The sequence below is a fragment of the Globicephala melas genome, chromosome 5, assembly GCF_963455315.2.
Source record: "Globicephala melas chromosome 5, mGloMel1.2, whole genome shotgun sequence".
NCBI classification, from domain to species: domain Eukaryota; kingdom Metazoa; phylum Chordata; class Mammalia; order Artiodactyla; family Delphinidae; genus Globicephala; species Globicephala melas.
In genome coordinates, this window is record NC_083318.1 from 117,984,122 (window position 1) to 118,471,708 (window position 487,587).

A 487,587-nucleotide genomic window follows, 5' to 3' on the forward strand; every position below is an offset into this window, starting at 1 on the left:
TTTCCACATCTGAGTGAAAAAATCTGCAAGTTGGCTGCATGACGGCACCCATTTGGGATCCTTAAGCCCCTGTGGGAATCACATATTTACACCGCTGACAGGTAACAAGTACCCAGAGGAGAATTTGAGAGTTGAAGCTGCTTGATGCCAGCACAATGAAGAAAAATTTTGTATGCAGGCAACTACAGACAATTAGCAGATTAAAGAAAGGAAGGGGAAGGGAAATAAGGCCCTTTCTCTTTGAAAGGACTGAACCTCATTTAGCAGAAGGAAGCCTTATTCTAGCAACCGGGGCCCAGGATGTTTTTCAAAAATTATGCTTCAGAGAAAGAGAGCAGACTCCATACCTATATTTAAGCCAATAAGTGTTTCCAGAGCTGATAGATATGAAGCAAAGGTTGGCTTGAAAAGTGCACAAAGAGAGAGAGTGGAGACATTCTAGTCTCAGGGAGGTTAACTCAGCTGTCATTTGTTTCCCTTCTGGGTCACAGAATCAAGGCCAAAGAGACCATGGAGGTAAATTTGGGTTTGGAGACAGCATCCCATATAGCCTGCTATCTTTGAACTGGGGATACATTGCTTCTCCAGCTAAGCAAGATCCCCTGAGACTCATCTTTGTTCAAGGGAAGCTCTACCTGCCCACATGGCCAGGATCCCTGAAGGACCTGTATTGGGAAAGCATGGGTTTCCTTGGGTCTAAGATCTGTCCCTAGACATAGGACGTGACCAGTCCCAGATTCACCCAGCCACCCTCGGAGGCTCTGGGGGCTGGGGAAAATCAGAGAGTAGATTCAAGGCAAAGATTTGGCTCTTGCATTTTGGGAAAAGGGAGAAGTGACCCCTAAATAAGAGTAAATATCCACTGAAAAATGGGGAAGTTTTATTACAGGGGGATTGTAAGTAGGTAGACTATTTTTTTAAATACCTTCCAACGTAGAGTTATTTACTGGTCAACTCGTCTTTCTCTATCATTCCCCCATCCTCCTAAGGCTATGGTATTAGGGACCCCAAAAGCCCTCCTTCCTGGCCCAAGGGTAAGCAGGGAGTTTCTGGGAGAATAGAAAAGACAAATAAAAATTAACTTCTTTCAGCATTAAAGGGATTGTAGCAAAATAAGGGCCTTGAGGAAGGAGAGGCAGGGGATGAGATGTGTGTGTGTGTTCTTCTGTCTTCAGTCTTTACTCTTGCTTGGGGAAAATGTGATAGATAAACCTATGGGAACACAGAAGGTAGAGAGCTTGGTTCTTTATCACATGTAGGATTCTAGAAGGAGAGTGCCTTGCATCTTTGCAGCAGTATTGGTGGGGGGGTCAATCTGGCAGAGGGAAGGCTGAATTTTAGCTGTCTTGGGTAAGATGAGACCCAGAAGTTTGCACATGCCCTTTGGATACGGAGGGAGATGTGAACAAAAGCTGAGTTATAACCAGAGGTTCTGCCATTCAATCTACAAGAGCAACGGGTTGAGATGGAACATCAAAACCAGTGTCAAGTTGAAGGGGCTCAGGAAGGGAGCCGAGTAAGGCCACATCAGCCAGGGGGTACCTGCAGCCCAGACGTGAAGAGAGACAACCATGAGCTACAGCAGCTGAAGATGAGCAGCAGAATGACCAGGGATGGGACCAGTTCCAGCTTAATGGTCACCACCCAGAGAGCAGCCCAGACCAACGACTTCACAGCTGAGACCAGTGAGGGACCAAAGGTCACTGAACACATTTAAGGACCCATCTCCCTTCCCCCATCATGAACATGCAGAAGGACAATACGTAGTTAGGAGATCTACCATCATGATCACCTAGGCTTCTGAAGTGTTTTCCACACTACAACTGGTAATACATGGCCCTTGCAAGGTAAGAGCACATACTTTCTGACTTTTCCTCACAAGAACACAAATGGCCACAGCTTTTAGGGGTGATATGCCAAAGCAATTAAAAGTGGAAAATGTTTTTTTTTAGTTTGGTTTTTTTTTTTTCCTACTTGACCTGTTGATAGCTGTTGGACACTTTACTCCTTTAATCAATTTTTCTTTTCAACATGATCAGCACAGGAGACCCACATCTAAGTGCTTAAGAAGCTCCAGTGTAGATTGACATGCTGATCCCTCTGAATCCTGGGGAAATCAATATAGGAAAGACCTTGAGGTGCCAGGTATCTTTTCTTAAGGCTATGATCGGAAAGAGGTTTTCCACAAACTACCTCCCCATTCTCACTCTTTTCACTTTCAACTTCTTCTCACCACTGATTATAAAAATGCTGGGTCTGTCTCTAAATAGAGCCTCCATTGCTATGGTACGAGTAACTTACCACTTATGCCCAATCACCATGCAGCACAAAAACAATTATACGCATCTTTAAATATATGCTTGATTAACTTTCCTATATATTTTAATTAACTAATTTATTTTTGGCTGTGTTGGGTCTTCGTTGCTGCACGCAGGCTTTCTCTAGTTGGGGCCAGCAGGGGCTACTCTTCATTGCGGTGCATGGGTTTCTCATTGTGGTGGCTTCTCTTGTTGAGGAGCACGGGCTCTAGGCACACGGGCTTCAGTAATTGTGGCTCACGGGCTCAGTAGTTGTGGCTTGCGGGTTCTAGAAAACAGGCTCAGTAGTTGTGGCTCATGGGCTTAGTTGCTCTGCAGCATGTGGGATCTTCCCGGACCAGGGCTCGAACCCGTGTTCCCTGCATTGCCAGGCGGATTCTTAATCACTGCACCACCAGGGAAGTCCTAACTTTGCTATATATTTTAACACTGAACTCTCTTTGGATGAGCACCATCTTCATGTTTGTAGATCATGACACATGGACATTTGATGACAGCAAAAAAAAAAAAAAAATTAGAAAGAACATTTGTATGCAAAAGAGAAAGCATCATTGAGTCAGTAAGAACTTCTGTGCATGAGCAATTGCCAGGGCCCAATCAAAGAAACAAACAAAAAGCAAACAAACAAACAAAAAAATACAGGGTATTTTCAAAGAGGTCAAATCAAGACTATCAAATAAATGAATTTCAAAAAAATTGTTCAGCTTGCAGAATTCATTTATTATTAATTATATACAGATGAAAAAATTTAAATAGTTCAGGGCAATCAATTTCAGCACCTAATCACAATTATAGGAAGATTATGCAGATTCTATTTTCTTTCTTTCATGTGAAAGTTTAATACATTAGGTGACTTTATAGCGTTCCATGCTGAACTACCAACAATTACCAGAAACATTTGCCCATTTTTCTTTTCATTCTTGGTGAAATGAAATGTGAATCCACTTGCCCTTCAAGGGCACTAGTGACTTAAAATACCACAGGTAGAAATTCAGTGACAGGTCATGTGCTAAGAGTTGATGAATAAACCCAAAATGCTGTGATTGAGTGGTGAGTTACTAGTATACGATAATATCTCTAGCATGAAGAGATTTTGATTAAACTGTGTACTTTAGAAAGGCTGAGTGCGTGACGGGCACTTCTATCTCATATTACCTTTTCAAAAAATAATAAATATAGACAAGTTCACCATAGCTTTCTCTTGAATGTCCCAAATCATGAAGTTACTGATCTTACTTTATTTATATAAATAACAAATTATTGCAACCTGCTATAAACTTCTACATTTACTACTCTAGAAATTATAGTACCATAGCAAAAGGAAAATAACACCCTATTTGGGAAGGGGGAACATTTGAAAATAATAAGAAAAGTATAATCTTTTAAAATAGTATATGCTGTGCTGATACGTTTAATCTACCATATAAATGGGTGATTTGCTGATTCTGTGCTGAATGTTTTTTAAGGAAAGTTCAAATGGCAGGTATGACACCAAGCAGAGGAGGCACATACTAAGGTATGAGAGCAGGTCACCACCAAGAATGCAGCTTTAGTCCTGTAATAAAGCAAATTATAAAGGGTAGGACAGAGTCCCCGTTTAGGACCCGTCGTGGGTTCTCCGGTACCTATTCAAAACCCATTTTCAATTCCCTTCTCCACTGTCTGTTACTTACTCTAAGGGTTGGACAACCGATTAATCAATTTTTTTTCTAGCTCCAACAGTCATGTAACCCAATTCTGGTCAGTGAAATGTAAGGGGAGGTAATGGAAGCTCCCTCCTAGCTAAGAGAGTGGGAGTGAACTCTTATCCCCTGCCACTTGCCCCTAAACCTGTGGGTTAGAAAAGAGGCTGCTGGAAGCCACAGTAGTCCTCTGACAGCCATGTGGGTAGGACCATGACAGTCACAGAGACCCCCCAGCCCCAAAGTCCTGACTTTGTGAGCCACTGAGAGAACGTGGGCAACAACCGACATCCAGATTTCTTGTAACGTGAGAAGACCTCTGAATGCCACCTGGCATTCAGAGCCCACTGCGTTTTAAATAGATACCCAATTATTTGAGATACCTGTGAATAAGAGGAAAAAGACAAATTGGATGGTCACCAGAGGTGACAGCACGGCCAAGTCAAAGTTTTTGGCTTTGTTGACTCAGCTGTGTTTTGTTTCCCAGGAAAGAGTATCAGTGCGTGCATCTGAATTGGGGAACCCCAACTTTCTGATCAGTTGAGCAAACTGGGTAGTGGATTTCATTGTATCTTGTCATACTAACAGGAGATCTTCCGGCTTAAGAGTAAGTGGTACTGGGCTTCCCTGGTGGCGCAGTGGTTGAGAGTCCGCATGCCGATGCAGGGGACACGGGTTCGTGCCCCTGTCTGGGAAGATTCCCACATGCCGCGGAGCGGCTGGGCCCGTGAGCCATGGCCGCTGAGCCTGCGCGTCCGGAGCCTGTGCTCCGCAACGGGAGAGGCCACAACAGTGAGAGGCCCGCGTACCACAAAAAAAAAAAAAAAAAAAGAGTAAGTGGTACTAATGAATCTGCGTCCCCTTTCTCCCAGGGCTTCATGTGGCATAAGGGTGGAACAGTAGCTAGAGGACTCTGGCCTGACAGCGATCGCGCATTTAGAGGTTACAAGGACAGAGTTACCGCCTGTAGCCATCCACAAGCAAAAAGGAAACAAATCTCCCCAAATCCCATTCAACTGTATCATGGGAGCGGCAGAAGGTTGACAATGTCCTTTACTGAAATACGAGTGGGTTTCAGCAGTTGTGAAAGGACACGGCCCTAGCAGTGAAAAGCCCGTAAACAAGGGAATATCTTGAGAAAAGCAATTTAACCTTGAAAAGAATATGGAATGTTTATACAATCAAATGACCTTTTTCTTTGCAAAACATCTCATTATCGAGTTCCTTTAAATGTTAAATCCCCTTGGCAATGAAGGAAGAACTACAAAATGCTTAATCTAAACTGATGAGAAATAATGCCGATCAAAGTTTAATTAGAAATGATGACAAGGAAACTCACAAATTCCAATATGAGAAAAGGAGGCGATATTTACTGAGTTATTCTCTGAGGAAATATGGATCGGCTGTCTACCACCTGGCGCCACTCTTTCCAAATATGGTACCTGCCCTGCTACAGGATATGGTCCCATATGGGAGAGAAACTTTTAACACGTAAGAGATCTTAATATGTAATTATACATTATATTCCTATACATATACATGGATTTCTACACATATGTTTCTCTGAAGAAAAGGAGCAGGAATTTTACTAAGAGAGGAAAATTTTTTTTGATTCTAATTTAGAGATCAAATAAGGTTTCCCGGAGAGACTGGCACTGAGTTTAGACCTGAAAAATTCCTAGGTGTTAGTCTAGGTAGGAATATTCAACTGTGCAGGAATACTTTAGACTGCAGAAATACATGATTGAACCAGAAAAAATTTAAACTTGACATTAAGAGGCAGTTGGAGAGCCTAAACTCACATCCGTGTGAATCTCATCTGCCCTGGTTTTTGTCAGTACAAGTTCACAGCTCTGTCTGTCCCACCATTCTTTTGCCATCTGTACCCTCCTCCAGCCCGCTGAACCCCAAGAACTCATCTTCTTCAAGCTAAAGACAGTAAGTGAATGATAAATGGGCCTCTCCGCTGATAATTTTGAGTGGTTGAGAAGTGGCCCTGCTCTTTTGCCCTAAAATTCCTCCAGAGCTTGTCCTTTCTGACACATTGCTCACACAGAAAAAAATTAAGAAAATGTAAGAGAAAATTAACTTCCTTGAATCTGAAGCACAAAGATTGCTCTTTTACTTCTTATGAGGAAATTATCATTTTTAACCTTGATACAGCTTTGGACCTCAAATTAGATAGAAAGCCTCCAATCAATATGCTAGCATTGTTAATTCAGCTCTGGAGAAAATAGAATGTGCAGGAGTGCTCTTATGCACGCTCTCTCTCTCTCTCTTTCACACACACACATGCACATACACACACACACGCACGCACACGCACACACACACACAGGTTGCAACAGACATTGAGAAAACATCCTTAGTTTCAGCCCTAATTCTCCTCAAATAAACAAATCCCATTTTGGACACCTCCATAAAGAGAATTTCTACAACCTTTTTTTCCATTTTACAAATACTCTAGAATTTTTAATAAAACCTAAAGATTTTTAGCTTACTTCCTTCTAATCAAATGACCAGATTTGTCAGTTCTATAGATATTTGAGGACAAAATATTGCAGTTTAATTTGAAAGGGTAAAGTTGTCATTTCCCCCTAAAACTTTAGCTATCATACTTACTTTATGTTTATGCCACACCATAACAGTATGAGAGTCTTTATGATAAATAGAACACAAACGTAAATAAAACCAAGCAAAAAACCCTTTGCTCTGAAGGAGTTATCAGCAAACACCTCGGATCTCCCCAAGGTATCAATTCAATTTGCTGAGAGGTTAAGGTGATAAAGCACCAAGGCTCTTAATTTATTCTGTTCCATTAATTTTCTTCCATTATGTCAGAGAAAACAGAACAAGAACTGAGTGTGAGAAATAATAGATCCAGGAAAGAGAATGTCAGGGCATGCGTCTAGATTGTAGAAATTCTCTTAAAGAAAAATTGGCTTCCTAGGAAAGTTTGACATTCCAGGACAATGCAATGTCCTATACCAGAGTTTCTGCCCTGATATTAACGTACGTTTGAAGCGGTATCATGGACGGGGCGGGGGCGGGGGGTGGAAATCAAGGTTACATGCCCACAGCAATGTACCTGCTCTGTAAATCTGCCATGCTGCCAGACCCTACTATCCTCAGTAGAAATATGGACCAGGTTTAGGATGTATCAGAATGGAGCAGCAAAGATCTAAGCCTGGATTTTCCCATCTCTAAGGTGGGCTCATTGGAGGGAATTAGAAACACATTTTAAAGAGAACATTGTAATCTTCCTTTTTATAGGATTGTGTACTACCTAAGTCCAGGATACTTCCTCTTTTGTGATATTCCTAGTTTCGGATGTAACTATAGATTGTTACTAAAGATAGTATAGAATTAAACTTTAGAATATGTTGAATTTTTTACTAATCCTTGACTTCACATAAAACCAACCGACATGAGCGTGTTCCTTAGAGATGCTCAAAAAACTAAGAAGCTCCAAGCTAGTGACATAAAATCTTACGAATACGAGGCACTAAGTGAGCTATTTTGCTGGTTATCAGAATAAAAGATGAGGAAAGAGTTATAAAGTAGATGCCTTGAATATACTGAAAATATTACCATAGTCTTGTGTGGTGGAGGTTCTTTTTCATCAGATTTTTACTTGCTTTGTGCTTTACTGTTCAGTTGAACGTTTAAATTGTAGCTTGTTTGTGGGTAAAAGTAAACAAAGCAGTACTGCCCATGACTGGATGAGAAAGTTAGTCTAATTCTGAGGCGCAGTATTTTGAAGTTCATTTTTGCAATGGACCAAGCCACGTACTTGAATTTAGCTCTTCTCAGTAACATTTTGCTTCAAAGTAAAATGAATATTCTGGTTTTCATAAATCCAGATTTTGACCCCAGTATAATTAACACCCAAGTGAGTATGGTTATCTTGGGTCTAGAAGAAGGAGGCTCCAACCCTGGAAGTTCACCTGGCTGACTTAGCATCATGGGCACATAGCTCACCGGCTGGTGGATGTACAGCTGGGTCACATCTCATCCAGGGGATAGGTTTTAAGGTCAACCGGTGAGTCCGTAATATCTTTAATACCCTTTTAACCACTCACAGAGCATAGCAGTCATTGCATGGGGTTGAAGGTGACTTGGGAGATTCAGTTACTGGCCCCAATTTTTCACCTCTATCCTCCCTCATCCACACTGTTGCCACAGTCTCAGTGTGGCGAGAGTGTATTTCTCTGCCCCTTGACTTTTGTGATTTGCTTTGGCAAGTTTGGCAGTTCCAACTCGAGGTCTTAAGAGTTCTCATGAGTTTCCACTTGCTCTCTCACACCTCTGCCATCACTATGGGAAGCACATGCTGGCCCAGCTAGCTCATGGTTCCAGGACAAAATAAGAAATACGTTGAACAGAGCTGACCAGCAAACCCATGAGAGAAGAATAAAAACCTATTGTTTGCCACTGAGATTTTGTGGTTCTTTGCTAGAGGAGATTATTGTGGCAACAGCTAATTAAAACACTGATCTTATAAATAGGTATAAAATAGTGTATACAGTATTGTACACTATATATGAAGAGCATATGATGAAAATATAATTTAAGTGTTTTAACTCACTCTTATCAGGACTAGATGATCACAAGAAAAGAGGCACTTGGGTAGGGTAGGCACAATACCCACCAGTGACAAGCTTTTCAGGGGATATAGAGATCTGAGACCTGAAGAAAATGATTGGCTACAACGTATTGGGGGAACTGAACACCATTTAATTAAATATCTACAAAATAAAACGTGATGCCAACTAGTCAATTGCACTTCAGCTCAGGTTTTTTATAATTACGTGTCAGTTGTATTTAATAGGGGATGTGGATACATTTTTATAAGTTTGATTTAAGGTGGAGTAGAGCCTCAAAAGTCACCATCTACCCCTGTGCTCAGAGAAGGTCTTAAAGCAGCCCTGAGAGGTACGTGGAAACCGATTAATTGAGGGAAGAGAAGCTCTCCCATACCCTGCTCACTCATGGGCAAGCAGTGAGCTTTTCTGCTCCCTCCACCCCACCCCACCCTTTTCTTTCTCCAAATACATTTTATGGAATTCACCAATAAGGAGATTCCACTATAAGTGTCAATCTTCACGTAGATCACCATAGAGAAGGAAATCTCTCCCAACAGACATCTTTGTTAGTGGAAAGGGCACTGGAAAACATGAGAAGATCTATGGTTGAGTCCTGCTTCTACTATTTAGTGGGAACACCCCTCTCCTAGGACCACCCCAGATGGGCTGGAGGGAAGGCAGAGCCTTCATCTTATAAGCCTCCCTCTCACAAACCAGTCTTTACAGGCTCACGTTGGAAACTCTTTCTCCTTGCTTCCTACATAGACTGTGTGTGTACTTATCATAATATTTACACAACTGTATTAAAATTACATTTTTGCTCTATCGTTTCCTCCAGAAGACTCTTGCTTTCTTGAAGAAGGATTATGTCTTATTCTTGGTATTCTCAGCTTCTAACACAGTGGTTGGTACATAATATCCACTAATAAGTGTTATGGACAAAAAAATGCACCTTGATGCTTCATATCTTGGACACAAACTTATCCAGCTGGGTGGCGAGAGTCAGAGTGGAGACACTGCTATCCCTCCGACAGTCCCACATAGCAATCAGGTTTTAGCAAGAATGAATATTCGATTATTCTCTGGAACACTCTGAAGCCAGCTGACACATGATGTGATTTGCCATTTGCTTACTGTGGCCGTTTCCAAAATGAGATTATTTACTGACTGTTCTAGTATGACTGTATGGAACTCTACCCAAGACTCCCACTGTAATGGAGATATAATTTTGGAAATCAAAATAAAAGTTATGATGTTATCTTAGGAAAAAAATGAGTCATTTTTGACTGCTTTAATCATAGACTCTCCTTGGCAAAGACAGAAAAAAATCTTTAAAGGTTTCACTTTCCTAAGCAAAGAATAGGAGCTATATAACACAGTAATAGAAATAACAAGTTTGAATTAAGGGAGTTCCTTTTTTTTTCATCTGTTGTATAAAAATGGATTCTGACAGCTCTGATCATCTAGAGGCAACCTTCAGCCATTTAAGCATTATATGGTGATTTACGTCACAATAAAAAATCATCTACAGGTGCCCCCAAGACATGGGGTAAATGTCAGCTATAGGATAAAGTTCCTCAAAATAACTGAGAAATTACAGGCTACTTGGTCCTAAGTATGGTCATCAGTATACTGCATAACATCTGACTTAAAACTGCTGCAGATATTTATAATAATGGAATATATAATTTAACATGATGAAGCCTAAAAAGGCTCATTAACTCTCAATTTGATTCAGTAACTCCACTTCTTTTCATTTGCAGACTCAAGATTCCAAAGCTCTGTAACATTAGCTTAATTATATGAGCTGTGAACCGTCCCTAAATCTAGACTCATGTTTAGTTTAGTGCAAAATAAGTATTCATGTTGGGATTCTTATTTCTAAAATGCTCTTCTGAACAAATTCATTCATCTCTTTTATTTTTGTTCTTGGGATATCTAGACTACGGCACAAATTAGAAATTGTAGCATCATAGAATTTGAGGGGTTGAGGACATTTGAGGTAACAGAGATTAGAAAAATGTGTTAAATGACTCGTGACTATCATAAGCTAAATAGTTCTTGTGAAGGTACCTGAACAATAATTACCTTTATAAATGTCAAAAAGAAACGAAGGGCAAATAATGCAACAAAATGAAGGTTAGACCTAAAAGGTGAAAATGGATAGAATAAGCAACAATTAAAGACTTGAATTTAATAACTTAAATAAAGTAGATCCAGACCTGAATAGATCACTCGAAGGAAGATGAGAATATTGGAATATAGAAGGAAATTTACTTCAAAATGTGTCCATGCTCGCTCTAGCCCTGTTATGAATCCCAGGCGAGACATCCTCCTTAAAATTAAGCACTAACCTTTTTTTTTTTTTTTTTTTTCTTTGCGGTACGCCGGCCTCTCACTGTTGTGGCCTCTCCCGTTGCGGAGCACAGGCTCCGGACGCGCAGGCTCAGCAGCCATGGCTCACGGGCCCAGCCGCTCCGCGGCATGTGGGATCTTCGCGGACCGGGGCACGAAGCCGTGTCCCCTGCATCGGCAAGCGGACTCCCAACCACTGCACCACCAGGGAAGCCCAAGAACTAACCTTTTTATTGTGATTCTTGGACCTTTTCCTGCTGCTCAACATGTGTTTTGTTTCTTCTTCCTAAATGAATTACTCTGAATCTTTACAAAATTATAACCAGCTAAAAATTACCTAAGAAACATTCATTGAGAAATTAATTTTATTCTATGTTTTCTCATGGGGAGATACATTTTTAGATTATTTGTAAAGCTTTACCATTATTCTTTTTATTCTTCTTTGCAAGGATGTTTTATACAATTGTATGACACTTGGGATAAGATTCGTTAGGATACCAACCAGCATTTTTCCTGTAATGCAGATTTCTAATTCCTCCAGTCGTTTCCTTCCATACCTATTCTTGTAGCAGTTGATTTTCCTTAGCCAAATAAGCCATGACAGGTTTCAGACTTTTTCTTTCTTTTTCTTATCTTACGGTGTGTTCTGACTAGCGGGTGTAGAACAGCCGTTTTTCAAATTTTAGAAACCATCAGGGTAATCTGGAGGGTTAATGAAAACAGAGATTGCTGGACCAGCTCCATAGGTCTGGGGTGAGCCTGACAACATGCATTTGTAACAAGGTACCAGGTGATGCTGACGCTGCTGATCTGGAACCCAGTTTCCAGGATCATAGCTGTAGAATATTAGGAAACAAGGGAAATAAGTAATCAAGGATTGTTGCAAAGTTCTCACAATTGTTGCAAATTATAACAGATGAAAGTAGCTTGGGAGTTAAAAAACAACAACTGGTATTTGACTATGTCTGAAATGTCAAGTAAACGAATCAGAAATAAGAAAGATAGAGTTGGAATAATTTTCAAAGGCTGAAGATGCAAAAACTTTAAGAGGTCTTAGAATTTCTGAAGCTGCCATCAAAGCTACCCCCAATCAGGGTGTCTGCCACCTTGACACCCCCAAATATAGGCTACCTACTTCTTTCTACTCTTTTTTTTTTTCCCGAGGGCTTTCTCTAGTTGTGGCAAGTGGGGGCCACACTTCATCGCGGTGCACAGGCCTCTCACTATCGTGGCCTCTCTTGCTGCGGAGCACAAGCTCCAGATGCGCAGGCTCAGTAGTTGTGGCTCACGGGCCCAGCCGCTCCGTGGCATGTGGGATCCTCCCAGACCAGGGCTCGAACCCGTGTCCCCTGCATTAGCAGGCAGACTCTCAACCACTGTGCCACCAGGGAAGCCCTCTACTCACTTTTTAGACTTATTTTGATCTGCTTTGAGCTGACATTTCTAGCGTGCCATTCTAGAAGGTCAAGTTCTTTTACTGGATTTGTTTCTTTTTTTAATTTCCCAGGTATAGCTCAAAACATATTCAAATTCTATTCCTGGGATTAATGTTGTTTTCCCTAATGTGCCTCAGCTTTACTGGAATAATTTGTGGTCAAATCCCTTGTGAGTCTTTCCGCCCTCACATCCTTCTTTCCCTATTCGAAGCTTCTGGAATAATAGATAAATCAAAGTGTGGATTCTGGATAATTTTGTCCTCCCCACTCTCCAGGCCAAATGACCAGATATTTAATTACTATCATTAGCAAACAGAAGATAGAATGTCATCTGTCCAGAAATAAAAGCAAAACCATAGTTTTTCTGGAATTACATATAGGTGCCTCAATTGTCCCTGTATAAGTCCTGGGTTATTTATTTAAGGAAATGATACATCTAAAAAGAGATCTAAGAATACAACCAATGAGTTGCAGCATTGTTTACAATATTAAAGATTAAAAACAAGCAACATGTCCACCAAGATGGCTTCCAGCTGAAGGCTCCACAGTCCCCTAAATCTTTTTTTTTTTTTTTTTTTTTTTTCTGTTTTTGGTACGCGGGCCTCTCACTGCTGTGGCCTCTCCCGTTGCGGAGCACAGGCTCCGGACGCGCAGGCTCAGCGGCCATGGCTCACGGGCCCAGCCGATCCGCGGCATGCGGGATCCTCCTGGACCGGGGCACGAACCCGTGTCCCCTGCATCGGCAGGCGGACTCTCAACCACTGCGCCACCAGGGAAGCCCCTCTAAATCTTAATAGAAAAATTTAAAGGGTAAGGAGAGAAGGCTTGTGGTCTAAAGCAGGGGATGGCCAAAGGTGGTCCACTGCCTGTTTGGTCCACTGCTGTGTACAAGATGTGTATAGCTGCAAGTTTTTCAATTTTTAAATGGTTGGGGAAAAAAACAATATGTAAGTAATATTTCATGACTTGTGACAATTTTATGAAATTCAAATTTCAGTGTCCATAAACCAAGCATTATTGGAACATAGCCCCACTTGTTCATTTACATATTCTCTAGAGCCTCTTTTTCACCACAATGACAGATTTGAGAAGTTCCAAAAAAGAGCCAGGATGACCCACCAAGCCTAAAATATTTCCTTATCTGGTCCTTTACAGAAGTTTCAAAGGTGTGGAAACAGCTTGTTAAACAAAGTAACACCAACTGTTTGTTGTTGAACTTCCCTCCAGCTCAATACAGTTTCCCAGCTCCAGCAGGGGGCTATTTTTTGCAGTGGTTCCCAAACTGACTTGACTGAGGAACACTCCTTTTTATGGAATGTCTCCTACTGTACATATTTTTAAAACACCATTTTGGGAAATGGTGTTCTGGTGCACAGGCCCTCAAAGTGGGGATGCAAATTTAAGAAAAAAGAATAAAGAGCTAATGGTGACATTTCAGATATCTGTGAATGCATTGCACTCATCGCCCAGGGAAAAAGAGAATTTGAGTTCTAAATGTCTCTCAAATTATATCCATGGGAAATACAGATGACTCTTCCTTGGGAATATAACAATGAGGGAAAAATCAACTTTGAGGAAAGCACTTTTTCTGTTGACAAAAACATCGCACCATCTTTATATTATAAAAAAGAAACGGTAATTCTAAATATGCGGAAATGTCACGGGAAAAAATGGCTATGTTGGCATAATGTTTGGTAAATGTTAGCTAAAAACACTAAGCATGAGCTATGTATAATTGTAATTCTTAAAGCCTCGGGAAGTCAGTAAATGTTACATAATAAACACCATCATCATTTCACCAGGGATTTAAAAACAGGATCAGCCTGCTCTTTCTGAAATAACAAATTCTCCTTTTGTGAAATAATAGTGACCTCCAGTGGCTGTCTTGTTATAGTGCTTTACATTTTCTCAAACTCTCCTGGAAAAAAAAAAAAATTACAGATATGATATGCACTCCTTTCCAGATTTTATTTATTTATTTATTTTTGCGATATGCGGGCCTCTCACTGTTGTGGCCTCTCCCGTCGCGGAGCACAGGCTCCGGACGCGCAGGCTCAGCGGCCATGGCTCACGGGCCCAGCCGCTCCGCGGCATGTGGGATCTTCGCGGACCGGGGCACGAACCCGTGTCCCCTGCATCGGCAGGCGGACTCTCAACCACTGCGCACCAGGGAAGCCCCTTTCCAGATTTTAAATGTTAATCTTTTTATTTAACAAGTTTGTGTTCAGTGTTTGGTATGTTGTCCGCACTGTTCTGAGCATCCGCAGAGAAAAGCACTGGGCTGAGTCAGAAGACAGAGCCGTAGGGCAAATAAAAGCTGTTTGACTCTGGACAAGACAGCTTTTGACTTACCTAAGTCTTGGTTTTCTCACAATGCTGTTTTGAGTAACAATGAAAGCATATGTAGAAGCACTCTTTATACTGTAGTGCACGTTACAGAGAGGAGATGGCAATATGTCATGTATGGCTCCTTCCTTAGGATTTTGTAAACATGTCAAGAAAGTCAAGATGCTTGGAGTCGATACAGGAATGGGCACCTGCTCAATTCAGACCCAAGAATAGGAGAAATAGATTGCCTTCTGAAAGCTAAAATATGAAGTCAACTCCAAATAGACCAGGAGAAAGAAATATGAGGTCCTCTGAGACTATGGTGATCTCACTGAGGTGGACACCATTGGTTGTCCCTTCCCCATTCTCCTTTATTGAGAGAGACTTAGTTTCATTCTAGGGTTCACCTTCCATGTTCTATGAATCACTAGAGGCTAAGTCAATCATACTTCTATGCTCCTTTCCAGTGACTGGATTTGTTCGTGGTTATACGTCCCGACCAGGTCGATGGGATCTGAATTCTTCCTGGGGGCAGCTGCATGCATGGCCATGGTAAGTTATTCTTGTTATTTAAAAGGTGTTTACAGAAGTAACCTCCCTCTGGCACCCATTTTTGAGGGGGTGTTGTCACGTTTGCATAGGACCTGAAGCTTCTGTGGCTATCTATGAATGTGAGAGGAGACATTGATGATGCCCTGAATGTGGCAGAGCAGAGACATAGAAAGCATCTGAGTCCTTGATAATGTTGCTCTGTGGGCTATGCCAGCCTTAGAACCATCTACCTCTGGACTTTTTGTAACGTGAGAGACAAAGTCCACTGTTTTTCAGCCATTTTTAGTTGAGAATTCTAAACTAAACTTGCAGCTGAAGGCATCCTTACACATTCTACTAGGTGTTGCCACTCTCAAGTCCTCTAGGCTTGGAAATATCTGGACCTTGATGGGTTCTTTTATTTTAATCATGTACTGCACATGCTCAGAGAGTTATAATTAAATATAATGTATACCATAATTTTCACATTTTCACATTAGTGGAAATGTGAAAGGGTTCAGACAAAAGAGGAATCTTTACAAAGGAGAAAGTATTGGTAAAATATCTGTTTGATGATGTGACTGACAAGGGATTAATTTCCAGAATATACAAACAGCTCATACTACTTAATATCAGCTTCATATCAGAACAAACAACTCAATCAAATAATGGGTAGAAGATCTACAAAGACATTTCTCCAAAGAAAACACACAGATGGCTAACAGGCACATGAAAAGATGTTCAGCATCACTAATCATTAGAGAAATGCAAATCAAAACTGCAATGAGATATCACCTCACACCAGTCAGAACGGCCATCATCAAAAAGTCTACAAATAATAAATGCTGGCAAGGGTGTGGAGAAATGGGAACCCCCCTACACTTTTGGTGGGAATGTAAATTGGTACAGCCACTATGGAGAACAGTATGGAGGTTCCTTTAAAAACTAAAAACAGAGTGGGATCAGAAATCCCACCCCTAGGCATATATCCAGAAAAGACAAAAACTCTAATTTGAAAAGATACATGCACCCCAATGTTCATAGCAGCACTATTTATAATAGCCAAGACATGGAAGCAACCTAAGTGTCCATCAACAGATGAATGGTAAAGAAGATGTGGTAAATATATATATATATATATACACACACACACACACACACACACACACATAGAATATTACTTAGCCACAAAAAAGACTGTAATAATGCCATCTGCAGCAACATGGATGGATCTACAGATTATCATACTAAGCAAAGACAGAGACACATATCATTTGATATCACTTATATGTGGAATCTAAATTATACAAATGAACTTATTTACAAAGCAGAAATAGACTCACAGATATAGAAAACAAACTAATGGTCACTGAAGGGGAAAGCGGGAGGAAAAATTAGGAGTTTGGGATTAACAGATATACACTACTATATATAAAGCAGATAAAAAACAAAGATCTACTCTATAGCACAGGGAACCATATTCAATATCTTGTTGAATAGGAAAGAATCTGAAAAAGAATATAGATATATATAGATATAACTGAATCACTTTGCTGTACACCTGAAACTAGCACAACATTGTAAATCAACTATACTTCAGTTATATATATATATACCTGAAGATGACATCGCCCAGCATTTGTTTTTGTGAAAAGGCACACAGTTCCTATGTCCTGTCGCTATGTGCCAGGCATAAAGTTAGCTACCTCTATCCACCTTTAGGCTCATTGAGAGGATTAAATGGGCAACTGAATCTGAAAGTTAGGTTCTCAGTGAGTAATGGTTTCCATCTTTTCCCCATCTCTACCATTTTACATCCTTTTACCCATCAAACCTTATGGAGAGTTCACCTTCTCACACAAACTCTCCCCAAATTAAACTTATCTGTTAATTTAGGTCTCCCGTGCACTCAAGACAGTGGTCTGAGTTTAGGTGCAACTGCTAAGTTTTCTGCTGCATCTGGGCATATTCTTCTCTGTAATACACACCAGGATTGCAAGGAAGTTAAGCAAGGCGAGGATGTTGGCCTCCACTTGTTTGTGAGTATGTGCGTTCTATCGTTCTCTGACTCTTCTCAACCCTTTGCCAGTCCCCCAGTATTTAGCTTTCTGACCTAAACATAGTTGTTACCCAACAATTGATGAGAACTGCCTGCCTTAGCAGCCCTACTGACATGAGTGCCCTCGCTCTTTAATATGCAAGCTGTGAGGTTCCTTTTTAGCTTTTTAAAAGCCACTTCCTCTCCCGGAGTGGGGAGGATTGGGTGACTTCTGGCTTCATCTCTTCTGTCTGGCACTTATCTCAAGTCTGTCTGTAACTTCCTAATGTTCTCAGGATGTGTTCTGATAAAACCCTCCCCATAACCCCAGTTAATACTAAAACTTTACAAAAGGTTATTCAAATACCTGAGGTTTTTTTTAATACTTGTACAGAGGAGTAAACAGGACCACAAATGTATTAAAATGTAACCCAAAGTAGCCATGATTGACTGATACCATGTATACTGTGTCTTTCTTTTCCTGATTTAATAAAAAATACATTTACATCTAAAGAAAAGAAAGTTGGAATTTGGCCAAAGAACTGAGAGCACTGTCACAGGGACACAGAGTCCTGCTTTATGTCAGCAATGAAAGCAGAGCTTCCCCCGTCACATACTTGCTGGACATTCTTGAAATGACTAAGTTAATAGCAAAGACTTAATAAGTACCTTTTATATGCCTGGGACCTTTCTAAGAGCTTTTACTTTGAATAATTTAATCATGATTTTTGCATTCAACAATGACAGCAAACTGAGGAGGTGGGTATAATGATGATGTCTGTCTTCCTCATAAGGAAACAGGCGCGGAGAGATGGAGAAACCTGGAGGTGACCAATAAAGTGGCAGATCTGGGATTCAACCTCGGGCCACCTCCCACCAGAGCCTGCTCTCTTTTCCGTGCATTACACCATGTGAATGCTCGGTGCCCCCACTCCCCCCATTAGCTATTGATCTGTTCACTAGGCATGCATGAGCGCCTACTGTGTGCAAGGAGCAGAAGGGTTGAAGACACCTTAGACATCATCTCTGCTCTAAGCAACACCACCACAATCCAGTTGGGAAACAAATAGAAAAATAGGTAAAGGAGACCCTACATCCCTCTGGTCTGTTTTTAACCGACTATGTCATCCCCCCATACGTATGTGAGTCTGATAGGGTTGCCATAACAGAGACTGGCTGGCTTTAAAGAACAGAAGTTTATTTTCTCACAGTTCTGGGAGCTAGAAGATCAAGATGAAGGTGTCAGCAAGATTGGTTTCTTCTGAGGACTCTCTCTTTGGCTTTATCCTTTATGGCTATCCTTGCCTGTGTCTTCACGTGGTCTTCTCTCTATTCCTATCTATGTCTAAATGTCCTCCTCTTATAAGGACACCAGTCGAACTGGGTTAGGGCTCATTCTAAAGACCTCATTTTAACTTAATTACCTCTTTAAAGACCCCTTCTCCAAATACAGTCACATTCTTAGGTGCTAGGGGTTAGGACTCCAATATATGAATTGGGGGGGGGGGCGGGAAGGGCACAACTCGGTCCATTACATGTGTTAACTCAGCCTCCCTACCAGCTTCTCCAAAAAGTACTTTGACATCTTTAATGACTGTAAACCTCCAGCACTTGGAAGAATTAACTTTTTCAGCTCGAGGCAGGTAAAGAAGAACATAATTATGTAAACTGCAAGAAAAGTGTATAATTAAGATGTTGTGAATGATTCCTGGGGACAAGCCTTTGGTTATTCAAAAACACTGCCTAGAATTGTTTTCACAGGCTAATTTAACCTTCTCATCACATTACATATATGTGCACCATGAAGTGAAGTTTATCCTAATAACAAAAAAATAGGTTGAACTTCCCTTTTATATCTCCCAGAAGTGGTAACTGTATCTCAAACATCTTCTGGGGCAGGACAAAATTAAGAGTTTGCCCTAAGAAGGAGGATAAAGTAAATAGAAGGGTTGGGAAGTTCTTGTTATTACATAATTCATAGTTAGACCCATTATCCACTGTAGTGAAATTAAGGGCAGTGCTTCCTGTGGGTGAATTTCACCTTTTTTAACAGAAATAAATAATAAAATTGTAATAAACAATAAAAAACATATATTATATAAAATATACTAAAATATATAATATAAATTATAATATAATTAATAAAATATATAATCTATAGATAATATATAAAATATATAATAAAATAAAAAGAAATAATAAAAAAGAAGTGGATGACACTTTGTAATTTGCAGTGTGTCATACTAAAGTGATAGTGTCACGTCACAGGCTGAAATAATATTCAGATATTCCATGTCTATTTCTCAAGAGGGTACCCAGCACTAATACTTAGCTATGTCCATCTCAAAACTCAATACCTTTAAAAAGAAATTCTTATGTTTTCTTTTCATATGACTGAAGAAAATTCCACAGTGTGGGTATTTAATCCACTCTCCAGGCAATATAACCAAATGCTTAAGTGAATTTCATCCTATCATTGTCTTACCCACTGAAGAATCCCTGTGGCATAATTCTCTAATAAAACGTCACAGCTCAGACCTTCGTGTATTTCTAATGATTCATAGCAACATTTCCCAAATTGCTTGAGAGGGATTAACAGATTGCTTAAAAGCCATTGTTAGAGAAAATGACAAATTTTATCACTGTGACTAAATTAAATACTTTCTTTGGACATAAATGAAAGGTTTGTAAAGAATACACGGTAGACTTACATCGTGAATTTTTTCCAAGAAATCAGTATTTCCCAATAATGTCCACCTGTTAAATCCATTAGAACAGCTTTTCATTTCTAAATGAAATTTAAAGCTGTTATACTAAAGACATTTTCCATGAAAATTTTTATTTTATCATGGGAACACATTTCCTTCCTGGAGGAATTTCAAATTATTTGTAAATACAAGTGTTATAAAGATTAAGAACATCGTTTCCTTGCCCATAAAATCCAGACAACTTGGCAAACAAGGAGTCACAAAAGAATTTTTTAAAAAATCTCCCATAATGCCAGAATTGTTCTATTTTAAGGTAAAATGTTAGAATAGATAAAATTTAAGTTTCCTCCTAATACTAATAATCTTGCAGTTTTCAGAGTCTTTCAAAGAGTAAAGTGTAATAATTAGGTAAACTTCTTTTAAAGAAAAACATCTCTTCAGCTCCCAGTGTTGACAAATTACTTTTATAACAATTTACTTAAATAAATTCAAACATAAAACTAGGTTTATTCTTACAATTCTTATACAACTATTTAAAACGAAACTTATTAACAAGTCCAATAATACAAAAAATTAATTTAAAATAACTTAAAATTTAAATTAAAAAATTAATTTAAAATAATAATGATTCATTCATTAATTCCAGAATTGTTTATTGAGTGTGTACTGCATTCCAGGAACTAATCCAGGAGCTAGACTTCCAGCAGTAAAGAGTGTAGATGAAAAGCCTTGTAAATCAGAATTTACATTCTTGTAGGGGAAAGTGAGAGCAAGAAAGACAACAAACAAAGTGAGGAGGTGAAGGGGAGAGTCACGTGGATAGGCTGTTCTCAAAGCTTTGCCTTTTACCCTAAATGAGATGGAGCGCCGCTAGGGGCTTTTGAGCAAAGGAGTGACGCCACCTGCTGTGTTTTACAGGATCACTCTGGCAGCGGTGGAGGTAGGCCACGCGGAAGAAAGGATCATATTTCCAAGTGGATGATTTTCCTAGAGCAGCACTCCTGGATTCTCTCTTCCACCTTTCTCTGATTGATGAGATTGGAAGAATCATGAAGGTTCAATCAACACTTTCCTCCCCTCCCTCTGGAATCTATCTGCCCTACAGAGAGGGTACCCTCTGAGCCTCTCTCAGTTGTTCAAAAGCTTACGGAAGCAGGTTCTACCCTGCGGGGAAGTTCTGTTGTTTTTAGGGGTAAGTCTGCTTCATTCAGGGAGGAAATTGTAGCTGGCCTGAGATTTAGTTACTTTGGCCAAGACGGCTGGGTTTTCACCAAAATCCATTTTCACTATCTTGTGAACGTAGGGCTACTTTTCCCTAATTTTCCAACCTTCCTTAGTGTCAGGTGAGGCCATGTTACTGAGTTCCAGGAAGTGGAATGTGAGTTGAACTTCTGTCCGGTACAGGCACATACAAACCTCCTTTGTAACCTTTCATACTCACTCTTCCCAGTCTATTGGCCAGACTTAAAGACTTCAGCAGAATACTCTAAAGCCCTTGGGGGTGATAGAGCCATATTATGAAAGGTCATTGAATGATCTTATTGAAGCCTGCCTGCCAAGCAGGAACATCCTTACTGGACTTTGAATGAGCAAGAAATAAACTTTTGTTGTATTAAGCCACTGAGATTTTCGAGTTGGCTTGTTAGCAAAACAGCATTACTTATAACGAATACAAGTCAAATCCTCCAAAGAGCTTTTATCAGTAATAAAACAAATATATTGCCACCATCTGTCTGAATCCTTGTCTATATCTCAATTTGTTCTAATCTTGGAAGGGGAAAGAAGGTGTTATTTATCAATTCCTTAAACCTCCAACAGACTGTATAGTTCTCTTGGTATCAATGATACGGCTGCCTTGCATGGGATATAGGACTTACAAGATGAGTGCCAGCAGGGCCATTTGGTGGGTTTCATGTCTAAGAGTTTTCCAAATTTTGGCCAACATTCAATGGCAACTTTGAGTAGGGAGCAGTGTACGGTCTCATCGCAAATGCTGACTTTTTTTTACCCTTGCATTACACCCTCAACAAGGTTTTCTGTGCACTGTATTGCAGATAATTCCAGAAATTGTTGCCTATCATTCCAGGGTGCAGCCCAGTTTCATAAATGAGAAGATGGCCTAACCCACACTTTTAGGATAGTTGATTCATATTACATGGTCACGCCCACACGCTGACCCCTTTTCCTAAAGAATGAAATTAAAATTCTGTGCAAGATATTGTGAACATTTCTTACATTAAGCAATTATTTTTCTGTTATAATATAATATTGGGGGTTGGGATAAAAAATGTTGAAGAGGTTTCATATAAGGAGTGTTTCACCTACAGACATTTTTCCTCCAAAAGAAAATAGGGTCATTTGGATCCCTAATGTGACATGAATTTAAAAATTACTTTGACTTAGTCAACAGGACAAACCTGTTTCTGATTCATTAAACGTGCATCCGTAAGTAATACAAAGTAGTCAGTCCCACTGTTGGTTAGATATCTCCTTTTCCTGAATCCTAGGAAGATTTAACCAGCAAACTTAAGTTCTCCCTTCTGATGTATCGGCAAAAGGGACCAATGAGATGATTATGTTTCAATGAGCAGTATGTAGAAGGCAATGGGACACTGAAAATCTCTGAACCCCGGACACCCACTGAGGCAGCTGTGGTTGATGTTACATTCATCTTGACACGGTGATACCCTGAGACACAACCTGACTCCTCAAAAGCTCCACAGGATATGAAAGTGGGGAACCTGAACCATGGTAGAACCTGAGCATTGGATCTCCCATAAGATACAGTCATCCAAGTAGACCCTGACCCAGGAGGGACATCTATCTTGGGTGAATAGATGGTTGGGCAATTGATACAATTTCTGTCTGTTCCTTTTTGTCTAAACACTAGAAAATGAGACTTTCTTTTTTTTTTTTTTTGATCACTCTAATAATATTTTATAAACTATTTAAATTCTACACAGTTTTATTTGCCATTAAAAAACTTACATAGCACACCTAATTCAGGCAAAGTTCAGGAAATTATTTAGCTAGTTATAAATATTGCCTAGTGTGAGAATTGAGGTATAATTGTTATTATTTATTAATTTTTAAAAATTCTCACCTTTTTTCCATATTATTCAAATTATCTATGTTTCTCAACCCAGCTAAACATTAGAAGCACTTGGGTTGCTTTTTTTCTTTTCCTTTGGCTGCGTTGGGTCTTCTTTGTTGTGCATGGGCTTTCTGTAGTTGTGGCAAGCAGGGGCTACTCTTTGTTGTGGTGCGCAGACTCCCCATTGTGGTGTCTTCTCTTGTTGCAGAACATGGACTCTAGGTGCCCGGGCTCAATAGTTGTGGCGAGCGGGCTTTAGAGCCAGGTTCAGTAGTTGTGGCACGCGGGCTTAGTTGTTCCACGGCATGTGGGATCTTCCTGGACCAGGGCTCGAACCCATGTCCCCTGCATTGGCAGGCGGATTCTTAATCGCTGCGCCACCAGGGAAGTCCTGGGTTGCTTTTAAAATTACCATTGACCCACCCCAAGTCAACTGAATCCAAATCTCAGATATTGCACACACAAAAAAACACAACAAAAGACTTCCTAGGTGATTCTAATAGGAAGCCAGGGTTAAGAATGTTGATTTATTCCAAAGTTTGATATGGGACCTAAATGAACTGATTTGACTGTCCTCTCTTGCATAACTATCGTCACCAATAAATCTGTGGATGTGAGTCAAGAATTAAGAATTAAGGGTAAAGTGACTTGAAATCTGAAGACTACACCCAGATTTTGCACTCTCACTAAATATGATCAAATATCTATATCTGAGTTTGAAATTTAAGAAATCTCCAAAATGCCTTCTATAGCTAGTTAGAAAGCTAGATACATATACAAATACACACACATATATATGTATATATGATTATGTATTTCAGTTTTCCCTCTTGTAGTGAGATCCTTGCCAACTATTTGCTTTAATAACACAGAAATAGTTTTACTATAGATCATTACACATTTAAGGTCCTTGTTTGGTGTCTGATAACCAGTTGTGATAGCAGAAGTAATAGTAGTTATAGCACTAAGAGTTAATATTTTTTAACATATTTATTGGAGTATAATTGCTTTATAATGGTGTGTTAGTTTCTGCTTTATAACAAAGTGAATCAGTTATACATATACATATGTCCCCATATCTTTTCCCTTTTGCATCTCCCTCCCTCCCACCCTCCCTATAAGAGTTAATATTTACTTAGTGTTACTATAAGGAAATTACTGTCCTATGTACTTGACATAAGTGAATTTTAGTCTATTTTGTATGCACCCTTATTAGCTTCATTTGATATGCTCCATAGAAATGTGTCTGTTGCATTATGCTTTAATGCTTTCCTTTAAATTTTATAAGGGTAGAAATGCCCATTTGAACATGATTTTGCTTTTCGCAAAAGTATAGTCAGAGACATTATCGCGCTATAATAAGAATCACAATGAAAGCGAATATACTGAAATCAGTAATAAGGAAAACATATATCTCTAAAGACAAATTGTCTTCATTCTTTTATCAAACAAACAAAATTTACTTAACCCAATATGTTTCCTATTATGAAATTTTTACTAAATTCAGCACAGAAGAACAGTAATATATTCTTATATTAATATATTCTTGTGATGGTGACTTTTTTTTTTTTTTTTTGGCCACACTGTGGGGCATGTGGAACTTCTGTGACCAGGGATCGAAACTGTACCCCCTGCAGTGGAAGCGCAGAGTCTTAACCACTGGACCACAAGGGAAGTCCCACATTTTTCTTTCTACTCCTCTTAATTTAGTTTACTTTTTTACTTCTAATTGGCCTACTTTCTATTATATTTGATTTTGTAAATCGATACCAATTGTTTTTCTAGAATGGGGCAATACAAATGTGAAATAAATGTCTTTAAAGGACTAGGACTGCATTTCAATCTAGACCTTAGAGAAAATTCCATACCTAAAGTTCAGGTCAGAGGATATGTTGCTCTGTCTTATGGATAAAAATATTCTATTATCAAATTTAAATGCTTAGCTGAAGTAGCATTTCTTGTTACTAGGGTTGCACTGATTAATTAGCTTATCTGTTCCTCCTTCCTTCTTTCTTTCCTTCCATATATTTTATTGAGAATCTACTATATGCCAGCTTTTTCTACACTTTAGGAATATAGATAGGGTCTCTGCTTTCATGACACTTATTTCTAGTATTTAGGAAAGAAATACATAGCCCTGTAGAAAATATTGTCCAAGGTAAATAAATTATCTTTTCCTACATTTCCTCTGATGAAAATATATATATATATACAATTATCTAATCCTTATCTTTTGTCACTGAAGGAAGGAATCATTTCTGTCCTGTTTTCTGGTGTCTAAGCATATTCATGCTCCTAAAAGCATCAGTGAACATCACCTAGAAAATTGAGCTTATCAGCCACAAAGTCCTATAGGGAGACAATCTTCCGCATAGAATTCATGCTCATTCTGAACAAGGGACGGGGCTCCTCCAAAGCAAAGGATCACTGAGAACCAGACTCCAAAGCAACTGTATAGCATATGACAATTGCCAATTGTAGAATATTTCAATAAACTCAATCTTTATCACTGTGGCACAGCTGGTGGCAAGGGGATTGGATCCTCTGTGAGGATCAGAATTATGTGTTTGGAATAGTGGCTTTTGAGCAAATGCGTGTCACATTACAGATCACAAAATCTTACCTAGTCAAACAGTGTTTATAGTTCTTTACAAAAGGATAAAGCCCACATATATGCAATATGGTGAGGATTCATGGTTTCCCTTCTACACATTTTATTTTCCCCCCAAGTGTTGAGAAAGATAATAGTTGAAGGGGGATTTTTTTCCGGGAAGGGTGGTCAGGGGAAATATCTCTGAGAAAATGGTGTTTAAAAGTAAAGGAAGAGAGAAAAAAAAAAAAAAGTAAAGGAAGAGGACTTCCCTGGTGGTGCAGTGGTTTAGAATCCGCCTGCCACTGCAGGGGACACAGGTTCGAGCCCTGGTCCAGGAAGATCCCACATGCTGCGGAGCAACTAAGCCCGTGTGCCACAACTACTGAAGTCCACACGCCTAGAGCCCGTGAGCCACAACTACTGAGCCCACGCACCTAGAGCCCATGAGCCACAACTACTGAGCCCACGTGCCACAACTACTGAAGCCCGCACGTCTAGAGCCCGTGCTCTGCAACAAGACAAGCCACCACAATGAGAAGCCCATGCACTGCAGTGAAGAGTAGACCCTGCTCACCGCAACGAAGACCCAGCGCAACCAAAAATGAATGTAAATAAATAAATTTATGTTTAAAAAAATCATTAAAAAACAGAAGTACAGGAAGAATAGTTTACATCTGCTAATCCCACAAGTTCTCTCCCCCACCCCCCCTTCCCCTTGGCAACCACAAGTCTGTTCTCTATGTCTGTGATTCTGTTTCTCTTTTATAGATATATAGGATGTACACACAACAAGGTCCTACTGTATATCACAGGGAACTATATTCAATATCCTGTGATAAACCATAATGGAAAAGAATATTAAAAAAAAGAATGTCTCTATGTGTATAACTGGGTCACTTTGCTGTGCAGCAGAGATTGGCACTACATTGTAAACCAACTATATTTCAATTAAAAACAAAAAGTAAAGGAAGAAGTAGTGGCTCTGTGAACAGTGAGGAAAAGAGCATTCTAGACATGTGCAAAAGCACTGGGACTTTTTTTTGCCCCATTTGAGGATCTAAAAGAAAGCTAGGGTAATTCCCTGGTGGTCCAGTGGTTAGGACTGCGCACTTTCACGGCCAAGAGCCTGGGTTGGATCCCTGGTTGGGGAACTAAGTTTCCGCAAGCCACGTGGTACGGCCAAAAAGAAAAGAAAACTAGTGCGGCTGAGGTGATGAGAGGAGGGTACCAGCCTGAGGAAAGGGCAGGGATAGCTCACGTAAGTCATGGAATCATTCAATGGGGGGGGGGGTGACCCAATCAGATTTACATTTAAAATTCACTTGAAATGCTGTGTTGACTCCCATGAAGGAGGGAAGCCTTAGTTCAGTTCGGAGACTACTATAGTCATCTTGCTGGGAGGGTCGTAGCCCGGACCAAGGTGGTTACAGGGGAGATGGAGAGGAGAGAGTAGGTTTATGATTTTTTTTGAAGATTGAATTAATGGAACTGGCTGATGGATTAGATATACGGGTGGGTGAAGGGCAGTGGTGAGGAAAAGGGAGGAATCAAGAACAACTTCCGGCTTGAGTACCTGAGTGGGTGATGGTGTCATTTACTATATGATGAACATAAGAAGGGGAAGAACTAAGAGCTCAGAGTTTGACATAGTAATTATGTGATGTCCATAAATCATCAAGAGGGACATGGAAATTAGGCAACGAGATAAATGAGTTTGAGGCTTCAAAAAATAGGTTCTGGAATCATCAGTTACGAGTAGGTATCAAAGACAAGATAACTAAAACTGGAAACATCACCTAAATAGAGAACGAAATGAAAAAAAAAAAAGGGTCACAGCAACCCTTGGGATCTTTAGGAACCTTTAGGCACAGAGCCCTAGGGAACCCAACAGCTACACATCACACTGAGGGACCAAAAGAGGAGTTCTGAGGAAATCAAGAAACGGGAGAGTTTCTCAAGCAGAAGGCCGTGGTTGACCTTGTCGAGTGCTGCTGGGAGGTTACATAAACTGAGGACAGAAATGTTTCCATTGGATTTGGCAAAGCAGTGGTCCCTGGAGACCAGAGATGCTTCCTTTTTTCTAAATCAAATTTGAGGTGAGATGGTAAGCTAAGAGTAAGAAAATAAAGAGTGTGTAGAAGGTGTGACAAGAAGAAAGATATGAAAATATTCAAAGGGGAGTGGAAAAGTGAACGTACTGAAGAAACATAGTAGCACTGTCTGGAGATGCCAAGGTGAGGTTTACATCGCCAATTTAAAGCAAAACTGATCAGGTCAGTAGTGAGATCTTTGATGATTATGATGACAATTATAATAGTAATGGTAATAATGATAATAATAATAATGGATATGAATGGGAATTCTCCTTGACTCTTGTCACCCCAATGCTCTCACCCCAGGATGAACCGGCTGGCCATGCTTGGTGTCACTTTCCTCCATATTTCATTCTTATTATGTTCAAAGAGGGAAGCATTTCTAGAAAGTGGAAGCCTGTTCTATCAAGTATACTGAGTGAGTTGTTTCCCCAACTAGAAATTCCAAGTAAATTCTACAGATCCATTTGGAGACCCTAATAGAATCAAGCCTAACAGCAACAATAACAACAAAAGAAGCATATAATTGTAAGTGACAGGAGCAAGAGAATTATTAAATCCACAGAACGTTCCAGTTGGAGAGGTTTGTTGAAATCATCAATTCTAACACCCTCATTTTACAGAAGAGGAAGTAGACTCCGAAGGGACTGATCTGAGCTTCCACACTAGTCATTTGCAGCACTGTGGCAAGAACTCAGACCAGACAGCTCATGTGAAAACTAGCACAGCACCTGGTATATGGGGAAAAAAATAAATAAACGTTATTTCCTATCTCTTGTTCCTTCTCAGTGACCTTACCATATGGTGAATGAGTCAATAGAAAAATAGTAACGCCGTCATCTTGCAACAGGTCTGTGTGACTATAGCTCAATGGACATTTAGGTATTAGTATCAAAAATAAAGTAAGTCTGTGTTCTCTATCTGCAGGTTGGTTGAATCTACAGATTCAAAACTCGCAGGTACGGAGGACCGACTGTATTCACCGTACTACACCACTTTATATAAGGGACTTGAGCATCCACGTATTTGGTATCTTCCAGGGGCTCCTGGAACCAATTCCCCGTGGATATGGAGGGACGACTGTATGCCGAAATGAGTGATGAGTCATCCCGCAGTCTTGACCTAGATAGCAAATTAGGCACAGAGCTGGGATTAAAACCCTGACACCTGTGCCTTTCAGTCGTAAGGCTGTCTCCCTTAATTGTGGTGCTTGTTGTGTACCAGCTCTGTGGGAATGGGCTTCATGGTAAAAGGGAAATTATTCATAAAAACATCCTTCTAAACAGCCAGCTCTAAGAGAGCAGGAAGAGGGCCTGGATTCTCTCCCATCTGGTAATTTTGACAAAGTACAGTTTACAGCTGCTCGTGACCATAGCTGCTATCGTCAGTCAGCATGCAATTCTCGGATGTCTTCATCTGTAGATACGTCTTCCCCCATCCCAGCCTTCTGGTGAAAGAGGACAAGATGGTCTTAAAAAGGACAGAAAAAGAAAAGATGCCAGTTTTTAAAAAAAATGTACCCAATGAAAAGTAATAGTTTAGAACAAAAACCGAACAACCATGTACAAAAAAATGAGAAAAAGAAAAAAAGAGATGTATAGTGGTGAAAAAGTTTTCTGTTGGTTTTGGCTCAAGTCCCAAGTGAGTTTTTCTAGGCTGACTTTCCATAACTAGTTGGTCAAAAAAATCCATGACATAAAGTTGTTTGGAAGGGGATGTGGTTAATAAGAAAGGCAAAGAAGCCCAAATTAACTGTCAAAATCATATCAAAGACTGAAATAAGTAGAACTCACTTGATAATTCAAAGGAGCAAAAAAGAAAAAAAAAGGTTATTTTTTAGCAAAGTGTCCTGTTTTGAAATTCGGAGAGTTAGTAAAGGAATAAAGATCAAAGAAATGAATATCATTAGTTTCATGCACATTCTCCAAAAAAAGAAAAAAAACACTTAGCCATAAGCTTCCATTTCCATCTGCTGTACTTGCAGCAGAAGTTACAGGGACTTTTGGACTATGAAAGTTCTTCTGCTTTGCCTGGAGAGCTAGTACGTGGTCTCACAGAAGCAATACAGCCCAACGGTATAGCAGGGTAAATTGTCTATGAAAGCACAAATGAGGTAAAAATGATTCACGGGAGCTGAAGTGAACAAAGGAATTAACCAGAGGCACACAAAGTGAAGTTACAAATCAGAGTCAATTAACAAACAAGATGGTGAATATCGGGCTTCCCTGGTGGCGCAGTGGTTGAGAGTCCGCATGCCGATGCAGGGGACACGGGTTCGTGCCCCGGTCCGGGAAGACCCCACATGCCGCGGAGCGGCTGGGCCCGTGAGCCATGGCCGCTGAGCCTGCGCGTCCGGAGCCTGTGCTCCGCAACGGGAGAGGCCACAACAGTGAGAGGCCCGCGTACTGCAAAAAAAAAAAAAAAAAAAAAAAAAAAAAAAAGATGGTGAATATCTAAGACAAAGAGAATACCAAGGCAATAGGATAGCTCTTAAGACGGTAGCTTGGAGACTTCCCTGGCGGTCCAGTGATTAAGACTTCACCTTCCAATGCAGGGGGTGCAGGTTCAATTCCTGGTCAGGGAGCTAAGATCCCACATGCCTCGCTGCCAAAAAAAACAAAACAGAAGCGATATTGTAACAAATTCTTTAAAATGACTTTTAAAATGGTCCACAAAAAAAAAAAAAAATCTTTAAAAAAAAGACCGTAGCCTGGTCTTCCAGTACTGGTCAGACTTGCAGTACAAAATCCTCACCCTCCACCCCTTCTGCCCTTGCTAGTTGCATGACTTCAGGCACTTGTGTAATGGGACTAAGCTCATTCTGAGAATTCAGTAAGTCAGTCTATGTAAAGTGCTTAGAACACAGAGTACCTGCATATATATTAAGTGCTCAAATCTTCGTTACAGTTTATTATTTAACACACTGATGGATGCTCTTGTGCGCCAGACGTGGCAGCAGATGCTTGGAATATGGCAGGCGCTAGAAGTCCTGGAGGAGAAGTTCTGCAAGCCTAGGCCTCTGTAGGTTACCTGCAAACCTGGCTCAATCATCCCTGTATTTTGTTATTTCTAGGTAGCATTACTTGCACTCACTGAATTCTTCTCATGTGTGTGTTTTTAAAACTACCGCCCACTAACTTCACAATTCCTTTGGACAATTCTGTCCATCTCTAAAACTAGACTCAAAACTCCTTGAGAGGAGGACTCGTGTCTGTTCCTCAGCATCCAGCACAGGGCTTAACACAAAGAATACAACCATACATACAAAAATGAATAGACAGTCTTCCTTTAAAATTGTTTTGGACGTTACATTTTCTAGACTTATTCCCTCCTACTTCTCTTGTGCTGACCTCCCTTGGGGTCTCACTCTTCTCTCTGCCCTTTAGGATCTTCCAACAGTCCTGGAAGGAGATGTAATCACTCCAGTTTTAAAGAGAAAATTGTGGCTCAGCACTGTGAAAACTGCCCATGTGGCAGGACTGAGATCCTAGTCTGGTTCATCCGCCACCATAGCCCCACACCTCCACCCCGCACACTGCACCTCCACTCCAAGCAAACATGGAAGATGGGGAAGATGAAAATGTCGTTGGGACGGCCCATAGGAAACCAAATACCGCAGGATAATACTGCACAGGAAATGGATTTTTTTTTTCTGGCCGTGCCTCGTGGTTTGCAGGACCTTAGTTTCCCAACTAGGGATTGAACCTGGGCCACAACAGTGAAAGCACCGAGTCCTAACCACTGGACTGCCAGGGAACTCCCAGGAAATGGATTTTTAAAATAATAACACCAGCCCTCACATGTAAAGTGAATCACCTGTTGTATTTTGAGAATTCTTCCCCCTCTACAAACATATGGAAAATATTTTTAAAGCGTTTTCCCTCTTTTCAGTCATGGGGATAGTTATTCAGGAGCTTATTGTGAAGAAAGAACTCACCCTGAAGAATGAACGGGCATCAATTTTTAAAAATTGCAATCAATCAAATCAAATGAAAAATACAATATGAATCAAATCTTGTATATTGAAACTTTTCCCCATTAAACTTTTATTAAGGGGCTTCCCTGGTGGCGCAGTGGTTGAGAGTCCGCCTGCCGAGGCAGGGGACACGGGTTCGTGCCCCGGTCCGGGAAGATCCCACATGCCGCGGAGCGGCTGGGCCCGTGAGCCATGGCTGTTGGGCCTGCGCGTCCGGAGCCTGTGCTCCACAACGGGAGAGGCCACAGCAATGAGAGGCCCGCGTACTGCAAAAAAAAAAAAAACCACTTTTATTAAGCCATTAAACGTGTATACGTAGGAGGAATTGTATTTTCAAATGATTTAATCCATCTTTTAAAGTCTACGGTAGAATGCCCTTTGAACATGCGGCACACATGAATGGCAATATGCCAATGCACAGCAGCGTCGAGACTGAGAGCTTCGTAAAGTCTTATTTGCTGGCATTTGGAGAAATGGGACCCTGCTATTCTTTGCTGGAGCTGCTCTTTATTTCTGACTCCAACACACATAGGGAGCATACATTTAAGTCAATTCTGCCTCTACCATTTATGAAAACAAGAATACCTCTACACACCAAAGAGACCTGGGGAGACCTACTCGTTCTATCTGGCCTGGGCTGCTTGGCTGGTAGAGAGAGTTCCCCCTCAGGTGGGGACTCCCCATGAAGCTGTGTTCTGGTGATATTTCTTTTTTTTCTAAAGAAAGTTTAAATGCTTTTAAATCATTTTTCAATTTGTCCTCTATTGAACATGTATGGATAAGGGATTAAATTTATTCAAAATAGGCCCCTACTATAATTCTTCAACTAACTAATTGAGAATACCTGTGGATATATATGAATTTATTACCATCGTGACCATGGTAGTGTGTGCTTAGTGTTCATGGGCGATAGTGATCAGAATGTTTCCAATGATGTGGCCAGGTCACACTGCCATCTGGCTGCTTTCCTTTCTGCTTACTTGCCGTGTTGCTCTTTGCTGAAGTTTCTGAGGAATGTACCTAGGAGTTGGCCCAGACCTTGTTTTTGTAGAGATCTTTCATCGGGGCTACTTTATTCTGGTGATATTTCAAAAACAAATACTTGAAGGTGCTCACTTTACTCTGGGGCATGGTGTATTAAGTGAGGGCAACCTTTGGAAAAGCAATCTGGCCAAAATATGTGCTAATAACTTGAAAACCGTTCGTGTGCTTTGATCCAATAATCTTCCTTCTGGAATTCTATGCTGAGGCAAATTACATGAATTTGCCCTCTGGATATCTCTAGGCACCTTGAACCTGACATATTCAAAACTCGGGATTCTTATCCCAACCAACTCCTCCTGCAATCTCCCTCATCTCAGAAAACGACCCCTCCATTCTGCCAGTTGCTTAGGCTCCAAATGGTAGAGTTCTTCTGGTATTCTCTCTTTCTTTCAGACCCCATTTCAAATGCACCAGAGAATACTGTCTGCTCCATCTTCAAAATACATCAAGGCTCCAATCATTGCTCACCGTGTTCATCGCCACCTTCTTGGCATAAGTCACCATCCTCTGTTTCTGAATTATGGCTATAGCTCCTATTTGTTCTTCTTGCTTCCATACTGGCTCCAATACAGTCAGAATAAACTTTTAAACATGCATAGTCTGCATGTCAGACTATGTCACTTCCTGGCTTCAAACTCTCCAAAGGTTTTTCCTGTCACTCAGAATAAAATCCAAAGAGTCGATAGGCCTCTCATCTCTCTGATCTCACCTCCTTCACTCTTTCTTTCTCACACTTCTCCATTCTCAGTAGGCTCTCTGCCATTCTCCAAGCACATCAAATACAATCTCCCTTCGGGGCCATTGTGTGTACGGTGCTCTCTTCCTAATACAACCCGTCCCCCAATACATACATGGATCCCTCACGTCCTTCAGGATTCTGTTCACAATTCACCTCATCCGAGCAGTTGATCCCACTCTGCTGCCTTTTTCTTCATAGAACTGTTATTGGCTGGCATAATCTACAACTGAAAATTGGTCTGTTTCTCCCGCTCCAAAATGTAGATTCTATGAAATTTATCTGTTTCAGTCCCTACTGGATACCCAGCTCAGTGGTTCAAGTAGCACTACTGGAACGAAGGAGTATTGTGCTGGAGGAGAATCACCGACACAAGGCTGGAAACAAATTAAGACCCACGCCCCAAATGGACTTTTTAGTTTATCACGAATTGGACTTCAGCTCCTCTGAAATAGTGGCTAGCGGAAATCAAGATCTTAGAGATTACCATTATTCTTTTCTGAACCATTTAAGAGCAAGATGCAGACAGAATGCTTCATCCTACTAAATAATTCAGCGTACATATTCCCCACATAAGGACATTCTTCTACATAGCTACAATATAAACATTTGAATCAGGTAATCAGCGTTTATAGGACACTACCATCCAACCCACAGACCTCATTCAATTTTGCCAACTGTTTGTGTTTCCTATCTGGTCCAGGAGTCAATCCAGACTTGTTCGTTGCATTTAGTCGTCATGTCTCTTAAGTCTCCTTCAATTTGGATCAATTGGTTTTTCTATCCTTCTCTGTCTCTTGTGAGCTGAAAAGTTTTAAAGAATATGCGCCTGTCATTTTTTAAGATGCTTCTCACCCTGGGTCCATCCAATGTTTCTCCACATTGAGACTCAGGCTGTGCATTCTGAGCAGGACACAACAGAAAAGAGGCTGTGCTCTACTCAGTACATCACATCAGGAGGCACATGTGTGACTCGTTCCCTTCCTGATGATGCCCATCTTGATCACCTGGTCAATGTGGTGTCTTCCAGGTTCTTTCCAATAAATTCCCTCTCGATCAATAAGTATTTTTCAGAAGATGCTTTAAGACTAAGCTGACATCCTGCTTCACATCAAACAGCCACCCACCAGCCTTGGCATCCACTGAGGAGTCCTGCAAGAATCAACCAACATTGCCAAATGGTGACTTACTATTTCCATCAATCTTATTAGTTGGCATTATTCCATAAGGAAGAGCTCTCCCTTTTCTTTCCATTTATTTATTTATTCCATCATTATTTATCTATTCATTTATATTGGCATGGATTCATGGATTCCTGTCTTATCCAATAGGTTGTAATCAGTTACTATCACAATTTATTTGGATACTCAAATTGTCCCAGATTTGGCCAGTGGGAGCTCCTTCCTGCTGGCTCATGTGTCCTTTTAGCATGTTTCCATCATGCTTTGAGCACTTCCTATAAAAGTTTCCAAGCTTACTTTGTACTTTCCCAGCCCAAGTACTAGAATCAGCCCTGGTTCCACTTCATGGAGGATGGTACTTAGAAACCAAGATCTTCTGGCCACTTGATGTGTCCGTTGCTCTGGCCTCTGAATGAAAATAGCTATGGTGTATATGTGTATATATATATATAATGATTTCACACTCATTTTGAATCCAATCCAACACCTCAGGGTTCTTTATGAAGCTGAACAGGATCCTGTAGGGCCCTCCTGGGTACAAATCCTTTCCGTGTCCCCCCGTTTTTTGTTTAGTAAATAGGCTTCATTCAGCCTCCTCGACCTTCCCTGGGTTCCAAAGGGCAGATTCAAATAGTTGCTTATCAGGGAAGGAGAAAGAAACAAAGGAGGCGCAGTCAAGAAACAGCAGTGCAGCAACGGGGCAGGGTCCTGGTTCCTCCTCAAGGAATGTATATAACAATATCTTTGAGTTCCTCTGCAGGAACTAAGGCCCCTACCCAGGTGGAGGATGGCAACTTCAGGCTGAGCACAATATCGCTGGAACTCCGCCCACCAGCTCTGTTACCTCACCACCAACCGATCAGAAAAAAAGTCTGCACACAGGGGAAGATAATGAAGACCCTGACCCCTTCCCCAAATGATTCTCCCTTTAAAACTTTTCATGGTCAAGCAGAATCTTTGGAATTGGTTTTTGGACACGAGTCTGCCTTCTCCCCAGGTTGCTGGCCTCCTGAATAAAGCAACCTTTCCTTTCCAGCCAACACCTGTCTCTCGGGTATTGGCTTTTTAGTGGCCAGCAGCAGAACCTGTGTTCGATAACATTTATAGCTTTCTTTCCTTCCATATTCGTAAATTCCTTCTCCCACACTAAGAAACCTGGCTCCCATTATATTTAATATTTTACTTATTTGCCCAATGTCCCTGTAATTAATCAATCTCTCAGCCAGGATGCTACCTCCTTGATCCTGCCATCTTCTCAGCCTCTAACTTTTCCTCTAAGGGAAGAAAACCACAGGGGTAGTTGTGCATTCTTAATGACACAGATTCACTAAGTTTTGTGGCTGGAGAAAAACTGCTAAGAGACAGAGAGATATGGGGAACCACTTTGGTTTGTGAGACATCTGTACAAAACCTCGCTGGGGGGTTTTAGGCAAAGGACTCAGATCTCTGGTGGTTCAGGAACCAGCAGCCAGGCATTCTTCACTTTTGCCTTTTTGGCATTAGGCACTATAAAAAGCACTGTCCCAATTGCCTAGAAGCCTATTTTCTAAAATGAATAAGTTAGGGAAATACAGAAACCCAGCACATCCAATACCATAGAGACAAATGCTTCTAAGTAGTTCTTTTTCTGCCTGCTTCTAATTTGGGTATAGCTGGGATTCTTTTCTCTCCCCTAACAGCCACCAGCTGTTCCTACTGCTTCTGGAAAAACAGCAGTTGTACTGGTGGACAGCCATTAACAGATTTCTGTAAACATGCTAACTAAGGTCCTGGGGAAAAGGTGGACTTTTGTTTTCATCAAGAATGGGTCCTGAGTTCTCTGAAAGATTGCCAGTTGGGAAGTACAAGGTGGGTGATTAAGAACCATCACACAAATTGCTTTCGAGACGTGCTATCTCAAGCCAAAGAAACTGCTGGTGTGAAAAGATAACCACTCAAACATTTAACTGGTAAGGAAGTGTGCTGTGTCAAAGTTTTAAGAACACGACTCTAGAGGGGCTGTACTCTCCACTGACTAGTTGTAAGCTCTATGCACAACTGGAGAATATCCTATAAACAATAATAACCCAAAAAACCTGCCTTGCCTATTGAGGCTCTATTGCTGCTCTAAGTCCTCTGTTACCAGTCATGACAACCAGAATAAACACAGTGAAGAAATAGCTCACCCAATTTCTTTTCTTACAGAGTTAGAAAACACTCATTCTAGAGGAAAACAAATGCCACATGTTTGCTGCCAGAGGGTAAGAAAGAAGCCCATTTCTATACTCATTCTAATACAGTGCAGCATCAGCATGACCTGGGAACTTGTCAGAAAAGCATATTCTGGAACCCACCTCACATGTACGGAATGAGAAACTCTGCAGCAGGGCCCATCAGTCTGAGTTTTAACACACACACACACACACACACACACACGTGACAGTGACGGTGATGTACATTTAAATTTGATAGTCACTGCCCTAGATATTCCAGGCATTGTGTTCGGAGGACTCAGCTACCAACTAATCTTACCAGTTGGCCCTAGGATGGGTAATTAGGGAAAGTTGTTTATGAGAGATACACACATTTCTCTGCATTTGAGACGCAGGAAGTTGTTCCTCTCTTCATAGGTCAAGGGGTCGCTTCCCCTTTTGCCTCCACCTGGACCAAGTCGCAGATTAGGTTGAATTTGAGACCCGGCAGGGGTCGCTGCTGCCCATAGAGAGACCGAGCGAGCGTGGCAAGAGAAGCCTAGAATCTTTGACATCACATTAAGCTCCTCCTTGCACGCACACATTAGACACACACACAAACATATACAGACAGACACACACACACACGGACCGCGTACTCTTCTCTCCCGGCTTGCTCTCGCTACCCCCGAGCCGGCCCCTCCCGTGGCAAGTGTGTGCCGGGCGCAGCCTGAGGGACCCGGCGCACAGCAGGGGCGGCCGCCGCGCCTCCAGCCGGACCCGCACGCCCCAGCGCTCGGCGACGGCAGCCGGGACTCCTCGCCGACACCCCGGGCTCGGAGCAGCCGCGCCCGGCCCCGCCGGGGCTGCAGGGCGCCGGGCCGCCACCCCGCACGCTCCCGGGCCCCCTGCCACCCCTATGAGAGAAGGAGAAGCCGGGCGAAGGAGCAGGACGCTCGGCAGCCGGACTCCGCCGCAAGCCCGGAGCGCCCCCTCCGCCCGCGGCCCGCCGGCGCCCGCGAAGCGAGATGCAACCGCCGTGCTTCGGCTGAAAAGGGAAGGGGCCGGCGCCACCCGCTCGCTCGGAAGCCGGTCCCCGCGGCGGCTGCGCGTCCCGGCCGCGGCCCCTCGGGCCCGGGAGTGAGCAAGAGCAGGAGGAGGAGAAGAAGGACAAGCGGCCGGCCCGGCGTTGGCCGGGGCTGGGGAGGAGGGACGGCGCGGGGGGAGCGCGCCGGGGGCGGGGAGGGGGCCCCGGCGGATAAAGATGGCAATGTCTCTCATCCAAGCGTGCCGCAGCCTGGCTCTCTCAACATGGCTGCTTTCCTTTTGTTTCGTGCATCTGCTCTGCCTGGACTTCACCGTGGCCGAGAAGGAAGAATGGTACACCGCCTTCGTGAACATCACCTACGCCGAGCCCGCGCCGGACCCCGGGGCCGGGGCGGCGGGCGGCGGCGGCGGCGGCACCACCGCCGAGCTGCACACCGAGAAGACCGAGTGCGGGCGCTACGGGGAGCACTCGCCCAAGCAGGACGCCCGCGGGGAGGTGGTCATGGCCAGCTCGGCCCACGACCGCCTGGCCTGCGACCCCAACACCAAGTTCGCCTCCCCGGCGCACGGCAAGAACTGGATAGCCCTCATCCCCAAGGGCAACTGCACGTACAGGGATAAGATCCGGAACGCGTTCCTGCAGAACGCCTCCGCCGTGGTCATCTTCAACGTGGGCTCCAACAACAACGAGACCATCACCATGTCCCACGCAGGTAAGCGGCCCCGGCGGGCGCGGGGCGGGGGAGGGGAGCCAGAGGAGGATGGAGGCGCCGAGAAGGATCCAGCGCCTGCCTCCTAGCGCCTTCCTGCGAAGTCCGTGCTTTGCGAAAGACGCGTCTCTGTTCCTCGGACCTACTAAGTTTTGCTCTGCGTCACTTCGTGGGGTTTACAAAGAAGAGAGGACTAACAGCATTGGGGGCACCAGAGAATGCATTCCAATTAGCATCGCGCCACTCGGACGAAGGTTGGCCGAGGGGGGCTAACTTTTCCGAGGAGGATCTGGTAGGTGGGGTGTGGGGGGTAGGGTTCGGATGTTGTTCTCGGCCAGTGAGCGGCCCCGCACCTGTTTGGAACCGGGAGATCTGATAACTCAGCTCTTCACTTGGGTGTGTGCATCAGGTATACTCCTGAGGCCGGCGTTTGTGTATCAGGAGGCGGGTAGGGTTACTGGTGCTGGCGCTCGTCACTGCCGACTTGCTCAAGTCGGGTTTCAGCTCTTCGTGGGAGATTGAGTACCGCTCCTCCGACCCCGCCCCGCGCCGCCCGCTGGGTTGACGCGAGTCATAAATAATACCGAAAATCCTGTGCTCTGCCAAGCTGTCATCCGGAGGAGCTGACAGGCGGGCACGATGATAAAGAGTAACAATCCTCAAAAAGCCACCAAGAGCATGGTGGCCGTAAAGATATGCCTGCTTTTACAGTGTTGCATTATCCTTTGCCCGCTTGGGAGGTTAAATATGATGAAGGTTTTCTTTATGGCGAGAAGATTTCAGGGTAGAAAGAATAAGCTTTTCGTAGTGATTGCAGGGTGCCGGGATGAGAAGTCCATGACTGTCCTAAAACTCGCTCTTTCCCTGTATGCCTGACATAACAGTGCTTCCGTGGTAGGAACAACAAAGTCCTCCCCAGGCTTGTCAGCAAAACCAGCTCGTTTTAGCAGCCTTGCCTCCTTGAGTCCAGGGTTACTTGTTGTTTCTGTGCGTCCGGAGAACCTTGCCCTCCTTCCCCAGAGGGGTTGCTGGGTTTGAGGCTGTGGCATCCGGAAGGAGAAGGAGGGAGTGGAAGTGACAGATGCATTTTCTGACTGGAGTCACCGAATCAAAACATTACCAAAATCTGGCTTTTAAAGAAAAACAGTTAATGCTACTGAAATGGAGTACCAGGCTTTGGCCTGGGGGGTGGTGCATTCTCTGGGGACAAGTTTTCATTCCCAGAGCTCATGTCACCTATTAGGGAAATGTACAGTGGGTTCGCCTTTGGTAGTCAACACCAGCTGTTTCAGACAAGGAACTTGTTAACCCTAATGCAAACAGGTGGAGTGGGGAAAGGTCAGTGCTTCTAACACAGGGGCCAAAGATAATGCAGTGTACTAATTCATGAAAAGGAGGAAGGGACAGTTAACTTCTTGGAAAAGTTAGGATAGAGCACTGAGGAACATTTGGTATACTTTCTTGAGCTCAACAGTTTTGTAAGTGAAAAGACTGTACTCTGACCTTGAGTCATAAGAGCACTATTGAAACTTTATGACAGTCAAGGATTTGGAGGACTATGGAAAGAGCGTTTTAAGTCATGTAAGGTATCTTTAAAAGCATATTTAATATATAAACCTCCGTGGGGGGAGTGTGAAGGAGGGTTTTTGTTATTGTTGTTCTTTAAACTCGCAGAAGATTGTTAGCTGACTTTGCAGGATCCTTTAAATGTTTCTTTTTGCATATGCGTGAAATCAAACTCTGCAGCTTGGAGCACAAAGTTAAGAGGCATCATTTATTCCTGTCTAAAAAGAACTGCCAACACATTGGGTCAGTTAATGGTTCGCCTGTTTTTAAAGGAAGCCATAAGCTGATTTGCCACACAAATGATGCTTGATTAAGATGTAGTGAGAATAAATAAAGGGCTTGGTGATAATTTGAAAGTTAGGCTAAAAAAATGTCAAGGAAATTCTCTACTAACTGTTCTGTTTGCAAAAATGTGTTAACGTATCTGCTAATAGCCGTGAGGCTTCCATATTATCTTTTGGTGTATTGCCACTTTAGGAGACTGGATTCACTTTAGTCATAGATTGCATTGATTTCTGCTAAAGTCTCATTATAAGGAGATCCATGACAGGGTGGCTTGGCGAACTTTTAACTCTTTCTACCTGAATGTGAACCAGTGCCCGCGCTGGTCTGGCTGTCAGTATGTTACACTTAGCTCTAGAATGTGAAGGCTTTACTTTTTCTAGTTGAATTTAGAATTGTGACTCAAATTTATCTTAGGAAATGGTGTACATTTTAGATGCTAATCAAATATTCTTATTCTGTGAACATGGGATGCAATATAACAGAGGATCCTTACACTTGTGAACTTTTTACTTCAGTCTCCAAAAAGTGAACATCAGCCTTTGCATTTTTAAAAAATCTCACCTCTCCTCTAGATCCTTTATTTTCAGCACTGATAGCTTTCGGGTGAGGAGAAAGTCTGAATTTAGTGTTATGCACCCCACTGTGTAATATCTATGCATTTCAGGTGATGTGACCCCAACACACCCACTATCTTGAAATTCAGTTAAATAGAAATCATTTCCCCTTCCCCTTTCCATAGAGCCTTTCTTTCTGATTTTTCCTTTCCCGCTTATGATTTTGGGTTTCTGACACTTCTGCAATTATGGTTTCTCATTCACAAAGACACAGATTATCCTGGGATAGACTAGTAGCTTTAGTTTGTAACCATTTCTTTTAAATCTCTCTAAAAATATGAGCCCATTGAGAGAGAGTTCACATAGCATACAGTTCACTCATTTAAAGTACACAGTTTAATGGCTTTTCCTCTGCCAACAGAGTTGAGGACCCTCACCACTGATTCCAGTAAGAAGCCCTGTGGCCCTTAATAGTTACTCTTCATTACTCTCCAATATACCAGCCCTAGTTAACCACTAATCTCCTTTCTGTCTCTGTTTGCCTATTCTGGACATTTCATATGGATGGAATCAAGTAATATGTGTTCTTCTGTGACTGGCCTCTTTCACCAGCGTAATGTTTTCAAGGTCTGTCAGTGCTGTAGCATGTCTCAGTACTACATTCCTTTTTGTTACCCAATAATATTTCCTTCTATGTTTATACCACATTTTCAAAATTCATCAATTAATGGACACTTAGGTTCTTTCCACTTTTTGGTTATTATGCATAATGCTTCTGTGAACATTCATGTACAAGTCTGTGTGTGGACATTTCTTTTGGGAACACAGCCAGGTGTGAAATTTCTGAAAAGTCTGGGTCATACGGCAACTGTATGGCTTAACCTTTTGAGGAACTGCACGATTGATTTCCAAAGAAACACACCATTTCACAGTTCCACCAGCAGTGTAGGAGGAACATTGAGTAGGTGGAACATTTCTCTACATCCTCATCAACACTTGTTGTTCTCTATCTTTGATTTTGGCCTTCCCAGTGGTTGTGAGGTGGTGTCTTCATTGCCGTTTTTGTTTGCGTTTCCGAGGACTAACAGTTACTTTTTAACATAATATTAATTCTTCCTCTGCTTTTCCTTTTTCTCCTTTTTCCCTTGCTCGCCGTTGTTTTTTCAGCTCAAACACGTTTTGTCTTAAAGAAGAAAGGAGATTAATAGAGAAAAGAGATCTGTCTCTTCCAATTATGAAGGAAAAATAAAGCCCATGGACCAGAGACTTTATATGTCCCCTCTAAAAGGATGTGAGGAACTGCATCTTTCGTGCTTTAGAGAACTTCTTCCCAGGTTGGCTTTGTGAAAGAGCAACCGGAGGGCTTGAGTAAAAAGCTATGTAGAAATCCAGCCTCCACCTGAGAGCCCCAGAAGTACACTTCCAGGTACAGGTAAAAGCAGCCAGACCCGGGCTTCTCTGGTGGCGCAGTGGTTGAGAGTCCGCCTGCCGATGCAGGGGACATGGGTTCGTGCACCGGTCCGGGAGGATCCCACATGCCGCGGAGCGGCTGGGCCCGTGAGCCATGGCCGCTGAGCCTGCGCGTCCGGAGCCTGTGCTCCGCAACGGGAGAGGCCACAACAGTGAGAGGCCCGCGTACCACAAAAAAAAAAAGCAGCCAGATCTAAACCATCTCCTTGGAGCTGGTCAGATGCCTGTGAACCGTGAGGGAAGTGATAGCAGCCATTTCTAGAGGCAGTTTTGGGAAGTGGTAAGTTAGCCGTTTAGCCTCTCGCCAGCCCGTTGAGTTTGTGTCCTGCTTCTGCTACTTCCTCACTGTGGATCTTTGAGCAGGTTAGCCTCTCAGGACCTCAGTTTCCTCATTTGTGAGATGTTTGGTATGAGAATTAAATGAGTTCACACACGTACAGTGCTTGCATCCGTAGCTGGCACCTAGCCGTCAATACATGCTAATTCTCATAGGCATTGTACACAGTGACACACAGGAGCTCCTGCATGGATCACCAGACCCCGGGGGTCACCGAGGCTCTGGCAGCCTTAGGAAAGAGCTCTGTATTGACCCTCTCCTGCTTTAGACACCAGAGCCATCGTGCCAGTTTCTCTTTGTGGTTTCTGTGATTCGAGACAGGGTGTCCCAGCTCCCTCTGATGGCTGGTGAATATTTGAGGATTCTCCTGTGGCATTTGTGCGTTCTCTTGGGTTAAACTGAAATCTCATCAGAGCAATAGGAGATGTATCTATATATGGATTACATATATTTATATGATAAACATGGTAGATCAGTAAGTGTTTGGAGGTGGTTAAGTGTCTGAGTTGTGATGTTGAAGAAATGATGCATATTTTTTTTTCCTTTTTTGAAGAGTGTGGTGTGCTATCTTCTCATCTTTCACTAGTACATAGTTAAAGGGAAAGGAGGAAACTAAACATCTAGGAAGAACTTTTGAGAGACTGGATTCCTAATAGTAACTTAGAGATGGAGCGAGGGAGGAGATGGTTGCAGTAACTATTCAGAAAATAAGCTCAGCCTTTGGCGAGGAGGAACCCAAGATGGAGTATATCTCATGTATTCTAGGACCTTCTCCAAGGTTTGAGGAGAACACGTAGATGTACTGAGGCTCTTTCCTGTGTAAGTGGGTGCTAAGATTTTAATTCGTGAGTTCACGCTACATTGACTTTAAGGGATGAAGTCCACCTTTGCCTTAACCTCTGTAAAGGAACTAGCTACTAGAATTTTTTTTTTCAGGACTCATATTTTCTAGAGTATTTTTGTGCAGTTTTGTTTTACATTTTCCTTTAAGTAATATGTTCACCTCTCTTCAGCAGAAGGTAGCCCTCTGCCTGTGTGGTGCCTACTCTGCGTCAGGCGTGTTGTAAGCACTTTGTGTATTAGGTCATTTAATTCTCACGATAACACTGAGCGGTAGGTACTGTGGTTGGCGCTGTCCAGGAAACTGAGGCTTAGACAGGGGAAGTGACTTGGTCATGCCGGTAGTAAGTGATGGAGCCAGGCTTGCAAACCTGAGCAGTGTCTCCTGAGTCTCTGCTTGTAGCTGCTGCCCCGTATACTTTCTCAACTTGAGAGGATACTATACAGACTAGCTGTGACAGTAATGACTTCATAATGGAGACAGGAAGTGATCTAAAGCTGATGCCCATTTCCGAATACTTTAGCACATCTATTACCCAAATGCACTTTGGTTGAAGGGCCTTTTTCTTCCTTCATAACTGGAAGAGGTAGCTCGCTTTTCTCTCTTAATCTCCTTTCTTCTTTAAGACAAACCATGTTTAAGCTGAAAAAACAAGCCTTGCAGCCTGCATTTTTGCGACAGGAGAGATGGGACCTTGTGTTTGGGGCTGCTCTCCTCCAGACTGACCTCTGATTAACCATTTGGCTTCGGTCCATCACTTTCTATTCTGGACCTCAGTTTCTTACTTATAAAATGAAAGGTGTGAATTAGTTGAGCTCTAAGAGCTGCCTGAACTCCACAGTTTATTCCTTATATATTCAAAACCCAGGATATTTTTACTGAAATACAAATTTCTGGCTTCTGATGAGAAAATCTGATGACAGGGGCCCATGTCCCTGCAGAGCAGTGGCTGGCGGTTTAGGTGAACAGTGTGCCCATTACCTGGCCCAAAGCCCCATCACTACTTATGGCCTGGCTCTTGGCCAGCTCTGCTCCTATGTGCCCCTGGCCTCAACCCTGAGGCTTATGTATTTGGAACCTCAGCTTTATGGAGTCAAACTAGGGTTAGTGAGGAGAAGTTATAGAAAGCAGACTTGCTTTAGTAAAGGGAGAAAAACTCATAAAGTTAGAACTGTTGAGAGATGGAAGAGGTTTTCTTGGGAGGTGAAGCTTTCTCTTGCATTCAGGTGGAAACTGATCACAGGATTTATGCCCAGAGTTCTGATGGGTGATGACAGAAGGGTCTCCCCAAGCCTGAGAGCTTGTGATTCTCTATCGTTTAGATATTTAAGAAACATTTCTTAGCAACAGCCTTGGTTTCCATTCCGTTTCCCTCTTAAGATACATATAGAAAACTTATCTATGCTTGGTCTTAATCTCCCAGGCCAAAGCAATATCACCCGCCTCACTTAGTATTTGTTTATTTATTTGGTGCTAAACTGTACCTCCTCACCTGGCTCTCTACCGGCAGGCAGATATCTAATAGCCAAGAACTCCAGGCTCTTGTCATTAAAAGCCATAATTCAACATCAGTGTTAAATAACATTATGGACAATGTAAGTCAGTATGGTCTGGGGACTTCCCTGGTGGCACAGTGGTTAAGAATCCGCCTGACAATGCAGGGGACACGGGTTCAAGCCCTGGCCCGGGAGGATCCCACATGCTGCAGAGCAACGAAGCCCATGAGCCACAACTACTGAGCCTGCATGCCTAGAGCCCGTGCGCCGCAACAATAGAAGCCACCGCAATGAGAAGCCCGCGCACCGCAACAGAGTAGCCCCCGCTCGCTGCAACTAGAGAAAGCCTGCACGCAGCAATGAAGATCTAACGCAGCCAAAAACAAAAACAAAAAAAACCAAGATACTGTATGGTTTGTTTACTCATTTCAGCTCATAGAAATATGTATCTGGGGATTTGGAAGGAATCCTACCTTTATCTTCTAATCTTTAGTAAGAATCTCATCCTCATCTCTCCTGATGCCTCTGTTCTTAAAAATCCCTTGGCTTCTCAAAAAGGAAGGAATTTTATGACCATGAAATCAGGAAAGATTCTAAAAGAACCCAGGACTCTATAACTTATTCTTTTAGTTTTTGAGAAAGGACTGATTATGTTTCTGATGCGATATTAATTTGTTGAGAAACCAGTCTCAACTTTTTAAAAGGAAGACCTTGACCTTTATTGTTGCATTTTTGGACATGAAACTTGGTATATAAAGAACTTAATACTTTGATAGCCCCTGAAAGTCTTCAGTTTATCCCCAGATGAGATACTTCATTTTGTATATACTCAAAGGAGGACCTTCACTTATTACTGAGTGACTGAAGTGATGCTGAAATTCTGTGTATTTGATCACGTGAATTGAGAGGTGCTAAATTTGAGTTAACCTGAATAGGATTTGACTTTCATTTTATCTCAGATCTGGAGGATTTTGTGGTGATATAAAATCCAGAGAAATAAGGCTGCCTTGTGCTGTGTTATTGTTCTTCTACGAAGCTGCAATTACGGTGGTTCTATTAAATTGAAACCTTGTCTATAGGTATACTATCATCTTTTATTTTAAACTTTGAGGGGTTCATCACTTGGCAGTTTAACTTGTGGTGGGATAAGTGTGCTTTATAGATTGAAGTAAAAATATTAATGACTAGTATTAGATCTAGTTCTTTTATTTTTCTAGATGAGAGGAAAATTTTCTTTTACTGCTTCAAAAGCATTGGTTATAAATTGGTTTCTACAAGTATCATGTTTTTTAAAAAATCTCATCTATTCCATGAAATAGCAGTATTTAGAAAATCTGTTTCGGTAGAAATAAGCATCATTTGTCATAAAATTAAAGCTCGTGTATCAGATTGTCAGGCTTTTCCATATTCAGTGTATGGACATATATTTCATGCTATAGATTTGAAAAAAGAAAGTATTTTTGCACTAAATGTATGGCTTATTCATGTTCTTTCCAGGCAAAGATATATAAAGAGCTCATATATTAGGTAAGATCCAGGAAACGTTTTCTTTCTTATTAACCAGTGCAGCCTCTTATCTCTCCATCATAAATGGTTTTTTACACACACAGTCCATGTAAGCACTATTGAAAAGGCAAACACATGAGGTTTTTCAGAGGTATTGTCAGTGAACCTATACAAATGCCTTTTTTTACCCATAAGTATTTATTTTCCCTGGTCCCGATTTTCTACAGAAGACGTTCACCTGGCCATTCTGTAACCATGAACTGACTACACCTGCATGTAGTTCCAAATGACCCAAAGAATAGCGGAAGAGAAAAGATGTTTTCCCCTTTACTTATCAAGGTGTTTTCTCCTTTATTTACCAAGGGGCCTGGAATGTTCTTTCTCCCAGATACGAAGGACTGTGCCTCTCTAAGGTCACTTCTCCGTGACCGCATCACTAAGGCACTCCTAGTTACTCTATTTGGATAGCAGCATACCTCCCCCTTCCCATCCCCAGCACACCCTGCCCCTCTCCCTGCTTCATTTTACTTACGCTTAGCATGTGTCCTCCGACCAGAATGTAAGGGCTACAAGAAGCAAGGCTTTCAGACAGTTTTTGTTCATGGTAAAGTTCCCAAAGACTAGAATGGTCCTTGGTGGAAATGGAAAGCGCTCAGTAAATCTTAAGATCTGTTAAATAAGACTGGAAAGATGGACTACGTTAACATGTTAGTCTCTAATTTCATGAAAAAAATATTTCATGACACTAACATTTTTTTCTTAGCTTTTGACTTATATAAATGAGGTCAGGGAGATTCTAATTTGAGTCTCCTGTTAAAATAATTGAGTCATTGTGTAGAATATGACATGAAGTGGGAGCCTTGTTCATGCCCTTCAACTCAGGAGAAAAAAGACATACCAGTAACAAGCAGAAGTTACAGGGTATCCAAAAATTTTGTAACCAAATACAATTCTGTGCATATGTTTATTGTCCCGTAACTTTAATACATATGTGTATATGTGAGCATATATTTTAAAATGAAAGACATATGCCTTATAGAAAATTTTGAAAGTATGGGACATTTAAAACGGGAGGAAGACAACCTCAATAACTCAACCACTCACCCACTAAACTCTAGTGTTTTTCTCATTCTGTGGTTACATATTTACTTTTACCAAACTGGGAATATATTGCATAGGTTTTCGTAGCTTTTTAAAATTTAATGGCGCGTGTTGAAACTTCCTCAACGTTTCTGTGATGTTTCTACTTTCCCCCTACATATAAACAGCGCTGCTGTAAATGTCTGTATGGGCCTAAAAATCGGTGCATCTCCGTGATTACTTTCTTAGATCAAGATCCTGAATATGGCACTAGTAAGTCAAAAGCTATTCATGTGTAGCTATAGAGCAGGGTCGTTTTGTTTTGTTTTGTCTTGTTTTTCAAGCCCATTTAGTGATGTCTTCAGTTATACGCTCACTCCCTAGTATGGCTGTCCTTTGAAGGAGAAAGAGTATCTGTCAGCTGACAGTGCCGTTGCAGGGTCCTGGCACAGCTTTGGCACAGAAGGTGGAGAATCAAAAGAGGAAAAAAGCCTCAATGATAGAATCATCAGGATTGCAGTTGGTGAAACCCCCACTGTTCCCCTCGATTCTTCTGTGTCTTGGGGATGTTCAGTGCAAATTGAACAGGGAATTAGGAAACTTGGGTTTCAGTTGCGGTTCTGCCTCAAATTGGCTTTACCGTTGGCAAGTCACTTCCCCTCTCTGGTCTCTTTCATTTGGTTTTCTTTCATTTCAACATGACAAGCAGGAGGCTCCTGGAGGGGAACTTGGTTTAGATCAGTGCTTCTCCATCCTGGTCGCACGTGAGCATCATCTGGGGAGTTTAAAAATTACAGACTCCCAGGTCCCACCTGCAGAGATTCTGATTTGTCTGGTGGTGGGAGGGCACCCTCCAGATGATTCTGAGGTGCTGCCGGGATTGACGGCCACCACGCTGGGTGAATCCAGAGTCTTCCTCTGGTTCTTCTATCCCGTGGTTCTTCAGTTATTTAAGAAAGAGTACTTTTTCCTTTGACGATATCAAAATCCTCCATGAAAAGAAAGACGTTTAAAATGTGTTCATTGTAACGATGAAAACTGATAGTAGGTGCAGTTAAGTATTACCTCAGGACATGAATTACTGACTCACTAATAATCGCCCAATTTTGGAGACCAGCACGAAGACAAACAAATGGCAAACACAGCCAGTGGAGGAAAGTACACATCTGTAAACCCGGCAAAGAGCACAATAATGAGTCAGAAACGCCTGGACATTTTAATTACATTGAATTTGCTGGCTGAAATTTTCACTGAGAGGCTAAATGCTCGTTATTTTGATCGTAGGCCTCTCGCAGAAGAGGTAGCAGTACCATGGTATTTTTCCCAAGTAGGGAGGACCCCATTTTGCTCATCAAGGTTGGCATTACCCAGTTTGGGGGGCAGTAAAGGGTGGTGGTGAAAAAGGTGATTGTGGTACCCAATTGTCCTTTGGGTCGATTGTCAGGGAAACAGAAAGCAACGTGGGGCTCAAGATAGAAGTTTGACGTCACTGAGTTGGTAAGAGTGAGATTCCACCATTCCAGAACGTGAGCACAGTGGTATAGGAGCTGCAAAAACTGGGCTCGTGCTGGGCAGAGAGGGCCCGGGAGCTCGGGAACCATGTGATTCACCTAAGCCTCCACCTGTGAAATGAGCCTCACGGGTCCCTATCACAGCTGTCATGAGCTCTTACACTACACGACGCAGCAAAGGGGCAGCTCTGAGCATCGAATATATGTTCACTCTCATTATTGTCAGAAGAAACATATTCAGAATCGGACTACATCTTACCAGCTTTATTAGCACCCACTGAGTCCCAGCCATCATCATCTCTGCCTGGACTGCTGCTATCACCTCCAGCCGCTGTCCAGCTCCCATTCCTGCCCCTGCAATCTGTTCCCCGTATAGCAGATAGAACACACTTAAAAAAAAAAAAAAAGAAAACCAAAGGACATCACTCCTCTGCTTACATCTTCCAGGGACGTCTCATCATACTTTGGACCAAGTCAGAGTTCTTGCTGTAGCCCCCAGGGTGTGACCTGATTTGGCCCCTGTATTCTGTCCACCTCTTTTCCAACCATACTTCCTCTCACCCTCCTACAGACCCTCTTTTCTCCTTGCTGGTCCTCAAATACACCAAACTTGCTGCTATCTCAGGCCCTTTGGAACCCTCTTCCCCCTCAACTTTTTGGATAGAATTATTATTCACACAGCAGATATCTCTTTATGCATCTGAAATATGTGAGGATGACTCCCAAACGAGACTATCTGGGAGACATTTATCTATTTCTCCCTTATTTAACCAACTCATTTTGAAAATTCAGCTTGCTTCTATGCCTCCTGTACCCTGAGGAAAATATCTTCCAACAAAAGGTAATTATAAAATCATGAGGTTTTATTACTTTTGTGAACAGGGAGAGTTACCAGGCACCACCCTCAATTTTTGCAGATTCTCCTCAGATACTCACCTGGCTCACCCCTCCATAGCGTTGCCGACTCTGCTCCGTCGCCCCTTCGTCAGAGTTTTCCGTGGCCGCATTAAAAACTTCATCTGCTACTTATCCTCTCTTCCCTCACCCTCCCTTATTTTTCTTCATACTATCACTACTTGAAATTGTTATATTACATCTTTCATTAATTGTTTACTGTCTGTCACCCCTGTGAAAATGTAAGCTCCACAAGGACAGGGTTCTTGTCTTGTCAACAGCTGTATTCTGAGAGCCTGGCACTCGGTAAATATCTATTGAAAGTATGAATGGATTAGTGAATGATAGAATATGAACCCATCCGCAGTTGTCAGGCGCATCACTCACTGGAGGGATGGAGTAATGACTTTATATTCCATACTTTTTATTTGCCTTATGTTGAAGGCAAGATTTAATTTGAGGGATGACAAACTTCATTTCTTCTCCTATGCACAGCAGAGCGATTCTTGCTGGGCCTGTGCTGAGGGATTCATCTACTTTCTAACCCACACTTGACCCTTGAGAGTCATTATATCCTGAGATCTTTTCCTGTTCTCCTACCAGTGTTTCTGAGACCTAGTTGCCTACTCCCCAAGACCTACAAGCAAGTGCTTCTCTGTTCTGAGGAGTTTTGCTTTGGAGGTTCTGCAAGGGGACTTTTTACAGATTATAGAATAGAAATGTCCTTTGGAGTTAGCTGTTATCAAACACAGAAAGAAATATGAAAGAAGTAGCTGGACATACATAGTGCTGCCTGATGTTTTTAGGGAGATGGGCATCTGGTAGACCTGATACTCCAAGGGGACCCAAGTGTTACTCTAGAAGGAAATCTTAGAGGTTGATCGTAAACCTTACCTGTATAGTTTAAAATGAATCTGTCTCTGTAAATAGCACATGACCAGTGAGATATGCCAAATTGTGACCTTTCGGGCAATGAGAGAACTGTAACAGAAAGGTCAAGTTTTCTGTGAAGTCAGAATAAGAGGCATTGGTTACAATAGTTGTTTGTTAATAGCAGTTGATGTTTGCTCTGGAACGAATTTAATCTCTTATATACTTGCATGCCTTTACTTTTTAGCCCTGATAAACTACATGCATAGAGAGTTTGAAGCAATTAGGTGATATTATCCTTATCAGTTTGAGCTTATTTCTATGGAAAGTACATCTACTGTATCATTACTTTGTTCTTTCTTCCTTTCCTAAATGCATTTATTATATGAAATGGATTCCACTTCACTGAGATTAATTTCTTACCTAGCTGTCCTTCCTGCTAGACTGTGAGCTTCCTGAGGGAAGACGCTGTCCACACCCAGCCGGTTACACTGGGCACTAGCACCAGTGTCTTGAATGACTCTCCATCTGTGGTCATGTTAGCTAATTGTTCTGCTTAATCATGACCATCTGGATGCCATTCACTTGGTGGGAGGTACCTGGAGTTTAGACCAAATGTTTCAAGGGACAGATCAGCATCTCTAAGGCTCACCTTGCAAACACTAGACCTGTGCAGGAGAGGTCAGTGTTCCTCTCACACAGGGCCATGTTCAGAAAAGTCATGAAGCGATGCTTTATTACAATCCAAAGTCTGCAGATTAAAAAGTCATTAGTCTCTTCTATCTTCTTGACCTCTGGGACTATATTGAAAAGCCATTCACCTAATTAAAACCCGATCCTTTAAAATTAGAAAGTCTTACTCTCTTTGGTAAAACTAAATGAGTCATAATTTGGCTTACTGCTGTCTGAAACTAATCAATGTTCTTCTCTATTGAGGTACTATATTAAGTAAATCTTAGTGTCTTACTCATAAAAAGACTTTTGTGTTTCATTAACTTAGAGTGTGAAAAATACATTACATCGTAGGTAAGAAGAGAACAAGCCATTTTCTTTAGTGAAGCTAATGAGAACTCATTTTGAACCGGAGCATAACCATGAGCTTGCTTGCTATTTTTGTATTTAGTCTTTGAAAAGGTGGCACATAATTACTACAGCACAGTTTGTGCATTCCAGAATAAGTGATATTTTTGGCATTAAAATGAAATTTATGAGTAGGTTAAGATACTGGAACAGCACATGCTGTCACTGGCGTGTTAAAATAATTGCAGTTCATTGACTCATGCAAGTATATTCTTCTGTGTTTCCTGTTTGCAGTTTATCACTTTCACCACCAGAACAATTTAAGTAAGAAAACAGAAAAACAGCTCAAACTTTGGCCCTTGATTGATTTTTGGTAACTGAGATGGGACATATTCTTTAAAGGAGCAATAATCCCAAAATAGGCCATTACCTTGCGTGGCCTCTTTGGTAACCACCATGTTGCTAAAAAAGATGTGTTTGTCACTTAGGTTGACTGACTGGGGCGGGGGTGGGGGTGGTCACTGTCACCGAGCATTCATCCCACTGTCCTATGCTTCTGGGTGACTCTCAGCCCAGATTCCTCCCATCTTTTTCAGAGGAGTGGGCATTTCTGGTGAAGCAGACACACTGACCTTCTGGAGCCAGCAGCCAGTTTCAGTAAGATTATCTCAACACCAAGTAGCAAGCCATCTATAAGCGCATAGTGTTGGCCATTATTTAACACGCTGGCGGCTGAGAAAAACCCAAGGTATGAGAAAAACCCGAGATCATCTAAAACCTAAGTTGTCAAGGTCACGGGGCAGAAGGATTCAAATGCAGTGAATATGACCTGACCCTTTCCACCTGCCAGTGCCTTGGTGTCTAGCAGCTCAGTGATGGGCAACGTCAGACCATGCCTTGGTGTTCATGAGCTTAGGGCCAGACAGCAGTCCTGACACTAGTTCCCCAGGGACCGGGGCCTGTGGAGCTTTGACAAAAGAGCTTCAAGTGAGATGGCTGGACGCTAGCTGGGGAGCCTTCAGCGGCCACTGTGTGAGGGTCACGTGGCTGTTCTAAGTAGCCACTGAACTCGGTGTCTCCCACGCCCTGTCTTCTCCTTCCATAGGAGACCACTGAGGAAAATTCTCTTTTTGAATAAGCCAGGACATCCTTTCTGCAAGTCACCTCTTCTGGTTCCAGGCCCATATGTTAAAATTTATCACCTTGTTCATTAGAGCAACTCAGCAAATCTTTGCTGGATTGAATAAATGTTAGAACGAGGAGAATCAGCACTCGTGCTGAACACACAAGGCTCTAAGCACTGAGTTAGGTGTCTTTCGTATTTCACTCCTTTTATACATCCTCTGAGTTGGGAACCTGCCCAGAGTCACAGATGGACAAAAGCAAAGCCGATATTTTAATCCAGATCTATATCACTTTCAACTATATTAGGAGGCGTGTAGGATTTCTTTGACTCTCTACTAATTTTTACGTTTCAATATATTTTTTTATGAGGGGGGAACAAAAAGAAACTCCTTTAAAGATAATCTGTCTGAAAACATTGTTTCCCATAAATATTAGGTAACTTATTGTTTACCATTGTTATTAAATTGTATATTTGCAGCAGTACAATTCTTTCATTGCTTGAGAAATATTTCTTAGGGACGTATAAGGTACAGACTGCTGTAGATTTAATTCACAAGTCAAACCTTGTGTTCTGTGGATATGGTAATGTCTTTGGTTATATTGAGTCCTTTTCTGAATATTTTGGCTTAAAGATCGTTAATAGTTCTCAGACTGACTAATTCCCATTAGTTAAAAACGCTGATGTTCTTAGAGAATTGAGTCAGGTTCCTATCTGCTAATTCTATTGAAGTAAATGGGTCTATGCAAATTTATACCCCTAAATGTGACTTTGAGTTCTATAAATAAATCACTTCCTTTACATGTATCCTACTGTGATTTTTCCTAAATTTGTAATTACTATGAATATTTGCAAACCAATATAAATCCCATTTACCTGAAAGATATTTTAAGGTCAAAATAAAAGGATAACCCTGTTACTGTCACTATGGGAATTTTAAAAACGTGCGTGTATACATGTACATATAGTATATAGTTTAGAATTTTAATTGGGCTTGGATGTTGCCTGATTCACAGAATCCCAGAGCAGTTTTGACTGCTCATTAAATTGCTACCCCCTTGATTTTAAATAAGATTTTCTTTAATTGCGTTTGTGATTCTTCGTGCTTGGTAATTCGTCTATTTTTAGTGTGCCCTTTAGTTGCTTATTTTAACATAAATCCTAGTATTTTCACTGGTACGATTCTTAGTAGTCAGTATTCCTTAAAATATTTTTCCTAACGTACATACACTGTTTTACCATCTGCGCAAATCTCCCCAGGTAAACTGGCCCAGAAGACCCTTGCAATGTGAACTTATGTCTGCCTGTAGACCAATGGATTTATAATTTTTTCCCTCTGGATTATCAAAATTACCCAGATATTATTTTTTTTAATTAACCACAAAACAAAAACAGACTTTTTCTGAAAGATTTTAGAGATCATCAAGTTTAATTATTTTATTTTATGGATTAAAACGTATGAGTTAGTTATTTTATCAGTGAAAAACACAAAGCCCCAAGAGTTTATGGCCTTACTGGAGACCCACACAGCAGGTGATATGTATGGTTGGGAGGAAAGTTATCTGTGAAAGATTGAAGGACCACTCCCTCTGGATCAGAGTTCTCAATCGTGGCACTATGGGCATTTTCTGCCCAATAATTCTTTGTTGTCCTGTTGCTATAAATTTATTGAGAATCTTATGAGAATGCATGTAAAGCATATAGTATAGAACCTGGCACATGGTAAATGCCAAAGACATCATTATTAAATATGACTATTAAATATTGGTAATGCACCAGTACGTAATTCAAGAACCCCTGTGTAGCTGACAGTGGAGACACATGGTATTTATTGAAATAGAAAACAATATTAAACTAGAAAAAAATTTTTAAGAAAACAATGAAAAAGCATGCTGGTACCAACAAAGATACGTATGTAAGAATTAACCCAGTTGGAGGAACTATGAAGAAGTCTGTCTACCCCAGTAGTTGTAAGCAAATGTACTTTTCAGGTCTGAAGCCGGCGCCAGCCAACAGCACTGCAGAGATGGGAGCTATATTTGGAGAGAGTGTTTCACACTGTTCCTCCCTGAATGATAGGCTAAAGAGGGAACTGCAGCAACATCCCCGTGAGAGGAGAGCTTCCAAGATTATCAGAGAGGAGGGAGAGCTGGAGCAAGTTTACACAGTGCGAACCACGCTGATTGTAATAGACAGCAGCATTGATGCGCTAGGATTTATCAAAAGACAACCAGAGGGTCTGAAAGAACAAAACTGGAGCTCTCTACCTTTGCCCTTGGCCCTGTGTAATGACATTTTAATGATTCGACAAAAGAAAAAATAGATCTATCTAGCTCCCGTTTGAATGGATGAATTAATAGCTAGCTAAAATGGTTTGATTTTTTTTTTCTAGTTTTCTTGGAAATTCTACTTATATGAGAAGGAGGGTAGTATACCATACAGGTAAGATCTCCATTTCACGGAGTCCATATGGCGTGGGTGTGTAGTCAGGAAATGATGGACCTCAGGACCACTTGCATGTACCATCGTCACCCAAGCATCATTAAGTGCAAAAGGAAACCAGTGTTTGTCAAGAACTCTCTGTGGGTCAGGGATTGTACTAGCCTGTCACGTCATTATTTAGATTGGCCGCATGGGTTAGTGGTTAGAGCCAGACTAAAACCAGACCACCCAGACTCACATCCCAGCTCTGCCTCATAATAGCTTTGCTACGTGGGACAAGTTAACCAACCTCCCTGTTTCAGTTTTCTTGTATGTAAAAATGGGAATAATAGGACCTATTTCATGGGGCTCTTGAGAGAATTAATGGGATAATATATGTAAAGTACTTATACATATAAGAAGTGCTATAAAAGGCATTTTATAATTAGCATTTTATAATTTTATGATGCTAATAAGAAAGCAAAGTAATACATGGTGCTAGGATTCACACCTATTTTAATCAAAAGCCTGTGCTTTTCTTTTCTGTAACATAGTGAGTGCTTCTACATGCTAATACTTAATGTGATCTGTACAGCATAATGATATTAAATTGAAGTCACCCTTGATTTCTAGGAACACTAAATGCTAAGATATGTAAAGTACCTATTTTTCATTACTTATATTCATCCCCAGTTTAGACATTGGCTATAGAGTCTCTTAACCTTTGATATATCTAGGTGAAAGGATAGACATTAAAAGATTATACTCTTGGATTATACTTAATATATTTCTCTGTATTTGAAATACAGAGAAATAGTGCTTCCCTCAACTTGATTTCATTTATTCTTGTAATAGTACTTCATAGATGGAAAAGAGTCTATTATCTCAACCTACAGATGAGGCTCAAAGTTTGAGTCCTAGCCAAGGTAGGACTGAAATTCACATCTTCTCTTAATTCAAGAGTGTTTTTCACTGTGTTTACATATTTACTTAGCAGTTGTTAATTGAGCACCTACTATGCACAGGTGTACTAAATCCTGGCTATACAAAGAGCAAGGTACCTTTTTTTTTTTTTCCTAAAACAGGTTACCATCTAGCAGACAAGAAGGGTATAGTCCATGTGTGATATTATTAGTGTGAACAAAGTGCTATAGGAACACCCAGGAATGATTAAGTGGACCTGGAGATTTGAAGAAGGCTTTTTAGAGGAGGTGACATTTTAAAGTAATCAGAGTTGTGAGAAAAGTAGAAGATGGGAACACTGTAAGCAGAGGAAAACGTTTATTTGATTGTTGAGAGAAGGTGAGTGGGGCTGAGTGACAAGCAGATGGATTGTATGGTGAGACGAGACAAAAAAATATTATAGTTTGAGATGGGAAGGATACTAGGTAGTTGGACATTTTCCTGTAGGTGATAGGAAACCACGAAAGGTTTTTAAGCAAATATTGTCAGAGCTCTCTTTGAGAAAATCATCATCCTAACTCTGATGAGGAATGTATATAGGAGACATTGGCTTTAGAGAATGTAATTATGAAGCTGATAGCAATAGTCTAGAGATTTCAGAAACAATTTTGAGAAATTGATGTCTGACTGAGGGTGGACTCAGAAATGACAGTTTTGGATGGGTGAATGATGAACGACATTATGAAAAAGAATACAAGAAAAAGAAGAGGTTTGGAAGGAAAGCGTGGATTCAGTGTTGGGCATGTTGTGTTTGAGATCATCGAGGCTGGACACATAGATATTAGCGCCACTAATATAGCCCTGAGGGTTGAAACTGTGAGGGTGGATGGAACCAACCCCGGAGGAGGTGTAATGTGAGGCTACAGACAGAGGGTGAGGGTGGGAGGGCAGCATTTGGGGGCTAGTAGTGGAAAGGAGCTTTTTGGTTAGAAGAAAGCCAAAATAAAACTATGGAAACCTAGGAATGAGAGAATTTCTGTCAAGAGGTACATGATGCCACTTGTTGCCAAGAGGTCAAGAGGCTGAGGCTATGGGATTTGATGTGTGATGATGCACTTGGACCTGATGATGTCAAAAATCCCATCCAGTTAACATGCTGGGCCTTAATTTGGGAGTTTGCTCTAGATTCACTCAAGGGCAAATAATAACTTTAGGTAAATTGGCCAATCTGAAGAAATCCTTTAATTTACAAAACCATTACCAGAAGCCTTTTCCTGCGTATGGGTGTGAATTTGGTACTGCCATTTCTAATCCTGGAACTTCAGTCTCTGGAAACAAATTTGTTAATGGTTGGATTGTCTAGAATATATAGAATTCAGAAGACTTTAACTTCTAAACAGTAGGCGTACAGGGTTGGGATTATAAAAATGAGGGCAGTGCATAGTCATCATATTAGTATTTGGATTCCAAATCATGATGGGGATAAATAATGTCTGGAGTAAAGAAGTGTAGGGGTGTGTGTGTGTGTGTGTGTGTGTGTGTGTGTGAAAGAAAGAGAGAGAGAAAATAGATCACTATGATAGTGCTGGCAGTGCCTAGGTTTGTATTTTGGTCTTACTGGGATGATTTCAACTTAGATATCCTTTGCAGACTCACAGACTCATGCTTTAGAATCTTCATCATTTGAATGATCGTTGCATGCCATTGCAAATACTGGCACTTCAGCAACAATTACTTTTTTTTTTTTTTTTTTGCGCGTGAAGAGGTTGACAATTTGGGCTCCTCTTGTGTGTGCAACCAATTTGGAATTGGGACATTGAATAGAATCATCAAATTGTTGTTGTTATTGTGTGGGCTATCATCTGTTGAAGGCTTCAGAGAGGGGGAGGCAATGTTTTTGCCCAAGCTTGAACATTACCATTCTTAACGGATAAAGAGATCTAAAGGCAAAATCTAGTCACTGGAACCTTGCAATCTTTTAATTAACTCTTTCCCCCCCTCTTGAAGAATGGAAACATTTCATAGCTCTTCTGCTGCCCGAGTGGCTACTCAGCTCTGGCTGCCAGTAGCTTTGTTGGAGATGATTCAAAACAGACAGAAGACAAAGGTTTCTGCCCTGAGAGCTTGGCCGGGTGATGGTGTCGGTGTGAGCAGTCGGAAAGATGGCTTTTGGGGTTATGCTTGCAGCCCGTGTAATAAGGATGAGCAGATCCTTATTTGGATGTTTATTGGTGACCTCTGACCTGAATCGCAGGAGTCTCTGTTCTCTTTGTGCTCCCGGCCGCAGCTGCCAGCATTCTCCACTGGGTTCAGAAGTGAAGCCAATTAGGTGATGTGCACAGACCAAGAAACCTTGACCTTCACTCCCTCCCATGCCCCTCAGCCTCATCACCTCTTGCTTCCCTTTACAATCCCTGATCAGAACAAACACACTGTCTCCATCAGGTATTTCCCTATTGCAGTGTAACCTTGTTAAATTATTACAGGTTTATTCAGAACCGAAGTAAAACATGACTTTTTCTGCCTGCAATCTTACTGCCTTATCCTTTAATAAAAATTAAACGAATGTCCACAGACCTTTGGAATTTTCTATAAAGGGAATCATTCTAGCACCTAAGGGAAAAGAACTTGATATCTAAAACGTCCACATCAGTGTTTCTGAGCTTTTCTATAAATAGATCAATTTAATTATATTTCCACTTGCCTCATTAACCTTTTATATTCTTTTTCTAGTTCCAGTTTAAAAATAAATTTAGGAGGTTGTATAGCACTCTTAAAAGTGAAACAGAAGGGGAAACTATTACACTTCACTGCACGTAGTTTGGGTAGCTATTATTTTGCAAAACGTGTGTTTTATTACGTAGCCGTGTGTGTGTGAAAGGGCACAGTGGATTTAAAAGCCACAGTCTTAGATAATATCCCAGTGGTTCACCATGGTTTTTCCTCTACGTTATAAAAATGCCTGCCACGTCCAGCCTTATGAACCTGTGTAATGTCCCCTGTACCCGACAGTCCCAGAGCAGGCTGATACCCACTGCCGCCAGGAGGTTTGGTAACAGAAACTCGCACAGAAGGGCTTCTAGGTAAAGGAGAGTCTTCCCAACTCGGAGGCTCGTCTTTCCTGAACTGAGACAGGAATCTCTCTAACACTGTCTCTCAACTGTGCAGAGGTGTTTACGGTTTTCATCAGGGGCAGAGGGCTGTGTGTTCATGCTGGAGAAGGGTCTCCAGCAATTTTCTCTCTTGTGAATGAGCAAATGGGATCCAGAATCTCTAGAGCAACAGGAGTACCATCGCTGGAGCCTGGAGTCCAGGAGAAAGGCTCTGTGCTTTCATCTCCAAACCATAAAGGATGATGGGATGAAGATTATGTCAATGGTGTCTTCATGCTGAAAGTGTCTGAGAAAATGGAAGTGAATGAGCCTATGACAGAGAATCGGGGGACAAGAAGGAAGAGCTTGTGGACGGGAAATCAGGACCCCTGGTTTTTCTCCAGGCTCTGTTTTCAGTAATACCTTGTAAGGAGGCACTTCTGTAACACCAGAACCACATTCTAATTACCCACAGTTTTTATTTCTACCTTTATTATTCTATTTGCGTAAGACCACTGCTTAGTGAACAGTGTACAGTTCATCACATGGTCTGAGATAAATTTCTCCACTGTGGCTTGGTAGATTCGGAAGTTAAAAGGCCCTTCCTCATGAATTATCCACAGGTTTATCTGTTGTCGCATCCCCTGGGTTGATGTCCAGCTGAGCCCGAGACGCAGGCCCGCTGTAGAGCAGTTTCTGGATCATGTCTGTAAACACTACCACTTAGGTAGGAATTTCCCAGCGACGGGGTCAGTGTTGACATCACTTCTCCCTGACTAGGAAAACAGCAAGCCTCCAACAGCTCCCTGCTTCTGTTTGGGAAGGTAGATGGTGGCTACGTGGCTGAGTATCTTGCTGAAAGCTGGAATGTTCATGGCATTTAGGAGCAGAAAGGATCAGGGAGCAGGTATCTGATGTATGAGTTACTGCTTTTCCTTCTGGTTTCTTACATTCTGTGTCTTTTGGCCATTCTAGGTTTTTTGAGAAGGGTCCACTAAGCAGTGAAATCCTAACCATTAGTTTTTTTTCCTCGTTAAGCGTTATTGTTATAGTTAACCGTATGGGTAGAGAAATGGCTTGAAGAAAAGACTGCAGTGTGGTTTTGTTTAGACGCCTTCTGTGGATATACTTGAAAGCCTATCGTGAATAAATCAATGTTCCTTGCATGCATACTGGTGCGGTACCCTCAATCAGATGACTCCCAGGTTACCAGCTGAGACTGAAAAAAATGTCAAAAACGGATCGGGGGCTTCCCTGGTGGCGCAGTGGTTAAGAATCCACCTGCCGATGCAGGGGACACGGGTTCGAGCCCTGGTCTGGGAAGACCCCACATGCCGCAGAGCCCGTGCACCACAACTACTGAGTCTGCGCTCTAGAGGCCGCGAGCCACAGCTACTGAGCCTGCTCTCTAGAGCCCACGGGCCACAACTACTAAAGCCTGCGCCAAGAGCCCCGTGCTCCGCAAGAAGAGAAGCCACCGCAATGAGAAGCCCACGCAACGCAACTAGAGAAAGCCCACGTGCAGCAACGAAGACCCAATGCAGTGAAAAATAAAAACAAAAATGGACCAGGTGTAGTAAAATCATGTGCCTGTGTTGACCGTGTGTTGTATTGGATCAGTTTGCAACAGGCAGGTCGTTACTTAATAGTAGATATACACTATTTGTGACTGTCACTTTGGGTGTTGTAGAAGAAAAAAATATTACTCCTTTTCATTAGCGAAGAGATTCCAGAATCCATTCCAGAACTTCATCTCCAATTTGAGATGAAAATCCCTCACCTTGTTCTTCCAAAAGAGAAGAAGGTGTTCGTAAATATAAAGACTAGAACATAATTAGCACACTATGGAGTAATGCAAACTGTATTTGCGTAGAGAAGTAAAATCTGGATAGCAACTGGGGACTCCTAGGAAATAGTAATCTCCCCAAGGAAGATTAAATCCTTCTCTGGGATATTTTGAGCTTTCCAGGGAGCTTATATTTTCATGGTTGGCATGAGATCTTTGCCGATGTCTCTGTTTTCCACCAGGGTGATCCAAACCTAATCCTGTCCGACTTTCTCTCTCCCTCCCCCCACTCCCCCCAAGACAAAGACCCTACTAAACATATCCCTCACCCCCACTACACACACCATCACACTCTTGTTTTAGTGCACAGGATTTTCCTGAAAATCTGAGGGATCACATCACATACTGTATAGTTCAATATTGCCTTTTAGCTATTTTGTTCTTGAAAGATTTTTTTAACTTCGGCGATGTACACATGAGTGACACACCCTGCTCTTTGCCATCCCGTCAGTCATTCCCTGGTATCACCCTATGTTCACACCTGCATCTTTGATCCCTGATTTTTCCATCTGCTCCCCTGAAATAGATATTGCCTCAGAAGTCAAAATAATCCTTACTAGCCCTCCCACTTTCTCACGTGGTTTCTCCACAGAGTTTTCAGGAGCCCCGTCCCCTTATTTTTGGTGTAAGACACACGGTCGCAGTACAGTTCCCACGGTGGCTGGGCGAGAACTTGACCACCACTCACCGGGAGTTTCTCTGTCTTCAGTTTTCCCCTGGCTCCTCTCCACCCCTCCCCTCCTTTCTTCTAAAGCGGCTGCTCTCCAACAGTGCATTTCTCTCCTAGTTTGTTGCAAGGCGGTTTCATCTCTTCCCTGGAGCTTTGGAAGCAGTGGCTGATCTGCTCTTGAGTTCTTTCACCTCCTGCCCCAAGCAAAGACATTTCCCATCTTTAGAGGAATTCCGGTGCCAGCTCTTTGGAAAGTAGTATTTTTTCACCCTTTTATACCATCAGTAGTAAGTGTGATCATCATACAAAGTTATTTTAAAACTATAAATAATAAATCTTAGGATTCATTTTCAGTATAACTGTATAAAGAGGAGGAAACCTAATAGGATGGGGATAGGAGGAAGGGGAGGAATCCCCAAAAGGCGACATTTCAGGAAAAGAAACTCCTATGAGAGTTAGGCCATTGCAGAATAGATGTTTTTAAGGTCATGCTAAAAGAACTCCATCCTTGTGATTGTTAGAGAAAAAACAACAAATAATTTGACATGCTTCTAGGGCCAGTCTGTGTTGGCTGAGGGGAATGGGTCATAAGTCCAATAAAGCTTTTGGAGGTTTCTAACCTTGACTTTCAAGTCAACCCAGTCCTTTTGAAATGAGAAGGAAAACACAGATCAAACTGCCCTCCGTTAATATAAAAGTGCAACACTCCTGAATCCCTTTTCAACTTAGGGCATCGACACCCATGTTTTTCATACCCTTATTATCTGTGCCTTCAAGAGCTCTGAGGATGCAGCCTTTCATAAAAGAACTCTGCTTATTCCTCTGGAATGTTTTTTTCTAAGCCGCTGAATTTCTGCTAGGTTCAGTGTTGGTACTTCCTTAACCTTAAAGAAGGTATCATAATGTTTTCAAGCAGTAGTCCGCACTTACATCCCTTCCTGGAACGGGCTCCATGTCGTGTTCTGGCTGAGGCGTTGCAGCCTGGCGCAGGCACTTAACCAGGTCCTGACAGCCAGCTCCCTGACGGTGATCGGGAGATACCACCCATCGTGAGGGACGCGATTTCAGAGATGTTAAAAGGTGAAAACAGTGCATCGATGAAACGTGGGATTTGCTACTGTAATATACATTATGGCAGTCTGTACATCTGACCGTGTGTATTCTAGAAAATCCTTTACAGCCTGTATACTTTTAACCTGGAAAATAAACCTCTTAGGCATTTACCCTTACAAAGTTATCGTGAATGGACAATTCTTAATAAAGATGTTCGTTGTTTTTTTTTTGTTTTTTTTTTTTTTGCGGTACGCGGGCCTCTCACTGCTGTGGCCTCTCCCGTTGCGGAGCACAGGCTCTGGACGCGCAGGCTCAGCGGCCATGGCTCACGGGCCCAGCCGCTCCGCGGCATGTGGGATCTTCCCGGACCGGGGCACGAATCCGTGTGTCCTGCATCGGCAGGCGGAGTCTCAACCACTGAGCCACCAGGGAAGCCCTATTGTTTTTATCTTTGTCTAAAAATTTATTTATTTTATTTATGGCTGCGTTGGGGCTCCGTTGCTGCACACAGACTTTCTCTAGTTGCGACGAGCGGGGGCTACTCTTCGTTGCGGTGCACGGGCTTCTCATCGCAGTGGCTTCTCTTGTTGTGGAGCACAGGCTCTAGGCACTCGGGCTCAGTAGTTGTGGCTCGTGGGCTCTAGAGCACAGGCTCAGTAGTTGTGGTGCATGGGCTTAGCTGCTCCGTGACATGTGGGATCTTCCCGAACCAGGGCTCGAACCTGTGTCCCCTGCATTGGCAGGCGGATTCTTGACCACTGCACCACCAGGGAAGCCCTTCATTGTTTTTAAAAGTGAACATTTTGAAATGGCCCAGATGTCCATAGATGGGGAGTTGGTTAAGCAAAGTCAGCTCCATTCTTTCTGCCTGTAGCCATTATGCCAAAGCACACATTCCAGAATGTGATGAACTTCAGCGAGAATAATGTGTGCAGACAGGAAGATGTGTGGTGTTTGAAGAGTCAAGGTCAAGCTGTAAGACACGTGTATAGTAAATTACTGGCAATGTTTATTTTTGTTTTGGGTTTTTTGTTACATTGATTATGAGAGCAAAAGAACAATGCTATTTTCCTTTTAGTGTGTCCAAGCCATCAGTAGAAATGATTTCAGGCTTATTAACATCACATTTGGGGGGTCCCCACAGATTGTGCAGTATATGTTGTGCTGAATTAAAGGACGGATTAAAGAGCACCCAGACGCACAGGAAGAGGCCAAATAGAGCAGTTCCTGGAATAGAATGTTACATGTTTATGGGCTTAAGAAATTTTGAGAACCTAATACATCCAAAGCACTGACTGATAGGTGGTGTGAGTTTAAGATTGTTTCACATTTTAATACAATACTTAGAGTTGAGGAAAGTAAGGGAGATGCATTAGTAAGATGCTGTGGCAGTTCCGAGGAAGGAAACATTCATTCAAGTTTGGGGCTCTGTGGGGACTTTCTGCAGGAGGTTAGACAGAGACTGGCAAAGTGTTGAGAATGCTGAGCTGTATGAACAGTAGAGAAATCCACTTAGACGAGCCACAAGATTTTTAAAGTGTTATTCTTTTGAAAAGTAAACTTAAAGTGTAACATGCATATCCCAAATCATAAATGTACTGCTTGATGGATTTTCTAAAAGTGATCACGTGACGATTAAGGGGAAAAAAACAACCCACTCACTGACCCCACCAGCCCCCTTCCGGCCTCCTTCCAGTCACTGAACTCCTCCAGGGTAACGACTGTCCCAACTTCAAATTCCATAGATTAGTTTTGCCTGTTTTGACTTGATAGAAACAGAATCATACAGAATGGACTCCTCTGTGGCTAGAATCTTTCAATCAACATTGTGAGTTTTATCCATGTTGTTGCTGATAGTTACAATTCCAAACTACACTTTGGTGTAGACTTAACCTTCCAAAGGCGTAAAAGTATGTTAATTATACTTGTAGTCTCAATATCTGCTATCATATTGACTCAGAATTGGGGCTAAATAAAGGTCTGTGAAATACATGGATGGTCGGCTGAAAGAAGTTCATTTTCTTAGCTGCAAAGCAAACAAATGCACTGAGCAAACAGTTTATCAGTACCTCGGGTGCTCCTGGCACTGAACCAGGCTCTGGCAATGCTAGGATGCGCACACAGGTCCCTTGTTCTATGGCACTCACGCTCTATCTGGGGAGAAGTAAGATTCCCAAACAACACAGTTCTGCAGATTGTGGTCTGCTATGGTAAATAATGCTTTAATATTCAGGCTGCTTGTCTCTGGGAAAACCACATGAAAGAGAGTCTAATTGCATCACGTTTTCTAGTGGCTGAGGACCTAGCTGCATTTAAAAGAAGTCCAGAAGATTTCTCGACCTGGGAAAGAGCATTAGAGAGTATTAACTCCCACATAAAGACCTTCTCACTCTGGTTATTGGCCATTGTTAATCAAAGGAATTTGGAAGTCATTTAGGGAAAAAAGAAATACAACACTGATTCTTGGAGTTTCTTGGAATTTCAGCCAAGCATTCAAAGTACTTTCTCCACTTGGCTATTCACAACTTCAAGATCTCTTGTCTGTGTAAAAGAATACGCAGCCTTATAATCACCATGTTACCTTGTCCAGAATGAAAATAAAAAGATTATTTGATGACAGTAAATTTAAATACCATCTTTTCTAAAGGGAACAAATATGGCAAAGAAGGCTGTAAAGTATCATTAAATACGGTATCTTTATTTTTTAATGATTACATGTCTTTTTGTAGCTTTGAAAAATGAAAGTTGTATAAACCTCATGTTCATCCTTTTGAGGTAATCTTACTATGTAGCAGAAAGGACTCTTCCGAAAATAAACATAATTCATTGTTTTAGTAGCTAAAAATTATCTTTAGTGTTTTAAAAAAAGAAGTATAAATGCACACTACTCCTTGTGTTACCAAAAAAGCCCAAACAAACCCAGAAACAGAAGCACATTGAGCAAGAAGTAAACGTGGCTATTAACCCTCCCCTTCACCCTCCGCATCACAGGGGGATCTGCTGTTAACTGTTACATGCATATCTGCACAGAACTTCCATTTTAATTACAAAATATATCATGCATGCCTAAGGGTGCATGTAACATATATGTAAAGTTAAAGAATAATGATAACTGCAAATAAAACATATTCCCAGCAGTCAGTATAATTAACTAGATTATTCATAAATAGCACTTTAGGAGTCCCTGGGCGCCCCTCCAATATTGCATGGTGGATTCAGGACTGTGGCCCAGAGGCAGCCTCTTTCTGAAGTTCTTAAATTATCCCCTTGCTTTGTTGTTTATGCAACCCTAAAAGTATACACACACACATTTTTTAATTTTGCTTGTTTTGCACACTATATAAAAAAGTATCTGTATCTATCACCTTACTGTAGAGAAACTTTATGTACAAATTTTATACAACTTTATAAAACAGGTTAGTTTTACATACATAGAATCATTTTGTATCTGGTTTTTCCCTTAGAATTAGGCTTTTGGGATTCATCCATTTTTTTTTTCTCATTTTACGGAGTAAAGCATGTAGGATATTCCATCGTATGAGTATGCCATGATTTATTTATCCATTTTTATCCATTCCTTTGTTGACAGTTAGGGCTCTTCTCCTTTCGTTTTAGTTCAGTTTGCTCCATATGATAGAAGGGTATGGACGAGGAGTGTGTTTTGTGCCTTCCTGGGCAAAGTGGCTGCTCCCTCCCCCCATGCCTATACTAAGGGGGGCCCTCTTTGGCCCCCTTCCCTGCCCCTGGTCTTTCCCGGGAGAACTCAGTGGAGGCTCCTGAGCATGAGTTTCCTACTGACTGCAAACCCCTCTATGTTTGGGGCTCCCAGTTGTTCCATTATCTACATAATAAAAAACATGTTGTCTGGCTCCCACATGGCTTCCAGCAATTTCTTTCTTTCTTTTTTTTTTTTTTTTTTGTGGTACACGGGCCTCTCACTGCTGTGGCCTCTCCCGTTGCGGAGCACAGGCTCCGGACACGCAGGCTCAGCGGCCATGGCTCACGGGCCCAGCCGCTCCGCGGCATGTGGGATCTTCCCGGACCGGGGCACGAACCCGTGTCCCTTGCATCGGCAGGCGGACTCTCAACCACTGCGCCACCAGGGAAGCCCCAGCAATTTCTTAAAATGGTAGCTGATGTCATCTTACCCCTGCTGTGTGGCCGCCCTGCCACGTGAGCCAATTTGTGCTTCCCCTCCCTCCTTGGAATTCATCATCCTTGGGTTCCCTGTGTCCTCAGCTGTCTGATAGGGTCAAGAAAAGTTACAACTCTAGTTTTTTCTGGTGGTTGTTTTTTTTCTTCATCATCGAGCGAGAATGGCACTCTTTCCAGTATTCTAAGTCATCTGCAGACGCTGAAGCCCATTGTCTAGTATTTAACTCTGTACTCTTTTTTACTGCACATGTTATCTGTATAATAAAAAACATGTATAATGTCTATTTGGATTTTCACAGAGGTTTGCTAATACTTGGCTTATGTTTCTTCTTGCATCTCAGACGTTTTGGCGTCATTTGACATCTTCCTAAAGTATATCATTTTAAAGTTTTCTTAATGAGAGTCAGTGGGCAATGTCTTTATTAAAATTAATATATGAATTTATTAAAATGTCTTTATTTCCTTCCTGACAGAAAACTTTGTCAGCTCTTCTCAGGCTTGGCAAACTGAGGCCACTGGGGCCAAGTCTGACACAGGGTCTGTTTTCGTACAGTCCCGTGCTAGGCGTAGTTTTTACATTTTTAAAGTGGGAATAAAGAACAGAACAACAACAAAAAAGAATATGTGACAGACAGGCTTGCAAAACCTAATGAATTTACGATTTGGCACTTTACAGAAAGTTTGCCAACCTCTGGCCATAGTCTCTATTGACAGTTACTTTCTCCTGGCATTTCAAGGATAATATTCTATTGTCTTTTAGCTTCCATTGTTTCTGTTGAGAAATCAGCACATAGATCTGAGTCACTGCTTTGTAGGATTATATCTTTTCCCTCTGGATACTCTCAGCATCTTCCCTGTGTATCAGGTGTCCTTCAGGTTCACTGTGAGGTGTGTGGGCATGGAGCTTATCATCTAGGAAATCCTTATTTATTTACTTAGAATAGTGCCTCTCTACTCATCTTTCTTTGTGCTTCTGACCTTCCAAGTAAGCGAATGTTGAGTATTTTTATTTTATCTTGCATGTCTCTGAACCTCTGTTTACATTTTCTCTTCTCTGCATTCTGTGTGATATTTCAGCTCTGCTTCCTCTCTCACTGTCTCTTTTAGCTGTGTCTGTAATCTGCTGAGCCTGGGCATGGATTTCCAGTTACAGTTTTCGTTTCTGCAAGTTCTCTGTTTTCGTTCAAATCTGTTTAGTCAATTTGGATAGTCTCTTGACCTTTCGTCATCTTTTCAGTCTCTTCTTTTACTCCCTTAAAAATAATAAACCCATTAATTTTATACGCTGTTAATACCTGCAGGCTTTGCATGTCTGCTTCTGTACTTTGTTTTTTTCTAAGTCCTGGAGGCTTCTGTTTTCATGTGTTAGCGAATTTGATTGTGAGTTTATATTCCTTAAAGCTTTTTCCATGAAAGGTGGGTTTCTTTGTATTGTTTTGTTTGAGGCATGTGTTTATAGAGTTCTCCTTCTAAAAGACTGTGGGTTTTCTTCTACTGAAAGCTCGGTGCTAAGGCCACTTTAAAACAGTTTGGAGAGTAAGGTGTTATGGGTCACCCAGGAGGGCGAATTCAGGTCCTACCAGTGTAGATGTGTGTTTGGGGTGAGAAATAACCCAAGGGAGATTTTCTTTTTCTTTATCACATTCAGCTCCAAGGCTTAAACAGAAACTCTCCTACCAGGCAGGTTTTTTTTTTTTTCTTTTTCTCTCTTTCTGGTTCATCCTCTTCAGGGCTGCCCTTCAGGGGTTCCAGCTTTACACAGGAGTCTTCCTTGTCATCCTCCCACTCTGCTAGCCCCCAGCCCTTGTCTTCTTTCCCCCACAGGTGTGGTTTATAAACCCTGATTCAGGGCCGCCAGGGGTGGGAGATGCACTCGGGGCAACAGCCCTTCAGTGCTAGTTCATCTCTGTGCAGTCGTGCCTTCTTACTGTGTCTGGCCTGACTTTTTTTCCAACTCATTTCTTTTACGAGAGATGTTTTTAATATTTTAACCAATATATTCAGGGGTTTGTACTAGAATTACTTTCTTTACACATGTAGGACAGGAATGGATAAACCAGCCCTTTTCCATTTACCTATGCATAATATGTATGCTTACACTCTTCCCCAAAACAAAAAAAGTTATTTTGGCCTTAAAAAATACACTATGGGGCTACCCTGGTGGCGCAGTGGTTGAGAGTCCACCTGCCGATGCAGGGGACACGGGTTCGTGCCCCGGTCCGGGAAGATCCCACATGCCGCGGGGCGGCTGGGCCCGTGAGCCATGGCCGCTGAGCCTGCGCGTCCGGAGCCTGTGCTCCGCAACGGGAGAGGCCACAACAGTGAGAGGCCCGCGTACCGCGAAAAAAACCCCCAAAAACAGAAACAAAAAACAAAAACAAAAATACACTATGGCACAATGGTAAGAAGATGGAATTTGGAATTCGAAGACTCTGCATTGCTACTTATTCACTTTATCCCCTCCAGGGCCCAGTTTTGGGATCTGTAAAATGGAAATCTCTGCTTGACCTGCCTCGTGACGTGTTACAAGAAAAAGAGTAAGATAATGTATCTTTGAATGTGATAAATCTAGTATCCGTAAATGTATGGCATTGTTTTTAATGATGTTAAGAATAAACATTTTAGGTACCTGATATCAAGCGCTTTAAAGAAAAAAGCAATGAATAAAAATTTCTTTAGGATGTCACACTTGTTTCCCTTTTTCTTGATGCCAGCCAAAATAAAATATTGGATCTGGGAGCTTTTATGATCACAATAGCCTTGACTTAAGTCAGTATACCTACCGAGATTGCAGTCAGGTATGTTGGCCTTGAATACTATGTTATGTGTGTGTGTTGGCACCATCAGTGGAACTCTTGGTGGTGGTTCCTTTCAGGCATATTTTGCTTATAGTTCCTTTGTATGTTGGTAGCTTCTTCCCTATGAATCAGTTCTATAAAGGACGTCTGAGAAATTGAATGTATTTGCTGCAGTATAAGTACATCACAGAAATCTTGGGGTTGGAAGGTACCTGTGGGTCATCTAGTTTATCTAATTCATACACCTGCCCTAGTTCAACATTTGAACTCCCTCCTGCTGTATCTGCCCAGCAGCTGTCTAATTTAGGTTTAATTTTCTCCAGTGAAAGGAAACTACCATGTTGTCTTTGGAGACATCAGAGTCTGCTTAACTTCTGATTGTTTCTTTGACCGACCCAATTGCACCTTCCTTTAACATTCACCCATTATTTCTTTCCAGTCCTGCCCTTGTAACCTCATAAATACGGCTGGCTAAGCCACCCCCCATAGTCAAACAGTTGACGACAAGTACTGTGTTGCCGTTTGATCTTTTTCTAATCTGAGGGAAAATCTCAAGTTCCCACAGTTCCTTATAAAACAAATGTTCGTGTGTTCTCATTTCTTGTTTAGTTTAAAATGTGTGATACATGGGCTTAGCTCTTGGAAGACATTAGCTCATTTACTCCTCACGTTTGTCCAATTGGGGTAGGTATTAGGATGCTCCCCCATTTTACAGGTGAGAAACACTGAGCCTGCAGAGGCCAAGAAAGTTGCTTGACACTGCATTTCTAGTAAGAAGTGGAGTTGGGCTTCTAACCCTGGTCTCACTGGCTCCGGAAGCCAGACCTCCATTTCCCTCACTGTTTCACCACTCTTCCTTCTTGCTGTTTCTCCTGAACGTTAGTGCCCAGGAAAACACACTATGCCAGGTGTGGGCTCACCTAAGTTGGATAGAGTAGGACTGTCCTCTCCTGTCATCTGAAAAGGTTGCCTGAAAACAGGCAGGCCTCCCATGAGGTTATAGCTCTTTTTGGGCAAATGTAGTTTTATTTAAAAATTTTATATTAAATAACCAGTGTTTAGAAAAAATGGAGATGTCACATAGAAATCCACATTTCCAACTTCTCTGGAAAAATTGGGAACTCTGGTAACCCTGGGCCCTCGTTCCTAAAAAGCAACCATTGCCAGGAGCAGAGCAGTGGCTCTGGTTAAGGACAGGGTATGTGTTCCCAGTTCATTGTCTCTTCCTAACTGGCGTCCTTCACCTACACACCTGTAGCCATCTGAGTGTATGAACCCAGCATCTATGTATTATGTTTTTATTATGTAACTGAAGGACACATTGGCTCTTTGAGCTGCAGTATTACTATGTCTTGTACATGGGGTCTAAAACTGCTTTCTAAGTGTGCCACTAGGATTTGCTTCCCTATCCTATTCTTATGTGATTAGTTTTATATGTCAATAAATGTGGAAATAATTTTTTTCCTGTAAACCATGAAATTTTATTTGGTTAGATCAGCCCCCTTTTCTGCTAGCTAAAATGTGACGCCTTTTCTTTCCCAAACAGTAGCTGAGATTTCATCGACCCTAGACCTGCCTTACAAGAAATGTTGAAAGGAGCTCTTTTATCAGAAACAAAAAGGCAAAGGTACACAAAACTTCAAGTAAGGTGATAGATAGAATCAGAAAATTACAGTGCTGTATCAGAATAGGTTTTTAAACACTTTGTTATAGAATAAAGGTTAAAGGGGAAAAAAGCAGTAAAAATAACTATAGCTACTTCAATTGGTAACAAACTCACAGCATGAAAAAGGATAATTTGAAACAACAAAAACATGAAAGGGGAGGAGGTAAAGGATGGAACCTGTGTAGATAAGTGAAGATAAGATGCCATCAGCAGAAAAAGGGCTATTTTATTTGAGCCGTTTTCTACAAATCTCATGGTAACCACAAAACATAAATCTAGGGCAGAGACACAAAACATAAAAAAGAGGAAACTGAGAGAAACATAATAGAAAACCACCAAACTAAAATGGCAGGCAGAAGCACAAGGAAAAAGGAACAATGGAGATGTAGAGAAACCAGAAAACAAAAGTTAAAATGGCAGAACTAAATCCTCATTTATCAATAATCACCCTAAATGTAAATGGACCGTATTCACCAATCAAAAAACAGAGTGGCTGGATGGATTAAACCACAAGACCCAGCTATATGCTGTCCCCAGGAGATTCACCTCAGCTCTAAAGACAAACCTAGGCTCAAAGTGAAGGGATGGAAGAAGATACTCCAAGCCACTGGCAGCCCTCCCCCCCCCAGAAAACCTGGTGTAACTATACTCATATGAGACAAAATAGACTTCAAGGCAAAAAAGGTAAGAAGAGACAAATATGGACATCGTGTAATGATAAAGGTGACAATTCATCAAGAAGACATAAGTTATCAATATATATGTACCTAACGTAGGAGTGCCAAAATACATAAAGCAATTATTAACAAACCTAAAGGGAGAAATTGACAGCAACACAATAATAGTAGGGGACTTAACACCCACTTACATTAATGGATAGAACATCCAGACAGAAAGTCAACATGGAAACAGCAGCCTTAAGTGAAACATTAGACCAGATGAACCTGATAGATTTATAAAGAGCATTCCATCCAAGTTCAGAATACCATTCTTAAGTACGCATGGAACATTCTCAAGGACAGACCATATGTTGGGACATGAAACAAGTCTCAGTAAATTTAAGAAGATTGAAATCATATCAAGCATCTTTTCTGATCACAATGGTATGAAACTAGAAACCAACTACAAGAAGAAAGCTAAAATAAATATGTGGAAACTGAACAACATGCTACTGAACAACTATTGGGTCAACAAAGAAGTCAGAGGAGAAACCAAAAAATACCTGAAGACAAATGAAAATGAAAATATGACATACCCAAATCTATGGGATGCAGCAAAAGGGGTACTAAGAGGGATGTTTAGAGCGATACAAGCTTACCTCAAGAAATAAGAAAAATTTCAAATAAACACTGTAATGGAACTAGAAAAAGAAGAACAAATGAAAACCCAAATCAGTAGAGGGAAGGAAACACAGTTGACCCTTGGACAACATGGGTTTGAACTGCACAGGTCCACTCATATGCAAATTTTTTCAGTAAATACATTGGAAAAAATTTAGAGACTAAGGACAATTTGAAAAAACTCACAGATGAACCATGTAGCCTAGAAATATTAAAAAATTAAACACTTAGGAATATCATGAGTACATAAAATATATATAGATACTAGTCTATATCACTTACTACCATAAAATATGCACAGATGTATAAAAAGTTAAAATTTATCAAAACTTGAGACTTCCCTGGTGGCACAGTGGTTAAGAATCTGCCTGCCAATGCAGGTGACATGGGTTCTAGCCCTGGTCTGGGAAGATCCCACGTGCTGTGGAACATCTAAGCCCGTGAGCCACAACTACTGAAGCCCGCGCGCCTAGAGCCTCTGCTCCGCAATAAGAGAAGCTACCGCAATGAGAAGCCCGCACACGGGAGGAAGAGTAGCCCCTACTCGCCGCAACTAGAGAAAGCCCGTGTGCAGCAACGAAGACCCAACGCAGCCATAAATACATACATAAATAAATAAATAAATTTGTAAAAAAAAAAAGAAAAGAAAAACTTAAATACGTACAATTACAGACATACATGGCACCATTCAGTGAAGAGAAATGTAAACAAAGATAAAGATGCAGTATTAAACCATAACTACGTAAAATTAAGTGTAGTACATATTATACTACTGTAATAATTTCATAGCCACCTCCTTTTGCTATTGAGATGAGCTCAAGTGTTGTGTGTATCTGCTTAAAATGCCGTGTGACACTAATCATCTCCAGTAAATTGTGTATCACGGTAAAAATTTCTCTCCCCTGGTTCTTGTGTATTTTTCATCATGTTTAATGCAATACCATAAACTTTAATAATACCATGGGACCCATATGTAGTGCCAGTAGTGATGCTGGGAGTGCTGCCAAGAAGCAGAGAGAAGTCATGACATTACAAGAAAAAGTTGAATTGCTTGATGCGTGCAGATTGAGGTCTGCAGCTGTGGTTGCCTGCCATCTCAAGAGAAATGAATCCAGCGTAAGGACTACCGCTTACAAAAAAAGGAGAAGAAAGAAAAGGAAATTTGTGAAGCCATCGCTGAAGCTATGCCCAGAGGAGTGAAAACCTTGCACTTTTTGTGAAATACCTTTTTATTTCCTATTGAAAATGCAGCTTTTATGTGGGTGTAGGATTGCTATAAGAAAGGCATACCTATAGACTCTAACCTGATTCAAGAAGAAGCAAAGTCATTAAATGAGAACTTAAAGCAAAAGGAAGGTGGAGGATCTAAAACTGGAGAATTTAACTGTTTCTTTGCTGTACAAAAGCTTTTTAGTTTCATGTAGTCCCATTTGTGTATTTTTGCTTTCGTTTCCCTTGTCTGAGGAGACATAGCCAGAAAGATATTGCTAAGGCCAATGTCAAAGAGTATACTGCCTGTGTTTCCTTCTAGGAGTTTTATGATTTCAGGTCTTAATTCAAGTCTCTAATCCATTTTGAGTTGATTTTTGTATATGGTGTGAGACAGTGGTCTAGTTTCATTTTTTGGTATGTCACTGTCTGGTTTTCCTAGCACCATTTATTGAAGAGATTATCCTATCTTTATTGTATGTGTTTTGCTCCTTTGTCATAAATAGTCCATATGTGTGTGGGTTTATTTCTGGGCTTTCAGTACTCTTCCATTGATCTATAAATCTGTTTTTCTGCCACTACCATACTGTTGTGATTACTATAGCTTACTATACTACCTTAAAAATGTTTTGATGCCTTTTTTTCTTCTGATTCACTTATCCATCTTATTAGCTATTAGTCTTTTAAGATTAGGTACAGCTGCAAATAGCAGAAAATCCAAAATAACAGGGCTTAATCCAGGTAGAAGCTTCCCTCTCATGGCAATGAAGTGTGGATTTGCATTCTCCAGGGTGATTTCAGCAGCTCCATGATCTTTAGGGACCCAGGCTTTTCTTAATATTGTAGCTTCACCATCTTTTAATACATATTCTAGGGCTGCTCAGACTGTGTTCTGGGACCACTCAGAAGTCTTGACTTAGGCCCGTATCAAGCTTCAAAGAAGGCTGAAACATGCTGGCTCTATTCACAGTGGCCATGTGCCCAGCTAAAACAAAGAAGATGCAGTTGAATTTCCTATTGAATTGCTTTCCTTTCCTTCACTTTTTTTTTTAATGCAGCGCCTCCTAAGGTTTTTATCAGTAATTCTAAGGCAAGAAAGAACATTCTTTTAGTTTGTAAGACTACCATTCTAATAAGAACTAGTCATACCGTTCAGATTCTTTCCAGTCAAGTTTCTCCTTCAGGTTGGCATTGAGCCTCCCTAAATTGTAATCATTCTGATAACGTGATACTTTTGTCCGTTCCTCCCTTTTCCTCTCACGGAATGAGAAGCAGAAATGAAGCTTGTTCAGATGAGTTGCAGGGCACAGCGTGTATGCCAGGGCACAGATGGCAGGAACAGCTAATACGCGGTGAATGCCTCCTGTGTGTCAGCCGCTTTACAGACATTAACATATTGATCCTTAACAATCCCCTGAAAAGTGGTTTTTGATGTCGCAGTTTATGTATGAGCATATGGAGGCTCCGAAAGTTTAACTAATTTGCCCACAGTTACCCAGCTAGTAAGTGGCAAAGCTGATTTTCAAACCTGCTCTGATGGGCCTCCGAGCCCATCCTCCTTCTCTTAAACCCCACGGTTCCCCACAGGGAAGTGCGCTGCCCACTACTGCTGAGATTCACTGGGGGAAGCTTTGGATACCAGCCTGAAGAATTCAGAATTATTCCTGTAAGCATCTACGTTTTCTTGTTGATTAAAAAAACAAAAAGGTCTGTGAAGCAGCTGTCATAAAAGATGTAACTGCCATTATTACAGAAACATTCTTGTAGTCCAACTAGTAAGTGTGGGATGAGGAACTTTTTCTCTAGGGAAGATCCCTGACCCACAATAAGAAATTAAGGGATATATGGAAGAAAAAATAGTGCACGGTGCTTTTTTTTTTTAAAAGAAATATATAAAAGCTTGGATGATTTTTAAATCATTTATTAGCTACTGTACAACTAAAATTTCAAAGCAGATGTGATTTTGTGGTGTTGATAGTTAAAAGGGATGGGGGAAAAGAAAGGGAGATGGAAAGAAGAAATTGATTTTTTAGGGTAGAAAGAGATTATTAGCCTCTTAGAATAAGATGAAGGAAAGAGTAGAAAAATAGGGAGAGGGAAAGGTAGAGGTAAAAAAAAAGAGGCAGTAGAAAAAATATGCAATAAAGAGAAAAGGGAGTAAAGTTTTCCAAAGCACAAACTCCTTAGTCGTGCCCTGTTCAGTTGGGCTGTTGACTTAGTGCAGTTGTGACAAGGGAGTGGCAGTTTTATTTCAAATACACAGTGGTAGTATATTTCTACACTTTAGGATAGAGAACGGTGTCAGCTGGGACCACCCACTATAGGTATCTCTCTTTAATACCTGCAGGAGTTATTCTGTGTTTCAGTGGGACATCAAAAGGAGCGCATTGCCATTAACTAAGTACTAGTATACACTGTATACATCTGACTTAGTAGTTCGTTTAAGTATACACTTTTACTTGCTAAACTGAGAAGTATACCTTGCTAAGCTGGTAAGCATATTTGTGTAGAGTTCGTCTACAGTACTCATTAGTTTGATGCTAATATACTGCTTTTGCGTGTGTACACACACACACACACACACACACACACACACACACACACACACACACACACACACACCCTACTAACTGAAAGCAAGCTGACCTTAACAATGATAGTAATATTGAATAAAATAGGAATTAAGGTAAAAGCATTGATAGGGATAAAGAGAAATACTGTTTATTACTAACAGGAACAATTAACTAAGAAGACATTACAATCATGAATTTGTGCTGTACCTACACTATAGATTCTAAATAAAGAAAACCTAGTGGCCTCCCTATAAAACCTTCAGAAGTCTACACTTATAGGAGATTTCAACATATCTTCATGAAAAATAAGTAGATCAAGCAAAATTAACTGGAAGGGTATCGAAAATGTGACATATTTACTAAGTTTATAGAGAGCACAGACCTACTGGAGAAAACATATTTGGAAGAGTGAGACGGAGCTGGGGAGAAGTGACGAGACCCAGGTTGGCTGGAGTTTGGGGAAGAAAAAGAGTTTTGTGGCAAATAGTTGTAATGAGTAATGGGCCTTTGAAGAGAAGGAGGTGGTATTAGTTTCCTAGGACTGTCATAACAAACTATCATACTGGGCGGCTTAAAACAACAGAAATGTATTCTCTCTGAGTTATGGAGGCCAGAAGACTGAAAGCAAGGTGTCAGCAGGGCCATGTTCCCTTGGAAAGCTCTAGGGGAGACGCCTTCCTTGCCCTTCCAGCTTCTGGTAGTTCCAGGTACTCTTTGACCTGGTCCTAGTCTTTGCCTCTGTTTTCACATGGCCTTCTCCCCTATATGTATGAGTCCCAATGATCTCTCTGCCTTTCTCTTATAAGGATACTTGCATCTCAAGATGATCTTTAATTACATCTGCAAAGACCTTTTTCCAAATAAAGTCACATTCTCAAGTTCCAGGGGATATGACTTGGACCTATCTTCTTCGTAGGAGCCACTATTCAACCCACTAGAAGGTCAAAGTAGGATTTTTTAACGTTCTGGGGGTTTTATAGTATGGTTGCCTCCCTGATACCTATCAGAGAGAATTCAGTAAAGATTCAGATTACTTCAAAATTTTTAAAAAAATGTGGTGTTATGGCTATCTTTGTTATTTTGCCGATTTTATGCTGGTTGCATTTTATAATGTCAACGTTTCCTACCATATAATGGGTTTCATGTCAGTATGAACTGTGATTGATTCATCTTTTATGCAAACTACTTACAAAAACCTGGCCCCTAGCGCTTCTCAGGTCTTGGTTGAATGAATGCACGAACGAACGAGTGCATGAATGAATGAAAATCTGGAGAGTCATAAGGGAAAAGGTTTCTCCCTCACCCTAACTTTAGCAGGCGTGCTGTAGAATATCGTAAGAGGAAGGGAGGGTTTAAAAGGTCCTGAGAGATTCTCACCTAAACTGCTTCATCTGTAGACTGGATTATATGACTTCCAAGGCCCCTTCTAGCTCTGAGTCCCCTGGTTCTGGTTCATGTCCCTGGATGTATTGACCATGGCTAGCTGGTATTGGTCTGTTGTTTCCCTAAGGTTTACATTTTTAGTTTTGTTGCCAATGTTCATCTTGCCAAGAGGAGTCAAAAGAGCAAATGCTGCTAGAAGCCAACCTTCCCTTCAGGAACCCTGGGTCATACTCCCAGGTGCCCAGTGCATATCCTGTTTCTCCACATAGCACAAGCTCAATTCCACATATCCCCTTTTATACTTCAGTTTTTCTCTGTTCTTTGCAAATATGTTACTTATGTACCGCTACCCAAATAACTTCTGTAAGTACTTTTTTGTGTAAATTAAATTTACATAACTAAAATAAAATGTAAACAGACTTGAAGAATTTACCAAGTAGCATTTTAACAAAAAATAATGGATCATTTCTTACTGTAAATATTTCCATTGTTAATTTAAATTTCTTGGTGACCATCAGGGTATCCCTCCATGTTAGCCATTTTAGGACGGTCTTTCATACTGGCCTGGACAAAGCCTAGTTGGAGATAGATATAAAAGGCATATTTGGATCAGGGAGTGTATCAGTCAGCTCAGGCTGCTATAACCAGAGCATTATAACCATAATAACATATACCAGGTAGCTTAAACAACAGAAATTTATTTCTCACAGTTCTGGAGGCTAGAAAATCCAAGATGAAGGTGCTGGCAAGGAGGGATTCACTCTAAGCCCCCTTCTCTTGGCTTACAGACAGCTGCCTCCTTGCTCTGTCCTCACATGGTGGAGAAAGAGCTCTGGCACCTCTGCCTCTTCTGATAAGGACACTGGTCCTATCAGATTAGGGCCCCACCCTTAGGACCTCATTTAACCTGTATCACCTCCTCATAGGCTCTAGATAGAAGATCCAAATACAGTTGGGGGTTAGAGCTTCACATATGAATTTTAGGGGGACACAGTGCAGTCTGTAGCAAGGAGGAAATTAAAAAGAGTATGAAGTATGATGGGCAAAGGATTTGCATGATGAGGGAAAGGAGGACAGTGCAGAAGGGGAGGCCTGAGATGGAGGGTGGGGTATGAATGGGAGCACTGAATTGGAGGTAGTCAAGGAATTGTGGAAAGAGGCAGATGCTGGGATTGTGAATGAAAAGTGACATAGAGTGTACAGATTTTTCTTTGATGGTTTTTTTTATGCCTGGCAACTTATAGATGCCCTGTGAATCTGGAATGTTGGCTCTCTTTTGTTTCTTATAATTCTTTTCACAGAGCAATTCCGTTTTGTACTTTACTCTACCCCCTTTATACAGATGATGTATAGAGCATAACCCATCTTTTCCCTTAGGTTTTAGCTCTTTTCTTTCAAGCTGCTTAAAGAGACTGTCCTCCTGGGTGCTCTAGATTGCATCCGATTTTTTGAGTCTATAACACAAGCTATCTGTCTTCTCCCACCTCCTGGTAACTGGCTGTCCTTTCTGTTTGTCCTGCTTGTGAATGGCCCCTGGGAGGTTCCCCTCACTCCTTTATCTTTCAAACTCCGTTAGCATCAAAACTCACTTAGGAATTCCCTGGCGGTCCAGTGGTTAGGACTCTGCACTCTCACTGCTGAGGGGCCCGGGTTCAATCCCTGGTCAGGAACTAAGGTCCCGCAAGCCACGCAGTGTGGCCAGAAGACAAAAACAAACAAACAAACAAACACTCACTTGACTCTTCTATGCTAAATGTATCTTCCCTCTTTCTCTTTCATTCTCTTCTACTGAAATTAAACCAAGCCAATGTTAGAGTTTCTTTAATGATTTTTTCTTCTTACTAACTTATCCTCTCTACTGTCTTAAACTCTTAATTACAAAATCACTCTGCTTGAAAATCTCCCGTGATTTCCCATTACACCTCTCAGTCTGGTCATGTGAGTTCTAATACTTGCCTCACAATAGGTATCCATTCCAGTTATTGATACTTTTCCTGTTTAACCAACTGTCCCAGCACTTGGGTGGCATAAAATAAGCATTTTTATGCTCACAGATTCTATGGGTCACAAATTCAGACAGAGCACAGAGGCAATGACTTATCTCTGATCCCCAGTGTCTGGGCTGTCAGCTGAAGAGACTTAGAAGTTGGGGTGACTTGATGGCTGGGGGAGACTGGCAGCATCTTTACTCATGTGTCTGGTGGTTGATGCTGGCTCACTGTGGAGACCTTACCTGGGGTGTCAAACGGAGCACCTGTAATACATACGGCTTCTGCATGTAGTCTGTCCACGGACTAGTTTGGAATTCCATGTAGCATGGTGGCAGGCAGGCCTCAAGAGCGGATATCACGAGAGCAAGGCGTCTTCATGATCTAGACTTGAAAGTTGCAGAGCTTCTATAATACTTTGTTGGTGGAGAGAGTCACAAAGGCCTGCCCAGCTAGGTTCAAGGAAAAGGGCCGTAGACGACCCCCCTCTCCATGGGAAGAGTGTCAGGGTCACATTGTGAGGAGAATCCATGGGATGGGAGATATTGCAATGGTGTATTTGTGAAATATGGTCTGCCACATTGTCCAGCCGCGTTCTGCCAAAATTCATCTTTATTTCAGTCAGTCTTTTCACCTCTGTGTTCTTTGGGCTTATTCCTGAGTCTACTCTTGTTCATTCTATGTCTATACTAGAATTGTCCACGACCGTCTTCTCTATTGATCAGAAGCCTAAACATCCTTTAGTACCAACTCAACCTTCAGGCTACCACGAATCGACTTGGTGGGAAAAGTGAAAGTGCTTCTCTGTTATTTTTAAGGTCCATTTTGTTTCTGTAGTTGGCCAATTTAAGAGAATTATAGTTAAAATAGACACCAGGATTATTTTCAAAATGCCATATCCCTGGTCTTTAGCTTTATGTTTTCTGCAAGTTCCCTCTTTTAAAGGATGAAACTCTTTATTTGGTTTTGTTTCCTGGAGAAAAGTTGCATCTGGATATTCTTTGTCTCTCAGATGCATCGTTTGAACAGATATTTCAGCATATACAGCATTACTCCAAACTCTGAGGAATGATAATATTCTTTCCAACTCTTTAGGAGAAAGTGATAGTACTTCCGGTCATAGGAGCAATTATCTGCTAAGCTGAAATCGTTAAAATGGTCAACACTAAGGAATGCTGAGCTGTCTGTCATTGTTTGTCACGTGTTTCTGATTCAGGCCTAGGAATGAATTGAGTGCGTTCTATTTGACTATGCCTTCTGCATAAATTTAAACATAATTCAAATTGGGGGTAGTCTGACCCATACCACACTATGTTACTTACTAAGAGATAGAAATTAGGTATTGTGTGCAGAGGTGGGGATGGGGGACTTATAAAATCTGTTAACTTGATTTCTCACTACACTTCCAAAGAGCATATCTTTAATCTTTGCTCAGTCTTCATTTATGCGTATCGTAAAGCTTTGGTCAATTGCCTTTGTAGCTTTCATACATGCCTAGAAAGATATCAGTCATGTGAGGGATTTGTACTATGCCATTTTGTGCATATACACGTGAATTGTGTGTACACATTCTGTCACACAGGCGGAAGGGACTCCACAACTCTCCAAACAGAATTTGTGTCCATTCTCAGGGTCCCTATGCCTTTGGGCAAAGTAGAAGGGGCGAATGGAAATGTAAAACAGAGCCCTCTTCCCGAGACATAGCTTTCCTGTGGATCAGGGTCCTCACTGGGCCCTTTATACACTCACATGTCTTTTATGATGCTGTGTCTCAGTTTGGTTCAGCACCTCTTGTAACTTCAGCTTTGTAACTTCCAGACAAGGCAGGACCAAAATTCCTCACTAAAAGCAGCACTCCCAACCTGTAAATCAAACCTGTTGATAGTTCTAAGCCAGAGTAGAAAAGGAAGAGGAGGTAGGCAAGAAAAAATATTTAGGATCAAGACTGTGACCTTGAGCACAAGGCATTTTCAGCAAGTCATTTGATTGTTTTTTTTGTTGTTCTGTTTTTTGTTTTTTGTGGTATGCGGTCCTCTCACTGTTGTGGCCTCTCCCGCTGCGGAGCACAGGCTCCAGACGCGCAGGCTCAGCGGCCATGGCTCACGGGCCCAGCCTCTCCGCGGCACGTGGGATCCTCCCAGACCGGGGCACGAACCCGTGTCCCCTGCATCGGCAGGCGGACTCTCAACCACTGCGCCACCAGGGAAGCCCTGATTGGTTTTTCTGAGTATGGTTATTGGTGATCTTTTTCCTACTTATGGTAAAAAGTCAATACCTAAGGATCTCATTTCCTAGTTATACAAATTCAAAAGAATTGGTTATTTCTTTCTGCTTTTTTTGAGTTGTTGAGAAATCACCTTATGGCATAAGGGGGAATCGTGTAGTACCTTTATTGGATTCACCATCCTTCATGAACCATTCTGACAGTTCATTAGGAGTATGCCTTTTACTGAGTGTCTTAAAAGTCAGAAAACATAGGGGAAGCTTATTTTTAGAGCACATGATGAGTGTCAAGAGAGGGTCTAAAAGATTGTACAAGAAAAATGGTGTATTGCTGTATTTTTTTGACTCACTGTTGTACCCATTGCTTTAATGTAGAGATCCTTCACCTGTTTTTGAAGAAAACCATACTGAATGTGATATTTGCAAATGTACCTAACATACTACTTAAAACTAAATTTATCCTCTTTCTTGACTTTGCAGACACCCCACTTGATTAGGCTCATTTTTTTCCCTCCTGCACTGAGTTAGAAAGGCAGAGGCAAGGAAGGTAGGAAGTCAGGGTCAGGAGCACAAGAAAAGCTGCCCCCAAATCATCTCAGGACATGAACACCGGAACAATCAGAAAACGCTAGAAAAACCAGTAATGGTGCCTATGACTGTTGAACAGTAATTGAACTGAATCACTCCATTACCCAGGGCACTGGTTTCAAGGTTATGTTGTTTCCAGAAAACATGGCCCATAATGTATACAGCAGTGCCACAGTGATTTCGGAAGCACTGTTTAATCCCTCAATTATTAGGCACACTGATTTTAGGCTTAAAAAAAAAAAACCTTCAGGGAATATAGTCAATAATATGTGTAACGCTCTAGATTATTTTAGTCCCTTTTTTCCGAAGAGTTCAGAACAGAAGAGGGACTTGGAGGTAAAATTATTGTGCTTCAGTGGTCCCTCCGGCCCACGTGTTAAGACTGAGCACTTAACTGACGCGGCCAAGTTGAAGTGTGCTTTTGAGAAGCAAACAGCCTTCAGTTTCTTTGGTACAAACACATAATCATACATTGACGGTGAAACAGTAGGGAATGCAGAGTGACCGTAAAGTTCGGAGAACCCTGGGGCGTGAGTGGAACAGTTGACGGTTTTGAAAATTAAGCAGAATTCTCCAAAATCTGAAAGAAAACAAAGGTTTTCAATTCCACTGATATACAGTGGGACCATTTGCGAATACTAGTGAAGAAATCAGTTTAAGTGGTTCTTTAAAACTCACATGAAAATTGCCTGTCTCTAAAGGAATGAAAATTGCCCGTCTCTAAAGGAATAATCAGTTTTAGAAAACACTATCAATCTATTCTCTCTAAATATAAGGACATACATACGCTCTCTCTCTCTATCTCCCTCCCTCCCTCCCTCTCTCTCTCTCTCTCTCATACACACACACACACACACACACACACAGAAGAAGAATTCAGTTCTTACTTTGTTCTAAAAAGTCCTGAACCCCACAGACCTCTATTTTGTCTTTGCTTATTTTTCTACATGGTGCTTTTAGGTGTTATTCGGGTGGTTCTTTCCCAATAAATTTTGGAAGATAAAAATTCAACTCCTGTAGTAGGAAAATCTCATAAATCTAAAGTTGCTAAGTATGGAACACACAAAAGCCCTCCCGTGCTAAGATTTGGTTGACAATGCTGTTTTTTCATCTCTGTGCAGTTGGAGCAAAAGGTCTTCAGGTGCTTCCATTGGGGGCAGCGTGCGTTTCCGTTGTCTCATTTATTTCCTGCTCTCTATCGATAGCCGTAAGAAGCCCTCTTCTGCGATGTCTTTGCTTAGAGTGAGTTGCTTGGCAGATGAAGTTAAGAAGGGAGCTCAGAGAAGACACAGGAAGAAAGCAGAGAAAATTTACCCAGCTCAAAATAACAGCTCAGCTAACATCTACATGACATGTATTTTAATGACTGATAGAGCTGTTCATAAAATAAAGTGGAATTCCCCAAATGCTGGCATGTCCTTAGCCCGGCCTGCTTTTCTAGACTTCGAGCGTTAAAGCTGTTCTGGCAGTAATGGTTGCTTGCACTTGACAGTGTGTGTGCCCTCGGGGCTGACAGCCATGAAGGCTGTAGACAAAGCAGCAGGTGATCTGGACGGCTGTTGACTTAGGGCTGTGCTGGGAGTGCTGTGACTCGGGACGGCCACGTACCCAACGGTAGGATTTTAGAAATCCTGCTGCTGCTTGACGGTGACAAGCTCAAGTTCAGTGTGGTTGTGGCTAGCCCCATGGAGGTCACTAGATCCACAGTCAGATGAGCAGATCCTATTTGGTCATCAGACTTCTCACCCATAGCCTGGGAACTGTTCCACCCCTGGCAGCACCCCTGCCTTCTGAGAGATTCCTGGGGACTTCCTGTCCCAGCCTCCCTGTACCTTTTCCTTCCCCTGATGGGCATGTGCAGCCCTGTATCCCTGTCTCTGCCATCCCTGTCAGCCTGTCTGGAGGACTAATTCTAAAGCGCTTCACAGAGCTAAGCTTAGATTGTACCAGCTGATATGTCGTTGCCTTGCCCTTTCTCTCACAAATATCATTTATTTAGCGGAAGAAAAGGGGGAAAAAGATACAATTTCAGATAAGTAGTTGATATTTCACGGAATAGAACTTTTCCTGGGAGATGTTTGTGAAAAGAGGACATATTTGAGATGAGTAAGGAATATCAAATGATGCTAATTAAGAAATTAAAAGACGTGTTTTAAGCAGTCATAGTGACCCATTTTGACAATGAGAAAGGGAAATGTAAATCGATAATCGCAGCTAGTCCTGGATGGGGTGAAGATAGCAGAGTAGCCCACATCCAGACAGGTGATTTCAAATTTGATGATGAACTAGATGTTTTGTTTCATGTAATCTAGGGGAGAATTTAGCAGTAGAGGAAGAGGGGAGAGGACAGATTTCAGAGATTACTGAAAGAAGAGGCAGTGGGATTTCATGACAGATTTTGGAGAGATTTAATGTGCCGCTGTAGGTTAATCTTCCTGTTACAGCCCACTCATCTGGCTTCACTGGGAAGAGGTGTTTTCCAAGGGAGAAGTCCTCTTTCATTTTTTCTTTTTGTTTAAAAAGTTACCCAAATATATCTTTTAAAACTAGAAATATTTTTTTCCAGTTTCCTGTATAATATATGCTGGCTCTCTGAGAGGAGCAACTATGACTGTCTTATAATTTTAAACAATGTGTACTGAGGCCTGACTATGCTTTATGGGTCTTATTTCATATAATCATCGCATCAGTTTTATGAACTCAGTACTACGTGTATGGCCATTTCCTTAAAAGGGAACCGAACCTCAGGGAGGTTAGCAGTTTCCCCAGAGTCTCACAGGCTTTCTGGTTCCAGAGCCTACAGTTCTGATTACTACCATACAGCAGCAGGATGCTAGCTAAATGCTAGGCATTAAATCTGTATATAACAGTCCTGGTTATATAGGCATTATGAGCCCCATTTACAGATGAGGAGACTGAGGCTCAGAGGACATGCAGGTAATACATGGTAGAATTTAAGGTCATGTCTGTTTCACCCCCCCCCAAATCATTCTCTTTCCACTACTGTATGTGTTGTTCAGCAGATATTCACCTAATAACAACAATGACAACTACTTATACTTTTGTAGAACTTACTATATGACAGGCACTGTTCTAAGCACTTTTTATATTTTACCTTTTTTTAAAAAACAGTGATCCTGCATGACAAGTACTCGTATTGACCATTCCTTTTTTTCAGATGAGGCGATTGAAGCTCGGAGAGGTTAAGTAACTTGCCCAAGCTCACACGACTGTTAAGTGGTGGAACTGAAATTTGGGCTGAGGGGGTCTCACTCTAGCAGTTGATCACTATATAAGCTCCTCAAAGCGTGAAAATAAGAAAGGAAAAAGATCAAAGCAGCCGTTTGACTTTCTTAGGAGTTTTACTGGCCTAATGTTTTTCCAAAATTAAGCCTTGTTAAAGGCAAGGCTTAATTTTAAGATCATTGAAAACAGGATAGGGTGTGTTGAATGCAAGTAGCTGGGGACTGGGGAGAGCAGAAAACCAACATTTTTAGCCGAGTCGACCTCTCCAGTCTTCACACTAAGATGCATCACAGCAGCTAAATACCCTTTATCATGTTTTACAGTGAAGTAGGCACATCTAGTAACAAACTGTCTCTATTAGAACCTGACAGAACTGATAGAGATGATGAAACAAGATAACTCTTCCTTAAATAGCACTGTCTAACCCTATGCCATCACTGTGAATTGTGCAGAGATATTGTGCATTTGAACTGGAAGAGAGTTTTTAGAACCGATCTTTAATCTTAAACTCCTTTTAAAACTGTTTATAGACACAATCCCCTCTGCTTTTGAAAGCAAGCCTAGTAATAGTTAAACATGGGACACAGTGGAATCATTTCCCTTGCAAAGCAGCAAAGTTTATAAAATGGAGGCCCTCCCCTCCAAATACACCTTTTCAAAATCCCACAAGGCCTTCTGAGATTTTAACTTCTGAGATTTCAGAGGGGAGAAAATAGATGCCTGTTCCCTTCATTAATTGAAGCCCATGTTGGCTGAGGACAACCCTGTCAGGCTTCACCATTTACCCGCTGGCCCCAGGGAATCATCAAGTACAGGTATCCTTCACTAGCATTGGGTTTCATTTTGGAACAGGATAAATTCTCAGAAAATCGATTTATGCCATTTGTGTGGCCTTCTCAGTTTCAGAGCATGATTACACTTTATAAAAAATTGAGAGCAGACTGTTGTGCTTCCCTTGGGACACTTAGGTTTCAAGAAAAAAAAGATTCATTTTTCCCTGACTGAAATCTCAGAGACTGACGCAGGCAACAGCTGCTGGGTTTTTGTTTGTTTTGTTTTAAAGCTGCTGCAAGAAAAATCAAAGCCTCCATCATTTAGATTAGAGAAACAACTTAACCTCAGTGGTCAGAGAAGCGAGCAGGACAAAGCCCCAAGCAGAGCCCAGCCCTGGCCAGGTCTCTAGCCACAGAGGATGGCTGGCTGGTCTGTCTGCAACAGGACTCAAGGCCAGGGTAAGCAGAACGTCTGCAAGCACGGATCCTGACACGTGGTGAGAACACCAGCCTGGCTGGTCACGCTTCACCAGGGAGGGGAAACTTCAGGAAAAGAAGATGGGAATCTTCCCCAAGTTGTTAATTAAACAACAGTGGCAGAATATAATCTTCAGGGCCTCTGTTCTTGCTTCTGCAGCCAGTAGGCTCTCCCCTCTCTTGGTTTGATTTTTAAAAGAAGTTTTTGACATTTATTTTTTTAATTGCATGTAGTAAGTAAAATTCACTTTTTTTTTTTTTTTACAATCCTATGAGTTTTGACAAGAGTCATGTACCACCACCAAAATCAAGATACAGAAGCGTTCCATCACCTCCCAGAATACTCTCGTGCTGCCACTTCGTAGTCAAATCCTTCCCCCACCTCCATCACCTGACAACCACAGTGGCGTTCTCCTTCCCTATAGTTTTGCCTTTTCCAGGACATAGACTGGCTGAATGGGTACAAAAACAAGACCCGTATATATGCTGTCTACAAGAGATCCACTTCAGACCTAGGGACACATACAGACTGAAAGTGAGGGGATGGAAAAAGATATTCCATGCAAATGGAAACCAAAAGAAGGCTGGAGTAGCAATTCTCATATCAGACAAAATAGACTTTAAAATAAAGACTATGACAAGACACAAAGAAGGACACTACATAATGACCAAGGGATCAATCCAAGAAGAAGATATAACAATTGTAAATATTTATGCACCCAACATAGGAGCACCTCAATACATAAGGCAGATGCTAACAGCCATAAAAGGGGAAATCGACAGTAACACAATCATAGTAGGGGACTTTAACACCCCCACTTTCACCCATGGACAGATCATCCAAAATGAAAATACATAAGGAAACGCAAGGTTTCAATGATACATTAAACAAGATGGACTTAATTGATATTTATAGGACATTCCATCCAAAAACAACAGAGTACTCTTTCTTCTCAAGTGCTCATGGAATGTTCTCCAGGATAGATCATATCTTGGGTCACAAATCAAGCCTTGGTAAATTTAAGAAAATTGAAATTGTATCAAGTATCTTTTCCGACCACAGGATGCTGTATGAATGGGATCACACAATCTGTGGCCTTTTGCACCTGGCTTCTGCTACCGAACATAAAGCATTTGAGATTCATTTCTGTCGTTGCGTGTATCAGTAGTTGGCTCCTGGGTAGCAGTTTTGTCTGTGGATGTGCCACAGTGTGTGTGTTCATTCACCACTGAGGACATCTGGGTTGGGGTGATTGTAAATAAGGCTGCTATAAGCGTTCGTGTACAGGTTGTTGTGTGGACCTATGTTTTCATTTCTCTTGAGCCCCTCTTGTTTTGAATGGGCATAACTCATTGATTCCCATCCCCTTTTTTGCCTCCTCTGTCCTAATATAGCAGAAGGAAGTGTAACAGGTGCAGCTAAAGAGCACACAGCCCTCGGCCAGGCAACTTTACCAGGGCCCCAGGCTTCTACCCACACACTATACTCCTTAGACCTACATTTTGGGATTTGGGAGGCAAAAATAGCAATTCCGCTGACCTCAGGTGACTGGCGTGTTGATAGAATTAGCTCTCCTCCTCCACATGGGATCTTTTTGACCGAGGGAAGGAAGTGACGCTCACTACCATGTATTAAATATCTAAACATAAGCAAAATTGTCAAGAATTTTGTGTAGCGTTTATCATATGAAATCTTTTGGGGAATGATGTTAGTGCTTTATGGGCAATGTGTCTTTCTTTTTCATCAGAGACTTGGAAGTAAAGATCTCAAGAGGGCCAGACAGACAATGCCAGTTTGACAAAAGAAAAGTTTCAAAGTTGATGTGTAAACAAGTCAGGAACAGAGAGTCAGGGTCCACCCATGTAAAGGTGCTCATAAATTTTGCAAGAGGAAGAATACGTGAAGAATGGAAGGCCAGTTTGAAACCTTGACAGAAAAACACATACTGTGAAGATAAGGAGGCAAACCCTGAGTGATGGATTAAGTCAAATCAGATTAGCTTGTGTTTAAGAATCTGTGGCCTCATCTTGTGCTCTAGGTCAAAGAGGAGACAGCAAGCATTCTATCTTAAGAGAAAATGCAAAGGAAAACTGAATATCACTGGTACAATTTATTTTTATTTTTTTTAAAAAAGCATTTTTCAAAAAAAAAAAAGCATTTTTCATATAGAAATGGGAAGTAGGCCTAACTAAAGACTGGTAGAGAGAGAAATGAATTTGGAGCAAATGGCAAACAGCAAAAGGCATTCGAGCAAAGTTTGCAAAGTCTAGAAAGGACTGGAAATAATTTAACCTATGCATGTCAGCTTATGTTGTGCAATTTTAGAAAACTTCAAAGAAATCTTTAAAAAGTAGTTCCTATTTGCAATTTTATAAAAGATATGTAATCTTTTAATGGATTAAGAATGTATATTCTTATACATTTTTATGAAAACAGCTGAGTAGATAGTATCACCAGTTTTCAAACATATCTAGAAGAACGTATTTTGAAAGAAAATGTTCTTATGCTAGAGATTTTCCCACCAAACTTTACATAAGGAAAAAAAAAGAAAGGAATGACAGCAGATTGTTTAAGTACTAGGAATGAAAATATTTTGAAAAGCAGAATGGAAAATTCTTTAAAGTCCTATTTTAATTAGATGCAACTCAAATTGTATAGAAAAGCAGTAAGTCAAAAGTCATATGAATATAAAAATGGTTCTGAGACAAAATAAAACTAAAGAGATTTTCTGAGTGATCTGTAATATAAAGGAGTTCAGGGGAAAATGTAGTAAAAATTTGAACCTTTTATTAGATTGAGATTAAAGGGTATAATTCCAATTAGTAAATAGCAATGGATAGCAGCCATACCCTCAGATTTTTAGCTACTTATTGCTTCATTTTGAGAGTTACTTCAAGATGGGCTTCCTTTACTTGGTTGACATTGGTCTGGACCAGGGGTCAGCAGACTGTCCCAGCCTGAGAGCCAAATCCGTCCCACCACCCTTTTTTGTAAAGTTTTATTGGGACACAGTCACAGCACATTTGTGTAGGCATTGCTGAGAGCTGCTTTCTCCCTATAGTGCAGAGTTGAGCAGTCTACTGAGTACGCAACAGATTATGTGGCCCATGAAGCCTAAAATATTTACCTTCTGACTCTCCAGAAAAAGTCTGCCCATCCTTACCGTAGAGTCAACCCTGGAACCAGGGCTACCCTTAATTGGGCAACTTTGGTCTAGATTCCATTTTTAGGACCAAGATCTTGACTTCTCATTCAGAGAGATTGAATTGCAATAACAAAACTCATGGGAGACGATGTTTCAGCCGGAAGAGTTCCAGTTTGTTAATTTACAGTCAGAAATTCAGCTGCCAGGGGAAATGGAATACTTAATTTGCTGGTTGGTGAATAGTCTCTGTTCACTAAACAGATGGTATTTGGCAGGTCGTCTGCTGTGTGTAAGATCAGTGCAAGGGGTTAACTAACTGGATAACCCTATGAGCTAAAGTCTTAGTCTCCATCATCTGCCGGTCAGCATCCCTTGCCCTTCCCTGTATCCCAGGGAGTATTCCGTGTTCCCCTGCCATCTGGTTTGTGGGAAGGTATGGCAATGGGAAGCACTGATAGAAGCAGAGGCAGGAGAAGCCTGGATATTTCTCTCTCTCATTCTGCCTTGGGTGGCATCCCCAGAGTGTTTAGCCCGTTTCATGGCTCTGCTCCACTGGGCAACCTTACCTTTGGTTCTAGAACTCACAGGCCAGCCCCAGCCTCTGGGCTTTAGTAACACACTCTTTCTTTTGATTCCCCCAGTCCCAGGAGTGGTAGAATTTCCTGTGGAGGCTAATCTCTAGGTTGTCTCAAACTCCCCTGTTTGCTTTTCATCTTTGCCTGGCGAACCAGTTTCCTTTGTTTGAAATACTTAGAGTGGTTTCTGTTTTTCAAACATGACCCCGACTGATAGAGGCATCTAGCCCCATCATCAAAAAATCTAGAAACAATAAATGCTGGAGAGGGTGTGGAGAAAAGCGAGCACTCTTGCACTGTTGGTGGGAATGTAAATTGATACAGCCACTATGGAGAACAGTATGGAGGTTCCTTAAAAAACTAAAAATAGAACTACCCTACAACCCAGCAATCCCACTACTGGGCATATACCCTGAGAAAAACAAAATTCAAAGAGAGTCATGTATCACAATGTTCACTGCAGCTCTATTTACAATAGCCAGGACATGGAAGCAACCTAAGCGTCCATCATCGGATGAATGGATAAAGAAGATGTGGCACATATATACAATGGAATATTACTCAGCCATAAAAAGAAACGAAATTGAGATATTTGTAGTGAGGTGGATGGACCTAGAATCTGTCATACAGAGTGAAGTAAGTCAGAAAAAGAAAAACAAATACCGTATGCTAACACATTTATATGGAATCTAAGAAAAAAGAAAAGGTCATGAAGAACCTAGGGGTAAGACAGGAATAAAGACACAGACCTACTAGAGCATGGACTTGAGGATACGGGGAGGGGGAAGGGTAAGCTGGGACGAAGTGAGAGAGTGGCATGGACATATATACACTACCAAACGTAAAATAGATAGCTAGTGGGAAGCAGCCGCATAGCACAGGGAGATCAGCTCGATGCTTTGTGACCACCTAGAGGGGTGGGATAGGGAGGGTGGGAGGGAGAAGCAAGAGGGAAGAGATGTGGGAACATATGTATATGTATAACTGATTCACTTTGTTATAAAGCAGAAACTAACACACCATTGTAAAGCAATTATACTTCACATCCTGACTGTCAGGATTCCCGTTTTTCTGGTTGCTGGACACACCTGCCCTCTCTTGTCAACAGTCTGCGGTCGTGCCACACAGCCAGCTAGGCCCGACTTGCGTGCCAGCCATTGTGACTGGGATTTGCATGGTGCCAAAACCCAGTTCTCTGCTGGAAGGGTGTTGCTTAACATCAGCCACTTCCTAACAGATTGTATTCACTGGGGATTATTTTTAAAATAATGTATTCTCCAAGTTCAAGATCAGGAATCACAATGCATTATACCGTGGTCCCTATGTATTGGGTATGTCTTCCTTCACTGCCTTCAAACTACCAGATTCTTCTACTTGCTGCAGAAGTGCAGGATGGAGAGGGTCCCAGGAACAGTCGTTCGCTTCCAGATCCTCACTCTGGCCAGGCTGAGCTGAACACTCTGTCAGGCCTCACCCAGCCTCTAGTTCTTTCCCAGAACCCCTCCCTCACCCTCTCTTAGCCTGGACAGCCCTATTCATCCATCGTGTCTTTGCCAAAACTACTATTCTACCTGCAACTCCGGTCTTCCACGGAGCTCGAGTCGTAGAGATGTGCACCAGGCCTGGCTGGTCAGACAAACAACAAGAATTACGTGGAATTTAAATTTAAAATCTAGACTTTGCTGCCATTTTCCCCCAGGCTTTTTCACTGAGCACCACGCGTCCGTTGGCCCCTTGAATCCATGTAGCGGGGCTTCCCTGGTGGTCCAGTGGCTAAGGCTCTGCGCTCCCAGTGCAGGGGGCCCGGTTCAATCCCTGGTCGGGGAACTAGATCCCACACGCAGCAACTAAAGTTCCCACATACCAGGACTGAGACCCAGCACAGCCAAATAAATATTTTTTAAAAAAGAATCCATGTAGCAATGCAGGTGTTACATTTAAGAAACAGAAGTATTGTGAGAAATGATAATAATGATGAATAACATAGTCCTTCCTCCTTCCTGAGTCTTTTTATTCATGTTACCTCGTTTTATTCTGCATCCCCCATGATCTGGGAGTGGTGGGGTGGGGAGTGGGGATTATTGCTATGTTATAAAAATTAAGAAACTGAGGCACAAGGGTCTCAGAGGGCAGGTAAGGGTTGGTCTTCTGACATTTTGCCTTGGGAATGAGGACTGCCTAAGATGTTCGTTTTGGATCAGAGCAGAGGTAAGGAGGAGAGCACAGGTGGTGCTGCCCCATCAGGTCTCAAGAGTGCCCCCTTGTGTTCGTTGTCTCTGGGACAGTCACTGCCGCCTTCCGTGGCTCTTCCCAGGAAGCTGAAAGAGACAAGCTGCAGCCTTGGAGGGGCCCTTTCCCTCCCTATTCAAGGCTGTTTCCACTTCAGGTGCTGCTTCTTCCTCTTCTATTGGGTCCCACGTCCGTAGCTCTGCCACAGCCCCTGTGAATCACATCACCGCTGAGCAGGCAGCGTGACCAATACAATGTCCTGATGCCCGAGGCATCACAGATAATGGAACCATTGTGGGCTGTCCTCTGGGATGCTGGCTTACCTATCAGGCAACGTGGAAGACACTGACAAATACGAAGCATCAGGGAGAAATTTCCAGTGTAGAAGGTGGAATGATTCGAAACTATGTAAATTCATTGTTTTCAAGTATTGAAGCTCTCTTTGCTTTGGGGCTGTGACTCTTAGAGATGATTCAGCAAGAAGGAGGCAAACTGGTTATGATGCTGTCTTGCTCATGGGTCATGGTGATGCACTGAGTAAAAATCAGATTGAGAATTGATGTTAGCTTGGGGCAGGGATGGTAAATGAACACTTCTCATATCTGTCTGTTTTATAATTTATGGTTTTCAAATGTTTATACAAAAACTATTTTGAATGCAATTGTATTTGTGATTGCCTTTTTAATACACTGCTTGGTGGGATACAGATGTTATATCACTTGACGTTACACAGAATGTTCAATGAAAGCAACTTAATAAAGATAAATCTTAATTACGTATGTGACTCTTTCCTTTCTGTCCCACTGAAAACACACATGCCCGAACTACGAAACACTAGAGAGGCAGACTTTGGCATCTCCATCGTTCTGTACTATCTCTGTTAACGAATGGCAACGTGAAATGACTCTGAAGAGACCCTCAGCCACAAGCGAGGTTTGTGATACGCAGTTTCTGTTTTCCAGAAGTGGTCAGTGGGTAGCAAAAAATTTCATCCTTTCATAATATAAAGCACATTTATCTGTCCCTTTCAACATCTAAAGCACTCTACCCGTGGCAACAGTTCCTGTGACACTGTTGCATGGTTGTGGATGTTAAGGGTCCTCAGTGCTAAGGCCCTAGACTCTTTCTGCTCCCAGTGTGTTCATGCCGCAGAAGCAGCCGTGTCATGCAGTCTCAGGCCCCAGACCTATTGAATCAGAATCTGCATTTTAACCAGACCCCTAGGCAGTTCAGAGGCACAGTGAAATTTGAATAGCACTGCCTTAGAAGTTGCTTGAAATATGGTAGAATCTCCCATTTGTATTGATACCTGATTTTCTTCTCCCATAAAAAATAACAACTAAGTGTTACCCAGAGAGTGTCAACCCTGACACTATAGCTTTCGGTCTTTGGGACTGTACAGATGCAGTGCTGTCAAGATTTCAGTAGTGGCGAATGGCCTTTATTCTGAAAGAACAAGGCTCCCATCCTGATGTCTTTCCATTAAAATGTCTGTACTTCCTAAAAGTGTGTAGGTGACTCTGTTACCCATAAAACTATTCCTGTGCCTCCTATCACTTGTCTTTTCAAGAGGCATAGAGTGCTGTATTTTCATAGAGAATGTTATCACACTCAGAATCCGCATGTTTAGATTTGAACCATATTTTAAATTAATTCAACTCTAGGCCAAATATTGCCTGCTTTTTCCAGCAAGAAATTTCCTTCTCTCCCCTCTTACTTCCTCTCTCACTGCCTTCCTTTATTTTTTTCCTTCCTTTTTCTTTTCCATTTTTTCTTGTCAATAATGCAAAAGTATTCAAAGTCTTCAACTCTTCAGAATTTAACTGGAAATGCTACACTGTTTTCTTTTTTTAAATTGAAATATAGGCGACATACAGTATAATGTTAGTTTCAGGTGTACTACATCGTGAGTTGACATTTGCATACGTTATGAAATGATCACTGCGTTAAGTTTAGTAACCACCTATCCCCATGAAAAGTTATTACAGTATTATTGACCATATCCCACTACCCAGTTTTCTTATTCCATTTTTTAAAAGACAAAATTCACCAGTAATAACCTGGGAAATACTTTTTTGTTTGTTAGATCTCAGTGCTAAAAGTTGTTACATAAAAAAATCAAGCGATAGAAGCCAATTTAGCTCATTTAGAAGAATGTCTCTTAACTCTATCCCAGTGGCAGAAAAGTGTCTTATATATGAATTTTGCCATAGAGATCCTTAATTTTTACCTGTATCCCTAGATGATTGTAAAATTCTTTTATTTGGCTTTTTCTCTGGGCTTTTTGAGATGTTTTCCATCTTAGTATAAAAAGCCTTTATGAGAAATTATTCTCTCTGCACTTGAAAACATGAATCAAAAGTGAAAGTTTCAAAAGACCACCTTTTAGTAATTTATAGTCAGGTCATTTGGTAAATAACCAAATAATTATGTGGTGATATCGATTGATCATGAAAACCAATCTAGATCATTAAGATCAAAGAATGTTTTTCCTCAACAGCAGGGAAATAACATGCCCTGAATTTAATCAACATGTACCCCGTCTCTGGTTTTGACCATGTCTAGACAGGCACTAAATGCTTAGTCTAGATGCTTCTGGTTCTTGCATGTTAGTCAGATTATTTTTACCATATAAACATAGCCAGCCACAGTCTTTTGATGAATCCAGTAAATAACCTGTCAGCTCATTGCAAGAGCTGCAATAAAGCTGATCTATTTGGATTCTACTGGAGCTGCAGTAAAGCTGATCTATTTGTGGTACTTCTGATAGGACTGACCTGTTTTCTCTCTGAAAAAAAATTTGGCTTAGAATGCTAATAGCTTAAGGATGACTTCAAACTTCTACAAAAAAAGATTGACAACTTCAATCACTCTATTACACATTCTTTTACAAATAATAAGCAATTAGTATTCTAACAACGTATTATTTTATGTTATTAAAGCAATGACGTGAGAAAACTGAATTAGGAAAGATGATCTATTTGCAAGTAATTAATCTGAAGTTATTTAAAAACATGTTGTATATAGTGGGTATTCAGTGTTAATAATTCAACTTTACACTAATTTACAGTAGTCAACCAAGTATTCTACATTATTTATGTTTTGTGGTTTTGTATGTCTTTAGTGTTTTGGGGAAAGATCTGCTTTGCAAAAATTTGTAGAAGTATTCAGATAGAATTCATATTACAGAGACCATTTAGTTTCACAACCTGTCCTAGCACAATGCTAACTAAGGTGCTCTAATCCTTTGCTTTAGAAAGCTTTAGAACATATATGCTTGATTTAAAATAAAAAATTTTAATGTGAGTTCTTGACATGGATAACCGCTTTAGTATCAAGATGTTATTTGTATTTGTGTCTAAAACATTTTGGAAGTGTAAACTAAAAAGTTCCATAAAGGTGGCATCGGTATCTATTTTTAGATTAGGCTTCAGTGTCTGAATTGCTCTTGGCTCACTTGTTCACAGTTTGAGGTTCCCTTTTGACACCTTCTCCATGGAAAGGAAACATTGATATTGCTGCAAAGAATCAGCCGACCTTGCAGATGACGGAGATATCCGCTTCCGAAATGTAAAGTGTAATTTGTGGAGTCCTCAGATTACTGAGGAATGGATTAATATTTTTACACACACACTAAACAAATGATAGCCTTTAACAGTTGCACCTTGCTCTAATATTTCTGTATCCAGAGGAGAAGGGTCATAAGGAGAAATAATTTAACAATAGGAGGAGGAAGTTCATGCTGATTCATTCCTTTCCAAATTGAACATGCTTGGATCGGATGAATCAAATAACATTGAGAAGGCTTAGAAGTTAATCACAATGAAAAGATTAGGAAGATGAAACTACCCATGCAGAGAGAATGCCTGCAAGGTAGAGCAGCTTCAGGAAATCAAGCCTTTTCTGAAGTTACTGTAGAAAGATATTGGATTGCAGCCAATTTCGACATCCAGATAGAGATGGATATGCTAGCTGTACACCATCTCTATTTGGGAGATCCTGTGTATTGAATAAGTTGCATGACTTTGTGTATGTAGATGGAGGGCATACGTGTTGAAGGACCTGGAGTTTGATAGACAATTGGAGTGAACGTTGGCCTCATACCCCAGTTGTCTTAAGGATATCAAGGCCAGTTTTTCCAGTGTTTGACCTCTTGAGAAATATTATTAAATATTATTAAATTATTATTATCTAGTTTATCTTTAGAGTGAATTATAATGAATTTCTTCTTAGAGCGTATACACGCTAATCCACGCCCTTTAAAGTTCGCCTTTCATTAGGGGGCATCTCTTAATGGTTACCTAACAACCACTGTATAGAAAACTTGAAGTATGTTACCAACAGCAAGGGTTTTTTTCCTATACTTAATTCTAGGAACTGTTTCTGTTTCAGTATTTTTAAATAGTATTCTCCTGTTTTGAGAGGGGTCAGAAACATTCAGACATAGATAGTTTCAAGGAATTCCGTTATGTTGTATATTTCTCTCTGGCACTTTCCTTTCTTGCCTCTGCCTCTCACACACTGATCCCAAGCCTGTGGCTGCCACAGTAACCCAAGTGCAAGTGTTCATAGCTGAAACTAGAGAAGCAGGTTGATCAGGAAACATTGAGCCCTGTGATGTCCAGAGAACTTATTTAAGAACTGTCAGGCTATTAAACCTGTAGCTTATAAAGCCACATCGCAGTGTCAAATCCTCTGCCTTGTCTTTACTTCAACCAATAATCCTTGAGTGAGACTGTCTACTCCCCACTCCCACCTCCACATTATTACTTTTTGGTTTTGTCTTTTATTTTGTGTCACTGGTTTTTTTTAATGTGATTATAATGGAAATGTAACTAATCAGTTTTTTAATGGAGGAAAGCCACATTCAAGATATTCTAGATATGACCCTTGACCTCACGGTATTCACAACCTGTCGGTCAAAACAGAAACGTGCATAGCCAGTGATGGTTAAGATTTTCCGAGTGCCTACTCTGTAGTAGGCAGACCTAGTGTGCATTTCTTTATTTGGTCCATAAAGATTTAAATCGCACCTCTGCCACTTAGTAGCTAAGTGGTTTTCTTGGATGTAAAATGAGGGAATTGATAGTTCTTAACTCATAAGGGTGCTGCCAGCAGTAAATTAAACTATCCTAAGTGCTTAGAATAGCATCTGACGCACAGCAAACGTTCGATGCGTGTTTTATGATTATTACGTAGAGCTTAAAAAGTAAAAAGGAAGAATAAAAAGAAATGATGAAGTTGTTTGGTTTAATCAAGGGAGTCTATTTTTTAACTTTGATTAAAATCTGCTTGTGGAGCCACCAATCAGTTGCTTTGGACTTTTTGTCATGTCTTCATTTATAAATAGTTCTTACAGTTCAATGAGCAAGAAAGGCTAAAGCCAAAACCTTCAACTAAAATAAAGAGTATGACTATTGGTTATTCAATTTTTGTCGTTACAAACACCCCAACCATCACAAACAGTTGCATGTGCACACACACAGGGACGCATGCACATTCTAAACTGTCATAGTCTGTAAAATCTGCGAAGGAAAGAATATTATATTTATTTTTGTGTCTCTGGAGTCTAGCATAATAGCTTGTCTATAGCATGTTCTAAATAATCAGTTTGTTTTTACTGATAGCCCTAGTTTTGTCAGTTCCTTCTTAAAGAACTAAAAACAATGTCAGCTCCAAACCATCACTTTTCACCTGTGACTGGTGGAAGTGTAAGGTGGCACAATCTTTCAGAAAAGCAATTTGCATATTTTTATTAAGAACTTTAAAAATAATTCATATTATTTATCTTACAAATTTAACTTTTGAGACTCTATCATAAGGAAATAACTTTGCTTTATGTACACAGATACTTGCCTGCATTTACTTATTAAAAAATAAAAACTCTGACACACCTACATAACTGTAAGGACAGAAAGGAAGATGATTAAGTAAACCTTGTATGCATGAGTAGAATTTAAAATCCATGTCCTTTTAGGAGGCAGTTTCTTCAGTTTTAAAATTTGGTTTCTATCAATTGAGGTAGGATCTATTTGATTCAGATCCTTTTGTGAGTAGCTGGAATATACTATAAATAAACTAATTTGCTAATGACTCATTTAATGCAATGTCTATATGTTTAAATTTATGAATGAGTGAGTCATTAAAATTCTTTACAAATTTTTTTTTAAACAACAAATATAACATTATCTGTAAAAAAACAAATACAAAATTGCTTACACAGTAGAATCTCAACTATCTAAAGAATGCATAGGCTCAAGGTCAGCGGGCTGGATGCCATGTCGTTCAAAGGTGCTGCTTCTAAGCGTAATATTACGAGCGATTTTGCACCCTAAGTGTTTTATACGCATGTATACCATGTGTGTGTCTGTGTGTCTGTGTCTGTGTCTGTGTATTTCTTTTATAATATGAAGAAACTTAAAACAATAACAATTTTACATAAAAACTCAAAAGGAAAACTCATTATTCCAATGCCTTTAAAAAAGAGATTTTTACTATAGTTTTTCTTACTTCCCTTTCATATCTCACTTTACCTTGGGCATAATATATTTCATGTTCCTTTTTCACTTTTAAAAAGCTTATTTTTCTACTCTAGTATATAAATCCGTCTCCCAAATCTTCAAATTTTAAGAAATCAAAAGATAGCTACAGGTGATTTGAGAAAAGTATTTTGTGTGCTTATAACAGTTTTCAGCTCATAATTATCTGATGAATTCTCTTTTCTTAAATGCTTCAGTAAATTAAAAGCTCCATATACTTTGGGGAGGCATCGCCTTTACTTTTGAAATTTGGTTTATTTATATCAGTTGAAGTACAGCCTGCTTAATTCAGATCCTTTCAGGAGTAGGTGGAATATTCTATAATAAGCAGATTTGCCAATGACTCATTTAAAGTATGATAAAATACTTTGTGTTATATTTTTATGAATCTTTTATTTCTTAAATTTTCACGTGTGGTGGCCTCTCTGCTCTCCAGGCAAAGTAAGCCTACATTTGCCAGAGTTCTTTGAAGCAATGATAAGAATTTATTGACATTTTTCTTCGCTATACTGTAACTAATTTTCTCTAAGATAAGTCAGATTTCTTTTACAGTGAGTTCAATGGCATCTTCTCACTATTGTGTATTGTGTTTATGTCTCCCATCTTTTAGAACACACGTACTGCATTTTGTTTATTGTGGACCGTACTGGGCTTAAAATAGTGCATGCCCCTGGTATGATTATTGTAAAGAATCATTTCTTTTGCTACCATATAAAACTAGGAAATATTTAGTGTTAGTGAGTTCCTTTTGCCAAGCATCCTTTAAGAGTGTATTTTACTTGTACCCAAGGTGTGAGCAGATAGCTCACTAGCCCAAAATTTATTTTCTGAAATGGCATGAAAGAGTAATGAAACCTCCACGCAGTCATAAAAGATGGCAATTTAGTCCAGCATTATCTCTATAGGACCTTATGTGATCTTACAGCTACCCATGCTGTAGCAGCATAAGAGAGTCGATATGAAGCATCATTATTTTCCTTTGGATTTCTTATATCTTGATATAATTTACATTAGTAGATAACACAAATGTAAGGCCAACAACCCCACACCCCTGGTACTTATATTTTACTCTTGATATCTATGTTTATTTTTAGATTTATCTATCACGTATTTGACAGTTATTCGTAGTAAGCATATTATGGACAATTATCTATAGTAACCCATAGAATCTCCTAAGCTAAAATAAACTTTATATAATAGAGTTTTATGGCCAGTTTTCTCAGTCATGAAGATGAATGTGTTTTCAATAAGATGTAGAATTATTGGAATTGAAATATAAGCTATTTAGAAATAATATATGATACAGTGAAAGCTTCAATAAAATTTTATAAGTCTAGATTACTTCTTTTGTCAGCTTACCGTCAAATAACTCAATTGAAGATAGAACTACTTCTTCACTTAGCAAAGCATATATTCAGAGTTTTGTAATATTAAGGAAGTTTTGTTGTGAATTTTAAATTTCATCAAATACTTTTCTTCTTTGAAAACTAAAAGAATCAGCTGAGAATATTAGAAACCAAAAATATGAACACTAAAGATGTTAAAGTTATGTATTTTATTCTAAGGTGTGACTTTATAGATAAAAGATGAAGTTTTATTAACTTGTGAACTTTCCCAAAATAGCCAGATTCTTTAAATCTCAGATTTCCAGGTAAATTACCTCAGCTTTTCATCTTACTTTGCTTATACAGGTAAAGCTAAAATTTCAACCTAAAATCTTAATAAAGAGTTGATGATATTCAACAGAAACTTTTACAACATTAGGAAAAAGTTACTGCAAAATGTATGGAAACTGCAACTAGAATGAATTCTACACAGAAATACAGGAAATTGGGCACTGGGATAAAACCTTTAATCTTCTGATGAAAGCACACATTTTGTTAAATTAAAAAAATATGACTCTGTAGTTGAAAACAAATCAGCAAGAGAACAAAAATAAACAAATGGGACCTAATGAAACTTAAAAGCTTTTGCACAGCAAAGGAAATCATAAACAAGATGAAAAGACAACCCTCAGAATGGGAGAAAATATTTGCAAACGAATCAACAGACAAAAGATTAATCTCCAAAATATAGAAACAGCTCATGCACCTCAATATTAAAAAAACAACCCAATCAAAAAATAGACAGAAAACCTGAATAGACATTTCTCCAAAGAAGACATACAGATGGCCAAGAAGCACATGAAAAGCTGCTCAACATCACTAATTATTAGAGAAATGCAAATCAAAACTACAGTGAGGTATCACCTCACACCAGTTAGAATGGGCATCATCAGAAAATCTACAAACAACAAATGCTGGAGAGGGTGTGGAGAAAAGGGAACCCTGTTGCACTGTTGGTGGGAATGTAAATTGTTACAGCCACTATGGAGAACAGTATGGAGGTTCCTTAAAAAACTGAAAATAGAATTACCATATGACCCAGAAATCCCACTACTGGGCATATACCCAGAGAAAACCATAATTCAAAGACTCATGTACCCCAGTGTTCGTTGCAGCATGATTTACAATAGCCAGGTCATGGAAGCAACCTAAATGTCCATTGACAGACAAATGGATAAAGAAGGTGTGGTACATATATACAATGGATTATTACTCAGCCATAAAAAGGAACGAAATTGAGTCATTTGTTGAGACGTGGATGGATCTAGAGACTGTCCTACAGAGTGAAGTAAGTCAGAAAGAGAAAAACAAATATCGTATATTAACGCATATATGAGGAATCTAGAAAAATGGTACAGATGAACCTGTTTGCAAGGCAGAAATAGAGACACAGATGTAGAGAACAAACGTATGGACACCAAGGGGGAAAGGTGGGGGGGTTGGTGGTGGGATGAATTGGGAGATTGGGATTGACACATATACACTAATATGTATAAAATAGGTGACTAATAAGAACCTGCTGTATAAAAAATAAATAAAATTCAAAAAACAATTTTTAAAAATGTGACTAGGGTTGAAAAATCAGCAAGAGAACTCTCCATTTGCTGATTGATCAGTCAGCTTTTTTAACCTAGTATATTTAGACTTTGTGGAAATGATACAAAACCCAAATCATTGAAGTCTGTATCCAAAAAAGATCAGAGGGTCATAGAATACAAGTGAGGAGACTAAGGAATAAGTTATTTAGCTAAATGTACGGCCCCCTGGCTGGTTTGCTGGTGGCCAAGAAAGCCTCGGTAAGAAAGGGAGCTGCCGAGAAGGAACGGGGCCTGCAGAGCAGACTTTGTAGCCAGAGGAAGATGCTGGGTTTAAAGTGGGGAGAGCAGAACAAACCACTCGATCCAGGATGGGGGCAAATGTTGTCTCCTGTTGCTCTCAAAGCTTTGTAAGGATTGTGTACTGACCGAAATATGTTTGCAACCTATCTTGTGGGAAAAGGCAGACTAAAAATCAGAAGGTATATAATAGTCTCAATTTTAAAAAACCACCAAAATATTCACGGTATTATCCCTGGATGGTGAGATTAAGAGTTTTCCTCCCTCTCCTCTTCCCTCTACTTCTCCCCTTTCTCCTTTTCTTCCTCCTTTATATATTTCTCAAACGATGAATATGTAGTAATTTTATAATAAGAAACCTGTTATCAAAGGTTTCCCGTAGGACCACATCTTCTATATATAGAAAAATAGATGTTCAGTCATCTTGATAAGAATGCATCTATTTGACGTATCAAGATCAGAACACAAATTGTGTGTACACAGTTTATTGATGCGATGTACCTTTGATTTTGTGCACAGGTTTGTTTCATCTGGTAGTTCATGGAATCACTGCCATAGGGCCTTCCTGTTGTTGCTTAGAGTTAATTATTTCAGTTGTATCAAAGGAAAAGTGATGTTGGGTTTAATTAGGAGAAATCACTTGGAGTTATCATGTCCTACACAGTGAAGTTGAGTCTGCACACCGACCACTTTCGGAGGAAAAGGATTTTGGTCCTGTTGGTGGGCAGGATGCCCAGAGAGGGGTGTTGGACTCTTGCCAGGTCCAAGAGGAGGGCAGATACCAGAATAGTTGGGCTCTGTCGAAGGGGCTGCTGATGCATGTAGTAGGGGTGAGCGGTTATCAGGACACAGGCAAGTCCCCTGGGAGGCAGTGGGGTGTGTCAGCAGGAAAGGGTGCATGGGAAGGGTGGGGTGGAGGCCTGCAGTAGCTCAGTGACTGTTCAGCAGGCTTGTATGGGCACTTACTGTGTTTTAAAGAACCAGAGATGTATTCATCAGCAGACTGTTTCTCTGGGTTCTTTTCCAATGTCAAAGCTCATCCAGAGAAAGCAAATAAAAGCATTGTGCTCTTAATTACCTTAGTGTGAATTATTTGCTTTATGGTTTTAAAAAAAGAAATTGAATACTGACCAGTGTCTTTCAATTTCTCTGCACGTGACTGAACTGCTTACTCCCAGAATAATGAGAGCAAATTTGCAAAATGAATCACAACTTCATTCTAAAACCAAATAGAATGATTTTTCAGTGATCTGTTTTCAGTCATCTGTTCCCTTGTTACTCTTTTTTTTTTTTTTTTTTTTTTTTTTTTTTTTGCGGTACGCGGGCTTCTAACTGTTGTGGCCTCTCCCGTTGCGGAGCACAGGCTCCGGACGCGCAGGCTCAGTGACCATGGCTCACGGGCCCAGCTGCTCCGCGGCATGTGGGATCCTCCCGGACCAGGGCACGAACCCGTGTCCCCTGCATTGGCAGGCAGACTCTCAACCACTGCGCCACCAGGGAAGCCCCTCCCTTGTTACTCTTGATTAGCAACTATAATTAGTTGCTTCTATCACCATCGTCATGTCTGGGTGGCTAGAAATACCCAACTGGAGAATCTGAATGGTTGAGATACCTAATCCCGTATTATTTTCAAATTAAATAACCCACTTTGGCTCTGCGAGCCTCCAATCGGACAATGTATTCCCTTCATCCCTGCTTAATTTTGACACCTACATCAGTGGTTGTGATATGTTTGTTTCTTTCCTGTATGGAATTAAACTACAAATTTCACGTTGGCAAACAAAAAATTTTTTGGTGATGTTCTGATAAAGAGTATAACAGCAACACCATCAAATGTATTGAAACTTAAGGAATATTGTTCAATTACATTTTCTCTAGAGCCAATAAGGATTTTGGAAAGTCTTGCATTGATATGAGCAAACACATGTTGGCTAAAGAAATTTTACTGTCTTTTTGTAAGAATAATGTTTTTCAAAAAAGTAATTTTGAAAAGAATATTTCAGAATACTGGGCTATTTATAAAAGCTAAGGTAGTTTAGTCACGTAAGGAAACATAATATTTTTCAACATCTTTGTATTTGGGGAAACCAAACTAAAATGATAGCTTTTTAATGAAATTTTTTTCTTTTTATAAGTAAGAGGCAAAAGATTTATACAATCTGAAGATAAACCAGGTATATTCTTTTTATAAGTGTATTGCTAATTAATTGCAGACAAATAGAATCAATTCACGTAAGTAAAATGGGAAAGAAGGAATCTACCCCTAACCTTAATCAGAGATAACCACTATGAGCCTTTTTGGTTATATCCTTCTAGACTTTATCTAAACTACTTTAAAGTTATATGTAATACAAAATCATACATATAATTTTAATTATGTAAAACATGATTGAGATATAACATATAATTTTTTAAAAGTACAAATTAACATTTATTGAATGCCTATCATATTCCAGGCACTGGAATATGTAAGTTCTAAGTACTTACTGTTTCAAAACAAAGTCAGAAGCTAAATTTGGATACAGTGGACCCTAATGGTGTACTAATTTACGCTTCACAAAATCTCTATGAGATGGGTACTGTTTTTATTTCCATTTTATAGATAAGGGAACTGAGACACAGAGAGATTAAGTAATAACTTACCAAGAGCCCACAGCTAGTATTTGGATAGTCGAGGTTTAGCTCAGTCCTTCCTTTTGAAGCAATTTACACTGTTGTGAATCAGGCATAATTTTTTTTTAAATCCAGTTATACCTTTTATATAGGTAGATTTTCTTCTTTTGTCAAATTCTGGGCCCTGTGTTCTGTGATCTTCAAAGGAATGCAAAGATATATGAGGAGTACGGAAGGGAAGGAAGGCCAAGAAGTCTTAATGGGCCCTGGTTTTCTACCCGCTTCCTGAGACCTGGGATCTCTGGTATGAGGGGGTGAGAGCTGAGAAGAAGAGCCTTGTCTTCCTCCTTCATATCTTTGGCTGCTAAGGGAGGAGTTGAGGATTAGGTGCAGGGGAAGAGAGGAATGCAAAGGTTGTTCCTCCCTCTGTTGCATGTTTTTAAAATGTGCTGCAAAGGCCTCAGGCTGAGGAGAAAGGAGCTGAGGGGCAGCCTAAGACTCTTTCAAGTACAAAAAGACCTTGGGAGATTGTCAGTGCTGACTATTCAGCCATGTTTCTCTCACCAGCCCACAGCCTTCTATTTTAAGGGCCTGGGCAGGTGTTTAGGTGTTATTTTGAAGTTTATGTTAACAACAACTGTAAAAATAGCTGCTTTCACAGATATGTGTTTACATCTTGTTTCTAGAAAATGTAGTGTGTGGAAAATCACAATTTCTTAATATTTGTTTTATAGAAAGATTCCCCTCTTTATTAAGGGCTACGTAATAGGATATTTTAAAATAGCAATATACTACATTACCTTTAAAATATGATTCAAGAAAAAAAAGTTACGCAAAATTTGGGATCGACAATTCCATTGTGTAAAGAGAGGAACACCTTAATTATAATGAACTGTTCTGGCAAATTAGTGCCTAGAGCGGTTCCTGACTCAGGCATTTAGTAAATGCTGACGTAAGATGCACCATGTTTTCTTTAAAATGTGCCTCTGTGCATGGGGTGTATGAGTAAAGCATTTTTTGAAGTATGAATTTTTGAATCATATTTTTGAAAGTGCTTCCTGTATCTCTGGATTTTTTAATCACTTTTGGAAAATCCTCAGACATTATACCTTCAAATATTGCCTCTTTTCTATTTAGTTTCTCTTTTTGAAGCTCTCATTAGATACACATTAGACCATCTTATTGTTTGTCCTCCACATCTCCTAACTTCTTTTGCGTATTTTCTATCTCCAGGTCTCTGTGCTGCATTCTGAGTAATTTCTTCTGATCCATTATTCTGTTTACTTATCCTGTCTTCAGCTGCATTTAAATGGTTATTTAATCCTCAGGGCACATTGTACCCAATTTTAATATTTGAATTTCTTTTATGAGGAGTTTGAACTATTTGTAAGTATTAATAGCTTATGACTCTCATTATTTCTTAGAGTTCTTTTGAAAAACAGGGAAATCTTACTAATTTTTCATAGAATAAAACTCACTCTCTCTTGGAGCTATCAAATGGATACATTGAATCCTTTTATCACTTTACTCTTCTACAGTTTATTAAAATGACAAAAATATAAGCAATGAAAGGATACATTGGACTCAGATGGTAAGTGGTGATGAGTATTTTTTCTCGTATATTCAAGATGAAACCATCAGCAAAGTATTTTTATTTCAATACTTAATTTTCTTTCCAGACAGTTCCATTTTTCAATCCCCTAATCATTTTTTATCTCCTATTGCTTGCTTATTTGGGGGATTCAATTTTTTAAAAAATTTTTTAAGCATTCTATAGTTATTTTTAATTCAAATATATGAAGTACTTGTTGTCTAACTCTGTTATTTGTTATTTCTGCTGACTCTTACTCATGGTGGAATTCAGATTTGGTTGATGTTAACTGTGAAAAACTAGAAGGTCTAAGTCGAGGTTACTTTTCTCCAGAGACTCTTTGTGTTTGTCATCAGGACTTGCTGACTTAGGGCCACTTTAGCCCTTGCCCAGCATCTCAGGCTTAATCAAGGGCTCTCTGGCTCTCCTCTGCCACCCTGGTCCTGCCTCACATCCTAGTCTCCCACTGTAGCCCTGACAATAGCATTTGCTGTCAGGAAAATACCACTTTTTCAAGCCCTGGTGTATCTTTTATTTTCACCTGAGAAGTTTCTCTTACATCCTATGAGTTCAGAGATGCAATACAGCTTTTTCGTGCTGATTGTTTAGTATTTGAGAAGGCCCTTCAGAACATCTAAACTACCACTCTCTTGCAAGTGGAATCATATAGCATCATGTCGCCTTTGACATATAATGTCCCTTGAAAGTAATTTGAGATAAAACCAAGAAACCAATGCCCTGAACCAGAGCTGATTGTGTTGCCAGAGGACCAGATGGAGAGAGGCTGCCACCCTGCCTATAAACTGGCAAATGCAGGGCACCATTAAGTTGAACATTCCTTGGGGATTGCTGTATATCTAAAGAGATTACTTTCTAACCAGTCCATGGAGTGGGTGGCCAAGAGAAGCAGAGCGTATCATGCTCTCATTCTGTGATCTGCACATTGTCACTATAGAGGCGTGATCTCAGTGTGCCCAGCACCCACCAATGGCATTGGGCACCTGGCAATAAATAGTGTTGTATTACCCCAGCCGGTCAAGTGAAATTAGAGAACTTCCAGGGCTGATTCTTTCATCCTGATGAGACTAACCAAAAAACTAACCAATCTTCATCGCACCTTGCCTGCATGAAGCTAGATTTAGTCATTTTTCCCAAGGCCCTCCATCTTTATTAAAACCTACCACTACTCCTTCCAAAGCATTTTTTATTACCAACTGCTCAACTAAAAGCTGTGGTCACAGTTGTTTCACTTTCATTGTGCTCTTCAATAATAATAACCTCGACGTTTCTTTCTCACGTGTATTTTAAAGTAATAGTGTCGTATAAAATGTCGCAGGTTCTCTAACCTCGACTTTATTCTTCGTTATCACAGTTTCTCTGGTACTGTGTATGATTTGTAGTTTCAATTTGATGTGTGCATTCACCTCATCCTTTTATTATATTAGTGCCTAATACAGTTCACAGCTAGGCCTCACTCATCTTTCTCAGTAGCAGCTAATTCTTCTTTATTAGATTTCAAGGCTTGCAGACACACTATTATATCTGTGAGCAATTTATCCAAAGAGAGAAGGTGGCTACTTATGTCTTTACTAGCAGTACATTAACTTTGTAGGGGGGAGTTAGGGAGGAAAAAAGGAATGTCCTGACATTCGATTGTACTCTATTAAATGGCCAATATCTAGTGTGTTCAGACCCTTTTGAGGTCGTGGAGCATTTTGAGAACTGAAGTGTGAGCTGGTATAAATCACACTCCAGGCTAAGTGTCTTTGGTTATGCATTCCAAGTTGCCAGTTACAATCCATCCATACTCATTTTTTTTTTCTTTTTTTTTTTGCGGTACGTGGGCCTCTCACTGTTGTGGCCTCTCCCGTTGCGGAGCACAGGCTCCGGACGCGCAGGCTCAGCGGCCATGGCTCACGGGCCCAGCCGCTCTGCGGCATGTGGGATCTTCCCGGACCGGGGCACGAACCCATGTCCCCTGCATCGGCAGGCGGACTCTCAACCACCATACTCATTTTAATATAGGTGAATTAAAGGGAAATTAAAGTGCTCATACCATTTGGCCCAGTCATCCCACTCCTTTGAATTCATCTTGAGGAAATTGTCCCACAGAATTTTTTAAAAGCACAAAACTGTGCAAAACAATGGGTATCATAGCATTTTCTTTGACAGAAACGAACAGACAGTATTTACATGCCTGATATTTTAGCAAATTAGGGGGGCATCAACTTGATGAACTAGTATGCAGACATAAGTCATGATGTAGAAACTTGGGGGACACGGTTACGTGGCAAATGAACAAAATAGACGATGGAATTGAATATACACAATGATTATAACTTGACAAATCTGTAGACGTAACAGACAGAAATTAGACAGGAAAGTATAAAAGTGAAAAGAATTATGTTAGCTTTGGGAAATAAGGTAATTTTATTCACTTGAGATATTTCCCTTAAATGTCATTATGTGGTTTTTACGGCACATGTGCGATTTTTTTTAAAAGGAGTGAAGGAAAAAAGTGTAGATAAATATAGGACATCTCAGTTGTCTCACAGACCAGGTGCTTGCAGAGTTTTCCCACTGCCTGGGGAGAGAGGGCTTTCGATGTGCTCTTACAGGGACCACATTTTCAACACAGCTCCCTTTGGAGGGAGAGAGCATTTTGAAGAGGCAGCTTTAGCAGAGGAAAGGAGGCTGGGTCATCTATCTCATTTTCTTTTTCATTTTATCACTGTTGACAGATTTAATCTCTTCTCATGCCTACCACTCATAGCCAAATGCCGAAGACCCTTCTTCCCTTTCCAGAGCTCTGCTCCAGCCAGGGAAGCCTTTCTCATATGCACGCTGACACACTTGTATGACTTCCATGAAATCTTCCTTCACTTCCTCATCACTTTTCTTTTCCATTATATCCACCAATTTAAATATCATCTCTTGTCCTGTTTTGAAACCTGCCTAAACATTCATTTTCCTAAGGAAGCTACTCAGTATGGACTCATCCCACACCCAGCCCTGCCTTATACTCCACCAACTCACATTACCCCCTTGTCTTCAGATTCTCAGCTTTACGTATTGTTTTGCTAATATCCATTTCATGAATTTTGGTGCATGTCCTTAAGTTGGCCTAATGCTCATTTACTCTGCTTCTTCATTCTAGTTTTATTGGCAAAGGCAGGTACCCTGCTTATTTTCCTTGCCTATTTGCACAGCCCTCAGAAGAGTGATCTCCACTGAGTGTGTATCAGGATATGTTCTCAATTGACCCAGAAGCTTTGGTGATTTCTAGGTGGGCAGATGCCAAGTGTTTATTTTCAGTGGAAAACTGATCATGAGAATAGTCACTTTTTTGAGGACTTACTATAGAACATGCACTAGACGAAACACTTTGCATTTATGATTTAGTTTATTCCTAACTGCAATCTTATTAGGTGGTGGTGGTATTATCCAAGTTTTACAGTTAAGGAAACTGAGGCATAAGAATGGCTAGCAAGTAAGTAAATGACTGAAAGGGTATCACAGGCTCCCAAATCAGATGGCAAAAATTGCCACAGCTAGAGTTGAATGCGATTGTGGGAAGGTTTGATTTCATGTCAATATTTCAAAACTTGGGAGATTTCATATAAACATCTGAATTTTGGCTTTTCTTTGGAAAAGAGAGGAGTCTGGCAATGATTTGCTGGAGTTGAATAGAATCTGTTCCTTTAGAGGGGAAATAGGCTCCCTCCCAGCATGCCACAGGTGGGCTCACGTCACTTAGAATTTTATCATACTTCTTAATATTTAAAGGTTTTCCTGTTAATGTGAAATCTTGCTTTATTTAGGGGTTTCTGATTGTTTAATATTTGTAACTTTGAGTATTACGGGGAAAAGTTAATGTGAAGTCCCAAGTGGTTGAAGAATTTGAAGTTCGTCAGTTCCTGTGAAATGGATTCGGTGAACATAACCACTAAAGTATAAGGTTGTCATAGAGTAATGAATAGAAATGGAAGCTATTTGACTAAGAAAGATTTTAGTGTTGCATGAAATCTCCAATAAAATTCTGTTGGTCTCCTTTTTATGCCAGAGTTTGATATTCCCTTGCTTCGTTTAAAAAATCAGCACTACCAAAATAATGACTTTTAAACACCACTATGATGGTATCACATCTCTGCTTAACAGCCTTTGCTGGTTCCTCACCACCTTCCAGGAAAGGTCAAAGCTTTGCTTGGCTCACCAGGGCTCTTGTGATCTGGCCTGTGCATTCTCCTCAAGCCTCGTCAATCCCATTAAAATGCTTTAAACTAGGCGTACTGGAAATGGAATCAAAGTAAATATTACATAAGTGATATAGTCTAGAAAAGTTTAAATTTAGGTAGACGGGCTGGGTAAGACTTCACTAAGGAAGTGACTTTGAGTAATATGAAGAAGCCATCCAGGTGAGTATCTTGAGAATAGCATTCCAGGCAGAAGAACGAAGTGCAAAGGCCCTGAGGCAGCAGCATGTCTGAGTTGTCTGAGGCACAGAGGGGAGCCCAGTGTGGTTGGTGAAGCAGTGACAGGTGAGGTCAGAGAGATAACAAGGAGCCAGGACAAGATGAGCCTTTAGACTAATGACATCAAGGTGACATGGAAGCCCTGGGATGGTTTTGAGTAAAGGAATGACATGATCTGACTTAAATGTTTTAACAAAAGCATCCTGGCTCTGGTGCTGTTATAAATTGAAAAGAACAAGGAGAGAAGCAGGGAGATCATTTAAGAGGCTTTTGCAATAATACACAGAAGATATAATGCCAGCTCGGGCCAGAATGGTGGAAATGGAGGTGATGCGAAAAGATAGGATTCTGGATATCGTTTGAAGGAAGAATCAACACATTTTGTTAACAGACCAGATGTGGAGCATGGGGGAAAGAGTAGTATCAAAGATGAGATTAAGGTTTTTGGTTTGACCAGAAAAATGAATATTAACTGAGCTAGGGAGGATTTAAGAAGCACATGTTTTTGGGGGTGGTAAGCAAGGAGTTGCATTTGAGACAAGTTTGCCATGCCTGTTCGAAATCCAGGGGAGATGACAAGCAAGCAATTGGATAGATGAGTCTAGAACTCAGGCTGAAGGTCGAAATTTGCGAGTCATCAGCATATAGGTGTTATTTAAAGCTGTGGTTCTTGCTAAGAACACCAAGGACTGAGCCCAGGGGTGCTCCAGCCAGTCTTAGAGGTCAGGGAGATGAGAGGGTGATTGAGAAGCAGCAAATTAAGCACTCTTGGTGTTCTAGAGCTTAGGGGGGAAGGGGTTCAAAGAAGAAAGGGTGGTCAACTGCTCATGAGAACTCGAAGATGAGAAGTAAGAATTGACCATTGGATTTAGCAAGCGGAGATCACAGGAAACCTTGAGAAGAGCAGGCAAGGCCCCTGCCCTCTTGTAACTTACATAATAGGAGAAATACAGACAATAGAAAGTTTGACAGAGAAATACATAATATACATGGGCAGGTAATGATAAATGCTATTGGAAAGAAAAGGAAGGTAGGGTCACAAGATAATGACTGGGATGCTCCTTTAGATAGGGCTCTCAGGGAATACCTCTCCAAGAGATGATATTTGAGCCCAGATCTGAAGGGAGCGAGGGCACGGAGGCTGGCATGCAGTGGGGAGGCGCCTGTATAGCTTCACAGATTTTACACCCAGCATCCTTCTGCTTGGCCAGATGTTTGGACTAATTGGTTGTTTCCCAAAAGTATGCCAGTTGTTTAATATTTTTCATATAACTTCTGGCTGGGCCGTGTGAATATATGAGGAAAATAGTGTTCTAGATGGGAAGAACAGCAAGGTCAAAGCCCTAAGCCAGTGGCTAGGGCAGGGAGAGGCATGACATGGAGCTCTGACACTTTCAGAAAAGCTCTCCCGAATATACACTCTATTATCTAACAATGTCTATTTACCTTAAAAGGTTGCCATTCACTGAGTGTGTGTGTGAATGTATAGTGCATGTGTATGTATATATGTGTGTGTACATTTGTATGTAATTATTACACACATAAGTTTGCTCATTGCCAGTGAGAAGAATTCTCTCTCTGCAGAGACATCAGATCTACCACCATCGAGTATTACACTCATCAGTTTTAGAGTCACATATTTCTAGAGAGAAAGGAAAATTTTAAGGGCTGAGTTTTGTCTTGAATATTTTCTCACTGAGAGGGATTCTTATACAAGTCAAATATGAGTGATCTTTCATAACTCCCTTTCTGTGCAGTCTAGGTCTAAAAACTCATAATTTCTTCTGGGGTTTCTTACAGTCTAGAATATGTCGATTGGAAAATGCTTTTCTCTGGGTTCTCTTAAATCTACCTATATAATAAAAAAGAGGGGAAAATTGAATTGTAATTATAAAAATATTTACCCATAATAAACATTCCAGATGCCACAACTAGTTTCATTTCTTTGTGCTCCCTTCTGTTTCAAACTTACAAAATAAGTATATATAATTGCACTATATTATGCGTGTATGTATGTATCTTTTGACTTTTAATATTTTTGTAAATACTTCTCCATATTTCTTTATATATACATATATATGTGTATATATATCTTTTTAATGGCAGCATAATATTTATAAATTTAAAAGTAATTTTGGTAACTTTCTCACACTCTATACAAAAATAAACTCAAAATGGCTTAAAGACTTAAATGTAAGACCTGAAACCATAGAAGAAAACATAGGTGGTACATTCTTTGACATCCGTCTTGGCAATATTTTTTTGCATCTGTCTCCTTGGGCAAGGTAAACAAAAACAAAAATGAGCAAATGGGACTATATCAAACTAAAAAGCTTTTGCACAGCAAAGGAAACTATCAGTAAAATGAAAAGGCTGTCTACTGAATGGGAGAAGATATTTGCAAACAATATATCTGATAAGGGGTTAACAACATCAAAAAAACAACTGGATTAAAAACGGGCAGAAGTCCTGAATAGTCATTTTTCCAAAGCAGACCTACAGATGACCAACAGACACATGAAAAGATGCTCAACATCACTAATCATCAGGGCAATGCAAATCAAAACCACAGTGAAATATCACCTCACGCCTGTCGGAATAGCTGTTAACAAAGAGACAACAAAAGACAACTGATGGCGAGGTTGTGAAGACAAGGGAACCCTCATGCACTGTTGGTGGAAATGTAAATTGGTGCAGCCACAATGGAAAACACTATGGAAGTTCCTCAAAAAATTAAAACTAGAACTACTGTAGGCTCCAGCAGTTCTACTTCTGGGTATTTATCTGAAGAAAAGGAAAACACTAATTCAGAAAGATAATCATCCTTATCTTCACTGCATCATTATTTATGATAGCCAAGATATGGAAAGAACCTAAATGACCATCAAAAGATGAAAGGATAAAGAAGATGTAGTGTGTGTGTGTGTGTGTGTGTGTGTATGTATATATGTGTGTGTATATACATATATGTGTGTATATATATGTATGTGTATATATAAATATATGTATATGTATGTGTGTGTATACACACACACAATGGAATATTACTCAGCCATAAAAAATAATGAACTCTTGCCATTTGCGACGACATGGATGGACCCAGAAGGTATTATGCTATGTGAAATAAGTTAGACAGAGAAAGACAAATACCATATGATTTAACTTATATGTGTAATCTAAAAAACAAACGAACAAACAAAACAAAACAGAAACAGAGTCATAGATACAGAGAATAAATAAGTAGTTACTAGAGGGGAGGAGGAGGGGGTATAAGAGAAATAGATGAGGGAGGTTCAGAGGTACAAACTTCCAGTTACAAAATAGTCACAGGTATGAAATGTACATTGTGGGGAATACAGTCAATAATAACATAGTATCTTTGTATGGTGACAGATGGTAACTAGACCTATCATGGTGATCATTTTTTAATGTATAGAAATATCAAATCACTGTGTTGTGCACCAGGAACTAACATAGTGTTGTAGGTCAATTATACTTCAAAGCAGACAAACTCATAGAAGAAGAGATCAAATTTGTGGTTACCAGAGGTGGAAGGTGGGGAGAGGGGGGATTGGATGAAGGTGGTCAAAAGGGTCAAACTTCCAGTTAGTTATAAGTTAAATAAGTACTAGCATTATAATGTACAACATGGTAAATATAAGCAACGTTGCTGTTATGTTGTACGTGAAAGTTGTTAAGAGTAAATCCTAAGAGTTCTCATCATGGGGAAAAATTTTTTCGTTTTACTTTTATTTTGTATCTAGATGAGAGGATGGATGTTTTCTAAATTTATTGTGGTCGTCATTTCATGATGTATGTAAGTCAAATCATTATGCTGCACACCTGAAACTTATGCAGTGCTATATGTTAATTATATCTCAATAAAACTGGAAGGGAAAGAAAGTTTAAGTAATTTCTATACAACTTCAGTAGATGTATGCATACATATATGTATATTTTGCATATATATTTCTACTTTTAATGATTTTGTAAATCTCTTCATTTTTAAAAATCTGATTTATCCTCTTAGTGACAGCATAATATTCAGTTATATCAATTATACTGTAATATACATGGCTTTCCCCTATTTACAAGCTTTGAAGTTGTTTACAGTTAGTTTTCAGTGTGTCATACACATTTTAAAAAATTTATCCGTAGATAAATAACAACTGGGGCGTCACTGAACATATTTACTGTCTTCTCATTGGCAAATATCTCTCCAGATAAGTGCTATTTATAATGTCATCAGCAATGAATGAGTTTACTTATTTTCTACGCGCCATCCCTGAAGACCCCTTAAAAAAGTTTTGCTGAAATATTCGCTGGTATAATTCCATTCATTTGTATTTCTTTAGTCATTAGCAATGGTTTTGTGGGATGTTGTTTTTTTTTTTTTACTTTATTTCCTCTTTCATTAAATTTTTGAATCTCTTACCCACTTATCCATTGGGGTTTTGATGGTGGTCTTATTTTAAAATTTTTTTAATGTCTTAATTTAAAAAAACATTTCCTAATATTTTTAAATTTTACTTGAAATTAACCCTTTACTTGTTAAAACCTTCGTAAAATTTTTTCTCTTCCAGTAACCTTTTTATCCCTTAATTCTGTTGTCCTGACAGCTCTTATTTTTACCATTTTCCTCTCAAATGTGCCACTTCTTTTTTTCTCTCTAGATCTATTTCTTAAGATTTTTTTAAACTAATGTCCTTATCCTTGATTTTGTTGGCTATACTTTTCAATTGTTATCTCTAGTACTTAATGATAGACTATACTTCCTTTTTCACTATTAGCAAAATATAAACCCTTGAAATACCTAGCTTCTCCTATTCTCCCCTTTGCTTCATACTTCTAAGGTTTTTGTCATCCCTTAGTTGAGGCACAACTGTTATTGACAATATCTCATAATACCTGTCTCTCAAAATAGGTGCCGACCATGAACAGTTGGGCTGGTGCTGCCTGTGGCTGAATATCAGGGCTGACTGCTTCTTTTATTTTGGAAGTCTGTTACTTCTACCCGGGTTCTTAGCTTTTATCAGAAGAGAGCGTGAGAGATGAGAGAAGAATTATGTTGATTTTCGTCATCTTGTTATAGCTAGGTAGCTTCCACAAAGCTGTATGTATCAAAGATACTTTCTTCTTCATCTTCACAAAATTACAACAGCCAGTTCTTTGTCACTCACACACAGTTCTGACCCATCTGGATGGCTGCATGCCAAGATGGGTCTTCTTGTGGGCTCTGTTCCCCAGTGGTCCATGAATATGAAATATTGTATCTGTAACATTCCATCAGAGCATAGCTGATTGGAGACCTTGCATTTCATTGTATCTCCAGCAGCTTCTTTTAGCTTCCTGGGTAGCAATTGCTGTGAATTACCCTGCCACTCCGTCCCCACACTTTCTCAGCCAAGTGATGGTGTATTACAGTAAGTAGATTTCACTGATTCCGTTTAAGACTTGGTTTTCCATGGAGTATAAGATACAGCTTTATATGACATGGATTAATGAGCCCATGAAAGTGAACGTAGGGTGCGGAGTAGATCTTGTTCTTTAAAGACCCTACAGAAAGTGGGTCACAACTCCTTGGTTTGGGTTTTTTCCTGGTCCTCTCTGTGATACCTTGTGTGTCTCAGGCATCATCCTCTTATTGTTCTATTTGCTTCTCTTCTGGTTAATTGCTGGTAGGGGGCTTCCTGGGTAATTCTGCGTTACAGAAGTGACAGCTTTGACCACCTTTGAGTGACAAGAGAAAAAATGACATCCTGTGGAAATATAGGATACATTCAATTCATCGATGAAAAATCAATATACAATTTTAACAGAAGGAGAGATGGAAAGAGTCAGGGTACCTTTACCAAACAAAGATTGATGAGGCCCTTTTCAGGGACAGTCTGTCTGTAGCCTTACTTGTCTCTGACTGTGATCCCTGGAAGATATTCTTGTGCATATGTTGCAAGAACAAAGTCAATTGTATAAAGAAGTTTCTGGTGTCTATTTTTAACTGAATTTGACATGATTTTTTTGTTTTGGGGGCATTTGGGCATTTAAAAAAATCTTTATTTGGCTCCCATTTTCTCTTTTTTTTCCCCCAAGGTAAAATGATTTATAACCAATATCCATTGATATTTTACTTGGATTTATTTATTTATGATGAAAAGTTTATCCCATGAGTCTCCATCTTTGTGTGCGTCTATCTTTGATCAGTTCTGGGAATGTGCTCAGAGTTACCAGCCCAGATCAGGGCCAGCCTCTGCCTTTCTCTGCTGCAAATAAAAACCCTGTTGACAGTGGAGAGCTGTGGGAGTGCAGGAAGAGGTCAAAATTCCTTCAGCAGGAAATGTTGAAGGCATTTGACATGTTCAGAATACTGTCACAGCATTTTAACATAGCTAAAAACTAGCGACTTTAGAAAGCCAACCCCCCATTTATGTTTTTTGAATTTTTTTCAGATGTAGGCAAGCTGTGAAATATTAAAGCACACGCGCGCGTGCACACACACACAAACACACACACACTGTGCCCCCATGAGCCTGAGAAACTCTGAACTGGACTTTAAAACTGAGTTTGTTTTTTTGTGCTCTTTTAGTTGCGGGGTAAGGAGAGGCCATTTTTTTAAATTGGTGACTAGGGCAAAAGTTAGGGTTTAAAAGGCAAAGAGAATGATAGGATCCTACAATGTACTGAAAACCAGGTGAAACAAACAAGATGTCTCCTTTTTTCCTTACATCTGTTTGTAAGGAATAACAAACATACCTCCTCTTACCTAGGCCCAGGAATTATGAGGCCACATGACTGTACTCTCTGGCAGTAATTCCCTTACCAATGAAATAAATGTGGAGAAAACTGAGCATGATGAATTGCCTTTTGATTTGAATTAATCTTCAGCTGGCAAAATACAAAATAAAAGTGGTCATGGGAACAGAGCAACACAGATGTTCAGAAGCTGAGGAAGCAGTCAGCGGTTTGAAAAGAATTCTTCATACGCCATGCTTCCAAAGATATGGAACCAATGACTCATCAAGTGGGAACTTCAATTTTGGCCCTGGTGGGTGTCAGTAAAGTACAGTTTTACGAAAGCAAAGTCTACTCTGCAGCTTCCTCCCAGACTTGTGGTTGTGTATTTCCTAGAATGCTTCAATAACAAGTTTATATAACTTGTCCCAAACTTTGGCAACCAAAGAATAGACTCTAGACCAGCCATAAATGTGAGTAACAGAAAAGAATGCCTTCTATTTAAAGAGGAGTGTTAGTATCTGTTTAGGTAGGAGACAACACTTGAAACCTTTGTAGACATATAGCTCCCCCCAGCCCCCATCCAAAGTTATAAGGAAGAGAGAAAAAACTTTATCAGCTATCAATCAGAACAAGCTGGTATTTGATAACCTTTTGCCTGTTGTACTGAATCCCATCTTAGGATCATAATTAATGCCAGCATTTTTGTAATTTTAAAATGTTCCAATTCCTATCCATCTCCTAAATATCTCCTAACCTTTCTCTTTGGCTTTCCTATTAAATCATTGTTCCTTTACATTTGTAATCTATTTCAACTCAAGCTTCCATGTGGAGACCTTGACCAAGAAATATGGTGTATCTGAATTTCAATTTCTTATAGAATATATTCTAAAGATATTTATACTTGAGGACTAGGAGAATCCTTTATTGGGATTATTTATCTAAAAGTGATTATAGGGCTTCCCTGGTGGCGCAGTGGTTGAGAATCCGCTTGCCGATGCAGGGGACACGGGTTCGTGCCCCGGTCTGGGAAGATCCCACATGCCGCGGAGTGGCTGGGCCCGTGAGCCATGGCCGCTGAGCCTGCGCATCCGGAGCCTGTGCTCCGCAAGGGGAGAGACCACAACAGTGAGAGGCCCGCGTACCGCAAAAAAAAAATAAAATAAAATAAAAGTGATTAAAATAATGGGTCTGTACACTTCATAGGTTACTACATCAGCATAATTGCTTGAAATTAGGCAAATCATTGACTTAGAAATGTTTAGAACCCAGAATCCAAAGCAGAGTGGTTTGAACAGAGTCAGGCCCTAGTAAGGGTTCACTGAACTTAATTTAGGGTTTGTTGTGTTGAAGAAAATGATTTTGAAGTGCCCATCCAGTTTGTCTGGCATGCACACATTGGTGAGTGAAAGGGCTGATGTGACCTTCCATTTGACAAGATGTTTCTGTGAAGTCTCCTTTTTTGATTTAACAGTGTTGAATTCTAGTCCAGTACATCAGTGTTAGGAGTTTAAGTAAAGCTTAATGAGGCAGAAAATGGCTTGCATTCCTGGAACCAACACTTTTTAGCCAAATGCCTTTGTACAAGTTTCTTAACCTCTCAAAGCTACTGGTTTTCTTATCTGTAAAATGGGAATTCTATTGGGATGAATTTCATAATCATTAATAAAGCATTTTGCTAACATTATATGTTATGTGCACTCCTTCCCCCTTCCGAAAGCCATCCTCTATGATATGTGTGCTCTATCGTCTTAATTATGCATGCATCCTTTGGAAATATGTAGGGTTACTTTGCATATGTGTGTTTAATTTACATAAAGAAGAAAAGGAAATCTTGATCGATATCCACAGAATATATTGACTTCAAAACTACTACATGTCGCACAAGGATGTTATGAGGCTTAAATGAGATAATGTAAAGAACCTAAGTGCTTCTCAAATTTTGGTTGTTTTGGAGTCTCTCTGATCCTTCCAGGTAACCTTAACACTGTTGCATGTGTATTGAGGATGGGGAGATTATTTTACGGGTCTGAAATCAAGGTTGTGGTCCATGAATCTTGAGTAGTATTTTCACTTCTGCACATACTTTCACTTGGAGGATGACCTCTTTTGACTCTCTTTCATAATACAGAAAGGAATGATTACCAAGCAAGCCACTGTGTTCCTTGGAGTCAGAAACCGGCTGGTGACTGAGCCACCCAACCAATGTTCAGCCATTCCTATCAATGTAGCTTCCCTTCCCCTTATTCCAACCTTCAATTTTCTACCCTCCTAAAATAATCTAATTCTGCATGAACACCCATAGCTAGTCTGGTTAACAGCACAAGAGAATAGACGTCCAAACCTGGACTCAGATGCCAAGAATGTATTGATAAGAAAGTGTTTATATACGTTTAGTCTCCCTGTGCAGAACTTCTGTACACAGGATGTTAAACCTCATGTATCATGTGAATTTGACAGAGAATGCCTAGAATCGGCCCTCCTCTTTCTAATATTACTGAGCATTTTGGAACAAATATTTTTGCTTAGCTATTTGTAGGAGTGATGAATACTTAATGAATTCTTGCATAAAAAAGTGACCCATTGTCATATTAATAGTAAACTTCTAGAAACGCTTCTCTGCTGTCATTTAGGTGTGGACTGACATCTTGCCTTTATCAGAGAGACTCAGAAGTGAGTTCTCTGTGTGGCTTGCCCCTCTCCTTCACAAACACACCAGGTTTTGTGTGTCTTAAAACCTGCGCTCTCTTCTTTGCTAGTTACCTACCCAGATCTTGGGAAGATTTCTAGTTTTCTTTTCCAAATGGGTCTGTGTTATTAATTTGCAGGGTCACTACCCACAAAGGAATTATTTATATATTTGAATGTTTTTTTACATACTGATACTCAGATTGTATTTTCCAATAAAAAGTCAAAGCATTTCCCCCAAATGACTTGATCACTGAAACGCAATTTTGGTCTGAGAAAAGATTGTCATAGAAGTCTACCAAAGTCTTCCCGGAAATGTTTACCCCTCCTTTCAGTTTACCCGGAAGAGTTTGCTGAAGACAAGGTTCAAAGACTTCAAAAACTTTCCTGAGAGTGCTTTATGTGTGTGCCTCTGATGTGCCTTTGATGTGGATGTAAAGAAAGAAGGACAGACACCGCCATCCCTACCAGCCCGGAGCACACACAGAGGAAGGGAAGGAGTGAAGGATGGAGGGAAAGAGTGAATATATGAATATCAGAAAAGGAAGTTGAACATCTGCGCAGGAGATGAGAATCACTACCTTCAATAGAAATTACCAGTTGCCTCTGATTTTTATTTTTCGGTTTACATCTTCTGGTATTGGGTTTTCTGTTTTGTAGTTACTGGTAGCAATTGCTGGTATCTTTTGCTGTCCTAGAGCTTTTAGGATTTGTTTGCTTTAGGACGTAGTGAAAAATCAAGAATGCAGTCATGGGGCCAAATTGCATTTTTTCAGACTCATCTCATTCTTGCATAGAAAGAGCCTCAAGGGAAGAAAACCAACTCAGGAAACTAGCTGAACTTTGAGAAAGTACCCAGTTTTTGAAATGCCTCAGAATTTTGGAATAGTTTGTTCTTTCATAATAATGTCAGGGGCATTTGATGTCGAAGTAGAGAGACCTGGAGGTGTTGAATTGCCCTTTGTTTAATCTGGTTAATTTAAAATTTTGTTTGTCTTGAACAATCTAATTCTTTAGATAAAATGAAGCTCAACAGTTTATGGCAGTGAGACTGACAGTCTCCAAATGCACAATGTTTCCTTCAAGATGCTGTTAAGTAAATTGAATTTCTCTGATTCACTGGAGGTTGTTGGGTTTTACTGATTTTTTTCTCACTTTATTATAGGAAGGTGAACTGCAAATGTCAGCTGCCAGAACATGTCCAATAAATACCTGCTTAATTTTTACTGATGATTTAATATTCTTGAATCATTGACTTTTCATAGAGAAAGTAGATATCTTTCTAGTATGAGCCCCGTTGAGACCTACAATTATATACATAATTCTTTAGTTATCAAGATATACCTTCATGAAACATTCTTTGAAAATAAGTTAGATCTTATATTATCTGTGGGGCCTGTCATTTCCTAAGAATGAAGTGCACTCATCAGAGACTTACTTCTTGAGATATAGTTCATGGTAGCTCTGCAGATGGTCCAAGGCTTTAATGTCATATATTACTTATAGTATTCATCTATATAATATACTATAATTCATCTATATAATATAATCTATACATTTGAAAGCTTTATTCAGTTCTTTTCTATTTTCTTACATAATTGATTTAAAGCAAATATCATCTTATTGGCATCTCCTCAGAAGTAGTGATGTACTTTCCATTAATTCTGTGGTGGTTTTCTTTTTCTTCATTTTTCTTCCCAGTGGCAAGCAAAAGTAATCCATGGAACTTTTTTTTATGCTAAAACAGCCCACAAAGGAAATATGTTTGAAAAATTCTCCTGGTCAGAGGTTTCGAATTGTATTTTACAGAATATTGGCATCTGAGGACTTTGGGCCAGGTGCAGCTCTGTATTTATGTGAGAAGTATAATTTTTTTGTATCGTGGGTTTGAGTGAGGGTATTATTTCTGCGTGCAGTTCCTCTGTCGTCCTTTGTTTGCACTTACTCTCCCTTTCTCCCCTGCTGAGCGAATCACCCACTAACTTTAACCATTGAAACTGATCTTAGGTTATCTCTTGCTTCATACCAATGTCTATAATGTTGTGTTCCCTGTTTGGATTTCACCTGCTTTTCACTAAAGAGATTCTTGAGGGATATCTTCCTCCAATACGTGTTCGCAAACCACAAGCAGAAGTGCAGGGAGTTTTTCCAAGCACCTCTACTTTGTTTTCTGAAACTGTTATTCCCACATTTTTTTCCCACCCACTGCACAGATGCATCTTGGGCTTTTGCATCCTTCCTAAGGGTAGACAGTGTGTTGGGTGGGCTTGGGTACCAATTATAGGGGCTCAACTTCCTGAACTCTGAATCTGTCATCCACATAAGACCTTCAAGCCACCCCCCAGAGCCTCCTCCCTTCTCCCCAAGGGCTTGGCTATTGCCCACGTCTTGCTACTGGTCATCTTCTCCCTCCTCTGGTTTTGGGGGCCTCACTTGAGGCCCTCAGCCCGCAGTAGGAAAAGGTGGCCCCCATTCCTGTTCATTCTTTCTGCTTCTGTGGCCATTGTCAGTGCTTCTCCAGATTCCTCTTGCCAATCTCGTACTGTTTTAAGTCATTTCTATGCTCTTACTGCCATCAAATGTGAAAGAGATTCTTTGGACAGCTGTTATTAGGTCCCCAAATGTCAATCCATTCGGGCTCCTGTAACAAAATACCACAGAGTGGGTAATTTATAAACAACAGACATTTAGTTCTCTCAGCTCTGGAGGCTGGAAGTCCTAGATCAGGGTGCCAGCGTGATAGGATGAGGGCCCTCTTCTGGGTCGCAGACTTCTTGTATCCTCAGTTGGTAGCAGGGGCTGGGGAGCTCTGTGGGGTCTCTTTTATAAGAGCACAAATCCCCTTCATGAGGCTCCACCCGGCCCAGAGGCCCCACCTCCTAACACCATCACGCTGGGCGTTAGTATTCCAGTGTGTGGATTTTGGAACACAAACATTCAGACTTTAGCACCAAAAGAAGCTGCCGGCTCTGTCAATTTTTCAGCCTTCTTTCTTGATTTCTTGGACTAAGTCCTCTGGACAAGGTGGAAGATATTTAACTGATGCCACCAAATGTCATGTTCTAAGGAATATCCCAGTGTATAGCACACACCCCAACTGTCTCCAGTGTGTTTCCCAGAGATGGAGAGAAGTCTTCATCCTCCCTCTTTGGGAATTTTATTCTGGGACCTGAAAATCAGACAAACATTCTCTTCACCTGAAGCATCAGGGGGACTAACGCGATATCCCAGATTTCTCAGGGTAGGGGTCCAAGATAGAGTGTCCCTTCTCTGCATGTGTTACAAATAGAATTTAAATTCTATAAACTATAAGTACTTTAACTTAGCAAATAAACAGTTATTTATATTTCAGCTTGTTAGTGTATATGCTTGTTTGCGTGTTGGCTGTTTTGAAAGGTAAATCCCTCTAGCATAGATATATCTAGGTGGGAACTTAAATTTTTTTAAGACTATGGTTAATTCTCTATGTGTCCAGGGGGCCCACTAGCATTTGCATTGTTAATCTTCCATTGATGAGTCCTTTCTTAGACGTTACCCAAATGGCATTGAATTCCGCTGATACCAGCTTTCCCAGGAAAAATGAAATCAACTTTTACAGCTGGAAGTAATTTAGTCCTTGGCCTTGAGCTCCTTAACTTTCTATCTTGGGAAAAATGCTTTTCTGATCTAACAGTCTATTGCAAAAATGGTTCAGGCTTCTGTTTACATGATGAAGAAAGAAAATAAATTATATTATTTTATTGGGAAACTGGGACTAAACGCCTTGAAAGTAATTTGGAAATTCCAAACCTTGAACTATTTCATTTCCTTCAGAGGAAAATGCAGATCTGTTATTCTCATCAGACTGTTTATGTTTTCTGTCTTCTTCCAAATTCTCTTAATGAAATTGATGTCTCTTGTTATTAGCTTATCCACACCTTAAAGTTTTCCCTGTAAACACTCTTCTTGGTCTCTTAGTCTTTATAAGTGATGAAGCATTGACTTAACTTAGGGTAGTTTAATTTATGCTGGCTGTTTGAGTGATCTGCACTACATTTAGGGCACTAGCTTTTATGCTTTCTAAAAAGCTAAGGGATGATTTAGTAGGAAGATGATGAGTAGAAGTGATCTTACTTACAAAAAAGAAAAACACCCAAAAAACAAAAAACCTTGAGTGGAATATCACTTTAAAAAAAAAAATACCCGGGGCTTCCCTCATGGCGCAGCAGTTAAGAATCTGCCTGCCAATGCAGGGGACATGGGTTTGAGCCCTGGTTCAGGAAGATCCCACGTGCCACAGAGCAACTAAGCCCGTGTACCACAACTACTGAGCCTGCACACCACAACTACTGAAGCCCGCGCACCTAGAGCCTGTGCTCTGCAACAAGAGAAACCACCTCAATGAGAAGCCCACGCACTGCAACGAAGAGTAGCCCCCGCTCGCCACAACTAGAGAAAGCTCGCACGCAGCAACAAAGACCCAAATCAGCCAAAAATAAAAAAAAAAATTTAAAAATAGAGTACTGTTTCCATGGGAGTAAATAAGGACAACCGGCCAGTATATAATTTCTTCTTCAACCCCTGCTATATAGCATTTCTTCTTATGTCATATAAAAGAATTGTATGCAGGAAATAAATGAGGTGCTGATTCATCTGTGCTAAATACTGGGTTGAGGCCAAAAGCATGGGAGCGTGAAAGGCTGGGAGTGAGGCTGGTGGAGCTTCATCTTTGTTCATTCATTCAATAGATCTTTTCAAGCACCTATTATATGCCAGAAACTTATAAAGTACAGCAATGATACTTTTACAGCTTTGTTTATGTTACTTTCTTTGTCCTAAATGCCCTCCCAGCTTTTCACCCACCTCTCAATTCTCATTTTTTTTAAACCTTTTATCTTTTAAGACATCATTACACACAACCCAGTGATGAAGCTCTTCCTTTAACTGCCCTATTGTGTTGTGTTATTTAGCTTTGCTTGTTCCCCCAGGCCTGGCCCACGGCTTAGTACAATGTTTTGCGTGTAAGAGACACAGAAGAAGCCTTGTTAAATGAAGTGACACTGTTAAAATATCTTGAAAATTATTTTCTTAGTACATACCAAAATACATTGCTTTCGTTGTTTTAATATTTTATATCTAATTTACATTTAATTTTAAATTAAATTTATATATAAATTTGTGTCTGTTTATATTTAATATTTATTTCTATTTAATATTTATTTATTTATCATATCTATTATCTTTTCTTTTTGACTCAAGGGTTCAGTTGCATAGCACCGAATGCCATCCATACTTCATTATGAGTATCGCATGTACTTGGACTCAGACTCTGATGAATCAGTGCGGGGATGTAGCCTTGAGGAGAGTCGTTAATGAGGGTCACTGCCTTGTTATGCCATGTTCTGATAACTAGTATCATCTCCTGAAGCAACAGTGCCATTTTATGGGATTTAGATTTCTCTTACCACTTGGGGCTTAGGAATACATGCACTTTTCCGCCTTGATATTAAATGCATAATTAACTTCTGTGTGTCCTCATCTCCGTTCATCTACTAAGCATTCCAGGGCATTCTTCTTAGAGTAAACTGTATTGAGGACTCGGGTGTTTCTGACCTTGAAGGCTGTGAAGGTGAACAGTTAGCAGCAGAAAGGACCTCTGCTTTGGAGCAGGACCTCTCCTCTGGCTCACACTAAGAGGACTTGTAAGATGGGCCAGGGCCAGGTCCTCCATTCCCCGGAGCCGGAGCAGACATCTAATTTGAAGTAAACATTTTCAGTTATGTTCCTTTTTTCTTTTAAACTTTCAGCTCCATTGAGGTATAATTGACATATAAAATAGTAAGCTACTTAAAGTGTACATCTTGGTGATTTGATATACATTGTGAAAGGATTCTTCCCCTCTAGCTAATGAACATCCATCACCTTACTAACTTATTCACCCATTTATTCATTCATCTGTTTCTTGGTGAGAACATTTAAGTTCTACTCTCAGCAGATTTCAGTTTTGTCCCTTTATTGTTCACTCAGCTTTAGAAGGAAAAGTGCCTGACAACCTCAGAGTTATTAAAACATATTGGAGCTATGGCTTTTTGAGTTAAATTGTGGAGAGGTGTTGAAAGTAAAAGATAACTTTCATTACCTTAAAGTTGCTTTGATCAGATGAAGAGCAACTAACCCTGCCTTTGGAGCCATAGGGTTCTAAGGGACTTTTCATAACTGTGGTTTCCTAGACTTGCCAAAAGGACTGTGCTTTCTTTTGTTTTGTTTATAATTTTTTTTAAGTTTTTAATTGTAAAAAAACACGTAACAAATTTTACCAACTGAACAATTTTTAAGTGTACGATTGAGTAACGTTAAGTATAGCTACATTGTTGTACAACTGATCTCTAGAACTTTTTCGTCTTGCAAAACTGTAATTCTGTACCCATTAAATCATAACTCTTATTTTCCCCTCCCCGCTGCCCCCGCTCCTACAAACCACCGTTCTGCTTTCTGTTCCTATGAATTTAATTACTTTAGATACCTCATACAAGTGGAATCATGCAGTATTTGTCTTTTTGTGACTGCCTTATTCAACTTAGCATAATGTCATCAAGGTTCATCCACGTTGTAGCATGTGACAGGATTTCCTTTTTCTTCAAGACTGAATAGTATTCCATTGTATGTATGAGTGTGAGTGTGTGTGTGTGTGTGTGTGTGTGTGTGTGTATACCACATTGTATGTATTCATTCATCCATCAATGGACACTTGGGTTTCTTCCACCGCTTGGCTATTGTGAATAATACTGCTATTGTCATGGGTGTGCAAATATCTCATCAAGATCCTGCTTTCAATTCTTTGGAGTATATACCCAGAATTGGGATTGTTGGATCATATGATAGTTCTATTTTTAATTTTTGAGAATCTGCCATACTGTTTTCCAAAGTGGCTGCACCATTTTCCATTCCCATCGTTGGTGCACAAGAATTCCAATTTCTCCACATCCTCGCCAACACTTGTTATTTTCTGTTTTGTTTTGTTGATAGTTGCCATCCTAGTGGATGTGAGGTGAAAATGTGGTTTTGATTTGCATTTCTCTAGTGATGAGTAAAGTTGAGCATCTTTTCATATGTTTGTTGGACGTTTCTATATCATCCTTGGAGGAATGTCTATTCAAGTTCTTTGTCCGTTTTTCAGTTGAGTCACGTGGTTTTTTGTTATTGTAGTTCTTTATATATTCTGGCTATTAACTCATCTGATATTTGATTTGCAAATATTTTCTACCATTCTGTAGTTTGCCTTTTCACTCCATTGATTGATAGGACTAGCTTTAACATTTGATGCCATTATTTGTGAAGGAATTATCTTTCACTGATCTGCTGATGTATGACCAGTAATTTTTCCTGCCCAAATAAGTACTAACTGTGAAGTCCAGTTCTATGTTGTGTTAAGGTTATCCAACTTCCATAAAACCAGTAACAACAGTAAGAGCAATGTTTTGCAACTTTTCTGTACACTAAAATTTTAATTTAAAAAACCTATTAAGAATGAAATATTGCCATTTGAAGCAACGTGGATGAACCTAGAGATTATCATACTAAGTGAAGTCAGACAAATATTGTATGATAGCACTTATGTGTGGAATCTGAAAAAAAATGATACAAATGAATCTATATATTGTACAAAACAGAAACAGACACAGAAAACAAACTTATGGTTACCAAAGGGGAAAGGGGAGGGGCAAGGATAAATTAGGAGTATGGGAGTAACATATACAAACTACTATACATGAAAAAGAAGAACTTAGCATCTTCCTTGTTGTAACTACTAATGTGAAAAGAGTTAAAGGATACTCTGATTTACAGCTTTTCATAAATTGAACAAGAGCTGAAGAAGGCGGTGCAGAGAGGCTGTTTTGCCATATGTCTTGTATGCCTGACCCTGAGTCTGTGAAGGAGGATGTCTGGTGTGTATTGTATAGCCTCTCCAATGGTATTTGAGAGAATATAAGCTATAACAGTAGAGACGATCTGGAAGATACTTGGAATTGCAAGGGGATAGAGCTTGTTTCTATAAATCATCAAGGAAATGACATACTAGGTAACCAGGATAGAATCGAGGGAAAATGTTTGCCTTTTTTTTTCAAGGAACTATGTGCATTCTGTGGTTTCTGAAGAACCTTTTATCTAAGGGGGTATCAGTGTGTTCACAAGTTATATATAGTCAGCTTCTCCATTAAAATGCAGCTAGCTCTTGGGTGACTGCAAGAATAGCTATGAAAATATCTAGCCCACCCATTCTTAGACTCAAATGCTTCCTAATTACTTGTGGAAAAAGCAAGTAATCGTTAATGATTATGGCATATTTTAATATCAATAAATGATATTGGTTTTGGTAAATCTTAATGTTATTTTTGATTGCTGATTTCTGAATCTTTCCTAAATTAATGTCATTGTATCAAAGAAAGTCCAATAAATAATTGGTTACCTTTTAGGGTATGAGCTCTACTGGCAAGGATTTTTTATTTGAAATGATACTTTCACTGTTAAAAAACATGAAATAAAGTGAAGTGTCAAGATTACCTTTGGGAATTTTATAGTGTTTTCAATTTAAGAAGCATTCATTTTCACCATAATCCCAGCACCAACCCTAAGGTCCAGAGGCTCAAATACTCAACAGTTCTTGCTTGAAAATAAGTTGCAAAATCATAATCGATATTTAATTTTGAAGAAGGATATTAAAGAGCATGGTACTGCATTATTGCTCTCTTTTATTACTTTGTTCTTTAGTGCTTTCTCCTGACAGTAAAATTCACACTCCATTTATCTAAAGAGCCATAAAACTGGAATTTCCTAAGAGCGCTGTCTGTAATGATAATGGCAAAATTCCAGAAACTTCCAGTGGGGAACAGGCTTTTATTCTTTTTTAAACTGTCAGGCTATTGGCAAAAGCAAGCACTCTAGTTAAATGACTAAGCAAATGGTTTCTGAGACATGCCCCAGTCCTTCAGAAGGATCCATAAAAAACATCTGGCTGAGTGGCCGAGCACCATTTGTAGCCATGCATATCACAGATTAATCATCAAGGATTCTAACTAATTCCAGCCACTACCTCTTAATGAATGCCAAATGTGAACCCATCAGGCTTTTTTTCACATGACATCAGTGACATTTGAATGGAGCAATTGTCTAGTGCTCTACGCAGTAATATGATTAATTCCACAGAGGGGCTTTGAGGTTCCAGCTGGTCCCAACACTGTGTACTCAGTATGCAAAGTGAGATTTCAACAGGGTGTCTATCAGTAGCAAAGTATTCTCAGCCTTGTCACCATCATCTGTTCTATTCTAGCTTTGTGTTCCTGTCAGATTGACTGCACTAGATGTACATCTTGATCAAGCAGGAGTGGACCAAACAATATTCTAAGCTCATTAATTATCTAATGATCTTTAAGAATGTTAGTGCAGGGAAGATTAAAAAAATTGTGTCTAGTCTAGTGTCCATAAATGAGACACTGGTTAAAGCAATGGGAATATATCCATACAGTCCAAACAACGGGGGCAGGGCAGAGTACTCTGCTCCATTCAGTCATTCAGAGACCAAGGCTGATAGAGACCTCACCTTCCTAATTACATGGCTTCCAAGGTTGCTCTAGGTGTCGACATTCAGCCAGCAGTTGGGAAAAGAAAGGGAGGATGAATGTGGGAGTTTGTTGTGGACCAGGCAAGGAAGTGACTCGTATTCTCCTGACCAGGACTTAATCACATGGCCGTATCCAGTCACAAGGGATGCTGGGAATTGTAGTCTGTGTGCAAAGATGAAGAAGAAGCAGGTTTAGACACTAGCTACCCAGCCTCTGATGTAAAAGTGATGGGAGCTACGTAGGAGAAGAGTAGAACTGAGGCATTTCCATATATAACAGTATGTGTGCATGTGTGTGTGTGTAATTTGAACAATGTGAATATATGACCTATTCAAAAAATAAAAGACATTTTTCAGAAAAAGTAAAGTCATTGTCTGTAGGACACTTAGGGCCCTTATCCTCAATTGTACATCATGTATTCCAGAGGATTTTGTCATTTATCATGACTTATGAGCATGCTCTAATTCCTTTCGAACCAAACTGTTTCAGAATCGGGGAAACCTCTCCATGACCTGGGTCCCTCAATTTGGGAATTTTGTTTTCCTCTCGTCTCAGTTGGGTCGCCCACTAAGGAGGAATGATTGCATGATTAGCTGATAAGAGAGAAGTTAACCTTGTCTGTGTTTAACTAGGGGAAAGCATCCAACCCTGACCCTAGAAAGTCACTGTAAGGACTCCCCACATCTGGCCTAGGGAGCGGCAGCCATAGTGCATCATAGCTTTATCGGCCACCTTTGAGACCCAGAGCCATTACGTCTCACGCCCCTGCTCAGATGTCTTCAGGGCTTCATACTCCTTATTATTGCGAGACCCAAACTTCTTAGCCTAACAGATAAGATTCCGATCTGATGTTTGCCTGTGTTTCCAACTTTCCATCTTGCCAAGTCCTTAGAGTTTTCCCTATGACTGAAACCAGAGTTCCTCACACTGATATTCCACAGCAGATTTTTCTGGGAGGCATTATGGGGTGTGGGGTAGACAAAAAGTAGTACATGAGCAAATACATTTGTGAAGGATTACATACTACATCCCCTCTTGGGAGTATGTATGTACTGAAAACTTTGAGAAGCTCTGCAGCTTAGACACTTGTTTAATTTTGTTCATCCTAGGATTTACAAAACGCAACTGAATGCAGAAAATATATCACATACCCCACCTAAATGTCTCTGGGCACTGATACACAGAACATCAAGTTGGAAGCTACTGCTCTCGACCCGTGTGGTCCAGTGTGTCACCACTAATCACATGGAACTGTTGTGCACTTGACATGTGTCTCGTATATTTCTTTGCTGCTCTAGGATTCCTTGTTGATTCTTCCCTAAACGTTCTATGCAGAATAAATCATTCGTTCCAGCATACTCTCACTTTGTGTCTTTTCTCCATGTATCATAAATATTTGCCTATGTTTCTTATTCATCAACTATCTGGTTTTTTCCTTGATGATTGGTCTGTTCATTCTAGGGATTGCAGGGTCTAGTACGGTGCCTGACACATAATGTTACAATTGGGTTTACTTTGTCCACTCTTTCTTCTCTATATATTTTAAAGATAAAAAAGTATTTCAGGGACTCCCCTGGTGGCACAGTGGTTGGGAGTCCGCCTGACAATGCAGAGGGCACGGGTTCAAGCCCTGGTCCAGGAAGATCCAACATGCCACAGAACAACTAAGCCTGTGTGCCACAACTGCTGAGCCTGTGTGCCACAACTACTGAGGCCCATGCGCCTGGAGCCCGTGCTCTGCAATGAGAGAAGCCACCACAATGAGAGGCCCACACACCACAACGAAGAGCGGCCCCCGCTCGCCACAACTAGAGAAAGCCCGCACACAGCAATGAAGACCCAACGCAGCCAAAAATAAATGTAAATAAATTAATTAATTTTTTAAAAAGTATTTCAGGTTTTTTTATTTTGCTCTTAAAAATTTTAATGCATATATGACTTATAAAGCTAATAAGCATCCTGTTCTCAGAAGAAACTTGGAACATTTTAACTCCAGTCATTTCCATCCCCTATCCTTGTTTCTTTAGGTCTGTTTTTTCTTATATTATCAAATAAATTGTCATAATTATTATTATACCTGTTTTAAACAGTTGATGTTTGTTTATATATAAACCCATTTTTACCAATTTCTTTATTCATCATTCCTTCTCTTATCTTTTTTTTTCTTCTGGGTTCAGTTTTCTTCTTCCTAAACAATATGTTTTCGTACTTTTTTTTTTTTTTTTTTTTTGCGGTACGCGGACCTCTCACTGTTGTGGCCTCTCCCGTTGCGGAGCACAGGCTCCGGACGCGCAGGGTCAGCGGCCATGGCTCACAGGCCTAGCTACTCCGCGGCATGTGGGATCTTCCCGGACCGGGGCACGAACCCGTGTCCCCTGCATCGGCAGGTGGACTCTCAACTACTGCGCCACCAGGAAAGCCCTGTTTTCGTACTATTTTTAACAGGATGTTTTAGTGGTAAACTCTAAACCTTTGCCTAAAAATGCCCTGAATTCAACATAATTCTTAAATGATAGTTTATCTAGTTATGAGATTATAGATCATTTTCTTCCAGTTTACTAACATTTTCTTCAAACTGGGTCTAAGTAATTATTTAACCCAATTATTGAGGGTTTTTTTTTTCAATTGAATGACTATTTATCATTTCAAGTACAATTTGGTTATTTGTCTTAATCTGCCTGGGTTTTTTTCATGATCTTTGTTCTTTTCTCATGTGTTTGCTGCCTTCTTTTATGACTTTAATATGTTGAGTGTGTTTATTTTACAAGCTCTCTTGATATTTCTTTTATGAGAATTTCTTGAGGAAGTCTAATCCTGCTATGTGTTCTGTCACCTAACTCTTGCCCCAGATGTACTGTTTTCTCATTTGGTTTATAATTTATAATTGTGAACTCATCTTTGATGGTGTGCCCTGGGATAAGGGTGTACCCACCCCCACCCCCCAATGAGATATTTTGTGCTTACTTCTGCACCCAGTTGCGTTTCTGGGTTTTACTGGAACATACATGTTAGTTTAAATTTGAACCCTAAGCCTAAGTGGGGAGAGACCCACAGATATGAATTTTTCTCCAAAATTATCATGATTTATTAATGTTATTTTAAATCTGTATGTGCTTCTAAATTAATTTAAATTCCATAAGTTAAGCATTTGGCAGTTTTATCTATATCTCTAGAAGTTTCTATACAAGTTGGCCGGAAAACATTGTTTTCTATATTCTTTTTTTATTGAGATATAGTTGATTTACAATATTATATTAGTTTCAGGTGTACAACATAGTGATTCATAGTTTTTGTAGATTATATTCCATTTATAGTTATTATAAAATATTGGCTGTGTTCCCAGTACTGTGCAGTATATCCTTGTAGCTTATTTATTTTATACATAGTAGTTTGTATGTTAATCCTCTACCTCTATCTTGCCCATCGTACCTTCCCTCTCCCCACTGGTAACCACTAGTGTGTTCTCAATAAGCATAGATTTGACTTTTAAGAGGACATTCTTTTCCCTATTTATCCTTCTTGTCTTCTCCTATGATTAAGGGAGAATTTTTTTCCAGATTCAGTGTTTTACTGTAGGAATACCATTCTCTAGTCCTATTGCTAGAGACGAATCTCAACTCCAACTCATGTCTTGAGCATCTCTGCCAAGCCTCTTTTTTTGTTACGTAAAAGCCAAACTTTTCAGTTGCCTAGGACCAACCCATTGGCAGTTCAGGTACCACCACCTCCACCCTGTCTGCTTTTGGGTTCTGGAAATTTTCCTTATGGTCTTACAATACTAGCTATGTGTTTCAAAGAGTAGCTGTTATGTTTTAGCAAGCGTTTCTTAGGATTTCATAAGAGATACGTTTACCAGCTAACTATTCTGCCACATTGGCATAAACAGGTCTGATGCGTGTTAAGTCTGATGTATGGACAAAGTATGAGAACTTTCTGGCAGAAAGAACAAGCAAACGAGTAAGCCAGGCAGGAAGGCGCAGAGGTGGTTTGTTATTGTTTGGTTTGTCTAGGGAGATGCTGTCCAACTTGTTAGCCACTAGCTCTGTACGACTGTGGAGCACTTGAAATGTGGATGGTGAACAGAGACAAGCTGAAAGTGTAAAATACAAACTAGATTTTGAGGACTCAGTATAAAAAAGAATAAATCAATAAAATGTTTACATTGATAATCTATTGAAATAATATTTTGGATATATTGGGTAAAACATATTAAATTAAATGTCACATTTTTTAATGCATTTACATTTTATTTGACTCCCCTGTTTCTCTTGGCCAGCTCTAGAGTATATTTTAGGTACACAATAAATATGGATTGAACAAAAGAAAATACTTAGTACACTCACATTATCTCTCCTTATTCCCAAACTTGCTGCATGATGGGTCCCACAATATCTACAAACACTTCCCTTACTGCATTTACTGTGGATCAGATTCCTACATCCCAGGAAAGTACAAGGTGAGAGGATAGAATTTAGTTCTCTCCAGGTGGCAAATTTAGATGGAAAGTAGTTGAGGGAAATGAGTTTAGATAAATGCTTTTGACAATCACTTAAGTAGAACAACATACCAGTCTTTGGTGATGGTCTTCCACATTTTTGTCATGCTTTGTTTTGGTGATGTAGAAGTTTGGGCATAATATATCATGTAAAGCACTTAAGGAATCTCAAGAATGCAATAAAAACTTTCTCAACTTGATATTGTTTTCTTCTCTGACATTTTAGTTAATCTGCTTCCCTGAATCAGCTCTCATTCATCAGTTGTGTGTACAGAATGGAAAAGAGGGCGCTGGGATGTAGAAAACACCATACGTCCAAAGTATTTATTCCATACCAGGATTTTAAAACTTGCTTGGTCGTGGAGTAGTATTTTGCCTTTAGGATGAAAGATGAACCGTAACTGTCAACGTCAGACGACCGAACAAAAAGTTTACAAAGGCACCACCTCGCTCCCATTCCCATCTACACAGCCATGTGACATTCTTAAGGGTGCTTTGCCTTTGTCACTCTATACATTGCATAATAGCCCCTCCAACAAAATCCACATGTTCTTTTTTCTAAGGGGAGGGGTAGAGAAATCATGAAAGAGGATCATAATTGAAAAGATCCAAGGTCTAGAGAGCTATTGTTCCACCAGCCTGTAGGATAAACCCCGCTGCCAGGAGATCATGAGCCTTGGTTCCAAATTGTGTACCAGCTGGCTGTCCCCAGAAGAGACCTTTCTTTCTTGTCACCCTTGTTCTCTTAAATTGGCACCAATGCCTTAGGACATTTGCTGGGCCTCCAGCTGTTGTCAGTCACTGCAGCTGCTGTCCCAGCGTTCTGCTCAGATCAGGAATGCAGCATGAGTTCCAGTGCAAACTCTCCTCTGTTCACTGGTTGCAAGAGCAGTTAGCAAGCTGTGTGGCTCAGCTAAGTCTCATGTTTTCCCTTTTGAATCCAACTGCCAGAAAAGTCTATTTCGTTCACAGTTTTTCCCGTGCATGGGGTATGGGTGTGGGGCACCAGAGACAGATGGCCTTTGGCATGGGGTGTTACTGATGGCCTGATTCCCACGTGTTGGGCCTTTACCTGTAACAATAGGACATATCTGTTCCCCCAAGGGCCTATGTTGGGGAGACAGGCATATGGACCAATTGATTAAAGCATTTGGAAATGGGAAGCACAGTTATCTTTGAAGTGGAATTATCTGTAACTTTTATCAGATGTCTCCCTGGCTTCACCCATATGTTTAGTGTTCCAGTTTGCAGGCAAGGAATTGCCCAGTTACCTCCGTTATTAGCCAGAGGAAAGAATAGTCCCAGAAGTCAAGTAGAGAGCCAGGTTTTGTGACTGTGCCTCTCTTCTTCCACTACCTCTTGACCCTTTAGATTGCCGATGCTACTCAGTAATGTTTGTGGGCAGGTTGCTATGCTTTGCTGGAGTATGCAGCCAAAAAAAAAAAAAAAGGATGAGAAGATGTCTTATCTGTTCAATGCAGCTTAACCACAGTGTTTATTTTCATGGCCAGCATGAAGGGTCCAGTCTAGCCAGGATCTACTCCTCAAACCTGCATGGATCTTATTTGATAATTTAATCAAAGGAAACAGCTTAGATCATAAAGAGCTTCTGGGGGAAAAGAAAAAAAAAACACATCATGAAATGACTCTAATTAGCCAGCTGAGCTGGTAGGAACTATATGGTTGGCCATGGTTTATAGAGTTTGCCCTGTTCTCCTGTTGCCCACAAACTCTTGGTCCCCTGGGCAGTAGAAAGAGGTATTACAAACAAGACAAACAAAGGAAGGGTATTTTCTAGAGCCAGGGCACTTGGGAAGTTGCCTCTGGGAAAATTCGAAGGACTCCACGATCAGGCCCCCGCCTCCATGGGCACAAGGCTTGGATCACAGAGATGAGGCTGGATTCCAGCCCATTTGCTCCTTAACCTAAAGCCCTTGCCCAACACACGCTGCCTTTTACAGTGGCTTTACCTTAGAACGTGGAATTGCATCACATGTGCATATAAGTTACCCACATGAAACTCTTTCTTAAAGGAAAGTGGAGGAGTGGGGAGATGAGAAAAATCTCTCTCAATATTCTCACTGAATAGAGTCAGCCAAGGTCCCAGAGGCCACGGAGCAGTCAACACAGTTAGACAAACCTACAAAATGTCTGTAGGAAAGAGTTTGAGGACTTTTCTTGCCATTGACCAATAAAACAAAATAAAATGAAAACAAAGCGACATGCCAAAAAAAATCTCCAGTGGCCAAGGAACTGGGAAGAGACTGCTTTGTGGATGAAGCAGCTGACTGCTGGGGCATCTAGAGAAGCAGTGACTCTCAAAAAGTTAAAGGAGGTGATAAGATCACCAAGCAGGTAGTGCAGTGTATACAAGCCAATGTTTATATCGTAATTTATGGGTGATTCGAGGAGTCTGCCAGGCTAATTTTGACTTACAAGCTGAATTTAGAGTCTAACCATAAACTACTAAACTAGTCAGTTTATGCATTTAAAGCTCTCTTCTCTATTACCTTGGGAGGGTTCATCAAAGGACCAAGGAAATAATCTTGCTGCTGGGACCTTCTGTACTTTAAATACCTGCTGTTCAGAAACCCATTGGAATTGGTTAGTATTAAAGACACATGAAAGAGGTATTGCTCTTACCAGACTTGGAAATATGGAAAGGTTTTCATATGCATTTCCAGATGGCATGTACTTCTATCTCAGTTGAGTTCCTAAACATATGCTGGGGAGTTTGCCGGGGGTGGGGGGTGGGGGTGGATTGGGAGAGGTGATGGTAATGATGATGAAAATTGAGCACACGTTTCTAATCCCGAGCACAGCTCACTTGAGAAATCTCTTTAAAACACTGTGTCTCATTCTGAGAGTTATTTACAGTAAAATTCCCACTAAAATGAAAACGATCTGATTGTTGATTTTCTTCATCTAATAAGAACTAAATATAGTCTTTCAAAGACTCCTACCAAGCCTGACAGTGATACTTCAAAAAATCCCTTTTCATGCCTAGAGACAAGAATTGTAAATCAATTACACAGAACTAAAGAGGCACCAGCCACAAATACCTAAAATTATTTTCTTGATGATTATAAGGTATTTTACATTTGACATGAATCTTTTCAATCTAGACCGTTGATTTTATTTACATTCTGAGATCCAAGAGTTTGAGTCTTTTGGTAAACAAGATTAACATGTTGATGTGGTCTGTACAGAACCAGAAATTACATTTCAGGAAATCCTGAACTCATTTTATTTATTGCAGTGCATTTCTTCTAACATTCTTTGGGTAAAATTCCTTTTTTTAGATATACATTTCTTTGCTGTCAGGTTGCTTTCAAAGGATTTTTTTGGTAACTCTACAGATAAATAGGAAAAAAAACCCAGCAGTGTCATAGAACCGGGACAACCCCCAGGAAAAAGTCCTGTGCCACAATTCAGTGAAGTTACTGCCCTTCCCACTTTTATTTCTTTCAGTCCAAAAATACGCAGGCAGTAGTTTTGGTGGCGATTTTATTTTCCCTTTTTAAAAAAATGTATATGTGAATACAACTGCAGAATGCTGGGAAAGTGACTTGTTTCATTTTCACTGCCAATCCTTTTTGTGGTTACACTGGCAGGCAGTCGACAGCTGCGAACCCTTCCTGGCCGCTCTTCTCTCTGTGCTGCCTGTCTCTGGAAGTCATGTGCTGAAACCAGCCGGAGAAGGTGACAGGGAGGGTGTGCAAGGCAGAGGGCTTACTTGAGTGGCAAATACTTAGAGGAAGGCACATAAGGCCAGGGATGTTGCTATGCCTGTTAAGGTATAGAAACTGTACAGGGGCCAGAGCGAGGCACAGGGCTCCAGCCTGGGTGCCTGTGAGAGCACCACGGTGAGACGTTTGGACTTTATTCAGCAGGCGGTGAAGAGACCCCAAAGTCTCACAAGCAGGGAGGAGATGGTACAGTATATTAAGACATTGGATAATGTGGTCAAGGTGGTGAAGTGGAGAGGGGTTCTGGTGGACCAGAAGTGTAACCTGATGGGAGAGCATTATGAGGGTCCCTGCTGAGGATGAAGAGGTCCTTTCTGAACCCCACCGGTGACAGCGGATATGAAAAGGAAAGGAGGGACTCAAGATGCAGAATATTAGGACTTGGCAACTTAGAGGGACTAGACTTAACTTTAAAGGAGAAAAGCCTGCGGTCAAGTTCATGCACTTTCACCTTCATGCTGTGTGACCTTGGAGGAGTGCTTCTCCTCTGCCCCCCATCTTGTGTTGGTAGTTAGGAAAGTATAATATCTGCATCAAACAAAATGGTATATTTTATGTGTTTGCAAACCCTAAGCAGTATACAGTGTTTTATTCTTGGAGGTTTATTATTCAGGGTTATTTATTACTTTTTAATTGAAGTATCATTGACTTATTGTACATTGTGTTAGTTTCAGGTGTACAGCAGAGTTATTCCGTTATACATATATACAAATTCTTTTTCAGATTCTTTTCCATAGTAGCTTATTACAAGGTTTTGAATATAGTTCCCTGTGCTATTCAGTAGGACCTTGTTGTTTATCTATTTTATATATAGTAGTGTATATATGTTAATCCCAAACTCCTAGTTTATCCCTCTCCCCCGTTCCCCTTTGGTAACCATAAGTTTGTTTTCTATGTCTGTGAGTCTATTTGTTTTGTAAATAAACTCATTCATACTATTTTTTAGATTCCAGCTGTAAGTGATATCATATAATATTTGTGTTTCTCTGTCTGACTTACTTCACTTAGTGTGATAATCTCTAGGTCCATCCATGTTGCTGCAGATGACATTATTTCATTCTTTTTTATGGCTGAGTAATATTCCATTGCATGTATGTGCCACATCTTCTTTATCCACTCCTCTGTCGATGGACATTTAGGTTGCTTCCACGTCTTGGCTATTGTATATTTATTATTATATTGGATTTATTATTGGAGGTTTACAGGGGAGTAAAACAAAGAGTCTAAAACCGGCACACATGTTTGTAGCAGCTTTATTCATAATAAAGCTTGGAAACAACCATGACGTCCTTCAGTCAGTGAATGGACAAATCAGCTGTGGTAATCCAGACAGTGCAGTATGATTCAGCACTAACAGGAAATGAACTACCAAGCCAGGAAAAGGCATGGGGGAATCTTAAATGCATATTACTAAGTGAAGGAAGTCAATCCGAAAGGGCTACAGACTGTATGATTCCAACTATATGACATTCTGGAAAAGACAAAACTATGGCGACAGTAAAAAGATCAGAGGTTGCCAAGGGTTTGGGGGAGGGAGGGATGAATAGGTGAGCACAAAGGATTTTTAGTATCTGTATGATACTGTCATGGTCGCTGCATGTCATTATACGTATGTCAAAACCCATAGAATGTGTAACACAAAGAGTGAATCCTGATGTAAACCGTGGACTTTGAGTGATAATGATGTTTCAGCGTAAGTTCATCGATCGATCGTAACAAACGTACCACTATGATGAGGGATGCTGGTGGTGGAGGAGGTTGGATGGGGTGGACAGAAGGATGTGGGAACACTCTGTACATACTGCTGTGATTTGCTGTGAACTTAAAACTGCTCTGAAAAAAAAATTTTTTTTTTTTTTGCGGTACGCGGGCCTCTCACTGTTGTGGCCTCTCCTGTTGCGGAGCACAGGCTCCGGACGCACAGGCTCAGCGGCCATGGCTCACGGGCCCAGCCGCTCCGCATCATGTGGGATCTTCCCGGACCGGGGCACGACCCCGTGTCCCCTGCATCGGCAGGCGGACTGTCAACCACTGCGCCACCTGGGAAGCCCTGAAAGATAAATTCTTTAGTTGAAAAAAAGAAAAGGCCTAAGATAAAAAAGGTCTAAGATGACCCCAAGATCTTAAGCCTGTAACAAAAATAATAGCAATAAAAATGCTCCTCACAGGAGTAAGAACGTTAGGAAAAGAAGCTGATTTCTGAGAAAGATGATAAATTCTCAGGACGTCTGAAGTCCAGGGGACTTGAAAAACAATCATGTGGAGACATCCAGCAAGTAATTGGAAAGCAGGACCGGGTCATATTACACTTGACATTCTTATGACACTTTACAAAGTGTGTCTGCATGTGTTGACTCTTTTCCTTTGTATCCCACACATGGGATAAGGAGATCAATTAGATGATTTCTGAAGATTTCTTTCCCCCGTGAGATTTTGTGAGCTTCAGGAAGAAACTGGAAGTGGGGTAGAGATGCGAGAGTCACCTCAAGGCGATGTTGAGGCCTTGAAGGTGGAGGAGCTTGTCAAAGGGAACAGATCTGGGCTCCAAGTAGAATCTGGAGCAGGGTACTGGGTACAGGAAGAGATTCAGGGGAGCTGTCAGAGCTGGGGAGGAGAACCCACACAGCCTAGGGGCACCACGAAGAGAGTTTCATGCGGAAATAGATGGTCAGCCAGCCGCAGAGATATTAACGAAGCAGGATGAAAACTGAGAAGTCTCCAGAAGGTTTGGAAATTAGGTGTGTTTTTACCTTTGAGAAACCTGTTGTTTTCAGTGGTGGGGACAGGCAACATTGTCAAGAGCTGGGCAAACAGCAGGTACCAGGGATATTGTCAGGGAAGCAGAAGGTAATGGGCTGAAGGGATGAGAGCACTGTCAGAGGTGGTTTTGTAATGGCAAGACCCTGAAAGAAGGTGGAGAGGTCACGTCAACAGTGCTGGAGGTAAGAAGAGTAGAAGTTAAGAATTCAGGTGTTTCTCTCTAGGCTGAGGACTGGGGAGAGGTTGCATTGGAAAAAGGAAAAGTTGCTTAGAGACTAGAGTGAAGAAAGAGCAGGTGCTTGTTGATATGGAAATTCTGATGTAAAAAGAAGGATGGCAAAGAAAGCTTAGAAGAAGAGCCACTCTTAGGAATGAAATTGGCATTAACTCAAGAGAACTTTGAATACCAGCTCTGTGACCTTAGGCAAGTTGCTCAACCTCTCAGGGCCTCAGTTTCCTCATTTGTAAATGAGATACCTGCATTTAAAAACTTATCTCAGCCATGAAAGAGAATGAAATAATGCCATTTGTAGCAACAGGGATGGACCTAGAGATTATCATACTAAGTGATGTAATTCAGACAGAGAAAGACAAATATTATATGATATCACTTACATGTGGAATCTAAAAAACAGTACAAATGCACTTATTTACAAAACGGAAGCAGACTCATAGACATAGAAAACAAACTTATGGTTACCAAAGGGGAACGCCGAGTGGGGAAGGGATAAATTGGGAGTATGGGATTAACGGATGCACACTACCAGATATAAAATAAACAACAAAGACCTACTGTATGGCACAGGGAACTGTATCCAATACCTTGTAATAATTACAAGGTATTGAATATATATATATATATATATACACATATATATAACCGAATCACTTTGCTGTACACCTGAAACTAACACAGTACTGCAAATCAACTATATGTCAATTTTAAAAAACCTCAAAAAATTTAAATGCTAGAAAAACACTTATCAAAGTTTTCAACATACTACAAATATCGAAAGAATAGTACTATATGTTCCCATCACACAGCTTCAAAAATTATCAAAATGGTACCGATATTGAATCATCTGTCCACAGTGTACTTTTGTGGGGTGGAATATTTTATAGCCCATCCCAGCCATCATGTCATTATTCCAGTATGGAGCTCTGGCTGCTAAGTGCATTTTAAGACTCATGCAACCACCGTGCCGTTATCGTTAACTTAAGAAAATTAAAAAACATTCCTTAGTAGCTTCTGACACTGTACTCTGGAAAATTTCTACTCTAATTTCCCTAATTGTCTCAAAGATGTCTTTTTACAGGTGATTTGTTTTCAGTCAAAGTTCAGAGAAGGGCCAGTGGTTGCACTTGGGTTCCTAGGACTCTTACGGAAATCACACGAGGTGAAGAGTATGAATGTACCTAGTTCAGTTTGGGCACGTGACAGGCACCCCATTAATATCACCTCCCTTCCCACTGGGAGTTTGAGATTAGCAGATACAAACTGTTACATATAGAATGGATAAAAAACAAGGTCCTACTGTATAGCACAGGCAACTATGTTCAATATCCTGTGATAAACCATAATGGAAAAGAATATAAAATATATATATGTATGCATAAGTATACATATGCATAACTGAGTCACTTTGCTGGACAGCAGAAATTAATACAACATTGTAAATCAACTATACTTCAATAAAATTTTTTTAAATATCATCTCCCTTCCCATCCTTACCTCTCCAGCTTCTGGGCAGTATATTGGCAATTGAAGATGGGGATCAAGGGCACAAGACCCCCCTGTGGTGGTGGAGATGGTAAGATATCAGGGGCTGGACCAGCCAGCAAAAGTTTAGAGGCAGAAGATGGTGGACAAAACGCCTCATATTTGAAGATCCTGTTGATGCCAAGAAAATAGCTAATAACTATTCAGTGTTTACTCTCTGGCTGGTGCCGTTCTAGTACTTCATATTTATTAACTCATTTATTCCTCACAACAGTCCTTTGAGTTAGGTGATGTTATTCTCCCTGTTACAATGAGGAAACGGAGGCACAGAGAAGTTAAGTAACTTGCCTAATGTTACACAGCTCATGAACATGTTGGAGCTAAGACTCAAATCCCAAAAGTCCATCATCAGAGACCAAGCGCTTAAGCATTCCTCCAAATCAAATTAAAATTTTAAATCTAAGGACCTTGCATAGCCTAGAGTCAAGGGAGGTCAAGGGAGTTCAAATGACATCAAGTGTCAAAGCAGGGAGTTTGATCAAGTCCCCCAAGAAAGCAGGAGGTGCAGAAGCAGGTTTTACAAGAGTCATAAAGTGGACTTGCAAGGACTAGTAGAAGGAAAGCGGGAGCAACAGGGCAGTCTGAGGGGGACCAGCCGAGCGTGTCCCTGGAAGGAGGGGGAGCCAGGCTCGGCAGGGAGGGGCTGGGCTAAGAGAGCAAGAAGGCGATGAGCAAGGGGCATTCACAAGGGATGTCTTTAGGAGGAAGAAGGGCAGAGATGAAGCGAGTGTTGTAGATTCCTCTTCTTTCTACCATATCATTCTTGCTTCTAGAAACCATTTTCACCAGGTTTGTGTTTGAAGCATCATTTTCTCCTTCTGAAATGATATCTTTTTCTTAAATGTTTTTTGTTGTTGTTGTTTAGCTCACCAGAGCATTTACATCATCAGAAGCTCTCACTTCTTTTTTATTTTTTTTTTAATTTATTTTTTTTGGCTGCGTTGGGTCTTCGTTGCTGCGCGCGGGCTTTCTCTAGTTGCAGTGAGCGGGGGCTACTCTTCGTTGCGGTGCGTGGGCTTCCCATTGCGGTGGCGTCTCTTGTGGAGCACGGGCTCTAGGCACGCGAGCTTCAGTAGTTGTGGCACATGGGCTCTAAAGCGCAGGCTCGGTAGTTGTGATGCACGGGCTTAGTTGCTCCGTGGCATGTGGGATCTTCCGGACCAGGGCTCGAATCCCCTGCATTGGCAGGCAGATTCTTAACCACTGCACCACCGGGGAAGCCCAGAAGCTCTCACTTCTTAACATCCTTAAATTTACTGGGAAAATATAAGCTTTTCTCCCAACTGGAAGGCCCATCCGGTTCTCTCTTGTACTGGTTGTTTCTTTCTGTATGTGTGTGATTGACAGCTCTGTGGATTGCCAGCAGCTGCTACGGCTCAGAGGTAGCTTAGACTCTTCAGGATTCACAGCGAATGAAAAAGAACCCAGAAACTCTGGTGACATTGTGATATTTTTCATACCTTCTTAGAACTGTTTTAAATGTGACTGTAGCATACTCCTAATGGCAAGAACTACTTTATCTCTTAAAAGACAATTATTTTTCCTGAAGCTTCCATCCTGCGGCTTCACGGGGAGTAGTGCCTCAATCAGACATCGCCATGAGTTGTTTGCGGACAAACACACCAGAAATTGACATGTCCCCACACAATTTCCTTTAAATATAACATCGGTGTGTCTGTCACAAGTAGCTTTGAGTTGTTTTTTATTTTTAGTGAAGAAGTGAGAGCATCTTTTACATATAAAAAGAAACAACACACATATATGAATCCATATTTTCCATTTTTCATGTGAATATTTGCATTTTGCCGAGGTGACACACACACGCACACAAACTCAAAATACCGTAATATTGCAAAGCAAAAGGAGAGAGGGAAGGAAAGCCCATTTGTTTATCTGTGAATAACCAACAATTACATTTCAGGTCAGGGAAAGTGAATTCCTGTGGCTTCTGCCAGGTTCCTGCAGCAACCCAGCCAGGTCAGCGTCAGCAGTGGCACCCCGTCGTGGCCCCCCAGGACAGGTGGCCCTCTGAGCTTGTTTGTAGGCAGCTTCCCGGCACATCTCCCGGAGAAGCAGCTGCCTTGGGAGTTTTCCTAGCTCTTTGTAGGGCCACATGTTATGATGTGAATTGTGGCTTTTTGAAAGAAAAGATCCTTTATTTTGCAATAACTTTAATATGATTGGCAGTGATTAGGGAAAAAGTAACTTCTAAAAAGAGTAGCTGTAACCTCTTTCAACAAGAGTCAGGTTAACCGGAGTGCAGGTACAACCTTAGAATGAGAAGTCCTGGAGCTCGATTTAATATCAAGCACGTTCTTTGTTCTTCAGAACCACCAGGTACCTCATTTGATAAGCTTCCAAAATTCCTTTCACTCTAAGGAGATTTTTGTGCATGTGAATCTGACTTTGGATTTTATGTTCTAATACAGAATTTATAATCATTGAGTGAACGAAATTCATTTATGTTCTAATTTGTCATTGTGGATCTGCTTTTGTGATGATTTAAAAATTTGGCTTGAATACAGTGGAGAGAAATAGAGAAGAAAGGAGAAGATAAAGAACGTTCGTTGAGGGGGCTTCCCTGGTGGCGCAGTGGTTGAGAGTCCGCCTGCCGATGCAGGGGACACGGGTTCGTGCCCCGGTCCGGGAAGATCCCACATGCCGCGGAGCGGCTGGGCCCGTGAGCCATGGCCGCTGAGCCTGCGCGTCCGGAGCCTGTGCTCCGCAACGGGAGAGGCCACAGCAGTGAGAGGCCCGCGTACCGCAAAAAAAAAAAGAACGTTCGTTCAATGTCCCAGCACTGTGCCAGGTAAATGGTTTCATTTAATCCTCACGAAGTGTGGACTTTGTGTTGTTACCCACGTTCATGTCACACGGTGATAAAATAGAGCTAAAATGGGAATCAAATCTACTTGACTTCGAAGCTTACTTTTGTGTCATTCAGGCATGCTGTCTGGACAAGGAGGTGTCTAGGATAATATATGACAGCTTTTGTTTTTCTCAGAATGAGTCAGCAAGTAAATCTGAAGTTCTAACGTCTGTGTTTCTGAGAGGAGGGTAGACCTCCCCTGAGAAGCAGAAACTGGAGTGGAGTTCGACCCCTCAATTCAAATTACCAGGGAAGAGGGTTTCTAATGAGCCTTTACCAATAACAACCCATCCTCCAATTGGCTGTGATGGCCCATTATGACACACTTTTACAGAAAATCTCACGGAGTTTTCTCTTTTTCTTTTGAATTAGTTTGAATGCTGTAGAAATGGCACGAAGTCCATGGCTTTCAAACTTATGGTGGGAGCAAAGCTCAGGTAGAATTGCTTGCTTTCTGGTAACTACTTATATTTCAGTTCATGACAAAGTTTTTAAAGTTGAAGGCTTTTCATTGTTGGGGAGAAAAGAGTGACACCGGAATTTTGTTTACTGTTCTAATCCTGGCGATTAGGAATGACAGGAGGGCCTATAAATAAAGGTCTAAGAATACCCTGAGATATGTTATCATTATGCATATTATTTAAGTAGCTTCAGTGCTGTTCTTAGACCCAAGCAACATGGCCAACAGCTTAGAAAACCTTGTCTGGGTCTTCTTCAAGCCAAACCCTCCCCACAATGCAAGAGAGTGAAACACAGAGCTTTCCTTCCCCTCAGTGTCACACTAGAGTTCCCAGACCCCAGAAGACCTCCGTCTTCCAGGGCCCCTGCAGCCCTTTGCCCTAAGTCCATCTTCTGGAAGGCAGACGGTGCTGTCTCTGTGCCGTCCCCTGGGCCCAAAGGCCATCTCTGTGTGGCAAGTGTGGCTGGAACTTGGACATATGGGCTGGGCTGTCCACATCTGCTCAGAAAGCCCCCCAAGATCAGGGACAGCAGGGGCTGGAACAGAGGGAAGCCCTGTGCCACCACGTCCCATTGTGGAGCTGTGAGCAGCTCAGGGATTCTAAATTTGATCATGGCTTCCAGGTCTTATGAAGGTGGGAGGATAGTATGTATTTGGGTTAGCAGTTCATTACCTTAATGTACACCTAGTACATATGCACACATGTGGTATGAGGTCCCTATGTGTACTCCTGCCTGGGAACCTGCACAGTCGGTGGCCTGAGAACTATAACCTCTTTCACTGAAGCACTTCAGAGATTTTTGTAAATAAGACTCAATGTGAAATAAAGTCTTTAGCACAGATCGACCTTTAGAGCCAACCTGAGTAAATGAAAACTCTACGACTAAAAACCCAACGCTTTCTAGCCACAAAGTCAAGACTGTGAACCCAGTTGATGAAAAATCCAGTTCTCTTTTAAAAATGCAAGTATCCTTACAGTATCTTGTAAGGCACTTACTGCTTTTGAGATCATATGTGGAGAAATTTCCACCAACTTTACATTTTCATAATAGAGGCAGATTTTACCACAACCAGTGTTTTCATGCCAGTGTTCAAGCCACTTTCCTGGACCTTAGCACAATTGCTCATTGTCACGCTCTTAGATCACTAAGAAACTGTCCGTTGAGCGCAACCATTTGTTTACAGGAAATTCCAAATGACAAACTTCTTGGAAAGCAAACACGTCCGGTAACATTATTACTCAAAGGTACCTAGAAATCGCCCTTCCTTGATTCAATTTGATGCAATGTAACAAACATCTATTGGACAGTTAAGTGTAGAGCACCAGGCAGAGGTCTAGAAAGACACTCGGGTGAGCAGAGACTTCCACCTTCAGGGTGCTCTCAGTCTGGAGGGGCAAATGCCAACATAACAATTCACAATCAAAGCCAAATGTGAGAATGAAGAAAAGAAGATTTAAAGTGTAAGGAGAGAGGAAGAGGGACTAAATGTCAAAATTAATATTTCCTTCCTCTTTGTCTGAAAAAAAAAATTCATGGATGAGGTGCAATTTGAACTAGATAAGCATTGAAAAATAATAGGTTTACAACTGGTAGAAAATAATAACAATAGCTAACATTTATTGAACCCTTACTAGTGGCTAGGCACTGTTCCTATGGGGATTATATCATTTAGTCCTCCATTCACAGCAGTCCTATGGGTAAGTATTATGCACTTCCTCCCCCAACTTGGAGATGAAAATAATAAACAATGTGCAAATACTCTAACCATTTTGTCCACATGAGATACAGGAAGTTAAGTAACTCACCCAGAGTCACACAGCCAGGAGGGTGGAGCTGGAATATGAAGGCAAGCAGTCTGACTCTAGAACTTGTGCTATAAACCACACACTGTAGAGAGAAAGGTATTTCACACATAGTAGAAGGAAGGGTGTAGCGGACATGGAACAGCATGAACGGTTGGAGTGAAATCACTGGGTGAAGTACAAACATATGTTTAGTTTTGGCAGGGATTGTCAAATATTTTTCCAAGTGATTGGATCAATTTGTATCACACGGACCATGTAAGAGAGTTCCAGTTGCTCCACACCCTTGACAGTATTTGGCATTACTGGGGGTTTTTTTCTTTTATGAATTTCAGCCATTTTGCTGGCTATGGAGTGGTATCCTATTGTGATTTTCACTTCTCTGATTAATTATGATAATTCTCTCAAAATGGGTCTATAGAGAGCGTAAAACCCAATTAAAACCCAAAGCAGGCCGTGCATGTGTATATATGTGTCTGTAAATTGACACACTGATGTTAAATTTATATGAAAACGCAGAGGGATTAGAGATACCCAAGGCAATGCTGAAGAAGATGAGTGCAGTAGGAGAACTTATAGTAGCAGATATCAGACTTGTAATAAAGTCACAGTAAATAAGACAGTGTGGTATTGGTGCAGGGATAGACAAGTCAGACAGTGGCATAGCAAAGGAGGTCCAGAATCAGACCAAAATATATAGGATCACTTAATTTAAACAGTCTCCTTTGCACTGTAGAGAAGAAATGAAGGTCTTTTAAATAAATGGTCCTAGATCAATTAGAACTATGTGAAAGAAAAGGCTCTTTGAACCCTACTTCATGCTACTGAAAAAATTAAGATAGATAGCAGATCTAAGTGTGATAGCTAAAACAATTTAAGAGTGATAGCTAGGGCTTCCCTGGTGGCGCAGTGGTTGAGAGTCCACCTGCCGATGCAGGGGACACGGGTTCGTGCCCCGGTCCGGGAAGATCCCACATGCCGCGGAGCGTCTGGGCCCGTGAGCCATGGCCACTGAGCCTGCGCGTCTGGAGCCTGTGCTCCGCAACGGGAGAGGCCACAACAGTGAGAGGCCCATGTACCGCAAAAAAAAAAAAAAAAAAAAAAAAAGAGTGATAGCTAAAGCAATTTCCTCCTTTTAGAAAAAAGCATAAGTGAATATTTTCATAACAGTGGGATAAACAAAGATTCCCTAAATAGGAAATAAAAAGCACTAACCATAAAAAGATGGATAAACTGGACTTAATTATATTAAGAATGTGTATTCATTGAAAGGCACCATTAAGAGAGTGAAAAGATAACCACACAGTAGAAGACATTGCATTACATATATGCAAAAAAAAACATTTAGAATAAAAAAAATCCTACCAATCAGTAAGGAAAAGACAGCCAACCCGATTAAAAATTAGCAAATGACTTAGACAGCATACGAAGGAGGATAACAAATTATCAAAAAAAATTGAAATGATGCTAATAAAGTTTTCAAATATATATGCAATTCACTTCTTTTAATTCTGTACTAATCTGAGGATCTGAATCGCCAAAGCAGATAGCTACAGAGAGAGTATATATATCTTTTAATAGGAGTGCCTGCCCAGGGTGTAGAGTGCACCTGGAATCCAGCCACGATTGCTAAGCGCTTGCTGGAATTTGTGTTGTGAATTGGAGCTGCACGTCTCCCTATTGTTATTCACAGGCTTTCTTGCTCAAGGTTTTTTACTTCACTTAAAGCCTTCACTCACTTCCCTTGGTCAATTGAAAATATACTTGTGCTCACAAAAACTTGAAGAGTCCCTCTTGCGGGGACGCCTACTGTTTGGAGGTAGGAACGGAGCTGGTGATTATATATCTCACTGGGATCAGCCAGATGTGTGCGTACACATGGCGCATCTGCGTGCGTGTGTGCGCACACACGCACACACCACAAAAATCCTGAAGGCTCTGCAACTGAAATACCCAGAATCAGAACGTCAAACATTCTAAATACCAAAATGTAGTCATTTTGGTCCACATATACAAAGACCTCTATTAATAAAAGAAGAGCTGTAATTGACCCAGTACACAGGTTAAATGACATAAGCCCAGGAGTGGTTTTTTTTTTGAATTTTTTTTTATTTTTTTAGACAGCAGGTTCTTATTAGTTATCTGTTTTATACTTATTAGTGTATACATGTCAATCCCAATCTCCCAATTCATACCACCACCACCCCACCACCCTGCTTTCCCCCCTTGGTGTCCATACGTTTGTTCTCTACGCCAGGACTTTAACAGTGGAAATTTTTTACCCCCCAGTCTTCCCATATTAATCATTGAGCACCTACTATCAACACAAAGCAAGGCTTTGTGTTAAGAAATGGGGATATGTAGGTAATAGAATGCCTTTTTCTCATTAATAATTCAAGGAATTTCCAGTCTTTAACTGGCTTTCCTGGAGGCAAAGTGATACAATAGAAAGAAGATGGGGTTTGGAATTAGCCAAGGCCGAGTTTGTACCAAACCTACTACTACCTGTGAAGCCAGTCCTCTGGCAGCTAATGGAAATGGTGTCCTCACATTCCTACCGGAGTTTTAGCTCACTCTTTCTAAGCCCCAGATGGAAATAGGGGTTTGTAAACAGAAAGTCCACTTCTATTCATCCTGTTACTCACACCAAGGAGTGGAAACCAGATCAACTTTTGAATCTGCTTTTGGTCAGATAAAACCTTTAGATCTTTATTTTGGTGCAATACTGGGGAATTCTAATTCAACATCCAGTTTCATTTTTAAAAAGAAGCAAATTTAAATACACGAAGAACACATGAGACTGCCTTTCAAGTACCCAAGAAGATTGGGAGCGCTCAGGGTGCCCCAAATCAACTGCAACATAAGAAAAATATGATTATAGATCTAGCAAGAATTTTAAAGGCTCTGTGTGCAGTCCACTCACCGTATGTTAGAGAGGAAGAAGGTGCATTTCAGAGACATCTATTCAATAGACCAAAGTCACATGTTTAATAAGGGCAGAACCAAGACGTGAACCTAAGTCCCCCAAATCTCTGCTAGCGGTCTTTCACTTTCCAGGAGTATTTTCAGAGAGCCCTTACAGAAGACCGTCACTGCCACTACCCCATTCCCACGTGTAGGTCAGCTTAATGTTCAGTACATATGTCTCTGTTATGTTGAAACAAGGATGAGCCCAGGTTGCCTTCCAGCTCTTCTGTATTTTGGGTGTGTAGGTATAAATCAATGGGCTATTCAGGGGATAGACTATAGAAGCAGAGGTGGGGATTGATTAGTGCCTCAGTTCTTTTCTAACCTTTGGAAATGAATATGTATTTTATTTTAAAAATCAAAAGGCAGTATAATGAGTAAGCAGCAAATGTTGGAAACTTCGGAATGCCTATTAGGAGCTAGCCTCATACACAGAACTCTTTGTTTCCCACTGAGAATTAACTTTCTCAGACATCTGTAGTCTTCTTGCAAATGTCTATATGTTAGACCAGGTGTATTCTCAGTACAGTATAAACTCAAGTATATATGCATTCTGCTTTAAAGGAAGAAATAACTAAATCTGGTTGGTTCTTCCATGTTTTATACTCTCAAGAGTTATTCTGAAACCTACATATATAGGTTAAGAACTGCAAAAAAAAAAAAGATTTATTAGTCTCTAAAGTACTTCTTGATATTTAGGAATAACATGCTATTTTAAAAAGACTGTTGGGTGTGAATGAACATCACAGCTGGGAATCCAGAGCTTGTGCTTTATCAATGTACCTCCCTGTCCCTGGGAAGCTGATAAGGATTTTAGTAGAGACACAGCCTCAAATTTCCAAATGTCAACTAAAACGAACAAGCATCTTTTGTCTTATCAACCATGTCCAGTTCAATCATGTTTTACTGAGAAGATTAAATATGAAGGAACTTGACACTTGTCTCTGGTTTTAGCTGTGTTCCCTTCTACAGCTCCTGGTTGCCAGACTACACTTTACCAAGGGTCCTCTTAGTCAGTTCTTTCTGCTGCCACACAGAAGGCAGGGTTTAATTAGTTTATAGGAAACTATAGAACTAGTGCTAAATGGGTCATTCAGAGACAAAAGAGAAACGTACAAAGAATGGAGAAATGTACATATGTCTCATTTCATTCTAGTTCTTAAAATCAGAAATTCAAATTACAGCAAATTACAGCAATAAAGTGCTATTTTTTAAAATTCCATTCACTTAAAATATGTAAGCTATAACTAAAGTAAAATGTGTCCCTCTATCATAGTACATGATGTACTCAAGTTACCAATGGGTTGTGTTCCAACACTTAACATGTAAGGTGGGTTGGTTAACACCCATTTTGGTGTAGCCACTTTTCTCATAGGCTTCACCTGCAATTCAGGATAAATTTTCCAATAAAAGTATTTTGCACAGTGCTTAGAGCCTATACATTTTTTTAAAATAAATTTATTTATTTTATTTTGTCTTTGGCTGCGTTGGGTCTTCATTGCTGCACGCAGGCTTTCTCTAGTTGCAGCGAGCAGGGGCTACTCTTCGTTGCGGTGCGTGGGCTTCTCATTGTGGTGGCTTCTCTTTGCTGCGAAGCACAGGCTCTAGATGTGCAGTCTTCAGTAGTTGTGGCTCGCGGGCTTAGTTGCTCTGTGGCATGTGGGATCTTCCCAGACCAGGTCTCGAAGCTGTGTCCCCTGCATTGGCAGGTGGATTCTTAACCACTGTGCCACCAGGGAAGTCCCTTCATACCATTTTAAAGAAGCCTACTGATCCTAGGATTCTAGTTCCTGAAAAAACACTTCCTCTCTTACCGGGCATGGTTGCAGCGTTGGTCATACCTGGTTCCCCTCCTGTCTCTGGGTGCTTCTTCCCTGACTCTTTACAGGCTCCTTCTCTTATGCTCAGCACTAAATGTGGAATTCTCAATGCTTGATCTTAGACTTCTTCCATGTGTCCCCAGCTCAAAGAATGGCTGGATCCCCCAGCTGTACAGGTGTGTAGATCAGAAATCTCGGGGTCATTCTTGGCACCAACCCCTCCCTCTGTGCTCATGTCCCTACAAGCCCTGTAGGTTATACCTCCTCACCTATCCATTTCTCTCCAGTGCTCTTTGAACATTCTGTGCCATTTGTTGCCACAGGGCCTTCGCTTGTGCTGTTGGTTGGAACAAAACCCCCTCACTTGAGCTTTTATTTTTTTTTAAAGAAGGAAGTCATCTGCTGTAGTCGCTGATTTATGGATTCATTCAGGCCTGGAGGGAAGAAGAGTAGAGAGTAGAATTTTGAAGCTCTTCTCTAAAATACGAGGTAGAGAGCAATTGCTTGTGACAACCAGGATTAACTGTGATATTACAAAGGCAAACACTTTTGAAGTCCATGTGTCTTAAAGACAACTTCTTAAAAAAATAATCCAGCAAGGACAATTAAGTAGTTTCAAAATACAAAAACAGGGTGATTACAAGACATAGAATTGATGACACAAGAGCCACTAATTAGAATCCTGTCTCCGTACTCACCTGGGTCTGTAACCTCTTACCTGATGAGTATTCTCACAAACAACTGTCTTTTAGAAAATTTTCAGACATGATTCTACTAGCCATATATACATAAAATAATGTAGAAAATTAAAGACTAGACTTTAAAGTTCAAGGAGGGGGGGCTTCCCTGGTGGCACAGTGTTTAAGAATCTGCCTGCCAATGCAGGGGACACGGGTTACTGGTCTGGGAAGATCCCACATACTGCGGAGCAACTAAGCCCGTGCACCACAACTACTGAGCCTGCACTCGCTCTAGAGCCTGTGAGCCACAACTACTGAAGCCCGTGTGCCTAGAGCCCATGCTCCACAACAAGAGAAGCCACAACTAGAGAAAGCCCGTGCACAGCAACAAAGACCCAACACAGCCAAAAATAAAAAAATAAATTTATAAAAATAAAAAAGCTCAAGGAGGTTATAATTTCCCACCTCCTCGTTTTTCTTCTCCTGCCCCAACGTGTGCTGAGAAATTTCCTACTCATTATTCAGAGTTCAACTGTAATGTCAGTCCTCCAGAAAGCCTGTCCTGACTCCTACCCCTATATCAGGCTCCTTTGTAGAACATTCCCAGAGAATCTCATTCTTTTTCTTCTTGAAAGTAACCTCAGTTTGTAATTGAACATTTATGGCTAGAGATTTTTAAAAATTAATATCTGTCTCTTCCACTAAACTTTAACCCCACGAAAGTAGGGAACGTGTATTTTTTTGTGTTCCCATCGCTATAGCCTCAGAGCTTAGCATGGCACATTGTAAATGCTCATAGATGTTCATTGCATGCTGTGCAAGGAATGGCCTGAAAACAGTACAGAACCACTGTAGGTATAACGAGTTTGAGAAACTGAATTCAGAATCCTAATTGGTTTCTGGTACACAGCCCCATTCTTTCCACTCCCTTTAAGAACCTCCCTACCTGCCCTGACCTTGGTGGGCCTCCCCTATCTGCAAGCTATTCAGAGATTTAAGCAGCTACTGGTATTCTGATGGCCTAAATCAAGGGCTCACTCAAAGCTGGGCTGGGGAAGAAGAAAGGTGAGAACGAGGAAAGACCTGGAAGGGAAACAGAATGGAAATAGAGTGCTGGCCAAAAGTGGGGCGAACATCCTCAGTTGTGGAGGGTGTATGATCGCACAGAGAATCTTATAGGGCTGCTCCCCTTCTTCCCAAAGGCTCTAGTGGTTGAACTGCCCTTCTACTTCCATCCCCTGTGATCCTCACCAGGACTCCGCAGAATAGAAGAAAATGCAATCTTTGCAGTACCTCTGTTTTGCAAAGCCTGTGGTCAGCAGATGCACCCATGACCTTCTTCCCCTTCCCTGGGATTTCAGGGGTTGTGGTGAGACCAGGCAGGGAGTGCGTGCGCACTGGGGATTGCGTGGATGTAGGGGATTGGAATGTGGCAAATGTTACTGAAGTAGAGAAAAGCAATGGCGAAGGTGAGGGAATAAGGGAGGACAAGCCTTTCTCTCACTCACTACGCCATCAGTTTCCTCAGCAGACTTCAGCAAAGTTTGTCCCGGTGGTTTGTAAAGGCTGTATTGATAGTTCAGTCCAGTATCAATATATGTGTGTGGCGGGGTGAGGACCACTGCCTAGCTCCCTCTGCAGAGTCTCCTGAGAGAGTTATACCACGCGGTACGTGTCCTTTTCTATGGGGTGAATTACTCTTGAAGCTAGCACCCATTGCAGTACCGTTTTGTATGGTGTGTTTACTCCCTAAAAATATTCCCATGGCCCTTTCTCTTCTCAAAATTCAGTCCTTTCCTAACTGTTTATTTTTACCTCTCATACTTGGCCCAATAAGTAATAAGTAATTTTGTGTCTGCTCAAGAGATAGAGCCCTACCAGGGCAGAAAGAGAATCTGAGTCTCCTAAATTAATGGCAGTCACTTTAGAGTCCGGGGGGTGGGGAGGTGGGCAGGTTAGTTCATTCTTACTGCAAAGAGCTATTAAGCACCTACTGTGTGTCAGGCGGTGTTGCAGACATTAGGCGTACAGTGGTGAATAGTACAGGGAACGTTTTTTCCCTTTTGGAATTGAGAGAGCACTCCTTGAAGAGCTTAAACGTCACAACCGGAAGAGACCTTGGAAATGATGAAAGCTGACCTCCTCATTGAGAAAATGTGGCCGGGTAGGGAAGGACCGCTCCCAGGAACCCAGGTCTCTTTGCCCTGCCTTCCCTCTGCAGTTCTTTACTCTGGACCACATCTGGCTTCGTTCTAAGCTGCCAGCCCTGTTCGAATCTTAGTTATGTCACTTGGTGCATGCATGCTCCTCCTTAAAAGGTCAGTGGGATTAAGCTAAGCAGTATTATTTTCACTGCAAACCCAGGGAGGAGAGGCATTCTCTGAGCTGAGAAACCTACTGAGTAACTCACGGGGGAAGCATTTCCCTAAGACAGAAATAGTGGGTGTTTATGTAAGCACATCATCTTGACCCAAGCTCTTAAACATTCAGTGTGGCGTAGTTGAAGATAGTGAGGAGAGGAAGGAGGTGGGGAGGGAGCTGGATTAAGGGCTGACATCATAGATCCGTTCTTAGAATGAGAGGCTGTTGACAGAACTATGATAGGAGTCAGACAACCTGTCCTTAATCAAACACAATAAAGGCTGTGTTGTGCATGCGACTTTCACAATACAAAGTTCAAGAAACCGGTGAAAAGCATTACTAATTCTCAGAATTGTAACTCTTCAATTACTGCTGCTTTGACTGTATAATAATCTGTAATAAAATTATTTGCTCTTTCTAAGCAGACCTGAGGTAATCCCCAAACTGAAGTAGGAACTTACACCATGAAATGATTTCAGGTGATGCATGGATCAGTAGTGCAGATATACATATACACACACATGTATCAACCACATCAGATCCATTATTTCACAAATGTTATTCATTCGTATGAAAGCAAAAGTTCAAGTGAGTGAATTTAAATAAAAATGAGGTGAGTTTTTATTGTATGTAAACTGCTTAAAATTCTTTCTGACAATAAGCACGTTTAAATCATTGAACAAACTTTAAATAGATTTCAGTTATTGATACTGTCTTTAGAATTTTGGACCATGCCTTTAAAACATCCTGATTATTCAAGAAAGTCTTTTCTAATTAAAAAAAAGAGTACTCTCATTCCTGTAACTCTCCTTCATTAAATAAGTATTTACTCTTTTGCTTACATTTAATACAAAAATCTATTGAGTTATTTTGGATATTGTTTTAAACCAAAATTAGGAAAATAAGTTCTGTAAAGAACAGAAAACAAATTGAAAGATTATAAAAAGGAAACTAAAAAAAAAAAAAAGCCATCATTAAATTTGGTTTGGGGCTTCCCTGGTGGCGCAGTGGTTGAGAGTCCGCCTGCCCATGCAGGGGACACGGGTTCGTGCCCCGGTCCGGGAAGATCCCACATGCCGCGGAGCGGCTGGGCCCGTGAGCCACGGCCACTGAGCCTGCGCGTCCAGAGTCTGTGCTCCGCAACGGAAGAGGCCACAACAGTGAGAGTCCCGCGTACCGCAAAAAAAAAAAAAAAAAATTTGGTTTTATCTTTAATCCTCCTAGGAGACTATATAAACTACTCCTTCCATCTTCTTTTACAATTAAGAATAGAAAACAGAAATCTCTATTGAATAATCATTGAAACTGAAAAAACAGGAGAGAAAGGAGTAGAGAAGACAAACGAAGAGGAAGTATTAACAAGAATGAGCAAGAATTGGGGAAATAGGAGAAAGACAGAAGATGGTGAAAGAGAGAAGTATAAATAGAATAATATCTTTAGAGAAGAGGCAGAGGAAGATACTCCGAGAGTTAGGCTTTGGTGGAATAACACAGAGTTCAATTCACTTTGAAGGATTTCTGATTAAACTTTTAAAGCTATGTTACATTTGTACAACCAGAGACATAGTGGGACTAACATGTCTTGATGTTCCGTAAACCTGATCAAATGGAAATTTTCTAACCTATATCTTAAGTCTGTGCATCTCAAACATTTTCCCAACATAATTATTCAATTATAAGTAAAGTCAGACTCATTTATTTAATTCCTTTTCTGTGTGGCAATTTTCAAAAGGCCACGGATAAATTAGTCCTGAATGAGTCATTCTGGTAGTTATTACGCCATAAGACTTGCAAAACTCAACTGAGAAGCTTCCATCTTGTTATACTTATTTATATTCAGTGCCATTTGTAATTGTAGCAAGTTGAAATAAGTTTTGAATAAGGATGACTATCTCGAGGGTTTAACATTTGTGAAGCCTCCCAAACAAAATCCATGTTGAAATATAACATTTTAGGCAACATCTCATTTGAGTTGTGAGGCAGCAGATTTTTAACAAATCCCATTACCTTTGTCTTGACCTACATGTGTGCCAAGAACAAAGTCAAAAATTTTAAGTCAACGTTGGCAGTTGTATTTATCCTGAAGTTGATATACTTTGAACATCCTTTGATTTGTGCATGAAAATTTAATTGCATTTACTTTTAATATTCTGCAAGTTATTAGTCTAATACCTGCCTGGCAATTTGATATTGCTCAAAATTGGATATATTTGTTGATAAACCAATATATCTTGCGTACTTAACAGTTTGTAATAACGATTCAAGGGGTAAACCTCTCTTGCATCCAGAGGTCTAAAGATTTTCCAGGATTAAAAACTATAACCAGGATTCTTCCTTATATATACTGACCCGAGGAATCAAGAATGTATTTTTGAAATTTGTGCTTAAATAGCTTATCCTTCTAGTTTTTGAACTACTTAAGTGAATAAAATTTAGACTACCTAAGTGAATCTATTCACTTAACTCCTTAAGTGAATAAATTCAGGACTATCTGCTAGGAGAGATTTGGAGACAGAATTTCTCTATACTGGTTTCCTTGAAGAGGCTTACCTGCCTTCCAAAACCAATTTTCAAGTCCATTTCAACTCCTGATCTGATAAAGCTCTTTCTTCAGCTTTGCTAGGAATGAATATAATGGAAATGATTTCTTTCCAGAGTTCAGGATGAGTTCAATAATCTGAAATTGTTGCCTGCAATCCTGAGTTATATTTTCTCTTGAAACCACATGCCTGAGTGTTTGTAACAAACAACATCGCCATTCCCCTAACCTCACTGTCATTAAAGCAGTTATTCCACGTCCAGACCATAAGGATATCCATTCCTAGGTGTTGCTACATCATGTATACCCTTGATAATAAGAATTAAAACCTTAAACTGAAAAAAAAAAAAAGCTATCAGCACTTCAGTTAGACTTTCCAATATTACCGTTTCACTATGGTATATGTTTGGTATATGGTATATGTTTCAACCTTAAGAGTATTTTTGGGTCTTTCTCTTTCAAGTGTGGGATCAGCCCATCAACAGAGTCTATTCCTTATTTGGTATGAATGATACCCAGGCCCTGTGAGTTTCAGTCAATACCACCTCTCACACTTTGATAACAACAGGAATTGTCAGAGTCTTTTCTGTTTGTGAGGTGGAATGACCTCTTCGCTGCCCTTTTTTGGAGTGTCAGGGTTTCTGAAAGGTGGATTTCCAGAGTAGTGAATTCTGAGAGTAGAACGTGTTCTGCCTTCCCTACCTTGAGAATGCCCGCAAAACTCAGGGCGGGGTGGGGGGTAGATTCCGGGTCTGCAGCCTCAGCAGCTGCAGTCAGCTTTGAGAGGCTTTGCCATCTAGAGTAGATCTGCCCTCACTGATTGGGAACTCCTAGGTTACGGGCTGCTGTTTGTCTTTCACAAATATGAAACTGCACTATTTTTGGAAGCGAACTTGGCAGCGGCATGTTTTTGCTGTGTGTCACAGATCTTGGAACCCACGGGTTGCAAGGAACTTAGAGATTCTTTAGACGAATCCTGCAGAAGCTGATAGTTCAAGGTCACAGTGCAGGCGGAGGAGGAGGTGGCGTCCAGAAACCGGGACCCTGGGCTACTGCACGCATTCTTTCAGTGTTACCTAGCACCGCACTATCGTGTTTCAGAGGTGCTCCTCTGCGGGCCCGGCATTGCAGCGAGCAGGCCAGCTCAGCTCGCCCCTGGCTGGAGGATGTGAGCACTGGCTTAAAGACCTGAGTGCCGTCCCCAACCCCGAGAGTCCATGATGGTCCCTGTCTTAGTCAGCTGAGGCCACCATATCAAAATACTACAGGCTAAGTGGCTTAAACAACTGAATTTTATTTTTTTTACGGTTCTGGGGGCTGGGAGTCCAAGATCAAGATGCCAGGAGGGTTGGTTTCTGGTGAGAACTCTCTCCCTGGCTGGTAGATGGCCGCCTTTTTGCAATGTCCTCACAAGGTGGAGAGAGAGAGAGAAAGCTCTGACGTCTCTTCCTATAAGGACAGCAGTCCTATAGGATCAGGGCCCCACCCTTATGACCCTGGGTAACCTGAATTACCTCCTTAAAAGCTCTGTTTCCAGATACAGTCACCTTGGGGGTGGGGGCCTTAACATCTGAATTGGGCCTTTTAAATAGAGTCCGCAGGGAACTGGATTGGACTGTATGTTGGATAAATTTATTTTGCCCTGTTATCTACCTGGATTTCAAATAGAGGCTCTTTAGGGAGCATTGATTATCTGGGCTTCCTAAAGTCAAGTCAGAGTACAAATTTATCTGGAGTCTCGACAGCACTGGGCCACTGAACCATACTTTGACGGTAATATTTGAATTCAAAGGGCATATGGTGAAAAGTATGTCTCTCTCGCTCCTCTGCCCTCATCTGTTAATAGTGAATTCTTTACTTTTATACAGGTGGTCTGTGCATTGACAAGCAATCTGTACGTGGTTTTTCTTTTTACACAAATGGTAGCATACTGTACTCACGGTTCTAGACTTTCCTTTTTTCACTTAACAATAAATTATGACAATTATTCAACAGCAGTGCATGTGGATCTAATATATTTATATACTTTGCATTTTATAAAATCTGTGAAATACTTCATTGTGGATATACCACAGTTTTCTAACCAATCTCCTCCTATTGATGACCTCTTAGGTTATATTTCTAGATTTTTAATTATCTCTCTCAAATATATAAACTGGGCTGCAGTGAATATCTTTACAAATATTCACATATGTACATACACGTACATCTGTAGGATAGGTTTCTAAAAGTGGAACTGCTGTGTCAAAAGGTATGTACAGTTTATGATTTGCTGGAGATGACCATATTTCTCCCCATCATGGTTTGTAGAAGAGGGTTTTAAGTGGGTCTGAAATGTGACAGAGTTTGATGGAAGCAGAGAAACTACACAGATTTGCTTTGCACTATCTGTTTGCATTGGCTCACAAATCTCATATCCTGGAATGTTCTCCCAGGTCCTTTCTGCCTCGTGATCCCCAGCTCAAACTCTTCTCTTCCATGAAGTTCTCCTTGATGACAGTTTTCTCACTTTTATTCTTGATTCGTTCCACACGATGAACCTTCTGTACATGGAATCAGGAAATCTAATTCCCTATAGATATGACTCTCTAACGCTTTGCTAAATACAGTTTTCCTCTTTAAATATTTCTTGTGTGTATGTTATTTCCCTAACTAGATTCCATAATGAAAAACCAACATTTACTTTGCTTCTATAATAGTAGTATATAATTTTTATAACAGTTAATAGGATAAAAAAGAACTTTTGCATTCGTATTTTATTGTTTCATCAATGTTTTGAAGTAGCCATAGCAATAATAATGATAAAACGTTCTCATATTTACATAAACTGTTAATAATGTATAAGTATAATATATAATTAATATATAATAATTCTTATTGTTATTATTATTTCATCACGGAGGTGAAGAATTTGAGACACAGTGAGATTAAGCGCCCAAGTCACACAGCTATGAAATGGCAAAGGCAGAATTTAAACCAGTGTTAACGAGTCCGAATCATGTTTCCTTCCCACTGGCTCGCGCTTTCTTTTACATTTAGTAGTGCTGAGCCCTCAGTAAAGAGCTGTAGATTGAACATAAACTTGCCTCCAGACGATCCAGGTGAAAACCAGGTGGGTGACAGCCTTGAGTGGAAATGTACCCTGCGCTCTACTGCAGGGAACCTAGCAAATGGATCGTTTTGCCCTTCAGGGCTGCCAGTCTTCAGGGAATACCTTTTCTCGTTTTTGCAGAGCCTGGATTTCCTCGCTGTCAGGCCTTGCTTTGGTCTTGATGCCTTTTAAATGTGGTTTTTGTAGTGTGGCCAGCACCACAATGACGTCACTCACGGTTCAGTATTAGCCTCTGGCTTGGCTTCGGGAGGGCTGGTTACAGAGGTTAAGTGTGTGAGCATGAGCTCCACAACCAATACCGGTATTCATGATAAGTAAACCTGCAGACGAGTCTTCTTCTTGCCTCCCGCTTGCGCCCTTGGTCTGATCCGTGCGCAGATCAGCTGGGTTCTAGAGTGGCCTCTCCCGTCAGATCCTCCGGGCCTTTGTCTTGGTAACTCCTCTTGGGGGGGTTGGTGGGGGGGGGGGCGGCAGGGAGGGATGTTAATCTGGCTGCAGCTTTCAACACTTTGCCCTCTTTAAAATCTTTCCGGAGTTGGCTGGGCTGCTTGGAAGCAGGCGAGACCTTGGATTTCCACTCCAAACGTGGTTAATCTGCTGGCTCTCGTATTGAGGCTTTCCACGAGCCATTCTCTTGGAGGAACTAGAGGCATGCGTGTCTCCCTGTGGCTTGCGGAGGTCTAGAGGGAGCTGAGGTGGAGTGGGTAATTATTTAGGAAGCTCTTTTATTCTCAGATGCTGGCGGCAGCTATATTTAGACCCTAGGAGGCAAATTACCACTGTTATGCCAACACCACCCACGCAGGCAACATTTTTTCATGCCAGGCCTGTCATTCCTCCCGGCCAGTGTTTTATGATGAGTGATTGTCACTGCCTTCCTTACAGTTCTCTCCCCAGGTTCTTGTTCATGGCTGCATGCCTGCCAGTGTGCTGGGATTTGGGTTTGGGGAAGAGGGGTGGTAGGAGCTATTAGGGAGAGAGAGGAGAGAAAGGAGACAGGGAATAATTATCCTTCTCAACTCAGAAATAATGGCTTTAACATTTATTGAAATCAGTGCCTGGTTGAAGTCAGTCTATTCAAGCAGGATAAAGACCTTAGGGAAATCATAAACAATCTTATTTCTCCAGGCCACATAAACACCTAGGAAAACCAGGGGCACTCACTATGATCAAGGAAGTTCTGGCTCCCACTGCATGGCCCTGGGAGGCCTACTCCAAAACTATGTCCCACTGCCACCTTCACTATGGTAGGCAGCATGGTGCCCCCTCCCCCCAAAGAGGTCCACATCCTAGTCTCCAGGACCTGTGACTGTGTTGTCTTATATGGCACAAGGGACTATGCAGATGTAATTAAGTTAAGGATCTCGAGATAGGGAAATTATCCTGGCTTATCCAGTGTAATTATAAGGATCTTATAAAAGGGAGGCATGAGGATCAGAGAAAGAGGAAGAGATGTGATAAGGAAAACAAAGGTTGGGGTGATGTGACCACAAGCCAGGGAATTCAAGCAGCCTCTAGGAGCTAGAAAAGCCAAGGAAACTGGTTCTCCCCTCGAGCCTCCAGAAGGAGCCCAGCCTTGCGGACACCTTGACGTTAGCCCAGTGACACCCATTTCAGACTTCTGATGTCTAAAACTGTAAGTTAATGAATTAGTCTTGTTTTAAGCCACCAAGTTTGTGGTAATGTGTCACAGCAGCAATAGGAAACGAATACACCCACCAAGACGGATTTTGACACCTGTAGGGAAGATGCGTCTCTCCCGAGGGTGTCACTTCTCCATCCTCTCTTCCTCTCATGGATCCTGGGGAGGACTGTGGATCCCACTGTTCCTGGTCACCTGCTTCTCTGTTCCAAAGGTCATCCCTCCAGTCCTGTGTGGGAGGACACAGCGCATGGAATCCCAGCTCTTTTCCCCAACAAGAAGCAGAGCCCTCTCCGTGTAGCACTGACACCAACTTCCAGAGTTGCCCCTGGGGAAGTGGTGGGGGAGGATTGCTAGTTAATATGCCCAGCTCACCCTTTGAAATAGGTGTTTCTGAGTGCCTCCACCCCACCAGGGAGGACCAGGGTCAGACAGCCTTGTCATGCCCAGGAAAGCTTCCCTCACCCAGTTAAAGGTGGAGCATACCATGGTCTTCCCTGGGCTGCTCTGGAACAGACCGTGAACCCCTCTCCTGCTACAGCGCAGGTGCAAGGCCCAGGCCAGCTGACCATGCTGCAGCCTCCTTTTCCTCCCTCAAGCCTGCCCCAGAGATACAGCTCTACTGCTCAGCCTTCTGCTTTATCTTCCTCTTCTCTTCCCAATCCCTTGTTAACTCTTTATCTCCTGATCCCTAGCAAGTTTGTCTGACAATTCCTGTGCATGCAGATGGAAATTCTGAGGATGAGAAAAAGGTACATTAAAATGCACCCAAGTATACTAAAATTTTAAATAAAGAGAACTCAAGCTGGAATCATTACCACACATTCTTTTTTTTTTAAAGTAGAATGGATCAATTTAATTAATTAATTTATTTTTAATCAAAGTATAGTTGAGTTACAATATTATATTCATTTCAGGTGCACAATATAGTGATTCACTGTTTTTATAGATTATACTTCACTTAAAGTTATTACAAATCAGTGGCTATATTTCTCTGTGCTGTACAATATCCTTATTGCTTATTTATTTTATGCACATTCGTTTGTGGCAAGGAATCTAAGAACTTGAAGAATTTTTCATATTATCAATAAAATCCCTTCCTCCTGGGAAGAAGCCAAGTTTACTATATTGTATATATTTTCAGAAGACATTTTGATTCTGATTTTTTTAAATATATACAATTTTTATGTTAATTGTACTCCAATAAAACTGGAAAAAGTAACAACACCAGCCCCCTAAAAAGCAGTATCACCTTCTATATTTTGTTTGTGAAATTCATCTTTTGTTGAAAAAGGCTGTAGTTCATACATTTTTGTTACTCTTTGTATTTCATGATATGGATATTCCACAAATGATTTATCCATCCTTTTGTCGTTAAGCATTTCAGTTGCTTCCAGTTTTTAACCTTTAAAAATTTTTCTCCAATGAACATCTTTGTCATGTCTTTTTAAATTTTTTATTGAACCATACTTGATTTTACAATATTAGTTGTAGGTGTACAGCGCAGTGATTCCATGTTTTTATAGATTATGCTCCATTTAAAGTTATTACAAAATAATGACTATATTTCCCTGTGCTGTACAATATATCTTTATTGCTTATTTATTTTGTACATGGTAGTTTGTGTCTCTTAATCCCATACACATATTTTACCCCTTCTCCCTTCTCTTTCTCCACAGAAGACATTTTGCATTATTTTAAGAATTTTAGTTCTAAGAATTTTAGTTCTTGAATTGACTCCATTAAGATTTGGACTCTCTGAAGATGATTAACATGATTCCAGTCTTTCCACATTTGGTGTAATTATTCTATCATTACACTGGGGAAAAAAATCAAACACACTTTTCTTTGCTCTCTAAATTTATCCTTTAGTTAATATTATTCCCTTATGACTTATCGTTCTTAAATTTCACTTAGAATATATTTATTTGTTTCAGATTTTGAAAGATGCTTTATCGGTTGCCAGCAACTCACATATGTAACTGTCTTTTGCCTTAGTTAGACTCTTATTTAACGCTGAAGTCTTGACTTTCAGAGTGGTGTTTTCTAGTGAGGAAACGAAGTTTTATGGTTGTACTGTTAGAGTGGCTCGGAGGCTTCAGAAACTAATATTTGCAAAAGATTTTCCAGAGGAAAGTTGTTAGTGGAGTGACGAAAGCTATCATTTTGTTTCACTTCAGAGATGTCTACAAAAGAGAAAGCAAGTAGCAATTTCTAGAATAAGCAAAGGGAAACATTTCGCTCCAGATAATGAACACTCTGCCTTGTCTGTGGAGGCATCACATGGAGAGCCTGGGATGGGTGTCTGAAGAAGCCTTTGGCTCCTTGATGTTTACAGTGCAGTCTTGGGGCATGTGTCAGCCAGTGAATATAAATGCCAGAATTGCCATGCATTAGCAGGGTTGTCTAGAAGAACCTAGCTATAATTTGGAAAATTCAAATAAAAAACAGATCCAAAAGAAAGGAAAAACCATTCTTTTTCATTTTGTTCATTTGTTCTTGATTTTTTTTTCTTTTGTTACTGGCCACCGTCTCTTTGTACAAGTAAGTCAGTGAATTTGCTCCCGTGTCTAAGGATTTTGGCAAAGCTCTCTCTGAACAAGAAGTGAAAGGCTCTTAATTTCTCTGGTTGGTAACCTATGACTGGCTGGGTCTTTCCAGAATCAGCCTGTCAGCACTCACCTATAACTTGCTTCTGCTACTGCCTCCAAAGCCAGATGATAAATAATTAATAAGTCCTCAAGATTTGTGTTCCATGTGGTTTAGGAAAAAAAACAACAAGGAGATAGAAAGATTGTGATTTGATGCTTCAGTTTACACAGTTAGTTGTTAATATTACAGGGTAAATGTCCAAGAGTTAGAATTTTTTTTTTAAGATGTTGGGGGTGGGAGTTTATTAATTTATTTTTATTTTTAATTATTTATTTCTTTTTGCTGTGTCGGGTCTTCGTTTCTGCGCGAGGGCTTTCTCTAGTTGTGGCAAGTGGGGGCCACTCTTCATCGCGGTGCGCGGGCCTCTCACCATCGCGGCCTCTCCTGCCGCGGAGCACAGGCTCCAGACGCGCAGGCTCAGCAGTTGTGGCTCACGGGCCCAGCCGCTCCGCGGCATGTGGGATCCTCCCAGACCAGGGCTCGAACCCGTGTCCCCTGCACTAGCAGGCAGATTCTCAACCACTGCGCCACCAGGGAAGCCCCAAGAGTTAGAATTATTGATATGAATATTTAAATGATTTTGCTTCTTCCAGGAAGCTTAGCTTATACAAAGTGGCAACATCCATCTGTAAGATCATAATTTATCTGTTACCAGTCAGTTACTTTCATCTTTCTGAATGTTTTTAAAGCCTACTTAGAAGCTGCCACCAGCTTCCTTTTTGTCTTGGGTAAGCTTCCTAGGCCTCAGTTTTCTCTTTTGCAAAATACGGAGTTTGGACTTGGCAGGTGGTCTCTGGGTGGCTCCCCGAAGTAGAGCTCTGTGGTTCCACAAGAGTTCTCCATAGCTCTGCCCACATCAGGAATCTCCTCCGTGGACTTTCTGTGGATGAGATTAGGTAATCAGGAACCAGATGCCACCACCAACCACCACGATAATAAAGCCTGTCTTGAAATTCCAACTGGATCCACATTACCTTAGCTTAAAAGCCTCTTGATGCTATTTTCCAAAAGTGATGTGATACGTACTTGGTAACCCTGGAAACCTCACTGACACCAGCACCTGTGCGCTCCAGACCTTAGGGCCACGTTGGAAGCAACCAGGGTCTGGGCAGTAATAGGGTTAAACCTCTATGGCTTGTGATAGCCTTTGCTGGAGGGGCAACCAAAATGCTTAAAATAAGGGCTGTCTTTTCCATTGTACGTATTCATGAGAACTACCAATCAGCGTTTTCAGTGTGTGGGGTGCTGGGTTGTTTGTGATGGTCGTGGTACTGTTTTGCTGTTATTTAATATATGTCTGCAAAATACAAATCAGAGACAGTTTTACAGTTGACTTTAAAAGTGAAAAGTCAAGTAAAAATTTTCCATTATTAGATTGCTGTGTAAGATAAGCCCCTATTAATTGCTGTATATTGAGCTTCAAAGAATTCAGGTCATATTGGAACAGGAGGACAGAGGGTTCCATGAGGGAATTGTTCCCATATAAAAGACAAGTGGAACTAATGTGTTTGAGGATTATAGGAAATGTTATTTGTAAGCACGCGCAGAAATAGTAGCATTGGGGGTGGAGGGAACAATGGAAATATGGAAAAACAGGCAAATGGAAGAATGATGCAATTATTAACTTCAGGAAAAATGAAGAAAAGGTGTGTAATTGTAATATACTACCTGGCTCTACAGTGAACAGTATTTGCATTGAATATTATTGATTCATCCAATGAGGGCTTAGGTGGTGATGTAGGGATGGTAGAGTGAATATGAGTTAAGTCATCTACAATGACAGGATGTCAATAGAAAATGTTCAAAATTAATAATCCAAGAAATGTTAGTAACTTTGGAACTATGGAAGGAAATATCAAGAAGAGTTGGTCCATCTGAGAACCACCAGTTTAAATGTATGAGTTTTGCAATGACACAAAGCGTTTTACTAATAGGAACATAAATTATATTTGAGAACGAATGTTTTCCGTCTCCTTTGAGAAAGAACAAAATCATTTCTTTTTTCAAATTTTTATTGGAGTCTAGTTGATTTACAACGTTGTGTTAGTTTCAGGTGTACAGCAAAGTGAATCAGTTATACATATACATATATCCACTCTTAGATTCCTTTCCCATATAGGTCATTACAGAGTACTGAGTAAAATTCCCTGTGCTATGCAGTAGGTTCTTATTAGTATCTATTTTATATGTAGCAGTGTGTATGTGTCAATCCCAGTCTCCCAGTTTATCCCTTCCCCACTTATCCCCTGATAACCACAATGAGGTATCACCTCACACCAGTCAGAATGGCCAACATCAAAAAATCTACAAACAATAAATGCTGAGAGGGTGTGGAGAAAAGGGAACCCTCCTACACTGTTGGTGGGGATGTAAATTGGTACAGCCACTATGGCGAACAGTATGGAGGTTCCTTAAAAAACTAAAAATAGAGCTACAATATGACCCAGCAATCCCACTCTTACACATATATTCAGAGAAAACCATAATTCGAAAAGATACATGAACCCCAATGTTCATTGCAGCACTGTTTACAATAGCCAGGGCATGGAAGCAACCTAAATGTCCAGCAACAGAAGAATGGATAAAGATGTGGGATATATATACGATGGAATATTACTCAGCCATAAAAAGAACAAAATAACGCCATTTGCAGCAACATGGATGGACCTAGAGATTGTCATACTGAGCGAAGTAAGTCAGAAAGACAGATGATATCGCTCATATGTGGAATCTAAAAAAGGGAACAAATGAACTTATTTACAAAATCATTTCTAACCTTTAAAAAGTCACCTAACCTGGTTAGTCCATATTTCCTTCATCTGTAAAATGAAGGAGAAGATGATGTCAGGGTGGATGATAAGGCCTCTTCTAGGACCTTATTGCCTGATTATTTTATCCCATTCAAGTCTAGAAAGCTGACATCGGCAGAGCACTTAATTCAATGTTCAGGCAGAGCAAGCTTTGTAGGCTTTTAAAGAGGATAACATTGTTCCTTAAATCACTTTCCGTAATTAACTTTAATATCAGTAATCTATTCATGTAAGAAAACAGCTACTTTCCATGAGGAAGTTTTATATGCCTTTTCTTTTTATTTTGCTCTTAAGTTTGGCTTCAGTATTACTACCGAACTTGTGACATTCCTTTTGAAATGTCAACCCCTTAAGAAAAGAGAGTGTTATTTCTTTGTCTTAATCTTTTTATATAGCCATGATTTTACCCACTAGGCTAGCAAATATAAGTTGTGGGTAAGGTGACTGAGCAGCGCTATGCAATAGAAAAATAATGTGAGCTACTTATGTAATTTAAATTTCTAGTAGCCGCATTTAAAAAAAAAGAAAGGAAAGCGAAACAGGAGAAATTAAATTTAATATATTTAATGTAACCCAATTAGCACAAATGTTATCATTTCAGTATCTTATCAGTGTTAAAGTATCTCAGTATTGTCAAATATTAATAATTTCTAATGATATTTTTCGTGCTGGTCTTCAAATTCCAGTGCGTACTCTACACTTCAGCACATCTCAATTTGGACGCTACATTTTCATCAGACATACTTGATCTGTATTTAGATTTTATAAAACTTACACTTGAAAAAAGTAGATTCTCCTACACAAGTTGTCTCAGACATACTTAGAAGTTTTCCAGTAATTGAGCTGAGTACTGGTTTTAAATTAAAATTTAAATTAACTAACATTAAAAATTCAATACCTCAGCCATACTCGCTACATTTCAAGTACTCAAGGACAGCATGTGGCTAGTGGCTACCATGTTGGACAGCAGGCGTTATAGAATGACTGATGTGTTCAGTGATTTCAGTGGATGCTCAATATCCAAAGAATATCCTTCTCCCTTAAGAGTAGAGATGGGAGAGAAGGATGGTTGACTGTCCCTTCAGATAGGTGGTTTGAGTGGTAGTTTTCAGTAGCTAAATGTGACTGCAGCTATATGAGGACAAGTGGGCATGAGAAAGTATGAAAGAGCTACTGCTAAATGATTTTTTTTTTTTAGTTAAAAAATAGGTGGGGAAGAGGGGAAGAGTTCATGTTTTTGCTTTTTTTTTCTGTGTGTAAACCTCTTGAAGAGTGATATTTATGAAGCAGTATATGTCACTAAAGTAAGCCAGTAGAGCAAGTATGTAGGATATCAAAGAACTATAAAGAAAGGAAAGAAGAAGAGTAGTACTTTTGGCACAGTTTGGGTTTACCCAGAAGCAGACCTAAGGCAAGGATTCAAGTACAAGCCATTTATCTGAGAGGTGATTCCAGGAAACACCAGTTGGGGAATGGAGAAATGTGGCAGGGAAGGAAAGAAGCCAATAAAGTGTGTGTTATTAAGCAGGTTACCACCATGAGCCACTGAAATTCAATCCCACTGGGGAGCTCTGGGAAATGGCCGGGAAATGTACCACAAAGTCCTACCAGCACAGGGAGGAGGGAGCTGAGGTATTTACGCACCAGCTTCCTCAGTCACTAGTTCAAGACTGCTCTCCAGTGGTGGTAATTCCTCCTTACCCCCACACAGTCCTGAGTCTAGTGGTCAAGGAAAGCCGTTTACTGAAAGAAATCCAGGTGCTAGCAACTGAAATTCAGGACAGTGTATACTAAAATGGTATGTGCTAGGGGGTATGGGTGGGTAATGGACACCATCTGCTGCAGACACTCTTTGACTTACAGTGTAGAATGTATTGAACAAAGGACAAGAGAGGTATATTTCAGATCTGTGAAGCTTTTTCAAAATGCATACTCAGTTTTCCAACCTTCTCTCCTTCCTAGACCTGAGATCCTGATAAAATGGACCCACTTCTCCCTGTCCTGAGATCTACTGATAGAGGCATAAAGACCAAGGAGCCGTATAAACTTGATTCACTTACCCGTTAGTCTAAAAGCATTTCATAGCAATGTCCATCACAACCAGTTGCTAGAATTTATGGGTCCAGCCAAAGGATATGCAGTGTTTTCCATTTTGGAGTTTGGGCTCTGAGAAGCCATTTACTATCCACCAAGGTATATCATCAAGTTCTGTCATTTTTGATATGTTTTCTCAATATATTAACAGTTGGTCTTTTAACTGACCTTAATTATTTGTTGAATTCGTAATCCATGTCATCTTACCACAGGGAAAACTATGTGGGGACTCCCAGCTTCTAGAAACCAAAACAAATAATTTCTCTTAAGAAAGGGATTTTCCAATCTGAACTTTTAATAAAGGGAATTTTCACTTCTAGTTTTCAAAGACTACTGAAAACAACTTTGGAGAATACTAAAAAGAAACTAGAGATGAATCAAGGAAAGTAATGAGGCATTTAATAATTATGCAATGAATTGAGAATTCTGGGCCATTTCTACCAAACAAATAAGAAAAGTTATGAAAAGATATGATTCATGTATATTTCTCTATTCTCTGCAATGGTACATAAAATAAATATCTAAAAGTTCACTAGCTCCAAGATAATATGATTGTTTTTAAATTGTAATTATAAGTTCTGGCCACGCAATGTTAAAAATAGTCCAGTGGGGAATAATTGATGTGATTTTTCCCAGTAGTTCAAAGCAGAACAAAACACAAATCCATGTTTGTGTTGATTATGTGACTGTTTCAAACTAAAAATTATCCAATTTTTATTTTTCACTACCTTAAGAGAGCAACATGAGATGGACCATTAATTGCTGGCCCAGTTATGTTCACTTTTCCTTTGAAGATTAATTTTTTTTTTAAGATTTATTTATTTATGACTGTGTTGGGTCTTCGTTTCTGTGCGAGGGCTTTCTCTCGTTGCGGCGAGCGGGGGCCACTCTTCATCGCGGTGCGCGGGCCTCTCACTATCGCGGTCTCTCTTGTTGTGGAGCACAGGCTCCAGACGCGCAGGCTCAGTAGTTGTGGCTCACGGGCCCAATTGCTCCGCGGCATGTGGGATTTTCCCAGACCAGGGCTCGAACCCGTGTCCCCTGCATTGGCAGGCAGATTCTCAGCCACTGCGCCACCAGGGAAGCCCTGAAAATTAATTTTTGATTTAAATGCTACAGAGTTTCCTTTCGTTGACCAACGTGAGGTCATGTTGTAGAAACGGGAATTTGCTCAGCATGAGCCTTGTGGCCCCACGCTGTTTCAAGCTGTCCCTGTAGTATTCAGGTGCTCTAGGTTGTCCAGAAGCTCATCCTTTGTTTCTGGGTCCCAGTGAAAGCCAAGGTTGGTGTGCTCCTTCCCACCCCTACCTACCTCCTCTGGTCTAAATGCAAGTTTTACACTGTCTGGAATGTTTTAAATAATTATTTGATGGATGAAATACATGATATAATAACTATTAATATTTATTGACTACTTACTCTGCTCTGGGTTCTTTATATGTATTATCTCATTTAATCCTCACTCAACCCTTTGGATTAGGTACACTTACTATTAGAGTTTTGGAGATAATGAACCTGAAGCTTAAAGATTTAGTAAATCTTCCAGGGTCACCAAGCTAGAAGTTATTGTAAATGAATCTGCTATTTAATTTCATTTATTAGATTACTAGGAAGAGAAAATGCTGGGGAGTTTTAATCTCTTGTAATCTCCTATCCTGCAATTCCATTATTCTGCTCCTTAATGAGACTTACATGTATATTGGTTTTTGTAAAAACTAAAATTAGAACTTAAAACATTTTATATGTAAGCAGAAGGTTCTCTAAGCATGATTATTTGCTCCAATAAAAACTGAATTACTGTAAAAGTCAATTTAGTATTCTGTGATTTCTCTTATGTCAGCCTGGACTCTGTATCATTTTTAACCATTCAGAATTCTCACAAAAACTAGAAGTAAGTTATTTATGATTCTGATTTACTGAATATGTTCTAAGAAAATGCTTACAGGTCAGGCTATAAATAAAATACGTTATTTTATATTCATCACTCCCCCTACAGTTATCACAAATTCATAGAAAATTCTGCACACTTGTAAATTAGGAAAAAATATAAATTTTTTTAAAAGCCTGAGTCGTTGATCATCTCAAGTGTAGCTGAGGAACCAACATCAGTGAGTTAATTAAGTTACTAGAGCTTTTCCAAGGAAAATAAAATTAGCTATTGTGAGCATCTCCTTTAAAATTTTTTTTTTTTTTTTGCGGTACGCAGGCCTCTCACTGTTGTGGCCTCTCCCGTTGCGGACCACAGGCTCCGGACGTGCAGGCTCAGCGGCCATGGCTCACGGGCCCAGCCGCTCCGCAGCATGTGGGATCTTCCCGGACCGGGGCACGAACCCGTGTCCCCTGCATCGGCAGGGCTACCCATGGGGAGAGGGAAAGGGGAGGGGCAATACAGGGGTAGGGGGAAAAAGGTTATTATAAGATTGTATGGAATCGTGTGTGAAACTTTCAAAAATTGTAAGCACTGTAGAATTAAAGACTCATTCAGGGGCTTCCCTGGTGGTGCAGTGGTTAGGAATCCGCCTGCCAGTTCAGGGGACGTGGGTTCGAGCCCTGGTCCAGGAACATGCCACGGAGCAACAGGTCCCATGCGCCACAACTACTGAGCCTGCGCTCTAGAGCCCGTGAGCCACAACTACTGAGCCTGCGTGCCACAACTACTGAAGCCCGCATGCCTAGAGCCCGTGTTCCACAGCAAGAGAAGCCACCACAATGAGAAGCCCACGCACTGCAACGAAGAGTAGCCCCTGCTCGCCACAACTAGAGAAAGCCTGTGCACAGCAACGAAGACCCAACGCAGCCAAAAATAAATAAAATTTAAAAATTCATTAAAAATAAATAATAATAAAAAAGAATCTTTCATTCAAAAAAGAAAAAGTACTTAGTCCATATGGCTGACATATATTAAGTAATAAATTATGATTTTGGCTTCATTTAAAAAAATAAAGTGCACTTTAGTAACACCCGGAGTTTGACATATTTCAAGTTGCAAGCAAAGCATTGAGGGAGCACAGATGACCAGTTTCTACCCAACAACTCAGATGAATCTTTAATATTTTGAACTTAGAGGTCTTCTGGCGAAAAAATGTCAGTTGGTTTGCACTAAAGGTTATCACTTTGGTTCCTGAATGATCAATTTCTACACTCCTGAAATCATCTTACTGTGAATTTGTTTTTATCCCCTGAAAACTATTTTTATTGTCCAGACTAAGACTGTGTCCCAGACAACATCGTTCCCATTCCCAACAAGTATAGTAGTACATGGGTTTCAGGATACATCTGGCAGTGGTAAGACAATAATAATACCAATAAAACTTAACATCTGTATTGTGGTTTTTGTATGGCGGGCTTTGTGCTAAGTTCTTCACTGTGAATTACCTCATTTAATAATAAGACAAGATATTTCCCTCTGATGGGTGTTTTTTCTCAGTGACTCCTGCAGTAAGATAGCTAATAGAGAATATGGGTGGGAAGGGGTGTACAGGAGGTTTGAAGAGAGATATAAAGATATGAGGTCATCACTTGGACAAAGGGAAAGCGGGTCCAGAACAGAGTAGAACAGGTGTTCTACATTATGCTGAGTGAAAAAAAGCCAAAGGCCAATCTCAAAGGATTGCATACTGCATGATTCCATTTATATAACATTCTAGAAATGACAGAATTATAGAGATGGAGAACAGATAAGTGGACATCAGGGGCTAGGGAAGGGGAAGGAGAGGGGAAGGGGAAGGAGAGGGGAAGGGGTTCATTCGAGGAAAGGGATCGTAAATTCAAAGTGAAAACAGCTGACTTGTGAGATTTTTCTCTTAACCGTGTTCCCATGATGCAGTGGAGACATAGGAAAAGAAAATTTTGTAGGCCACGTTCTATGGAGAGATGGAAGAGCAAGGGAGCTAGCTGTATTTTTAGAGGAGTTCTTATAATTATGGACCATATGATCTAGGCTAGGTGAGGACAGAAGTGAAGCCAGGAGGGGGATGATGGGTAGTAAGAAAGTGACATCTTTGAGATCAGAGGTGGTGCAATTTCTAGGAGTGCCAAGGGCCAGAGGAAGACAGTGGGAATGTGTGTCTAAGAAGGACTGGAGGAAAAGGAGGGTCAATGGAGAAGAGGGGAAAAAATAGTCAACAGGCCGGAGTTTTGGGTGGCTTATCCTTGTGAATACTAAAATTCCAGTCCATGAACAGATATTTGTACACTCATGTTCATAGCAGCATTATTCAGAGTAGCCAAAACGTAGAAGCAACCCAAGTGTCCATTGATGGGTGAATAGATCAGTAAAATATAGTTAAGTACGTACAATGGAATAATATTCATTAATGTAGCAGAAGGAAAATCTAACACGTGCTGCGACATGAATGAACCTTGAGGACTTCATGTTAAATGAAAGTAGCCAGTCACAAAAAGACAAATGCTCTATGATTCTAGTTATATGAGGTATCTGTAGTAGTCAGATTCATAGAGACAGAAAGTAGAATCATGGATGCCAGGGCCTCAGAGGAGGGGAGAATATTGTATAATGGGTACACAGCTTCCGTTCTGCAAGATGAAAAGAATCCTGGAGATGGATGGGTTGCACGACAATGTGAATGTACTTAATGCCGCTGAACCGTATACTTAACAATGGTTAAGATGGTAAATTTTATGTTATGTGTATTTTGCCACCATTTTAAAAACCCTGTACATGAAAAAAATAAAATAAATCTCCAGTCCAAGGAGGATGACTATTAGAAGCTAGGGGAGCTAAAGAGGGTGATAAAAGAGATGAACAGGAGGTTGGCAGATGAGGCCAAGAGAGGGGAGAGAGAGTTATCCATCCAGGTGGAGAGAATCTCAAAAGATAAGTGGTTTTTGAAGGCGAATAGGATGAGGTTAGGAGTAAAGGTTGGGAAGTAGCAAGATGGAGTATGGACACCCATCCATCTTCTGGCCCTGACGTATGTGGGTTTAATAAAAATGTAAAAAAAAAGACTTGCCCCTTGATCACAGTTCAGAGAAAGTACTGTCCTCATAGGGCAGCCAGCTCAATCAAAGCAAAAAGGTGGAGGATCAAGGGAGTGAAAGCATCATTCCCAGAAGAGATGGAAGCTACTAGAGAATTTGATTTAAATTTCCGAGACTTAAATTTCCGAGAGTCATAGAGGAGGGGTTTGAGGAGCAGGACATGGGTAGGAAGTTGGGTTGGACTAGATGATGGACAGAGCAGTGTAGCTATAAGGATCTGGGAGGTAACTCATGACTTAGGAGGCCTAAACTTCCGCAGCGCCTCAGGTTGGGGATGGGGCCAGGTGACAGTAGGTTAAGCAATCCGTGATCTTGAAGGGCCTGCCTGAATGGGAGGAGTCGCTGGCTCTTCTGTGGTGCTTGGGGCCATCTGAGCTTATTCATATTTCTTCTTAATCTTCTGGAAGAACAAAACTAGGGCCCCTGCCTTGGTTATTCCCCAGAAAACATGACCAGGCAGAGTAGCTGATTCCACGAGGGACACATGAGCTCACAAGACAACTGAGGAGTATCACCATTATTAAAGAAGGTACAGAATGAGTAGATACCAGCTGAGAAAGAGTGATTGAAAAGATGGACCACAAATATTAAGGGAAGATTCTATGCAGCAGGAGCTAAATGTTGTTTAAAAAAAAAAAGAGAAGAACCAATGGGAAACATTCAGTATGAAAAATACAATAGTTTAAATATTAAAGAACACAATAAATGAGGTAAAATGCAGAATGGATACAGCTAAAGACAGATTCATGAGCTGGAAGATCAGCTTGAGAAACTCTTCCATGTGTCCGCCAGAATGGACAAAAGACACAATGAAATATCACTCTATATCTATTATGATGGCTAAAATTAAAAACAGTGAGCATTCCAAATGCTGACAAGGATGCTGAGGAACTGGATCACTCATATATTGCTGATGGGAATGGAAAATAATACAGCCGCTCTGGAAAACAGTTTGGTAATTTCTTTTTAAAACCAAGTATGCAGTTATCATACAACCTAACAATTGTATTCCTTCTTGGCATTCATCCCAAAAAAAGGAAAACTTGTATTCCTACAAAAACTTGTACACTAATGTTCATAGAAGTTTTTTAATAGCCCAAAACTGGAAATAACCCTTATGTCCATCAATGGGTGAACAGTTAAACTCTGATGTACCATATTCCATACCATAGAATACTACTCAACAATGAGAGGGAATGAATTACTCATACATGCAACCTTACAACCTAGATGGATGTTAAGGACATTATCCTGAGTGAAAAAAGCCAATCTCAAAAGGTATGATTCCATTTATATAACATTCTAGAAAAGGCAAAATTAAAGAGATGGAGACATCAGGGGTTAGAGAAGGGGAAAGAGAGGGAGAGGGAATTCCTTTATGGTGATGGAATATTTCAATATTTTAATTGTGGGTAGTAGTTATATGACTCTATATGTGTGATAAAATAGAGTTTTTTTTTTAAAGAGACAATAAAAGGAGGTTTTTTTATTCAAAGGTATAACTGGGTAAGGAGATTTGTTTACAACCATTCTTGTGAAATACTTTAAAAAAAATACAACCAACTTCTTTGCAAATAGCGGAAACAGACCTCAACTATGATGACCTAATTTTTTGGTGGATAATGTACATGGTTAGGCAGAAATAGGCAAGCTCACACTGGTAGATCAACTATCTCAGTGAAAACTCCGTTTGTGGCCCCTGCTTCTTGATCGATTTCTGTTCCCACTTAGTCTTCTACCATCTTGTCGACTTCCTGACCGACTCCCCTGTGGACTCTGTCTACCTAGCCGGCCACACCAGCCACTTGACCAGCAGCTCCTCTGTCTGGAATTAGAAGATGTGTTTCCATCATAATATTCTTCAGTTTCAGGCAACTTGGCTGGCACTGAGAGTGTTCAGTCTGAATCATGCCACTCTTCCTGTAACCTTTCTGACTCAGTGTGGGAACATCCAAGCAAATGCCCATGTTTCCTTTTAGGAGGCACATTCTGGTAGTTTGGGACACAGCACTACTACTCAGCTTTCTGTTAAGTTCTTTCCAAGTACAGCTAACATCCTGTATTTCTTCTGGGCTTTCCAGAGTCATGGTCACAAACCCCTTATCAGAGGTGATTAAAGAACGTGGTTCAAAACTTGGTGCGCCAGAGATGTGGGCTAATGCTGCAGGCAGTGCATCCACTGCCCCTTTTTCTTCTATCAGTCTCTGGGCTGATGGTCGGAAAAAATCAACAGCCGCGTAAGAAATGGAAGCCAGAGACCTGGTGGCATCCATGCTTTTAGATTTAACTAAATCCATTGTAGAAGGAACGTCTACACATTTAAAAGTAATTCCTGCTTTTTGTTCCACATATCTTAATTGACATATTAATTGACATATGTTCCACATACCTTTCTCTTGGTTGATAAAAATATATGCAAACCCCTGTCTGGCGAGCTCTACCTGTGCGTCCAGAGCGATGAATATAGGACTCAACATCCTGTGGAGGTGAACTCTGAATCACCAGGTCAACCTCAGGAATGTCCAAACCACGGGCAGCCACATGGGTTGCCACCAAAACTTTAAAACTACCCTCTCTGAAGCCTTTCAGTGTAATTTCTCTTTGTGACTGTGTGATGCTGCCATGTAAACACTGGGCATTCTCTTTTGTGTGTGGATTCATGGCCATTTCAGTTACATTCTTTTTGGTCTCACAGAAGATAATAGCCCTCTCTTTAGACCTGCTGTAGACTTGAAGGACATCTCCAATAACTGCTGGCCTGAGATTAATGGCACTGGGTGGTCAGATGTTCCACAGTAGTTGCAGCCTTTTGAGTCATTTTCCTGACAAGGTCAACCTGTTCGTATCTGGATTTCATGTATTTTTTTGCAACTTTGTATACCCACTGTGGGCAAGTTGCAGTAAAAAGTAAAGTCTGAGGATTGTCTTCAGAATCAGTTTTGTAGGATCTGTGGATAATATCTTCAACTTGTTCAGCAAAACCTAAATCTGACATTTGATCCACTTCATCCAGCACAACGTGGTGCAGTTTAGAAAGATCTCATCAGCCGCTCTGCAGGTGATCTTTGATACGACCAGGGGTCCCAACCAAGATGTCAATACCATTTTGAATATGATTAATTTGGCTTTGATATGATGTTCCACCATAAAAACACGCCACACTGAGTTTCCTACTTATATATTTGAAGTCTTTGGCTACTTGGTTTGCCAGTTCCCTTGTAGGAGCCAAAACAAGTACCTTTGGTGAGCGGCTTTTTTAAATTGTCTCTTGATGTCTTTGGAGTCTTTCAATCAAGGGGATGGCAAAAGAGAATGTCTTTCCTGTTCCTGTCAGCGCTTGAGCAATTAAATCTTTTCCTTCATATACAGAACCAAAAGTCTTAACTTGAATAGGAAGGAGATATGTTAGCCCTCGACCTTTCAGAAGCTTTATAGTCTCTTCAGAAATAAGGAAACTGGAGAATGCTCCTTCTTTCTGTTCACGTGTTAGGGTCTCTTCTAGTTGATTATCACTTGATTTATGAGTAGAGCTATCTAAGGATGACACTTGCTTTGATTTTTTTTCATATTCATCAATATCTCCATTTGATAGGTCTTTTCTTCTTGACTTACGAGATTTAGAAAATTCATCTGAAAGTCTATTACATCCTTCCTCGGTGTCACCATTTAGCTTCTCTTTCATTTTAGCTCGTTTGGGTTTGGGAGCATCCTGGTCATCTGCAACACCATTTTCTGTTGTTTCTGATTTCCCATCTGAGTCATAATGGTGCCTTGACTTCCTTCTGTCACTCCAGCATTGTGTAATATGTTTTCAGCTTATCTTGTTTAAATCTTCATAACAGCCTTATAAGGGAAGTACAGGTCCATAATCCCGTATCCGAATTCCAACATCCACAGAGTTCTTTTGCCTCTCCTTCCTCTGGCTCTCGGTCTCCTCCAAAGGTGCCTCCAGCTCCAAAATGTCCCCCCAGAGGAGTTTCCCAGGCATCATTCGCCGCCACCGCTGCCGCCGCCTCCCTCTGGGCACGGCGGCCACAACCACCTACGGGCAGCCACCTGTCACAGAGTTTTATACGAAGACATTTTAGGTGTAGTTTTGCCAAAACTAATGATGTCTAAGTCCTATAATCTAGTTGATTGTATTGTGCCAATCAGTTTCTTGTTTTGATAATGCACTATAATATGTAAGATGCCACCATTGGAGGGGGCTGGGAGATGGGTGCGTGGGACCTCTGTGTATTATTTTTGCCACTTATTAGTTTATAATTATTTCAAAATAAAATTTTTTTAAATGAGAGGGGGAAAGTATTAAAAAAATATGGTGACCAGAAAGATAAGTACCACCAACAGGATAATAGGAATCACAGGAGAGAAAAAATATAGGAGGAAATATTTCAATAAAGTATGAAGATAAATGTTTTAGAATCAAAGAAAGAATGAAATAGCTTGAATTGAAAGTGTTCATGTACTACCAAACTAATGGGTGAATACTCATAAATAGACCTAGTGACATTTAAGAATATCAAAGATGATTCTCAAATGTAACTCCAAAAGGTTACAAAGAGGAAGAGCAGATCACTTCCAAACAACAAGAATCATGATGGCATCAGACCTCTCTACAGCAACAATAGTGTGAGTGGATACAACCGTCATGAACACACATGCAGTTAACTACGCAAACTCAAAGTACAGCAGCAACTGACAGAATTTCAGAGAGAAAACATATAGAGCAACAGTTGTATGAGACATTTTGACACTCCCCTTTGAGACAATCAAGCAGGCGAAAATAAACAGATACAGAAGATCTAAATATAATTAATAAGCTTAATCAATGAGATATGTATACATAGCAAATAATGTTTTCAAATACACTGTTTCTGAATACAAATGGAACATTTACCCCCCAAAAATATATTAGATGATTAAGGATCAATATCAAGAGACTGTGTTCCTTTGACCATAATGCAACAATAGCAAAATAATAATGATTGCAAATGGATAACTTTAAAAATCACATATGTTTGGAAACTAAGTACGTAATACTGAATAACACTTTGGCTGAAATAAAATCTGCTTCTTCAGAAATTTTTGATGTCTTACAAAGAAACTTTATTGTATAGTTTTCTTCATATAAGGCTAGTATTTATTAGGTTTATCCTTAGATATTTTATGACTTCTGCTGCTATATGTATAGATCACTTTTTCCATTACATATTCTCGTTAGGTATTACTGGTGTATAGGAACCTCCTAATTTTTGTATGTTGATCTTGAATCTTATATTTTACTGAACATTCTCCTAATTTTAATAGCTGAGTTATCTTGGCTTTTTCAGATGGTCATGTGATCCGTCAAATAATGACAGTTTGTACTCTTCCTTTCCAAGATTTACCACTTTAATTCCTGTTTCTTTGCACCAAATATTACTTCTACTTTAAATATGGACTCATCCTTGTCTTGTTCATGATTTGAAAACTTCTAATGTTGCTTCCATTTAATGTACTATTTCTGGAAGATACTTTATATCATATTAAGTAAGTTTCCATATATTTCTCTTAATAAGGATCAGAATGGGTACCATTCCCAACATATGGCTTAGGTTTCTAAGAAGCTGGCTGCTCTACATCTCTCCATGTTAAGTCAGAGAAAAGGAGAGAGGATCTGGGATGCACATACTCAGCCCTTTTATGGATAAGACCTTGGAGTAGCAAACGTCATCTCCACTCAACATCTCAATGGCCAAATATTCATCGCATAGCCATATCGAGCTGCAAGGGAGGCTACTGATGATTAATGCTTTTCACTCAACAGCCCGTGCCCATCTGAGACACTAATATCATAGAAGTGCAAGAGAGCAGATATTGGAGGACAGCTAGCTACACCAGATAATCATATGTTGTATTCCTTTAATTTGTTAATGTACTGAAACGCATTAACACATTTTTTTAAATTCCCCCCAAAAATGGAATTTTAATGTTTCATTCTCTGGAACAAACCTGGAATCTTTGGTAGATACTAAATATCAAATTTTATTTGTTTTACTGATGTAATGAAGGAAAGACACAGTGTTCTAAATGTTTATCTAAATCTTTTTTCAGATGTATAATGTTCCTTGTTTACAGTAATGCCCTTATTTTCAATGTACATATCTGATTCTCTTGTCAAAAATGTATTTGAGGGCTTCCCTGGTGGCGCAGTGGTTGAGAGTCCTCCTGCCGATGCAGGGGACACGGGTTCGTGCCCCGGTCCGGGAAGATCCCACATGCCGCGAAGCGGCTGGGCCTGTGAGCCATGGCCGCTGAGCCTGCGCGTCCAGAGCCTGTGCTCCGCAACGGGAGAGACCACAACAGTGAGAGGCCCGCATACCGCAAAAAAAAAAAAAAATGTATTTGACCTCTTTACTGTTGTTACTCTTCCTGTTTTCACACTAGGTGCTCAAACCACTTCTCAAATGAATATTTTACCATTTTGAAATTTATTTACTTTTGAGGCTCCCTCCCCTGTTGGTCCAGGAATAATTCCTGGAAAGCTGTGGAATGGAGAGAATTGTGGGATGTGCTTATGCATAAAATATAGCACACACAGTGATATATTAAGGTTTGGGGTGAGACATTCACCGGCAGTCTGATAGTTGCTACCCTCGTTTCTCCCTGCATGCAAACTTTCATTTACACAGAAAAACTGTATTTGAAAATATTCTAGGCCTATGGTCTTATTTCCAAAGTTCATTGAACATTAGCTCTGTACTCCATAGGGCTTCTGTCATAAAGTCTGGTCTACTTTTCCATCTGATGCTGGGCTAGACAGACACCTCAAAATCCTTTTACTCTTCCCTCTTAAACTCTTGAACCTATCATGGATTGAAAACTAGTGGCCCAAAGACTAACTCCAGGTGCTTTCCAGTTAAAAAAACCAAACAAACCAACCTTTAGATGGATGTGTGTTATTTTCTTCTCAAATCATCTCATTTCCTATTGTCTTTTCACCGGGCTTATATTTAGATTCCTGGCCTGGCACCTGTAGGATTTGAATTTATGATTCTCTGCCAGGAATAGCCCAAGGCAGCCATCTCTCTGCATTCTAAGCCCTGGACTCTTTTTTTTTTTTTTTTTTAACATCTTTATTGGAGTATTTACAATGTTGTGTTAGTTTCTGCTTTATAACAAAGTGAATCAGTTATACATATACATATATCCTCATATCTCCTCCCTCTTGCCTCTCCCTCCCTCCCACCCTCCCTATCCCATTTAACACACAACTCATCTCCTCTTTGGGGAAGATTTCTCTGCCCGCCTCTCCTCCTCTGTGGTTGGTTTGCCATGTGGCTCTCCAGAGTCAAGATAACCCAAACACAAGGCACTCTCCTCCTAAATACACCTCCTCACTTGGTTGTCTCAGTTAAGACGCATCCAGAGAGGTAGACCAAATAACCTCTAATTAGACTCGTAAGCATTACCAAACAATAAGTGTAAAAAACCTATAAATAAGTTTTAAACTTTTTTGGACATGTTTTTAGACTTACAGAAAAGTTGTAAAACAAAACCTTCTTGTACATCCTTTACTGAGCTTCCCCTAATCATTAACACATTTTCTAATGTTAAATCACCCTCACCTTCCTAGGATAAATCCCCTGGGTCATGAAGAGTTTTTACTATATGGTTGGAATCTATTTGTGAGTGCTTTATTTTTGCATCTGTGTTTGTTAAAAATAATTTTTAAATTAATGCAGAAAGTGATAATACTTTACAGTTCTATGGTACTTTGCAGGCTTTGTAAGTCATTTCACATACATTATCTCACTTGAGAATAGATAATAATCAGGAGCTGACTCTTTTTAAAAAAAAGTAGATATTAAGTGTATAAATAAAAAATATCTACAAATGGAAACTGCAGGTTTCGCTTAGTGTTGACTGAATTCTAAAGGGCCATCCGTGGAACTAAAGTAAGGATTAGGGGAGAGAGGATGCAGAGAATTGAAAAAGGGTTTTTGCTCACATGAACCTAGGAGGGATCTTATCACCCTCCAAGATGCACAGGAAGGCATGGGGCCGCCAGCTCTGTAAAATATCTAGCCCTTTGCTGGTTTTCTAAACATTCTATTAACACAGTGTTTAAGCAACCTGGTTTTGAATTCATAAGTAAAGGATTTCCTGGTTATTCAACATTCTTTGGCTTTTTGAACTTTTGTTTTGATTCCTTACTTATCTGCATGTAGCAAATTAGATGATGGCATCTGAGCCCTCTCCCGGGAAAAGGAAGCACTAAAACTACTGGCTACAGGGTCCTGTGTGTCCTGGTCACACGTTCTGTCGCAGGGCTGAAGAGTTTTTCCGGGATACACGATAATTACACAGCAGCGATCACTCAGAAGTAGGAAGTGCCTTTGGGAGGAAACTAGATGGTAGGCGGACTTCATTTTGCAAAAAGAGACACTCTGTATTATGACGACTAGGAGTCAGAGTATACACAGAATTGCCCAAAGAGCAGGACCTCTTTGTAGATTTTACCCGTACAAAATATGCTTTTTGTTAACTTCTCTTCCCCGAGCCTCAGAGCCTCCTGTGTGTCATGGATTAGACGCTTAAGGCAGCACTGAACTCTGAGGACATCTCTCAGCTAGGCTTTCAGCGCACTCTCCCCCATCACCCCCACTTCTCCCCTCGCTCCCTCCTCACATACACCCTCAGAGCAACTACACTACAACCTACCTGGGGAGAATCTTCTGGCTTCTCTGGGACGCTAGCTGCATCTTCAAAATGAAGCAAAGATCCGGGAATTGTCTGAAAACTCACATTGGTGCACATGTCTTATTTGAACAGATTAGATCCTATAGCAGCTTTTGGTCCTGGATTTTGTGCATTGATCAGACTGCTCAGATAATTCATCAAGTCCACTTTGTACCATTTTTGGACACCCTAAATACCTAAATTCTTAATGACTATTTCTATTGGGATAAGTGGATACCCTCAGTATCTCTTTTTATCACGCACAGTAGTAGCCTAAAGTGCATGGAGAAATATCCCAGAATCCCATCTATTTTTTACCATCATCAGCCCTAGAAATTCATTATGAATATTGAAGATGAATACGGTTGAGGTCTAGATGAAAAGAACCGCCCCATTTCCATTTTCACTGTCTTTTCAAGTGGATGTCATATATCATGAAAGTACAACAGTGGGATGAACAACACAGGTAGTGTAACTAAGCACTTAAGTTTAAAATAAATGCATTAAAGTAGCTAATTATACTTTATAGGAAGAGAAAATGTTTTCTCATGTCCTGATAAATGGGTGATGGGTAATTTAAAATTTTGTGGATATCCAAAATTTGTTTGCCTATTTTTTTCCTTTGAACTTTAGAATTTTATTTATTTTTTTATACAGCACGTTCTTATTAGTTATCCATTTTATACACATCAGAGTATACATGTCAATCTCAATCTCCCAATTCATCCCACCGCCCCACCCCCCACCATTTTCCCCCCTTGGTGTCCATACGTTTGTTCCCTACATCTGTGTCTCTATTTCTGCCCTGCAAACCAGTTCATCTGTACCATTTTTCTAGGTTCCACATATATGTGTTAATATACGATATTTGTTTTACTCTTTCTAACTTCGCTCTGTATGACAGTCTCTAGATCCATCCACGTCTCTACAAATGACCCAATTTCATTGCTTTTTATGGCTGAGTAATATTCCATTGTCTGTAGGTACCACATCTTCTTTATCCATTCATCTGTCAATGGACATTTAGGTTGCTTCCATGACCTGGCTATTGTAAATAGTACTGCTGTGAACATTGGGGTGCATGTGTCTTTTTTTTTTTTTTTTTTTGTGGTACGCAGGCCTCTCACTGTTGTGGCCTCTCCCATTGCGGAGCACAGGTTCCAGATGCGCAGGCTCAGCGGCCATGGCTCACGGGCCTAGCCGCTTCGCGGCATGTGGGATCTTCCCAGACCGGGGCACGAACCCGTGTCCCCTGCATCGGCAGGCAAACTCTCAACCACTGCGCCACCAGGGAAGCCCTGTCTTTTTGAATTATGGTTTTCTCTGGGTATATGCCCTGTAGTGGGATTGCTGGGTCATATGGTAATTCTATTTTTAGTTTTTTAAGGAACCTCCATACTGTTCTCCACAGTGTCTGTATCAAGTTACATTCCCACCAACAGGGCAAGAGGGTTCCCTTTTCTCCACACCCTCTCCAGCATTTGTTATTTGTAGATTTTCTGATGATGGCCATTCTAACTGGTGTGAGGCGATACCTCATTGTAGTTTTGATTTGCATTTCTGGTTGCCTGTTTTAAACATGCTGAGCTGAAGTTTGAAAAAGCTGTCCAGTTCCAGAGCCCAATTCTTCACTGTTACTCTCTATGGTCTCTTAATATAATTAAGGAGATAATAGGAGCATTGTTTTGCCAGGAGGGGTGGAAATTGGTGAAGAAAGGGTTAGGCTACCAAATAGTAAATATGTTAACAGCTCCACAACCCAAAGAGCCTGGTATTGGTCAGCGAAAGATAGACTCATCTTACAATAAAAAAAAAATAAATCCAAAAGTAGACAACAATGTATGTGTGAGAATTTAGAGGAAAAATAAATTGCATCCTGTCTCCTTTCTGCCCAGCACATTATAGGAGCTCAATAAATATGTTGTTATTGAATCACATTCAGATTGTTCAAGATTTAAATGGAAAAACAAAACCACATTTAAGGTTTCGATAAGTAATTTTAGATGAGTATTTCTATCATCTTTGGTGGAGAAGAGCTTCCTAAGCAGAGTATCAAAACGATGCCATAGAGGAATACATTGATAAGTTGACTACTAAAAAGTATAAAACTTGTCCAAGTCTGAGCCTACAGAGTCTTATATGAATAGACACGCATAAAAAATATAAATAAAAAAATAAAATGAAAACTTAGGATTCTGTCACTGATTAAATATCTACAAAGTGCCTACAGCACTGAGATGAGCTTCATCAGACCAGATTAGTCCAGTATGCAAAGAGGATCGTATTTCTGTAGAGACAAAACCTTCCAGCAGCTTTAATTCCTCACGAAACCTCAGACCACATGCAACCATTAGCTGAAGTAAACATGATGAGAGAACAAGCATCAGAATTGTCGGTAAATTCTGCAAAGTTGAAATCTAAGCCATCAGTTTCAGTAATTCCCAGAAATAACAGCGAAATCTAAACACTGTGTAGTTTTGTGATTTTACGGTTGAGCCAGTGCAAAGGTTTTAGGAATTTAAAAAATCATATAATTGTTGCCTCATACACAGACACCATTGTATCTAGTTAGCTTTTAAAAGTATTCATTCAGCCTAAGTGAAATACCATCAAAGAATTTAGGATGGAAAAACTGCATAGAATCAAGGTCAAGTGAAAGCCCTAAATAACTTCTAAGAGACTTGCGACACCCTGAACAGATATAATCTGGTCGTTCCGTCTCGCTGACTGACCTCAGCACGTGAATAAGGCCAGCTTTAAGCAGCTGAAGTGGTGTTTACTTTTGTCCAGAATCTATACCCTAATTGTAAATTTGTACTTTAATTTGTAGTAACCCCAAGTAATAGGATATTTCCATGTCAAAGTGGGGCCCATAAAGAACGTTGCAGGCATGGGTTTGAATTGGGGTGATCCCTGAGAACTATCCTAGTGAAACTGATGTTCTAATCTGTGCGTCAGCCACAGCGGCATGTCGAGTAGGCTCATTTGGAGCTAATATCAAATCCTTACTAAAGACCCCTTACAGAGGCCCCTGAACTCCCCACCAAGAGACTGTGCCTCAGAGTGTCATGAAGAACAGGGACAACGACCCAGATAACTCAGACTGAAGAAAGGTACCACTTCTGCTTCAAAGTGTCCAGTAAGACACTTTGCGGTGAGAGTATTAGAGAGCGGAGGTAAAACCGTCCTGGAACGATCCATACAGCCTCTGTCCTCTCTTTGCTTGGCGTGAGAATACACAAACTGTTTATATTGAGTTGGGTAAAATAAGCAGAAGATAATTCTGAGACCATTATTTTATGTTGGCAGGTCATATTAGAGCTTGTTAAGAAGACTCCTTTGGCAGAAACAGACTCACAGATATAGGAAACAAACTTGTGGTTACCAAAGGGGAGACAGAAGGCGGCAGAGGCAAATTAGGGGTATGAGATTAACAGATACAAACTACTTACTATGTACACAATAGATAAGCAACAAGGACGTATAGTATAGCACAGGGAATTATAGTCATTATCTTGTAATAACTCATAATAGAGAATAATCTATGAAAATGCGGAATCACGATCCTGTATGCCTGAAACTAATATAATGTTGTAAATCAACTATGTTTTAATACACTTTGGGGTTGTTTTCGGTACTCACTGTAGGAGAAAACTGCCTTGGGAGTGATTAGTAGAAATCTGTAATTGAGTACCCCTAGTGTCCATGGGAAAGAGAGAACTCAGAGACAGATGACATAAAACTGGGCATTTTATCCTTTGCCATGGGGTACAAAGTGCTTTTTCCCCTCCTCGGGGGGATCTGTGAAATGCAACATAGAACTGTAACCTAGGCCGGTTGGGAAGGGTCTACCCTTTACTAGACCAGGGTCAACACCACCATAGGGGGCTAGAAAGTAGCACCATCATGACCTCGCTGGTACCAAAGTCACGAGTTTGTTTTAGGTTCTTTTCTCACACAAGATAGCAGCACCCCAAGGTAACTGAAGAAAGAGAAAATTCAACTCCATTTCGGGCTGTTAGATCTGAGAATTAGACTTGGCTGTTCGATCTGGCATAGAATCATTGAAAGAAGTGTCGTTATTTGGTGCCCGTTCCTTTGTCCAGACATTTCACTGTGATTTTCTCTTTCTCTCATCCGCTTACCCTGTTGTCCCTCTCACAACAGGTGTAGAAGACATCGTGGCAATAATGATTCCTGAGCCCAAAGGGAAGGAGATAGTAAGCCTGCTGGAGAGAAACATCACCGTGACGATGTACATCACCATCGGAACCCGGAACTTGCAGAAATACGTGAGCCGCACCTCGGTTGTGTTTGTCTCCATCTCCTTCATCGTCTTGATGATCATTTCCCTCGCCTGGCTGGTCTTCTATTATATCCAGAGGTTTCGATATGCAAATGCCAGGGACAGGAACCAGGTGAGTAGCAGAAAGTTAAAAAAAGAAAAAACTTAAAAATTATTACCAGAATAAGACATATTATTGTGTAAACTTTGGAAATCACAGAAAACACCAAGACCAAAACCAAAATTACCTATGATGCCCCCACTCAGGATAAACACTGTTAACATTTACTGTATAGTTTTTCAGATCTTTTCCAGGTACACATATTTTGATGTTTTGCTAACATCGTTCTGTAACATGGAAGTGCTTTGTCCCACGTTCCTGTTGCTCATTTGGGGGACAATTATTTACTTATTTAAGAACAAAATAAAGGGAGAAAGAGGAAGGGAGCTGAGATTATGCTAATTGTATCAACATAATGTGGAAAGAGCCAGGATGTCCTCCTTGTGAACAGAAGGAGACAAAAAATAAAAGGTATTTTAAAAAACAACTAATTTTGGAACAGACAGTGCCTACACATAGTATAAAATGAAAAAGGTACAAAATGGTATACGGTGAAAAGTAATTGCTTTCCCATGTTTGTCCCTCAATTAAGCAGTTCTTCTCCTTGGAATATCTTTCCTTCCAGGGATATTTTATATGCTTACAAACGTGTGTGTGTGTGTATATGTGTGTTTTTAAACAAATGATAGCACACTTAACTCTGTACCTGTACTTCTCACTTCATCTTGGAGATTAATTCTTATCAACACTCAATCCAAGCTGCCTTCTCATTTCTAATAACTGTACAGGCAGACCTTGGAGATATGGCAGGTTTCATTCCAGACCACTGCAATAAAGCAAACATCTCAATAAAGCGAGTCAACAGGAATCTTTTGGTTTCCCAGTGCACATAAAAGTTACGTTTACCCTATACTATAGTCTATTCAGTGTGCAATAACATTATGTCTTAAAAAAACAATGTACGTACCTTAATTTTAAAATATTGCTAAAAAATGTTAACCATCATCTGAACCTTCAACTCATCGTAATCTTGTTGCAGTAGTAACATCAGAGATCACTGATCACAGATCACCATGACAAATATAGTAATAATGAAAAAGTTTGAAGTATTGTGAGAATTACCAAAATGTGACACAAGACACAAAGAGCAAATGCTACCAGAAAAAATGGTGCCGATAGATTTGCTCAATGCAGGGTTGCCACAAACCTTCAATTTGTAAAATACACAGTATCTGTGAAGGGCAATAAAACGAGGTATGCTATATAATGCTTTATTTTCTGCATATGCCGCATTTATTTAACCAGCTCCTATTAATGGACATGTTTTCTCTCACCAGAAAACAAAACAAAACACACACACACACACAAACATGTACACATGACACAACACATTTGTGAGTATATCTGTATGGTAAATTCTGGAAGTTTTATAGCTAGGGCAATAGTATGTGTACTTTAAACTATAATAGATACTGCCAAATTGTCTGCCAGAAAGGTTGAACCAGTTTATACATTAACCAACAATATAGTAATACTGTTTATACTAATATAAATGACATTCGTGCAGTAGAATATTAATTTAATACTGCTTATACTAACATATACAACAATATACTAATGACAACCACTACTTACGCATATCCTCACCAAATGAATATTACAGCTTTTTTGTTGTATGCAATTTAATAAGTTAAAAATGGTATCACATTTTTCTTATCACAAATAACATAAAATAGAAAAAGGTGATTTTTTTTTTTCTATGAAGTATCTGCTTACATTATTAGACCACTTTTCAATTGAGCTGTTGGTCACATCGTACTGATGTGTATAAGTTCTTTACTGGTCAGAGCAGTTAACCCTTTTTTGGGGAATCCTACAGATTCCATTTTTTTTCTCCCAAGTTGTTATTGTCTTTGATTTATCTTTGGAGCTTTTTACCATGCAGAAATTTGGGGGTATTACATAACTGAATTTATCAATTTTTATAGCTCCTGAGTTTTATATAATAAGATCTTCTATAGCCCAAGACTATAGAAAAACAGTATCTCATGGTTTCATCCACTGCTTTTTTAATTTCACTTTTATGATTAAACTTTAATCTACAGAGAACTTATTTCGGTGTAAGGAATCAAGTACAGAGCCAACATTAGTTTTGTTTCAGATTGCCTACCAGTTTTTGTAACTGGTATTTATTGAATAATTAATCTTTTCCTTCTCGTATGCAGAACCCTCCCCATCTAGCATATATTAAAGCCCCATATGTATTCGGTTCTATTTCTGTGCTCTATAAAATGTAGCTTTAATCTGTCTATTCACATTCCAATATCATACTGTTTTGAATGTTTTAGCACCATAATGTCTCATATCTGTTCATGCTAATCTTCTTTCATTGCTCTTTCACTTTTTTCGTGTTTATCTTTACATGATTTTAGAATCACTTTTAGCTAGGTTTTTAATTTATAGAATAATTTAGAAGGAGTTTATAACCTACTGATGTTGAATCTTCCTATCAAAGTGTAGTATATGTTTTCCCTTTATTCAATTATTCTTTTTATTCCCTAATAGCATTCAAACTATCCTCATTTAATCTTGCACATTCTTCTTATGTTTATTCCTAGGTCATTGTGTTGCAATTATAAATGAAATCCCCTTTTTCATATGGGAAGTCTTTTGATTTTTTATGTTTATTCTGTTATATGTTTTTATATTTTATTGTTTTTATGTTATATGTTTTTTTGTTTTATTGGTTTTGTTTTTATTGTTTTTTTATTTTTTGTTTTATTGGTTTTGTTTTATTGTTTTTTGTTTTATATTTTTTGTTTATTTATTTGTTTGTTTTTTATTTTATTTATTTATTTTATATTTTTATTATATATTTATTTATTTTATTTATATTTTATTTATTATTTATATATTTGTTATATATTTATATATAAATATATATATTTATTTGTTATATATTTATTTATTTGTTATTTATATTTTTTGTTTTATTGTTTTTGTTTTTATTGTTTTATTGTGTTTATTTTATTGTTTTATTTTATTGTTTTATTGTTTATGTTTTATTTATATGTTTTATTGTTTTTATGTTATATGTTTTTATGTTTATTCTGTTATAACATTATTATAATTTAGTAATTTATGTATTTTATAATTTATTATCATTTTAAATTATTATTATTACCTTAATAATAGTGATATTATATAGTATATATTAAATGCAGGCATGTTGTAAGAGCTCTCTATATATTTACATACTTAACCTACTTCATAGGCTTATAGCAGATAATTCTGTTTTCTTCATTTCACAGAGAAGGAAACAGAGGTTAAATAAGTTGCCCAAGGTCACACAGCCTGTTACTAATAGAGACAGCAGCTGAACCAACAGCAAGGCTTCAGAGTGTATGCTCTTAACCACTACACTGTGGTACTTGTGATTGTTTGTATCAGTTTATCAGGATTATACTAATAATATGCAATCAACGATCATTTACTTCTTTCAAATTTTAAAACTCCTTTTTTTCTCTATTATCTAACTTCACTGACTTGTGCCTCCAGAATCAACTAAAGTAATAGTAGTAATAGTGAACACATTACTCTTCATTCAGTATTTAATGGGAACATTCTGAGTTTAATGGATCGTTTTTATCATTTCTCAATTTTATTATTTCCCCATGCAGTCTTCTAGGTTAAGACATATATTTAACATGTTGTATAAATGTCAACACAGTCCTGTTTTATTCAGAGTTTTAATCAAGAATGTACTTTTAATTTTAACAAATGCCTTTGCAAGAGCTGTAGTCTGGGTTTTCTCTTTTGATCTATTAATAGGAGTGGTTTAAGTTAATGGATTTCCTAATATTGAACCATCCTGAATTTCCAGTACATGCTAATCCTCTAATGTGTGCTAGACTGTTTTGATCATATCTTATGTGGTACATTATTTATTTTTTACCTTGATATTCACATGTGAACTTTGTCCATAGTTTACATTTTTATCATGTTTAGGTAAGGGCTATACTGGTTTTATAAGAAGAATTTGCAAATTTTCCTCCATTTCCTATAGTCCAGAGTTGCAGTGTCCAACATGGTAGTCACTAGCCATGCGTGACTATTTAAATTTAAATTAATTGTAATAAAATAAAATGTAAAATTCTGCTCCTCAGTCATACTAGCTACATTTCTAGTGGCTACTAGAATAGATACAGCATAGATAGGACACTTTCATCATCATAGAAAGCCCCATCGGACAGCCCAGTTCTAGAGCATTTTAAACAGCCCTGGAATTCGCTGATCCTTGAAGTATTATAGAACTTTTTGTAAGCCAATAAATTCTAAGTTGTTTTAGGAGGACAGCTCTTGGACTTTTTATTTATTTTATGGAAATTTGTCTGTTTAAATTTTCTATAGCTTCTGGAACAATTTTTTTAAACATTTTTATTGCTTTTTTCTGACTCTCAAAATGATGCATGTTTATTCTAATAAATTTTGGCAATCATAGAAAAATACTAAAAGAGAAGACAAAATCACTCATCACCTTACTGAATTGTTAACAATTGAGTACATTACCTTTCAGACTTTTAACCCCATATATATATATATATGTATATATATTCAGTAAAATGTCATCGTATATGTGTCTATGTATGCATGAGATACAGACACACATGTAAAACATGTAAGTTTGTGTTCTCTTTTTTTATTAAATGGTGAGCATTTCCCCCATCATTAAATGATCTTTGAAACATGATTTTTGGTGGCTACCTAGTAGTCGGTTTCCACCACTTACCACAAGTGGACAAGATACTTTGTGCTGTAGTTTTCTAAACTAAATGGGAATATACCTTCTTTTTATAGTTATAGTGAGGATTAAATGGCTTAATGTATCTTCTATTTTAAAGTCCCTGAACATGATCAATCACTTGCAAAGCTCTCAATGAAGGGTGTCATTATTACTATCATATAGATTCCATAACAATTCCATACAATTCCAACTGTGCCACTTTTACTGAATATTCTGGAATTTAAGCGAACAGTTATTACCAGTTAGACACAAGGCAGTGAAACTAGATATAGAACAAATATGTTCAGCTCCACTGGTTCCTAAGGGTTACGTTTGAAGAAACCATACAGATATAAATCAGTTATTGCAAAGACACTTTCCAGCTGATCCAACAATGATCAATAGAAATGGTACCCCTATCTTTTTGCGTCTATAGATAACCCAAGCAATCATTGGGAAATTGAGGTAAGGATGAAATTTTAGGCTTGACTTGGTTGAGTAACTATTTCAATTGCTAGTTCACTTTGTGCCGGTAGACAGAGATTGCATTTCTGTCCTGGCCTATGCATACTCTGTGATGTATGTGAAAAGCAAATTAGAGGTGGATGGGGTTTAAGTGTTTACTCTGCTCCCTTCCTTGATTACAGGATGTTACCTTCAGGTTACGCAGTGAATTTGGATCATGCTGAAAGTTAGCACTGTTTCTTGATCAAAATAGACACCATACTTTAGCCCTTTTATGAGTGGAATAAGACTATATAATTTCCCTTAGAAAAATATTTTTCTTTTGATGGGCAGTGCTTCGTTCCATTCAGCGGAAAGTTACAGCTGCATAAGCTATAGCTGTACTAACCATGAGGTGAACTGAAATCATTTATTTTTATTGAAGCACTATTGACCCTTCAGAAAGAGTAACTCTCAGGTTAGATGGAGGCTCACAGTCTGAAATGGAATATCAAAGGCATTAATGTTACACTGGTGAAGTATCTAACCTTTCAGGTGTGTGATAGAGAGACTGAACTTGAATTAGCCAGAAGCGTACCTCAGTCTCTGCTTGGCTTGGTGGAGATCACACTTAGAGGAAAGTCACCGTCATCCTACACAATCATTAGCCTTTTCAGATCATTTCAATGCAGTTTCTCACAGAGTAAGATTTGCTAGATGTTCTTTCTATTAGTAACCTCACAGCGAGGTAGATGATGACATGGAGAATATGGGCCACAATTTAAAGTGGAGAAGGAGATTTGGCCGGAGTGCCATGTTTCCTAAAGCAACGATACCAAGATAGTGCCAGTGCAAGGCAATAGTTAAACACACAGCTTTGGAGTTGGGTCTGGATCCACATCTTTACTCTGGCAGTTTCTAGTGGTATGATCTTATGTGGGTCTTCACCTTTCTGTGCCTAGATTTCCTCACATATAAAGTGGGAATGGGGACTTCCCTGCTGGTGCAGTGGTTAAGACTGTGTGCTCCCAGTGCAGGGGATACGGGTTTGATCCCTGGTCGGGGAACAGAGGTCCCGCATGCTGCATCCAGGAAGGGTCTGTAAGTGGAGATGCTTCTGTCTACTAAAGAGCGAGAACCAAAGTGGTCCCTGATGGATGCTGCGCTGTCCTCAGGGGATAGAGAGCAAGTATTCAGTGAGGTCATTAGCCGTTGATTTACTGTGTTTCGATAATTCAGGTCTCAAAGGATCTTTGCCTCCCAGTTCTGTTCTGAGCGGATGACAATGATGAGCTGGTAAAGCTGGAAATGATGTGACTTTACATACCTAAGGTTACTAATAAAAGAAACTAAGGTCCAGAATATTTAAGTGACTTGGCCAAAGTCACACAGTCAGTGAGTGCCAGAAAGAGGACTAAAAGCTGGATTTTCTTACTCCCAAGCCATTGCCTTCTCCTCTACAACACCTCCTCCCCCCTCCAAAATAATCCTGATGGTTTTACCTCATGCCCTGTGTGCACAAACAGCTTTAAGTCCTTACGCTGTGGAGTCACCATGGCCGCCAAAGGAGTCTAATTCTTTTATCCATATTTCTAAGTGGATGGAGGGGTGATTTGCATCATAGAAATTGATTGGACTTGCTGTGCAATGGTTTCTGTCCCATCAAGCAGGCCCAGGAGAATCGTTATTATGTATTAGAGCAAGTGCGGGAAGTGGCTGAGTCACCGGTGGCCACATGAGCATCCAGATGACTGGGACCAACTCTGTTTATGTCTAGAATGGCCTCTCTTCACCTAGAACATAAGGACACTTAGTTATTTTTCCACTTGGTCGTGTTGATGATGACAGTAATCATGATTAGAAAATATAGTTGTCAGGAAAAAAAAGAGGCAAAGATGATACAGAATTATTCAACCAAATGAGATAAGAAGAACATAAACTCGATTTTTTTTTTTTTTTTTTTTTTTTACTGTACGCGGGCCTCTCACTGTTGTGGCCTCTCCCGTTGCAGAGCACAGGCTCCGGACGCGCAGGCTCAGCGGCCATGGCTCACGGGCCCAGCCGCTCCGCGGCATGTGGGATCTTCCCAGCCCGGGGCACGAATCCGTGTCCTCTGCATTGGCAGGCGGACTCTCAACCACTGCGCCACCAGGGAAGCCCCATAAACTCGATTTTGATGCTGTGTTTTGGCATCCTTAGTCCTAGGTTTTTCTCACCTTGACTGCATTTCTGTTTATAACACAGAGGGGAACTAGAGGGAAATGTCTTATTTTTCTCAGTTTCTTAAGTATTTAGGAGATAACTAAATTATACATCTTGGGTTGGAGTCTGTCATTGTTTACTATCCTTGTTGGTGTTTATGTCAGACTTTATTCTTCTAATAAATGGCTGTGTGTTTATTTTCCATAAAGCTGTTTACCTTCATTGTTGTCAAGGAACCAGTAACCTTGGTAAATATTTTCTTATACCTGTTTCAATCAAATTGATGAGTAAATCTAATTACCAAGATGGCTCAACTCCTGACAATTTTCAGTGAAAATTTGGATTTGGATCTGGTTGGGTTAGAGAACATCTATAGGAGCATCCTGGAGAAGGGATAGGAATCCCTGCCTGAAACAACAGGTCTGTACAAACCTGAGGAGGTCCCTATGTGCCCAAGGTGGTCCCTCCATCTACCTGAGGTGGTCCCTAAGTCTTCCATTAGCATCACATCACTCTGCATTTCTAGGAAAGAGTCTGTTTTGTGATGATCTTCTGCTCCAGTCCCTAGATTCTCTGCTCAACTACATACAAGACTTGGTTTGAGCAAGGTCTGTAGCTTTCCCTCTCATTTATAGTCGGTGCAGTTAAAATCCCAAAGACAGAAGAGACCAACTACAAGAGCAACAACTTCCTTATTTGGGCCATTTTATTAAGAATGTTTATGGGCTTCTGTCATTAGTTTGCATTTTGGAAATCCAATAATACTAGTGTGAAAATAGTTGAAAGTGGGACAATCATCTTTATTCAAAAGTCAGTATTTCTGATTTTCATGTCACTCAAGAAGAAATAGAGACATGCCTATATTGACAAAATTTGGCTACATGCAAATGGTCATAGCATTTTTTTAAACTTTACAGTGCTTTTCCCTGATCCCATAGTTATCATCTATATCTCAGAAGCTGGTTTTTCCGTATTTTCCAGGTATCTAGATCATCTCTTTTTCCCCTGACAGGGAAGATTTTCATATCCTTCATTAATCCCTACCAAAACACAATCCTTTTCCTCCTCAAAAGAGGTATAGGTGGGCTTCCCTGGTGGCGCAGTGGTTGAGAGTCCGCCTGCCGATGCAGGGGACACGGCTTCGTGCCCCGGTCCGGGAGGATGCCACATGCCGCAGAGCGGCTGGGCCCCGTGAGCCACGGCCGCTGAGCCTGCGCGTCTGGAGCCTGTGCTCCGCACCAGGAGAGGCTGCGACAGTGAGAGGCCCGCGTACCGCAAAAAAAAAAAAAAAAGAGGTATAGGTAAGCTTTGCTTACCTTATCACATGTATTACTTATAGTTTTCCATAAATTTTCCCATTAACTGGCTGAATTTCTCAGGTTGTATTTCATGCTTTTAAAAAATCTCTGGATTTAAGATTTTATTCACTTATCAACCCTTTATGGAGTTTCCATTAGATAGTAAGCTGCAGAGAGCAGGAAAGTGTATGTATTTTTTCACTACCATTGTTTCAAAACCCAGAGCTAGGCCTGGAACAAAATAAGTGATCCGAGATACGTGTGGAATGATCACGGGTCACTGATTGAAGGCAGCTTTATTCTAGGTGCTGGGGACACAAGGGGAAGCAAAAATAAACCCAATTGTGCACTCAGGGAGCTCACTTGAGCGAAGTAGAACGGGAGTTGATCATCAAAGTAAACATCAACTTGCAAATGTTGTGACAGTGCCATGAAGCGAAGGTACAAGGAGCTGTGAGGATCTGGCCTCCAGGGGTCCTCTCTCCTGGAAGAAGAGGGAGGAGCTTCCTGAGGAAGTAGCTTGAGTTAAGACCAAAGGATGGTTAGGCACCAGCTAGAGGAAGAGGAAAGGAAAGAGAGTTGCATCCTGTTTAGTTTCATCTCAGTTCTTTTCTTTTCCTCTCACTGTATGTTCCCCCTTGGTATTTATCATTATAGCCTCTTCCTGTTTTCCCACCACCTTAGTTTGCTCAGTACTCATGGATTTCTTTATAGGTTTCAAGTGTATGTTGGTCTCCTTTTAGGAAACAACCAAGGCTTACTTTTCTGTTAAAAATGCCAGTAATTATTTTAGAAACTAAGGACAGAATATCAAAGAGCAAAATGAATTAACAAGGGAAGCATGTCCTCTTCTACCTATTTACTCTAATTGGGGTGTGCTTAGGGACATGCCGTATCACAGGTACTTAATAGATTTTGATTGGTTGGTCAGCTGATTGGTTAGTTGCTTGGCTGGTTGACTGAATGGCTGGTTGGCTGGCTGGCTGGCTAGATGTTGGTTGGTTAGCTAGCTGATTAGTAGGTTGGCTGGCTGGCTAGCTGCTGGCTGACTGGGTAGGTGTTTGGTGATTGGCCGACTGCCTGGTCGGTAGACTGGGTAATTGGTGAAAAAAATGAGAGGGGTAATTTAGCTTTGGTTTTAAATTCAGACTTAATTTTTACTCAGATTCTGACTGACCTGTCACTAACTCTATGATATTAGACAATTTACTTAAGCTCTTTAAGTCTCCATTCTATAAAATAGTATTTTTCTCATAGAGCTGTTGTAAGGATAATAGTGATATAGCTTACAAAGCTTTAGCACGGTACTTAGGCTAAATGAACTCTTCATTAGTATATACTCACTACTTAAAAGAAAGAAGCTAGAGTTTTATTTCCAAAAGAAACAAAATTAGTGAAAGCAGATGATGATTCTTTTTAAATGTTTGCCCTATTTATCTTAGTCCTTCAAATATGTTTCACTGCTGCAAATACACTTCTGTTACAGACTAGAAATACACATACCTGAGAAGATTACAGTATGTGGAAAACTCATAAGCGCACAAGCAAACCATTTTTTTCCTTGACAGATTAAAACGTAATTCTCTCCCCACCCTCTTCCTCTCCCATTCTTCCTCATGACCCTATTATTGTATTATTGTAGGGTGCATTAGGATACTAACTTCCTCTATTAAAAAAAGAAGTGCATCATATATTATTTCGTAACGTGGGTGACGATGGTTACCCAGGTGTTTGCTCTATAACTATTTGCTAAACTGAATATGTATGGTTTATGTATTTTCCTATGTGCACACTCACACTTAAACACACACAAAAGAGGTGAAATTGGCATGTAACAAGGTGATGGGATAGGATAGTACAGACCAAATATAAACCTAAGTTGGGTCTAGATAAGCAAAGGAAATTGCTTAAAAATTCCAAATTGAAAGGAATGCACAAACAATATACCCTGTGAACAAGAGATAGAGATTATTCCAACTACTCCAAATTGGCTATCTCCATGTCACAAATTGAGTGGCTAGAGTGACAAATTAGGGAACTGTTTGTTTGTTTTGCTAATCTGCATGGATGTGACCTGCGCTGGAGTCACCGTGGGGCAGGATCCTTCCATGTCGTATTCCACTTGCTTAACCTCAGGCATGAAGAGCTTCTCTCGATGACAGAGCTCTTTAGTAGACTGCGATGAGTCAAGTCCCTTTGCACAGGTATCACTGCCCCGTCTCTTCCAGCCATCTTCATTAACATGCCTTCTACTTGTGCATGATTTCAGACACAGCTGCCCTGGTTTACTGAATGCTATCAGACACAAAGTTAAGAATTACAAGTCTTTATTACTAACAAGCAGCTTTTGGTTTTTCAGCGCCGACTGGGAGATGCAGCAAAGAAAGCAATCAGCAAGCTCCAGGTCAGGACCATCAAGAAGGGTGACAAGGTAACAGCCTCTTTTCTTTTTCGGCAAGGAGCTATTCAGAGAAGTGTCCGAGTTTCCTAGCAGCCAGTGTGGAAAAGAAGATGAGAAAGGGAAATACATACTAATAGTTCTCCTGTGAACATCTGTTATTATACCCATCATTAGTTAACATAATTTAAAGCAGTTTATAAAATGCATACTATAGGACAACAAAGTAGTTGGAGGAAGAATTGAAAAGTAGGTATAGGAAAAGTAGACGCAACCAGGATGAAGTCAGTATACACACGCATTACCTGAAACATATAGCAGAAATGGGTCCCAAAATTTAAGTTGGGGCTCTCCAGCAAGCCAATGCAAAGAGGGAAACAATATTCAAACAAATCTAATTACCTTATTCCAGTGTCCCACAAGATAAAAACAAAATGGCCGTTGCTGGTATTACAGCTTGAGAAAGTTTTTCCATGAATCCTTGCAAGGAAGATTGTTATGTGCTGAGTGATGTCCTCCACTTGAGTCTGCAGCAAATGCAAGAAGCATATTTAGTCCCTCTGAAATTGAGTTTCTAGAACCCCAACGTCAAGGCAACAGTCTCTCTAGCTGTGGAATGATGACATAAAGCCAAAAGCAGAAGCATATCTTAAGGAAGGACCGCAAAGTAGGCCAGTCTAGGCCCACAAGCCTCTCAAGGCCTCTGTTCTCCCCAGGAGAATTTTTCCCCCAGGAGAAATTTTAGAGCAGTGAATTGCAGTACATGGGTTTGGGGCTCCTTGGGGCATCGTAAGAGATTCACAACTCTACTTGTATACGGTATTGTCTCCAGTATGAATAATTGATTAGTCTCGCTAATTACGTGCTGCAGTTTTTCAACTATATAAAAATAACGTTGAGCTTAATAGGATAAAATTCATTTAAAAGTATCACTAAATTTAAAGTATATTTTTTCATTACTTTTTTATCCTCAAACAGGATAATAAAAGAACAAGGACTATTTCATAAGTAATGTATTATGGGGTGTTGAAAGAGATTTATGTACTTGAAAAGAAAGCTGGAACCACTCTTTACGAGTTGTATACATTAGATTCCCGAGGAATGGATAGATTAAATATCATTTTGACAATTCTCCACGAATAGTATTTCTCATCCTCGAGACTGTGCTATGTCCCCTCCGATTATAATAAGTAGCATTGTTAGTAATGGTACATTAAAAAACTGTTCCCTCACAAAAGCTTTTGCAGTGGAACCCGGAAACAGAAAGTGGAGGTTGGAAGGAATAGAAACTAAACCAGTGTACAATAAATTATGGATTAAGAAAACTGGCGTGAGACAGTTGAAAGCCTTGCTCCAGGCAAGCTCTCCTTTGGCTTGTTATTTGTGTGTTTACCGGAGTTGAAGGTAGGAAAGCAGGCTCATCTGTGCTGTCTCTGTTGCAGGAAACCGAGCCTGATTTTGACAACTGTGCAGTTTGTATTGAAGGGTACAAGCCCAACGATGTGGTCCGGATCTTGCCCTGCCGGTGAGTGGCTAGGCTGCCTGCTTTTGACTGGGGCGTGTGTGGAGAGTGTCTGCTAGCCTCACTGGCTCCGACCTGCTCGGCCTAGCCCTGCAAGGTCAGTCTGCCCCAACGGTGCCGTATTCGAATAAGAAACCACCGACAAGCTCTTTCTTTTTGTATAACCTTTCTCCTTGAAAACATTTTCTCTTGTGACATCAGAAATATTTTTCCGATCCTCTTCTCACCAAAGGGAGGAGACTACTGCTATGACCTAGGATCTCATGTACACAGTTTGAGGATGTAGCTCCAAGTTCAAGTTTTTTTTAACAACAGATCTATGATATTCAGAATCATACTCGCTTTTACAAGTGCTATTTTAATTAAAATAATAAACTCTTAAAAATGTTTTCTGAATGATCATGAAGGGATCAACAAACCAGAATACAGTCAGGAGGGACTAGGAAGCCAAAGGCAGATTTCATTCCCCCTTATTTTTTATTGACAAGAAGAGAATGTGACCGTCACCCCCAAACTTCTAGAATCTAGGGGCGGATGCCAGCATGTGTAATTGGAAAAACTGCCAACTGGTGATTCTCTTAGAACCCTAATCCCTCTCTCTCAAGTGAAATTCACCGTTAAGGTGTCTAGATTCTTTTTATACATTAAAATATATTTACATTTATTAATGTAAATATTAAAATTACATTTTATAACATTAAAATAAATATTACATTTATTAACATTAAATAAATTTAAATATTTCAATAAAATAAAATGTTAAAGGTGCCTAAAGCTTTTTTAGTGTTTTTGCGTCTGTGCAGGTGTCCTAAAAATAAAAATTAAATACTGCCTTAAACAAAGAGCCTTCACTTAGAAGTACTGGCTTTAAAAATTCTAACAGTATTTAAGGAAATAAAGTAGAACACAGTCACCACCAAGATATAAAACAATCCATTCGGTCATAAAACAATGTGATGTTAAGAACTATTTATTAGAAACACAAAAGAAATAGGATATGCCTTAGAGGACTTAGTTTAATAATCTCAAAGTGACAAAAAGGAACAAGATACTCAAATAGATGCAGACACTCCAAGGGGAGTGGATTGTGCTTGAAATGCTCTCAGGCAAATTGATCAGTAGGAAAACCAGCCTGAGGAAAGCGCACTCTGGTGGCCCCAGCTGAAGCCTTCAGGTGGGATTCCCTTTCCTTAGTTTATAGATGGTTGACTGTCTCTAAGAACAAATCATAAATTGGGCAGCATCCTTCATGTGAGGGTACTATAGATAAATTCTCTCTCTAGACATTATACTTGGTATTTGCTTGGTGACTTCTAGAAATGCTGGCCAAGAATGGCAGTATGTGAACTACAGACAGCCTCTCCCGCTAGCATCTTTCCTCTCTGCAGCATTTTATTAAGAGTTTTATGAAGCCTCATACCTATGCACAAGGAAAGTCTTGATTCTCCTTTTCTTTGGAGCTGGCTTAGAGCCCTGTGAGTCTCCTACTAATAAAAAATATCCAAAGCTAAAATAAAAGGTAAATAGCATCTTTTCCTTGAGAATCCAAAGAACTTTACAAAAGTAATTACCAAAAAAAGCTAAAAATAGAACTACCATATGATTCAGCAGTCCCACTACTGGGCATATACCCTGAGAAAACCAGAATTCAAAAGGACACATGTACCCCAATGTTCATTGCAGCTCTATTTAGAATAGCCAGGACATGGAAACAGCCTAAGTGTCCAACGATAGGTGAATGGATAAAGAAGATGTGGCACAGATATACAATGGAATATTACTCAGCCCTAAAAAGGAACGAAATTGGGTTATTTGTAGAGATGTGGATGGACCTAGAGTCTGTCATACAGAGTGAAGTAAGCCAGAAAGAGAAAAACAAATATTGTACAATAACACATATATGTGGAATCTAGAAAAATGGTACAGATGAACCTATTTGTAGGGCGGGAATAGAGACGTAGATGTAGAGAACAGATATGTGGACACAGTGTGGGGAAGGGGAGGGTGGAACGAATTGGGAGATTAGGTTTGACATAAATACACTACCATGTGTAAAATAGTTAGTTAAGGGAACCTGCTGTATAGCACAGGGAGTGCAGCTCGGTGCTCTGTGACGACCTAGATGGGTGGGATGGGGGGTGGTGGGAGGGAGGTCCAAGAGGGAGGGGATATATGTATACATAGAGCTGATTCACTTCGTTGTACAGCAGAAACTAACACAACATTGTAAAGCAATTTTACTCCAGTAAAAGAAAAAAAAAACTATATATAGGCTTAGTTTAGCTCCATCATTCATACTGTATAAAATAGCTTGTTCAGTTAGAGCTCTTTCATGAGTATATTTCATGTTACTGCACATAATTGCTGGAGGTTGCATAATATCTAAGTCACAGATGTACCACAATGTAATTTACTAGGCCCCTGTTGCGGACCATTTAGCTGATTTCAGTTTTTAATTATGACAAATTACATTGCTTTAGCAGTATTTAAATTGTCATGATATATTATTCCAGATCTGCTTTTATAGTATATGTTTTAGAAATTTTAACAAAGACAAAAGTAGCACGTTAGTACTCGTCACCAAAAAAAAAAAAACTTTAGGAAGTTTAATCTTATTTATGCTAACACTTGCCCTAGGCCACATTAGTTTGGCCTCAGGCTCCTCCTTTTTACATCATCATTTGCTTCTCAGCTCATTTCTTGATTCTTTTTGCTTCAAGTTCCTCACTGTACATCTGCTTTTATTTCCTTCCTGTGGGCCCTGCTTTAAATAACAAATACATCGAGCATTACCAAAGTCAGGTTGTAGTTGCTGTTTGATCTTAAACTAGACACACAGGCCTACTCTTTGAAGATTCTCCAGTTTTTCCATGTGGCTTTTAAAATCAAGATATTTATGCCTGTTGCTGGTTTCTGCCAGACAGTTGGCACTAATGGATGTTATCAAACAAATGCACTGGCATTTGCTTTTTTGCTAGATAATTTCCTCTGGGGTATTATTAAGCCTTTGCTCCTATGAACTTTATAGTCTCTCTTACCAATTATTTCCAGGCTGACTCATCCACAGGATTCTTTGCATCTCCTTGGAGTAAAAACTGTTTCAAACAATGTTCCAGCGTATCGTCTTTCTTCTCTCACACTCTTTTTGGTGGCCTCCTAACTCCTGACATGCTGGGTGCCTCTCTTCTCTATGGTTGCCATTTAGGGTGTCTTTGCAAATCACCCAGTCTCGTACCATGACTTTTTCAAAATCATTCTTCCCTTTTGAAGACACTTGCACAAATTAGGATGAATTAATAAGTGATTCTTCCTCTTTATTTGTAGTCATGGTGATGCATAAAGTTAAACTGTGCACATATTCATGTGCCATTTCTCCCCCATTGTTCTGTCTTTGTCAGGGTCCTTCTCTAGCCCTTGGAGGCAAGCTTCCCCATTGGGTGAGCCTGGACACCCATGTTTCATGTGAGAGAGGGACCACAACAGCACACAAAACATCTCAGGTCTAACTGGTGGTTTGGATTTGATCCTAATACACCACTAAGATATTTTCCAAGGAGCTGTGGTTTTGCCGTAGCATACCTATGCCAAAATGTACAACGACTGCATTCTAGGGCTGTTTTGTGTGACTAGGATCTGTACTTGCGATTATGATTTTTAGCCAGAAAAGATACCTTATTGAAGTTCTGTTGTCTTCTCTTGTCCAGAGAAGAAGCTGGGCTCTCTCATTCTCATTCGGCTTTTACCCTGTGGTGTCCCCACTGTCCTTCAACGGTTATTCATCTCAAACTATTTACCCAATTGCAAACGCCATATCTCAGAAAGAGCGTGATCCCCTTGGGCAGAGCAAACGTCCTTGTTTGTCATTTTTTAAAAACAAAGCAGTGTATGCATCCTTCCTCTACATGTTTGTCAATTTTTAAAAACAAAGCAATGTATACGTCCTTTCTCTACGTGCCTATACAATTCTTTCCTATCTCTAATTTATTACTAAAGCGTTATCACTAATTTGGGAAGATATTAGTTTCTACTACTGTCTTTTCCTTTGTTTGCAAACTCTCCCCACAATTTAGGAAAAAGTATGAAAGCTCCTTGGCAACAAGCAGGCCCTTGCCATAACCTTTTTAGTAACTAAATGCTTTATTCAAAACAACAAATATTTCTTTTGTAGCAACTGTATACCAGGAATAGTGTGAAGTACCAGAAATGAAAAGATAAATGGCATGTTCCCTGCTGTAAAGGAAATCAGGCTAGTGAGGGAGAGATAGGAATTCAAATAAGTCATCACAATAGAGTGACATATATGCAGCAGTAATAGCAAAATGAATTAAAATTTTGGAGGAACTAATACCAGGCACAGGGAAGTTAAGAAACGCTCCACAGGGCTTCCCTGGTGGCGCAGTGGTTGAGAGTCCGCCTGCCGATGCAGGAGACACGGGTTCGTGCCCCGGGCCGGGAAGATCCCACATGCCGCGGAGCGGCTGGGCCCGTGAGCCACGGCCGCTGAGCCTGCACGTCCGGAGCCTGTGCTCCGCAACGGGAGAGGCCACAACAGTGAGAGGCCCTCGTAAAGAATCGGGGTCTTTTCATGGGCCAGTCAGAATTGTCCTCTGGGGTAAAACTGGAATGTGTCTTAACTCGCCTTAGCTCATTCCATAGTAACCCATCGATGAGCTATTCAAATTGCATTATCCCCAACCCCCTAGAGAGACAGAAAAGCCGTTTCTGACAGACGACAGAGTTCGGCTGGGTACTAATGGCCCCATGGAGGCAGCATGTCCTGCTGGCTTGTTATTGTCACAGTTGGATTACAGATAAAATCCTCTAGTGCTCAAGTCATTGTCTTTGGTAGCCGTGCCTCCAACTTTTCACCAGTTCCTATACAATATTCTCCTGATTACAAATTAGCTCCTGTAGTTACGTTTTGTAAATAGTGCTTCTTGGGGGGAAACCGTAGGAGGCAAGTGCTGTGGCCACTGGCTGCCCTTTTAATCAGGACTTGGTGCGTATTTCGGAGCCGGGAGTCCAGGTCAGTGAGCAGCTCTGCAGGTCCGTGGCTTGTTGAGCTCCGCCCTCTTCACAGCAGGATTCAGTTTTGTCCTGAGCAAGCTTACTTGGTAGAGCATTCTGGAAGGTGGGGGGGGGGGGGCGTGGTAAATATATATAGCATAAAGTTGATCGTTTTAACTGTTTTTACATTTATATTTCAGTGGCATAAAGTATATTCAAATTATTGTGCCACCATGAGGACATTCATCTCCAGACTGAAACTCTGTAGCCATTAAACAATAACTCTCCATTCCCCCAGCCTGGAGTTGTGCGTGTGTGCGTGTGTGTGTGCGTGTGTGTGTTTTAATTTAGGCTTGATTTTTTATTAACAGAAGAAAATGTCAGTGAAGGAACTTAGTTTTGATTCAAGAATCTAATTTAAGTTAGCTAGCTAAAAATTGATTTTTACGTATTCAATTCGAAACCTGATAGTGAATGATAATTCTGTATATATCTGGTATTATTATTATTGCTATTATTACAATACTAATATGATGTTACTCTTACCATTATTATTAGAACTGTTACTATCCTATTACTATTCCTAACATCATTACCACCATCCATTCTTTCCTGGCTTTCTGAAGTAGCCTTCTCACTGATCTCCCTGTTTCTACTCCTGCCCCTTAGTCATTCATTCTGATAAGTCTATTTTTAATTATCCAGCTAGATTGGCTGGACTCCGGGTACTTTTTTATGTTTTTTTATTTTTTATTTTTGGCGATATGTGGGCCTCTCACTGCTGTGGCCTCTCCCGCTGCGGAGCACAGGCTCCGGACGCGCAGGCTCAGCGGCCATGGCTCACCGGCCCAGCCGCTCCGCGGCATGTGGGATCTTCCCGGACCAGGGCACGAACCCGTGTCCCCTGCATTGGCAGGCGGACTCTCAACCACTGCGCCACCAGGGAAGCCCTCCGGGTACTTTTTTAGCGAGCACAAATTTAAACTCATTAAGTGTATCAGAAGTATGACTAAAAAAACTGTTTCTTTATGAAGATTAATTGAAATATACTTCAGTCCTTCTGTTTCTCTAAAATGTGTTTCTGTAACAAGGTAGATTCCCAGAAAATTAAGAACGTGCACTATTTCATATTCGCTCCTTACAAGAGAATTGAGCTGCCTGGTGCAATTGCCACTGGTTTTATCAGGAATTACTGTAAGAAGCAATCTTAGGAAACTAGCCATTGTGGCTCTCGTTAGGATTTTCTACTCTGATTTCATCGCGAGGACTCACCAGAGCAGTTCACACATGGAATACCTGCGTTTCTCCTGAGCAAAGGAATGTTTTTATATTGTGTATATGAAACTGTGCTATTTTGCAGATTTTTGTTTTTCTATGTTTGTTGATAGATAGCCAACAGCCAAATCTGGAGCCCATCCCATAGCCAAAAGGGATTTTTTTAGCTTCATCCCTGACTCTGTTTTATGTCTCTCTTCTTATTTTCCTTTCTTCTTTTGCTTTTATGGCATCTTTTTGGATATCTGCATCTCTTAAGGTCACCGTAAGTCCTTTCTAGAATAAACATTTTCCATGTGTTTAAAACTTTCACAGTATCATTTTTAATTGGTGTATAATATCCCCTAAGTCATAATTTATTTGACTCTTTTTGGACATTTATGTGGTTCCCCCCTTCCATACCCACATACTTTTTTTTGCTATTATAAATAGGGCTGTGATAAATTAGCTCTGTGTGTGTAGACCTTAGTTACATTTTGGATCATTTCTTTGTTTCTAAGGCTACAAATTCAAATTGCCTAGTTACTTTCCAGAAAGTAGTACCGAAGGAGTTTTCCAGTCAGTCAGATCTAAGAAGAATATTCCAAGCAAAGATAACTAGTGGTAACCTGAAATTGTCAGAATATAACGCACGTGTCAAGATAATGGTAGAGAGGTAGGATCAGATCATTTAGGACCTGAATGCCCAGCTGAGGAGCTGAGGTTATAGCCAAGTCCTGGGAGACCAGCTGACGGGTTCAGCTTGTGCTCTATACACAGCACACTGGCACGTGTGGAACGTGGCTTAAAGGCTTATAAGTGATGTGAATGGAGTCAAGGGGACCAGTTAGGAGACTGTGGCAAAGTCAAGACAAGAAATGCTGGCAGCCTGACTTGGAGTGCTGGCATTGGGCACATAGGGAGAAGGATCTAGTCAGGAGATATTCTGAAGGTAAACCTAGCATGAATCACCCATTTGGATTACTTGAAAATAGCTGCCCCGTCAGATGGTGACTGATAGATACATCTATATTTGTTTGCAATTAAAACATTCTCATATCTCTCCATTCGGATTCTAAACAATAGAAAAAATCCAGTGGTTAGCACACTGTTATTCAAAAACTGTAACAGAAGAAACAGATTTCAAACGCTGAAACAGATTTTCTTTCTCACTCAAAAAAAAGAAAAAAGAAAAAAACTTGAAGACCAGCTTTGGCTTATCTTTTTAAAACTGTCTTCTGAGTTATTCATCCCAAAACAATCCCATAACTGGGTCATTTAGTCAGAGTTCCATTTTAGATAGAAAATTGTTGGATCCTATGTGTAAATGCTATGCTGCCTTTCCTCTTTCTCATCTCTCTGTTTTAGAAATGAGGCTAAATTTCAATTGTATCTGTGTAAGAGATCTCTGTAGTAATTCAGGACATAGAATATATCATACTGTTTCTTTTTTCTTTCTTCTTTGAAACTTGAGTCTACATTTTTACAAAGATCAGAACATGACTAACCGCACTGGTGTTGAAAGAGATGAAATGGAGATTTAACACAATAATATGCCAGACTGAAAAGAGAAAACAGAATAAATAGTTACTGTTAAAGTACAGAACAAATTAATAGAGAAGGACAAAGAAAGCTTGTATGTGCAAATCGGGGCAATACATACCCTAATTTGCAAAGGAATTTCAAATGACATTCCAGTTAGAGAGATACTAAAAGGGATAGGCCTGGAGATTTGGAAAAGGAATTTTTTGAAGGCTGTTGAAAAGTCAAAGCCTAGATTTGGTCTTCTAATTCAATGAATTCAGTGGAGGTCTGTTACATACCACGTATCTACAGTTGACAAGAGGCTTATACATCGTCTTTGTTCATCTACCCAAATAACCAGCTACTTTCCTTTCTCATTTGATGTGACTGATGTATGTATACTTTTAACATGGACCTACTTACTGACCCCTCAGATCCATTAACAATGGATCCATTAACAATCCATTAACAATCCGTTAACTCCTGTCGGTAAGGACAGGTGACATTTTCCTCTACAAGAGAAGCAGCTCTGAGAGAGATCTAGTAAAAAGGCACATGGCAAACAGAAGAGGGATCCATTTGTAAAGCTTTCTGAACAAACACGAACCCTAAGCCTTCCAGAGTCACTTGCCTGCCAAGGACCAGCCTCCTTAAGATCAAATTAGTAAGATTTACGGAGCTAATATAGGTGAGAGCACCGTGCCTACAAGACAAGTGCGTTACCACCAGTGGCTTGCATCAGATGGGCCTCTCTCTCTCTGCTTATTCACTGTGTCCCAGAGAGTTTCCTTGTTCCCATTGGATGCTTCCAACCAAACCCACCGGGGCAGTTCATAGCCTCCCCTGCTTCTCCTGAAACTTTGATGTGGGATCCAGGTCTTGGGTCCTTCAATGACAACTGAAGGCAACATCACAGTTGGACTCTGATATTCATCTGTGAACTTAGGGGCTCTCATTCACTCTCCCTACCGGACACAACATGATCATAATAAAGAACATAACATAAAGAAGAATTATAACCTGATGTAGAAATGAATATCATTTTCATATTTGAAAACTTCAAAAATCACGAGTTTTATGGAAAGCCCAATAAAAGACACTAGCCCCTGAAGGTTTCTAACCCCAGGACCCATCTAATTTTAAGATGAGTCAAATGAACTGAATGTCTGTGTGAACAGAAGATTCCAACCTCTTTACGGGTAAAAACAATTTACAGAACAGTCTAATGTGATCAGGATTCCGACTCTGAGCCTTATAACTTGCGAAGTGGAAAACAAAGGGATGCTTTCTAGCCAGGCAGAAATGGTCTGTCCTAACTTTACCCTGTTGTGCCTGTTACATATGCTTGATTAGGAACAGATTTTTCTCCAAGTAACTTTTTTTAAAAAAATGGTGAACACTGGCTGATTTTCATAAGATTTGACTTACTCTTTCATGCCCATGTTACGCAAATTAGATTATCGGTCATTCTTTTCTCTGCCGTTTTATATTTTTTAAAACTATGAATGTTTCATGGCTAATTGTAAGAAATTTTGAAAATGGTGAAAAGTATAAAGAAGTAAGGAATAATAATCTCACCACCCAGAAATAATCATTATTAATATTAGTATATTTAATTTTTATGATGTATGTATATATATAAGCATCCCATGTATGTTGTTAAACATTGTAGAGTCAGGCCACTAATATAATTTTTATTCTACTTTCTCATCTAATATTAAAAAGTAAGCATTTTCCAGTAACTTTAGAAATTATCTTAAAATATTTTAGTGGTTGCATAATGGTCCGTTATTGGAGTTTCTTTAACTGTCCCCCTTATCGTACAGCATTTAAATTGCATCCAGTTTTCATCATTATAAAATCATGGTCTCAATTGTTTGGTTTTTTTTTCTGTGTTTATCGCTTAGGATATGTTCCTAAAAGTGAACTTCCTGGGTCAAAAGTGCTTTCCAAAGGATCTCGATAAGTTTTGTCTAACTGCTTTCCTGAAAGGTGGTAATGATTTACACCCCATACTAGCAGGATGTGCCTGCATTAGTGTTTCTTTGGAACCAAGAAGTAGTGCCATTTTTAACCATCTTTCTCATCTAGTAGCCAAATACAAAGGTAGCACTTAGCTTTAATTCCCATGTCTTTGATTTCTCTGAGATATTATTCTTGACTAACCTAAGCTCTTCACATATCGCATCTGACCGTCAATGAAAAATTTTCACCAAGTGGGAGTTGTGAGTTCAGTTTTATTTGGGGCTTAATGAGGACTATAGCCTGGGAGACAGCCTCAGATACCTCTAGGGAACTGTTCCGAAGAAGTGGAAGGGGGAGGTTAGAATATATGTGATTTTGGTGAAGGGGGATACGTGTCATCAAGCACACATTTTGGAAGAAGGTTGCTGCTGGTCACGAGAAGGTGGCTGCTAGCCACGAGGAGCAGATGTCTCCATTAATGATTTTAGTGCTTTTCTATATATGAGAAGATGCAGGGAATTGGGCTCATAAAATCTTCTCCTGAAAATATCTAACTCTCTAAAGGCCTGTTCTGCCAGTTTTTCCCAGAGCACAGAGTGCCTCATTCCTGGTCTCCACCCCAAACTCCTTTCAGGGTTTGTTGAAAGTCAGCAAGTAGCTAGTGACTTCATTCTTTCAGAACCAGATGGCAAGCAACAATTTTTAGTTGGCATATCTACTGTAAATGTAAATCGTCATCGATAGTAAGATGCTTCCTGATTTCAGAGATGTTAAAATGGGGGAGGAAAATGATACGGCATAGAACTGATATAATGTGGTATTAACTATTTTTAACATTTTGTTTTCATGTTTTGGTAAATAGTGTTTTTTGTCATTTAAATATTTTTGGTTTTTATGATGCTTTTGGATTAATAGAAAAAAGTTACTAAATTTATGAATTTTTATCTTTATTTTTATCTCCTCTTCTTTCATCTTTCTTTACCCCCCCAAAATAATAATAATAATAAAACAACTGAGCAATTAACTGCATTTTTCAAATTTCTCTTAAATTTATGTTGGTATAGGCATCCCACTCAATAGTCATTATTCACGAAAACTGTTATTTTAAAAACTCATTTTTTCAGGAACATAATTTTACATACTCTGCCAGATTAAAAGTTATATAGTATGGGGCTTCCCTGGTGGTGCAGTGGTTGAGAGTCAGCCTGCCGATGCATGGGACGCGGGTTCGTGCCCCGGTCCGGGAAGATCCCACATGCCGCGGAGCGGCTGCGCCCGTGAGCCATGGCCGCTGAGCCTGCGCGTCCGGAGCCTGTGCTCCGCAGCGGGAGAGGCCACGGCAGTGAGAGGCCTGCGTATCGAAAAAAAAAAAAAAAAGTTATATAGTGTGGTGGGAGTTTAAAGTGGCACAACTGCTTTGGAAATTTCAGTTTCTACTGAAGTTAAACATATACTATCCTCTAACCTAGCAGTTTCACTCTTGGATATACACCCAAGAGAAATGAATGCATACATTCACAGAAAGACTTGTACAAGAATGGTCATCATAGCACATTTATTCGTAATAGCCAAAAAATAACCCCAAGGTCTAACAACAGAAAAATCTGTAAATCAGTTGGGGAACAGTCATACACTGGAAATCTACTCAGCAATAAAAAGACCAGCGATCGATGTACATGAAAGCACAGATGAATCTGAAAAAATTATGTTGAACCAAAGAAGCCAGGCAAAAAGAATAGATACTTTATGATTCCATTTATGTGAAATTCAATCACAGGCAAAGCTAATCTTTGGTGACAGAAGTCCTAATGACGGATTCGTGGCAGGGAGTGGATATCGTCTGGACAGGAGCAGGAGAGAGCTCTCTGGGGTGATGGAAACAATGTATACCTTCATCTGGGTAGTGTGTACATAAATGTATACCTACTTAGAAATCATCCAGCTATCTTAAGATACAGTATATGCGTTTAAAGTAATGAAAGAAAATTTTACAGTACCAAAGAAACTACATTGTGGACTTAAAGAAAAAAGTTCACTTTGTACATTAGTCAAAATTATATAAAATTTAAGTTCAGAGTTTGTTGATGGTTCATTCTAATCATTTTTCTTTGATTACTTTGGAGTTTTGTGTATGAACTGCCAAAAATTAGCTATCACTCCATCTAGGGGATTAAAGGAAGGAAACATGAAAGGAGATGTGGCAGCATTGATAAATGTCTGATGTGTTATTTTCTGTTATATTTTCAACAGAGCAAATGCCGCCTTCAGAAAGATGTCTTGAACTCTAATAACCTTGTTAAATGTGGCATTCTGACTTCAGATGTCCTGATCCCCATTTATATTCATCAACTAGACACTTGGGACACATGCCAACCAGCTCTGCTACCCCGGCCAAACAATATAATTAGACCAGGGTCAAGTTTTAAGCACAGAGCTTCCCTCTGCCAGAACCCAAAGGAATGAGACACTCTGTAAGAAGACAATTCTGCAGTTCCCTCAGAACTTGCATTCCGAAAGGATCCATTTCTTCCAGTTGCTAAAAAAGAAACTGAGTTCCATAGCAAGAGGATCTGATGCAGCTTCTTAGTTCTTTAAGTTTTGTTGGTTTTTCTTTAATGCTACTTAAACCCAATACTATGGACAAATGGCTGAAATAACTGGCCATTTATCATAATACTTTGAAAAGCATTCTACTGTTTACAAAGCTCTTTTACATATACTGTCTAATTTGCATCTCACGGTAGCTTATAATAGAGTTAGGGCAGGGACCATTAACACCTCTTTATTTAACTAAAAGAAAACCTTAACTCATAGGGTCATAGGGTCCAAAGCACAGAGAGGTCTCTGACTTCTAGACCAGTACTCTTTCCAAGGTCCTGGTACCACTGCTAGGCTATTGACACCTTAGCCCCACCCTTCCCCTGCCCCGTGAGGGTGCTCTGCCGTACACTCAACTCTCTGGGGCTCTAGTTTTGGCTAAAAGTCTGCCTCAGAAACGCCTATCTCACTCTAAGCCAACATCTAAGAACCCCAGGGAATCCAGATCAACTCTAGCCCAGCTTTAAGGGATTTGCTTTCTCCACAGTGATTCCAATCTTGTCATCCTGGGCCTGAAAGCAGACCAGCCTTTTTCACAGAAGGGCGGTGTTTGTGCTACTGAAGTGAGCCATCATTTACTTTATTGCATTATTTTATTTTCCCCTTCGTCAGGTAAAACTGCTAGCGAAGCAGATTAGCTTGCCAAAACAAAGCAATTGTATTTATAACAACAGCCATGATATGGTTACAACTGGTTCTGTGTGACAGCTCTTTTTTTCCCTTTCCTTTTCCTCTTTCTCCTTTTTAAAAAAATGATGTTTACATAACCTAAATAGGGAGCATCGGGGGTAAATGCAGCTTCTCAAAATTGGTCCAAACATTTCAGACCAAACCCAGTAGCAGAGTCAGCCCTACAGAGGGGCACTGGGCTGGTTGGGCAGAGTTTCTGGTAGGGAGAGGCTGGTGTCTGCTTAACTGACCTCCCAACGCTGCATGACCACTGCACGGCCATCCCTGCAAGGGCTTTCTGTATAGGAGACATAGGAAGATGAGACACCATGGAAGGAAGTAACTTGATGGTGAGAAGTTCATGATCACAAAGAATGAGGGAAAGTCTGGCTCAGGTCCATGTGTTTTTCAACGTTCTCATTGAATTGACCTGATTTTAGAAGCAAGGGTGGAGTGAAATCCTACTTAAGAAAATCAATGAGAGCACTTTAGATTTCCTTCCTCTGGGTAGGAATGAAGTACATTTCTCCTAAGCAATATTCGTGACACTGTCTGGGCTCCATTGACATTCTGTAAGTGTCATCACCAATGCCATTTTGGTCATTCTAACCGAGTAATGCCTGTGCCCAGATCCATAAATCGATATTCTCGAAATGAGATTTGCGTGGAAGGAATGGCCCAGTGTGATGTCTACCAGACAGTCTGGGCAGAGCATGGGCTCACCAACCCCATAATGTCCTCATTAGGCCCCCAGAAGAAAGCAGAATTCTTTCATAATTTAGAGTCCATAAAAGTTAAGGAAAGTGCTTCCAGAGTAACCTCTACCATAGAAAACTCACTTGCAAGGAACAGGAGCTAAATTACTGTTAATTACATAATGACACTTTAGCTTCTTATTTGCCAGGTAATTTTTTTTGTCATTTTTTTCCCTTAACAACCTAAATTTATTCTCACTTTGAAAACGTAAATCTAAAGTGAAATCTTTTTCTTTAACTGGATCAAAAGAGTTATGCATTTCAAAATTGATTCCACTCTGCCATATTGCCTAACCAGATCAATTTACATTCCCACCAAAAGTATATGAGACTGTTTACACCATTGCCAACATGAGCAATTATCGAATTTAAAAATAAATGCCAATTATGAACAAGAGTGATGTTCTGTAATTTCCATTTTTCTGATTTTAGTTAGTAAATATTTTTACAAGTGTTTTGACACATTTATCCGAAGTCTTGAAATGAGTTTGGGCAAAAAAATTAGCAAGAAATATTTTTTACCAACAGTATAATTGTCTATTATTGAAAATGTATTAGAACAGACAAAATAATTTTTAAGTTGTCTGGACTTAAGATCAACAATCAATGGTTATCAATTCATTAGAATGACATTAGCTAAGCAGTAACAAACCTTTGTTCCTTTCTTTCTTTTTTTCTTTTCTTTCTTTTTCTTTTTACCTTTGTACCCCCTTCACCCATTTCTCCCACTCCTCATCCCACACCTCTGGCAACCACCAATCTGTTCTCTGTATCTATGAGCTCATGTATGTTTGTTTCTTCGTTTTTAGATTTCACATATAAGAGAGATCATACGGTATTTGTCTTTCCCTGTCTGACTTATCCACTTAACGTAATGTCCTCAAGATCCATTCATGTTGTCACAAATGGCAAGATTTCATCCTTTTTTATGGCTGAATAATATTTCATTGTGTATATATACCACAATTTCTTTATCCATACTGTTCTAATTACTATAGCTTTGTAATATCATTTGAAATCAGGGCATGTGATGCCTCCAGCCTTGTTCTTCTTTCTCAAGGTTTCTTTGGCTATTTGGGAGGGGAGGGTTGGTGGTTTCATACAAATTTTAGGATTATTTGTTCCATTTCTTTGAAAAATGCCATTGGAGTTTTGATAGGAATTGCATTGAATCTGTAAATTGCTCTGGGTAGTATGGACATTTGAACAATACTGATTCTTCCAATCCATGAGCATGGACTATCTCTCCATGTATTTGTGCCTTCTTCAGTTTCTTTCAGTAATGTTTTATAGTTTTCAATATGCAGTCTTTCACCTCCTTGGTTAAATTTATTCCTAGATATTTTATTCTTTTTAATGCAGTTGTAAATGGGATTGTTTTCTTAATTTCTCTAATAGTTTGTTATTCATGTATAGAAATGCAACAGATTTTTCAGTATTGATTTTGTAAACTGCAACTTTACTGAATTCATGTATTCTAACAGTTTTTTGAAGGAGTCTTTAGGGTTTTCTATATATAATATGTCATCTGCAAATAGTGACAGTTTTACTTCTTCCTTTCCAATTTGGAGGCCTTTTATTTCTTTTTCTTGTCTAAGTGCTCTGGTTAGTACTTCCAATACTATGTTGAATAAAAGTGGCTAAAGTGGACGTCCTTTCAGCTTTTCAGCATTGAATATGATATTAGCTATGAGTTCGTCATATCTGGCCTTCATTATGTTGAGATACTTTACCCCCATACCTGCTTTGTTGAGAGTTTTTATCATAAATGTTGAATTTTGTCAAATGCTTTTTCTGCATCTATTGACATGATTATTTGACTTTTATCCTTCATTGTGTTAATATGGTGTAATTGTGGATGTTGAGACATACTTGCATCCCTGGAATAAATCCCACTTGATCATGATGTGTGATCTCTATAATGTATTGTTGAATTCACTTTGCTAACATTTTGTTGAGGATTTTTGCACCTATGTTTTTCAGGGATACTGGCCGGTATTTTCTTTTCTTGTGAGGTCCTTGTCTAGTTTGGGTATCAGGGTAATGCCGGACTTATAAAATGAGTTTGGAAGAGTTCCCTCCGCTTTTATCTTTTGGAAGAATTTGAGAAGAATTGGTATTAATTCTTCTTTGAATGTTTGGTAGAATGCACCAGTGAACGTATCTGGTCCTGAACTTTTACTTGTTGAAGGTTTTTGATTACTGATTCAATCTCCTTACTAGTAATTGGTCTGTTCAGATTTTCCATTTCATCATGACTTAGTCTTGGTAGATTGTATGTTTCTAGAAATTTATCCATTTCTTCTAGGTTGTCCAACTTGTTGGCATATAATTGTTTGTAATAGTCTCTTATGGTCATTTGTACTTTTGTGGTTATCAATGATAACATCTCCTCTTGCATTTCTGATTTCATTTATTTGGGTCCTCTCTCTTTTTTTTCTTTGTGAGTCTAGCTAAGGACTTGTAAATTTAGTTTATCTTTTCAAAGAACCAGCTCTTAGTTTCATTCATCTTCTCTGTTGTCTTTTTAGCATCTATTTCATTTATTTCTGCTCTAATCTTGTTATTTCTCTCCTTCTACTAACTTTGGGCTCCATTTGTTCTCTTTGTGTCCTTTGTCCTTTACCTGTGATAAAAACCCTCTGTTGGATTATCACAGACTATTACTTCAGAGGGTTGTCAGTTGAAGGACATTGTCATAAAACATAGAAGGGAAAACTAAGCCACAGGTAACTTAGATTACTTGCCAAAGATCACAGAACTAAGGAGGGGTCTTCAGACCCTGAAAGCAGAGCACATACTCAGCTGCTGCAACATATGTGAGAAAACAAAATAGGAAGAAAAAGAAAAGAAACAGACTCTCCTTGGCAGTTTGGAGAAAAGAGGTGGGATGTTCAGGGAAGAGAAGGGACATCTGAGCTGTGACTTGAATTATGAGCAAGATTTGCCACACCAAAAAAAAATTTTTTTAACTGAGAAGGACACTCCAGAGTTATGGTGAGAATGTGAAGTAAACATGGGGGTGGAGCAGAAGATGTGACAAGGACCAGATTGGGTGAGCCTTCTTTGTGTGCTGTGACTTTGTGTTGTAGGCAGTGGGAAGCAGCTGAAGCATTTCACATGTGGGGAGTGATATCATATTTGTATTTTAGAAAGCTAAGACAGGGGGCTTCCCTGGTGGCGCCGTGGTTGAGAGTCCGCCTGCCGACGCAGGGGACGCAGGTTCGTGCCCCGGTCGGGGAAGATCCCACATGCCGCGGAGCGGCTGGGCCCGTGAGCCATGGCTGCTGAGCCCATGTGCTGAGCCTGCCTGTGCTCCGCAACGGGAGAGGCCACAACAGTGAGAGGCCCGCGTACCTCAAAAAAAAGAAAAAAAAATAAAAAGCTAAAGCAGGAAAGAGAAACCAGACCAGGTTGGGAAGAGCCTTGAAGAAAAGTGGGTATTTCTTTCTGTGAGACTTCATGATAGAGATTTGAAAATTTGTGCAAAGGTAATGGAGCTGCCAACTAACATTTACCAGATTTATTGGGCAGTGGAGAGTGGGGGAGGACAAAGCATTTCGAGGCCAGTGTTACCGTCTTCCCAAATAAAGCAAGCAGACTGATGGCTAAGGGTAGGCCTGATGAGGCCAGTATTTGACAGCTTTTCCTTCTGTAGCCAAATGAATACACTTAAGGCAGGTGACTTTTCCTCTGGTTTTGCTCAATTCCCAACCTCTGTAACTAAGGTACCGCCCCCTCGAAGCTGGAGCACAAAAATACATGGGGGTGCTTCCCTGGTGGCGCAGTGATTGAGAGTCCGCCTGCCAATGCAGGGGACACGGGTTCGAGCCCTGGTCCAGGAAGATCCCACATGCCGCGGAGCAACTAAGCCCATGCGCCACAACTACTGAGCCTGCGCTCTAGAGCCCGTGAGCCACAACGAAGACCCAATGCAGCCATAAATAAATAAATAAATAAATAAACAAACAAAGTTACCACGACTCCCCCTGTCTTGCTCACGACAGTTCAGTGTGGGAAGGAAGGGCGTGGAGTGTAGATTTGGGTACAAGCACTGACAGTAGGACTGGGTTTGAGTCCCAGCTCTGCAGCTTACTAGCTCTTTGGATAATTTAATTTACTTTAACCAGCTTCAGCTTCCTCCTCCATAAAATGGGAATAATAATTTCTACCTCATAGGGCTGTCGTGAATGAATAATGTATGTAACGTGCTTGGTACATAGCAGGCATTTGATACCCAGTAGTTATTGTTTGTTTATTAATTAAACACTGACTCTTAGATCATTGACAACTTTGCAAATAAGATTCAGAAGCTCTGAAGAAACATTTTGACTCCCCATAGAAGCACTGGATAGATCTTATCTAAACATGTTGCCTAGGAGAATGGGATTCTTTGGTCCCTGAGTGACTCATGTTCTCTGAGCACTATTTCATCGAGGGGAATGAAACAACTTGCACTGGTGCCAAAAGGAAAGCCCCAGGATCCTAATCTCCGTGGGAGGGTAGCAGGGTCTAAGAAAGCCTGCAAAAGTAAGTGAGATAGAAAGGCCAGAACAGTCCCCTTCTGCCTCCCAGTGGGGAAAACCTGTCATTTAATTGAGGGGGGAGTCACACATATAGGTGAAAGGACAGTAGAAAGCAAGAATGATTTGCTTATATGTGGAATCTAAAAAATAGGTACCAATGAACTTATTTACAAAACAGAAGTAGAGTCACAGATGTAGAAAACAAACTTATGTTTACCGGGGGGAAGGAGGAAAGGGATAAATTGGGAGAGTGGGATTGATATATACACACTACTGTGTATAAAATAGATAACTAATAAGGACCTACTGTATAGCACAGGGAACTCTACTCAATACTCTGTGATGACCTATGTGGGAAAAAGAGTCTAAAAAAAGAATGGATATATGTATATGTATAAATGATTCACTTTGCTGTACACCTGAAACTAACACAATGTTGTAAATCAACTATACTTCAATAAAAAAAAATTTAATTTAAAAATAAATAAATAAGAATCAAAAGATGTGGAAACAAGTTTAACAGGGGTTTGTCATTCCTGCCCCTCAAATGGGAAATTATTATATTATTCATAATCATCTCAGCATTATGATGCAGTTGTTGGCATCATCTTTTGTCAGGGGTTTGAAGAACTCTTTGTAAAAAGTATGCTTCCCGGGCTTCCCTGGTGGCACAGTGGTTGAGAGTCCGCCTGCCGATGCAGGGGACAGGGGTTCATGCCCCGGTCTGGGAAGATCCCACATGCCGCGGAGCGGCTGGGCCCGTGAGCCATGGCCACTGAGCCTGTGCGTCTGGAGCCTGTGCTCTGCAATGGGAGAGGCCACAGCAGTGAGAAGCCCGCGCACCGCATAAAAAAAAAAAAAAAAAGGTATGCTTCCCTTTGGTGAATAAGAAAGGAGAAGAGTTTTGGTCAACCCTCGGTTGTATTTCCAGCTTGTCAGGATCGTTAGGAGATAGACTGTCACATCCCATTGTTCCTCTGTATGTAGTTTCTCATGCAGCCTTTGTTAAAACATGGGAAGGGACCGTGCCCTGCTGCGAATCATACAAATAGAATGAGTGAGATAGACATTGCCCTAGAGATGTTTGTTGAACTGTTGGTGCATTTCACTAAGCTCCAGATTCTTTCCCTCTTCCTTTATTTATTTAGTCTAGTGACTTTTATTTTTCTTTCCATATGGGAGGGAAAAAATTGTTTGCAATCCCAATTATAAGGAAGTAGTCTTCCTATTTGGTCAACACAAGAAATATGGTATTAGGAATAATTGAATGTTATTTAATAGCCAACATGATCACCCTGTGTATCATTTTAGCACTGTGTTTGTTGTCCTTAGTTCTCCCTTTGATTTTTGTTTTTAATTTACAGTTACTTGCTTTCAGCATTAGAAAGTTTAGAGTAGAAATCAGAATGATAACCTAATATCTACAAACAAGATATAATAGTGGTATTAATAAGATGAATGATAGCTTACAATTAAGGATGATCAGGACTTATAGTTTCAGCTTCATGGACAGTATTTATTCCCTCTCTCTCATACACACACACACACACAGACTCAATCACTGGCAAACTCCATACCTATAAGACAAAATTTCACAGATGAGGGATGAAGTCTTGGAGAGTTAATCCTTGCCTAAGATCCCACAGCCAGAAAACGATGGATCCAGAAGGGTGGCTCTTCAATGGCCTTTTCTGTTGTAGTTCCCAGGGAACCACTGAAGCACTGTGATTCTGCCTTGAAGGAAAGGACCTTGTCTTATTCATCTTGGTGCCCAGCTCCTCGTGAAGAACAGAATGGAACAAGGGGGTGACGTAACTAGCACTTTTCTGGGGGAAGATAAATCTGGCAAGGATGAGTGGGATGAAAAGAACAGGGAAAGATTGGTGGCATGGAGGGCAGTTTAGACGTTAGTACAACAATACAGAAAAAGAGTTAATGAGATCACGAATGAGGGAGCAGCGTGGCAAAAAGAAAATAGGCAATGAAGTTAGAAGAGATTTAGGAAGAATGAGTTCGTGGGACTTGATAGCCATGTGCAGGCAGTGAGGAGTGCCAGGCCTTTTGAGAAATATCCATTCATGTAGCAAATATTTCTGGAGCGTCCTCTGTGTGCCAAGATCTAGTCTAGTTGCTGGGGATCTAACAATGAATTAAGTAAATGAAGATTTTGCTCTCATAGAGCTTATATTCTCGTTGGAGGGTGTACCAGTCAGAGTTCTCCAGACAGCCATTGTATCCCACCATATATTCTTAAGGAATTAGCTTATGTGATGATAGGGGCTGGCAAGCCTGAAATCTGTAGGGCAGGTCTACAGGCTGGAAACGCTGAGCAGGGGCTGATGCTGCCATCTTGAGGCGGAGTTTTTTCTTCCTCAGGGAAACCAGTTTTGCTGTTAAGGCTCTTCAACTGATTGGGTCAGGCCCACCCAGATGATTTAGAATAATCTCTTTTATTTAAAGTCAACAGACTGTAGATATGAATCACATCTGCAGACTACCCTAAATTGGTGTTTGATTGAAGAACTGGTACTATAGTCTAGCCCAGTTGCCACATGAAACTAACCATCACAGAGGAGATGTAAGAATGACCAGTGCAGACAAAGAAGTCACTCAGGGGATAAGAGTAGGTACCAGCTTCTGTGTGTGGGAGACTCAGGACAGCCTCCTCCGCAGGAATAGATGTATCTTCATCTTACACATGAGGCAGAGGAGACGTGGGAATGCTAAGTGACTTATTTAGGCTAAAACAGCTAATGATTGGCCCTGCTGTCTTTCTGACTTCCAGTACATGTGCGGGAAACACAACAGAGCCTGCCTCCCAGGAATGGTCAAAGGGACCTGAATGTCTGACTGACTTTTCCCCAGAAGGAACACCAGTGAGTGAGAAAATGTAGATTAGGCACCTGTTTTCTGAACGTAGAGCCTGAACACAGGGAGGTCGATTATTGCTTGGGGGTAGGGGTGCAGGGGGACACTTGACCCCGCATCAGCCCCTCCCTCCTGCTGCTGCACTGGGACTGACCTTCTTCCTGTGCCCAGGTCAGGGCTTTTGTACAAGCCAGTCATTCTGCCTAGAAGACTCTTCTTCCTCTCCTCCCCTTCTGTGGACAATGTCTGTGTAGCCCTCCGGGGTCTGAGCTTCGGCACCTCGTCAGGGAAACTTTCTCTATGTACCCAAACTAGGATGCATCTCCCAGTCACAAGCCCCCTACCAACTCCATGTTCTGCTAATGTGTCCTTAGCGCTGTTGTCGTGAAGCAGTTTATTTCTGTTTTATTAGTGTCTGCCTCTCCGATTATACTCCCAAAGAGAAGGAGCCAGATCCCTATCGTGCTGATTCCCAGTGAGGAGCACAGTTCTCGGCAGGCATTCCTTGTCGCGTGGATGCAAGGCTAAGGGAACGAATGGATGTGATATATTTACTTGTAAGCGGTCAATCTGTAAGGCATTGGAAATAATGACCTGGAAACACACGACACATCCAGGTTGCTCCTCTGCGTCTCCTAATCCCCAATGCGATCGTGTCCTGTACACAGCTAATGCTATCCTTGGGACATGGGTTCTTCTCCATGTCAGTTTCAGAAGTGACACTTCTTGAGCCCTTCTCTGATTTGAGGGGTCCTTTGTACGCATCGGAGCCTCAAGCCTTCTAATGCAAAGACAGCTGGTAGAACTGTTAGCACAATAAAAATGAGAGTCAGGGAAGAGCGTGCAAGCGTTCCGGGAATAGTGCAGCATGGATGGCGTGTCCTAAGGATGCCCTCATACTTGACAGATGGTTCTCTCTCTTCTTGCCCCAGGCAGGAAATTCTGACTGCTTCTGCCCGTGGTCTGGAGTCGTGTGCGTGAGAAGACAAGCTTCTGATTCGAGCAGCCCCTGAGATCTCTGAGTGGGCTCTTGTGAGCCACGTTGAGAGGAAGTTTAGTCAGGACTCCCCACCCCCGCACCTACTAAATGCCCCCCTTATCCTGTCACTCAGAGGAAGGCTCCGGAGGGCTGGCGCGTGAGGCTGGCGATGGAGTCGAGCGCATCAGCTGTACAAACAGTAAAGCTTACGGTACCTGTCCCTCCGGCTTCTGATGTGAGAGCCACCAGCCACAGCAACTTAAAACATCACTTGTGCTGTGAAATGCTTGCCGGAGCTCTTCTGCCCTTTTGTGTGAGACCCCGAACATCTACAGAAATGAGGCTTTATTTTGCAGTTTGCTTCTGACTGTAGGAAAAGAAATTTTGGATTGATTTACAAGTGGCAACTCTCAGGTTATTCTGCAAGGTCTGTGCAAATTTCCCCACTTGCCTTCTTTCCATTCAAGATTCTTCCTGTCTAAAAAGAGAGAAATTTCTCTGTTTCTACATTCTCTGCATTTTCTCAAACTTGGAAGACTCAGCTGCAAATCATAGAGGACCCTCCTGGGAGCCAGACAGATGTTGACTGTATCACCGCAGGGTGTAACAGGAAGCATTACTGGCCCAGGTGTTCGGAGATGGAGGTCCGAGTCTTGTCTCTGCCACCGAGCAGTGCGTGACCTTGAACAAGTCTCTGGGCTGGAGTGGACTAGGTGCTCTCCGCAGTTACCGCCGCGCTAAGATGTATGGTTCTCATTGCAGGCATCTTTTCCACAAGTCCTGTGTTGACCCCTGGCTCCTAGACCATCGCACCTGTCCCATGTGCAAGATGAACATTCTTAAAGCCCTAGGGATCCCGGTAAGCACAGCACAGCCTACAGCATCGTCATGTCTGTCTTTCTGCCTTTCCCACAAAGCAGGGAGAAAACAGCATCCCTGGATTTTCTGTGTCCCCTCAATCCCATAGCAGTGGCGTCACCTGATGAGGCCCTAAGAGCGCTCCCATGTCTGGATATATTTCTCCTCTCACTTTTTCTCAATCTGAGAACATCGTGACCCTCTCAGCATGTCCATTGTATTTGTCTGTGAGTTGAGATGCTGCCTGAGCAGCTCATAGGCTCCTCTTCCGGGCTGCAGTGGGTGAGAGCAGGTGGGACACCCACAGAGGCCTCTTGGGCCAGTTGTACACTGATGACACTCTTGTGTCACTTACCTGCGCTGTCATCAAGCAGACCCGCACGCCACACTTTCTGATGTTGCCCCACCATCTCCTAGCTTCCAGAGGAAACAAGCTCTTCCCAACGATGGGAGGGGAGGCCAGCCACTGGGAATCTGGCTCAGGGCCCTCTGCTGAGCTCAGATCTCCATGGCGAGCTTGAGTGACGAGGAAGCCAAAGCCAGAACCACTGAATTCTAGCGCTACCCTCAAGCTGGCGCCCTCAGTTATACGTTTTATCGAACTTAGTCATTCCCCCTGTGCAAAGAGAATCCCCCCAGCTGGCTGGCTTGATGCTCCAGGGAAAGACTTTCCAGGGACCATATCGAGTGAAGGCCATGAGCTGCTGAGACACCGTCTGCTGTGGTGAGGGCAGGAAGCAAGCCAGGCCACCAGACCCGAGGGCTGCGCAGAGATGTGAGAACAACCTGGCCCCGTCTAAAAGAAGCTAGACAAACAGCATACAGAGACCGGCCTCCCCCTTCCCCCTCCGCTTCGCTGTCTCCTCCTCTTGTCATTCCTCACTACTAATGGCAGAGAATAAACAGAATTTTAAAAGTCCCAAGATGTCACTGAAGAAGAAAGGATCATATCAGATATCAAAGGCTTCCTTTAATGCCAGAGGGCTAATTATCCCGGGAAGACCAGAGTGACTCTGTTTGAGGGCACGCACCTGAAGCGTCACAAGGTCGTGGATTGGCTGAATTTTCTACCCTGCCTCCCCTGCCTCCCTGCCGGCTGTATGCTGATTTTTTTTTTTTTTAACAGTCGATACACCAAACACAAATCAATTTGTGTGACTGTAGCTTTGAGCTAGAGTTTGAAAGGCAATGCATTACATTTTCAGGCCAGAGTTGTGAAGGCATAATACATTCAAGGTGAAAATCACTGACAGTGAACATGAAACATGAGTAAAAACCCAACATCTCTATCAGATACTAGGGACTTAGAAAATTAAACTCGCTGTTGGCATGTTCCACATTTCTGGCTCTAACTGGTTCCTATTACAGTGGTACCTTCTGCCATTATATTTTGCCAAGAGAAATAAAAGACTGAACCTGACAGGAGCAGGTCCTTTACTGTCAGAGTGTTTTCAATCCCCTTATCTACATTCAAGTGCTTCATCCTCCTTTCTCTCCAGTCAGGTCTAGGGGGTGTCTTTGCAGGATGACAGATCACATCGAGTGCTCCTATAAGGTACCATATAACACGGGCCTTTTTTATCCCAGCACACACCGTCTCCTATCACTATTATCCTGGTATAAATAAGATGATTGTAAACGCATAGAAAATCCCGTGCAGCTGGTATATTCACTAGTCCCTAACTATTTCGCATCTGGTTTATTTGAGTTCTCCCTGCTAACCTGAATTTGAAAACCTATATGCTGTTCACTTACAGATGGTATTTGACATCTCTTACTAAACGTTGTGACTGTAATTTCTCTTAGAGGTATATAAATTGGGTTTCTATTCAAAATATTATTCTATCTGATGAACCATTTCGAGTGGATATAAACTGTGAGGTTCTGTAAGGTGGGTCTGTTAAATATTGTATCTAAGCCAAATTATTCATTCGTTCTCTCATTAACAAGTCTCACTGAGCTAATTCGCTTTCTCTTTTCCTCTACTCACCTCTGTTAGAGACATAACACTATTCCTGCTAGCCCACAAAGTAAAAGCGAACACCCTGCATCAAAACTAATAAAATAATGTTATAAAAAGAGAAAAGAGAGAAAACAAGAACACGATCAACAAGCAAAGTCAACATTGTGAAAACTGTGTCAGTTGTTCTTGCATCTGTGGTCACATCCAGATGCTTATGGCTGAAAGAACAACCAGCACAGGATCCTCACTTGGAGCTCTTTTCCTCCCTGATACCCGCACACAATTTGAATCTGCATCTTTACATAGTATAGTGGAGGGAAAGAAGTTATTTTTTCTTCTACCGTCCTCGGGTCTCCAGCTGGGCCCTGTAAATTAGACTTGTGAAAGACAGATTAACGAGAGAAAATCAAACAGAAGTTTATGAACACATGCATCGTGTGTGCACATAAGAGCACTTGGCGATGAGTGACTCAGAAGGGTGGTTAGAACTTCGGCCTCTATAGCATCTTCAAAAAAGAGCAATAAATTTTTAGAGAAGTGACAAGACAGAGGGAAAGGACTTTGAGTTTCTAGGACAGCAAATTGTGGGGAGGTAAATATATGGGGGAAACCAATGGCAGATAAGGGCATGTCAGTTAGGTTTGTTGCGTCAACTCCCAGTCGCTGGTGATAAGAATGTTCTTCTCTTTCTGGTACAGAGAGGGGGACCCCCTTACAAATTTATGTCTTGCTTTTAGGCAAATAGGGGGAAGGCAGAGAGCATTTCTTTACCCAATTCTCAATTGTTTCAGCTAAAAACAATTTTTATGCCAACATAGCAAATTTGGGCAGTGGCATACTCTGCTACCCTTCAAAGGTGTACTTTACCTTTGCCCAGAAATTGAATTTTTTAAAGTATTTTCTCAAATCTTCCCTTCACTGATCTCGGATCTGGGCAGATACTAACATTCCCAAGTTTTCAGAGCAGTAAACTGAGACTTAGATAAAATTTCCAAATCAGCATTTACTGAGCACTTAATAATTGTCAGGCACTATGTGAGGGCTTGGAACTCAAGGTCAATATAGTGTAGTTGCTTCACTTTAAGTGTCTCACTTGTATGTGGAACCTACGTGGAAAAGAAACAGAGAAGAGATCTGTGGTTGCCAGGGGCAGGAGGTGGGGAGGGTGAAATGGGTGAGGGGGTCAGAGGGTACAAACTTCCAGTTATGAAATAAGTAAGTCCCGGGGGCGTAATGCACCGCACAGTGACTCTAATACAATACACAACACTGTATTGTATATTTGAAAGTTGCTAAGAGAGTAGATCTTAAAAGTTCTCATCACAAGAATAAAAATTTTGTAATCATGTGAGGTGATAGATGTTAACTAAACTTATTGTAGTGATGGTTTTGCAACATACACACGTATCAAATCATCATGTTGTACAACTTAAGCTAATACAATATGCCATGCCAATTATAGCTCAGTAAAACCGGAATTAAAAAAAAAAGCTTGTGGACTAGTAGAGTGAGACTAACACAGTAACAAATGACTGTAACAGTGGGAGAAGTGTGAAAAGAGTTACAGTATCAAAGATGACTACTGGGAGGGAGCGCTGCTTAGAAAAGAGACATTTGGCCTGGGAATTGAGGGATGATTAGGAGTTCACCAGGGTTAGTTTGAGACCTTGGGATGGGAGAGGGGAAGGGGATGATGATTTGGGCAACTGTCATCCCGAGTGGAAGAGCAGCATATGCTAAGGTGCTGAAATGGGGAATATATGGTTTATTCTGTGTGTTTCCAAAGGCTGAAGGTAGGGCCAGAAAAGAAGGCTTGGGTCAGACTGTACGGTGCCTGTTTTGCTATACTAAGGAGCTTGTAATTTATTCTTTAGGAGGAAAAAAAGAAAAAGAATCATACCTGTGCTTTTTTAAAAAAAAAGAAAGAGTGCTCTGGTGAAAAAGTGGAGAATGAAGTATACCGGGGAAGAAACTAGAGGGAGATTGGGAATTGGGAATGGGGTAAGAAACGTTCAGAACATACCCGCTCATGTCCAATAATCTCAGTCAGTAAACTTGGAGGATCAGTCATTCAATGAGTTGACTTCTGACAACTCGAATTTCAAGGAATTGGCCCACTTCCAATAGAGATGAGGCCGGCAGAACACAAAGAGAATGTGGGGGAAAGGGAATGAGCTGAACCTGAGGTTTTTGTGGGATGATGGAGATTTCCAGCTGACTGTTGGAAACACAGGCGCGGGGCTTGGGAGACCTGGTTTGAGAGTGGAAATCCAGGACAAGAGTCCAGCAGTTCGGATTTCTTGCCTTGTGCTCCCCATGAGCCCGTGAGTGGTAGATTTTCTCTTTCAGTGAACTTTGCACACAATCTAGTCATTGTGGTGTTAATTCAAACAGTGTCAACCTAGGATTCTCCTCACCCAAGCCTGCCCACCCTGATCTGCATCCTTGGACGGGGTGCAAAACCGTGTCATTGTCGTCGCTCAAGGCAATGTCACTCTCCAGCGTGGAGCAAAACGTGTGATTAACAGCCATTCTTAGTGCTTCTCAAGACCGTATCTCTCCTCCACCACCTTTAAAAAATCATTTTTATGAGTTTGGTCAGAGGCAGAACAACTGAAAATCATGTTTTACAAGCTGTTTGTGGAAGAGATATCAATATATTCAACACCACTTCAGCCAGCAGAACTGAGACCAAAGAGTCAAACTGCCCCGCTGCCCGCTAAGAGAAGCTGGCCGACCCAGGCTGCCTCGCGAGGCACAAGAGACCCCGGTCTCTACGTTTTTCAAGTGGAGCTGTGAGGAATATTGGGAGGGAGAGTCCTGTAGTGAGTGGGTAATTAAAGTAGATGGTCTCACCCTAGTTTTATGATTCTAAGGTTTTAACTTAGAAGATTTGACAAATGTACGATCAATTGAATGTTATGTAAATAGGGCTTTGCTCTGCAGGTGGTTTTTGAGCTTATGTTTAACAGCACCTCACCCTGTGCTCTTGTGTTTGTGTGTGCGTTTGTTTAGGTATATGTGTGTATCTCTGATGCACGAGTCAGATTCTGTCTCCCCTCTCATGCCATCAGTCTATTTGTAAACAACACATGGGTCTTTGGGGCTAATTATCAGGCTGTCAGCTACTTCCTATACAAGAAGTAAACACTGTAGATAAGGAAGAGCTGTCATTATAAATAAGTATCATATTATTCTCCCTATGTAATTATATTAATGTATGGCTACTGCTACCCCTGGAATTAAAACCTTGTCTGTAGATCTAAACGGAACCTTTGGAAAGAAAATTTTGGAAGATGTTTTCATGTTAATTACAGGAACTATATGTGGAATGTCTTTAAATAAAGTGGTTCAGGAAGAAAACAGTAAAGAACTTGGTTTTCCCTCAGGACAAAATATTTAGGCTGTAGACATCTCATCTCTAACTTGATGATATACACTAAGATAGGTCCTTTTCTGCTCCTGTCAGCCCAATGCCGACTGCATGGACGACTTGCCCACTGACTTCGAGGGATCTCTGGGAGGTCCGTCAACCAACCAGATCACCGGCGCAAGCGACACAACCGTAAATGAAAGCTCAGTCACTTTGGACCCTGCTGTCCGGACCGTGGGAGCCTTGCAGGTGGTCCAGGATACAGATCCCACCCCGCAGGAGGGAGAAATCATCTTCACCACCAACAGTAAGTTCTGCGCCGCATGCCAGTGCCGTATTCCAAAAGGCTGTTGCCTCGCGGGAATTGGAAAAAGGCCCTTTTCCTCAAGAAGAAAGAAAAATTAAATGAATAGAACGTTGCTAGGCTAAACAATCATATCTGATGGGCCTTGAGAAGCCCAGCTTACTCCAGAGCCAGCAGGGCACACAACAGTGCTAGCTGTGTGTGTCACCCACCTACACACGCCGGTGCCACAGCACTGCACACCCCCCATGGTACCCAGAAACCAGGCCAGGTGGTGGTGCTGGCCTCTGAAAGTGGAAGGCAGGTGAGAAGAGCCACTGCCCACTGGATAGGGCACAACCCACTCACTCATGTGCGTGTGTGTGTGTGTGTGTGTGTGTGTACACAGGCTTGAGCCCTCCCGAGTGTGCAGGTGGCATTCTGAGCTGGTCTGGACAGCATGCAGGAGGGTTCTCCCCCAAACCCGTTGCTGCAGGACTCAGATGCAAGTGGAACCCCTTTAGATGGGCATCCTTGCAGTACAACCTAAACCCCTACGCATAGTGAGGTATTAAAATATCTTTAGGGTTTCTTCCGCATCTCTTGCATAGACTCAAGCTAAATGCCGTTCTGGTTGAGGGTAGTTATAAAAATATTAAAATAGCTATGTTAGCATACGGTTGAAGCTCAAACCTAAAGTATTTACTCTACCGTCTAATACAGCAGAGATAAAAGGAGTTCTAAAAAAATCAGCATGCAAATTAACTTAGGTTTAAGGTTAAACAGGTGGATGAATATTTCAGGTTTTAAAGGAGGTGTGTTTTTTCCCTTGATGGAAGTAACCTATTCACTATAGAATATTTGGAAATGGAGCAGAGCAGATGAAAGCATGTTGGGATATTCCCTTTTAAGTTGGTCTCTTTTTTACATATTCGTGATGTTTATGCAGTTCAGAAAATCATTCACACTGATATTTAAAGACGCATTTTTCTGATGAAGAAACATAACAGTCCTCGTCATTGAAAGACTCAGAAATGAAGAAGAGAATAAAAAAAGAATGCAAAAGTCACGCAGTACCCCACTACCCAGAAATAATCACTCTTAACATTTTGGTGTATTTGCTGATAATCTTTTTTTTTTTAATTTAACATTTTTATTGGTGTATAATTGCTTTACAATGGTGTGATACTTTCTGCTTTATAACAAAGTGAATCAGCTATATGTATACATATGTCCCCATATCCCCTCCCTCTTGCGTCTGCCTCCCACCCTCCCTATCCCACCCCTCTAGGTGGTCACAAAGCACGGAGCTGATCTCCCTGTGCTATGCGGCTGCTTCTCACTAGCTATCTATTTTACATTTGGTAGTGTATATATGTCAGTGTTACTCTCTCACTCCGTCCCAGCTTATCCTTCCCCCTCCCCATGTCCTCAAGTCCATTCCCTACATCTGCATCTTTATTCCTGTCCTGCCCCTGGGTTCTTCAGAACCTTTTTTTTCTTTTTTTTTTTTTTTTTAGATTCCATATATATGTGTTAGCATACGGTATTTGTTTTTCTCTTTCTGACTTACTTCACTCTGTATGACAGACTCTAGGTCCATCCACCTCACTACAAATAACTCAATTTCGTTTCTTTTTATGGCTGAGTAATATTCCATTGTATATATGTGCCACATCTTCTTTATCCATTCATCTGTTGATGGACACTCAGGTTGTTTCCATCTCCAGGCTATTGTAAATAGAGCTGTAATGAACATTTTGGTACATGACTCTTTTTGAATTATGGTTTTCTCAGGGTATATGCCCAGTAGTGGGATTGCTGGGTATGTGGTACTTCTATTTGTAGTTTTTTAAGGAACCTCCATATTGTTCTCCATAGTGGCTGTATCAATTTATATTCCCGCAACAGTGCAAGAGGGTTCCCTTTTCTCCACACCCTCTCCAGCATTTATTGTTTGTAGATTTTTTGATGATGGCCGTTCTGACTGGTGTGAGGTGATACTTCATTGTAGTTTTGATTTGCATTTCTCTAATGATTAGTGATGTTGAGCATCCTTTCATGTGTTTGTTGGCAATCTGTATGTCTTCTTTGGAGAAATGTCTGCTTAGGTCTTCTGCCCATTTTTGGATTGGGTGGGTTGTTTTTTGATATTGAGCTGCATGAGCTGCTTGTAAATTTTGGAGATTAATCCTTTGTCTGCTTCATTTGCAAATATTTTTTCCCATTCTGAGGGTTGTCTTTTCGTCTTGTTTATGTTTTCCTTTGCTGTGCAAAAGCTTTTAAGTTTCATTAGGTCCCATTTGTTTATTTTTGTTTTTATTTCCATTTCTCTAGGAGGTGGGTCAAAAAGGATCTTGCTGTGATTTATGTCATAGAGTGTTCTGCCTATGTTTTCCTCTAAGAGTTTTATAGTGTCTGGCCTTACATGTAGGTCTTTAATCAATTTTGAGGGTTTTTTTGTGTATGGTGTTAGGGAGTGCTCTAATTTCCTTCTTTTACATGTAGCTGTCCAGTTTTCCCAGCACCACTTATTGAAGAGGCTGTCTTTTCTCCATTGTATATTCTTGCCTCCTTTGCTGATAATCTTTTGATATAGTTGAGACAGTAACCATGGGGATGAACATTCAGTATTGTAACCATAGAACTTTCACAGGACCTCGACAGAGGGTAATTTCCAGAGGAACTTGGTGATAAATATCCACCCATGTAGGGTTTATTAGTTTTTGGTAGGTATGAGTTTTAACTTGACTTTTAGAGGCATAAGGACCTCAGTATTGAAACATTGGCCATAAACATTAAAAAGTCCTTAAAGAGAGATTTTGATCCATTTGTTTTGAAGGTCTAGAGTGGTACTGTCTAGTATTAATATAATGCAAGCCACAAACGTAATTTCAAATTCTCAATAGCCACAGTAACATAAAAATAATAAGTTGGTAAAGTTCATTTTAATGATTTTTTTTTTTTTTTGTGGTACGCAGGCCTCTCACTGTTGTGGCCTCTCCCGTTGCAGAGCACAGGCTCTGGACGCGCAGGCTCAGCGGCCATGGCTCACAGGCCTAGCCGCTCCGTGGCATGTGGGATCTTCCTGGACCGGAGCACGAACCCGTGTCCCCTGAATCGGCAGGCGGACTCTCAACCACTCCGCCACCAGGGAAGCCCAATATTTTTATTTAACCCAATATATCCAAAATATTTTATTCTTTTTTTATAGTAACTCTTCAAAACCTGGTGTGTATTTTATTCTTAGATCACATCTCAGTTTAGACTAGCCCCATTTCAAGTACTCAGAAGCACGTGTGGCCAGTGGCTACCATATTGGAGAACACAGATTTAGAATCCTAGTAATTTAGAATCCTAGTAATCCTAGAACACAGATTTAGAATCCTAGTAATCCTAGTAATTTAAATCCTAGTAATTTAGAATCCTAGTAATTTAGATTTAGAATCCTAGTAATTTAGAATCCTAGTATAAGAACCTTAAAAAAAAAAAAAAAAAAGAAAAAACCTTAAAGGTCATTTAATCGTTACCATGATAAACTTTTGATTTTCACCATATGAAAATTGTGACCAGTTACCATCAGGCATATCACCATTAGTGGTCTAAGTGAAGTATATTGGAAGGCCTCATAAAATTTTGCTAGCAGTTCAAAAACATTTAAGGCATGAGCCTTTTTTGAGCCCATAAAAAGAACCAAATAAAAATGGATCCTACTTTATTTCTTGCAATGAAATGATTGTTTGATTTTCTGTTAGATTCCTTATTTTGAAAAGTGGCTGTGTACTTCATCCATCTTAGTAAAGCCCAGATGACAAATGAAAAGGCACAGTTTATGGGTTAAAACACAACCAAAAATGAAATAGGAAATTAAAGTCTGTATCCATATAATTCATAATCCCAGACAGTTTTGGCTAAAATAGACTCAGAGTGTTTAGGTTCATAGCAGGCACTTAGCAGATGTTTACGGAATGACTTGAGATAAAAGTGTTTGATCTAAGCTTCAACAGGGAGCTTCTGTTCACAACAGAAGGAAAAATGCCAGGTAATTTCAAAGGAAGATCTTGGTAAAGATGAAGGGACGAGGTGTGAGACCACATCTATAGTTTGAAGACTGAAACTATATATGAGTATGGCTAAAGACGTCAGTCTCTTAGTACAGAAACTGAATTTTTCTCACAAAATACTCTTCCTAGACCATTTATTTCATTTTTAATGAAGTATAGTTGATTTACAATGTCTCAGGTGTACGGCAAAGTGATTCAGTTTTTTATATATGTATAAACATATATATACACATATATATATTCTTCAGATTCTTTTCCATTATAGGTTATTACAAGGTATTGAATATAGTTCCCTGTGCTTTATAGTAGGTCCTCGCTGTTTGTCTGTTTTATATATAGTAGTGTGTATATGTTAATCCCAAATTCCCAGTTTATCCCTCCCCCTCTTCCCCTCTGTAACCATAAGTTTGTTTTCTATGTCTGTGAGTCTGTTTCTGTTTTGTAAATAAGTTCATTTGTGTCGTTTTTTCTAGATTCCACATAAAAGTGATAGCATATGATATTTTATTTCTGATTAGTTTTATTTATTGGGATTTCACAGACTATTCCAAGCACAGTCATTCTGATTAGATGTTAATGGTTTATACCACTAACTAAATGGCTGTAGATTACTTAAGGGGAAAATTCTTTCCTCTGTACAGGTTTGTACACTGCCTAGTGCCCTAACTCAAATAAATAATTAATAAATGAACAAACACGGCTGCACGAATAAATGAGCGAAAAGATTCAAGTTCTTATCAGTGTTATTGTAACCATTTCTCTAATGCTATAGAAAAAAATGCAGATGCTGAAAGAAGTATAGTTGGGATACGATATTGCTACAAATCACAAATAACCCACTGGAGGTTGGACCTGACGTTTTTCTACCTCATCCTTTCCTACCTCACATCTCTGCAGATCCAGGAAATTACTAGAAAATGAAGAAGCAACAGTAGGTAACAAATACATAACACCAACTCTGTACCAGGCACCCTTTTATGTTGTTTACATGTATTAGCTCACGACAACCCTATGAGGTAAATGTTATTTTTAACTTCATTTTCCTGATGCAGAAACAGCAGCACTGAGAGATTAAAAGTAACTGACCTGAGGTCATAAGCTACTGACAGGTGGAGCTGGAATTCGAAGGAGCAGCTAGCTGGCTCTACGACGCCATGCATAGCTATGCTCAGAAGATGCAAAAGGGGAGAAAACGCACACAGTTCTCATTTCATTTTTTTCCTCTTTTCCTCCATTTTTCTAAATCTCTGAAAGGCCAAAAATGTGCTTAGTTTCAGTTTGCATTCTCGTCCCTACCTCCGTTCTTCCTTTCCTGGCAAACAGTCTTGCTGTATAGTCGATCAAATGCACGTAAAAGTCATTTCAGCACTCAAGGGGAAACAGCATAGAACAGATTGATGGAAAAATCTGGCATTAAGCGATCATCTTCAGCTCCCAAGAAAAGAAAAACGTTTACAAGGAAAGGAAATGCAAACTGGTAGGCAGTCTGACATTTGGGAGAAAGACGTTCTTGTATGCATATCTTTAACGTTTCTGACATTTCAGCTTTTATAACCTCACACGGCAGCCCCAAATCACAGTGTTTCTCCTCCACGTTGGTGCAAGGGGTCGTTTGTATGCATGCCCTGATGTCACTCACCCAGCTTCAACTGCCCACCCAGTTGCACCAAAACCATACTCTGCCTGCTGACTCCCCAAGCCCAGGCTGCAGCTGGTTGGATTGGCTTCAGCAAGGAAAGAAGTTCCTTAGGACCAAAGGAAAACACAGCTGAACAAACAGCCCGGTGTGTTTGGAAACTCCAGACAGGAGCTAGAGAAAGACACAAAAGGAGAAGACTCTATCACTCCTTCCCTAAAACATCCCGCACCACTCCGCACCTTCTCAAGAGGGTCTGAAACCTTCCCTTTGTCTTCCAAGGAAAGTCACTGACCCCACCATCCGTTTCCTTTATTGAGTCACCACACAAGTCCTCTAGTGCTGTGTCTAGATTGTTACCCCCTTGCCGCTCCTTCCACCTCAAACTGGAAGGAACCAGCAGTCAGCCCATGGGGTGGAGGGTGGAGGAAACTAGAAGCTAGAAAGGGAGGAGATGGACAGAGTCAAGGCCTCCCAGATCTGCCCCGATACGTTCTGAGGAGCACATGGTATCATGTGTTTGGCCAGGAGACCCGGTCTTCAGATGTTGCAGAAGGAAGCAGTACCCATGAATTGTTATGTAGGCTAATAGGCTCAAACTCGGCCAGTTGATTTGAAACGTGGTGTAGGTTTCCTCTGGGAAACTTCCTATCCACTCTGAGCCTTTCGGGGAGTATCGTGTATTTAATGTGTTGAGCCAACATGATTTGTGATGTGTGTAAAATGCATCTTGCTTTTTGCTGCTCTGCCTGAACCGTCTGGCGTGGGTGTAACAGCCCCCTGCCTGGGGATGACAATTCCAGCAGGACTTTTCTGCTCACTCTTAGGTAACGGACAGTTCCAAGAGTCCCTTTAGGTTCCAAACACCGACAAAAGGATTTTTTTTTTTCTCTGCAGAGCCCTTCTCTCTTGTAATCCCCATCACTCAGGACAGATGGGCCTCCGTTGCTTACCCGCGAGGCCTCCTGCAGCCTTCGCGCTATCTGCCGAGGTGCTCTCACCGCTCCAGGAGGTCTTTTTGGATAGGGCCCAAGTTGAGCCCGGTACTGCTTGCTCCCCACGTGGCCACCTCTGGGACCCTCACACGTTACCTGCCCTGACACCCGTCTCCGGTACAGCAGCTGTTTCCAGCCTCTGACCCCACGCAGGCCATCGGCCTCCTCCCTTCAGACTCCAGGCAGGCAGGAGACCTGAGTCCACAGCCTGCCTTAGCTTTTCTAAGGCCTGAGTCTGCTCTCTCTGAGTCCCACCTGCAGGAGGCATAGTTCAGAATCTCCTTGGTGATGGAGGGAGAGGGGTTTCCCTTGCAGGAACCCCTCGCTGGGCTTGGGTCTGGGAGATAGCCCTTCCCCACCCCTTCTTCTAGAGGCATGGGATTCAGCGTGACAATACTCTCCCCACAGACAAGCTCCTTTCCAGTTTCCCCACCTTCCTCTCCCTCTCTCCCCTTGTTATTGTCATTAACTAGGTGATGGGGTCCAGAATCATAGAACAGGTACCCTTCACATCCGCTCTACCCAGCAGTGGGGTGTCGGGCACAGGGTTGGGGGGAGATGGGAGAGGCCATCTCATACTTCTTTGCTGCCCATAGCTCTTCAGTAGAAACTGAGGCAGGAAGAGTCCCATGAATGCAAAAGAATTAGTTCATGAATGTCTTGATGGGCTTCACCAGAGGACACCTTCCTAGCTGATATGGCGACTGAACTACGGTCCCTTTTCAGAGACCCTAGAGACAAGTCAACCTTTTTGGAAAAAAAAATTTATATATGCTTGCACTCTTCAAAATGCTCTCATGAGACAAAAGTAATTGTTAAAGCACAGCTGAAACTGCAGCCCAGCACACACACAAAAAAAAGGAAAAGTCATTTTCAGCAAAAAGTCATTCACTGCTATCACTGCGGTCACCCGGAGCTCTCCAGGGACACAGACTAGACACTAATTACGGAAAAAACTTCCAAAGAGTTCATTCAGAGACTTGTGTATGGCAGTTTCTGGAATGACCCGCTTTCTCTTCTTTGAGGAACTCAGTAGGAACATCTCCGGCGAGTCTTCATTCCTAAAAACACAGTCTCTTAAAATTAGGCCAGAAACGACATCCGTTCTTTTCTTTTTTACGTTCTGTGTTTATTAGTTAGGGAGCCATTGAGGAAGCATTCAGCGTATCTATATTCAAAGGTTTTACATGCCACTAGGCTTGCTCCAGTCGCAAGCTGAATATGAACACGAGAGAGAGTGTGTGTGTGTATTCAAGGCTTTTCCAGGGAACCTGAGTTTGAACCTCTGGGTCAAAGCAACTGAGAGAAAAAGGGAGGGTTGGCATGAACATCCCATTTCTGTTCCAAATGTTCCTTTACATTTGCAAAGCAGCAGTCTCCGGGTTTTAACGTGACTGCAAAATATACCGGTGCATCCAGAAATCAACACCTCTACAGAAAGCATCCCAGCGTATATAAGAAAGGACAAGAATGAGTAGCCACATCTGCTTTTTTGACTTGCATCAAAGCCTGAACTGGCAGAGTAGCTCCCCTTTGGATAAATATGCTGGATAGAACTAGCAACAAGAATGATCTCCCTTGGTGCCCATAAGATTCACATTAGCCCTGGAAAGATTATTGCTTTGATCTGTGAGCCTCTTCCATTGTGGCAGACAACAGAATCGGCCAACCAGCTAAGATTTTAGATCCCACTGTCGTTCGTCCTTCGGGACATATTTCAGCCACGGTGAATTACTTCCATACAAAGTGAAGCATTTGCAGATGGCGATACTGTTCCATAGCTCGTGATGTGCCAGGTCCTTGCAGTCACATACCCGCCTTGTTTCTGAGCCTTCCAGCTCACCAGCTCGACGATGGCTTCAGGAGAGGAACAGCTGTTCTGAAGAGCAAAGATCTTTGTGATAAGCACTTGCCTTCACTGTCAACTGTCCCAGATGGCAATCAGTCCGTCCACAAGCCACTGGATTTTTTTGCGGTAACATTCCTCCTCAATTAAAAGCACACACAAACCTCAGCTCACTCGGGGCCAGACTCCCAGGGTTTCCCTGGCCTGTGTGTCTGGTGCCTTTGACAAGGGAGTGTTGAGGATCTGCAGATGCACGGACTGCCTGTGAGAGAGCTCATCCGTTTAGACCACAGATATATTGCCACTGGGAGCGCTCAGCCTGGGCGTGACACCACGCCGTCCACTCAGAAGAAACTTGTCCTCCTGAAATGAAGTGGCCCAGACAAGCAGACAAAACCCATCCATTGTGGGAGATTGTCTCAGATGTCCTGAGTTACGCACTGATAGCACCATCTCCAGTTTGATTGATTCTTCCCAGTGCTGTCTCGCTTTTGGTAAGCATTCCAAAAGTGGGCTAGGGACAGGGCTGTTGAGCAGACCTGCATTTTACCACATGTTGACACCCTGAGCGTGGATCTCAGCAGGGAGGTGGCAGCTGATGGCAAGAAACATAACTGGCAGGTCAGCCCTTTTTCAGTGTTGGAACAGCACATGGGGTGAAGAGGCGGGGGAAGGTCCATCATTCGGAGATTAAGATAGCAGGGAACAGCTGAAAATGTCCTTTGGCCGACATAAGAATTGGCTCTGAAAATTCAGAGAGTCAGGGTTCCATAAGTCAAATATTTCAGAAATGAAATTCAGTGGTTCAGAATAAAAAAAAAAAAAGTGTAACTATCAGAACATCACTGGAGCTACATGAGGTAAGGTGGTGTACTGGAAACACCACTAGCCAGAAACAAAAAGTGACGCCTTAGGTGTGATTTGGCCTCCAGTTAGCTGTGTGACCTTGGGCAAGTCACTCACCCTCTCTGTACTTTCATTTCGTCAGTTATCGAATGAGACACTTGTACCAGCAGTTGATTTCTAAGATCCTTTCCAGTTCCATAATTACACTCCCTCTCTTGGTGTCCTTCCAAGTCTCACCAGGAAAGGTCACTTAAGACCTTGCATCCTCACTTAAAGTCCTTCCTGATACCCCTCTCCTTCCAGCACCACGAAGCCACCCTAGCAAGGAGCTGTGTCCTCGGCTCTCTCCCCACTGCCGTGTCCTCTGAGACCCTAGAGGGTCGCTATGAGACTGCAGCATCTGCCCAGTCTCTTATCTTACAGATCAGATTTTATGTACATCTTCAACTAAAATGAATGGGAAAGAAGACAAGAGGGTGTAGCTGGCTGGAGGAACAGCACAACTCTAGCCCGGAATCCTCCTAGGATTCCCATGTGCAGTGGACCCTGTTCTCAGACTATCACAGCCTCCTACTCCCAGAAGGCTCTTAAGCAGTACTTACCTGGGCTGCCTAGATGCTGGCTATGCCCAGACTCAGACCTATTCATTTTCTTTGTTCTTAAAAACAGTATGGATAACAGTTACCATTCACTGAGTGCAAACTTTGTGCTCAGCACCATATATGTACTCTACATAGAGTGTCTTATTTGACCATATTAATAACCTCATGAGATTGTCATCCACATTTTATAGATAAGGAAATAGATTCCAGAGGTAAAATAACATGTCCTAGATCAGTTGTTTTTCAAACTGTGGGTCATTGAATGAATCTAGCGAGTCCTGACCAGTATTTTTCAAATGACACAAAATAAAATACATTTGAAATCCAAATACACACACACACACACACACATATACAGCCTTTAATGTTGATTTTAACAATAATGGTTATTATTGATGCCATCAAGGAAGAAATGTGTCATGTAAACCAAAAGGTTATGCAGAGCAACTCTCTTTTATTCTGTTTTAATATTGAACCTAGACAATTGGCAAGCAATACTTAGAAAAAAGCATTGTATTTCTTCAGTAGATAGTGGTGTATAGGTGCTTATGTGTCTGTGTTTATGTATTCGTATGGTTGTGAATACACAGTTTGATATTTAGTCCCAAATCTACACATAGGGTTTTTTTTTGCATGTTTATAATGCTTTTTTATTTTTTTTTACAGTAAATACCACATTTGTTGTCTCATTTTCTCTTCTCAGGGAATTAGTATTTTTTAAAAAAAAGACATCATTTGGAATAGACATTATCTCCATTTTACAGATGAGGGTATTGAGGCACAAGTACCACATTCAGAGTTGTTGCTCTGAAATTCAGGAAGAAAACCCCTCTCACTGGACTCCATTTCCAGGGTAGCCTACATTGTATGTGAATCCATTCATGTATCTGTCCCATCGTTTTAAAGGAAATTAGTAATCATCTAAGAATAGCTCCAGTTCATCTCAATATTTTAGAACTTAGCTCTGTTTTACACGTCACTAAAATATTTAGGCTCCAGATACTTTATTAAGGATTTAGTTGAACTGTTTAACAAGTTGAATACTAAAAAGCGAATTTCTCTCTTTCTTAACGACTCTGAAATTATGATGCAGAAACATGTTGTGTAAAGAACATTTAATAATTCACGTCCATCCATCATTAAAGCAGCAGGAATAAGAAATCTTAATGTCATCTTTCAAGGATTTGAGGCTTGCTCTCTTCTGGCAGAAAGAAATACCTTAAATTCATTGATTGATCATTCTTCCTAAGATCTCAAAGCGTACTTCACCCAAAATATCTTGTTCTGTCTTCCTAACATTCCTGCACAGTAGAAAGAAACAGTAACATCTATCCCAAAAGGAAAAACTGAAGCAGAGGGGCTGAATCAAGTTCTTGCCCCAGCCCAATTGTCTTTCCAGTATTCCACCACGAGTTTAAACTGGTTCCCTATAAAGAAATGCCAGAAAAGCTCACTTGTTCCAAGTCAATAGTACAGAGTCAGAAATTGAATCAAAGCATGCCCGTATGAGAATGATTTTTAAATCAAGGGCATCAGGACTGGGCTTCTTGGTAAACGAATCATCTAGAATCAGCTCAAGATTCTGGCTATACATGGCAGATTGAGCCCACAGGTTTATCTTTGCTACCCCACAAAGTCCCACCAAAGGATTCAGGAAAGGTATAAACCTACACGGACACTAAGAATAGAGAAGAGATTACAGCAGACAATATGTCAACAAATTTTGGAAGACAAATGAGTGGAAGTTCATTTAGTGAAGTGGGGAAAGCCGAAATCTGAGTGCCTTCTTAGTTTGGAGCCGATGAGAAGCTAGCAGTTTTGCAGCTAGCTCAGAGTATAGGGCACCAGATACGTAGGAAGGCTGTAGCATGCGGTGGTGCTCAAAAGATCAGGCGAAAGACTGTGTAAAGAGCGTTTAGCTCCCCCATCCTGAGCCACCTGCAGTTGCCTCAGGCCCTTACTGAGGTGAGGTCCCTTCCCTAGTTCGCAAGCCAACGTAGGCATGCACGCTTAACCATAATGTCTCATTGCAAATATGAATGGAGGGCAAAGACGGCTAGAGAACTGCAAGAAGCCACAAAATCTAAGAGAAAGAAAGAACATAACAGATAAAAGTAAACTCCAAGGAAACAAGATAATTCAGATCACAGAATTCTATAAACTACCATTTGTATTCTGATGGAAACGTGATAATATTGCATCCATGGAAAAGAAACAGATGATAGCAATTTTCTGAGAATGAGAAAGAGCTCTTGGAAATTAAAAAATAGAGCACAGGGCTTCCCTGGTGGCGCAGTGGTTGAGAGTCCGCCTGCCGTTGCAGGGGACACGGGTTCGTGCCCCGGTTCGGGAAGATCCCACATGCCGCGGAGCGGCTGGGCCCGTGAGCTATGGCCGCTGAACCTGCGCGTCCGGAGCCTGTGCTCTGCAGCGGGAGAGGCCACAACAGTGAGAGGCCCGCGTACCGCAAAAAAAAAAAATAAATAAATAAAAGTAAATAAAAAAATAAAAAATAGAGCACAGTGAAAATCCCCATATTGAAAGATACAATAGCATTTGTTGTTAAACTATGTTCTTGCTGTGAAATAAAAAATGGCAAAAAATTAATTTGATTTAAAAATTAAGTTTAAAAATAAGGAAAAACAAAGAGTCAATTTACATGCCACTGAAGAATTAATCTACTTATTTAACACACACTTTGCATTAACATCCCTCCCCCAAAATGTCTTTTTACTATGGTGAAGAACTACGGCCTCGCATGGCATACTTGGCTTCAGAAAACGTTTGGTACCAAACTTGTAAGAGCATTTCCTTTTTGCATGCTACATTTGTGTTATATTTTCAGTATATCAGTTCATAGGTTTATTTGATAAATTAGTGACTTAGTTTTTATAGTGAAGTCATTCTCCAGTGTTCAAGCTAACAAACTTGGGGTTATCTCTATTCTTTTCACTCTATTGCCTTTCATAGTCAAATAATCACCAACCCACGTTCATTCTGCCTTTTAAATCTTTCTCCATGTGCCATTTCCCTCTGCATGGCTATAATACAAGACCTTAGCACCTCTGACCTTGGTTTTTTTTTTTGTTTTTGTTGTTTTTTTGGCTGTGTTGGGTCTTCGTTTCTGTGCGAGGGCTTTCTCTAGTTGCGGCGAGCGGAGGCCACTCTTCATCGCGGCGCGCGGGCCTCTCACTGTCGCGGCCTCTCTTGTTGCGGAGCGCAGGCTCAGTAATTGTGGCTCACGGGCCCAGTTGCTCCGCGGCACATGGGATCTTCCCAGACCAGGGCTCGAACCCGTGTCCCCTGCATTGGCAGGCAGATTCTCAACCACTGCGCCACCAGGGAAGCCCTGACCTTGGTTTTCGCCATGGCCGCCATTTCACTCTCCCTGTTTCTAGTCTTACCGTCCTCCAGTCTGTCCTCATCCTGCTGCCTAGATAATCATCTGTAGAAGTCCTGTTGCTGTTTTGCTCAAAGCATTTTTATCCCCTATGGGTTAAAATCTCAAGCTGGCTAATCTAAACAAATCATTAAGCGTTTGGCCCCTGCATCTCTCTCCATGATTTTTCGCCACGCCCCGCTGGCAAGCTTTGTAGGGAAGCATTTCTAAACCACTAGTGGTTCCAGACACAGCCCCCAACTCTTCTCCCTTCTTCTGCCAAGTCTTTCACATCCTTCAGGCACATCTCCTCTGTGGTATTCTCTGAGATGCCTTCTCTGCTACTCTGAGCAGAACTGGTGATCCTTCTAGAATTATCTCCTTTCAAACAGTTCTCTCTCTTATTATTTCCTGAGAAAGCATCTGTCGCCCCACTAAACTTGTAGGTCCTTAAAGGGTTTGGACTGTGGCTTTTCACTTTCATGTTCTGAAGCACAGCACAGGTTATGGCTACAGTTAGACTCAGTAACATTAGTAGAATAAATGAATGAATCGGCTGAATTTTAAAGGAAACCAACAATAGCAGTAGTTCTAAGTAGAAGAGACTGTGTTCCAATATGTATCTGTGTTTGGTCTGCTAATGAAAAGAATAGGTATATATTCTCCCCAGGACACTCAAGCTGGACCAAGGCACCAGCAGACAGGCTTGCCTGTAGCCAGTTCCTCTGGGACAACACTGTGACCCTTGCCCCTTGTGATGGGAGCACAAATGCTGAACTTGTCCCCCATCACAAGGAAGGAGGGAGACTAATGCCTTGTAGAAATGGGTTGATGATTTATTATTTATCATTATTGATATGGGACTACACAGCCCAAATGAGGGATTAAAAGCAGCATAGAGAGACGAAGTGACAGAAATTGCAGCAAAGGGAGATATGATGGGGAAAGGTTCTACTGCCTGACTGTACATCCATTTCTGCAAATGCCCTGGAAACGTCACCAAACCAAGTGCCCAGAAGCCACTGCAGCTCAAATGAAGCTCTTCATTTTTTGTTTTACACCATCAGCACTCCTCTTCCTACTTTATATTAACCCGTGATGAGTGAAGATGACCCTCCTGAGAGGAAATCTAGACTTGGGGAAATCAAGTTGTCTTTGGCATCGGGCAGATCTGGGCCCAAATCCTGGCTGGCCACTGACTGAGTAGCTGTGCTCAATGAATAACATCCCTGGGCCTCAATTTCCTCAACTTTAAAGTTGTCCAGGGACTTCCCTGGCAGTCCAGTGGTTAAGATTCCACTTCTGCTGGTTGGGGAAGTAAGATACCGCATGCTGCACGGCGTGGCCAAAAAAAAAAATTGTCCAAATAAAATCGACCTTGCAGGTTTATTGCAAGCATGAAATGAATCAATGTATAGACTGACTCAGAGCCTGGCACTCAATCAATCATAAATGTTACCTCTCTCCCCACCTTGCACACCATCTCTGCATGAGAACACACATTGGATGGACACATCACAAGTACCTATTAGCTCCATGGAAATGTCTTGATAAAAATATCTATAAACCTTTCTCAGATGGATTCCAAGGCCCGATAGCTCTAGGTTGTATCCTTAATCATTTGCCCGCGGAGATGAAAGCTAACATGACCTTGTTCTTCAATTACCAGGATTACTTTACTTCCTGAGCCAGAACTGCATGCTCGCTTTTAGTTATTTATCTTTTCCACTGATTGATCACTTGAGGACTACTGAGTTATAAACGGCAATCTTTATTACCATGATCTCAAATAAAATAATGACTGTCCTTATAATACCATTTACAGAGAAACCTCTCAAGTTATCAGCATAATCACTAGGCAGCCCATCAATCAATCAACAACCGATTAGTGTCAGTTCCTAGAAAGCCATAATTATGTCTTTCTATGCATGGCTCTGTATTGGTTATATTCAACAGACAGCAGCCCTCCCACTAATCTTAGAGAGTGCTTTGAGCATACAGACCAACAGATGAATGACCTGTGGACCAACAAACGAATGACCTGTGGATAAACTAGTTATTTCAGATTTGCCAAGTCTTGATGTTCTTTTTGTGTTCATAAGTCAAACTTCAGGGAACGACTCAGAGCAAAAATATTCAAAGTAAAAGGCAAAAGATGCATTCGATCATGAAGAGAAGCACGAGTATAGATTGGGGTTGACACATATACACTAATATGTATAAAATGGATAACTAATAAGAACCTGCTGTATAAAAAAATAAATTAAATTAAATTAAAAAATATATATTGGAAGTATCCTTTGATATAAGCCGCCAAGTTTTCAGCACATGTGTCTCACACCCGCCGCCAAGAAAGTCCAGTAGGAGATCTTTTGAAATACAGAAGTAGCTAACTCATCGGCTTCAGCGGGGGTGGTCGTTACCGCACTTCCTCCATTTGGGGGAGATATTTGCAGGGAAACTTCTGAAGAAAGGAAAATATATTGTGGTTAAGTGGTTGAGCCGAACTCTCCTGGCCGGCTCCATCCAGGACACAGGGGTGGTGATCAGTTAGGTCTGGATAAGTCAGCATGCCAGGATGGTGGGGAGCTGTTCTTCCGCCTCGCTCCAGAGGCTTTCTGTGGAGCACGCACCAGGATGCCAGGGTGAGAATCAAGCCGGGTTCTCTGTGCGCTCATGTGCACATATACACACATATGTGCACATGCACTCACATGGTATGCATGCATGCCCACATACACACCACCACCACCAATCCTCAGGGCCTTCACTCATCATCTCAATCCACTAGGAAATAGATCTCCAGGGATTCCTGGAAATTTTTCTAGGCAGAGAGGGCAAAGCGATGTCACACGTGACTCCTTCTGCCTGCAGATGGGCTGGGTTTAGCCCTGAGAATTTCTGATAATGTTCAGTGAGTAGCCAACATTTAAATGTGGCAGAGTTTTCCATACAGATCTGAATTTCCAACTTGAAAACGTTGGAAGAAGCAGCCATTCTGGGCCTTATTCTCTGATGGCGGCAATCGGCTGGACCTGAGTTGGGGCAGCGCCAAGACAAGGCATGTGCTCTGCAGTCACCACAGCTCTACAACCCCAAATTTAGGGACAGTCTCAGGGCAAAAACACTTCCTTCATACGCAGTGGTTTCTCAGGGACAATCACTGTTTTGAGCTGTCCTGTTAGGTCTCATTAAAATAATACCTATGGGTAAAGTCACGCGCAGGGCCACTGTGTGTGTCTCTTAAGAAACCACGTACACAGTTAAAACTCTCACTGGTAACTGATGTTCCCAGCAGAGAGGAATGATTCGTGGATTTATAGACTCGAGTGCCATCGAATTTCTTTTTTTGTCAAACCAATCATTCATTTATCTAAATACTTATGCCTTTATCAGAGCTGTCAGCACAAGAAAGTATTGGCTGCCCTTAAACTCCTGCTGTGCAGCAGGAACCGTGGAATGAAGTTTTTCAGAAAAAAATAATACCAGAATAGTACCGCAACTGTTATTTAAATGGGGAGTTAATTAGAAAATTGGATCTGGAAGTCAAAGGTTAAGCAGGAACACAATGGATTCAGAGGCGTGCATCTTCTCTGTTATGGAGATGAAGCAAATGTGTGCAGTGGAATAAATAAGCACTCGTATGCATGGACGCACACGTGTCATATGTAGACACGTGAGCGTGTAGGTACGTATGTATGCCAAGAACACACCTGCACCTACCTCGACACACACTCACACACGTATACACACGTTCATACCTGCATATCAGATGTAGCGTGGAGAGTGCCTAAACAGTGGTTACACACACGTACACGTCTCTGTGTTTAGATGGCATACATGTGCACATATATCCAAGTCAGTACCAGCCAGCTTTGTGTCACAGTAGTTAACCACGTCTCAGCAGAGGTAATGGGAGTTCCTGGAAATGACTCAATTTATTCCTCCTGGAAATGAAACCATGGTTCCAACTTAGCTCGTCAGAAAAGGAACAGCTCCCCAAATTTATATAGGTTTTTGTTTCTTTAATAGACCTAAAGGCTGTCTAATATCTGGGAAAAGGAAACACACCCCTACAAATAAGCCAGTTCCTAGTTTGAGGTACAGTGATTCCCAGCACCTGTGCCCTACAATAGAACGACACACTTGACAGCTAAATCACAATTGTGGGTGCCTGTGTCCACGCTGAGCGTGTCATCTTCAGCTGGCGAGGCATCAGGAACATGGCCGGATGGTAAAGCTGCTGGGAAGTGAAGGGTGGGTCTTCATGAGACAGCAGAGAGAGGCTTTGAAATTTCCCGTCCCTAATTTATACCCCTGAAAATAACGTAAGGTCTCAGCAGTAGAGCTACGTCAAGGCTGGCCCTGACACCTGCTGCCTGGGTAACCATGGGCCAGTCGCTCAACCTCTCTGGTCTCTATTTCTCACCCGTAAAATGGAGTAATAAGAACACCTACCTCATGGGATTAGATGTAATGAAAATGCCTTAGAAAAGCCTCTGGTTCATTAAAAGCATTCGAAAAACGTTCTTTCTCATTATCTGTGGGGCAGAGGAAGAGGCAGAGGGAACTCAGACACTATTAAGCATATACCATGGGCCAAGGATCTTGCAGAGTACTCCCTTTACATATTTTATTTAACCTTTACAATTACTATCACTCCTTTACATATAGGAAACTGAAGTGGAGAGCGGTGCGGGAACCTCATCAAAAGTCTTACGTGGAGTAGATGGCAGGCTGGCGTGAGAGCTCTTATCCCTCTACAAAGACCAGGCTCCTTCCCACACAATGAAGCTTCTCAAGTGTGGTCTGATCCCCTACCTGGGCTATAATAATTACAATGCAGACCCCAGGCCCCACCCCAGATCTGCTAAATGACAATTTCCAGGGGTGAGCTGAGAACGGTCTTCCTACGCGATTCTTCCTAAACCCAGAGTTTGAAAACATGTGCCCCTATCCCAGAATGCCCGCCCAAGCAGGACAGAACTTGGACGACTCACACATCTGAAGTGTTGTGGTATCCCTACAGTCCATTTAAATGTGGTCTGTATCTACCCTGATATTAGTTTCATTCAGGGGCACTGGAGTTGGAACATTCTCTTCAACCCAACTCACTTCCCCTCTTTCTTGTTGATTCAGCTCTGTGAATTTCCCAACTGAACATAATAGTGCGGTTTTGTGTGACTGGTCCTCGGTTGGATCCTTCTTCATAGATCCCACGCTGTCTATCCCTGCCTGTGATAAAGATGACCACTGGCCCCTGTCACATTGATCCCAAGGCCAAAAGAAACTCCGTGGAAAATACAAGTACATTTTTTTTTCAGTCCTGCCTTGTTTGTGATCTTGATGGAGGTTTAATCCTAGCAGCCAACATTGCTATAGGTGGCAGAGGCCATTGTCTTTTTGTTGTTATAATAATTGCTCCTTTGCTCATGAACCATTGTGTACCTGATGTGTGACCTACAGGCTGTGATGGGGGCATTCATTTACATTATGAGCATAAGAATCGCCTACTGGTAAAAGGAATTGTTTTCTGTAGAGAAAATGCTTTAACAATTTGAGATACTAAAGCAAGCCCTTGATCCAATAGAGCAAAAGATGAATCTGAAAAGAATCACAATTGGGTTTCTCAGATATGTAATTTTACTGAAGAAAGAGGTCTTGAGTGTCATAAAGTTACTGCTAAATGGAAAAGGATAAGGCAACAAGGTTACAGTTTATAGTTCCTTTGGGTTCTTGGCAGCTAAGATCTGCAAAATCGTTCTAATTAGTTGGTAGCTGCTGAGCGGCATTAATTTGCACCAAAGATACAGTGTCAAAAATATATTTGGGGAGCTTAACACTTGGAAGGAGGTAATAATGGTAGGAACTCTATCTTTCTTTGCTTTTATTTTTCTGTCTTGATGAACAATGACAATTATGGAATGTATGGAACCGCGACTTAATCCTCATAATGTATATAGCTAATTTCTTAGAGTTTTTATCCTCCGAGACGTATTGGTGGGACTTTGCCGTTACGGCGCTGCATGTCTGTACTTACGATCTGCTCATCTTCCACCTCCAGGGTTCTCTCAGTGACTACATATGCATCCTTCCTCCTAGAGAAGCCCTGTCCCTAAAAATGCAGCTGTAAAAAGGAAAAATGTGTCCACCCTGATACTGGAATTACAGTCAACGATGTTTTGAGGGGAAAATGCTCAGAGTCTCAGAAATCCCAACCAGCTCTCACTCTGTCCACATCCCCTGGTCCCTCTACAGAAGATTTTTTCTTAGGGGGAGTGGAAGAAACCAAAGGAAGCCTGGGACTTAGTGGGTTAAGGAACAATATCAACAAAGGACCCTCTCTGCTTTTTGCCAGGCTTGCAGATCCCAGGGGTGGGAGTCTGCTCTCCCTGGGACCTCCCTGGAATTGAAGATGCTCCCTTGGTATCCATGGAGACTTAGCTCAGCATCAGATGAGTGTGTTACATGAGATTTGGGGATTTATGAATTTTTTAACCACTCTGTACCATGTGTTTTATGGGGAAGTAGGTGGTCAGAATGGTCAGAAACAATAACTATGTTAAAAACCTTAAAACGATTGTGGTAGTAGAACAGGTTGATGTAAACTGATGCCTGCATACGGGACTCCAGTGTGCTCATGGCAGTGTTGTGCCTCTAGTTTAGCGCTGAGCTGTTTATTTACCTTATAATTGTAAAATGTCAACTTTCTTGATAAAGCACCCCACATTACAGGAGAGTTTAGAAATAGTCTCAGGCAGCTCTTCTTCTGGCAAAGTAATATAAAATATTTGCAAGCAGGAAAAGCAGGAAAAGAAATGAAATGGTAAGATCTTTCCAGCAATAGAGCACCTCCTATTTGGGATGTGGGCTATTCTTGTGGCTGCAGAGTCTTTAAAAATACAAGTTCAAAATGTTCATTGGTCGTGTGCTACTGGGAAACATTAGCAAAATGATAAACGCAGCCTGTAGCAATCAAAGGGAGTTAGGCAGGAGCTCTGTCCCAGACAAATATGTAAACCAACAATGGAGTAAAAAAAAAAAGTGGGGGGAGATATATTATAAACATCAATAATCATTCCAAAAAGCAGCAGCATGATTCTTTTAAACATTCAAAATTCAGAATCTACGTGGGCCACATGTTGAAATGACTTTCTATTGTGCAAAATCACAAAACATATTAAGAATAACTAGGGGGAAGAGACATTGTAAAATACTTTTAAACTATCTAGAAGACCTCACCAGAGGTTCATCTCGAAGTCTGTTTTATTAATTAAATGAAACCATTTGCCAATGATGTTAGCAATTTAGTGTAATATTTATTAATGCTTATTTTGAGCTAGGATAAAATTGCCCCTCCTCTGAAGAAATTTCGATTCTAACAGATGTAAAACAGATGTGTACAAAGTAGCAGTTACTTTGCCAAGTGCTCTTTTATAAAAATAGGTCTCATTTGCCAGATCTGCTAAAGGCTTTGTCTGCATAAGGGATTTGTATAGCTTTCATTAGTTTACAAAAGAGAGGAAGGAATGAGCCCTGTCAGGCTGGTGTGGGGAAATACTAAGACCTTAACCCCCATGTTAAATTCCAGAAACTCCCGACAAGCTTGTTCAGGGCATTTGGCCTTTGAACACATATTTAAGAATATTAGAATGGGGCTTCCCTGGTGGCTCAGTGGTTGAGAGTCCGCCTGCCGATGCAGGGGACGCGGGTTCGTGCCCCGGTACGGGAGGATCCCACATGCCGGGGAGCGGCTGGCCCCGTGAGCCATGGCCACTGAGCCTGCGCGTCCGGAGCCTGTGCTCCGCAGTGGGAGAGGCCACAACAGTGAGAGGCCCGCGTACCGCAAAAAAAAAAAAAAAAAAAAAAAAAAAAAGATTAGAATGAAATACCCCTGTCTTAGCTTTTTCTTCCTTCATACTAGAACACTGCTGGGTTTTCATTTTCCTGATTCTGTGTTTATGGTAAATACGTTTACCCAGTCACAATCGTCCAACTATAAATGGTACCTTTTCAGCTCTCATTTTCAAGGTTAACAAGCTGCTGGCAAAACAGCCGGCTTGGCCACACCCCTACCTATGCCAGCCACGGGGACAGAAATCTACAGAGGGGGCCTTTCTTCTCAGGGAGGTGCTGAGTATAATTTGAAACCATTAAAGAGAAATAAGAAACCAGAAAATACCGACTAAGGTGGAAGAGTTGGGGAGAACAAGAATAAGATTCCTGGTCCATATTAACAAATGAATCCCTTGGTTTACTTGCTATGAGGTCTAGATCTTGTTTTCCTTAGCCTATTCTGTGGGCTCGCCTGATGCCTTAGTGGAATGTATTCCACGCAGCATTGAAATCAGAAGAGTAGGAATCTCCCTCCCCAATGTGTTTAGCCTTTAAAAAACCAACATGAGGGAATTCCCCGGTTAGGACGCTGCGCTTTCCTAACGAGGGTGTAGGTTTGATCCCTGGTCGGGGAACTAAGATCCCACAAGCTGTGCAGCCAAAATAAATAAATAAATATAAATAAAATAAAAATGAAATTATTTTTAAGAAAACATGATTTCTTCAGATCTTCCCATTCGTTTATTCGATACATTTAGGTGGTAACCATTATATTTCTTTTATTTGCGTAGTGTGGAGGATGGAGGTTTGGTAGTATCTATGCAAAACAAGTCCCTGCCCTCTTAGAGCTAACAGTCTGCTCTAGGTAAGAGAAAATCAGCCATGGGTGGATATTTATTTAAATAATGAGGTAAGGCAGTGCTGTTAATCAGGTATCAGGAGTATTCTGGATTACAGGTGCTCTTCAGAGAAAGGGGGGATTGTGGTGGGCAACAGAACCCACCAACCTGTGCCTGCACCCCTCCGCAGTGGGAAGAAACCCTCAGGGGCCAGGAGGAGGGTCACCCAGAGCCCCTCCCCCACTTACTAGAGACCGAGTTAGGATGCAAACTGCCGTTGTGGGGAGGGCCGAACTTGGCCACACCCTTCTTTTTTATTTGGGTTTTTAGTAGCCAAACCCTTTTGTGTGTACAATTCAATATGGGTGTACATTTCAGATGCAGTGAAGATGTACGTTTAAACTCTTTGGTTTTTTTGAGCAAATAAGTGAAAAGTGCCCAGCACAGAATCTAGTGAAGTTCAGGTACTTCCCCCTCACTCGTTGGATCACCTTAAGAAGATGCATTTGGTGAAGTTAATTATAGCTACCAGAGTTTTGTTTTGTTTTGTTTTGGCTTTCCAGAAAATAGAGATCACAGGAGCAAAGGCAATGAAGATCAGATTAATGAAGTAAATGAGAGGGTTTAACAAATGATTTCAGTGAAGATTCATTGCACTAGTAATTAGTCATCTGCCTTTGAATATCGCTACACTGAACGCTAGGGGAGTGGTGGGGGGTAGATGGGTTTGGGAAGAACTGCTTCAGCTGTCCTTGTTCTAGTTTCTATCGTCAACTTCATCATCATCGCCCTCATCATCCAGCCTCCCCGATTCCCCCCACTGCAGACCCCTAGGGCTTCGTGGAGCACCATAAAACCACCAGAGCGGGAATGGGAGAGCTGTGTTCAAGTCCCAGGTCGGCCACCTCCTGGCTCTTCAGGAGACCCTGAGAGAGCGGCTTAGCCTTTCTGAGATTCAGGCAGCCTGCGGTAAGACACACTCAAAGGTGGGACAGACATTATAAACTAAAAGCAAACGTAATGGATGATGATGGTGGTGGTGATAAAATAATAAGAGCTGTGAAAAAGTGTTAGAGTATTTCCGACCCAAACCTACCATCTTCTACCAGCACTGGTACCCACCCACACCTCCCACCTTCGTTGCCCCCCTGCCATATCAATGCCCGGCCAGCTTAATGTCCCCCCTTATTCCCTCTGCCCTTTTACGACCCTTGTTGAACAGCTTACCTCATTTGTATCTCCTTTATTCTCACCCTAAACTCATGCCAAGGGATTCCCATTGCATGGCCAAATATTGATTAAAATTCTGAGTTTTGTTCTAAACACAAAGAGCTAGAAATTGCATCCTGTGAGCCAGACGAATGGGTTAGGTTATGATTAGATAGCATGCATGAGTGGCCCACGGCTTTTGCTATTAGAAGCTGCAGATAGAATCCATTAGGTTTTCCAGGAAGGCATATAAACACATCCATCTAGGTGAATCACAGTAAGTTATTGTTGCGATACCTGCTCATGCTCTGGGTCAAAACATCAGGCCGCTTTTCTTTAGCTAAGAGTGTGTCTGGCAGTTCTCGAGGGCTTATTAGTGCCACCACTTTGAACCCACCCCCTCCCGCCCCAAAACACCAGGTGGTGACCTGTTCTCAAACCAGCCAGAAGTGAATTATGCAGTATTTATTGGAGGCGTTGGAAGCAGTCTGGGGTTCTTCTAAACAAATGACTTGCAGTCGACGTTTTTTAAACAGGCTTCTCCATGTGTTTTATGGGGAAGTAGGTGGTCAGAATGGTCAGAAACAATAACTATGTTAAAAACCTTGTATCGATTGTGGTAGTAGAACAGGTTGATGTAAAATGATGCCTGCATACAGGATTCCAGTGTGCTCATGGCAGTGTTGTGTCTCTAGTTCAGTGCTGAGCTGTTTATTTACCTTATAATTTGCTTAAGCCCTTCTTGAGGACTTGTATTTCAGCAGTTTCACTGTTGAAAATGCTTCTTTCTTTTAAAAAACGTATGTGTAAGAAACTGTGTTCCTGTTTCTGTCCTCCCCTCCCCAGCCCCTTCCGGAGTGATGTAAAGGATCCCCTACTTTGCTATGTTCTGCAGCTTGAACTTTAAACTAGACCTTGGGTTTCCATCAGAGCCTGTTCTCTAGTTTCTTCTTGCTCTTATGTTGGACTATCTTGTAACAGGGCGACACTTGTACCGGCAGGAGGGATAAGGCTGTCACGTGGCAAATGAGCTCTTTATGAAATGTTGCTGCATCAACCTACATCGAATCCCACTGAAGAAACAGAACATTACAGAAACAGTGAGGTAGTGGCCAGGGAAAGAAAGGACACCCTTTGTCCATCAGGTCCTTGATAGACAAAGAAGGAAGTGAAGAGGCTTAATGGGATAGAAATAAAGCAGTTCTCAGTAAATGTACTAAATACAATAATAGCTCCCTGTTATCTGGCACACCATGTGCCAAACGCACTGTGAAGTGAAGCACTATGGGGGTGTGTGTACATACAGACACACCAGGTCTCGTTACAGCTACAGAAATATTATTATCACTATTTTACTGATAAGGAAACTGAAGTTGTTTATTTTCACCAGTTCATTTAAGCAAGTACTTTTTATGCACAAACATAATATAATCCAGGTACGTTAAGGTCATGACACTTCAGCCTGGAATTCAAATCACTCTTCTATTTTAGTACAGCCTACCTCTCCAACCCCATGCCTGACAGTGAGACCAGTCAGGAAAGTGGAAATCTAAGTGTTTCAAAATAGGGGAATGTAATGCAAGAAATTGATTACAAAGATATCAGGAGAACATAAACACTAGCCTTTATGTTGCACCATACATAAAATTAACTCGAGGAACTTCCCTGGTGGCACAGTGGTTAAGAATCTGCCTGCCAGTGCAGGGGACACGGGTTCAATCCCTGGTCTGGGAAGATCCCACATGCCGCGGAGCAACTAAGCCCATGTGCCACAATTACTGAGCCTGCGCTCCAGAGCCCATGGGCCACAGCCACTAAGCCCAAATGGCACAACTACTGAATCCCACTTGCCTAGAGCCCGTGCTCTGCAACAAGAGAAGCCACCGCAGTGAGAAGCCCGCGCACCACAAGAAAGTGTAACCCCTGCTCGCCGCAACTAGAGAAAGCCCACACCCAGCAACGAAGACTCAACGCAGCCAAAAATAAATTTAAAAAATAATAAGAATAATGAAAAATAAAATTAACTCAAAACGGGTCATAGATCTCAGCATGTGATACACCACTTTAGTAGAACAAAGGATGAAAATAATATCATCTCAATTGATGCAGAAAAAGCAGTTGACAGAACACACAAAAACCAGTTGATTTTCCAAAGACTAACAGTGAATAACCTTAAAAGGAGATTAAGAAAACAATCTCATTTACAATAACATCAAAAAGAATAAAGTATTTAGGAGTAAACTTAACTGAGGAGACGGAAGACTTGTACACTAAAAACGACAAAACATTGCTGAAAGAAATTTAAAAGACACAAATAAGTAGAAAACCATCCCCTATTTGTGGATTGGAAGACTTAATATTGTTAAATGTTCCTACTACCCAGAGCAATCTATAGATTCAATGCAATCCCTATCAAAATCCCAGTGGCATTTTTTGCAGAAGTAAAAAAAAAGAAAAAATCCTAAACTTCATATGGAATCTCAGAAGACCCTGAATAGCCAAAACAATCCTGAGAAAGAAGAACAAAGTTAGAGATCTCACACTTCCTGATTTCAAAGTATATTACAAAGCTACCATAATCAGAAGAGGGTAGAAATGGCACAAAGACACATAGACCAATGAAACAGAATAGCGAGCCCAGAAATAAACCCTCACATATATGGTCAGATGCTCTGTGACAAGGGTGCCAAGACCACACAATGGGGAAGGATAGTCTTCTTGACAAATGGTGTTGGGAAAACTGGAAATCCATATGCAAAAGAAAGAAGTTGGACCCTTACCTTGCAGGAATCATGCAGGATGGTGGTGTCCTGGGCATCTGTGGCACAACAATGTGCATGTGGTCGACAATATTGTACTGTATACTTGGAAGTTGTTTTGAGAGTGAACTTAATGTGCTGTGGTTTTTTGCCACCAAAAATTAAAAAAAATTGACTGTTTCTTATATAGTTACATATACCCACCATATGGACCCAGCAGTGCACTTCTAGGTATTTACCCAAGAGAAATGAAAATGTATGCCCTCAAAAAGACTTGCACACAAATGTTCATAGCAGCTTTATTTACATTAGCCAATAACTGGAAATAACTCAAATGTTCATCAGTTTATGAATGGATAAGCAAAATGTGATATATACACATGGTGGATCACTGTTCAGCAATAAACAGGAGTGAACTATTGATATAGGCAACATCATGGATAGATTTCACAATGAGTATACTGAGTGAAGGAAACCAGACACAAAAGAGTACATACTGTAAAACTGCATGTGTATAAAATTATAGAAAATTCATCTTAATCTAGAGCCGTAATTCTCCACTGGGGGTGATTTTGCCCCTCCGGGGGACATTTGGCAACATCTGGAGACTTTCTGATTGTCATAGCTGGGGAGGGGGTAGCACTATTGGCATTCAGTGGATAGAGACCAAGAATACTACGAATCATCCTGCAATTCCCAGGACATCCCCCCTACGAGGAAGAATTCTCCAGCCCCGAATATCAATTATACCAATGTTGAAAAACACTGATAAAGAGTTATAAAAAGAAAAGCAGATCAGGTGTTAGCTGGGTCCAGGGACAGGGTGAGGTAATGACTATAAAAGGACATGAAAAAGCTTTGGGGAGAAATAGAAATGTTTAACATTTCAAATAAACACCATCAGGATAGTAAAGGTGGTTGCAAGAGTACATCCACGCATTACGTCCCTCAAAGCTCATCAAAACTATGATTCAATGAAGTTGACTTAAAAAAACAGTTTGGCGTAAAATAGCTAGCTAGTGGGGAGCAGCCGCATAGCACAGGGAGATCAGCTCGGTGCTTTGTGACCACCTAGAGGGGTGGGATAGGGAGGGTGGGAGGGAGACGCAAGAGGGAAGAGATGTGGGAACATATGTATATGTATAACTGATTCACTTTGTTATAAAGCAGAAACTAACACACCATTGTAAAGCAATTATACTCCAATAAAGATGTAAAAAAAGAAAAAAAAAAACAGTTTGGAAGACTGGAGGAGCAAGAGGGTGTTACCCAGAGCTCCTGAGCACGCTTCCACTATTCTGATGTTGCCGGAGCTGTCTTGCTTCTCCTGGGGAGACCGCCAGCACTGAGTAGGTGATCAGGATCCTCGTCTCCTGATTCTACTGAAAGCACTGTCACCACTTCTGGACCCCACAGGGACCTGCCTGAACCAGAGTATAAAAGCCTCCCTCTTCCTCCCACCTTCCAATCTCCTCGGCAGGACCTAGGAGAAAGCCAGCTGGCAAAGGAGTCTGGGAAATGCAGTTCCCAGCCTTCTAGCTCCCTATGAAACGAGAGCACAGAGGGCAGAAAGGGGGCGCAGTACCTACGGAGCAGATCTGGCACTTTGCTGTGGTTCTCCATATCCTAAGCTACAGCCAGATCAAACCATCCACCTGCCTTGTAATGTGCTCTGATGATAACTAGTCAACCTGGTTCTCCTGGAAGAAATGCCATCTCCCGTCATCTCCATACTTCCAGTGCTAAGCAGATCTCACCGCTGGTTTACATGTAACCTACTTCATGAACCCTCTGGGTTACCCAGTTGGAGGTGAAATTTGCCTCACCTTTCTGTTTCGTTTGCATTTTATTTATACCTCTCTTTTAGCATATATCATCCTTTATTAAGCTTATGTAGACACAAGTCTGATTTCTTTTACTAGATCAAATTGAGTTTAAAAGCAGAGACTGTGTTTAGTTTATCTTTTTTTTCCTCCAAAGGTCATCGATGGTGCTGTGTACCTAATAAATGTTCAATAAATTCCTATTGAATAAATAAGTGGTAAATAAGTTGATGAATGAATAAATGAAGTCTATAGATAATTTTATACAATTGCAGAAATGGATATCTGCATGGTATCTGCCTATCTCTCTAAATCCATCTGGTAGCATTCCCTTTTTTATTCTTTTTTCATTCCAATCATATTCACATTTATCAAGAGCCTTCCATATACCAGATACTATGCTTAATGCTTAAGGTTTTACGTGGGTAGTACTAATTAGGAATTGTAAAATAGCTATTAACAACATAAATGTTCACTAGATTTTGCCTTCTTTCCTGCAAAAACTAATGTAAAACTAATGCAAAAAATCACATTATCCCTTCTTTTTGCTCTTAGTAAGGAATTACTCAATGAAAGAATTGTTAGTGAAATCATAAGGAGTTTGAGCAGTTGGAGAAAATCTTTCTCCTGCTGGGTGAAGTGTCACAGGGAAAGAAAACCGATGATGAAGAGATAAAAGCAGAGAGTGAAATCCTAACTTATGATCTTATTTAATATCCAAATTTCCAGGGAGTTCTCCTTTACCAAGTCAGAATAAGAACAATGCTTTAAACGTCCCCAGGTGAAAAAGAATTTTCCTGATTTGAGCTCGCCATGTCTATAACTATGGAGCAAGCATTTAAAAAGGCAAAAGTGCCAGTTATATCTGAACAATTCTAGGAGTCACTTGGCCAAGTGGATGAATTTATATTGTAAGCCTGGAATGCTTGGTTCTCTAAGGTGACCAAGCATTGTCTTTAGGAACAACCTAGCAGCAAATAGAAATCTAGCAGCTGTGCCATTGCAGAACAGCATAGCTGTCAACAGCACTGGCTGTTGGGTCAGGATTCCATTTCTGCCTCTTTCTGTGTTTTTGACCGTGGACAAGTTGACTTCACCTGCAAAATGGGAAGCAGTCATTGGGGTAATCATCCACCTTGTAAGGATGACATACATAACATGTAATTGCTTAGAACAACGCCTGGAATATAGGAAGCAGTCCTGCACTCCAGCTGTTATTATTGTACAGCCTCTGAAGCAAGTGACACAAAGGCCTACCATTCTCACAGCAGAAGCCACTCATAAGAGGGAAAATTTAAACGAAACCGGAAGTTGATCTCCCCAGAAATTCTTGTTAAGCAAAAGAGAGAAAAGCAAGGAACACATGTGAAAGGAATACATTTCCTTATTGGAAACACTCTGCGTTTGAAATCAAACTAACTTTCCCGCTTAGATTACGACAGGGAGTATATAAGCAGTGCTCCAACCCTAAAAAACCTTCATTCTGAAAAGAACTGAAAAGACAGCGATATTATAAGGCAGCCAGTCTGGTTGTATGTCTCCCCTGTGGTGCTTTTGTATAATACAGGGTGATCGGAAATGTCCTATTTTCAAAAAGATAAGCATCAGTAGCAACGGAGAAGGATGCTTTTTTTCCTTGAAAACGTATTTTTCAAGTACATGGGGAAAAATAAGCTTTCATGTGATGCAGAACAGTTCCCAGCGTGTGAACATCAAGGCTACTGGAGAATCAGGACACCTGGGGGATTATGTTCATCCTCCCCTTATTTTCTCTCGACACAGAGAACACTTACTCTGAGGGCAGTTTGTTCATTCCTAACAGAACGGGACTTATTCCAGCCTGCTACGGCTCTATGCCTCCTTTCATAAGTCAGGCAGGAGAGTAAATATCAAACCTCATTCTGGGATGGATAATTGTCTGCTTTAGCTGTGAATAACCATCATATAGAAACAATTAAGTAGGGAAGCGGTGACTTCATATGACAAGTGTCCTGTCAAGTTAGTAAAACACATGGTCAGTGAAATGTAAACCAAAAGATGCATTTTTTTTATAGAAAGCCAAGCCACTCCTGTTGCAGGCAGCAAGGTGTTCTTCAACTTACCCAGGATGGAAAACCTCTTAAGTGAATGCTTCTCAGCCTTTTGTGGTTTCTGTAAGAATCTGGTAAAAGTAAACCCTCTCACCAGAAAAATGCATAAATGCACATAACCACAGGAGTGTGTATGTAATTTTGAGTACCTGGACTCCCCCAGAAGTCCACACTAATCCTCAGGCTAAGAATCTCAACTCTGAAGTACAGATATGGTCCAGTTTGTGGACACTGGTGTCAGACAGGCCTTGGTGTAAATTCTGGATCCAACTCTTACTGCCATGTACCTTTCCGAGCCTTAGTTTTATCACCTGAAAATAGAAATAATAATTCTTCCTATGTCATAGGTTAATTGTGAATATTCAATCTATTTAAAGTACTTAGCATAGTCCCTGGCATATTACTAACAATAAGCACTAATATTGTTATTAGTTAATAAAATATAAAACTTGACACCCTATGTGTCCACAGAGGGACTTCAATTCAATTTCACTGCTACAAACATTTACCAAGTGCCTCCTACTTCTTTTTTTTTTTTTTTTTTTTTTTTTGTGGTACGCGGGCCTCTCACTGTTGTGGCCTCTCCCGTTGTGGAGCACAGGCTCCGGACGTGCAGGCTCAGTGGCCCTGGCTCACGGGCCCAGCCGCTCCGCGGCATGTGGGATCCTCCCGGACCGGGGCACGAACCCGTGTCCCCTGCATTGGCAGGCAGACTCTCAACCACTGCGCCACCAGGGAAGCCCAAGTGCCTTCTACTTCTGAAAGAGTGCAGTGGGATTCTGAAATGGGGATGTTGACAATGGGTGGCCCTGAGCCAGCGAAGTAAGATAGGCCCGATGTGCCCAAGACAGGACAGGCCAGATCTCAGGTTGGAAGGAACTTTAAGTCATCCAGCCCCACCGTTATAGACAGTTATATCAAACCCCCAGCAGAACTACAACTGCAATGTCCATTTCACAAAGGGAAACCTGTGACTCTTTAGGTAACACTTTATGTATTAAAGAGGAAAGGAATAAACCAAAGATATTAATCACTTATGGGCTAAATGGAATTAATAAAAACAAATCCCACCACTAAGAATTCTGGGGTTAACCATAGTTAGCCTACTGATGGATTTTACTTAGAATTAAATGTGGAAATATGTGAAAGCAGTAGTTATGGATCAACAAAATCGGTCACAAAGCTCCATTTAAAACAGTGTTTTCTGCTCACCATCTAATCAGGTGCTTTCTAACATTGTGATAAAGAGATTCAAGACGGAGCATTAGATACTTGGGATCAGTCTTTAAATCCACCAAAATACCTTCTCTATGCTGAAGTCAATAAAACGTAAAAGAAGCAGACTCATAGAGAACACAGTAGTGCTTACCAGTGGGGATGGGGTTAAAGGGCAATTTAGGGGTGGGGGATTGAGGCACAAACTGCTGGGTATAAGATAGGCTCAAGGATGTATTGCACAACACAGGGAATATAGCCATTATTTTGTAATAACTGTAAATGGAAAGTAACCTTTAAAGTTGTATAAAAATAAAAAAGTAGTAAAAAATAAACTATCACTTCAATTTGTCCTCTTACCTCCATTCCTATTACAACAAGCCACCACCATGTTTCATCTGTTTTGCTGCCATGGTTTCTTCTGGATTATCTCCACCCTTGACCTACCAATCTATTCTTCACTTAACAGCAAGAGTGCTCCTTTAAAATATTAAGCAGATCATATTACTCCCTGTTTAAATTCTCTCAATGTCCTTACAATGCATGAAACCAAGAGAGGAAAGTGTGTCAAGTAGGTATTATACTACTGTGTCAAAGGGACTAAGGCTTTTTTTTTGTTTGTGAAATAGGAATAATTATACCCACATCAAAGGGTTATTGTGAGAATTCAGTAAAGGCCAATGTTATTTTTGCATTCATTTTATATTAGCTTTTTCAGGGAAGAAGATAAAATTCGGTGAACATTTATATTATTGTTAATTGTTACTTTACACTCCTCAGTTAGTACCACCTACAGAGAACCTTCTAAATGTTTTAGTGTCAACATTTTTATTTGTATTATTTTGGCCTCAAAGTAAAACATCTGCCTTGATTAAAGGATAAAACCCTGCTTTTAAAAATTATGGAGCAGGGCTTCCCTGGTGGTGCAGTGGTTGAGAATCTGCCTGCTAATGCAGGGGACATGGGTTCGAGCCCTGGTCTGGGAAGATCCCACATGCCATGGAGCAGCTAGGCCCGTGAGCCACAACTACTGAGCCTGCACATCTGGAGCCTGTGCTCCGCAACAGGAGAGGCCATGATAGTGAGAGGCCTGTGCACAGCGATGAAGAATGACCCCCACTTGCCACAACTAGAGAAAGCCCTCTCACAGAAATGAAAGACGCAACACAGCAAAAATAATTAATAAACTCCTACGCCCAGCATCTTCTAAAAATATATATATATATGGAGCAAACCGAGTTCAATTAAAAACACAGGACAGAGTAAAGAATAATTTCAGATGTCTTCAGATCATTTTTTTAAGTTTTGGCATGGAAAATGATTAGATATTGTGACTGATGCAATGTCACATCATGAAAATTGCACCATTTTTGGAAAATCTCTATTTTTATTGGTTTGAATTCATCTTTGCCTAGAGCAGTGCAGGACAATTTCCAAAATAGCCCCATGAATTCAACAGCCCATAGTTATAGCAGTCCCCACAGCCCTTTTCTCTTTCAATTCACACATTCCAATTTAGAAAACACCACGCTGAGAATGAATCCTTGAAATCTGCTGAGGCTGGTGGCTGAGAAGATAGGAGTGTAGGTGAAAAGCTGCAGGTACAGTAAGCTATCTCTACACAAGTCAACTCTCATCTGTGCTTCCTTTTGTACTAGCTCCATATGAAAGCTATAAGATCACTCCATGGTGAGCTCTTCCGTTGACTTATAGTTTACTTGTGAGCTGTCATTTTTGGCTTCTTGTGAACTAAATTGGTTCATGGACTATTGCCCAAAAGAACAAGAAGAAGGAGAAGGAGAAAGAGGGGCAGGTGAAGGGGGAAGGGAAGGGAGACAATATATCTCTACAGTACAGCCCTCATTTTTAAAATTTTTTATATAATTTTTAAAGGTTACACTCCATTTACAGGTATTACAAAATATTGGCCATATTCCCTTGTGTCGTACAATACATCCTTGTAGCCTGTCTTACACCCAGTAGTTTGTGCCTCCCACTCCCCCCACATCATGACCCTCCCCCTCCCCCCACTGGTAACCACTAGTTTGTTCTATCTGTGAGTCTGCTTCCTTTTTTGTTGTATTCACTAGTTTTGTTGTATTTTTTAGATTCCGCATATAAGTGATATCATACAGTATTTGTCTTTCTCTGTCTGACTTGTTTCACTTAGCATAACACCCTCCCAGTCTATCCATGTTGTTGCAAGTGGCAAAATTTCATTCTTTTTTATAGCTGAGTAGTATTCCATTGTATGTATATATGTATATATATCACATCTTCTTTATCCATTCAGCTGTCGATGGACACTTAGGTTGCTTCCATATCTTTGGCCCTCATTTTTTATCTCCAGGAATAAGAATATTTCAGGTTTCTTTACACCTCAAAGTAGTGATTTCTCCCATTTAGTACATACTTGTACTAAATATACACTAGCAAACCTTCTTTTTGATTAAGGAAAAAACATTTTAATAGAAAGCAACATGTTGAAGGGTTATGACAAAAGAAACACAACTCTTTCTCACCGGTAATTCTATTAAATAATTATTTATTGAGCACCTGCCATGTATGAGGAACTGTGCTAGATTGGCATCAGCATATACATGAATAAACTGTAACAACTGGAAAGGACTCTAAGATATCTAGAACAAACTCTCATTTTATAGACATTTAAACTCTAGTCCTAAAGGAGAAAGTGACTTATACCAAGTAACATGTGTAGTTACTTATAGCCGAGACTAGAATACCGTCTCCTAAAGTAAGATAGGATCCCAGATCTCATAAGTATAATTTTCAGTATATAATTTTCTCATTGTAAAAGTGATGCTTACAGAGAGCACTGAGTAAAAAGAGTGGATTGAACACATGAAATTACTTCCAGCCACTCCTAAAACCCCACAAAAACTATAGCAAAGGGATGTTTGTAAGGCATAGACCAACATGGACAGGGAAAATGTAAAAAGAGACAAAGGCAAAATTTGGGCAACTGGGAAAAAAATAAGGGGTCATTGACCTAGTGGACCTAAAAATCAGAGCGAGGTCATTTCCCTGGCTATGCAGGTTGTATCCAGCTGAAATTCAGTGCCCACTGCTCACTCAGCCTCCAGAGTGAAAGCTTCCTCCAGGTGGTGCTGAGTGCAGCCTACACAACAGCAAGCCACAGCCCTGCAGAGAAAACAAGTGCGAAGCAGGAAGGGGAGGGCCATCCTAGTCTGCATCAAAGAATTCCCCAAAGGTCAGGGATGGAAGGTACCAGATGGCTCTGGAGAGGAGGATAAATGGGAAGGAAGTACCACACACACAAAATAAAGATGGGCTATACGTACAGGTATAGATACAGATAGAGATATGGATGTGGATACAGATAGAGATATAGATATTTAGCCAGCCTAGAATGTATACAGTATGAGGCAGGAATCCAGTTTCACCTTTTTCTAAATGACTAGTTTTATTGAATTTTTGTTGAATGTCACCATTTTCAAAGACTAAATACTGTACTTCTATCTTCCAAGATCTGCTTCCAAAGTTTTATTCTACCCATTGATCTGTCTACACTTCTACGAACCTCATGCACTTTTGGGTCTGGGAAACATTTTAGATCTCAGTCTTTAGGTATATCCCTGTGGAATACCTCATTTCTCTAAAACTGATTCTAAGACCATAACTCTTTGTTAGTTCTCTGTTTGCCTCCTTTTAAACATCTGAAGAATTCACTACCCATCATGAAACTCATATATTTTTCTTAACTGCACTTCAACATGAAATAAATTATATCAATGATTATGAGAGCAAAAGTGTATTATAACCATCCGCATTCTTTAGCACTTAAATGTTTTGTTGGTCTTTTAATTGCGTACTTCTTCTGCAGGGTAATGGAACATACAAGATCTTCTGGTTTTAAAGCTGCCTTACAGGCAGCTGAGCTCCCCAGCCTCCCTAGCTTGCCTCTGCATCCCAGTCATATTTATATACAGTCTGATGTCCGTCTGCACAAGGCTCCCTATCACCTACAGCCATCTGTGCATGCCATTGCTAGTGCTTAAAAGATTCATCTTTCTCATTCATCTGGCTAAAATACAAGTTATCCTATAGGACTCAGTTTAGATATCGCAGCCTGTGGGAAGCCTTCTTTGATTCACTAAATGGTTTTGTAGCCCCATTACCTGCTCCTATAAAACCGGTACATCTTCCAGCAAAGTGCTTGTCCTGTCGGGTGGTAATTGACAAGTAAATGGTCTGCCTGTCTACTGGACAGTAAGCTCCTTGAGGTCTGGAACTGCCTCGCTCTCACCTATATCCACACAGTTAGCATAAGCCTTAGCACAAAGGAGGGACTCAATAATTATGTCTTGAGTGAATGAATGATATCTGTTCATTGAAGAATGGTTAGGAGTAAAACTAAATTTTTTTAAAGAAAAGAAAATAATTATAAACACTAAAACTTGAGACAACTCTTATTAACATTTTTGGTTTTCTTCTACTTAACTTTCTCTGTCAATTTCACTGCACTACAAACTCTCTGGAAACCTCACTTTAGTGATTATAACCAGAAGATTGTCCTTTAGAAGAAATATAGTTTACTGAGATATTATTTATTGTTGGGCTTCTTGCAATGTTTTGCTGCTATAAATAATGCTTAAATGAATAGTTTTGCATCTCTGATAATTTCTCTATAATGCATTCTGGAAATGAAATTACTGAGTGAAAATTTCACAGTTGTGAGCGCAGTTGATCAAAATACCTACCTCAATGTACCCTTAACTGTAATACACTCTTTTTTAAAGAGTGAAGATTTCATAAAAAATAAGAATAGCTTCTTTTCACCTGATATTTATTGTCCATTTATATTACATTTTTTGTGAACTGTATAACAGTAACCTTTACCAATTTTTCTGTTGGAATCTTAGTTTTTCTTATTTATTTAAAAGCTCTCTGTTAAGAATACAGTCCTCAAAGATTGGTTCAAGATGGCGGAGTAAGAGGACATGCTCTCACTCACTCTTGCAAGAGCACTGGAATCACAACTAACTACTGAACAATCATCGACAGGAAGACACTGGAACTCACCAAAAAAGATACCCCACATCCAAAGACAAAAGAGAAGCCACAATGAGACGGTAGGAGGGGTGCAATCACAATAAAATCAAATCCCATAACTGCTGGGTGGTGACTCACAAACTGGAGAACACTTATACCACAGAAGTCCACCCACTGGAGTGAAGGTCCTGAGCCCCACGTCAGGCTTCCCAACCTGGGAGTCCAGCAATGGGAGAAGGAATCCCTAGAGAATCAGACTTTGAAGGTTAGCGGGATTTGACTACAGGGCTTTGACAGGACTGGAGAAACAGAGACTCCACTCTTGGAGGGCACACACAAAGTAGTGTGCGCATCAGGACCCAGGGGAAGGAGCAGTGACCCCATAGGAGACTGAACCAGACCTACCTGCTAGTGTTAGAGGGTCTCCTGCAGAGGCAGGGGGTGGCTGTGTCTCACCGTGAGGACAGGACACTGGCCACAGAAGTTCTGGGAAGTACTCCTTGTCATGAGCCCTCCCAGAGTCCGCCATTAGCCCCACCAAAGAGCCCAGGCAGGCTCCAGTGTGGGGTCACCTCAGGCCAAACAACCAACAAGGAGGGAACTCAGCCCCACCCATCAGCAAACAAGCAGATTAAAGTTTTACTGAGCTCTGCCTACCAGAGCAACAGTCAGCTTTACCCACCACCAGTCCCTCCCATCAAGAAACTTGCACAAGCCTCTTAGATAGCCTCATCCACCAGAGGGCAGACAGCAGAAGCAACAAGAACTACAATCCTGCAGCCTGTGGAACAAAAACCACATTCACAGAAAGACAGACAAGATGAAAAGGCAGAGGGCTATGTATATGTACCAGATGAAGGAACAAGATAAAACCCCAGAAAAACAACTAAATGAAGTGGAGATAGGCAACCTTCCAGAAAAAGAATTCAGAATAATGATAGTGAAGATGATCCAGGACCTCAGAAAAAGAATGGAGGCAAAGATCGAGAAGATGCAAGAAATGTTTTAACGAAGACCTAGAAGAATTAAAGAACAAACAAACAGATGAGCAATAGAATAACTGAAATGAAAAATATACTAGAAGGAATCAGTAGCAGAATAACTGAGGCAGAAGGATGGATAAGTGACCTGGAAGACAGAATGGTGGAATTCACTGCTGCAGAACAGAATAAAGAAAAAAGAATGAAAAGAAATGAAGACAGCCTAAGAGACGTCTGGGACAACATTAAACGCAACAACATTTGCATTACAGGGGTCCCAGAAGGAGAAGAGAGAGAGAAAGGACCCAAGAAAATATTTGAAGAGATTATAGTAAAAAGCTTACCTAACATGGGAAAGGAAATAGCCACCCAAGTCCAGGAAGCGCAGAGAGTCCCATACAGGATAAACCCAAGGAGAAACACGCCGAGACACATAGTAATCAAATTGGCAAAAATTAAAGACAAAGAAAAATTATTGAAAGCAGCAAGGGAAAAATGAAAAATAACATACAAGGGAACTCCCATAAGGTTAACAGCTGATTTCTCAACAGAAACTCTACAAGCCAGAAGGGAGTGGCACGATATATTTAAAGTGATGAAAGGGAAGAACCTACAACCAAGATTACTCTACCCAGCAAGGATCTCATTCAGATTTGATGGAGAAATCAAAAGCTTTACAGACAAGCAAAAGCTAAGAGAACTAAGCACCACCAAACCAGCTCTACAACAAATGCTAAAGGAACTTCTCTAAGTGGGAAACACAAGAGAAGAAAAGACCTACAAACCCAAAACAGTTAAGAAAATGGTCATAGGAACATACATATCAATAATTACCTTAAACGTGAATGGATTAAATGCTCCAACCAAAAGACACATGCTTGCTGAATGGATACAAAAACAAGACCCATATATATGCTGTCTACAAGAGACCCACTTCAGACCTAGGGACACATACAGACTGAAAGTGAGGGGATGGAAAAAGATATTCCATGCAAATGGAAATCAAAAGAAAACTGAAGTAGCAATACTCATTTCAGATAAAATGGACTTTAAAATAAAGAATGTTACAAGAGACAAGGAAGGACACTACATATGATCAAGGGATCAATCCAAGAAGAAGATATAATGATTATAAATATATATGCACCCAACATAGGAGCACCTCAATACATAAGTCAACTGCTAACAGGTATAAAATAGGAAATCGACAGTAACACAATAATAGTGGGGGACTTTAACACCTCACTTACACCAATGAACAGATCATCCAAACAGAAAATTAAGAAGGAAACACAAGCTTTAAATGACACAATAGAGCAGAGACATTTAATTGATATTTATAGGACATTCCATCCAAAAACAGCAGATTACACTTTCTTCTCAAGTTCTCATGGAACATTCTCCAGGATAGATCACATCTTGGGTCACAAATCAAGCCTCAGTAAATCTTAAAAAATTGAAATCATATCAAGCATCTTTTCTGACCACAGTGCTATGAGATTAGAAATCAATTACAGGGTAAAAAACATAAAAAACACAAACACATGGAGGCTAAGCAACACATTACTAAATAACCAAGAGATCACTGAAGAAATCAAAGAGGAAATTAAAAAATACCTAGAGACAAATGACAATGAAAACATGACAATCCAAAACCTATGGGATGCAGCAAGAGCAGTTCTAAGAGGGAAGTTTATAGCAATACAGTCCTACCTCAAGAAACAACAAACATCTCAAATAAACAATCTAACCTTACACCTAAAAGAACTAGAGAAAGAAGAGCAAAAACAAAACCCAAAGTTAGTAGAAGGAAAGAAATCATAAAGATCAGAGCAGAAATAAATGAAATAGAAAAAAAGAAAACAATAGGAAAGATCAATAAAAATAAAAGCTGGTTCTTTGAGAAGATAAACAAAATTGATAAACCATTAGCCAGACTCATCAAGAAAAAGAGGGAGAGGATTCAAATCATTAAAATTAGAAATGAAAAAGGAGAAGTTACAACAGACTCCGCAGAAATACAAAGCATCCTAAGAGACTACTACAAGCAACTCTATGCCAATAAAATGGACAACCTGGAAGAAATGGACAAACTTTTTGAAAGGTATAACCTTCCAAGACTGAACCAGGAAGAAACAGAAAATAGGAACAGACCAGTCACAAGTGATGAAATTGAAACTGTGATTAAAAATCTTCCAGCAAACAAAAGTCCAGGACCAGATGGCTTCACAGGTGAATTCTATCAAACATTTAGAGAAGAGCTAACTCCCATCTTTCTCAAACTCTTCCAAAAAACTGCAGAGGAAGGAACACTCCAAACTCATTCTATGAGGCTACCGTCACCCTGATACCAAAACCAGACAAAGATACTACAAAAAAAGAAAATTACAGACCAATATCACTGATGAATATAGATGCAAAAATCCTCAACAAAATAGTAGCAAACAGAATCCAGCAACACATTAAAACGATCATACACCATGATCAAGTGGGATTTATCCCAGCGATGCAAGGATTCTTCAATATATGCAAATCAGTCAATGTGATACACCATATTAACAAATTGAAGAAGAAAAACCATATGATCATCTCAATAGATGCAGAAAAAGCTTTTGACAAAATTCAACACCCATTTATGATAAAACCTCTCCAGAAAGTGGGCACAGAGGGAGCCTACCTCAGCATAATAATGGCCATATATGACAAACCCACAGCCAACATCATCCTCAATGGTGAAAAACTGAAAGCATTTCCTCTAAGATCAGGAACAAGACAAAGATGTCCACTCTCACCACTATTATTCAACATAGTTTTGGAAGTCCTAGCCAGGGCAATCAGAGAAGAAAAAGAAATAAAAGGAATACAAATTGGAAAAGAAGAAGTAAAGCTGTCACTGTTTGCAGATGACATGATACTATACATAAAGAATCATAAAGATGCCACCAGAAAACTACTAGAGCTAATCAATGAATTTGGTAAAGTTGCAGGATACAAAATTAATGCACAGAAATCTCTTGCATTCCTATACACTAATGATGAAAAATCTGAAAGAGAAATTAAGGAGACACTCCCATTTACCACTGCAACAAAAAGAATAAAATACCTAGGAATAAACCTACTGAGGGAGACAAAAGACCTGTATGCAGAAAACTATAAGACACTGATGAAAGAAATTAAAGATGATGTCAACATATGGAGAGATATACCATGTTCTTGGATTGGAAGAATCAATATTGTGAAAATGACTACACTACCCAAATCAATCTACAGATTCAATGCAATCCCTATCAAATTACCAATGGCATTTTTTACGGAACTAGAACAAAAAATCTTAAAGTTTGTATGGTGACACAAAAGACCCCGAATAGCCAAAGCAGTCCTGAGGGAAGAAAACGGAGCTGGAGGAATCAGACTCCCTGACTTCGGACTATATTACAAAGCTACAGTAATCAAGACAATATGGTACTGGCACAAAAACAGAAAAATATAGATCAATGGAACAAGATAGAAAACCCAGAGGTAAACCCACACACCTATGGTCAACTCATCTATGACAAAGGAGGCAAGGATATACAATGGAAAAAAGACAGTCTCTTCAATAAGTGGTACTGGGGAAACTGGACAGCTACGTGTAAAAGAATGAAACTAGAACACTCCCTAACACCATACACAAAAATAAACTCAAAATAGATTAGAGACCTAAATGTAAGACCGGACACTATAAAACTCTTAGAGGAAAACTTAGGAAGAACACTCTTTGACATAAATCACAGCAAGATCTTTTTTCATCCACCTCCTGGAGTAATGGAAATAAAAATAAACAAATGGGACCTAATGAAACTTAAAAGCTTTTGCACAGCAAGGAAACCATAAACAAGACAAAAAGACAACCCTCAAAATGGGAGAAAATATTTGCAAATGAATCATCGGACAAAGGATTAACCTCCAAAATATATAAACAGCTCATGCAGCTCAATATTAAAAAAACAAACAACCCAATCCAAGAATGGGCAGAAGACCTAAACAGACATTTCTGCAAAGAAGACATACAGATGGCCAAGAAGCACAGGAAAAGCTGCTCAACATCACTAATTATTAGAGAAATGCAAATCAAAACTACAGTGAGGTATCACTTCATACCAGTTAGAATGGGCATCATCTGAAAATCTACAAACAACAAATGCTGGAGAGGGCGTGGAGAAAAGGGAACCTCTTGCACTGTTGGTGGGAATGTAAATTGATACAGCCACTATGTAGAACAGTATGGAGGTTCCTTAAAAAACTAAAAATAGAATTATCATATGACCCAGCAATCCCACTACTGGTCATATACCCAGAGAAAACCATAATTCAAAAAGACATATGCACCCCAGTGTTCCTTGCAGCACTATTTACAATAGCCAGGTCATGGAAGCAACCTAAATTCCCATCGACAGACGAATGGATAAAGAAGATGTGGTACGTATATACAGTGTAATATTACTCAGCCGTAAAAAGGAACGAAATTGGGTCATTTGTAGAGACATGGACGGATCTAGAGACTACCATGCAGAGTGAAGTAAGTCACAAAGAGAGAAACAAATATCGTATATTAACGCATATATGTGGAGCTAGAAAAATGGTACAGATGAACTGGTTTGCAGGGCAGAAACTGAGACACAGATGTAGAGAACAAACGTACGGACACCAAGGGGGGAAAGTGGCGCGGGGGGCGGGGGGAATGGTGGTGTGATGAATTGGGAGATTGGGATTGACATATATACACTAATATGTATAAAATGGATAACTAATAAGAACCTGCTGTATAAAAAAAATAATAAAGTTCAAAAAAACAAAAAAATGAATACAATCCTCTGTGAAATTTTTGCAGATATTCCCAGTGTGACATATACCTTTGATCTTATGTTTCATGTTTTAAATATTTTTAGCATTTTATATACATTTATCAATCTTTTCATCTGTGAATTGCTCAATTGCTTTTCCATGTAGCACTTCTTGCCTTACTTAGAGATGTTAGATACATTTTCTTCCTACTTAGATATATACTTATAAGATATATTTTCCTCTGGCTTCATTAGTTTCTTTTGTTTACATTTAACTTCTTGACCCATTTAGAATTTATTTGGGGATGTAGTGTGAGAAAAGTCTCTAACTAGACTTTTTTTCTTTTTTTTACGAAGTAGCCTAACACCTTCTCTTGGGCTTCAATGAAATGTTATTAAAGGCAATTGTATTGAAATAATCAGCATCTGAAGACATAGCTCAGTGTTCACTGTGAACTCTGTTTCCCCCCACCAGGTGAGCAGGAACCAGCTATAAGCAGTGATTCTGACATCTCGCTGATCATGGCAATGGAGGTTGGACTGTCTGATGTAGAACTTTCCACCGACCAAGACTGCGAAGAGGTGAAATCTTGAAATGGCGAATATAGGAAAAAGGGATGATAGGACCCAAGGGGAAGGAAGGGAGGAGTGCCCCAAGACTGGACCAGGCACATGCACCTCCAGACCACCTTGGCAACTCCAGGGCACTCCACACAAGAATGGTACCGAAAAGCAATACCCAAAGTCACGTTCATCAGGATGCAGTTTCTCCGTCTCTACAACAGCTCATGGCCTCGGCACCTTTGACGTCGAAAGCTGATTTTCTCTCCCATGTCCTTGTAGGCACACACTTCTGAAGTTCCTCAAACAGACTGAAAAGACACTCTTAGGGCTTCTTAGTTTCATTTCAGTTTCTTGTTTTCCTATTTGGGGAATGTTGTTGATTTCTTTGACGCTTTCTTTTTAAGGACTATGTGTAGTTTAAGTTCACTCTTTTGTTTTTCCTTTGATTCACTCCAGCTTTTGTACAGAGTTCTGTTCAGAAGCCTCAGTTCCTGCTATGACCAGTTTGTATTCCATCTCTGAGATTAATGGCCTTGACCTCTCAGCATGAAGTGTGCATGGCTTTAGGAAGTGCCTCAGCACCTTGAAACAGTCTAAGGCCAGCTTTCGTTTAGAATCTGAATTCTTTTAAGTGGATCTTGGAAATGCCAGCTGCCAGAGACCCCAACACCAAGCTCTGAATCTGCTGAGGCCACTGCTCATTTTTTTTAGCTCCACACGCTGGCTTCCACTTGCCAGGCTCTGTTGAGGACCCACGTGACTTGAGAAGGAAGCTCTAGGGAGGCATTTCAATCCATCTGATTCTTAACAGTCTGGCTGAAATTCTGAACTCACAAGTTCCCACTAGGGCATTAGCGCCATTCTCTGTGGCTGTAGGGCTTGTCCGTCACTGGGACTGCAAGCCTAGTTTTCAAACCAGATACCATATACTCTTCCCGAAAGCAAAATGTCTGTTTCCCCAAGGCTACAGCAGTCTTTTGTTACCTCCACAAATGCGTTCTGCAGGAGATGGAAGCTTTAGAAAAGATCCAGTCATCTTTGGATCCAACACAGTGAGGGCTGCAGTAGCATCTACGTCTTACCTTAATTCCAATATGCTTCTGTTCAACCTTGTCAGACCTCGAGGGAGGATTTAGGTAAATCCTTAAGAAATTGCTTCCCAGGGCTCCCCTGACTGCGTCTAGATACCAAGTGAGGAGGGAGGTGTGATTTGATAAACCATTTGATCTAAAAAGTACAGCATGGGAATTGTTGATGTCAAGTTTCTCCTGACTGAGAGAGACAAAAAGGGAAAGGAAACGAGGTATCAAAGTGAATTCTAAAAATCCACCGGTGTTTTTGTTTGTTTGTTTGTTTGCGGTACGCCAGCCTCTCACTGTTGTGGCCTCTCCCGCTGCGGAGCACAGGCTCCGGACGCTCAGGCTCAGCGGCCATGGCTCACAAGCCTAGCTGCTCCGCGGCATGTGGGATCCTCCCGGACCGGGGCACGAACCCACGTCCCCTGCATCGGCAGGTGGACTCTCAACCACTGCGCCACCAGGGAAGCCCCCCCACCGGTGTTTTTAAACTGTTTGTTTTCATTCTTTTTTTGACAGAGGTGTGCTATTTTTTTCACTGGGCAGTTTTGTAATACATTGAGACTCTCCAGGTGCAGGGATGACTAAGGCAGCGTGAATAGCTTCTCTGGACCACCTCGATATCCGCGAAAGGCCATGCTGCTGCGTGGGTTACCTGGGAGAGAAAGCTTCTCTCACTGAGTTATTTATGTATGTGATGAGGCCCTTCTTCTCGCTACATGCATACTCATGCAAAAACAGAGTTTCGTTCTGCTGTAAGAGCTTGCTGCCTGCTGGAACACGGTGTATGTGTCAAGGGAGACCCCTGGCTGCTCTTTTTTCACCACCTTGAACAATTTCCTATTTGACGCTTTCTAAGTAGGCAGCAAAGCAAGGAAAAGGATCACCACCTTCACAAATGTCACCTCTCTCTAGGAGTCCAACACTTGCAGTGATGAAATCCAGGGTCTCCAGGCAGGGAGACACGAAGGCAGTGCCAAATCAGGAGTCAGGAGGCATAGACGAGCAGCGTGCGTGCTGGGCCTCGGCTTCTCCATCTGTAAGTGAATGAGATTAACAAGATGATGCCCAAGCCTCTTTCTGGTCTTAGGACCACTAATGAGCATTTTGCCGGGGGATGCTTTTTGTTTGTTTGTTTTGCAGGCCTCTCACTGTTGTGGCCTCTCCCGTTGCAGAGCACAGGCTCGGGACGCGCAGGCTCAGCGGCCATGGCTCACGGGCCCAGCCGCTCCGTGGCATGTGGGATCTTCCCGGACCGGGGCACAAACCCGCGTCCCCTGCATCAGCAGGCGGACTCTCAGCCACTGCGTCACCAGGGAAGCCCCGGGGGATCCATTTTTGACAGAGAGCTATGACATATAGCAGACTTTCTACCTTGGGGAGGCACAGTTACTTGACGTGTAACATATAACAGCTTCTGGGATTTGGCACTCTGGCGTGGCCGAGGCTATCTAAATGACTGAATTTTAAGTGCAAGTAGGAGTTGCTTTGTTTTGCCTTGTTTTAAAAACCACACTTAGGGCTTCCCTGGTGGCTCAGTGGTTAAGAATCCGCCTGCCAATGCAGGGGACACGGGTTTGAGCCCTGGTCCAAGAAGATCCCACGTGCCGCAGAGCAACTAAGCCCGTGCACCACAACTACTGAGCCTGTGCGCTAGAGCCTGCGAGCCACAACTACCGAAGCCCGTGTGCCACAACTACTGAAGCCTGTGCACCTAGAGCCCATGCTCCGCAACAAGAGAAGCCACTGCAGTGAGAAGCCCGTGCACCACAACGAAGAGTAGCCCCTGCTCGCCGCAACTAGAGAAAAGCCCGCGCGCAGCAACGATGACCCAACGCAGCCAAACAAAATAAAAACAAAAACCACACTTAGTCACAGAGTTTGCAGTCTCTGGATACTTTCAAATCCTCGTTCTCAGTGTGGAATTCTTCGTCTCCAGGTATTTCTTTTTCCTGGTCAGCGGCCTGCACCGCCGACCTCTCCTTCAGTCAGCTTTGCCCAAAACAAATTTTGGTATTAAGTCAAGGGGAATTAGAAGGACAATTCAACAGCAAAGGAAATATAAATTGTATTCCATGCCCAGAGAGAAGCTGCCTTTTGGATTGATGGGTGTTCTCTCTTCCTGCCAGCGACCAGGTAGATCAGGAATTGGGTGCTTATGTGCGCTGTGGCCCAGCAGCCCCTATAAGATGCTGCATAGGGGATGAGGGGCCCAGCCGGCCAATCTGAGGCCTGTGGACCTGACCCCAAGGAGGTTCTGCTGCAAACTCGCTGAGCCTAGAAGTTTCTCCTTTACCGAAGGTTTGTTTCTGAAGAATTTTCTTATGGCTTTGGTAGTTTTAAACAAACAACAAAAAAAAAGGTTAACTGGCATGGGACGTGTTCAAAAAAAAAAAAAAAAATGGAAACAATCCTTCCTCCACAGCCTGCTTCACCTCCTCCCCAACGAAGAAGAAACTCTGACCTGGGGCCCCCGGTAGCTCAAAGAGTATCAAAGGGTGTGGGAACCTTCTAGAGGTGTATGAAGACTCGATGTGTATTTTTCTTTAGTGTCTAGACCAGCACTGTTCAACAGAAATATAGTACACGTCCCACATGTAATTTTCTACTGGCCACATTTTTAAAAAGCAAAAGGAAACAGGTAAAAGTAATTTTAATAATATCCTTCTTTAAGCCAATATTATTGTTTTGACACGTAATTAGTGTAAAAAGTATTCACGAAATACCTGACGTTCTTTTTCCGTACTAAATCTTCTAAGGGCAGTGTATGCTTTACACTCACACACCTCTCCGTTCGGACTGGCCATTTCTCCAGCTGTCAGCCGCATCACATGGCTCGTGGCCACCTTGGACAGCGCAGGGCTAGAGCTTCTCCAACATTCTCACAAGATTCCCTGACCCTCACAGAGTAAAAAGGTTAAAACCTAATTACCTCCAGAAAGAACTGGACTCCTCCACCCAGGCCACCTACTGAGAGGCCCAGAGATCCATTTGTTTTCTAATGAGTAAATATGCGGACCATCCTTTTTGAAATTTTTGCTGCATCTTTCTAACCACACCACTGATGTCCATGACCGTTTTCTGTTGCTTCCTTGACCAGTTGTTTTTTAAAAAGTCACACAAAGCATGTTGATTTGGTGCTGAGACAAAATTTTATCCTTCACTTCCGCCCTTGGACTGATGTGTGGCAGTCAGGATCCAAAGAGAAATCCAGACTCTAGTCATCTAACTTTACCTCAACCCCTGGTCCGCCTTCTTCCTGATTGGCAGAAGGTCTTTTCCTGGTCCCAGGACCCCATAGTCCCACCACTATAGCTAAAATGCCTGGATTTGGGAGGAAAAAATGGGAAGGTACATACTGACTCCAAATACAAGACTTTGTGTGTAGCCTTCTCAATAGAGAAGAAGTCTTTGGGGCTTGTGACCGTCTGGTGCCAAGTTGGTGAATTATGACCACCTGCAACTCAGAAGCCATGTCTCAACTTGGAAGTAAGCATTCCCCTTAGACCCCAAGGCTGTGGGCAAGAAAAGGAGCATCTCCATTCCCTCAGAATAACTGAGAGTCCCCCCTAGGAATTGCTACGTCCTATGTGGCCAGTCCCTTTGGGAAGAACTGAGCCCTGATCACGAATAGAGCATAGGAATATTGATTTCATCTCTAGGGTTTGGTCACTACTAAAATGTCAACTCCATCATCTAGGCAGGGAGTGGTGGAGAGTTTGGAGAAGGTAGAAAGTTAGAAGTAGCAAAGGCACCTACCTTTTCTGACATCACTTAGTAATGATCACGACCATGGTGTCAAACCTTCATCCAAAGAGGTTTTTGTTTGTTTTGTTTTGTTTCGAGCGTTTTCCTCATTCCGATGGAAACATCCTGGATGTTCCTGGGTCTGGATTTGGTCATATCAAACCATGGTACCCAGTGGCTAGTAGAGTTAGTGCGCTGACATCCCTGAAGCTGCCATCCTTTCAGAACCAAAAATGATGACAGATAGCCTATCTTGGGACTCTTTTATTCGCATCATGTTCATCACGTTTAGATGAAAATTCTTGCAGAGCATAAAAAATAAATGGCATTTAATTGTCCACTGAATGCATCACCTTGACCAAAAACAAAGAAACCTCATTAAATCAAAACCCTTTCAGAAAACCTGAGATAGAGTCACAGCCTCTGAGGGGGGGAGGACCCAGCACCCACCCCCTGATACTAGATAGAGCCCCTGAGTCCACTTCTGGTAGCGTTTTTTTAATAGACTCCCACTTAGATTTCTTGCCCTTTTTTGTCTGGGTGTGTCTCTCTCTATCTCTGGATCTCTCTGCCTGTCTCTTTCTTTGTGCACACACCCACACACACATCCTTTTCTTCCCATCTTTCAGGACAAAAAAAACCACCTTAGCAGCTCTGGATCTATAGGGTTGTCACTATTTTGATTATCATTGTTCCTGTTGGCGATTTTTAATGTGTGGCAGTATCTATCTTTTCACTTCTGATGAGGAAAACCAGTTGACTACAAAGGCAAATTAACTTCCTCTGTAATGGGGTCTGCCTCATTTTCACTTCTCATATCACTAATTTTATCACAAATCTAGCTATTGCCTTTTTTTTTTTTTAAAGGGTTCCTTGCCAGAAAAGTCTCTGAGGTAAATAATGGCAAGGTAACAATTCCAGAATGCTGTCTAATCTCTTATCTTCCACCTCTAGCATTTGTGACCTTCTGAGTTCACCACAGGCCCTCCCACCACAGGGTTAGGATTTCTTGGAAAAACATGTGGGCTGTACCGTATCCGATGTCCACTCCTGCTTCTTAGCGTCTTGGCACGAGAGTTTGCTCTTTGTAAGTGATCTGAGAGGCCACTTCTTCCTTAAGACTGAAAAAGAGGCCAAAAAAAAAAAAAAAAAAAACCCATTCCCCTAAAGTGACAGACACACAGATTCTTGTGCAGTGAGTGCCCCGCAGTCACAGAAGTCCCTCCTCTGTGCTATTTGCATGGCCGGGACTGAAAAGTACATTTGATGATGGCAATTAAAAGGTGGTGGGAATACTTACCCGCAGGTAGTCAGAAAAGAGGATGGAAGGGTATGAACGTGGATGCTCTTCCCGAATCCACGAGCATCCCCTAGCTTTAGAGATGACCTGTTTGGGGGAATGTGTACATCTTAAGGAGTTTAACGCTCTCCTGATTGCAAACAAGGTTGGGATTACCTGAAAAATAAATTAATTCTGAGAAGCAGGTGTGAGTTTCTCATCACTTACCTCTTCCCTTTCCCTGATCCCCTCCCCATCTCACAACTCCAGGACCTTTGTAATAGGAATGATAATTTATAAAGACCCATAGGTCAATAGATCAGTAGCCGTGCTCTCCCCTTTGAGCCTTTCAATGGCACTAAATTAACCATCCCAAAACTCAAGCAGTGATTCCAGATCCTGGACGTAGACCCTTAATTATCAAGCCCTGTAATTGCAAAACCTGCTCATTCTACAGAGAAGCTGCTGAGGTCATTTACATCTCTCTTTACATACTCTGAATGTTGCCTGCCTTGCATGCTTCATGATCAAGTGGCTTCTTCAGGAACCTCCATGATCAAAGACCTCCTCATCCTTGTGCTACTGCTAACATTTGTACTTACTACCGAGCTATTCTCTCTCTGGCCACCTGATAAATATTTGTTAAGGATAATGATAAGGCAGGAATATACATCTCTTCAGAGGTTCTGCCGGTCTGAACAGAGTGAGGGAGAAAAATCTGTGGGGAAGGTAGCTCAACCTGAGTTACCTAAAGTCATTGCTTGACAGAATGTCTGTGGTCTTGTCATCCTTACTGAAGTGAAGGGCTTGGAGAAGCAGGAAAAACGTGGGGACCATGTGTACTCTATAAACCAAAGACCAGTCACCATCCAAATGGACACATGTTTCTTCCAGTGACGAGTTTAATTTTCTCACAATGTGCTCATAAATAAAAGTGAAGGTGGTTTGCTTGGTCGAATGAAACTGTGAGACGGGGTTTTCTCTTGCGGGCTTGTGATTGACCTTACTAAATCCAGAAATATAAAAAAATGTATCATGGCCTTAGTACCGCACCATCTTGCAAGTCTAATGCTTAGTCCCCTTTTCCCTCAAAAGTTTCAGACAAGTCGAGCGCTTTATTGAACTCAGAATATTGTTCTCTTTGAGAATGTGAAGATTTTAAATAGCCAAAGAATTTTCATATATAAGAGCTCATTAATTACAGCATATCCTGCTCTTTTGAAGAAAATACCAAACTGTTGCCTGTAGTAATAGATAGTGGAGCAATGGAAGAAGGACTTAACAAAAGGACTTTTCAGCCTGTGTTTGTGTTGGCGTCTATGGTACTTAGTGTTAAGTGGGATGTTATTGCAAAGGGGCAGGGTGCCCTCTGCTGGAATTCTCGCCATTATTCTTTCAGCCAGCTAATTTGACTAGGGTCACCATTTCCTCAACAACTAGTAGTGATTTGCCTTTCATCGTACAGTTTCCTCAGTAGTTGAGAATTTGGTCCACATTTGTCAAAAGAGGAAGGAATGTCACAAACTCTGAAAAGTTGGAGGAGGATCCCATGGAAAATCTGTCAGCAGCCCCTTCCTTCTGCAGAATGTTGAAAGAGTATTGTTTGCTCTGTTTGCAAAGAAGATGCCTCTGGCTGGAATGTTTGTGCAGAGTTATAAGGCAAGGGCCTAACTGTTTTGTAACATTATCTCAACTTTTTTCTTGTCAGATTGCAAAGGAAGATCAATAAACAGACTTCTTTCATATGAATGTAAATGGTGTGAAATACTCACGTGTTTTGTACATGTACATAATAATATATTTACTTCCTGCTTTCACATTAGTAATCTGAAATGGTTGTACCATTTTATAATTAGAAAGAGATGTAGGGTTGGGGGAGGGAAGGGAGGGTTGTTATTTTTATAGTGGGATGTCCCTTATATTTAGAAAATGAAGTAATTTTGTACTTGTGAAAAGTTACATTCCATTCATTTCCTGAAAAACTAATGGGTGTTGTTCTTTCAAATGTTCATGAGCTGGGAGTAGGATTATTCTAGTTCCCAGGGGAGCCTCCCAAGCAGTATATATGTGACACTGACTTTGTGGACTGCAGATCATGACCAGCAATAGCCAGCTCACTAATGTGAAAAAAAAAAAACAAAAAAAACAACTTATTTAAACCTCTTTGTATAGAGCATATTATTATTTCCACTGGGGGGGGGGGGAAATGTCTCCTACAAAGAATGAATCTTCCATTCAGAAATAGTCCAGACATGGCATCATCAATCAATCTCTAGTCCCTCCCTACTAGCAACAAAAAAAAATCCAGTGGATTTCTTTTTCCACTCCTGAACACAAATTATGTGCTTTCGTTGTAAAACGAATGATGTCACCGGTAGAATTTTACTTAGCATCCCCTCGAGGTCTTTCTGGCCAGTCTGCAACTCCCACACATAATGATCCCTGACCCATCCTCTCCACATTCAGATGAGACTGAGCTTCCTTGATTTTTTTGCCACATGACTCAAAATCACCAAAGTTATTCCTCATGGCATTTGCATGAGTAACTTTTTATTTGGACTTTGGTTAGCTCTTAATTGCTAAAAAAATTTAGTAGTGAATTATGTAGCTGTTTTACCCAAACATCATCTTCTATACAAAGTCACAGGCGTATTTAAATGATTAGTTAAGGCAGTGTAGTTATTAGTTTTTGTTTTGTTTTCTGTATAAATCTCTTTCTCTTTCCCTCTTCCCCACCTCAGGCACCTACCTTACTCCTTCTAAAGCACTTTATATATCTCTTGAAATACACGGAAGTTTTAAAAAACTGTCTTTAAAGGGATTTGTCTTCTATTAGGAGACATGACTTTTATCTTGCTTTATTGTATTCTCTTTGTGCTTGGAAAGCATAAGCTGTTTGTCTCATGTGGGCTAGTGATGAAATATTAAGGATAATAATTGGAAACATTCAATCATACAACATGGCTATTTTTGTTATATAGAAGACTATCGTGTAAATAAGTGCAATCGTGTTCTCATGTACTGGTTCAAAAAAAAATGCAACTATGAAGATTTGAAAAGGATTGTGAATTCCAGGAAATTTCATTGCAGAATTTCGTTTGGTTTTGTTTTTTAATAAATTGGAACCAGATGTATGTGTTTGTGTCATCCATATTTCCTAACTGTGTTGCCTCATCTGGAGTTCTAGAGATGGCACTGTGGATTATAAAACATTTATATTTAGGGACTTACCTGGTGGTCCAGGGGTTAAGACTCTGCGCTTCCACTGCAGGGGGCACAGGTTCGATCCCTGGCCAGGGAACTAAGATCCTGCATGCTGCATGGTACAGCCAAAAAAAAAAAAAAATCGGTATTTATCGTCAAATCATGATTATGTTAAAAGAGCAAGAGATTTTTAATAACTTCTTTATTTCTCTGAGGAAATCAAATAACAGGTACCAAGACCTCTGCTTAGGTCTGTCCCCCTAAGTGAAGTAATTAAAAGATTTTGAGCAACTCAGCAGAAGAATGGCTGCTGAATTCACTTGAAGTGCTCTTGGGTAGGAACTGAGCCCTTGATCTGAGCCATCGTGGGCAGGTCACCCTAAGGAGGGTTACACCGTGGAGCCCACCAGATGGGCTGGGGCAGCCAGGTCCTTCTTTATATTTACATGTCCACCTCTGAAGGATTTTAAATAGCAATTCCTTCACATTAGCAAGAAAATGTACAAAAATTAAAAAGATGGGAAATGCCAACCTGGGAAGGTAGGAAAGGAAGATGAAAAAGAGGAGAGGTGCCCCTATTCATTATTATTACCCACTTCAAACTGGCCTCTGGGTCTCGCCCATCCATGGTGCTAGCACATCCCCTGGAGGAGCAGGCAGGATGGGGCATGCCAAGTGCACTTTGGCCTATGAATGAAGCCTTCCCCCTGGTCGGGCACACCTCCAGGGGCTGTGGATGGCACACTATGTGCTGGCAAAAGCCAAGCCATGTTGAGTGCCCTGGCCTCCCAGAGCTTCTTCCTGCCCAGGTGAGGAATGTGGATGGCTGCAAAGCGTCACATGGGCTTGGCCCCCAGGCCAGTCCATGCTTAATTCCTAGGTCAGGAGATATTCTAAGGGGATCATTGCTAACGATAATGATTGTGCCACATTACGAGGCCTTTAAATTTTGTTTATGCTTCCATGGTCTCAACTTTTATCTGCCCAGACAACTGTTGTCACCAGTGATGCTGCCATCTGGGGTAGGAAGCTATTACCAGGATCTAGAAACCATCCCTCTTGACTCCTTCCTCCAGACCAGGGACTCCCAAACTGGGAAATGTGTTCAGTGGGACACATTCCAGGATATGTTAGAAGCTTCAGCTGCAGAGTCCCAAGGTCAACTCAGCTAGACTAAGGCTTTGTACAATACATACCAGCTATTAAGAAACTTCCAAGCAGGTCCACTAAGTCACCACTTTTCCTGAAGCTGAGTGACGACAGAATCCTCCCTCTTTCATATTTTTCAACACTACACTGGACGAGACCGCTTGCATGGAACATGGAAGTTTTCAAGCTAGAATAAAGCTGCTGGACCTTGTTTCCCACTTCAGACCATTGTCCCTGCTCCAACTTTTACAGGAAAAAGTCTGCGTGCACACCCTACACCGCCAGCCTGGTGCCTGCTTCCCCTGGAGCAGAGATGGCCCAGGAGACAGGTCACCAGGGGCCCTCAGAGTCACATGTGCAGCAGGGAACAGGCGGACCGCATTGCTTCTTTACCATTCATTCAGGAGTGGAGGCCCTGCCCTCCTAGACACTCCACTTCCTGGGCTTTTGAGAAGCCATGCAGCATACCCGTCCTTTTGAGAATGGAAAATGTAAAACTGCCCAGCACTTTGTATGTAATAAGACAGCTGGGCCAGCTTGTTTGGGGTCATAGGAGCTAAACCACTATTCAAAGAGAACAAAAATGTTCTTTTGTAAATCTCACAATCCCTTCTAAACCAATGTCAGTACCCCACTCATCTCCTTGCCTTGGTTGAATGATACATTGTACCAGATTGGGGAAAAGGGGCTGATGGGGGAGGAGGTGGGTTATTCCTGCTCTGTGATAATTATTATACACAGAAGAGTGAGGGTACCAACTGATGAGAAATTCAGTGACTGAGAGAGGTTTCATTATTTCTGAGATGTTTTAGAACAATGACTCCATCATCCTCTGTGATCCAACAACAGAAATTAGTTCGCACGTTATTTCATCCCACTCATTGGTAGGGTCTCCCTCAGATCTCACGGTGACTCTGTTCTTGGCTGTAAGAACAAGGGACAGTGAGCTTTTGGCCGCTCCATCTAAGACCAAGGGAGCCCTCTGCTTCCCGTGCTTAGCTCTCCCTTCATCGAGGCACGGCACAGGTAGGATGCCACCAAAGTCTCCAACTGGGGGGAACCTGTATGTGCTGGCACCCTAGAAGGTAACAATCAAACTCTCCAAAGCCCTCAGACCTTTCTGTTGTGGAAGACTCTCCTGCCCTGTCCCCATGGGACCATCCAGAGGTCTGATCATAGTCATGACGCGTCTCCCCCAGAGCTAGGCTCCCTCTCTGTGCCTCCTTCTAAAGTTCCTGCCTCCTTTGTTCTTAAGGATCATTTACTAAATAGTCAGGGGAGAAACCAGAGCCAGTTTTCATTGGCGGGCATAGTCCTTGGTTGCTATGAGACCTGTATACACAACACAGCTGTCGTTGGTATTGTAGAGCTAATGGGAGCCAAGGGTCTCAAATCTCGAAGAAAAATAATAATAATTCAGAGCTTTGGAATAACTTCAATATCTATAAATAAATATGAGTGCAGGGAAGTTCATTACAGAATGTAAGAATGCAGTAGAGTTAGACCTGGGAATAAGATTGGGTCCAGACCTGATGTTGAACCAGCAAAACCCCTGTCCATCTAATAACACACAGTGCCTCCCAAAAGATAAAGTTAGAAGTGGTCCATTTGCCTCGTATCACTTTCTTTTTCCTCTCTCTTTTATTCTCTGTATTTGAAACGAGGAGGAGGAGAAAAGGGAGGACATTATTCAGGGCCAGAGTTAGGGCTGGAACTTGGGTTTCCCGACCCCCTTGCCAGAGATCCTGGGGCTGCACTGCACTGCCTCCATAAACGGAACCATCTCCAGACAGCTCAAAACTCTCCGGAACGGAAAGCTAGAAAAGCTGAAAGCTGTATTTTATTAGATTGATAGGAAGATTGTTGTATAGTCAGGAAACACTCCCTGAACAGGAACAATTCTAATCTGGAAACAGAAATAGGATGGATGCGACCACGGTCTCCAAGCAGGGACACGCGTGAACACATACACACCATCCACAAGGTGGGTCCCAGTGCACACTGTCTAATTTTGGCCGTGCGAGAAAGCTCCTTGCCTTAAGATCCCAATGTGAGTTATTCGTCTCTGTGCTCACTCCTTCAAAATAAAATTAGTTATGATGTTGTGCTTTCCAAAGCTGGCTCACTGTCAACAGCCTGCCCTTCTTCTAGCGCCTGCTATGACACTGAGACTTACTTGACGCAAGGTATAGGGGTGGAATTCTTTTTCATATATTATGGGGAACCAGATGTCCAGAGAAAACCCCCAAACTGTAGAACATTTAAAAACATTGGACAAAATATTTTAAAATCTTCTTTAAGATGAGTAGCTAAATTGGTGGGAAAGTAAGAAAATTTCTTGGAAGCCAGAAGCAATAAGAAAGTACTACCTATCCAGAGGGGAAAATGAACACCATTCGTGGAGTTTCCCCTGGGTGTATACGCCGATCGCTGAAGGTCTAGGGATCCACAAATTTTTTCTGTAAAGGGCCAGGTTAATATTTTACACTTTGTGAGCCATATATGATTTCTGTCACTTTCTTTCATTGTTGTCATTGTTTTTAACAACGCTTTGAAAATGTAAAAACTGTCCTTAGCTCAAGGGCTACACAAAATTAGGCCACAGGAAGGGTTTGTGCTTCTGCAGGGGACAGGGACAAAGTCCAGGGTCAGAATCAGAGACCCTAGCCCCAAAGCAGCACCCACAGTTGCGAATAAACTAGGAAAACCTCAGTAGATAAACTAGAAAACACATGTCTGCTGGAAGGAGTAGGGACAGATGTTTATCAGTGGTGGCCTTGGTTCTAGATAAAGAGGGAAACGCTAAAGTACCCTTCCCCCCACCCCACTTCTCATCCCAGATGCCCTAACCACGGACAGCCCTTCTCATGCACTCTGGACCAGAATCCAGCCACCCGTGTGATCTGAATACCTAAGGCACAGATTAACAGTGGGCCCAGACTGTTTCTGTTTTGTATATAATTCATTTATATTATTTTTTAGATTACAAATATAAGTGATATTTGTCTTCTGTCTGACTTCTTTCACTCAGCATAATATTCTCTAGGTCTGTCCACATTGCTGCAAATGGCAATATTTCATTCTTTTTTATGGCTGAGTAATATTCCATTGTGTGTGTGTGTGTGTGTGTGTGTGTGTATATATATATATATATATATATATCTATCTCACATTTTCTTTATCCATTTATCTATTGATAGACACTTGGGTTGTTTCCATGTCTTGGCTATTGTAAATAGTGCTGCTATGAACATTGCAATACATGGATCTTTTCAAATTAGTGTTTTCATTTTTTCTGGATATATATATAAATAAATGTATATACCAAACAAAAACAGACTCACAAATGTAGAAAACAAACTCTTGGTTACCAAAGCAAGGAGGGAAGGCAAGGAGGGACAAATTAGGAGTATGGGATTAACAAGCAAACTACTACTATAAACTGTTATACATAAAATAGATACTAGATACAAACTACTATATGTAAAATAGATAAGCAACAAGGGTGTATTGTATAGCACAGGGAATTATACGCATTATCTTGTAATAACCCATAGTGGAATATAATCTGCAAAAATACGGAATCACTATGTGTACACCTGAAACTAACACAATATTGTAAATCAACTATACTTCAATTTTAAAATAATAATGAAAATAAAATTAAAATAAAATAAATTGGGCCCAGACTGATAGTTGCCCTAAATGTTTGGTAGAATCAAACTCATATCCTCCCTGGAGGAATACTCTTAAACCCAGGCTGCAAATAAATCCTTACAAACCAAGTTCCAAAGGAATATGAACTCATAATCAAAAATCTCAAAACCCATGAGGACTCAAGCCACGGTGAGGCAGAGTCCAAAGTCAGACTCAGAAAGATTGACAGGATAGGAAGTATCAGGAAAAGCATACCAAATGTGTGTGTAAAGGGCCCTCTGGGTGATTCTAATGGGCCCTAAAGTTTGAAAACCACCATCCTAGTTGTTTCAGGGCCCAACAGCAGAGCCTCCAAAAATAAAGTGGGAAGAGGAGGACAGGTGAAATCATTACTCACTTGGGCTGCTTTGATCTTAGGATGATGGATTTGGAGGAGACTGAATTTCATCCAGAAAATGTTTTATCACTTGAGACTACGTGACTTGCAGAGGGGAGGAGTAATCAAGGCTATCCACATACTTTACCCGCAGGGCCCAGTATGGTCTAACCCTGCCTGCATCTCCTCTTTCTCTGTATCAGAACAATCTTCACCTGACTAGCAAGGCCACAGCCACTCTGTATCTGTTGTTGGCTGAGTAATGTATCCTCAGGGTCCAGGGAGCGCTCAGGGAACAGTCAGCTCGCGACTGGTCTGTAAGGGCGTCACCACAGGGAAAGGCCCAAAGGAGGAGTACCACGCGGCTCACCACCAGGGGACGCTGTTCCCACAGAGCAAGCCTATGTGACCAAAGGCCCCAAGTCCAGGCCGGCATTGCTAATGCAAAGCATTGCATGCTGAGAAATTGCTGCTACTGACAATGAAAAACAAACTCCACAGTGACTTTAAAAAAATACATAATGTTAATATGATCGCTGCTATCATGTTAACATCAGTAATCACGGCGAGGACTTGAGTTTCAGAGTGAGTTGCATGTTTGTGCGCCAGGTCTTCAGTGAGTGACTTTATTGCATCGTGTCATTTGGCCCTCACCATCACCCAGCAAGTGAGGAAAGTGCTGTCATTATGCCCATTTTACAAATTCTAATAGCGAAGCTTAGGAAGTAACGTGTGCAAGATCACACAGGTAGTAAGTGGCAGACTGCTCATATACCCAAGTCTTTCTGGCTCCTAAAAGCTGTTCTCTTCTGAAGGGAAAGCTGACAAGTTTCTCTAGCTCTGTAAAATAAGAGGAAAGAGTTTTAAATTTAAAACGACAACAGCAAAGTGTCTTTGTTTTTCAGTGGAGAAATCTGACACTACCTCAGCCAGGAGATCAAAACTACCCTCAACAGTGATGTCATGTTGCTAGTGAGTCCCTGTGTATGACGTAATAAAAGTGTTACTTTACCATTGTGATCTCCCTCCCAAAACCTTTCTTCCGAATCAATGACCGATACTATCAAAACTGTCAAGATCATCAAAAAGTAAATCACAAAAACTCTCAGAGATCAGAGACACCTAAGAAGACAAGACAATGAAATGTAATGTAGTATCCGGGATGGGATCCTGGGACAAAAAAGGGCATTAGGGAAAAACTAGTGAAATCCGAAAACAGGATGGAGTTTAGTCCATAGTAATATACTGGTGTTGACTCTTAATTGTGACAAATGTACCAGGGTGATGTCAGATCTTAACAGGGAAAACTAGGTGAGGGAAAACAGGAACTATCTGTATAACTTTTCTGTAAGTCTAAAACTATTCTAAAATAAGTTTATTTTAAAAGAGATATTTTTATCAAATATATGAACCCAGTGGATTGCTAGAAACACAGAAATTGGTTTTTGATGCTATTGTGGTGTGTCCTTCTCCAGAAATTTTTGGAATAGAAGAGAGAACTCAGTATCCTGAAGAGGTTAGATGTTCTTGAAGCAGGAGACTGGACCAAATTATTTCTCAACATCAATTCCAGATTTTTCCAGACTATAAATCTGTGATTTGTATTAACTGTTACAATGACTCTTCAATCCAGAGTCATTGGAAAATGCACGGAATGAGAAGCTAATCATTCGTAATTATATTTTAGAGTGATTAAAAGTGTAATGAGTAGTTTTCTTAGCTGGTCACAGTAATTACATTTAACACGGAATAATAAACCACACACACAAATGCAACAAACGTTAGAGACACTTGCCCTTTGTGTTGGCATTTATGTCGTTGAGCTGTTTCTCCCAGTAGGGGGCTCTGTTGACCATCTAATGGAAAAGGAGACCTGGGGATGGAGAATAGCGGTGTGTGGATTCTGCTTGTAACAGAGTTTGCAGGGTAACTTTGAGAAAGAATAACTATTCAGAAATCTTCTCCAGTAACACTTGTACAGTCGGAATGGGGAACTAAATACCACCAACCAACATGGTCGAGGTAGTGAGTGTTTCAGAGAAGGAAGAAAGTGTATTGGACTAAACTAGAAAACAGAACCCTTAGGCCTATGTATTACTGAAACCATATATCCGCCGTTGAAAAGCAGGTTAGAAATGACAAAACTAGAAATGTCTTGGACTTCCCTGGTGGCACAGTGGTTAAGAATCCTCCTGCCAATGCAGGAGACACGGGCTTGAGCCCTGGTCTAGGAATATCCCACATGCCATGGAGCAACAAAGCCCGTGCGCCACAACTACAGAGCCTGTGCTCTAGAGCCCGTGAGCCACAACTACTGAAGCCAGCGTGCCTAGAGCCCGTGCTCTGCAACAAGAGAAGCCACAGCAATGAGAAGCCCGTGCACCGCAACGAAGAGTAGCCCCTGCTTGCCACAACTAGAGAAAGCCCGCACGCGGCAATGAAGACCCAATGCAGCCAAAATTTAATTAATTAATTAATTTTTAAAAGTAAATAAAAGTATACCCTTAAAAAAAAAACAAACAGAAATGCCTTCTCCCCAGCCAGACCTGTGTTCCTGAAAAGTCATGTGGAAGGAATGTTCTTAGAGTAGCATCTTTTCAGTGATTGGCCACAAATCATCTTATTCCATATCGCATTTCACAAGATAGCTCATGCATTTAATTCTTTACCTTAAACATAGTTGCAAGAGCAGCCCCTACACACACACACACACACACACACACACACACACACACACACACTTAAAATCCTTTAATGCCCTCCCATTTCTATTAAGTCCAAGTACAGTACATAATCCTTAGCATGACCTCCTAAATCCTGCATGATCTGGCCCTGACACCTCCAGAATTATCTCATACCTCTCTCCACTCACGCCAGGGGCTCCAGCCCGACCCACCCCCCTTCTTCTAGTTCACGTCCATTCATCCTTTGGATCTCAGCTCAGCCGCTTTCCCTTGGAGGAAGCTTCTCTCACTCCTAGGTCAGGTAGCCCTGTTAAATGCTTACATCGCACCTTGTACTTTGCCTTCATAGCTCTAATGACAGGTCAACCGAGTGTGCTAAACATAGCACTGAACAGTGTTCAGCATTAATAATTCACTTATGTGATTGTTAGATTGGTATTGATTTTCCTCTCTAGATTGCACTTTCCTGAAGATTAAGGTTCATGTTTTTATTCTCCGTGTATCTCAGTGCCCAGCACAGGACCTGGCTCAGAACAGGTCTTCTATATGTATTTGTGCAATAAATGTCTGAAGGATCGACAAGGTACCTGCCAGCTGTCCAGCTCCCAACTACCTGTTTTACTCTTTTCATCCAAAAAGAAAAAAATTTTATCCAGGAATTAGAATTAGTAATATTTGAGTATTATATATCAGGCTATTTGGGAGATAGGGGGAATGTAATGTAAGCAAAGCACTTCAATGTTAGCTGCAAAATATGGGAGAAAATAATAGAAAAGAATAAGAGATTAGACGACATAAAGCAAAAATTTTGTCATATTTGAGACAGGTCATCAGAGGGGCATATTTTCTAGAGAAATATCTCCCAGGATGCCAGTGTTGATGAAGAGGACATGAAGTATTAATTCAGGTGAGGCAGGGTATTATTATTAAACCAGGGACTTGGAAAACTCAGCTCCAGACTCAACTCAGCGTCCCCCTAGCAAAGCAAGGTCCCAAAGAGAGAGAAATCTATTGTATAAGGGATGCCAGGGAAAGCCATGCCCTATGTAGGACTCTGCTAAGCTGCAAAGTATCCTCTACACCAATGAGGATACTCCTTTAGCTGTGAGAAGCTCAAGTTTTCCTATCTTTGGCCACTGGGAGTCTCTTTGAGTTGACTCCTAAGTCCTTCTTCGATGATATCACTAGTCTTCGAGAGCTTTCCCACTCTCTGGTATAACGAAATGTTCCAGAATCATCTTGCACATTTCCTGCCCCAAAGATGGAATTTGTCACAGCTCTAAGAAATAATATGTCATTGGACACTAATAATCCTCATTGCTACTGGCTTGGTTATTGTTCCTATGCCTCTTCAGAGTTATACACAATTTTTAAAAGAAAAAGAAAAAAAATACCTCCTGAGTTTATATCGACATTTCCATTCCAAGTTTTGTACTACAAAGCTTTTAACGACTTCTCTATTACATCTGTATGCATATTTTTTATTCTATAGTGAGAGTTCTGAATCTCAAGGACACAAGTAATGATAGAATGACAATATCTATTAATTATTCATTTATCCTATACCACACACACAGTCTCAGAAAAACAGCACTTGGATTTCAGAATTTACTACTTCTGATGAGATAAAAACCCATTCCTGCTGGCCTCAGAGGAAGTGAACCAGAGAGACAAATAATAAAAGAGAGTATCTTTGCCCACAATGTGTAGGTTCTATGACATATACACTCTTAATAAAACCCATCCCATTTTCTGAAATGCTGAGTTAAGTTATTCAGACCAATGCTCCTGGTAAAAACTTATTTTTAAAATGGGATAAAGTAGGGAATTTGCTGGTGGTCCAGTGTTTAGGACTCCGTGCTTTCACTGCTGAGGGCCCAGGTTCAATCCCTGGTCGGGGAACTAAGATCCCGAGAGCAGTGCAGCACAGCCATATAAATAAATAAATAAAACGGGATAAAATATAAATAAATATAGATTATATGTATATCATACATCTTAAAAGAATCAAAGGACTGACAAGATAGTAAGGAATTACCAGGCCTGCAATGAAGGGAAATCAGGATCCCAGAGGTACAAATAAAGACAGAAGCTTCTTTTGATCTGGGAGTACTTATTCACCATAAAAGTATTGGATTTTCATTTTCGTGACCTTCTAGAGAGTGGAAGAGAGAAGTCAAAGCCCCCCCAAAGACCACATAAAATAGGAAGTCTAATAGGAGATTCACCCTGTAATCATCTAGGCTGCAAAGGGCTATACCCCACATAGACCAGTCCTGGCACAGAGTTGCCTGCCTCCTGGTTAAACTCTGCTGTGTCTGCTTTATCTTCCCGTAAATTTCAAGTCTTGAATTTGGTCTGGAGTTGTCTTAAACTGGTAGTACCTTCAAGTGTCTGGCAGAATCAAATGTAAATCCTTTCTGAGAAAAGTCAATTTCCTGTTAGGCCTCTGATAATTTATCCAATAAATTTTTCAAATCCAAGATTAAGTCAAAGATAACCAGATGGGGCTTCCCTGGTGGTGCAGTGGTTGAGAGTCTGCCTGCTAGTGCAGGGGACACGAGTTCGAGCCCTGGTCTGGGAGGATCCCACATACCGCGGAGCAACTGGGCCCGTGAGCCACAACTACTGAGCCTGCGCGTCTGGAGCCTGTGCTCCACAACAAGAGAGGCCGCAATAGTGAGAGGCCCTGTGCACCGCGATGAAGAGTGGCCCCCGCTCGCCACAACTAGAGAAAGCCCTCGCACAGAAACAAAGATCCAACACTGCAAAAATAAATAAATAAATTAATAAACTCCTACCCCCAATATCTAAAAAAAAAAAAAAATTTATGGAAAAAAAAAGATAACCAGATGCATAATAAAAATAAATGCCATAAGTGATATCCAGTGGAAACTATAGACTACAGGAACAGAATTGCAAAGGCTTCAAATCTTGGAATTATATAATCTAGTATATAATGTAATTATATATTAAGTAACTATGTTTAAATTTTTGTTTAAAAATTAGTCTCTGAAGAGAAAGAGAAACTGTAAACAGATTTATGGTTTTATAGTTAAAGTATAAGACAGATTTTCAAAAGAATCAAATGTAACTTTTAGAAATAAATAAAATAACCAAAATTAGGGTTTCCCTGGTGGTCCAGTGGTTAAGAATCTGCCATCCAATGCAGGGTTCGATCCCTGGTTGGGGAACTGAGATCCCACATGCCACAGGGCAACTAAGCCCACACACCGCAACTAAGGAGCCCATGCTCTTGAGCCCACGTGCCACAACTAGAGAGTCCGTGCGCCTCAACTAAGACCCAACACGGCCAAATTAACTAATTTATTTATTTATTTAAAAACAAAAGAAATAGGGCTTCCCTGGTGGCGCAGTGGTTGAGAGTCCGCCTGCCGATGCAGGGGCCACGGGTTCGTACCCTGGTCCGGGAGGATCCCACGTGCCGCGGAGTGGCTGGGCCCATGAGGCATGGCCGCTGAGCCTGCGCGTCCAGAGCCTGTGCTCTGCAACGGGAGACGCCACAACAGTGAGATGCCCATGTACCGCAAAAAAAAAAAAAAAAGAAAAGAAAAGAAATAACACAACTAAAATTTGAAATTCAACAAATACTTTTAACACCAGGTTAGACAGATACATAAACTGGAAAAATTTAAATAACTATCCACAACAAAGGATGGTGCGACAAAAAGATTGCTGATAAAGAAGTAAAGTAAGAGACATAAAGAATGTTGCATGTGTTTAATCAGAGTCTAAAGGGTAACAAGGGAAAGAATTATAGACTTTATACTAAAATCATGATCCATAAGAGAAAAAAATTGATAAATTGGACTTCATCAAAATTAAAAACTTTTGTTTTATAGAAGACCCTATAAAAGGATGAAAAGACAAACTGCAGAGTGGGAGAAAATACTTGCAAACCATGTATCCAACAAAGGATTAGTATAGATCAACAACTCTCAAAACTCAACAATAAAGAAACAAACATTCCGATTAAACATGGGCAAAAGGCATGAAGAGACATTTTGCTGAAGAAAGTACATAGATGGCAAATAAGCACATGAAAAGATGTTCAACATTATTAATCATTAAGGAAACACAAATTAAAATCAAAACAGGATACTCTTTTTCTTTTCTTTTTCAAAGAACCCTTTGAGAGAGGGTTCTTATTGTTTAAATGTAGAATTATTAGGGGAAAAGAAAGTTGATATATGCATTAATAATTCAAGGATAACGCCTAGAAGAATAGAATGAAAATTGCATGACTTTAACACTGATACAGAAAAAACAATTCAACAAGAAAACTTGGCTCAATGGAAGGCAGAAAACAGAAAAATTAGAAACAAAGAGAACATGGTAAATAGGATAGCAAAAATAAATCCATATATCAATAGTCACAATAAACACAAATAAAAGGCGAAGATCCTCAAATCCAGTGCTATGCTATTTACAAGAGATACACAAATTTAATACAGAAAGGTTGATAACCAAGAGAAGCAAAAGATTTATCAGGCAACGATTACTGAAAGAAAATGATATACTGACTAATACCATAAAAGACAGAAATTTGTATGAAGACTATTAAAAAAAAGTAGAACATTTCATATGAGAAAGAAGCAACAGAAATTACAAGATATGAACTTGTATGCCCTCATTTCAGTCAGGATAGGCTAGTATACGTTGACAAACAACACTAAAATTTCAATGGCTCAACACAACAGAAGTTTACCTCTCATTCATATTACATGTCCAATGTGAGTTTGTGAGGACCTCTGCTCCATCAATCACTCCAGCTGATGGAGGCTCTTTGTAATTCCTCTTTCTATAACACACCTTCAATCTCCAGCAAAGAATTGCTGGTAGGGAGGGGTCACGTACCAACTCGAAAATGCTTCATCCCAGAAGTGACACACATCACCTGACTCATAGCCCACTGGTTAGAACTTGTAACAAGAACTTACCGAATTGCAAGGGGGCCAGGAAAATGTGGACAAAAGAATATTTGGTTAGTGAAAATGGCTGTGCCACAACTCCTAACGACAGGTCTACAAGAAAAAAAAATTGAAAAGGATTACAAAGAAAAAAATGAAACTCCACTAACAGTGAAGATTTCAGCACACTTTTCTCAGTGACCAAGCTAAAAACAATGTTGTGTCTGAAGTTCCTTCACTAGAGATTAGCTCTTTGAGTCTTGAAACCCTAGATTTCCAGTAGTTTCCTATTAAAATCCATTTGGATCACCTAGGGTGGGAGGAGGGAAGGGGGAGACGTGGTTATCAGATCCCTACCTTCTGAAAGTTAAGACCCAGTGGGACTAGGTCATAGGATGGAGAGGTGTAGGTGGCAGAGAGGGGACTGGGGGCGGGGGGAGGGTTGTGCAACAGACAGGGCAGGGCAAAGAAAGAGGGAAGAGCACATTTTGTACTTTTTGCCAAAGTCACCCAGCAGGAAATGGAGGGAACACAAAAAAGCAAGAGGAGGGGATTGGCGCAGAAGCATCAAGCAGCAGGATCAAGATGTAGGTTTACTTAACTGTTATAAGCAGTTGTAACCTTGGCAACCACGGTCAATAAGAATCATTACCCTATGACCATCTTAATTTAGGTGGATGGCTGTGAAGGAATGAATCGCCAGTGAAGGGGCGGTTTCCCAAAATGTTTACTTTTTGCTGGAATGGGAGCAGAAAGCTCGCATATAATTAAAACCACTAATATTTTTAATTATAAAGAATACATAATTTTACCAAATACTGCAGCAAGCTGATACCAGAATAGATTATCTCTTATGAGGGCCCTGCCCCCCAGCTTACATAAAACTTCTGTTTTCATTATCTCACCTGATCCTCATAACAGGCTGGAGAGTCATGGTTGTTAGTTTGTTCATTTACTTCTGTATATAGTATGTGTTGTTTCAGAAAGGACTTAAGAGCACTTAAAGAGATTCATAAACTACAGCAAGATATCAGAAAATAAGTGGAAAAGAGATGGGATGTTGCTAAATAAGAGGCACAAATTATAAAACACCGTGACACAGTTTATACCGGCACATCCAAATCTTAATGTTATGATTAGTGAAATTATGGGTGGTTTTCATTTTTTCTTTATGCCTTTTCATTTCTCAATTTTCAATAAGTAAATGACTTATTTTATAATGAAAGAAAAAGTTATATTTCATGAAATGACGATATAAATGAAAAAGAAGAAAGATAGGGATGGAGAAAAAAATACTCCTTCATAGTTTTTCCAAGGATTAAAAAAAATGGAGTTAGGGATGAAACAAATTTAAAGTATACTGAACACTGTGGGAGGAGGGCATAAATTAGGAATTTGGGATTAACAGATACACACTACTATATAAAAATAGATAAACAACAAGGACCTACTGTAAAGCACAGGGAATTATATTCAATATCTTGTAATAACCTATAATAGAAAAGAATCCTGAGAAGAATGTGTATATATATATATATGCGTATATATGTATATAACTGAATGAAGAAAAAAATATATATATAACTGAATCATTTTGCTGTATACCTGAAATATTATAAATCAACTATACTCCAATTTTTTTAAAAAAGTGTTCAGAACACATGCATATACGGGCTAGCGGAGATCACAAAGGAAGTTTTAACCTATAAAGAAAGGGAAACCCGGTCAGTTATGCAATTCACATTGTCCATACATAAATCCTAATCAATTGCTCAGAAGTACAACTGTTTTCAATGTTAAGGATGGTCAGAAACAGCTCTCAAGAGGGGCAAGATAGGGATAGGGAATTAAGAGATACAAACTATGATGTATAAGATAAATAAGCTACAAGGATATATTGCACAACAAAGGGAATATAGCCAGTATTTTTTAGTAACTATAAATGGAATATAACTTTTAAAAGTTGTGAATCACTATGTTGTACACCTGTAACTTATGTAATATTGTACATCAATTGAAATATTTCAATTTTTAAAAATGAAAAAAAAGAAATATTATAAACAGTATTCTCGCAAAGGAAAGACTCAGATGAAGTAACATCCCAGGTGAAGCAGTCTCCACACGTAGCAGTGTCCTTTCTTTGCCCTTGAAGTCCAGGAACGAGTGGCTTCCTAGCTTCCTCTGCTTTCAAATGATAGTGTTGACCACCCAGACGAGTGGAAAAGGAAGAGAAGGAGGGAGAAATTACCTGGGGTCTCACAAACTGATTATGAGCCCCCAACTAGCTGATTTGATGGTATGTAATGCGCAGCAATGCCTTTCTTGAACATTCAGGGCTGAGGAAACAAGCCTCCACAATGCTGCATCTGAGCCCTCCATTTAAAACCTCCTTTAATGACTGACTACCCTGTCCATCTGCTCTCCGGTGGCAAGTTATGAAAGCTACATTTCAAAATTTAGTAGTAGAAGTACTACTGCATGTTTTTTTAGTAGAAGTAACTGCTTCTAACCTGTTCCACTCTCTGGTATACATACGGATCCTTTTGTGTTTGTTTGTTTCCCAGGCCACACGGCTTGCGGGATCTTAGTTCCCCGACCAGGGATTGAACCCGGGCCTTCAGGAGTGAAAGCACAGAGTCCTAACCACTGGACCACCAGGGAATTCACAGGGATGCGTTAAAAGTTAAAAAAAGAAAAATTAAAATGCTGGCCGTTCCATGAACCTATCTTGATTTTTATAGCAGAGTGTATTTTCCAAAGACGGCCACAACAATGTATATCCAATCCCATAGTTCTACATACAATGTGACCTTCGACACTTTGGGACCTCTGGAATTGCTTCAACCGGTGGGATGCCTAAGAAGGGATGTTACGTGACTTCCAAGATTAAGTCGTAAAAGGCAATACAGCCTCTGCTGGGATTTCCCTTTGGGGACATGCAACTTGGAAGCCTTGAGCTGATATGTATGAAGGTGGGCTATCTTGAAGCCATCGTGTAGAAAGACTGAATAGAGACAGAGAGGGCGATGCCTGGGGAGCCCCAGATGACCTAGCCCCAGCTGTTCTTATCTTCCCAGCCCAGGCACCAGACATCTGTGAGCAAAGATTTCAGACAAATCCAGCTCACGGTCTTCAAGCTGCCTAGCAAAGATGACTTGTTCTTGCCAAACCTTGCGAGATCACAGATTTGTGAGCAAAACAATGTTATTCATTTAAGCCACTATGTTTGGGGATGATTTGTTATGCCGGAGTTGATAACTAATACAACCTTGTACTTACTTAAAGGAATACCTTTGGGAAGCAGAGTAGGTGGAGAACAGGAGTATGGGGTGGAATCCAGAGCAGGTGTTTGGGGTGGGAATAAATTAATTATGACAGGTTAAAAACTGACAGATATGATAGGTGACTTAAGCTTGGTAACCCTCAATGCAGACCCTGCTGGAGCTCCCATGGCAAGAGAGCAGAGGACAACGTCTGCAGGCTGGGATTGCTCATTGGCCAGAAAGTTTGGGCAGGACACCAGATCTAGGGCTGGAGACAGGCAGGCAAACCTGTCAATGTCTCTGCTGGGGAGCCAAGCTCCTCTCATAGTCACTGTCACAACAGGGACTCATCCTCTGCAGTCCACAAACTTGGATTCAAGTCCTACCATACTTATCACTGCCTCCTGCTTCGAGTAGATGGAAGTTCCCGCCTCTCTTGGATTTTTCTACCTCTTGACCTCTTGCCTGGATTCTACTACTCACTCCATTCTCCACCTGATTTTATTCTGAATTATGTTCATACTCTTCTTGTCTGTCTAGGCTATTCATATTGATAAGAATCGGCTATTCTAGGCAATTCTTACTGAGAGTTAACATCTATGATTGGACTCTATATACCTCTTAACCTGTGCCAGATCTCAGGTCTTAGGTCAGGATAAATGTACTTTTAGAGATTGTGACAGTTTTCTAAGCTGAGGTAGAGATGCTTAGAGGCAGACGTGATGACTTTCATCAAAGTGGAAAGCAATCTCTTCTTCCTAGATTTGTTATTTTCTGAACACAGGTCAATGTCAAGCTTTTCAAGCTCTTGTCCTTCCCACAAACTCTGTTCAACTGACACAGGGATTGTCTCACATACACATCAAAGCACAGATAGTAAACTGTTTACTAGAATAAGGAAATTGAAGTTTTCCAGAACTTGCTTGCAGAGAATCTTCAGTAGGATGGAACCAGACCAAGATTGGCCATATTCCCAAGACATCAGGGAATGCCAGTTACCCCAAATGGTGAAATGGGAGAAGTCAACTGGATTAGGAGAGGGCAGCTACTGCTCAACCAGGCCAGGTTTCAAGATTTCAAAAGGCACAAGCTCTTCTTTTAATGCAGATGACCTCTTTTGGTCAGCTTCTCATTCATTACATGCTGATGTCTTTTCAGTGATTTTCCCCAATTTTAGAAGGCAGTGCTACACACAGAGAGAACTCTGTATCGACTCCACATTTTTCTGGCAGGAGGAGGACCTAAGTTCTTCTTGAAACTAAATTGTTGCCATACTGCTAATTTATTTCTTACCCCCAGCCAGTTTTGCAGGGTGCAAAAAACGTGCTGCAGCAACCTAAATATACATGGACAGAGGAATGGATAAAGAAGATGTGATACATACACACACACACATACACACACACCGGAGTATTACTCAGCCATGAAAAAGAATGAAATAATGCCACGTGCAGCAACATGGATGAACCTAGAAACTATCATACTAAGTGAAATAAGTCAGACAGAGAAAGACAAATATCATATGATATCACTTGTATGTGGAATCTTAAAAAATGATAAAAACGAACTTATTTACAAAACAGAAATAGACTCACAGACGTAGAAAACAATCTTATGGTTACCAAAGGGGATATCAGGAGGGGGTGGGGAGATAAATTAGGAGTTTGGGGTTAACATCTACACACCATTATATATAAAATAGATAAACAACAGGACCTACTGTTTAGCACTGGGAACTATACTCAGTATCTTGTAATAACCTATAATGGAAAAGAATCTGAAAAAGAATATATTTATGTGTGTGTGTTTAACTGAATCACTTGGCTGTACACTTGAAACTAACACAACATTGTAAATTAACTATACTACAATTAAAGAAAAAGCAAAAACCTGCTTTAGCCATTAAAATGAAAAAATGTGCTGCTTCTTGCAGATTCTCTCAGAGCAGGGAAAATAAGAAACAGAGGAACTTCCCTGCTGGTGCAGTGGTTAAAAATCCGCCTGCCAATGCAGGGGACACGGGTTCGAGCCCTGGTCCGGGAGGATCCCATATGCTGTGGAGCAACTAAGCCCATGCGCCACAACTACTGAACCTGTGCCCTACAGCCCACGAGCCACAACTACTGAGCCCGTGTGCCACAACTACTGAAACCCACGCACCTAGAGCCCGTGCTCCACAACAAGAGAAGCCACCACAATGAGAAGCCCGTGCACCACAACAAAGAGTAGCCCCCGCTCGCCGCAACTAGAGAAGCCCGTGCGCAGCAACGAAGACCCAACACAGCCAAAAATAAATATAAATTAAAAATAAATTAAAAAAAAAAAGAAACAAAGTTTTTCTATGGCAGAGGGAGATTTGACACACACAAAAGAGGAGGTAATACAAAGATAGAGCAGAGAGAGATTCGAAGATGCTGCCCTTGAAGAACAGAGTGATGTGGCCATAAGCTAAGGAAGGCCGATAGCCACCAGAAACTGGAAGAGGCTCTCTTAAAGCTTCTGGAGAGAATGTGGCTCTGATGATGCCTTAATTTCAACCTAATGATAGTGATTTTGGACTTCTGGCCTCCAGAACTATGAGAGAATAAATCTCTACTGTTTTAGGCCATTAAGTTTGTGCTAATTTGTTATAGTAGCCACAGGAAACTAATACAGAGATGAAGGGGGAAATAATAAGATTAAATAAAATAAAGAAAATGCCTTACATGGACGAATGAGTATAGATTGCTGTTAACTGAGGCAGATAGACCTCTAACTTCTGTACACCTACAGTCCTAAAAGGACAACAAAACAAACAAAAAATCAGTAATGGCCACATAAAATGCAATTGTTAATTATATACTAAGATTTATTGAAACATTCCTCTTAAGATGTCCTTAGGTGGTTTCAAATGCCTCCTTTAAAACTTATCAGACATGATAAGAGAAGAAATGCAACAGATTAGCAAACGTGGAAAACTGCTCAGCCTCCAAGAAATGTGGTTTAAAACAATAATAAAATTTAATAATAAAATTTCACTTTTTTGCCCATCAGAATGACAAAGATTTTTTCTATTCATGATCAATTTTTAATTTTTGTCATCACATGTTATTTTTAGCCTGTTTTTTTCCCCCCACTTGGCAATTTATCTTCCAAAACATGACTTTGTCTTTTCCAAGCACTTCTAGCTACCTAAAGAAAGCTCTTACCCACTAGAATTAAAGAATTAATTTCATTCAGATTTATATGGCAGGAGGGATTTTCTCCCCTTTCACCCTCTTCTTGTGAGAGGATATATGTCTGCCTCATTTCTGGGTCCTGCCTCATTCTAAAATATATATATACATACATATATATAAAAGAAGGGAATTCTTGATAAGGCAAAGAAAATAGATACACATAGTGTTCTGCTACCATGTGGTGAGTCTTACCAGGAGCAAATCTGGACCTCAAAGATCCTTTCTCTTCATTCCTTTATTATCTGCTTGTGACTTTGAAACCATGCCCCATAGGGTGAACAGAAACTCATTACTAACACAAATTCTTGAGCTTGTCTTACAGCTTGTTAAAAACCCCTCTGCGGGCTTCCCTGGTGGTGCAGTGGTTAAGAATCTGCCTGCCAATGCAGGGGACACGGGTTCGAGCCCTGGTCCGGGAAGATCTCACATGCCAAGGAGCACCTAAGCCCGAGTGCCACAACTACTGAGCCTGCGCTCTAGAGCCCACGAGCCACAGCTAACTGAAGCTCACGTGCCTAGAGCCCATGCTCCACAACAAGAGAAGCCAACCCAATGAGAAGCCCGCGCACAGCAACAAGGACCCAACTCAGCCAAAAATAAATAAATAAATAAATTTATATTAAAAAAAAAATACCCTCTGCTTGTAGTCTGCCTTCACTGACCAAGCCCGCTTTCATTATTTTGTTGCAAATTGCATACCCTCCAAGCTTCTCATAGCCTAAACAATAAGATGTTTGCCCAGGTTGTTTTCCAGGATCTTGGAGTCAGCTGTATCTAGAGAGCTGGAGTTGGTTAACACTGGTTGGGACCACTGACCATAAAACTGGACCTGCTCAGGTGTCCAACGAATGACCTTTTGATGTCGGAGGTTCAAAAACTCCACCCTCAGATCATGCTAAGCACCCCCATTTATGAACATCCATCCCACAAAGAAGCACATAATTCAGATACACCTGCATAGTACACCAATTGCCTCAATTTCCCCCTACGTTTCCCCATGCTTAAGACCACCCTGCTTCTTTATTCCATAAATATCTCAAGCCCCTCGCCTTCGAGGAGGTGGATCTGAGATTTGTTCCACCATCTCCTCTCTTGGCAGCCTTGTGAATAAACCCTTTCTCTGCTGCAAATCTCAGCGTCTCAGCATTTTGGTTTGTTGCACGTTAGGCAAACCAATTTGGTTTGATAACAACCGGACACTACTTCCAAGCGAAAACCAGATGAATTCAAAAAAAAAAAAAAAAAAATGAATGGCCACCCAGGCCAGAGAGGAAGAAGCAGAAGTGAGACTTTGAGGGTAGACGGAGAGGAGATAGGGAAACAAAAGTGAATGATTCTTTACTTCCTTCTGAAGTGGACTCTGTGTAGACTAAAGCTGCCACAGGAGAGAAGCAGAGATCTGCTTTTTGGTTTGTTTTCTGTTTTTCCATCAGCCTCTGGATGTGTTTGTGTGTGAACTTAGTTCAATCATGAAGTAAAGCTTTTGTAACAGGCTCCCCACCCATTAAGGGCTTAGCTAAAGAATTATGCTTAATTCAAAGCCATTGAGCATGACGTGAATAAGACAAGTGAGAACAAATTTAAACCGAAAAGGTGAGGTCAGCCAGAGTAACTTCACTTCCCGTAACCACTTCCTATTATCTGCAAGGCCTGGAAAGAAATAGCAGCCTTAAACTTTCTGAACTGCTTGGGGAATGCAATTGTTGCTTCCCAGCATCTCCTCATTCTTTGGGGGATAAAGGGTAAGGGCTGCTGATTCTGTTCTAATTAGACACAACTCAATCCAAATCACCAGGCAACCCCAGGCTCTCATTACCCGGCCTGCTCAGCCTGCAAAGACTCGAGAAGACAGAGTGAAAACCAGGCAGCTGTGGGACTGACTACATGGAAGAAAGAATGAGGAGGAGAAAATGATGGCCACACGTCCATCACTGACCAATTTTCCATTTACTAATCACATCTCATTTCTTAGCCCTAGGAACAAATTAAACCTAATTCCCTTTGGGAGGACCAATAGTCACAGCTAAGAGCATCACTGCTTTTCTCTGCATCTCTGTTCCTTCATGAAAATTTTCCCAAACTACAAAGTGGAGCCTAAAAAGGAAGCCTGGAACTGAAGGGGCTCAGTTCATTCATTCAACAAATATTTATTGAGCGCCAACTCTGTGCCAGGCATTAGTCTAGGCTTTGGGGACACAGCAGAGAAGAAAATGAAGATCCCCACCCTGTGGAATTTAGATTTAAGCAAAGGGAAGATAAACAGTGAAGAGTGAAGAGAATAAGTAAATTATAAGTACAGTCTGCCCTCTGTGTCTGCTGCTTCCACATCTGCAGATTCAGCCAACCACGTTTCTCCATTTGTGGACTCTGGAAATAATAATCCTTGCTGTTAACATGATTCTTATGGAGATCAAACAGGTTTCACAACTCAAAAGTGCTTTTTAACATATATTTCAGATACAAATGTAAAGACATTATTAATATAAGGCAAGTGTTAAAAGGGTCCTGGGACCCCTGCTTCCTACATCTAAATGTGGCTCTCCATAGCACTAGCTTCCTGTGAGGGGACCGCGCCTTTTAACAAGTGGATGGCAGCTTCGGGGTGAAGATGAGGCCAGGTCCCGCCATGGAGCCAGAGCCATGTGGGGGGCCCTGCAAGGTCAGGGCCCCCTGCTCACTGTGAAGCATGGTCTGCACAAACGGAATCAAATTAGGGGAACTGAGCCAACCACGGTCAGAAAAACAAAAAGTGCTCTAACTGGCAAACAAGTGTGCTCTTTCCATACACTGCCCCTGCTTTTGTGTGTTAGAAACTGAAACAGCTGATACTGAAATGAAATGTGTAGGAAGATGACGCCTGGCCTTGCTTAGCAAGTGTCCTGAATTATTCTTGGTAACCACCCAACTGGTAGGAAATTCTGCTCTGCCCTGTGCCTGTGGTTGGCCCTTAAGCAGTTCTCCTGTGTTACTGAACTGACAGTGAGTCTTTGCTCCAAAAATAGCAAAGGGAGGAGTTAGCTTGCCGATGTCCACAGATCATCGGTAACCAGGCGCCATGGTTTCAAGACCTTTTACCCACGCCAATCCTATGAGCTTTTCACCTTAAGATGACATGGAAGTCAAGTGGGTTTTTTTAAGACAATAGATTCCTGGCGGAATATGCAAAATCTGTCATCCAACAAGAGAAAAGGTAGTTGTTAAGTGTCTGAATGGGGCAAATGAAATCATGGGGCTGCCTCTAGTATTTTCAAAGGAGGACCATCAAGTTCAAGTGAACACCAAAATGGTGTTGAAGGGGAAGAGAAATCAGAAAAGGCAGACTTTTCGGGGTGACCTAAGGGGAGGGTTGGGCCATGCCCACTCTGCCTTGTGGTGTTTTAAGAGTGAAGGCTGGTAGGTTTCACAGCTTCAGAGTGCTGTTGTTTTAGCTGTTGTTTTGGATAACGAATCTCCTCAGTGGTAGGGACAAGGGTCTTATCCGATTTTGGGCTCTGTTGTTTTCCATTTAGCATCAGCCTTCAGAGAGCCTAACACAGTATCTATCCTAGAGGGGTATTATTATTCTTAGCTGAAATGGTGCTCTCTGTTCCCCCGTTTTAGTAGGTGAAACTGAGGTTCTGTGAGCTAAAGGAGTTGGCCCAAAGTTAAAAGATCCAAAATAGAATGGTAAAGAAGAGATTTTCAAACTCCCCCTGATATGTAGTATCTTCTGTATCTCTCCCCACCATGAACATCCAACATTAAATGCCACATTATCCCCCAGTGCAGATCCATCTCTTCAAGGAAATGTTCTGCTGATGATACCAGACAATGGCGATCACTCCTGTTTCCTTATTCCTTACGGCGCTTACAGGTTTTCTGTATATTACAGGTAGAGGGAGCAGCATGAACAAAGACATAGAGATAAGACTATATAAAGAACTTTGGGAAAATGCCAAATAGGCAAACGGTCAGACTGTGGGTTGCATAATAGGTAACATAGGAGATAAACTGCAAAGGACTAGCCAGAGTGCAATGACTATGGAATCTCTTGCCAATCTACACAGTCCCCTCATGGCCATGGAAAGCCATTAAAAAAAAAAAAAACATTAAAGGAAGTAGCAAGTTCAGCTGTGTATTTTAGAAAGCAGTTGGTTTGGACTTCCTAGGTGGTGCAGTGGTTAAGAATTCGCCTGCCAATGCAGGGGACACGGGTTCGAGCCCTGGTCCGGGAAGATCCCACATGCCGCAGAGGAACTAAGCCCTCGCGCCACAACTACTGAGCCCACGTGCCACAACTACTGAAGCCCGCGCGCCTAGAGCTCATGCTCCACAACAAGAGAAGCCACCGCAGTGAGAAGCCTGTGCACCGCAATGAAGAGTAGCCCCCACTCGCCGCAACTAGAGAAAGCCCGTGCAGCAATGAAAAAAAAAAAAGAAAGCAGTTGGTTAAAGACTAGAACTAATAACATGATACTGTCTGAGATGATTTTTTTAAATAGGGGAAAAGTGATAGAAAAGACAGAAAAGGAATAAAAGAAAACAAAAAGGAAGGAATTCAAAAGACATTGCAAAGTTAGAAATGGTAGACTTTCGTAACAGACTCTAGGGAGGGGGTTAGGAAGAGAGCAAAGGGTAGGGATGAGTAAACATAAGTCCAGACTTTCCAGCTTGAAGTCTAGCATGGATGGGAATATTCTTTTTTTTTTTTTTTTAAGAAGATGTTGGGGGTAGGAGTTTATTTATTTATTTATGGCTGTGTTGGGTCTTCGTTTCTGTGCGAGGCTTTCTCTAGTTGTGATGAGCGGGGGCCACTCTTCATCACGGTGCACAGGCCTCTCACTATCGCGGCCTCTCCCGTTGCGGAGCACAGGCTCCAGACGTGCAGGCTCAGTAGTTGTGGCTCACGGGCCCAGCCGCTCCGCGGCATGTGGGATCCTCCCAGACCAGGGCTCGAACCCATGTCCCCTGCATTAGCAGGCAGATTCTCAACCACTGGGCCACCAGGGAAGCCCCCGGATGATAATATTCTTAACTGAATTCAATAATACAGTAGAAGGAGCAGATTGACAGGTCAGATAACAAGCTCAAGTTTAGGCATGTTGTGTTAGGGCCAGCTGTGGGACGTTCAGATGCAGATGTCTGACAGGCACTTGGAAATTTTAAGCTGGAATTCAATTCAAAACGTGAGTCTGGGTGCAGAAAATATATGAGAATGAATAAGGTCGCCTGAAAAGAGTAGAGTAAGAAAAGGAAAGAATGAATGGTAAAATTGGGGGGACTACGGAAAAATTTTGGTGGAAGAATATAGAAAAATAAGAGTTAAAGGAATTGTGGAAATTCCCTGGCTGTCCAGTGGTTAGGCCTCTGCACTTCCACTGCAGGGACACAGGTTTGATCCCTGGTCTGCGAACTAAGAACCCTCAAGTGGTGCAATCCCCCTCCAAAAACATAAATAAAATCATTGATGGTTATATGGGGGAAAAAAAAAGAGTTAAAGGAACTGACAAATTGCAGTCAGAGACACAGATGGACACAAGAGGCTCATAAACCAAAGGAAAATACCAGCACTGTGAAAGGAGCAGAGGGGAATGCTTGTTAAATTTTATTGTTGGGGCTTTTCTGGTGGCGGAGTGGTTGAGAGTCCGCCTGCCGATGCAGGGGACATGGGTTCGTGTCCCGGTCCGGGAAGATCCCACATGCCGCGGAGCACCTAGGCCCGTGAGCCATGTCCGCTGAGCCTGCGCGTCCGGAGCCTGTGCTCCGCAATGGGAGAGGCCACGACAGTGAGAGGCCCGCGTACCGCACAAAAAATATATATATATATAGTTGAACTATTTTTACATAGTTTTATATAAAATATGTTTTTAAATTCTTACCTGTTCTCAACCAAGGAATTTATAGTTGTCACATTGCATTCCTTTCCAAAGAATTTCACAGGCTTTAGTTTTTCTTTACTAATCAGATTGGATTATTCTCTCAGGAACACCTCTAAGTGTTTGTGATGGAAGTAAACCAGAAAAAAATGTTATTTACTTTATAGACAGCATAGTTAGAAGATTTTTTTTTGAATTTTATTTTTTTATTTTTTAGGCAGCAGGTTCTTATTGGTTATCTATTTTATACATATTAGTGTATACATGTCAATCCCACTCTCTCAATTCATCCTACCCCACCCCACCTCCCCACCGCTTTCCCCCCAGGAGACATCATTTTCAACAATTAAGGGATACCTGATTTTGAACTACAGCTATGTTAGAGCTATACTGTTTGATGCACACAAGCAAGTCCAAGTATTTATTAAAACCACTAGCAGCGATGCGTCAGAAGAGGATCTGCTTGGGCGGAGGAGGGGAAACCAGGACTGCCTCTCAGTGGCAGGGGTGAGACAGCTGGGGCTCTGCAGGGCGCGAGGCACTCTCGGCCCAAAGCCTGCTTCTCTAAGGGGACTGCTAGGGGGCAGATGCAGGCTGCAGAAGAGGCCACTAGCTGGGTCTGGGGTCACTGGTGTCTGGAAAGAGCCTCGAGTCAGGCTGAGGCTCTGAGGCTCCTCCAAAAGCTGTCTCCAGCTCCCCAAAGAGAGGTGCCTTATGTTCTCACCAGTAGTCTTCCCATCTGTTCATCTCCCTGTAAAAATCAGCAGCCTGGATCTGAACGGCATCTCTTCCTTTTGACCTTCTCCCATTTAGAGAGCTCAGTTTATTTGTTTTCTAGTCTCATAAGAAAATATTTCTAAGAAGCCTGTTCACTAAAGCTTCTATTTGTTACTCAATCCAGCAGGGGGTGGGTGAGGCTCCCTGTTTGAAAGGAAACGTCATACCTCTCCTCTCTTTCTCCCATTGTGACGGTTCATTTTAGGTGTCCGTTTGGTTGGGCCGTGGTGCCCAGATATTTGGTCAAACGTTATTTGGATATTCCTGTGAGGCTGTTTTTTTGTTTGTTTGGTGAGATTAACATTTAAATCCATGGAGTCTGAACAAAGCAGATTATCTGTGTCAGTGGGCCTCATCCAATCCTTTGAAGGCCTTAATAGAACAAAGACTGATCTCCCCAGAGCAAGAAGGAATTCTGCTAGCAGACTGCCTTTGAACTTGGACTGCAACTCTTCCCTGAGATTCCAACCCGCCAGCCTCCTCTGCAGATTTTGGTCTTTCCAAGCCTGCAGAACTGTGGGAGCCAATTCCTCAAAATCAATCTCTCTCTCTCTCCCTCTCTCATATATAGATATAGATATATAAAAACATATCCTGTTAGTTCTGTTTCTCTGTAAAACGCTGACTAATCAGTCACCCATCTTGCCCTGTTCCAAACGTTCCCCTTCTAGTTATGAGGTTTAGAAAAACATCATTCATGTTCAGTTTAGGGCAAAAAAACCCCATTAAAATAGGAAAAAAAAAAATGTAGGATGCTTTGTAAGATAAAGGTGAAATTCTTAACAAAATCCAACAATTATGATAATCTATGTTTTTTAATTTAACATAGCATTAAATCTCATAAGAAAAATAGAAGAAAAAATAAAGAAAAAATTTAAAAAGAAACAGAGGGTAAAATGAGAAAAAGAAAACAAACCAAAAACACCACCAAAAAAACAAAACAAAAGGAAATCGCCATGGAGGGACCTAATTGAAAGCTTACACAAGGTCTGCTGAGCTAGCCTGGTGTCCTACCTCCGAATGGCTCCTCATAACCGAGGCACGGAGGTGTGACGGGAGAGGAAAGGCATCCTCCTAAGTCAACAAGTCATTTCCAAGAACCAGTTTTGGGCCCAGCACTGGCCTGGACCTGCCCATGGAGAACACAGTGCAAGGAACCTGTTCACTCAAGTCTTCTCAAGGACGAGGCTCACCACCTGAAGCGATGGGTCTAAGACAAGTTACGAGGGTGTGTGATGTGGGAGAGACGCCAAGTCCCACAGGAGTGTAGAGAAAGGAGGGGAGAAGCCCCTGGACCGGGGCCGCAGAGGCCGCTTTCTTAGAAGAGTCGGCACCGAGCTGTGCCTTGAACAATGGGTTGGGTTCGAATGTGAGGAGAAGAGCCACTTTCCTGTGCAGCAGAAATTCACACAACATTGTAAATCAACTCTACTCTACTTCAACAAATTAAAAAAATAATAATACTAGCCACCTCACAATGTTATTGTTAAGGGTACATAGCACAATGTATATAAAACACCAAGCCCGGCACTCGGCATAGGGAACTGATCAACAAGTGTTGATTGTTATTAGCTGTTATCTGCAGAGGAAAAGAACTGAAACCTCTAAGAGGAACTGAACAGAACCCGTGGCAATGCTCTTCTGATGAATTGTTTATGACCCTGTGACTAAGTAGAGGAGTTTGAGAAATAACCTCCTCAGTTATGCAAATGTTCCTTCACAAACATCCGAGTTATTCCAGGAAGCAGGGGGAAACTCCCAATCAGCAAGGACTAGACACCTGAGCAGGAAACCAAACAAAGGGAAAAAGCAAATATATCTTAAAATGCCAATAAACAGTATCTGCAATAATGCAAAATGAATTTATGAGCATCTCCATGAAGTGGGGGAGAAATCCTTAAAAATGTCTAGCAAGCAGGAGGTTCTACAGGCAATTAATTGTCCTGTGCCCTTTAATTTAGGCCACGTTTAATGTCAGCAGTGGACTGTTTAGTAAGTGTGCCCTCCATTGTTTGAGTTTAGAAAACGTGACATTTGTAAGTTCCTACAAGGTCAGTTCCTCTGTCCTATTTTTCCCCTAAGGCCTTTAAGTTACCCAACCATAGAATTTCTTTCTATATCATTTTTAGGCTAAGTTTCAGGAAATTAACTTTTAAGTTTGGGGGAGGAAATTCTGTTCTATTATTGGTTACTACCCAAGTGACTGTTTATTCCCAGTGCATTTAGCTGCCACCAGTTACACTTAAGTAATAGGGAACCCTGTTTCTAACTACAATCTTCCCTTTGCCAATATCTGTAAGGCCAACTGGCCCGAGGCAGGGGAACACAATCAGATTCACAGGTTGCATCAGACCGAAATTCTCCAGACCACCCAGTTCCAGAAACTGCCCTGGAGACATTCCAGACCACCCAGTTCCAGAAACTGCCCTGGAGACATTCCGGACCACCCAGTTCCAGGAACTGACCTGGGGACTTTGAACCCAGCCCAGCCTTCCCGCCTTTCCAGGGGCGGGACCAACGGTCCCCCAGGATACCCGAGAAGACCACCAAATAAGGAATACCCTGCGCCCTCCCAGATTCACCACACCCCTTTCCCTTCTTCCCCTATAAAATCTTGCCCAGCCCTCGCCGGGGTGCGACTTCTCTGGCCCCTTTCTCTCGGACCAGTGAGCCTCGCCCGGGAGCGCTCCCTAATAAAGCTCACTTGAAGCTTTCCTCTGTTTCGCGGTGCCGTTTGTTAAGATCCGACCTTACAATATCAATGTCTGGCCTTTGGCCTTTGCACTATGCTGATAGCTCTCAGCATCATCTTTGGTCTTAAATAGGCAGTAGCCCCCATCTTCACTTCCCAGCTATACCTGCAGGTAGGTGGATATTCTACTGCCACTCAGGCACACCATGACCCAGACTGAACCTCCCAGCCTCTTTGCTCACCAGCCCGCCTCCTATGCCACCAAGGTCTCCAGTCTCCAGGTGGGAAATCAGGACTGCCACATACGACTGTTGACTGGACAGGAGAACCTGCCCTATGGGGGCTGCAAGCCAGCCTGGTGCCCAGAGGGGTGGCTTTATCCAGCCCTCATAAAAGCACTGCCCAGGTTGCAGTGGGCCTGCAGGGCGATTGCAAGTATCTTTATCGATGGAGCCCCCCTTTTTTGTGTGTCGCATGCAATTGGCTGCCGAGTCCTGGAAATTATACTTTCTTGTTAATTCCCACATCAGTACTCTGAAAAGCCCTGTTCAGACCCTCAGTACTTCCCACCCTAGACACAAAATTCTTAATCAAAGTGTATCTAAAGCACCTCTGAAACGAATATAATATTGTGAGTCAACTATACTTCATTAAAAAAAAAAAAAAAAACCTAGAGAGTGTGAGTCAGTAGACCTGGGATGGGACCCTGGGCTCTACAGGTGATTTGGATGCACGGCTCTGGTTGAAAACTACCATGTTCAGCCCTCAGTCACCCCCCAACCCACAGCTGACAGTTCATCTTCACTGTGGAGATGAAGCTGCTCCCTTGACCTTAAGGATGACGTTTAGAATCCGAAGAATACTAAGCCAATACTCTTTTCTCTCAAAGATCACAGAAAGTAAGAATAATGAGGCAGTTGGAGAAAGTCTTGCTCTAATACTTTAATTAGGAGCTTGGTTGACCTTCTCGGTTGCCTAGGCATTTGCTTCTGAAGCTCCTCTCCATCCTTGCCATCACCAAGCTCCATCACCTGGACCTCTGCGATAACTTCTAACTGGTCTCCCTGCCTTCCATTTTGCTTCTACAAGCCATTCTCTGCACGGCAGCAAGTGAAATCATTTTGGATGTAAATCCTATCAAGACGCTAACCTTGTTTAATACCCCCCAGTGCTTTCCTAGTGCTTTGGGACAAAGTCCTACTCTTAACACATGTCCCTCTCAAAGCTGGCCCTTCCCTAATCCCCCAGCCTCTCCGTGGTCTTTCTCCCTCTTGTGCTGAAGCTGAAGAACTTGATGAAGTTGTATTAGTTTTGTGCTTCTTATGTGTGCACCTCCAACACACTGTCTCCCACCTAGGACACTCTCTCTAACCTCTCCACCACTCCATCCCTCTTCCATCTGACTTCACCACCACTCAGCTTTCAGCGTTCAACCATAAACACTTCCCCACAAGTCTCTCTTGACCTTTCTTTAGAATCCGCCCCTTTACTGTATGCTTAGATGGCATTCCTACTTTTCTTATCACTGTATCATATTAATGGCTCCTTCAGCGTCTGTCTCCCCCACTAGATGCAAACTTGTTGAGGGCAGGCATCGTGTGTAAGTTTACCAGCACTCTATCACCATGCCTGAGGGTGACACGTGGCTAGAGGGTTGAATACATATTTACTAAAATAAAATGTTGTGATCAGCAGAGAAGTAAAACATAGTGGTCAGCTCTACTATGTGAAACAATTAAAGGAAGAGTGTGACATGTATTGAGCCATTCCTCGGTGCGAGACCTTTTGCAAGGGCCTTAGAAAACAAAAAGAACAAGATAAGATGAGTTCTCTGATCTCCAGGAGCTGACAATTTAATGGAGGAAATCTATGAGTAAATGAGTAATTATAATCCAATTCTAAAGTCGCTTGAGTAGAGGTCAGAAAAAGTGCTTATGGTTTTAATATCAACTCTGGAAGAAGCAGTGGTCTAAATGTCCAAAACAACGATTCTCGAAGATTGTTCCAAATTGTTGCATAGCCTTTCATTTTTATCCATAAGGGCTGCCTGCGTTCCTTTACCAAGTTCCACTATTTTTCAGCTGTGTAACTTGAAGTTAGTTACTTAACTTCGCTGTGCTTCAGATTCATAATTCCTATTAATGCACTGTGGTATTTAGCACAGTGCTTGCCACATAGGAAGGGCTCAAAAATGTGTTTTCATCATTATTATTATCAAGACTTCCTAGTTACAGTAAGCCTCCAAGTATTCATAAAATCAGTGTTCGTAGTGAAAATTAGCATAGTCTACAGTGTACTAAGGACTGTAATTCAGTAGACTGCTTGCTACATAATACTTGTTAACGTATCAAATTTCCTCTTGCTCATGCACCCCCATGAGTGTGGGTTGGAATTCCTGATGCTTTCAGGAAGCACGTCTTATCATCAGTGTTATTCTGAGATGGCTGTATTTTCTATTATGACACTTTTTCGTTCATGTAGCTACCAAGTCCCATTAGTTTAGCTTCATTGCTATCCACATAGTTTATTGTTGGTTATCTAATTAACTGAGGTTTGTTAAACAGTTGCATCAACTTTATTTTTGGCTTATAACTTCCCTGTAAATATACTTTAAGGTAGGTAGACAGGGCGTTTCAAATTTAAATGATTCTACTTCTATTGTAAACACAAATGGACAGACAATCCTTCCACCTCTCCTTTCCCTCTCAGTTGCTCTAATAATATTTCACTGCTATTACCGGAATAACTAAATTCTTTTACTAGGAGAAAATTAAGTGGATGACGTAGGTGGGCCAAAGGGTCTCTTGCACTGCGACGAGCTGGGGCTACTCTGTTGCAGTGCGTGGGCTTCTCATTGCCGTGGCTTCTATTGTTGCAGAGCGTGGGTCTAGGTACGCAGGCTTCAGTAGTTGTGGCTCTTGGGCTCTAGAGCACAGGCTCAGTAGTTGTAGCACATGGGCTTTGTTAGTAACCCCCGATCGCTGCAACTAGAGAAAAGCCTGCATGCAGCAACAAAGACCCAACGCAGCCAAAAAAAAAGAACTGAGTCAAAAATCTTTAAGGTGAGAAAAAAATGGTTACACACACACACACACACACACACACACACTTAAAACATGTCCAGCACATAGAATGCACTATATAAGTATTACTATTACTATTATTATTTAGCACAAAATTTTTTGAACTTCTTAAAACAATTGAAGTATAGTTGATTTACAAAAGTTTTCTAGTTGATTTAAAAGTTCTGGACTTAAAAAAAAAAAAGCATCCTTTCTGTGGTAGGCTGAATAATGACCCCAAAGATAATCCAGGTCATAATCCCTGTATTCTGTGAATATTATCTTATAGAGGAAGGGGGTTTTGTAGATGTGATTAAATTTAATATCTTGTGATGGAGAGATTATCCTGGAACATTCAGGTGGGCTGTAAATGCAATCACAAGTATCGTTCTGAGAGGGAGGCAGAGGAAGATTTGACAGAGAACAGAAACTAGGAGATGTGATGATGACAAAAGCAAGATTTGAAGATGTTAAATTGCTGGCTTTGAAGAACAAGGAAGAGGCCATGGACCACGAAATGCCAGCAGCCACCAAAAACTGCAAAAGGCAAGGAAACATTCTCTCCCCCAGAGACTCTAGAGGGAGCACAGCCCTGGGGTACCTTCACTTTAGCCCAGAGAAACTGATACCGAACTTCTGGCCTCCAGAACTATGAGAACAACCACACTAAATGTGTGACATGTTCAGGCACCAAGTTCGTGACGATTTGTTACAGCAGCCATAGGAAACTAATGCATGGTGTGTTTTTTCTTTAAATTAAATCTTTTAAAAATATTTTATTATGTCTTACTGGTAATAACCACAAAACTTTTAAAAATTAATGGAAGCAAGATTGAGCTGTGAGAAGAAAATTCAGAACAGGCCTCAAATTGGAAAAAATTCTACTCTTTCCTCTTTCTCTATAAAGGTCCTAGAAATACTGGGGGGAAAAGTCTCGAATTACAGTAAATGCTCTTTGGAGGGCTCAAGGTGGAGGAAGCAATGCAACTTTTTACTCCAAGAGGCATATACTTGTGTTTCTTTTTTTTACTCTCATAGTTTCTTTCTTTCTTTTTTTAAAAATTTTATTTATTTATTTTTGGCTGCATTGTGTCTTTGTTGCGCGTGGGCTTTCTCTAGTTGCAGCGAGCGGGGGCTACTCTTCATTGTGGTGCAGGGGCTTCTCATTGCGGTGGCTTCTCTTTCTTGCAGAGCACGGGCTCTAGACATGCAGGCTTCAGTAGTTGTGGCACGGGGGCTCAGTAGTTGTGGCTCACTGGTTTAGTTGCTCTGCAGCATGTGGGATCTTCCCGGACCAGGGTTCGAACCTGTGTCCCCTGCATTGGCGGGCCGATTCTTAACAACTGTGCCCTGTACTTGTGTTTCTGAGGTAAGACTAGTTTACACACTATAGAAGAATTTCATAGACTATAAGGGCTACACTTTCTTATTTTATTACGTTTTAAATTTCAGCTTTATTGAGGTATAACTGACATATAAAATTGTTAGTCCAAGTGTACATTGTGGTGATTTGATATATATATATATTTATATATATATATATCATCTAGTTAACTAACATATCCATCACCTCACATATTTGTCTTTTTTCTTTTCTTTTCTTTTTCCCCTTTGGTGAGAGCATTTAAGTTCTGCCTCCTTAGCAAATTTCAATTATACAATACAGTTTTATCAACTATAGTCACCATGCTTTATATGACAGTCTGAGACCTTATTCACCTGATAGCTGAAGGTTTGTACCCTTTTACCAACTTCTCCCTATTTCCCCCCCTCCCAACCCCTGGCAACCACTTTTCTGTTTTCTCATAGAATACTTTTATTTCAATATAAATAAAAAGTGTATATGCCTAATATCTTTAAAGTACTACTGCATCTTATTATATAATTTGAACCTCACAACATAGAGTGAATAGTGTACCCATTCTACAGATGAGGAACTGATTTTTACCAAAAGGAAAAAAGTGATGTGACTTGCATCACGGAGCTAGCGGGAGGTGGCTGGAAGTCTGCTTCTGCTGAAACATTCAAGAACATGCCCAAAAGACGTGTGTGTGCCTCCTGTCCAGGGAGGAAGAGCACCTAATCTTACAGCAAAGAGGAAGGAAGTAGGAGTGCCTAAGCGGGGGCAGGGTGGCCAGAGACAGATTTTTCACTTCCACATTCTGCAGGTTGATGCAAGTGAGGCGAAGCCTACAGGGCAGGCATAAAATAAAATGGAGATGTTCTGCTGGCCGAAGAGCCACCCCACTCCTGGTCCCCCGCCTCCCGCATCTGCACCCCAGTGTAAAGTGGAACCAATGTGCACCTTTTCTGTGTCCTAAGAAAGGAACGGGAACTAACCTTGATTGGGTGCACACTGTGTGCTGGAACATGGCAAGAGTTTTTTTACTTTGTGCTCAAGGACCAGGTTTCATCACAGCAGCTGTTTGAAAATTCAGGTCTGGAACCTGAAATTCTGAGTTTGGTAACCATTAGCATAGAAGGAAAACTTAACACCGTGAAATCTCTTTTAAGAGAGGAAAGCAGGGTAATATAGTGTCAAATGGCTGGGGAGAAGTGAAAAATGATGATGCGGGGAAGGTTCGGAGTGTATCATAAAACCAGAGAGCCCTGAAGTCCAGCTGTTCTACGATGTGGTGTACAGTGGGGTAAGCGGATGTCTTCATAATCAGATAGTCTGAGTTCAGATAGTCAGATGTTCATTCATCTTATCAATATTTATTGGGTACCTACTACGTGCAAGTCTCTACATTCATGGTGTTTACATTCAGGTGGAAAAAGACAGATAACAAACAGATGAATGAGCAGATCTTGCTGTGAATTCATTCATTCTTCCAACAGATATTGCAGTTATTTATTCCAGTTATCTAGGAGGTCAGAAAGGTAAGGAAGCACAGACAGTGCAGAGATACTGGCCCACTGGGAGGGCTCTGGCTCTTACGAAGTGAGATAGAAGCCTATTGGTGAGTTTTGAGCAGACAAGTGATGTGATCTGACTAATATTTTAAGAGGATCACTTTGGCTGCTCTGTGGGGGAACAAAGAGACTTGGGCCAGAAGCAGGGAGATCAGTTAGGAGATTCTTGCAATAATCCAGGTGAGAAGCAAAGGTGAGTAGGACAGGAGGCAGGGGTAGAGGCTGTGAGAAGTGGTTGAAGCCAGGATATCTGCTGCAGGTAGAGAGTATGATTTGCTGACAGTTTGGGTAGGAAGTGTGAGAAAAGGAAAGACGTGAAAAGTGACTCTAAGGTTTTTCTTCAAGGGATCAGAAGAATAGGGTTGCCATTAACTGAAATGAGGAAGACTGCAGGAACAGCACATTGGGGTAAGGCAGGATCTGAGGGATCTGAGCTCCCTTTGGGGTAGAACCTCAGGGAGTTTGAGGAAGCTGACTGACAGCCAAGTGGAGATATTAAGTTGCCAGTCACAGGGTGGAGTTGGGGGCAGAAGTCCTGGCTGAAAAAATTATCTCTAAGGGCTTCCCTGGTGGCGCAGTGGTTGAGAGTCCGCCTGCCGATGCAGGGGACGCGGGTTCGTGCCCCGGTCCGGGAAGATCCCACATGCCGTGGAGCGGCTGGGCCCGTGAGCCATGGCCGCTGAGCCTGCACGTCCGGAGCCTGTGCTCCGCAACGGGAGAGGCCACAACAGTGAGAGAGGACTGCGTACCGCAAAAAAAAAAAAGAAAATTGGCAAGTGTTGGGGATGCCATTATAGATAGGAGAATTAAAGAAGACCTTATCGAAAAGCTGATATTTGAACTGAGACCTGGGTGAAGGGAGGGAGAAATCCACGTGTTATCTGAGGGAAGATGAGTCTAGGCCGAGGGACCAGCATGTGCTCAGGTCTTAGAAGAGAGTGTACTTGGCTTTAGGAGCAAGAGCCAGAAGTTCAGTGCGGTGACCAAGAGACCACCTGGGCTCTGAAAAAGAGAGCGAGAGAGGGCCCACCTGGTACGGGTATAAAATCAGAGAGGTGGGAAGGGATCACACCATGAGTTCAAGTCCTTGCTCTGTCACTTGGGTAAATTACTTACCTTCTCCCAGGTCCGTCTTCTTTATAAATAACGGTAGTAACAGAACCTACCCACACAGGATCTTGAGAGGATTAAATGAGATAATGTTTATAAAGTGTTTAACACAGTGCCTGTAACATAGTTAACACTTACCAAGTGTTTACTATACACTTCTTTAAATGTCCTACAATATTTCCTGGAGGTACTTAGGGTTTGTGGTTGAAGAATGTTGTCCCACGTGGAAGTTTGGATTTTGTCATTGGTGTTACACTCCGCAGTCTCTGTTTTGCTGGTCTGGTTGGTAGAGATGCCCATCTTGTAGCTTATCCCTTTTTTTTTTTAGAGTCACTTTTTTAAAAAAATTTATTTATTTGTTTTGGGGCTGCGTTGGGTCTTCACTGATGCGCGTGAGCTTTCTCTAGTTGCGGCTAGCAGGGACTACTCTTCCTTGCAGTGCACGGGCTTCTCATTGCAATGGCTTCTCTTGTTGTGGAGCACAGGCTCTAGGCGCACGGGCTTCAGTAGTTGTGGCGTGCGGGCTCAGTAGTTGTGGCGTGCGGGCTCAGTAGTTGTGGCTCACGGGCTTAGTTGCTCCGCGGCATGTGGGATCTTCGTGGACCAGGGCTCGAACCCGTGTCCCCTGCATTGGCAGGCGAATTCTTAACCACTGCACCACCAGGGAAGTCCCTGGTAGCTTATCCTTGACAACCACAGCAGTGAATGGGCATGTTGGTATAGACAGGGAAATCACTAAATTGAATTGCAGATGGGTGACAGGATACTCACCCAACCCCTCCAGCTTCTCAATGATAACTCTGGGCTTTCCCTTCTGCAAGGGGCCACACTAGGGCAGGCAAGACGTCCAGTAAAGTCATCCCACCCACATTCTGGTTCTCACTAAGTCACTTCTGGCCTCAACTGACAATATCAGCTGTCACACTGACACTCGAGTGGGGCAGTGACCTTGGAATATCCTACCCTGGGCCTTCCTTCAATTCTCCTGAACTGGCATGGAAAGGGGATGGTTAGAGCTCAGAAGGTTTACTCTAGCTAAGTAGAGATGTAAGCAGATAGGGTAGGGGGTCCCTGGAGAAAGAGAACCAGGCATGACTTTCTTGACAGAAGAGAAGGCATTTTTGGCCTAAGCCATTTTGTGATCTCGGCCTGGGCACAAGGCTTGCCCTTGAAAAGGTCTCAGTTATTAACGATCTTAAGGGAACAAAAGAATGCAGAAACAAAGGACTGTTATCAGGCAAGACAAGTAACAACAGTAAAGATAATATATCAGTTGTAAAGACTCCCAGTTCTGTTGCAATGGTAAAGATTAGCCTGAAGCGCTCAACCACCAGGACAGCTGGAACCTAAGGGATGATGACATCGGCATTTCCTTTTTTTTTTAAATTTATTTTAATTTATTATTTTTGGCTGTTTTGCGTCTTCCTTGCTGTGCGCGGGCTTTCTCTAGTTGCGGTGCGCAGGCTTCTCATTGCGGTGGCTTCTCTTGTTGCCGAGCACAGGCTCTAGAGCACGTAGGCTTCAGTAGATGTAGCACGTGGGCTCAGTAGTTGTGGCTCGTGGGCTCTAGAGCGCAGGCTCAGTAGTTGTGGTGCACGGGCTTAGTTGCTCCACGGCACGTAGGATCTTCCCAGAGCAGGGCTCGAACCCTCGTCCCCTGCATTAGCAGTCAGATTCTTAACCACTGCACCACCAGGGAAGCCCGACATTGACCTTTTCTGACCCACATAACTTCAGTCAACGAATGCCTGGACTCTGTCAACTGACAAGCCCTTTCATTAAGATGCATGTACCCCCTTAGCTTAAAACTTCCCGAATTTTGCTATTCGGAGAGACACTGATTTGGAAAATATCCCCGGGGTTCTTCTTACCTGCTGCAATTAGTAAAGCCTACCTTCTCCTGATCTTTGGCTTGGTTGTGTCACCAAAACATAAATGCAGTTTTTTAGATAACAGAGCTATGTCGGGAAAATGCATTTCATGTCATACATCAAATATAATTTAAGACCTCCAGTGTAATATTTTGGTTACACCCTGTTACAAAAAGGATAAGCAGGAAGGACAGAAAAGGTTGAGGAAAGGAGAAAAGAAACAGCAAAGAGAAAATGAATTTTTATTGTCCTACCCAACATTTGAGTCAATCATTCAGAAAGAAATCAGATAATATGCTAATGATTATAATCTAGCCAAGGTCTATCACACACCCTCTATTATGCTTCAGATTCATCCTCTTAACCAGATTTATCCTCTGCCAGGAGAATCTGACCATTGCTCTTCCAATATTCAGTGAAAAAGAAAGATGAAAACCTGGGAGGAATGATAACAAGTCAAGGGCACATGGAGGTCAGGAGAAGCTGAATGCCAACAACACCCTGACCGGCAAGGATAAACAAAGCTGGAATCTAGTTAGAGCAGTAAGGGTAGATTTTATTCAATAGTAACTATTGCAATAGGGAAAAGAGTCCAGTGTGAACTGACTTCAACTTGGCTGCAACAAAAGGCTGGAGACCTTTCCAGACTGACATGTGCTCAGGAAATGCACTGGGGGCTGGGAAGGGGGTTGGTCCACATGACTAGGCCATCTGGGGCTGTCTATTGGTGCTTACACAGAGGAGGAACAAACTTCTCCAGGAGGCCGTGATATCAGTTAGGAAAGATAGCCAGGAGCCCAGGAGCAGACTGTGACCTTATCTCCTTGAATGTTTGCATCTCAAAGAGACAGCCCTCAGGTCCTTGAAAAGTCAATTCTGGGTGGTAGGAGATTCGGGTCTCAAAGGGGCAGAGAAAGCATTTATAATTGCAAGCTTTCTAAAGTAACTGCTCAGTGGGAGGGCTCAGCAGCCTACCGCCCTATTCCCACTTTGGGCTGGAACAGACAGTAAATTCTCCTGGCAACACTGAGCTTTTTCAAGCAGCAATTTTAAGGGGGAGCTGGAGTTACCCTCGGGATGTGGTCTTGAGCTGCTGGAAACTAAGCCAGTGTCTGTTCAAGTCTCATAGTGGGTGTGGGCCAGGGGGCAGGGTGGGGTGTGGGTTGGGGGGGCAGTCTGCAGTTTTATAGACCAAGTTTGGGGTTTAGTCAAGAAGCTGTCTCAGAGGAGACTGACTAGAGTTTGATCAAGGAGAGTCTTTGTTGCGACCCAGCCACAGAGTTTCCAAAGCTTTGATTTCCTCTCTTTAAGCCTATGATTTTATTCAGTGGTCTTGTGAGGAAAACATAAATAGATATTAAGCGGAAGGAAGGGATTAATTTTTTTAAAAAAAAGAGAGAATAAGAGGAACTGGGAAAAACACCTCTGAATACATGTCTTGCCCTGTGGTGAATGTGAATTGGGTTCTAAGTCAGGAATCTGACTGCTCCCTGCAGCCCTTCCAGCTCTGAGACTCCCTGGCAGCTTTCAGTCTTTCAGAGTGTATTTCAGAAGATAGGGTGGCTCCAGTGCCCTCAAGTTGACCCAAACTGTGATCCACAGACCCAGTGGACATATCTGGATGTTCAGCAGTGTTTCTCCGAGATAGCTTTAGTTCCTTCTGTTACCACTTCCTTCATTCCACAGCTCAGAGACCTCAGTGAATTTCAAATTCCCTCCATAAACTTAAAGAAGACGGTGGCACTGCCCAAGCTGGGCACCAGAAGCCAGAGCATAGTGCCACAGTGGATTGGAATTGGCCTGAGGCCGAGATAATGAAACAGGAGGGAAGGGGGCAGGGCACAACCTTTAAAAGACATAGCCTAGGGGCTTCCCTGATGGCGCAGTGGTTAAGAATCCGCCTGCCAATGCAGGAGACACGGGTTCGAGCCCTGGTCTGGGAAGATCCCACATGCCACGGAGCAACGAAGCCCGTGTGCCACAACTACTGAGCCTGTGCTTTAGAGCCCATGAGCCACAACTACTGAGCCCACATGCCACAACTACTGAAGCCTGCGCGCCTAGAGCGCGTGCTCCGCAACAAAAAAAGAAGAAGCCACTGCAATGAGAAGGCTGCGCACCACACGAACAGTAGCCCCAGTAGCCCCTGCTCGCCGCAACTAGAGAAAGCCAGCGCGCAGCAAGGAAGACCCGACGCAGCCAATACATACATATGTACATAAATAAAAAATACAATTTATTTTAAAAAAAAAAAGACATAGCCTATGACAAAAATTGGTTAGAACCAACTAGGTCCAAGATGACGGAAGATTCGACTTCCAGTAGACCTTGAGCCTCATTATACACTCATTGTAATACATTAGCATATGTGAAACGACACACCTACCAGTGCCATGACAGTTCTGAGGCTGACCATAAAAGGCCAAAAAAAAGTGGGCAGTGGCCCAATTCCTGGAAATCCCCACGCCTTCCCCAATAGAGTTGGAATAATCTTCCCACTCGTTAGCTTATGGAATTACCCCGCCTGTAAAAACTAACTACCCTATGTTTCGGGGCCTCTCACCTTCTGAGATGGCCCACACTCTGTCTATGGAGTGTATTTCTCTCTAAATAAATCCACTTCTTACTTTGTCTCTCACTGAATTCTTTCTGCGACAAGACATAAAGAACCTGAGGTTCATTAAGTCCTGAGACCAGGTGTGTGATCACAATTAAAAGACAGTGGGTTCAATAGAGACACAAATGTAGAGAACAAACTTATGGACACCAAGGGGGGAAAGCGGCAGGGGTGGGGGTGGGGGTGGGATGAATTGGGAGATTGGGATTGACATGTATACACTAATATGTGTAAAATGGATAACTAATAAGAACTTGCTGTATAAAAAAAATAAAATAAAATTCAAAAATTCAACAACAGGGCTTCCCTGGTGGCGCAGTGGTTGAGAATCTGCCTGCCAATGCAGGGGACACGGGTTCGAGCCCTGGTCTGGGAAGATCCCACATGCCGTGGAGCAACTGGGCCCGTGAGCCACAACTACTGAGCCTGCGCGTCTGGAGCCTGTGCTCCGCAACAAGAGAGGCCGCGACAGTGAGAGGCCCGCGCCCCGCGATGAAGAGTGGCCCCCACTTGCTGCAACTAGAGAAAGCCCTCGCACAGAAACGAAGACCCAACACAGCCCAAAATAAATAAATAAATAAATAAATAATTTTTTTTAAAAAAAGTCCTAAAATATAAAGTTTAAAAAACAAAATTCAACAACAAAAAAAATACAGTGAGTTCTAGTCCCAATCTGGGTTGCATGGTTTCAGTAACACGTAAGAAAGAAGGAGCGAGAACCCGTTCCAAACAAACTCTGGGTAAAGAAAGCAAGAAAGAAGGAACAGGCATCTTGAAAAATGGGAAAATCCCCCTGGGACTGTTGAGTTAGAGGAAGAGGCATCTAACCAGCAGGAGAGCACAGAGGCTGGGAAAAGAGCCTTTCAAGGTACCTAGCACGCTCTTAAAGTAATCACAATAAAACTCAGATAAAAACTCCAAGAGCTATTAGAAGGAAAAGCGGAGTATCATCCAGCAAATCTTCTAAGTAACGCAATTTAGGTTTTTTTTAGAGATTTTTTTTTTTTTTTTCTGACTCTGGTTACAGATTCTGGTTTTCAATTCACTCAAATATATTCAATGTCAACACAAACCAGTCTAGTCCCTCCTGGATCAGACCGTTTCCCAAAGTGAGTTCAATGGGATTTCTAGTTGAGTTGAATACCTGTGGTTACTGCAGAATTATAAAAGGTTTGTGTGTGGGACTTCCCTCGTGGTCCAGTGGGTAAGACTCTGTGCTCCCAATGCAGGGGGCCCGGGTTCGATCCCTGGTCAGGGAACTAGATCCCGCATGCATGCCGCAACTAAGTGTCCACAGGCCGCAACTAAGAGCCAGCGTGCCCCAACTAAAGATCCCACATGCCACAACAAAGATCCAACGTGCCGCAACTAAGACCCTTCACAGCCAAAATAAATAAATATTAAAAAAAGAGAAAAAAGTTCATGTGTGTTGCAAATCTCTGGATAGAAGATGGGCATTGTCTTTTCCAAACTCCATCTGAAGTATACTAAGAACTAAGTGCTAAGTGCATAGAATTACTATTCCAAGCATCACAGCTGAAGAAAGCTGTCATCCATATGCGCCCATGATCCCATGTACTCATCCTGTAATTTATTTCCTCCTTTCATTTAAGGCAATGTCCTAATTCACTGCAGTGTGGAGAAATAGCCTCCTTAGAGAAAGATTGTAAAACATATGTGGAATCCAAAAAAATACAAACAAATGTATATGCAGAACAGAAATAGAATCACAGATATAGAAAATAAATAGTGGTTAGCAGTAAGGAGAGGGAAGAGGGGAGGGACAACATAGGGACATGGGATTAAGAGACACAAACTACTATATATAAAATAGGTAAGCAACAAGGATACATTGCACAGCACAGGGAAATATAGCCATTATTTTGCAATAACTTTTAATGGAATATAATCTGTAAATCAGACAGAGAAAGACAAATATCCTCTCATGTTTGACTTGTTTATTTCCTCCCACCCCCCCTCCTCCTTCCTAAATTTTCCTTCTTGTGCTCTCTCCTAGGGAGAGGGCTCTATCCTCTACCTTGGTTCCTTCAGTGTGGCACCTCCACTCAGTATTCCCAAAGCCTGGTAGCCAAGGAACAAGCAAAGAATCTTCAGGAGGATAGAAGGGAGGTGAGAGGAATGTTGTAAATGCGCTTAGATTTCTTTTTGCACTTTGACACACATAATCTCATTGTCTTTTCTGAGAGTGGATGGCCGAAGGTACCAGAGCTATTAATGGAGCTTCTGCGAATGCCTGAGGCAGCAACAGAGGTAAGCTTTTTCCAGGTCCTACCAACCTGCCGGTTGAGGCCCCTGCAGTGCACAGACAAGGGTTGGGAAGGGACCGCGGTCCCCCTCCCCGTTCTCCCTACTACCTCATCCCCAGCTGCACACAGATCACAGCCTCATCCCAGGGAGGGAAAGGCCACTCCCCACCTATCATCTCTCTTGAGTCTCCAACCAGCCTGGTGGGAGGAGAAGGGGCAGCAGGGATGTCTCCTCTGCAGCTGCTGTTCACACAGAACAGGAGGGTCCCTCTCCCGTCTCACCCTGGGTCTCCAGCTAAGGTGATGCTCCGCAAACCCAGGATATCCTGTCTGTTGCAGGAGGAGTAGGGGAGACAGGGTGGGAAGCAGGAAGACTGAGATGAGATGGGGAAGAGCCAGTTCTAGACCCTCCTTTATGCTCCATCCCTTCCAGAGCACCCATATACTAGAAACGAACTAGTCATTGCCAACAGTGTCCAGAAGCCATTTAGTTTAATCCTTTATTTATATGTTTTCTGACCTTTAGGGAATAATCTCACCCTATTTTAAATAATTTTATTTTACTATTTTGATATTTATAGGATCCTTTTAAGTAATCTTGAACATTAGAAAATACAGTGAAGGTAAACTTAAGTATTATAATTTAACTCCCTGGGGAATAGTCATTCTTTAACTTCTCAATACACTACTTGATTATCCTTATCAGGTCATTTAAAATTTGTTCTGCCGCTAGAGACGTTGCAGATGTGGCTGCCGTGTCACATTTGTGTCATTAGGTGGCAGAGAGAAGAGAGATTTGTCTACGCTCGGCGTTCTGGCCTGTGGACGTCTGGATGATTGATAGTCCGACACTTGACAGAAAAGGACTTCCCTGGTGGTGCAGTGGTTAAGAATTCGCCTGCCAATACAGGAGACACGGGTTCGAGCCCTGGTCCGGGAAGATGCCATATGCCACAGAGCAACTAAGCCCGTGCGCCACAACTACTGAAGCCTGCGCGCCCTAGATCCCGTGCTCCACAACAAGAGAAGCCACCACATTGAAAAGGCTGCACCACAACGAAGAGTAACCCCTGCTCGCCACAACTTGAGAAAGCCCGTGCGCAGCAACAAAGACCCAATGCAGCCAAAAATAAAATAAATAAATTTATAAAATAAATAAATAAATAAAATTTGTTTATCTATTTTCACTTTGGAAACAGAAAGTGCTGTCTTTAGAAAGGAGCAGATACCGGTCTATGTGCCAAACCTGGGTACGTGCCTTCTCTTTAATAGCTGGCCTTACACAGGCCCTTTTCATACTTCAGAACAGATTGCCATGGTGATCTCGATAAAGACCTAACCCTAGTCAGATAGGAAATACTGAACTCTGCATTTTGAACCATTCAGGTGGCTTAGGAGATGCTCAATCAACTATCTCCAAAAAAATCCATGGAAACCACTCAAATGATGTTGCCATTTTGTTTCCAGGATTATTGTCTCCATCTGAAGATTCTTCTATGTTCTTGGGCCAAACCTAAGTCATAATAGGCTGAGGGCCAGACCCAGAGAAGAGGTGGGCTGAGGAAAAGAAAAAAGTAGCAACGTCAAACAGAAATGGGGAAGTGCATTCCTGATCGTGGGTCTCTAGCGGCTCACTGGCTTTAGGGGTTGCCAAGCCAGGGACCTCACTCTTCAGATTTGTCAAAGTGGCAGGGGACCTGGGCTGGTCCTGGAAGAAGTCTCTTCATCCACAGCCATCATAGCTGACAGCTCCTTCAAAATTAAAGAGTCTTAGGAAGAGTAGCAATTCATAAGGAGAAGCATGAATGAATTTATGTTCTACCAAAAAAAAAAAAAAAAAAGAAAGACAACTGCCCTTATATTAACTGTCTTTTCTTATGAGTCTTCATTAGTTTGATAATTAAAGGTAACTTTTTAAAATTTAAGAACTAGTATTGAAAATGAGCTTAAACACAAACCCTATTCATCACTTTATTGTGATCAATAAGTACTTCATGAATTTGTCATTACAAGAGTGAGAGTTTCCATCTTTTTAAACTAATCTTTTTGCCATGTTCACAAATCTTGAGTTAAAGGATCCTCTAAGTATTATAAGATAGAGATGTCTTCATTTATTTTATGGTCCCTACCATTGGGCTTCAGAGTTTTGATCATAAATAAAGAGTACCCTAAACAAAATTCTGAGTTAATGAGGTTTCTTTCCACTGGGTGTGTTACACGTTGCAGACACTCCTGTTGTCACGATGCTGGTGGCCTTGGACTTGGGGACGACCAACCACACACTCAATGACACTCCTTACTGCAGCCCTGGTTTGCTCTTCAGAGACATCACAAAGGCATGGTACCCTCCCCTTCGCACTCATCCCCACGCCAACCCAAAAGAGGAACCAAAAGAGTTCTTGGTAGAAAAGAGACCAGAGAGAGGATGCACAGTCCTGAATACCCTCATACACATACCTGTGTGTGCTGTACAGTGACTGGCCTCAAATCACAGTCCTAAAGACAAGATGTCTGTACCATCTCTTGGATACTCAAAACCGAGCAGTAAATATATTTTGCAAACAGGGATACCTGCCATTTCACCAAACTACAATAATAGCTGACATTCACTAAGCTTTTCCTGTGTGCCCAGCACTGCTCAAAGTATGCTCTATGTGTCTCCAGAGAGGTTAAATAATTTGCCTAAACTGACACAACTAATAAGTGGTCTAGCTGTGATGTGAACATGAGCAGTGTTGCTCTAGAACCAGATGATTTTAATCTTTACACCAGTCTCCCTCCCTTAACTTCTCTTTACCTTGAATGTCTTCAAAATAACGACAGTACAACCTTATGATAAGGATGCTGTGAGGATCCAAATAAATAAATAAGAAAAACACTTGATACAGTGTCTAGTACAGGGGAAAAGCTCAATGAGTGTGAGTTGGTAGGAATAGTGGATAACTTGCCCAAAGTCACAGGAGTGAATGGCTGAACTAGGACTCCAATCAGGGACCCTGCTCCCAGGGTCCACCCTTAACACTACTGGTCGTGCCACTCTGAGTCAGTGATGTCATAGGTAAAGTGCCCAGAACCAGGGCTGGCACAGAAAAAACACTCAGGAAATGCGAGTCACACTCCTGTCTCACGTCTCCCTCCTTCTTGCTGAGGGGTGAACCAAGGCACAGAAACACTCTTGTTTAAGGTAATGACCAACGTTGAAAAGAGAAGCTGATTCAAATTCCACCTCATACTTCCTTTCTCACGCTTACAAACGAGACCAAAAGTACAGTCTGTAAAACAGAAGGCACAATTTTTAAAAAAACATATTGTGTATTTGGCTTCCTCTTTTACTTCCCTATTATCATCTTGCCCCATTGCATTAAAACTACCAGAAGGAACGGATCCCTCGTCAGTCATGATGTATCATCTGCCTCGTGTCAAAGAGGATGCTGAGATTAATCACATGCTCACAGTCCGCTTATGTGAGGCACACGGCACATTTCATTGTGCAATGAACAACAGTCATTCATGCTGTAAGCATGAACATTCAAGTTTCGGTTTTGAAGGAAGTTAGCAACCACCCAATATGTCTTTAGCAATATAATAGCGCACTTCTAGATTTTTCTCCTTAAGAAATCTTGTACTCTAGATATTATAGAAGACAATCTTCCAACTTTGTCCTCTAGATTTTTTCCCTGGGATGGAGTCACCTTTAAAATCACGAGGTGATCACTCTGGGCTTCTTGGCTTATCTAGACTGCAAATCAAACCTTAAATATAGTAGTTGTGACTACTAAATAGCAAAAGAAGTCAGTCTGGCTAAATGCTTTAAGCAATAAGTCAACTCAATCAAAAACATCAATTAAGCCAGATATTTATTTGAATCTATTTGTTGTTAGATTAACAAGAATGAGTTTATCAGGCTTCCCTGGTGGTGCAGTGGTTAAGAATCTGCCTGCCGGGCTTCCCTGGTGGCGCAGTGGTTGAGAGTCCGCCTGCCGATGCAGGGGACATGGGTTCATGCCCTGGTCCGGGAAGATCCCACATGCCACGGAGCGGCTGGGCCCGTGAGCCATGGCCGCTGAGACTGCGCGTCCGGAGCCTGTGCTCCGCGACGGGAGAAGCCACAACAGTGAGAGAGGCCTGCTTACCGCAAAAAAAAAAAAAAAAAAAAAAAAGAATCTTTCTGCCAATGCAGGGGACATGGGTTCGAGCCCTGGTCCAGGAAGATCCCATATGCCGCGGAGCAACTAAGCCCATGCGCCACAACTACTGAGCCTGCGCTCTAGGGCCCGCAAGCCACAACTACTGAGCCCACGTGCCACAGCTACTGAAGCCCAGGGACCTAGAGCCCGTTCTCTGCAACAAGAGAAGCCACCGCAATGAGAAGCCTGCGCACCGCAACAAAGAGTAGTCCCCGCTCACCGCAACTAGAGAAAAGCCCGCATGTAGCAACAAAGACCCAACACAGCCAAAAATTAAAAAAAATAAAATAAATGAAAAAAAAGAATGAGTTTATCAGTCAAAATAGCTGATCCACATGTAAACTCAAAAATTGTTTGAAAAAGATAATTTCATTCACTGCAAATATCCCTTCATAAGTTGTTGACATATTTTCAGGATAAATATGGGTTTTGCTACAATGTACATTTTAAGCATCATTAAAAGGCATGAAGTTGACTCTGCTCAGTTTTAGGAATAAAATTTTATTTTATAAAGTATTAATTTTCGAAAGAAAACCAGATTTACCTTTTGAGTTATTCATGGAACCTGATTATCCAGACTACATTTCATTTGATCAGTCTAACCTTTAGATTCTGTTGAAAGCAATGATAATTGACAGATAATTTTTTAGCCAGGAGACCATATTAGACTGAACTCAGTACTGTTCAAGGTCACAGGATGTTCTAAAGGGAAAATAGCAATGACTGATTTAATTATTAAGAGTAGAATTAAAATAAGTCAGAGAAAGACAAATACTGTGTGATATCACTTATATATGGAATCTAAAAATATACAACAAACTAGTGAATAAAACAAAAAAGAAGCAGAAAAAAAAATAGAACTAACCAAAGTTGGTACTTCCTCTTCTTACTCTTTAACAAAGTATACAGGTATGTCAGTTCTTAAACACTAAAAATGTTACACATACGGTCATACACAAAATTACATTTGTCAAGAGAAAGAAATCTAACTTCCACAAACTTACAAAAGATTTTCCAAATTTGCACAACTCAAGTTCAACATCAACTTGCTATGCACTCACAGATTGCCTAGCTGAAACCATTCAAAACAAAGTATTTTCATTATGCTCCTGTGGTATGGTAGGTCAGGCGGCATTTTTTGTAGGGTGCAGAGCAATGCTCTTCTTATCTGTGCTTTATTTAAATATAATATTCTCATAGATGCTTTGATTAAAGTATGGCATGCCACTGAAGACCACTGGTCAGCCCTTGGCATGAAGAACCATTTAGAGACTTGGTCCAGGTTCCTTTCCCCTCATCTCACCAACCTTAGTCCTGGCTGCCAACTGGCCTATTTTTTTTTTTTTTTCTCCAGCTGCACCATGGAGCTTTTCCAGGGTCCAGAGCCTGCTAGAAAAGTCGGGTTCGGTTACATTTTTAACTCTCTGCAGTCAAGAACGTGTCCCTTGAAAGAAGGTGTGCCCTAGATTATAGAGCTAACCCTAAATCACACTCTGGGGGAAAATTCTCCTCTTTAGGAGCCAATCTTTGCATTACTAAGTCTTGTAAGGAGTCTGATCTTTTTGGACAGAACAGAGGAAATGCTTTTCGTGCTGAAAATGGGATCTTTGCTTTATTTGTTATTTTCCTTACAAAACCTTTGCTACCTGTCTCCCCCTTCCCTAGGAATAGCCTAAGATATTAAATATGTACTTGTCACAGTGCACAGTAATTACAGAAAGATGTTCCAAATCTCCTTTGCAAATGTCTAAATTCTCAAAAATTTTGACAGAACATATTTCCCTTACAATATGCAGTATAGTGAAAACTGTAATTTACTAACCTCAGGGACATATTAAGAGCTATTGCAACCAATAAAGACTTACTGTATAGCACAGGGAACTATACTCAATATCTTGTAATAACCTATAATGGAAAAGAATCTGAAAAGGAATATATATATACATCTGAATCACTTTGCTGTACCCCTGAAACTAACACAACATTGTAAACCAACTATACTTCAATAAAAATTTAAATTAAAAAAATAAATAAATAAAATTAAGACAACATAAAAAAAGAGCTATTGCAATCTCAATTTTGAGAAAAGAATAATAAAGAAGATTAAAGCCAATATAGGCTGAGATGTTGGGTTGTTGGTTATTCACTAGCTAAGAGTTAATTTTCTCTGATACTTGGGCATGGGCAGAAAGATGAATCACTGCTTTTCACGTGCTTTCCGTCAAAACAGTAAACTTTATTTTTTTTTAAAGTTTTTAAAATTATTTATTTATTTATTTTTGGCTGTGCTGGGTCTTCATTGCTGTGCATGGGCTTTCTCTAGTTGCGGCGAGCGGGGGCTACTCTTCGTTGCAGTGAACGGGTTTCTCATGACGGTGGCTTATCTTGTTGCAGAGCACAGGCTCTAGGCACATGGGCTCAGTAGTTGTGGCTTGCAGGCTCTAGAGCGCAGGCTCAGTAGTTGTGGCACGAGGGCTTAGTTGCTCCGTGGCATGTGAGATCTTCCTGGATCAGGGCTCAAACCCGTGTCCCCTGCATTGGCAGGCAGATTCTTAATCACTGCGCTGCCAGGGAAGTCCCCACATATACTGTTCTGAATCTTGCTTTTTTTTTTTTACTTATTAACTTAAAACTCATTTCACAGTAGATGTGTATGTAGAGGGACCTCATATTTTTAAAACTTTGATTTCCATGATTTATAAGGATATAGTACAAATTATATAAACTGTCTTCCCGCTGAAAGGTCATTTAGGTTTTTTCAGTCTTTGTGCGTCAATAGAAATGATACCACAATAAAATGTACATTCATCTTTGTCACATATACAAGTATATGTGTGAGGTAAATTCTTGTAAATAAGATTCTGATTCAAAAGACATTTGCAATTTTAGATACTTTATTTTTATTTTATAAATATAGTAGCAAAAGGATTTAAGTGGGAGTTTATCCCAGAAAATCTTTTGCAGTTAGTGAAATTAGGGTAAAACTAAGAACATTCAGAATACAACACACACAGTTGAGGTGATCTTGGTAGAGTGGTGGGACAGCAGTGATTGGAAAATGAAAGTAATTAACATGCACATGCTCTGTTGAGGGAGACTGAGGGGAAGCCTAGAAAAACATTTCTCAGTGGACTTCCTATGAAGTCAATGTGTCTTGGGTTTAACTTTGAAACAAATTTTAAAAGTTAAAAATTGAAAATAAAAAGAAATTGCCAAGTGTAGCCATTCTTCCAACTTTTAGAGGGAGCAGGGGGCATTTAGTTGGCTACATCTCACCATTATGTCATTATCAAAGGTCCTTCCTAAACAACCTCCATGTGTCTAGATGCCATATGACTAACCGATTCCGGAACTTGAGATAGCGAATAATCCTAGAAGGCTGGGTCACCAGAAGTCAACTGATCTGCTGAGCAAGTTGGTCTTCTCTCTGTTATTACACATGGCCGTGGGACTCTTTTCCTCTTCCACCTTGCCTCTGGGGAAATTGTGTTGACTCAACTTTTCAGATTCTCCTTAGTTTCCACCTAGTAATAGAAGAGAAAGAGAATCAAAATAGTTGTATCTAAGACAGACCTCCAACTTTAATATCACAGAGCCCATGGCCTTTTCCTTCTTAGCACTTATACGGTTGAATTTCATGTTTATCTTTTGAATAGTATTTGATTCCTACCTGTTGTAAGCTTCTTGTGGTGCCAGCGGTGTTTGGTTTTCTTCAATATGCAATTCCAGCATCTTCCACAGCACCAGGCATCTAATAAGTGTTCACCAACAATTAGCGGATTAATGTGTAGGTTATAAGTAGAGTCTAACACACGAATACAGGATCGCAGAGGTAATTTGGGGCCCAGTGTACAACTGAGAGATGAGTTTAGATCATTTCATAAATCAGAGTCTGATAAAAAGGGATAAATTAATCCAGGGCTGAAGGCACGATACCTAGATCCCGTAGGTACCTTTAAATAAATCCATAAGGGAGAGAGCCTCCAGCTGCAGTGCCTTCTTAGATCTATACCAGTGGTTCCTGGAAGTGTGGTCCCTAGAGCAACAGCATCAATGTCACCTGGGGACTGGTTGGAAATGCAAATTCTCAGGCCTCAATCAGAAATTCTGGGACCAGTGTCTTTTAACAAGCCCTCCAGGTGGTTTGGACACACTAAAATTTGAGAACCACTGAGATACACAAATTTTATCACTTTAAAATGATAGAGGGAAAAAGACCAGTAAAAAGTCTCAGTTTCTTGATGGAAATATGAATGAAAAATGAAGGGAAGAACTGGAGACCAGAGCCTGCACAAGGTTTTTAGCTATTCAACAGTTTCCTGCTGGCATCTGAAGACTCGATTTTTTAAACTGTTAACCTGTTGCTGACATGACTGTGTTAATTCCCATTTCAACAGCTGTTTCCCTTAATTCAGAATACAACTCCTTGTATATGACAGTTTTCCTTCACACACCATTTTTTGGGGTATGTATATACCTGACTTGGGGAAAATTGTGGGAAAAAAAACACAGCTTTTTAATTTGTTTAAAAGAGACTTTCTGCCTGTTGCGTTTTGTGCTTTTTTTTTTTTTTTTTTTTTTTTTTTTTTGCGGTACGCGGGCCTCTCACCGCTGCAGCCTCTCCCGCTGCGGAGCACAGGTTCCGGACGTGCAGGCTCAGCGGCCACGGCTCCCGGGCCCAGCCACTCCGCGGCATGTGGTATCCTCCCAGACTGGGGCACGAGCCCGCGTCCCCTGCATCAGCAGGCGGACTCTCAACCACTGCCCCGCCACCAGGGAAGCCCGCGTTTTGTGCTTTTAACCAATTTAAGAAGCCAAAAGCATTTTTAGATTTCTCTTGTCTGTGTTTTCCACTGTTGATTTGTTTGTGCCCAATATTAACTGCCATTTTCTAAAATTTTTTTCAATAAAAGGTAAGAAGATGTGAAAAAAAAAATTTTTTTCCCTGCCGAAAACGCCTTGGAGAGGGTAGCCCCACCATATTTCCGTCTCCACCGTCATGTCATTTTTTTTTGTACAATCTCATTCGGAGCCTTGCGCATCTGCATGCAAAGCACTTATAAGTCCCTCATACACCAAGATGATCTGAGAATAATTCCATCACTTAAAAAAATTTATTTAGATAGTATTGAGACAACTATAATATAGAATAGTGGTGATAATAGACAATATTTATAGGAAAAAAGTACGTTATAATGAAGAGTGCAGGCTAGATTTAGGCTGCCTGGTTTTGAATTCTGACTCTACCACTTCCCAGCTGTGGGACTCCAGTCAAGTTACTTTACGTTTTTGTGACTTGGTTTCCTCATCCATAACACAGAGTTCATTAATAGTACATTGAGTTCCTACCTCACAGGATCACTGTGAGGATTCAGTGAACTAAAATGTATGGCCTTGGCACATAGTTCAATAAATATTGGAGCATATTGGCACATGCTCAATAAATATGAACCACATAACATGCAGAATGTCTGCATATATACCTACACACACACACACACACACACACACACACACAAACCCAAAAGTTTTGTCCCCAGAGGCTCCTTGGGCTGAATCCCAGGTGGTGTTGTGACAGCAGATATAACAGAAGGAGAACATGGGCCTCTCATGCAAGTGAACCCATGTGCCTCAGTGAGAAGACGTCCCTATCCTGCTTTCCCCCAATTCCCTCATCAACACACACCCCCATCATGTTGAGCCAGCTGTAACTGGAAGTGGAGTTGTGCTATGTCGGTGTGGACAGGCTAACCTGAGGAGGGACAGAGAAGGATCCCCAAATGTCTGTCTTCCCTGTGTCCACTCCACCCCAAAACCAGGAAGGAAAAAAAGTTGCCGGCAGGCCTGGAAGGGTTGTTGTGACTGGGAGAAGGGGAAGTGGCATCAGAAGGATGTGGTGTGGCCAACTCCAGGGCTGGGTGTGGATCCAGCTACACAGCTCAGTGATACACCAGTGCCAAGGAGGCAGGTGGGAGCTAAGCCAGTCCTGGCTGAGAGTGTCTGATTGCCATTGAAGGGGCTTCCCTGACAAGAGGAAAAGTGTTCGGATGACGAGCAGTCAAAGAGACAAATGTTCACCCTGAGTATCAGCCATAGGAACCCTCGTCATGGAGGGAGATGAATTCCTTTGAAAGTACCACGTTGACAAAGCCACACTTGCCAAGAAAAATCTATCATAACAAATAGATTAGGGAAGAAACATTTAAAATGAAATGGCATTAAATGTTTATATTTTTAACTGTAAAAGGAAGTTCTAGAAGGCTTCAGTTTTCAAAACATGTTAGATTCATCAAAACACTGTGGGGCAGCTGGGCTAATAGATGGCCCTCCTGCTGCCTGAACCTGGGCCTCCACTGTTTAGGAAACACTGTGTCTGCATTGGCAGCTGCAGAGGGTAGATTACCACAAGTTTTACATAGGAGCCCTGCATCTCTTTTAAAGGGGGGAATTCAGAGTCATTTGCATTGTCCCGTTTCCCTTTCAAGTCTGAGCAAGTGCTAGGGTAACCACTGACCCTTTCATACATTCTCACAACTCTTTTCAGGGTCAATTCTACACATAGATAAGAACGTGGAACATAAACAGATCTTCCTCCACCCAGACTCGTCCTTGCACACTTGGAGAGAAAGAGCCCTTAACTGCGGTCCTGACCTTCAGTTAATTCTGCACACTAAAGAAGCATCAAAGAAATCTTTGGAGTACAGATGCAAAGCCACGTTACCTCAAAATAACACTTAGCCATGGGAATAAAGGATGTCTCTCTGTCCATATATATTAATAGGCAGAGATTAATATTTGGAAAGATGTTTACCAAAAGACCAATTGTTATCTCTAAGTGGTGATATTTTGGGAAACTTTCTTTCTCACTTATACTTTTCTATCATGTTCATTTTTTATGATAAACATTTGTTATTTTAATAATCTGAAAAATTAAACTATTTTATTCTTGGGGAAAAAGAAGTACTATTGTGTCTGTTGAAATCCCTAAAATGTAATAAAAATGCAAAGTCACATTACTATTCCACCCAAAATAACAGTGAGAGATACTTTCATACAAAATATTAGATAATGTTGTGGAGAAATGGATGCTGTCCCATGCTGCTGGGGAAAGGATTAGATACAATCTTTCTGGAGAGTAATTTGCCAATGTGTGTTAAGAACACTAAAAAGGTACATTCCCAATGCTCATAACAGCACTACTTACAATAGCCAATACCTGAAAACAACCTAAGTGTCCATCAACAGATGAATGGATAAAGGAGATGTAGTATATATATAAAATGGAATATTACTCAGCCATAAAAAAGAATGAAATATTGTCTTTGGCAGCAACCTGGGTGGACTTAGAGAATATCGTACTAAGTGAAATAAGTCAGACAAAGAAAGAGAAATATTATATATCATTTATATGTAGAATCTAACAAATAATACAAATGAATCTCTTTACAAAACAGAAACAGACTCACAGACATAGAAAACAAACTTATGGTTACCAAAGGGAAAAAGGGAGGGGGAGAGAGATAAATTAGGAGTACTGTATGGGATTAACAGATACACACTACTATGTATAAAATAGATAAGCAACAAGGATTTACTGTTTAACACAGGCAACAATATTCAATATCTTGTAATAAACTATAATGGAAAATAATGTGAAAAATATATATATGTAACTGAATCATTTTGCTGTATACTTGAAACGAACGCAATATTGTAAATAAACTATACTTCAATAAAAAACAAAATATAATTTTCCATCTAAAAAATGATGCATCCTAGGGGGAGGAGCTTCAAGATGGCGGAAGCGTAAGACGCGGAGATCACCTTCCTCTCCACAAATACATCAGAAATACATCTACATGAGGAACAACTCCTACAGAACACCTACTGAACGCTGGCAGAAGACCTCAGACCTCCCAAAAGGCAAGAAACTCCCCACGTACCTGGGTAGGGCAAAAGAAAAAAGAAAAAGCAGAGACAAAAGAACAGGGACGGGACCTGGACCAGTGGGAGGGAGCTGTGAAGGAGAAAAGCTTTCCACACACTAGGAAGCCCCTTCGCGGGCGGAGACTGCGGGTGGCGGAGGGGGAAAGCTTCGGCGCCGCGGAGGAGAGCACAGCAACAGGGGTGCGGAGGGCAAAGCGGAGAGATTCCCCGCACGGAGGGTCGGTGCCGACCAGTACTCACCAGGCCGAGAGGCTTGTCTGCTCACCCGCTGGGGCGGGCGGGGCTGGGAGCTGAGGCTCGGGCTTCGGTCGGAGCGCCGGGAGAGAACTGGGGTTTGCGGCGTGAACACAGCCTGCAGGGGGTTAGTGCGCCACGGCTAGCCGGGAGGGAGTGCGGGGAAAAGTCTGGACCTGCCGAAGAGGCAAGAGACATTTTCTTCCCTCTTTGTTTCGTGGTGCGCGAGGAGAGGGGATTAAGAGCGCTGCTTAAAGGAGCTCCAGAGACGGGCGCGAGCCGCGGCTAAAAGCGCGGACCCCAGAGACGGGCGGGAGACGCTAAGGCTGCTGCTGCCGCCACCAAGAAGCCTGTGTGCGAGCACAGGTCACTATCCACACCCCCCTTCCGGGGAGCCTGTGCAGCCCGTCACTGTCAGGGTCCCGGGATCCAGGGACAACTCCCCTGGGAGAACGCACGGCGCCCTCGGGCCGCTGCAACGTCACGCCGGCCTCTGCCGCGGCAGGCCCGCCCCGCATGCCGTGCTCCTCCCTCCCCCGGGCCTGAGTGAGCCAGAGCCCCCAATCAGCGGCTCCTTTAACCCCGTCCTATCCGAACGGAGACGCCCTCCGGCGACCTACACGCAGAGGCGGGGCCAAATCCAAAGCTGAGCCCCAGGAGCTGTGAGAACAAAGAAGAGAAAGGGAAATCTCTCCCAGAAGCCTCAGGAGCAGCGGATTAAATACCCACAATCACCTTCATGTACACTGCATCTGTGGAATACCTGAATAGACAACGAATCATCCCAAATTGAGGAGGTGGACTTTGGGAGCAATGATATATATATATTTTAAACTTTTTCTCTTTTTGTGAGTGTGTATGCTTCTCTGTGTGATTTTGTCTGTATAGCTTCGCTTTTACCATTTGACCTAGGGTTCTGTCTGTCCGTTTTGGTTTTTTTCTTTTACTTTTAAAAAATTTTTTCTTAATAATTATGTTTTATTTTAATAACTATATTTTATTTTACTTTATTTTATTTTATCTTTCTTTCCTTCCTTCCTTCCTTCCTTCCTTCCTTCTTTCTTTCTTTCTTTCATTTTTTCTCCCTTTTATTCTGAGCTGTGTGGAGGACAGGCTCTTGGTGCTCCAGCCAGGCATCAGGGCTGTGCCTCTGAGGTGGGAGAGCGAAGTTCAGGACACTAGTCCACAAGAGACCTCCCAGCTCCATGTAATAACAAACAGCAAAAATCTCCCAGAGATCTCCATCTCAACATCAGCAGCCAGCTTCACTCAACGACCAGCAAGCTACAGTGCAGGACACCCTATGCCAAACAACTAGCAAGACAGGAATACAGCCCCACCCATTAGCAGAGAGGCTGCCTAAAATCATAATAAGGCCACAGACACCCCAAAACACACCACCAGATGTGGACCTGCCCACCAGAAAGACAAGATCCAGCCTCATCCACCAGAACACAGGCACTAGTCCCCTGCACCAGGAAACCTACACAACCCACTGAACCAACCTTAGCCACTGGGGACAGACACCAAAAACAACAGGAACTATGAACCTGCAGCCTGTGAAAAGGAGACCCCAAACACAGTAACTTAAGCAAGTCAGAAGACAGGGAAACACACAACAGACGAAGGAGCAAGGAAAAAACCCACAAGACCTAACAAATGAAGAGGAAATAGGCAGTCTACCTGAAAAAAAATTCAGAATAATGATAGTAAAGATGATCCAAAATCTTGGAAATAGAATGGAAAAAATACAAGAAATGTTTAACAAGGACCTAGAAGAACTAAAGAGCAAACAAACAGTGATGAACAACACAATAAATGAAATTAAAAATTCTCTAGAAGGGATCAATAGAAGAATAACTGAGGCAGAAGAACAGATAAGTGACCTGGAAGATAAAATAGTGGAAATAACTACTGCAGAACAGAATAAAGAAAAAAGAATGAAGAGAATTGAGGACAGTCTCAGGCACCAACATTCGAATTATAGGGGTCCTAGAAGAAGGAGAGAAAAAGAAAGGGACTGAGAAAATATTTGAAGAGATTATAGTTGACAACTTCCCTAATATGGAAAAGGAAATAGTTAATCAAGTCCAGGAAGCACAGAGAGTCCCATACAGGATAAATCCAAGGAGAAACACTCCAAGACACATATTAATCAAACCATCAAAAATTAAGTACAAAGAAAAAATATTAAAAGCAGCAAGGGAAAAACAACAAATAACACACAAGGGAATCCCCATAAGGTTAACAGCTGATCTTTCAGCAGAAACTCTGCAAGCCAGAAGGGAGTGGCAGGACATATTTAAAGTGATGAAGGAGAAAAACCTACAGCTTCGGGGGGTCCCAATGTAGCCGTAAAGATAGTCACATAGAGATGATTTGATCAGATCTAATCTCTAATGCAGCACTGTTTCATCTAACCACCAACCAGCTAACTTTATTTAGAATTCTGTGATTTTCTATTGGCACATCTGAGATAGATTTTAAATTTAGATTTTGTGCTAAAACCCAAGGCCACAGTTTGTAGAGAAAGATGCATTTGTTAGGTATTCTTTTTTTTTTTCAGTATGTGCCTTCCACCTCAGTGTTCTTTAGGTGAGTGAGGGGTGGCTCTGTGTAAGGGAAGAAAGCAGAAATTATGTTTTTAAAACTTCCGTTCAGGGACAGAATATCTCAGCTTTCAATTTGATTGACTGAGTCATTCCCATTAAAAGCAAAGTGTAATTTTCATTGGAATAGAAATCAGTGTGATTTAACACATTTCTTTTTATGGAAGATTGCATTTCACAGCCTATAAGAGGATTGCAAGTGACAAAAAAAAAAAAAAAAAAAAAAGCAAAATCTCACCAGTACAGTTTTATGATGAAAATGCCTATTTAGGTCTGTATTTTACAGAAGAAATAAAAGACATCATAGAAGGGCAGTACATCCTGTAAAAGAAACCTCAGTGATAAATGCTTAAGGAGAGTGCTGAGAACCTTGGGACAAATAAATAGCGAGTTACTTTTCGCCTTTTCCTCAATTCTGATAAAGGTAGCTCGACAGCCAATTCTCATGCTTATCCTTTGGGAATTAAGTGATCGGTACTCTGTTATTTCTCCTTTAGTGCAGTGAATAAGTTCATTTTCTCATTTCATGTTTTATACCTAAAGTTTTTCAAAGACTTTTGACTATTCAGATCATATAAATTTTATGATCCATAATCTTGTTTGAAAGCTCTGAGAGGCTGGAAATTAAAATATAATTGATCAGTTAGAGGGCTTTGGTAGTAAGTTGTTCTTTTGTGTTAGTACTGGTGCCTAGATATTCTTTCTTATAAATCATTTAGTCATACACATATAAAAATGTTTGAAGATTTGAGATTCAAGATAGACTATAGTATTTCTCCAATGAGAATGTTGTCAGTATAATCGAAAGAGAGCTGAGTTGTATTATTCTGAAAAGGAAACTGCAATTTTCCCCTGAGGTTTTTTAAATTTTTAAAATTTAATTGATTTAAACTGAAAAAAAACCCTCACAGTTCACCCATTTCTCCCACCTGGTAACCCTCACCTCTTGCTGCCACCAGTCTGTTCTCTGTATCTATGAGCTTGGGTTTTGTTTGTTTGTTTTCTTAATTCCACATATAAGAGAGATCATATGGTATTTCTCTGTCTCACTTATTTGACTTAGCCTAATACCCTTGAGATGTAAAATTAGGTTGTTTATTTGAGACTTTTCTTATTTCTTGAGGTGGGCATTTATTACCATTAACTTCCCTCTTGGGACTGCTTTTGCTGTATCCCATACATTTTGATATGTTACATTACCATTTTCTTTTGTCTTAAGGTATTTTTTTTTTTTTTTTTTTTTTTTTTTGGTACGCGGGCATCTCACCGCTGTGGCCTCTCCCATGGCGGAGCACAGGCTCCAGACGCGCCGGCCCAGCGGCCATGACTCACGGGCCCAGACGCTGCACGGCATGTGGGATCCTCCCAGACCGGGGCACGAACCCGTGTCCCCTGCATCAGCAGGCTGACTCTCAACCACTGCGCCACCAGGGAAGCCCTGTCTTAAGGTATTTTAAAAATTTCTCTCTTTGATTTCTTCTTTGACCCATTGGTTGCTCAGTAGCATATTATTTAATCTCCACATATTTGCAAATTTTCCAGTTTTCTAGTTTCATACCACTGCGGTTGGAAAAGATGCTTGATATGATCAATCTCCTTAAATTTAAGTAAGACTTGTTTTGTAGCCGAATATATAATCTATCCTGGAGAATGTTCCTTGTACACTTGAAAAGGATGTATATTCTGCTGCCGTGAGATAGAATGTTCCATAAATATGGTATAACATGTAGTTTGTATCCAAATTTTCCTTATTGATTTTCTGTCTGGATGATCTATCCATTGATGGAAGTGGGGTATTAAGAGTCCTGAACTATTATTGTATTGCTATGTATTTCTTCTTTTAGGTCTGTAAATATTTGCTGTATATATTTTGTTTTGTTTTTCTTTTTCTTTTTTAATTTATTTATTTTCCTTGCACTGGTCTTAGTTGCAGCATGCAGGATCTCCATTGCAGCAGGCAGGATCTTTAGTTGCAGCATGTGGACTCAGTTGCAGCATGCAGGTGTCTTAGTTGTGGCATGCAAACTCTTAGTTGCAGCATGCACGTGGAATCTAGTTCCCTGACCAGGGATCCAATGCGGGCCCCCTGCATTGGGAGCTTGGAATCTTACCCACTGGCCCACCGGGGAAGTCTCTGCTCCATATATTTTGGTACCCCTAAATTTAGTGCCTAACTAATTACAAATGTTATATCTTCTTGTTGGATTGACCCCTTTATCAATATGTAGCACATTTCTTTTTCTCTTATTATAGTCTTTGTTTTAAAGTCTATTTTGTCTGGTATTAGTATAGCAACTCCAGCTTTCTTTTGATTTCCATTTAAATGGAATATCTTTTTCCATACCTTCTCTTTCAATCTTTTATCTAAAGTGTGTCTCTTTTAGGCAGCATCTATGTGGGTTTTGGTTTTTTTGAGTTTTTTTAATCCATTCAGCCACTCCATGTCTTACATTAGAGCATTTAGTCCATTTACATTTAAAGTAATTATTGATAGGTCATGTGCTTATTGCTATTTTGGGAATTGCTTTCTAGCTGCTTTTGTTTCGTTCCTCACTGTTCCTTTCTTCTCTTTCTCTCTTCCTTTGTAATTTGATGACTTTCTTTAGTGGTACGCTTACATTCCTTTCTCTTTATCTTTTGTGTATTTACTACAGGTTTTGCTTTGTGGTTACCATGAGGCTTACATATAACAACTTATATCTATAAAAGTCTATTTTAAGTTGATAACAACTTAATTTTGATCCCATTCTAAAGCTCAACATTTTTACTCCCCGACATTTTAGGAAGTCTTGAAATAGAAAATCTGAATAAAATTTTCTTTCATAAAAACAAATGGATGCAAATAAAATTTTATTTCAAAAAGGTCAATAAAAATATTAATTCTTACCCTAGAAGGAAAAAAGTTTGTATTCTTCTATTTTAAAAATAGAAAAAACCTATTTATTAGGTTTATAAACATGTGTGCAGTTAAAAAAACAAAACAAAACACTACTGTTACCTTGATATCAATGTCCCAAACTCCTTTTTACCTATATTTACATGTTTGGTACTAGTACCTGTGGTGATTTAAGAAATACTATTCATAGTGGGTTTTGTGTGTGTGTGTGTGTGTGTGTGTGTGTGTGTGTTTCATGAGAGATAAAATGGACAAACGAGTCACTGGCAAAAGAACAGCATGACTGTGTGGGGGAAAAAGAACTTCATCCCTAAAAAGAATGAGGAGGCCACTTGAGGCTACTTTACAATCATCAGGGTCCACAACTATGTACCACATGAAAGAGTGTTTGCCTTCATTGATGTGGCTGCTTAGCTTAGGTAAAAGAGGGGAGACGTCAGACATTTCCCAGCTAGTAGAGTATTTGAAGGCCAAGTCCACTCTCAGACTGACTCATTTTATAATACAAATGATCTTTAAGTGAGAATTTTTGAAGTATCAGTTGCACAAAATATGCGTACATACATAGCTGCCATGTTTTGGTCATCTGACCAAATGGCAGCGGTCATAAGCTGGGCAACAACCTGGTCATTGGATGAAAAGGTACAGTGAGCCCATCAGTTTCTCTCTCATGAGTTTTGGCTATGAAATACCTAGATAAACTGTTTAGTTAATGGTGGGAGCTATAGCTTGAAAGCAATAACAGAAAGATAACTCCAGAGAGGATCTCATGAGTTATGAGGGAACAGAAACTATGGGTAAGGAGAAGAGGTTGGTTGGTGGAGAAAAGATGCTAGAACAAATATAGAGAGAGAAGCAGAGATTCAGAGAGAGTGAGAGAGACAGAGGCAGAGACACAAACTGGTCCCAGAACTTCCTGAAGGGCTCTGGTCCTAATTTAGTCTATTTAAGCCTTACAATAACCTCTCTCTTTTTTTTTTTTAAGGTAAATTAAATGACCTCTGACCTTAATTATCAAAAGCGTCAAACCACTAGGTTTCTTAGCATTAAACAAAACAAAATATGTTATATCTATGTAATATAAAATTACAACCAAGAAGATATAGTCATTAAAAAACAAATTGTAAAAAAAAAAAAAAGAAAGAAAGGGAAAGAAAGAGATTGTCAAAAGTAGGTTTTCCATTAGATCTCTTGTGCAGGCTTGCCTACAGCCCAGTCACCTTATTCTGGTAACAGTTCTCTGATATTCTTTTAGGGACTATTCCACATCTTCTGACCCCTCCCCTCTGTCACCACCTTCCCAGGGTAAGCATGTGACTCAGTTCTAGCCAATCAGTGGATCCCAACACCCAGACCACAGTGATAGATAATGGCCATGAAAAATTATATAAATAGAAATTATTTTAATTCTTGAGAAAAAATGTGACAAATAATGTGTGCAGAAAGAAGGAAAACTTGCAGTTAAGTTTGGGGTCATAATAGTTTCCTAAACAATAAGACCAACTTCCAAGTCAAGTCCCTTCCCTTTTCTGAGCTTCAGTTTCCTTGTATACAAAATGAGGAGCTCAGCATAACTGTATTCAGCGTCTCTTAAAAGTCCTTTCCTTTCTAAATCTCTAAACTTTTCTGAAGTTTAGAAACTCAGGAGTCTTGTAAGTGTTTCCTTTTTGGGCATTTACAGAGGCCCCGGTGCTAGGCCTGGGGATATAAGAATGATCTCACAGTCTTGGCCTCAGGGAACTTGCAGTGGATGAGCGTGAAGTAGGCAAAGTGTCTACTCACCCTTCCATGTGGTCTAAATTCTTTACCTGTCACTCTTTCCCAGTCATTACAAGGTGCCATTTTCAATGACAGTTACTCAGAAAACAAACCTCTGCTAATACTTTGCTTCATTTTTCTCCCCCGGAGAAGTTGTTATCTTCGTTTCTTCTTTGATTCCAGGAACAGAGATGCATTTGACAGAGGTCATCTGGCCACAGTTTCTCTAACATGAAGAGAAATAACGTTTTACTCAGTTTTGATTTCCGGGGCATCTCAGAATTCAAAGGTGGAGTGATCCACTGAATGGAGGCAAGGTAGAACTATTACATATCAAAGCTAGTCTGCAGAATCTTTTCCCTCAAATCCCGCTCTAGTTAAGGATGGTCCTGGCTGCAGATCTGTTCAGCCACTTACAGCTGATAGAACAAGACTGTGGCTTCTGTACCATCAATTAACTCTATTACTTGCAGACTAGATGGTTGCGGTGACTGGTTGATCTAGTTTTTCCAGTTGGAGTCGCAACTCAGATCCATTGTGAAGGTCTCTATATCAGATATCAGAGCTACTGCAAAGGCTTGCATCTTTGAAACAATGTTAATGTTAATCTTCCCTGTCTCAACTGGTTACCCTTCTCCTTCTACCTCACTGGATACTAGAAATCCCAAACACCCTCCTAGAAATATTGCCCTTCCAGGTTGGACAGGGAAGTTCTGGGCATTGAAGAAAAAAAAAAAATAGTCCTCATTGACATGTTACCTTCAGCATCTAGAAGGCAAGGGAAGGAGTTGGCTTCTTCAGCATTTTATTAATCTGCTGGGTGAATTCTCTCTGCTGAAACGAGAACTGAATTTTTTACTGGCCTGACCACTCCTGATGCTGCTGGACAAGGGGAGGGTTAGTAGGACTAGTGTGCTGCAGCCTTCACGCCCTTACTTCTGGGAGAACTGGGCCATGATGCTGTAGGCACTGCAGTTGGGAGGTGGGTGCGGGCAGAAATAAAATCCCTAAGACTCCATGGTGTTTCCAAGGGTAGGCAAGTCCCTAGAAGACAAAGTAGAGGACTTACTGGGAAAGGGGTGAGGATACGGAGGAAAATACACCACTGTGAAGGTGATAGAGCAGGAAAGATGGAAACATGTAGGAATGGGGATGAGAGTTGCCAAAGACAAATTTACTACCCTCGCAATTTTGCTTCAATCACATCTGCCCACTAAGTAGTAAACCCACTGATTGCTCCAAAGTGGTCCATCAGAACCCTATTGGAGTAGAATTTTTCCATGGGGGTGGGGGGCAGTAGGAGATCTCAACTGACATAAAGACTGTGAAGTCACTTACTGCTATCTTATCTAGGCATCTGTCGAATGCCTCTTTAAGTGGTTTGAGACAATCCTTGGGCTTAAAACCAATGGGAATGAATTGAAAGCTAAAAACACCTATTTTACTGAGGAACTGGTTGGATTAATTAGGTTCTTTATCTGTTATTTCTAGTTCGGGCATATTTGATTGTCTTTTTTTTTTTAAACAAAGCCACATTTTAATAAGTGAGCTGTTAACAGTATGGGACCGGCAAACTGCCGTAAACTGCTTGTAATTTCTTTGGTTCTTTGCAGTGTTCTTTTACCATAGGTTATCACAATTCATGATCATAACGGAACCCCTGATTTCCTGGACAGAATGTGCTCTAAATCATCCAAAAAACCCCAAACACCCCCCCCCCCGAAAATAGCTAAGGACTTAAATTGTTTTCTTCTTTCCTCTTGGTGTCCAATCTTGTTCTCAAAGCAAATTTTTGTAAGTTTTTTTTTATTATCAATTTTACATTTTAATCTTCATGAAGGCAGAGATTTTGGTATGTTATGTTCACTTGTTATGCTCAGGGCCTAGAGTTGAGTAGACATTCAATAATTACACTTTGAATGAATGAGTGAATGAACGCATGAATTATATAAGTAAGTACCATTTTAGCACCAACAGATAAAAAGTGCTAAGTTAAGATCACACTTTAGGGCTAAGGTAGAGATGTCTAGCCACAGCTTCGAGCAGTATGATAAGGACACTCCAAAAGACAGTATGAAGGTACTTAGTGGAGTTTTAAAAAATGCTAATCATATAAAATAAAAGGATGTCTATGGAAGCACTTCAAAATATTAATATTATATAAATATAAAATTAATAATTTTACATATGTATGATTTGCAATCTTATTGTTTATTTTTTGAAATTTGCAGTAGATTTTCATGACTGAAGGCACTGTACCTTGACCAAAGGTGCCAAATGACATTTTTGAGTCTGTGTTAAAAATATGACGTCTCCACAAATGCCTAGAGATGTAAAATGTTTCCTAAAGAGGCAGAAGATCAGTCAGTGTGATAATGTGAAGGGAGACTTCCATTTCTCCAGAGCCCACCGGGTAGGACACCAACAGGTACAGAGGCAGCCTCTTTAAAATGGCTGGGATGCGCTCCCTCGCCCATTTGAAGGAATTCAGCAATCCAAGTGCGAGACACATAAGTAAAAAATTTGAAGTTCCCACAAGAAAGTCTCATTTGAATGCTTTGCTCATTGGGAAAAGGAGAAGTCCCTAGGATTGTAGAGCTTCCGCGGCAAAGCAGAGCTTAGTAAATTCCCATCATCTGGGAAGAGGAGACTCTTTTTGCTCAGCTATATGAAGATCTCCTGGGTGTAAAAAAGAAGTGAGGAAAAGGTCATCAGATACTTAGGTGGATGGGCTGTGATCACCACAAAGAGACTCGAAATACCGGGGGAAAGCAAAACTGTCTAGGGATAAGGATGGCCTGGGTTGTGTGTCTCTAATTTCAATAATTCTTAAAACAAATTTAAATCCATCTATTAAGTGTGGATAAATCCTTGAATTCTGCCATGTCCTGTCCTCGAAGAGCCAGACGCCTCATATAGGGACAGCTGTGGTATGAATTAGTTGCTCTAAGCTTCTGGGCTGCTTCCAACTTCGCTATTGCTCATGCCCTACAGGTCAAGGAAAGAAGTGATGTCATGCACTTAGCTGGGCCATTTTAATTACCATGGAATGCAGAGGGGGAGGGGTTACAGGCGATGACACGTTTGACGCATAACTTGCCCTAGGGATGCAGGAAACAAAAACATCGACAACCATTGGCTGCGTCCACTTCCGACCCGGGTCTCCAGCTCCAAGTCTGGAACCTTGAAACACATTTCTTGGGAACAGGGGTGGCGCTAGCCTACCGAGCGTCAACCATAAACACACATAGCGCGCGCGCGCGCGCGCCCGCGCACACACACACACACACACACACACACACACACACACCCACCCACCGAGGTCCTCCCTGCTGGGATGGGCGTGGGGCCGAGTGCTCGACACCCGGTCCCCAGAAGGTTCCCCCAAAGCCAGCCGCTGCGGCAGGGCGCGGGGAGGATTCGCGTCCGCGGAAGCTGGTGTCACTCGGGCTAGCTCCTAGCGAGCCGCGCTGTCGTCATTCATTCGCAGTGTCCGGATCGTCCTTCCAGCTGGGAGCTGGGCTTCACCGAGGGTGCGAGCGGCCCCAACGCGAAGTGTTAACGCGCGAGGGCTCTGAGCTGCTAGAGACGGAGGCGGCCCGGACCCTGGGTGGGCGCTGAGGGAGCAGCCGCGTCCCAGCCCAGCTCTGCCCGACCCGCGGGGTCGAATCAGCTGGCGGCGCCCGCAGCCCTGCTCGGGGCCGAGCCGGATCCCGGGACTGAGCCACACCACTTCCTCCTTCTCCCGCTCCCCTTCCTTCTCCTCCTCCCGCCGCCGTGGGCCCCGGCTGGGCTGCGGAGCGAAGAGCCTGGGCGTCTGCGGCCGCGGGCTCGCGGAAGGCGGCGGCGCCGGGGAGAGGATGCTGCTCGCGGTGCCCGCGTCCTCGCCATCCTCCCCGGCCGCCCGCGGGGGCTTTGTTGTGACCCGGGCGCCGCGGGCCGCCCCGTGGTGAAGTCGCTCTCCGCCGCCGCACCTAGCTGGCGGGCTGGCGAGCGGACGGGCGGGCGCGCGTGTGTCCGGGAGTGCGCGCCGGTGCACGCGGGACCCGACCTGCCGCCCCATTGTGCGTGCGCCCTCGGCGCCCAGGAACATGTGGGTGAACCCCGAAGAGGTGCTGCTGGCCAACGCGCTGTGGATCACGGAGAGGGCCAACCCCTACTTCATCCTGCAGCGGAGGAAGGGGCATGCGGGCGATGGAGGCGGCGGCGGCGGACTGGCGGGTAAGGATCCGCGGCCGGTCTCTGCGGGAGGGGGGCCGGGAGCTGCGGCGCCGCCCGCCGCCCTGGGCTGCGGGCACCCGAGAGACGCCGCCCTGTCCCTTGGGGCTAGGCGACCCGCCCGCTTTGCTGCGTGGAAAGCATCAGGAGTCGTAATTTTCAGACTGAAAGAGATGCTTCTTTTCTCACCCTGTCAGGCGATGGGGCCCTTCATGTACCGGGCGCCCCATAAGTGGGTGATGTTTATGATAATGGAGATGAGTGAGTCTGGGGAGGGGGGAGCATCAGTCCTTAGGAATTGAATGCGGTACTTCCCCTCTCCCCCTTTTAAAATATACTGCTTTCTGTATGGACAAGAGAGGGGAAGGGCGGTTAATTTTTACTTGATTCTCTTTTGGTAATGGCAGGATCAGGTATAAAATGCTCTTTTGTTTCCAGGGAAGCAATCAGTAAGGAGCTGGTGTGGTCATTTCCTATGTTAGTTACGCCTGAAGAGAAAAGGAAAAAGGAAGGAAAAGGAATTTTGTTGTTGTTGTTGCATCTAATTAGGCATAACAAAGCAAGTTGTCTGGTTATAAAAAGAATCAGAAGTATAACTGCATTTTAATCATTTTTAACTCAGTCTCTTCCCCAAACCCCCTCACAAGGTATTGTTAATATTGTAACTATTACTAAAACCATGCCATATCATTCCACATGGTAAAATCAGATGTCTATCCCAAGTAGTGCCATATTAGAAAGGTCTTCTTTTATTAAGTAACTAGTTTGCATGGTGGGAGATGACAGATAATCTTGAACTCATACCATACTAGAGAAATTGGACCTTCCCCTCTCCCTCGTGGTTAGAATGAACAGAACTGGGATGCTTTTTAGAACGAAAAAGTTAGCAGAAGGAACAGGAGAGGTTTAACCAGGAAAGATATTGTAGAAAAGAGATGAACCTTGACCTCTGCAGAGTTCAGAATATATCCCTCACCAGGAGCTTGCATGCTAGGTAAATTGGTGCTTTCAAAATGCCCTGCTATGAACTCAAAATTCTTGATATAGTGTGTATGTAGTTGTGATTCTAATTTATGAACTAGTTTTCTCGAGTAAAATTCAAGTGTCACACTGTACAGCACCTACTAGTTTGCTTGCACATCAGGGCACCTCTAGATAATCTGATTTTTCTGCACTTTTTCTGCGATAAAAGAAGGGAATCTGCAGAGCTCCAGACTGTGTTCCAGAAATTCTGATTAGTGGCCTAGAATCAGTATTTTCCAGTTCATTTTGTAGAAGTTGTCTAACTATGTACATTAATATGAAACTTGCATATCTAATATTGGTATCAGCCCAGATTGTCCTTTAAGTCTAAAGCAACAATGTAGAGTAGATAGTTTCTTGTATTAACAAAGAACATTTCCTGCCTGGAGATAACCCTTCCCACACCGTCAACTACTAAGTATTTGTTTTCTAGAGTCATTTGCAATAGGTTATAAAAAATAAGAGATGCAGAGCCTTCTTTTTCTAGTTAACTTTTTTATTGCATTCCTACTGACTCTTAGAGCTGTAATTAACTGCAGTCCATTTGGAATCTCATCATCGATGACTTATTTCAGATAAACTTAGCTTCTGAATTGAGAAATCATAGCTATTGCACTTATCGCTAGAATAATTGAAATCATTGAAATGAGTAAAAATATTCCTGCCAACAAAGGCTATTTTCAACCAACGTAGGAAAAATGTTTGCTCAGATTGGTTGGTGCCACATCAAATGTATGAGGGGCATTTTAGAAATCCTTGTACAATGTACAGTATATTCTAATTCTAATGTGGGCTCATTCATGCATTCATTAACTCACTATATCATTTAAAATATTGGTTGGTAACTTCTAAAGTGCCCGTGTCATGAAGCTCACAGCCTAGCAGGAGAAGACACATGCGGATAAAATTATCCTATAAATTAATATAAAATCTCCATTCCGCAGGGTCCCAGCAGAAAACAGAATCCAACCTAGTTCAAGTGAAGAGAATTTAGTGAAAAGACAACCCAGATGAAGGCAGGGTTCCCAGGACCAGTGAAAGGCACAGCAGTGGAGAGCTGTTATAGGTGGCAGGAATGATGCTGCTGGAAGGGTTTGGGCCTCCAGAGAAGCAGCCACCCCTAGGAACACAGACCACAGCAAAAGAGGGTGGGGAGGACATGTCCGACTTCTCTCTTCTCCTCACCTCCCAGCTTCTGCCGTTGCCTCTCCTCTGTGGAACCCAGTAGAAGCTGGCTGGATGGACTGTCCTGGTGATCTAGTGCCTAGGGATCAGCCTCCCAGGGGTGGAACTGGGAGGTGGGGACAAACTGAGAATGACCAGCACTAATGTCAAAAGGAGACGTTACCCCATTCCGGGTAGGGGTAGGTGCAAGGAAGGATTCCCTGTAGAAGAGACCTGGAGCTGAGAACTAAAGAAAGAAAAACATTGGCCCGTGAGGAGAGGAGGGAAGAGCAGGGGTTGGGTATCCTTTATTGGAGATCTTCTGGAAGATCTCAGGACCTTTATATAATGTGCATTATCTGGACCAGTGCACCATCATCCACTCATCGAATGGATTACGGATGAGTGGGAAACCCACTCATTGTGAACTGGTCAGGAGTGCTCAATGATTCACAGTGCTTGTGAACCCTTATAGATTATTACAGCATATTGAGTAGAGTTCCCTGTACTATACAGTAGGTCCTTGTTAGTTATCTATTTTATATTTAGTAGTGTTTATATGTTAATTCCAAACTCCTAAGTTATCCCTGCCCTCCTTTCCCCTTTGGTAGCCATAAGTTTGTTTTCTATTGTGAGTCTATTTCTGTGAGTCTATTTCAGTTTTGTAAACAAGTTTTGTAAATAAGGTGTTAGCACAAAAGCTGTAAAAAGATAATGGGCCTCAGTGAGGATACTTGCCCCCCCCCCCCCCCCCGCCGCTTTTCAAGCTATTCTCTTTTTGATTGCAGGCAATATACATGGGTATTGACACAATGAAGTTTTTTTGTTTAATTGTAGATGCATTTGATTTATTTATTAACCCCCTTTAACTGAGATTTCGTACACATACAAAAAAGTGCGCAAAATAGAGATGCAGAGTGCAGTGACTTATCACACGTAACACCTTGCAACCCACACCTTGTAACCAACACGAGGATAAAAATTGGAACACTGCCAGTACCCTAGAATCCTCTCTTGTGACCCTCTCCCAATCACTACTCACCCCTGCCCAAAGGTAAAAAACAGAAAACCTGTCCTGATGTTTTTTGGTAAACATTTCCTCACTTTTCTTTACAGTTTTTCCGACAAAGCGCCTATCTCTAAACACAGTATTTTGGTTTCGCCTGTCTTTTTGAGCAAGGAATGAATGGAGTAATGGAGTATGTATTCACATGTGTCTGGATTCTTTGCTTTGTGATATTTATGAATGTTGTTGCTTGTGGCTGTAGTTTTTTCCTTTCCCTATGCTGTGCGGAAAACTATTATATGAGTATAGCACAATCATTTATCCGCATTTATCCACTGTTTTGTTGGAGGACCTTGGATGGTCCATTTGGGGTCTGTGGATAAGGTGGCTGTCATCACTCTTGTTTGTGTTTCTTGGTGCCTGTGGACATGCATTTCTGTTTGGTCTGTACCCAGGAGAGGAATTGCTAGCTCATAGGTTATGTGTATCATCAACTTTAGTAGATAATACCAAACTGGTTTCCAAAGTAGTTGTACCAACATACTCCCACCCACAACATATGGGAATTTCCCTTGCTCCTTATCCTTGCCAACATTGTCAGTCTTTGTAATTTTAGCCTTTCTGGTGGTTTTGCAGCAATATCACATTGTGGAGTTAATTTGCTTTTTCCTTATTGATGAGGTTGAGCACTTTTTCATGTTTATTGGCCATTTGCAATATTTTGTGACATGGTTGTTCAAGTCTCTTGTCCCCTTTGTCATTGGGTTGTTTGTCTTTTTCTTACTGATTTGTAGGTATTTTAAAATATATTCTGGATGTGAGCTCACTGTTGGTCGTACGTGTGGCACAATCTTCATTCTGTTGCTTGCCTATTCACTGTCTTAAGGATGAAAAGAGGTTCTTAATTTTAATAACCAAGTCCTTTACAGATTCCGTTTTCCTTTATGGTTAGTGTTTCATTGTGTTCTGTTCAATAAGTCTTTTCCTACTCTGAGGTTATAAACATAGTCTTCTATATTTTTTTCTAGAAACTTCTCAGTTTTAACCCCCAAATTTATATTTACAATTCACTGGGAATTAATTTTTGCATATTGTGTGAGATGGGGTTAAAGTTTTAAATTAAAATAATTTATGGACCTCCAGTTATCCCAGCATAATTTACTGGTAAGTCCATTCTGTTCCCACTGCCCTGTGGGGCTACCTTGTTCATAATTCAAGTGTCCCAATGTGTGTTTGGGCTCTCTAGTCTATTCCTTTTGTCTATGAGAATATTTTTGCACCAATACCACACTGTAGTTTTATAATAGGAGTTTATATTCATTAGATCAAGTCCTCTTATTTTGTTCTTTAAGAGTTTCTTGTCTAGTCTCTGTCTTTTACATTTATGCAACATTTTAGAATCAGCTTATTAAGTTCCACCAAAACAAAACAACAGCAACAACAAAGACTTAAACTGTTGGGATTTTGATTGAGATCACATTGCGTTTATTAATAAATTTGGGCAAAATTAATATCTTTATAATATTGAATCTTCTGGTCCATGAACATGGTATATGCCTCTATTTATTTAGAGCTTTCAAAATTTCTTTCAGTGATGTTCCATAGTTTTGTCTGTAAACGTCTTTCACACCTTGTATTGGATTTATTCCTAGGTATTTTTTTTACTCTGCTGTATATTGTTTCCGTTCTTAAATTTTATTTTCGAATTCTTTTTTTGCTAACCTATAGAAATATAACTTTAAAAATTGACTTTGTATCCAGAGCCTAGCTAACTTATGAAATGAATTCTAGTAATTTATCTGTAGATTCTTATGTATTTTTTATATACACAATCGTATCATCTGAGAAATTTGTTTTTTTTCTAATCTTTATGCTTAAAAATTTCTTCTTTGTCATTTTGCACAGGCAGATTGTACAGTGTTGAATAGAAGTGCTGATAGTACATATCCTTTTCCCTTTTGAGGTCTCGAAAGACTTTCAACATTTATCATTTGTTCATCAACTATGGTGATTTTTGTAGATTTTTTTTTTTAATTGAAGTATAGTTGGTTTACAATGTTGTGTTAGTTTCAGGTGTACAGCAAAGTGATTCAGTTATATATATATATATATATATATTCTTTTTCAGATTCTTTTCCCTTATAGATTATTACAGGATATTGAGTATAGTTCCCTGTACTATACAGTAGGTCCTTGTTAGTTATCTATTTTATATTTAGTAGTGTTTATATGTTAATTCCAAACTCTTAAGTTATCCCTGCCCTCCTTTCCCCTTTGGTAGCCATAAGTTTGTTTTCTATTGTGAGTCTATTTCTGTGAGTCTCTTTCAGTTTTGTAAATAAGTTCATTTGTGTCATTTTTTGGATTCCACATGTAAGTGATATCATATGATATTTGTCTTTCTCTGTCTGACTTATTTAACTTGCTATGATAATCTCTAGGTCCATCCATGTTGCTGCGAATGGTATTATTTCATTCTTTTTGTAGCTGAGTAATACTCCATTGTATACATGTACCACATCTTCTTCATCCATTCGTCTGTTGAATTCGTCCATTTAGGTTGCTCCCATGTCTTGGCTATTGTAAATAGTGCTGCAATGAACATTGAGGTGCATGTATCTTTTCAAATTATAGTTTTCTCCAGATATATGCCCAGGAGTGGACCATATGGTCTACTGGATCATATGGTAACTCTATTTTTAGTTTTTTAAGGAATCTCCATACTATTCTCCACAATGGCTGCACCATGTAGATAATTTTTTTTTCATTTAAAGGGAATTCTTATCCCTAGTTTGCTAAAAGTTTTTAATTATATATGGCTCCTGAATTGTTTCACATGCTTTTCTATATCTATTAAAGTAATCGTCTGATTTGTTCTCTTTTATTCTGTTAGTGTGGTGACATATTAACTGATTTTCAGGTGTTAAATCAAACTTGTATACATAAAATAATCCAACTTGGCTGTGACATGTTATTGGGTTTTTTTATGTGTTTATTTAATATCACTTGCTAATCTTTTATGTAGGATTTTTGCACCCTGATAAATTAGTAGAATTTTCCTATAATTTTTGTTTTTCACAATATCCTTGTCAAATTTTGGTATCAAGATTATACTGGCCTTAAAAATAAGTTGTGGAGTGCTCACTCTTTGTTCTGTTTTCTGGAAGACTTTGTGTGATAGCAGTATTGTTTCACCTTGACACATTGGCAAAACTCACAGGTGAAGTTATCTGGCCTTGAAGTGTTCTTTGTGGGTTTGTTGAATGGTATGACAGCTATTCAAATGTTTAAATTTTTTCTTTTACTGTCAGTTTTATAAGTTGCTTATTTCTAGGATTTATCTTTTTCATCCTAGATCTTCAAATATATTGGCATAAATTTGTTAATGACATTCTCATATTTTTAATGTCTGTAGGATGTACAATGATAGTCCCCTTTTTTATTCCTGACATTGGTTATTTGTGCCTTCTCTTTCTTAATCGGTCTTTCTAGGAATTTATGAGTTTTGTAAAGAATCAGCTTCTAGACCTGTTGACCTTTTCTGTTTACATTTATTTTCTACTTCATTAATATCTACCATTTATTATTTCCTTCTTTCTGTTTTCTTTGAGTATACACTTATTTTTCTAGCTTTTGAAAATGATATTAGTTCATTGATATTCAGCCTTATTTTCTAGTATATTTATTCTAGATAATTTTTCCCTCTAAGCATGGCTTTACCTGCACTTCACAGCTAAGTTTTGATATATAGTGTTTTGGTGGTTATTTCACTCAAAATAGTTTTTTTCCATTCTGATCTTTTTTTGCATGTTATCTTGAGTTATTTAGATATATAGTTCTTAAGTTTCAAACATTTTGGTATTTATTTTACTGCAGTTAGAAACCATAACCATATTTATATGATTTCAGTGCTTTGAAATTTAGTAAGATTTGTTTTATTCCCAGTTGATGGTCAATTTTTGTAAATATTACACGTTGTGCTTGAGAAGAATAATGTGCCTTGCAGTTGCTGGATAAATGCTTTATTTATGTTCAGTGGTTAACTCTGCTGCTTGTGTTCAATTCTTCCACCATAATTGTGGTTTTGACTATTTGTCCTTGTAGTACTTCCAATTTTTGTTTTATATGTTTTAAGGCTGTATCATTAGGAATATATACACTTGTAATTGTAATATATTTCTGGTGAATTGAACATTTTATCATGAAATGTTTGTATCTCCAGAATTGCTCTTTGCTTCATCATTATAGTTGTAGCAGATTTATTTGGCTAATGTTTGTATGGTTATCTTTTTCATACTTTTACTCTCAACCTTTCTGTATCCATCTATCTATCTGTCTATCTATCTATATATGTGTGTGTGTGTGTGTGTGTGTGTATATACATATATATTTTTAAAATTCATTTTTGGCTGTGCCGCAGGGCATGTGGGATCTTAGTTCCCCGACCAGGGATTGAACCCAGGCCCCCTGCATCGGAAGCACGGAGTATTAACCACTGGACCACCAGGGAAGTCCCTGTATCCTTATATTAGATGTCTTTTATAAGTAGTAGATGGTTGATTTTTTTTTCTTAATCCAGTTTGAAAATCTTCACCTTCTAATTGGATTATTTAGTCAATGTACACGTGACTTGGGTTTAAATTGACTATCTTATTAAGTGCTTTCTATTTTTTTCTATTGGCTCTATGTTCTTTTTATTTGCCTTCCTTCCTTGCCTTTTGGTAGCATATGGGTTTTGGGGGTTTTGTTTTATTTTAATGCTTACATTTTTAAGCCTCCATTAGCTAGAAGTTTTTTGTTAATTAATTTATTTATTTTTGGCTGCGTTGGGTCTTTGTTGCTGAGCACGAGCTTTGTCTGGTTGTGGCGAGTGGGGGCCACTGTTCGTTGCGGTGCACGGGCTTCTCATTGCGGTGGCTTCTCTTATTGCAGAGCATGGGCTCTAGGCGCGCAGGCTTCAGTAGTTGTGGCACACGGGCTCAGTAGTTGTGGCTTGTGGACTCTAGAGCGCAGGCTCAGTAGTTGTGGCACACGGGCTTAGTTGCTCCGTGGCATGTGGGATCTTCCCGGACCAGGGCTCGAACCCGTGTCCCCTGCATTGGCAGGCGGATTCTTAACCACTGCGCCACCAGGGAAGTCCAGCTAGAAGTTTTATATTCATTTCTCTGTTCTTTTAGTGGTTACTATGGAGATCATAATGCTTTCTTGACTTAAAATATATTGTTAATTGGTATTTTCATTTTATTAAACATTTTTTTAATTGATACTTTTAATCTCTTCCCAGATAATGCAAGGACCTTGGCTACTTTAACTCCATTTACCCCTCACCCCCACCCCACGCCCTCAATTCATATGCCATTGCTGTAATGTATTTTAATATTTTATATATTTTCCACACAAGAGCATATATATAATTACTACTATTTTTTAAAGTCTGTATTCAGTTAGACTTCCACATATGTTTACCATTTTTATTGTTCTTTCCTCTTCTCTGCTCTTTTTTCTAGAATCATTTTTCTACTGCCTGTAAAACATCCTTTACTCTTTCCCTCAGTGAGAGCCTACTGGTGACAGATTTTCTCAGCTTTTTTATGTCTGAAAATGTCTTCATTATGCTTTCATTCTTGAAGTACATTCTTGTTTTGAATGGTTGGCAGTTAATTTTTTAAAGCATGGTTAAGATATTGTTCCATTGTCTTCTGATTTGCATTCTCTCTCTCTCTCTCTCTCTCTCTCTCTCTCTCTCTCTTTTCTGGAGCAGTAAACTGTCACTCTGGATTATTGCTTCTGTGTAATAATATGTCTTTTTCTCCAGCTGCTTTTAAGGTTTTCTCTTTGACCTTGGTTTCCTGCGGTTTTACTATGATCCAGCTATTTGTGGATTTTAAAAAACCCTGCATGGGGTGGTAGGACTTTTTTGATCTATTGTTCATTGGCTTTGTAAACTTCATCCAATGGCTCTTCAAATATTGCTCTTACCCCATTCTCTTAGTCTTCTTTCTGGAACTCCAATTACATGTATGTTAGACATCATTGTATCTTCTATGTCTGTTACCTTCTGATTTTTACTTGCTTCATTTTGGTTATTTTCTTCTGATCTGTGTTCCAATTCACTATCTATTTAACTGTATTTAGTCTGTATAAGCCTACCCATTCTTAATTACTTTTCAAGTCTAAGATTTCCATTTGGTTCATTTTTATAATTTCCAGTTATCTGTCAGAACTCTCCATTTTTAAAATCATTCTTGAGCATGGCAAGCATAGTTATTTTAAAGTCCCTTTGAACTGCAATATCTTCAGCCCATGTGGGTCTATTCTATTGTCTGTCATTTCTCCTAGTTTTCATTAATGCTATTATATCATCCTGTATGCCTGGTTACTTTTCATTACGTAGGGACATTGTACTTCTACTTTGCAAAAGTAATCTGAAATAGAAGACAGTGTAGCAGAGAATTTTTTTCTGCCAGTTGCAAACCAAAATCACTTTATTTTTAGGTATTGATATATTTCAAAACTGAGCTCTAACCTGGGTGGTTTTGCCTACTTAAGATTCACACTTATGATTAGGTTGTAGATCTCTAAGGTCTCAACCCAAAGAGAGAGGAGCATCATTACTTTCCTGCCTCTTTGCCGACACTGATTGCTACCCTTGTCTTTCCAGTTTCTGATTCTGTTAAAAGCACATCCAGACTCTCAGCCACTCAGCGGCCCCTTTGGGAAGAAGCAAATGCCTCCCCAAATAATAGTTTCCTCCCAAGTAGGGCTCTTGTCTCTGAGCCACTTTCCCAGGTGAAGTAATTTATCTCTTTTTAATTCTTTGATAATTTAAAGTACATTCTTGTCCCATTTGTATAGTTGTCCTCAGTAGCAGATAGTCGTGCAAATTACCTTGTATGCCATTAAAAGTGGTGCTACTATTATCTCCATTTCATAGGAAAGGAAAGTAAGGCATTAAAGAGATGGAGTGATTTGCCACAGATCACACAGCTAATAAGTGGGGGCCTATTTGACTTTGTATTTATTTTTCTTTACAAGACTAATTATAGTGACATAGGTTAACTTCATTTTCCTCACTATCCCTCTTGAGAATCTAATAAAAGCAGTCGACTCTACCTCCCTAAGAATGAAAACACTGAAAAATTTTACATGCAACTTTAGGAGCTTCATGGATCCTGGCGAATTAGAATATGGGTGCTTTAAGTTAGAGGACATCACCAAGAGATTGAGACCATTTCTCATTACCCAAAGTCAAAAGCTGTTCTGTTAGAAATGTTTGAGTACCAACTGTGTTTGGAAGGCTGCACTTTATAAAGATATAAAAGAAAGAAAAGGCAAGTGTTTCTTGCTGAGCTATTACTAACCAACGATCAAACCTGGATGAATAGGGACTTCCCTGGTGGTCCAGTGGTTAAGATTCCATGCTCCCAATGCAGGGGGCCTGAGTTCAATCCCTGGTCAGGGAACTAGATCCCGCATGCTGCAGCTGAGACCCAGAGCAGCCAAATAAATAAATTAAATAAATATTTAAAAAAAAACCTGGATGAATAAATTTGGGAGAGCTAAAAACGTAGGCATGGGGATGATACAAGTACAGACTAAGACTGTATCAGAATATTTTGATCTGAGATTTAGCAGTGGACTGTCCAGGAAATGGACTTTTTGCACCTCATGGAGACCATCACAACTAGGGAAACATGACATTTGATAAAGGAAGGCAGTTAAGAAGCAGTAAACATAGGGAAAGCTTCCCCTTTCCTGCCTAAAGGCAGGAAATAAATTCTCCTTTTGCTAGAGACAGACTCTTATCAGCCCAGAGGCAGCACCAGAGGACTCTGCAAACAAACCTTGTTAAACTATCCCTTATCTTCCTAGTTAAGTAAGATGAGGACTACCTAACCCTAGTTGGATTATACCCCTAGCCCAAACCCCTTTGTTTTGACAATTCTTCACAAATATAATTGTTTCTTTGTCTAAAAGGTCTAAGAGTTTCCTCCTTTGGCCACTTCTTTGGGTCTTCATCCTCTTGTGAAGACTCCTGCGTGCATGTACAGATTCACTACGATTTGTATGCTTTTCTCCTGTTAGTCTGTCTTTGTCAGTTTAATTTTCAAACCCAGCCAGGGAGTCAAAGAGGGTGGACGAAAACTTCCTCCCTACACCAAAGAACTCCCAGGAGTGAGAGAGACAACAAAGCGATGTTCTAGAAGGCCTCCTGTTTTTAGGGTAAATGCATTCATCTTGCCAATTTGCAAGTTTTTCTTTTAAATTTATTTTATTTATTTTTATTTTTGGCTGTGTTGTGTCTTCATTGCTGTGCGCGGGCTTTCTCTAGTTGCGGCGAGTGGGGTCTACTCATTGTGGTGCGCGGGCTTCTCATTGCGGTGGTTTCTTGTTGCGGAGCACAGGCTCTGGGTGCGTAGGCTTCGGCAGTTGTGGCTCATGGGCTCCAGTAGTTGTGGCTCGTGGGCTCTAGAGCTCAGGCTCAGTAGTTGTGGTGCATGGGCTTAGTTGCTCCGCGGTATGTGGGATCTTCCCAGACCAGGGCTTGAACCCGTGTTCCCTGCATTGGCAGGCGGATTCTCAACCACTGCACCATCAGGGAAGCCCCCAATTTCCAAGTATTAATGAAATTGCTCTTAGTTGCACTTAGCAGTTAACATTTTTCTTTGTAGATTAATTATGTATAAAAGCCAGTACAGTGTGTGTTAGCTCCTAGTGGAACCTAATGTTATAACTGTGTGTTGTCGTGAGCAGTGATCTATAGTTCTGTATGGGGTTGGCTCATATACTTACTTAATAAGCAGGTGCTGCTGGCAAGAAGCATGTTGCTTGCTTGTTCCATGAATTCCTCCCCCTCTGCTTGTTATTATCACCCTCAAGAGGATTTTGTCCACAGAATGATTTAGTCACCCATTCCAATTTGTCTTGAGACTTTACATTATTCTACACAAAAAGCTGTAAGAATGAATACATGTAATTTGTGTAGGATTTGAGATGGCTTTTGACATCTTCCGGGTGTTTGTAAACTGATCTCCAAAAGTAGGAAAGAGAAAATTTACTCCAAGCCTCCTTTTCAGAAAGTTGAGGAGTTGAGGCTGACTTCCTGTTCTAGGGACACGGCGTATGTTTTCAGGCTTACCATCATCACACGCAGAGGGGACACACTTTATTATTTATTTATTGGAGTATAGTTGATTTACAATGTTGTATTACTTTCTGCTATACAGCACAGTGAATCAGTTATACGTATACATATTTCCACTCTTTTTTAGATTCTTTTCCCATATAGGCCATTACAGAATATTGAGGTAGAGTCCCCTGTGCTATACAGTAGGTCCTTATTAGTTATCTATTTTATATATAGTAGTGCGTATATGTCAATCCCAATCTCCCAATTTATCCCTCCTTCCCTTTCTACTCTGGTAACCGTAAGATTGTTTTCTACATCTGTAAGTCTATTTCTGTTTTGTAAATAAGGTCACTTGTAACATTTTTTTAAGATTTCACATGTAAGTGATATCATATATTTGTCCTTCCCTGTCTGACTTGCTTCACTCAGTATGACGATCTCTAGGTGAGGGGAACCACTTTACGAAGAGATCGGGTTTTAAATTGTGGGATGGTTCCCAGGCCTGCACACAAAAACCTGTTTTGTAGTTGTGTCCAAATCAGGAATTTGTCGCTTGGAACTGAGCAGATTGTAATGCTGACGGCTGTGGTGGGTACCACCTCCGGGCTGGGCCTGGGTCTCAGGCTAAGCCCAGGCATGCTTCCTGGCACCCTGAGTGCACCAAATGCTACAGGCAAATTGGGAAGCCACCAGGGTTGCTCTTCTCACTACTTCTTTGGTGTTCTCTACCCCCCTCACAGGGCTCTAGTCTTTTTCAGCCCTTCCCTTCGTAAACATACAACTGGAGTCAGAACCTGATTCAAATCCCAGCCCCATCTGTTACCAAGAGATGTGATTTAGGAAGTGTCTCTTCCTTTTCTGAGCTTGATTTCTTTATATAATATGGCTTAATCACCTTTCAGCACCAGGAGTGAGGATTCTGTGAGATGAGTGATGTAAAATACAGGAAACACAAGGAGCCCTTCATAGATGATGGCCCATCATTGTTCTCCAATCGTTGATGATCTCTATTAGGTGTAAGGAGGCCATTGGCTCTGAGTAATAAACACCGGTGTGTGAGCAACTCAAGTCTTACGGAGACATTGCATTTTTAAAAGGTGCTGATATAGCAAATGGTTATCTGTCTGAGGTTTAGGCGGCTTAAAAAAAGTTAAGTGAATACTCAGGCTTTTTGGTGAAGGGAATTTTTGATAAGCAACTTTATTATTTATTTATTTTTAAACATCTTTATTGGAGTATAATTGCTGTACAATGGTGTGTTAGTTCCTGCATTATAACAAAGTGAATCAGCCATACATATACATATATCCCCATAAGCCCTCCCTCTTGTGTCTCCCTCCCACCCTCCCTATCCCACCCCTCTAGGTGGTCACAAAGCACTGAGCTGATCTCCCTGTGCTATGCGGCTGCTTCTCACTAGCTATCTATTTTACATTTGGTAGTGTATGTATGTCAATGCTACTCTCTCACTTCGTCCCAGCTTACCCTTCCCCTCCTGTGTCCTCAGGTCCATTCTCTACATCTGCGTCTTTATTCTTATCCTGCCCCTAGGTTCTTCAGAACCATTTTTTTTTTTTTTAGATTCCATATATATGTGTTAGCGTACGGTATTTGTTTTTCTCTTTCTGACTTACTTCACTCTGTATGACAGACTGTAGGTCCATCCACCTCACTACAAATAACTCAATTTCGTTTCTTTTTATGGCTGAGTAATATTCCATTGTATATATTACCCCATCTTCTTTTTCCATTCATCAGTCACTGGACACTTAGGTTGCTTCCATGTCCTGGCTATTGTAAATAGTGCTGCAATGAACATAGTGGTACATGACTCTTTTTGAGTTATGGTTTTCTCAGGATATATGCCCAGTAGTGGGATTGCTGGGTCGTATAGTAGTTCTATTTTTAGTTTTTTAAGGAACCTCCCTACGGTTCTCCATAGTGGCTATATCAATTTACATTCCTACGAACAGTGCCAGAGGGTTCCGCTTTCTCCACACCCTCTCCAGCATGTATTGTTTGTAGATTTTTTGACGATGACCTTTCTGATGGGTGTGAGGTGATTCCTCATTGTGGTTATGATTTGCATTTCTCTAATGATTAGTGATGTTGAGCATCCTTTCATGTGTTTGTTGGCAATCTGTATATCTTCTTTGGAGAAATGTCTGTTTAGGTCTTCTGCCTACTTTTGGATTGGGTTGTTTGTGTTTTTGATATTGAGCTGTGTGAGCTGCTTGTATATTTTGGAGACTGAGCAGCAACTTTAAATCATTCCACCTGCACACCTTCCTCCCTCCTTCCCTTCCTTCCTGGGGATGCACATTTTGAAAGCTCTGCCAGGAAACACAGACCTCCCTCTCCCCCTCTCTCCTCCCTTCCTCTCTCCTGGCCTCAGTGACTCTGTGGCAAACTGGGGCCACCAGGGAGAGGACCGGGGTGGGAGGAAGGGGAGGGGCCACCTTTTCCTTATATTTCTATATATTTTTGTATGTAAAGATGCATGGTTAGTCATTCCGAAATTTGTAATTTAGAAATGTCGTCACCTAATAGTTAGGTAAACCAGAGAACTTATAAAGAAATCATTGATCCACTCTCCCCTTTGCTTTGTTTCCCTTTCCTGTCAGGGGATGTGTTCAGAGGACAGCCAGTCGTTTTTCAAGTCATTCTGCAATTGCCTCTGGCTTCTGGTTTGCTCCAAATGGCATTTCACAGGGTGCTGTTGGTTATTTACACTTGCTTTCAGGGAGCCAGGGTTCCTTGGCTGTGGGATCCAATCAAGAGCTCCATTAAGGTCCTCCTAACTCTCCAGGGGAGATCTGGATTGGAAACTTTCATTGGGATGAATCAAGTCTTCTACTTTCTGTTTGAGCCCAAGGAGCACAAGGCGAGGTGAATAACTTAACTATCCAGCCCCTGAGGTGAGGTCTGTGAAATGCATGCCCACCTTCCAGCTCCATTATTCTAGGCTTGCTGGGCAAGTATTTGCTAGAGGGAAGGTCAAGTAGAACGTTAAGGATTTGATCTGTGTTTACCCTCTAAACAGAAAAGGTGAACTCTTGTTTTTCTCATTTCTTTTTTTCTAGATTCCTTGCCTTTAATTCTTACTAAGGAAACTCTTTACATTTCAGTAGTACAAATGAATTTTTTAAATCTTTGTGTTAACCTAGGAACCAAAGCAGTCTCTAATAAAAGTAAGCAGGCCTTAACAGATTTACATTTGGACTTTTTAATTAAAGCTTTTAAAGAAGTCATTAATCTTTTGTTTACTCCATTGGCATTTTATAATATTTGCATATCTATTACTATAATGAATAATGTAAAGTACATTATTTCTAAAAGCATCTTTGTAATAATTTTCAAATCTGGTCTAAAGGCTAATTTTCAAAGTCGTTGTTGTGGTCATATTATTTTATTAATGCTTGATTGTATATGTTTTCTATTATTTTTACAATTAATATAGAGTATAAAGGCAGAGGAGCTAACATTTGCTGAAATTCTTCTGTGGTTCAGGCATTCTGCTGAGAACTTTTCACACATCACTAATTTGATTTTCATAACAACCCTGTAGGTTAGTTATTCTTTCCTCTGTTATAGATGAGGAAACTGCCTGCTGGAAAAGTTTAGTCTCTTACTTGAGGAGACCCTGCTAGTAACAGACAGAGCTTGGATTTATACTTAGGTTTGCCTGCATTTGGAAAGAAAAAAGGATAAAAAGGGAGATAAAGAAAAAGGAGAGGGCTTCCCTGGTGGCGCAGTGGTTGAGAGTCCGCCTGCCGATGCAGGGGACACGGGTTCGTGCCCTGGTCCGGGAAGATCCCACATGCCGCGGAGCGGCTGGGTCCGTGAGCCATGGCCGCTGAGCCTGCGCGTCTGGAGCCTGTGCTCCGCAACGGGAGAGGCCACAACAGTGAGAGGCCCGCGTACCGCAAAAAAAAAAAAAAAGAAAAAGGAGAGAGGAAGATGAAATTGGAATGCACCCTTTGGGAAGCCAAAGGAATCTGAGGCAAGGTCAGTCCCAGTCTTAGAAATGCAACCTTGAGCGTGGAAGTGAAGGGGAGAGGCAGAGCCAGGTGTGGTATCACTGGCTGGTGGCTGTCATGGTTACAGCTAGCTGACTGTATGCCAGGGAGGAAGCCTGAAAACTCTCTCTGGATTTTCCTAAAAAAGGTCTTCAAACTTTCCCCATATCCAGCCTTCTAGTTAAGCTGTCTTTGGGACCATGATATAGAGCCATTCCAAGGTATACAACTGAGAGAGCATTGAACCTCCGGATGGAGGACCAGGGAAGGAAAAGGCCTGTTTGTGTGGATATTGCACAAAGAAAACCAATATCCATGTTTACTGTGTGGGAGGTCAATCTCAAAAAGATTACGGCTACCAAAGGAGGAAAAATGTATATTTGACATACACTATTGATTTTTATTAACGTAATCTGTGTCAAATGTCATAAGATTTTTTTGAATTTAGTGTCTTCTTCTTTTTTCTTTGTGGATATAAAAATATTGAGTTTTTTATAGGATTGTTGTAATAGTTTGGCTCCCCAAACTATTTTTTTTCTTTTAAAGATACGGTAGAAGAAAGGGGGATTTCAGGTCTTTGAACGACCTGAAATTATATACAAGATTTATGGGAATTCATTAGGAAGGTGTATTTTTCTGGAGCTGAGGCTCCACCACTTTCATTGGCTCCTTAAAGTGGATTATGAATCAAAGAAATGAAGAGCCAGTACTCTAAGGTCTTACCTTTCTCAACTCTGAATTTTCTACCAAAGTGATTTTTCAGGAATTCATTGCTATTCCTTGCAGCAGGATTATTATAACTTGTAAAAGTCAGGTAATTTTGTTAGCCTTCTGACCAGTTAAAGATGTTCAGTTTGCTATATAGTGTTTAAGCAATAGAAATGTATCACTGCCTGAATACAATGATAAAAATGTTAGTGCTTCTTTCTTTCTTTCTTTTTTTAAATTTTTATTGGAGTATAGTTGATTTACAATGTTGTGTTAGTGGTTCTTTCTTACTCTTATCCTGATACCCATGTATGTGGCCCTTCAACTATACTTCTCAGTTTCTCGTTGTGGGGAAGACCCTAGAAGTGTGTGTGTGTGTGTGTGTGTGTGTGTGTGTGTGTGTGTGTGTGTGTGTGTGTGTGTGTAGAGGGGGGAAGAAGAGAAGGAACAGGGTCTAGATAAGCCAGGGGAGGGTCTTGCCTTAGTCTAAGGACTGATGTTGCCCCAGCTGCTCCCTTCCTTACAAATGATTCCATCAGGGAGCCCTCCCTGGGATGCTCTGTAATGTAGAGCATACAACTCTGACAACTAAATCCCCTGGTTCTTCCTTGTTAATTCTCCTTCCCTACAGGAGAATGGAGAGAATAATTGGGTCCAAATACAGAACAGTGAGTAGGCATTTCCCTTTTGCACTATAAAATTCAGCTATCATATAATTTACAAGATGTGGACACAACCTAAGTGTTTGCAAACTGATGAATGGATAAAGAAGATGTGATTTATATATACAATGGAATACTACTCAACCGTAAAAAAGAATGAAAGTTTGCCACTTGTAACAACATGGATAGATTTGGAAGGTATTATGCTAAGTGCAATAAGTCAGACAGAGAAAGACAAACACTGTATGATATCACTTAAATGTAGAATCTAAAAAAATAAAACAAACTAGTGAATATAGCAAAAAAGAAACATACAGATAAAGAGAACAACCTAGCGGTTAGCAGTGGGGAGAGGGAAGGACGAGATAGGGGTAGGGGATTAAGAGGTACAAACGACTATGTATAAAGTAAATAAGATACAAGGATATATTGTACAACACAGGGAATATAGCCAACATTTTATAATAACTATACATGGAGTATAACCTTTAAAATTCGTGAATCATTATGTTGTACACCTAAAACTTATATAATACTGTACATCAGCTACACCTCAATAAAAATAAATAAATCAAATCAATTTCAGCAGTTCTGATAGGATGCTATGGCTAACCATTACAGATCGTGCACTCCACTCCACTTATTAAACGATCGTCAGGGTATTGACCCTCAGGCTAGGAACTGCAAACTCCTCTTCCTTCCTATTCTCTATTTTGCAAAAGAACCATCTCTGGTCTCTCAAATAGGGCCCTGCTTGGGTGTAACCTGTGAGCTTTAGGAAGAGGGTGCCATATGCCCTCTGACTTTCACCCATTAATCTGCTCTCACCTGTTTATGCGCCCACTGTCCCCTCCCCCGTCATTGTTTCCTTGATAAAAGTCAGTGTTCCTCTCTTCTGACAACTCCCATCCTCATGGCAGATTCCGTGGAGTCGTCATAAAGGCACCACGTGCTTTTGCTTTTGAAAAGAGTCATACATTTATGGGCTGTTCTTCTCAGAGCCCTGCTGTTCTTGTGCCTATGATTCCAGTTTCAGGGAGTACCCCATGACTTTTCATAACTTCAGTAGCTTGTGTTGTACCCTTGATAGAAATATCTGTGATGAATTATGATCTGTCTCTCCTTTCTTAGTGCCAATAAAAACTTTGGCTAGCAGAGGACACCTCTTTTATATTTTTTGTGGACGTTTCAGTTTGTCACACGGACTGAATGCAACTGGATGTTACAGCTGTACTTAACTTTAGCATGTGTGCTTTTAACGGCCGCTTGCAGATTTCTATTTCTGTGTGCTTGTAACCCATGTTTTTTTAAAGTTTAGATGAACACAGGGATTTTATAAAGTCCTGAAATGAATTCATTTTTGCCTTGCGCTTACTCTCCAACTAGATCTTTGTCTTACAGGATCCATAATTCCTGCACAGAACGGGAGAGAGTATTTTCAAAAAGCTTTGTAAATGGGAACAATCATTTGTGAAAGGGCCTTGGAAATGTCCTTCAAATAGAACGTTAATGTCAAAGAGGGTATCTGTTCCTTTTGAAGATCACGTATGGCAGATAGAGTTTGATAAAAAGAAATTCTATATTGTCTTTTATTATAAATTATATTTGGGGTGAAGGAGTTTAAACATTTCTGGTGGTTGTTATCTTAAAGGACTTTCTGGAATGGAAGGAGACCCAGCAATGCCATGGTTTTTAACTTCTTTGAGACTGGTTTTCAACTGAAAATGGACATGGTTCCTCCTACCCGTAAGGGCCAAATGAGATGCTGAAAGTCCTTTGAAAGCCAGAAGTGTCAGGTTTAATATGGTATTAGGATTCCGTGTTTCCAAATGAAGTCCTCTCTTGTCAGAGTATCATCCATCTACCCAGCAAAACCGGGAACAACCCAATGACAGTATCAGAAGTCTACTGGGCAGCTATCGGCTTAGTGGTAGCACGTACCAAGCAAAAATGGTGTGTAAATAAAACGACCTCGCCCACAAGGAGCAGGTGTTCACTGAAAGAAGGAAGGAAAGAATGAGAAGAAGAAAAGGAAGGAGAGAGGGAGGGAGAGATGGAGGAAGAAAGAGAAAAGGAAAAAGAAGAGAAGAGAAAGGAAAAGAAAAATGTTTTGTTACAGTAACTGTCTGGGATGGTAAATTGTCAGGTCCTTAGTTTTTTAAATCTAGGTGAAACTGACTATTTCTTTGGAAGTAGTTTAATACCTTATTTTACATCAATCACAGAGTTAAACATAAGCGTAGGTAGTTCCAAGTACTTTGAGATTTCATGTACCTTTGGATTCCATGTACCTTGTTACGATTTCATTACAGGATAATCCAAGTAGGAAACAGAGAAAGCCTGCCTAACTGTTTTTGGGGGGGCCTTTTGCCCAGGTACAGTCAGAGGAATCTGGTTTTATGGAAATGAGTGCAAATTGAGGTAAAAAGAATTTGATGTTGCTTAGTTTAAGGTAGTAGGGTTTTGTGCTGAAATTAAGAGGGAAAACAAAGATCCAGGCGTTAAGAAGTATCAGATCTACAATCCCTAACAACCCCTGAAGGATCTAGAAAACCTCTCTCTGAAAGACATTTCTTTGGAAATTTTTTCTTATTTCCCCGGGCAAGTCTGGTCCTGACACCAGCTAAATAAAGGAGGGATTAGTACCTGGATATTTAATAACTCCTGGCATTTAAAACTCAAATAATTATTTTTGAAGGGATTGAGGAAGGAGGGAAGAGGGCTACTGTCTATATTGTAAAGGGCAATTTTTTAAAACATTAAACATTTAGGAATATTCTTCATTGCACAAAGAACTATCTTTTCCCAAATATTATGAACTCCTAGCCCTTTCAGTCTATCTTTTTTTCTTTCCAGCTTTGATGCAGATGTAGTTTATGTTTATAGAGATACATTTCATTCCTATGAACAATGATTGTAGTTTTTTTAAAGTACCATGTGATAAATGGAAACTGGCACTTGGCCCCAATCAGGGGGACAATAGGGAGTGGTGAGGACCAGGGCAAATTGGGGAGTCCATGCCCTATCGAAATACCTAGTCACAGGCCAATATTTACATTGCAATTGTATTGTATGGTGTCACCCTGATGCATATTGTTATAATTTATAAATATATACTGTCAGTTGAATTGTATCAGTAGGGATGTTCATTCCCTGATATTCGTTCAGCATGTTTGAAATTAGCTCCAAAGTGCTACGGATTTTAGTAATCACACTTTCCACAGAGAAGTGGTTTTCTGGTAACAGGAATGGGATTCTGGGGCTTGGTGGAGTGTTAGTGTCCTGTGTCCTGTGGTATAAACAATTCTGGAAAGACTTGAGTTCTGTGTCGAAACCAGTTTTAACTGGTAATGGTGTGTGTGGCTGATTTTACATGACCAAGACCAGATTCCATTTCAGCTAATTAAATAAGCACTCAGTGAGATGAGAAATGAGCAGTGTTTGTTTTGGACTAGGAGAACATGGGTGAATAAATGATAACAATGTCCTAATTGGGAAAGGTGTTCTGGTTTCCTCAAAGTCTTCTTGTGTTTGAGACTATCTTACATTAATGTCTAGCTATTAAGGCAGAATGTGGTTGCACATTTCAACATATTTGCAGCTGAACAAAGGTACTGTTAATGTTTGATTTTCTTTACAAACAAGACCTATGACAGGTGTGTGACAGGGAAGTCAGCCAGAGAAGATTAAGGTATAATTTACCCCATCCCTCTAAATCCCATTCCCCTTTAACCCATTACGTATTATATATTATTCATACATTTATCAATACTCTTGAGTTTATATTTTCAGCTGGTACTACCTCTCGGGACAGCAGTCAAGTGTTTAAGAATGTAGACTTGTGGTTAAGAGCGTGGCTTTGGAGCCACTACCTGAGCAGGTCCTACACAGGGCACTGTGCACTTAGAAAAATGCATCCCTTCTGAGCTGTGCCACTGCGAAGACAGCCCCCAGGGCAGAGCTGGGGCTACATTTCAGCCCCACCCATCTCTCTTATCCAGGTACTTTTATGCAAAGCACGAACAGCTCAGAGATCTAGACGTATTTGAGTTTGAAACCCGCATGTCACTTCCAAGCTGGTGTGGTTTGGGGCAAATGGTGTTTCCCTACCTCACACTTCTCATCTGTAAGGTGAGGATGAAGGTAGTGCCTATATGTTGGAGTTGTCTATATTTATAGATGGAAAGTGTTGAGAACAGCCATCGGAACCTAGTAAGAGCTCAGTGTGTCATGGTGCTCGATATAAGGAGTGAGAGTGGGGAGGTTCAACCTATGGCATTTGGCTCCATTCGTATTGGGTGATGGTTTCTATTAGCTGGAAGAGGTGGAAACTCAAAGTACTCTTGCTTCTTACTGGATTCAGCCTTGAGGTCCAATGCACCAGTTAAGGAACAGTTTCACTTCACAGTGTAGTGGGAAGAGAAGAGGATTTGGGATAAGTTGGCCTGGCTTCGAGTCCCAACTCTACTAACTTCATGTTTACATGTAGGTATAAGGCGAGAAAAATAACACCTACCTTGGATTTTCGCCAAGATCAGCGAGTAATCTTGAGAGCACTGAAGCGCTCTACAGATGTTTAGTTTAGTTTTACTACGGAATCGCATAGGGTTTTAGACCAAGTGTTCCTTCCGCAAGACAGGCACCAGCTTGCAAACCATTTACTCTTTTGTGAATCAGTCGTTTCAGTGGTTTCAAAGAAGAAAATTTCTGGATTTTGGCAGTGAGATTCCTCATAATAGTGACCTTCCTTAATAATAACAATACGTGACACCAGTTGAGCGCTTACTGAGAGTCTGGCACTCTCATTTGACCATCACAGTGACCCCAATAAGTAGCACTTAACATTATCTTCATTTTGCGGAGGAGGGTTCTGAGCCTAAGGTCACACACGCAGCCAGTAAGTGCTTTGAGCTGGTGGTGTGTGAGCCCAGGGTAGCCTGCCTTGAGTCCACCTGCTTCAGCACTCTGCAGCCAACTTCCCTTTCCCCCTTGCATTTCCCCCTCAAAAGCTTGTTTAAGTGGCCCCACGGTCTGCATAAGAATGTGGCTGACCCTCTTTGGATAAAGGGCAGGTGTTGGTATCATTTAACTTGAGTTCATTGAGGATAGACAAGTAATGCCTGACTGATTGCATGGAATAGCAGCTCAGAACATATGCAGGGTGGACAGTGGTTGTTCCAGCAGTAGGAAGGGCTGTCTGCAGTGTTCTCCATGTTGGGGTGGGGAGCACCGACCGTTCACATGCACCCCTTGTGGCGCTCAGCTGCTTAGCGTTGTTTCGGTGGCCTTGGGGTGTGAGCAGATGCGTGTCCTGTTTCTTGTTGCTATCTCAGTGCCATCAGATCCATTCTTTGTCAGGGTATCTGACATCTGATTTCCTCTGGTTCCAGCAGTTAGAGGGAAGGGCTTTTTCCTGACTAGGTGATCTTGGTCTCAGAGTGGCCAGCTTGCACACACCAGACTGTAGTTGAGACGTTAATCACTGGAGTGGTCTGATGATGACCCTTGCAGGCTTACTAGTCACATCCTGGACTGAAGGTGAACCTCAAGCGTAAAGCTCTGTGAAGTTATGGGAAGAGACCAAGTGGGTGGAGGTTTTTGCTACCTACCTAGGAGTCCATGTGGGGGAAGACATGATCCCTGCCACTCACTATTACCCAAATTTTTAGCCCCAGAGAGGCCACGACAAAATGTCTGGATGAGTCGGTCTTGATATCCCTCCAAAACAGAGTGCCTGCTCAGATCCAAATGAAATAATTGCTCAAAGGGGATTTTCACCAAGGAGCGTAGCAAGGGAGAAAACCCTGTTGCATCATTATTTCTATTTTGAAAACCAAGAGGAAAGAGAGAACAGCCTGTTAAATGGAACTGAAATTATCATCTCCCTGGTGTCATATTGGGCTCTTGGCTGTCGTGATGGACAAGCTGAACTTTGGGGGTGAATCTGAATGCAATCTTACCTTCACACCGTCAGAATCCTCTCATTAAAACTGTAGGGATTTGTTCAGACCATGCATATTTCTAACATATTAGGAAAAACACATGAGTTAATATCCATCGTTACCATCCTTACTCTTATGAGAGCTTCACATTCTGAAGTCCAGTGAGGTGGTGTTGCCGTGTAGTCACGTGAAAACTGAAATTTCAACTGAGAGAGAGGGTAACCAGTTAATGGCAATTCCATAGCTGGGGTGAATAAGGACTGTGTGACATAGGGACCACCCAAAGAGGAGGAAGAGTAAGAATTAAGGATACTTCCCTGGTGGTCCAGTGGTTAAGACTCCGAGTGCTTCCGCTGCAGGGGGCACGGGTTCGATTCCCTGGTCGTGGTCGGGGAACAAAGATACCACATGCCATGTGGTGCAGCCAAAAAAAAAAGAAAGAAAGAAAGAAAGAATTAAGGATACAGAAGGGAACAGAGCAGTGATGCCAGGACCCCAGAATGGCACTAAATGCTGCTGTTTATCTGCCTTACATATGCCTACATTCTCATCAAAGGAGGTCGATTTCCATCTTTTCTACCACAGCTGACTTAAATTAATTGAAAGCTTTAGGAGCATTGTTAATTCTTACCATTTAAAGTAAAAACAAATAAATAAATTCTTCACGTAACTCAGAAACTGCTTGAACTTGAGCGAATTGTTTCCTTTCCCCCTTATACTGGGTTGTAGCCAACGTTCCTGGCTGACTTTGAACGTGGTATCGAAAGAATGTGCCTGAGGTATGTAGCCAGTGACCTATATAATCACTGTGCACATTGAGTGGAAAGTGTTTACCATATTACAGTCTATATTAACTTCAGTCATATAGAGTCTACTTGTTTTAGCTTTAGCCTTGGCGACAGGCCAACTGTGAGAATGACTTTCTACGCTGAACTTGCAAATGCTTTAAAAATAAATGGTCGAGACAACTGTACTACATTTTTCCGGTAGACTCTGGTTTTTAAAGAACATCATATATGGAGAAAGATTTTAGTTAGAAAAGGGTACCACTGCTTCTGTGTAATCAAAGAAGGACGTCAGAGATGTAAAAAAGAGGCCAGCTGATGCTTCAGGAGCACGCAGCAGTTGGACGAGCTTTTTTCCTTTTCCCTATTTTTACTTTCTGGCTAATTCATCACTCACTTTATTCATTTATCCATCCATTCACTCCCTCCTTCATTTATCTGTTGAACAGGTATTAGGCACTTACCATGAGTTAGGCACTGAAGATGCAGAAATGTGTGACATCATCCCTTTGCCTGGGAAACTGGATTCAGCAAGAATCTGCACAGATGTTTAATACTGGAATTAGTTTCTTGGGTTTTGTTAAGACCTAATGAGAGGAGCTTTGAAATGCAGATTGATATGTGTGTGCCCTCCATGGGGAATTGTTATTTGTGCTAAACGGAGACTATACCATCATGGATGGTCTACGCTCTCATCCCAGTATATGGGTGGTTTGAGACTGCCCCAGGCTCAGGTTTGAGAGTCTGCAAGTGGGCACAGGAATGGGGCCGGACTGCTTCACAGCTGTGGGCAGCAACACAAAGAAGGGATCGTTGGTGAAGGCAGACTCAGGGGCCAAAGAAGCTGACTCGTCAGAGGCTTGAACAGCAAGTCCAAGGCAAAGAGTCTTCAACTGGGGCCGAGACTAGAGGCACTGCCCCTCAAATGTATTAACTAATTACAGCGGTGTTTTGCAGCTAGTTGTTGTTTTTTTTTTTATTTTTTTTGGCGGTATGCGGGCCTCTCACTGTTGTGGCCTCTCCCATTGCGGAGCACAGGCTTCCGGACGCGCAGGCTCAGCGGCCATGGCTCACGGGCGCAGCCGCTCCGCGGCATGTGGCATCCTCCCGGACCGGGGCAAGAACCCGCGTCCGCTGCATCGGCAGGCGGACTCTCAACCACTTCGCCACCAGGGAAGCCCCCTGCAGCTAGTTTTGTAGCTAATTTTGCAGCTGTGAACTGCTGGAGGTCTGTGAACACTCTCAGTCTGAGTTCTCTCCAGAATTTTAAAATTTGATGTTTTCATTTTTATTATGTTAATAATTAATAGTGTGAATAAAAGTCAATACAAGTTATTCTGGGTTATCAGAAGGACCACCTTTTGACTGACACGTGTTAGTGATCAAGTTAGCACTTGGATTTACGACTGTGATGACTCCATATCGGTTGTTTTTGAGCCATTGAGAAAGTGGCCGAGGCAGCTTGAACAGCACAAGATGCATTGGGCCAAAATAAGGTCAGAAGATTTCACAGCACTCTACACAAAGGTGTCCTGAACCTGAATAGAGGAAAATGGCTTTAGAGTCACTGCATTGCGTAACAAAAGGTAACTAAGTATGCTGACTTCCACTCAGCCTGTGCAATATTCCTGCTCCAAGCCACAAGTTAGTGTCAACAGAGCAACCCAGTCTTTCACAATAAGTTAATGTGCTTATTGCATACTTCTATTGGTTTCATAATTTTGCTGTATTTGATTTGTAAACATATTTTGGTTTTATAATTGTGAATGAGTTTCGAGCATGAGAAGTTTATGCTTGGTTTTATGTGTGTCGGTGTTTTAAGTCACACCATTTTAAGGAAGGGTAGTACTGAGGGGTTTGTGAGAATGTTTCTACCTTTAAGGTCCATAATTAACATTTGGGAAACTTTTGAGAAGAGGCTGTAATTGCTGACCCTTACCAGCTCTCCCTCATGCCTCCCCTAATTCTTGAGGTTATCGATTTATCAATGTGCTGTGCAAAAACTGCCTTTGACACAGTCACAAAGACACTCTCTAAAATTTAAATAAATTTTGAGCAATAATATATTCATATGGTTCAAAACTCCAGAGATTTTTTAAAAAATATTTATTTATTTATTTAGCTGTGCCGGCTCTTAGTTGCGGCACACAAGATCTTTGTTGCGGCATACGAGATCTTTAGTTGCGGCATGCAGGACCTTTTAGTTGTGGCATGCGGGAACTTTTTTTAATAGCAACTCTTAGTTGCGGCATGTGGGATCTAGTTCCCTGACCAGGGATCGAACCTGGGCCCCCTGCATTGAGAGCACGGAGCCTTAGCCACTAGACCACCAGGGAACTCCCGGAAGATATTATTATAAATCTACTATACTTCAATTTTTAGAAAATGAAAAAATAATTATTGAAAAATCCAAAGATATTAAAAGGTCTGCAGTGGAAAATGTCTCGGTCCCATTACTCTTGGTAACCACTGTATTCATTTTTTGTGTATCTTCCCCAGATCCTTTTTGCACATTCAAGCAAATACCAACTCTAGCTTTATCCCACCCCTCCCCCAACCCTTTGTACAGAAAGGTTTCCTGCACCACCGAACATGTATCTTCGTGTAGCAGGACAGAGAATGTCACCATTCTTTTTTTTCTTTTGTACGGCTGCCTATTATTCCATCAATGTCATCATTTATTTAACCGCTTCCCTATTAATATACATTTATACTGTTTTCAAACATTTACTATAAAACTAATGCTGCAATAAATAATCTTGTCCATGTCATTTAGCCAAGTGAAACATCTGTAGGACAAGCACCAAAAATTGAAATTACAGGGCCATTGGGTCCATGCCTTTGGCATTTTGATAAATCTCGCCAAATCACCCTCCCTTGAGGTTTTACCAAGTTTCACTCTCCCAAGTAATGTGTGAGGAATGCCTGTTTTCCCCGTCTTGTTCAAGAGAATGTGTTATCAAACTTTGGATTCTTGCCATTCTGATAAGTGAAAATGGTGTCTCAGTGTATTTTTAATTTGCATGTCTCTTGTAAGTGATGTTGAACAGTTTTTCATCTATTTACAAGCTATTTCTATTTTCTCTTCTGTAAACTGTCTTTTATTGTTCTTTGCCCATTTTTCATTGAGTGGCTGCTCTTTTTCTTACCAACATTTAGGAACTACTTTTAGGGACGTGAGCCCTTTGTCCGTGACCTGAGTTGCATCTTTTATTCCCCCTAGTTTGTCTTTTGACCTAATGTATAGGGCTTTTGCCATGTAGAGGTTTGGGGGTTTTATGTGGTTTCTGAATTGTGAGGCATAGTTAGAAAGGCTTCCCACTCCCTGATTCAAAGGGAATTTTGTTTTGTTTTGTTTTGTTTTGTTTTGTTTTGTTTTGCGGTACTCGGGCCTCTCACTGTTGTGGCCTCTCCCGTTGCGGAGCACAGGCTCCGGACGCGCAGGCTCAGCGGCCATGGCTCACGGGCCCAGCCGCTCCGCGGCATGTGGGATCTTCCCGGACCGGGGCACGAACCCGTGTCCCCTGCATCGGCAGGCGGACTCTCAACCACTGTGCCACCAGGGAAGCCCCTCAAAGGGAATTTTGAAAGAACCTTTCAAAGATGTTGACTCACTGGTGCTGATTAGGTTGCTGCCCTGGGCTACATCATAGCCCCTTGACCTCACGCTCACTATGGCTCATCCTGTCATCCTTGTCTGTGGCATAGTTTTGGGGGACCTAAAGCTGGACAAGGGTATTTTCAGTTGCCTATCGAACTAGTAGCAGACCAACTCTGTCAGCTTATATCCTGTTTCTTTTTCTTGGGCATTTTTTGAGAGGGTAGTAAGAGGGAAAGATAGAGCAGAAATGGCCAGCTGACCCTGGAAACTGTGCAATGACCTTAGTCATGCCTGTTTGCGTCAATCAGGCCATTTCACAAATATTCCATCACTTGTTACTTTTGTGATTTTTTTTTAATTAACTTTTTTTTCCAGAAAGTAATGCTACTTGTATAGTTAAAAAAGTAGCACTTTGATGATTAAACTTGACATTTTTATGGAGCCCATAGATTAATATTTTCTGATTTCAGTCATTCTAAGAGCCTGTCTAGATTGGAAGGAAGCTGTCAGAGACTGGGAAGTAACGATGTGAATCAGTTAGTTTGAGCCTGGCTCTGTTAGTGATGCCTTCTTATAGTGAGCCCTTTAAAGACAGTTGTAATGATCAAGTTGTAGTATATGGACATCTTTTTCTTTATGCCAGCCACCCAGGGTCTCGAGAAGGGAAGCTGCGAGTGCATGGCATAGAAGGGGTAATTACTAGGAGTTCTTAGAGTTTGTAATTCAGGACGCCATAACCACTGAGACACAGTAAGGCCTTTGTCATCTGAAAGAACTCTAATGCGTAGGTACCATGATTTCCATCATACAATGTAATTTGATAGTCTAAGAAAAATAAAAAGCTCACCGCCCTCCCAGAGGAGGTCGAAAGAAATAAAGAAGAGGGAGGCAAGGTGGGGGATCGAAGGGGAAAGAGGGGGAATGAGAGATGATGAGAGAGAACCCCAAAGAGTCATTAGCCATAATTCAGTGACCAGGAGCCTTTTCAAAGTAAAATGAAAACAAACAAACAATTCCAGCATTTAGCAGAAAATAAGGGTTTAATTGTTTTAATAACAGTCGAAAAGTGAAAAGAAAGTATAGAATGGTACCACTCTAAAGAATTATAATTAGGCCAGAATCATAGCGTTATCTATCATATATTAGTTGCCAGACTGGTTATTCTCCACTAAACCAAAGGTTTATTAAGATCAACATAGCATTGCCATGACCCAGCCCAATACCAGTCATGTGTTAAGTCACTATGTAAATGTTTCTGGATGAATGAGTGATTGAGTGGTAAATGGATCGTCTGTTTGGGACATATTTAGGTCTCTGACCTCAGTTCAGACTGAATAAAGATATTTATGGTCTTGGCTTTATTGTGACCGTGATTTACCTGTTTGTAGAACCAGATGGAAAGGTTAATGGAAAGGATTTCAAGGACCGCACTTGGGTGCCGTTTACATTGTCCCCACTCCTTCTCTGTCTCTGAGGTTTGGGGGCGGGGAGTTGTTTTCTTTTTCCATTTATGGGAAATGAATGAGTGGAGTTGTAAAATGATCAGTGATCAATGGAATGATCAAATATCTTTTTTAGTCCTGGCATCTGTGGTGGTCGCTTTGACAAACAATAATTGATTCATACACCCATGTGATATTATGTTCTCGTCCTTGATTTTTATGTCATTGGGAGTCATTCTTTTTTTTCTTTTTTTAAATAAATTTATTTATTTATTTTTGGCTGCATTGTGTCTTCTTTGCTGCGTGAGGGCTTTCTCTAGTTGCAGTGAGTGGGAGCTATTCCTTGTTACGGTGCGTGGGCTTCTCATTAAGGTGGCTTCTCTCATTGAAGTGGTTTCTCTTGTTGTGGAGCATGTGCTCAAGGTGCACGGGCTTCAGTAGTTGTGGTGCACGGGCTTAGTTGCTCCGCGGCACGTGGGATCTTCCCGGACCAGGGCTCAAACCCATCTCCCGTGCATTGGCAGGCGGATTCTTAACCACTGCGCCACCAGGGAATGTCCCTGGGAGCTATTCTGATTGTTGAAGGTTGGCCTGAGTAAATCTTTTCTCATCCCCCAAAGGTCCCCTGCTTCTATGAACTGGGCATCAGTTATTACTTCCATTGTTTGAAAAAATAGGCTGTAGGTCTCGTGGGGATCCAGGACAGGGGAGGAATAAATCCTGGGTTGGAGATGGGACAGTCCAGCCCTGGGAGACTGGAGTAGGAATTTAGACCCACTGAGGCTAGGTACGTTGTCTGAGAAAGTCTCAGTAAAAGGCAGCCGGCTAAGATCAGGGCAGAGATGAGCAGATGTTAGCAAGTAGGGAGACTGTGTGCTCAGGGAATTGGAATGTTGGCGGCAGGATACCAAGACTGGGATTCAGCCACAGGGGAATAATTCTAGACACTGGGTCAGAATGATCTTGTTATTAATAGGACCAGCAGGAAGATGGCGGTTCCTCAAATACTCTTTGCCCCAAAACAGAGCCTATTAGCCAAGTGCCAGGGTTTTATGTTCCTCCACTCTGGGCTTTAGGTAGCTGGAGAAAGAGAGGAGATGAAGGAGTTCATTTGGACCACTGTAGGCTCACAGGCTTGGGGGCCAAGTCAGGGTCAAAACCAGGCTAATCAGCACCCCAACTGTCTCACAGTTTCCAAGGTGATGCCTGTTGTCAGTGTTTCATCCTAACCGTGAAACATCTTTATTTATGAAAATCGCTAACAACTACACACGTGGGGGTTAAGGAGAATACTGTAATATATATAGATTGTCAGTTAAAAAAAACAGAAAGGATGCTGTGGGATCTAAAGTACATAAGGACATTGAAATAAAGTTGAAGTTTCTGGAAGCTGGAAGTCCTTATTATTACTCTTTTTATTTTATTCTAGAAGCTGATGCAGTAGAATGAGCACAGGCTTTGGAGTCCTACCGCCCTAGACCCACTGACTGGGGCTGCCACCCAAGTGGCGGTGTGCCCGTGTTCTCATCCATCAAATAGGGATAAGAGTTGCATAAATGTCATAGGATGTTGTGAGGATTAATTAGAAGGTGCTCTATGTAAAGTGATTAGGATAGCAGCTGACATATGGTCAACACCATTATTGGTTTTGTTTGGTTGTTGTTCTAAAGTCAATTGGAAAAATACACATATGCTTGGCATATATAGTACATTTCATTCCATTTCTTCAACCAGAGTGTAAACACGGCTTCTAGTGGAAACATAAATTCTGTTCCCCAGACCCTTAGGAGGTGCCAGGGTAATTCTGGAAACTTCCTTCAAAGGCTGGCTGAGTCCTAGCGAGGGCATTTATCTCAGAGAGAAATCACCTTCTAGGAACTAGGACAGGAGCTGTGTGTGTTGTCTGGGCCACAGTGGCTCTCCTCTGGGTGTCCACACAGGAGCTGGTCTCTGGTCTCAGTCACAAGGGTCCACCATTCCATTCTGGGGAATAAACAGAAAATACCAAACTCCGAGGCCTGAACTTGCCAATATTGGTAGAAGCTTGGGGACCACCTTGGAAACCAGTTCTTCAAAGATTAGTCCCCTCCAGGAGAAGGTGGATGAAGAAGGCTTCTCCCTAATAGAAATAAAAACAGCAGAGATTTTGCCACCTTCCCTGGGGTGGACAGTGTTACCACCCAAGGAGCACAGTGGTCCTTGGTTTCCCTTGCTGCACCTGCCAGTCCAAGGCCCTTGTCACCCTGTGTGTGGGAAGCAGCTTAGTGGACTCTCTCGGCCAGTTGAACGGATCCTGACTTCACTCACTTAATGTCTCTGGGCCTCCATTTCCTCATCTGTGAAATGGGGATTTCATCTGGGTTTTTTGCAAGGATTAAAGAGGTGATTCTGTGTAAGGACAGTTCCTAGTATAAAAGAAGGGGCTCAATTAATCTCCTCCTCATAAAGTTTCCTAACTGGTTTTCCTGCTTCTGTTCCCCCTTCCCTAACGACTGCATGCTGCCATCAAGGGATTTCTACGCAACACGTGTGACTCCCCAGCCCCAAAACCTTCACCGGTAGGATAAAGTCCAAACAGTGCAGCATGGGGCTGCCCAGCTACAATCTGATCTCTATTCCAAACCCTCAGTCATGCCCCAAACATGCCATGTGCCTTCCCACTGTGCTGGGTCACCTTGCCACACTTGGGCAGCTGCAGTCAGGCACTGTAAATGTTCCACACGCCTTATCTGCTTGAATCCCCACCACAGCCCTGTCAGGAAGATACTATCATCTTCATTGCATGGGTGAAGAAATTATGATTTTTTTTTTTCAAATTATACACCTTGCTGCAAGGTCATGACCCTAGGATGCAGTCAACCTGGGATTCCATCCAAGTTCTTGGTGCTTTTAAGTGCTATCTTCTACCAAGCCCAACACCAGGACACTGTTCGAAACACTCTCTTGCATGAGCATCCCAGCCCTGGTTAATCGCCCTGGAGCATCTATTCTACATACCCTTGAACTAACCAAGCAAATGAGCATTTTATTTCTGTGAGTTTTTTAAAAATTTATTTATTTATTTATTTATTTGTGGCTGCATTGGGTCTTCGTTGCTGCGCTCAGGCTTTCTCTAGTTGCAGCGAAAGGGGGCTACTGTTTCGTTGCAGTGCACAGGCTTTTCATTGCGGTGGCTTCTCTTGTGGCTTTAGGTGCGTGGGCTTCAGCAGTTGTGGCTCACAGGCTCTAGAGCGCAGGCTCAGTAGTTGTGGTGCACAGGCTTAGTTGCTCCGTGGCATGTGGGATCTTCCTGGACCAGGGCTCGAACCTGTGTCCCCTGCATTGGCAGGTGGATTCTTAACCACTGCGCCACCAGGGAAGTCCCAAATGAGCATTTTAATGGTTGCTGTTTGTATGTGCTGCTTCCATCTTCCCAATTGGATCCTTGTCTCCCCAAAGATAGCAGAGATAGATTGTGTTTCCAGTGCCCAGCAAAGAGAGCCACGGGAGCTCAGTGTACATTTCGTAATGACAAAGATGAAAACCTGGCCTCCAGGAATGAGACCGTATTGATTCCTTCACCTCTTCTAGAGACTAATAACCATGGTGACCACTTAACTAAGATTCAAAACGTAACCATGACAAGCACTTTTTCACCTACCACTCAGTCTCCTTCGTAATGCAAGATGGAAGTGTTATGACCTAAAGCTCTTTTCATGCTGTCAAATTAAGCATTATTTTAAAAAATCCTGCATACATTACATGGACAAGATACTCCACGGTTTATGTAGCACTTCCTTGAACAGTATGTCATCTGATCTACCCAACAACCCTGGGACATGGGCAGAGAAGATAAGTGATTCTTGACTTAGTGGCAGGAAACTGTGGCTCAGAGAGGCCAAGTGACCTGTCTGAAGTCACACAGCTCGTGAGTTAGGGAAGCCAGAACTTGAATTCGCCACCTCTGGTTACTTTACACAACCCTGGGTGGGCCCTGCCATGTTAGAAACGTGCCCATTCCCATCAAGGAGATAGACCGCTGCCATCTAAATGTTTCCCTTGTATTGCTGGCGCTGTCCCAAATTTAAACGAACTTAGTTTTTTTAGGGGTTTCCCTGATGATCTTTTTGGAAATTATTTGAAATAGGCATGTTGGTAATTTCCTAATCATTTGGCTTGCTAATTGTTAAAGTGTTCAGTCATCGTGGTTGTTTATTCGTTGGGCCTTCTGTGGAGGGCCAGGAGGCCTGAGAGCCTGGGCATCGGTTATGTGGGGGCCCTGACTCACTTTTCCTCGGAGTCCATTCAGAGGAGTGAGGGCTAAGGATCAGAGATCCTACAACTTTTACAAGGAGGGGATTTTTCTGTCCTAATTAAAATTTTCCAAGAATGAACCCAAAGAGAATCAAAGAGCAGGCAAAATGTCACGAGTCACCTCCCGATGTACATGGCTAGATGTATTCTTTGCCTATTAAAAAAAAAAGAAAAATATGTACATTGCACTTAAATAAAGTAAAGCATGTTTAGCATAACTTTATAGACAAACTCTTGGAAAACTACATATTATCAACTTGAATGCTGTCAGTATGTAACAAAATTAAACATACAGAAATTTTGTAATGTGCTGAAAGGTTTTTGTGCTTTGTTTAGTCTATCCAGAGCTTTCCACCTATTTTCACATCATAACACACTTAGGAATTGGTAGTGTTTACAGGGCGCATGGGGTAAGTGCCCACCCAGCTGCCCTAAAGGGCTGAGGAGTCTGTGTGCTGCCCCATGTGTGTCACCATCTCCTGGGGCACCACTGGGAAGCCCTGTCCTGATAGACAGAGAATTAAGGGCTGGGCACTGGGGGACCCAGAGCCCTGCTTTGCTGTCTCTGTCTCAGAGAATGCACTAGTTGCACTGGTGGAAACCCTGAGTGCATGAAGTACACGCCTCTCCCAATCTTATAATCTTCACGCTTTGACAGAGCCATGGAAGGAATCTGTTTTCCTGATCTGTGTTCTAGATTTCAGAGGCCCTGGCCCTCAGCCAGCAAAGAAGTTCTGAAGCTGGAAGTGCTGTGCTGGGATGCCTAACACTGCCCAGTTCTCAGCTGGGCCTTTGCCTCACTCAGCACCTTGTCTCCAGTATCTTCCTTGACGTCCCTGAGTCCCTGGTTGGTAGCTGACATGCTGCTGGGAAATTAGTTTGAGAGCCGTAAATGAGATGTTGTCACAACAGGAAAAGGGGAGTCATGTCTAAAAGGATAAGGGCTGGTGAATTAGCCATCAAGGAAGAATCACTGACATTCTAGAATCATCCATGTAATAGCTGTCGAACAGGAAGCCTGTGCATTTTGAAGAAGCATCTTAAATATCGTTCATTTACAACTGGAAAATATTTAAAACTTAGGCTTTTTCTCCCTCTATTTCTCCCTCTTCCCTCTCCCCCCCCCCACCCCCCGCCCCAACCAATACAGGTGACAGGAAGAAAAGTTGGGGCAAAAATCTTCTGTCTGGATCTTCTGGATTCAGGGAACATATGGTGACTCTACAGAGTCAGGATGTTTAGGGTCTGATAAAAGAATCTGAGGGAGATAGTGTGGAACTGTTATATGTTTTCAAAAACTGTATTGGTTGAGAAACATTGGCGTAAAAGGAGTTCTTGCCCGTGATTATCTTTTTAAAAAGTTTTAAAATACTGACTTTGTTGTAATCCTATTCTTTTATTGCACATTGTGTTCATTAAATCCGAAGATAGAAATCAAAATTTGAGGGTTTTTTTTAAAGAGCCTTCCCTACTCTAATCTCATTTTAAATGAGCATGCTTTAAATGAGCATAGTATAATATGTGTGTATGCATATATATATATGTGCATACTATGTCTGTATGTATGCATGTACATTTATGTGTGCATGTGTCAGTTTTGCTTAGAGATTAAGAAGCTAGGTATAGAAGATGTAATTCAGGGTGAAAGAAACAAAGCATGACCTTCACTACTTTCAGTTTCCCCATTCATTGATAAAACAATAATATAAAAGATAATTCCCGGGCTTCCCTGGTGGCGCAGTGGTTGGGAGTGCGCCTGCCGACGCGGGGGGCGCGGGTTCGTGCCCCGGTCCGGGAAGGTCCCACATGCAGCGGAGCGGCTGGGCCCGTGAGCCATGGCCGCTGAGCCTGCGCGTCTGGAGCCTGTGCTCCGCAACGGGAGAGGCCACAGCAGTGAGAGGCCCGCGTACCGCAAAAAAAAAAAAAAAGATAATTCCCCCTACCTTTCATCTTTCTTCATCAGTCTCTGCTTGAAGATATATGAGTCAGTGACATTGCTGGTGTTGTATAGTTGGTTGTCATACTGCTCTCTATGTCTATTGTGTCTGGTTTATAGCATGAAAAAAGAACAATTTCTAGGTAATGACTTAGAAGTCACTTTGCAAAAAAATGCCCCACCCCCAGTATACTGCTTTTATTATCGCCAGTGATCCTTTTTTTTTTCCTGCCATCCACTATTGATATTTTTCAGAGTAGTTTACAAGGATTTTCCAGGCCATCCCTGAACTATTTCTTAAGAAATCTTAATTGGGTTTAATATATTCCATAAGGGACTCACCTACATTTGCAGGTCATTAACGTATATTGAAAAACGCGTCAGGTCATAATACACAACTTGACGAAATAAGGGCATTACTTGCTACCGCACACCTGGCTTTGCAAAGTCAAACCATCTTTGGCAGATTTCCTGGTTTGGTTCCTCCCACTTGTTGGTGCCATGGTGTTCTTTTTATTTTCAGATCCTCCCAGCTTAGTTTTCTCTTTAAAGCTTTATCTGGACCTTAGGTGAAGATTGCTTTCACTTGATTCATCACAAACTGAAATGTCTCTGTGAAACAGCCCTTAGTCTTGTCCAGGTGACTTGAGGCTAAGCTAGAACCAGGATTCTTCTGCAGAGTGCATGCCAGTGGAGTTGGATGCCCTCAAAGTGGTAAAGTCAAGACAAAACACCCAGTGATCAAGCCAGGCTGCTACTGTACCTCTCCCCTGTAAATAGCCCGATTGTTTTCATTACAGTTCTGTAGCCGCTATTTTTATCTGTTCTGGAATATTTGGGTGCAAGTCTGGAAAGCGTATTATTAAATTGCTGTTAATGCCTTGGCACTTTGTTATGTAACACTTGCCTTGCCATCGTACAGAAGAGAACATTTATTCAGAGTCCATCTTAGATGGAGCCAGGGGGGTAGTTAGGATTTTAGTTGGACACTTTGGGTTACAAGGACCAGAGACTCAAGTTACCTCTGGTACCTAGGTTTCCTTGCCAGGATACATGCCACCTGGAACCGGGCCTGGAGAGCTGACAGAGAGCCTGTGACAGCTGTAAGAAGTGGCTCCCCGCCTTTCCCTTGGCACCCTATCACGGCCCGCTGCTTTGCGTTCTGCGTTTCTGCTCTCTTCTCCTGAAGACGCCAGGCTTCCTCAGCCTCTGCTGTGTATCTGTTCTTTAGCTCAGTGTTTCTGCCTCTGTGTCATCTGGCTTGTTTGCTGCGTTCGCTTCTCATGGAATCCTTTCAGCTTCCGCTTCTGTAGCTACTTGGCTTTCCTCTTCCTCTGTCTCAGCTCAGATTCCCTTGGGAGGGTGTGATGGGCCAGCCTCATCCTCCACTTAGGCCCCTGTGTATCATAGTCCCGGGTGAAAGGCAGCCTCATTTTATACAGTGTGACCCCACGCGTGCATGCTAAGGGTGACCAGTTCTTAGGGTGGCTGGTGCCCATGACAGAAAATAGCAGGAGCTGACAGGTTACAGAGCCTCATCTTTTATGAAATCTTACTGGCAGGATCTTCATTATGATATTTTGTATTCCTTTAGTAGTTCTTTTGTTATTGCTCTATTATAATATATGCATCTTGTAAATAATTATGAATACAAAGTTTTATATAGTTCTAACAGCATAACAATTACTTTTGAAAATATAGTTCTAACAGTTAAAAGAGTTCCTAATTTCTTCCCTATGGGGCATCTCCCCATACGGATGTCATTCTCCAAAGGGAACCATTATTAACAGTTTGATGTACATCCTTCCAGACATTTCCAATGTAGGTATAAACACATATTGCCTCTTTATTTGCCTTACTTATGTGTAGCCAAAGGCAACACTGTGGGTACTTAAAATATAATGAATATGCAGTTTTAAAATATAATGAATACTCAGTGATGAAAGTTGAGAAACTAATTTCATTCATTTAACTTTTATGGTTTTTATTTTGGGACTGTAAACTTCCTGACTTAAAGATAAGCTAGTTATTAAAAACACCCAATCACTACAACTGAGTTAAGCCCTGTGTGTATTAATATGTATCAATTTGTTGTGTCGCTGTGCTTTATAGACTAAAGGGAAAAAAAATGAACTTAAAAAAAAATTTCTGAAAGGCAAAGGCCAGACTCCTCTCCATCGGAGAGTGTTTTAAGGATGCCATTCATTTAAATATTGACCCCTAACTGGCATGTTGCATCCTAGCAACAAGATTACTAACCTGTGGTTGGGAAGAGCAGCTTTAATGTAAACACAGTAACCATCTATTTACTTGATGGCTTACTTGATCTCTCTTTGAGTAAAGAAAGCCCAAAGTAGAAGGTTGGAAGTAATTGAGAAAACAACAAAAATTTTTTTTACATCATAAAAGTATTGAATGTACGTTCGAGAAACTTTTGGAAACAGAACAACACAAAAGAAAGTAAAATTGTTTTATCCACCAAATATGTTCATGTTTGTAATCTTTAATAATAATGTTATAATGCATAGCATAGACAATATTATACTTGTAATTTGACAGAGTGGGATCATATAGAACAAAAATTAGAGTTTTGTGGGGTTTCTTCCACATAACATACTAGATATGTTTTGCCATCTCATTAAATAATTATTCGAGGACATGAGTTTAAATGTCTAAATATCATTGATAGATGTACTATAATATATATAGACATTCTAGGTCATTTCCTAGATGTAATTTTATTTTTTTTAATTTTTAAAAAAATTTTATTTATTTTTGGCTGTGTTGGGTCTTCGTTGCTGCGCACGGGCTTTCTCTAGTTGTGGCGAAGGGGGGCTACTCTTTGTTTGATTGCCGGGCTTCTCGTTGCGGTGGCTTCTCTTGTTGCGAAGCACGGGCTCTAGGCGCACGGGCTTCCGTAGTTGCGGCACACAGCCTCAGTAGTTGTGTGCACGGCTTAGTTGCTCCGCGGCATATGGGATCTTCCCAGACCAGGGATGGAACCTGTGTCCTCTGCATTGGCAGGCGGATTCTCAGCCACTGAGCCACCAGGGAGGTTCTACCTAGATGTAATTTTAAATTCATAACTGTTTCTATTTCGTGATATTATTTCACTGTGGAGAAGGGGTTAGGTGAATTAGGAGGAGGGTGGGCAGTCGTCTTGGGACAGTCAGTGGCTCCTGCAAATTCGGCCCACCTGACAAAAGGAGTCGAGGAACATCTCGCTCAGGTTTCCTTGAGGTGGTGGGTGTCGCTTATCTGTTAGAAATAGTGGGCTTCTCACCAATGAATTGCTCCCACCAGCACCAAAAGAACTCCTGCGTCCTCGTCCTCGCTGTCATGGCTGACCTTGGCCGGCCTTGAGCCATCAGTTTCAGGTGTTCAGACTTGCCTCCACAGACAAGATGAGAATCAATATTTCCCATCGTATACATGGAAGCAGCTGTAAATATAATGAATATGCATCTACCTTCCTCTTCCTGGGTTGAGGGCTTACTTGAGGACTTGGATCACAGAGGTGCCTGGAGTGCTTTTGAATAAATTCAGTCCATTGTCCTCATTGGTCTGTATCAGAGCAGACTTGAATCCCTGAAAAAAGTCTGAGAACAACAGCTTGCCTGTGGAGATGAAATCACCGGGGCACTGCCGGGGTCAGGGCTGGCCCCTGGGTATGTGGTCCATGCTGGTGCACAGGGGCCTGCATTTAGAAGGGCCCCAGGCTTGGGTTAATGTTCTGCTGTGGCTGCCTAGGAATTTCTAAGAATTTTTAAGCAAGGGAACATGCATTTTCATTTTGCACAGGGCCCAAAAAATTATGTAGCCGGTCTTAACTGGGGTGTAAAGTAAGGTATTAAAGATATATATATATATATATATTTATTTATTTATTTTGGCGATACGGGGGCCTCTCACTGTTGTGGCCTCTCCCGTTGCGGGGCACAGGCTCCGGATGCGCAGGCTCAGCGGCCATGGCTCACGGGCCCAGCCGCTCCACGGCATGTGGGATCTTCCCGCACCGGGGCACGAACCCGTGTCCCCTGCATTGGCAGGCGGACTCTTAACCACTGCGCCACCAGGGAAGCCCTAAAGAGATATTTTAATGGTTCCTTCTCAGACACAGAAGAGAAGGAAAAATCAATTCCACCTGCCCTCCCTTTCTGCAGGAGAAGAAGGTGCATGTGACTTTAAGAGGCTGGCCTGCAGGGTGAAATGGAGCAGCTCCTGGAAGACTTGGCCTTCAAGGGTGCTTGGAAGATTTGAGCAGCACAGAACTAATTGGCTGCTTGACAAAGGCTCTGCAGGAGAAATGCTCTTCCGATTTCAGTTTTCTGCCCAGTCTGTTTAGTTATAAACCAGCCTGTGCTTTATCTTTGGTGATGGAAAATATGAACGTATATTTTGAGCCCTAACTTTCTGGGTACTTGTATAAGCATGAAATTCAAAGACCCTGTGATCCAGAATTAGTTTGAAATACTACAGAGGGGGGGTGCCCCACCACTCGGACCTTGTCATTCTACCCCCTCGAGCCTGCTCCCCTATCGGTAAGAAATGAGTCAAGGGTCTCTTCAGGGATCACCTAATAGGCTAGTTCAGATTCTCCACACTTTTATTTATTTTTATTATTTTTTAAAATTGAAATATAACTGATGTACAATATCATATTAGTTTCAGGCTGATTCATCACCACACTTTTAAACCTAGGCCCCTCGAAATAAATATACAGCGAAAACCTCATGCCTTTCCCTATTCATGTATTCTTGCTTTCAACTGAGAAATGACTTTGTGGGATTTTATTTTAGTTTGCAGTGGCAGAGCAATAATTTTTTTCATTTCCCAAATAAAAAGTTATAGAATTGAACGTACTCTTTAAAACTATAGGCGATTCTAGTAAACAGAGTCCCATGAATATTGCTGCCCTCCAGCCACCCCTTCCCTAATTAGGTGCTATTTAAAGTGCTGGTTTGCAACCTGTTTGTTTCAACTGCCTGGAGCTAAAGAATAGAAATTGAGATTAAGCATTTAGAAAGCTAGAGCCATTTGTCTGTTGAATTAAATGGTGAAAAATTGGAGGCTTGTATTTTCTTTGTCTCTTTTCCTATTCTGTAGCTCTATTTTAGTATTTCCTAGGCACTATATTTTACAGACGTCTCAGTGAGCAACACACTGGAAACTAAAAACAAACTGATTCTTAACCACAGATAGTTTAAGAACTATCCTAATTGACAGAATCAGCAATGTATTTCCTACACTAGCAGAATTCTCATTAAGCCATCTTTCCACAAACAGAAACAAGTTGTGTGTGTGTGTGTGTGTGTGTGTGTGTGGATGCGCCCCCTGCCCTCTAGTAACTTGTCCTATTTCACGGCAACTGTGATGTGAGATACATCTGGCTGGACTAGGGTCCTGAGAGGCAGCTGTGAAGGTGAGAGGGAAGAGTTGTGTGTGGCCTTTTTTTTTCAACCAATAATCATGGTTTGAACTGTGTTGAGAAACCATTTTTACCTAAATATGAGAGAGGGGTTGGAAAAGAAGCAATACTTATGAAAACAAAAACACTCGCAGACTGTTCTAAGCTGAAAGTAGAATTCCAGTGTTGGGATTGGTCTCTGCCTTTTAGCCAGTAATACCCATGCTTGAGAAAGGCTGTTAGACTCTTTGAGGTTATGACACTGAGAAAACACATTGCTCCCATCTTGAGCTGCAGCTACCTCGCCCCTCAAACCTCCTCTGTCCCTTACCTCTTTAGGCGGCGACCAGCCATCGCCCGGATTTCTCTGCACACAACTGTGACTGGCCTGCAATAGCCCAGGTGGGCCTTCACATTGGTGACATTACAAGCTCAGGTGCAGGTTTAGGTAGGGAGCTGACCCTCACCCGGCAATGCCAGCCTTCCCCTTCACAGCTGTGCGCACATGCAGTTCCCTGATCTTTCCCCAGGTCCCCTGGCCAGTATGATGTGCAAACAGTGTTTACTGATCTGTGGGGGCGGGATGCGAGAGTTTAAATTGATTACATCTTTGTGTTTTCTTGTGTTTTTTTGGCAACAACTGCTCATCTCTGGACTAGTTTCCAAAAGTAGGAGAATAGAAGGACTTACCCTTCCCCTAAATGGCTCTAGTTTTGGATCCAATTTCATTCCATATCAATCTCAATATTCATTAAAAAGAAATTAGAGAAGTTAATTTCCCATGGTAAATTTCAGTTTCAGATATGAGTTTGATCTGCATTACCTCCCACTCTCTGAGATGGGATTTTCTAGCCTTTTTCTCAAATCTTGGTCTCCTTTCGTTGTCCGATTCTTAGGCCAGTTTAATTATTTATGGACAGTTTGCTAGAACTTGTTATATTGGGTTCTGTGGGGCAGAGATGAATAAGCTCTGAAAATAATTCTTGGTTTCTCCCAATGTCCATCAGGTTGGAAACTTTGGGGCCCATTTTATAAATATTCAGCATGATGTGCGGGACATTATTCCAGGCTTTGGGAATTCCAAGGTCGATAAGGCTGTGCGTGCCTCACGGAGCTCACAGCCTGGTGGGAAGAAACTAGTTTTTTTTCCATTAGGAAACAATGTGATAATCGCCTTAGTAATATGAAGTGCAAGATGGTTGGCAGATCACAGACAAGGGGACAGTTAATTGCCAGGAGATTTGGGGGTGGGGGGGTTGAGAGGATGGGGAGAGTGTGGGAAGAAAGCAAAACAAATGCCTGCGGCTTTCCTGGTGGCACAGTGGTTAAGAATCCGCCTGCCAATGCAGGGGACACAGGTTCGAGCCCTGGTCCGGGAAGATCCCACATGCCACGGAGCAGCTAGAGCCCATGCGCCACAACTACTGAGCCTGTGCTCTAGAGACCGCGAGCCACAACTACTGAGCCCACGTGCCACAACTACTGAAACCCGTGCGCCTAGAGCCCATGCTCTGCAACAAGAGAAGCCACCGCAATGAGAAGCCCGCGCACTGCCAGGAAGAGTAGCCCCCGCTCGCCTCAACTAGAGAAAGCCCTCGCCCAGCAACAAAGACCCAACGCAGCCAAAAATAATAAATTAATTAATAAATAAAATACATTTTTAAAAAAGCACAGACTTTTTAAAAAAACAAACAAAAAAAAATGCCTTGTGACCCTTGACCTGGATATTGAGGGAAATGGATGTTTTCCAGAAAGAAAAAGAAAGAGGACATTCCAGATCAAGTAAAATAACTTGGGTGAAGGCTTGAAGGCTTTAAAAACAGACAAGCAAACAAGAAAGATTTATTCAGAGAAGTGTAAAAATTACGATGTGGATGGATTTTGTATATATACCCATTAGCAACTGCTTCTGGATGTTATTGTTTAAGTGCTTTCTGCCTATTACCATGTAGCTCACATAAGTCCTAAGACATACAGGCAGGGTACCAATGACAAAGAGGCAGCAGCAGGTAGAAGGACAAGGTGGGAGCCTGTGACCTACAGAAACCTTACATGGGAGAGAGGCAGAGGGGCTTGCAAATGCTGATCCCAAGGTCTTGCCTTTATATAGAACATATATAAAGAAGTAAATCCAAGTGTACTGCCCCTCTGGCTTTAGAAATATCAGTGTGTATTTGCTGAAGTGAATCGAAATCCGGTGTATATCTGAGTGAAAGCCTCTAAATAGTAAACTGAATTTCTGATCTGGAAGTTTCAGCAAATGTCAGCATAGTAGGAAAGGCAAATAACTCAGAATACGGAACTGGAATGGCCAATAAACAGGAAGAGATACCCAAACTCATTAATCGTCAGAAAAATGCAAATTTCAACAACAAGTAGATATTGCTTCTCATCCTTGAGATTGGTGAGAAAAAAAAACAACTGATAATACTAAGTGTTGGGAATATTATGGAGAAACAGATATTCTCTCACTTTCCTGGTACGGGTGTAAATTGGCACAATCACTTTGGAAAGCAGTTTTGTAATGACTAATAAAGTCTCAACACACACCCTATGACCCAACAATTCCATTCTAAAGAAAGTGCTCACATGCTTAAGGATCATGTACAGAGAATGATTGCAGTGCCTATTATAGCAAAAAAAAAAAAGAAGAAGATAGACCCAAGCACCCTTCCTTAGGAAAATGGATAAGTTACAGTATATTTAAACAGCGGACTATTACACAATATTTAAAATGAATGAATCAGATTTGCAAGTATAACCTGGGCAAATTTTCCAAACATTGGGTAAAAAAGATTGCAAAACAATATCTACTCTTTATCATTAATGTAAATTTTAAAATATACATCAGTGTTAAATCTATATTCATGTTCATACATAGGGGGGTCAAAGTATAAGGACTTGGATGGGAAGAATAAAAAACTGGAGGGTGGTGAATGGAGAGGGAAATAGAATTGAGGGGAGCACAGGGGGGACCTTTACCGTGTATGTTATATTTTCTTCTAAAAAAACAAAACAGATCTGAAGCAGATAAGGCCAAGTGTTAAAGTCAGAGTGGTGGGATATGTGTTTTGTAATTTTCAATACTTTTCTGTGGTTTTGAGATATTTCATTAAACAGTGGTACTCAGTACACATTAGCTGTGCCACGTGGCTTGTGGGATCTTGGTTCCCCGACCAGGCATTGAACCCAGGCCACCACAGTGAAAGCACCAAGTCCTAACCACTGGACCGCCAGGGAATTCCCTAGTGGGCACTGCTGTAGCTTCCATATCAGGAGACAGCCCACTCCCCAGACCACTCCAGCATGGTCTCTGTAGGGCTCTATCTCTGACTGGCTACAAAGCTGAGGGAGACCAAGTAAGCTTTAGGATCTTGTCCACTTTAACATTAGATTATCCCAAGATCATCAGTAGATGGATTGATCATTGCCATGGGCACATCCCTATGTGTCCCACACTCTTCTGATACATCCCTGCCCCCAGAGGGGTGAGGGTCTGCCCGGGAGTGGAAATGACTCTGTCTGCATCACATATCCTTTAGCGCCCACAGCTGGTGGGAGGCCTAAATGTACCAATTCTGCAGAGTGTTTTCTGAATCTCCTTGAAAACAGCAGTTTAATGTTACAAGATGCCCCTGAGCTAATGTAATAGGTAGGTGCAGAGCAGAGTTATTTTGAGGGCCATAATTTGACTTAGTTATCTCAGGCTATCAAAGATTGTTTAACACCAGAAATAGCTGACTAGAACAGCTGCTAAAACAGTGCTTTGTGTGGGAAATGATGAAAAGTTCAGTATTTTGACAGCCACTTCAGAGGGATGAGTAAGTAATAAGACTTCTAAGAAAATCCTGATTGCTACTTTTTTTGGGGGTGGTGGTGGCGGGGATTCTCTAGGCTAGACTTCAGATTTCCCATCTTCTAGTATTCAGTGTAGACAGAGGGTATAGGAGGAGTATTTTCTCTTTTCCAGAGTCTCGACTCCTTGTCTCAATAGAGATTAGACAGCAGCCCAGTAATAACTTATTATTTAGGTTTTCTAAACATACCTAACTTGTCCTTTCATCAGACGTGTGTTCAGGGCTCACTGTCCTCCAAGCAAAGTGCGGGGTCTAGGGGTCCAAAGCAAACAGTCAGACCTTGCCATCATGGAGCTTCCAGTCTGGAAAGAGGAGAAGAAACAGAACAAGGCAAAATGTACATGTAATTTTAAATAAATGCGGTGGTTATTACAGAAGCAGAACTCAGAGGGAGATCAGGGTTAGAAAGAGGTGGTGTAAGGTAATTAGGAGTTTGTCGTTTGAGCTGGTGGGAAGTGGTCATTGACGGGCAAGCACAACATTCCAGGTGGAGGGAAAATCCTGGTCAGTGCTACAAAGTGAATGGAAGAATGTATTTATTGATTTGACCAAGTATGAGTCTCAATTCACGACATTACTTTCTGTTGGGATATCCAGGGCCTTAAGTTTTCAGAGGACTTTTACAAAATGTTTTTAATTGTACATGCACCTAATGGGAGCATCCCAGTATCATACTGTCTATAATTTACTTTCAAATATTTCAGCATGGAGCCTGTGGTAAATATGGGGGAGCCTGTTAGTGTTCATCTAAATCTTCGTGGATGCGTGCTCAGCGTTGCTGAGCTAGCATGTAATCAGAAGCCCTCACTCCAGGGAACTCTCCTCGAAGCCACTCAGTTTTCTTTACCTCTGAGTAAAGAAGGTACTTCTTTACCGGAGGTTTTGTTAATTAGGATAATGGATGGTGGAGATGGATTACAGTGGGGGCCATTTGTGGTGGTCAAGATGTGCAGATAGGGTCGGACCGTTTCAGAGGTCTTTGCTCCTTGGTGTTACAGACTACAGAAGTCTAGTGAGACGTGAAAGATTGGGAAACTGAGGCTCGGAGAGGTTGGGTCTGGGAGTTGGCAGAGCCAGGACTAAAGAACTCCAGAACCCGGACTGCCTCTTGTCGGTTGCCCTGCCCAGTGAGCTGCGCTTGCCCTTGGAAGAATCTATATCTACCCTGACACTCCTTTAGAGGCTCATGAAACCACAGAGGCTAATCCTTGACTGTGACTCCTTAATCCCGGGATGAAGTCTGTATGCCCTAGAAACAGCGTATGTGATACTTCCAGTATTTTGATTCAAGAAGAGGGAAGTATTACCAACATTCGGTTGTTATGAGGGATGAATCTGTATTTCACATGTCTTTGTATTTCTAGTTAACACAGAGGGCAGTCCAGTTTAGCTAGCACTCTTCTGCTTTCCCTATTAATACACTCTACCATCTTCAGATAATTGAAGAGTCATTAGAGGTCTTTGCGGTAAATCCAAGTCACCGTAGAGAAAACAAAAATGCACACGTGTGTGGTAGTATATGGAAGACGACTCCTTGGAAAACTCTGTAGACTCTAAATGTTTGATTTTTGATGTACTTCATACAGGCCAGAGCAAACAAATGAATTCATTTACCCTTTAGCGAAAGTTTGTTTTTCCTGGAGTATGCAGGTCAGCTAATGGTCGCTGTGGTCTGCCGTGAACCCAAGTGGATTCCTGGCCTTAGACAAAGACCAAAAGGACAACTGTAGGGCTGCCCCATGTTAACCTGCCCTAGGCTTCTTGCTTGACCCCAGGTTTGGGAAGGCAAGTGCTATTACAACCACTTTACAAATGAGGAAATGAAAGCCACGAGAAGTTAAATGGCCTGTCCATGTGCCCCAGACCTGGTCATAACAGAGTCAGAGCCAGGACGGAGCTGTGGCAGAGCAAGGGAGGCTGGCGGCCTTTACCTCCCCCCCTCCCGGCCTCAGCTACCATCAGTTCCATACCAAAGCCATCCTTAATAACCATGCAATCTAAGTAAAAGTAAAATTAAAGAAAGGAAGATCTTGGCATGTTCTAGAGAGGTTGCCTAGCCCCTCCTTCCAACCAGCCTCTTGCCCCCAAACCTTATTGTATTCAGTCTTTAAGAACAATCTTGTGGGACTTCCCTAGTGGTCGGTCCAGTAGTTGCCTCCGTGCTTCCACTTCAGGGGCGGGCATGGGTTGGATCCCTGGTCAGGGAACTAAGATCCCACATGGCGCACGGCATGGCCAAAACAAAACAAAACAGCAACAACAAAAAATCTTGTAATCATCATATCATTTCTATTTTACATCATATGATTTTCCATTTTGTGAACACCAAGACATTGGAAAAAAATGTCCTAAGATTATTCAACTAGCCACAGTTCCTAACTGGTCCTTCTGAGTCCAAACCCTGCTCTATGCTGGGTTGCATCTGACTTTAGAGTAATTACGGGCATTTACTTTATGGAAATCTTTTAGATTCATCCTGCCAAGCAAGGAATCCTGTTTATTTGACTTTGTAGAATGTGTGTATGTGTGTGTGTATCCATGTAATTTTAGAATAGTATAGAAAATGTTTGGTGTCTAATCCCAGCTTGGTGCAGATAAAGGAGGCACACCTTCCTGGAGGGGGGATGTTGGCTGAAAGGTGGTTATAAGAGAATTTGCACTCCTGGCAAGAGAAGGCACTGCCTCTTCTTAAGTGAGCGTCAGTACACTGGACGTTTGTGTTTCTCACACATAAATTGCTAAGTTCGTTTGTTGAATGTTCCAGCTTGCCTCGACTTGGATGATGTGAGTAAGTTTCCCCCAGGACCTGGCAAGATCACTGAGGTTGTCAATTGGAAGAACTCAACTTTGTGCTACCACAGTACCTTTCCTGACCCTCAGCCTAATTACTACATCTTTGCAGAGCTGAGTGTAGACCAGGCTTCAAGCATCTCTGCTTATAACAATTGATGTGACCAATGGCAAAGGACTGTGCCGTTGAGATGGAGAAATGCTTGTTTCACAGCCCTGTTCACTTCTAAATGCAGCCCTAAAACACTGCTTGGCCCTCGCCCCTACTGGATTATAAATGCCATAGGGACTCTGTCTTATTCAACTTCGTGCCCACAGGGTTTGCCTTGAACATAGTAGGCACTTATTGTTTGCTGAGCTGAGCTGTACCTTCTCAATACAAAAGAAAAATGAGGTGCATGAAAATAGTACATGGGGCAGCCTGGTACACAGACTCAGGTGTACATCACTGGTACCTGTGGCTTTGTCAAGTTACTCAAATTAAGGATTTGTTTCTAGGATGCTAGAGGGGAGAAAATAATACACATTGGGTGTAATGTAGGTAAAGCAGAGACCCCAGGATATCAGTGCTTAATACCTTATTTCTTTTGTTAAACAGGCATTTATTAATACTACCGTGTGCCAGGGACTGAGCTAGGAGCTTTGCTGGTTTTGTTTCTGAAACCAGTGCTCTTTTAGCTTGTGCAGTGTCTCTTGGAGGTGGGTGGAACACCTCTTGGAGGTGGGTGATGGTAACACCTCTTGGAGGTGGGTGATGGTAACGTCGAGTCACCATCATCACGTCTGAGAGGAAAGTTTTGTCCAGGTGGGATGTGGTGGGAGAGGGCTTGTTGGCAGGTCCCCCGGAAGGGGAGTGTCCACACTGCTGCCTCTGGGGATTTAGAGGAAACCCTTACTCATTTCTCCCCCTTTTCTACCCTCAGGCCTCCTGGTGGGCACCCTTGATGTTGTGTTGGACTCCAGTGCTCGGGTTTCTCCTTACCGCATCCTGTACCAGACTCCAGATTCTTTGGTCTATTGGACCATCGCCTGTGGTAAGTTCAGTGTTTGGAAATATGGAAAAAAGTTATGATTAACAACTTTCTGTCAGAAGGGAAGGAACATTTAATTGTGAGATGCAATCACTTCGTATTTTAGGGTAAGTGACCCTAGCCATTTCGACAGATGAACCCTAAACCTCAGTGCTTAACACATTTTGACAGATGAACCCTAAACCTCAGTGCTTAACACAATAAAGGTTTCTTTCTAACTCTGGTGAAGTCTTGTTTGGATCCTGTGGCCATCTCCACCTGCAGTAACACCCTCTAGAACACAAAGGCTCCAGGGTCAACTTACAAGGAAAGTGCGGGAGGTGGAGGCACACCTGTGTTTCACTTGCTTGACCCAGAAGTGCCACCACTTCCACTCACACCCCATTGGCTAGAACTAGTCACATGGCCCCAGCCTGTCTTCAGGGAAGCTGGGAAATGATGGAGTCCTGGGTGGACTAAGTAATACTTACTTATCCCAGTGCAGTCCTTCCTACTGAGTAGGGATTGTTTATTTCTCCTGATGATAACCTGTAATAATGTGCTGGGATGGTGGTAAACAGTCATGCTGTTATTGGATCTCTCACAAGAACCACCAGTCCAAAGTGGCTAAGATTTTTTTTAGTTATTTGTTTGCATGTGGCTTTTCAAATAACCATAGGAAGAGCAAGGGCACTGAACACTTACCTTTTTTCTTTTCATTTTTTCGCCTCCACTTGATTTTTTTTTAATTAATAGATTTTATTCTTTAGAACAGTTTTCGATTTACAGGAAAGTTGAACAGAGAGTTTGGAAAGCAGCCAAATACCCTCCACATACATAGTTTCCCCTATGATGAACACCTTAGGACAGAACATTTGTTCCAATGGATGAACCGATATGAATACATGGTTACTGGAGTCCTTCATTTATTTAGATTTCCTTAGTTTTTACCTGATGTCCTTTTTCTGTTCCAGGATCCCAGTCAGTGTACCATTTTATATTTAGTTGATGTATCTATTTAATCTCCTCTTGGCTGTAGGAGTTACTCAGACTTTCCTTGTTTTCGATGACTCTGCGACTTCTGAAGGATCATGGTCAGGTATATTGTAGAATGTCCCTCTGTTGGAATTTGTCTGATGTTTTTCTCATGATTAGGCTGCGATGGTGTATTTTTATGAGGAGGACGATCGCAGAGATAAAGTGCTGTTTTCATCAGGTTATGTCAAGCAAGGGCACCTACTGTCCAGATGATTGACGACTGATGATGTTTTTGATCACCTGGCTGGAGCAGTGTTTTTCATGTTTCTCCACTGTCAAGTTACTCTTTCTTTCCCCTTCCCATACTGTCCTCCTTGGAAGGAAGTCACCGTGCACAGCCCACATTTACAGAGTGGGGAGTTTTATTCAATTATTTTTATCACTGAGGACTCATGAGTATTTACTTTGTACTTTGGGCTACAATCCAATACAACTTTATTTTATTGCTCAAATTATTCCAGCTTTGGCCATTGGGGGCTCTTTCAGTTGACTTTATTCAGTTTTTAAATTGATCTCTGCTTGGTAAGAAGTGTCATGCTGGGATCTAAAGATCTAAAGATAATTAGATCCGGCCCCTGCTTTTGAGAATACAAGGAAATACTCAGTTCTAGCCCAGTGTGAACAAGTACCATACAGTGCCATTGCATGGTGGGGCTTCCAACGAAAGACAGGAATCTTGGCCGGCCTTCTACAAGGGTAGGGGGAGTTATGTGGGTGTGATTTTAGGCTGCTGGAAGGCTCTGGTGCCCTAGCAATGCACCCTCAAGGATTTAGTAACACCGAAATTCTAATATTGTAGTTGTATCCCTTTAAAGTTATTCTGGTTCAGATGCAAATAGCTCCATGAGAAACAATGAAATGAATCAGCATTTATGCATTCCACTGAATGAAGGAATGGCATCTGGAGTGGGCAGGGAGAAAACCACCCAGGAGCGAAGGGGATAAAGGATAAAGGAAGAGAGAGGCTGGGACCCTGAGGAAGACAGACTTATCAGTGTAACCCAATGTAAGATAGAGTTCCAGCCTTCTGTGCGGTTCATTCAGCACAAAGGGAAACACCCAATGGCTACTGTAGAAGGGGAGGTGCCCTGTGGAAGTTGGTTGGGAAAATGTCACCTTTAGTTGGCAAACAATGTAGAATGGTGTTAAAATAGACAGGGGAGCCAGCAAGTGAAAAAAGAGAAAGGAGATTAGAAATCAGGCAGAACCGCCAACGCCCCTGGACTTAATGAGGATTTGACACTCTCACTCAGCTTCCAGCACTTTCATCACTTTTGCCTGGAGGCTTTTGAGAACCTGTGCAGCCTGGAGGTCCTCAGAGCCCTTGGGTCTCCTGGGCCTTCCCAGATCAATGCACATGTATGGGGCTATGACAAGCTGGTTTCTATCTGTGACTCTTTTTTTCCCACCCCCTCAGCCCATCCTTTTTTTCTCCCCTGTTACCTGACATCACTACTCCTCACTTTGTTTCCGGGGCTTTGCCAATTCTACTGTCGACTTTAAAAAAGTACGCAACATGAGTGTTGCGAGTTAAGTTTTATTGGGGGCAAAATGAGGACTATAGCCCGGGAGACAGCATTTCAGGTAGGTCTGAGAAACTGCTCCAAAGAGGCAGGGGGGAAGGTCAGTAAAGATGGTGATTTTTGTGAAGGGGGAGTACATGCAATCAACACGTATTTTTTTGCAGAAGGTTTCTGCCAGTCTTGTGAAGGTTATTGCTAGTCACAAGGAGCAGACATCACCATGAAGGATTTTAGTGCTTTTCTAGATATGAAGAGATGCAAGAATTGGGCTCATAAAATCGGCTCCTGAAAATACCTATCTGAAGACCTGTTCCGCCAGTTTTTCCCAGAGCACAGAGTGCCTACTTCCTGATCTCCACCCTGAACTCCTTTCAGGGGGTGTTGAAAGTCAGCAGCTGCAGTAGCACAGGATTTAATACTCGTAGAGGTAGATGGCGAGTGCCAGTGGCGAGTGCCAATCTGTAGTTGGCAGAGGCTCTACAAGAGCCAAGCAGAGGCTCCTATGAAAGCTCCTGTGGGGAAGAGCCCAGAGTTACAAAGCCGAGTTATTCCTGAGTTATTTGCCAAGCCAAGGCTAAGGAACACTGGGTGGTAATTGCTGATGTCATAATTTATACCTCAAAGAGATGTACTTTTGTTTTCCCATCACAAGTGTATGATCTCATTATAATAAACCCAGAGTGCTTTTAGCTTTTGTATATATATTGATTACACGTAGAGACAGCTCCAGACTTTCCTTGTAGAAGACACCACGGAAGTGACAACCATTGTGAAAGTCCCATTCACCCACTAATTGTTCCTTCTTATCAATTTCTCTCTGAAACCCAAGTGCCTGGCTCCCTTTCATGAGAAGATTTTAAGAGCGGAAGCTGCTACCTTAAAAAGGATTCTTTGATAGGCTGACCTTTCGGTTTGTAATTTTAAATGTTGTTTTTTTTTTTTGTAAACTACAAAGTTGGTATTTGCTGGGACAGTATGGCAAGGGCTTTGTAATTTGCTCTAGTTTCATGAATCGTTGCTGTAAGAGAAGCTTCAGCAGAAAATTGGATGTCCAACTCACTGCCCTGTAGAATCCATAGCTTTGCAAAACCTTTGTTTTATGCCATGGGCCTTGTGAGTCTTTGCTTTTTGTAAATTGAACTAAGGGCACATCTACCATCAGTGTCTTCACCTAGGCCACTTTCTGTACGAGAACAGTAGACTTCGTGGTAAATCCTAGTCGTATGATTGCCTTAGACTTGAGCCACACGAAGCCAGGCAGGACCTAGTTTTGGACCTAGTCTCACTTACCCCCAATATAGTAATCACCCAGCCCTTAACAGTATGAACCATACAGAAAGAAGAGGGGAACAAAAACCAAGAGTTCTTTGGTGAAACATTATTTTCAGACGCTTCTTTTTATTATCTTCTATCATCTGTGAAGAAATTGATTTTTCTGTTTCTTTGGCACTGAGACCTTTAATTGGGAAGGGGAGCCAAATCCCTGCCTAAGTAACGACTCTTCCTTTGCACTGCTACCCAAAATGAAGCCATCGGTCTCTTTGGTGGATAGTCCACTGTGCCATCGATTCCAGCCTACGGACTTGCGTTTTCTTCACTGGTTTGTGCGGTAAAGTATCAGTTTTGCCATTTCCTTCTTTTATTTTTTTTTAATTTTTAATTTAATTTAATTAATTTATTTTTTGGCCACGCCACACAGCCTGCGGGATCTTAGTTCCCCGACCAGGGATCGAACCCACGGCAATGAAAGCACTGAGTCCTAACCACTGGACTGCCAGGGAATTCCCTGCCATTTCTAAGAACATAAAGGAAGTAGTACCATAGAAATTGGTCCAATCTGCTTTGTTGAGCTGCTTATACTCTGACAAGTCTGCCTCTCTCCCACCAGTAATTGAGTATTTCACAGCTGTGCTCTCACGAGGGCACTAGACAGCTGCAGGCGTTCCCCCAACAGCTGGTGTTTTGGCATTGGTACCCCAGAGGCAGGAGAGAGCCCAGTCCTTTGCACCCCTCGAGCTTCAAGGTACTTAAGTAGACAGCAACGCATTTGGCTCTCCCCGCTAGAAGAACTGGAAGGTTCAAACGATAAGAAGGGTTATACAGCCTCATGAGAATATGGGCACATAGAAATGCAGGTAGTTCCAAGGACATTACTTAAAGGGCTCTGGGACAAAAGCGTTACGGTTGGAAAGATAGAAGGAAATGTTGACAGTTCCCTCTGGATACATCTGACCTTCCAACAGGACCGATAAAGGAAACGGGGTGGAGGGTGTGTGCTTGATGGACACCTCACTGATAACACAGCCCTGAATGGTACCTCGATTCCCCTGCCCATTGATTAATTTCCCTTTTCTTCACCATCTTAGAATCTCATCTGGGCCTAGATAGGCATTCATTTTCAGAACTGAAAGATAGATTAGCCACCGCCTTGTCTAACACTCAGACTGTGACAGGGTACAGGGGCAAAGTGAAGTGCCCAAGTTCCCATTACTAGTTATAGCCAGTCAGTGCAGGGCTGAGATCAAGTTCTCAGGCCTCCCCACTCCCAGCCCCGTCCTTTTTAAGCGGCACCATGCTGGCTTTTATGATTAAACATTCTTTTAGTTGGCAGCTGGTAAGACCATGAGTTTAATGAAAGGTTGCTAGTTGGTTCTGCTTCTGCTCTTTCTCTACACTGGATAGCGAAATGGTGGGTGATTTAGTTGCCTTCCACATGAGATATACCTAATGTAGAGGTTGGTCAGTGTTTTTTCATCCTTTCTTGGTCTGTGTACCTTAAGAACTATTCTTGTATCCTTGGGAACACAGCAGCATAAAAAAAAAAGAACGTGCTTTTTTTCTTTAAGCAATCATGTTTATTGCAGGAAATTAGAAAATGTAGGTAAGCAAAGAAAATATTAAAATATTTTTATTTAATATTTAATATTAAATTAATTAATTTATTAAATTTAATACTTTTTTATTAAATAAATAATTTTATTTAAATAAATAAGTTTTATTTAAATAAATAAATATTTATTTAATAATAAATTTTATTAAAATAAATTTTATTTATAAAATTTATAAATTCTGTTATTTATAAAATTTATAAATTTTATATAAATGTCTTCTGCGTCACAAAATTTATAAATTCTGTTATTTATAAAATTTATAAATTTATTTATAAAAATAAATTTTATTAAATAAAATTTATTAAAATAAATAAATATTTATTTAAATAAATATTTTATTAAATAAATTTAAATAATTTAATAAATTAATTTATTGAATTTAATAATTAATTTAATATTTAATATTAAAAAACAATAATACCACATTATAAATCTTCACCTTCCAGACTTTATATATATGTGTGTGTGTGTCTATACAGATATATGCCTATACACATATATATATGTGTCTGTATATACACATATATGTATAGATTTTCTATGTCAAGAAATACATGTCTATAATGTCAATTTTAATAGGTAGATAATATTTTACTGTGTTTATAATGTAATTTATCTAACTTATGTGCTATTTTTTGGAAATCTAAGGTTTTTTTCCCTTAATGTTAACTGCATTTTGAAAAACCTTAGTGAATATCCTATGAACAAAATATTTCCCCATTACTTTAGTTATCACCTTAGGATAAATTTATAGAAGTAGATACGCTGAGTCAAAGAATATGCATGTGTGTGAGCCTTTTAGCGTCATTAGCCTGACTGCCCTCCAGAAAGATAGCCATTTGCATTCTATCCATCAGGGTAGGAGAGGACCTTGGCATTTAAGTAAAGTATACAAAATAACGACATCAACCACTAATTCTTACTGCCAAGCTTGGATGAGTTACCTGGGCCTCTCTTTTCTCAAAGTGATTATAAAGCTATGAGCATACTGTTATGACCTGTAAGAGATTATAAGCAGAGTTATGTAAGAAGCTTATAATAGTTACACAAAGATTGTTCAAGTAAAGGCCTGCTTCACTTCAATCATACATTCGCTTTTCAATCAAAACATAATAGTGTCAGGGCCAGAGAGATTTGTGCTGAACATATGGTCTGGCAACAGTTCAGCAACTGGTTTCTTAGTGCTCTGACCTCAGAAGTTAGAAATGTCTTCTGCGTCACATTTCAAGAGGAGATCTTTGTGTCCTGTTGCTTATGATGATAATAGCAAAGTAACTGTTTATTTAGTGCTTTGTATGTTCCAGACCTGTGCTAAGGACTTTACGTGTATTATCTTCCTTAATCTCTAGCACAAGCTGCTGTGGTAAGTGTTGTTACCTACGTGTTACAGATGAGGAATCTGGAGCGCAGAGAGGTTAAGTAACTTCTCTGTGCTCACAAAGATAGTATGTGGCACGGTAGGATTTGAACCCAGGTGTACTTTTTTGACATCAAAGTCTGTGGTCTGAGCCATTAGGTAATATTGTCTCCCTGATAATCAGGCCCCTTATTACTGCAGAGGATCTAACCTCTATGCATACTTACCACACGTCTAAAATATGTCAGGAGGGCCTACTGTGCAGCAATTAAGAGTGTAGGTTACGGAGGCAGAAAACTCTGCATTTGATTTCATAGAAACATGGAAACCTCAGTTTCCTCATCTATAAAAGGAGTGTAATTGGACCTACTTGTAGGATTGCTGTGAGCTTGCGTGTCTATAGTGAAAGCATGGCGCTGGGCCTTGGTTAAACCAGCACGAATAAGTAATAGAAAACACTTCATTATCACTATTTAACCTGTTTAAAATTTTAGCTTCAGTTGGATGTGGAGTTTTAAAACACGAATCTCCCTTTTGTTTCTAAAACTGTTCAAATCACCACATTTGGGGGCGTTGTATCTCTTGCCCTCTCCAAATACAAGTTTGTCCTTTTTCTGGGTGTAGAGAGTACTTTGTAAATCCTACAGGGACAGCAGGTGTCACTCCAGTGTATTGGGTACTGCCCTTGACTTTATTTAGTATTTAAATTTCAAAATTATCATCTTTGGGGCTAAGGTTGTGTGTGGCTAAGGCCATAAAATAGATGGTTCCCTTTATTTAAGTAGCTTCAAGTGCTATTCATTTGAGGACTGGATAGCTCTGGGATCCAAGCAGCCTATTCCAGTATCTGAAAATACTGGATTGGTTGCATTTTAATCTCTGGGAGGTTTAGTGGGTTTGTTTTGCTTTGTTTTGTTTTCTGCTGTGTCACAAGAGGTTATTATTTTTGCTTGTATACACAAATATATACCTACCTGTGTGCATACACACACTCTTGATCGGTAGGAATTTACCATCTTAGATATTCTGGAATTCAGGTTTTTAAGTCAGTGCTGCAGTCCCAGGGCCAAATTGTATTATTATTAATCATGCCTCACACAAAAAAAATCCACTGAATAGCTATCGGTGGGTCTGTTTGTTCTTAATCCTCGGAGGCCAGATACAGTAGAATCAATTTTGTGGGTCCGCTTTTAATGCTTCTTTGTGGATTTCCTGCACTTTAAGGTACGTCGCAACCCAGATGAGAAATTAGACTAGGCTGACTTAGTATTTTCCATCATCTTAGATAGTCTTTAAGTTTTGCCCAGGTATACACACAGGGCCTGTGGCTGGTATTCTGAAAACAAAACAAAACGCAACACTGCAAATGATAAAGATTCTCATTTTTCCAAAATTACTTTCTAAATACCCTTAAGCCCCTCAAGTGTTGATCTGGTTTTTCCCACAGCAGAAAGCTTTACCTTGGATTTCCTGAAGGCTTCTCATACCCAACACAGCTTTCTTTGTTGTTTCAGCTGATTGCACAGTCGGGTCGGCTTGTTTTTCCTGCTGTATCTCTGTAAGTGCAGCCTTTCCAGAAAGTTGACTGCCAAGTCCTTCCTTTCTCTTCTGAGGCCTACCACATTTTGCTCAAACTGTTGGGTAAATAGACCAGCCCCCTTTTCAGAGTCGTGGCAAAAGAGCTTTGTGTTATCTCACTTTACACAGTAACAAAAGGAAAATTCCAGGTGCTTAAATATGGCAGCACTTGTACTTATTTTCTTGAGAAATGAAAGAGCCATTTATAAGGAACATGGAGGATCCCAACATGTTTCTTTTGGAGTTTTGCTGGTTCCTAAAGGGTGGTCCGGCCAAAGTGTCAGTTGCTCTTGAACTGTTAGCAGGATGTTTGCTCTGTGATCTCTGAGAGGTACCGTGGACTTTCTGTTTGTTCTGGGATGAGAAGTGGACACCTGCTTCCAGAGATAATTTTTACTAGATTGGCATCTTCAGAATGTGTCTTGTCTGCTGGAGGAGGGAATCCAGCCCTGCCTTTTAGGTATCCTCATGCTTCCCGTCTCCAGAGTCTGCAGCTTCGAACACCTGTCCTCATTTTTTGTGCATCTAGGAAAGTGTTCAGAGAATATGGTACATTTGCACAGTAAATATAAATGGAAAACGTACATTTACATTTCTCTTCCTGGAAAGTATCTGTTGGGTATACTATAGATCGGAATCCATAAGTAATTCTTGAAACTACCATTGGCTGATGGCATTTGTGTCTTTTTCTTTCCTCAGTTATGGTGCTAATGGTTTCTTATAATGGTATGCAAAGTTCTTCCTTATCTACACCCCAGTCTTCTGTAACTTTGGAATCTTAGATCTGGATATAACCAGAAGAAACCTCTGAAACCTCTTTGGTAGCATAGGAGTGGTCCCAAAGCACCCAGCAATCTGAAACAGTTGAAAACCTAAAGATACTGAGCTTTGACATCCCAGCGCCTCTCCTATACATGGGAGCTGTGAGCGGCTGGCGATGACTCCAAAAGGCCAGCCTTTTCATGTGACAGTGACAAGTGTGGGAGAAGCAACAGGAGATGGAGGATAGCAGAGAAGCAACACAACAGCAGCAGTGGGGGGAGGGGATTTACAGACAGAAATGTGGGGATCTACGTCCCAGGCAATGAGAAGTAGAGAAAAGAGCTGGTAGTCGTGTTAGGTGGTGGCACGTGGAGATTGTGGAAATGACGGACAGTGGGGCAGGTGAAGAGGACGAGGTCTTGGGGCAACAGAGAAGGCAGTTGGGGAGGGGGGGGACAATGTGAGTAGTAAACCTGAACTTCGATATAAGTGTGCTGAGATGGCTACTTGAAGACGGGGATCAGCCCTATAGACCTTCATGTAATAACCATGAAAATCGGAGGTACGAGTGAATGTTTGTTGAATGAGTGCATGTACGCATACACCATCTCCACCATGGCTCTGTGTGTGTGTGTGTGTGTGTGTGTGTGTGTGTGTAGGGTGGTGATGAGGGGGGTGGACCTGTATGAATAAACACAAAAAAAACCGAAGGCAGTGTGTGCAAAGGTGAGGGCACACCTGGCCTGCCCTGGGTCTTGTAGCCGATGGACTTTTCTGTCCAGGATAACCAAGGAACAGTGAGGTTGACTTGTGGTTAGATTCCACCACCAGTATAATAGGAACTCCAAGGTCAAGTACCTGGTGTGATCACCTGGTAAAGGGCAGCACATGGTGGGATACCAGTCAACAGCCAGACTGCCCCGGCAGAGCCAAGGGATGTGTGCAAACCGGCCTCTGGAAGGCACATCTGCGATCAACATAGGCAGGGGCGGAGGAGAAGCAAAATCAGACGCTGGGAATTGTGCTCAGTGGGTCTGCAGAAATCCTGCGGTCCCTTGGGTGGCCGGAAGTGCCTCTGTCCTGAGGTGTGAACATCTGACTGTTGCCAGTAGGTACAGATGGGACAGCGGTTGGAGGGCCCGTGGCTGGCATTCACTCTGGACTGGGCTCTGTATCACAGCCAGTCACAGCTGGTGATGGGAGTGACCTGTTTACAGACAAGGAAGGGTGCGATATGCTTTAGAACATTTTCCAATCCCTATTTAAAATTTTAAAGTCTAAAATGTTTAAAGCTCTCTGGCTGACTCATTCCCTAAATATTCCAAATGGGCATTGTACTTTGCATCTGAACAGTGTTTTCTACTTGCCAAAGTGTATCTATAGACATGATTCCGTGTGATTCTTTTTACAACATTGCTCTGATATGAGTAAGGGGTTGGGTATTTTTATCTGTCTCCATGCTACACGTAAAGAGTTTGAGACAGAGAGAGATGAAGCAAACTGTCTAAAGGCACCCAACTGGCTGGTGGCAGAGAGGGAGGGGAACCCGGGTATCCTGAGTTCTACCTCTTGCCATGACAACGTAGTACTGAGTCATTGATTGCTTTTCCAAGTGGTTGACTATGGCCCCGAAAGAGTGAGCCATGGAAAGTGCCTGCGAAGAGCTCCAGACAATCTCTTCTTTCGTGTTCCGTAGGGCTGCCTCTCCCCTCGGAAATTTGCTCTGCATCCTCTGCAGAAGCATTCCATGTAGGCAATTTTTGGTGCTGAGGCTTAAAGTAAAAGAAAATGAACGTGGGTTTGGTTTGGTTTGGTTTGGTTTTGCCTTTCCTCGATCAGCGGATCTGAAACCCCTCAAACCTGCCTCTTATTCTCCAAGAGATTTTAGTTCTGTTCCTCACAGGTCTGAGTATCATTGTGGACACATTTGTATCTTTGACCTTTCCCAGTCAGGAACGAGAGTGAGATTCTGAGATATTTTGAATTGCTGGTGACGAAGAACAGAGAGAAGCCATTTTTAAGAAATCAATTAAAAGATAAGTTGAAAATCTAAGGAGACATCTGAAGGGGTGAATCATTCTTTAATTCTGAATTTATGTATATGATATGGATGATTTCTAACACACTGTTCTTCTGCAGGATCATTAATGATCCCAGAGCAAGAAAAAAAATTTTAAAAAGGAAGGCAATTTATTACAGTCTTGACAAACACGTCATGTTGGCATCCCTGTTATGCCCTGCATTTGTGAGTAGAGAGCAGGGTGCCAGGTTATCTATGCTACGAGGCTGAGGTTGTTTCAGTTTGGAAGCTGCCAGGCGAGGTGACTTGTGCTTCTGCTTTCTGATTTGGATGGAGGCTATGAGGATGACCTCATCCCATTACAATTCAGGGCAACTGTGCTGGTGAGAGCCGGGCTGCTATTCCCTAGCGATAGTCCATTTTCACATCTCATTCATAATTGAAAGGAGTGAGGATCATTTTTTGCCCATTATAGGAGGTGGTTACATCAGCTCTCCAGTGACATACCAGAGCCCTCATATTGTTGCAACTTAACAGCTGTAACCTAGTATCCTACAAGATCTTCGTTACCCTGAAAAGTGCAGGTCCTTGGGGGAGAAAAGGGGATAGGGCTAAATCCAGAAAGTGAACCGGAGAAACGTTGCTGCCTTCTACTCTGAAAGACTGTCCAAAAAGTTTCTGGACTCACCTGATCAGACGTGACCATAACACAGTACTTACTCTTTGGGTTTCTACATCCTTCAGCATCTTCTGTGTGTCCCTTCTGAAGGAGAGGAAGCGTTTGGAGGCAGAGCTGGTGGGAACAGTATTCTCCTTTCGTGGCACTGCACATGGATGAAGTGAGCCTGGTTTTTAAAGTATCTTCTACTTGCTGACATTTATTATTATCATTTCACATTCGTACAGGTGGTTCCAGAAAAGAAATCACCGAACACTGGGAATGGCTTGAGCAGAATCTGCTGCAGACACTTTCCATCTTTGAAAATGAGAACGATATCACCACATTTGTGAGAGGAAAAATACAGGTAGTGGTTTATTAACATGGAATCTTTTTTTAAAAAAAAAAAAACCTTTTCACTGGAAAGAATTTCAAACACAGAAAAGTTGCAAAAATAAAAATTGTATAAAACACACCTGTAGACCCTTTACCCATATTCCCCTGTTGTTAACAATTTATCCCGTTTACTTTATTATTTGTAGGCTCCATTACTCTATTTTAGAGGAATTTCCTCCAGATGCTTCAGTGTATATTTCTAAGAACAGAGCTCTTCTATTAAATAACAACACAGTGTTAACAACAGTTATCGCCTGCAGTAAATTTAATATGAATACTATAATAGTTGGCACATATTCCAATTTTGTTAAATGACCCAATAATGTCACGTATAACATTTTTTTCCATTCCAGTGCAAGATCCAGTCTAGCAAGCTACTGGATTAGTTTTTTGTCTCCTTCAGTCTGGATCATTCAATGGCCTTTCTTTGTCTTTTATGACATTACTGTTTCTAGGTGTATGGTTGTTTTTTTCATAGGACATTTTTCATTTGGGGTTTTGTCAGATGTCCCTGCATGATTTGCTTCAGATTATGCATTTCTGGATGGGACACTTCGTAAGTGATCCTGTGTCCTTTCCAGAGTGTCTTTTCTGGAGGCACGTGACACCCGTCCACCACCCATTGGTGATATAAACCCAGCAAAGTGCTAGCCAATTTCTCCCCTGGAGAGTTACTAATTTTACCCTTGCAATTTTCTGTAGGAAGACACTTTAAGGTTCCAGAAATATCCTGCTCTTTATCAACATTTCTCCCTTGCTTTAGCATCCATCAGTGATTTTTTTTGTTGAACCAATCTTTGTTGTGATGGTTTACAAAATGACGATTTTCCAACTCCAGTGTTCCCTCACATTTAGTAGTTGGCACTTCCACTCTAAGCAAGAGCCCTCCCTCTATTTACCTTTTTATCTGTTTATTATTGATATGGACCTGTGGCTTCCTGTGTTTTTCATTAGCTTCTGTTTCATTGCTGGGCTTATTTTGGTACTCACCCTCTTCCACATTTGGCTAGAGCCCCTATCAATTGCCTCCTTTTCTAATTAAGATAAAATGTTGAAACATTCATTATATATTTTTAATTAATTAATTTTTTATTTATTTATTATTTTTGGCTGCATTGGGTCTTTGTTGCTGTGCGCAGGCTTTCTCTAGTTGCAGCGAGGAGGGGCTACTCTTTCTTGCGGTGCATGGGCTTCTCATTGCGGTGGCATCTCTTGTTGCGGAGCATGGGCTCTAGGTGTGCGGGCTGCAGTAGTTGTGGCTCGTGGGCTCAGTAGTTGTGGCTCGCAGGCTCCAGAGCACAGGCTCAGTAGTTGTGGCTCTCGGGCTTAGTTGCTTGGTGGCATGTGGGATCTTCCCAGACCAGGACTCGAACCCGTGTCCCCTGCATTGGCAGGCGGATTCTTAACCGCTGTGCCACCAGGGAAGCCCTGAAACATTCGTTATTAAGCATAAGTTTAAGTTTATGTACTTTTGGCTTCTTAATTTTATATGGTACAGAAAGGCTAAAGATATCTGGATCTTTTTTTACCACACTAAAAAAGAAAAAAAAAAAATTGCCTCCTTTGTCCTTATGACTTGCTCCCACTACGCTTTTGAGCGCTTCCTACCCTGGTCTAACAGGGTGTTCCAGACTCATCTGGTACCTTCCCTGACCCAGGCCTGGAATCGGCCATTTGTTTCAGTTTGCTTTCCATTTTAGGCTCTTTCTTCTTCCTGACATTGAGAGTTTAATTTTATTTTTTTTTTTGAATACAGAAGATATTAACATGCTTCCAAAAGTCAAAATTCCTCAAAAAGTGTTACCTCCTCCTGCATCCTTGCTACCCTTCTCTCCGCAACCCCTCGTAGTTAACCAGTCTCATTGCTATTCTGGCTTATCTTTCCTGTGTTTCTTTTTGTAAAAATAGGCGAAATATATGTATTTTTCTTATTTCTCTTTAATTCTTATACATAAGGCTCCCTGTATATATGCTCCTCTGCATTTGCCTTTTTTTTTTTTAAATTAATTAATTTATTTATTTTCGACTGTGTTGGGCCTTCGTTGCTGCGTGTGGGCTTTCTCTAGTTGTGGCGAGCAGGGGCTACTGTTCATTGTGGTGCATGGGCTTCTCATTGTGGTGGCTTCTCTCGTTGGGGAGCACGGGCTCTAGGTGCTCGGACTTCAGTAGTTGTGGCATGTGGGCTCAGTAGTTGCGGCTCGCGGGCTGTAGAGCGCAGGCTCAGTAGTTGTGGTGCATGGGCTCTAGCTGCTCCGTGGCACGCTTGTTTTAGTATTGTTTTAATTTGTATTTATCTCATTTATGAGTGAAGTTAAACATCTTTTCTTATGTTTAAGGGCTGTTTTTATAACCCTGTTTGTAGACTGTTCATGTCTTTTACCTATTTTTCTCTGAGACTTTGGTCTTATTTTTCTTTAATTTTTAAAAGCTCTTGGGACTTCCCTGGTGGTCCAGTGGCTAAGACTCTGCGCTCCCAGTGCAGGGGGCCCAGGTTTGATCCCAGGTCGGGGAACTGGATCCCGCATACCACAACTAGGAACCCGCATGCCGCAGCTGAAGATCCCGCACTCAGCAATGAGGATCCCACGTGCCGCAGCTAAGACCCGGTGCGGCCAAATAAATAAATACATATTTTTTAAAGTTCTTTTTTTTTTTTTTTGCGGTACGCAGGCCTCTCACTGTTGTGCCCTCTCCCGTTGCGGAGCACAGACTCCGGACGCGCAGGCTCAGCGGCCATGGCTCACGGGCCCAGCCGCCCCGCGGCATGTGGGATCTTCCCGGACCGGGGCATGAACCCGTGTCCCCTGCATCGGCAGGCGGACTCTCAACCACTGCGCCACCAGGGAAGCCCATAAAAGTTCTTTTTATACAAAGCCTGTTAGCCCTGTATCAATGATGTATGTTTGTCATTTGACTTGGCTCATGATAATTTTCGCCAGGCAAAGTTTACATTTTTATTTGGTCAAAATCATCAATTTTTTCTATTATAGCATCTGGATGTTCAGTCATAGAAGCCTTTCTTTAAATCTAGGTTAAGGAGGAATTCTAGGAAGTGATCCAACAGTGTTTCTCATTAAAATTCTACAGACTGATCAATTTTTATTTTATTTCTTCTACTGTACTAAATTTTTTTTTTCTTTTTTTTTTTGCGGTACGCGGGCCTCTCACTGTTGTGGCCTCTTCCGTTGCGGAGCGCAGGCTCCGGACCCACAGGCTCAGCGGACATGGCCCACGGGCCCAGCCGCTCCGCGGCACGCGGGATCCTCCCGAACCGGGGCACGAACCCGCGTCCCCTGCATCGGCAGGCGGACTCTTGACCACTGCGCCACCAGGGAAGCCCCCCAACTGCTACTTCTTATTAGTGGTTCTCATTCAGTCCCTTTCATCTATTCATTTATTTATTTCTTCTTTTCATTCTTACATAGTTTTGGCTCCCCGTCTGAAGGCACTGATAACTTTGAAATGTCACATAGGCTGTAGATGTGTGTGCCAACTGGCAAAGGTGTTTCCATCCCTCTTCTCTCTGAAGTGGCTTCTTCTCCTCCCCACCCAGAGGTCCAGTGCCCTCATGCTGCCTCCTGGCTGTCTACAGTTCCGGAGGATAGCACGCTACCAAAGCCTGCTCACCCTCAAAGCAGCCAAGGTCCAAAATGGGTCTCCCCTGGCCTCCATCAAAGCCAACATCTCTATTCTCTCAGTGGAGTAGCACCAAAAGTAATTAGAGGAAACAACCTTACCTTAGATACTCTCAGGGAAGTACATTGCTACTACCGATGCCAGCCATTCAATCCTCCCATATGACAAAAGAACAGGAGTCAGCAACTTGGTACTTAGCTTTCCAAGTTAATTTTGCTAACTCAAACAATTTTAGACTTAGAAATCTGTGACTCTGCAGGACACAATAAAGACTAAGATATGGCCCCTTAAGATACATGCTAATTTGGAAAAACAACATATACCCTTTTAAACTTTTTTTAAATTTTTATTTATTTTATTTATTCTTGGCTGCATTGGCTCTTCGTTGCCGCGTGCGGGCCTTCTACTTGCAATGAGCGGGGGCTACTCTTTGTTGCGGTGCACGGGCTTCTCATTGCAGTGGCTTCTCTTGTTGTGGAGCACAGGCTCTAGGTGAGCGGGCTTCAGCAGTTGTGGCTCTCAGGCTCTAGAGCACAGGCTCAGTAGTTGTAGCACACAGGCTTAGTTGCTCCGCGACATGTGGGATCTTCCCAGACCGGAGCTCAAACCCATGTCCCCTGCATTGGCAGGAGGAATCTTAACCACTGTGCCAGCAGGGAAGCCCTGGAAGGCGGATTCTTAACCCCTGGACCACCGGGGAAGCCCCTCATTGAGTTTTTGAGAAAGGCAGATGTTGGTTGACCTTTGGGATAAGTCTATCATGATAAGCTAGGAAAAGTAGTAGAACTAGCAAAATCTTTTCATCTCCTCATGTGTAAAAGAAAACTATGGGCTTCATTCTAAGTGAACTTAAAAAAATGATTAGTACCAATAAACAGATATGAAAATCTATATTGCTCTTTGGAAATCTTTTAGTACATAAATGCTGCTTGTTAATTGGCTTAGAATTGGGGAATTGGCTTTGAAATTAATTCAATTTTTTTGAACTCTAGCCTTAGAAATTTTTTGTTCCTTTCCAGTTATGTACAAGATACGGGAAAAAGCAGCTCTAGTCATGGTGATACCAGTTGTGTGTTTTGTGCTTTATCGCTTCTTAGGGCATCATTGCAGAGTATAACAAAATCAATGATGTGAAGGAAGATGATGACACAGAGAAGTTCAAGGAAGCCATTGTGAAGTTCCATCGGCTGTTTGGAATGCCTGAGGAAGAGAAACTCGTCAACTATTACTCTTGCAGCTACTGGAAGGGGAAGGTTCCCCGACAGGGTTGGATGTACCTCAGTATTAACCACCTTTGCTTTTATTCTTTTCTGATGGGAAGGGAAGGTGAGTTCTCTAGAATTTCAGAGGGAAGCTTTTGAAAGTCTCCTGAGGTTTGCCTGCCCTGAACGCATAAACCACATCCAGACATCAACAATAATAAACCTGTAGTTGTAACTGGGCCAGCGCTCTTTTGTGATGACCTAACAATTGAATCCAATCATTTTTGGCTCAGCGGTTGTAGCGAAATTAGTTATGAAGTAGTAGAGATTCACCAAAGGTATAATTCATTTAGTAGACATGGACTTAAATCCGTAATAATTGTAACTCAGAATTTTTGTGGTCCAGGTTTGTCTGTTAAAACTAACAAACAGAACAATGATAAACATGGGCACATAAACTCAAAGGAGGTCAGTGAAATTGGGGGGCAGGGTTGTTAGTTTCCAGTATCTCGAAAGGATTTTGAGCAGCTGTGTGTTGACCCAACCTTGTTCCCTGTGCTAGCCAAGCTGGTTATCCGGTGGGTGGACATCACTCAGCTCGAGAAGAACGCCACGCTGCTTCTGCCTGACGTGATTAAAGTGAGCACAAGGTCCAGCGAACATTTCTTCTCCGTATTCCTCAACATCAATGAGACCTTCAAGTTAATGGAGCAGCTCGCCAACATCGCCATGAGGCAACTCTTAGACAATGAGGGGTTTGAACAAGATCGATCCCTGCCTAAACTGAAAAAGAAATCTCCTAAAAAAGTGTCTGCTCTAAAACGGTAGGTGTCAGAGACTTAGCGTCTTTTAGAGACTTTAGAAACAAGAAACACATCTGTTCCTTTATGAAAGTTAACCTTTTCTGAACAACTTCAAGGGTTCAGAACAGTTTTCCAGGTATAGATACAAAACTGAAAAAGACTACGTAAGGCACTCCCAGTTCATTAAGCGAGGCAGACACGACCAGCTCCAGTACAATGGGATGGGACCTCTTCTGTTCCTATGAGCAGAGCGCCGTGAGCACACACATGGGGAGATGGGCAGAGTGTGTAGGAAAGACCTCTCAGCAGAGCTGCTTGGAGCTGGGCTCTCAAGACATAGTAGACATTACTCATTCAGAGTCAGTAGGATGGATATTTCAGGCAGAGGGAATAACATGATGGGAGAAGCAAAAGGGAAAAGCACAGAGGGAAGTTAGTCCATCGCACGTGTGAAAGGTGGCTGGGCATTTGATGAAGCGAGGCTGCAGAGAGGCCTGGAAGTCTGGATCTGGGCTAGAGAGAAGGTGAGGGAAAAGCTGATGCTCTAAAGTATGATGGTATGCATGGAATTACCCCTAACTGAGGTGGGGATGAGGGAAGGAAGAGCTTGTCCAAGGGATATGAGGGCTCAGTTTTGATCGTGTTGAGTTAAGTTGCCTGTAGGACATCAAACTGGAATTGGCAATCATTGCCATCCAGCTGGTACCTGACAAGAAGTCACTGCAATTAAAACGCTTTTGGTGATTTGAGACATGTTTTGATAGAGTAAGAAGAAGATGGGTTACTACAGTGGGTTGAATAGCACGTGAAAGGCAAGACAAGGGCATTAGGACAGTACGGACTGCTTTTTCAAGAAATTCAATGGTAAAGGAGGGGGCTTGCTCATTTTAGAATGAAAAAGATTTGACCAGAGGATGGTATGAAGTAGGCAGATGGGAAGAGTTTGTTGGTGAGGGGTAAGTGCAGGGACAGAAGGGAGCATGGAGATAAAGCTAGAAGAAAATGAATAATTTAAAAAGTGACATCTCATAGGACATGGAAAAGGATGCTTATGTGTGCTGATACATCCCCCTTTGAAACAGGGAAAGGAAGTAGGATGAGATGAGGATGGAGTTGGTTTTGGAGACAGGAGGGAGGGAATTGGAGGACCTGTCTTTGCCCTGTGAAGCCAGAAACTGGATCGTCAGGGGGCTGAAGTGGCATAAAAGCTTGAGCAAAGAGGTTTAAACGGCTGCCATGATGAACAGGATAAAGGAACTCATTAGGGAAAAGATCATAGTTACCTGAGGACCCAGACGAGGTTAGATACTCTGGTTGTCCTGGAGGTGGGTCGTTCCTGTGGTTTGGGCAGTCTTATTGTCTGCTCAATGTGGACAGTGTCAGTCAGCAGATTCGTGTGGCTTGCGTGTATTTGCATTAGGTCGTTCTTAAAAGATAAGGCCCCAAGAGTGGCTGTGGATGAGTCATGGATAAATGTAGTCATCTCTTAAGAAATTACTGTATTCTTTTAGAAAGAGAATTATTTCCTGGCCAGGCCTTGTTTTCCTAAGATCCTTTGACATTCAGAGATACTGATTGCAAAATGGCTGCACAAGGGACCTAAATACATTAAAATAATTTCATTATACTTTTGGGTCATAGTTTGGAGTTAACGCCAGTAGGAAGCCAAGAAGGTAGGAATAAGTCTCACTAGATGGAGGAGGGGAAAGATGGGCTGGGGAACCTCCATTGCCGCATCATTTAGAGGTACTGAAATTTTATTTTGTGGGGGGTGTTATTTTTGTTGCTTTCCAGCGATCTGGATGCCAGGGCAAAGAGTGAGAGATACCGTGCACTTTTCCGGCTGCCCAAAGATGAAAAATTAGATGGCCACACAGACTGCACCCTCTGGACTCCATTCAACAAAATGCACATTTTGGGGCAGATGTTTGTGTCCACAAACTACATCTGCTTTACCAGCAAGGAGGAAAACCTGTGCAGCCTCATTATCCCACTCCGAGAGGTAAGTGGCAGGTGAAAATGGAACTTTTAGGGTATTTTAAGAGTTTTACTGGTAATACTTTTCTGTGTATCTTTTACCAGCCGTGAGTTGGCTTTTAACCATAGGTGAGTGTTCATAATTCTTTGGTGGAATCTGCCACTCTTTTTTTTTTTTGCGGTACGCTGGCCTCTCACTGTTGTGGCCTCTCCCGTTGCGGAGCACAGGCTCCGGATGCGCAGGCTCAGCGACCATGGCTCACGGGCCCAGCCGCTCCGCGGCATGTGAGATCTTCCCGCACCGGGGCACGAACCCGCGTCCCCTGCATTGGCAGGCGGACTCTCAACCACTGCGCCACCAGGGAAGCCATGCCACTCTTTTTTCTTTTTTCATGTATTTTAAAATTTTATTTATTTTTGGCTGCGTTGGGTCTTCGTTGCGGTGCGCGGGCTTCTCATCGCAGTGGCTTCTCTTGTTGCAGAGCCTGGGCTCTAGGCACACGGGCTTCAGTAGTTGCGGCTCGTGGGCTCTTGAGCACAGGCTCAGTAGTTGTGGCGCACGGGCGGCATGTGGGACCTTCCCAGACCAGAGATTGAACCCGTGTCCCCTGCATTGGCAGGCGGATTCTTAATCACTGCACCACCAGGGAAGTCCCATGCCACTCTTTTATTTGTTGTCATTGCTCTAAGTGACCATGGGACCTGCGAGATATTTTCTTCCAGAGACAGCCTGGTATTTTAAAATGTAGATTTCATTCTTGTTCAGGTAAGGTGAGGCCAACAGAGCAGGAGATGACTGTCATTGAAAAGATTGCTTGCTATACTCACAGATTCCACTAGGGGGAGCACGCCATGCCGTGGGGACCACGCAGGGAAGCACCAGGGTGAGTCAGCAGGCAAAGAAGCTGGGGAAAACATGGGCAAGAGCCTTTATTGTGGTTTCCATGGGAAGAAACAGGCGAGGCAGGGTAAGCAGGCTTAGGATTGGTGAGCTGAATAATTTTGGCAGGCTCCAGGGCAGAGGGCCTACCCCTAGTTGTCTGGTACCTGGCCCTGGGGTGATGAGGGCAGGTGAATGTGGCCCTGAGTGTGAGAGCAGATATAGGAGGTCAGTGGGGTATGGGCTTGGATTGGTTGGTTTGCCTATAAAAGGCCTGCTCACAGGTGAGACCTTTACTATCTCCAGGAGTTGGCTAACTCTGGGTCAAAAAGGCCCCAAGATGTGAAAACATCAAATACAGAAGCTAGAAAATGTAGTTACTACACCTGACTCACAGCCTGAGCAGCTTGGTCTTCAGAGGAGACAGTCTAGGTTGTGAATCAGAAAGCCAAGTGTTCAGATCTGTCCGGTTTGTCGATTCCTTGCATTAGAACCACTGGGACCGCCGGCCACAGTGGCAGATTCCTGAGCCCACCCCAGATCTTCTGGATCACTGCAAGTTTGGGAGTCTGTATTTTAATAGAGTGCCAGGCTGATGCCCATAGACAGTGAAGACTAAGAAACATTCTTATTGTATCTGGGGTGGAGGTGTGTTCTGTCGTGTCCTCACAGTGATAGATTGCTCTGGTACTTGTATGGAAGCCTTGCTGTTTGGGGTTGAGAAGCAACTCAAAGTTAGGATGTCAAGGGCTGGCAGACCCACAGTTTCTGACCTGGTAACTTTCAACTTACTCTGGTCCTTTTCTAGAAATTAAGACGGTTAGAAGCTTTGCTATTTAATCAAGATTGACCCTTTATTAAGATTCTCTATAGTAAAGGATTCAAGCTTCCTTCTGCCTTCTTTTCTTTTTTTTTTAACAAAATCATTTATGTAAGCAAATTTTGTTTGTTTTTTCTTGTTTCAAAAATATTGTATCATTATCACAGAAAATTAGTAAAACTACAAATAAAAAGAAAACAAAATTCAGTCCTAATCCCACCCTTCGAAGACGACGATGTTGACATTCCGCTGTACAGCTTTTCAGGCTTTCTGTACATTGCTGTGTATATGTCATTTATATTATTTAGATATAAAACATAAAGAATTTTTATTTTTTTCTTAATTCCCTTAACAGTGGGTGTACACTAAACTTTTCCCCGTATCATAAAATTTTCTTTTACCATGTAACTTCTAGCGACTGCATATTATTCCATTAATGGATATGTATAATTTATTGCTTCTTTTTAGGTTACCTGTGCTTGGACCTTTGCATTGTTTTTAGTTTTCTCCCAATCATATGTATAATTTTCCTTAAGTGATAAGTTCCTAGAAGTTTAATTGGTGGATCAAAAAGAATGCAAAATGTTAAGCAATTGAAAAATCTAGTTCTCCTTCTTATAGGGTGAACTAAGTGGTATTATAACACATTTGGAGGCCAGGAATTGTTGGGAGTGAATTCTGAGATGGATAAATTCATCAGGACTTACAATTGGCTCTGAAAGGCATTTCATGACTTTTTCCAGCAAACTTTGTCTTAGGGAGTTACTAAACTCTGTGTGTGTGTGTGTGTGTATGTGTAGTGTAATTGACATATTAGTTTCAGGTGAACAAAGTAGTGATTTGATATTTGTATATATTATAGAATGATCACCACAATAAGTCCAGTTAACACCTATCACCAAGGCTGCTCTACTAAAAATTTTCTTCATCAAGTACTACCTGAACATAGTAAAGCAGAGTGACCTGGACTGGCTAGGGAAACCCATCCTGGGATTAAGAATGTACCGTGAATGTGTCATTTATGAATCTGAGTGAATCATCACTTTGTTTATCCAGAGAGAACTCAGGAGCAGAGAGGGGCTGGGAGCTGCTGTCCAGACGTCTTCTCTCCTGTTCCCCACCTCCCGGTTTGGTCCAGGTGCTCTGTGTACATTTTAGTGTGATTTATAATAGGATGGTGAGAGTTCGGGGGAATTGAGAGAATAGTGGTTCATGTCCTCAGCCCACCTTCTGCTTGCTAGTTTTCCCCAGCAGGCGGTAGCGCAAAGATCATTCAGTCATATTTCAGGGTAAGTCAGAAGAGGGACAATGGTAGAGGTAGCATTTAAAAATAAAGTGTGTTGGGCTTCCCTGGTGGCGCAGTGGTTGAGAGTCCGCCTGCCGATGCAGGGGACACGGGTTCGTGCCCCGGTCCGGGAAGATCCCACATGCCGCGGAGCGGCTGGGCCCGTGAGCCACGGCCGCTGAGCCTGCACGTCCGGAACCTGTGCTCCGCAACGGGAGAGGCCACAACAGTGAGAGGCCCGCGTACTGCAAAAAAAAAAAATAATAAAGAGTGTTGTGGTTGGAGGATGCAGCTTTAAAGAAATGCTCAATGAGACAGCAGTGCCCTGTCCTTTAACCTGATGAATCGCTGAGATATATTCATGGTAAATCCCGAACCTCGACTAATGGAAGAAGCAAAGGACTTAATGTAATTTTTATTACCTCTAGGTATGATAATGACAGAAAAACACTAGGACGAGGCTCCCACCCTCCATCCAGGTCTGTTTGAGGTGGTGTGTCTGTGAACTGAGTTAAGCTGATTGATGAGCAGGACCCTCCGTGGGAACACTGCATCCTCCTTGGAACGGCTACTTTTAGGATTGTGTAGACTAGGAATTGTTGTTTTATTTAACTTTTTATAAATAAGTAGAAATATTGACTGGAGATTGTTAATATATATTCTACATACAGACTTAAGGTAGACCAAATCGATACGTGTTAAATGTTTACACAGAATCATATTGCTGTAGATTTTATAGAAATTACTGAGGCAGCAAAGCAGGAGGATAAAGTGAAGTCATCGGGGTTCTCATTAGAGATTCCAGATAAAGTCTCTCTTTTCTTTCAATTATAAATTACCTTGTAAGTGTTCCGTATGACACACCAAGATTTGATTAAATTTGATCTATTTTATAACCCAAGTTGGTAACGAAAATGTGTCTCATTATTCTGTAGAATATTCAGATATAGCTGTTGCCCGTTCCTGGTGGCACAAAGCTTATGGGGTAGAATTCTACTAGAACTCGTTTGCCAGTGAAAAATAGGTTGTAACCCGTGGGAACCTCCCTAGGTTTTCTGAGAGAGCTTTCTTGCTGTCTCTGTATTCGTGATCCTGCTAGATACAGGACTTTCCACTTTGACTCCATCACGATGCACATGATGTCTGTGTTTTAGGCAGAGAACTTGAACCATTAATTCCCTTGACATCTGTCATTTAATCTCAGATGCCTGGTGACTAAAAGAATCAAAAAATCTACTGAGAGAAAAGGAAGTTTTTATCAGTCTTTTAAAATAAGCGTGTTTAACACATGTCTGAAGTGTTATGGGAAAATCCTTTTCATGATAAAGAAGTTGGGTTTCTTTCCCCCAGTTTCTCTAGCTTCTTTTGCATTGAGGGAAAAAAAAACACTTTTATGTGCAACTCCAGGTATCTCGGAGATTCCTTTAAAAAAGTGTAAGTATATATCTAACTTGTACATATTTATGAAGTCTGAGAACAGAAGACAGGTCCTGCAATTTTTTCCCTTTTTGGACCCCAGTAATATCTGTTTGCACTTGGGACCATGCAACTTTTTAGACAATTCCAAGAAGTTCCTTAGCCTTGAAGGGGAGAAAAATTTTTAAAGTTCTGCTTGGGAGGAAATGTATTTCACATGAAAATGCTGATGAAGAGGTTGAAGTTGAACCTGTCTAGACTGCTTACATGTGGAAATGAAGAAGGGAAAGAAACTTAACTCTACAGAGTCAGAGCTGCTGCAAATAAACCATTTATCTAGGGCTGACCTTGAGATCTTCTTCCTAATGTGCTAAGAAAAAAGTTGGAATGCATTTATCGTAGTTTCCAGTTGATGAAAATCGTATTATAAGCCACCAAATATATGTCGTCATTTCAAAGCTAAAACACATGCCCCTCTTTCCTACTTTTCTCCTGACATGGTAGACTTACTTCACCACACATGCTATGCGTGCGCGCGCGCGCGCACACACACACACACACACACACACACACACACACAGTCAGCCAATGCAGATGGGGTTGCAGTTAAGCTGTTTATGTCATGTCTGTTCAGAATCGAGCCTTTAAAACTTTGAAGTGGCAAGAGGTGAGGGGTGCAAAGCCCTGGAGTCTAAATGAGATGTTTGAAGGATTGGTGGTGTTTTGAAAGCCATCCCCACATTAAGCTGGTAAAAGGGCCCAGTGTCATCGGTTGTTTCTGTCTCTTACAGATGAAGCAACAGCTAGGAATCCTTCCTCTTATGGTTCCATTAAATTTTAATGAAAATCAAAGAATTCCTTTACAGCAAGGTTTCTCAACCTTGGCACTATTGGCATCTTGGGCCGGACTTTGATGGGGGCGGGCTGTCCTGGGTTCTGTGCACTGCAGGATGTTTTAGCAGCATCCCTTCCTCTACCTATGAGATGCCAGTGGTACCCTCCACTCGTGACTACTAGAAGTGCCTCTAGATGTTGCCAAATGTCTCCTGGGGGGGCAAAAAACTTGCCTCAATAAAATAGAGGAGGTTTCTACAGAGATTTAAGAGTGTTGTGTTCTTTTCAGTGCTACTCAGAGGTTGCTGTCGGATAATCCCTGGAAAATAATACTCTTGGTGTCCTGTTTCTTTTCAGGTGACGATTGTAGAAAAGGCAGACAGCTCCAGCGTGCTCCCCAGTCCTTTATCCATCAGCACCAAGAACAGGATGACCTTCCTGTTTGCCAATTTGAGAGACAGAGACTTTCTAGTGCAGAGGATCTCTGATTTCCTGCAACAGACGACCTCCAAAATATACTCGGACAAAGAGTTTGCAGGAAGCTACAACAGTTCAGATGATGAGGTCTGTGGAAGGCACCTGCAGGTGTTTTGGTTCATCTTCTTACTCTTCCCTGGGGTGCACCTCCCTGTCTGTTAGTCTGATCTTGAAGCTTTGCAGCTGTGCTAAGATGGACCACCTACTCTGATGTCTAGAGCAGTATCTCATTTAAATCTCATGGAGTTTATGTTTGGGATCATAGGGCCGGACAGAATCTTAGAGATCATCTGGTCTATCCCTCTTCTTTCACTGTTGAAAGCATTATTAAGTAATTTGTCCTGGTTACATAGCAAGTGACTCTGGTCTATATACAAGTGACCTTGTTGGGAATGGTACAGAGGTCACTCAGAACTGAAATACAACATCATTATGATGATTTGATGATGATAAAATACGAATTGTATCCCTATTGAATTAAGCCCTAGACATCCAAAGAACTGGAGCCCTGACAGATATGTAATTAGCTCAAGTGAGAGAGCAACTTACTAGCAGCGAAAATACATGGCAAAAATGGTGAGCTCATGAGTAACATGCCTGCCCCCGTCTTCCTGCTCCAAGCTTCTGTAGGCATTTCTGAGGCACCAGAAGCTAGAGAGGAGGTGAGGGAGGTGATCCCATTAGCAGTTGATTCAACCACATCATGCTTTGCATGCATACTAATCAGAGAGACATGTGGCCAACCAGTTTGTTGTAAAAATGCATCTAAAATACAGAGGAAACCTATTTTGGGCATTGAAGCTCTGTGGCCCATGACCCCATCTAATCCCCATCAAAGTGCTGGTTTGCTGCCTTTCTCCTATTTTGTCACATCACAAGAAACCTCTTAGGAACCATGACATAACTATCGATGTCTGTCCAGAGGACGCTGAAGAAGTAGATTCTGTAGCCAAAATGGTTCCAGCATCTTGTTGCTCTCTGCATCGGCAGGTGTATTCTCGGCCCAGCAGCCTCGTTTCCTCCAGTCCCCAGAGAAGCACGAGCTCCGATGCTGACGGCGAGCGCCAGTTTAACCTCAATGGCAACAGCGTCCCCACGGCCACACAGACCCTGATGACCATGTATCGGCGGCGGTCTCCCGAGGAGTTCAACCCGAAATTGGTGGGTGCCGCCTCCTCTTGCCCGGAACTTTCTATATTAGAACAATAACGTTGAAAAAATCTTTTTAAGTAAAAGTAAACTCATCAACATGTCAATAGATATTTTCCTACAAGTAAAGGATATTTTGTTGAAGAAACACAAATGACATAAATATAACATATAATGACATGGTTATATGTCATTGGGTTTCAGAGTGGCTTCATCATGGAAGGAGATGTTCTAGAGGGTACAGCTGACCTTTTTTGGTCTTGTTTTTAACTATTGTATAAGTCAGCCAACAAATAAGTACATCATGTCTCAGGCCACGTTTAAAAGACATCCACTGTTTCACTTGGAGGTATAGACATAAAGCCATACATATCATTTGCATTCTGCTGACTCAGGTAAGTACAATTCTGACTCTAGGACAGAAAATTTCGTGGCAGATCCACGGGCATACATGTGTCATATCCGGCAAGGACTCGAGAAAATCTGAGTTCTTTGTTCTCATGAATTCTGTCCAGAACTTAACTGCTCCGTTCACCAGGGAAAGTTCTGACCTTCCATCGAACTTGTCCTAACCATTGTCGAAGTACGTTGGGATGTAGTGCTGCTTCATTATCCCTTTCAGGCCAAAGAGTTTTTGAAAGAGCAAGCCTGGAAGATTCACTTTGCTGAGTACGGGCAAGGGATTTGCATGTACCGCACGGAAAAGACACGGGACCTGGTGCTGAAGGGCGTACCCGAGAGCATGCGCGGGGAGCTCTGGCTGCTGCTCTCAGGTATGGCTGGGCTCGGGGTGGGAGCTGGGGACCCCGGGGCTGCCCTTCTGCCTTCCATCGTGCATCAGGGCTCTTTCAAATATGTCACCCCCTGATTCAGTGCTAGATCACAGTTCCTTGCCAGAGTGTTGAATTCCTTCAGTAAAAATACAGGACACGTATTCAACAGACCAGATGTTGAAGATACCATCCCTCGAGTCCTCATAACCTCTTCTATTCCTTCACTAACTCTATTTAGGATAAAACGGAGACTGAAGAAAAAGAGTGTAATTCTTTGTGATTCTTGGAGTCCTTTCTGTCCTTTCCCAGCTGTGTCAGCTTCATTGAGGATGTTTAAGTGTGGCACTCCGTCAAAGTCTTCGTTGGGATGGGGGAGAGGGTAGAAATGAAGGAATAGAAGAAGCTTCTCCTTGATTTTTGCCACCTCTTGAATTTGCTGGTTATCACTGGAGACCAGGAAGAGACGCCAGAATCAGCCCTGGGAACGAAAGCCTTCCTGGATCATACACTCCAAGCTGGAGATGCCGGGAAGGACAGAGGGGGACGCGTCCTGGACCCATGGGAAAGCTGTGTCCATCCTCGCTGGCCCACTGCCAGGCTCATGCCCAAATACAACACTGTCAGGTTAAACCTCTGAGCCCTGCTACAGAAGCCAGAGGTCCTTCGGGCTAAGCCCATCCTTCCTCCCAGACTAAGCATCCGGTGTATGCCAGGGATCTATTCTGTCACAAACATCAGAGCATTCCTTTGGGTGTCACCAGTCTTTAATATATAAATCAGTTACTTTATCTGGTTAGAAGCTTGAAATGTAATCGTCTTAAATAGGCCCATGTGAAAAGTTTTATTTGAATGTGAGGTGATCTGACACAAGCACTATTATCAAAACCTTTTATTTTAAAAATGACATTAAAATTAAAAGCATAGTTACCAGACTTATAAGAAAACCTTTGAAAAAAATAACACCTGTAGCTCTTTCTAAAAGTGGATATAAATGGCAATAGCCTATAATGAGATATATTATATCTCAGAAGTAGGGGGATAGAATCCTGAAAAATAATTGGCTTTATCTGTTTCATGTAAAACTAGTTTGTTCTATCCTCATTTACACGTCTTGTTTTTCATTTGCTTTACATAGAGCAGCCGTAGCTCCTCATTTAGAAATGCAAATTTGAGTCAAATCATTTCTAGTTACCAGTCCAGCCCAAGAAGATCCTTACCATCCAGTCTGCTGTCTTTCTTGTGTGTGGCGAACAGGTCACCTTGACAACCTGATTCAGATCGCTGACAGAGTAAACAAAAAATTCCATTTTCATTTTATTCCAATTGGAAGTTATTTACAGCCACATTTTAGATGAAAATGAAACACGTTAGCCGCCGGGGAAACAGCATACGACAGTCCACAGCCTTGTTATAAAGACACATTCAGTGTTAGACCCAGCGTTTTCTTTAACTGTGATGGGCTATGTGAGGCCAAAGGGTGATGTGGTCTACACACCATCTCTGTTGGGTAGAGAACTGAGCCCATATTTCCACCCAGTGCACAGGGCGTGGGGTTCATACGGAGGCCAGCCCACCCACGGGGAGAGCCCAGCCCCCAGCAGGGGAGCCCCGCCTGAGTCCTGCCCTGCTTCCCATAACTCTTAGGACCACTGTACCAGGGCCTGGCTCTCTGTACCCACTGAAGTGAGGTGCAGGCCAGATGGCAAGAAATCCTTGCAAATCTCCCTTGAGAAGAGAGCCAAAGCCAATGTTAAGTTGCCGTCAACCAGACTGCCTTTCCAGGGCAAGTGTGAGTGATGAGGCTGGCTCTCCGGGTGACCCCCTGTGGCAAGGACTGGGTCAGCCCAGGGTTCTAATTTCTAATCAGTGAAACACAAATCAGTTTACCCTGTCATTAAATACGTGTGTATAGTGTATATATATATATATTTAACATATATATGTCTAGTCATTATATAATATGTACATATAGGTATGTGTATTTTTATCTGTATATATTTATGTATGTGTGTGTATGTATATATAATTTATACTTAGGTAAATTATATTTAACTAGATTTAGATTCAAATGTTTGCATCCAGAGTTTTTCTGCCTTTAAGAATCATAAAATGTAAATATCTCAAAGCAGTGATTCTCACCCACCTCTCCATCGTCATCCCCAGCACTGAGGAACTCCCCTCCGTAGCAGTGGCTCATCACTGCCGGGAATACCCTCCCCGCCCCCTGCAATTCTAAAAATCCTCCACGTGTCCTAATACTTCCTCCAACCGCTCAGTATGGCTGTTTGTGAGCCCTTCAAAGCTTATGCGTTAGCAAACAGTTTTCAAACTTATTTTGAGAAGCAGACCCTCCTTTTTCAAGTGAAATCCTAAGGAAAACCCCAATAAAATACAAGCAAAACTGCTTGGTTGAGGGAGGGCAGAGGCCGGGGAGGCCTCAGTTCGGCTTTCTCTGCCCACTTCCCTTTTTTTCTCTGAGAAGCCCCTCAGGATTGTCTGTGGAAGTTCCTTGGAACACAGTTTTTAGGTTGGAAACCTCTATCTTAGGGAGGTTTTTTTTTGTTAATTCATCATTATTACTTTTTTTATTGAAGTAGAGTTGATTGTGTTAGTTTCAGGTATACAGCATAGAGATTCAGTTATCTTTTTTCTGATTTTTTTTCATTAAGATTATTACAAGGTATTGAATATAGTTCCCTGTACTATACAGTAAATCCTTGTTGCTTATTTATTTTATGTATAGTAGTTTGTATCTGTTAATCCCATCCTCTTAATTTGTCCCTCCCCCATTCCCTCTCCCCTTTGGTAACCATAAGTTTGTTTTCTGTGTCTGTGACTCTGTTTCTGTATTGCATATACATTCATTTGTATTATTTTTTAGATTCCACATATAAGTGATATCATATAGTATAGGAAGGTGTTTTGTTTTGTTTTGTTTTTTTTAATTTATTTTTGACTGTGTTGGGTCTTCGTTGCTGCATGCGGGCTTTTCCCTAGTTGCAGTGAGTGGGGGCTACTTTATGTTGCAGTGCGTGGGCTTCTTATCGTGGTGGCTTCTCTTGTTGTGGAGCATGGGCTCTAGGCAGGCAGACTTCAGTAGTTGTGGCTCATGGGCTCAGTAGTTGTGGCGCACGGGCTTAGTTGCTCCGCAGCATGTGGGATCTTCCTGGACCAGGGCTCAAACCCATGTTCCCTGCATTGGCAGGCGGATTCTCAATCACTGCGCCACCAGGGAAGCCCCTGTAGGGAGGTTTTTAAACAGCCGCTTACTATGGAGTGAGAAGAGGGAAGGAGGACAGAAGTGAACTTACAATCTGGCCGTGATTGCAGCAGACACGTCATCATGGGATTTCATAATTATCTCGCAAGTGTCCTTTGAGGGGAAGGAAGGTGAAGAGTCTGGGTCAGTCAGCTGTGGTTACAGACCAAGGGCGGGGCTTCCGCTTTCTGATGTTGTGTCTGTTGGGTATTTCCCAGGTGCTATCAACGAGAAGGCCACGCATCCCGGGTACTATGAAGACCTCGTGGAGAAGTCCATGGGGAAGTACAACCTTGCCACGGAGGAGATTGAGAGGGACCTGCACCGCTCCCTCCCAGAGCACCCAGCTTTCCAGAACGAAATGGGCATCGCTGCTCTGAGGAGAGTCTTAACGGCTTATGCTTTTCGAAATCCTAACATAGGGTATTGCCAGGTGAATGTCACAGAGGGGTGAGACTTTAAAAAAATGTTTTATTAGCCAGTAAGTAATGAGAAAGGCGTTATGGTTAAGAGAACTATTACTGCACCAGGGTCTCTCGACCTTGGTACTGTTGACATTGTGGACTGAATAATTTTTTGTGTGGGACGGTCCTGTGCTTTGTAGGATGTTTAATAACAGTCCTGTTGAATAACACGTTTAATAGCATCTACCCACTAAACGCCAGTAGAGCTCCCCAACTGTGGCAACTAAAATGTCTGTAGACGTTGATAAATGTCTCTCAGAGAGCGAAATCTCCCTGAGCTGAGAACCACTGCACTGAGGTTCTCAGCCAGGGGACAAGAGTGCCCTTTCTGGATCCACCACCATCTGATGACCTAGCTGGTCACTAGCTGTTCCTGAGCAGGCCTGGACACCAGGCCTGGACTCTAGGTTCCACAGGACTCTTGCTCTGCATCTCCTAAGCAACTAACGTCCTTGAGAATGTAACGTTTACATGCTATGGTTATATTTTAAGGCACTTTAAAATAAATGCTTAATTCAGTATAAAAAAATGTTGCCCATATACCCACTACAATTATCTCTTATACTAGGTACAGATACCACAATTTGGGAAGCTCCTAGATAACGTCCTTAGATGTAAAGGCCACATACATACTCAGAGAGACCTTCCGTGACCATCTAGCTAAAAGATAAAGCAGGCTTAATTCCTTTACACCTCGACACAAACATACACACACACACAGAGCACAGGTCTCCCTGTACCACATGTTATCTTTTTGATAGCACTTAATTTAAATATACATCCAAATTGATTAATCAACCTTTACGTCTTTATTCTATCTCTCTGACCCCAGCATTTGTGCCCTGTGAGACTTGTCACCACTGTGTCCCCCCTTCCCCAATATTTAGTCCAGAGCCTGTTTACCAAGTAGACCTTCGAAAGAACTTACCTTGACTGAATGACTAAGGCACTAACCATGACCATGATCGTGGGCTAGGCAGGTGAATTCTCAAGTAGAATTTTACTAATTTCACTTGGGAAGCTATTGAGTAAGGCTTACAAGAAAGAGCCTATTAGACCAAAATTCCTTTTTAAAAAATAATTAATTAATTAATTTTGGGCTGAGTTGGGTCTTCATTGCTGTGCACGGGCTCAGTAGTTGTGGTGCACAGGCTTAGTTGCCCCACGGCATGTGGGATCTTCCCGGACCAGGGCTCAAACCCGTGTCCCCAGCATTGGCAGGTGGATTCTTAACCACTGCGCCACCAGGGAAGTCCCCAAAATTCCTCTTTTGACATTTATATTGTTGAAGCCTAATGAACACTTACTGGTTTCTAGAAGATCAAAAGAAGTACAGAAGTGAGTTCCCTTCTAATATAATAGAGTTCATATTTATCTTTTGATCTTCCTCTTTTTAATTAAGAGGACATTAAAGTAGTTGAGCCTTGAGTGGTTGTGAGCTATCTGATAATATCTTTTAATAAAGTAGGTTACTTTAGAATAAAATCCCTGTTACTTATCACTACCATCCTTATCCAGATGGAAATAATGGGCGAGGACTCCAACTTTGAAAGGTTTCATTGTTCCCCGAGGAGAGCCTCAAGCCATGTTTACTTGGTTTAGACACAATTATGGAAGAATTAAAAAGGAAATGGTTACCTCTCTGAATTAAGGATTAAAAACACCAAGATTTTTTAACAGGTTAAAAGCTTTGTCAAATAGCCTTTGGACAAAGTTTTTTTGAATGAGGGTTTGCGTGCATGGGGGGTGAATATTGGTGTTCATGGAGGCTGTTAACAGTTAGCAGGCTCAAGGACTAAGGGCTTTTACATTTTTAAAGAGTTGGAAAGAAGACAAAACTTGGAAGAATATGTGTGTGTACTTGCAAAGCCTTTAAAAATTTATTATCTGTTTTTTTAAGGAAAAAGTATGCTGGCCCCTGTGGGACTAACTTAGTCATTTTTCAGGTTAACAAAATTGCTTGTATGTTAAAATGTAAAATGTGTTTGATGACATCTTCTTTCATCCCTTTAGGCCATGAACATTGTCACATCAGTGCTGCTGCTTTATGCCAAAGAGGAGGAAGCTTTCTGGCTCCTGGTGGCTTTGTGTGAACGCATGCTTCCTGATTACTACAACACCAGGGTGGTTGGTATGTGAGGATGCAGTTAACATTTTAACCCTTATCTCATCAGGAAAATGTTTCTAGAACCGGGATACCAGCTGGAACCCCATTTCCAGTCACCATTGGTCAAAAGAGTTTCAGACTACTGCAGCTTTCTAAGATGCGAATGAGAGGGCTTGAATCAATATAGATTATACACAAAGGAGCCCCATGGAGCTTCTCCCCATGGAGAGAATACACGTGTCTCACTGTTTTAGAAAACACTCAATGTGGGTGTCAGTCTGTGCCATGTGAGAGCTACACCAAGCACACAGATCATCAACCCAAAAAGGTTTAACAGTTCTTTCATGAAGAGCATGGAATCTATGGAAAGCAGAAGTATTCAAAAACGGAGTGGGCAGAATAGCATATAAAAATGTATCCAGAGCTCAGTTTCTAAGGTATTTTTCAGAACCGGTTTCATTGCAAAGCAAACAACGGTGGTGAGCATTTAAACAAATTATTGGTATTTCTCCTTATAATCCCCTCCAGTGTTAGACATTCACTTTAGCAGGATAAGCTTTTCATTGCTAGTGTAGCAAAAGGTGTGCTTTATGCTCCCCTCTTGTGTTCTGTTTTCATTTCTAAACTTTTGCACACTAATTCGACTCATTGGAAATACTCTCCAGAAATGTCCACAGCTGGAACGCTTTTAAATTGAAGAAGCAATTGTTTAGAGAAATGATTCCTATGTGGGGACCATGCATCCAGACGAGCGATTTTTTTTTATTTTTTAAAGCGTTTGCCAAGAAGTGAGGCTACTTAGATATACATTTCATGCCCAACCAAACATCATGTTGCCAACAAAAAAAGTAATTGTGTGCCAGGAGAATTTTGTAAATTGACCTTTTCAACAGGCTTCAGAGTTCCCATGTTACTGCTCTTTTGTGGTAAAGAATCAGGAGAGGAAGACCCCAGAAAGAGACGATGTAGCCAGAACTCATCTGGTGACTTGGCTATGCTGACACCTTGGTCTAGTAACATAGTAATTAGAGTTCTGTCTCAGCAGCAGTTGTGAACTGGATTATTTTCGTCAAGCCATTGGGTTGGGTTCATTAGTGAGAAGGTGCAGTTGGTTGACCCATGGCCTTTTGCGTCCACCTCCACTGCAGGTGCCCTGGTGGACCAGGGTGTCTTCGAGGAACTTGCCCGGGACTATGTCCCACAGCTGTATGACTGCATGCAGGACCTGGGTGTGATTTCTACCATCTCCCTGTCCTGGTTCCTCACACTGTTTCTCAGCGTGATGCCCTTTGAGAGTGCAGTTGTGGTTGTCGACTGTTTCTTCTATGAAGGAATCAAAGTGATATTCCAGTTGGCCCTGGCTGTGCTGGACGCAAATGTGGACAAACTTTTGAACTGCAAGGACGATGGGGAGGCCATGACCGTTTTGGGAAGGTATTTCTCACTTTGAAAACTACCTTGGGGTTTTCTTCCCTGTACATTTTTTTTTTTTTTTTGCCGCGCCACGCAGCATGCGGGATCTTAGTTCCCCCACCAGGGATCGAACCCAGGCCTCCTGCATTGGAAGCACGGAGGCTTAACCACTGGACCGCCAGGGAAGTCCTCTTCCCTGTACTTACCGTGTATCTTTTTCCTTGGTTTCATGAGTCTTAATTGGCCTGATGGTAATCATAATGCCCACTTTTCTCTGTGGCTGAGCATTTCTTTTCATATGCTTTGTCTTTAGAAGTGAAGGCAATCAACGCTACTTCAATTAAAAAAATAATACAATTTAAAAAAAAAGGAGTGAAGGAAATTTTATTCTGCTCTTAAGGAAATTTTAGTCTTTTGTTTTGATATGCAGAGTTTGCAGATAATGGGTGGACAGGTGTAAAGGGATTCCAGATTCATTGACTCTGGACCTCCCAGTGACTCCAGATTCATTTCTTCTTCCAGGTATTTGGACAGTGTGACCAATAAGGACAGCACGCTGCCCCCCATCCCTCATCTCCACTCCCTGCTCAGTGACGACGTGGAGCCCTATCCTGAGGTCGACATCTTCAGACTCATCAGAACTTCCTATGAGGTAGGTCACGTTCCCTGCCCGAGCATCACAGCACTCTTGAGTGCTCCGAGGGGCTCGGCTGGACGTGTGCCGCAGCTTCCGTCGCTAACCCAGGGGCGTCCCTGCTTCCCTCCGCCTTCTGAGGGCTAGTTGCCGAAGCGAGCAGCTCCCTGCCAGCTGACGGCTTCGAGCTCCAGAGATGGACACTGAATGGATCTTATACCACAGAGCAATTGGCATGACCAGCTCAGGCCCTCCGGTTCTTGGCTTTGCCCACCCTGAAGCCTGATCAAGGAGCAGCTCCTATTCAACTCTGGGTGGGTTGAGGAGGGACTGTTGAAAGCAAGCGTGGGGAGGTTGACCTGCACAAATCAGCTCACTTCCCATGCTCATGCCAAGTCCTTAGGTCTTCTGGGAAGTACACAAGCCAATCCTCTTACATCCAAGACACACAGAATACTCTATACCATCCTAGAGAAGAACCAGAGTCCTAGAATTCCTCTAAAATTGCTTGGCCTGGGCGTGGGAGGGTGCCTCCTGGTCCATGATGACCCCAGATGTGGTCCTGAATCCCATAAAAGAACTAACGAGCGTCTAGAGGTGAAGGAACCACGGTCCTGTGTACCCCATAGCACTTGGGGTTTGTGGCGTCCCCCAGGACTCAGTGCCCATAACATCTCATGGTTTGTTCATCTCCTGATCATTAAGAAAGAGCATGAATGTTCCGCTCAGCACACTAGACCCTCTCCTGATGTTTTGGGATCGTATGACTGGCGACTGTCAGCACTTCAGTTAGCAACAGCCTCGATATGGGAGAAATGGTGAGGAAAATCTCTCCTAAAGAGAACCAAAAATTTGGTGCTTTTAAAAAAATCGGCATGGATCCAGACATCTTTTCAGAAATGTGTGTCCTTAACTCAGAATGGGAGAAAGACTGGTAATTTAGTATTTCAGAAAATTTTCATTGACACTCCATATATATTGAAAACAAAACATTTTTGGTATGTTTTAGAATCATAAAAGTAATGCAGGTTTATTGTAAAAAATGTAGAAACTGTAGAAAAATATGAAAGAAAAAACCATATCCTGTGAGCATATTTCCCTCAAGTATGGGGTTTTTTTTTCGGTTTTTAAAAAAATTTATTTTAATTAATTATTTATTTTTGGCTGTATTGGGTCTTCGTTGCTGCACGCAGCCTTTCTCTAGTTGTGGCGAGCGGGGGCTACTCTTCATTGCGGTGCGCAGGCTTCTCATTGTGGTGTCTTCTCTTGTTGCGGAGCATGGGTTCTAGGCGTGCGGGCTTCAGTAGTTGCGGCACACAGCCTCAGTAGTTGTGGTGCATGGGCTTAGTTGCTCCGTGGCATGTGGGATCTTCCCGGACCAGGGCTCGAACCCATGTCCTCTGCATTGGCAGGTGGATTCTTAACCACTGCGGCACCAGGGAAGTCTTCAAATATGTTTTTATTTTTTGCAACTTACACTTAAAAAATAAGTTTATACCAAAAAGTGTTTTGTACCATTCCATTTTTTACTTAAAATAGATCACGAGCATTCTCTGATATTTAATATATTGTTTGCAGGTTTTCGCAGATTCTTTTTAGCAGTACGCGGGCCTCTCACCGCCGTGGCCTCTCCCGTTGCGGAGCACAGGCTCCGGACGCGCAGGCTCAGCGGCCCAGGCTCACGGGCCCAGCCACTCCGCGGCATGTGGGATCTTCCCAGACCGGGACACGAACCCACGTCCCCTGCATCGGCAGGCGGACTCCCAACCACTGTGCCACCAGGGAAGCCCCATAATGCATTTTTTAAAAAATCATTGCCCCAGGACTTTTGGGTAGTCCTCCGTCAGAAATTTTGGATGATTATTTTTCCAGAAAAAGAGCCCATGTGACTGAACGCAATAGTTATTATCATAGCTGTGGGTTGTTTTCCTAAAGACATCCCCTGAAACCTTTATTTTAAAGAGAATTCTAGACCAAAGTAATAAAGCTTGGTATGTGGAAACTCAGCTTTGTTCTTGACAGCAGATAAGCTAAGGTCTTGTTGAGGTCAGCACTTGGCCCATTTTTAATGGGAAAGAGAGGAGAATGGAGACAAGACCAGGGCTGGTCTCCATTTCCATCCTGTCTGCCTGGTCCCTAATGGTGACTCTTAGGCTGCCAAATATCCTATCACAGGACACAGCAGCAGTTTCCTTCCTCTGCCTGGGAAGACAACCCCGTTTATTTAAAGCAATGCCTACATTACCTGGCCTTTCAATACATGATGATTGATTTTTGTTTTCTCCTCTCTGCTTGGTGTCACTGCCCTGCTCATAAGTTTCCTTTGCCTTCCCAATGCCTTCTAGGCCATCCTAAAGAAAACACCACAAACACTTGCCTTTCTTTTTTTTTTTTTTCCACCTATTAGATTGATGGTCCTCAATTCTGCCTGTGCATTAAAACGACTTAAAACAATTTTTAAGCCAAGCTTTTAAAAATATACATTCCTAGGCTCCATTCTAGACTTTGTATCTCTGGTAGGAGGCCTAAGAATAAATATTTTTTTAAAGTTCCCAGGTGATTCAAGAGCCCGGCGAGGGTTGAGAATCACTGCCCTAGATGCAGAATGGGGCCACTAGACACAGAGGCCCATTATAACCTGGTTATACGGCACAACACTGGTGTTCTGAAGCAGGTGACTCGTTGCTTTCTGTGCTTCAGGATAATTAGTCAGGAAAATAGAAAAGTAGGGAAAATACCGAAAGCACAGTCAGCCTTGAGATCCCTAGGTTGATGCCAGTTGGTCAGCTTTCTCCTGTCGAGTAGAGATGGTAACTTGATTCATAAATGCCGTGCTCATTGTGAAGTCCTACCGAGCCCCTCCTGGAAGGAATGGTATGGACAGTCTGAGAGACGGTTTTCTTCTGTGTGCGCCCCGAGTGCAGTTTTGTTAGATACACCGACGTAGAAGACAAAGTCCCGGCCTTCAGGTTCACCCATAGACTGAGATGAGCTTTCTGGAAGGCACAGGGCACTTTAATAAAAGACCTTTCAGCGGGCTTCCCTGGTGGCACAGTGGTTGAGAGTCCGCCTGCCGATGCAGGGGACGCGGGTTCGTGCCCCAGTACGGGAGGATCCCACATGCCGCGGAGCGGCTGGGCCCGTGAGCCATGGCCGCTGAGCCTGCGCGTCCGGAGCCTGTGCTCCGCAGTGGGAGAGGCCACAACAGTGAGAGGCCCGTGTACCGGAAAAAAAAAAAAAAGGTTGCTAGCCCTCAGTGTCTGCCAATGAGAGACAAATGCTATTGAGCTAGAGATCAGGACAGGAAGCCTCACTCCAACATTTCCTACAACCTCCCAGTTTAATAGTTAGCCTTATATACTTCCTTTCTTCCTGCCAAGAAAGTTCTTCGTTTAAAGCATTATTTCATCCACAAAGGGCCCTTGTAGCCTTATTTAACCCTCTCCTTCCCCCATGAACTGTTGATTTGAGGAAGCCTCATGTGGCTTTGAAATTTGGTTCAACTGTGAAGAAACATGAGCATTTTTTGTTATTTATTTATGGTTGTTTAATGGCCTCCAAATAAACAAAGGCCATATAGTAAATAAAGGTATAGTCTAGGAGGCCTGTCATTTGGCAGGAAGTTTCCCACTGGTATCAGGATTTATCTCCATCAGTCCTGCAGACATGATATCGGGTGCTTTAGCAGATTTCTCGAAATACCAATGTTGTTTTTTTCCAGAAATTTGGAACTATCCGGGCGGATTTGATTGAGCAGATGAGATTCAAACAGAGACTGAAGGTGATCCAGACACTGGAGGATACTACAAAACGGAACGTGGTGAGTCTTTTGAGAAATGGCATGTGACCTTCTTTCTCCATCCTTCCTCACACTCCTACCAACTCAAATTCCTGCTTGACAGACTGAAGATGATTTAAAACAAGAAAATCAGGAAGTTTCCCATTATGACATTTTTGAGTTCGTGAAATTCATTGTGTTTATTCTTCTTATAGGTACGAACCATTGTGACAGAAACTTCCTTTACCATTGATGAGCTAGAAGAACTTTATGCTCTTTTCAAGGTGAGTTTCAAAGAAAATTCATGTACATTCAGGGGAAAAAGGAGTTCACTTTAATAATTCAGTTAGTTCTAGATTTTTCTGTTAAATTATGAAGGGACAGCATGAGTGTCAACATGCATAAATAGGAAGATAGAGCTGAGAGTGTAAAAATAGAGTACTTAATATAAAAAATAAAGATATAACTCATTTAAATTGATGTTTTAGCTTTCTTCCACTTCATATAATATTTTAGCTGTTTCCTTGGTCTTAAGAAAATAGGGCGTTACTTTATAATTCTCACTGGAACGATGGCAATCAAGTTTAAATTCTTCCTGAGACTCTTGTAAATTGCAATTTCCTATATTAATCTATATTAAAGCACTCTTAAAAAGAGATATGTAGCTAGAATAAGAATAAAGCTGCTCAAGGGCTTCGCTGGTGGCGCAGTGGTTGCGAGTCCGCCTGCCGATGCAGGGGACACGGGTTCGTGCCCCGGTCCGGGAAGATCCCACATGCCGCGGAGCAGCTGGGCCCGTGAGCCATGGCCGCTGAGCCTGCGTGTCCGGAGCCTGTGCTCCGCAACGGGAGAGGCCACAGCAGTGAGAGGCCGCGTACCACAAAAAAAAACACAAAAAAACCCAAGAATAAAGCTGCTCAAATGTCTAAGGGAAAGCTTAGTTGTTAAATTTCTGCAATTTTCCTTTCTAAGTCAGCCCATACCAATCTTGATCCTCAATAAGAAAATATTATGTCAGTAAATAAAGCAGTATAGAATGGTTTTTCTTCCAGAAAAAATACTTCTTTCATAACTGTCATTACCAACATTGTAAAAATGTAGCAATTGCCGAGAAAAAAGTTTTAAAAGATGCCTTTTATGTGGGTACCGATTTTATCACAATCTTTAATTGGCTAGCTTCTTGTGTACAGAGCCTTTTACTCCCAGAACTAAGGAAGACGGTTGAGGACTGCAAAGATATTACAGGAACGAACATAAAGGGACAAACATAAAGATCTGAGTTGGACACTAATAGATCTTAGGATCAGACAAAGTGAGAGCTGGGAATATTTTTGCAAATGTTCCCGCTTTGCCTGTTAGCTACTGGAGGCACCACCGTTTTATTTCCTTTTGTCTCACTGGTGCCTAGTTTAGTGTCTCTCCCCACTAGGTGTTCCAAACATGTGTGTTGAATACATAGGTGAATTAGTGATCAGTTTTCCATCTAGTATAATCTCTGCGTGCTTCTGGGGCCGGCAGAGAGAGGTTGATGGCTTTGTGCAGCCCAGCAGCATGACCAACAGAGTGGACAACTGCGTCCCCACCAGGCTGCCTTCAGCACTTGACGGCGAAGTGTCTAGCCTGTGCCATCTCGTTCGTGTTTTATTCAGACACGTAAAGCGCGGTAGCTAATTGCTCCGCGTACGTTGGTTTTCCGTAAGGAGGGAGTCCCTCTTCGTTCGTTAAGCAAAAACTACAGTGATCCAACTTGGATCAAAACAAGAAGATACAATGATCCAGTTGAGATCAGACTTTCAAAGGATACTGAGGACTGGAAGAAATCTGCTTCACAGGGTGGTGCTGGTAGGACCAGGATTTGGGGTAACTAAACGGAGGCGGGAGTAGCAGCTGGAGGCGGCAAGACCGTGCACAGATAATGGGAAGCGCTATAACATTAGAAAGAGGAGCTGACTCTGGGGCACACCGGGAAAACGAAGACCAGGGCTGGTTGTGCAGAAGACCAAGATCCAGAGATCACTGAAGACACAGAGACAGGGGTGCCCTTGTCTTCTTACCCGGGCACCCCTGCACTCTCTGGTCTGTGCACCTCCAGGTACCAGGTGTGTCGTTTGTACACCGAGGATATTGCCTGAAGAAAGCTTTCTTTACACTCCAAAACCCTGCCCTAAGTGTGTGTTGACAAACACGAGTTCCCCAAGTCTGCCGAGCGCCCCAAGAGAGAACCCGAGACCCTTGGCTGGTGTCAGGAATGGGAAGGACTCTCGGGTACTGTGGAACCCAAGACAAAGACTTCAGTTACCGACTCTTTCTTGAGTCTTTTGAAGACTTTCATTGGCTTTAATTCATCTGAACGAACGTTTATTGAGGCATGACTGTGTCAAACACGCTGCCAGACTCTTAGTCCTTTAAAAAGCCAATTTCTGGGGGGTTTCCTTCGGATACAAAGGAAAGAGACATTTGTCTCCCACGGAGCATTCTGCCTTGGGCTTTGGGCTAAAACTTGGTAGAAAAAGGTGAAAGGCCGCCACCCTGAGGCAGATTTGATGGAAAATGTGGTTCAGGGCCCCTATGCCTTAGTTTCTCTTGAACTCTTTCTAAATTAGTCCTTTTTCAATCTCGGGTCCCTAGTGCCCAAATGATGGAGTAGGGGGTCTCATCAAAGAAGAGCGTCATGGTCTGCATGGCTTGTCGTTTCCTGAAGGTTGTGAGCACGGTGAAAGTGTCTGCACCACATTCAGGCCTGCTTCCAGAGGAACGTGAGCGCTTTAGTTAGGAGGAAGTGCTTTGGGTAACCTTCATCCACTGACGAAGTTCCGGTAAAGAGGACCCTTCCTGGGGATGTATCACCAACACAGTCCCACCCAGAGGGCTGCTGGGCATCACTTCAGTGCAGTCCCTCGGACCCTCCTCTCCCTGACGTCACCACCATCACCACTCCTCCCAAGCCCCGCCCCCATCTCCACCCACAGCGCCAGTGCAGCCCCGAAGCCTGGTGGACCTGACACACTTCCTTTATTCTCCCGAGGCTGCCCTGCAGAAACCTCTCCTTCCTCCTCTCTTGCCTACTCTCACTCCGCTCTTTTTGGGTTTATTAGCTACAATTCCCAGCAAACAGTGAGGACAAAGACATTGGTCCTCTTTGCTCCGTTCTAAGTGAGAACAACACTGAAGTACTACGCACTCACCACTGACTCTCCCTTCTCAGAACCCCTAGGCAGGGGGAGGGGGAGATCTGTTTTGTCAGTGCCTTTTGCTATTGCAATATTTATATATGCTTATAATGAAATACTCAGTACAACAGAGAATAAAGTAAAAAATAAAGTCTCCCTCTGGATGCCCCTCCCATCTCCCCAGGCTACCATTCAGTGCTAACTGTCAATGTCTACATACAGGAGAGCTGGGCTGTTCCGTACTGGCCTTTCTATTAGATGTTTTTTCTTTGCGGTCTTCCTAGAATGGGCGTATATTTCTACCAGAATCAATATGACCTCCTGAATAAAAGGCAGCCTTCTTTCCAAGGACAGAAACAAGAAGCCTTTTGTTGGGTCTCTGTTCTCCTCACCCTAGTGGTTCCTACTCATAATTTCCCTGGAGCTATTTTCAGATGTGTGAAACAGGAGGACCGCACACTTGTAGCCTGCCTACTGGATGACTAGGATAATATTAATGGGATTTTGATGACCAGGAAGCAGGGGGTTTACAGGACACTAAACTAGGAGTTTGGAGACTCAAAATCGCATGATGATTCTGCTTTGACTAACTGGTTAGATGACCCTGTGGAAGCTACTTACCCTCTGGGCTGTACCATCCTCGCTGAGGACACAAGGTGATCAGATTGCCTGAATTACAGATCCTTTTTTCAGGTTAACATTCTATGTATTTCTTTTAAATTAAAAAAAGAAGGAGTTGGGACTTCCCTGGTGGTGCAGTGGTTGAGAATCTGCCTTCCAGTGCGGGGGACATGGGTTTGATCCCTGGTCAGGGAACTAGATCCCACATGCATGCCACAACTAAGGAGCCCAACTGCCGCAACTAAGACCCGGCGCAACCAAAATAAATAAATAAAATTAAAAAAAAAAAAAAGAAAAGAAAGAGTTTGTCTTTATGGGAGTTACTTCTTAAAATGCTTTTGAGTGTGGGGATGGGCAGGGGGAGAAGAAAATGGGGAGGGGGGAGGGTTTTCTTTCTTTTTTCACCTACACCAGTAATTGAACCGGGTTTTTCATGCCAGATGTAAACACAGAGATGGTTGCCATGGAGTTTGGGGGGAGCAGGGTCAAGTGGAGATATATGTAGAAGAGAAGCTGAGGGGCCCTGCGACCAGACCACTGCCCCCACCCCCAGGAGATGCACACGGGTGACCTAAAGCCTTTTTCCAGATTTGAGGGAGGGCCTTTCTTCTTGGTATTTGCTGTGAGATGCAGTCCCCAGTAGTCCTCCTGTTCTTTGATTTTTCAGGCGGAACACCTAACCAGCTGCTACTGGGGTGGGAACAGCAATGCGCTGGACCGGCACGACCCCAGCCTGCCATATCTCGAGCAGTACCGCATCGACTTTGAGCTGTTCAAGGGCATGTTTGCTCTGCTCTTTCCCTGGGCCTGTGGAACTCACTCTGACGTGCTTGCCTCGCGCTTATTCCAGTTATTAGATGAAAATGGAGATTCTCTGATCAACTTCCGAGAGTTTGTCTCTGGACTGAGTAAGGATGTGATGTTATTGCATGAGTTGGGGCAGGGGGAGGGGGGAATAGGTCAGTAAGCACCGTGGTCCTCGTGGTTCTCTGTGCCGCCCTCAGGACCACAGCCCTGCTCGCTTCAGGAGACAAGGTTTACAGGACAGAGAAGCACATTTTAAGGTTTGCAAGCTGACTGTAAAATTCGTTTTTAGTTAATGGATATATGATTAAATCGTTAATCATATATCGTTAATCACTTCTACATTCGATAGTCCTCAGCACTAGTTAAAATACATTATCAGAGAGTTTGCAAGAATGCCAACTTAAACACTGAAACCACGAATCACGATAACTTTACAAGGGAAGAAATGTTTGGATGGATTGCTTTTCTTTGTCAAAAAATATATTTACGGTACATATGTTTCATAAAATTTTATAAAACATTTCATAATGTTTTTAATAAAGAGCTGAAAAAAAAATGCAACAGCCCTGCAGTCTAAATGGAAGTCTTTTCTCTCCATTTTACGGGGAGGAAGCGTGTCCATCCTGAGAATGCACACCCTCACCTCCCAAGCAGCACGAGTTTCTGCCTGTCAGCCTCACTGTCTGACCTGTTTCCTGTCCTATATTCCACTGGACTCTTGTCGCATTAATACTTGAGCAGAAAAGCTACGTGGTGGTCAAGCTTGGCCCGCCCATTACGAGGTTGTGGATATAGCAGGCATTATGTCAGGCTGTCTGAATGAGATAAGAAGGAAGACTTTTTAAAATTCTAGTTGTGCCACTCTGTGACCTTGGTCCATGCACTTGAAAATGACCTGTGCCCACGAAAGATGAAGGCGTCAGACATAGAGCCAACGATGATTCCAAAAAGTACCCTAAATCATTAAGAATAATGACTGGAAGGCTTAAAGGCCAGAGAAAGCTGATGGTTGTTAAAAAAGCAAAGGGGTGTAGATAAGGTCCTCTTAGATAAGTAAAAACTATTTGTATAAAGCGCTCAGATATATCATTCAAAGGGGGTACATGGAGGAAACTAGCCTTTTTTAAGTGCGGGCTCTGTTGTGATGCTTTAGAACTTGTACTTTATCACTTAATCCAGACAACAGACCTTTGAGGGTAATAACAGTATTGATAACTAACATTTATATAGCATTTGCTCAGCCAGGCACTGCCCTCATGCTTTATGTGCATTTAATTTACCTAAAGCACACAACTACAAAGCTGGAGTTTGAACTCAGGCACCCTGGAAGCAGCGTTTGTGCAGTTACTATCAATATTATGTTTTATGACCTGTCTGCTTACTATTAATACCCCCATTGTCAGTTAAAGAGATGGAGGCTTAGAGAAGTTAAGCAACTTGCTGGAACGTTCATTTTTAGCAAGTCAGTGTATGTCTGTTATTGAACTGAAAAGCACAGTTAGTACGTACTGGGTCCAGGATTCAGATGAGGGCTGTTCTCATTACTCTGTGCTAAGGACAGCAAATAGGATTTTTTCTTTTTAGGGAAGAAGGAGGCATTAATTTTTAATTACAAAAGTAACATAAATACATTCTGCTTTTCAAAAAAGTGAACAAAATAAAGTAAATAAAGTAAAACAATCCGGACAAGGCTAAGGACCCTTTTGACCCTCTCCTAATCTTTTCTGCCCCAGAGTAACTATTATTATCACCTTGGTGTCTATCAAAAGGGAGATTTTTTAAAATTACCTTTGGACAAAAATAAGGAGGAGAAAAAAGAGACAGGTTCTGCACGTAGGGAGGGTTCTAGGAATTTTTGCCGTAAACATCTTTGCTGCAGCCAGTTTTGCTGCAAAGCTCATTGGCCATAAGGCCATTTTGCCATAAGAGATCAAAATAATTGGTTGACAGTTACGATACTAGAAAAAGATAACAAATCAGTTTTTATAAATCCTTCGGCGAGCACAGTCATGCCTCCCACTCATCAAAACCAAAAGTTCACCAAGCTATGGCAAATATAAAAGAAGCAGCTACTAATTCACAACAGCCTTCGAGAACATTAGTGATTGATTCTTTAGCTAATTTGGATACAACAGATTGTCCTCTCAGGCCGTCTTTACCAAATTTATCACGCAGTATTAGACGTTGGAGGCAAACGAAGAATCAAGCTCCTCCTATCCCCCCAAAAGGAAATAGTAATGTGATTCCTGATGGACGTAAGTTTCTTGAAAATGGTGCAAATTTTAACACAGTCTGGCTTAGATTAGCTCACTGAAGGATTTGCAAAAATTGACATCTTATTTTCTAATGTAATGTAACCATCAACCAGTTATTTTTATCTTTTATGGCAAAATGGCCTTATGGCCAATTAGTTGTAATGCGAATCTGCTTCTAGCAAAGATGTTCACAACAAAAATACCAGACACGTGTAGAAAGTGATAGGAATAAATATAAATATTTAATTTACTTAAGCCTAGTCAAACCCCAACAAGGTAAATACTCTTCAAAATCTTCCGAAAAGGAAAGCGAGGTTTGCAGTCCAAGATAGTGGAAACATTGGAGAAGAGTACTTGGGCTTCTTAAAAATGCAGTTGAGTTCTCTGAGCAAAGTCAACTCCACCCCGTTTGCCGGGCGGAGTCTCAAGAGCTGTAGTCAGTCATGCGGGTTGATTACAGCTATGGAGACAGACAAGTAGACTAGAAAAGAGAACTTCTGTTCAAGTCTTAAGAAACTAAAGAATGAATTCTGGAAGAGATGGATCAATAATTTCAATGTTCATCTCCAGAAAGATCCCTCTAGAAATTAGTGAACAGAACATCTCTATGGAATTAGAGATGAGCGATTACAATCGCAAGCCACTAATTAGCTGGACCTCCTTTTCCAGTGGTATTGCTGGAAGGCAGCATTTCTAAACATGCCATAGATGTCATGAGGCAGCTGGTCACTGGACAGATAACTCATGATAAGTGGGAAGTTGGAGGGATATGGATGTTGGTGATTCAATGACTGTCTGAACCCTGCACCCAAAGCATGACGGTCAATGGAGAGTTCTCTAGTATGCTGGGCTTGGTATTTAACCTCTGTGATTGTTCCCTCATTTGCAAAATAGTTATTGTCAGGACTAAAAGAAATAATTCAAGTAAAGTTCCCACAACAGTGCCTGGCTCAAAAAGTGTTAGTTATTGTCACTACAATTACTGCTTATCCCCCCCTACCTGACTTAGTCAGGGATTTAAACTATAAAGGTAGAGAAGCTACCACTACAAAAGTGAAGAGAGACAGCCATTGTGTTGGAGGACAAAAACAAGATTTAAAGAAATCAGAGGAGGAAATGATTGGCAAAAACAAACTGATAGAGGTAAATCAGAAATCTTAAATTTTAAGAAATGATTGTAAAAGAACTGTATGTCTGCATACATAGTATAGTGGTTTCAACCATGCGATCTAGGGTCAGACAAATCTGAGTTCAAATCCTGGGCCTGCCACTTGCTAGCTTATGACCTTGAACATTACTTAATATCAATAAGCCCGACTTCTCACCTGTAAAGTTGGGATAATAATTGTGACCATCTCGTAGAATTATTGTGAGAAGTGAAATGCATATGGAAAGTAGTTAACATAGGATTTAACACAAAGTGAATGGTTCAAAAATGTCTGTCATTATTTTCATGGTTAGTATTAGTCAGTGTGTAAGCATTTGGGGGTTTAGTTAACTATGTGGTCAATAAGAAACTCCAGAGTGAAGAGTATAAAGAGTTGAATGCAGACTTAGGCTAAGAGTCAAGAACAGTTCCACTATTCTCCGCAGTGGACTAGAAGCTTCTGGAACTCTCTGTCCAGAGGGTTATTGATGGACACACATTAACACATAAGGTGGATGTGGGTAAGAATAGGGAAGAGTGTACAAACGATGTCCTATAAGAAAGTTGAAAAAATGTAGAGAGGGTATAGCCTGGGGGACATAAATTTGCCTTGAAAAGATAAGCTGGAGAGGAACAGGACAGCTGTCCTTAAAATCTGAAGGATCGTTGTAATGAAGACGTAATAGACCTTTTTTTTTTTACTCTAAAGAGGAAGGAAAAGGAATAGTTCTAAACCTTTTTTTGAGTTGTGATCTCTTTGAGATCTGATAAGGACTGTGGAAATCTTCCCAAAAAGTGACATCGGCACATGGCCACATTTTACATTGTTTGTGGTTCATGGAATTTTTGCACTTGAACCTGCAGGTTAAGGGTCCTGACTAAAGTTAAAATGACAGGAGCCCTTTCAGTGTTTCTAGAACTCCCCAGTGAGATGAGATGCCTCTGGTTGTGATGACCTTCCCATCCCTGAGGATGTTCAGACGTCTCTCTTACATGGATGTGGGTGTGGGAGGAGGCCCCTGCATTAAGTGGGAGGTGGGACGAGATAACCCCTGGTGCCCCTGCCAACCAATCCAGATCCCGTGATTCCCCTTTTCCCAAATCTGATGAACCTTCAACTAGGCGCTCTGGAACACGCGTTTACAAAGGATTTTCTGATTCCTGAAATACGTATGGACTGTAAGGGAAAAAGTAACAGGATTCTTTGGGTTGAAGCAATGGTGATATAATGGCGGCTAGGTTAGGCTAAATTGAACTGAAGAAATATTTAAGAGACCCCAAAAGCAACTAAAAAAGATTTCTAAAATGAGTAATTTGAAGCACTCTTAAACGTGTATTGAGATTATTTCTGAACTCTAGCAAGTGTTTAGGGTGTTGAGGCCCAGTCACCTGACTTTTCTTATCAATAACACTAGTTAAATTTGTGCCAGCCACTATTCTAAGTGTTAACACCTTTAGTTCTCACATTTCATGGGCCCTGATATCAAGACCACTGGTAGTATCTTCTAATTTGTCATCCTGCCTCATAGAGGGGAAACTGAGGTACAGAGAGGTTCCCTCTCCCAAGGGCACGTAGTAAGTACAAAGCATTTGAAACCAGGTATCCTGACTCCAGAGCTCTCAACCCAAATACATCCTGGCCAAACCTTCTGCCACACGATACCTGGGTTTCAATTTGTAAAAGTAGGTGCTTCGGGGGATGCTGAGCCTGGGGGGGGGGGATTGTAGCACACATGGTGCATTTCACATTTTTACTTATGTGACTTCTAGGTGCCGCGTGCCATGGGGACCTCACAGAGAAGCTCAAACTGCTGTACAAAATGCACGTCTTGCCTGGTAAGCGAGACGCACAGAGTAGCACATGTACCTGTGACTCTGGCCTGGCTTGAAGTCTTTTTTGGCGAGACCTGTTTGCCTTTTTTTTTTGATGTACAAAATCACTCATTGGTCACTGAGAACAAACTGAACGATACTTTTTACATGAGTTCCTGAATCAGCAGATGCTTATTTCAATGATCACTCACCTGTGTGAAGTGTGAGTTGCAGTAATAGAAAAGAGCAGGCTTCTGCAAGAGAACGAATAACACTTGGTAACTCGTGGGATTCTGAGTCGAGGGGGAGCAGTGTTATTACCACCGACAGAAACAGTGGGAAAGATGGTGAAGTTGTGAGTTCAGTTTTAAACAAGGATGGCCTCCAGCTGGAAATATCTAGCAAATACTAAAAAAGAAATGGAGGGAGAGGTGGAGGGAAAGAGAAAGAGAGGGAGAAGAAGAGAGAAAGGAAGGAAGGAAGGGAGGAAGGAAGGAAGGGAGGGAGGGAGGGAAAAAGGGAAGAAGGAAAAAGGGAGGGAGGAAGGGGGATTAGCTCCAAGGATAGAGATAGGGTAAAACTACAGATTTGGGAATTATCATTATAGTTACAATTTCCCAAAGTTTGGTTCCTTAAACCCTCATTCCACAGGATTTAGGAAAAGTCTCCAAAAAAGGCAAATGTGAAGGGACACTTCAGTGTGGGGTTGTTATAAAGGAAGGTGGAGTTAGAACTGGAGGGAGCCCCTCCCCCATAAGGGTTTTGAGGAGGTGGGCATTCAAGGCCTGCACCAGTGATGGGACCCCCCAGCCCACCTTCGTAACTTCAGCTTCTCATGAGCCCCGTGTCATTTCTTCAGCAATTAAAGCACACTTTCATTGAATCCTGGCCCTGCCAATATGAGAATCATCTCTCCTCCCTCTCCAGAGCCATCCTCTGATCAAGACGAGCCAGATTCTGCTTTTGAAGCAACTCAATACTTCTTTGAAGATATCACCCCAGAATGCACACATGGTAAGTGACTTTCCTCGTCAGGGCCTCTCTGTTTCTTTTTCTACAGAGCCCTCTGTTATTGGGAAAAGTTGCCTCCAAAGCTAGGCAATCAAAGAAGTATAATGAATACAAGTGCCTGATATGCTACTTTCTTTTTAAATTTTTGAACTTGACTAACTACTGGGGAGTGGGAACTTCAGCCCACCGAAAGGACCATGTACATTGTGTCCTGCTGGCTTAGAAAAAGCGTTAACTGGAGAGCATATACTTTGTTCCTCTCTCCTTGATAGGGAGAAGCGCTCATTAAGAGCGTCATTCTGTTGTTATGCTGCTGTCCAGAATCTGGACTAGCATTGACATCAGATACGCTGCTCTGTAACAGACATCAGCAAACTTTGGACCAAATCCAGCCCACCACTTATTTGTACAGCCTGTGATAATATAAAATTTATTTATTTATTATTTATTTATATATATTTTTTGGCGGTAGGCGGGCCTCTCACTGTTGTGGCCTCTCCCGTTGTGGAGCACAGGCTCCGGACGCGCAGGCTCAGCGGCCATGGCTCACGGGCCCAGCCGCTCTGCGGCATGTGGGATCTTCCCGGACCGGGGCACAAACCCGTGTCCCCTGCATCGGCAGGCGGACCCCCAGCCACTGCGCCACCAGGGAAGCCCGATAATATAAAATTTATATCAAAGAATTAATATAAAATTTAAACATTACTGCCTATAAATAAAGTTTTATTGGAACACAACCAGGAACACAGCTAAGCTCATTCAGTTATATATTGCCTATGGCTGCTCTCACACTACAGTGGTAGAATTGCCTCAGATATTTGCCATCTGGCCCTTTACGGAGAAAGTTTGCTGACCCCTGCTCTGTGCAGTTGTTAGATCTACACAGACATGATCCGGCTCATTGGAAATATCTCCAGATTTACATATGAACCTGTTCTGTTGTGCCATGTGTGGATCGAAGCAGCGACTGGGCTTGCTGCTGCTGTGCATTATCTCCATCCTATTGATACTTCATCCGTAGGGCAGGCGGCCTCCTGACTTCACCCAAGGTTGAAAGTCAGCATGGGTTGCTCCTGGGTCCTTTTGCCTCTTAAATCTTACGGTCCCCAAATAAGCACAGCTTAGACCTGCTTTTAAACTGTGAGCCCCTAAGTGATTGAGTGGAGAGGAGCAAGGGCCAGACAGTATTCTTATTGGTGATAGGTGTTAAGGGCAGGAGTTTTGGACAGGATGCTAGCTCTGTTTGTCTAGATGACCTCAGGCAGCTTCGGGCATCTGGGAGCACCAGGGTCCTTGTGTGGAAAGTGGAGATGAGAGCTGTCACATTGGGTATAGTAAGGACTTAGTGAGATAATGTAGTGAGCCTCTTAGCATAGTGCCTTGGCACATCTGACAACATTCTTCAAATCCTTAGCAATCATATTTTGGCTGCAAAATGTTAGCCACATCTTTCTTAGTGGGAACTCATCTCAGAAAAGGAGTTACTTGTTTCAGAAATGCTTCAGGAATGGTTACATGCCAGTAGCATTTAATAGCCTCAAAAGATGCTTTTTAAAAAATGTCTTTTCTGGGCTTCCCTGGTGACGCAGTGGTTGAGAGTCCACCTGCCGATGCAGGGGACACTGGTTCGTGCCCCGGTCCGGGAAGATCCCATGTGCCGCGGAATGGCTGGGCCCGTGAGCCATGGCCGCTGAGCCTGCGTGTCCGGAGCCTGTGCTCCGCAACGGGAGAGGCCACAGCAGTGAGAGGCCCGCGTACCACAAAAAAAAAAAAAAAAAAAAATGTTTTTTCTAACTCCATAAGTACTATTGCTTTGTATCAAAAATTTTTAAATATGGGTCAAAATATATAAAATAAGCTAATGATATCTTAAAACTGCATGATATAAAGATAACTATCAATAATAATTAATACCTTGAAGTATTCCTTTTTTATCCATATAATTATAATAATATCCATAATGTATATATAAAACTGGGATCAAACTGCCGATACAGTTTTGTTCGTTTGTTTGTTTTGGCTGAAGGATTGTTTTATGAACAATTTAAACATAGAACAAGCGTGTTCTGGCACATGCCATGTCCACCTCTTCTGCCTGTACAGTTTTGTATCCTTTTTTCACTTAAAATCCAGTGAGCCTATTGCGATGTCATTTACACTCTCTGAAAGCATGGTTTTTAATTGGCTGTATAATATCCATTGCATGGGGCTTACCATAACATTTTGGACTATCTACTTGTTCCCTAAAGCTAGTTCAACATTAAGAGGAGAGGACTTTCTCCACGGCATATATAGTTCATTGTCCTCAGTCTGTCTTAAAAGCTGCTGAGGTTTTAATTTGGCACTAAATATGTAAAGGTTACGTATGCGGCAAACCAGCCTCCTTTTGTATGGCTGAGGAAGTGCTTGGGATGCATTCTTACAGCTGACAAACTGAATGGGAAACTGGGGGGATAGTACACCTCTCCCTTTTGAAGCCCTGGGATGTCCTGTTTTAAGAAGAAAGAAGAAAACAATTATAAGTTGTTTTCTTGAAAGTCAAAAAATGCCAGATTATGAATCTGAAGGAATTTAGTAGCACATGACATTTGTTTTCTTTTATCAACATAGACGTCAGTTTCTTTTTAAAAAGTGAGTTCTTGATCTTTTGCAGAGCCTGACAGGTCAATCTCATGTATACAAAGTTAAGATGATAATGTAACAGAGGAGGGAAATCAGCATTCACTGGGGCCGGCACCACCATTTTTTAAGTACTGAACACCACATGACATCATTCCTTTAATTCCTATTTATACACCGAGCCCTGCTTGTGAAAAAGGATTCTTGGGGAACCTTTCACCTAGAGATAGAGTTTTTCGATTGTAAAAAAAAAAAAAAAAAAAAAAAAGCACTACCTAAAAGTTGAGAATTACGTTTTATTCGGCAGACATACCGAGGACTTAAGCCCAGGAGGCAGCCTCACGCATAGCTCAGAGGAACTGCTCTGAAGAAATAAGGGAGGAGAGCCAGGATATATAAGATTTTTTTCGCAAAAAAAAAAACAGGTAGTGGGAATATCAAAAGATTAGTGTTAATTAAAGAAACCAGATATCTCAAGTTAATGAATTTAGTGCTTTTCTGTGTATGGGAAGATGCAAGAGTCTGGGCTTACTGAAATCATTCCTTTGATATGCACCTTAGCTATCTAGGGCCAGTATCCTATTTTTCTCCATCCTGAATCCCCGCAGGGTGGAGATGGCACAGTTGGGGGCAGCTGCAGTGCTGCTGGCTTGATGGCTGCAACATCCTTTGTTTACTGACCTGGCAGGCAACACTCAGTTGTCAGATCAAATATGAGACACCCAGTAAAATCTGAATTTGAGGTGGACAAAAAATAATTTGCTTAGCGTGAGTATGTCCCATGTGATATGTGGGAACTCACACTTTAAAAAACTACTTGTTGTTTACCTAATTATTTATGTGCTGGGGTTTTGTTTTGTTTTGCTGTGTTAGGCAACTCTACCTAGAGGTTTTTCTGTTTTCTACTACACCTGCTCAACCTATGGGTTTATCATGTAACATTCTCCTTTTTTTCTTCTGAATCTTTCCTGGTAGTGGTTGGATTGGACAGCAGGAGCAAACACAGTGCAGACGATGGCTTTGTTACAGTGAGTCTAAAGCCCGACAGAGGTACAGACTTTCTCTTCTCTGTGTTTCCCTTACTGCTGGTTCAACAGTTGCTTCTTGACCTTTGAACACTTATTTCTCGGCATTTGGGTTTTAGGGAAGAGGGCAAATTCTCAAGAAAATCGTAATTATCTGAGACTCTGGACTCCAGAAAATAAATCCAGATCAAAGAATGCAAAGGATTTACCCAAATTGAATCAGGTGAGTACCGAACAGTGTAGTTCATGCATTTCAAACCTTGACGCTCTGTTTTCTAGTCATAGATAAACGTAGAATAAGTACTCCTCAAGGCGCTTAAGTAGTACCTGTTTGGATCTATTTTGTGCATTAAAAGTATGCTCTGTTGTGAGAAAATGACCTCCTCAGAGAATATGTGAACCATGAAATATTCAAATTTGAGAATACATGCATTCTCATCCCAATCTTTAAAAATACCCTCGGATACTCGGAAGACAAGCTCATGCTGTTTTCAAACCACTGTGCTCAGCTATAAAGGTGTCTGACATATTTTTTTCCTTAAACAGCTGAAATGTAATGAGGGCGATAAAACAATATAAATAATTAAAATACAGGATGCAAATGCTGTTTTCTAACAGAAGAACAGATAAATCATCCTGGTGGGGGTGGGAGGCATGACTTCCGTCCGTGGACACCAGCAGATGTGTCATGGGAGAGGGGATTGGAGCTGACCTGACCTTGGAAACATTGGGCTGCCTGCTGTAGTGTGTAGATATGAGATGAGGTGAGATCTGCGATTTACTTAAGATACTGCAAGAAAGGATAAAACAGTTAGTGAAACATTTGTATAACATGGTCCTTCTTCTTTTTTTTTTTTTAATATTTACTTATTTATTTTGGCTGCGCCGGGTCTTAGTTGCGACACGTGGGATCTTCATTGCGGCACGCAGGCTCTTAGTTGCCATGCATATGGGATCTACTTCCCCGACCAGGGATGGAACCCAGGCCCCCTGCATTGGGAGCGCAGAGTCTTACTCACTGGACCACCAGGGAGGTCCCCGTGGTCCTTCTTGACTCTAGAATGATAGGTACTATTATAAAGGCGTATTATTTCATTCTTTCTGCTTTCATGGATGTTAGAAGTTTTCCCAGTTTAAAAAAAGGAAGCATTGAAAGAGACTTTAAACTACACATCCATTCACCCTACGGTAGGACTCTTCCGGGATCTTGTAGGAGTCCTGATATTAAATGGCTTTGCAGTCCACTTGGGTCCTGCCTCCGTGCTCCTCATGAGGTGGCCACATGCTTGTGTTTTCCCTCCATCACTTTGCAGGAGCAGTTTATCGAGCTGTGTAAGACGATGTATAACATGTTCAGCGAGGACCCCAACGAGCAGGAGCTGTACCACGCCACGGCGGCGGTGACCAGCCTCCTGCTGGAGATCGGGGAAGTGGGCAAGCTCTTCACTACCCAGCCCACCAAGGAGGGCGGGAGCGGAGGTGGCGGGCCACCCGGCAACCAGGGCCTCCCCGGCGGCATGCTCTTCCCCAACAAAGGGCCGGGCCAGCCTTACGCGCCGGACCCCGTGGAGCCCCTCCCGGCCAGCTTGGCGGGGGACGGCGAGGAACACTCCCTGGGGGGACAGATGGAGGACATCAAGCTAGAGGACTCCTCGCCCCGGGACCACGGGGCCTGCTCCTCCATGCTCATCTCCGACGACGACACCAAGGACGACAGCTCCATGTCCTCGTACTCGGTGCTGAGTGCCGGCTCCCACGAGGAGGACAAGCTGCACTGCGAGGACATCGGTGAGGACACGGTGCTGGTGCGCAGCGGCCAGGGCACAGCGGCGCTGCCCCGGAGCACCAGCCTGGACCGGGACTGGGCCATCACCTTCGAGCAGTTCCTGGCCTCCCTCCTGACAGAACCTGCCCTAGTGAAGTACTTTGACAAGCCCGTGTGCATGATGGCCCGAATCACCAGTGCAAAAAACATCCGGATGATGGGCAAGCCCCTCACCTCGGCCAGTGACTACGAGATCTCGGCCATGTCCGGGTGAATCCCGCGCCTTCTGTAGGGACACGCAGGCCGGGGGCGGGGGGAGGGTCTTTTTTATGTTCTGTGTTGGGGTTTCTTTCTTCCTTTTAAATTAAATATTTATTAGTACCCGGCTTAAAGCCTAGTGTTTTCATAATATAATACAATGAAAGCTGTTGGAGGAGTACTTAAACACCTCGATGTAGGCACAGTTCACTCTCTTGTCGGGGGAGGGGGATTTACCAGAATACGGTTTTATTCAATGAATTCCGAAAGAAAGATGACTCTGTCCGTGATATGTGTGTATTTATAACTTCTTAATCTTGCTGTTGAGCTGTATACATAGTGCTGTTTAACACTAAATAAGGCGGCAGACGTGTATTGGGGCTTTTTAAATAAAATTAGAGCTGTTAAGGAAAGTAGAATGCCACAAACACAGAATGTTCTTAAATGGAATAGGCACTGTCAGCTGGGGTAAATCCTATACCACTTTTAGGGAGCATTAAAACTATTTTTTAAGATTTGAAATATATTTCCTAAAAGTCCTCTATTCAAAAATCATGTTTCACAGATGTTCCCTTTTGAGGTTCTAAGCAATTATGAAAGTGTGAGTGATTTTTATGTGATGCCGGAATAACACCTCTATCTGATCAATTTGGACAAATACCAGGCCAATTTTGCATTTACAGAACTGATGATTTAAGTCAGCTGGCCAGAATTCAGGGGAAATGAACAGTCTTTTGTTACAGAGAATCTGAAAGTGGCAACAGAAATGATTTGAGGGCTCAGGATTTTTTGGGGGGGGGGTAGTAAAAATACTGATGCTTCTCATACTAGATTTTCAGCTTCTTGTTACTCATTGCAAATGAAGCAAAAAGTAAAACAATGAACTTTACCATTTCTGTACTCTCCGTAGGTTCAAGAAATTATACCATGTATCACATATGACCATCTTTCCAGTTAAATCCATGTAAAGTAGAGATAATGTAAATTGAAAAAACAACCTGCAAGATAACGTAACTGAATGTTTAAAGCGGAACTTGTCACTTTATATAAAAGAATAGTATGCTCTATTTCCTGAATGGACTTGGAAATGAAAACTATCGCACCTGCACTTTGTATTGTTGCTTCTTTTTTATTCCTATTATAGTTTTGTCTTTTACAGATGTTGGAGTTTTTTTTCTCTTATTGTTGAATTCATAATCATGGTCACGTTTTCTTTGCTTATGCAGAATACTCCTTCCAATGCATTCCTTTATTTTAGTAGCCATTGGTCTTTATTTTAGCTGTTGCTGCTGTTTTTTATTTTGTTTACAGAATGATTTTTTAAACTGTCCAATGAAGTAGTGTTAACCTCAAGTAGGATAAATGTGAACAAATAAAATACATCCGATACTCAGATGTGGCTTTTATCTCAGTGCTTGAGTTCCCGTCTAAGGTGATAACATTATTCTTTTGACAACGTAGCAGGGGAAATTATGTTAGGCAACCATTTTGACTTAGGTAACAAATTTTTGTAGGCAAATATTTTGAGGTAAGAAATACAGTATGGGGAATTCCCCGGGCGGTCCAGTGGTCAGGATTCAGCGCTCTCACTGCTGGGGGCCCAGGTTCAATCCCTGGTCAGGGAACTAAGATCCCGAAAGCCTGCAGCATAGCCAAAAAAAAAAGAAAAGAAAAGAAATACAGAAATACACTACATAGTGATGTGCATATGAATGTAAAATAAGGAAGAGAATCATTGTCAGTCATCTAATCATTTAACTTATCCTACATAAGTGATAAAAGGGTGAAAATACCTCTGTTTAACCCTGATTAGTACACGGTAACACCATTTGGTATGTATTTGAGTAGTCATTCATTTGATTCGACTCTTAGATGGTTATACATTATTCCATTATTCTATCACTTAAAGATGCCTCAAGAAATAACTCTATAGAGTCTGATACTCTCTCTCACCTCCAGAATTAAAGATGGGTTTGCGAGGGGAATGAACATGTATTTAAATGTGTAGCCCTAGATAAATGAGAGGAGCCAGAATTTTCCATTAGCACTGAGAACGGGATTATAACTGAACAGTGCATCACCCTGAGAGTATATGTTCCTGTTGACACTCTGTCATAATACTGTCCTTATTTGTTCCAGCACCTCATAGTGTTTCTGTCACAGTGTCAATATACTATATAACAGCAGGTTCTAGTCCGTTTGCTTCGAAAGGCTACCTATGGAGGAGCCCTGAGCCTTTGAGTTGATTCTTTCCAGCTCAGTCTCTGAGACCGTCTTGTCAGTGCCTTCTGCTGTCAGGCATCATAATCAGCTCCACGTTACATTTACTGCTGTGTTTCTCCCCTGTTGACTTCTGAGGTTTCCCTCCTGCTTATTTCCCCCCAGTTGTTAACTGTAAAGTGTCTTGTAGCAGATGTCCTAATATCCAGCCCGGCTCACTCGGCTCTGACCACTTTAGTGATGCTGGCCTGACTTCCTATTGTCCTGTCAGCACCTGTACGTTTTAGGGTCTTCTTCTGGCCACCAGAGACATATCTGCCCACCTGTGCATGGCACACTAGAAGAACAGGGAAAATAACACCCCCCCCCCCGAGAGCAGCCCTGGACCAATAATTGATGGGAGTTGGCGGTGAATATCTCAGGCCTCTCAACGTCAGGTGGAATACCTCTGAGCGATCAAAATCCAGTTACACACAGAGCTATTTTGCTTACCTCTAAAACCATTTATGGGATGACTTCAAGTCCCACTCTCTGTTCCCCACTCTCTTACCCGTATTTCCTGGGATCACTTCCTGAATGAATTACAAATCTTTGTCTCAAGGCCTGACTCTGGGAGAACCCAAACTAAGACAAAGCACGAACTTAGAGTAGCATGTTTTTTTCAAGAAGGTAGAAAACATAGAACTTCACTTGCTGGGATCCTGGTCAGCCAATGGGCAGTAGTGACAAGTCGCTACCAAACTTTAGTCGGGCTCCTCTGAGTTTTCTCTACTAGGTCCTGTCCTTGGGCATGTCCTCAAGAGCCCAGTTTTAGCCAGAATCCTGCTAAATTGGTTTAGCCAGAATCCCTCACCCTCAACATGTGATCACTATTGACACCAAATTCCTCATCCCTGCCCTGAATACCCAACCACCAATTCTTTTAGATGTTCTATGTACACATTCATATCATTTATAAGCAATAACTTTTCTTTCCATCCACTTGTTTTCCTGCAGTAGGTGGGACCTCTAGCAGTTTTGAATTTATTTGCTGTAACAACTTGAATGATTTGCTCCTTATCCCTTCTTAATAGAGTACATTTCCCCGCTCTATTGATGTTGGACTTGACCATGTGACCTGCCACAACTAAGGGAATGCTAGTATACATGATGTGAGCAAAGGCTTGAATGTGTTTGAGCAATTGGGTTTATTCTTGTGCTTCTGCCACACCATGAAAAGAGCATGCCTCAGGTAGCCCACTGACCTCAGATGAATTAGTCACATGGAGCTGACCGGAACTGAAACCATGGCCCCAATTTAAGGCCAGCTGAATCCAGCTGAGATTAGCAAAACTGCCTGGCTAGCCTACCCCTGTGTGAGGAGGAAATTGTTTTTGTATGCCACTGAGATTTTTTTTGTGGTTGGTTGTTGTACATTGTTATTGTGGCAATAAAATGACAGATACAAGTGGTGACAGAGGACATCCCTTCTTAATTCTGATCCCAATGTTTTACAATTAAGTATATTTGCTATAGTTTATTTGATAAAGATGCATTTTACAAAATTAAGGTAAACCCTTTCTATTTCTCATTTGGTAAAAGTTTTTAACATGAATGGATGTTGAATTTTTATCAAATGCTTTTTCTACATCTATTAAGATCTTCACATGATAGTCTGATGAATTGCAGAGTGTACACTCTAAATTATCTGGATGAGTTTGTGAAAACTAACATTATTTTATTTTTAAATGTGTTAACTCACTGGTGAGAGCCATATAAAACTGCAGGTTTTTTAGTGGAAAGGTTTTTAGCTGCTGAACCCATTTAATAGCTCTAGGACTTTTTGCTTCCCTATTTGTTCTTGGATAGTTTTGTTTTGGTAAGTTGTATTTTTCTAGAAATAGTTATATTTCATCTAATTTTCATAATTTCGACAAGGTTACTCAATATATTTTCTTTTCAATATCTGTAGGATCTGTAGTGATGTTTCATATCTTGACAGTATTTATTATTTGCTTTCTTTTTTATTGTTTATTTGCCTCACCAAGATTTATCAATATTGTTCTTTTCAAACATTTTATTTTTGTTGATCCTATTGTATGCATGATTTCTTTTCTATGCATCTAAGCTCTTGTCTTTAATATTTCCTTCTCTATTTTCTTTAGGTTTGTTTTGTACTTCTTCATCAAACTCCTTGAGATGATTGTTTTGTCTTTAATTTTTAAGCACTTCTTTTCTAATATATACATTTAAAGCTATAATTACTAACTTTAATGAGCATGCACACACACACACAGAGGAATGATTTGCAGCTGTAAAAAAATATGGAAGCTATGTATTAATATAAAAATAGATCTATGATACACTGTGAAGCTAAGAAAAACATATTGCAGCAAAGTATGAATTATTCCTATCCTTTCTAAGAACGGGGGTGAGGTGGGGACGGTAGCTTCTTTTCTGGTCTCATAATCAATTGTTCTTATCCAATAACATCTTAAATAGGTAATTAGTGGATGAGTTAAAGTCACAAAAATAAAAAAAATTTCTGTATATTCTGATTTACTCTATAGGAACATGATTAAAGGAGTAAATAAGAAAAGTATTATTTCATGAACATAAATGACTTAAATAAGGGATGAGGAAGATGGGAAGCGAGAAGTATTAACAGAAAGGCTTATAACAATTTCAACATGTTTTTATTTGCTCACAACATTCCAAACAAAATGACATCGCATTTCAACTATTGCTTTCACATAAGAAGTTAATTGCTTTATCCAAAGTAGACAAAAATCTATTTCTTTAAGTTGCCAACCAGCACTCTTTCCCCCAGGGAAAGCTACTGCTTAAATATTTTTTGAATACTTTGTTTAACAAAAACATAGACTCGCCCTATAACAGTAATGCAGTAGTTGGGTCTTACCTGCACTACATTTAACATTTTTCTTATCGAAAGGTGAAGCCAGGAAAAAAAAAAACAAAACAACTCACTCACGATTTTTCTCAGATTTTTACCAATTCCCTTAATCTTCATTAAAAAAAAATTACTCTGTGGAGAGGTTCATAAATATGAAATGGAAACTAAGCCTCCCCAGAAGTTGGGTGGACCATTTATCCTGAGAAAAGAGCTGCTGGTCCCCAATCATTAATTCAAGAAGGATAATAAACATATTGCCCTCCAATTTCTTCTCTTCTGTGCCAAGATAACATGTAATCTCTTGCTCTGGCAATGAGCACTCCACTTTCACACTCATGTAATGCTTCTCTCCTTAGGGCAAATCTTTGACCAAGTTCTATTTCACTGAATGCAAAGGGGAGAAACAGCACATAAACAATTACGAACACTGGAATAAAAATGAAGAGTACATGTATTTCGCATAGAAAAATACATACAAATCCAAGTTGCTCTTAAAATAGAAAAAAATCAGGACGGGCATTTTTAAGAAAAAGATTCTGTTTTCTAAATTGCAAATGGTGCCAGTAAGACACTGATTTTTATATCTAACTATATCACCATATTTATATATAGAAAGGGGTGGTCTAGGTTCGCTGATATCCCCTGATTTCTCTCAATTCTTTAGAGATTGTCTTTCAGAATATATTTAAACTGCAACCATTTTAATTATATTTTTAGACTATTCTTATCACTGGTTCACTCTTCAATCTGGCACATACAAAAATTCATTTCAGCACTGATTCACTTTTTTGATGCTAAAACAAACAATTTTCCTGCTACTTCAATTCTATCACTACTTTGGTATTTTATTATTATAGAAACAGGTAAGATTCTAAATACGGATTTTCAGACTACCTAAAATTCTAACATACATATGTTGAAAGCAAGGAAAAGTAGGAAGGCAGACACAATTATCATATTTTTCTTTTCATGTATGTCATTATCACATGAAAGTCAGAAGGCTCATGTTACATTCTAATTTACAACTGATGACACTTAGCTTGGCTTTCAAACTAGCAAACCTCAGAATCTGTTGGTGGCTTTTAGACCAATTTGCTACAGAATTATCTGAAATGGTTACAGATTATTTTAAGCAAAAACAGAACAATGCATTATACAAACAGAGGTGGACTTAAATAATATATTATTGAACAAAGTTTCTAATAACATTTTAAAAACATTATTAAAAAGTTTGTTTTACTCCCTAGAAGGGGAAAAACTTAATTACTTGAAAAGTTTCCTCTTCCATACTTGAATCATTCTTTTATTAAGCATACAGACAAAGGTTTAAATCAGTTCAAGACCTCATCTGTTAAAAGATGAAACTATAAAGGTAAACATTTTCTAAAACTAAAAGACTAACAATTGCTTTCCATGTAATGGTAAACACTTTGATAAAATGAACTTTAATGGTTAATACCTGATCCTTATCTCACAGAGCTCTGGCTGGATGATAAAGCATAGAAAACATTTAAAGAAGTTAAGATACTCCCAAGGTTGAGAAGTCTCCTATAAGAAACCAGTTTTAAAATTCCTATAATACTGAAAAGCGTTTTGCCACTATTATAATAAAATGAGCCCAATTTTTAAGTTTTATCTTGTTGAGAAAAGAATTTTAATGCATGCACTTTTAATGTATATGCTAGACAACACTGCATCTGTTATTTTCCAATTGTTTATTTTTTTTAACCACTCTTCTCTTTGGCAAGTTTAAAGAGAGAGGTTTGTCAATAGGCATAAACAAATACTTGAAAGTTTCCGGTCTTGCTATATCACATAAAAGCCAGTCCTTAAACACTTGATATATACCATTTTAAAGCTGTGCTAACTATCCTCATGTTTTAGATTAAATTATGTGTTTAATAGGCTGCTTTCTGTAGGATTTAGGGAGAATCTGGTAATCAGATGAACCTATCTTTAAACTTTTAGTTTTGCTATGAGTACAAATGTCTATAACACACAGAGAAGAAATCGTTCCTGTTAGAATCTCATCACTATATAATCCTTGACAGCACTTGCTGCTCTCCTGAGATTTTCGGAGAATAAAGCTATACAAAAAGCACAGTCATCATCCTTAGGCTACTTTAGAATCCCACAGACTGTTAACTCAATGAATACCCACGAAGTCCATACATCGTTATCTAGAAACACTGTGGAGTCAAAGCAAAGAGAAGCAAGACTTAACAGTAAGTAAAATAAACCAACGATGTTTAACTGAGATGTTTAAAAGCTTTGTTCTTCTCTTGTTAAAACTCAAAGACAGCTTTATTGAAATAGCACCTGTTCTTTGAGTATAATCAAGATTTTCTTAGCAAATGCATCTCTTTTCATAAACATACATAGAGAAGCTTCATGAAAGGCCCTCATATCAAGCACTAACTACAAGTTCTTCTCTCTAACTGATAAAAAGCAAATACTGAAGATGAGAAAATGTCTTTAAGCTTTAAAATTCCACTGTGATATTTCAGTGTGGTATTTAAAAACAAAAAAGCTAATCACTAATACTGTCATTCCCTCATTACCTATTACATGACATAATCAGAGAAACCGAAAAGGCCATAATTCTTCGTTGTCTCTGACTTATCTATATGCTCCTTTTGCTCCTATGAGGCAACGGTATGACGTGTGATTGAAATGCAAACAAAGAAAACCATGAAGAACGAATCTCTCTGTTAATTAACCTACAAATAAAATAAGGCAAAGAAAATTAAAAAACAATCATTTCCAGACTAAAAAACAAAAAATCTGTTTTTTGTTTAGGAGCTCTGAAAAGATACCAGCTTGATAGCTACAATACATAAACATGAAAACTGGTTTTTACACATTTTAATCAATCAAGTTAATAAAAATACCTGATTTGTAGTTTTACACTAAATGGGTTAAGTCCCAAGTTCCAAACTGTAGCTCACATGACTCTACAGAGGGGATCTTTGGAAGGATAAGGTACCTTTGGAGGACAGTGTATAAACAAGTGTAAACATACACTGATTGTCTACTAGCTTTTTTAAATAGAATTTCTGAAACATTTTTGTAGGAAATTATATATAAGGAGTGTAAATGATCAGATAATTTCTATTACAACATATAAATTCTGTTGTGTGTGCAAAATGTGGTAGAAATAGAAGATACTACGGATGATTCATATTTTTAAAGTAAGTGATACATTACAATCCAGTAAGAGTCCTTTAATCTTTTCATGAAACTTCTCTCTGTACACGTTGAAATACATAATACTTTCTGGCTTTTCTTCAAACCAAAACTTGTCAAATTCATACACAAGATAACCTGCAGTTAAAAAGAAACCATAAGTACAGTGCTCAACAGTGAAATCACATCCAACCATCTCATTTTAAAAGTATATCCTAATCCATATTAGGATTCAATGATCAGAAACCATCTTAAACTACTAGAAACCTGAGGAACTTTATAAGAAATATTTTTGTATGTTCAAAATAAATATCACTTTCAATAAGATATTTAGAGTACATATACTCTTTGTCGCAAAAAAAATCAACAAAATGCCTCAAATTTAAGAGAGACTGTCAAAAGATACCTTGAGAATAGGAAAAAAAGGTTATCCCCAGAGACCCCTGAAACAGGAAAATGAAAGTACAAGAAAATGGATAAAGTATAGAAAAGCTGTTTTCTACTTGATTTATAAATCTAAGTTATTTCTGCTTTTTTCAATGAACTATCATATCAGCACCTTCCCTTTTAGAAAAGAATACATGAACTCGAAATAGGCTTAATATTTTTGTTTTTCAATATCCTTATTACAGTAGCCAAATTCACACTCAAAATGTTAAAAATATTTCAGATAGGGCTTCCCTGGTGGTGCAGTGGTTGGAAGTCCGCCTGCCGATGCAGGGGACACAGGTTCATGTCCCGGTCAGGGAGGATCCCACGTGCCGCGGAGCAGCAGGGCCCGTGAGCCATGGCCGCTGAGCCTGTGCGTCCAGAGCCTGTGCTCCGCAACGGGAGAGGCCGCGGCAGTGAGAGACCCGCGTACCGCAAAAAAAAATTCAGATAAATGTGTAAACAGACATATTTACAACAACAAAAAAATGCGAATTTAAAACCGCTCCTAAACCCTATTTGGATTCAACCAAATGTATCTATTTAATTATTTAACAGATGCTTCTATAGTCCTCGCCATGTGCTCATTCACTCTCATAGCAATCCTATGATGCAGTACTGTTATTCCCATTTTTCTGTAGAGGAAATAGAAGTGCAGAGAAGTTAAATGACTTGCCCAAATCACATAGTTTGCAGGCGGTCTCTATTATGTTGTAAATTAGACTTTGTTTCCACCAGAATCTCATTTCCCCTTCTTAAAAGCTATTCAAGAAGGGATAGAAGTGACTTATTTCAGATAAATGGAGGGGGATAAAGCCAGTGACTTTACATAAAAGGGTGGCTAGGCTATCATAATTGCCTAGTATGAAATAAACGTAAATTCAATTTTAAAACATTAGTCATAAAGCAAACATTAACAGGTAAGAACCATGACACTTCAACACTGAAACAGCACTTCATAAGAAGGTCCACTGAAGAAAGATTTCAGATTAATCCCTTCATATATGATAAAACAGATTTTTGTCAACCGGGATATGGGACAAATCAAAGAATAAGGCCTCTTTGAGCAGACGGACACCATCTGCTTCCTGTTCCCAAAAGACAAGCTGAGAATGGTAATCTTATAACTATTTTTAACTAATATTTTAAGTCTTTCTTTCATTCAAAATTTATTTTGTGTATACATTAGCACAAAAGTACATCTACAGAAATTACTCATCCATATATAAACTGAGTCTGTGTTCTCCAGCACCCTACCCCCAGTATCCTGATAGGGGTGTGCAATCAAAAACGTTGGAGATTAATGTTCTAGGTAGTATGAAAAGTCAGACATCCATCTAAATTTTATAGAATACAACTTGTTTTCGTATTTCTGGCTATCAGGTTTTAGCTGTTTACCATTCCTTTAAATTGCTTTCATTACCTATTCAAATGACTGTATAGTCTAGAACAAACTGCTCAAGAGTAAAATACTAGAAATTTCTTGCTTCAGAGTGAGGTCGTTATAATGTAAACTGGTGTCAGAAAAAGACTGACTCAAAAAACTGAGACTGTAATGGCTAAGTTGATTTAATGAGACATGAGGAAACTGCAAGATACCGAAATTCTAGGATGCTGGCAGGGCCGTACATGGCATAAGACTCCTAAAGCTTGCCATGAGGTGATGGAAAAGAGTTGTTTCCATAAAGCACCCCTATTGCCCTTTTGACTCTAGGAGTTTAGAACACCAGACTCAAGAGAAACACCATAAACAATTTCTAAACTTACAATTCCCTGTATGCTTCTACTGCCCCTAACCAAAGCTGCAGGGACGCTTGAGGTTTTCCCATAGGGATTAAAAACAGGAGAACCACAGGAACGGGGATTAACTGTAAACTGGTATGAGGGATCTTACTGGGGTGACAAAAATGTTCTACAACTGGATTATGGTGATGCTTGTACAACTCAGTAAATGTACTAAAACTCATTGCATTGTACACTTAAAATAGGTAAATTTTATGGTATATAAATTATACCTCAATGAAGCTGTTACTAGTCATAACTTTTTGGTTGTAAATTTGAGGAGTTATTTTTTTGAAACCACCAAACCAAAGGTCAGTGATTTCCCAGGATGACAGTGACTGTGTGCTTACACGTTAGATGTACAAAAGGTGACAGCAGAGCTAAGGAGCTAAATTACCACTCACTGCTTCCGCCTTGCCCATGGAGAACCACAACAGCAAAATAGCAGGAGAGAAAAGGGGGAAAGGGGAGATGGACACAGATCGCGGGGAAAGAAAAAATGTGAAACCTAGTCTCTTTATATAGTTCTTTCTTTTAGATAGAAACTACTATCTTGGAACTGATTCGTACGAATGAATTGGGCTCAGTCCCCCAACCAAAAAAGGTAGGTATGTTTAAAAAATAAGGTTTCACATTATTTTCTAGTCAGAATACGCCCCTTCCTAGAAAAGCAGAGCCTTAATTAAGACATGAAACTTTATTGGTAAAGGGTATGAAAATCAATTTTGAGGGGGAAACTTCTGCGTAAAAGGTGGATGTACGTACGTGTGTGTGTGTTTGCTTTAAATGTTTCAAGAAATTTGAAAAACATAAGCTTCATTGTTTTCCTGATGATCCACAGCTCCATGGATAGGACTGATAGAAACAAGGCAACTAAGAAGGTCCTGTAACGACTTTTCCACCTCACATATTACTTTGATGCTCTTCCTGGTCAGGAGCCAAATGAGATGCTGGTGTTGAGGGCACTGGAAGCAACAGTATCCAAAGATGCTCCAGCTACCCCTCTGCAGGGGAAAACAATACTGCACAGAGGTCATTTTGTACTGCTTTCCTACCTGTCACTCTCCTGTATTTATTTAAATATGGTAAAATGCTTGATTGGGGGGAGGGAGTTTTTTGGTTGTATCTTTTTATATTTGTTTTATGTTCAACAGGCACCACTACACAAGCATCTATTTCATACAGAAAACAAATATCTGGAGGCAGTCAGCAAAGTCCCAGGAGTTTAGGCACTATGCTCAAAGTCAATGAGAGATGTAGGAGAGGAAATCAAATCAGACTGGTGGGGGGAAAAAACAGTTCCTCAGCAACAAGATGAAAGAAAATGACTAGATTTTCATTTTAAATAACTATACCTTCAATGTGGAGATTTGGAAGAGGGTCATCACTGAAAAACTAGGGAAAAGGCTGTTACAGTAACGTAGTAACAAAGGACTGATGTCGTGCAGTTACAATGGGATAGGAAAAAGTACACAAGTGCAAGAGAAATTTAAGAAGTAGACAAACCTGGAATTAGGGAGTAAGTAAACACGGGAGGTTGTGGGAAAGAGAGACCTGGATGACTCCTTCAAGAATGGAGTTGAAGAAGTTATGATTTGGACACTTATTATCTAAGTAGTTTCCTATGTGCTAGTTTCCTATGTCCTATCTAAAGACACAAAAAGATCAAGAAAAAATAGAGTATGAAGCCAAGCTAGAGTTGAATTCTTTGCTTCTGAGCAATAGCTTCAGAAGATGGGTTCATTCAATTAAACCTTCAGCGTTCAACTATCACAATAAAAGTTAATGGAACAGCAGTGATATGACTGCTTTAGGAACAGTTATTTAATACCCCGACCTAACACAAGAAAACCTGGCCTTGAAATAAAAGGTGTGTGTGTGTGTGTGTGTGTGTGTGTGTGTGTGGGTGGGTGTGTGTGTGTGTGAAAGGTTCCTTTAAATTTCCTTACAAGAGCAACCAAATGATCTGTCCTTGACTCAACAGCATTCACTAACCAGTATCCAAGAAGAAAAATTCACTTTATAGTTGACTGGAAAACAAATGTCAACAGAAAAACTGTAAATCCTACATTTGCATACATGTCAAAAATTGCCTCACTGAATTTTTTAAATCAGCAAATATATAAACTGAAGCACAAGATACTCTTGGATACCCATCTTCCATTATCTTCCTGTTTTTGAAAGATTCTAAATAGTAAAATGACAAGTTACATATTTGATAAAGGTATTATATATAATACTTTCCTAAGGATTAAAAAATTCTCTTAGAAATTTCTACTTTTAACTCATTTCAATACTCACAATAAAACTGGTGAAAGTGTTCCATTGTTGGTATACCAGGAACAAAGTTGTAGAGGTGAAACTTCAAAGCTTCACTCTTCAGCAAGCTATAAGCCATCTCTGTAAGATTGATTCCAACTATTGCATAAGAATACCTATGTCAGAAACATTACCAGTTATCCCAGCTAGCCAAAATAGCTCATAAAGTAAATTTTAAATTATGCAAGGAATTAGGAAAAAGTAACATTGATCCATTTCTAACACTGTATTGATTTTACAAAAATTTCTACATATTAATTTTTGTTCTTTAGAGGCTGTTGATTTTCTGGATATTATCTAAGATGTGAAAACAAAGCTCTGGCCACGTGAATATCTAAAACCAAAATCATTTAAAAAAAAATTAAAAAGAGTACTACATACACCCTCATTGATTTCTAAAATATACTGAGTAATCTGATATTTTCTCCTCCATTATCAGGGTATTTATTTTTATGATATAATAGTGTTATAATGCTTTTTCAAAGATAGGTATCATTATAAGAATAATGATTAAGCTAATAATATGATGTCAACTTGCATTTCACTTCACAAGTTTCAAAGCTATTTCTCACTTTCTTATTCCCATTTCAAAGCCATTTCCTATATTCTTATTTTCAAATCTATCTCTCAGAAAATTTTTATAAGGTCCTTATCTCCATTTTATAGATAAACTATACCTTGTGATAAAAATATATTGAATTACATACAAAATTGGTTTATGATCTCATTTAGCCATAAAATAATATACCATGCAATATTCTTTATGAAGTTCTTATTAACTAGAATAATCTAATTTTTAAAAATACCCGGAAATACTTTCAATTCAAGAGTTTATGGTTTCTTTAACACATCCAGCTTACCCTAACTTTGGATGATTTGAACGCGAAAGAATCTGATGAGCTTCACTGGTATAATTTTCACTGAAATACCTGAAAAAGTTTAAGAAAAATAATGAAATTAACATGTCATTCAAATTGAAGATATCCAGAAGCAATTTTAAAAGCTACTGTCAAAGTGACAGTCTTACTGCCAAAAGCATCCCAATCTCCATCTCAAGTCACTGCAGTGACTCCGAGATGCTTCCGAATCAAAACTTAATTCTGAGCTATCAGGCCTATCTAGTACAGGACATGAGCCCTTCGCTAGACTTTGAAGTACTTTGACAAATAAATGATCTAGCAAGAGAATTTTATCTATTTTAAAAGAAAATCTAGAGTTCTGATTATTTGTTTGTTCTAAATTTTCTATAAAGTAGTCATTGTGTACCTGTTAGGACACTTCCTTTCACCTGAGCTCATTCATTCTGTTGCAACTTCAGTCTATATTGCTTAACGCCACTGTCAATGCAATCAGAAGAAAGTCAATAGCCTTCCTTTTGCACTAAAAAAAACCGCTCCTTGATTAGTGGTGTAACTAAAATACTGGCCACAAAACAGAAGTATTAGCAGGTACAACAGAGAAATATATAAAGGTTCATAAATACTGTTGGCTTGTACTAATGCAACCTCTTCAAGTTCTTAAAGATAGGGACCAAATCTATTCAAACTTTGGATCACCCCATAATGCACTGACACTCATACACATATGATGACTGGCTGGATGTTTATGTAAGGATAAGAAGTAGAAGAAAAAATGGATTTCCATGGTTTATTTAAATTTTAGAAGGCACAGTCATTGACATTTTCATAAAGCATAGAAATTTCTAACCAAATGTCCCTCTATTTTTCCTTCTGTAAGTTAATACTACAGACTTCCATTTTTCTTCATTGGCTCTAATTTTCAACCCATTTAAACAGGGATTGTTAACTTAGAAGTTCGTGAATGAATGATCATTCATGAACGAAGGGGGATCCATGAGTCACTTTAAATTATTCATACATTTTCTGTGTGTACATTTTCTGGGGAGAGAATATACAAAACTTTCATTTGATTCTCAAAGGGATCTATAAATCCCCAAACAGAAAAAAGTCCTGTTTTAGTGCAATGCTTTCTTTACATGTTCTAATTTTCTACTTTATCTGGAGGCAGGCTCTAAAATGCCCTTAGTAGACTATTTATATTTCTTTTTTTTTGCATGATACTTAATACAATTCAGTATTATATTAGTATTTCAATAATCAAGCTACTTTTAAAATATTCAATCTATAACACAGAGAAACTTTTAATTTCCTTGCTGAACTTACCTAGGAAACCCCTATGTAAACAGTATCTAAGGAAAATAAGCACCTATGAAATAAGGAGACCTATTCCTTACAATAATCTGCACTGACTTACTTCCCTTCTTTCCTTCCTTCCTTCTCCTTTCTTCCTTCCTGCCTTCTCTCCCTTCCTACATATATTTTTGGCCTTAGCTTGTATATTTTACCTTTCTGCTTCTCTTTCCTCATTTATTCAGATTTTTCCAGTCTCTCTTCAATTCATGTTCTGTAAAATATCCTTTTTATTTTATGCCTGCCTGAGCATTCATTTACCTAAAACATTGTTATCTATCAAACTACCAGCTGTCCTTCAAAGCAACAAAATATTTCAAGAGATTTGATGACAAAGGCCAAGAAATTTTTAAAATTCATTACATAAAGGTATTCGAACAGCTTGCCTGCTTACTGACTGTATCTTTATTTTGATCCTGAAGAGTTATAGCTCCATACACAGGACAACAAACATAATTAGAGAGAAATTAGAGCTAATTTTATGTTTTCAAGCATCTCTAGTACATCAATGGCAATCAAATAATATATCTGAATCTTGGTCATTTTTCAAATTAGTACATACTAGCTCTAAATAGAGTAAAAATATCTGCAAATCATTTAAAGGTCTATCAGAACTCCTTACCACAGTCTTGAATCAAATTCTATTAAATTATTTAAATTTTAAGCTAAATTAAATTATCTTCTGGCAAATGCTGAAAAATCTTGATTTCTGAGGAAATGAACCAAAAGAAAGCTTACTCAGCAAAAGTTAAGAAAGGAAGCATCAGAAGAATGTGTGTGTCTAATTAAGTTTCAATTATCTGTGTAGTTTACAAGTACCAAGAAAAAAGATGGTCTTTAAACGCTAAAAACAAAACATCCATGTGTTCTGAACAATAATGAATTTTAAAATATTTCATAATTTTTCCAAGTGAAAACAAACTGCATTTATTCTAATTAAATTCCCCAAATGGAAGTTTCTGTTTATCAAAGTGGAAAATTGGCAATCTCATTTTCTGTAATTATTATTATTATTCAGACAACGGTGTTTTATCTTTGAAAAGTAGCTGCATGGAAAACTTTCATGCTCATACAATTTAGGTACTACAGAAAATGAAATACTTTTGTAACTGGAAAAAATTGTAGATATTGAAGCCCTACTGTTATCTTCTATTTTCCCCCCAAACGGCCTTATCCATATTGACCTAGATATCTTTTCTGAATATTAACATAAATTAGCTCAGTTTCAGGACTAATTTTTCATAGTAACAATTATCCAAACTTTCTTAATGGTTAGCGTTCCCATTCTAGGCATTTTACAGTCTATAAATCACAATTCAAGGACAGACCCAAACACTAGACTATCTTCATTTGCATATTCATATTCATATTAATCTTCCAGTTTACTTTCTAAAATAGTTTTGGCTATCAATTCTGATTTTAGTTACATATTTTGAGATTTCATACATGTGCCCAAGCATAAATATTAAAGAAGAAAAACAAGAGACAGTTCATATAGGCTCTGAAAAGTCAGGGATTTTAAATTACTTGTCACAGATGGCAAAGAAGTGTTTAGAGGCTTTATCATTATCTTATCTGGTTAAACCTCCTAAAATGAAGTCAGAGAGCCAAGAGAGAACAGGCAAGAGGATAAAGAGAGTAAGAAGAGAGTACACACAGTTCCTTAAAAGGTATCAGAAAGGCGGTCAGGAAGAGAAAGAAAGAGGCAAGTATTGGGAAGTAAAGAAATCACACACATGCACGCGTGTGCACGCGCGCGCGCACACACACACACACACGGTATATGGCTTATGTATTCATATTGTTGCCAGCGCATTAGTAAATACCTTTAGCATAGCAGTTATTAAAATTCAGAGATAGTATAAAACTAGATGGATTCTCACTAAAATTTAACAAGATTAGAGATTACATGTAATTTCATTTAGAGAATTAAAGAGAGTTTATTTTCACTTACACAAGATTGATTAATCCAAGTATTCCCATGCCTCTGAAGTCTGTTTTGGGATCATCACCCTGGAAACCAATGTCAGCCCACTGCTTGGAGATTCTAGCCTTCAATTTTTTCGTGGGCATTAGAAGATTCCAAAGCTGTACAAACATGCTTCCATATTACAAATAATAGTGATGCTCGTAATTTACCAAGACATTTTTCTTCTCATAGCTGATATACTGGTAAGTCGAATGCTTTTAATTAAACAACTTTTGTAGACAAATCATAGGCTCAACAAAGACTATATTTAGAGAACTTTTCAATTAGCCTAAAAAATGTAGCATACTTATTCCAATTTAAAAGACATACAAAGAACAGTAGAGTTTGAAAAGGTAACAAATACACAGAAATCGAAAACAATGAGATGTCTTTACTTACTAAGTAATACATATATACCAGAATTAGTAAACTGCTTCCTTGAGAAGAACACAGTGCCAGGCACTTGGCCCTTGCCTCAAACACTATATACTTAAGTAGGCTCTATTCTAATGGCGGGTGATTATCCTTAATCAGAAGGAAAATAAGTCTGAGATAGGGAGGGAATCATGGAGAAATAACACGGATAGTATTAAAACCTATATGATCATTATTTTACAAATTTTCATAGTTTTAAAAGAAAAAGAATATGACTTGGTTGTAAGTAAATATATTCCTTAAGATTGAGGATTTAAGAACAACTATCACATATTGGATAGCAACAAACCAATTAGTGCAAAATAAAGTTTAAAAAATGTAATCAGTCATTTTCTAAATTCAACACCACAAGTCATCAGACAAAAGAGACTTAACAAAGGTTGATAAGAAAGTTTGTGAAAATTTGCAAAACAGTAATACTTGCTTTTTTTTTTTTCCCCCACTTCACTACCATTTCAGGCACTGCTGAGTAAAGGACTCCTAATGAAAGGAGTATCCTGTTACCTAGAATGAAATGTGAAGACTTTGTGACCTTACTGTAAGACAGGGTCAGCACTCTGGCCCTGAAGCGAATCCCATCATTAGACTGGGTTTTATCTGGTCCCTTCTCTCATTTACTCACACATGCACCTGCTCACCTTAGCCTCTCTCCATGAGCTCAGCAAGGGTTTGATTATGCCAAGGATGAGGCCTCAGTGATGTGGTGAGAGACAAGGTAAGACCACTAAAACTCAAAATTCAGCATGCATAAATATCATCAAATTTCGGGGTTCCACCCCTGAAGATTCTGATTTCGTAGGCAAAGGTAGAACCTTGGATTCTCAATATTAAACACTGGTTAACTTTAGTGAAGGTGGCTCTTGGACTGTACTTAAAGAAACACAGATCTCCTGAGCCCCTTACCCTGCTGAGCATGTGTGAGGCTGGGTGATTCACTGCCAGCAACTGGCTCTTCACCTCTGAATGAGTTTCATGATGAATCACCAAGTTGAAAATTCCCTTGACTCAAATGCTAGGACTTGGGTCTCACCCCTTCTCTAAAGGGAAGGTATTGTGTAGAGAGGGTCTGAAGTTAAGGGAATAATGATGACGAGGAAGCTATAAAGAGGTCAACCCTTAGTGAGTGCCAGGCACTGTGCTAACACTTGAAACATAAAAATTCAACCCGCAGCAACAGTCCTTTGAGTGGTTTTATTATCCTCACTGACAAAATCAGGTTTTATTTTTAAAATTAGGTGAAGTGTATATTTATCTCCTCCTGAAAACAAGTTTTGTTGTTTTTAAACTTGTCTCTTACTGTTACTTGAATACTCTCAATGTCTGTTTCTTTCCACTGCACTTTTAGTTTATAACAGACTCCTAACACCAGGTGCCATGTGCTATTTTCCCTAACTATAACCATTTAAAAATATAATTAGAATAGGTGAAGTGGATGGGCAGCTGATTCAGCTCTATTTCAGAATTGATCTTTCTAAAGCAAATGACTTCATCTCCTCTAGGCCTTAGAACTAACCTCATCCCTACAATAAAGGTACTAGATCGGATGATCTGGAAAGCTTACTCCAGGCCTGATATTCTGGAATTTCAGCATCTCACTGGCCTCATGCATTTTTACTTCAGAAATAAGAAATAGGAAGGTCCTAAGTAAATTTCTTTACTCTCCTAATTTTTAAATCTATTGTGGCAATATTTGGCACATTTCATAAATCCCAAAAGATCTGACATAATAATCTGAAAAGGGACATCTATGTTCATAATTCAAGAGTAAGTTGAAAAAATGCCTAATTTATGTGAGGATTTATATAAAAAGTAGGGGGAAAAATGTGAAGCTTGTGGACTCATACTTCTCAGTTGAAAAGATCTCCCTTTATAAGTTTATAATTTATTTCAGAATTAAAAGCATTAAAATAAAATTTGAATCTATTTCATTGATGCCTATCAGGAAATTATAAAAACAGTTAACTAAAAATCTTTCACCAATATAATAAAATTCTCTGAGAGGCAAAGAAATCAGATGGCTGTGTAAGCCTCCAGATTCTCCACACAGGCCTTACTGGCTCAAGCCTGATTTATTTTCCAGTGTAACTCCAAATACAGAACACCAAAACTTACCTTGAGAAGCAGCTTTTCATGTTGCAGGTTATCAGAATCATATGGTTTTTTTCTCACACTTTCTACATCCAAATAGAGCTGTTTATAACCAGATATCTGTAGTAAGCATGCCTTCATACAGATTTTAAAACTGAAAATGATAAAAGTTATTATTTTAAAAAAAAACTTTTTATTTTGAAAAGTTATTATTATAAAAAAAATTTTTTATCACAATAAAGTAATGCCTTCCATAGCTTGTGGTTCATATGTCTATTTAGAAAGCATTCCCTAGCTTTTGGTTTAATACAAGAAGCATCGAGAGCCTCTGTAAACACAAAACATTGTACAAAGTATCATGCAAGATGTGACAGAACAGGGCCTACAAAGAGGGCAAGACAGGTAGGAAAGGCAAACTTCCAAAACTGCAAACTTTGTAAATCCTTGATTCGTTCACTTCTTTCCATGTTTTCTCTGGGCAATCTCATGTGTTCCCCAATCTTCATTGTGAGACACTACCAGCAGACCTAATTTTCCAAGGATACAGCAACACACAATGCCGTGACAGGTTCTCCCCGTGCTTCCAAACACAACAGCTCATCCTCCCTGAAGAAGCATGCTCTTTCTCAACTCTAAATCCATTAGTGGAATCACTAAGCACTAGTTCCCCAAGCTAGAACGCTCCAAGTTCTGACCTTCCTCTCCATCAACAATACATCAAAAGGTCCCTGAGCCCTTATCCTTTCTACCTCTGAAATGTCCCTCAAAGCCCTCATCATATATATCCATTTACCCTGGTGTATTTATGGCTTCATCATCTCTTGCCTGAATGACTCAGTTTTCTGACTGTTCTGTCTTTATTCCTTCTACCAGCCTCCCACTTCTTCAAGTTTACCCTTCATCTTCCTAAAATACATATCTGATAATGTAGCTTGTTTGCTTAAAAAAAAAAAATCAGAGGACAATATCTAAATCTCTCGGTGTGGCATGTGAGCCTCCTTGCAATATATCTCTGATCTTACACTCCACTCACTTCTCCAACCTCTGCTCTGCGCCTCAACGCTCCGGCTACAGAGGACTCCCTGTCATTCCCAGATACTCAAGGACTCTGTGTCTTGTTGGCACCTTCCTCTGCACGGAATGTCCTCCCCTACCCATTCAACAAGGTCCAGCTCAAACGTTACCTCTTCTGTGGACTTATCGTCACAGTTCTCTCCTGTACCCTCCCCTGCTTCAGCCCAAATAAATTACTCCTTCCTCAATATTTACAAAGAAAATATCAAATGAAGAAAAGCTTGCTAAATATTTACTATCTCAATATACTTGTGCTGGGAACACAGAAATGTAATAAGTCAAGTCCTCTTATGGAACTCAGAACTTATTTGGGGAAGAACAAGAGCAAATCAATGACTACAGTACAATGGGTTAAATGTATGATAGAGGACCTTCTTGGAGGAGGACAGAAGAACTGAATTTTGAAGGACAAGAAGGACACAGGAGTCATTATTTAAATTTGGGAAAGTAATGGTAAGTTACCTTAGAGAAGGCAGATGATAAACTGGCAATAGTACTGGACTGGGAACCCAGAGATATAGGTTTTAGTCCTGCTTCCATCACTCACCTCTCTGGACCTCACTTCCTCATCTAGTGAAGTGAAAGGGTTGAATTAGATGATCTCCACAAACCCTTCAGCTCTAACGTTTCACAACTGTGTGAGATCTGCAGCCTCACAGGATGTAAGCATACGATAAATGAGAACACCGTAAAAACACATACCTGGCATCCTTCTCGGGGTTAATATTCTTTTCCTTCATTATGTCTACTACACATCTGTCCACTTCACTCTGAACAACAAGTGTCGCTTTCTGTAAGACCTATTTGTGTGAAACAAAGCTGAATGAGAAAAATCCCCTATTGCTGAAAAAGAACAGTATGTTTTGAGGTATTTAGTCAGCTTCATAATGCGTGTATTAAGATGCAAAACCAAATGAAACCGAATTTGTTTCAAATTTTCAGTAGGGCTAAAATCATACATACATAAAATAGAAGAAAAGCAGCATGATGTATTAGATGACGTCTTCCTTAACTGAGAATCAAGAGGTTCTAAGCCAATGAGTTCTTAGCAAATAAGCTCCCACCATAGTATGCTTATGAAGCAAATACTTTTTATAAAATTCTAAAATTACATAATAAAAATATATGTACAAAATTTTAATGCAGAAGGAAAAAAGTTTAAATTTTAAATGCAGAAGAGCAAAAAGAAGAAAAGTCAAATAATCTTGTCAATCCTACCACCAGAGATAGCCACTGGTAACAGATTAGCAGATATCCTTCCAGTCTTTTTTCTATGCATATAAAACAGATTTCTTAAATAATATGTCTTATAAATGTCCACTGGATCCTTCCTCTCAAGAAATAAGCAAGTTCAGGCCTTCTTTACCCTTAGAAGGTTACTTTAACTCTTATCCCTCTTTAAGCTACTATCAAAATTCCATCTGATATTCCTTATACTCCAGACAAAATAATCTAATCATACTTGGAGTTATGCTTCTGCATATCCTGGGCCTTTCTTCTGGAATGATCCTTTTTCCCAGTCTCTAGACATATCAATTCTTCCCATTGCTAAGCTAGCTCACATACCAGATCCAGGAAGCCTTCCCTGATTCTATTCAAGCGGAAGTAACCTCTCCTCTCTTGGAATCCGCATAATAATGTACCTGTAACCTTTCTAAGACTCTTATCACTTTCTATAGTATAGTTATTTTTATATATTAAGTGGAAAATTCTCTGAGGACAGAGACTGTATCTAACTCATTTTTTCATATCCTGTATAGAAGAGATAACAGACATATAATTATCGAACGGAGATATTTGACAGATGAAAACCTTAAGAAAGGCAACTGTTTCAGTAAAAGTCATGTACAGCTATTCCATTACTTTTCTTTAAATTGAGGTTAATTTAAATACAATGAAAGGAGTGGATGTTACATATTCAGTTTGACCAGTTTTGACAAATGCATATACCCAAATAATCCACATCCCTATCAAAATATAGAACATTTCCATCACTGCAGAAAGTTCCCTCATGCCCCTTCCCAATCAATCCCTCCCCCAACAAGCACCCACGGTTCTGCTTTCTGTCACCATGACTTTGTGGTGTGCATATAAATGGAATCATAAAGTATGTACTCTTCTGTCTGCCTTCTTTTGCTCAGTAACGTTTCTAGAATTCATCCACATTCTTGCTTTCGTCAGTAATTTGTTCCTTCCAATTGTTGAGTAGTATTCCATAGTAGTATTCCATTGTATGAATACACCTCAATTTGCTTACTTATTCTCCCGGTGATGGGTATTTCCATTGCTTCCAATTTTAGACTACTATGAATAATATTTTTTATCTTTGTGAAGTGACTATTCGAGGCTCTTGTCCTTTTAAAAATTGTGTTGTCTTTTTATTACTGAGTTCTAAAAGTTCTTTACGAGATATAAGTCCCTAATCAGATATATGTGCTGCAAATATTCTGTCTTGCCAATTCATTTCTTAAAGGTGTCTCTGATAAGTAGTTTTTATTTTGATGCAGTCTAATTTTTCTATTTTTTATTTAAATGGTAACGCTGTGTCCTCTCTAAAAGACATTTTTGCTTAACCCATGGTAGAAGATGTATATTCTCCTATGCTTTCTTTTTTTTTTTTTTTTTCCGGTACGCGGGCCTCTCACTGTTGTGGCGTCTCCCGGTGCGGAGCACAGGCTCCGGAAGCGCAGGCTCAGCGGCCATGGCTCACGGGCCCTGCCGCTCCGCGGCATGTGGGATCTTCCCAGACCGGAGCACGAACCCGTGTCCCCTGCATCGGCAGGCGGACTCTCAACCACTGCGCCACCAGGGAAGCCCTCTCCTATGCTTTCTTTGAGAAGCCTTAACGTTTTGGTTTAAACATAGCTCTAAAGTCCATATCAAATTAATTTTCACATGTAGAGGGAGATAGGAGCCTCCCCTCCCCCAATTTGGATATCCAGTTGTTCCAGCACTATTTATTGGTTTTCCAATACTTTCCTGTCCTCATTGAATTGCTTTAGCATCCTTGTTAAAAAATTATGTATGGTCTATTTCTGTTCTCTCATCTGTTATATTTATCTATTTGCCTAGAAAGTCTTTAAGTCAGTATAAATCTTCTAACTTGGTTCTTTTAGAAGATTATCTGGGCTATACTAGTTTCCTTAAAATTCTGTATAAACTTTAAATGAACTTGCCACTCCCTTCACAAATAGCTTGCTGAGGGCTTCCCTGGTGGCGCAGTGGTTGCGAGTCCGCCTGCCGATGCAGGGGACGTGGGTTCGTGCCCCGGTCCGGGAGGATCCCACATGCCGCGGAGCTGCTGGGCCCGTGAGCCATGGCCGCTGAGCCTGCGCGTCTGGAGCCTGTGCTCCGCAACGGAAGAGGCCACAACAGTGAGAGGCCCACATACCGCAAAAAAAAAAAATGCTTGCTGGGATTCTGATTGGAATTGCATCGAATCCATAGGTCGGTTTGGGGATCAGCATCTTAAGAATACTGACTCTTCCAATTGATGAACACAGTATATCTTTCCATTTTAAGTTTTCTCAGGAAAAGAAGTCGTAATGCGGACGTGTTGCATAGCTTTCGTTATATTTATCCCCTGAGTATTTTACGTTTCTGGATGCTACTGTAAGTGCAACTGTTCTTTTTTTGTTTTCCAAAAGTTTGCTCTTAACATACGGGGACATACTGTGTCCTACGACATTGCTAAATTCATTTATCAATAATGCTGGTTAATTTTATAGATTTCTTAGGATTTTCTATACTCACAAACTATGTCATCTGTTAATAAAGACAGTTTCTTTTCAATCATTATGTCTTAGATTTCTTTTCCTTCCCTTACTACACTGCCTAGGACCTTTAGCACAATGCCGAACAAAAGGAGAGTAAACATCCTTGCCTTGTTCCCAACTGAGTGTGGAGAGCATTCAATAATTCAGTGTTGTATACCTATCATGCTAGCTGCAGGGTTTTCATAGATGGCCTTTAATAGGAGAAGGAAGTTCCTTTTACTCCTAGTTAGTTGAGTGTTTCTGACCATGAATGGGTATTGAGCTCTGCCAAAACAGTTTTACAGTATCTACTCAAATGATCTTCTTTTTCTAATTTACTTTGTTAATGTGGTAAGTTACATTCATTGATTTTGAAAATGTAGTCATGACATATTCTTTTTATATATTACTGGGATCAATTTGCTAATGAAGAATTTTTGTATCTATATTCAGGAAGGATATTGGTTTGTAATTTTCATTTATACAGTGTCCTTGTCTGGTTTTAATATCAGGATTATACTGGCCTCATAAAATGTGTTTCTTTCTACTTGACTTTCTAGGAGCTTATGTAATAGCAGTATTATTTTTTCTTCTTAAACGTTTGGTAAGAGTTCACTAGTGAAGCTAATATTGGAAGATTTTTTTGTGCAAAATGTTTAAATTACAGATTCCATTTATTAGGTATATGGCTATTTCAATTGTTTTATTTCTTTGTGTTAGTTTTGCTAAACTGTGTTTTTCAAGCACTTTGTCTCTTTCATCTAAGCTATAGACTTCACTGGCATCAAGTTGTCCATAGCATCTCCTTATACTTTAGTGACTACGGGCTGTGGTGATGCCCCCTCTACCATTCCTGATATGGGCAATTTGGGCTTTCTCTCTTTCTTGATCAGTGTTCCTAGAGGGCTATTAATATTACTAATTTTTTCAAAGAATCAACTTTTGAGCTTGGTGGTATTTCCTATTTTTATCTGTTTACTATTTTGTTAATTGTTTCTTATTTTCATTATATCCTTTTATTTATTTTGGGTTTAATTTTCTCTCTTCTAGTTTCTTAAGGTATAAGCATAGCTCACTGATTTCAGGCCTTTAAAAACTGCTTTGGGTGTACTCCACAAATTCTGATATGTTGTGTTTTCATTACCATTCACTTCAATTCTCTTTCTAAATTTCCCTTGTGAGTACTTCTGTGATCCATGGGTTACTCAGATTCTTAATTTCCAGATATTTGGGGATTTTCTAGATGTTATACTTATTTCTTTTTTTTTAAAATTAATTTATTTTATTAATTTATTTTTTTGGCTGCTTTGGGTCTTCGTTGCTGCGCGCGGGCTTTCTCTAGTTGCGGCAAGTGGGGGCTACTCTTCGTTGTGGTGCATGGGCTTCTCATTGCAGTGGCTTCTCTTGTTGTAGAGCACAGACTCTAGGCACGTGGGCTCCAGTAGTTGTGGCAAGTGGGCTCAGTAGTTGTGGCTTGCGGGCTCTAGAGCACAGGCTCAGTAATTGTGGCACACGGGCTTAGCTGCTCCGTGGCATGTGAGATCTTCCCAGACCAGAGACCGAACCTGTGTCCCCTGCATTGGCAGTTGGATTCTTAACCACTGCACCACCAGGGAAGTCCTCTTATTTCTAACTTAATGCTGTTGGAGACAGAAAACATACTCTGTATGCATTCAGCCCTCTGAAACTTACTGAGACTTAAAAGACCCAGTATATGATATATCTATATGACTGTTCCATGTGTACTTGGGAATATGTATTTTGCATTTGTTGAGTGTAGCACTCTATAAATGTCAATTAGGTCAAGATGGTTAATCGTATTGTTCAAATTGTATAGAGCCTTCCGATTTTTTTTTCTTGTTGTACTATCATTTATTGAGAGAATGCAGTAAAGTTTCCAGCTACAATTGTGGGTTCATACATTTCTCCGTCTAGCTGTGTCTATTTTGGCTTCAAGTATTTGGCAGCTTTGTTAATAAGTGTATACACATTTAATACTGTTATGTTTTCTTGATAAATTAGCCGTTTTATCATTACCAAAAAAAAAAAGATTTAGTCTCCAGTAACACTCCAGGTTTATATTTTCTAAAAGAAAGCTACAAAAGCTTTTTTATGCTTATTGTTTGCACGGTATATGCTTTTACTTTCTATTTGTTTGTGACTTTATGTTTCGAGTATGCTTCTTGAAATAACATTCAGTTAGTTGGGTCTTGCTTTTTTATCCATCTGTCAATCTCTGTCTTATTCTCTAAACTTTTGGTAGATCTTTGGTTCCTAATCAAAAACAAAATAACAGCTGGATGGAGGAGAAATATAACCCATTACATTTTCTAAGTTCTCATGTATCACAACATTGTCTAAGTTCTCATGGAGCTCATGAAGGTATATTCAATACTGGAATATACAGGACTTAAAGAATTTCTTAGGTCAGCAATTCTAAAACTTTCTCTTTTAACCTAAAACTACGTAAGTATACAAAGACCCTTTTCCCAATGATGTTTACTTTAGAGCTAAAGAAAAAGTAGGTGATAATAAACAAGAAAGCAACATATACAAATCACTTATCATACATTTTGTAAGAAAATAATATATGCTTATGCATATGATTTTATTACAAAATAACATTCAATAAACATAAAAGTAATCTAGTCTTTTTTTATTACACCTACCTTGATGGTAAGTTATAAATTATATGACTAGCCAAATTATATTTATAGTCAACAAACATCAACAGTGAGTTTCACCATGCAAGCAAATCTGGGGAAATTATATATACATTTGTGTAAGTGTAACCACAGAGTGTGAATGTTTCATTTTTGAACCACAATGCTTATGTGGTTATATACTTAAAGTCTAATTTTGGGAAATTAGAGACCAAAAAATATGCAAATGTGCATTACTATACCATCAATGCACAGACAAGTAAACTGATGCTATAAAACTAATTTATCATTCAATAGCTAGAATGTTATCACTACTATTTAAGAGCTAAGACAGCAGCTCTAACCAAACAACAGCCAATCAAAAACATGACTAGACTGACAAAGTGTTCTTTCCCTAAATTTCAAATTTTTCAAATACCCATATATGCATAAGTACAGTGGAGCTCTGCAACATTACCTTACATTGAATAGCAGCCAGACCTCTTAGCAGAATACTGAAATAGACTCCTCAAGTTCTAAAAAGGTTTTCATTTTCATTTATAAATCCCAAAGTTTTAGTAATCCTTAATATATAATTGATAAGTGGTTGGTCCTAATGTAAAATACAAGCAAATGAGACTCAATTTTTAACAATCAAGGAAAGAATTTCCACTACAGAACAATTCACAACCCAATAGGACCACACTATCACTGCTTTAGGGAACTGGCCTTAATAGATTAAAATCACTTTTATTCACAGCAATCATTGGTAATGTTAAGTATTTAAATAACTAAGAGGTTTTCATGCATATCTTAAACTTCTAAAAATTTGTAGTGTATGTTGGTTTAATCCCATCATCACTAAAATAATATTAGTGATACCTATCAGGTACTGGGTATTCTCTTAGGCTGCTTTCATTATAATATTTCTAATCCTGAAACAACCATGTAGATATTAATACCTCCTTTGACAATGAGAAAATGAGTAACTTGCACAAACAACTAGAAAGTGATACAATCAGAATCTGAACTCAGATTTTTTTCATAGGAATATAAAAGTAGAGCGGGTTAATAGAAATATCACAAAATCAGAATTCAATTTTACTCTACAAAGTAAATGAAATATACAAATGAGACACAATACACACCATAAATTGTATATTTAAACTGATGAGACTTCCTCCATTAGCTTATTGACAAGTTTACCTTAGATTTAGAACCGCAAGAAAGCAAAGCTCCTGTGATTTAATTCCGTAAGTATTTAACTACCCATTTGTTGACTATTCCTTTTTAGTATGCCCTCCAAAACACAATTAGCAATTTATATTTTTAGATAATAAATTCATAAGAATACAATTTTTTTTTTTTTTTTTTTTTTTTGCTGTACGCTGGCCTCTCACTGCCGTGGCCTCTCCCATTGCGGAGCACAGGCTCCGGACGCGCAGGCCCAGCGGCCATGGCTCACGGGCCCAGCAGCTCCACGGCATGTGGGATCCTCCCAGCCAGGGGCATGAACCCACCTCCCCTGCATCGGCAGGCGGACTCTCAACCACTGCGCCACCAGGGAAGCCCAAGAATACAATTTTAATGTTTACTTTTCAAGTGAACTTTAATTGCCAGTAAATGAGATAAAAGATAATGAACATTTTATTTTCTTTAACTTGTAACCACTACCTTAAAGCCTCCAAACACTTCAGCCCACATTTACCTCTTCCGTCTCTAAATGCCTGATTTTAATTACATTAGATTTCAGTCTTTTTTTTTTTTTATATATACCAAAGACCCTGGTGGAATATTGAACATACGGCAATCATTCAAATCTTCGCTCAAGGATTTGACCAAGGCACTAGAGTTCTTAAAAAGTATCATCTTGTGTGCAGTCCTACTTAAGTTTGGGGTAATTTTACCACATATAAAATCCCATAAGTAAATTTTACGACCAAAAATGTCATTACAATCAATTTTGGTAATGATGGTTACACAGACAGATGTGAAAGTGAGTTCCCAGTTCCAGAAACCCTCCAGAGTTTCATCTACAACTTATGATATTGTTACTTTGTGAAATTGCATCCGAAGTTTCAATTAATGGAACTATACGGGTGGATAGGTATAAACAAATTTTTAGAATGAGCAACTTGTTAACTTTCTAGATCCCTACAGTCTCATTTTAAAAAAAAGAATATTAATCACTTTATAGGATTCTAAACAAAGGGGTAGGACTCTAGACTCTTCTCCCCTCCCCGGTATTCATTCACATATATGAGTTATTCCCAAATTGACCACTCATAAATAAAAGACTAACTAAATCAGTAAAGCACCTATTTTATAGGTCACTCTCCAAAACTTAACAGATATGCTTGTAATATTCAGCAGTGTCCATTTTCTTTCCAGCATGAATCAGTAACTCATATTAATATCACTAGACAGTAGCAAATCAACAATTTTTGACCCTATAGTCTCGATCCACATTGTACATCATGACCAAATACAAACATATATATGGATATCTAAAACAGAGATAGATGCACACACAGATAACTAAAATTAAATTTTCATGAAACCATATTTAACCTTACTACGACCGCTGTTTTCTAATTATTTTCTATTCCATTCCTTTTGTTGTTGTTGTTTAATGCTGGCTGTGATCTACCATGGGATTTCAAACAATGGTCTACATGTTCCATACTCTAACTTTGCCACACCAAATAATCTATATATAGAGAAAAAATATTGCGAAACACTATAGGGAAGCATGTGGTGGACTGAATTATTGGTCCCTGTTTTTCACTCCTGTGTAATTGAATTATATACCCACATGCTTAACATGGCCTCATGGTGGGCATAATGTATTTTTCCACCCCTTGACTTGGGCTTGGCCATGTAACTTACTTTAGGGATATTAATGGACATGACACAAGAAAACTTAAAATATGCCTCTGTGGCTGGACGTTCAACGATCAACTGTGAGAAGAATATTTCCCAGGTACCTTTTCAACCTAGGTCCCACAATGAGACAACTGCAACAGACCTGAACTTGGCACCAGCTTGAAGAAGAGCTTCCCCAGTTGGCCCACAGACACATGAGCAAGAAATAAATAATGCATTTATTTATAATGCATTTATATAATAAACCTATGCCCTGAGATTTTATAAGTTTGTTACACAGCAGCAACTGACTGATAAACATTATGAGGTATGACTTATTTTGGATCAAAAGGTACATGACCCAGGATTTTCTATAACTATCCAAACCTATCTTAAGGACACAGTCTATTAGAAAGTTTTCCCCCTAAGACCCTGCTTTCCCAAAAGCTAAGAAGTTTTGAGGTAAAATAAAGCAAAACCTCAGAACAGAAAAAATTATTCAAATACCTTCTTTGTGCATGAGTAGTGCACACAAACACATACACACACAGAAAAAAAAGGTTTTAAAAAATAGAATATTTCTTCTAAGATGGGAAAATTTCACTCAATACTCTTTACAGCAAAGACTCTTCTAGTAGGACATTAAAAATAATTCACTCTAAAATTGAGACATTCTTTTAAAGAAAAAGTATCTCCAAGTTAAGTTGTCTAGAATAATCACCTTGATATGATCCTACCTTATTCTTGGAGTATGTCAAGGAATTTTCTGAAATGAAAAAAAAAAAAAAGAATATTATTACTTAAATGCTGTTTGTGAATTACTCCACAAACAAATAGTATAAATATCAAGCCAGTAATAAATTACTTTAATAGTTCCAGAAGATATAATTTCTACATGAATAACATAGCAAACATTAAAAAATTTTATCCTTACAGTATGATTCCAAAATTCTCAACCCAACACACATACCAGAGCCAAAGAGGTAAGACCAACCTAATTTCCCCAGAATCATCTGTTTCTGTGCGGGCCCGCAAGTGTCTACTAACTGCTGCAAATTCATCCACGGCTACCTCAGAATAGCCTGGGTTCCAGAAACTCATCTTAAGAATACAGTGAGAGTGCTCTATCCTACCTTTTCATGTGTTAGCCTTATGAAGTAAGCGTTTATATTTGAAGAGCTAGCAAACAAAACATACAACAAAGGGGCAAAAAGGAAGACTTTAGATTATCTGGACAACCATTCTCTAACCAGACAAAAAGCAAAACAGCTTTTTCGTTCTTGCCTTCTGCTTCAAGAATCACAAGAACATTTTTTACTGGTCTGTTTACAAATTTTTCTGGCAAATAGTAAACAGTCTCCTTTTCTCAGCAATTTGAAAAATTCAAGAAAAATGTTCTTGCTGCAAAATAAAGTCTTAAAGTGTTCTTCCGCCATAATATAAAAAACCAATCAATACTACTAAGAGTTCTTATCAAGAGGTACTTTGCTCTTCTCAGAGCAGTCAAAAGGGCAAATCAAAAGAGCAGGCAATAATTTAAGTCAGCTACAAAGTTGTGAAAAATCTAGGGAGGTAATTAAACTTCAATCATCTAGCAGCCCTGAGGCTCACTCTCTCCTTACTCTGCCATTCTTCCCCTGTTATCTTGGCTACCAACACGCACTCCTCAAATCTTACAGGGGTGGATTTCTTAGTTGAAGCACACTTGTTCAACACAAAAGAGGCTTAAGTCACGATTTTCCATCTGACACAGTGAACATGAACGGCAGCCCATCCCTGGTCTGCCTCACTCTGGCCAAAGAGAAATGACCTCGATGATATTTCTCACTCATCTGTGTTCTAATTTAAAGCCATATTTTCAAGTAAGTATTGAAAGCTGATCAATTTTAGAAGGTACTAGAGCAGCACTGTTCAACAGAAATATAATGCAAGCCCAAATGTGAACCACATATGTACCTTAACGTTTTCTAGTAGCCATATTAGAGTAAAAGAAACAGATAAAAGTAATGTTAATATATTTTAACCCAATAGATCCAAAATATTATCATTTCAACATACAATGAATATAAACAATTATTAATGAGATACCTTTACATTCATATAAAGCCTTTGAAATCCAGAGTATATTTTCTAGTTCTGCACATTTAATTCAGACTAATCATATTTCAAGTGTCCAATAGCCACATGTGGCTACTGGCTACAGTATGGAACAGTGCAGATTTTTAGTCTACTAATCTTTCCTAGGGATCACCAGATACCTGTTATTATTCTTTCATGAACTGCATAAGAGATTAAAAGATTGAAGGATGCTGAATATAAAAATGGATCTCCTTCACTGAAGTGAAAATTTCAAAGGGCTTATAGAAGTATAGAGATTTTTCTCTAGAAAGTAGGCTGCAACCATAATCTAAGGTAAAACTGATGAATTTCAGGAACCAGAGAAGGTAATTCTTTGCACAGATGCAGAACTAAATAATAGTTTCTTTTTCTATAGAATCAGTTTTAGCGCTGGAAGGATTCAAAGTGAGATTTCAAAGATCATGAAACTGAGATTAAGTGACTTGATCGTGATACACAAGCGCTATTGTCACTATCAGTACTGAGAAAAATATTCATTCAGAGTTAAATTTTTATTCGTTTTTAATTATCCTTTATCGAAAAACATTACCTATCCTGTGTGTCCTTTGTGCACCTACATAGGTATCAAAAATTCGCTGCAATTCACATTTTCCAGTCATCTGTCGTAAGAGCCATTTCATCCAAAATCGAAAGAAGTGCCCATAGAAGAACTCCCACAAAGAAATAAACATTTTTTCCTGGAGAAGGAAATATATGACAGGTTTAACGACCTTAAATTGGATTTAGAAAAAGAGAAAAAATTAGTGTATTCAACTCATCAAATCCCAAATTATATTAATAGATATAATGTTGTTCCATTGTGTCTATTTTGTAGTAGTGTTTGGGCATCTAAGAAAACAATGCCAGGTGTAATATATACCATTTAGATTAATTAAATGATGCTGGCCAAATGGTTAATTTATCATTTTAAACAATTAACTGTAAAAATCAAACTACTTACTTAGATTCAAGCTCTCAGTTCACTATTTAATTTCTTATTCTTTGAGAACAGGGCTCAACAGTTCAACAACAAAAGGACCCCACCTAAAGCAACAATTAAATCAAATATACCATATATCAGAATTGTTTGTATAAAGAATAAGTCTTCTTAACCCCTGTGGCTAATCCCAGTTACAGCTGTCCCACAGTCAGGTGATGGCAGCAAATAAAAACACTACATACGGCTTACAAATGAAGTACACAAACTGAACACGGAATAGATCACACCCTGGCTAATTGTTGATTTTCCATTCAACAGGTGAACGGCAGAAATACTAAGAAGGGTAATAGACTACACCCTCGATAAAACTGAATCTTTATGCCGTAAGAAAAATCTTCGGCTCCTAAATGAAGCGGGGTCGGGGAAATGAAAGTCAGGAGGAGTTACTTAAAAACAAAAATGCTCATCTCTTTCCTGCCTTAAACATTCCCACAGATAGATCATCTCCCGAGGGACTGTCAAATTCGAGATCCCCGCAGATTAGTGCAGAATCAGTGCACAGAGACTGGCTCAACTGTGATTTTAAAATGAATCCATCTGGTCCGCGCTCATCAGGACAAAAGAAGCCTAACTGCAAAGCAGAGGGAACGCCTGCCTCACGGCGCCTGAGCTCCCCAGCCCTCTGGGAGCCGCTGCGCCGCCGAGCCCCCCTCCCGGAGCCTGGCCGAGCCCAGCTCGCGCCCTGCCCGCGAGTGGGAGGGAACCGCTCGCACAAAGCCCCGCCGGCCCGGTAGCCCCGCGGGACTTTCCGTAGGACACCGCGGGGCTCGCGCGCCTTCAGCGCAGCCGCACCCAAGCTGCACCGGGCGAGAGGAAAAGAAACAGCAGCCACCTCACGGGAACGGAAAGAACTAGGAGGAGCTGGAGCTGCCTCGGTTTCCCCGACTGCAAACGGCCGGCAACGGAAACGACGCTACTCGCGGTACGCTCCCTGCAAGCACCGCGACCCGGAAGTCGGGGAGCGAAGCGGCGGGAACGCCTTCCCCGGCACACTGCCCGGCCCCGCCCCGCCGCCCTCGCCGATTGGCCCGAGCTCCACCAATCGCTATCTCTGAAAGGATGTCGAGCTGGGCTGCCCCGCCGCGCGTGCTCGGATTCTAGGGACGCCCGACGGTTTCCCTGGCAACCACTACCTGGAGGCACGGCCC

General features: G+C 41.1%; 3 protein-coding genes, 1 non-coding gene and 1 pseudogene across 8 annotated transcripts; 3 read left to right on the forward strand and 2 right to left on the reverse strand.

Annotated features, from left to right (window-relative positions):
• Positions 1 to 38,112: 38,112 nt before the first annotated feature.
• Positions 38,113 to 326,397, forward strand: RNF150 (ring finger protein 150). Of its 3 annotated transcripts, none has more exons than XM_060299737.2 (8): positions 38,113 to 38,630; positions 189,472 to 189,722; positions 200,737 to 200,808; positions 202,218 to 202,300; positions 225,205 to 225,301; positions 230,733 to 230,943; positions 324,961 to 325,073; positions 325,987 to 326,397. In XM_060299737.2, exons 1-8 carry the CDS (start codon positions 38,135 to 38,137, stop codon positions 326,098 to 326,100), a joined length of 1,437 nt encoding a protein of 478 aa, XP_060155720.1. In that variant the 5' UTR covers positions 38,113 to 38,134; the 3' UTR covers positions 326,101 to 326,397. The 3 variants fall into 3 exon arrangements, 2 of the variants coding, with proteins under 2 accessions (XP_060155720.1, XP_060155721.1); XR_009564065.2 differs by having other exon boundaries at positions 38,135 to 38,630; positions 324,961 to 325,214; positions 325,944 to 326,102; XM_060299738.2 differs by lacking the exons at positions 324,961 to 325,073; positions 325,987 to 326,397 and adding an exon at positions 273,371 to 282,691 and having other exon boundaries at positions 38,114 to 38,630.
• On the reverse strand, positions 178,477 to 180,568 carry LOC132597341 (ATP-dependent RNA helicase DDX50-like; annotated as a pseudogene).
• LOC115846435 (small nucleolar RNA SNORA17) lies at positions 325,933 to 326,063 on the forward strand. Its single transcript, XR_004036891.1, has one exon. It is a non-coding gene; the product is annotated as a small nucleolar RNA SNORA17 (small nucleolar RNA).
• A 21,713-nt stretch (positions 326,398 to 348,110) lies between the features above and the next one.
• On the forward strand, positions 348,111 to 454,847 carry TBC1D9 (TBC1 domain family member 9). Its single transcript, XM_030845124.2, has 21 exons — positions 348,111 to 349,062; positions 397,748 to 397,858; positions 409,910 to 410,028; positions 414,791 to 415,019; positions 415,458 to 415,719; positions 417,493 to 417,700; positions 423,268 to 423,474; positions 424,378 to 424,548; positions 425,159 to 425,309; positions 428,787 to 429,001; positions 431,046 to 431,163; positions 432,288 to 432,573; positions 433,075 to 433,204; positions 436,908 to 437,006; positions 437,180 to 437,248; positions 441,423 to 441,663; positions 446,735 to 446,800; positions 447,704 to 447,790; positions 451,382 to 451,456; positions 451,551 to 451,654; positions 452,745 to 454,847. The coding sequence occupies exons 1-21, from the start codon at positions 348,933 to 348,935 to the stop codon at positions 453,468 to 453,470; spliced, it is 3,804 nt and encodes a 1,267-aa protein (XP_030700984.2). The 5' UTR covers positions 348,111 to 348,932; the 3' UTR covers positions 453,471 to 454,847.
• A 3,494-nt stretch (positions 454,848 to 458,341) lies between these two features.
• On the reverse strand, positions 458,342 to 487,382 carry ELMOD2 (ELMO domain containing 2). Of its 3 annotated transcripts, none has more exons than XM_030845137.2 (10): positions 487,272 to 487,382; positions 486,401 to 486,483; positions 485,990 to 486,137; positions 484,059 to 484,087; positions 474,762 to 474,859; positions 473,010 to 473,139; positions 470,448 to 470,581; positions 467,144 to 467,212; positions 466,266 to 466,399; positions 458,342 to 461,891 (listed from the first exon to the last, which is right to left on the reverse strand). In XM_030845137.2, exons 3-10 carry the CDS (start codon positions 486,129 to 486,131, stop codon positions 461,746 to 461,748), a joined length of 882 nt encoding a protein of 293 aa, XP_030700997.1. In that variant the 5' UTR covers positions 486,132 to 486,137; positions 486,401 to 486,483; positions 487,272 to 487,382; the 3' UTR covers positions 458,342 to 461,745. The 3 variants fall into 3 exon arrangements, with proteins under 3 accessions (XP_030700997.1, XP_030700998.1, XP_030700999.1); XM_030845138.2 differs by lacking the exon at positions 487,272 to 487,382 and adding an exon at positions 486,955 to 487,083; XM_030845139.2 differs by lacking the exon at positions 486,401 to 486,483 and having other exon boundaries at positions 487,272 to 487,380.
• Between the last annotated feature and the right edge of the window lie 205 nt (positions 487,383 to 487,587).

Excerpts from the sequence above, each read along its gene's own strand:
- RNF150 (XM_060299737.2), top strand. The coding sequence starts at position 38,135 with ATGGCAATGTCTCTCATCCAAGCGTGCCGCAGCCTGGCTCTCTCAACA. Across the intron at positions 189,723-200,736 it reads ATGCCAGGGACAGGAACCAG|CGCCGACTGGGAGATGCAGC; the intron begins GTGAGTAGCAGA and ends TTGGTTTTTCAG. Across the intron at positions 225,302-230,732 it reads TTAAAGCCCTAGGGATCCCG|CCCAATGCCGACTGCATGGA; the intron begins GTAAGCACAGCA and ends TGCTCCTGTCAG.
- TBC1D9 (XM_030845124.2), top strand. The coding sequence starts at position 348,933 with ATGTGGGTGAACCCCGAAGAGGTGCTGCTGGCCAACGCGCTGTGGATC. Across the intron at positions 415,020-415,457 it reads TTTTCTGATGGGAAGGGAAG|CCAAGCTGGTTATCCGGTGG; the intron begins GTGAGTTCTCTA and ends TCCCTGTGCTAG. Across the intron at positions 451,655-452,744 it reads ATTTACCCAAATTGAATCAG|GAGCAGTTTATCGAGCTGTG; the intron begins GTGAGTACCGAA and ends ATCACTTTGCAG.
- ELMOD2 (XM_030845137.2), bottom strand. The coding sequence starts at position 486,131 with ATGTTTATTTCTTTGTGGGAGTTCTTCTATGGGCACTTCTTTCGATTT. Across the intron at positions 474,860-484,058 it reads TGACATACTCCAAGAATAAG|GTCTTACAGAAAGCGACACT; the intron begins GTAGGATCATAT and ends TCACACAAATAG. Across the intron at positions 473,140-474,761 it reads AACCCCGAGAAGGATGCCAG|TTTTAAAATCTGTATGAAGG; the intron begins GTATGTGTTTTT and ends TATCATTTTCAG.